Source organism: Lissotriton vulgaris, chromosome 4_1 (assembly GCF_964263255.1).
Source record: "Lissotriton vulgaris chromosome 4_1, aLisVul1.2, whole genome shotgun sequence".
Lineage (NCBI taxonomy): Eukaryota > Metazoa > Chordata > Amphibia > Caudata > Salamandridae > Lissotriton > Lissotriton vulgaris.
The window spans coordinates 1,719,420,089-1,719,996,804 of record NC_141691.1 but is presented as its reverse complement, the minus strand read 5'-3'; the positions used below and the strand labels follow the sequence as shown (position 1 = coordinate 1,719,996,804).

The window sequence follows — 576,716 nt, the reverse complement described above, 5'->3', positions numbered from 1 at the left end:
CCCCACCTCCGGCCCGACATGGCCACAGATATCCCCGACGGCTACAAGATCCAGAGAAAGGACCGCCCCCACCGCCTTGGAGAGAGACTCCAACACTGAACACCTCAACTTCCAGATCCAGACCAGCCCCAGGTCCACGCTCATCTACAGACCGCCAGGACCTCACACACTGCCCGTTACCACCATCGCCGAGCTTGCCGCACCCCACGCAAACACCTCCACGGACTACATTCTACTCGGGGACCTGAACTTCCACCTCGACAACCTCAACGACCCCAACTCCATCACCCTATTCGACAACCTCGCTAACCTCGGACTGAAGCTGCTGGTCAATGCGCCCACACACAGAGCCAGACACACCCTCGACCCAATCTTTGTGGGAGGAACAAACATCCGGGTCAGCCACACAACCCAGCCCCCCTGGATGGACCCCCACTTCGTCCACTTCACCTTCAACACCACCACCGCACCCAAGCCTGCTCCGCGACAACTGCGTAGGAACTGGAGCAAGGTCACAGAGGAACACCTCATCACCACCCTCCTCCAAGACCCCCCCAGTGCCACGATCGACATCAACTCCGCAGCCACAGAACTTCACTGCTGAATCTCCCGCTGCGCTGACAAACTCGCACCCCTCCGCCACCCCGCCAAACAACGCCCTCTGAAAGCCGCCTGGTTCACCACTGAACTACATGAAGCCAGACTCTCCTGCAGATGCCTAAAGAAAATCCTGGTGAAACCTGAAAACCACAAAAGCGCGGACCAACCACAGGAGCGCCCTGAAGGAATACCGCCAGCGCATAAGAGTCAACAAAATGGGCCTTCATCAGAGACAACGTCCAGACCAACGCAACCAACACCAAGGAACTGTTCTACGTCATGCAGCAGTTCACTAAGCCCTCCAGCGAAGCCACCGACATCACACCATTCCAGGAACTCTGCGACAAACTCAGGTCTTACTTCCATCTGAAGATCAGGGTCCTCTATGACAACTTCAGCGAACAGACGCAGGACACCACCTCTCCGCCTTACGCCGCAGATAAACCAACAATCATGACCTGGAATCCCGCCACCATCGAACACATCACCGTGTCCATGAAGAAAACAAACTCAGGTGCCCCAATGGACCCCTGCCCACCGCATATATTCCACAGGGCCGCCGCCGACACCGCACCCGAACTCAGACTGACCATCAACGCATCCTTCATGTCCAGCATCTTTCTAAAAAATTGGAAACGGGCTGAGGTTAAACCACTCCTCAAGAAACCCACGGACGACCCAACTGACCTGAAAAACTACCTGCCCATCTCTCTCCTCCCTTTCGCATCCAAGGTCACTGAGAGACTTGTGAATGCTCAGCTGACGACCTTCATCAAAGAGCACTTCATCTTTGACGTCTCGCAGTCTAAATTCCGGAGCAACCACAGCAACGAGACCGCCCTTCTCGCCGCCACTGACATCATTCTCATGCTACTCGACCAGGGTCACACCGTGGCACTCATGCTCCTTGACCTCTCCACAGCTTTCAACACCGTTTCCCACTGCACAGCAAGACTTCACGACGCAGGGATACAAGAAGCCCCCCTCAGCTGAATTCAATCCTTTCTCTGCCGCAAAACCCAGAGGATCAGACTCCCTACTTTCATCTCCAAATCCACCGATATCGACTGCGAAGTACCCCAGGGTTCTTTGCTCAGTCCCACGCTCTTCAACATCTACATGGCCCCCCTCACCAGCATCGTAAGACAGCATGGGCTCAGCATTGTATCCTACGGCAATGACACCCAGCTCATCCTCTCACTCATGAAGAAACCCAAAGACACCAGACTCCGCTTCCAGGACGGAATGAAGAACATGGCAGTCTACATAAAGGACAGCTGTCTGAAGCTCAACTCAGAGAATACGGATGTCCTCATCCTCAGATCCTGCACATCTGCCTGGGACACCACTTGGTGACCTTCAGCCCTCGGAAACCCTCCCATCCCTATAGACCATGCACGAAACCTCTGCATCATCCTCTACTCCTCCTTCTCCATGAACCGCCAGATCAACGCCATCACTTCCATCAGCTTCAACTGCCTGTGCATCCTCTGCAAGACCCTCTAATGGATCCCCCCCCGACTGCAGAAAGACTGTCACCCACGTTCTCATAACCAGCAGATTAGATTACGGCAACGCCTTATACGCCGGGATCAACAGAGGTCTACTACACAGACTCCAGACGATCTAGAATGCCGCCGCCAGACTCATCCTCGGGACTCCGCGCCAAGAACACATGACCCAACACCTGCGAGAACTCCACAGGCTCCCCGTTGAGAAGACGGTCACCTTCAAGCTCCTCACCCACGCCTACAAATCCCTCAACAACTTCGGACCCAAATACCTCAACGAGAGAGTCTCCTTCCATGTACCCAAAAGGAACCGCAGCTCCGCTGACCTTGCCCTGGCAGAAGTCCCCCACATCCGCAGAACTAGAACAGGCGGGAGACCCTTCTCCTACATCGCAGCCAAGACCCGGATGAGCACCCCATGCACATCAGATGATCCCAACCCTACGAACCTTCAGAAAGGATCTCATGACCTGGCCTCTTCGAGTGATCCGAGGTGGCGACTGATGTAAATGTACAGGAATTTATATATATGATCCGGAACTGCCCCCTCCCCTAGCGGCTTGAGACCCTCACAGGTGAGTAGTGTGCTCTACAAACCCTTGATTGATTGATTGAGTTTATTGGTAATAGAGGAATCATCTTGAACATCCGGTAGATGCAGATCTCAACATATTGCAGTTTTGAATCACTTTTATTTTATCTTCCACAATAGCATGCTGATGGTGGTTGAAGAGGATATGCGGAATAAATACATTTTGATATTGAATAAAGTCCAACTTGGAAGTCTTTATTAGATGAGAACCCAAATGAATCCTCTTTTCTCTTTGAGCTTTGGAGTCTTTTTTTATTTTTCATTCTGCTGTTGTAAGTGCGGTCCTTGAATCCCTTGAGGGACGCTTCTTTGATGTCATAGCTGCATTGCAATGTCTGGGGCACTAGGACCCTGTCGCTAAGAGAATTGTTGAGGGCAGGAGAGCAGCTCCCACATAAACGTGGAAATAAAAATGTATTTTCCACTAATATCCAGTTTCTGTCGTTATTGCACAAATAAGACACAGTAACTGGTGATGAGGTGCATGCAACACCCATCACAGCCTCTGCATGTCCTGCATCCCCACGACATCACAGCATCGGGAGCCCACCCCACTCATACTCCAAAGCTATGAGAGTATGGGAGCTCACCTCGCGCAAGGTGCCTACCTTCACTGTGCCACGCCTGCGAGAATTTATTCAGCTGAAAGAACCTGCCTGTCTGCATTGCTGCCATCACTCTCAAAGCAACCGTGGGAGCCCACCCCGCCTCTACTGAAGGAAGTGACTGACATGCGCCATTGGGTGTCCCCCAACAATTGGCACCCCACTTCCTGACATCGCTTCACCCTTTCCACACCTGGGTAAGCAGAGTGTCCTCATCTGCTGCCATTCTGACTGCTGGACATTTCGAGCTGCCTGCCTGCATTGAACGAAGTTCTGCAAGACCCTTCCTCCACTCAGCAACAGTTTTGAAGTCAGGCGGCTTGCCCAATGGGCTTTGCTGCTCTACCGGCAGCCATCATGAAGTCATGCACCCCTGCAAACTGCAGCCTGTACTAAAATTGTGGCCCCAATACATAATCTATGAACAGTACATGTTAGCTGCATGCCTGCCTTTGGCAACCTTCCATGATCTGGTGAACCAGTCCTACTTTGATTCTCAAAAAATAAATTAATGAATAAATAAAAATGAAATCTAAACAACAAAGAGGAGAAATGACAGTCACTAAGCAGCTTGAGCCATCCTCTTGCTTCAACTGCTGTGCACACTGGTGCATGTCAATGTAAGGGACTTTACTCTGCTAATAACCCCAGGTAGGTGAGAGTCCAGGCCGTCAGTGACCATCTCTGCTGCACATGTCACTGGGCATAAAGGGTCAGGCCTACTTCTTTACTTCATCCGGTGCACACAGTGGCACCACATCATCACATTGGTCTTACTCACCAGATTCATCACAAAATGCTCCACCCAGGTCGGCCATGCTCGGTGTCTCATTTATACGCAATCCGGAACCACTGAGTCTCACGTCTGGCGGTGGCATGGGTCCCCACTGGCAAGAATGGCTCGAGGACTTTAAAGACTTCATGAAGGGAGTCGTAGGTCACTGACTCAAATCAACAACTCATTGCCCTGCCAACTTGATCGGCAAAGATTTTTAACAAATCATCAAAGAATTGCCAGTAGCTTACACAACCTCCTATCACAACATACGGGAAGCACTTAATAGGCAGTTTCTTCACAAAAGAAACATTGATTAGGAATGAAACACTTTCAATCTAGCCTCCCAGGAAAAGGACAAATCTACGGGGGAATTCATTGCGCGTCTTAAACGCCGAGAATCTTACTGTGAGTACGATAACTTACTAGGATGCCCTCCACCTGCTAATCATAGAAGGTTGCCAATCAGAATCACTACCTCTACATTTCTTGAAGAAAAGTTACTCGCTGAATGAAATGGAAGAATTGACCAGAGTCAAACATCAGGCAGAATAACATGCAAAAAAAATGGAGGCAGAAAAGGTAGAAAACCATGAACAGGCATGCCGACTCCAAGCGCACCAGAAAGACCGACGCCCCAGATCTACGCTCGTCATCGCAGCCCTAAACAAAGCGGAAACACTAGAGAGCAACAGCTAGAATGTTATCGCTGTGAACAAGAATACCCCATGTGGGGTCCTGCCCTTCCATGGGGCAAAGATGTAGACATTGTGGAAAGGGCAATCTATTTTGAAAACGTGTGTACAGGAGCTCAAAAGGATCTGTAGAAATCCTCTAGGGAATCCAGGTCACGCCATCATATGAAAGCAGTATGCACCAGACGTGAACACTGTACCAGCTCGTCAAGATCGAGCATATGATCACATTCTACATACAGGTCTCTATGTCTCGTGAGTCAAGATCTCTCACCACGATATCTCAAGACAGTGATGAATATGCCTGCTTGGTGGCTGATCCTGACAGACTAAAGAAATGTCTGAGGCTCAGGGGTGGTTCCTCCGCTAGGGCAGAGGAGCGTCGCCCCACTGCTTTCTCGCAGTGTGAGAAGCAGAAACATAAAATGGTAATAACTGCCATTTTATGTTTCTGCTTCTCGCATTGCGGGAAAGAGGAACAGAAGGGTTTGGTCGCGGGTGGGCGGGGCTGCTCTGAGAGCAGGGATGGGCAGTGGAGGATTGGTGTGCCCACTCCTAAGTGCACATAACTGGTTTGGTCGGCCCTCTGGCACTCTGACCTTCTCCATGCAGGCTGAAATGCAGCCTACATAGAGAACATGGCTGGGCCATTAGCCCCTGGCTGGGTGTAGACCCAACCAATCACAGTGCTGCCTGCAGCTCTGTGATTGGCTTAGTGGTGGGAGCCTGGCTGCCTGCTTCCTATTCCTGCTGGAGGCAGGAGAGGAGCAGAGATGACACGGGACCCGGCCTGCAGGAAGGTAAGTTGAATTTATTATTACATTATACCCCCCGCACGACCCCCTCCCCATGTCACAACCCACCCGCGAGTCATGCTGGCCATGACTGCTGAGACTGCATATTCAAATGAAGAGCCACCTGACAAAATGTGTACTAGATAAGGGAGCATCCCTCAATCCCATATGTGTCACAGAGTACAACATAATGAACCCAAAACCTAAGTCTTATAAATCAGCTGTCTAGGTATATACCTTGATGTACAAAAAACCATGCCTGGGGACATTTCAAACATCTCTTACATAGAAGGACAGAACAGTGCAAGCTCACATACCTGTCATTGATGTGCCTGAAGCAGCAGACTGTCTTCTCAGTCTAGCCACTGCAAAACTCCTGAAACTGGTTGAATTACTGTATTGGGTGGTTGATGAACCAGACATTAAGATTAAGCTCCCAAAATTGTTCTTAGGACTTGGAAAAAGGCTCACTTTAAGGTCCATTTACACATCACACGGGGGAGAGTCATTTCGGTCCTTTTGGTGACTAGCAGCTAAACTGTGGAACTCTCTGCCTACTCAGATTTGTAGTCTGGATAGCCTGCTGTCCTTTCAAAGGGCCACCAAAACCTAACTGTTTCCCGTGGTTTAGTCCCCAGCCTCTTCATTGACACTTCTACCAGCACTGGGACGTCTCTTCGCTGAGGCAGCTGAGCGTTATATAAAAAGAATTAACATAACATAACATCAATGAACAAGTGCCACCTGTTGCGCAACATCACTGGAAAGTGCCATTCCATTTTCAAAAAGATGTGGAGGATAAACTATGAGATTTACTTAGAGCAGATATCATCGAGAGATCGATAGGATCAACCCCCTGGGTGTCCCCAGTAGTTAAGTGTGTCTATGACTTGAGGGCACCAAACACTGCAATTGAACGAGTGAGGCACCTGTGACCACATACTAGGGATATGATCACCTTATTGAATGAGGTAAAATGGTTTATCTAAATTGGACCTCAACAAGGGCTATCATCAGCTCGAACTCCAAAAGAGTTCACGCTATATCATTACATTTTCAACTCATCAAGGCCTTGTTAGATACTAACGTCTCAGCCTTGGCATTTCATCAGCCTCTGAAATATTTCAAGAAGCTGTGAGAAGAGTCTGTTGAGCCGCTTTGTCTTTCTTAAGGCAAATGGACTGGTTTAATCGATGCTTGAGGGGTGATGTGTCGATCTTCTCCACGCATTGGTGGTGATGCATTGGTTCCAAAGTGGCAGTTCCAGGTGTGATGGGGCGGTTCTTAGTGCTATGCACCGAGTCTACTCCTGCAGCAGGGTTGAAGCACTGGTTCTGGTACACGCAGACGGGAAACACATCAATTTCTCTGGTACAAGTATCTTGGTCCACTTCCAGTGATCCAGGCACTGGAGAAGGAGTAGAGACGTTGATATCCGTGAGTCTCAAGCAATAGGAGGCAAGCCAATAAGCCCTTGAAGATCACTTTGGTGCAAGGCAGAGTTCACCTCTCCTCAGCAGGGTCAGAGAGCAGCAGGCAGAAGGACAGCACAAGAGAAAATCAGGCCTTCCAGGTCAGCAGCCCAGCAGCGTGTCAGTCCTTGATGCAGCACAGCAGTTCTTCTGACAGAGTCCACTTGCAGGTCCAGAAGGGTCTGATTTAGTGGGGCCAGAGCCCTAGTACTTACACCGAATTGTGCCTTTGAAGTAGGGGTGACTTCAAAGAAGGGTATTTGAAGTGCACAGAATGCCTTTCTTCGCAGCCTTGGCTCCAGACTATCAGTAGGATGTAATCAGCCCTTTGTGACGGTACAGGACACTACCTATTCACGTGCAACTGTCAGCTCCTCCCTTCCTTCCTGCCAGGAAGGGCTACCAGAATGCAGATGAGTGCTCAGACACATCTTCACTTCCTGTGCTTGTGGTTGTCTAGAGGGAATGCACAAAGTGTAGCTATCACCCACATCAGAAGTGTATTGGAGTCAGGCTGCAGACACACAGAGCAGTAAGATCAGAGAAATGCCCACTTTCTAAAAGTATTTACAACAAGGGGTGGTGAGGGACAGAGTCTCTGAATTAAACAGAATACTCTCACCCAGTCAAGAGATCAGGGCTAGATCCAACACCGTTTTTTAGCTCACTGCACCATCCCAGTTTCAGAACCTGGCTGTATGCAAATTAGTCTGTTCCTGTCCCAGTGCATGATGGGAACAGGGCAAACCAAACTACAAAAGCCAATTCTTACACTGGGAAGGAAACAAGCTACCGGGGACCGGTTTCTGGCATTTCAGCCTCTTCGGCCCGGCTTGCTTGAATCCTGATGGTGCAATGAGCAAGGGACTCACATCTGAGTATACCCTTCCACGCTTAGGGTGGACAAAAATATTTACAACAAGGGGTGGTGAGGGACAGAGTCTCTGAATTAAACAGAATACTCTCACCCAGTCAAGAGATCAGGGCTAGATCCAACACCGTTTTTTAGCTCACTGCACCATCCCAGTTTCAGAACCTGGCTGTATGCAAATTAGTCTGTTCCTGTCCCAGTGCATGATGGGAACAGGGCAAACCAAACTACAAAAGCCAATTCTTACACTGGGAAGGAAACAAGCTACCGGGGACCGGTTTCTGGCATTTCAGCCTCTTCGGCCCGGCTTGCTTGAATCCTGATGGTGCAATGAGCAAGGGACTCACATCTGAGTATACCCTTCCACGCTTAGGGTGGACAAAAATATTTACAACAAGGGGTGGTGAGGGACAGAGTCTCTGAATTAAACAGAATACTCTCACCCAGTCAAGAGATCAGGGCTAGATCCAACACCGTTTTTTAGCTCACTGCACCATCCCAGTTTCAGAACCTGGCTGTATGCAAATTAGTCTGTTCCTGTCCCAGTGCATGATGGGAACAGGGCAAACCAAACTACAAAAGCCAATTCTTACACTGGGAAGGAAACAAGCTACCGGGGACCGGTTTCTGGCATTTCAGCCTCTTCGGCCCGGCTTGCTTGAATCCTGATGGTGCAATGAGCAAGGGACTCACATCTGAGTATACCCTTCCACGCTTAGGGTGGACAAAAATATTTACAACAAGGGGTGGTGAGGGACAGAGTCTCTGAATTAAACAGAATACTCTCACCCAGTCAAGAGATCAGGGCTAGATCCAACACCGTTTTTTAGCTCACTGCACCATCCCAGTTTCAGAACCTGGCTGTATGCAAATTAGTCTGTTCCTGTCCCAGTGCATGATGGGAACAGGGCAAACCAAACTACAAAAGCCAATTCTTACACTGGGAAGGAAACAAGCTACCGGGGACCGGTTTCTGGCATTTCAGCCTCTTCGGCCCGGCTTGCTTGAATCCTGATGGTGCAATGAGCAAGGGACTCACATCTGAGTATACCCTTCCACGCTTAGGGTGGACAAAAATATTTACAACAAGGGGTGGTGAGGGACAGAGTCTCTGAATTAAACAGAATACTCTCACCCAGTCAAGAGATCAGGGCTAGATCCAACACCGTTTTTTAGCTCACTGCACCATCCCAGTTTCAGAACCTGGCTGTATGCAAATTAGTCTGTTCCTGTCCCAGTGCATGATGGGAACAGGGCAAACCAAACTACAAAAGCCAATTCTTACACTGGGAAGGAAACAAGCTACCGGGGACCGGTTTCTGGCATTTCAGCCTCTTCGGCCCGGCTTGCTTGAATCCTGATGGTGCAATGAGCAAGGGACTCACATCTGAGTATACCCTTCCACGCTTAGGGTGGACAAAAATATTTACAACAAGGGGTGGTGAGGGACAGAGTCTCTGAATTAAACAGAATACTCTCACCCAGTCAAGAGATCAGGGCTAGATCCAACACCGTTTTTTAGCTCACTGCACCATCCCAGTTTCAGAACCTGGCTGTATGCAAATTAGTCTGTTCCTGTCCCAGTGCATGATGGGAACAGGGCAAACCAAACTACAAAAGCCAATTCTTACACTGGGAAGGAAACAAGCTACCGGGGACCGGTTTCTGGCATTTCAGCCTCTTCGGCCCGGCTTGCTTGAATCCTGATGGTGCAATGAGCAAGGGACTCACATCTGAGTATACCCTTCCACGCTTAGGGTGGACAAAAATATTTACAACAAGGGGTGGTGAGGGACAGAGTCTCTGAATTAAACAGAATACTCTCACCCAGTCAAGAGATCAGGGCTAGATCCAACACCGTTTTTTAGCTCACTGCACCATCCCAGTTTCAGAACCTGGCTGTATGCAAATTAGTCTGTTCCTGTCCCAGTGCATGATGGGAACAGGGCAAACCAAACTACAAAAGCCAATTCTTACACTGGGAAGGAAACAAGCTACCGGGGACCGGTTTCTGGCATTTCAGCCTCTTCGGCCCGGCTTGCTTGAATCCTGATGGTGCAATGAGCAAGGGACTCACATCTGAGTATACCCTTCCACGCTTAGGGTGGACAAAAATATTTACAACAAGGGGTGGTGAGGGACAGAGTCTCTGAATTAAACAGAATACTCTCACCCAGTCAAGAGATCAGGGCTAGATCCAACACCGTTTTTTAGCTCACTGCACCATCCCAGTTTCAGAACCTGGCTGTATGCAAATTAGTCTGTTCCTGTCCCAGTGCATGATGGGAACAGGGCAAACCAAACTACAAAAGCCAATTCTTACACTGGGAAGGAAACAAGCTACCGGGGACCGGTTTCTGGCATTTCAGCCTCTTCGGCCCGGCTTGCTTGAATCCTGATGGTGCAATGAGCAAGGGACTCACATCTGAGTATACCCTTCCACGCTTAGGGTGGACAAAAATATTTACAACAAGGGGTGGTGAGGGACAGAGTCTCTGAATTAAACAGAATACTCTCACCCAGTCAAGAGATCAGGGCTAGATCCAACACCGTTTTTTAGCTCACTGCACCATCCCAGTTTCAGAACCTGGCTGTATGCAAATTAGTCTGTTCCTGTCCCAGTGCATGATGGGAACAGGGCAAACCAAACTACAAAAGCCAATTCTTACACTGGGAAGGAAACAAGCTACCGGGGACCGGTTTCTGGCATTTCAGCCTCTTCGGCCCGGCTTGCTTGAATCCTGATGGTGCAATGAGCAAGGGACTCACATCTGAGTATACCCTTCCACGCTTAGGGTGGACAAAAATATTTACAACAAGGGGTGGTGAGGGACAGAGTCTCTGAATTAAACAGAATACTCTCACCCAGTCAAGAGATCAGGGCTAGATCCAACACCGTTTTTTAGCTCACTGCACCATCCCAGTTTCAGAACCTGGCTGTATGCAAATTAGTCTGTTCCTGTCCCAGTGCATGATGGGAACAGGGCAAACCAAACTACAAAAGCCAATTCTTACACTGGGAAGGAAACAAGCTACCGGGGACCGGTTTCTGGCATTTCAGCCTCTTCGGCCCGGCTTGCTTGAATCCTGATGGTGCAATGAGCAAGGGACTCACATCTGAGTATACCCTTCCACGCTTAGGGTGGACAAAAATATTTACAACAAGGGGTGGTGAGGGACAGAGTCTCTGAATTAAACAGAATACTCTCACCCAGTCAAGAGATCAGGGCTAGATCCAACACCGTTTTTTAGCTCACTGCACCATCCCAGTTTCAGAACCTGGCTGTATGCAAATTAGTCTGTTCCTGTCCCAGTGCATGATGGGAACAGGGCAAACCAAACTACAAAAGCCCTGATCTTTGGACTGGGTAAGAGTGGTCTGTTTAACTCAGACACTCTGTTCATCACCACCCCCTTTTTGTAAATCACTTTCTAAAAGTGGCATTTCTAAAATAATAATGTTTAACCCCTTCTCTGCTTATGACGAACTCAGCTCGTCATGCAGTACACAGCTGAGCTCGTCATGAAAAATGCAGATCTGGACCCTTCAGCACCGGAGGGGAAAAACCATAGCAGCCAAGGTGTTGAATCCACCTTTAGCAGTAACGAAAATTTATCATTACCATTCCCAAGATCTAAAACATGACAAAGGTACTCCTTTCCAATCAGGAATTTCAACTTAAAGGTATATTAAGGAATTCCCAATGTTAACCTATGAGAGGAGTAGGCCTCAAATGTTGGTGTTTGTCACTACCAGGACAGGCAAAACTTAAATGTATTTATTTATTTATTCATGAGTTTTATATAGCGCTAGCCAGACCTGAAGGTATCGGAGCACTTTACAGTATAAATAACTCGTAGGATACATTAAGCAAATGAGTATATACAATGTCCCAAGAAGCCTTGCATAATATCGACGTGGAGTGCAAAATGTCACTCGTAAAGTAAGTTATCACAGTAGAATGTACAGGGAACACATGGCAGTTATCGCTTAGGTAGTCGTAGAGAGCCCAGTGACTCACGGAGGGGTTCGACCACCAATGAGGGGGGGGGGGGTCGGGAGGCAGTCATGCAGAAAGTGAGGTAGAGGTCATTGATGACAAAGTGTCCATGTGCTACTATGGTTAGTCTTCCGTTAAAGGTACATGTCCTGCCTTTTACCCTGCCCTATGGGCTACCTGGGTCCTACCTTAGACGTGATGTATGTGTAATAAAAGGGGAGCTTAATGCTTGTCAAAGGGTTTTAAATGCCAAGTAGAAGTGGCAATAAACTGTACACACAGGCCCTGCAGTGGCAGGCCTGAGACAGGTTTGGAAGGCTACATGTGTGGGTGGCACTATCAGTGCTGCAGGCCCACTGGCTGCATTTAATTTACAGGCCTAAGGTATATGCTATACCATTTTACAAGGGACTTATAAGTAAATGAAATACATTTGTCAATTGTGTATACATCAATTTTACCATGTTTAGGGGAGAATCACATGCACTGGTTATCAGTGGTAAAGTGCTCAGAGTCCTACGGTCAACAGAAAGAATCAGCAGAAAGCAGGCAAAAAGGTTGGGGAAGACCACCCTAGGGATGACTGATCTAACAACCTCCTTCAGTTATCAATGGTAGTACTGCTCAAATTTCACACAAGAAAAGCTCAAACACACCTTATGAAGATCCTCATCACTCCATATGGATGGAAAGAATGTTTAATCCTTGGTCATGAAATAATCATCACAAAGCCACTTTCTTTTCTCGTTTATTCATTAGGTTGGTCATTAGCTCAAAATGAGTACCTTTTAGTAAATCATTAAATTTGAGAATTATCAATATTTTCCCTTAGAGATGCAAGTTAATGAATGAAAGCTGGGCTGGTCATATCTATATTGGTAATGTAATGTAAAAATAACATGACTCTGGCGTGTCCAATGTCCTCTTCCTCTAACTTTCTAAGAGTTTTAACACTCTGTGGGATTCAGGAATTTTGTTCTGTCTTTGTTTTGAAAATGTGAAACCAAATGGCTAGTGTGTTCTGATGCTTTAAATAAGTAAACAAATCTCAACCACACTTGATTTCGCATCAAAATGAGAAGAAATGAAAATCTCAGATGACAGCTATCCAGAAAAAATGAATGATTTCTGATGAAGATTGATTCAACCTACCTCATTTATATTGTAAAAACATGCTTATCGTAGGGTTTCTTGAAAGGTGGTACAATAAGAAAAGTAAATTAGTAAGTAAGCCTGTGAAAATGTGGTCTTTACGTGGATATTGGGATGCAGAACAAGAGACCTGAGATGAAAGGTGCAGCTTCTGGCTGGGGAAGGAGAGTTATAAGGAGAGTAACAGAAAGTTCATGTCAGGGGCTGGTGCATACATGCCAACATTTTCAAACTGAGAGATTTTGCTAAAACAATCAGGAAACGTATTTTCCCTTTGGCATTTATTGCAGTTAAGACTATTTTAGGCAGGAGACACCTACAAAAACTTTTTTTAATGCTGGTATTAGTTACCATATATATTTTTGAACATATAGCACAGTCATAAAATGTGATAACCTAAAGTAAAACTACAGAAAACACCACACAAGACAGAAAAAAAACTATGAAAACAAAAGTTAGGCTTGTGCAAATGACTTGAGAGTTAACTCAAATAAAAATAAATCAGTGTATCTGGTGCATAATTATTAGGGTGGGCGTAACTCACATAATTCCTTGTAGCATAATCATGTAGAATTCCATAAGAATTCTACGAGATTACGCTTAAATTATGCGAGAAGAGTAATGCTGCGTTTAGCTTGAGTTATTAGTGCAAAAATGCCCTTTCACATTCAAAATGGACTTGAGCATGCATTTTGCACTAAGAAGCAACACTAAATGCAGAAGAACACGATGAGCAAGAATGAGCGCTGAGTTGTGCTTGCAAAATGTGCTCTTGGGGTAGGATTTTTCCCCCAGGTTACTCCTATTTAAGAGAACAGGAATTACTGAAATTACTCCGATTACTCAGGCATAATCAAACTTCTTCTCAGGTCTAATAATAACCCAAATAATAATTACAACAATGGAGTGTAGCAAATGGGGGCTATTTAAGTTTGAAACTGGAAAATGAACTAGAAATTAGCTTAAACGTGATTTATTTAGGCAAATAGGAAAGTCTAAAGTAGGTTTTGTTAAAGGAGTCGATTGAGTAGAAAATTACCAGATTCCTCTAAGCTCCTGGTTCCACTGCCACGGCTCAGGGCCAGCAAAGAGGGTGGCGGTGATTGGAAAGTTTGAGTCTAACTGTCGTTTAGAGAGTATCCATTTGAAGATGGTCACTAAACAGAGACTCCATTCCAAGATGGCCACCAAACTTCAACACCATTCTAGTTTGTTCCTTATTGAAACTCCTTACCTTTTCGATCAGATGGTTTCAGTCCTAACCGTATATAAATAACCTCTGATCACAATACCAGTATGTCACATCTTCTCTGGAATGCTTCTGCTGTTCAAGACTTTGCTCCAGTTCCTGCTTACCCCAGCTCTGTTACAGACATAACAGCTTAAGATCTGCTCCAGTCCTGGTCTGGTTCGAACTCTGCTCTATGCTTGTCAGCTTCGGCTTTGCTCCAGTTCTCGTCTTACTGCAGTTCTGCCCCAGTTCTGATCTTATGTTAGGCCTTCTGCAGGCGTGGTCTTATGCCATTGCTGTCCCAGGTCTACTTACTCCAGCTCCACTATCGACCTGCCTGTTCCAGCCCACTTCCAGTCTTGGTCCTACTTCAACTTTGCTCCAGTCCGGGTCTTGCTCCAGCTTTGCCCCAGGCTTGGTAGCTCTGGCTCTGCTCCAGTCCTGGTCTTACTCCAACTTTGCTTCAGGCTTGCCATTTCCAGCCAGCTTACCTACAGTCTTGGCCTTACTTCAGCTCTGCACCAGTCCTGATCTTGCTCCATTTTTGCTCCTGGTCTATGATCTCTAGCTGTGCCCCAGTCTGTCTCTGCCCCAGTCTTGGCTTTTCTCCTGCTCCGATCCAGGCCTGCCACATCCAGCTCCACTCAAGTCCTGGCCTTCCAAGGTCCGAAATGGCAGCCTTGCATGAGTTGTCCCTCTACTAGAGCCTCATGCTAGGCAGCTGGTAAGGCCTCAGCTCAGTCAATGCTGGCCAAAAGGAGAGCTTGGGGAGCAGCTGATCCCCAAGAGTGAACAACAGTGAAATGGCACTGCTGCAGGCAGGAACACCCTCTTTCTGAGCGAGCTGTGGCGAGCAGCAGGAGAGAACAAAAGACACCACATGAGGCAACAGCCATGCACTTACCCGGTATATATCTACATAATACTACAACGTCTCTATGTAAAGAAGGAAATGGAGAGAGTGGGGTTGGCCCCTTCAAAATCCCATAGTTTTGCAATAGCTGTAGCCATTATAGAACAGTGTCCCCTCTTATTGTGAATGGAATCTGCAATATGAGGGCGTTTTGTAACTGTAAATAAAATATCAGCGATTAATGCAGTAGCACCCAATGTAGATCAATGTATGGGTTGTCAGGGAGCTATTCAAGCGTCCATCTGATGACTAAGTGGAGGCACACCAAAGAGGCTGTCAGTATATCCATGGTAATGGAGATGATCTGGATGGAAATTAGAGCACAAGAGGACAAAGCACACAGCTGGATTGCCCTTGTGCAGACTCCAGATTACCCCACAGGCAGCAGGAACCAGGAGAGGAAGAAAATACATCATATGTAAGATAAAAAAAAACCAAGGAGGGGTTGTAGCTGAGATGAGTGGAGATCCTGTGCAGAACCAGAGGAAGTGGTCCAAAGGTGAAAGTGTGAAAGTAAAGTTGGGGTGAAGAAATGATCAATGGAAACTAAGGTGAGGCACCACTCTGAGTGCTGTTGAGGACAGGGTACTTTAGGAAGACTGGATATTGCAGAAAGTAACACAACTCTCAGAAGAATGACAGTTGTAGGAAAGGAGATACACTTTGTAATTTGCCACTTACTCGACAGAAGACAGCTAGGGAGGATTGCTAAGAAAAATGAATTGTTTCTACAAGGACGGGTACAATACATGGAAATTCTACATATGTTGAGTTGGGTGCGTAAATGGCAGAGAGTACATATGATGTTGAGACAGTAGGAGGTGATGCAAACTACAGCTCCAAGCGAACCAACCATAGAAACCAAAATGTTTATGAAGTAGATAGTAACATATTGACTGTCTTCAATGAAGGATTTTCTATTTAATGTAGCACCGTGTAATGGCTCAACTAAGGGTATAGATTGTGCGATGTTTCTCACTTTCATATTCACAATAATAGATTACAAAAGAAGGCATAACGGAAGAGTAAGAGAATTAAGAGTTTGGTTTTAAGGTCTATTGGTAAGACTAAAATGGATTAAAATTCATGATCAAACCTGATGTTGGAGAGGACCTAACAGCACTAAACACATGTTTATGTGGAGTGATGAGACCTTATCTATACTCTCTTCAGACTAGTCAGTTGCCACCCTATTTGCACAAGATTCACATCTAACGCATTAGACCCCCATTGGAAAAGTTGGTAGAAATACCTCTAAGATCATTTTGCATCTGAATTTACTAATACCACTGTTTTGTAGTTCTACCAATACCAAGGGTGCCATAAGTCTATTAATTAAGCAGGTATATTTATTATGGGGTGCAGAATGAGCATGTATTCCCAATTGTCCTCTATGGATGGGACATTGGGAATCAATGTTAGTACAATTGACATGCCATTCCTGAATTCTGGGCCACTTTGTGATTACACATTCTTGGTTTGAACTGGTGAAAATGTCCATAAAATCACCCATAGTAATGTCTTGTGCAGTAATGCTGCATAAAATATTATAAGCTTCATAACACTAATTTGAGTGGGAACTACTGTTTCTGCCCAAATCAGGATTAAAATGCCAACTCAAATGTGGGTCTAAATGTCTAACTGCTAAGGGCAGAAGCTTCCTTCAAAGCAATGCCTTCCCCACCACACAGAAACCTGCATTCCATCTTCTACAAGCCTCTCTCTGTTCTCACTTCAAGAACTGTGGAATTCTCTACCTGAGACTTAAAACTGTAAAACCAACTTCTACTTAATATTATCCCCCCACCCTTGCTCTTAGATAATACTACAGGAACAACCAGAGCTGAACCATTGGTGCTGCCATGCATGGAATACTGAGGGATATTTAAGCCTAACTCAAAAAGGTTTGCAGTTGATAGCTGGGAGCTGACAAAGAGTGAGCTGAGAAAGAACCAGTGTACAGACTAGAACTAGCTGTGACCAGTGAGAGAGCGCCATGTTACTTTGAAAAATTGTAGGGGTACATTTATAATCCCGAGTAGTCAGCAACCACATACTTAGAGGGCTTTTACTAATCAATCAATCAATCAATCACAGGCATTAATATAGCGCACTACTTACCCGGAGGGTCTCAAGGCGCTGGGAGGGGGGGGAGGGGGGGGGGGAGTGCTGCTACTGCTCGAATAGCCAGGTCTTGAGCTTCTTCCTGAAGGAGAGATGGTCTTGGGTCAGGCGCAGGTCGGTCGGTAAGGAGTTCCAGGTCTTGGCGGCCAGGTAGGAGAAGGATCTTCCTCCTGATGTCTTTCTTCGGATGTGGGGGACGGCGGCGAGGGCATGGCTGGCTGATCGGAGATGTCGTTTGGGAGCGTAGAAGTTGATGCGGTTGTTGAGGTAGCTCGGGCCTTGATCGTGTAGGGCTTTGTGTGCGTGGGTGAGGAGGCGGAAGGTGATTCTTTTGTTGACGGGGAGCCAGTGCAGGTCTCTCAGATATCCGGAGATGTGGCTGTGTCGTGGGATGTCGAGGATGAGTCTGGCTGAGGCGTTCTGGATCCGCTGGAGTCTCTTCTGGAGCTTGGCGGTGGTTCCGGCGTAGAGGGCGTTGCCGTAGTCCAGTCGGCTGGTGACGAGGGCCTGGGTGACCGTCTTCCTGGTCTCGGTGGGGATCCACCGGAAGATCTTCCGTAGCATGCGCAGGATGTTGAAGCATGAAGAGGAGACGGCGTTGACTTGTCTGGTCATGGTGAGGGAGGAGTCCAAGATGAAGCCCAGGTTGCGTGCGTGGTCTGTCGGTTTGGGTGCGCTGCCCAGGGCGGGGGGCCACCAGGAGTCGTCCCAGGTGGAGGGCGAGGAGCCCAGGATGAGGACTTCCGTCTTGTCTGAGTTCAGTTTCAGGCGGCTGGTCGTCATCCACTCGGCTACGTCTTTCATCCCTTCGTGAAGGTTGGCTCTGGCGGCGGTGGGGTCGTTGGTCAGGGAGAGGATCAGCTGGGTGTCGTCGGCGTAGGAGATGATGTTGAGGTTGTGTTGGCGTGCGATGGCCGCGAGGGGGCTCATGTAGACGTTAAAGAGGGTGGGGCTCAGCGAGGATCCTTGGATCCTTGAGGGACGCCGCAGATGACTTTGGTGGCCTCTGACTTGTACGGTGGTAGGCGGACTCTCTGTGTTCTTCCGTCGAGGAAGGAGATGATCCATTCCAGCGCCTTCTCCTGGATTCCGACATTGCTGAGGCGCTGCACTAGGGTGCGGTGGCAGACAGTGTTGAATGCCGCGGAGAGGTCTAGGAGGATGAGGGCCGCTGTTTCTCCGTTGTCCATCAGGGCTCGGATGTCATCGGTGGCAGCGATGAGGGCGGTCTCGGTGCTGTGGTTGGCTCGGAAGCCAGACTGTGAGGGGTCGAGGGATCCATTTGTCTCGGGGAAGGCGGCCAGCTGCTTGTTGACGGTCTTCTCAATGACTTCGGCGGGGAACGGGAGGAGCGAGATGGGGCAGTAATTCTTGAGTTCGGTGGGGTCCGCTGTGGGTTTCTTGAGTAGGGCGCTGAGTTCGGCGTGCTTCCAGCTCTCAGGGAAGGTGGCGGTGTCGAAGGAGGTGTTGATGATGTCTCACAGGTGGGGTGCGATGGCTGCGTCGGCCTTGTTGAAGACGTGGTGAGGGCAGGGGTCGGTCGGAGATCCGGAATGGATGGAGTTCATCAAGCGGATGGTGTCTTCGGTGCTGATCGGAGTCCAGGCGCGGAGGGTGGTGGTGGGGGGCAGTGGTTTGGTTGTGGCGTGCGTCGGTTGAGTGCTGAAGCTGTTGTGTATGTCCGCGATCTTGTTGTGGAAGTAGGAGGCGAGGGAGTTGCAGAGGTCTTGCGATGGGGTGATGTCGTTGTTTCCGGCGTTGGGGTTGGAGAGCTCTTTCACGATGTTGAAGAGTTCCTTGCAATTGTGTGCGTTGTTGTCTAGCCGGTCCTTGAATGCAGTTTTCTTAGTGGCGCGGATCAGTTGGTGGTGCTTCCGGGTGGCAAGCTTGAGGGCGGTCATGTTATCCGGTGTTGGTTCCCTTCTCCAGGCTTTCTCGAGGGCTCGGCAATTCTTCTTGGAGCTCTTGAGTTTGTTGGTGAACCATGGGGCCTTCTTGCTGCCGGGTCTGCTAGGCGGGGTCCTCAGTGGGGCGAGTTCGTCCGCGCTGTTGCAGATCCACTTCGTGAGGTTGTCGGCGGCCTGGCTGGGGTTCGCTGAGCTGGCGGGGGGGTGCTGGCTCAGGGAAGCGGCGAGCTGGTCGGCTGTGATCTTGTTCCAGCTTCTTTGAGCAATTGGTTGCTGGTGGTGGTGGGTCGTCATTCTTCTGAAGGTGAAGTGGACGCAGCTGTGGTCCGTCCAGTGGAGTCCGGTGGCGTGGCTGAAGGCGATGTCTTTGCTGGATGAGAAGATGGCGTCGAGTGTGTGTCCGGCGAGGTGGGTGGGGGTGGATACCAGCTGCTTGAGTCCGAGGTTGGCGAGGTTGTCGAGCAGGGTGGTGGTATTGCAGTCGTTGTTGTTCTCCAGATGGAAGTTGAGGTCCCCCAGGAGGATGTAGTCAGCAGAGGGGAGGGCATGCGGGCTGACGAAGTCGGCGATGTCCTCGCTGAATTGTGTGCGTGGTCCCGGGGGTCGGTAGATCAGGGTGCCTCTGAGGGTGGTCTTCGGGTTGGTGCAGATCTGGAAGTGTAGGTGTTCGGCGGTTTTCAGGGTGTCGTCGGTGTTGGTCGTGATGTGGATGGTGTCCCTGTGGATGATGGCGATGCCTCCTCCAGTCTGTTTGACGCGGGTGATCTTGTAGCCCTCTGGGATGGCGATGGCAATGTCGGGCGCTGAGGAGTCGTTCATCCATGTTTCCGTGAGGAAGGCGACGTCAGGGGCTGTAGTGTCGAGGAGGTTCCAGAGTTCGATGGCGTGCCTGTGGACGGAGCGGGTGTTGAGCAGGTTGCACTTGAGGTGGTTGCTGCTGGTGTTCGGCTTGGCTGGTGCTGGTGCGGGGCAGGTCCGGATGCAGGTGAACTTGCAGGCGTGGCAGCTGAAGGGTCCGTGGGTGTGCTTCGGAGTGGCTCGGTAGCATCCAGGGTTCCCGCCGGTGTTGAGTGCGATGAGTGTTGCGGCGTCGTAGGTCCGGCGGGTCGTCTTCCGTCGGTGGGGGCCAGGGGTCCTGGCACTGGGCGCGGTCCAGGCGCGGACGGGCGCAGACGGGCTTACCTTTGGCGCGCCTTCGGCGCACAATTTGCGCGCCCGCTGCGCGTGACCGCTGCGCGTTCGCACGGTCGCCATATATGGCGAAGTGCGAGGGGGGCGGAGCAGCTGGGAGGCGGGAGCGGGGAGGGTACAGAAGAGAAAGGGGCGTGGTAAGCGGGGTGGCGGGAAGCGGGGAGCGGGTAGGGGAGGGACGGGGAAAACAGGCAAACGGGCAAACAGGCAGAAAAAACAATATTACATCCACAATAAGTACAATCAACAGAGGGGCACACGTCAAGAAAGCGGGGAACAGGAGTCTGCAGGACAGGCGAGCTCTGCGCTACACGGAGACCACGCCGCTCGGTGGCAGGGGGCGTGGTCGCACGGCGGCGGTCGGGGCAGCGAGGAAAACAGGCGGGAGGCACACGCAGCAGCTGGTGGCCGTGCGGCGCGGGGGTGTCCTAAGCTAGGTCACACTCACCTGCGCCGCACGGTCGCCATATATGGCCAAGTGCGAGGGGGGCGGAGCAGCTGGGAGGCGGGAGCGGGGAGGGTACAGAAGAGAAAGGGGCGTGGTAAGCGGGGTGGCGGGAAGCGGGGAGCGGGTAGGGGAGAGACGGGGGAAAACAGGCAAACGGGCAAACAGGCAGAAAAAACAATATTACATCCACAATAAGCACAATCAACAGAGGGGCACACGTCAAGAAAGCGGGGAACAGGAGTCTGCAGGACAGGCGAGCTCTGCGCTACACGGAGACCACGCCGCTCGGTGGCAGGGGGCGTGGTCGCATGGCGGCGGTCGGGGCAGCGAGGAAAACAGGCGGGAGGCACACGCAGCAGCTGGTGGCCGTGCGGCGCGGGGGGTGTCCTAAGCTAGGTCACACTCACCTGCGCCGCACGGTCGCCATATATAGCCAAGTGCGAGGGGGCGGAGCAGCTGGGAGGCGGGGAGGGTACAGAAGAGAAAGGGGCGTGGTAAGCGGGGTGGCGGGAAGCGGGGAGCCGGTAGGGGAGAGACGGGGGAAAACAGGCAAACAGGCAAACAGGCAGAAAAAACAATATTACATCCACAATAAGTACAATCAACAGAGGTGCACACGTCAAGAAAGCGGGGAACAGGAGTCTGCAGGACAGGCGAGCTCTGCGCTACACGGAGACCACGCCGCTCGGTGGCAGGGGGCGTGGTCGCACGGCGGCGGTCGGGGCAGCGAGGAAAACAGGCGGGAGGCACACGCAGCAGCTGGTGGCCGTGCGGCGCGGGGGGTGTCCTAAGCTAGGTCACACTCACCTACGCCACACGGTCGCCATATATGGCCAAGTGCGAGGGGGGCGGAGCAGCTGGGAGGCGGGAGCGGGGAGGGTACAGAAGAGAAAGGGGCGTGGTAAGCGGGGTGGCGGGAAGCGGGGAGCGGGTAGGGGAGAGACGGGGGAAAACAGGCAAACAGGCAAACAGGCAGAAAAAACAATATTACATCCACAATAAGTACAATCAACAGAGGTGCACACGTCAAGAAAGCGGGGAACAGGAGTCTGCAGGACAGGCGAGCTCTGCGCTACACGGAGACCACGCCGCTCGGTGGCAGGGGGCGTGGTCGCACGGCGGCGGTCGGGGCAGCGAGGAAAACAGGCGGGAGGCACACGCAGCAGCTGGTGGCCGTGCGGCGCGGGGGTGTCCTAAGCTAGGTCACACTCACCTACGCCACACGGTCGCCATATATGGCCAAGTGCGAGGGGGGCGGAGCAGCTGGGAGGCGGGAGCGGGGAGGGTACAGAAGAGAAAGGGGCGTGGTAAGCGGGGTGGCGGGAAGCGGGGAGCGGGTAGGGGAGAGACGGGGGAAAACAGGCAAACGGGCAAACAGGCAGAAAAAACAATATTACATCCACAATAAGTACAATCAACAGAGGGGCACACGTCAAGAAAGCGGGGAACAGGAGTCTGCAGGACAGGCGAGCTCTGCGCTACACGGAGACCACGCCGCTCGGTGGCAGGGGGCGTGGTCGCACGGCGCCGGTCGGGGCAGCGAGGAAAACAGGCGGGAGGCACACGCAGCAGCTGGTGGCCGTGCGGCGCGGGGGTGTCCTAAGCTAATGTAGTTTAGAAATGTATTAGTAGGTCAGGGATCAGTGCAATATGAAGTCATGTGTTATTTAATCATAGTGCCTTAATCAGAAAAAATTGTTTGCATAATGTAGAAATATAATCATATGTGTAATGTCGTATTAGCAGTGATGTGCCTTAATGAAGCAACCAGGTGCTTATTAATGAGTGGATTAACATAGGTTAACGTGAAAGATACACTGCTTGTATTGAAAATGGAATTAACGCTTTAAAGTGATGACATGTAATGTCATGTCATGTTAGAAATGCATTTAAAGGTGCAACGGCCTGGGATGTGCTGAAGCCAGTAGAGGCCTAACTCTAATTTCTTTGGTTAGCCTTAGTCGAAAAGAAATGCTTTCTCCTTCTTGGGACAGGATATCCTCAGCGAATATTAAATTGTAACTTCGAGTGTTTGCAAAAGATGTTTTCATGTCTTTCAGCTTGCAGGTGCATGGCCACAAGGCTCGTTAGATAGAAGGATCCATTGTTTAGAAGTTAGGATAGTAGGCGCGAGTGCAGAGGAGCTGCCAAAGAATTTGGGAGTGCAACATTCAGCTGAGAAGGTGCCTGGGACCCAAGGACACACCGACGCTTGATGGCGAGGTGCCATACTGGAAAAGTCCGAAGATCCATACCTGCCAGAGGGGCTTACCTCTGGGCGTGTCGACTCTTTTGGGGATTTTGTATTAGAGACAGCACCTGAGGGTGGAGAAGCAGTCCGGAGCAGAGAGCAGAGAGCAAAGAGTGGAAAGCAGACTAGGAGTTAGAAAGTGGGCTTGGGAAAGGCAAAATGTAGGAAATTTGTGAACTTAAGGCAGAGTAAGGTGTAGGAAGGAGCAGCTTAGAACGAGCTCAGTAATTGAAGCAACTTATTAGAAAGTGAATGTACTTCTTATGAAGTCTTCACAGCTGACACCTTTATTCTTGCTGGGTAAACCGTAAAGTAGGGATGTCACTTTAGAGTTAGCGTAGGGACAGTCTAACCAGATTATTTCCTTTTTGTAAATTCAGTCCAGACTTTCGACATTGTTGGTAATGGTATGCTTAATGCTTCTGGAACTAACCTTGATTTTTATTCTGATTCGCCTGAGACTCTTGCGTAGGATTGTGTTTGTATTAGTGCCAGTCTATTTCTTGAATCTCTTGCTGAGATGTCTGTATGTTCAAACATTTCTGGCTTTGTAATACATTTTGAAATTTTCAGTTTGTAGTCAGTGGTCCTTTGAGTCTAATTTGGATTTGGATTGTAAAGTTGTTTAAACATATGATTGCGAAAATTTACCCTTTACGTTTCTAAGACAAGGAAAAAGATCCAGTCGACCTGACCTGGGATTCTAGAAATTGGTAAGAAAATCTAGATGAGAATTCCAGCTTCCACACCAGCTTCTCCCAAAAAGAACCTTCAGGGATCTTATTCCAAGGCAATGTTGCACTTAAATAACAAGCATTTGCAATGCAAAAGGTCTCGCATTCACGCAAGTTTCAGCTATTGGCATTGTAAATGTCAATGCCTTTTATTTATGTTTTGGTTTTTGAAGCACAAATAAAACGCATTGTCATTTACAATGCAAATAGCTTAAACTTGCGTAAATGCTACACCTATTGAATTGCAAATGCTTGTTTAAAGCGCATGTGTGCTGACAGCAGGTCGGGCATACACACAAAACAAATAAAAGCCTTTGACTCAGCCTAGAAAATGCTTTGTTTTTCCTTTGTAACTACCGATCCCAGGTGGATCGATAACTAAAAAGAAAAGAAAATGTGCAAAAGTGTGTGTTTTATTTAAAGTGGAAGGGTGGGGATTACGCTGAAGCAACACTAAAGAAGAGAGTAGAGCAATGCAGGAGGGCCAGAGAGAATGAGAAAGCAATGGGGCTCGACCTAAAAGTGGCCACATTACTTTACGGCCACTAAAACAATCACAGTTGGTCAAACTGCTGGTATTTTAACATCTTTATTTAAACAATCCACGTGGCTAAAAAGGGGAGGAGTGCAAAACCATAACCACCTTTGTCTCAAACTCAAGAGGAAAGATAACAGTACTTACTCCTCGCTCAGGTTTTTAACATATATCACAAAAAATCGTTCACGGATCCCTGAATGAGTGCCTTTGTAAGCGGGCAGCTGAGGAAAGGCGGCAGGAGAATCAACGGAGGACTGTTCTTGATCTGGTGCCAGTCCAAGGACAAGGAGGAAAAGAAATGTAACACCGTTTTAAAAAAAACATGCTAATAAAATCTAAACCCACTACCGATCTATGTACAACCCACACACAGTAGACAGGCCCAAAGTGCTGTTTTATGAAGCTAGCCTTGCAGAGTTTAAAAACATTTCAACATGTTTTGTTCATCTGAAAAAAAAAATTTACCTTTGAAATGTACAAGAATCACCACTTTCTCAAATGTTGGGCGTATTACTGAACAAAATCTTACAGCAAAGCACCCATATACTTATATATAATACAGGCCATCCTCTTAACCAAAAGTTAATTTAAAACAAGCATTTACAATGCAATGGTTTCGCCTTTGGAAAAGTTAGAGCTATTGGCATTGCTCACACACAGAGCCCCCCACACAAATACACACACACACACACACGCAGTCGGACACACACACACAGAGCCAGACACACACACACAGAGCCAGACACACACACACACACACAGCCAGACACACACACACACAGCCAGACACACACACACACAGCCAGACACACACACACACAGCCAGACACACACACACAGAGCCAGACACACACACACAGAGCCAGACACACACACACAGAGCCAGACACACACACACAGAGCCAGACACACACACACAGAGCCAGACGCCCACACAGAGCCAGACGCCCACACAGAGCCAGACGCCCACACAGAGCCAGACGCCCACACAGAGCCAGACGCCCACACAGAGCCAGACACCCACACAGAGCCAGACGCCCACACAGAGCCAGACGCCCACACAGAGCCAGACGCCCACACAGAGCCAGACGCCCACACAGAGCCAGACTCCCACACACAGAGCCCCAGAGCATAATTCCAAGAGCCGCACGCAGTGAATTCCGGCACCACCCACGCCCCCTATCACCTTTCTGCAGCTCACGGGACGCCGCCCGCACCCGGCCTGCATCCGCCTCTGCCACCATTAACTGGGGCTAGGCCGCGCCGCACTCACTACCTCCGGGACTGGGTACACAGGGGCCCGCCTTCACTGCAGCGGCGGCAGTCACCAGCTCCAGACTCCCCCTGCTGGCAGGACCAGTGCACCTCACGTAGGCCCAGGCTCTTTATATGTTATTTATTCACTGCACAACGAGGCGCTCGTGTGGCCTCCAGAAGCAGTTCCTTAGCCCACTCCACACTTAGACCGCACGCCCGCAGGCTCTCGATCCCAGCTCCGACGGGGGGGGGGACATGGGGTGAGGGGTTTGGGGGGGGGGGGTTACTGCTCACCTCAGCTTGTATCTTCACGCAATCTCGTACCCCTGATCCAGGCTAGTACTGGCACACCCTGTTGTGAGAGCGGCCTGCGCACATGCACGCTCGTGAGCCGGCTGCCTCTGTGTGCCCAGAGGTTGGGAAACATTTAAGAAATGCGCCCAGGGGCGAATTTCTTCGAAAAGAATGATTAATCTACCAATAGGCGCAGGCTTCACGGGCGCCAGAGAAAAGTGAAAAACAGCCAAATATTTGTGGCAGAGGCCGGCGGAGGACAAACGGGCGAGAGGTCGGACTCCCAAAGAAAAGATCCGTCTGGGGTTGAGTCAACAGGCATTTCAAGTAGATTTGGTAATAGTGTCCAGTTTTCTCTCTCCTGTAGCGGCAGTTGTGGTATGAAGGCTACCGTTCCCTGCCTATCTCTGGATGGCAGGCACCCCATAGACTGTGAAGGGCAGGGCATGTCGCCCTCGCCTACCCCCATCCGGGCTGTCCTTTGAAGCCACTGCTCTTGACGAAGGCTATGTTCAGCTTGACGCAGAGCAAGTTTCTTAAATTTTACGTCATCGGAGAACCAACGTTGTGCTTTCTTGAGGTCTGAGTGATTCAGAATAACAATGTGAATAGAAAAGAATAGGACATGTCTAGCTCTGATAGCACCTGTCAAGCTGCTATGAGAGAGAACATGCATACTAAAGCTGCACATTTAAGGACAGTGTAGTAACACTACTATACTTGAGAGCTTGCAGTCCATCTAAAGAATCCAGTCTCTATTTTTCCTACCTATTACAATCTAGTGATGACATCACTAGTCAGCTGTGATAAGAACATGATGTGTCAGAAATGCTTGAAGCATTTACTGCTGTTCTGCCAAGTCTACATAATCCTGTTCTCTTAAATGTCAAAACTGCTGACTCCATTCCATTCAAAAAGCTGTATTCTATTTTTTACAATCATAAAAGCATATGCAACCAGCAATACATCAGGAATACAGTTTAAAACAGATGGCTGGCATGAATTCGTATAAAACCCAATAAAAAAGAGAAGATTACAGATCAATAAAACCAAAGGTTAAAAAGTTAAAACATTGGATTTATCGACATTATATATGTAAAATATAAAAATAATTAAATCAAATCAAAGACAAAGTGCAATTTGGCACGCCCTCAAGATCCAAGCCCAGTCTAGGACTCTCCCAGTGGCTCCTATTTGTTACTTAGCTTCTTCCATGGTGGATCCCCATACTCAGCCCCCAAGGATCTGGAAACCTCAATAGAAGCACCTACCTCTCACATTATGACCCACCAGTCACCGCTTCCCCTCTGGTACAAATAATGGCGGGTCAACCAGAAAACCAGTTGCCTCTCTTCTAGATTTAATGTAAATGTTATATGAACCAATACATATACTGTGTGTGCCTATATATATCCCCCCATATCAACACAAAAATGCCTCTCGAAACCAAAGCTTCACTAAAATACAACTTTCATTCCTAACCCCCTGACAAAGTTAGGAAGACCAAGCCTTGATTAGTGTAGCTCTCCTAAAAAAAGCAGATCTGTCTCGAATCAGAGAGTGTATTAATGTTTTCAAGCAACACTGGCCAGCTGCACATTAAGGGTCACCTATATCCCTGTTAACACTTAGAGCTGAGTGCGACTGGTTGATGCTCTGCAGCAGGACTCCAGCACTAAAGCTCTGCTTGGGATGGATTACAGATCAGCACGCAGGAAATGTCAAACTGGAACATAAATACTATGAATTAAAACCAGTGCTCTGCTAAAAACGTAAAAATAGGGGTTCATTACATATTAACTCACAGACAGTTTTGGCAGGCAGGCCCCTGCTGGCATCTGCCATTTTGCAAAGATTCCATTTCTATGGCAACACAAAATGAAGAGCTAATTATGAGTTTATTTAGTATCTAGAACACTAAAAGAGAACACAGACAACAAAGCAGCACAGTTTACTAACAGTAAAAAGTCTCATTTTGGTAGCTTCCACTGCAGAATTCATTTATAGTATAGACAATTTTTAAAGAACCTCATGAGACACAAACACTTTGTAGCACACTTTGAATTTTCTACACACTGCCTGCCACCTTTCCCTTCGTAACTGCACGTCGGAGTGCTATAGTCTAAACTGTTTTATGGCAATGTTATCCAACATCGATTTACAAAGGTTGCAGTATCTCCACATTTCCATGGTAACCACTGAGTATGCAACATTTCCCATTTAGATTCACTGTATGCAAATGTACCTCGTGTATATCCTGAAGCATGGAACTGACCCCCTGGACGTAAACCACAGCACCTAATCGGGTGCAGTCCGCAGCTTTCTTCCATGAATTACTTGGGATCAACAAAGCGTGCAAGGAGCCCCTGGCCCCCCATCCACTGGCAGACCCCTCCCTTCCCCGCCCGGACCGACCCTTGCCCACCCTGAAGAGTGACCCACGTGAGGTTGGGGGGACTCACCTTGCACCAGCCGCTTCATCTCGTTGTACCGGGCCCACATGAAGTTCTTGCCCTCCTGGGACGGGAAGGGGGCCGGGGCCGCCGAGGAGAAGCTGCGGCCGCCGCCGTGGGCTGGCTGCGGGGTGGCGGGCAGGGGGGAGGCGGGGGCGCAGGGGGGGCGGGAGAGGAACGGACGGCGGGAGGGGGCGGGAGAGGACAGAGGGGGCGGGAAAGGACACGAGAGGAACGGACGGCGGGAGGGGGCGGGAGAGGACACAGGGGGCGGGAGGGGGGCGGGAAAGGACACGAGAGGAACGGACGGCGGGAGGGGGCGGGAGAGGACACAGGGGGCGGGAGGGGGGCGGGAAAGGACACGAGAGGAACGGACGGCGGGAGGGAGGCGGGAAACGTGGGGACGGCGGGAGGAGGGACACAAGGCAGGACAGCAGGCTACCACGCGCACACCGCGCAAATTGCCTCCCACTGCCTCGTGCAACCACTCCGGACGTTCGATGGGACTCTTAACTGTGAGCGCCTCGCGCCGGGCCAGATCCTTCACCCAACCCTCTGGAGCTAACCACGCCCTCTTTCTTTCTAACACCCCGCCCATAGCAGAGCTCGAGCCAACCCCTCCTGTCTAGCCTGCCTTAGTAACATGAGGGGCGCGAGACCAAGGCTCGGAGCCCGGACACCGTCACGCCGTCCCTAAACCAATAGAAAAGTAACAAGCACCTACGAGGACAGGGGGGGGCGGGAGAGGAACGGACGGCGGGAGGGGGCGGAGAGGACACAGGGGGCGGGAGGGGGGCGGGAAAGGACACGAGAGGAACGGACGGCGGGAGGGGGCGGGAGAGGACACAGGGGGCGGGAGGGGGGCGGGAAAGGACACGAGAGGAACGGACGGCGGGAGGGAGGCGGGAAACGTGGGGACGGCGGGAGGAGGGACACAAGGCAGGACAGCAGCAAGCACGGCCCGGCCGGAGGAGACTCGGGGGCGTTCCCGGCGTCGCGTGACGTCGGCAAAAGCCAAAGAATCTCGGGAACGCCCCCGTGTCTGGTCCGGCATTGATGGACAGGCCCCTCGTCCAATGGCTAGGCTCCATTTATGGAGCTAGCCAATGGGACGGGGGGCGTGTTCCAGAGTGCCTTACTGTACTCAATAGATTTCTCTGGAGGAGGAGCCTAACGGCTCCGTCCCCCAGCGAAACCTAAAAAGTGAAAGCACGGCGCGTTGTCTCCCGTGAGGAAGAAAAAAAATGAGGAATGCAGCTGCCAGCCTGCGCACCAGTGCTCGCTCCCGCAAGCAAAACGCTGTGGGAGTGAACATTTGCCAAAAAGGTAGGACATGCGCCCGCCTTTAACCATTTGCAGGCTACAAAAACAAAATGCCACAGGCAACAGCCAACCAAATGTGTGGGTAGGAGTCAGACCCATACAGCAAAGTTTAGCATGATTAAAAGTAGCCTCGCAGAGCAGCGCACGCACGCTGGCTCAGGCTCGGCCTAAAAATACATACATGGTGCCATGGTGCTTTTCTCATTCTAGTCATGGGAAAGTTCCTGGGTGTCTGGAATCCTGTAAAACACAAAGGTACCCGACATTTGCTAAGAGGAAGTACCAGGATCCTCTAAAACTGAGAACCGGAACCTGAAAGAGGAAGAAGCCCAGTATGAGGTGTCCCCTAAAATGCCAAAGGTCCTCTCCCACCAAAGTAGCATGTTTCATCACCGGGACTCATCTCACGGTGGTTTCTGATGGTTCCTACAATAGGGGCCCCTGTAGCTCTCTAAAAGGAGCACTGTATGCCTCCCTATCAGTAAGGATATTGGGACCTAAGAAAATAAAAATGCATGAGGAAAGGCGATATTTGTAGAATTTTTATTAGTACCTCCCTAATGTATGACTACAACAGTGTGCTAACAGTTTTTATCCTGAGCAAAAAGTAGTAATGTCCGAGATTACAAAGATCTTCTTTAATTTTGAGTGTTCATTTCATGACAGTCACATCCAGTAACATAATCTTTACAGCATAGTTGGTACATTGGTAAGTACATTCACAACCAAGTAATAGGCGTAGCCAACATGTGCTTCGTCATTGGGTCATCACCCTTCGACTTCCTCAGAGCAATACTATGTAGAAACAATCGTAAGTAAATTCCAAGAAGCAGATTTGTTCCAAATTCTTGCAAACCTATGTCTTCAAATAATCCATAGTAACATTGAGTGTATTTAGAAGGTCTCACAGGTACAGCGGAGAGTACTCCCATGCGATAACCAGCGTCTTGGAAGTCGAAGGGTGATGACCCAATGACTAAACACGTGTTGAAATGAACACTCGAAATTAAAGAAGATCTTCGTACTCTTGGACATTACTAGTTTTTGCTCAGGATAAAGACTGTTTGTTATGTATACATTTTGGGAGTCCCTGTCCTCAAAACTTTTTGGAACGTGGGCGGCCGTTTCCCCTTTATCCTTGAGAGCATTCAGATTTTTCTAGGGAAATCTACTTTCTTTATGGTTATGCACAGAGGTTAATTCAGCCATGCTCGTCACTTAGATAAAACAATGTACTAGACACTACACTGAGGCCTAACAATGTCTCTGACTTGAAATGAACATTCATTTAGAAAGTTCATAATGAGACAACTTGAACACATCTTCGATAAGAACAACGCTGGGTCTTTAGGGTTGGAACCCACAGAAGAGAGTTGAATGATGATATTGAATGAAGCCAAGATTGATCTTAAATGAATTGGTTGGGTATCGAAAACTCAAGGGCTCATTCTTGCATTTACAATCACAAACATCAAGCAAGGCACAGTATGGGCACCCAGTAGGGCTCTGCATGCTACATAGATAATTATCATAAATGTGATCCTGTGTAAGAGACACAAGACTGTAATAGCACATCAGGACTTACTATTAAGACCAACTAGAGCTCCACTGTAAAAGACCTTTCACCAGCTACAGCCATAGTTTGGAAGGCTTTGATTTCTCTGGTCCCTGGAACAATACCACTTGCATCGATCACGACATGCAAGGACCAACACATCCCAATCGCAATTCATTATGTCCACTCCCCATTGGCATCATCTCCCTTTTGTAGAAGTATATTCTCTCTCATACAAACAGAAGCTCCTTGGCCCTCCTATAAATTGTGATGAACATGACTATAATGACAACCATAGCCTTGGGCCTTTATAGAAACCTGTAAATAAGCTTTTCTGAATTTGCACAGGGTAGCTCTCACTGCCTCCGAGATCCGCTCCAAGATGGCACATCTAATGGGCCTCTAAGTAGGCAACTGCTGGAGTTCCCCACTTTGACGTTACACTGGAAGTATTACTATATGCTTGTTCTAAGGAAAGCCTTTTTTGAGTCAATACTTAATAATATACACTCCCTTTGCTAACTATGGAGCCTTGACTGAATGAAATGATTATACCAGTTTTTAATTAATTCAGGCTAATTTACATTCCCTGTCAAAATGATGGATGTACTGCACTGTCGTGATAGCACATACTGGACTAGCGCATCCACCTTTGTCATCATACGTGATGCTATGTGATGACACAGGCAGCTGGCGCTTAGTTCCACCATTGGTGGATGCGTTATTAAGACTGTCTAGCTGGGGCATGTCACTGTGATGTGAACCAGTGCCAGCGGAAATGTGGTACACCACAGATTTAGGTAAGTGTGCCCGGTCCACTTAGTGTTGGCCTGTGTATATTGTTGGTGCCTGATTGGTGACCGGTTTGTAGTGACCATGTGTGCTCCACATATTTGAGCCTGATTCTAAGCATTAGAAAATTACATTGTCCGAATTCTGGGTACTGAGTGCATGACATACCAGCAAACAGAAGGAGATGATGGACGAAGCACTGAAACTTTTCAGACACTCATCCCCAGTCATAGATCTGGGTTGAATCCATCATCAGTCTTTAGCTCACTTCGCTACCCCAGTTCAGACCCAGCTATATGCAAATCAGTCTTGACCCCCATCCTCATGGGAACAGTCCAGCCCAAACTGCCAAGCCAGGTCTTCCGTGGAACGGAAACAAGCATCTTGGGACCGGTTTCGGGCTAAAAGCCCTCATAAGCCAGGCTTCCTTGAATCCAGTGGCAAAGTGAGCAAACAACCCACGTCTGGGCATACCCTGCCAACTTAGGGCGAACAAAGCAAACACAGGGAGATGATGGACAGAGCGCTGAAACTTTTCAGATACTCACCCCCATTCACAGATTCATCATCGTTCGTACATGACATACCAGCACCAGTATTAATAATGAAAGTGTTCTGCCTTTGTTGTAACTTTTCATAATAAAGCGATCAGCTTTGCCACCTTGATCAATGGCTTGCCACTTCAACCAAATTGATCCTGTTGTGTTGAGTATAAGCTTTCCCACAATGTCAAAAGTGCAATAGAAGCACTGTTTCCCAGCGGAAGCACACAACCTCTGCCCAGTCAAAATCTGTACTCAAGGTAATCAACATTTGGGCAGATCCCTTCTCTCAGTTGTACTTCTTAAAGTTGTTTTTATGTTGATTACACACTGCTGATCGGCTGTCCGACATGCAACAGAAATAGCTGAAACCATCCTTAGTGAAAGCATTGACATCGCCTTCCTCACGGAAACTTGGCTCAATGACCACTCTACTTCTATCCTTGATTTACTCTCCCCCCCAACCCCAGCTACTCCATCCTCTGAAAAGACAGACCTGATAGAATAGGAAGTGGTATAGCTATAATCTTTAAAAAATGACTACAACTCTCCCTTGTTAAGAACTCTGACCACACTACCTTTGAAAACCTTGGAGCGGAACTTAAAGCTCGGGGTTCTCCACATATTCGTCTACATAATATCTACCACCCCCCTGGTAACGCTCTTCCATTCGCAGAGGAACTATCTGATCTTCTCACCCAATCTTCACTTTGTAACTCAAAAAATCTCTTCCTTGGTGATTTTACCCTCCACTGGAGTGATACTGAGGACCCCACAGTTAACCTCCTCAGTAATCTTCTAGAGATCAGTGACCGTAAACAACTTTGCTATTCTCCTACCCACACTAAAGGGGTCATTCTCGTCACCACAAACAATGACTTGGCCTCCCTTTCCAACATCATCCCCATCGACTGGTCGGACCATCACCTCTTCCTCTTCACGAAATTGCAAACTTCTTCTCTGAAAAGATCACCAAAATCGATCAATCCTTCCTGTTAACTAGGCTCCCACCCAACCCCCCACTTTCCTATGACATTTCTTTTAAATCTCCTTCCTTGGCAACTCTTCCCCCTGACTCTTCACACTACGCTTTCATTACATCTCCTCCTGAATCCTACCTCACCAACCCCGGCAAAAAAACAATGCCTCCAGGCATAATTTCCACCCTGTTTCTGAACATGAAGTTCTTAACATTATTGCTAAATTATAATCATCTTCTCATACCAAAGACCCTCTCCCTTCTAACCTTATCCAGGATTTAAAGCACATCATCTCCCCTTATTCGACTACTATCATCAACTCGTCCCTGGCCACGGGGTGTGTCCTTGTCTCCCTCCAACTTGGACAAATCACTCCCACTCTCAAAAATCCCACTGCTGATCCCAATGACCTAAATAATCTACGCCCTATATCTAACCTCCTTCTTCTCTCCAAAACCCTGGAAAAATGTGCCCTGTTCCAATTGGATAAACAAATAGACACTTTCAATCTTCTTGACCCCTTGCAATCAGGCTTCAGAAAAGGCTGCAGTACTGAAACTGCCATGCTTAATATAGTTGACGACATTCATCACTCCCTCGACAAAGGCGAGTCTTGCCTACTCATTCACCTTGACCTCTCTGCTGCATTTGATACAGTAAACCACTCTGCCTTACTTAACACACTTATGGGCATATTCTCAAGAATGTGTGATAACTACTGCAAAAGTAGCTTAACACAACTCTTCACATCGCAGTCTATTGTGGGAAAATAACTCAGTTAACGTGGTATTCCCAAGCCGGCGGCACCATGCCATAGTCCCACAACAAAGCGTCAAATGACCTCGCTCAAATCAATGTGACGCTGAAAAAATGCGAAAAAACAACGTGAAAAAAGTTGTGATGCCCCAAATCGTGATACAACAATCTGTGACAACCATTGACAGGCCTGCAATTCCCATGCGTCATGTGGGAAAATGCACTATAAAAGCCAAAAAAAACCCACCATAACCAAATCAAACTGCGTAGCACCATGGATGCACTAGGACCGAGTGCAGAGGACAACCCGAACCCCACAAGCCCCACGGAGGACCAGCCAGGAACCCCTTGCTCAGGGAAGGGTAAGAAGAAGAGGAATATGAGGTTCAGTCCGCAGGAAGACCGGATCATCGTCACAGAGGTGATAGAACACTAACAACAACTGTTCGTCTCCCCCACTGCGTCATTGGCAACACAAATGGAAAAATGACAGTCCATCTTCACCAATGTGAATGCAGTCGGAGTATCGAGGTCAATGGAGGAGATCAAGAGGCGCTGGCAAAAAGTGCACAGCCAAACCAAGGAGAAACTCGCTGCCAACAGGAAGGCAGCAAAGGTGACTGGAGGTTGGAGTCCTGCGCCACAGGAGGAGCTTGATGAGCTGGAGGAAATAGTGGCCACAGTAATCAGTGTGGAGACGGTGGCAGGAGTCGGGGGTCTGGACACAGCTCGATATGACCTGACGCAAAAACAACAGGGTGAGTAACAACCAGGGACTGGGGGGACAGGGGGGGTTTGGGCAAAAAGGCACACATGCACAATCATGTGCAGCACACTGCACACCCACAATGAGTGTGGAACATGTCCCTGATACCCTTGGCACACTGCAGCAGCTAAGCATGGGCGGAAAATCCGTCCGCTCGCGGATTTTGCGGATTTTCGGTAAATTCGCAATCCGCGAACTCTCGCGAATTTACCGAAAATCCGCAAATTCGCACGCAGCGGATTTTTTTGCTTGGTGATACAATATTGCGGCGTGCGGCGTTCACTTACCGTCATTCAGCGTTTGCCGAGTTGTTTTTCTCGATATTTTGCAACTGCTGCGCCATTTTGGATCTTGCTGCGGGATCCCGCGGGAGTTTGGCGACGCATCGCGAGAGTTCACAATTGCGAACATGTAGATGCGGCGGGCAGCAACAATCTCGCACTCGCGAAATTACTAAATTTGCAATTCTGCACAAGAAATCCACCAGCAAGCAGCATACACCTTCTGAAAATGATGATTTTTATCAGAATAACTCCTCAGTTTGACATTTGCCTGCACTTTTTTGGATTTGAGGCCTTTTTGACTTTCACTTTCTTTGGATAACTTTTGGATTAGAAATCAACTTTCACAAGTAAGTTTGTTTGGGGCATTACAGTTGCTGTTCTGCAGAAAAACGAGTTTTGCAAAACTGAAAGCACTCAGCAGGTGCAAAAGTTCAAACTCATCATTAGTAATCATTCCCTGTAGTGCTTCCTGAGGGGCCCCTCCAGAGTTCAGTTGCCTACTTGCAACTATTCTATGACCCTGCTCTGACCCTCACAGCAGGCTTATATAATAGCTACAAGCAGGCCACAAAGGTCCTGGGAAAAAAATTGCACTGCAACAGAAAGCAAATTACAGATAAGGAAGCAGGTGCCAGACAGGAAGTTTAAATTCAGTGACACATTAATCAACCCCAAATTAATTCATGTCAGTTGAAGCAGGGCAGGTGTGCTTGCTTTCCCCCCCCATAATCTACAGTGATGAATCAGAGGGTGTCAGTGATGTACCAGAGGGTGGCATGGGTGAATCAGAGGGTGGCAGTGGTGAAACAGAGGGTGCTGTGAACCTGTGATGATGAACCAGACGTAGAAACAACAAAGTCGCGACCGTTGCGAGCCGACAAGTAAGTTTGCAATTGCGAACTGGTACAAAACCCTTGCGAACTGGCAGAAACCCTTGCAAACACAAAAAAATCCGCTAATTCGCGAGAGTTCGCGGATTTTGCGGATTGCGAGTTCGCAAATACGCAAATTCGCGAACGCCAGATTAGCAAAATTCGCCCATGCTTATGCAGCACACATAGAAACACCAGTCAGGCCCCCGTCCACAATGTGCACAAATGGACCACCCTCCATATCACAAATGCCACAACCTACCCATGCACATGTGCTGAATGCAGAAAAACAGCTGCTCTGCGAGCCACACAGACTATGCAAGTGACACTGCATGACAGATAGCATGGCTGCAGTCACAATACATGACATGGTCAATCAATCAATCAATCAAAGACATTTATAGAGCGCGCTACATACCCGTGGGGTCTCAAGGCGCTGGGGGGGGGGGGGGGGTGCCGCTACTGCTCGAACAGCCAGGTCTTCAGCTTCTTCCTGAAGGAGAGGTGGTCTTGGGTCAGGCGCAGGTCGGTCGGGAGGGAGTTCCAGGTCTTGGCGGCCAGGTAGGAGAAGGACCTACCTCCTGTAGTCGCTCTTCGGATGCGGGGGACGTCGGCGAGGGCGTGGTTGGCTGATCGGAGGTGGCGTTTGGGAGCGTAGAAGTTGACTCGGCTGTTGAGGTAGCTCGGGCCTTGGTCGTGTAGGGCTTTGTGTGCGTGGGTGAGGAGGCGGAAGGTGATTCTTTTGTTGACGGGGAGCCAGTGAAGGTCTCTCAGATGTCCGGAGATGTGGCTGGTTCGTGGGATGTCGAGGATGAGTCTGGCTGAGGCGTTCTGGATCCGCTGGAGTCTCTTCTGGAGCTTGGCGGTGGTGCCGGCGTAGAGGGCGTTGCCGTAGTCCAGTCGGCTGGTGACGAGGGCCTGGGTGACGGTCTTCCTGGTCTCAGTGGGGATCCACCAGAAGATCTTCCGTAGCATGCGGAGGATGTTGAAGCATGCCGATGAGACGTTGTTGACTTGCCTGGTCATGGAGAGGGAGGAGTCCAGGATGAAGCCCAGGTTGCGTGCATGGTCTGTCGGTTTGGGTGCGGTGCCCAGGGCGGGAGGCCACCAGGAGTCGTCCCAGGCGGAGGGTGAGGAGCCCAGGATGAGGACCTCCGTCTTGTCCGAGTTCAGTTTCAGGCGGCTGGTCGTCATCCACTCGGCTACCTCTTTCATCCCTTCGTGCAGGTTGGCTCTGGCGGCGGCGGGGTCGTTGGTCAGGGAGAGGATCAGCTGGGTGTCGTCGGCGTAGGAGATTATGTTGAGGTTGTGCTGGCGTGCGATGGCCGCGAGGGGGCTCATGTAGACGTTGAAGAGGGTGGGGCTCAGAGAGGATCCTTGAGGGACGCCGCAGATGACTTCGGTGGCCTCTGACTTGTACGGTGATAGACGGACTCTCTGTGTTCTTCCGTCGAGGAAGGAGATGATCCATTCCAGCGCCTTGTCCTGGATTCTGACATTGCTGAGGCGCTGTACTAGGGTGCGGTGGCAGACAGTGTCGAAAGCCGCGGAGAGGTCTAGGAGGATGAGGGCCGCTGTTTCTCCGTTGTCCATCAGGGCTCGGATGTCATCGGTGGCGGCGATGAGGGCGGTCTCGGTGCTGTGATTGGCTCGGAAGCCGGACTGTGAGGGGTCGAGGGATCCATTCGTCTCGAGGAAGGCGGCCATCTGCTTGTTGACGGTCTTCTCGATGACTTTGGCTGGAAACGGGAGGAGCGAGATGGGGCGGTAGTTCTTGAGTTCGGTGGGGTCCGCTGTGGGTTTCTTGAGAAGAGCGCTGAGTTCGGCGTGCTTCCAGCTCTCAGGGAAGGTGGCGGTGTCGAAGGATGTGTTGATGATGTCTCGCAGGTGGGGTGCGATGACAGCGTCAGCCTTGTTGAAGATGTGGTGAGGGCAGGGGTCAGTCGGTGATCCGGAGTGGATGGAGTTCATCGTGCGGATGGTGTCTTCGGTGCTGATCGGGGTCCAGGCGTGGAGGGTGGTGGTGGGGGGTGGTTGTTCGGTCTTGGTGTTCGTTGGTTGGTTGTTGAAGCTGTTGTGTATGTCCGCGATCTTGTTGTGGAAGTATGAAGCGAGGGAGTTGCAGAGGTCTTGCGATGGGGTGATGTCGTTGTTTCCTGCGCTGGGGTTGGATAGCTCTTTCACGATGTTGAAGAGTTCCTTGCTGTTGTGTGCGTTGTTGTCCAGCCGGTCCTTGAAAGCAGTTTTCTTGGCGGCGCGGATCAGCTGGTGGTGCTTCCGGGTGGCCAGCTTGAAGGTGGTCCTGTTGTCTGGTGTAGGATCCCTTCTCCAGACTTTCTCGAGGGCTCGGCAGTTCTTCTTGGAGCTCTTGAGTTCGTCGGTGAACCACGGGGCTTTCTTGCTGCCGGATCTGCTGGGCGGGGTTCTCAGCGGGGCGAGTTCGTCCGCGCAGTTGCTGATCCACCTCGTGAGGTTGTCGGCGGCCTGGCTGGGGTTCGCTGAGCTGGCGGGAGGGTGCTGGCTCAGGGAAGCGGCGAGCTGGTCTGCTGTGATCTTGTTCCAGCTTCTGCGGGCGGCCTGATGCTGGTGGTGGTGGGTCGTCGTTCTCTTGAAGGTGCACAAGACTACTTTGAGGTGGTTGAGTGTGGACCACATCCGTAAAGGAGCAATTCCCACTCTGACACACCCACGTGCACCTACAACCCATGACGTCAAAAACACATCTGCAGACAAACAATGCACAAGAGTAAAAAAAAATGTCCAAGAGCACAAATGACCCAAGTCGCAAACATCCCAGCTCCCAAAAAGGACACAAGTCAAAGGCACACCAACTCAAAGGGATAAGGGGCCGCGAAATCAGAGCTGCAGGGGAAACTCGCCAACAATGCTGCACACACACATAGCAATCACAGCACATCAGCATTGACGACAATGTCATACAAAGTGCAACCCTTACACCACAGGACAGAGGACACAACTAGTGCTGCACGTGCGTAGAAACTGGCCAATCACATCTGGCATTGCATGACACTGTGAGATGATAATGTACAAGTACTACCTCACATCCCTTATGTAGTCCTAATGTCCACTGTCTCTCATCAAATAGCCAGCATCTCCAAAACAGCAAAAATGTACATTGTCATGCAGTCTGTATGTAAACATCCACAATGCGTGAACATACATGGAACACACTGTTAACCTGCATCTCCCAGTTACATTGCAGAGGGACAATCAACACCTCCTGCAGAGCAGACCACACATCTCTACAGTGATGATAAAGAGGACACCCTGCACATTTGCCCAGACACCCTCCAATGGCTCATGAACAGCCTCCGCACCCCACCCCCAGGAGCATGGCAGCCTAGCTGCATCGCGGTGAGCCCACACCCTGCACAGACGACACAGCAGGAAGCCCACACCCCCACGGCTGGCTCACAGGACCCCCACGAACAACACATGTCATTCCAACGCTGAGTGTTAGGGTGCCAGGAGAAGATGGCTGATCAGCTGTGGGTGGGGTTCGATCTCATGGCAGCCAAACTCGATGCCATACTTGGGTGTCTGAGTCCGATCAGGGACCACTTACAGTTCCTGACAGACACCCACAGTCCGCATCATGTTCAGCAACAATCCTTGGCTGACCTCACTGGGGACATTACTCGGATACAAGAACTGTATCGTCGGACAGGCTCCAGTGATGACAGCACAGAGTTGGCACAGATGCGGAGGACAATGGAGACCAGGGATCCGATGCAAGCTGGAAGTGGGGCTGCCGCGGCTGAACACTAGCAAGATGTAGATGGGATATTTCATGTCTTGCAGAACCTCATCTTCCCATTGCTGCCAACCAGCCTGTCCCAGATAACTGCTGCAGGAACTTCGGCACACACATCTCCGCCCCATGATGTGTCATTGGCACACAGTGAGGCAGCCCTATCCACTTCGCAGCCTGATGTGTCAGTGGCCCACATTGATGCAGTCATAACACCACCACACACACCTGACACACCGAACACAGAAGACATCTCAGAGGAGTAAGATGTGGAGGGTAATGACTGTGTGAGTCAGGAGGCAGTAGCATCCATACCCGCCACATGGCCTGTCCCTGCCTGGTACAGCCTTATGCATCATGCCCTGGAACAACACCTCCCACTGTCCCCTGAAACACTCTGCAACATTCACCTGGACCCCGACATGGCCTGCCATATGTGCTCTTGAACCAATGACACAGCAATCTGGCTGCGGACTGAACTCTTCCTCTTCATATTAACCTTACAATCGCCCAAGGACTCTGGTTTGCCCACCACTGGTTAACCAGGTTATGTGGGCTTGAACTGGCCATGTACCACTCCAGCTCCGACACTACCCAGAATGTGAATAAAACATTCCAAAACACACAAATGTGTCAGGTCTATGTTCACCCATGTATAAAAGTATGGATGGATGTAGGGACATTGATTGCACTAAATGACATCAATGCACATGTTTGAGCCTGACCCACATGGCCAATTAGATGAATGTGAAGGTGTGAACTAGCTGCGGCCTCATTGCACATGAACAACAATCTTGCATCCCCCAACGTAGCCCCATGTCCATGTATTATATAGGGCTGTGTGTAGAAATGTCAGAATCAGTAACACCATGAGGTACTGTCCCCCATCGCATGTGGCTGCAGAACATCTCTTCGCATGACGTACTCACACACATCAGTGCGGACACAATCTGTTTCAATGGATCACATTGATCCACATGGCAAGAAGTTGGACACCATACTCACATTGTATGTGAGTATCAATATGGCAAATTATTGCTAATATGTTCTGAAACAAAAGACATTTTTCTTTTGGTTTCCCTTTTAGTTGTTTTTCTCTTACCTCATCTCATGCTTGCTTGTAAAGTTAACCCAGACAGACATTGTCTGCTCAGCGTCATGGAATTGGACCTTCAATAATGTTAACTAGTGGTTCAAAGCTCGGTTTATTTTTTTCTCGACCCAGGTTTGCAAGAAAGGTGTTTTTAACTGCAGCCAGGGGATCTGTCATTTCAGTGGCCTTTTTTATTTTTCACAAGTTGTCTATTGTTAATAAAAGATATTGCGCATACTAGAGTAGAAATGTTATCCAGATCTGCTTAATGTACAAAATGGAGGATGCATAGAAAAAAGAGCAGTTGCTACCCAACATGTGCACTCATGTCAAATAGAACCTCTGGCAAAAAGTACACCATCATGAAGTTACCTATTGGAGTTTGTGTTCGGGAGGGGGAACATGCCTTTATGCATTGGGGTGTAGAGGAATGACTTGGCAAACTGGATGACTAGCTTATTGCAAGAGACTGAATGGTTCAAGGTTTATATCACTCTACCGCCCTCGCTCTACCACCCTCACTCTACCACCCTCACTCTACCGCTCTACCGCCCTCACTCTACCACTTTACTGCCCTCACTCTACCGCTCTATCGCCCTCACTCTACCACTCTACAGCCCTCACTCCACTGCCCTCACTCTACCACTCTACCGCCCTCACTCTACTGCCCTCACTCTACCACTCTACTGCCCTCGCTCTACTGCCCTCACTCTACCACCCTCACTCTACTGCCCTCCCTCTACCGCCCTCACTCTGCCACTCTACTGCCCTCGCACTACCGCCCTCACTCTACCGCCTTCACAACCTCACTCTAACGCCCTCAGTCTACCACCCTCACTCTACCGCCCTCACTCTACCACTCTACCGCCCTAACTCTACCGCCCTCACTCTACCGCCCTCACTCTACCGCCCTCACTCTACCGCCCTCACTCTACCACCCTCACTCTATCACTCCACTGCCCTCACTCTACCGCCCTCACTCTACCGCTCTACCGCCCTCACTCTACCACTTTACTGCCCTCACTCTACCGCCCTCACTCTACCGCTCTATCGCCCTCACTCTACTGCCCTCACTCTACCACTCTACAGCCCTCACTCCACTGCCCTCACTCTACCACTCTACCGCCCTCACTCTACTGCCCTCACTCTACCACTCTACTGCCCTCGCTCTACCGCCCTCACTCTATCACCCTCACTCTACTGCCCTCACTCTACCGCCCTCACTCTGCCACTCTACTGCCCTCGCACTACCGCCCTCACTCTACCGCCTTCACAACCTCACTCTAACGCCCTCAGTCTACCACCCTCACTCTACCGCCCTCACTCTACCGCTCTACCGCCCTTACTCTACCACTTTACTGCCGTCACTCTACCGCCCTCACTCTACCGCTCTATCGCCCTCACTCTACCACTCTACAGCCCTCACTCCACTGCCCTCACTCTACCACTCTACCGCCCTCACTCTACTGCCCTTACTCTACCACTCTACTGCCCTCGCTCTACCGCCCTCACTCTACCACCCTCACTCTACTGCCCTCACTCTACCGCCCTCACTCTGCCACTCTACTGCCCTCGCACTACCGCCCTCACTCTACCGCCTTCACAACCTCACTCTAACGCCCTCAGTCTACCACCCTCACTCTACCGCCCTCACTCTACCACTCTACCGCCCTAACTCTACCGCCCTCACTCTACCGCCCTCACTCTACCGCCCTCACTCTACCACTCTACCGCCCTCACTCTATCACTCTACTGCCCTCACTCTACCGCCCTCACTCTACCACTCTACCGCCCTCATGCCCTCACTCTACCGCCCTCACTCTACCGCCCTCACGCCCTCACTCTACCACCCTCACTCTACCACTCTACCGCCCTCACTCTACTGCCCTCACTCTACCACTCTACTGCCCTCACGCCCTCACTCTACCGCCCTCACTCTACTGCCCTCACTCTACCGCCCTCACTCTACCACTCTACGGCCCTCACTCTACCGCTCCCACTCTACCACTCTACCGCCCTCAGGTCCTCACTCTACCGCACTCACTCTACCACTCTACCTCCCTCACGCCCTCACTCTACCTCCCTCACTCTACCACTCTACCGCCCTCACTCTACTGCACTCACTCTACCACTCTACCGCCCTCACGCCCTCACTCTACTGCACTCACTCTACCACTCAACTGCCCTCACGCCCTCACTCGACCTCCCTCCCTCTACCACTCAACCACCCTCACTCCCTCACTCTACTGCCCTAGCTCTACCACTCTTCCGCCCTCACTCTAACACTCTACTGCCCTCACTCTACCGCCCTCACTCTACCACTCTACCGCCCTCACGTCCTCACTCTACTGCCCTCACTCAACCACTCTACTGGCCTCACACTACCACTCTACCGCCCTCACTCTAACTCTCTGCCACCCTCATGCCCTCACTCTACCGCCCTCACTCTACCACTCTACCGCTCTAACTCTACCACTCTACCGCTTCACTCTACCACTTTACCGCCCTCACTCTACCACTCTACCGCCCTCACTGTACTGCCCTCACTCTACCACTCTACCGCCCTCACTCTACCGCCCTCACTCTACCACCCTCACTCTACCACCCTCACTCTACCATCCTCACTCACTCTACCGCCCTCACTCACTCTACCGCCCTCACTCACTCTATCGTCCTCATTCACTCTATCTATCTATCGCCCTCACTCAATCTATCTATCGCCCTCCCTCACTCTATCTATCACCCTCCCTCTATCTATCCCCCTCCCTCTATCTATCTATCCCCCTCCCTCTATCTATCTATCTATCGCCCTCCCTATATCTATCAATCGCCCTCCCTCTATCTATCTATCGCCCTCACTCTATCGCCTTCCCTCCCTCTATCGCCCTACCTCTCTTCCACCCACCTCCTTCTCTAACAACCTGTTCTCTTCTCTTCTCCAGTGCTGATCTACTGCTCTCTTCCACCCTGCCTCCTTCTCTAACTCCCTATTCTCTTCTCTTCTCCTATGCCTCCTTCTGTAATTCCCTGTTTCCTTCTCCAGTGCTAATCTGCTGTTCTCTTCCACCCGCCTCTTTCTCTAACTCCCTGTTCTCTTCTGTGCTGATCTGCTGCTCTCTTCCACCGCCTCCTTCTTTAACTCCATGTTCTCTTCTGCTGTGCTGTTATTCTGACCTCTTCCACCCACCTCCTTCTCTAACTCCCTGTTCACTTCTCTTCTCCAGAGCTGATCTGCTGCCCTCTTCAACCCGCCTCCTTCTCTACCTCCCTGTTCTCTTCTCCTGTGCTGATCTGCTGGTCTCTTCCACCGACTCCTTCTTTAACTCCATGTTCTCTTCTGCTGTGCTGTTATGCTGCTCTCTTCCACCCACCTCCTTCTCCAACTCCCTGTTCTCTTCTCTTCTCCCAAGCTGATCTGCTGCTCTCTTCCACCCGCCTCCTTCCTTAGCTACCTGTTCTCTTCTCCTGTGCTAATCTGCTGCTCTCTTCCACCCACCTCCTTCTTTAACTCCCTGGTCTCTTCTCCTGTGCTGATCTGCTGCTCTCATCCACCCCACCTCCTTCTTTAACTCCCTGGTCTCTTCTCTTCTCCTGTGCTGAACTGCTGTTCTCTTCCACCCGCATCCTTCTTTAACTCCCAGTTATCTTCTCCTGTGCTGATCTGCTGCTCTCGTCCACCCCAACTCCTTCTTTAACTCCCTGTTCACTTCTCTTCTCCTGTGCTGATCTGGTGTTCTCTTTCACCCCGCCTCCTTCTCTAACCCCCTGTTCTCTTCTCAGGTGCTAATATGTTGTTCTCTTCCACCCGCTTCCTTCCTTAACTCCCTGTTCTCTTCTCCTGTGGTGATCTGCTGCTCTCTTCCACTCCACCTCCTTCTTTAACTCCATGTTCTCTTCACCTGTGCTTATCTGCTGCTCTCTTCCACCCGCCTCCTTCTTCAACTCCATGTTCTCCTCCCCTGTGCTGATGTGCTGCTCTCTTCCAACCCTGTCTCCTTCTTTAACTCTGTTTTTTTCTCCTGTGCTGATCTGCTGTTCTCTTCCTTCCGCCTCATTCTCTAACTCCCTGTTCTCTTCTCCTATGATGATCTTTCAGCTATCTTCCATCCGCCTCCTTCTCTAACTCCCTGTTCTCGTCTCCTGTCCTGATCTGCAGTTCTCTTTCACCCTGCTTCCTTCTCTAACTCCATTTTCTCTTCTCCTGTGCTGATCTGCGGCTCTCTTCCACCCACCTCCTTCTTTAACTCCCTGGTCTCTTCTCTTCTCCTGTGCTGAACTGCTGTTCTCTTCCACCCGCCTCCTTCTTTAACTCCCTGTGATCTTCTCCTGTGCTGATCTGCTGCTCTCGTCCACCCACCTCCTTCTTTAACTCCCTGGTCTCTTCTCTTCTCCTGTGCTGATCTGCTGTTCTCTTCCTCCCGCCTCATTCTCTAACTCCCTGCTGTCTTATCCTGTGATGATCTTTCTGCTATCTTTCATCCGCCTCCTTCTCTAACTCCCTGTTCTCTTCTCCTGTGCTGATCTGCTGTTCTCTTTCACCCGCCTCCTTCTCTAACTCCCTTTTCTCTTCTCCTGTGCTGATCTACGGCTCTCTTCCACTCACCTCCTTCTTTAACTCCCTGGTCTCTTCTCTTCTCCTGTGCTGAACTGCTGTTCTCTTCCACCCGCCTCCTTCTTTAACTCCCGTTTCTCTTCTACTGTGCTGATCTGCTGCTCTCTTCCACCCACCTCCTTCTTTAACTCCCTGGTCTCTTCTCTTCTTTTCTCCTGTGCTGAACTGCTGTTCTCTTCCACCCACCTCCTTCGTGAACTCCCTGGTCTCTTCTCTTCTCCTGTGCTGATCTGCTGTTCTTTTTCACCCGCCTCCTTCTCTACCTCCCTATTCTCTTCTCCTGTGCTAATATGTTGTTCTCTTCCACCCGCTTCCTTCCTTAACTCCATGTTCTCTTCACCTGTGCTGATCTGCTGCTCTCTTCCACCCCGTCTCCTTCTTTAACTCCCTGGTCTCTTCTCTTCTCCTGTGCTGAACTGCGGTTCTCTTCCAGACCTCCCTGGTCTCTTCTCCTGTGCTGATCTGCTGCTCTCATCCACCCCACCTCCTTCTTTAACTCCCTGTTATCTTCTCCTTTGCTGATCTGCTGCTCTCGTCCACCCCAACTCCTTCTTTAACTCCCTGTTCACTTCTCTTCTCCCGTGCTGATCTGCTGTTCTTTTTAACTCCGCCTCCTTCTCTAACTCCCTATTCTCTTCTCCTGTGCTAATATCTTGTTCTCTTCCACCCGCTTCCTTCCTTAACTCCCTGTTCTCTTCTCCTGTGCTGATCTGCTGCTCTCTTCCACCCCAACTCCTTCTTTAACTCCATGTTTTCTTCACCTGTGCTGGTCTTCTGCTCTCTTCCAACCCGTCTCCTTCTTTAACTCCCTGGTCTCTTCTCTTCTCCTGTGCTGAACTGCTGTTCTCTTCCACCCGCCTCCTTATTTAACTTCCTGTTCTCATTTCCTGTGCTGATCGGCTGCAGGGGCGTAGCTAGAGCTTGTGGCGCCCGGGGCTACCCCTCAGATTGCCGCCCCCTCCTTTGCTGGGGAAAAAGGACGGTGCGCACTTGAAAGATGTCTGAGTCTCCGAGAGACACGTAGTATTGCTGCTAACAGTTACCTCTATCATGCAAGTTACATGCACATACATGACACGGTCATTGGCAAAGCCAATAGCTCTGGCGAAATACGTGACCTATTGGCTATGCCAATGGTTGTTTTGTTTTTTATAGGCACTGTGAGATCAAATGATTTGCCCAGAATCACAGGATGTTAATTGCAACCACTGGCAAGCGGCTAATATATAAAAGTGGTGGGGTTTCTATAGAATTCCAGGAGTGAAAATACCAGGAGAATGCAACTCAGCCTTTCAACTGCATCACGGAAAAACAGCAGCAGTGTAATTTACTAAAGGGAATGTTTTCTATCATCTACTATTTCCATCCATTTCCAATCAGTATGGTAATGGGTAACAGGGTTTACAGAACGAAGAGTGGGTCCAAGTGAGACTAGATTAGCCGGAAGTGGAGAATATTCCCTAAATACTATTATCTGTACATAGCTGCCAAGGTTTCAGATTGCCATGTGTGACATTTTCATAATTTCAGTGAAATTATGAGTGACATTTCAACGGCTATGAGTGACACTTTCTGCCGAGCATAATCATGCAATGAAAACGAGGGAAACTTATAAATATGAGAAATTATAGCAATTTGAGCAACAAGAAACTCCAAGAAGTTCTTGAAACTGCTGCAGAGCACCAGAAATGGAAGGGCACTAACCCTAGTGCTCCCTCCTGTAACCTGACAAAGGTAACAACACTACTAAAGTCAGTGGCAGGCTGGCTGCCTGAAAAAAACTTTGCAGAGATGCATAACCTTGAGAAAGTTTGGAACTTCAGTAGGCAGACCTAATTAAAATTATGTATTGGCTCGTTAGCTACACAACGTATTCATCAAAGTGACCAGGGTATCCCAGGTTGAAATTCAGGCGGATATTCCCACGGTGGATTTTGTAATTTCATTTATTTTGCTCTGTATTCATGACAGAGTATTGCTGGACAACTTAAAGAATATTTGGTGGGTCTTCTGTCTGTGTTTCAAGTTTTCAGTGATTATAAAATTTGGTTGATAATGCTTTAAAAGACTGTCTGTAAACTCTGGTGGCCCTGCATGCTAAATGCTTGATTCACATGCTATCGGATCCCATCTGCACCGTGGGATTAAGTCGATGCCGGTCCACCTCACTTCCTGGCTGTCCTGACAGCCCTGTTACATCAAGGGAAGCACACACTGCTCGGCAAACCCTCGGAGGCCTCATGGCGACAGGGGCCGCAAGTGAGGCAGAGGCTATCGATTGATTTATTTATTTATGCGGTTTTTATATAGCACGGACTTTACCCGAAGCGTCAGAGCGCTTCACAACAGGACCAGTAATTAAACATGAGGAGAAAATTACAAATGAACAAATTACAAATGCTGACGTTCAGTTACGAGGTAAAAGTGACAATTGTGAGCAAACAAAACACATGAGGCAGCAGTGCATTACAGGAGGAAAAAGTGACACGTGTGCTGCTTACAAAAGAGTACAAAGTACAATTAGAGGTATAATACTGCAGTATACGCTAGAGACACTCAAGCACCAGAAGTGTGCCCCACATTGCAGCTGTACTGGAACCCTCGGCTGCTATTCTCATTGTGCCTGCCTGCAGCGAACACCACTCACCGCACTATGGAGCTATCGGGTTATGCTTTGAGTCATCGGCTTCTGCCGCCAACCCTGCTGGACAGCCGGCGAGTGCAACCCCCCCACCCCCCCTCATACGAGGTAGGACTCACTCACGGGGGGGGGCGAATGGCATTGCTGCCTGCGAATGCTTCTTGCAGCATCTGCCCCGATACAACGCGGCTGGTGCAGATCGGCCCACAGCTGAGGTCTGACTGCGGCCTACTGTCCATCGGCTCCCTGAAGCACAGCGAAGGCAACACTGTGCCTCCCTCCTGCCATCATTGCCCATCGGAGACCCAACCCGACCGGAACCCCCCCATTCCCCTCCCCTCACTCCTACTTTTATCCTGTGTACAGTGAGTACAGATAGGCTTCATATAAATTCGGGTTTAATTTATACTAAAATGAAACTCGCAACTTACGTGACCGGTAAGCCTCTGTGCGCAGGGGCCCGGTCCGGCGGCCACGGCGGACGGAACGCCAGCAGGCCCAGCAATGATAATTCATGCCTCGCCCTCAGGCACACTAACATGATGCCGCGCCGCGCGGCCATGATGCTGACCAGTCAGTGGTCGGACCGATGACACAGGCGGCACATCTAGTCCGACCCCGGCCCCGTCACTTCCTCCCCAGCCTCACTTTCAGTTCCAGACTAGAACGGACGTGAGGTCACATCCGACCCCGGTGGCGCCACAGAGCTGCCCATCTGTACACGCAGATTTGTTACATTGTAGCAGTTAGAGCACCAAGGCACTGACTGAGATCTTTTCTTTAACTCTTACTAGTCTGAGCCTGGCAAGAAAACTTGCCTGGGGCCCGGATCGGCCGGGTGCACGGTACACAGCCAAATGACAAGTTCTAGAGCCCGCCACCGCCGCAACGGGCCTCGGCCTCCAGTCAATCAGTGTCGGCCGCCTCCAAAAAGGTGCCGCCTGGGGCGGACCACCCCCCCCCCGCCCCCCCCTAGCTACGCGGCTGATCGGCTGCTCTCTTCCACCCCGCCTCCTTCTTTAACTCCCTGTTCACTTCTCTTCTCCCGTGCTGATCTGCTGTTCTTTTTAACTCCGCCTCCTTCTCTAACTCCCTGTTCTCTTCTCCTGTGCTAATATGTTGTTCTCTTCCACCCGCTTCCTTCCTTAACTCCCTGTTCTCTTCTCCTGTGCTGATCTGCTGCTCTCTTCCACCCGCCTCCTTCTTTAACTCCCGTTTCTCTTCTCCTGTGCTGATCTGCTGCTCTCTTCCACCCACCTCCTTCTTTAACTCCCTGGTCTCTTCTCTTCTTTTCTCCTGTGCTGAACTGCTGTTCTCTTCCACCCACCTCCTTCGTGAACTCCCTGGTCTCTTCTCTTCTCCTGTGCTGAACTGCTGTTCTCTTGCACCCGCCTCCTTCTCTACCTCCCTATTCTCTTCTCCTGTGCTAATATGTTGTTCTCTTCCACCCGCTTCCTTCCTTAACTCCATGTTCTCTTCACCTGTGCTGATCTGCTGCTCTCTTCCACCCCGTCTCCTTCTTTAACTCCCTGGTCTCTTCTCTTCTCCTGTGCTGAACTGCGGTTCTCTTCCAGACCTCCCTGGTCTCTTCTCCTGTGCTGATCTGCTGCTCTCATCCACCTCACCTCTTCTTTAACTCCCTGTTATCTTCTCCTTTGCTGATCTGCTGCTCTCGTCCACCCCAACTCCTTCTTTAACTCCCTGTTCACTTCTCTTCTCCCGTGCTGATCTGCTGTTCTTTTTAACTCCGCCTCCTTCTCTAACTCCCTGTTCTCTTCTCCTGTGCTAATATGTTGTTCTCTTCCACCCGCTTCCTTCCTTAACTCCCTGTTCTCTTCTCCTGTGCTGATCTGCTGCTCTCATCCACCTCACCTCTTCTTTAACTCCCTGTTCTCTTCTCCTGTGCTGATCTGTTGCTCTCTTCCACCCCAACTCCTTCTTTAACTCCATGTTTTCTTCACCTGTGCTGGTCTTCTGCTCTCTTCCAACCCGTCTCCTTCTTTAACTCCCTGGTCTCTTCTCTTCTCCTGTGCTGAACTGCTGTTCTCTTCCACCCGCCTCCTTCTTTAACTCCCTGTTCTCATTTCCTGTGCTGATCGGCTGCTCTCTTCCACCCGCCTCCTTCTTTAACTCCCTATTTTCTTCTCCTGCGCTGATCTGCTGCTCTCTTCCACCGTCTTCTTCTTTAACTCACTGTTCTCTTTTGCTGTGCTGATCTGCTGCTCTCATCCACCCACCTCCTTCTCTAATTCCCTGTTCTGTTCTCTTCTCCCGTACTGATCTGCTGCTCTCTTCCACCGCCTCCTTCTTTAGCTCCCTGTTATCTTCTCTTCTCCTGATCCGATCTGCTGACCCTTCCACCCGCCTCCTTCTTTAACTCCCTGTTCTCATCTCCTGTGCTGATCTGCTGCTCTCTTCCACCCCGCCCCCTTCTCCAACTCCCTGTTCTCTTCGCCCGTGCTGATCTGCTGTTCCCTTCCACCGCCTCCTGGTCTAACTCCCTGTTTTCTTCTCCCGTGCTGATCTGCTGCTCTCTTCCACCCACCTCTTTCTCTAACTCCCTGTTCTCTTCTCCTGTGCTGATATGCTGCTCTCTTCCACCCGCCTCCTTCTTTATCTCCCTGTTCTCTTCACCTGTGCTTATCTGCTGCTCTCTTCCACCCGCCTCCTTCTTCAACTCCATGTTCTCCTCCCCTGTGCTGATGTGCTGCTCTCTTCCAACCCTGTCTCCTTCTTTAACTCTGTTTTTTTCTCCTGTGCTGATCTGCTGTTCTCTTCCTTCCGCCTCATTCTCTAACTCCCTGTTCTCTTCTCCTATGATGATCTTTCAGCTATCTTCCATCCGCCTCCTTCTCTAACTCCCTGTTCTCGTCTCCTGTCCTGATCTGCAGTTCTCTTTCACCCTGCTTCCTTCTCTAACTCCATTTTCTCTTCTCCTGTGCTGATCTGCGGCTCTCTTCCACCCACCTCCTTCTTTAACTCCCTGGTCTCTTCTCTTCTCCTGTGCTGAACTGCTGTTCTCTTCCACCCGCCTCCTTCTTTAACTCCCTGTGATCTTCTCCTGTGCTGATCTGCTGCTCTCGTCCACCCACCTCCTTCTTTAACTCCCTGGTCTCTTCTCTTCTCCTGTGCTGATCTGCTGTTCTCTTCCTCCCGCCTCATTCTCTAACTCCCTGCTGTCTTATCCTGTGATGATCTTTCTGCTATCTTTCATCCGCCTCCTTCTCTAACTCCCTGTTCTCTTCTCCTGTGCTGATCTGCTGTTCTCTTTCACCCGCCTCCTTCTCTAACTCCCTTTTCTCTTCTCCTGTGCTGATCTACGGCTCTCTTCCACTCACCTCCTTCTTTAACTCCCTGGTCTCTTCTCTTCTCCTGTGCTGAACTGCTGTTCTCTTCCACCCGCCTCCTTCTTTAACTCCCGTTTCTCTTCTACTGTGCTGATCTGCTGCTCTCTTCCACCCACCTCCTTCTTTAACTCCCTGGTCTCTTCTCTTCTTTTCTCCTGTGCTGAACTGCTGTTCTCTTCCACCCACCTCCTTCGTGAACTCCCTGGTCTCTTCTCTTCTCCTGTGCTGATCTGCTGTTCTTTTTCACCCCGCCTCCTTCTCTACCTCCCTATTCTCTTCTCCTGTGCTAATATGTTGTTCTCTTCCACCCGCTTCCTTCCTTAACTCCATGTTCTCTTCACCTGTGCTGATCTGCTGCTCTCTTCCACCCCGTCTCCTTCTTTAACTCCCTGGTCTCTTCTCTTCTCCTGTGCTGAACTGCGGTTCTCTTCCAGACCTCCCTGGTCTCTTCTCCTGTGCTGATCTGCTGCTCTCATCCACCCCACCTCCTTCTTTAACTCCCTGTTATCTTCTCCTTTGCTGATCTGCTGCTCTCGTCCACCCCAACTCCTTCTTTAACTCCCTGTTCACTTCTCTTCTCCCGTGCTGATCTGCTGTTCTTTTTAACTCCGCCTCCTTCTCTAACTCCCTATTCTCTTCTCCTGTGCTAATATCTTGTTCTCTTCCACCCGCTTCCTTCCTTAACTCCCTGTTCTCTTCTCCTGTGCTGATCTGCTGCTCTCTTCCACCCCAACTCCTTCTTTAACTCCATGTTTTCTTCACCTGTGCTGGTCTTCTGCTCTCTTCCAACCCGTCTCCTTCTTTAACTCCCTGGTCTCTTCTCTTCTCCTGTGCTGAACTGCTGTTCTCTTCCACCCGCCTCCTTATTTAACTTCCTGTTCTCATTTCCTGTGCTGATCGGCTGCAGGGGCGTAGCTAGAGCTTGTGGCGCCCGGGGCTACCCCTCAGATTGCCGCCCCCTCCTTTGCTGGGGAAAAAGGACGGTGCGCACTTGAAAGATGTCTGAGTCTCCGAGAGACACGTAGTATTGCTGCTAACAGTTACCTCTATCATGCAAGTTACATGCACATACATGACACGGTCATTGGCAAAGCCAATAGCTCTGGCGAAATACGTGACCTATTGGCTATGCCAATGGTTGTTTTGTTTTTTATAGGCACTGTGAGATCAAATGATTTGCCCAGAATCACAGGATGTTAATTGCAACCACTGGCAAGCGGCTAATATATAAAAGTGGTGGGGTTTCTATAGAATTCCAGGAGTGAAAATACCAGGAGAATGCAACTCAGCCTTTCAACTGCATCACGGAAAAACAGCAGCAGTGTAATTTACTAAAGGGAATGTTTTCTATCATCTACTATTTCCATCCATTTCCAATCAGTATGGTAATGGGTAACAGGGTTTACAGAACGAAGAGTGGGTCCAAGTGAGACTAGATTAGCCGGAAGTGGAGAATATTCCCTAAATACTATTATCTGTACATAGCTGCCAAGGTTTCAGATTGCCATGTGTGACATTTTCATAATTTCAGTGAAATTATGAGTGACATTTCAACGGCTATGAGTGACACTTTCTGCCGAGCATAATCATGCAATGAAAACGAGGGAAACTTATAAATATGAGAAATTATAGCAATTTGAGCAACAAGAAACTCCAAGAAGTTCTTGAAACTGCTGCAGAGCACCAGAAATGGAAGGGCACTAACCCTAGTGCTCCCTCCTGTAACCTGACAAAGGTAACAACACTACTAAAGTCAGTGGCAGGCTGGCTGCCTGAAAAAAACTTTGCAGAGATGCATAACCTTGAGAAAGTTTGGAACTTCAGTAGGCAGACCTAATTAAAATTATGTATTGGCTCGTTAGCTACACAACGTATTCATCAAAGTGACCAGGGTATCCCAGGTTGAAATTCAGGCGGATATTCCCACGGTGGATTTTGTAATTTCATTTATTTTGCTCTGTATTCATGACAGAGTATTGCTGGACAACTTAAAGAATATTTGGTGGGTCTTCTGTCTGTGTTTCAAGTTTTCAGTGATTATAAAATTTGGTTGATAATGCTTTAAAAGACTGTCTGTAAACTCTGGTGGCCCTGCATGCTAAATGCTTGATTCACATGCTATCGGATCCCATCTGCACCGTGGGATTAAGTCGATGCCGGTCCACCTCACTTCCTGGCTGTCCTGACAGCCCTGTTACATCAAGGGAAGCACGCACTGCTCGGCAAACCCTCGGAGGCCTCATGGCGACAGGGGCCGCAAGTGAGGCAGAGGCTATCGATTGATTTATTTATTTATGCGGTTTTTATATAGCGCGGACTTTACCCGAAGCGTCAGAGCGCTTCACAACAGGACCAGTAATTAAACATGAGGAGAAAATTACAAATGAACAAATTACAAATGCTGACGTTCAGTTACGAGGTAAAAGTGACAATTGTGAGCAAACAAAACACATGAGGCAGCAGTGCATTACAGGAGGAAAAAGTGACACGTGTGCTGCTTACAAAAGAGTACAAAGTACAATTAGAGGTATAATACTGCAGTATACGCTAGAGACACTCAAGCACCAGAAGTGTGCCCCACATTGCAGCTGTACTGGAACCCTCGGCTGCTATTCTCATTGTGCCTGCCTGCAGCGAACACCACTCACCGCACTATGGAGCTATCGGGTTATGCTTTGAGTCATCGGCTTCTGCCGCCAACCCTGCTGGACAGCCGGCGAGTGCAACCCACCCACCCCCCCTCATACGAGGTAGGACTCACTCACGGGGGGGGCGAATGGCATTGCTGCCTGCGAATGCTTCTTGCAGCATCTGCCCCGATACAACGCGACTGGTGCAGATCGGCCCACAGCTGAGGTCTGACTGCGGCCTACTGTCCATCGGCTCCCTGAAGCACAGCGAAGGCAACACTGTGCCTCCCTCCTGCCATCATTGCCCATCGGAGACCCAACCCGACCGGAACCCCCCCATTCCCCTCCCCTCACTCCTACTTTTATCCTGTGTACAGTGAGTACAGATAGGCTTCATATAAATTCGGGTTTAATTTATACTAAAATGAAACTCGCAACTTACGTGACCGGTAAGCCTCTGTGCGCAGGGGCCCGGTCCGGCGGCCACGGCGGACGGAACGCCAGCAGGCCCAGCAATGATAATTCATGCCTCGCCCTCAGGCACACTAACATGATGCCGCGCCGCGCGGCCATGATGCTGACCAGTCAGTGGTCGGACCGATGACACAGGCGGCACATCTAGTCCGACCCCGGCCCCGTCACTTCCTCCCCAGCCTCACTTTCAGTTCCAGACTAGAACGGACGTGAGGTCACATCCGACCCCGGTGGCGCCACAGAGCTGCCCATCTGTACACGCAGATTTGTTACATTGTAGCAGTTAGAGCACCAAGGCACTGACTGAGATCTTTTCTTTAACTCTTACTAGTCTGAGCCTGGCAAGAAAACTTGCCTGGGGCCCGGATCGGCCGGGTGCACGGTACACAGCCAAATGACAAGTTCTAGAGCCCGCCACCGCCGCAACGGGCCTCGGCCTCCAGTCAATCAGTGTCGGCCGCCTCCAAAAAGGTGCCGCCTGGGGCGGACCACCCCCCCCGCCCCCCCCTAGCTACGCGGCTGATCGGCTGCTCTCTTCCACCCCGCCTCCTTCTTTAACTCCCTGTTCACTTCTCTTCTCCCGTGCTGATCTGCTGTTCTTTTTAACTCCGCCTCCTTCTCTAACTCCCTGTTCTCTTCTCCTGTGCTAATATGTTGTTCTCTTCCACCCGCTTCCTTCCTTAACTCCCTGTTCTCTTCTCCTGTGCTGATCTGCTGCTCTCTTCCACCCGCCTCCTTCTTTAACTCCCGTTTCTCTTCTCCTGTGCTGATCTGCTGCTCTCTTCCACCCACCTCCTTCTTTAACTCCCTGGTCTCTTCTCTTCTTTTCTCCTGTGCTGAACTGCTGTTCTCTTCCACCCACCTCCTTCGTGAACTCCCTGGTCTCTTCTCTTCTCCTGTGCTGAACTGCTGTTCTCTTGCACCCGCCTCCTTCTCTACCTCCCTATTCTCTTCTCCTGTGCTAATATGTTGTTCTCTTCCACCCGCTTCCTTCCTTAACTCCATGTTCTCTTCACCTGTGCTGATCTGCTGCTCTCTTCCACCCCGTCTCCTTCTTTAACTCCCTGGTCTCTTCTCTTCTCCTGTGCTGAACTGCGGTTCTCTTCCAGACCTCCCTGGTCTCTTCTCCTGTGCTGATCTGCTGCTCTCATCCACCTCACCTCTTCTTTAACTCCCTGTTATCTTCTCCTTTGCTGATCTGCTGCTCTCGTCCACCCCAACTCCTTCTTTAACTCCCTGTTCACTTCTCTTCTCCCGTGCTGATCTGCTGTTCTTTTTAACTCCGCCTCCTTCTCTAACTCCCTGTTCTCTTCTCCTGTGCTAATATGTTGTTCTCTTCCACCCGCTTCCTTCCTTAACTCCCTGTTCTCTTCTCCTGTGCTGATCTGCTGCTCTCATCCACCTCACCTCTTCTTTAACTCCCTGTTCTCTTCTCCTGTGCTGATCTGTTGCTCTCTTCCACCCCAACTCCTTCTTTAACTCCATGTTTTCTTCACCTGTGCTGGTCTTCTGCTCTCTTCCAACCCGTCTCCTTCTTTAACTCCCTGGTCTCTTCTCTTCTCCTGTGCTGAACTGCTGTTCTCTTCCACCCGCCTCCTTCTTTAACTCCCTGTTCTCATTTCCTGTGCTGATCGGCTGCTCTCTTCCACCCGCCTCCTTCTTTAACTCCCTATTTTCTTCTCCTGCGCTGATCTGCTGCTCTCTTCCACCGTCTTCTTCTTTAACTCACTGTTCTCTTTTGCTGTGCTGATCTGCTGCTCTCATCCACCCACCTCCTTCTCTAATTCCCTGTTCTGTTCTCTTCTCCCGTACTGATCTGCTGCTCTCTTCCACCGCCTCCTTCTTTAGCTCCCTGTTATCTTCTCTTCTCCTGATCCGATCTGCTGACCCTTCCACCCGCCTCCTTCTTTAACTCCCTGTTCTCATCTCCTGTGCTGATCTGCTGCTCTCTTCCACCCCGCCCCTTCTCCAACTCCCTGTTCTCTTCGCCCGTGCTGATCTGCTGTTCCCTTCCACCGCCTCCTGGTCTAACTCCCTGTTTTCTTCTCCCGTGCTGATCTGCTGCTCTCTTCCACCCACCTCTTTCTCTAACTCCCTGTTCTCTTCTCCTGTGCTGATATGCTGCTCTCTTCCACCCGCCTCCTTCTTTATCTCCCTGTTCTCTTCTCCTGTGCTGATCTGCTGCTCTCTTCCACCTGCCTCCTTCTTTAACTCCCTGTTCTCTTCTGCTGTGCTGATCTGCTGCTCTCTTCCACATACATCCTTCTCTAATCGCAGACACACATACATACAACCATGCACACACACACATACAACCACACACACACAACCACACAAACACACACAACCACACCACACACACAACCGCACACACAACCACACACACACATACACACAATCACACACAACCACACACACAAGCACACATACAACCACACACACACTCAACCACACCCAACCACACCCAACCACACACACAACCACATCCAACCACACACACAAATAACCACACACAACCACACACACAACCACACACACCCACACACAACCACACACACATACACACAACCACACACACAACCACGCACATCTTTCTATCACTCTATCTCTCTATCTATCGCCCTCACGCTACCTATCTGTCGCCCTCACTCTATTTATCTATCTGCCGCCCTCACTCTATCTATCTATCTGCCGCCCTCACTCTATCTATCTATCTGTCGCCCTCACTCTATCTATCTATCGCCCTCACTCTATCTATCTATCGCCCTCACTCTATCTATCTATCGCCCTCACTCTATCTATCACCCTCACTCTATCTATCTATCTATCTATCTATCTATCTATCTATCTATCTATCTATCTATCTATCTATCTATCTATCTATCTATCTATCTATCTATCTATCTATCTATCTATCCATCCATCCATCCATCCATCCATCCATCCATCCATCCATCCATCCATCCATCCATCCATCCATCTATCTATCTATCTATCTATCTATCTATCTATCTAGCGCCCTCACTCTATCTATCTGTCTATCTCCCTCACTCTATTGCCCTCACTCTATCTTTCTGTCTATCTATCACCCTCACTCTATCTATTGCCATCATTCTATCTATCTATCGACCGCCCTCACTCTGTCTATCTATCTATCGCAGTCACCTATCTATCTATCGCCCTCACTCTATTTATCTATCTATCTATCGCCCTCACACTATTTATCTATCTATCTATCCCCCTCACTCTATCTATCTTTTGCCCTCCCTCTAGCTATCTATCACCGTCACCCTATCTATCTATCTCCCTCCCTCTATTTATCTATCTATCGCCCTCACACTATTTATCTATCTATCGCCCTCACTCTATCTATCTTTCGCACTCCCTCTAGCTATCTGTCGCCCTCAGTCTATCTATCTATCGCACGACCACAGCATCATTCAGGGGCACCACAGCATCACTCAGGGGCACCACAACATCACAATGCGCTACTACAGCATCACTGAATGCCATAGCATCACTCGTCGTCACCACACATTACTCAGCGCCACCACAGCATCAATCTGTGCAGCTATTCAACAACAACTGGTTCAAATATGTTCTCTCAATGTTTCAAGCTTTATTACAAATGTCACAAAAAGATATTAATATTTCACTTCTGTTTTGGATTTTCGTCACAATAAAATACACTGAACATTAGCTTCACAAAAGTTATTTACTAAAGTTTAAGCTATTGCCATTATAAATTACAATAACTTTTATTTAAGTAGTAATTATTTAAAAAAATTAAAAGCCATTGTTATTTGTAATATCAATACATCTAAATCGCGTAAATACAAAACATGTTGCATTGCAAATGCTATAGGTGTCACATTTGCAAAAGTTAAAAGTATTGGCATTGTAAATGACAAAGCTATTAATTTCGCTATTTTCAAAACCAACACATAAATAATAAATTTGTCATTTACAAGACCAATAGCTCAAACTTTCCTAATGCGAGACCAATTGCATTGCAAATGCTTGTTTGAGGATGCTATTGCCGGAAAACTGGTGATATCGGCTGTTAGCACCAGCTTGTGAATGGGGCGATAATTTTATCGTGACTTTGGCTGCGCTAAAGTGCTGATGACTCGGCGATAGATCCTTGAGAATATGCCCCTTAAATTTCGCTTTGGCCTCAATGGGCCTGTCCTCAAATGGTTCATCTCCTTACTCCAAAACAGACTTCATCAAATCAAAATCTATGACTGCCTCTCTAACCCTACTCTTGTCTCCCTAGGTGTTCCCCAGGGATCTATTCTCTCTCCCTCTCTCTTTAACCTCGTCATGGAACCCCTTACCCTCATTCTATAGCAAGCTGGAATTAATTACCACCTCTATGCCGATGACACTCAACTTTGCTATAAGATTAAATCCCACTCTGATGTTCTGCACCTCAATGACACCCTGACTAAAATACAATCCTGGTTCCACTACAATCATCTCAAACTCAACCCTAAGAAAGACAAAATCATTCTCTTCTCTTCTAAAAACAATCCGCTCCCCATCCAAACCTGGATCGCCGACCTTAATGCCCTCAACATCTCGCCCACTTTATCCAACTCAGTAATATCTCTCGGTATCACCATTGACAATAACCTAACTCTTGTCTCCCATATAAAAAATTTGGCTAAAGGAGCACTCTTCACTCTCCATCACATCAATAAAATTAAACCCTTCGTTCCTGCCGATGACTTCAAATCAGTGGTCCATTTGCTGGTCCTCTCGAGAGTCAACTATTTTTTATTTTTTTAAGTTTTATAGAGCACGAACCAGACCCGTGAGGGTATCAGAGCGCTTTACAGGAATGACGGGTGGTATACAAAAGACTTAGGAGGGGAGGATACAATTGGGATACAAAGGGGTAGATACATAATACCGGAAAAACAAGCAGTCTCAAATCCGGGATACATTTGGGATAAAAACAGGTACATTAATTATACAAGAAAATAAGCAGTCTCAACTCCCGGGTGTGATGCCCAGAAGGGCCGGGAAGGTATCATCCAGAAAAGCCATGGATAATGCCATAATGGTGGGTGGAACAAGGTCATTGAGGTGATTGTGATGCGATCATTAGGCGAGGAATTTGCCCATTAGGAAAATTCTGGTCTCCTTTTTGAAGCGTGCCAAAGACGACAGTCTTCAGAAGGTGGGTGGGAGAGAGTTCCATATTCTTGCAGCGGCCCCAGAGAAGGCCGGATTGTAGTTTTTTTTTCCAGAAGCGAGCTGGTTGGAGCAAAAGTTCTCTGGCAGACTGGGAGTTACTGGCTCCTCCAGATATCACAAATTCTGGGTGAGGAATGCAGGGGATTTGGAGTATAGAGCCTTGTGAGTAATGCAGGCCATCTTTTTATTTTTTTTATTTTTTTTTGGAAAACCTTTATTTACGACACAGTAGTACACAGCTATTCAGCCATACATCCCGGAGGCTAGGCAGCAACTCATTATGCAGCATAAGTGGTGCACACAGAATACAGTACAAAATCACATGAGGTTTATTTTATTTTATGAAAAGAGAAAAAACAGTGTAATAAAGGAAAAGCACCTACAACGGTGCAAGAGGGCAAGGCAAAGGAACGTAAATGCGGCATCGCCCCACACCAGGGGAGGGATGGGCCTATATGTGAAATAAAATGCGAACAGGTCATATGCATGGATAACGGGGGAAGAAGGAAGACAGGACATTGTATACCAATAATTCAGCCGGAGTCAAGAGCTAAGGGGACAGTCGCTCATCCGAGGGCGCTGTTTCCGGCGGGAGGCAGATATCACCCCTATACTCATTCCAGGGCCCCCAAATCTTGTTCCATTTCCTGGGCCTACCTCTAGCAACATACGCCGTCTTCTCCCGGAACATACACCAGTCCATGTTAGCCTTCCACATCTCTACTGTGGGGGGCAATGCCGCCCCCCAATTCTGTGCAATGTCCCTTTTTGCCACCATGTTGCCTACTGTGACCCATTGAGTCTGTGAACTGGTATAATCCGTGGGGCCCCACACATTTAGCAGACAGCGCCGGGCTTCAGCCAACAAGTCAACTCCAGTCACTTCACCCATCACTACGTGTATACGCCTCCAATAAGCAGCCACCGCCCTACATTCCCATGTGATGTGCATGAAGGTCGCTAGGGAACCACACCCTCGTCGACAGAGACCATCCACCGAGTGGCCCATGTGGATAAATCGGGGGCCAGGTGGTATCTAAAACAGGTGGCATCTACCATTGGTGGCCCAGTGACGGACCTTATCAACTTGTCCCTCACTCAAGGGGTAGTTCCCCCCAGTTGGAAAGGGGCGGTCGTGAAGGCCCTTTTAAAAAAGCCTAATCTGGACCCCGCCGACCTTGCCAACTTTAGGCCTATCTCGCTGCTGCCGGGCCTTAGTAAGATCGCTGAGAAGCTGGTCAACAGCCGCCTGTCGGACTTCTTGGAGGCCAATTCCCTCTTAGGTGACTCCCAAACCGGTTTCCGTCCCGGTCAGGGGACTGACACCGCCCTGCTGGCGGTTGTGGAGAACGCTAGGAGCATTTTGGACTCAGGGGGATCAGTGGCAGTGATCCTCCTGGACCTCAGTGCTGCTTTTGACACCGTGGACCATCAGGTGCTTCTCCAACGGCTGGCAGGGGTGGGGATCACCGGTCTGGCCCTCAAGTGGTTTGCTTCCTTCTTGGAAGGTCGCACATTCGAGGTATGGGAAGGCCCTGAAAAATCATCTTCAATCCCTCTCCAGTGTGGTGTGCCACAGGGCTCTTCATTGAGCCCTACGTTATTCAACGTCTATATGGCACCCCTGGAGAGTGTGGTACTGCCGCTGGGTATCAAAATCATCAGTTATGCTGATGATACTCAGTTGGTGGTAGGCCTTTCCCAGTCGGCTAACCATCCTGACCGACTGCACTCGTGTCTGGAGAAGATCTACACATGGATGTGCAGCTCAGCTTTAAAGCTCAACGGTTCCAAGACGGAGCTGATGCTGCTGGGAAACTCCTCTCCATCTCTGTCTCCCAGCAGCTGGCCCGACTGCCTTGGACCTGTACCCACTCCCAAGCAGGAGATTAAGAGCCCCGGGGTCTGGCTTGAGCAGGACCTGTCGTTTAAAACCCATGCCAAAAAGACTGCTGGCGTGTGCTTTGGCCTGCTCCGCTCGGCTCGGAAGATTCTACCGCTGCTCCCAGCGGTCACTAGGAGACTTCTCATCCAGGGGCTTATCATCTCGCGGCTGGATTTCAGCAACGCGTTGTTCCTGGGTGCTCCAGAATCTACCATGAACAAACTGCAGCAAGTGCAGAATGCGGCCGCCAGGCTTTTGACGGGCATTCCCAGATATCAATCTGCTCGCCCTGCGCTCAAGGCACTGCATTGGCTCCCTGTGAGGGACAGGGTGAAGTTTAAATCACTTTGCATCGCCCATAAAGTCCTGCAGGGGGTAGGTCCACCTATTCTGGGGAAGATGGTTCAGCCCTACAAAGCCCTCCGCTCTCTCCGGTCTGATCACCAACATCTCTTGCAGGTTGGGAGGGTGAAGAAAGCAAGAACTGGTGGCAGAAGGTTTTCTATAAATGTAGCCACTCTGTGGAATTCTCTTCCCCTTCAACTTCGCTCGGAAGCCAGTCTGCTTCGGTTCCGCAAGCTTTTAAAAACTTTTCTGTTTTCTGCCTAAACCCCCGCATTACTCTGTAGTTTCATTCCCTGGTTGAGCGCTGGGATGCCTTTTTGGTAACCAGGCGCTATATAAAACTCAGAATAATAATAATAATAGTGACATAAACCCTATGTAGGATTTTCAATTGTACTAGTCTCAGCCTGGCCGGGATTGCCACCTCCTTCGGAGACGAGACCGCACACTGCCAATCCTCGTCGTCCAATTCAATTCCATCACGGGTCCACTGATCTCGCACCCCCAGTAGAAGGTCCGTACGGACGTTAATCAGTTTCTTGTAGGTCAGTGAGATAGCGCTGTCGGGCATGTAGCCGTCCAGCAATCTGTCTTCTAACGGGGAAGATTCGGGGATCGTTTCACCCTCCGGCATAACTGCCAGAAGGGCGTGCTTTAACTGGGCGTATCTGAAGAACTCCCTTTCCCCCAACTGAAACTCTCTCTGCAGCACCTCGAAGGGCTTTACCTGTCCCTTAGCAATCATGTCCTCCACCCTAGAGATACCTATCAAGTCCCAGCGGTCAAACCCTTTGGTATGCCACAATTTGCCCAGCAGATCGGAGTCATAGAGTGAAGTCGCCATCGTGAGTCTGCCTTTCCACCCCTGTGCCTTCGTTACCGCTCTCCAGATGTGGACCGATGTCTTAGTGGGACCTGTCATTCTTCCATCCAGAGACCTCGAGTACAGAGCCCTGTAATATTTCCCATCACCCAGGAGCCACCGGTCCATGGCAAAGCCTGGATTTATGGCTGGACCATAGAAGCCGTGATTAAGGGCAGCCAGCTGAGACGCCCAATAATACCTACGGATGTCAGGCAGCGCAATCCCTCCGCCATACCACGGGAGGGTCAGTTTAGTAATGGCGATGCGCGGCCTACCATCTCAAAGCAGGGTCCGCTGTAGGCCCTCGACCTCTCTAAAATACCCAGACGGGACCAGATCCTGGGTGTTCTGAAGCACGTATAGAAACCGGGGCAGGGACATTATCTTGAACAAGGCCGCTCGTCCAAGCAGGGAAAGCGCCAACTTCCGCCACCCCTCCACGTCACGCCGAAGGCGCGCGAGTGGGGGAAGCAAGTTGTTCGCATAACGTACTGTGGGATCAGTAGAAATGTAGATACCCAGGTATTTAAACCCCTGCCTAGCGACCTGTATGTTACAGTCTCGCGGGAGCCTCGGGATCTCACCCCTCAGGACATACAGGTGGGACTTCGACCAATTAATGACGAGTCCAGAATGCCTGCCGAAGGTGCGCAGTACATCACATACAACAATAAGGGACATACACGGCGAGGTGAGGTACAGAAGAATATCGTCTGCGTACAGAGACACCCTATCCTCAAAGCCCGGGGACCACTTGATCCCCCTGACGTCCGGATGCCCTCTCAGCCACGCCGCCAGTGGTTCCAGTGCCAGTGCAAACAAAAGGGGCGATGGGGGCATCCCTGCCTGGTACCTCTGCCGAGAGCAAATGAAGCCGATGCGCGGCCGTTAACCGCCACGTTGGCAAGCGGGCTGGCGTATAGGAGCTTGACCCATCCTATGAACCCCGGACCAACCCCAAACCTCTCCAGCACCACCCACAAGTATGACCACTCAAGGGAGTCAAAGGCCATCGTGGCATCCAAGGACGCCAAGATGGCCGGCTCCTGGAGGGTACGGACCCTCGCGAGGGCTCCATGAAGCCTTCTCAGATTGAGGGCGGTGTTACGATGTGGGATAAAGCCAGACTGGTCCGGGTGCACCAAGTCGCCAATCGCTGCCTCCAACCAGTCGGTTGGCGAGCAATTTAGCCAAAATCTTAGTTTCGGCGTTCAGTAATGAGATAGGACGATACGACCAACATAAATCTCTGGACTTCCCTTCCTTGTGAATAACCACAATGGTGGCCAGCCTCTGGTCGGGGGGAAGTGTACCCGACTTCTGCGCCTCAAGAAACATAGCCCGCAAGGGCGAAGCAACGAGATCCGGTTTAATCTTATACAGCTCCACTGGGATGCCGTTGGGGCCAGGAGCCTTGCCAGAACGCAGGGAGCGTATCGCCAGAGCAATCTCGTCCACCGTGATGTCCCTATCCATGTCTTCTTTGTCAGTCTCGGACAGACACGGTACCTCTATGTCCCGCAACAAGACGCCAGAGTCTTCCTCCGACATCTCGGAGGTCAAGGCATAGACGGACGCAAAATATTCAGCGAAGACCAGAGCAATAGCACTGGGGTAGGTGACAACCGTGCCATCCTCCCCCAGCACCTCCGGGACCACGCGGCTGGCTCTTTCCTTTTTATCAAGCCAGGCAATGAGCTTACCGGCCTTGTCCCCGACCTCATAGATTCGCCCCTGCTGCTTTCTACCCATGGCCTTCGCCGCCTCCGTGACAATAGCTCGGTACTCCGACTGTTTGAGTGAGAGAGCATGTAGGAGGCCCAGCGTCGGGCCGACCTCCAACTGGGAGTCTATATCCGCTATGACGGACTCGATTGTCACCACGTCCACGTCTCTGCGTCTCCGCCCCTCAGCTATTAAGGAGAACGCCTCCCCCCTCAGGACGGTTTTAAAGGCCTCCCACAAGGAGACAGCGGATGTAACCGAGCCCGTGTTTTCAGAGAAGTAGAGCTCCATGGCTTTGGCCAGGAGTCCACGAGTCTTGGGATCACGAAAGTACCACGGGTTAATCGGCGCCACCCTCTCAGCCACCCCAATATCAAAATCGAAGGACACCCAGACCGGAGAGTGGTCCGAGATGCCCCTCGCCATCAATCTGGCCTCGGAGACCGCCGATGCGTGGGCCGCTAATGTCAGGACATAATCAATTCTGGAGAGGCTACTGTGAGCCCCTGAATGAAACGAGTATTGACGCTGGGTAGGATGCAGAAGCCTCCAGCGGTCAACAAGTCCCAAGGTGTCAAGAAAGTCGGGAAGCCAGGTCTACGCACCTCGAAGGTCTCTGGATGGGTATCTATCTAACGTCCCTGAACCCACAGCATTGAAGTCGCCTCCCACAAGAAGCAGCCCCTCAGGAAGACCTAAAATGGCTCTCCGAAGGTCCTTGAAGGTGTCCGTCTGTAGCCCAGGGGGGACATAGATCGAAACTAAAGCCAGGGTATGCCCCTCCCACCTTCCCGTGACGGCGACGTGACATCCTCGGTCATCGACCACTCTTGAGTCTATCTCCAAGGGGAGGGTCGAGCGCACCATAATCCCCACCCCCCGGGACCCCGAGGAGAACCCCGAGTGCGCCACCATTTTGAAGCCCTTTCTGTTAAGTGCGTGGCACGTGTTTCCTACTAAATGCGTTTCCTGCAACAGTATTACATCAGGCACACACCTCTTGAACATTTGTAGTACAACACCCCTCTTAATACGGCCCCCCAGCCCATTGACATTACAGCTTAAAACATTCAGTTTCCTACCCCCCATCATCGAAGTCCACACCCATCCCATCCTCAGCGGGCACAGTTGCTACATGACCAGAATCAAAACACCAATTGCCTTGCCAAAAAGGGAACGAAGAGAAAAAGGGAACAAACCAAGAACAAAAACGAAGAAACCATCCACCCCCCACCCTGCACCCCTGCATCAGACTAAAAAGCCCACCCAACTCGCAGTGTGCCTGTCGCCCCTAGAAAAAACTAATCTACGAATAGCCCCCGAGGAGAAAGGAGAGAACCCTATCCCCTCCCCCATCCTCCAAATAGAAAAGTACAGGGAAAGCCCCCCATGAGTACAGGATTGCCAAACCGAACTGCTTGGGGTAGACCCATTGTCTAAAAAGTCCTGTAGCCATTCATCACTCCTGCCGGTCGTGGCTGCCTGTAGCCTCTTCCGATCGCTCCTCATTGTCTTCACGCCGCTGGGGTAAGGTGTCGAGCCAGTCTGCCGCCACCTCCGGCAAGTCGAAGAACAGAGCCCGGCCGCCATGTTGGATCCTCAATTTCGCAGGAAACAGCATAGCATATTTCATGCCCATGTCCCGCAAGCGCCGTTTCACTCCCATGAAGCTTTGTCTCCATCTCTGCACGGACTGAGTGAAGTCTGGAAAAAAGTTAATGGCAGCGTTCTGGAACTTCAAAGGCCCACCGCTCCTTGAGGCCTGCAAAATAGAGTCACGGTCCCTAAAGTTGAACACTCGGGCAATGATGGGTCTCGGAGGGGCACCCTCCTTCGGCCGGCCCCCAGGCATCCTATGCGCCCGTTCCACGGAGAAGAACTTACTAAGACCCTTAGGGGCTAGATGATTCTGGGCCAAGTCCTCACTGAAAATGTCCACAGCCGAATCCTCGGCCCCCTCCGGTACACCGATAATGCGGACGTTCTGCCGCCTGGCCCGACCCTCATAATCCTCAAGCCTCCTCGCAAAAAGGTCGTTAGCCGACTTCAAGTTCCGGACCTCGGTTTGCAGGTCCGAGACGTCCGTGGTGAGGCTCGAGGTCTTGATGTCTAGCGACTTGACTCGCTCATTTGTTTTGCCCAAGTCCGCTCTAATCAGGTTAACTTCAATTGCCAGGGTGTCCACCTTGTGCGCCATCACCTCGTGCTGTTGGTGCATCTCGGTCTTCATGCCTTCAATGGCGCCCATTATGTCGCGGAGCGTGGGGTCTTCAGCCTCAGGCGACACTTCCCGATGTAGGTCTTTGGGTCTCGCAGAGATACCAGGCGAGCCCTTCGGCTGAGCGTATCGCTCCATATTGTTGGACTGCGAGTATGTAGACTTTCTGCTGACCCGAGGCTTTGTTCTATCGGGGTCTCCTTTGCCAGCCATGGCTAGTCACCGGGCCACTTCTTCCGTCCATGCACTGGACCTCACCGGCCCACCGATGCCAGGGATTAGCTGCCCCGCACTCCGTCTGGTGCGCGCTCACTCTGCCACTACGCCAGCTCCGCTGTGGGCCGGAACAGCCAGTCGTGAACCTCGTCACCTCCGTCTGGCAATGTCGCACCCGCCAGCCCCGGCCCGGGCCCTGGTCCCACTGCAGCCCGCAAACTTCCACACGGTGTAACTACGCCAGGGAACGTCGGATTTGAAATCGGACAATGGGTCCGGTGTCAGCGTCGGTTCACCGTCAATATTCCACAAACACAGATAAGGATATGTGACAGGATTAATGCGGAGGATCGGAGGGTCTTCGGAGCTCCGAGCTCACGCGGCCATCTTGGTTGCCCGCGAAGCTCCTCCTCAATGCAGGCCATCTTAAGTTGGATTCTGTCCTCGAGAGGAAGCCAGTTCAAAGCTTTAAGGTGAGGAGAGATGTGGTTGAATTTCTTTGAACCTGTTAGGCGTCTGGCAGCGTCGTTAAGGCAAGCTTTCAGTGGGCCCAGAGAGTTTTTGGGCAGACCTGCGAAGATGACTAGTGCCTGGATTGCGATTTTTAGGTTGGGAGTGTCGAGTAAGGGTTTTAGTTTTCTTAGGTAACTCGGGTGATATCTGGCAGTTTTGGCCATCGAGTTGATATGGCCGCGCATGTTCAAGCTGCCATCTAGAGGTATTCCAAGGGATTTAGCAGAGTCCACAATGGTAGGACGGTATGGTAACGCTATATTCTCTGGAACGGTACACAGACAAAATATCGATTTTTAAATATCGATATACAAAAATATCGAAGTTTAAATATCGATATACAAAAATATCGAAGGTAAGTAATATCAACAGTCTAAATATCGATATTGGTATGATATCAGTAATATCGAAGTTGTAAATATCGATGTCAATAATATCGAAATTAATAACTTTGATGTTACTAATATCAATTTTTAAATAAATTTAGTGTATATTATATTGTATTTATTATGTTTTATTATTTATTTTTAATGTAATTTAATTAAATATTGTCTTTTACTACTGTAGCGGGTTGTGGGTTTATAGGGGAATAGGGTGGGAAGTAATTTAATTATGTTAAATTAATTATTAATTAGTAGGAATTATTAATTAATTAATTGAGAATTAATTTTTAATTATTGTTAATTAATTGATTAATTGATAAATATGTTCTGTAGCGGGTTATGGGTTTATAGGGGAATAGGGTGGGAAGTAATTTAATAATAATTAATTAATTGATATATGTTTGTACATATTTTAATTAATAATTAATTGGTAATTAATTTCTATTAATTAGTTAATTAATTATTATAATTTTTTACATATTTATAATTATTAATTAGTTGGTAATTAATTAATATTAATTATTTAATTACATTAATTATAGTAATTTTTTTATATATAATTTATTGTTATTCTTAATTAATTAATTGGGCAAAATAATATTAATTATTAAATTAAATTAATTACACCAAATGTGCTAATATATTTACTTTATTGTTATTGTTAATTAATAATTAATTGGTAATTAAATAATATTAATTAATTTTGGGTACAGGGGTATTTTTAGGGTTCAGGGTCAGTTTTCAGTTCATGGGTAAAGGGGTATTTTTAGGGTTCAGGGTCAGTTTTCAGTTTTTGGGTAAAGGGGTATTTTTAGGGTTCAGGGTCAGTTTTCAGTTTTTGGGTAAAGGGGTATTTTTAGGGTTCTGGGTCAGTTTTCAGTTTTTGGGTAAATAGGGTATTTTCAGGGTTCTGGGTCAGTTTTCAGTTCATGGGTAAAGGGGTATTTTTAGGGTTCAGGGTCAGTTTTCAGTTTTTGGGTAAAGGGGTATTTTTAGGGTTTAGGGTCAGTTTTTAGTTTTTGGGTAAAGGGGTATTTTTAGGGTTCAGGGTCAGTTTTCAGTTTTTGGGTAAAGGGGTATTTTTAGGGTTCAGGGTCAGTTTTCAGTATTTGGGTAAAGGGGTGTTTTTAGGGTTCTGGGTCAGTTTTGGGTTTTTGGGGTACAGGGATATTTTTAGGGTTCAGGGTCAGTTTTGGGTTTTTGGGGTACAGGCGTACAGGGTAAAAACAAAAAAATATTACATTAAATCAAATAAATTAGATGAAAAAAATTAAAATTACTTTACATTTTTAAGTGTTTTATTTATTTTAAATGTATATGTATTAGTTTTAATTTTGTTTTAAAGTGAGGAGAGATGTGGTTGAATTTCTTTGAACCTGTTAGGCGTCTGGCAGCGTCGTTAAGGCAAGCTTTCAGTGGGCCCAGAGAGTTTTTGGGCAGACCTGCGAAGATGACTAGTGCCTGGATTGCGATTTTTAGGTTGGGAGTGTCGAGTAAGGGTTTTAGTTTTCTTAGGTAACTCGGGTGATATCTGGCAGTTTTGGCCATCGAGTTGATATGGCCGCGCATGTTCAAGCTGCCATCTAGAGGTATTCCAAGGGATTTAGCAGAGTCCACAATGGTAGGACGGTATGGTAACGCTATATTCTCTGGAACGGTACACAGACAAAATATCGATTTTTAAATATCGATATACAAAAATATCGAAGTTTAAATATCGATATACAAAAATATCGAAGGTAAGTAATATCAACAGTCTAAATATCGATATTGGTATGATATCAGTAATATCGAAGTTGTAAATATCGATGTCAATAATATCGAAATTAATAACTTTGATGTTACTAATATCAATTTTTAAATAAATTTAGTGTATATTATATTGTATTTATTATGTTTTATTATTTATTTTTAATGTAATTTAATTAAATATTGTCTTTTACTACTGTAGCGGGTTGTGGGTTTATAGGGGAATAGGGTGGGAAGTAATTTAATTATGTTAAATTAATTATTAATTAGTAGGAATTATTAATTAATTAATTGAGAATTAATTTTTAATTATTGTTAATTAATTGATTAATTGATAAATATGTTCTGTAGCGGGTTATGGGTTTATAGGGGAATAGGGTGGGAAGTAATTTAATAATAATTAATTAATTGATATATGTTTGTACATATTTTAATTAATAATTAATTGGTAATTAATTTCTATTAATTAGTTAATTAATTATTATAATTTTTTACATATTTATAATTATTAATTAGTTGGTAATTAATTAATATTAATTATTTAATTACATTAATTATAGTAATTTTTTATATATAATTTATTGTTATTCTTAATTAATTAATTGGGCAAAATAATATTAATTATTAAATTAAATTAATTACACCAAATGTGCTAATATATTTACTTTATTGTTATTGTTAATTAATAATTAATTGGTAATTAAATAATATTAATTAATTTTGGGTACAGGGGTATTTTTAGGGTTCAGGGTCAGTTTTCAGTTCATGGGTAAAGGGGTATTTTTAGGGTTCAGGGTCAGTTTTCAGTTTTTGGGTAAAGGGGTATTTTTAGGGTTCAGGGTCAGTTTTCAGTTTTTGGGTAAAGGGGTATTTTTAGGGTTCTGGGTCAGTTTTCAGTTTTTGGGTAAATAGGGTATTTTCAGGGTTCTGGGTCAGTTTTCAGTTCATGGGTAAAGGGGTATTTTTAGGGTTCAGGGTCAGTTTTCAGTTTTTGGGTAAAGGGGTATTTTTAGGGTTTAGGGTCAGTTTTTAGTTTTTGGGTAAAGGGGTATTTTTAGGGTTCAGGGTCAGTTTTCAGTTTTTGGGTAAAGGGGTATTTTTAGGGTTCAGGGTCAGTTTTCAGTATTTGGGTAAAGGGGTGTTTTTAGGGTTCTGGGTCAGTTTTGGGTTTTTGGGGTACAGGGATATTTTTAGGGTTCAGGGTCAGTTTTGGGTTTTTGGGGTACAGGCGTACAGGGTAAAAACAAAAAAATATTACATTAAATCAAATAAATTAGATGAAAAAAATTAAAATTACTTTACATTTTTAAGTGTTTTATTTATTTTAAATGTATATGTATTAGTTTTAATTTTGTTTTAATATTTTTATTTAATAGTTGTAAAATTATATGTATTTAATTATTATTTTTACATTATTATTAATACATTTAAAAAAACGATATTTTAGATTCCGATATTTTTGTACTACGATATTATTTTTTCGATATTTTTGTACTTACCTTAATGAAGATAGGATTCCGATATTTTTGCTGTCAATATTTTTGCTCCGATATTTTTGCATGTCGATATTCTGTCTGTCGATATTATGTCAGACATCCCTCTGGAACACCTAAAATCCACCCAGCTCCACTCAAATCTGTGCTCAACCTATCTGCTAGACTTATCACTGACTACAAACATTTTGACCACATCTCCCCTACCCTTAAAGCCCTCAAATGGCTGCCCTCGAAGGCAGATCCCCCTACAAGATGGCATGCATTACACACAAAGCCCTTCATCAAAACACCCCTCTGTACCTCTCAGATAAACTCCACAAAACGGGCTGCTCCTGACTGATGAGGAGGACCAACTCTCTTGTTCTAGTCCCTCCTCTGTATAATAAGAAATGCACACAATTTGCTCCTTTTCCGGAAACGTTCCAGCCATCTGGAATACCCTCCCTAAAGACCTCCAGTGTAATCCCTCCTACTTCAGCTTCAAAAAAGACCTCAAATTGCACCTTCTCATCAAATATTGGGATCCACAATCCTTGCATCGGATGTTGACTCCCACTCTGCCTCCCCCTTTCATGGTTCCCCTCCACTGCCCTCCGGGCTCTCACCCCTCCATTCCCCCTATTTACTTTTCTCCCTTATGCTACTCCCTCCCTTCGCCCCTAGCTCCCCTCCCTGCATCCGTCTATTCCTTATGCTACTTCCTCCTTTCGCCCCTAGCTCCCCTCCCTGCCTCTGCCTATTTGTTCCAGGTCTACTCCTACCCTCCCCTTCCTCAGTCTCCCTCCATCCATACTACTTCCTCTTCCCCTATTTACTCCTCACCCTCCTTCCCAAGCCTAATTACTCATTACTCACTAAAGCTTTATGTAATCTTTATTTAAATAGCTCTTTGTAATAATAATTAATTTGTCCTTTTTGTTTTAATGGCTCTGAATGCTATATCATTGACCAAATGTCTTATTGCTGTTCTCCTTCAAACTGCTGTAAAGCGCTCTGATACCCTTGGTTCTAGCTAGTGCTCTATAAAACCTTTTAAATAAATAAGATAGTGTGACAGCCACTCTGTCAAGCCACACCAAATGATTACCTCTTCAGCTCTTATTCATCTAAATTCATAATAAAAAGGGTGAGCCCAATCCCCGAGAGCAGGGAAGGGTATTCAGAGTAATGAAGATTACCAACAAATAGTCATGGCAATACTGAACATCATTAGTACACGCAGACCAGGGGAGAAATATGGGTTGTGCGTTGCAGGAGGCCATACCCTCGCAAGACACTCTTGATTTAAGAAGTTTGCAGGGTGGTGTAGGAAAGTGGGTTTCTGTTGCAGTAACCCCCCCACTTTTTGCCAGACTACTGATGCACTTTTTCTTGGTGTGCCCTGATTCTCTGCCAATCAGGTTCCCAGGGCCTAGGTTCTTTTCCCAAAACTAACCCCATTGGCATCTCTGGCCACAGGTCAGCTCCTGGTAAATGGTACCACAGGTACTATTGGGCACTGTGACAATTTAATGTGCCACCCTTAGAGGCCCTGTACCTTTACACACACACACTACCTTTGCAGGCTGCGTGTTTTGGTGCAGAACAAAGTAAAGAGTCGACACGGCACACATCCCTGTGTGCCATGCCTACAACCCACTGCCCTGGCATAGATCAGTCACCCCTTTAGCTGGGTGCCCTATGCCAGTGGTGAGGGTACAGGTGCATGAGCCCTGTACCCCTACAGTGTCTTTAGACATTGTAAGTGCAGTGATGCCATTGAGAGTATATGGTGCTGGGGGCTTGTCATTAAAAACTCCACAGCACCATAATGGCTACACTGAACACTGAGAAGTTTGGTATCAAACTTCTCAGCACATTAAACCCACACTGATGCCAGTGTGGGATTGAATGAAAAATGCATACAGAGGGCATCCCAGGGATGCTCCTGAAACCTAACCCTCCACTAGTGTCCAGACTGAGTGGCTGCTTTCAACTGCCACCAACAGACATGGTTCTAGGCCCCTGGGTCGAGCTTGCTGCTCTCTGGGGCCTGGAACAATGCACATCCTGGGACGAGGTGCAAAGCCTCCTCCCCCAGGATGGGCAGGGTTCACGAAAGGGGAAGCTTCAAAGGCATGCCGCCTTAGTGAGCCTCCCCAGACCATTTGCTGCTTTCAGCAACAGATCCCCATTGATTCTACCCCCACTTTAGGCGGGAGAGCCGGCGGGAAAAACAAGTGAGGGAAAGAGGTGTGCCCACCTTTGCCAACTCCACCTCTCTTGTGCTGGAGGGGAGGTGAAGCACAAATCTGAGTCCCCGCCATCTTGAGGATGGGGGACCTAGCCAACCAGGGACAGGCTCCTGCCTCACTCCCACTGGAGGGTGGCACGATAGGGTGGTGTCCCCACCCCAGGGAAGGGACCCATTGGTCCCTGCCCTTTACCTACCTGTAACACCCATAAATCTAGTATTTAGGGGGCACCCTGAACCTTGCTTCCTCAGATCCAGAAAATAAACAAGAAAGAAGATAAGAAGAAGGACAGAAGAGCTGTGCAGAGCTAACAAGAGGACGACGCCCACGGACTTGGCAGCCCTACCTGCCTGTCTTCTCCTCGAACCTGCTCCTACGAAATCCCGGTGTGTCTTGCAGCCAGAAACCTCAAGAAACCCGGAGGACCTGCCTTCCTTCACTTCTAAAGACTGCATCTCCTGTGAACACCGGATTTGTTCAAACTACAGCTTCTGACACCAGCCAGAGACCGCGAATCCAGTCCACTCTGCACCCGCCGAACCCGGCCCGAGGTTGAGTGGAAAAACACCACGAGGAGGTCCCCCCGGCGATCCTAACTCGAGATCCGGTGACCCGTGACCTGCCTCAAGCCTCCAGCCAACGCCTGCAGCCTAAATCTAGAAGGCCCCCTAACCGCGACCAGGAGCTGGTAAGAAGATCCGACCCCAAAAGGCACACCTGCACCCAAAGCCCCACGGCCTAGTGTGCCCAAACCAATGTTGCCTAATCAACCCTTAACTTCCCAACTTACCTCGCCAAGTGGTGGTCGCACCCAGAAGTCCTTTGTCTTCCTGCCTGCAGGGCTTTTGCAAACCTTTGTTTCCCCATTTGCCCTGACCTTAACCCTAGGAGCTTTGCTCCCACAACCCAGTGGCCTGCTTGCCAGCAGCCACCAACCGGAGGCCCCCTATCCCCCTTTGGATAAAATTGGGCCTCAACACTCTGCACCTGGCCGCCCTAGTGCCGCTGAGGGTGCAACAACAGTGCATCACTGACCCTGAAGGACCCCTGAGTCTAAACCCAGAACCTTAACTCCCAAAGTCGATTACTTACCTGTGAACCATTAACCTATTTATCTCCATAGCATAACATTGACAATTTTCTTGCAAAAAGTTTCTAATTGTGGAGTTTTGAAATCTAAAAATATTCTTCAAAAATCGCACAAATAAACAGACCGTATTTACTTACCTGTTTACAGGAAAGTCCCAGTGCTGAATCTAGGTATCAGCAGTGAGTTAGAAAAGAAACTTAAAAAAATACTTACCTATAATTTACTGAAAAAGCCAATTCCTTTCAATGTACTGTATTTGCTAAGTGTTGCATCCTACTGCATCCCCTGTAAATCAAATAAAGTACAATTTCTATTGCATTTTCAAACTGTTCTATATCCAGTAACTTGTTACTGAAAAGTATTTAATGCTTACATGTGCCAGGCTTGCTTGCCTCTAAAAATAAAACAACAGCATATTTTTATACAAATACAATTGGCCTAGAGTTCAGTTATTGAGTGTGTGAATTAATTTGTTGACTGAGTGTGTACATCAAATGCTTAACACTGTCCTCTGATACTGCCTTACTGCTCGACCAATCTACCACAATTAGTGAGTAAGGTTCTATCTATCTTTAACCTCTGCCTACCTCTGGGGTCTATACACACTATACCTAATTTTGGTGTAGTATATACCGAGCCAGTTTTCTACAGGTAGCCTCACTGAAGTGGTCATGCTGACTGCTGGTGAACACAAAACAAGAGCGATCTAAAACCGTTGAGTGTCTGAAGCTCTATTCAAGGGCGGGCAAGTAGCCAATTAGGGTAGCAGGCAGGGTCGAACTAGGACAGAAAATATACCTGTGCACCAAAATAAAAGTGGCCCCAATTAGAGAAGCATATAGCTAAAAAAGAGCCCTAAATTACACATATCGGTGCAGTTTTGACCTTGTAAATGCACTCTGTTTTAGTGCTTTGCAACGTAGGGTGAGAGGTATGCATTTGTGATTGCTGCAAGCTACAGGCAATGTTGTAGGACCTGCAGGAAAATCAAAAATAAAATCCGTCTCAAAATACTATAAAACAGGTTTCTAACCAGCCAAAAAACCAACCCATACGCCCACCTGTCAGACCAGCCCTTTGGCAGCGCCTTATTGCCCTACTTTTATTTTATTTTATGCGTTTTTATATAGCGCGGACTTTACCCAAAGCTGTCACAGCGCTTCACAATAGGAACAGTAAGAACAGTAATGATACATGAGGCGAAAATTACAAGTGAGCATGTTTCAAAAGCAAACGTTACGTTACATGAGGCAACAGTGACAATTGTGCATGTTTCAAACAAAATACAAGAGGTAGCAAACCTTACATTACAAGAGGAAAAGTGACATGTGGGCATGTTACAAAAGAGTACACAATACAAGTAGAAGTATAATACTGCAATAAATTGCAGACAGTCAAACCACAAGAGCACACTGGAAAGCAGTGATGCTATCTGCTGCACTCTACTACCTCCCAGTCCACCCAGCAGCGGGGCCCCTGTTTTCCCCCACGCTTCTCGCGGGTCGGGCCCTCCCTCGGGCGCAGCTCGCGCTGGCCCGTGCCTCTTACAGGCGGGATCACCAGTGATGAACGGCGCTCGCTGCCTCTCCCAGTCAGCCGCGCTTTCTGCAGGCCATCTTGCAAGGGCATAAATCACCAGGCTGAGATCTTTTACGCGGTGCAAAGGGCTTTCCTTGTTTGAGTTTCCAGACCATAAAAAGGTCGTCGCCTCCTCCTCTCAGCCTGGCACCGAGTTTGGAAGAGCCGGATAGAGACACGTTCGATCCCACGTAGACCCGCCGTGGCTGACTGAGCGCGTGACCGGCGGGTACATATTCATACTCCAGATAAGAACCAGCTGGATTCAGATGCAGATCTGAGACCTCTTTCTTAAATACAAAAACTTTGCTATAGTCTAGAGGTTTTTTTTTTTTTTTTTACAAAATCACGGGCTCATAGAGGCAGAGCACTGGTGGCCTTGTGCACAAAACAACCCACAATGGAAGCTTGTTCTTTTCTCTGTATTTTGTGCATTGTATGACGTCAATAAAACCTTTATAAAAAACAAAACAAAAAAAAACGTTGCCCCAGAGGATGAGTAGGTGAGAAATAAAGAAGGGAGAAAGAGATAAATGGGTGGATTGTAGGTGGATGACTGGATGGCTGGGCAGACCACCAGGTGGGCAGTTCAACTGAGACATACAGATGGAGAGGCAGGAAATACATAGATAGAAAGAGATGGAAATAACATCTCGGGTCCTTCAGACTATGATGGTTTTTAATGAGTTCAGGAACCTGCGTACACGTCGATGAAACCTGTCTCACTCTGCTTCTTAAATAAATATGGGCTGTTATTCACCACAGATTTAAGTACCACACATAGTATGCGCCACATATCCGAGTACCACACACAGTTAGTCTTACTTGAAGAAGAGTTATAGGGCATTGTATAATTCTCTTGGATTTTCTAAATGGTATAGAAATCACTTTAGCTGCTAAATAGCTTCATGTTAGTGGTGCAGTTCTGCCACTGAGTGCCTTATAGCCTAGTGATAGGCTATGGTAACGTCATGGTGTCTATGAACAGATGACAGGAATTCACTATATAACTCCCATAAAATGCTGCCTGCAAAAGAAAGCGCTACATTTAAAATTGACGTAAGCAGGAGAGATCTATCCTGCAAAATGCAAATCTTTACCTTTACTGTAGGTGTCAAAACGGCCACCTTGGTGAAGGAGCTGAAGCCGCCGCTCACTGTGATTTGATGCCCTACGATCCATCTCGGGCGTGAGCCATTTTAAGCCCATTTCTAAAGGCAGGACCTGCAAAGGAAGCCTTCCCCTTTGCAGCATTGTGTATCTCACTATCTGCCAGAATCCCATTTCGAGGGCCACGGGGCAAGCAGTGATCACTGGTCCCAACCGTGGGTTTGAGGCCTTTTACTCCTGATGTTCTGGGGCCAGACTTATTATGGATCTTGAGCAACTGGACCAAGTACCCCTTTAGCCCTTGACTCCCAGTGGTAGTGTGGGTCAAGCAATCAAAGGCCTCTCGGAAGCAAGATAGACACAGGGGAGTGAACACACGCTCCGAACTCAAAATATGCACAGCAGCAGCAGTAAATGATTGTTCAGTCAAATACTTGCTCTTGTGATAAAAGAAGTATTTATCTTTGACTAGAAAATAAAATACACCATTCATAAACCATACAAACAGTCCTCTTAGGTCAGGGCTCTAGTGTTTAATAGGCAGATCACTGAATCCCATTCCTCTCAGTTAGCGATAGTGGTTATTTCTCAATCACTATCAGCGACATTCAGGTTAACTCATCATTAAAGCAAAAAATATTCCAGCGCTGAAGTACTATCTGGCAAACAGGTTCTCCCGGGGCTGACAGGTCTGAGATCAGTCTTACCCACACCATGAAGATCAGAGCAAGCAAAGCCTCTGAGTGTGCCCCTTCCATGGGTGTTGGAGCTGGAGCTGCTGTGCCCAGTAAGTCTTTCATAAGCGGCTCAGCAGCAGGCACAGTCGGCACGGGTAAGAGCGGTGGGGTGGGGTGGGAGGTCAAGTCGACAGAATAAAACCATTTACCTTGTACTCGCTGAGTCTGCTCAGAAGAACTCGCACCCATCCCACACATACACAGTCAGATCAGGAGGACGGGCATCCCCTAACCTCAATGCTAAAGCATGGAACGACCTCCTACTCCACTTCAGAGCCTCCTCCTCCTCTCTTCTTGAATTTCACAAGAAGCTGAAGACATCGCTTTTTACTTAACCAACTCCCGTAGACAGGGCTAGGCACACAAACCTGTGCAGCGCTAGGATACCCTTGAGAGTGATAGTGCAACATAACATAACATAACATAACATAACATAACATAACATAACATAACATGACATAACATAACATTATATTTAAGGGAAGAGCCTGTTTTGCCTGTATAGATCTGTTCTTATACTGAGATATTTGTACATTTACCAATACTTTGCACCATACATAATGAAAACCCATCCATCTTTGGGGTAAAAATGTCCGTGCTATAATTAAAACATTGCTCAGGTCAAATCTTGACTAACACTGTACAGTGTGTCGGGGTAGCCATCTCACTCTTCGGACCAATGTTGTGCAGAGTGTCATTAGACTAACACAATGCAGCCTGTCAGGAGAATCCATCTCACTCTCTAGACCAACGTATTGCAGTATGTTAGGGGTACCCATCTCATTCTCTTCACAAATGCTATGCAGTGTAGCGATCTCAATTTGTAGACTGCCATGCTGTTTATCGGGGTAGCCACCACGCTTCTTTGGAAGGAAATCGTGCCAATAGCAGATTACCTAGTTTCTCGTTTATGAACATACCAGCAAGTCTTGAGGGAATATGGTAGCCAGTATAGCTGACTCTGACATACCTCCTCTCATTGTAAGGGTGTTGGTCGTGGTTCTTTCTGTAGGGTCAACTCCAGACATTTTGCCTTCCTCCTTCTATTTTGTGCTGAATTCTTTTTGTTGGCTCTAGGACTCTCTGCACTTTACCACTGCTAACCAGTGTATGTGCTCTCTCCTCTAAACAAGTACACTTGGCTTATACCCAGTTGACATATTTAATTGACTCAAAAGTCCTTAATAAAGTGCACTACAGGTTCCCAGGACCTGTAAATTAAATGCTACTAGTGGGCCAACAGCACTGACTGCGCCACCTACTTAAGTAGCCCCTTAAACATATCTCAGGCCCGTGATTGCATCCTGTGTGTGTGCAGGTTTAAACTGCCATTTCGACCTGACAAAATACAACTTTTGCCACGCCCAAACCTTCCTTTTTAATACATAAAAGTCACCCAAAGGGTAGGCCCTGGACAGCCAGAGGGCAGGGTGCAATATATTTAAAAAGTAGGATATGCACTTTAAAGCCATCATATCCACCAGGGATTACCTAAAACACACAGTGGATATAAATATAGTTGCTGCCTTATTATGTCTGGATTTATCAGCTGAATTTGACACTGTCCATTATCACATGCTACTGCAAAGAATTCCCAATACTGTAATCAGTGAAAATGATTTAAAATGGATAGCTTCTTATCTCAAAGATAGACAAAGTGTAGTCTATCTACCACCTTTCTCATCATCGCCTCACACACATTACTGTGGCATTCCTCAGGGGTCCATCATATCCCATCTATTATTCAGCATCTGACTAATCTTATTAAAGCATACACCTTACCTGTTGCGAGTACGTAGATAACACGCAAATCATTTTAAAAATGGATAGCCCTGAAGAAACCGACAGTCAAAACAATAGTTTTTATACCGGAACGGAGTATCCATTTGTCATATCCATACTAGGGCTTATGTCAGATTAATTTCCCTAAAAATATTCTGCCCATATCATATGCAATGTATACCGGAGATTGCCACCAATGTTACGTGCAGGCTATTACGTCTTGATAATGCATACAAACCATTGTAACTAGACTGCAGCATTTTTGGAAATAAAGGACGTGGTAGCCTACGAACCCTACCTGGACTTAATCACCTTGCCAGTCGATAGGGCTCTGTACTTTAAACTCAGGGTAGGCACCCTCCCGATCGGGGCCTTTGTGTCAAAATGGAAATCCGGTGATCATCTATCGCCCTTCTGTGCCCTTTGTCCATCCAGGCCAGAAACGGTAGCACACATTTTCTTTGAGTGCCCGGATTATATTAATCCTAGGAGATATTGGCTTAAACCGCTTTTTAGACGCCTGGGAACACGTAGGCATTTGGTTGCACTACGTATTTTATTGTCTGATAATCCCCTCCAATTGTTTGCGGTGTTTCCAAATTTTTAAAACGCTCATGGTTGATTCGCTGCAAGAGACTGTCAATTTCAATTTAATTCACCTTTTAGCTAATTTACCTAGGGTCATATCCTATTTTATTGTCTTAGCATTTTAACGTTGACATACCTATTTACTGTTTGAAATGCTGTTTTTATATGTATGTATGTATGCTTTCAAGATATCTTGCATATCGAATAAAAGCTTTCAACCAAAAAGATAATGCATACTCTCCTCTTTATTGGTATAGCTGCATTCTATACCCGGGAATACAGTCTCACTTCTCATTACCGATCCCGGTTGCATACTGCCTACCTTAGCAGTATAACTCTACTCTTAGCCCGGAGTACTGTGTGCAAATCTCTAAAGTCAATACACTCATACAGTAAACGCCGCTCAACCTGACATCTTCTGGCAGTTACCCTTAGCTGTCCTGAGTGGTACGCGAGCCTCTCTACATATTGCCAGCTCACCGCAGCTATCCACAACTGGCAACAGCTCAAAGTGACTAAAAAGCGCTTTGTCCTACCTATCCGTCGGTACTCCAGGCGGTCGTCTGAACCGTCTCGGGGAGGTGTTTTTCCCTTGGCAACCGCCATGATTATCAACTGACATGGAGGTGTCTACGTCATCTAGCGGCCGACCCCGTGATCGCGCCGTAGGCCGCAAAGCACTCTGGGAAACGTAGTTGGATCGTCATAAAGCCTCTGTCATGCTTTGCAACAAAAACTTTGTTGCGAAGCTCAAATATCTGACTCTACTGTCAATACAAGGCTGTTCATCAAAACGAATGGCCTTGAAGACGAGCAGCCGTATTGTCATCACAAGTTACCAAAACCTGCATAGAACACTAATTCTCAAATGCAAAACATAGTCAATTGTGGTTGCATTTCTTGCACCCAGGCATCATTCCTGGGTGGTGTTACTTGGAATCTGCAGTGATACTCATGATATGAGCCAAAACCTACATAGAACACTAATTCTAAAATGCAAATCCTAGTCAATTGTGATTGCATGTCATGCGCCCAGGCATCATTCCTCGGTGGTGTTACTGGGAATCTGCAGTGATACTCTTGATATAAGCTGCTAAATATGTGGGTATAAAAACCTCACACATCCAAACACGTACTTAGCCCGCTCAACATAGGTCATTTAAAACCCTAACGTGCCTTACACAACAGCAGATCGCAAAGGCTCATTTAGACTAGGGTCTGCAAATAAACTACTTAAGAGCTGCTTAAAAAGAAGCATCAAATACTCAATGTAAACAAATACCAAGGATTATGCAGCCGCATGATATTGCATATTGGCCAAATTTATATTACAATAACACCCAAGGTATTTCATCATTTAGACCGTGTTTGTCTCTTCCTAATTTGAAAACCCATTTCTGTTCCTTGATCAATAGAAACTTTGAGATAGCTGTAATATGGTCCAGGATGAATGGTTGTTTTAGGACCGTCCATTAAAAGTCTGTAGGACCGTGATTAACCTCTAATAAGTGACTGGTCAGTCTAGTAGCCTGCTTCTTACACCTCACGGGACTCTTGTGTTCTGAAATTCTCAGCTTAACCTTATGGGTAGTCATGCCCAAGTATTTCAACTTGCATGGACTTGTGATCATATATATAAGCCTGTCGCTGTTACAATTTGTGAATTTCTTCTGTACCCATGGGCGACTAGTGCCTATGTCAATCGTCAAGGATTTTTGTGTCTGGGGGCATGCCGCACATGTTCCACAAGGGTGATGACCCTGTACCGCAGGAGAGTCCCGTATAGTACCCACTTGGTGAGGCGCTTTCCTCTTGCTCTCGTATGGACCAACTGGTCTCGCAAATTGGTGCTCCTCTTAAACGAAAAAAGGGGAAATGGGATTGGGGCTTGCCCAATATTCAGTATGGACCAGTGTTTCCTCACACTCTTCTGTATGTCATTTGACATATTGCTGAATGTATTCACAAAGGTGAGTCTGGAGAGGTCTCCCTTTGGCGCCGAAGGTTCCAGCAGGGCTTCTCTGTTGTTATTCATCGCTCGTTTCAAAGAACGGTGTACCAGCCTTTTTGGATATTTCCTCGCACATAGTTGTGATGCAAGGGATGTGGCATGCTTTTCAAACCTTTCTTTGGTAGAGCAGTTTCTCTGAACCCTAAGAAACTGGCCATACATGAGATTATCCTTCAAGGATTTTGGGTGATGGCTATCATAGCATAACAACGAGTTCATTGACATTGGTTTTCTGTACAATTAGGACTCGTGACCCGAAGGAGTGGCTACTATTAATGAATTCAAAAAAGCTTGTTTATGCTTGTCGTACTCCACAGTGAATCGTAAAAATTTGTTTCTGCTATTTAACCATGTCAGAAATTGATCTAAGGAATCAGTCTCTCCTCGCCAAATGACGAGGATGTCATCTATATAGCGTCTCCGTAGACGCACTGAGTCACGAAAGGGATTGGTTGGTGTTAGAACATGTTCTTGCTTGAAGCCATGCACATATAGGTTCTCTAGGCTAGGAGCAAAAACACTCCCCATACTTGTACCAGAGGTCTGCAGATAGATTGTGTCCTCAAATTTAAAGAAATTCTCTTTCATGGCAAGTTGAGCACATGCCATAATAAAGAGGACAGGTGTTATGGAGTCCAGAACTCTATCCATGAACAATGTTGTGATAGCCTTCAAAGTCTCATCTTTGGGAATCGATGTATGTAACGACTTGAGGGAAATGAATCAGACAAGCCCTAGTATGGATATGACAAATGGATACTCTGTTCTGGTATTAAAACTATTTAAAAAAAGATGACACACGAAGGCACATATATTATGTGGGTCAATTGACTGTTAAGTGTATTTGTTAGAGTAAACTATAGACAACAGCCTGCTCTGTTATATAAGTATAGAGACTGTCTTATGTGAATGTGCAGCTGATGCGGTTTTAAAACAGATGAATCTAGGCAACACAGAGTGAGCGGGGCACTGTTTCACAGAAGTCCTGCTTATTTCTTGTTTTTTATAGAGCGGTGCTTCTTCTCCCTGAGCCGCAGCCAGGTGAGGTGAGGTTTGATCCTCCTGCTGGATGGGTAAGCATGGAGTAATGATTCATTGCTGAATAATGAGGCACACTATGGTGAGACTCACCAGTGCTAGAATGAATTGACACTAAGTCGAGATAGGATGTTGATCATTTTGAACATCTATATGTATCTACCTCACAGATAAGGGAACGTTGGTTGAATGACATGATTTTTTTATGTTACAGTGGCCAGTTGCACAATGCCACCGCAGAGGATTTGGTGTACACCTAGGATTCCAGGTGACATGGCTGTATTAGTTCCAACCGGTATTATTCACTGAATTCTATTATTATTATTTATGCACGTTGCAGTAGCATTTATATAGAGGTCCTGAGGAAGGCAGAGAATACATTTTTTTCCTCATTTGCTGAAACATGTCGACTCCATTAACCAGCACAACAGTTATTTTTTGAGAGCTGTCTTTCTTGCACTGTTTTAAGTCTTGAGCATACCAATAAATATTTTTCCTCTCATTGCCCAATTTTAATTAACTTTTTGAAATTTGTTTCGCACTGCAAAAATATCTTTCCCGATCACGTTTAACAATCATTCACATCTGTAGGTCACATAGTTACTTGCGAGTTGGTTTAGGACATTATCAACAGATCCTAACTCTACCATTGGTGGCAACGTTGGTGACTGATGGGAATCCACACTTGTAATGAGGTTCCCCCATTGCACTTAGGATATAGATATGGTTCCACTTACCTAAGGTTCACCATGGTACTGTACAGTTATGTATACTCTTGTGTAATTGTTATGTTCCATCATTATACTAAACCCATAATATGCAGAGGTCAGCAACAAATTATAACTTATCCCAATTAAATTCACTTAACACTACTTTGAGGGTTGGCCTCACCTGCACTGTACAGCCAAAAGAAACAAACTTCTCCAAACAAACAGCCATGGAATAACTGGAGAGTTCTATCACATGTTACTGGATAATTTTGGAGGATTTTAATATAATCCATTCACTGCAGGTCCAAAATATTTATACAATCGGACCACTTTATTACGTCTCACATAGACACTCAGATATGGGAGGATAATAAAAATGTCCATCTCTAAAGATTGCTCCACTGCTCTCTCTCCCCGACCATGCCAGCTTAGGACCACAACTACACACAAAATCTCAGATTGGGCAACCCAGTGAAGTAACCAGATAAGCAGACTGTATCATATGAAGTCTCATAAAGGGACCTGCAGAGCTGATCAAAGCTATCGGCATATTGAAAACCACAAAACTGTATGTCTGGCTCTTGCTCTTCGTCATACAATACACTGCCATGCGCTGAATCCCATAAAAGGATAATCACACCTCAGTGGTATTCACACATGACATAGAAATATCTCCTTCATAGGATAACAACAAAACTAACACCAATCCAATCACGCACCTTACATGGTGTACCATGCTACACATCTAGGCAAGCACTTCTGAGCCCCACATAGGGGTAAGTAAGTGCTATAAAAAGTGCTGCAGTACAATACAATAGATATTGTTTAATAGGAACAGCTTTCAGAACTTCTGCCATAAATACTACTACAGTAAGTAACATTACCGCCTTATCCATCATTATAGCAAATAGATGAAATGCTATCCTACTGCTTGTTACTTCATTTACTAAAAAATATAACGAAGATGGCAATGCACAGACTGTTTTAACAGCATCACTCATTAGTAAAAGTCTACAAGTATTTATTTTCCTCACTACTGCTCTTGAACCCAGCCCTCCTTCCCTTCCTCCAGGATGCGCATTGACAGGGCTGATTGTATTACTAATTAGTTAACACAGGAGGTGCAGAGGGGCGGAGCCAGGATGGCCAAGACGTCAGTCGCTCTTTCTTGAACTCCTGGCCCACACTAACTGTTGACAGTACTGGCGGGCAGTTCGCCCCTTTGGTACTGCTCCAGGAGGATCTGGACGAGCCCTCAGGGACCGTGGTTAGGGCGGGTGGCCTTTTGATGACACAGCGAACTGGTTTATGGCCACATGACTCAAGAAGGCCGGCCCAGTATCTGCAGTGTTCCCAGCTACTGGATGAAGCAACAAAGGGGTATGGTTGAGTAGTCAATGCGCTGAGTTGTGGGTAGTAGATTACATAAAATCAGGATGCTCACAGGGATGTAGGCAATGCCCATCCTACCATCACCAAATATGTAAACAGGGTCCACATGATTAGGTACAAAAGATCCCGAGCAATAACAGTCCAAGGTATTAGGTACAGTTCATGATAAGTGTATTCACAAGTGTTCTTTTTCTTCTTATTTTATTTCTCAAAGAGCTTTCAATTGGATCCTAGCCAACACGTGTTTCATCTTAAAAGCGAAGTGCATCACAGACTTCTTCAAGGCTTGAATACGTAACATAAAACCCATGTTACAATCTCCACACGAGGCAACAAAGATTTACTTGAAGAGGCAAAGGAACCCATACCAGATGTGTATAAAAATAAGTGAAAACAAAGGGGCAGACGGAAATGCAGGCGTAAGAGAGCGCTACCATACACGATCATGGGGCAAGGCCAATCAGAAGAGATAGATACTGGTATTAACATTCAAGGTATTAATCTCTCTAGTAAAAGTCTGTCAAATTAAACGACGTCTGTTTTGGGAAAAGGGATGAATTTCTGTCCGACAATGAACTGTGATATTAATGATGTTAGAATTGATATCAATAAATTTGTAAGACAGTTAAAACTCAAAAAATCCTTTGCATCTAATAATGCTAATAAAAATGAACCAACTACGAATATAGTATGTGGGGACCTTACAATTCAGGATGTACATGACACCAAAATGTTACTCTCGATTACAGAGAATAAGAATGATCTTATTATGTTACACCAGATTTTACAAGACCTTGAATGTTGTACAAATAGGAGTTTAAATAGAAGTTTAAAGGAAAAGTCCAAATGGACTCCACAACTACCTAGTGGGAACAACATTGACGCTTTTTTTAAAAGTGTCAATAGGGAATTGGACATATGAAAAGAGACTATGGGCTAGATGTAGGTATCCAAATACAGGTCGGTAACGGACGAAAATACCGATTTTCGGCTGTTACCGACCGGTATTTGGATACTGAGATGCAGGGCATCTCAAAATACAGATTTGGTAATTTTACAGATTCGGTAAAATTACAGAATCTGTATTTTGACATGTAGGTAGCACTGTAAACAGTGCTACGGGGCTTTAAGGATTCGTTATTTACCACCAACTATTAGTTGGTGGTAAATAAGGAATTCTTATGTAAATGCATAAATGTGCATTTCCACCTGTGCCATGTGGCACACATACATGCATGTATGTATGCCACATGGCACACAAGCACTAATCAGGGGTGCAACAGGATGTCAAAGTGACACCCTGCCACCCTTGACTTTTTTTTAATCTTACCGAATCGGTAATTACCGATTCAGTAATTGATATTCATTCCTATGGGCCTCCAGGACCATAGGAATCAATGGCAAATACCAAATCGGTAAATACCGATTCGGTAAATACCGAATCTTACCGATTCAGTATTTTTTACCGATTTTTATCTACATTGCAATTACCGATTCTAAAATACCGAATCGGTAAAATTCGGTATTTTAGAATCGGTAATTTGCAATTACCTACATCTAGCCCCTAGAGACAGACCAAACCATCATACTATAAAAATAACCTTAGCCATAAAGAGAAGGCAGCCCTTAATTTGTTAAGACAGGACGATACCCTTATCATCAAAGAGGCTGATAAGGGCGGTAACATCGTAGTAATGGATAAAACAAAATATGATGCTGAAATTTTGAGACAACTAAGCAACACCTGTTGGTACAAAGAGCTGATATACAACCCTATTTTTGAGATTTCCAACATCATCAACAGGCACCTTAAGGAATGGTATACACTTGGTATCATCAGTGATAATGAATTTAAGTATCTACTAGTTGACCGGCCTAGCTCTCCTTGCATCTATGCCTTACCCAGGGTTCATAAAGATGCTATTTCCCCTCCTGGTAGGCCGATTGAGTCAGGAACAGGGGGGCCGACTGAGAGAGTGGCAGAATTTGTTGATTCATTTTTACAACCCTATGTAGCTAACCTGCCATCTAACATAAGAGATACAAAATATATCTTAAACATTTTGAATGACTTTGCTTGGGAGACAGATATGATGCTTGTGACAATGGACATAGTATCATTCTATATAAATATCAGCCACCAACATGGTCTCAGTGCCTTACAACACTTTCTTTACCGTAGACCTATTGAATTGTTGAAACATACAGAGATGTTGATTACTATGTCTAAACTCATATTGTAGCACAATGTTTTTTTGTTCAATGGCTGCTGGTACAGACAGACATGCAGAACTGCCATGGGTTCATGAACATGGACAGCTCAGGAGAAGGAAATGCACTTCAATTACCTGGAATTGTTGGCAGGCTCTTTTGCAGTGAAGAGCTTCACAAAGGATCAGGTAAAGTGTTGCATTCTCCTGAAGATGGACAACATCTCAGCGGTCAGATATGTGAACAAGCTAGAGGGCCCTCGCTCGAAGGCTCTAGCAGATCTGGCAAAAGAATTCTGGCACTTTTGTCTGAGCAGTAATATTATGGTTCTAGCTCAATATTTGCCTGGTGTGAACAACTCCATCGCCGACTGGAATTCACGTCAACTGAAAGACTTCAGCGATTGGAAGCTCAACAATCAAATCTTTTCTTTATTGAACAAGATTTGGGGTCCCCTTCTCATAGCACCAATGCACAGATTCGGAGATTCTTCAGTTGGAGACCAGATCCGATGGCGGAAGCAGTGGATGCTCTAATGCAACCATGGGTAGACTCTCCTTGCTATGCGTTTCCCCCCTTTGCTCTTATTCAGAGAGTCCTACTCAAAGTCAAAATGGACAAACCGGAAATTGTCCTAATTATCCCCTTCTGGCCGTCTCAAGTATGGTGCCCAGATCTTTTAGAAATGCTGATTGCCGACCCAGTACTTCTTCCGGACATACCAGATTTACTAATCAACGCTTCGGGAGACTTTCACGACTTGGTCCTTCAAGGTCATCTCAGACTAATGGCCTGTTTAATTTCGGGAGAGCCTCTCAAATGTCAGGCTTATCTTCGAAGGCTTCGAATCTTATCAGGGACTCCTGGGCACCTGGAACCTCAAAGGCATACAGGTTGGCTTGGAAAAAATTGTACTGTTGGTGTACTTCAAGGGATCTGGATCCCATTTCAGCTCCTTTAGTTGAAGTTGTAAACTATCTCTCAGAAATTTTCCTCGGTGGGAAAAGCATATAGTACCGTTAATATCGCTAGATCAGCTATCTCTTCGGGACACGATTTAGTTGATAGTCTTCCCGTTGGACAACATGATGTCGTAAGGAGGCTCTTAAAAAGTGTAAGAATTAAAGCTCCCCCTGGAGCTAAATATTCTTCGCTATGGGACGTGGATTTCGTTTTGAAAGAACTCATGTCTTGGAGCGAAAATGAATTTTTGTCTCTCAGGGATCTGTCCTTAAAATTAGTCATGTTGTTATGTTTAATTTCATTTCGGAGAACCTCTGATGTGAGAGCTCTGGAAATCTCTGGTCGCAGGTTTGTTCCTGAGGGTATTTGCTTCACCATCTCAAAGAGAACTAAAACTATGTCTAGGTCTATTTTCTATCCTAGCCTTGATGATTGTAGAAAACTTTGTGTTGTAAGATGTATACGTGAATATGAAAAATGAACCGAATGTCTGAGGGATGATTCCGAGTCACAATTAATTATTTTCTTTAGACACCCTCATAAGGCTGTTTCCCCTCCTACTCTAGCTCGCTGGGTTAGAGAGGTAATGTCTAGGGCAGGGATTGATTTATCCAAGTTTGGTGCTCATTCTGCTAGAGGGGCAATGGCTTCAAGGGCCTTCTTTTTAGGAGGTGGTTTATCAGCCATCTTGTCAACGGCTTATTGGTCTTCTGACTCTGTTTTTAAGAAATTCTATTTCAAAACTCTGGACTGTCCGGTGTCAAATATTATGGCAAGGTTTTAAACATGCATAATATCGGCCTCCGTTCCTTGCCATAAAATTCAGATTTTCCACAGTTCAGTGGGTTGAAAATCATGATTTTATTAAGACACGGAGGCTGATATTATCCCTCCCTGTCTTTTTTCCCACCCTTGATAACTTCTGTTTAACTTTTTCAGGTGCTGACAATAAGAAGTAATCTGCTATGGATTCTACTCTGGTTGGATTTCAAGTTTCTTGGTTTTACTCGATTTTTCCAGGATGAATTCTATGGACTGTTCGCAGCTTGAAGAAGGAATATGGCTGCCCTTCACAGAACCTTGTTAACTTTAGAATGTTACATTTTAATTATAAATTCTTTGCATTGTTTGCTGTTGCTGATGTGAGTTGGTAATTAAAGAAATATGCATAATATCAGCCTCCGTGTCTTTAATAAAATCATGATTTTAAACCCACTGAACCGTGGAAAATCTGAATTGTCTGCTTATCCGGACAGGTGGGGAGACTTAATTGATGCAATTTTTAGAACATTTGAATAGAAATGCTTTTAATATGACTTTCACTATGACCCACAGTAGAGAAAGAATAGTGTTTCTAGATGTCGAGCTATATGTTAATCAGGGAAAGTTCTGTGGTAAACTGTATAGAAAGACTACATCCTGTACTGCGGTTTTACATGCACATAGCGCTCATCCCAGGTCCCAAGTGAATGCAATTCCCTTTGGCGAACTCTACTGGGCATGCCGTAACTGTAGTGAGGAAGTTGAGTTCACAGATTGTGTCAATGACATTGAGACTACATTTATGATGAGAGGATATGATAAGAAGGTGGTTACCAAAGCTAAAAAGAGGGTTGTTAAACTGCCCAGGAGTCATTCTGTGCAGTCTAAAAATAAGCCAACAGATAGAACGGCATCACCTGTTAGATTGATCAGAGGTTATCATCCTTGGTCCTCTAAAATATATGGTATTCTCAAAAGGTATTGGTTCTTGCTTACATGAGACTCATTCCTACAACCTTATATTATGAGTCATCCAGCTATAACATATCGAAGAGGAAGATCAATAAAGAACATCTTAAGTGCTAGTTATCCCAGACAAAGTACACAGAATCTGAGTTGGTTACATAGAATTAACATCGGATCCTTTAAATGTGAAAATTGTAGCGTGTGCAGAATGGCAATACAAGGCATATGCAATTTTAGTTACAACGGTTCACAAACATTTCAGATAATGACGCACATTGATTGTAATACAACACATGTCGTATATGCTGTTGTTTGTAAATGCGATAAGATTTACATTGGAAATACCATTAGGAAACTTAAGGACTGCATATCTGAACACTTCAGGGCTCTGAAGAATAGAGATATCAGGTATCCTATTGCGGCCCATGCAGTTGAATGTAATGCACAAGATACACATCTATCCTTCTCCTTTCATGGCATAGAAAATGTTTTATTTGACATAAGAGAAGGTAATCGTGAGTTGAGATTACAGCAGAGAGAGACCCGCTGAATTTTACAATTACGGGCAGTAGATAAGGGATTGAACTTTGACAATGAACTACAGTACTTCCTTGGGAGCTAGGTTTATTCTTTGTTCATTTACCTACTGTCAGATTATGGAATGTTCCCCACATTGCTAAATGTTTGAGATGCTTTTTAATTCCTCTCTTCTCCCTTAATTTGATTAAAGGGTTGGAGCCTTCAATTGAAGTGTCCATATCTACTGTATTTAGAAAAAATGGAAATATATGGCTGTTACTGTTTACAAGAAATATGTGAAATCATAATCACTTATGTTGCCTTATGTGATCATTTATACTTTATGCCAAATGACTATGTATGAATGTATTTGTTTTTCTGAGGTCTGTAGACATATGATGGATTACTTGATGGCATGAGGATTCACCCTGTATATATACATTGCATGGGTTTTGTCTTTATGGTGTTGGCTCTTCCTCCTTTTTTTCTAATTTTTTTCTAATAGTTTCTAATTTCTTCTAATTTTGCTTAATTTTCCTTTTACATTCTATAGAATATTTCTTCATTTAGTTTTTATTCTACCTTGTTTTACTCTCATATTTTGGAGCTTTGTTTGGTTGTATAATAACCTATACCATTGGTATTTGGACCTTGGGTTCATGTACCCATGACCACTGTTTACGTAATAATATAGAGTCTGCCAAATCAGAATATAACCGTACTGAGTTATAGAATAAGCTTGTGAATGTCTATTGCAAGGTTTCTTTATTTGTTTCTGATTTGTTCTTGTTACGTGGTTACTTTGATTACTTACTTTAGTTTGCGGTCTACCGACACACCGCGTTAAAATGTCAGACATAATGGAGTCGTTTATTTTGAAGTTGAAGTGTCCTACTTCCATTTTTATATGTTTCCTATTTATGACAGAGAAACATGGCGCGGGTGCTAGACGCTGCGCTTGGGAGTACTCTCTATTCTAGTCGGAGACGGTATATCGGTAAGTGTAACTGTTTGTTTTTTTCCGCCTAAGTGATTGCGCTTTTTATTGAAGTACCATATTGCACGACTGCGTACCTTTATGGATAGATTTGACTTATTATACTTCCATTTCCTTACTACTCATTATATTTGTCTTACTGCTGTGTGTTTTAGTAATGGCCTTTAACTATGGGGCTATGGATTATAATCTTTATATGCCTACGGAGGCTGTGGCAATGCCGCTATGCTATGGGTGCACTTTTGATTATTTGGGTGTAATATTGGATTCAAAACATGTTGTTCTCAATTTTGCACTAGACAATGGTTAGGGCTCGGGCCTACGTCACACTGCGTCAGTAGTGTGGGCGGAGCCCAAGAGTCCTGTAGTTAGCGTTTCCAAACAGCTACCTAAGAAATTACTGCCTGCTCGTGAATTTTCGTCCTTTGTTATGCCAGCTGCATTCCGATTGGGCTTCTCATGCGTGTCTTTTCGTAAGAGAGCACGCAATAGGCCATAGGCGGGAGAGTATCTCCGCCTATTGCATATTCCTTGCGGACACGCGCAGCAGAAGGGCATATTTCTTCAATTATCGCGACTGTCAGGGGCCGCGGTAATTGAAGACAGATTCTGGGCGAGCGTGCACCAGTCTCGAGTTTTATGGGCTCGGGGCTACGGGCGCGCACCACTGCTCGTTATAATTCCTCACGTGAGCCTTCCTGACCTCTTCACATGTGGCTGCAGGCGAGGGAAAGGCAGCAGTAACACCGTTATTTTAAGCTCTTCACAAATACGTCGGAGGGAGGACATCTTGGTGGAAATCAGTGATCTGGCGCAGAGAAAGAAGCTAATTATCTGATGTTTGCAAACAAAATGCCCGCTAGATTACATTTTGGAGAGCCTGTCGCTTGATTTAATCTCTTCAATGATCGAGGAACAGTGAGTGCACAGGCTTCGCTGCCGAGTGAATCTAATGAACCAAGGGCGGCAGCTACCGCCTCTGTGCATTTCTGCCTATGCACTTTCACGCGGTATTAAACATGCAGGCCAGTGGCTAATTCCTTCGACCCTGACCTGCAGGTTTTTCGGCTGTATGTGAGTACATATGATAGTTCACTGTCCTAAACCAACTACATTATTTGCGCATCATACATACATATTGTTTACATAGGAACATGACATCGTTATAAAGGTAAACGTGTTTACTTCCAAAGCAGGCAAGCATTTAGGCTAATTTCGCTGTCACACCTGTGCTATAAAACACCATTCTAGCAACAACGGTTCCTAAGAACATGTATGAAAGACTGAACTTGTTTCAGTCAGAAATTGCCCAAAGATGTTTGTTGTTGAAAGAATAACGCATTTTGACGCTGGAGCGCTCATCATACACTAACGGCAGTTTTCAGGCCTTTTTTCTTGCTAAGCCGCACCGCCTACTTCTGTGCCTTCAGACCCTGATTTTACCTCCTCTGATAAGAATGCAGCTGCTGGACGTGGTCTTAGCCAATCAGAAAACAAAGAATCCTGGCACCCACTCCTGTTGTTTCCTTACATTCAAGAGCTTGAAACAGAAGCCAGTGGGCGTGTTCAGCCTTGCTGCGCACTTGCTGCTCTGCCTTCGACTTCGGCCCACTTTGACTGCAGGTAGGGGAAATAACAGCAATTAACAAATTCCCAGGAAGTCTTTAACCATTTGTAACGTTCTGATCAAAGAGAGATAATAAATCATTAATGGAACAAATGCAATCAAAAAAGGGAGGGGCATCTAATAATCAGAGCCTTCGAGTACTTAGAGTTCTCTGGCATGAAACCCAATCTATCAAGCTGTTCTATGTAAAGACAAACTTTTCAGTTTCTACGGTGAGAAAGAAAAGTATGATAAAAAATGCACAAAGCGTGAGAGAGAGATTCGTTTTGGTAAAAGGTTACATTTAATAACACTCTCTGAGTTTGCATGGGATCTGTAATCAATGACCTTTTACAATCAGTATCAGGCATCGTGTGCTATAGAGCTGTAATTATGCAAACCATTCTTTTGATGTGATCTTTGAGAAATTGATTTCAAGGCGAGCACATTACCAGAGCATTTTCTATGATACATCACATTTTAGAACAGGTGATTTAAAGTCCAAACACATCAGCAGAGTGTGAGTGAGTGCAGAGTGTGAGTGAGTGCAGAGTGTGAGTGAGTGCCGAGTGTGAGTGAGTGCAGAGTATGAGTGTGTGCAGAGTGTGAGTGCGTGCAGAGTGTGAGTGCGTGCAGAGTGAGAGTGCGTGCAGAGTGTGAGTGAGTGCAGAGTGCGAGTGAGTGCAGAGTGTGAGTGAAAAGTGAGTCCAGAGTGAAAGTGACCGCAGAGTGAGTGAGTGCGCAGAGTGAGTGCGCAGAGTGAGTGCGCGTGCAGAGTGAGTGCAGAGAGAGTGCATGCAGAGTGAGAGTGCGTGCAGAGTGAGAGTGCGTGCAGAGTGAGAGTGCATGCAGAGTGAGTGCAGAGTGAGAGTGAGTGCAGAGTGAGAGTGAGTGCAGAGTGTGAGTGAGTGCGAGTGAGTGCAGAGTGTGAGTGAGTGCAGAGTGTGAGTGAGTGCAGAGTGTGAGTGAGTGCAGAGTGAGCAGTGTCTGAGTATGCAGGGTAATCAGTATGTGAGTATGCAGGGTAATCAGTATGTGAGTATTCAGGGTGATCAGTATGTGAGTATGCAGGGTGAATGCAGGGTAATCAGGGTAATCAGTATGTGAGTATGCAGGGTGAATGCAGGGTAATCAGGGTAATCAGTATGTGAGTATGCAGGGTAATCAGTATGGGTGAATGCAGGTTAATCAGTATGTGAGTATGCAGGGTAATCCGCTTTTCACCAAGCTCACACCCACCACCAGCCGTCACTGCATGCTTTCACCAGGCACACACACACCACCAACAATCAGTACACACTTTCACCAGGCATACACACACCACCAGCCGTCAGTGCACGCTTTTACCAGGCACACACCACCACCCGTCAGTGCACACCAACAGCCATCACTACACACATCAATTGTTAACGAATCCACAATTAACTATTGTAGCAAAAGCAGCATTGCAAACTTTACTTTTAAACATAATTATCTAAAGGTAACCATACTACTATTACTACAATTCCAAACCAACCCACAAAATTCCATTACAAACTACATACATGCACTCCATACCACATGGTGCAAACACATTGCCATTTACAATGCCATTTCCTCTAACTCAAATAAATCCGAGACCTATTGCATTTCTAATGCTTGTTTTTAAGGTCGGAATGTTAGCACGCGACAGGTCTCATGAGTGTGAGGTCAGTCCACCAATACAAGAGGTCTTTGGTGAATACGCGTTGCACAGGAGATTGTGGATGTTTGCTGTTACTATTGTTGGGTTTTCTCTCTTACTGAGGTAGCATTACATATAACTGTCTACACTTAAATATGTGATTTTGCACTGTAGAAGATTGATTAAACGTTATCTATTGCTCACATGATTTTAGGTTTTTATAGACCTTTACCTGACGCTCTGGATGACATACTGAGTTGTGCAGCGTGGTTATTATGTTATGGTTTATGGAATACATCGTGAGATCTTTGGTGAGTTTGGTTGAGCAAGCAACTTTTATAATTGTGATAGTTACAAACCACTTTTTTTGCACTGTGCTTTAGACATTGGTTCTGCTTTTGGGTTCTTACTTATTAGTCTCTTCGTGCCTTTGCACCAAGTTAGCTTCTTTACATTTTTCTTTCATATATAGCAATCTTGGGATCTTTTTAAAGAAATCCTTTATCCTTTTGCTTCACACATTATAGCTTTATCACGTTTTGGTGATTTTCATTTGATGTACAGTTGGCATTTGCCTTTTATACCAATGTGATGAACTTATAAAATAATTTTGAATGGTTGTGCATGCCCTGGGAAAGGGGTTCTTTGTTTTCACTTATTTTTATACACATATGGTGTGGGTTCCTTTGTCGCTTCAAGTAAATTTTTGTTGCCTCGTGTGGAGATTGTAACATGGGTTTTAAGTTATGTCTTCTAGCCCTGAAGAAGTCTGTTGCGCACTTCACTTTAAGACGAAACACGTGTTGGCTAGGATCCAATTGAAAGCTCTTTGAGAAATAAAAGAAGAAGAAAAAGAAGACTTGTAGATACACTTATCATGAACTGTACCTAATACCTTGGACTGTTATTGCTCGGGATATAACATATTTTGTTCCCAGCTAGTGGACCCCACCACGGGCATCAGTGGCCAGACACCGACCCCAAGGACTGTGATGCGGGCCCCACTGGCATCAGTTGCCGTGAGAGAAACTGCGACGTAGGGCCCAGGGCACGCTACAAATCACTATTCCTCTGTAGTCAGGCCTGACTGAAGCATGGGGGCTGCGTCCGTCACCCGGAAGGGTTCCCAGCCGGGGAACCCCAGCAGGAGCATCAGGGACCAAAAACCTATCCCCAGGGTGGCGACGCTCGCCTGACGCTCGCCTTGCTGACATTGGTGGATGCAAGGGAAATGGCAACTCGGCCCGGCTGCTACGTAAGGCAATTTTCCTCCTTAGTCAGGCCTTAGTCAGGCCTGCCCGCAGCACGGCAGGCGTGACCCTCTAGACAGGAGGAGAGAGCCCCCTTAAACACCTTGGAAGCCTTAAAGGGCATGTGAGGCCAGGGTCCTATGATGCTGACAGGGTGTGAGGGAGGTGCGGAGTGCTATCAAGGGGCCCCAGAAGGCAGGGAAGTTTCAGTATTTATAGAAGATGGATCTGGCTGGGGAGCAGTAGAGTTCTGAAAAAAGGTGAAAGCCCATCTCAATGGCTGTCTTTGAAACTGGGGAACCAGGTTATAATCTGGCGGGAGGCTCAAACATCCTGTGATTCTGTGCAAATCACGTAATCTCCCCGTGACTAAAAATGAATGCAAACATTTTTTAAAATAGCATTTCAAGCGTTTTTACATACTGCGGAATATTCGTGGGGTGAATACTAACTTTTCAGGATATATTGTTCTTTGAAGAGGTGAGTTTTCAAATGCTTTCGGTACCGGAAGAGGGTTTGGACTGGTCTTGTTCAGATAGGGCTATCGCTCCAGGCCCAAGAAGCATTGATGAAGGCCTGCCTTTTCGTTTTCTATTTCCAGCCTAGCAATGCCCTGCCTTCTTGTGTGGCACTGCAGGCTGAAGGCGGGTATTGTCTGACTGGATAGGGCAGGCCTGGTGCCTTGTCGTATGTTGCAGCAGGTGTTGAAGAAGACGCAGGCCGGGCGTGGGGGCCAGATTAGTTCCTTCCACCTTGAGTGATGGGGGCGACCTTCTCCCTTCTTCGAGGAGATCTGGTAGGCGGAGGAGATTGCCGTTCAGGGGGGCCAAGGAGGAGTGCGCCAGACTGTACAGTGACGCTTTGCCTTCCTTCAAGTGATTCTGGCAGTTCTGAAGTTGTTTCCGGGAAGAATGGTTTCCTTTCCTTCTGAAGGGAGCGCTGTGATTGGAGCACTAAAAGCAGGCCTGCGGGCGGGCGTGCGTTGTTGTATCATTGGCTCGCAGTGAAGTCCGGCAGAAAACATAAGCCATAACTTTCAAAGACTAACGAATGCAAACGCGAAGTTTCTAAAAAAAAAGCAAAACAATAAACAAAATGCACCTTCCTTTAAAATGCAAGCGCGCAGATAATATTACAGCATGTACTACCATTATAATCTTTTTCTATAAGTAACAGTTCTGCCATTGCAGACTTTGTAATTAGGGAAGTGCTTAGGAATACACAGCCGTTGTTTTTTCGGTTTTCGCTTAATACCCGGACTAGTTTTAATCTCGGGTAGAATTACTCTTATCTGCTTTATGTCAGGGCAAGTGCACCTACCAGTCTGCGGCATCTACGTTTGAGCTGGATTATTGATAGTATTAAAACAAGTGGAAAACTCAGATTATGGAAAGCAACAGATGGACGTAGCAGCTGCTTAAGCCACACGCGCATACATTCAAAATACATCTATTGTAATGCGTTGAAAAGGAATCTTCGAAAAATGCAGTGGTCAGAAGCAGAAGGCCTGTGCATGGCACACTTTAGATGTGCACTCCTTGATGTAAGACAGGCACTCTCAACCAAGTTTCTGATAAAGCGCCACTACTCACCCGTGAGGGTTTCAAGGCGCTGCAATTTGTGCTGACATTACATTCTTCTCCTGGTGATATTGGAATAAATATGTTTTGCCGAAATTCTCCCATCACTAACTTAGTTGCAAGTGGACATTGAGACTTTTCAAACTGAGCATGTGCAATCTTACTCCATGCATCTATCATTCTCAACCTATTCTTCAATGAAAAGCTAGACTAGCTTCATGGCTGAAACATGGCTAGTCCAGCACTGCTACTCAAGCGCCCCCCCCCACCCCCCCGATACAGCATCCAACCCCTTCACATAGCTCATTCTGTTCCACCAGAATGGCTCAGTCAGATGCTTGCCGCTAAGATATGTGTTTATATGAAGGTCATAAGTTCAAGCCTGGTAAGGTCATCGCTGCCTTCCATCCTTATGAGGTCAGGGAACTGAATACCAATATCTTGGGTAACATTTGATATTTACAGCAAGGCAGAAATGCCATATGTAAAAACACGTTAGACATTACTTCCAAGCACGGGCACCTATCCTCGTTGCAGAATCAATCAACACATGTCTTGACCCTGGAAAGGATGCTCAGACCTATAAGGACCCAAAATCTGGATTGAAAGCTCCCCCATGCACCCACATCTCTAGTTCACATGAACTCTACTTACTACCACCTTTTCCCACAAGGATAAGAACACTCCTTAGACCTGGAAATGGCATTACCAATATGATCTCCACTGCCACACGCTTCCCTAATTCAGAGTCCAACCTTTCTATATGCCCTCACTGCTGCACAAGCCTAACTCCCATCCTTAACAGAAACAGTACTCTGATGGATGTAAATCCAGCACATCAATCAACTCCTCCCCACCCCTCAACCGGTTATACTCCTCATTCACAACTTCACGACAACATGCACACCCTCCCTGTCGACACAGTCATCATGTTCGGCTTCTTATCAGATGAGCAGGCACCTTGGCTACCCCTAGATCCAGCCTCCCATAACAGACAGCAACATGTCCTGCACTGATGCTAGTGGGTGTACACCTTTAAGCCACACTAAGTAAACTGTTGCCAAATAAGCCCTAATGGACTAACACGAGGTGCCGCTCGCTCTGAGGAGTCCACTGCCTGAACTGTGCTCGTTGCTACAGGAGTAGCCTACAAGTGTTCCTGCTTTTTCCCTGACCGGCGTGAGGAGGTGTCCATCAGCGAGGCCGCAGAGGAGGCGAGAGGTGCGGCCCCGGGACTGCGAGGACCAGCATACAACAGCAACAGCTGTGTCCTCTTCCCGGGTGAGCCGCGCCCCCTCCCAGTGCCCGCCCCCACCAAAGCGCTCTTTACTCTTCGCGGCCCCCGCTTTGCGGGAGCCGCTCGCTCTGAGGAGTCCACTGCCTGAACTGTGCTCGTTGCTACAGGAGTAGCCTACAAGTGTTCCTGCTCTTTCCCTGACCGGCGTGAGGAGGTGTCCATCAGCGAGGCCGCAGAGGAGGCGAGAGGTGCGGCCCCGGGACTGCGAGGACCAGCATACAACAGCAACAGCTGTGTCCTCTTCCCGGGTGAGCCGCGCCCCCTCCCAGTGCCACGCTCCCTCTCCACCCACGAGAATATCAGTAAGCCTAGTGACGCGCACCGCGGGACGCGCGCGGGTCGCAGCCCGGGGCGAAGACCGGGCAAAGAGCGGGCCGCTTGAGGCCGTTCGAGAACGCGAGGAGACCGGGCTGGGCCCTCCCTCTAAGTCCCACAGTAAACGTACTTCTACACCAACTTCTGCCCACCAACGTAACAGACCTCCGTGAACCACCCACGTGAAAATGAACACTAGGAGTAACAAGCTGAAGAAATCAAAAAAGGGAGGGATTGGAGAGCAGCTGTTAGGCCCAATGGACGATTTCATCACCAAGGCAAACACCTTCATCGATCAAAGTATTAGTTTGATAGAGGGAAGAGTATCTACAGACCTTGCGATTGCGAGGCGATCCTCTATGAGCCCATTGGCTACAGCAAGAACTCCAGAGGTAGAGGGTCCCCTAGCACAATCACTGCAAGGTAACAAAAGGCTTAGTCTCCCGAATATCGTAGACCTCTCAGCCTCCCAACTTTCCCTATCACTTACTAACTCTGATTTAGAAAAAAAAAACGAAATCTTCCGCAACCATACTCCAGAAGAAGTAAGGCAAGCAAGAGGGAGGAGGGAGGGGGGCGTCAAGAAAAGGAAGGATAAGGGAAAAGTAGACAAAGCTAACGGTATTGAAACGGCTGAGATAACTGATCCAATTATGCCCCCAAACCTGGCCGGCCCTCCTTCTTCAAAAACGGCTGATATCACCAATCATCAGGTTTTAGTACACCATTCTTCACCTAATAGTAACCCAAATACCATTGTAACAGGTTCACCCGTCATCATCCCTCACAGCAGCGAACCAGATCCCTTGGACCTGGTAAATAAAATCACCTCCGTACTAAAATCCTTTTTCCAACCTCTCGAAAGCAGACTAACTAATATCGAGAGCCAATTATTAAAAATAAATAAATCCTTGCAACCCAACCCAACCCGTGAACCCCAAAAAAAGGGAACAAACAACCAACCCGCACTTGTCCTACAAGATAAAAAAAACACCCAAACCTGCTCTGCAACAAAACAACAATCAGTAGCAAAAGATCCTGTAGCGGGAAAACCGCTCACGGTAACAACAATATCAACTCCTAGCACCAACACACTCCCAAAAGCCCCTGTCACAAAAACAACAACCATAAATACGCCAGCCCCTAAAACCCCAGCCATCACAAACACTGCTCAGAATAAACTAAACCCAACAGTGAATAAAGGAACCACAAGAGGGGCTTTTGAGGGCAGATCCTATATGAATCTGCCACCTGAAGCATCACCATTCGTGGTGGTGATGACGGGGGTACCAGAATTAACGGGGGAGACAACAGAGCCCAATTGGTCCTTAAAAAATAAGGTCCAATATTGGCTAAATACAAATCGTCCTTCTTCCCCCAACTGGTCCAGTAGGATAGCAACAGCAAGTAGGACCCCATGGGTGGGACACACAAAAAAAGTAATACAGGGAGACTGTATTGTGATCACTTTCGAGGACCCCAGAGTCGTCGAATACATATGTTCCTGGGAACAACATAACACAAGTGGGGGAATAGACACAAAGAGTCTTTCCTTTTTCTATCCTAAAAAACAGTATAACAACCGCTTTAACGAACAGGACAATATGTGGCGCAAAGCAGTCCCACAGCCCTGGGATTTTACCACCGCTAGGCCAAAAATCCCCCCGCAGCAGAACGACCATGAGTCCCCCTGGTGGTCGGTTGACCCCAATTACCACCAACAGGATGGCCCATGGCAGATAATGGGACCCCGTAACAGAAGAAGAGACTGGGAACAATGGGGTGTACCACCGCAGCGGCCATATAGACCCAGCTATAGAGAAGCACCATACTGGGAAAACTGGCCGGGCATACCAACTATGAACCGGTTTAGTAGCCTAGAAATGGTCGATTGACCATCACCGGATTCCACCAATGATGAACAAATCACTTCATCCCGGGACCCGGAAAGGAAAATGACTATAGGCCAAGATAACAGGACACAATCTCTGCCCGTTATTTTTTGGAATATAGCGGGTCTTCGCCCCAAAATAGAGGATGGTTCAGCAGCTCAGTTTCTTGAAGATGGCAAAATAATATGCCTCCAGGAAACATGGGCCATGAAAGAGCTACACATTGTTGGCTATAAAACTATTTTTTCCCCAGCTCTCCCTAGTACTGCGGGTAGGCCCAAGGGGGGTTTGATTACATATATAGCGAACACTATTCCTAGTCTAAAATTACTTAAAACAGAAAATACAACAAACTTTCAACTACTCTCCCTTACCGTCGGCAAAGAAACTATTGTCATCCTAGTAAATCTTTATAATAACTTAGAAGAGGACCATCTCATCAAAACTCTTCTGACAATTCAGGAAAAAATTGCCAAATACAGCGAATCATACAGAAAAAAGGCAACTGTCCATCTATTATGGGGAGGGGACTTTAATCTACACCCCTGCCCACGTTCTAACAATCATAACTGTGGGATAGTGGATGAGCACGATAATCCCCTTGCCCATTTCCTTCACGACGGAACAGGGGAAGTGATGAACAATCTCCTTACAGACCTGGAATTGTCAATAATTAACAAGAAAAACCCGGCTAATAACACTCTCTACCCCACATATTTAGGGAGCGGACATGAGACCACCGTCGACTATGTCCTCTCAACGGATGGGCTGAGACATCTAATCACGGACTTCACTTTATTGGCAAATAGCTTAAGCGATCACTCAGCGCTTAGAGTGGATATGGATCTTCTAAATCAACCAACGCAGACAACCATAATCGCACATACTCTATCCCAAAACCGGCTGGAAATGGGCAGAGTAAATGGATTTACGGTGAAATTGGGGAAGATAGATCCAATCCAACTAAGCAACAACATAATAAAGGCTCTATATTCCAACATAATAAAATGCCTAGACTTGGAGTCAGATGATAATACCATCCTCGAAAATTTTAAGATCATTCTGGACAAAATAAAAGTAATGCTGACCAGGAAAAATAAATCAAATAATGTAACAACTCCAGGTTGGTTCAACCATGACTGCACCATGTCACTAACGAAGTTAAAAGAGGCCCTCAGACAACCAAAAAGAGACCAACAACTAATCAAACACCTAAGACTCCAGTATAAAAAGGTCAGGAAACAAAGGAAACAGGTGCTGAAACAGACTTTATGGAACGATTTACACAAAAGCACACTTACAAGAAATAGCGAGTCCTTCTGGCGGATAGTAAAAACCCCTTTCCTTTCTGACTCTAACAGACCTCAGATCGACGTAGCAATAGAAGAGGAAACTTGGGTAAATCATTTCTCCCACATATTCAAATTAACATCATCAACCGAAGAAACGATCCACCCTCATCCTCCCGTCGACTTTCCAATTAATATACAGTTTGATATTCTCGAGGTACTGCAAGCTCTGAATTTAAGTAAAGGGGGCAAAGTGCCAGGACCGGACGGGGTCCCTGTGGATCTCTTCAAACATCATCCGGATCTCTGGGCCCCAATACTGACCAGAGTATGCACCGCAACAGCGAAACTGGGCTTAATGGAGTCTTGGTCCAACTCCATTATGGTACCTATTTTTAAAAAGGGGAACCGCCAAGATGTCAAATGCTATCGACCAATCTCTTAATTAGATTCTGTAGGAAAGGTAGTTGGCAGAGTAATCCTGGAACAACTCCAACAATGGGCAGATGACAGAAAGATTTTATCGGACTTACAATTCGGTTTCAGAGAAGGGTTCGGAACCGTAGAACAGGCCCTCAACTTAAGTCTAATCACGTCCAAGTACATCCACGCAAAGCAGGGGACAATGTACATGGTGTACGTGGACCTGTCCTCTGCTTTCGACTGCATCTCCCACTCAAAGCTATGGACTCTTTTGCGAAATATGGGGGTGGATTCCCCACTACTGGACTTCTTAAGGGAATTATACACGGACGCTTCTGCGAGAGTGCGCTATGGGACTAAGGGAGAGCTTACTGCGTCATTCAAGGTAGAGCGAGGAGTCAGGCAGGGGTGTGTCCTAGCCCCCTTCCTCTTCTCCCTGTACACAAACGGGCTGGAAGAGAAGATGCTGAGGGGGGGGCAGGATCTGCCAAGACTAAAACAATGCATGATTCCGGCACTGCTCTACGCGGATGACGCAGTTATTTTGGCTCGTACACCTATAGAACTTCAGAAATCCCTAAACAAATACGCCGAATTTATGGGCGCACTAGATTTGCACATAAATATTAAAAAAACTTTTGTAATGGTGGCTGGTGGAGGGAGAAAACGAACAAAGAACATCTTTTTAAATAACCAAAAACTTGAGAGAACCTCACAGTATCCTTACCTGGGCATAATGATTGACGAGAGACTAAATTGGAAAGCAGCTATTGAGTCCAGGAGACATCTTTTTAGGAGAGCCATCACTGCTCTGATTAACTTTTCACAAAGACTCGGAAAGAGACCACCAGTCGAGATGTTACAAATCTATTCTGCAAAATGCCTAGCCATCGCCTTATACGGAGCCGGTATCTGGGGACACGCTGATGTTGGATCTCTCCAGACAGCTGAGAACTCGTTCACGAGATTTCTTCTATCTGCCCCCAAGTGTTCATCTACATATGCATGTCATATGGAACTGGGAATCCCCTACATAGAGGACCTAATAAAAGTTCAGCCACTGCTACTCTGGAGGCGTATTTGGTTATCAGACAAGAACATGTTGACCAGGGCCATTCTAGAGGACTCAATGGCACTGGATCACGCGCACAGAATAGCCTGGCTTACCTATGTCAAACGGTTTTTCACTGACATGGGCCTAGAAAGATTTTACCTCACTCCACTATCTCTGACTGAGATAAGCAAGAAAGAGCTGAAACAGAAAGCAATGAGCCACCTAGAGACACTCAGAATTACTCTGTTTTCAAATAAACAATCTGTACAACACGCAAACATGGTACAGATAACACCACAAATTCAGCCTTATCTTGCATTGGAAATCAGCTCATACGACAAGATGCTTCTGACCAGATTTAGACTCAACCTTTTTCATAGGCTAGTGGCCTTCCCGCAAACGAACACTTGGGAATCAAAATTGACTTTATGCCCTTGCGATGAGATTTCCTTACAAACGTGCATGCACACGATACTGTTCTGTAAATATTTCCACCCTCACAGGAAAATCTGGTTATTTCCATTACTAAAACTTTGGGGTTTCAGACAGTGCCGTCCAGCCATGATTTCCTTACAGATGCTAGACTCCGAGCGCACCTGTTACCATATATTGAACTTTTTAAAATGTATTATCAGGCACCAGAGGAATCTTTAAAAAAATTTTGAGTGCACTTTATTCTTCCTTCAGATGTCTTTTAAAAAATGTACTATGCTGTAATTTTATATTGTCGCTTTTATGGTTTTACAATGATAAAAACCGAATAAAGAATTTATATATATAGTAACACTAGGTCATTTTCACAACCCGGAGAATTTCCCCATCATATGATCACCACTACCACCCTCAACAAACCAAAGGAACCTTTCTAAACCATCCAGAGCGCCAGTCGATTCTACTATTTTCCCTTCTCAAGTACTTTTTGATCATCTAAGGAGTGTTTTGTGACCTATGTGTGAGCAGTTGGCCTGGCATATGCTGTCCACTATTCTAGTGGGCACCTTGCACCAATCCAAACGACTCTTATTGATGGTAGGTTTAAAGACAACCTATATAGAAAGCTATTCTATTGGTAGCTGTGGAGAGCAGCCTTCAGGCTAAGTCTTGGAGGAATGTAAAGCAGCTTGTTTTACCAGTCTATAATCTCATGAATGACCAAATGAAAGGAGAACCACACCAGGTATATATATAAAATCTATGTATTTATTCTAAACATATCTCTCTAGTCTCTTTATGAGGCTAGAAGCAAAACTACATTCAGTAAACATAATTAGCACACAGTAAATTAGCACAATATACGTTGAGCCCTAGGGGCGTATCAAACCATATATTAAGAAAGTGGTATAAGAACCATGACTGACATAGAAACAAGGCCTAGTGCCTTTAGAACCGCAGGGGCCACCAGGAACCACCCAAGGTAGTAACACAGGGGACTCACGGGGGACACGTGCAGTGTCTAAACACAGCCACAAATCACATTTAACTTCTATGGGGAAAGTCGCTGTTGGGATTTTAAAGAAAAAGGACACTTAGAAGAGGACTTGGCGCAAACCCATTTAGAACTAAGAGGTTCTAGAGTCAACACCCATGGGAGCACTGGAGTACTCGAGTTACCTCACCCAGGGATGCTGGGTGCATAGGTGTCTTTTGATGTTGGGTTTCGTTGTTGATTTCAATGGCGAGTTGCTGCAAAAGTGCTGCAGGCGACCAAGTGGAAAGTGTCCGGGTGGATCCAAGGGTGGATCGGAGATGTGAAGAACCTGAAAGCAGAGGGGACAGAGTCTGGGTCACTTGCCAGTGACCAGGAAGGCGATGGGCGGATGCCCACCGATGTCGGGTGATTTTAGATGAAGAAGATGACTCTTCAGCCACGAGGACCAGGAGGGGTCAATGATGACCAGATGCTGGATTCGAGTAGTCCCATGAAGGATGTCGAGTGCTGCAGTGTCGGTTTCCAGATTGGACCCAACAAGCCTTAGCAACAGCAACCCACGCAGAAAGCAGAGTTGGTTTTGGTGCAGACCAGCAAGGTCTGATGGACTCACCCCTTGGTGGGGAGACAGGGCATGTCTGGTGCAACTAGGGAAGCCCAAAGGAAAGAAGAGTTACCTTTGTGGGGACCCACCAGTCTACGGACCAGGGATCGCAAAGGGGTCTCAAGCAGAAATGCTAGAAGTGGGCTCACGGAACTCATGGAGTGTAGGCCCACAATATTTGGTGCAGATGGTGCTCGGGCCTTGTACTACAAGTAGCCCAATTCACAACTTCGGGAAAGCACGGGAAGTGGATGCACTAGCAAATATGCACGGTGTCCAGGAGTTCCGGTCCCACGTAACTCGTGAGGGCTGGGGGTCTCAGCTTTGCCGGGATCTCGTGTCGGCCTCTGAGAAGTCTGGAAGTCCATGTCCTGAGTCACAAATACTTTGGGTCCGGCGGGAGCTTTGGAAATGCAGACCAGCAAGATGCTTCTTTGGTGTCTGTTTGAACAGGGGAGTCACTCCTTGATCCCAAGGGAGATTATTCCGACTTCTAGTCGTGTAGAATGTTGAAGTTCCAGGAAATATGTATCAGAGTTTCGTCCAGGTGTAATCTTAAGTCCTAAGGACTGGGTTTCCATACTTATACTATGAAGGGGGTTGGACATACTCTGGGGACCCACCTACGGGAGGGTCTGGGAAGAGGGGTGGTTACACTCATTCCCTTTGTCCAGTCTCGTGCCAGAGCAGGGGTTGAGTGCCCCTGCAACTGGTTTGAACTGGGATGTGCCCAGGGTCACCAAGTGTGCCCCAGCACTGTCTGAAAAGCATTCCCTGAATGCACCCACCCAGCCCTGTCTGGGAGGTGGTTATACCTCCCTGTGACAGGAAACCTATTGTCCAGGCCTCCCGTGCTGGAGTTTTGTTCAGCAGCAGGAGGTCAGAGGCTGCAGCATCCATTTTGTGATGCTGGGGCTCTTTTAAACTATTACCAGTTAGGTCAGTGTGTACATGTCTCTCCCTCTGAAAGCTACAGAGGGGTCCTGCTCATGCAGGGGTACCCTCTCACACAAAAACAATCACTCTGCCTTCAGGATTGATAAGGCCTGCAATCGGAGTGACTTATAGGTTTATATGTGTCAGTGATAAAAGGTAGATATAGGTAACCTATATCTTAGTAAGGGGTGCATGCACCACCTTTTCCAGGGTGCAGTAGCAGACCTGTGGTGCCATTTTGGAAGGATTCCCAGGGGTGGCATAACACATGCTTCAGCCCCTGGTAGGCCTCTGGGGTACCAATGCCCTTAGGGCCCGATTCACAGAACTAACTTAAGACAAAATCCTAAACTTACTACTTTTGGTATTCACAGAAGGCATTTAGTGGTAGTAAAGTTCTGTGAATCGGCCCCTTAGTACCTAAGGTACCATATACTAGGGACTCACAAGGGTAAGCCAGTAACCAATTTGGAGTGTACCTAAAGTACATGCAATCATTTAAGAGTGGAAGCAGCTAGGCTGGGGACGTGGTTAGCAGGGCCCCAGCCAGACTAAAGTCGAAAAACAGTGAAACACCAGCAACAAGTGGGGGTAACCATAATATGCGGATCCTACTCTCCTACACTATGTTCTATCGTTTTGATCCCTATCCTCTGACCTTTCTCTCTCACAAGTCCTCACACCATTCATTTATAATGCTGTAGGACCATCCATTACTTCACATAGTCCATTCCCTGCTACCTCAGGCCCTCTCGAGCATCTAATTGAACCGTAACAGCCTGTGTGGATAATGAACATGCACTTATCCTAAACCAACTCCGACAAGACCTCATTAACACACAGGCTTCAAACAGTCTCCCTCCCCTAACTTATTACTGGTCCATACTCATGTTCCAAGACAATGCGGCAAGCACTGGCCTTCAACACTTCCTTGAAACTAACCTCGTTTTTATGAACCCCACTCCCAATTTGAGTTCTGACCCAAGTACTGTAGTGAGACATGGTCCTGGAATCTGACATGGTATCTGGAAAGCTACTAAACCAGCAACATCCAATAGTTTTCTTTTCTAAGTGACCGCTCACACCAGGCCTTATTTTGACTATTCATATGCCCACACCTTGTCATCTGTGAGGTCCATTCGGGATTACGTTTTTTATATACTTTTCAATGTGTTAATGCTCCTCCTAAACCACTATGTCAGAGTCTTGGCTACTCATTCCCCTTTTATGCCAATATAACACATTTTTTCCTTAAGTCAATTGACTTTAAGTCCTTAAAGTCAGTAGGCTCTTAGAGACACTGGAGCCAGCATGACAATTGTCAGATATCATCTAGTGACCTGATAACAGGTAGTCCCTAATGTATTCTGCCAAGCTATTACAGTCGACAACCATGAAAGTCAATACCCAGTGGCTCTGCTTCCCTTGAGTGGGAGGCGGGATGTCAGGTTCCGTGAGGGTAGCAGTGAGTCCCACCATGCCTGTGAATTTTCTGCTTGGCAATGACCTAGAGAGCACCATCTGAAAGGACGTGGAGCTTGGGTCCCACTTGGAGATCTTAATGTTGCCTGAGTGAGTGTGCCTGACCACACAGTCCAAGGACTGCACACCCCCTGTAGTTAGTCTGGAGCCAGGTCCAGGAAGGCAGGGCATCTGTGCACTTCAAACGCTTGCCTCTAGGAGCTTCTACCCACTCCGAAGGCACAGCAGTGTATAAATACTGGACTTCAGACACCACCACTTGAGTACACTTCAGGACCTGTGGATACTCTGCCAGGAAGAAGGACTGCTGTGCTGCTGAAAGGATTCCGCTCTGCTGGAATGCTGCTCTGAAGAACCTGCAGCTTCATCTTGAACCCATTGCACCAGAGTGTCTCCAAGGGTTAGTCTGCTGGCATCCATTAGTGAGCTTCAGGACATAAAAGGCTCCCCATCATCCTGTACCAGCCATTTGACTGAGCAGCAGTGAGTTACTGATCCCCAAGTGGTGCCCCTCAGGTCCTTGATTCTTGGTGTGGCACAGTGAGCTTAAATCAAGCTTTTGGCTTTTTGTGCCCACGAATGGTCCAGTTCGCACTGAGACCTCGCCGCTCGCACTGCAATTCTACATGAAGCACTGCCAGCCAGACTCTTCTCACTCCAGCATCGACCACTCGTGGAGGACCTCCATCACGAAGCTCCAGCCTGTCCATCTGCGACACACGGCATGCTCTTCTCGTTATACTGACAGCCTTGCTCCTCACAACTCTGTCCAAGCAAACGGGACTCTTGCCATAAACTTGAGAAGGTAAACTTAGCTGCACTAGTCTGGGGACTGTGGCAAACCTACGCTACATCACGGTCAGCCTGAACTTTTGACTTTGACCCCATCCAGTGCAACCAGATACCCTGAGTTATCGCTTTATGCTTTTTGGCAATATTTTCATTACATTCTTTAAAAATTCATATCTTTGGTTCCACTGATTGGATTTTTGTTGTTTTGGTCAGGTTCTATTGATTACATTCAGCTCTATTTTTCTAATCTGGCCTGGGATCCTTTTTGTGTGGTGTTTTTACTGCATTGCTGTTTGAAGTGTTGCACAAATACTTTGCACATTGTCTCTAAGTTAAGCCTGACTGCTCTGTGCCAAGCAACCAGGGAGTTGAGTACAGGCTAATTTGGGGTTTACTTTTCCCTTACCCTGGCAAGGATTGTAGTTGCTGCTTGACCAGTGCTCACACCCCAGTCAACCAGTAACCCAATTTCTTACACTAAGTTTGCATCTGAATACAGGTTAACATAAATGTGGAAGTTGTACAGTGTGCGTAGAGACTATCGATGGAACAAAGTTCATCTAATGGAATAATCAAATAATTCAGAATGAGTTTTCAAATTGCAACCCCTGAAAATGTTGTTTATATATGCCCAGGTGAAAAGTAATGTGAAACATATATAGGAATGACAACTCAAGAAATCAGTTAAAAGATAGGTCAGACAGAACAAATCTACAATTAGGTATCATTTTCATATAGCAACTCTAGTACATCATTTTATGGATGAAAGTCATTCTGAAAGGGATATCAGATGGAGTGTCTTAAACTGAACCTAAGGTAAGACTGATATAGGAAATACACAAACACGGCTACAGCAGCAGGAAGCAAGACTCATCTTTCATATGTGAACAGTGGAAAGTTGAATGAATGAACAATATGAATCAAAACATTTCTAAAAAAAAGCAATGCTGCATCTGACACCATTAATAGGGGCCTTCCACCCAAACAAGTGCTTAATAAAGATCTTTTGGGTTCAAGTGATGTATCTATCAGAATTAAGAAAAGAGTCACACCGAAAGAAATACATTTGACTTTGTATTATATCCTATTTGGTGTTGTGGAGAAGTGTGGCTCAATGGTTAGAGCAGGCAGGCCTTGATGCAGAGCTCCGGCCAGGGACCAGGGTTCGATTCCTGCCTCGGCAGGTCTTGGGCTCATAAATTCCTCTGACCGGATATTCTCGCCTCAGTGCCTATTCTAATCATGGGTCCCACGCTGCAACTCTGGGCAATAGCTTGCTTAGTCTCCACAACGGCCCCCAAGGATGCCTGGTTTCACCATGGGGGTTCCCAGGAGTGGACACTTCACACGGAATACCAGGAAGGTTTCCCTTGCAGTATTCGTACAAGCGCCGGGAGACCTACTGCGGATAGCTGTGCGCTTTACAAGTACAAAGACATTTACATGATATATTTTTGTACTGTGCTTTTATGGCTAATATGTCGAATGAAGCTTGTTTGGATTGGATTGGATTGGAAATGCATGTACAGAGTGCTAGGAATAAGTATAGAGAAGTGAGCAGCACAAAGTTTCAGCCATGTCATCGTCCGTTGAATATGTTATCATTTCAATTACAAGATTACAAGATAATCCACATTTGAAGGTACCACTAGTGTAAATCAACAGTATTCTAAATTCTTTATTTTTTACACTTTTTTTTCACAAATTGCTATAACGTTTCCACTACCTTGCCGCCTCATACATTTCAAGGAAATAGTCATGACATGAATGAAATAGAAGGAATATAGGGAAAAACAACTTTTCTCAAGTTTCCTTTTACTCAAGCAGTGGCCTTGTGGTCCATGAATGCTTGCACCGGGTCATGAGACTGAGGAGGGTGATGGGTGACATTTCCCTGACCTTCTCAGATGTCATTTCCAGAGTTCCGCAAACAAGACCCACTTTTGCAAGATGACGGAGTCACGTTTGCTTTAATGTGAGGATCCTGAAGGCAGACTGACTTACAGTTGCCATGCTTGGAATACATATCTTAGCCCGGTGATCAAAAGCTGCTTCTTCAACACCATGTGGTGTGCTGAGCAAGGCCTCAGCGAAGTGGGAACCACGTCTGGCCACACGATCTTTACAATTGCGAAAATTACATAGTGTTGAGAACTAAGGAGGGCATCATGGGTTTGAACTGAATCATAATCCTCATGAAAATGCCAGCTCAGGCTCAAAGGTTAAGACTAAAATAAGCAAGTTTCAGTGAAATAATTTATATTTTCCATGTATACATTTCTTTTGACTGAAGTTACTTTATCTTTCTCTAGATTTGCAGGTAGATTCATCAAGCATTTTTGAGAAGCGCAAACGGTGCAAATCGCAATAATCGGCCGTTTGCATTTGGGATTCATCAATGGTTCATGCTCTCGCAATATAAGAATTCGCAAATAATTGCGAGTTCTGATATTGCGATTGCATTTAAGGAATCGCAATTTACGATTCCTTATATGCAATGCATGAACCATTTTAAAATTGCGATTTCGCAATCCGGGGCCGCTATATACCGCGAAAACTTAGATAAATGCACTTTAGTGCATTTATCTAAGTTGCATGTTACACACACACATGTCCTTTGGACATGTGTGTGCGCAACATCAGTGTACATTTCCATTTCAGGGGTGCTACAGGGTGTCCTTTGGACACCCTGGCACCCTTGAAATCGCATCCTTATTTGCGATTCGCTAATTGCTAATCGCAAATAAGGATTGACTCCCATTCATTCCTATGGGCCTTTATGCTATTTGCGAATCGCAAATAAGGAAGCAGTATAAATCGCAAAAAATATTGCGATTTCTACATCCACCCCGTTTTGCGAGTCTGTAATAGCAATTCCTTAATTGAGTTTGGCACACTTTTGGAAGCCTAGAGCCAATGCAGGCACCCTTGTACCTCGACGCATGGGTGCCTCCATTGTGCTCAGAATAGTTTTTATGCAAAAAGGATTTTTTTTGCACAAAAAACTATTCTTAGATGCGTATTCCTCTTTGTATATGTGCAGAATGCAGCACATATGCAAAGATAGAGTAACGAGGCGAAATAGACATTTCTCCTCGTTACACCATCCTTGGGAAGGTGCATCTTATGGCGCAAACCCAGGTTTACATACTTACATTAAACTAGATTCCTGTCCATTCCCTGGGTGGATGCACGGTTCGGCCATGATCTGCCCATGGAATGCCTCCCCAACACAAGGTAATGTAAGACAGCAATGAGCCGAGTGGCGTTACCTTTCTCACTAAGCCACGCAAATCAGGATTTAGGCTGCATAGTATATCCCGTCATACATTTTACATCACTAAATCTTGACACCACCCCGATGCAATATGTTACTAAATCTGGGCCTCAGTGTCTACCTGGGGCACCTTAGTAAATATAAAAACACCGTAACATTCCAGCTGGGTGGGTACTAGTTATTTTAGGCATTCATCATTTTCAAAAGACTTGGGAAATATGTGCAAGAAGTTAACGCCGCCTTAGCAGCACTTTTCAGATAGTTTTGCAGCTAGATTTTTATCGCTTTATGTACAAGCTGCGGCTAACCTCTGTTAGCCGCAGTTTTCCAGCAAAAACGTCCATTCTAAAGATCGCCACTTCTGTGAGCGATAATGACATGCAAGGGAGGTTTTCATGTGCAAAAATGGCAGCTAACCCCTTTTCGCAATATTTACAAGGGGATTCCTAAACTTTGGAGGACCAAAAAAATTGCTGCTAACTGCAGTTAGAGCCAGGTTTTTAAGACCAGAAAATAGGTGGTCTTAAAAATTAGATAACACTTGGTGCCTCTTTTCAGCAGGTTTTGGTGCTGGACAGAGCTTCAAGCAATGTTGCGGCGCTGCCCTGCAACGAAACTACAGGACAGGAATGTGCACTTTTAATAAGAAAGTGCGCATTCCTGGGCCTCAGTCATGAAAAGTGTTGCAGCGCTGCGACAAGACAGCGCTGCAACACTTTTCACTACCCCCTTCTTGCAACACCCTGGATGCGCTGTATTCACTGGAGAGCACTCCATGACGCAAGTAATGACAGATATGTCTGGAATTCTGACATATCTGTCTGCGCCAAAGTCACGCATTGCTGCAGTCATGTCACAACCATGACGCAACTCCAGCAATGCATGGGGTCAACCTATCTCTGTGGCACTGCATCACCCTTACGCCTGCCATCAGGCAGGCATAAGGTACTGACATAGTGCCGTTCGCGAGGGGTGCAAGGGTGTCGGTCCAGTTGGAGATTATGCGCTGCAGTGTCATCATCTGTAAGCGTTGGCGGAGTGGTGGTGCTGAGGGAGTTGACAAGACGTTCTTCTGGGGCCTTGATCCAGCTCCGAGGGGGGTCAATGATGGCAGTGGTGTATGGTGGGCATGGTGGAGACGTGACGTATACAATGATGGTCAGGCCAGGAGAGTCCGGTGGTGTGGCTGTAGTTGAAGTTCCCATTGGCAGAGGAGACGTGCTCGACCTTGTGACCTGCTATTTGGCTTGATGCGGTTGCTAGCTGCAGGAGTCCGATGTTGGGGAGCTTCCCTAGGAGGGGTGGTATTCTGGTCACTGGGGATGTCCAGGTGGACCTTGAATTCACTGCATAGGATGTCCTCGTGGATGCAAGAGCCTGGGGTGCAATGAGGTCTACAATGGTATCAGAGAATGGGGGTCTGTAGGAGAGTAGGCTCTGTGTACTATTGTTACCCCCACTTTTTGCTGGTGTTTCACTGTTTCTCGACTTTAGTCTGGCTGGGGCTCAGCTAACCAGGACCCCAGCCTAGCTGCTTCCTCTCTAAATTGATTGCATGTACTTTAGGTACACTCCAGATTGGTTACTGGGTTACCCATGTGAGTGCCTAGTATTTGGTACCTTAGGTACTAAGGGCATAGGTACCCCAGAGGCCTACTAGTGGTTGAAGCATGTATTATGCCACCCCTAGGAAGCCTTCCAAAATGGCACCACAGGTCTGCTACTTCAGCCTGGTTAAGGTGGTGCATGCACCCCACTCTAAGATATAGGTTACCTATATCTATCTTATATCACTGACACATATAAACTTATAAGTCACTCCTATGGCAGGCCATATCAACCCTGAAGGCAGAGTGCACACTGACCTAACGGGTAATAGGCTAAAAGAGCCCCAGCATCACAAAATGGATGCTGCAGCCACAGCATCCGGCAGGGGAGGCCTGGACAATAGGTTTCCTGTCACAGGGATGTGTAACCACCTCCCAAACAGGCTTTAGTGTATTGGGGCTGGGTGGGTGCATTCATAGAATGCTTTTCAGACAGTGCTGGGGGTACACTTGGTGTCCCTGTGCATATACCAGTTCAAACCGGTTGCAGGGCCACTCAGCTACTGCTCTGGTGTGAAACTGGACAAAGGGAATGGGTTTAACCACACCTCTTCCCTGACTCTCACATAGGTGGGTCCCCAGAGAATGTCCAACCCCCTTTCTTAGTATAAGTATGGGACCATAGTCCTTAGGACTTCAGATTAAACCTGGACGAAACTCTGCAACATATATCCTGGAACTTTAACATTCTACATCGACTAGAAGACGAAAGAATCTCCCTTGGGGTCAAGGACCCAGGAGGGACCGCGTCTACCAAACTGGAGGAGGCATCGCCATCATCCACAGGAACACCATCCGCATCACGACCAACTCCGACGACACCCTCACCACCGCCGAGCACCTCCACTTCCAGATGCACATCGACCCCAAGACCACCCTCAGAGGCACTCTCATTTACAGACCCCCGGGACCACGCACACAATTCAGCGAAAGCCATCGCAGACTTCGTCAGCCCACACGCCCTCACCTCCTCAGACTATATCCTCCTAGGGGACCTCAACTTTCACCTGGAGAACAACAATGACAGCAACACCACCACCCTGCTGGACAACCTCGCCAACCTTGGACTCAAGCAACTGGTGGACACCCCCACCCACTACGCCGGCCACACGCTTGACCCCGTCTTCTCCTCCAGCAAGCACATCTCCTTCAGCCACTCAACCGGACTACACTGGACAGACCACAGCTGCGTCCACTTCGACTTCAGGAGAACCATGACCCACCACCACTCGCAACAGGTTCCCCGCAGAAGCTGGAGCAAGATCACCGCCGGCCAGCTCACCACCTCCCTCAGCCAGAACCCTCCTGCCAACACAATGGACCCCAACGAAGCAGCCCGCAACCTCACACTGTGGATCACCGACTGCGCCGATGAACTCGCACCACTGAAGAACCCTCCCACCAGACCCGGCAGCAGGAAAGCCTTGTGGTTCACCACCGACCTCCAAAACTCCAAGAAAACCTGCCGCACCCTCGAGAAAGCCTGGCGCCACGACCAGACAACGGAGAACATGACAGCCCTCAAGAACGCCACCCGCAAACACCATCAGCTGATCCGATCCACTAAGAAGACAGCATTCAAAGAAAGACTGGACAACAACACCCACAACAGCAAGGAGCTCTTCAGCATCATCAAAGAGCTCTCCAATCCCAGCGCCTGCAACAACGACATCACTCCCTCGCAAGACCTCAGCGACGCTCTCGCCTCGTTCTTCCACCGCAAGATCACTGACATTTACAACAGCTTCGACGCACATACCACGCACCCGACCACCGATCCAACGCCTCCAACCACCACCCTTTGCACCTGGACCCCTGTCAACACCGATGACACCACCCGCCAGATGAATACCATCTACTCTGGATCCCCCTCCGACCCCTGCCCTCACCACATCTTCCACAAAGCCGACACTATCATCGCACCCCAACTAGGGAACATCATCAACAGCTCCTTTGCATCCGCCACCTTCCCGGAGAGCTGGAAACCTGCCGAGCTGAGCGCCCTCCTCAAGAACCCCACCGCGAACCCCACGGACCTGAAGAACTTCCGCCCCATCTCGCTCCTCCCTTTTCCAGCCAAAGTCATCGAGAAGGCCGTCAACAGACAACTCTCCGCCTTCCTCGAGACCAACGGATCCCTCGACCCCTCACAGTCCGGCTTCCGAGCAAACCACAGCACAGAGACCGCCCTCATTGCAGCCACCGACGACATCAGGTCCCTGCTCGACAACGGAGAAACGGCCGCTCTCATCCTCCTGGACCTCTCAGCAGCCTTCGACACCGTCTGCCACCGCACCCTGATACAACGCCTCAGCAACACAGGAATCCAAGGAGCGGCCATGGAATGAATCATCTCATTTCTCGCCGGAAGAACCCAGAGAGTCCGCCTCCCCATTCCGTTCCTCGGCCACCGAAGTCATCTGCGGCGTCCCGCAAAGATCCTCACTTAGCCCTACCCTCTTCAACGTCTACATGAGCCCTCTCGCTGCCGTCACCCGCGGACACAACCTCAACATCATCTCCTACGCCGATGACACCCAGCTGATCCTCTCCTTCACCAACGACCCCGACACCGCCAAAGCCAACCTCCAAGAAGGAATGACAGACGTCGCAGAATGGATGAAGATCAGCCGTCCGAAACTAAACTCAGACAAGACGGAAGTCCTCATCCTCGGACCATCCCCCTCCGCGTGGGACGACTCCTGGTGGCCCCCTGCCCTGGGCAGTACACCCAAACCAACTGACCACGCACGCAACCTAGGCTTCATCCTGGACTCCTCACTCACGATGACCAAGCAAGTAAACGCAGTCTCATCATCCTGGTTCAACACCCTGAGCATGCTCCGAAAGATCTTCTGATGGATCCCCACAGAAACCAGGAAGACGGTCACCCAATCCCTCGTCACCAGCCGTCTGGACTACGGGAACACCCTCTACGCAGGAACCACAGCTAAACTCCAGAAAAGACTCCAGCGCATTCAGAACGCCTCAGCACGACTCATCCTGAACGTCCCCCGCCGCAACCACATCACTGCCCACCTGAAAGACCTTCACTGGCTCCCCGTCAACAAGAGGATCACGTTTAGACTCCTCACCCACGCACACAAGGCTCTCCACGACATGGGCCCGAAGTACCTCAACAGCCGCCTCTCTTTCTACACACCCACCCGCCAGCTCCGATCCGCCAACCTCGCCCTCGCCTCCGTCCCACGAATTTGGAAGTCCACAGTCGGAGGAAGATCCTTCTCTTACCTGGCAGCCAAGACATGAAACTCCCTCCCCGCTCACCTACGGCTGACCCTGGATCACCTCTCTTCAGGAAACAACTCAAGACCTGGCTGTTCGAGCAAAAGCGTTCACCCCCCTCAGCGCCTTGAGACCCTCACGGGTGAGTAGCGCGCTATGCAAATTTTGTGAGTGATTAATTGAGTGATTGATTGGAGTGACTCCCCTGCTCAAGCAGGCACCAAAGAAGCATCTTGCTGGTCGGCATTTCTGAGGCTAAAGCCGAACCATGAAGTATTTGCAACTAAGGACATGGACTTCCAGACTTCTTAGAGGCTGACATGAGATCCCGGCAAAGCTGAGACCCGCAGCCCTCACGAGTGATGTGGGACCGGAATTCCTGGACACCGTGCACATTTGCTAGTGCATCCACTTCCTGAGCTTTCCTGAAGTTGTTTATTGGGCTACTTTTCCAAGCCCCGAGCACCATATGCAACGAAGATTGTGGGCCTACACTCCACGAGTGTTCCGTCAGCCCGCTTCTAGCATTTTTGCTTGAGGCCCCTTTGCGATCCCAGGTCCGTCGACTGGTGGGTACCCACAAAGGTAATTCTTCTTTTCCTTGGGCTTCTTTGGTTGCTCCAGATGTACCCTGACTACCCTCCAAAGGGTGAGTCCCTCAGACCTTGCTGGTCTGCATGGAAGCCAATCTCTGCTTTCTGTGTGGGTTGCTGTTGCCAAGACTTGTTGGGTCTAATACGGAATCCGACACCGCAGCACCCGACATCCTTTGTGGGACAGCTCAAATTCAGCTCCTGGTTTTTGTCAACGCTTCCTGGTCCTCGTGGCTGAAGAGTCAAGCTTCACCTGAAATCACCTGAAATCACCCGACATCGGTTGTCATCTTCTCATCGCCTTCCTGGTTACTGACCAGCAACCCAGACTCTGTCCCCTCTGCTTTCAGGTTCTTCAGATCTCCGATCCACCCTTGGATCCACCCATACACTTTTCACTTGGTCACCAGCAGCACTTTGCAGCAGCTCGCCATTGAAATCGATAACGAAATCCAATACGAAAAGACACCTATGCACCCGGCTTCCCTGGGTGAGGTGCTCCAGTAGGTATTGACTCTAGAACCTCCTAGGACTAAAGGGGTTTGCTCCAAGTCCTCTTCTAAGTGTTCCTTAATCTGTAATTTTCCAACCGTAACTTTCCCCATTGAAGATAATGGTGATTTGCAGCTGTGTTTAGACATTGCGCGCGTCCCCCGTAGGTCCCCTGTGTCACTACCTTGGGTGGCTCCTGGTGGCCCCAGCGGTTCTAAAGGCTCTAGACCTTGTATCTATGTCAATCGTGGTTCTTATATCACTTTCCTAATGTATGCTTTGGTACGCCCCTAGGGCTCAACGTATATTGCGCTAATTTACTGTGTGCTAAATAAGTTTACTGAATGTACTTTTGCCTCTAACCTCATAAAGAGACTAGAGGGATGTGTTTAGAATAAATACATATATTTTATATATATACATGGTGTAGTTCTCCTTTCATTTGGTCATTCATGAGATTATAGACTGGTAAAACAAGCTGCTTTACATTCCTTCAAGACTTAGCCTGAAGGCTGCTCTCCACAGCTCCCACTAGGATAGCTTTCTATACAGGTTGTCTTTAAACCTACCATCAATAAGGGTTGTTTGGACTGGTGCAAGGTGCCCACTAGAATAGTGGACAGCATATGCCAGGCCAACTTCTAACGGGGTCCATGGCCCGGGGGCCTACAGATGAAGGTGCCATAGAGGAAGGGCTTGGGGTAGGTCCGGATCTGAAAGTTGAGGGGTTCCATGGTCCAACATTGGGTCATTAGAGTGCCTGGTCAGTTGGAGTGTGCTTCTGTAGGTGATGGCAATGCCTCCTGGACGGTAGTGGTGGTCCTTGCGGGTGATTTAGTATCCGCCAGTGATGGCGATGGTGATGTCTGGTCCAGGACAGAGGTTGGTCCTGGCAGGCGATGTGGCATCCAGGGTTGATGGCGAGAAGGGTGCTGGTGTAGTAGTGGTAGAGTGTCCGAAAGGAAGGGTGCTTGGTGCTGAGCGCATTCCAGGGGTAGACGGAAGCAGATGGGCTTGCCTATGGCTTGCCTTTGGCCTGGGAGACGTTCATTACAAAGCAGGCATTACATCCTAATGTATTTATAATGCAACTGTAATAATGCAGGTGTATTTATATCGCATTCCATTACAACGCATTGTGAGGTCAGTAATGGGATATTTGTAAGGTTTAGGGTGGGTATGGGTTTTGGGTGTCGAAGATGAAATTTCCAAAACCAATTTTATTGAGCATAGGAGTATCAAGAATGTGGTATCTCCACACACCAAGATCACCACAACAGTATCAATGTAATGATGACATAGACAGTAATGGATGAAGCAAATGCCAATGAAGCTCAGTTTTAGAGATGCCCTAGCAGCCTACTCTAACCCCCAACTACACCCCCCCCCGTACCCAACACCCCCCCCCACCACACGTGTACAAAAGAGCAACACAAAAGGAAATGCACAATGAATAAGCAGGTATAGCGCAACCAGGGCTTTGCCGCTTGAGGCCAGAAGTGTCACCGTGATCAAATGTCCTCCTCCTGTTCCGCCGGGGGGTCCAAGGACAGGCCACGGTAGTCGGCCCACCGCTTCCAGATCTTGAAATGTTTGCGTGGGCAGCCCCGCGCCTCGAAGACCGGCTTTTCCAGGCCCATGAAATAATCTAGCCCAGCCTTCCATGCAGATAGGGGGGGGGCCCTCACAGATTTCCATGCCCGAGCCAGGTCTCGTTTGGCCACAACCAGCCCCAGGAGCAACAGGTGACGCTTATATATGTTGCCCCCAACCCCTTCCATGATATGCAGCAGGCCCAGCCGGTGGGTGCGAGGAAGATCCCAACCCAGGACCTCAGCCAGGCAACTCCACACACCCCACCAGAATCCAGTCAGGCGACCACACGACCACACCGTATGCATCAGGGAGCCAGGCACTTCCCCACAGCGCAGGCATTCCGGTGACGCAATCAAGCCAGCCTTCCACAGACGCTCACGTGTATAATAGGCACGGTGCAAGTATTTGAATTGTATCAGGCGGAGCCGAACCGCAACAGCGGTGCCGCGCGGGGATTCCAGCGCCTCCCTCCAATCGTCCTCATCAAGGGCGCCCACGTCCACCTCCCACGCCTCCCGAAGGGAGCGGAGAGTGGAGGAGCAGTGGATAACAAGTGTCTGATAAATTCTAGAGACTTTCTTGTCTCCCAAGTCTCCCATAAACACTTTTGCCTCAATCGGGCTGAACTCCGGCAGGGAGTCGAGGCCGGCAATGCTCGGGGTGAGGGCATGCCGCAGCTGGAGGTAGCGGAAGAACTGGGACTGAGGCATCTGGAACTCCGCGCGGAGTTCCTCGAAGGACCTGAGGGTGGTACCGGACATGACCTGGCCCAGTTGTGTAACTCCAATAGCCTCCCAGCCCTCAAACCCCTCCAGGGCCGCCAGTTCCGGAAGCAGGCCATTGTGCCACAGCGGCGTTTCAGCTGTTAATTTGCCCCACCAACCCATGCGGCGCAGGGATTGCCACCACACCGCAAATACCACCTTGGTGACCGACGGCAATCCACGGCGTATGCGAGCCGAATAGAGAATAGTGTGAAGCGTGCGATCTCCCATGAGCAGTCGTTCCAGGGCATAGGCCGGGTCACCCCTATCACCATACCACCATTCATTGAGGACAAGCAGGTGAGACGCTTGGTAGTAGGAGAGGAGGTCGGAGGTGGCCAAACCACCACAGTATGTGGATAGAAAGCACGTCTTCAAGGCCACCCTGGCTGCACCACCATCCCACAGGAAGCGGCCCAGCACAGAGTTAACCTGGCGGAACCACTCCATGCCAATGGGGTGCGGGAAGTTTTGGAGTTGGTATAGAAGCCTCGGCAGTGCCACCATCTTAAAGATGGCCGACCTCCCAAAGATTGTGAGGGGCATTCTGGACCAAGTTTTAACATCTGTCTGGACCCGTTCCCACACCGGCAAGACACTGCGTGCCCAGGCCACGGCCCGCGAGTCCGAGAGAAAGACGCCTAGATATTTCAGGCCATCTGTCGCCACACGCAATTCGGCGGCCCATGGGTCGGCAACCACTCCGCCACCCAAAATCCACAGGGTCGATTTGTTCAGATTAAGGTGGAGCCCCGAGACCTCGCCAAACCCCCGCATGATCTCCAAAACCCGGGGACCCGAGTGCCGCAGATCAGTAAGGAATAGAAGGACGTCATCTGCATACAGTGCAATCCTATCCGCCAGGTCATCGTTCCAGACAAAGCCACGTAATTGGGCATCCATTCGTATCCGCGACGCCAGGGGCTCCATGGCGAGGGCGAATAGGTAGGGGGATAGCGGGCAACCCTGTCGAGTACCACGACCGATGCGAAAGCGCCCAGAGACCGCGCCGGCCACGCGGACCGAAGCCGTAACATTAGTGTAGAGGAGACGAATATACGACAGGAAGACAGGCCCTAGATTGAGGCGGGCTAACAAGGTGAACAAATATGCCCAACTCACCGAATCAAAGGCTCGGTCCATGTCCGCAAGAAGGAGTGCAGCCTGTTCATCCCTAGCACCCATGGCGTCAACCGCCGCCTGCGCCCGCCGGATATTATGCCGGGTGGCCCTGCGCGGCATGAATCCGGCCTGGTCAGGGTGGACCAGGTCAGCAATGTGAGGCAAGAGGCGGTTCGCTAGGGCCTTCGCCAAGATCTTGGCCTCGATGTTGAGAAGGGAGATCGGCCTGTAAGAGTCGTGCCGGTCCGGCGCCCTGCCCGGCTTCAAGAATACCACTATCTCGGCATGACGCCAGTCTGGTGGCAACTCGCCCGAGCCCGCGCCGCCTCCAGGGCGCTGCGAAAGTGGGGTCCCAGCTGGACGTGGAACTTTTTGTAAAATTCACTAGGATAACCGCTCGGGCCGGGCGCCTTGCCAGTGTTTAATTGGCCAAGGGCCTCCCCAAGTTCCTCAGATGTAAGCGGGGCCTCCAAGGCGGTTCTGGTCTCGTCGGGGACTGCCTGCGGGAGCAGGTCGTCCAGGTATGAGGCAATCTCGTCCACCATCAAAGGATCACGAGGAACGTATTGTGCCTCGTAGTAGCGGGCAAAGCTAGCCGCCAGCAAACCTGGGTCGGTCATGACCGAGCCGTCGTCCGCCGTGAGACCAGGCAGCACTAGGGGCTGGAAAGTCGCTTGGCACAGCCTATGCAACATGGTGCAGGACTTGTCGCCCCACTGGTATACTCTGCTGCGCGTGGCGAGCCACGCCTTTCGGGCCTCCTCGTACAGGGCCGAGGCATACATCTGTTGGGCCTGCAGGAGCTGTCTCACGACGCCCTCATCACCCCGAGCCGACCATGCTGCTCCAGCTCCTCCACGCGGGCCGCGGCAGTCACAATGGCCTCCCGATGTTTTCGCCGAGCTGCCACACACCAAGCTATATCAACGCCCCGGAGCGTAGGCTTCAGCGCCTCCCACACAACCAGTGCATCGACATCCCCCACCAAATTCTCACGCCAGAAGTGGTCAATCGCCTCGCGTAAATGGTTCACATACTCCGGCCGCTGCAGCTGCCAGGAGGACATACGCCAGCGAAAAGGTTGTCGTTTAGAGGGGAGGGTCACGGTAGCCAGGACAGGGGAATGATCCGAGAGGCCTCTGGGGAGTATCGCGGCATCCCTGACGCGACTCAGGCAGGCACCCGGCACAAACAAATAATCTAGTCTCGAGAAGGACCCATGCACCGCCGACACATACGTGAATGCACGCACCGCAGGGTGAAAATGCCGCCATACATCAATCCAGCCCAGACTACTCACAGTCGCACACAATCTGGTGGGAGCAGCCGCGGGGGGGTCAGACACAACAGGAGCTCGTCTCTGGCGATCCAGGCCCACATCTATGACCTCGTTCCAGTCGCCCCCCACCATGGTCAGAACCTCTGGAATCTCGTCCCACAGCGCAAACAGCCGCTCGGACAAGGCCCACTGCAGGGGGGGAGGGGCGTACACACTACCAAAGACCACTGGCTCGGAACCCAGCAGGCCCTTGATAAAGACAAACCGGCCCTGAGGATCAATCCATTGTTTCTCATGGACATAAGCCACCCTACGGTGTACCAGTATGGCCACCCCCCGCGACCCCCTCGTAAAGCCAGCATGATAAACCTGTTGATATCCAAACCTCTGGAGGCTAAGGGCCTTAGAACCCAGCATGTGAGTCTCCTGGAGCAGGAGCACATCCACCATCTCCCTCTTCCCCCATCGCAGCACAGCCCCACGCTTGATCTTATCTAGGATACCCCTCACATTCCATGTCACAACCCGCAGGGTCTTTTGAGGAGACATAGTCACAGTATCAGCCATTATCATCACAGAGTCCAGAATCCGGCCCCCCATCCCACCCTGGCGCAACCCGCAAATCAACAAAAATCAAAGCCTCAGACACGTGTGGTCCCACCCCCCCAGCCCATACACTCAGCAACCCCCCCCCCAACCCAGAACCCCCCCAACATTTGCAACACAAGAACCCCCCCCCCACACCCCACACCCACCACCCCAATACCTCAGAGAACTTTGAAGTATCTGTCGCGGCATGGAGAGACCCGGGTCCAAAACAGAGGACCCAGGGCCCGCCATACCAATGGATCCCAACAACCCAACCATGACACACACACCACCCCCCCATCAACACTCACATCCGTGAGGGTCTGAGGCCCACAAACGGTACCCCCCGAGCCCCACTACGTCCCCATGAAAAACAACTGGAGTCCTCACATGGGAACCGACCGGCATACAAAAGACAGAATAGAACAGTCTCACCAGCCAAAGTAGGGCAATTCAGTGTTCAGCAAAAAGAGTCTAGTCCCGGCAATGTTCAGCTGCCCGCATCGGAGTGCTCTGAGTCCCTGGCACCACCCGACTGCGATGCACTGGCGGAGGCCGACCTCTTCTTGGAGCGAGACCTCCGATGGCGGCCCTTCCTGTTCGGGCGATCCGTCCGCTCCGGCGACGATCCCTGGGACCTGCCCGGGTCCAGCCCTGGCTGGGCGTGCGGCCTGAGTCGCACCGCTTCGTCGGTCCAGCGGAACACCTCTTCCGGTGAATCGAAGAAATGGGTCCGGGACTGATACACCACCCGCAGGCGGGCTGGATACAGGAGAGAGTATTGGAGCTTGAGGCCCCTCAGCTTAGCCTTAGCATCCATGAAGGATTGTCTCTGCTGCTGCACCATCTTCTTGTAGTCCGGGAAAATCATGATAGTATGATTCTCGAAGGCGAGCGAGCCCTTGTTCCTCGCCTCCCGCAGGATAACATCCCGGTCATGGTAATTTAGCAGCCGGGCGATGACAGGCTGTGGGCGCTCACCCTCCGGCGGCCGCTGGGTCAGAGCCCTGTGGGCCCTCTCGATCACGAAGCACGTAGACAGTGCCCCTTCGGGGAGCCAGCTCTCTAGCCACTGGGTCAAGAACCGCTCCATGCCGTCCTTCTCGCACCGCTCCGGAAAGCCGATGAAGCGGAGGTTGTTCCTCCGCGCGCGCCCTTCGGCATCCTCCACGCGGGCCGCCAGTGTCTTTTGAACGCCCTCCACCTCCGCCAATCGTTTCTTTAGGGCGCCGATGTCAGCCTCGGTCGCTGTGATGCGGGTCTCAGCCAAGGTGATCCGCTCCACCGCGTTGCGGAGGTCCTGGCGCAGGAGCGTGACATCCGCCCCGACCGCCCCAATTTTGGCATCAAGCATGTCCCGGGACTGGGTGATGGCCGCCAGTATAGCTGCATTGTCCGGTCCAGGGCCACCGCTGCCACCGGCCGCCCCAGAGCCGCCACTCGGCCCGGTGAATTTGTCGATGGGGCCATGTTTAGGCGGGCCACCTCCTCTATCTCTGGTCATGGCACACGCCGGGCAGGGCGGACACCACCCCAGAACCGTCGGGCACTGTCGCAAGTCTTGGATGGGACGGCAGCAGTGAAGTCTCAAAGGAGAAGGCGGGCCGGTCGGCACAGATCCGGTGTCGTGAAAATCGAGGTCCCGGCTTCACCCAGGTGGGACAGGCCTCACCCACACTCGTCGCCACGAGCGGCCGTCCAAAGTACAGAAATAAGCTGCGGCTCCGTGATCCGTGGGCAGCCGCAGCCAGCGGGCCGGGCCAGGAGCGGTGTAGCGGATGCCACCACCGTCCGCCAGTCCGTCACCGGCCGCCTCGGAGCTCAAGGACCCCAGTCTCCAGCCCGTCACGAGGCCCCGCAGTGTCGTCACCTCTCTCTGGTCACACAGGGGAAGAGCCGTCCTCCCGAAGAGTAGGAGCTAGTGGCGCCGTCTTGATCTCCAGGCGATCGCAGCTGTAAAGTTGAGCCAAGGGCGGCGCAGTGGATGCCACCCACACCCGCCAGATCGCAACCGCCACCAGGCGTCGCGAAACTCGAGGACCCCGGTCTCCGGCCGGTCACCAGGCCGCACGTCGCCGTCGCCTCCCTCCGATCACAGGAAGGGAAGAAATGCAGGATCGACACACCAAAGTAGACAGGAGACTGCGCCAGATCGATGCCAACCACTGGGTATCAACAGCGGGCTCGGGGGCCAGGATAAATGATCGAATTAAGTCCGGGCCGGCGGGAGCTCTACAAGGCTGCGACCGCCATCTTCGCCCGCCAAGCCACGCCCCCGTCGGAGATGAAATTTGGTGTGTTTTATGGGGTAAAATTTGAAATTTGGGGTGTGTTTAGGAGTCAGTTATGAAAATTGGGGTGTGCATTTGGGTCAAATATGATTCTTAGGGTGTGTTTTGGGAGCTCAAGTATGACTTTTAAGGTTCGGGGTTTGCTTTGGGGTGCAAGGGTTAGTTTTAGGGTTGCACTCACTGAAGTGGGAATTGTAATATTTTCATCTCCGCTATCCAATACCTTCCCTACTGTTGCAATATGCCTGGTATTAGTATGCATTGTATTGGAGTGCGATGTAATGGAATGTGTCATAACTTCATATATACCTTTGGCACACCAGTGGTACGCCCACTGTGCATGGCTGCACAGCGGCTGCCATTGGGAAGTGCTGCGAGGGGGACTGGACAGCTGGGACATGGGAAATACCAGAAAGGACATTGGATGGAGTGTGGACGCAGGGTGTGTGTGTGTGTGTGTGAGTGGGTGTTGTAAATATTTAAATGAGAGAAATCTTACCTCCAGGCCAGTTTCTGTGTTTTCATTGCTCCTACTCTCCTGAGTCTGCTTCCAGGAACAAGAAGTAGGCAGCCCGACTCCCTCCCCTAAGCCAATCGCAATGCGGCATTGGAATTGGTCATTGGCGCCGGGACAAGGCGTTTAGCCAGGGGCTGGAGGGGTGGGCATGTTCTCCATGCAGGCTGTAATGCAGCCTGCATTGCAAACAGGACAATGCGCATGACTGCTTTGGGCAGCCTGAGTGAGCCGGTCAAACAGTCATTGCACACTTGAGTGGGCATGCCACTCCGCCCTTGCCCTTCCCCTTTATTGGAGCAGCCCACGCAAAGGAAACATAGCATGATTACTTCAGGAAATAATCATCTTGTGATGATTTTTCCTCTTCTTGCACTGCTTGAAAACAGTGGGCCGACGCTCTTCTGCCATAGTGGATAAGCCGCCACTTGGGGTGCGTCATCTACAGGTGCTAGGACCGACACCGTGGCGCAATCCGCTGCACTCTCTCCAAATCTGTGACTCAGCCAGCAGGATCCTCAGCCAGATGGGATTTCACAAGGCTGGGTATAGCAGTCACTGACAAGTCCGCTGGTGAACCTCCTGATGCAGTTGATGCAGCGGGCCCCCTTAGGCGTGAAGTGGCAGTGCTCCCGCTACACAAGTTCGGCACAGCTTAGGGGCCTCACCCTCCACAGTGTCCGGCCAGCAAAACATCATACGGCCTGTGATGCAGAGAGGTACCGCCCACCATTGGAGATCTCCTCTGTGCACCCCGGTGTAGTGGTGGATCGTAGTATGCGATGCAGAACTCCCTACGTTGATTTGCAGGAGCGCCTCCACCATTCACAAATCCAAGGGGCTCAAAGCGGTCTTCTCACACAGATCATCAACGTGTCTCCATTCTCCATGCGACCTGCCAAACGTAACCACCAGGTACGGGTGATCGCCATGCCTCAATGTCCACTGCTACGGCTCATCAACTCCACAGCTCCTCCGCATCCCACTCCAGGCCCCAGACGCATGTCCAGCGAGGCATCCAGCTCCAGACTCAGATCCAGCGAGGCATCCAGGCTTCAGACGCAGGTCCAGCGAGGCATCGAGGCTCCAGACGCAGGTCCAGCGAGGCATCCAGGCTCCAGACGCAGGTCCAGCGAGACATCCAGGCTCCAGTCGCAGGTCCAGCGAGGCATCCAGGCTCCAGATGCAGGTCCAGCGATGCATCCAGGCTCCAGATGCAGGTCCAGCGAGGCATCCAGGCTCCAGACGCAGGTCCAGCGAGGCATCCAGGCTCCAGACGCAGGTCCAGCGAGGCAACCAGGCTCCAGACGCAGGTCCAGCGAGGCAACCAGGCTCCAGACGCAGGACCAGCATGGCATCCAGGCTTCAGACGCAGGTCCAGCGAGGCAACCAGGCTCCAGACGCAGGTCCAGCGAGGCATCCAGGCTCCAGACGCAGGTCCAGCGAGACATCCAGGCTCCAGAAACAGGTCCAGCGAGGCATCCAGGCTCCAGATGCAGGTCCAGCGATGCATCAAGGCTCCAAATGCAGGTCCAGCGAGGCATCCAGGCTCCAGATGCAGGCCCAGCGATGCATCAAGGCTCCAGACGCAGGACCAGCATGGCAACCAGGCTCCAGACGCAGGTCCAGCGAGGCATCGAGGCTCCAGACGCAGGTCCAGCGAGGCATCCAGGCTCCAGACGCAGGTCCAGCGAGACATCCAGGCTCCAGAAACAGGTCCAGCGAGGCATCCAGGCTCCAGATGCAGGTCCAGCGATGCATCAAGGCTCCAGATGCAGGTCCAGCGAGGCATCCAGGCTGAAGACACAGGTTAAGGAGGAACACAGGCTCCAGACACAGGTCCAGCGAGGCATCCTTGCTGCCGATGCAGGTCCAGCGAAGCATCCAGGCTCCAGACGCAGGTCCAGCGAGACATCCAGGCTCCAGTCGCAGGTCCAGCGAGGCATCTTTGCTCCAGATGCAGGTCCAGCGAGGCATCCAGGCTCCAGGCGAAGGTCCAGCGAGGCATCCAGGCTCTCATCCTGGCCATCCTGGATATTGGGTGGCTTGAGGCGGTTGTCGGTGTGTGCTGCACTTGGCCCTGGCTGCTCCATTCTGCATTTCATTGTTTTTTTGTGCCTATTTTCTATTGGAAATCGACTGATCGGCTATTTTTTCCAATAGAAGCAAAAAAAACTCACATTGGGCTGACTACCTTGCGTTTTTTAGCTGCTAATAGGCCTTTTGTTAGTTTTTTGCCTACTAACGCCGGAATTCCTATCACCATCACGCTAATGTTAACAGCAGTTTCCGCCGCCGATCCCTGAAGCTATCGCCATGTAGCGACGGCTTGTAAATACGTCGCTAACATGGTGATAGTTTTCAGCGGTAAATGCCGGTAAGAAAACTGCCGCTAACTAACGTTCGCAATATTTTTTGCCAGTCCTTCTACATATGGCCCTTAGTTCCTCTAAACCTTCATTGTTCAGTCACAAGTATAAAACTAAATATCCCACAAAATACCATATACCAGAGACATTTAAGTACAAACAAATATGTCTGACCAATACTGTGCTCCTGTCAGAAATCCTGGGCAGGACTACACGATGGGACAAATAATTCCACCCAGCAAGAAATCCTAACAGGACATTTTGTGCCCCGAAAGCATGCCTGAAGTTGATATTTTACATTCTTGTAATGAGCAGTTGCTAAAACAGTCGCGGTTCGGTATGCAAAATCATAATTTTCATGCTGGAGTGAAACTATTTTTTATAGATTTTCCCCAGTGTCATAGTTTGAAACCTTTTAGGAATGGAACATCGAAAACCTTGTAGTTCATAGCTTTGGATTTTTGTATGTTCAAGAATACTATGACGTGCTTACGTATTTGGCATCACAACTGCTGGGCTTCAGCCTGCCATAGCAACTTTGAAAAACGCATTAGGTGCACAAAACACGCCCGCGCTTCTCAACTATAGTGTATCCACTTGGAACACAGGAAGGGTTGGGTCAACCAATTGCTGGTGTGCACAGAGGTCGGTTTCTAGCTACAAGCAGGAAGTTTACGCACAGACACTTGCACAGTTTACACAGACGAGAGTATCATTGAGTTCGAGTTATCAGACTATGCACAGCAAGTGAGTGACCTTTAGAGAGAGTGTCCAGTTTCAGTCAAAGGTGTAGAACATAAAAAAGTGAACTGTTTTACAGAAGTGATGAGTGACTGCGGGACATTTACTCAGTCAGAGTGATGGGGACTTTGCTGATAGGACTGTGAAAAGAACTGTCTCCATCCTAGCAAGACATTATAAGCTGCAATGCTAAAGTTTATCACAATGTGTTTCAATGTGTATATGTGCTTAAGTTATTAAAAGTGCATGTACACTTTAAAAAATGAGGCCTCACAAGTGAGACAACGCCCAAAGTCTGAGGGGCATGTTTACAAGAGGGTTGCGCCACTGGAAAGGCACCTTTTTGAGGTTCAGCTGGCCCAGTGCCTTTGTAAATAACCCCCGTGGTGTCTACAAATAGCAGAGTGGCCTCTTCACACCCGCATAAATGATCCTACAATTCTGGGTGACAACAAGGAAGCGCCTCGGATTGTAGGAACCCCTACACTGCACCACCCAGATGGCGCCTTTATTCAGCTCTTGTTTGCAAAGTAATGAAAAAAAACGATTGCTTGGCACAGAAGGAAGATAAAACAACAGAGCGAAACCCGCTGCAGGAAAGAGGCAGCTGACAGTTGGAGGGAAAAGGTGGCACTACTGCCTCGAAACAACTCCCCTGCCCCACCCTGCCATAAAAATGATGTGTCCTGTTAATGTTTGGCCAGGTCTATAACGGGGAGCTGGGAACGTAGACTACAGTACACCTCGGCTCCATAGCGACACCCGGGAGCCCAGAGGAGAGGTCGGTCATTCCGAGGCAGTATTTCCACCTGGAACAGGTAAGAGCCCGTTTCTTCCTCTCCAAGGGTCGCTTTCATGCTCTGCATGTACAGACAGCGCACTGTTGCTTCACTCCTGGGTCAGCGCTATACCAAGCTACCCGCAGTTAGGCTGTGTGTGTTTTACGATAATCACAAGGGGAAGTGAAAGACACTTGGGTTGTTTGCACCTGAAATGGTGGAAAGTCCGGGCGTGGCTCACCCAGGCCCTGAACCGCGCGCCTTCCCAGTGGAGGCAACAGTGATTCCTGTCATCGACCAGCGAGTCCCAGTACTGCATGGACTTTGCACCAGCTCTTCTGGCACCCCACAGCCAGCGAGACTACACCCTATGGGTGTCCGCAGAATGTTTCAAGGGGGCCATCAATTTAACGTCATCCAACCTCCGGTCCTTTTTGCCAATGTCGAAGGATAGGGGCATAGTTATTAAAGGGCAAGTGAAAAATTCCAAAGGGGGGCAAGCAACCCCGCCATTAGCCCCCCAGACTCACCTCCCTCCGCAGACGCCCATGCCTACAATTCACGCTGATTGATACCTTGGGTATTTCTGCACTTTTTTTTATCTACCGTGTAATTCCATAGCAGTATTTCATGAACCCTCTAAACAGTGTGGTCTTTCTGGGCTGAAGAAAACAATGATACATGTATATTTGAATTTGAATTTGAATTTGAATTTACAGGAATTTGTATAGCGCTCGTATACCAGGCGGTTTCATGGCGCTGGATATAGATAGATAAGACTTGTTTAGGCAGACAGAAATAGGGCCCTGAGTCCTCTATCATCCACATATATTAATTTCAAGTATCAATAGTTTTCAAGTGTAGGACTCCATAATATATTTTGCCCGATGAACCAGTGGTTTTCCAACTGCACAGCGCATATTCTGGAGAGGGATGGTCGACACATGGAGCAAGTATGTACTTCCATCGGGACACCTTCAAGCTGCACATATTTCGCTTTACATGAATACAAACCATCCACCTAGTTCCTTCTTCCTCCACTGGTTTCAGTCTTTCCATGACCGCCCGTCGGCGGCCATGCTGGCGGAGCTTGGCCTTGTTGAGGTTGGCTCTCCTTCAGTAGCTGAATCGGGTAAAATGCTGCCCCATCATATGACACATCAAAAGGGTGGGGATGACCAATCAATTCTCCTTAGCAGACTAATTGCTTGCAGGGAATCTCCATTGCTCCAAAGTCCTTCTCTTCCTTATCCCAGCCCTGCTCAAGGTGCAAGGACTGAGACAAGGGAGACGGTTAAGGAGGCAACGCCTTCTGTTGCTCAGGCTCCCAGAACCAGTGCTGCAAAGATCTTCTGTTTCCCACATAGCATTTCACTTCACTCCAAGCCTACATGTTTTTCAATTTGATTCAACCCCTTTTTTCAAACTGACATTATCTTGATATCTCACACGCTTTGATTCCCTCTTACCAAGTTTCACAGCTTCAAAATGTACCAATGATTCCACACTTTGCAAATTTTCACAAAAAAATCTTTATCTAAGCTGTACCTTCTTAGAAAACTCAAACAAGTTATTGCTTAGCGCGATTGTGCAAGCAATCGACTCAAACCCATCCTGCTCTCTTCCTTGAAAAGATGAATCCCTATTCATAACTTTTCTTAAAAAGGTCATCTTTTGCTTTGGGCTCTGGCTGCGTTTGGTAGAATTGCATTTCTTGTGTTTTTGTCTTTTCCTGTTCCCTTTGAAGCACTTATTTGTCCAAATGGCTAAGTCCACCCTATGTAAACATCTAACTAAATAAATAACATTAAACAAACATTTAGGAAATTAATGTTCTTGCACTGAGGATTTCAGTTCCTAGTCATTTTTAGGTCTCACCTGCACAGCGCTTGCATTGTGCTTGCAAAATCTATTGTATTAAAAACCAAAATCTTAAAAGGGGCTTAGAACCTGCCCATTACTTACATGAACTTACCATTCGTTGATTCCGTTGCTTTAATTTACATGCTTCTGATTGGCCAGCACATTGCCAGCATGTTATCTGGTTTCACTTCCTGCTCTGCTTTGCCGTCCATGCTGTGGAGCTTGGCCCAAGTACAGCTTCCAGTCACTGGCTACTGGCCAGTGTCCTTCCACTGGCTACTCACTCGGAAGGTGCTTTTTTTCATTTCCGGACGAGCACTTCATGCAATGCATCTGCAGGCCATCTTCTCTCCTCCCAGCTTCCGGGCATTCTTACATTTGTGCTTTATGATGGTATACTTTTAATGCATATGTGGTGTAGGAAGAGAGAGCATACTTTATGCAGATATGGTTTAGAGAGAGGGAACATACTTCCCATGTGTCTCACCCTCCCATCAGGGGCGACTTTAGGCATGTGCAAGCTGTGCACCTGCACAGGGCCACCAAACTCCACAGGCCACCACGCCAATATATATCCTTAATATAATAATCTTCTGAGGATGGATACATATTTGCGTGGCAACCCCAGGCAAGGATTTGGCGGCCTCCGGCTCTGTTCCACTTCCAAACACCCTGACCCCCCCTCTTCACTGGCCTCCGCGCTCCGCCCCACCCAGGCCCCCTCTTCCGGGGCCCCCTCCCTACGCTCCCTGCCCAGGGCCACCATGAGCCTAGAGCCGCACCTGCTCCCATCCTGTGAGAATTATTGCAGCATGAGCTCAGCAGCGAGAGCACCATGTGCTCCTCCATACACTCCCATGAGCAGATTCGAAGTGACAGCATGCAAGGGGGAAGCAACACTGAAGTTAGATTTATCAAGCCATGCAAGGCCACCTCGCGCTGCCTTGCATGGCTGGATAAATCTGGAATAGCGAAAGGCAGTGCAAATTGCTGCCCTGCTTTACTGTGCCCCAGGGAGGCATTCCATGGGTGGGGCGTGAATGTTCCCACGTATCCACACATGGATTTTGATGCATTACCAAATTTTACCATTAGGTTTAGACCTGAGAATGCGTGGCAAGGAGAAATATGTTTATTTTTCCTAGTTATTTCCTCTTTAGACGTGTGCAGCACACGTACAAGGGAAAAAAAGGCCTCTCAGGATTGTTTTTGTGCAGGAAGGTGACCCTTCCTGCACAAAACAGGCATTATTACATCACAGCCACCCTTGCGCCATAGTGTAAGGGTGGGTGTGTTGGCCCTAGGCAGCCAAAAGTGCGCCAGCGCATGGAAAGGACAGGAATGCGTTGTATGATGGTAAATAATCTTTCACCATCAGGTAACTAGATATAAAATAATTCACACTTTAAATGAAAAATAAATGCAAGTTAAACTAATCTTTGGGGAATATTTTATTTTAGGAAACCTCTGTTGATTACTGTGATCACTGCAGATTTATTTGTGGGCAACCAGAGGCACATGGAATTGAATTTTGTTTTCTAGCATGGCAAAGTAACTTGTGTATTGTGTAACCGGATGCCACTACATTTCAATTCCATAAGCTCTCAACTCTCAAGACATGAGTAGCACAGTGGACTCAGATGATTCTCTCTTGAAATTCCAATCCACCACCCTTGCACAATTAATATCAAAAGCTGATCCAACAGAATAGACATGTAATTGGATTCATCAGTTTGTGCAACTTGACTAAGAAAAGTGGGAGAAAAGTTAAAATGTTGCAGTTGAAGTACCATCTGAATGAGGTTTAAGTACATAGAAAAGCACAACATTAATTTCATGTAATGTACACTGCAAGTTTTTTATGTCTGTAAATTGAATATATTTTAGAAAGGGACTGCACAAAACCATAATGGTGATTATTTAATATTGCTTGAATCTCAGAGCTATGATCATCCAAACCCTTAAGGGACAATGAACATTTTATTATAATCAGATCTAACAGATTATGTATTTGAGTATTTAAGATCCCATACAAAAAGGTCAAGGCCTTATCGTATAGAAGGACAACACCCTCAATAGTCTTAGACCAGTTGTCAGGGGCATCCATTATTAGGAGTTGAAATAGTAGGGCAAAAGAGGTATTCCACAATCTCTTTTAAACTCTATCAATCTTAGCAAGCTGCTGAACAGCGGGTACCCCCACAGTTACAACCTTATCATAGTCTGCCTTGAGCATAGCGCTTCATCACTGTCCTTCAATTGCAAGATAGAAAGGTGTTTGAATGTTATGATGTCCACCAATGCTTCAGCATTTTTATACAGATCTTGGCACCAGGTTATCTTATAGTCATATGTCAACCCAGATAAAGAAACGACTTTACTGTTTTCGACTATCATTTCGGACTTTCTACTCATATGTTGTATTTCTTTCAAAGCCACGCACTCAGGCCCTGATTTCAAGTTGCAGGGCACTATTGGGGCGGTAACTTCACATGCCCCATGCAGTGAATCTGTGCCAGTACAGTGGGATTATAAGTTAGGCCTCATGGAATGGGGAGCTGTTGTGTAGGATCATATTAGCAAAGTGTAAAACCACATAGAATTCCCATTTTCAAGGGGTTTTATGAATGAATGAATGCAAAAATGTTCATAGGGCGCGTAGCTATCCGAGGGCATTCCAGCGCTAATAGTATCTGTGCAAAGACGATGGCAAATTACTGAGCGAGATTAAGGAAAAGCCATATTTTTAGATGTTTCCGGAAGTGTAAATGGTTGGACTCCCGATGAATATGAAAGGGAAGGGCATTCCACATCCTGGCAGCATTATAGGAAAACAAACGGCCACCACTTCTTGCCTTTTTTATTATGGGAACTGAGACCAGACGGAGATTGACTGAGCGAAAATGCCTGTAAGAACGATGGGGAGTGATGCTGGAGCGGTTGATGGGCGGTCCCTTCCCCTCTAAGGACTTGTGAGCGATACAGATTGACTTAAATGTAATTCTCTCCAGTATAGGAAGCCAATGAAGGATCTTGAGTGCTGGTTTGGCAGATTGGCGGTTTGGAATTTGGAGGAGCATACGCGCCGCACAGTTTTGCACAATCTGTAGCTTCGCGATTGTTGCATGAAGAGCTCCTAAATAAAGGGCATTCCCATAATCCAGGTGGGAAAGAATTAGAGCCTGGACCATATGACGCCTTGCAAGAAAGGGTACAAGAGGAAAAACTTTCCGAAGCATCCTGAGGATCCCATGGCAAGCGGCCGCCAATTTCAAGACTTCACGCTTGAAAATAAATTGGGGTCAAGCCGTATGCCCAGGTTTTTTATCTTTTTTTTTGGGACAGGAGCGGGCCGAGACAGTCTGGCTACAGCAATCATGTATTGAAGATAGGAGAGTTGCCTAGGAGCATCCGCTCCGTATTATCTCAGTTCAGTTTCAGATATGAAAGCTTCATCCACTTGGCCACCTTCTCGAGGCATGGGCCTGGGCCGGGGGAGGAGTTGTCAGAGTGGTTTAAGGCCATGACGAGTTGAGTACTGTCAGCGTATGTGATTATCTGCACACCAAAAGGGAACTATCTCAGCTAGTGGGCTCATGTATGGATTAAACAAAGTGGGACTAAGGGACAATCCCTGCGGAACACCACAACTGAGAGACATATGTTTTGAGATGTTATCTCCTTCAAAGACCTAAAAGGACCTATCTTCGAGGAAATATTGCAGCCATGCAATGACCCCCCAGCAACCCCAGGATTTCTGAGTCTAAGAACCAGGGTATTATGGTTGACAGTGTCAAAGGCTGCACTGAGATCTAAAAGGCTGACGGCCCAGTGTCGCAGCGGTCCAGGATATTCTTGGACTAATGACAAAAGAGACATTTCTGTCCCCTGTTGGGGGACAGATGCATGCCATTTTAGTCTGCTTTGCGTAGGCGTTCAATGTATGCTTCTGTCTCAGGGTAGGGTGGGGGAGATGGAAGGTAGGTGTATTATACTGTCCCCACTAGGAAAAAAAACAGCAAAAGAGGCTTGACAGTTTATGTGCTTTTTATGCAGATTTACCACCCAGTAAAATAGGTTGCAACATCCAGGAAAACCCAGGTGTGGAAACACCTGCCCACTCAGAACGAGGCGGTTTGGAATTCAATGCAGTAATTCCGCCCAGCCTGGCTCATAATCATTGTCTTAGGGCCAGGATGAAAATAAATTAATCAAACCTCAAGATAATACAATAAGAGTGAGTATGGTATAGGACTAACAATTTCCAATTCTTAAAAACGTAGCCTTGTAAAAGAATGTCTTAGTATGAATATTGACCAAACAGAAGCCATAGTTCTTCAAAAACCTTTAACCCGTTTAGCGCGTCGAACATTCCGCCCCAGTGCGGACGTTCGATCGCGCTAACGGGATTCGGACGTCCAACGGTCGTGCGCAGCACTAGCGAGGTAGTGCACGCGACGACCGTTGGACGTTCGCAGCACGGAAAGGGTTAAATAAATGTTATTTTATGTTGTGCTTTTCACCAGAATGGTTTGATGGCCCAGGGAGAGGCTGTGTGTCACATCACTGAAGACTGACTAAATTAGTGAGTGCTACTGAAAAGATAAGCTTCAAGAACTCGCCCAAACACTGAAAGAAAGCAATTAGAATGAGAGGCTAAAAGAAGAGGTCCAATGTGACATTTGTTAAGAATATCCAGTAATGCATCTGAAGCTTATGTTAGGTTGTGCATGGGGAATAAGGAGGGATCTTGTTCTTAATAAAAGCAGCTGCACTGCTGTTCAATTATCTGTGAGCTACACAATGCATTGGAAAGGATCCGATCTTTAATAAGGGAGCCAATGATGTGTCAAAAGGAGAGGCCTACACACATGACACGTGGAGAACAACTGATCAGTTGGGCAAGTTAGTTATGAATGACCTGAAGTTGTTCAAGGTCATAAAGAGTTGCAAAGTCGAAGGAAGGACAACAGTGCGGTCACAAAGGGGGTCAATTTCCTTAATCTACACTGTTGGAAGAAGCAGTTGGCCGTGATTGATAAAATCTGAGAAGAAAGCTTCAGAGTGCTGTCAAAGTAAACCCTTTAATTGTGTCTGAGGTCCACAGTCCTCCCCACCAAGATCTCTGTTTTACCTGCCTTTAGTTTCAGAATTGGAGGCCAGTCCATTTCAGTCAGGGCTGCCAGGGCTTGGAACTCTCTTCTATTACATCTTAAGGCTGCTCAATCCATCGTCGCCTTTAAGAATGGGCTGAAAACCCATCTGTTTAATATGAACCTGTAACTTCCTCCCCCCCCCTTGCTATCTTTGCCTCCTCTCTCCGTGCCAGGATACTTTTTAGTAACAGAGCGCGTTATAAAAGCTTTTATAACATAACATAACATAGTTTCAGAGAGTGGTCACTCATTTACTTGTAGTTCTGCCTCAGAGTTGAAAAGGCAGCAAATGGTGATACGCCATCAAGCAGGTTGATAAATTAAGTGTTGTTGACAGAATCCATGGGCATGAATGAGTTCTGCCCAAGGCTCAACAGACATCTTAAAAAGGTGAGGAAGGGGGCGAAGTGGGTCTTTTGTAGGTCTCAACAGCCGCAGGTGCGGCTTAGAAGAGTAGGTGACAGAAAGACCAACAGGAAACCATTTGTAAGGAAGGACTCCAACCAAGTCAGAGCTGAGCTGGTTAAAGAGACAGACCCTAATCAGAGGGGCACACCAACTCTTGTCGAGGCAAAAGTCCCTGCAGCAGTAACAAGAAGCAGAATCAGGGAGAAACATGATGGAAACAGACAAAGGAAATCATAAGAGTTAAAGCAATTTGCCAGATAAAAAGAGCTTGAATGCACCCATTCAATCATTAAAATAACAATGGTGCCAAACGCAACCAAGCAAAAGCCGGTATCTAATGTTCGTGGGCACTAGGCTGCATCAAAACAAGGACCCAAAGATTAGGATAAATATGCAAAATAAATGTCATGAGGTGAACCAAATAAAATGAGCTGCAGGATGTGGATTTTGGCAGCAGTCGTGGGTACACTCTTGCCCCTACACCTTTCGAAAGTCTGCCTGAAAGTCTGCCTGAATAACTGTGTGAATTACTTTAGAATCAGTTTAAATTATTGATAGTAAACACGAGACTTAAGTAATCATGAGGGGATAACCTGACTCAAATGTGTGCAAACATCAGATTTACTACTCCCAAGAAAAGGCCTGTCCGAAAACCCATGGAATCTCTTTAAGTACTGAGTCAATTAGATAAGTGAAATTGAGGCAGAACAATGATAACTTGATTTTCTTGTAAACTTGCTATGGCTCAGCCTAGGATTTGTACTTAATGCTGCTGCAGTAATTACAGATTGAAGGGCTGAAACTGAAGGACATACCATTTTTCTCTTTTGAATCATTTAGCTTACATTCCCTGGTTATCAACTGCTTTTGAAATGAGAGAATCAATGATGGATGGATTCTGAGGTGTGAAAATCTACGTTTTGCTCTCCTGGTCTATCTTAATGAAGTTGGAAAACTTGTCTGACACCATGATTGGCTCCAGGAACACTTGGCAGCAGGGACCAGTGCACCCAGGAGCACCAAGTCCTAATCCAGTCTGAAGCCTTCTGGTGTAAACCCTTTTGAGCCAGACTCTGTAATTCGAGATTTGTCATGATACTGCACCCACATTTAATGTTTATCTGTGCAGATTTCACCAGACAATATTGGCCAAGAATTGCTCAAGGACAGGAGGACGAGTCGCAGGAATGTTTTTATTATTCCGATATGGAAATTCAAATACCATTCTATCCCCCATTCGACCCACTGCTTCAAGGTGTGATTAGCTTTTTAGGTTCAATGTAGGGCCTTCCAGCAGGTCTAGGACAGAGGACAAGATAATCTTGAAACTATCCAGGGCATTAACTGGACAGGCAGATTGATATAGAAAAGCTTCGAAAAGTTGATTCGCAATAAAAAAATATATATGAAAAGTACCTTTTTAACTGTTCCTCTTTGACCAGCTCAGAATTGAATTGGAGATTATTAGTCTGCAAGCGGGAGACTAGTATTAAATAGAACTTCAAAACTACAACGTCCAACAATTGAAATATATGGACACTCATTAATACGCAGATATTCGCGCAAACACAAACTGAATGGTCGGACATTGAGGACACAGAACTAAAATCATTGCAGGCTCCATTTGTCAACATCAATGTGAAAGCACTGACCCAGTCCTTGTCCTGAGGAGAGCCCAAGACATTGTGAAGGGTTCAAGACGTTCAAGACCCCGCTGGTTGGGGGAAGATAATTATTTAATTCAAACATTAGAAGTTAGGAAATACAGCAAACAGCCTTCCTGTAATATCAAACCCCCACTAGCTTACACCGGCAGGATGCATAGTGTGATTGACTTAAAATTGTGTAATCTGCCAGGTGTCTTGCTCTTATATTGAAGGACTGGTCTTTTTCACACTTGTATTGTTTTTTTCTTTTAAATGTTATTGTTTGAGTATGTTCAATCACCATTGTAAAATGGTTACATGGGGAAAAAAAAGTAAAAAGGTTGCCCTTCAAAAAAGACATGCGATAAATGTTTGCATATGTTGTCCAAACAGAGAATTGAGTGTGAAATAAAACACGAAGCCACCATATTTGTAAATTAGGTTCTTACAGTAAAATATAATTAATTTATTTCAGCACCTAGACACCGCAATTGTTGATAACTTTCTAAAAGACAGAGAGGGGGAGATAGCCTTGGTGCCAATTGACATTGCCAAGGCTTTTGACACCGTAAAGTGGAGGTACCTTTTAGCGATCCTGGAGGCCATGGGGTTTAACGATTTAGAAAATGGGTGAGTCTGTTATACACCGAGCCCATCGCTAGGGTCAGGTCAGGTAGACTAGGCTCAATTCCCAGAGAGGCAAGTGACAGGGGTGCCCAGTGTTGCCCTTGTTGTTTGCGATAGCACTGGAACCTTTGACCCTGAGACTCAGGTGGGACATGGAGAGGTGGGGAATCCGAGCGGGAGGAACGGATTATTTAATTTCACTTTATGCGGATGGCAAATGTTTGTATTTGACAGCTCCGAGCGAGTTGTCCCCCCTGCTTTTAGAGCAGTTTGACACATTTGGGGACGTTTTCAGACTGCATATTAATATGACTAAGGTCATGATGATGACTTTGGCGGTCCATGACCGCCAAAGTCTACCACCGCCCGCCCTCCAGATTACGAGTTAAATTGTGGTCTGGCAGGCGGGCGGCATAGCTGTCCAGTGGCGGTGCAGTTTAAAGGCTCATAAGTGAGCCTTAAAACTGCACCATACTTACTGATAAATTATAAGGAATTTCGGGTCTGGTGTACAAAGCCCCATAGTGGTTGCAAACACTGAGATTTAAAAAATCACAGGGTTTGAAACCTCTAAATGGCTTTTTAAGATTTAATAAAACACATTTTGTGATTTGATAAGTGCTTACCAAATCGAAAAAATGGTTTTAGATGTGCATACTGAATTGCAATTTGGATGGGGCGTATTTATGGTGTCTCCTCCAAATTGTGATTATGGAATGTGATACATCTATGATTTGCAACAGCAATAAACAAAAGATGGGTTGCATTTAAAAACATCCTTTATTTAAATGCAATCACAGGCATGGTGGTCTGTTGACACCAGCAGCCCACCGTTGCTGTGATGACATCCAAAGAGAGTGAGTTGGAGTTTGGAATTTACCTTTTGAATAGCAATGATGAGGTAGGTCGAATTCTGACCCACTCTGAATTGTGATTTTGCAAATGGACATAATAGTACATGGATCAGTTTCCAAAACCAGAATCAATTTGTGACCATTTATGGAGAAGTCATTCTTAGTGCATCTACCCCTTAGCATCCACAAGCAGAACATTAAATGATATTGTAGCCACCACAAAGTTCCTAAGAAAATCATGGTTGCAAAGTTCCTTGCAGCCTTCAAGTATAGTTATAAAGCACAGCTGAGAGTATATTTTACTGAATGTATTTAACCTTCATAAAGGAAACAGGAAACATAGAGGTTCACTTTTCACCTAGCCTCTAATTTGGTATTCCCTGTGCATCTGTTCGCTAAGGAGAGGATATCAACACAGTCATAGGTACACACTTGAGTGCAACTAAGATTCTCAAAGTTCACAAATCTTCTCAAGGAGAGAATATGACCATTACTACTGTGATAAATATAGTCACCTTATGGAATTCGTCAGTTATAGGTGGGTTCTGCACATGAACATATCTACATATACTATTAATCTGTCATTAGCAGAGGCAGCAAACATTCTTTTGTGCACCTTGGTTGAAGAAATTGTCGCTTTTGGCCCTCCTGGATGTTAAGGGAATTACTCTTGATTCCCAGGACAGCACGATTTGCGGCCTTCTCATGCCTTTTCCTAAACAGGCGAGTTGGTGTGAGAGACTGACCCCTTGTCCTTGTAATAACCTGGCCCAACAAAGTACTATGCACTTTACGCTGTTTTGCACACTTTCTCAAGATATTAGGGCACGCTTTCTTATGCCTCTTTTAAAGGAAATTCACCTCTGTTCCTATCAAGAAGGTTTTAATTATCTATGGTCTTTGTCCACTACTGTAATTTGTTGTGCTGTGCTCAACTTCATTAGAACTTCGCTGTCAATTAGGAAAAGGTATGAATTGTTACTGGAAAATTAACTTGTTGGAGTGCTGTATTTTATTAAAAACTGAGAACTTTGATATGAACTCACCCCGATTTTTGTATAGAAGATTTTTAAAAGTTTATATTAAATTGTTTTATATATGTATGGACCACTTTTATGACTCTTGTGAATTGACTAAAGTTATTTGAACTGAACTGAACTGATTTGAGGCCTCCCCCATCAATATTCATGAGGTAGGCCGAATTGCGACCAACTGTAATCGGTATTTTGTGAACAGCTCTATTAGTTAGCAAATTGCGACCACATTTAGCAAATCCAATGTACACAAATCTGGCCCAAATGCTTAAATAATTTCAGGCTCTGGAAATGACCCTGGGCTGCATTCGAGCACTTCTTTTATTTGCTCACTCTACCACAACAGACAAGGAGTAGTCGAATGCAAATCAAAATGGATCCTAGTCCCAAAAGAGCAGTCCAGTCTGAACTGCCAGGACATGCTGCTTTTTAGTGGAGCACAATGATTTTCAGGTCTTGCGTGCGAACGCAGCGCATGCGCTCTTTCGCTAGAGAACTATTGTTGCCGCTTTGGTGCTGGAAGGGAGACAGGAGGTGGCACGTGAGGACAGGAGATGTGCACTTCATAAGCGTGCACATCTCCTGTCCGCGCGTGCCACCTCCTGTCTCCTTTTGGCAGAGAAAGCGGTCGGGTAGAGGGGGGGGGCGGGCCTGCCACAGAGCGTTGCTCGCATTTGCATTGGAGTTTGAAAAACATAAACATGTTTCTGGTTTGCACCCAGTGTACGGAGAGCATCTGTTTGTGTTTGCAGCCTCTTGCAGGGCCCGGTGCTTCGGTGCTCGGGGGTGCCTGGTTGGAGCTGACTGCGGTCCGATTTCCGACAGCCATATGATATTATAAAATGAAAGCGAGGGCGCGAGCGTGCTGTGTGGGGTCCGGGGGAGAGAAGCTCCTGAGGGGAAAATCCGATCGGCTCTCTGTAATATTCATCTCCATGTGAAGATACATGCACAGTCCTTGAGATTTGTACCCCCCTACAAACACCCCCCCACACACAACTGCAGCGGTGATCCAATTCGGTCCCTAGCGAGCAGCCCACGGCTCCTGTTGTCTTCCCTTTGTGTCTGTATTGAACACTCCCAACCTTGGTTTGTTGATATATCGATTTTGTGAAGTTGAACAATCCCTCATGAGGGTCAGGGCCTCCGCTGAAAGGAAGGATGCACAGCTTGCCTGTTTCTCTCTGGTTACGTTTTGTTCTCCGGCTGTCCAGAGCTGTTCGGCTATATATTTGGGTCATTTTCCCCTTAAATCCACCCCTTCGCCCCTTGCTGCTTTTGTTGCCCCCCCCTCCTCCTTCGCATCAGATAACCTGGTTTTTCATCTAAATTTGTATTAATTCTTCCAGCCGCGCGCAGGCGAATACCTTACCAAGTATAGACGTAAGGTTGGCAGGTTTGGGGGCCCCAGGGTCTTATCTCAGCCCCAGATGGCGGGACTCCAGGCCTCTGACGTGGCCCCCCTCTTCCACAGATTCCTGGGATGCTCCAGATGTGCCCAACCAGGTGACGTCTGAGGTGCTTGTTTTCATCCCTTTTGAATTGGAAAGTCTACCAAATGCCCACACTCAGCGCAGTTGCTGCAGTCCACCTCCAGGGCCTGAGTGTTTAACATTCCCAGTGCCGTGACATTTGTATTGCTCACACGTTCCCTATGGCCCACTTTTACATTTCTCACACGACACCGTCCTATTAAGCACCCAGCTATCATTGGATTGGCTAGAGGTTTGGCAGAGGCACACTGACCTACAGAGAGATCTCTTCTGCTGATAGCCCAGCCAGATGTGACGACTAATGTACTGGCTGCCTTGATGGGGCTACAGATCTGTTGGTCGTTCAAACACTCCCATAACAACAAAGCTACTTGTAAAAAGAAACAACCACAGATGCTTTAAAGAGTTGGAAAAGCACCAGCACCACCCAAGCCACATACTTCCTTGTCATTGACAGAACTATATAAAGAAGGCATGTCAAACGGCTAGTCTTTCACTTGCGTTAGTTGTGAACATCATTAAGTAGTGAGGGAAGATATCCACTCTTGTTTCCGGTGAAACTCAGTGATAGATGGAGAGACTTGCCACATCTTCACCACACCTGAGGATGTGTGGACATGGCCTTATGCGAAAAGCTTGGCACCGAACACCATGGACGCACAGCCGCCAATGACTGGGTGGACCCCCGGCCCAGGCACCAGAACACGTAGGAAAGTTGGGGCACATCCTACCCAGGATCAAGTGGCAGATAAACAAGCAGCAGAGATGGTGTCGCAGCCAGCGCAAATCCCTGGGCTACCTGGGCATTTCGGTTTATTGTTAACTGTGACTTCAACAGCAGGCCTAATAATGAGGGCGAGGATCCAGGTGCAGACGCTGGAGAACCCAAGCTACGGACAGCCCATGCTCTATTTCTATTGTTATTGTTTGCAAGTTGGGGAATTATGGCCATTGACTCAAGAGTCCACTGACCTGTGGAAGTGTTCAGCCACCTGTGCTGGTCAATGTTACAGTTTGTTTCTTTCAAGGAGGTTTTTGTCTACTGTCCATCATTACTCAATCACAGGGAGCGACTGGCAGAGAGGGGTGGGTCCGATTAGCGTCAGTTGCCACCCACACAGAATGTTCTAACTGTGCCCGACATTCGCAACACATTTCGTTAGCACTTACAATGGGAACACACACCATGCAACCTACCCAACAATTTAATATCCTTACATGGAAAGTGTGCAGCATGGCTACATTAGACAAGCGTCACCCCTTTTATATTCATCTCACACACCGCCACACGCATGTTGCCATGCTAAAAGAAACACATCTTACATTGGCAGAGCTCCATAAGGTCCAGGCACGGTGGAGGGGGCAGGTATACGCATCGCTCCTACATCACTATTGCTCACTCTTGGTGTGCTTCTCTGGATTGCCCCAGGAGTCCTGTATGTAGTGGAAAATCAGAGTGTGCACCAAAGGGTGTTTTGTCATCACAGAAAGACATCTTGAAGGGGCTCCCCTCACACTGGTGGCAGTGTATGCACCCAACACTAATCAATCCCGGTTTTTGGACACCCATACTCCTGCAATTTTTAGAGATTTGGAGTCACCAGGATTATGGGGTGACACTTTTTTACTGCGTACTGGTCATTGAATGCAACCGCTCTATCCCGTCACTGCACTATGCCATCTGCATCCGCACAACACAATACTTTTGAGGTTGTCTCACTTAACAACGCTTTCACATCGCATGTACTCGGTCAGGCACCCACTAAATTGTGGATTTTCGTTCTACTCCCCAGCTCATGACCTACATTCTAGGTTGGACCTCTTTCTTTGCACCGAATAATTGGGGATATATACGTTTAAAAACTTGACGCATAACTTCTTGGGTTACTACCCCCTACAAGTGTCCCCACAATGGGGAAGACCGTGCTTCAAGGTTCCCTCTTGGGAGCTGTAGGCGGAAAGTGTTCTTGGTCCTCCATTTCAGGAGGACCTGGTGCAATGCAATTGCCCAGTACTTTGAGCTAAATAAAGAATCAACCCGCAACAGGCGAACGAGTGGGACATACACAAAGTGGTGGTACGGGGTTACTGCATGATGGCCATGTGGGAGTTGCGCAGACATTTGCAAGAGGAACTAATGTCCCTCAAACGGGAGCTGGGCCCTTTGGTGACGGATGGCAAACTAAACAGCGACTGTCAAGCAGCTTCAGCAGCTGCGTAAACAACATAGCGAAGCTGAAATACGGCTAGGGAAGCATGCTTATAAACCACACCTCACGATGTTGCACACAGTGTGGCCTCCCAATGTCTATTTTTGCCTTTCTGGCGATCGCTGCCTCTCTCGCCGCTGGGCCGGGTGGCAATAGCCAAAATGTTGGTACTACCCCACCTCTGTACGTTTCCGCTGCACTCCCAATTATGCGCCCCTGGAATTTTTTCTGTGATCTCTATGGCTTCCTGTTGAAATTGATAAGGGGCGAAGTCTGGCGATGGGTGGCTCTTGTCACTCCCTTTGCTTGAGGGTGGACTTGGAGTACCTAATTTTAAATTGTATTACAGAGCAGCGCAGCTGTAGTGGCCGATGGGTTTGACCCCATCCCCCGAACAGGACTGTACCAGACATCCATTCTCCTGGGCACTGCAGCAGAGATCTATTCTGCTAGGCACTGCAGCAGAGCTCGAGTCGGGGTACCACGCGGGTGGACGCCGTTCCCCCACTTATTTTACCTGGTGGACGCCGTCCCCCCTGCCAAACAGCTGGACTTTCCTCTTTGGCCTCTCTGGGACGAGATCGGAGCCCACTCAGAACACTGCTCACGCGCTGGCTTCTCAGATGCAATCGCATCTAAGGGGTGAGCGAGGGGAGGCAATGATCCCGATGGTGCAAGCCACCTTTCGTGACGTCACTTCCTGTTGTGACGTCACTTCCGGTGACAGCGTCCCCCCACTTCTTTTTTTAGGACTTGTGCCCTGCACTGCAGCATGCCTACATTACACAAGGCACTGCACCAGCCATCCATTCAACCCTTTTGAGCCAGACTCTGTAATTCGAGATTTGTCATGATACTGCACCCACATTTAATGTTTATCTGTGCAGATTTCACCAGACAATATTGGCCAAGAATTGCTCAAGGACAGGAGGACGAGTCGCAGGAATGTTTTTATTATTCCGATATGGAAATTCAAATACCATTCTATCCCCCATTCGACCCACTGCTTCAAGGTGTGATTAGCTTTTTAGGTTCAATGTAGGGCCTTCCAGCAGGTCTAGGACAGAGGACAAGATAATCTTGAAACTATCCAGGGCATTAACTGGACAGGCAGATTGATATAGAAAAGCTTCGAAAAGTTGATTCGCAATAAAAAAATATATATGAAAAGTACCTTTTTAACTGTTCCTCTTTGACCAGCTCAGAATTGAATTGGAGATTATTAGTCTGCAAGCGGGAGACTAGTATTAAATAGAACTTCAAAACTACAACGTCCAACAATTGAAATATATGGACACTCATTAATACGCAGATATTCGCGCAAACACAAACTGAATGGTCGGACATTGAGGACACAGAACTAAAATCATTGCAGGCTCCATTTGTCAACATCAATGTGAAAGCACTGACCCAGTCCTTGTCCTGAGGAGAGCCCAAGACATTGTGAAGGGTTCAAGACGTTCAAGACCCCGCTGGTTGGGGGAAGATAATTATTTAATTCAAACATTAGAAGTTAGGAAATACAGCAAACAGCCTTCCTGTAATATCAAACCCCCACTAGCTTACACCGGCAGGATGCATAGTGTGATTGACTTAAAATTGTGTAATCTGCCAGGTGTCTTGCTCTTATATTGAAGGACTGGTCTTTTTCACACTTGTATTGTTTTTTTCTTTTAAATGTTATTGTTTGAGTATGTTCAATCACCATTGTAAAATGGTTACATGGGGAAAAAAAAGTAAAAAGGTTGCCCTTCAAAAAAGACATGCGATAAATGTTTGCATATGTTGTCCAAACAGAGAATTGAGTGTGAAATAAAACACGAAGCCACCATATTTGTAAATTAGGTTCTTACAGTAAAATATAATTAATTTATTTCAGCACCTAGACACCGCAATTGTTGATAACTTTCTAAAAGACAGAGAGGGGGAGATAGCCTTGGTGCCAATTGACATTGCCAAGGCTTTTGACACCGTAAAGTGGAGGTACCTTTTAGCGATCCTGGAGGCCATGGGGTTTAACGATTTAGAAAATGGGTGAGTCTGTTATACACCGAGCCCATCGCTAGGGTCAGGTCAGGTAGACTAGGCTCAATTCCCAGAGAGGCAAGTGACAGGGGTGCCCAGTGTTGCCCTTGTTGTTTGCGATAGCACTGGAACCTTTGACCCTGAGACTCAGGTGGGACATGGAGAGGTGGGGAATCCGAGCGGGAGGAACGGATTATTTAATTTCACTTTATGCGGATGGCAAATGTTTGTATTTGACAGCTCCGAGCGAGTTGTCCCCCCTGCTTTTAGAGCAGTTTGACACATTTGGGGACGTTTTCAGACTGCATATTAATATGACTAAGGTCATGATGATGACTTTGGCGGTCCATGACCGCCAAAGTCTACCACCGCCCGCCCTCCAGATTACGAGTTAAATTGTGGTCTGGCAGGCGGGCGGCATAGCTGTCCAGTGGCGGTGCAGTTTAAAGGCTCATAAGTGAGCCTTAAAACTGCACCATACTTACTGATAAATTATAAGGAATTTCGGGTCTGGTGTACAAAGCCCCATAGTGGTTGCAAACACTGAGATTTAAAAAATCACAGGGTTTGAAACCTCTAAATGGCTTTTTAAGATTTAATAAAACACATTTTGTGATTTGATAAGTGCTTACCAAATCGAAAAAATGGTTTTAGATGTGCATACTGAATTGCAATTTGGATGGGGCGTATTTATGGTGTCTCCTCCAAATTGTGATTATGGAATGTGATACATCTATGATTTGCAACAGCAATAAACAAAAGATGGGTTGCATTTAAAAACATCCTTTATTTAAATGCAATCACAGGCATGGTGGTCTGTTGACACCAGCAGCCCACCGTTGCTGTGATGACATCCAAAGAGAGTGAGTTGGAGTTTGGAATTTACCTTTTGAATAGCAATGATGAGGTAGGTCGAATTCTGACCCACTCTGAATTGTGATTTTGCAAATGGACATAATAGTACATGGATCAGTTTCCAAAACCAGAATCAATTTGTGACCATTTATGGAGAAGTCATTCTTAGTGCATCTACCCCTTAGCATCCACAAGCAGAACATTAAATGATATTGTAGCCACCACAAAGTTCCTAAGAAAATCATGGTTGCAAAGTTCCTTGCAGCCTTCAAGTATAGTTATAAAGCACAGCTGAGAGTATATTTTACTGAATGTATTTAACCTTCATAAAGGAAACAGGAAACATAGAGGTTCACTTTTCACCTAGCCTCTAATTTGGTATTCCCTGTGCATCTGTTCGCTAAGGAGAGGATATCAACACAGTCATAGGTACACACTTGAGTGCAACTAAGATTCTCAAAGTTCACAAATCTTCTCAAGGAGAGAATATGACCATTACTACTGTGATAAATATAGTCACCTTATGGAATTCGTCAGTTATAGGTGGGTTCTGCACATGAACATATCTACATATACTATTAATCTGTCATTAGCAGAGGCAGCAAACATTCTTTTGTGCACCTTGGTTGAAGAAATTGTCGCTTTTGGCCCTCCTGGATGTTAAGGGAATTACTCTTGATTCCCAGGACAGCACGATTTGCGGCCTTCTCATGCCTTTTCCTAAACAGGCGAGTTGGTGTGAGAGACTGACCCCTTGTCCTTGTAATAACCTGGCCCAACAAAGTACTATGCACTTTACGCTGTTTTGCACACTTTCTCAAGATATTAGGGCACGCTTTCTTATGCCTCTTTTAAAGGAAATTCACCTCTGTTCCTATCAAGAAGGTTTTAATTATCTATGGTCTTTGTCCACTACTGTAATTTGTTGTGCTGTGCTCAACTTCATTAGAACTTCGCTGTCAATTAGGAAAAGGTATGAATTGTTACTGGAAAATTAACTTGTTGGAGTGCTGTATTTTATTAAAAACTGAGAACTTTGATATGAACTCACCCCGATTTTTGTATAGAAGATTTTTAAAAGTTTATATTAAATTGTTTTATATATGTATGGACCACTTTTATGACTCTTGTGAATTGACTAAAGTTATTTGAACTGAACTGAACTGATTTGAGGCCTCCCCCATCAATATTCATGAGGTAGGCCGAATTGCGACCAACTGTAATCGGTATTTTGTGAACAGCTCTATTAGTTAGCAAATTGCGACCACATTTAGCAAATCCAATGTACACAAATCTGGCCCAAATGCTTAAATAATTTCAGGCTCTGGAAATGACCCTGGGCTGCATTCGAGCACTTCTTTTATTTGCTCACTCTACCACAACAGACAAGGAGTAGTCGAATGCAAATCAAAATGGATCCTAGTCCCAAAAGAGCAGTCCAGTCTGAACTGCCAGGACATGCTGCTTTTTAGTGGAGCACAATGATTTTCAGGTCTTGCGTGCGAACGCAGCGCATGCGCTCTTTCGCTAGAGAACTATTGTTGCCGCTTTGGTGCTGGAAGGGAGACAGGAGGTGGCACGTGAGGACAGGAGATGTGCACTTCATAAGCGTGCACATCTCCTGTCCGCGCGTGCCACCTCCTGTCTCCTTTTGGCAGAGAAAGCGGTCGGGTAGAGGGGGGGGGCGGGCCTGCCACAGAGCGTTGCTCGCATTTGCATTGGAGTTTGAAAAACATAAACATGTTTCTGGTTTGCACCCAGTGTACGGAGAGCATCTGTTTGTGTTTGCAGCCTCTTGCAGGGCCCGGTGCTTCGGTGCTCGGGGGTGCCTGGTTGGAGCTGACTGCGGTCCGATTTCCGACAGCCATATGATATTATAAAATGAAAGCGAGGGCGCGAGCGTGCTGTGTGGGGTCCGGGGGAGAGAAGCTCCTGAGGGGAAAATCCGATCGGCTCTCTGTAATATTCATCTCCATGTGAAGATACATGCACAGTCCTTGAGATTTGTACCCCCCTACAAACACCCCCCCACACACAACTGCAGCGGTGATCCAATTCGGTCCCTAGCGAGCAGCCCACGGCTCCTGTTGTCTTCCCTTTGTGTCTGTATTGAACACTCCCAACCTTGGTTTGTTGATATATCGATTTTGTGAAGTTGAACAATCCCTCATGAGGGTCAGGGCCTCCGCTGAAAGGAAGGATGCACAGCTTGCCTGTTTCTCTCTGGTTACGTTTTGTTCTCCGGCTGTCCAGAGCTGTTCGGCTATATATTTGGGTCATTTTCCCCTTAAATCCACCCCTTCGCCCCTTGCTGCTTTTGTTGCCCCCCCCTCCTCCTTCGCATCAGATAACCTGGTTTTTCATCTAAATTTGTATTAATTCTTCCAGCCGCGCGCAGGCGAATACCTTACCAAGTATAGACGTAAGGTTGGCAGGTTTGGGGGCCCCAGGGTCTTATCTCAGCCCCAGATGGCGGGACTCCAGGCCTCTGACGTGGCCCCCCTCTTCCACAGATTCCTGGGATGCTCCAGATGTGCCCAACCAGGTGACGTCTGAGGTGCTTGTTTTCATCCCTTTTGAATTGGAAAGTCTACCAAATGCCCACACTCAGCGCAGTTGCTGCAGTCCACCTCCAGGGCCTGAGTGTTTAACATTCCCAGTGCCGTGACATTTGTATTGCTCACACGTTCCCTATGGCCCACTTTTACATTTCTCACACGACACCGTCCTATTAAGCACCCAGCTATCATTGGATTGGCTAGAGGTTTGGCAGAGGCACACTGACCTACAGAGAGATCTCTTCTGCTGATAGCCCAGCCAGATGTGACGACTAATGTACTGGCTGCCTTGATGGGGCTACAGATCTGTTGGTCGTTCAAACACTCCCATAACAACAAAGCTACTTGTAAAAAGAAACAACCACAGATGCTTTAAAGAGTTGGAAAAGCACCAGCACCACCCAAGCCACATACTTCCTTGTCATTGACAGAACTATATAAAGAAGGCATGTCAAACGGCTAGTCTTTCACTTGCGTTAGTTGTGAACATCATTAAGTAGTGAGGGAAGATATCCACTCTTGTTTCCGGTGAAACTCAGTGATAGATGGAGAGACTTGCCACATCTTCACCACACCTGAGGATGTGTGGACATGGCCTTATGCGAAAAGCTTGGCACCGAACACCATGGACGCACAGCCGCCAATGACTGGGTGGACCCCCGGCCCAGGCACCAGAACACGTAGGAAAGTTGGGGCACATCCTACCCAGGATCAAGTGGCAGATAAACAAGCAGCAGAGATGGTGTCGCAGCCAGCGCAAATCCCTGGGCTACCTGGGCATTTCGGTTTATTGTTAACTGTGACTTCAACAGCAGGCCTAATAATGAGGGCGAGGATCCAGGTGCAGACGCTGGAGAACCCAAGCTACGGACAGCCCATGCTCTATTTCTATTGTTATTGTTTGCAAGTTGGGGAATTATGGCCATTGACTCAAGAGTCCACTGACCTGTGGAAGTGTTCAGCCACCTGTGCTGGTCAATGTTACAGTTTGTTTCTTTCAAGGAGGTTTTTGTCTACTGTCCATCATTACTCAATCACAGGGAGCGACTGGCAGAGAGGGGTGGGTCCGATTAGCGTCAGTTGCCACCCACACAGAATGTTCTAACTGTGCCCGACATTCGCAACACATTTCGTTAGCACTTACAATGGGAACACACACCATGCAACCTACCCAACAATTTAATATCCTTACATGGAAAGTGTGCAGCATGGCTACATTAGACAAGCGTCACCCCTTTTATATTCATCTCACACACCGCCACACGCATGTTGCCATGCTAAAAGAAACACATCTTACATTGGCAGAGCTCCATAAGGTCCAGGCACGGTGGAGGGGGCAGGTATACGCATCGCTCCTACATCACTATTGCTCACTCTTGGTGTGCTTCTCTGGATTGCCCCAGGAGTCCTGTATGTAGTGGAAAATCAGAGTGTGCACCAAAGGGTGTTTTGTCATCACAGAAAGACATCTTGAAGGGGCTCCCCTCACACTGGTGGCAGTGTATGCACCCAACACTAATCAATCCCGGTTTTTGGACACCCATACTCCTGCAATTTTTAGAGATTTGGAGTCACCAGGATTATGGGGTGACACTTTTTTACTGCGTACTGGTCATTGAATGCAACCGCTCTATCCCGTCACTGCACTATGCCATCTGCATCCGCACAACACAATACTTTTGAGGTTGTCTCACTTAACAACGCTTTCACATCGCATGTACTCGGTCAGGCACCCACTAAATTGTGGATTTTCGTTCTACTCCCCAGCTCATGACCTACATTCTAGGTTGGACCTCTTTCTTTGCACCGAATAATTGGGGATATATACGTTTAAAAACTTGACGCATAACTTCTTGGGTTACTACCCCCTACAAGTGTTCCCACAATGGGGAAGACCGTGCTTCAAGGTTCCCTCTTGGGAGCTGTAGGCGGAAAGTGTTCTTGGTCCTCCATTTCAGGAGGACCTGGTGCAATGCAATTGCCCAGTACTTTGAGCTAAATAAAGAATCAACCCGCAACAGGCGAACGAGTGGGACATACACAAAGTGGTGGTACGGGGTTACTGCATGATGGCCATGTGGGAGTTGCGCAGACATTTGCAAGAGGAACTAATGTCCCTCAAACGGGAGCTGGGCCCTTTGGTGACGGATGGCAAACTAAACAGCGACTGTCAAGCAGCTTCAGCAGCTGCGTAAACAACATAGCGAAGCTGAAATACGGCTAGGGAAGCATGCTTATAAACCACACCTCACGATGTTGCACACAGTGTGGCCTCCCAATGTCTATTTTTGCCTTTCTGGCGATCGCTGCCTCTCTCGCCGCTGGGCCGGGTGGCAATAGCCAAAATGTTGGTACTACCCCACCTCTGTACGTTTCCGCTGCACTCCCAATTATGCGCCCCTGGAATTTTTTCTGTGATCTCTATGGCTTCCTGTTGAAATTGATAAGGGGCGAAGTCTGGCGATGGGTGGCTCTTGTCACTCCCTTTGCTTGAGGGTGGACTTGGAGTACCTAATTTTAAATTGTATTACAGAGCAGCGCAGCTGTAGTGGCCGATGGGTTTGACCCCATCCCCCGAACAGGACTGTACCAGACATCCATTCTCCTGGGCACTGCAGCAGAGATCTATTCTGCTAGGCACTGCAGCAGAGCTCGAGTCGGGGTACCACGCGGGTGGACGCCGTTCCCCCACTTATTTTACCTGGTGGACGCCGTCCCCCCTGCCAAACAGCTGGACTTTCCTCTTTGGCCTCTCTGGGACGAGATCGGAGCCCACTCAGAACACTGCTCACGCGCTGGCTTCTCAGATGCAATCGCATCTAAGGGGTGAGCGAGGGGAGGCAATGATCCCGATGGTGCAAGCCACCTTTCGTGACGTCACTTCCTGTTGTGACGTCACTTCCGGTGACAGCGTCCCCCCACTTCTTTTTTTAGGACTTGTGCCCTGCACTGCAGCATGCCTACATTACACAAGGCACTGCACCAGCCATCCATTCTGCTGGCCACTGCATCACACATACATTCTGCTGGGCACTGCTTCAGGCATCCATTCTTCTGGGTGGTGCAGCATGCCTTTGTTACACTGAGCACTGCATCAGACATCCATTCTGCTGGGTCCTGTGGCATGCCTACGTTACACTGGGCACTGCACCACAAACAGCAATGGAATGTGAAAAATGCTAAAAAGTACATCTGTTGAGCTTGGCTTTCGGACAGTTTTCTTTAATGTCACTTTATGTGGCTACTTGAAAATCCCTCCAGAGGCAGTACTAGCCAGGACGGCTTAAGAGCAGCCCAAATATTTGCAATTCTTTTAAAGCTGTGAGGCCAATGAATCTTATGAAATATAGTTCTGACTTTCAATTCTGTAATTGGGCTTAAAGGGGGTTTTCACGTTAAATTAATGTAACAGGTGCTCATGTAAAGTGCTCAATATCTTCAGGTCGAGTTTGCGCTATATAAAATTGCCCCAATTTGTTTTTTGCATTGTAAACATTGCTTTAATGGGGCTGGCACTCACTGGTACTAAGTACTGCCATTTTCTAGGTCGTGCCTTGACAGTGCATTCGCTGCTCTGCAAGGCACGATGTATTGGAGTATGGACTTGAAGCCTCGCCCACTCTCCACCCATATTTGTCATTGTCTTGTGTCTTTGCCCTTCGTAAACACTGGTTTCTGATTCGTTAATAGGCTTGTTAGTCCCTCCTTAGTACCGCCTTGTCTTAATTTGTAACCTTCCATGGGGAATGGCCCTTAAACTTCTGTTTTTACACGCATGTCTTTAGTCTGTAAGCACTATTTTCTTTAATGAATTTCTCCTACTGCAGGCACAACATGCTAACATTCAGCACACCATGTGCGCTTTCGATTTCCAAGCAGCCCGGTACAATGGCAGCCACTTCTTTGAAATGAAATAGGTCTCGCATTTACAAGAGTTTGAGCTATTGGCATTGTAATTGAAAATGCCTTTTATGTATGTGTTAATTATCAAAACAAATAAATAAAAGGCATTGTAATTTACAATGCCATAAGCGTAAACCCTTGCAACTGCGAGACCTATTGCATTGCAAATACTTTTCTTAATTGAAATTCGATTGGCTGTGAGCTGTCCAGGCTCAGATGCATTACAGTTTTCTAAAATGTAAAGTGGACATTGGACAAGACTGAAATGCAGGTGACTTGGCGGGGTGAGACCCTTTGTTGCTCCACGGCCTGGCATAATAAATCAGTAAACTACCTTCTCCAGTCGTAACAGTCAAGAACATAGTTATTAAACTGTACCATAAACGTAACCTGTCATCTCAACCATTTCTGCGCCCTTCTTTTTTTCCTGCTTCCTTAAAAAAAGTTTATTTATCTTTTTTTCTTCATTATCTCAGTCTAGCCATTAAGTGCACCGTGCAAATAACATGTGTTGATCTCCATGCTGTTCTGACACACATGCTAGTACAACGAATTAAAACACTTTCAGTGAGGTGTGTTTGCAGCCTCACTTTAAGTATTTTACTGAGACCAAGGACTCGAGGTTACTGTCCTGTTTCCCTGCCACAAGACACAGTGAATTTCAAATTCTCCTCCTGGCACATTGATATGTTCACTATACTGATCCCATCTTTTGTGGATGACATGTTGTTTCTCTATTATTCTTCCTGTTGGCGTTTTTCAGAATCTAGGGCCAGATGTAGGTCGCCCAATACCGGTCGGTAACGGCCGAAATTACAGAATTTCGGCCGATACCGACCGGTATTGGGAATTTGTAATGTTGGAGCCCAAAAAATACCGATTCGGTAAATACAAAACGGTAAATACTGAATCGGATGTTACCGATTCGGTATTTACCGATTCGGTATTTACCGAATCAGTAGATGATATGTAGCAAGCACATTTAAGAGTGCTTATGTGCATTAAGGATTCGGTATTTAGCACCAACTAATGGTGGTAAATATCGAAAACCCTAAAAAAAGCTATTTTGTGCTTTTTTCACTGTGCCATGTGGCAGACATACATGCCCTTAGGGCATGTATGTGTGCCACATGTGCACCCATGCACTATTCAGGGGTGCAACAGGGTGTCAAAGTGACACCTTGCCACCCTTGAATGTGTTCCCCCTTTTTCCGAATCGGTATTTACCGATTCTGTAATTCCCATTCATTCCTATGGGCCTCCAGGCCCATAGGAATGAATGGGAATTACCGAATCGATATTTACCGATTCGGTAAATACCAAATCATACCGATTCGGTAATACTTACCGAAATTTTACCTACATAGCATTTACCGATTCTAAAATACTGAATCGGTAAAATTCGGTATTTTAGAATCGGTAAATGTAGTTTACCTACATATGGCCCTTAATCTCCTTCCGACGCTTCCTATATTTAGACAATCAGGCCTTGGAAATCACTCTTTTTCAATACATGTACAAAAACTGTAGAACGTCCCACCGCTCATAACCCACAATGTGCAGTCAAAATAAATGTGTTCTGCCAAAGTCTGCTTTGTATCTATGCCGCTCTCTTTTTTCTAGCACCAAGACTTCCCTTTTCCCTGAGTGAAAGGGCATTTTAGAACTCCAGTTCATTTATTTATTCATTCGTTAAGGTCAGCTAAAGATTTTGGAGGGCGGGCTCTGTATTTATGACATCTTTTTCATTGTTGTTGACTGTTAGTCAATTCTTGCATGGCATACATAACTCTGGTTCTTGAGCAGAGGTCACTGCGAGCAGTTGTTTGAGAACATTCACATGTCCTTGTAATGTATATTGATGGCTCCTTCGGTCACACTTGTAGTTCGCACAACTTAAGCAGAGCTGTGATCAAGATGACGAATCACAGCCAGACTTGGAAGGATGCTCCTGAAGGGAGGAGTCTGGAGAGATGGGGGTGGAATGAATACAAGAAGGGAAAGCTTGTGAGGGACCGGGAGGGACAGACTCCAAGAATGATGAGGGATGAAGGTGGCAGAGTTGGAGTGCGCCTGAGCCAGGAGGATAGCCAGTTAGCCGTCAATGCTGGAGGAGCGGGAATAAAGTAAGAGACAAGATTTATGTGCACTAATTTGAGGTAATGAGGAAGAAAAGCAAAAGTGAGACAGACAAAAGGAAAAAAATAATAGAGAAATATATATTGTGCAATATATATTGCCTGCCAAATCCAGAGACAAACAGAGGTTTAGCAGAGACAAATGTGTTTTTTCACTGTGGCTTAATGCTGCACATTTTAATATAGTATAGCTTCCCTATTTTGTATTTTTCACACATGTTAACACTGTCTGGAATAAGGTTTCATCCCCATTATTATCACTTTAACTCCCAAATATACAGGAAGTTCCAGAAGGGGAAACTGTTAACTTTCGCCAAGGGCCTTCCACTGCACAGCAACATGTGTTGCTGTATTTTTAGTAACTTTTAATCTGTTTGAGCTGCAAACACATTTTATTTGCTAAAATCTCAAGATTAGGCAGCAGGTGACGGATTATGTGGCACATGCGGCAAATTCATGATTATAGAGAAAACACAGCTGCAGCAAATTCGCATTATCCCAGTGACCTTGCTTATAGCATTCCCCCTTTCTGGGAGATAAATTAAGACATTGATATTTAATTGCAGTCTGAGGTCTACCTATGTTGGCATGGAATCTTTCATAGAAGTGCAGGAAACAGCTTTTTATAAAACAGAAGCTAAGTCTAGTGTCTTTGGGTGCTGGCTCCCACTTACTGTGGGCCAGAGTTTGGCAGTTTCAATGCCACGGAAGGTGCTGTTAGTTTGTTTTTGGCTTTGCGCTGTCATGCAGCGTCTTTCTGGTTTGAGGCCGTCCAGCCTTTGCGTGGTGTGTGCCCAGGGCGAGTTTGCTTCATGGTGGCTGCCATGAGGTTATGGTTGCCTGCAGCATCTCTGTATTGCTGCAGCCTGCAGGGAAGGAACATTGGAGCGTTATAATTTAGTAGTCCATGCTAGATTTTCTTCCTTGGGTTAAGGTCTCCGCTTCAAGTATTTAGTCTTTGAATTGCCCAACGTAAAAGGGCCGCCTATCATTTCATGTTCCTTCCCACAGGTTTATATCCTGTTTTGGGCTGTAAAGAGACCAGACCAGTTTAAACTTGCATTGCAACTATGCCTGTTTGCTTGTTGCTCACTCGTTGGACTCGCAGTTTTTCTTTTGTATTTGTCTTTATTCAAGTTTAGTTGCTCGGCTTATCCTGTTGATTGGCCTGGTGTGGTGGAAGTTTTTTATACGGCATCCAGTATTTTTCCTTCCATCGTGTTTCACTTCTAGTTGCATCTTTTGACTATCTGTGACAATTCTGGAGTCTGGGGTTGCATCCGGATGCGGCCAGCCCATTCTTCACCTCAAGAAGAGGCTTCAGACGTCCTGAAGGGACCTGCCCTTGACATTGTGCCAGATTTACTAAGGGTTTTTCTGGTTGCAAAAATTAAATGTAGGATTTGCAATTGTTACAAAACCTTTTAGATATGTACTAGAGGGCATACTTACCTAAAGTTCATACAACACAGGGCAGCAAGCAAAGTTGCTGCACTGCGTTAATTGAAAGCGAGACGACAGAAAAGCGCAATATCTACTAAGATATTGTGCCTTTCTGCTCTCTCACAGCGCTGGTGTACTGTGTACAGCTTATCTTCCTCCACAAAGACATCCTTAAAGTCAATTTCCTCTTTCTACTCAATGTAATGACAGTGATGCAGCAGCAGGGTTGCGAGCAGACCACCTGAACACCAAATATTGAAATAATTAAAAAAAAATGATATTCAATTTTATTGATTTTAGTTGAACAAGTGAAACAGTACAGCACATTTTAGCAATGCAATTAAACAATAAAAGATTGTTGTGCCCACAAGGTTTTGACGTACATTTCAATCCATATTCCCACGGGATCTCATACAGATTAGTTAAAGAAGACAAGACGAAAAACTATGAAATAATAATTTAACACATATTCAGTCGTTTTCTCTCTGATGGGGAGCTAAACAACCTGAGCACGCCTGAGCTTCTGCTCAACAGCACCTTACATTTGTCTGTCCTTATGGGCTCAAGTTCCACATTGTCACCAATGCACCTATAAAAAAAGGGGAGGGGCAACCATACTGGGGGGGGGGGGAGGGGCTTACCTGAACTTTGAGGTTCCTCGTTTGCGCTTTCATCACCTTAGTACCTCTCAATAAAAGCTTTGTATCCAGAGTTGCTGACACATGTTTTTGATGGTCCCTAATCTTATCTCAGGGATTTTGGGTTCTATCCAAACCTCTTTTCCAGACTTCATTAACAAAGCATAGTACAAGTGTGACTTTAAGATGGGTTTAGGAGGCCATGAAGAGCGTTATATGCACATTACATGTATATTAAATGTATATGTTGTGCACATGAAATTATGAACAATAGCTCCACCCTGCTTTCACTGCATCCCAAGGGTCTCCTAATCTCTCCAACATTATCAAATCTTGGCATTCCTGCTGCCTTTAGGTAATGCCTCCTGTGAAAGGCAGACCCCACTAATGAGTGCTTCCACTGCGACCCAGCTAGTTCTGAGAATGCATTTCTGTGATGCTTAAAAGCTCGGGCTTCACAGCCCTGCCAGTTTTTTTATCTGTCTACCCTTACCTCACTCTGACATGCTATCAGAGCTGACACATTACACAGCAATGCCGGAGAGTCAACTAATAAAAATGTGCTCTTACAGTAACTTGAACTGCTACAGAGAAATCCATGACATGGTCCTAGAAACCTTCCTCCCAGAGGAGCTACATGGTGGATGCAAGGGATGAGATAAAGATGGTAAAAGATGCCAGCATTCCGCTGCCATTGTATCATGGTGTGCCATCCTCCCATGGCAGCACATGACCACGAATAGCCCTGCAGAGCTGATCCACTCCTCGCGCAAGTACAGATAGGCAAGAGAGATGGGTGAACGCGGCCCTGCCCTAAGCCCTATTTGCGTCTCCACATCGCCTTTCATGGTTAAGCCATACTGTACAATGGGATAGATTGAATCAATTGTGGCTTTCACCGACAATCTACAATATTGCCTGTACCTTAAGCAGGGCAAGTCCACGTTGTTCATTTTTAGCCATCTTAAAGTTATTATGTGTTACTTTCCGCGTCCCTTCATGGATCATTTGGACCAAATAGAGCTAAAAATACTGAGGCATAGAAGGCTGAAGGGAATGCACAGCGACAAAACTGGAAAGGCCGGTTTAGGAGTTTGTTTAACTGGCAACAAGTATAGAAGTTAAACTCTTTCAGGTACACCTTTTGAACTAAACATTTTATGAACACATGGATTTTTTTTGTATATGTTCAAGTACGGTAGTTTGTTTATTTGTAAACATAGAACAACTTAATAGCTTCTTGGCTTTGCAGCAGAGGAAGGCTCCTGTTTACAGTGATGCATTGAGAATGCATGATTACAACGACGTGTCCTTAAGTTTGTTAATGCATACAAAAATACATAGAGATGTCTGCGATATTACATACATTGCTTTTCAGAAAAAACTCTTTCAAAATGTACCTCTTTAGTTCACTTTGACATTCTCAAGGAGGAGCTGCTAATATTAGGGGGACAGCAATATAATCCCGAATTAGATCATCATTAGGGCATTAGTACCAGGTTTACCTTTTAATTCACTGGCCTGTAAAAAAAAGTGGTCTAGGGCCATTTCTATAAATAAATCACATTGGTTTTCAGAAACTTTGACTATTCCAAACATTTGAAGGAGGACGGGAATCATAATGGTTATTGTACCAATTAATAATAAGCAAAATTTCCCCTCTCGCAAATGTGTAGGTGACAGGGACAATATATTCGGAGATGCAGATGTTATGGGTGTGAACCTTACAATGGAGTGATGTGGAAAGTCAGATCACTAGTCCCCCTTTGGCTCTGCTCCTTGGGGGTAGAGCAGCGTGAAGAGCATATGACAAAGAGCTATTCTAGGGAAAACCTCTGGTGGCCAAACTCTCTTGAAGATAAAACATTTTGAGTTGTCCAATGAACTTAATCCAGAACACATCCATTTTAGTGCACAAACCTGCAACATCTCTTGAAGCCAATTCCTCACCACTAAATAAATTCTTCCTGTTACTACAAAACATTTCCTTTAGCAGGATAGTGCGAACATTACCTGAATTAGATTCAGGCAATGGAGGCTGTAAAGACAAAATAGCCATTGTTAGCAACATTAGATGAAACATCAGCAGTTATTACATTACAAATATCTTGTATACTACACTCAGACTACAAAATTGTGCTCAAGAATCATGAGATATTGTTAGTCAATCATTCTCTGTCAGAGATTTCAGTAGAGCACATCTGTTTGAGAGGCAGCAATGGCATTTCTGGGGGCGTAAACATGTGTAATTCTATTTCTTATTTGCTCAGTGTCATCAGCATGTTCCACTTTAAAAGGCGGGACATTCCGCAGCACCATCACAGATGGAGTGGCCTCCAGGGGAAGCAGGATGCTGGACACAGCTTTGTTAGATTGATCCTTCACAGAATGCGCATAAACAGTACTGTCCTCGTTAGGTGTAGTGTTGCGTGGTTTAAAGAAATGTAAATGTAAATGTATAGGCATTTATATAGCGCACTACTTACCCGTAGGGTCCCAAGGCGCTTCGACCGCTGCGAAACCCTTCCTGGCTTCCCTGAGAGATGGTCCCTTAATGGGTATCTCCAGGGTGCGACCAGGCATCCCCGGCGGTCTGGGGGGCCGTTAGTGAAGATGAGGCAAGCTAATGCCCAGAGTTGCCGAGTGTGACCGCTGATCAGAGTGGGCACCGAGGCGAGAGAATTATCGAGTCCGCTGACCCTGGTCCAGAAACCTGCCGCGCCGGGAATCGAACCCTGGTCCCGGGCCGTCCTCTGCTCTCGGGTCTGCCGCCTCTAACCAGTGAGCCACACTACTTCACTTCACTTCCGCCTCTAACCAGTGAGCCACACTACTTCACTTCACTTCCGCCTCTAACCAGTGAGCCACACTACTTCACTTCACTAAAGAGGCAAATTTGGAGTTAAGAGACAGCTATTGGGGAAAGTTCAAGGGAAAAAAGATGGTTAGTTTAGAGCCTATAATAAAACATTATGTAAATGGATTTCAATGCAATGTTATGCTATGGTGATTTGTATAGTGCACTCATCGCCCAAGAGGGTATCCAATCTCACCAGATCCACCAGCAGGGAGCTCGTGCATTATCACTTGTATCGTTATATTGCAATTGTTATTTCAATGGGGCCAAAGGAATGGGTCCTCAGACCTAGAGTCCCCTGAGGGAAACATAGCCCGGGCAGACGCCTCAGCGCATTTAAACTGATGCTCTTCCATTGCCACTTGAGCATTCAGTACTTTCACAGTTTTCTATGAAAAAGTGTTACATTGTGACAACAGGTAAATAGCTCTTAGTTGAAAAATCCTTTGTGGGAGGGGCTGCTACATTTCTGTTCCCCATTCTAAAACTTGGCCCAGCGTGCTATGTGGATCTTTAAGAGTGACAGAAGCCACGAGATGGGGCCTGCCCATCCTCTTCCGCCATCTGAGAGCCAATGGAAGGGCCCATCCTTGGCCTAGGCTTTTCCGGCGTGCATTCCGCATCCACCCGGTGCTGCTGGTACAATGGCCGCCATCTAGACTGTCAGGTGCATCGACTGGGCAAGTCTTCAATAAGTCTTCTTCCACCAGGGGTGCTGGGTGTTGTAACATCACCCTCAGCCAGACAACAAAACAGGCCGTCTGGACATTTGTGTCCAACACTCTTCATGTCTTTCAATGCAGGATGATATAGAACAAAATACAATAGGATATTTTATAAATAACCATGATTAGCCGTATCAGCTCTGCATGTGCTGGACAGCCTTCATGCAACATGTACTACTGTTCAACAGTGACACCAGTTTCCAGGAGGTATCTTTGAAAGTGCACTGATAGACCTGTGCAGTCACTCAGTGCCTGAGGGTTAAAAGATAGAGGCACAGCTCAAGTGATTCAGTGTGGAGGAAGCGTGTGTCACAGCCAGAGCCGGCCATTGCTGAGATAGCGCCATAGGTGGAAATACATTTGTTGGCCTCGCTGCAGCTGGGGAACAAAATAAGGTAGCAGGGGGGTCCATGTTGTGTTTCTGAGCACAAACCTCTTGGCATCTCCTCCAAATATTCGGATACCACTCATCGCGTAGTTCGATTACACTAGTGGCAAGTTGTTGGTTGTGTGAGTGGCGGTGTTCGTGTGTGTTGGGCGGGGAGTGAGAGGAAAGGAAGTGGGGTGTAAAACAGCGCCTGTCGCATGTAAAAAGAACCAAACGCAGTTTCGTCTGAATCATTGGAATGCATGGGTTAAACAGGCCTTCTCCCAAAGGACCATAGTAGAACGGGAGAATTCTGTTTAAATAAAGCAGACAATTCACAAGTATATCCTGGTCAAATCCGTAAGTGGGAGAGAGCCTTATCTCCTTTTGAATATGCCAAACAGGAAAAGTCACTCCTTAACGTTTTTGAGGCTGGATATCTTCCATCAGATTTTGTTTCCAAAGTGGGCCTGGCATAAATCATCTAATTTGCCTGTTTGTAGCTGTGATAATATCTTGTTTTGTGACACCATGCATATTGTACTTATGTATCCGAAATTTTCAAATCTTCCCACAAGTAGATCAGGCCCCTTTTGATTCCTGGACATTTTAGACAAATTAGACCATGTATATCTTTTCTTACAGTTGCTAGGGACCCCAAAATTGTGTTTTTTTGTTTTTGTTTCTCGTTTTCTCTCTGGAGTCCTATTTGCAAGTCACTTAGCTCTAGGATTCTAGAACCTAGCACTTGTCAGGATGTTTTTCTCTATTTTTTTACCAATCGTTTTAATGTATTATCGTAAAGTCTTTCATCTAACTTTTATTTGATATATATCTTTTATCGGATGTATGCTATCATGATTTATTGCTGCTGATCAAAGATTTGTACTTTTTATGATTTATTGCTGCTGAATGAGAAGTACACTTTTTTGATTTTAACAGCATCGACTAAAGTTTAATGAACTGAACTGAGCTGAATCATTGGAGGCAAGAAGGAGGGACGCTGCTGTAAGCAGGACTTTAATGCAGGCTGCTATGTGCACCCCTCTGAAAATTGGCACTCTGGACCCAGCTCGCCCATGTCAAAAGCTAGCTCTGGTCACAGCTGCACAGCTACCAATTTTCTATATATAGGGCACCAATGTGGCGTTGACTGCACAGCAGGGGTAATTACCCCATACAGACACAGTCTGCTATCTGAAGGTACAAGCAGGTTACGTTTGCAGTAAATAAGGCATTCAGCAGATGGCTTAGGGATATTATTGCTAAAGAATGAAGGGTTGCAGAATGTGAATGTCAAATACCTGATGTGCTTTGCTGTAACTGCCTGTTTCAGAGAGGAGGGATTCCTACGAAAAAAGTACAGGATAATGAGCTAAGTATGACTGGAGACATCTTTGAGATCTTGGGCCAGGAGATGAAGACATGTGAAGGCATGTTAGCATAATATCAGAGGGGGGGGGAATGGATCACTTGTACCTGCAATACCAGGGTCAGGTGTAGTAACCTACTTAAAAACCCTCAAGCACGTACAACAACATGTGAGCATAGAAAACTCTTGCACTAACTCCACCTCCTGACACCAGTGATGTATCAGGTGCAAATCCCTCCAAAAACCCATAGCAATATGCTACTTCACAAGATCAGCCAACTGCTCATCTCAGGCACGTGGGGTTTAGATTCCACTGATCAATGTGAGGAAAATCCTCCTAGGTCAGATAGCTGCCACTTAAACATGATGCCTCGAGCAGATGTCTGACTTGAGCACTTGCCAAGTACTGCAGGCAGCCATCTCTCCTTCAGAGCACAATTGGCGGATTCCAGGTGTGGTTCATGTACTGTATCTACAGCCTACTCCCCTGCACTGCCTGAGCAGCTGAGGTGCTGATCACAAACCCCTCTGCCAATCACAATCCTCCAATAGGTTAATTCAAATATTAGAGACACTTCAAACAACCTGTGCTCATGAAGGCAGGTCCAGAGCCATTAGTGGCGGAAGTTCTAACCCCACGCTCATCACTATCGTTTTTTGGTGTTGATGATACGAGCTCAGAAAAACAGTGGCCAAGCCCAAATACATAGGAAAGCAGTGCTAAAACATTCGTTGAGAAAGGAGTACAAGAAAGATATTCCTTCTAGGCCTATCAACTAATGGAACTAATGCACATTTGCCATTTAAAGACTAGTTTGTTCTCTTCTCTTCCCTCCTCCTTTCTGTGCCCAGACTTTCGGTCTATTATAATTAGGGCTCCCTGTTTTATGGTATTTATTTTTTCGCCATTTCGGTCTGTATTTATCCATATTTATTTTTTGCTAATTTTATGCGTATTTATCCATAATTATTTTGGAATTTGTGAAAAAAATTTAGTTGAAATTAGCATATTTCCACATTCATTTAACCAATACATTTGCACTCATGCTTGAATGTCTGCCAGGTTTCAGTGCTGTGAACACCCGCAGAAGATAAACCAGTGCACTTAAATGAAAATATTCAAATTTCAGTATCAACCTTGTGCATATCTACAAACGCTAAAGCCTCTTCACTAAAATTCCTTTTATAAACCCCTTTATCCATCAATCCATAGATCTGTTGGCATGGCAGTCAGTATTTAGAATTACTCAAAAAACAACCCAATTTCCGTTTTCAGACACATTTAAAACTAAATACAGACAAGAAAATCAATGTTTTCTGTCTGCATTTATCTGTAAAAATCAGTAAAAACGGAAAACTGGGAGCCTTAATTATAATTGGCAGTAGAACGCCCTTAAAAAATAGTGCAGATATGGTATTAACAAAAACTAGAAAGCATCCTCCTCAAAAAGGGCACAATTCTAAGTTGGCAATCACAGGCAGAGAGCCAGTCATGGGTGCAGATTTACAACTGTCAGGAAATCACAGACCTTTGTAAGAGCACTCCTGGAAATCTGTGACACTGACGGGTTTATAGGAGTACTCGCGGGTAAAATCAAATTTTTGCATGAACAGATATATAGGGGTAGAGGAGTTTCCTTACGGCTAGGGCGGTCGACCACGAATCTGGAGAACTGGGTTCGAGTCTCGGCATTGACACTGAACATCCTGTGATTCTGGGCAAATCACTTAATCTCCCCGTGCCTAACAAAAATGAATGTGTCCTCATGTAAAGCAACTGTTGCTATGTAAAGCGCTCTGATACCCGATTCGGGTCAAGTTTGTGCTATATAAAACTCTGTAAAAAAATATATATCTGCAGACATGCTTGCTCATATGAAAACCTTCAGACAAAATGCAAAAGTAATTGCTAACCTATTTTTTTAAGCGTAAGTTACTTTTTCTTTTCTTTTATTCTTTCTCTTCGCCGTCTGTCACCTCCACCCCGCTCTTACTGTCACTGGGCAGAAAACTCAGAGATCGCCCTGGCGGCAAAAGCTCTAGCTACACCACTGCTCCAAAGCACAGAAAATGAATGCAAAAATGCAACTGTCTGTCCTATGGTGCTGAAAAGTAGCATTATACACAACACTTATTGTCAGAGATGCTTCCTGGTCACAGATCATCACATGGTGTAGTGGTTTAACAAAAGTCATTACGTAACATACATGAGTGGGTGAAACGGAGCTCATCACAGTCATTTGAAAGGCCATCTGGTTTTTAGGTCTCGTCTGCCGACAGTGCATGTGCTGCCACTGTGGGGCGTATTGTTTACAGTATATGGCCTAGAGCACTCCCATTGCGTACCATTCGTTAGGTTCATTTGCTGCCTCCTCATTGGCCAGAGTGTGCCAGGGCATCATTTCCTTTTCTTGATGTTGAGGATGGAGCAAGCACAGATTGCTTCCTCTTGATTAGTATCCGTCTGCTGCTTGCACTGTGATTGAGGTACTATTTATTTTTCTCCTCTCACCCCCAGGCCAGAGGTGCTTCATCCACCCCTTCTCCATATTACTTCTTCCCCTCCCAACCATCCTCTCTTTGTTTTGCTGTTTTCCCTCCCACTTACCCCTTCTCCATATGGCTTAACCCCTTCTTCGTGAGGAAGCCCCCTTCCCACATACCCCTTCTCTGTGTGGCTGTCTCCCTCACTACCTCTTCGCCCTGTCATCATTGCTTGCCTGTACCCCTCACCCTTCACCATCCTTGCTTGTCTGTCCTTCCGAAAACAAAAAGCAATATGATGGGGCACTGGCTGCGTCGTAGCGCTTCTAAAATAACTTTACTTTTAGCCATGCTGCGCCGCCACGCTCCCCTACAACATGACTAAGAGACATTGGCAAAGCCAATAGCTCTTGCATAGGTGAGACCTATTGGCTTTGCCTATGTTTGTTTATTAGGGCAGGGCTTGCCGACTTTACCCAGCAAACAGAAACCTTGAGTAAGGTCCCTAGCATATCCACAGTCCATTTGTAGGAGAAAAAAATGCATGTGATGAATTTTATTGAGATTGCTTGCATATATGTCAAACATTCTGAAAGACCTACTGAATTTTACAATTTGATGGTTCCACGAGCCCAACCGTTCTATCAATTGAAAACAGCAATTGACAAGAACACCTTGTCATGAGATAAAAAAAAGTTTCTTTATAGTGTGTACATTAACATTTTATCTTTCCAAGCACCCTCTATCGCCTAAAGAGTTTATTGTCGTGGTTGTAATGTTATGTATAAGAAAAGACAACTCAAAGCACAGAGTGGCACAATTGTGATGGCACATATTTATGTGCCATTTTGTATCGCATTTTATTCGGTAGGTCACATATCTGATAAAACACAGATGAAACACTCTCTTGGTCTATATTTCTGATGGTTTGGTACATGGAGAATCTCACACTGCTTCCTCATATATACACTTTAACCCCTTTGTTTTTCCCCCTAGGAAGAGCCACCAACCCATCGACATGCAAAAACATCCCACCCTTTGCATATTAATTTCCTTTTCTTGTTTCCTGGTAAGACAATTTTCGTTGTTTATGTTATTGTGCAGAAAACTGTGCCAGTCCCGCTGATGCCTTTATTTGAATGATGCATCTTATGAGCAAGTGATTTTAAAGGGTCACATATTAATAAACATGCAATTTACTTACATATGTATTGATCTGTTCCTTACCAAATACACATTCAATTAATATATACTTTGGGAGCAAATGTTTGCTAGAAAGTTCAAGTTGTTTTAAATATGGCTGACTTTGCACAATCCATAGTAAACAGTGTTTGAGAAATAAAATTAACAACATTATGTATTTTATTGAAAGAGCTAGTTATATGTGTCATAACTTCTCATTTAATGATGTACTTTTTGTTCAAGAAATAGAATTAAAAAAGCATTTCACATTATTTAGAAGGCTGGGCGCCTATCAAGCTGCCACATACTAAAATCCAGCCAGGGTTTCTGGATATCCTCATGAATGAATGAATTTAGTTGCGCACACTGCATCGCATTTGGTGATGCAGTGCGCGCAACGAAATTTGTTTTATTTATTTATATGTTTACTTACCTGTCAAACTCCGTAATCCATACATTACTACCCTTCACACTGCCCCTCCCCCTCCCCATGTCACCGCCCTGCAGGAACTCCTACCGCCGAGCGCGGATGCCTTAGTGTATGGTGTCAAGGGTACCCATGGCATGTAAGTTGGACTGCCAACAAAGGCCTGCAGCATTGATTGCGCCACACAGTGTGACACAAAGTACAAAATGGCTCCCAGCTTGCAACTGCAGCCTGGACTAGCAGTTTTAAAACTGGTAGCTCAACTTTGCCATTTAGACTGTTTAAGCCTTGCTGCTCAAAGCAAAAGCTAGCACAAGTTGAGCTAAATGTTTTATAAAGGCACCTGAATGGATTCAGGACAGTTTTAGTGAGTGTATGACACGGTAAGGTCGCACAGCCGTACCAGATAATACACACAATCCACACACTTGAGATACCTATAACTGAAGGCATTTCAGTGGCTTTTTAAAAAATTTAAAACGGTATGTTTTAACTCACATATTCACTTAACGATAGCAACTCGTTAACAATTGTTGTTTGCAGTGGATTTCTATGTCTTTTTTATGTAAAGTAATATTTTATTACAATACATAAGGCTAACCTCACCCCGTGCACTGCTTAGGTCAGGCGCGGCTCCAAACCCCCCCCCCCCCCCCCCTCCCCAAGTTCCTGGGTCCTAAGAGGGCTGCTGCACACCTTTCTTGATGTGGTGGCTGGCAATCAGATGATTTCTATCTTGAAAGGGTACTGTTATCCCTAACTATAGCAAAACCTGTGTCAGGGGTTGCTTTTATTCATTTCAGGTTGGCTTGGATGATATTTTACCAATCCAAAGTCATACTGTGCCTTTGAGTGCCAAAAGGATTTTATCATTTTTCATCTTTGTGTGAATGGCACTTGCTAATCTGATGATTAACCCCTCCCCTGCTGATGACGGAACCGCTCCGTCATCAGCTACAGTTGGGCTGTGCTGATGACGGAGCGGTTCCGTCATGGCCCAGCCGCCGCGCCTTTGCGGCGCTGATTTTGCGCCTGCGCGGGCGTTCTAATGAGCGGGGCGGGTCATGACGGAACCGCTCCGTCACCAGCACAGCTCAACCGCGGCTGGTGACGGAGCGGTTCTGTCACCAGCATGCGGCCGCACCGCCCCTTTAGCGCTGCGGCGGAATAGCCGCCGCAGCGAAGGGGTTAAAGACTTTTCTGTAAAAATGGCTAAATACTTGGTCACTATCTTGCTCGGTGTGGCTGGCACTGTGCTAATCCTATGCTTCAAAACTCTGACAGAGAAACAGACATTTGAAGTGATCAGATTCAGTGTTGGTGTTGTTGTAGAGTGTCCCATATAAAGGAGTTTCGTTTTAACTACTCCAGAGTCCACAAGATTCCCTATGGTTACCACTGGGTGGTTATAGTTAGGACCAAGCTTCCATAGGAAACAGAATTTCTGGTTTGCTCATAACTTTGGTGAAGTTTGACAAATCTTCACAAAACTTTCCAAAAACATCTCAGCCACCTTAGCTTTTTCCTGGAAAGTTTCAAGGTGATCTGTCAAGCAGGGGGAGAGAAAAAGGGGGTTCCAAAACATGTTTTTCTCATGCAAGGATAGATCTTTAGCCAGAATATGTGCTTTTTGGTGATTTGATGTCATTCCGTTCAGTACTTTTTGAGAAATGAAGATTTAAAAATGTATGTATATATACAGACTTGAAGGATCCGTGAATCCAACAGATCTACAGATAAGATCTGATTGGCTGCAACAACATCAACAAAGATGTTGCAGCAGCCATTTTAGGACTCGGGGACTCTGTCCTCTGTCCCACAAAAAGATAAAAAGAATATGGGGACAGTGTAGTAATACCCTGATCTCTTGACACTTGTGGATAGACCCTAGAGGGATCCACCTGCAGCATTAAAAAAAGATTTATTGTACCGAAGATACTGTGTTACTCCTATCCAGCGCAGCCGGGTTGTGATGTATCGAAGTACTGTGGGCGCTGCCCCACAAGCTCCCCTGCATGGCACCACGGGACCTTGCAAGCTTCATTGGGTAAAGCTTTGCAGCCACAAATGTGGGGTGTGAGGTCCATGGGAGGATTGTGGTCCACATGAGGTTGAGTGCCGGGACTGGCCAAAGGCCACTCCCAGTGCCCTACTCCCCTCAGTCATCTGCAGGGCTTTTGGAGGGTTGGGTGCCTGTAATGTTTGTTTTCATGCAACTCTGACCAACTCAGAGATACTCCACAGTCAAACAGACAGATAATCAAATCCCAACCCAGAGTAATAAACCTCCTCGTTCTTGCACTCCAAGATGAGGTGAAGCATAAACATGCGTATGCACATGCCTGTTCCCTGCCATACATGCACACAATTCCATACATTTAAGTAGAGTGATGTATGAGTACCACATGCGGATACTCTCCTGGATTTAGCTTTTGCTAAGAAATCAGAAAATGTTCTCTCATCTCTTATCTCTATGTCACATCCTCTACCTATGCAAGTTTGTAGGTATGTATGATATTGGTGCAGCACATTTACAAAGTGACAGGTAATGTGTGCATATGCCAATGGTGTGGGCAGATACTGTTCACCGAAGGGTTGAATCTGCAGCTTCTTTCTGAACTGGGGGAGTGTAGGTGAGAACAGTTCTGATGTTGGTGGGGGTGCCTTTGCTTCCTGTAGCAAGGCTAAAGCTAAGACTGGCTTCCTCGGTCAGCCTCAACATGGCACCACCACCCTCCTTACTGGCACCCTCACCTGCTTACGGGCACCCCTCTTTAACGCAGGCCGCAACAGGGCTCCACGATGGAAAGGCAGCTGTGTTTTCATAACTACCAATTCAAATGCTGCCAAACCAAACTAATAACCACCACACCTTTACAGTCGAATGTAACTGACTAACTGCAGCCATTAGGTTCTGAGATCACAGCCAGATACAATTAAATGCATAGGCAATTGTATCAATGAATCACTGTCCACTTTATTTATAATAAAATCCTAAATAAATGCCAATTATTTCAACTTGTTGGCCTGTTCCAATCAGATAGTTTGGCAGTCAGCAGCTGGCAAGGTGAGTTTCTGCAAGGGAGAAGCAGGTTATCGCTTATCTGTGTGCAGAGGGTGACTCATGGAAAGCAAATACATTGCTCAATGGAGCGACTCACAGGAGCAGTATTAAACTGGAAGGAGGGAGATGAGAAGCTTTGATAAGAGGATCAAACTTTGAACCCTGTAGCATAGACTAGAAGATTGATGTGTGTCTTCAGTGCAGGCGAGGCATCATAAACTGAGGTGAACCAGAGGTTGGCCGCCATGAACAGGCTTGGTCATGGCTTCTTGTCGGTGATCGAAGTGAGTGTGAGGAGTTGTAAAGGGCGTGGCCTAGATGAATCATGGGGAAGAAAGAACAAAGGGCAGTGGATGGAAAACAGGAAATAGGACTCACCTGTTGTCTCTAAGAGGAACATTCACAAAGCTAGGCACGCACTCAAGTTTGAAGCGCAGGCCTATATAGCCTTTTTTATTCATGCAAAATTACTTTTTGTAATTCACAGAAGTCGGTTTCCCACTTACAAAAGTATACTCACAGAGAGACGTCTGTGTGATTATATTTCCATAAGTGGGTGGCAGTCATCATTCAGGGCAACAATTCGTTGGAGTTTTGTAACCCCCCAAATTACCAGGGCCAACCTTTAAAAGTGAGTAAATACCAACAAACTCGTAAGGTTTTGGCTATTCGAGGCCTACCAACTCACATGATGCCACAGTGCGTCACATGATGTCAGCTCCCTTCACACAGTCAATATCACATGGGGGCAGGGAAGACGAGCTGGGAAACACTGCACAGAGTGGATTTCCAGCTCATCTTTTAAGGCTGTGAACAGCTGATGTCCTTCAAGAGGTGTGAAAACACCAAAGGACATGGGCAGCAACATCACCAGACTTTTAGTTTGGGAGCTTTTGGGAGAGGGGAGGAAGTTGATGGAGGCAGGGGACAGAGGCAGAAGGACCTCCCATTGAGTTCTTGCCATAAACACCCCCCCCCCGCCCCTCCTAACCACACCCCTGTCTTAAGCGGCATATTTTCTTTTCATGCTGGCAGGTCTGCTAGTCACATTTCCTTACAGCCCCTCCCATTGTCTGTGCCGTTTCCAAGTTTTTAAAATGGGCTTGGTTGATTCGACTAAAAAGACTGTCCATATCAATTTAATTCTGTCTTAGCTAATTTATTCTGATCAACTGTGTTTTTATTCCTTTTATTTTTAATGTACAGTCACATTTTTCGACACGCTGTTTTAATTCTTTGTAATGCTTTTATGATATATGCATATCAAAATAAAGCAATCAACCAACCAACATTTCCTTGCAGGTAGATTCACGTCCTCAAAACACTTGTAAATGTGCTTCTAACATGTACAATAATCACAAATACATGTCCAGAGTGAGATTAAGAAGATACATTTGGGGGAAATGTGAAAATATTCCTCTTTAGGGAAAATATTCACCTCATTAAGAAATGGGTTAAGTTGCTTCTTTAAATTTGCATCAAATTTCTATATTCAGAATACTCAAAAAGCTAAACAATTGTGTATTCACAAACCATTACTTACCCCATGTTGTTGGTTTGTTGAGAGTTAAGTGCCTGCTCAAACTGGATTTTAGCATCAGATGTAGGAGTAGACTAGGATTACCATAGTACACTCCCCACTAACACCCCCAACTCTGTTGCTCTGGCAATGCGCAGTGGTGATTGGTCGTTCACAGCGAGATGGGTTCAGGGCCAGTAGTCAAACCCTGCTGCACACCGACAATTGCTGTGTGTAGCTGGAGTTGGCTTCCTGTGGTGGGATGGGAGCAGGGTCTGGACGAAAGCCATGTGCAGCAGGAATTGACCGTCCACAATGGCTTGAACGCAGGCGCTGCAGCTGACCCCTACTGCACAAAGGAATAAAACGTGTGCTGTGGGACTTGGCCAACTGAGGTCGGGTTTGCCCATCAGAGGCAGTACAGGTTCTGCACAGGGAAAGTTGGTGATCCAAATTCCATATGCGGCGAGAGTTTGCTGCTCACGCCAGTTTGAGTGTAGGGCGTTGGGCCTAGTGCTGCAGGGGTTGGCCTCCCATAGAGAGTTGTCCAAGGGAACTCTTGAATTTGGTATACAATGAAACAAATTACTGAAAAAACACTGATGGTATGGTGGGCTTTGCTAAACACTGTAAAGTATGTTTTAAAAAACGTCAGAAATTCAGCTAAAAAACCCACTCAGCCAAGTACAGTTATGGTTACAAGTGACCAGTTTGTAGCAGTTATGAGATGCCTACTGAAAAATAGACGACCGAATAAGGACAGGTGGCAGAACCAGATGTAGGTGGGAGATTTTGGCCTTTTACCGCCCGGTAACGGCCGAAATCAGCCCTTATCGACCGGTAAATGGCCATGAAGATGTAGGGGGATAAAAAACATGCATTTTCGGTAATTTTACCGAATCTGTAATTTTACCGATTCTGTAAAATTACAGAATCGGTAAAATTACCGATTCTGTATATTTTACCGAATAGGTAAATATACCGGTCAGTAAAATTACCGAAAATGCATGTTTGGTATGTAGGTGCCAATTTTAACATTGACACAGGGCTTTGAAAATCGGTATTTTACCATGCAATACAATTGCATGGTAAAATACCGATTCAGGTGTACATGCACATCTGTGCATGTACACCTGTGCCATGTGGCACACATACATGGGGCATGTATGTGTGCCACATGGCACACAAGCCTAAAACAGGGGTGCCAGAGGGTGTCAAAGTGACACCCCCTGCACCCTTGCAAAATTCGATATTTACCGATTCTGTATGAATCGGTATTTGATATTGAATCCTATGGGTTTCAAGGCCCATAGGATTCAATAGGAAATACCGATTCGGTATTTACCGAATCGGTAAATACCAATTTTTACAGATTCGGTAAAATTTACCGAATTGGTACCTACATTAGAAAGACCTACTCTTAATTACCGAATCGGTAAAATTCGGTAATTAAGAGTCGGTATTTCTGATTTTGCTACATCTGGCCCCCAATGTATAATTGACATATCTTTGCCTGTGTCTGGCTGAAGCCTGTAAAGGATGTAGGTCTAACAAACTATTTCCAAATTTTGTTATACACATCTAAGCTCTAATGGCTGGATATACTGGATAGCCAGATATCCCTCAGTGTTCACAAGTAGCGGCTGATCTTGTTTACATTTGTTAGCTGCCATACTCTTCAAATATACTGAGATATTATTTTGGAAGTGCTTAATGGCATAACTGTTGCCCATGTGGTGAAATCAACATTCAGAGATTTCTTAGGCGGGAACCATCTTCAACCCCTATCGATATCCAACACATTTTCTTAATTACATTCACAGTCAACAAATTGATTCTCCCCTGAGCATGGAAGGACTACAATCTCCTCCTCAGGGACTGTATTATACTAAGAGCCCTGGGGTGATATAGGAATAAACTCTTGCTTTTTGCACCCGAGTCACTTTATATTGCAGAAGGAGCCACAGACATTTGCATAGTTCCTTCTGTAATACAGCTTGTGTTTTTCCTTATTTGCATGTGAATGTTGCGCATGCAAATGCGGAATATTTTGCTTCTGTGCAGTGGCCTAGCTAGACCTTATGCCGCCTGTAGCGGTTGGGCGTTTGCTGCCCACGACAGGCGAGAGGGGGGGTTGGCGGTGACGGTCCCTGCTTTCCGCCACTTGATGGCCACAGGTAAGAGCGTGGGGGGATCTGGCCCCCCAAAACCTGCGCCGCCCGGGGCTGAACGCCCTCCCACCCCCACCATGCTATTCCACTGCTTCTATGCCTGTGTCAAATTACAGATGAGGGCACAGAGGTAAAGGAGCTGCCAGTAGGTGAACCGACTGTGGCCACACAGAAGTGGCATGCTGTTATTGAACCCTGCAAGGGTGCCCAGTTAAAGAGGGAAATGAGTTCCTACCCCCCAAGACAGCCACCTGAAGAGGGGTCTATGTTCGATTTTAAATTGCAGGTCAGGTTACAAAGTAAAATACGGATCACCTGCTACAAGCAGCTGGTCCACCTTTCACTAAAAGCTACCCCCAAGGTAGGGGTAAGTTTGTTCTCCCATCTCAGAGCCATACTATGATGTGTCAGGTTCCCCCCATGCTATGCCTATTTTCCTGTCTGCCAGCCATGCCATGATGTGTTCTCTTCCCGTGAATAATTCCAGTGACTCAGAAGAGGCACTCACCTGCAGTGACTGGGTCATGCTTTGCATCTTAAACACAATGCATGTGACAAATACCTGGTACTGCCAGCCACAATGGAAACACTTCATAGGGGTGTTGCATGAAACGAGGTAGGTCAAAGCACCCTGGCAGGTTGAAAGTGGGTACCCCAGGAAGCAGTCGAGTCTATTCGGACACAAAATACCCTATCTACCTCGCCACTGAAAACACAGGAGTTCCATAAATATATAGAGGTTTCTTCAGTGGGGAAAAATGTGGCTCTGCCATGTGGTGGTGACATGACAAGAAGTCACCACTGGAGAGGAACATGGATGCCATCTGTGTGCTCGAAGTACAGAGTAAGCAGCTGCTTAAATCAAGAGATCTAGGATGTGCTGTGCATGGAATGAGACTTCTTTATAGTCCATGATAAAGGAAGGGAGACCAAGGTAGGTGCTGGCACAGCAATGAAGTAAGAGTCTTGCATATGACTATTGGTGTACTTACATCCTACCACACTGTCCTCCTAAGTGGGGTTTGGCTCGAGTGGGGACCCTGCAAGTCCCCACAGTCCTAGGCATGTTTTGTGATCATATTGTGGGAGTAGTAGTTGTCGAGAGTCTTGGGGGTCTATTAGGATAGCGGGTGGACTCCAGTCCGCCCGCCACCCTAGCGGTGCTGGGACGGCCGCCAGTGGTACGACGGCCCCGCAATGCCAATTAGGATGCCGCCGCCACTGTGGCGGTGGCATCCCGCATATATTACATTGTGGCAGGCGGTGCTGTAAGCAGCACCCGCCACAATGCAATATATGCATGTTGTGCATTGGCATGCACAACGTGACAGGCACAGCACTGTGCCTGCTACCTTGTGCATGCCAATGTTGGGCGGGTACCATGGGTACACCCCAAGTGCGGTCCCCCACCCCCCGGTTGGCCTGCAACGGGCCCCCAAAGAAAACTCTGCATGCCTTTCCATGGCATTGAAAAAGCCACATCATAATATGCCTGCAAGGCACCATCCCCATATAATGGGCCTTTTCCTCCCGGTAGGAAATCAGGGAGATTGCCTACCGGGCGGATTGCGGCGGACGGTCTTCCCATTCACCACGGTACCCCCGCCATGCTAATGTGGCGGGGTTAAAAGGCTGTCCGGCGGGGTGTTTTGGCAGGCGGATTGCCACCGCCAGTAGGGCGGTGGCGATCCGCCCGCCATCCTAATAGACCCCCTAATTCTTCCTCCCGACCCCCTTTTTATTCTCGATAATTTCTTTGGCCGGAGCATATAAGCAATTAAGGGTTAGGTACAGAGAGTTCTGCTTGGATAAGACTTAGATGTGATACAGTGATATTTAAAATAGGTGCCTGAGATCATTGACACTTATATTTTTATCCTTTTACGTAATTTCATATTTTGTAAATCAGAACAGAATAAGAGAGGCATACACAGTGATTTGAAAAATCAGAGCATGGCAAGGAACTAATTGATTATGAGCGTATAAAGATGGGCATTAGTGGTCTTTGCAGCGCCATATGATTGCACACTGCAAGAGAATATTGCAAAGCCCACCGCACCAGTATTGTAGGTACCATGTGGCTATTTCAGTAAAAGACAATTTGTATTCTTTACAGGGTGCAAGTCATGGGGAAAGTGACTCCCTTGTTTCAACGCCTCTGAAAGACGTGGACATCACTCTGCCGGAAAAATTCTATGAAGAAGATATTTATAAGGTAACTATAGCTAAACTCTCATTTAAGGGCTTACCTCCTGAAATGAACTCTGTTTGTAGTTTACATCACATTGTCCAAAAGAGAATCTCTGTGTCTGATCCTTCTTGAACTTTCCTTTCTGCTACCTTCTTTCTTGGTAATAAAAGAGTCTCGTGAGCAACCCCTTATATTTCAGAAAGAAATTTTTCAAAAATCAATTTTAGATTAGTTTTTCTTCATTTCTTTTTATTCCTTCATTTTCGCATATATTCAAATGCCTGGAACAGGAGACCCGTAGCCAACACATGTTTCGTCAATCAGTACATCAACCTTTGACTTCATCAGGGCTCGTCATATATATCAGCATTCAACATCCTACAGTCCTGAACCAGTGCGGATTGTAAATACCATCAAGGGACCAATATCGATGCGTAGATGTCATTTCACTTGGATTTGAAGTCCAAAATACAAATCATCGATCTATCTGTCCGTCATCCGACCAACCTCGAAGGGAGAGTGCTCCTTCGTGTGCGACCTGGCGCACTCTTTGTTGTATCGACTCATGTTAGATTCTGAACAAACAGTAAATAGCTAAGGTAAGCTAGTGAGGTCCAGGAGTACCCTATGCATGATGTTACACAAGCAGGTGTCTGGTAACTGGGCAGGTAATGGGGGAAACCTTGCCAAAGCACCTACTAATTCCGCCCCTGCGTGTTAGGCCCATTTCAGCACATGAAATTGCCCTTCCCATGTGACACCATGTGTGGAACCATGTGGTACCACCCCACCATTTAGTGCAATTACATTCTTTGGCCCCGAATGAGGAATAATATGCAGGAGCGACATTTACCACAGTTTGTCCGGATATTCTGCCCTTACCCGCTGCAATTTTCACCTACTTGTGGCAAGTGTAACTGGGCCCAAATTTTTGTAACTGGGTCCACATTTTTTTGCAGAGTTTTCAGATGGAACGGAACTACAATCCAACAAGTAATTGGCCTGAAGAATGTATTTGGACGGGCAGGATTGTGCTCATTTGAGACATTATTTTGTTAAGTCTACTAATGGAACTGCTCCTGTCGCATTTTTACTGTTCTCTATCAATTTTATTTGTACATTTAAAACGTGCATGAGTGAACTGGCTATTAGGTCTTGGGGGTCTACAGACCGAGTGACTGCTTTCCAGTGTGGTTGAACGAGCCACACAGACACATGAAATGTCTACTTGCAACTTCGCAAGTAATACTTTTTTATGGTTTAAAGTGACATAGCTGTACATGCACATAAATATTATATCCGTATATATACTTATTACAGAATAAGTGCAACACATTAATATATGAATACATGAATACATAAGAAATGCGATTTCTGTAAAAGCAGTATAACTCAAAACACACAAGTATAAGTGAATGAGAACTACCATTTGTAACATTATAATGAAGACATTAGAGCACATGTGTATCTGAATCCCTAATTTCTACAGTGAATGCACTCCAGTAGTATGCTTGGAGCTTCTCTTTACAATAATATGGTTGAGGCACACAGTGGATATATGGTGCTAATATATGTAAATATTGCTCTTCTGTGACAAATATGGGTGGAGCTGGAATTGTGTGTTTCCAGTATGTATGTATATATATATATATATATATATATATATATATATATATATATATATATATATATGAAGGAGTCTTTGTGGACGGCGAGCAGGACCACTGTGGAAGCTGTTCGACTTTCTGGGTGAGAGAGCATTTTTGCATATTATTGTGCGCCATGTCAGCAGTCGCGTTGAGGGGTAGAGAGGAGGCAGCACTTGACCTCTTCGGCGACTCCCCGGCTGGGTAGTCCAACAGAACTGCTTGCACTGAGACTGTACAAGAGGGAGGCACGAGCCTCCGTGACAATTATAAAAAACTAGAAAAACTAATGAAAAGAGAGTAGGCTAACTGGCGGGAGCATTGATCATTAAGCAGATACCTTGAGGTAGGGCTAATCCCTCGAGGATTGAGAATTATGCTGGCGCCCAGCTATGAGCAACCAGATCCCAACATGCTCAATGAATGGGCAGAATGTAACTTAGATTCTTCCCGTAAATTGGCCACAATCTTGGTGAAATATGCGGAGAGCGACCGTATTTTGTTACAGCAGCAGATTGATGAACTCAATGTAGAAATAAGCTCTATGGAAAAAGGAGTTGAATCAGATTCCACTAAATTTAGGGGTGACATGATGGCCAGGCTACGCAAAGAAGAGGGAATTATCAAGAAGCGTAAAGCGTTTAAGTTTCAACGCGACAAAGTCGACTATCAGCAAGGGCGCATTTTTACATTCGCAAGAAAATTTGACGCTATTAAGGCTTCCAAAGGTACTTCAAGCTCGACTGCGGCCTCGGCCAGTTTGAGTAATTTTCCAGCTTCTGGTCTGCTTTTTTCTGCATCGTATATGAGTTCAGTGCCTGACAGTGGATCAGACACAGAAGCAGCTAGAAACGATTCGCGGTTAGGGTTTATCAAGTGCTCGTTAGCGCAGGAAGTCGACTGCCTGCGACAAGACAGACAAGATACCTTACGACCCAGGAAACCCAGTCAGACCGCAATAAAAGAAACAACAAAAGACGGCATCAACGAAGGAAAGCAGGCCGTAGTTCAAAAAATAAATATTACCCCAAAAAGAGATGGAATCAAAAGAACTGAAACCATTACACGATCCTCGTCACTTTATTGCAGGTGATTCTCTGTCATCAATTGCACTACAACTGCTCTCACCAAAGAGGATGTGAACATTTTGTCGCTTGGACTAACATACAGTCCAGCGAGTGACTTCAATTACGCTAAGACCAGGATAGATTTGTATAGCCGAAAACTCAGGAGACCCCTTCAGATAATTTGTCACCGGGGTTGGTTGCTAAAGATTTGGGACTGCTTCAAGATTTGATAGCATTACGCAATGAAGCTCCGATTACAGGATCCTCGGAGGAACATTTGGTTTTGGATTTGCCAGGTCATACAAACTTCGAACCCAAATCAACTTTCAACCCGCTTATGTTACATGACAACATTGACATTTTTCACGAATTAACAACAGCTAGGATCAAGAAACTCCATATGACAACATTGAAGGAGAAACGTAAATATGGGGCACACAACAACCATTATAACAAGTTGGTCAAGAAACTGCAGGCAGACAATACCATTATTGTTCGCCAAGCTGAAAAAAGGGGGAAATGTCGTGCTTTGGCCACGTTCTCTATATTTGGAGGGAGCTTACCTCTAACTAAATGATGTATTGTGCTACAAACGCTGTGATGTGGCTACCGTCAGGCGAGTTCAGGCAGAGCTCCACACATTCCTGATGGGTTGGAGGAGTGCAGGTTTGTTGAGCCTGGATGAATTCAAATTTCTTAAGAAAGATTATCCTGTGATGCCTGTTTTCTACTTGATCCCCAAAGTCCAGAAAAATCTTGAAAATCCCCCTGGCAGACCAATTATATCTGCACGGAGTGGACTGTTGGAAAATGCTACCATGTACATTGACTTTTTTCTTCAGGATTTTGTGAAAGCTTTACCATCATATGTACAAGATTCTGGCGATTTCCTAAGAAAATTGGACAGTGTACATTGGGACTCAGAATGTTGGCTTGTAATGTTAGATGTTTCAGCTCTCTATACCAGCATCCAACATATGGACGGCTTGAGAGCTGTACAATTCTATTTGGGCAATAGGCCAATCCGATTGCTTGAACATAACAAAATGTTAATCACTATGATTTCCTTTTGCCTCCATAACAACTTCTTCATGTTCAACAATCCGTATTTCCAACAAATCAGGGGTGTGGCCATGGGGGCCTGCTTCTCTCCCAGTTATGCCTGTTTGCATATGGGCTACTGGGAGGAGCAGGTCCTACATGGCACATTCCATGATGCTGTTGTTGAGCATGTGGTACACTGGTACCGCTATATCCATGATATTTTTCTTATATGGCGGGGTACCAAACAGCAGGCTAGTGACTTCATTGATATGATAAATCGTAATACCTTCAACCTTGCTTTCACCTCCAACATTAGTCAGGATAGAATCTGCTGTTTGGATGTAGAGGTAGTGCTGAACAACAACAAATTGGAGACTGTACTATACAGAAAACCTACAGCGGGCAATACAGTGCTGCATGCCAAAAGCCATCATCCGTCGCATCTAATTCGCAGTATCCCCTACGGGGAGATGCTGCATATCAGACGCATTTGCAGCACTGAGCGCCAATGTAGGGCAGCACAGGAGGAAAGTAAAGCACAATTTTTGGCCAGAGGTTACACCAAGACTGCTTTAGATCTGGCTTTTCTGAAGGTTAATTCTATTCTGAGGAACGAGGCTCTGCTACACAAGAAATCTCAGAAAGCAGAACCCGTTATTACCAAACAACCGGTCAGACTTGTACTGACGTACAACAGACATCACCAAGCTCTCCGTAAAATAGTTACCAAAAATTGGAACTTGGTATGTAATGACCCGGTTATTGGTAATCTGATGTCAGCCAAACCTGAAATTTCCTTCAGGAAAGCACGCTCGATGAGCGATGCTCTGGTCAAGTCCAGTCCAGAGGTTTTAACCAACACCTCCTGGATTCAGGCCATTAAGGGTTTCAGAAAATGCTCATCGTGTAAGGTTGCAAACACGGGGTGAGTAGGACAGAATACACTACACCTTTTTCTGATATCCCGCTTGTGATCCAAAAACAGCTGATGTGCAAGACTGAGTTTGCGGTGTATGTGCTGGAGTGTCCATGTGGCCTGCGGTATGTGGGTAGCACCAAGCTGCAGGCTCACAAACGGATACTCCAGCACATTAGGGCCATCAACACAGGTGATGCCGCTTACCCAGTCTCACGTCATTTCAAAGATCATCATGGAAATCAAAGTCAGCTGTTACGTTACTTTGTCATTGATGCAGTCCCACCCATGAGGAGGGGAGGGAATCGTGAGGCCATCCTGCGAGCCCTTGAAACTAGGTACATTGTGGATCTTGACTGCAAGTCTCCTTTAGGCTTTAATGCTAGTGAAGATTTTCATACCTGCCTGTAGTCTCCACTCTTTCACCCATTCGGCACCTTTTCTTAAACATTTAGGGGCAGATGTATCAAGCCTTTTGCGACTCGCAAAGGCCAAAATTCGCAGAATTTCTGCCTTTGCGAATCGCAAAAGTTCTTTTTGCATGTTTTGGCATGCATCAAAAATTCGCAAAATAAGAAATAGCAAAAATGTGCAATTCCTTATTTTGCCATAGCATTTAAGGAATCGCAATTTTGCGATTCCTTAAATGCTATGTATGAAGCATTTTTGAATTGCGATTTATGTTTAAGAATTCGCAAATTACCACCAAGTTGTAGTTGATGGTAATTTGCGAAGTCTTTAAAAAATGCACAATTTAGCATTTTTGATGGTGGCATGTGACGCACACACATGCCCATAGGGCATGTATGTGCGCCATATGCACACACATGTACATTTCAGGGGTGCACTAGGGTGTCTTTGAGACACCCCTGCACCCTTGAAATAATTCTTAAATTGCGATTAGCAAATTGCGAATTCGCAATTTGAGAATTACTTCACAATCATTCCTATGGGCCTCCTGGCCCATAGGAATGCATGGGAAATTATTCCTTATTTGCGAATTCGCAAAATGCGAATTCGCAAATAAGGAAGATTAAGGAATCGCAAAAAAATTGCGATTTATTTCATACATTCCATTTTGCGAATTCTAAATAGCGATTCCTTAAAAGTCGCTATTTAGGAATCGCAAAATGGAATCTTGATACATCTGCCCCTTAGGTTCCATCTTATATCTCCCCATTGCTGTAAAATTGTTTTAATTTGGGGATAACAAAGGTGCCTGCCTCTTTCTTTGTACAGTATAGTGTTTTTTTTCCTATTTCATCTGTTTTTAGGATTTTTTAATATAAGAGAATTTGGTCTTTTATATTATTCTTTGCACATATCTTTGCACATTCTTTTGCACTGATGTTACATAGTGTTTGCACTTTAATTGCCGCATGACTGTGAATGTTTACATTTTTTGGATTTTAAATATGTTATGGATTTAACCCACTTGGGTTGTATTAACCTAGGACGTCTGCCTTAGTCTATATACCAACTGCATCAATCTGGTGTACTGATGAGATTGTTATGAATAAATTTTTTGACCGATCTGTACATACGTTTTTTAACATTAATGTTTTAAAAAGGCTTGCTTTATTTTACTGTCTTTTATAAAAACATATTTTAGATTTTTAGGTCAGGTTAATTTTTGTAAAAAACTTTATTGTGCAATTAGTTAAGATTACAACCATAGGCCTACAACCACAGGGGACGGCCGCTAGAACACGTAAAAGCGACCATTGTTTAGCACAAAACTGTGGCCGATCTCCTAGAGGTCTGGCAATAATACAGGATACGATTCGCAGCAACACAGGATAAAATCAGGATATAATAGTATTTTTTTTTATTTTTTATAAAAGGAACAAAGAAAAGAAACGAACAAATCCCAAGGCATAAAACATTATATATGAAGTTGTGCTCATACGGGGGGACCCTCAAATACAAAATGAACAAACAAGCCAGCGGTAGAGATGGTCGGGGGGGGAGTCAGTGGGGAAGTCAAAAATCAGGAAGGAAAGTAGACTACACAAGGAATGTCGGATCAGGGAGATAGGGAGATGTCTGGATTATCTTCAAACGGGGGTGTGCATATGTTTCCTCTATAGGCGTTCCATTGGCCCCAGATTCTAGTCCACACCCCAGGTTTGCCCCTAGCCAAATACACAGTCTTCTCTCTAAACATACACCAGTCCATATTCTCCTTCAATACTGACACGGTGGGGGGCCGTTGGGAACCCCACAACTGCGCGATATCTCTCTTGGCGATCATGTTCCCAAGGGCCGCCCACCGGGCCTGGGCGACGTTGTAATCATTCGGCTCCCACACATTCAACAGACATCTCCGGGCCTCAGGCAGCAGAGCAACTCCGGTGACACACTCCATTTCAGCATGCACCCTAGTCCAATACGCAGCCACCTCCCGGCATTCCCAGAGGAAAGTAGCACTCAAACCACATCCACGCTTACATAACCCATCTGCAGAGAAACCCATGGAGACCAAACGAGGACCGGTAACATATACGCGATGAAGAATTTTGAGTTGGATGAGCCGGAGACGGGTGGGAATGGCTACCTCCATCGGGGAAGACAGAGCTGACTTCCAGTCTTCGTCATCCAGTTCCAACCCGTCCCCAACGCAGGCCTCCCTGAGACGCACGAGGAGATCTGCCCGATTGTTGATTAACTTCTTATATATTAGTGAAATCGTACTATCAGGCAGATGACCATCGAGTATTCGGTCTTCCAGTGGGAAGGACTCAGGAACATTGGCATCGGCAGCGAAGACCGACGTCAAGGCGTGACGGACCTGTGCATACCTAAAAAACTCTCTTTCACTCAGCTCATATTCATTCTGTAGCGTCTCAATAGTCTTAACCGCACCCTTCACCCAAAGATCACCCACTCTACTTATACCAATCATATCGCATTTCTCAAAACCTTTCGTTGTCCAGAGGCATCCCAATCTCTCCGACGCATACAAGGGGGTCGCACGTGTCAACCGATCCTTCCAGCCCAGGGCAGCATTTGCATCACTCCAGACGCGCACAGCAATCATAATGGGCCCTGTTAAATTTCTACCTGCTGCCCTAGAGTAGAGCGCCCTGTTGTAATTCCCTCCCGGGAATTGATACTTGTCCATCTCAAATGCCGGATTTGGGCTGGGTGCATACATTGCGTGGTTAATCGCGCACAGCTGAGAGGCCCAATAGTACCGAAAATAGAACAAAGAACGTGACCCCGCCTAATGATGTGGTGGTCCTAACAATAGGATCCCAATATATATGGGGTGATTAGCCTAGGAGTTTAGCAATGCACATAACAAAAATTAGTCAATCCAATTATACTCAAAAGCAAGTATTTTGCAAATATATATTTATTTTTTTGTATACTCTTCGAATTGATGTAAAAAAAAGTACAAAAATAGATAACATTTTAAATCCACAAAATATTTTTTAGAACATCAAACGACATACATTGGTGCAAGAAAGGATAAAAATAAGAGAAATTCATCCTACTTTGGGGCCTACCCAGTAACAAATCATACTTCAATCATACTCTCATACTCACAAATTTCCAAATTAATCTACCTAATATTCTATCATTCAACTTTCATTCTTCCATGCATTCCTATCGTCCTGGCGTATGCAACACAGAGATGGTAGGTCTGTTGCATAAATCAGAATGTTATTCCAGACAGATGACATTAATACGGCTCCTAATGAATATAAAGCAGTGTGCCGTATTTCTGGAAACACAAGCCCAATAGTACCGCCTGATATCCGGGAGCGCCATGCCCCCGTCATACCAGGGGAGAGTTAGTTTAGCAAGAGCAATTCTTGCGCGGCCATCCCAGATGAGCCGCCTCTGCAGGCTTTCCACCTCCCGAAAGTAACTCGCCGGGATGATGTCAAACGAATTCTGGAATGCGTATAAAAACCGTGGCAGGGACATAATTTTAAAAAGCGCGGCACAACCGAGCGGTGACAGCGGCAATCAACGCCAACGAACCACATCACGCTTCAACCTCTGGAGAGGGGGAGAAGATTGCGCTCGTAATGAGCAATAGGGTCGAGCGACACGAAGATCCCCAAATATTTGAAACCCGTCTGGGAAACCTGAATAGGAAATCTACGTGGCAAGGGAGGGAGGCCACCCAAAATTACATACACACAAGATTTATTCCAATTTATGATCAAACCTGAATTCTTGCCGAACGAGGTGAGAACGTCGAACAGGACATTAAGCGATTTACGGGGGGAGGTAAGGTATAAGAGAATATCGTCGGCATACAGCTAAATCCGATCTTCAAAATCAGGAGTCCACCGGATGCCCTTGATCGACGGCTCCCACCGGAGCCAGGCTGCAAGGGGCTCCGAGGCAAGCGCAAAGAGTAGGGAGTACAGGGGGCACCCCAGTCTCGTACCCTTCCCAAGAGTGAAGGAATTGGATACTCGGCCATTAACAACCAACTGAGCCAGCGGTTCCCTGTAGAGAAGCTGGACCCACCCTATGAACTCCGAACCGAAGCCAAATTTTGCGAGGGCGGCCCAGAGATACGGCCACTCTATCGTATCAAAGGCCATCGTGGTGTCCAAGGAAGCCAAGATGGCTGGCTCTTGAAGAGACCCCGCCCTCGCGAGAACACCATGCAAGCACCGCAAGTTGAGCGCGGTGTTTCGATGTGGGATAAAACCAGATTGATCCGGATGGATCAGGTCACAAATCACAGTAATCAGACGATTGGCGAGAACTTTGGCCAGGACTTTAGGCTCGGTGTTCAACAGGGAGATGGACCTGTACGAGGAGCAGCGATCCCGAGGCTTGCCCTCCTTGGGAATTACGACAATTGTTGCTAAACGCTGATCACAAGGGAGGGTGCCAAGGTCTCGTGACTCAAGGAACATGTCGCAGAAATATGGTGCTACCTTGTCGGGATGCAGTTTGTACAGTTCAATAGGCAAACCGTTCGGGCCCATAGCCTTGCCCGAACGGACAGAACAAATAGCGATCGCAATCTCATCCGCAGACAATGGAGCATCCATTAACTCTCGGTCTTCCTCGGAGAGGCGGGGCAGTGCAATATCGCGCAGCAACAAATGGGAGTCTTCCTCATCTCTATCAGACACCGGGGAATACACAGTACGAAAATAATCCGCAAAACACTCCACAATCTCACTTGGGTCAGTCACACACTCTTCATTCAAAGTCCGAATCGCGGGGACCACACGATTCGCCCTTTCTTTCTTATCAAGCCACGCAATCAATTTACCCGCCTTGTCCCCGACATCATACAATCTGCCCTGCTGCTCCCTGTACATTGTTTTGGCAGCATCCGTGACAAGGGACTTATAGTCCAGCTGCTTCAAACCAAGGGCGTGGAGTCCCTCCTGAGTGACGCCTGATTCTAGGTCATTCTCCATTTCAGATATTTCAGCCTCAAGACGCACAACCTCTTGATTCTTTGTTTTCTTGGCTTCAGAAATGAGGGATAAGGCCTGTCCACAAATAACAGTCTTGACAGCTTCCCACAGGGACACAGAAGAGGAAACGGACCCCTCGTTTTCAAGGAAGTAGTGGTCTAGGGACTTTATCAAACTGCTACGGGTCTTGGGATTACGCAGATACCAGGGGTTAATGGGGGCGACCCGCCCGCACCATTCGCCCCAGTATCCATACAAAGCCACAATGGGGAATGATCCGAGATTCCCCGGGCCAGGTGCCTAATCTATCTGACAGAAGGGGACTGGGCAGCGGGCATGAGAATGTAATCGAGTCTGGAGAGACTTCCGTGGGCCCCAGAGTGAAAGGTGTATTGACTCTGCATCGGATGCATCAACCTCCAGTAGTCTACCAAACCAAAAGTGTCCAAAAACCCGCCAAGCCATGACTGGGACTTAGAAAGATCCCTAGGGGGGGTGACGATCTACAGTACCAGAAACAACAGAATTAAAATCCCCACCCATAAGGAGAGTACCATCAGGGAGCTCCAGCATCACACGTCCGATATCTGAAAAGGTGGAGGTCTGGAGACCCATGGGAACATATACAGTGAGCAAAGAAAGAGTCTTACCCTCCCACCTACCAGTGAGGGCGGCGTAGCGCCCCCTATCATTGAGGATTACATTGTCGATCTCCAGGGGGAGTGAGGACCGAACAAGAATACCCACCCCTCTAGAACCAGTGGTGAACCCGGAGTGTGCGACCAGGCGATAACCCCACCTGTTCATGGCCTGGCACATATTTCCCACTAGATGCGTCTCCTGTAAAAGAACCACATCGGGGGACAGGCGATGCAAGAACTGCAGTACCACTCCCCGTTTTATTCGATGACACCCAATCCATTGTCATTCCAAGATATTAACCTCAACCCACTACCTCCCATCCCAACAAGTGATGCAGAATTCACCCCACAAAGAGCAGACCATTAGAAGCATGAAGAAAACCAATACGGTGCCTTGAGAAAGAAAAATGAACCCAGAAATACCCCTTCCCACCCCCAACCAACACCAGTTACAACTCCCCCCTCCCTGCACCCCTGCAGTAGACTAAAAAGCCACCCCAACATGCAGTGTGCCTGTCGCCCTAACATTTCCCAATCTACAAAAAGACCCTGGAGGAGGAAAGAGGCCCATCCCCCCGCCACCCTAGGGCGAAAATCTGTGAACTACGAGCGTAAGAAAATTATAGAACCCAGCAGTACAAAGTCAAGTGTTCGGATATCAGGGGCCGAAACATCACTTCTGTTCAGGCTCACCACCCTCGGCACCACCAGGGTGCTCAGTTCGGTCGTTCCGGGCATTCTCTGGTCGGTCAAAGAAAAATGTCTGTTCCTCGTACTCCACACAAAGCCTGGTGGGGAACAGCATCGCGTATTTCAGGCCTAAGTCACGGAGACGTCTCTTCACACCCTGAAAACCCATCCTTTGCCTCTGGACGAGCTGAGTGAAGTCCGGGTAAAAGTTGATTGTGGAGTTTTCGAATTTCACCGGGCCGCTTACCCTCGAGGCCTGCAGGATAGCATCACGGTCTCTGAAGTGAAAGAGCTTGGCAATGATGGGCCTCGGAGGGGCGCCCGGTTTCGGGGCAAGGTGGTTCAGGACAAGGTCCTCCACCAGGAGATCCATCGAATGATTCTCAGGGTTTTCCGGGACACCTATGACGCGGATGTTGTTGCGTCTTGCCCTATTCTCGAAATCCTCCAGCCGATGAGTCATGAGGTCATTAGTTGATTTAAGATTGCCAAGTTCGGTTTGAAGTTCCGACACATCGGCCGTGAGGCTAGAAGTCTTCAAATCCAACAATTTCACCTTCTCGTTGGTTTTGGACAAATCGGCTCTAATCAGGGTGACATCGATGGCAACCATGTCGATTTTGTGAGCAAGAGCCTCATATTGTTGGCCGATGGTCTCCTTCATACTGTTGATGGCACTCATGACATCCTGAAGAGACGGCTCAGTAGGCGCCGTCGAATCTTCCTTGGCGTCCTCCGGGGTACGGCTGGCGCCACCAGGGGATCCTTTAGATTGAGTATACCGATCCATAATGTTGGTTTGGACCAGTCCCCCGCGAAGGGACGTCTTAGTTTTCCGTTTCTCGGCTTCGGCCTTGGCCGCCATACTGGAAGATGCGCCCCGAAGGGGCCCGTGAGACCTAGTGAAAATGGCCGCCTGCGGGCAAGTCACCAAATGTCCACAAAAGCAGTCTCGTGTGGCCGAGGCAAAGACACAGTCCGACCCAACTGCGTGGAGGGTAGAGTCACACTCTGACTAAACAGAGACTGGACAGATCTCCGACTGAACGGAACCGTCCCGCAGTCAGACAATGCCAGGACCCAAAAGCGAAACTGAAAGTTGATGCAGGGCTACTGGGGGAAGATCCCTCAGCCGTTGTTGTTCAACTTCGTCCCGGCGTGCCAATTTGCCTAGTCCCCGGCTTACCGCAGGGTGGGCCTTGAAAGCTCGAATCAACGTAGCTTCGGTTCCCAGAGTCTGAATCAAAATTTTTAAAAGGCTAAGGGATCAGCCGAGGTTCCTCTTCAATAACCCATCTGAAAATTCAGGATGTCATCAGGATAAGTTGCGAAGAGTGGCGAGGTTCCCGGGAGCTCTGTGATCACGCGGCCATCTCGGATGCTCGCGTAGCTCCTCCCCCTAGGTCAGGTTAATTAATGTGAGGTTTTTTTCAACAATGTCTTTAAATCCACATTCAGTATGTTTTCCATTTTCATCCATGCTGGCTCCTGTGATAACCAATCATGTAACAGAGTAATTAGCACGTTGCACCTTAAAGATGAACTGCTCAAGGGGTCGTGGCTAGCAGCCGAGCATGGTGGCAGCATAGTCGGGAAGCTCCGGGAGTAAGGCGCCTTTCCCCCATTAATCTGCACTAATATCCACTAATTTGAAGCCTCGGAAGGGAGGACCTTGGGTCCGGGACCGAGCTGCGTCCGACCGTTTCAACTCCGGATAACAACGCAGACCGGGAAACGATATACCGTGCTCCGACCGGTAGAGGCCTAGCAACAAGCACTGAGCTGTGGTAGCCCCTGGGGCCGGGCGGAAGTGGAGGCAGAGCGGGGGAGGGATACCGGAAACCCGCCCCTGAATAGAAACCACGCTCTACAGCGGCAGTAGCGGGGAGCAGATTAAAGCATCACTAACCCGAGTGGCACGCTCAGCACGCCGAAGGCAGCGGGTGCTAGATCCGAGGCGGAGAGAGCGGTAAGGCTCACGGACCGCCGCCGGCCGCGGGGACACGGGATCGCGCTACATAGCGCACTCAAATAACAGCGGCCCCGGTACTTCACAAGAAACCCGACCCTGTGGAGATCAGCCGCACCCGTCGGCGCTGCATCGGATGCACAGCAGTAGCCCCCAGCATAGCTGTGAGGGTCAATTGCGGACAGAAGTAGCGTGCAAGCCTGGAGCCGTCCCCGGCAACCGGAGCATAACAGTGGCTAGAGACTCCCACGCATCACCTTAACTAGCGGCCTAATCCATACAAGAGGCGACTTTGGGGCTCCATGGGACACAAAGGCTACGGAAGGGGGCACATTTACGGCCAGATATGAGAGGCAGCAATAACCACACATAGTGTTGCACCTGACCGCTCGGCGACCGGATTCGGCCAAGCCAGAGAGGGGAAGAAGCGCAAGTTGTGAAAAGCGCGACTTGGGACTGTCTGAGGTCGTCGACTCCTGGAGACCCCGCGTCCTTTCCAACTGCCGCACAACACCAAGAGACAGAGCAGCTGTCTGGCAGCGGTGGGGCACTATCGAAGGGAACCATGGCAGGCAAAGGCGCGAAACACAATTCGACGCAAGCCAGACTAGATAAATTTACCTACGACAAGCACAACCCTCCACACGCGGAGCCACGAACATCCACGGGGAAGACGCCAGAAGGAGAGGGGTCCAAAAAAGCAACGCTGGATGATGTAATGAAGGCTTTAGCGCATGTACAAGCGACGGTGGGGTCCACCTCTACAGAGGTCACCTTACTGCGCGCAGACTTACACAAAATGACCGAACGTGTGAAGCAGGTCGAGGTTGTCACAAAGTCCCTGGTAGAGGACGTTTCAGAACTGCAAATAGCGATGAAGCGCATAGAGACCGAAAACAAATCGCTCAAGGAGAAACTGGACGACCAGGAAGGGCGCTCGAGAAGGAACAATGTCCGAATTCTTGGGGTTCTAGAATCTGAAGGTACCCGAGCAACGGACCTCTATGTGGAAGAGCTAATCAAGTCGAAACTACAACCCAAGGGGCTCTCACACTTTTTCTCAGTGGAAAGGGCGCACAGAGTCCCCGGCGGGAAACCGAATCCAGGTGCACCCCCGAGACCAATACTGGCAAGGCTCTTCAACTTTCGCGATCAAGACGCCATCTTGCAGGCGGCAAGGGTGTCTCCATCGATCCAGATTCACAACTCCATGATCGCCTTCTTCCTGGACTACACAGCTGAGGTCTCCCGCCGGAGAAGAACTTTCCTGGATGTTAAAAAGGCGCTAAGAGCAAAGGAATTGTCTTATTCTATGCTGTTTCCGGCCCGGCTGAGAGTATTAGCGGACAACAAAGTATGGTTCTTTGATACGCCGGAGGCAGCCCAAGACTGGCTGGAGGGTTGGAGACAAGTTGGACTGCCCCGCAGCACGAACAGGAATAACCGGAGCCAACGAGAAGACAGCCATGCGGGATCGCAGACATCAGGCCGAGACGGTATGGCCCGGTCGCCAGCACAGGAGTACTTTGGAGCAGACGGCGGTGTGGAACCATGAACACCCGGTACACACAGGAGTGTTAATCGATAAGGACATTGACGGTTGGGTCGCGCTTGGACACTGGACTGAGGGACTCCGAAGAGGACAGGTGAGCCACCTGCTCCAGGGGGCCCTTGACCCCAGCAAGCAAGTACACTGTTTTTGGGATGGGTAAAGCACTCTGCTAAGTTGGGGGAGCGGGCGGTTCGATGTCCGTTAAGCAGGGAGGCAGGGAGGGGGGAGGCAAGGGGGGGCAGTTTTGCTGTTTTTCAAGTTATACATGTAGGGGCAAGACACAATACGAGGCACACACTTTGTTCAGGTTTCTGGGACGAACAGTACACATGGGTGGGGGGACACTTCGGGCACTGAAGTGGTTACAAAGGCGGATATGCACGACTCCCAATCTACGGCACCTGATGGTGGGACGCTAAGGACGACAATCACACCCCTCTGAATGATGACCTGGAATGTTAGAGGGCTAGGAGACAAAATCAAGAGGGGACTAGTATTGCACGCCGTGAAGAGACAGGGACCTGCATTAGTTCTTTTGCAGGAAACACACCTCACAGGAGGGGCGTCCAAAGCGCTAGACAGGAGGGGTTATAAAATGGCAGTACACTCGGAATTCACATCGGGCTCCCGGGGAACGGGTATTTTGGTTAGAAAATCATTCCCGTTCATCATCCTAAGTACTAAAATAGACGAACAGGGTTGTTTCGCTGCGATTCAGGGGCAGTGGGAGGGGAGTCTCATGAATGTTGTGTCAGTATATATTCCTCTGGCACTCCACTCAGTTACACTTCCAGCATTGGGTGACTTTCTCCTGACTCTACCTGCGGGAGACATAATTATCGGGGGTTACTTCAACGCTCTGACAGATAGGTTCCCAGCCCGGGCACACACCCCCGGACCCTCCAGCTTCCAGAGTTTTCTAGAGGCATTGGGGCTAGTGGATATATGGAGGCACACGCACCCCAATGCGAAACAATACACCTACCATTCCACGGTACACAACAGTCTGTCGCGGATTGACTATTTCCTGGCGCTGGGGAATGGCCTACAGCAAGTAGACAGCATAGAAATCCAACCCAGGGGATATCAGACCACTCCCCAGTACTATTAACTTTCTCCACTCAGGAGAAATCACGTAGAAGGATCTATCCCATATACGTATCATATCTCAAGGTCCCCAAAGTTAAAAAGGAACTCAGAAAAATGACTAAACACTATTTCGACGAAAACACAGCATTGATACAATCTCCCGCTGTTCTCTGGGAGGCGTACAAGACGGTGCTATGGGGACAGGCCATAACGTCCATTACAGGGTATAAGCGGGAGAGGCTACAAGAGTTGTCCAAGTTAGAATTAGCAGTACACGCAGCGCACGTGGCCCATATGGCAGACCCTACGCCAGACACGTCACACACCTTACTTCTACGTCAACAGCAGTATAGGGAACATTTACAACACCAGATGGCTGAGCAGATTACAGCGACCACACATAGAGTATACGATATAGGGGATAAGGCAGGGAAAATGCTGGCCTGGCTGGACGAGAGAGGGGGAAGCACCAAAGGGATACAACAAGAATACAAAAAGGAGGGAATAACCCAAACACGTCCGGAAGAGATAGTAATGGCCCTTGCAGAACATTTTGAAGCTGTCTACACCCCAGATAGAGAAGTGACGGCAGACACAGCACGAACATCCCTTAGCCACGTCGTAACACAAACACTAACACCGGAGGCAGTCGCAGAGTTAGAGGCAGACATTACGACTGAGGAAATACAACAGACCATACATGCGGTGCGATCAGGGAAAGCACCGGGACCCAACGGCATCCCAATAGAATGGTATCAAATTATGTCCGAAAAACTCAGTGGGCCCTTATTGGCAATGTACACTCCTACCGCCCAATCTCCCTTCTCAATGTGGAAATAAAAATTTTGGCAAAACTCTTAGCTAATAGGCTGATCTCCCGCCTCCCACAATTGATACACCCAGACCAGTCGGGCTTTGTGCCCCATAGAAACACCGCCCTCAACCTGAGACGAGTGCATGGGGTGTTGGCTAGAGCAACGTCACACTCAGCTCCAGCGGTCATATTGGCACTCAATACGAAAATGGCCTTTGATATGGTGGAATGGCAATATCTTTTTGAGGTCCTGTCCCACATGGGGTTTGGTCCTAACTTTATAGCATGGGTTCCACTGCTGTACACCAATCCCATTGCCCAGGTCGTGGCGAATGGCCATATTTCCCATACGTTCCCCCTAGCGCGAGGCACTCGTCAGGGTTGCCCCTTATCACTGCTACTCTTTGCGATAGCGTTGGAACCCCTGGCAACACTGATACGCTCGACCCTCCTATTGCGAGGGATTACCTGTGCGGAGGGGTGGGAGGATCGTCTCTCACTCTATGCATATGACATGCTAGTATACCTGACAGACCCGGACCGTGGCATACCGGAACTCCTGGCTCTTTGTGATACACAGGGGAAAACCTCAGGCTACACCATAAACTTGGCAAAATCTGAACTGTATGTGCTGCGGGGCCCAACCCACGTTCTTGGTACCAACTGCTCTTTACGACTAGCGGGGTCTTCTTTTAAGTACCTTGGCATACACGTCACCGGGGACCCAGTGGAATTCTTTGACAAGAATCTGAAACCACCGTTAGAACGGTTGAAAGACGATGTTAAATACTGGGCGACACTACCTTTCACACTATTGGGCAGAGCGGCACTCTACAAAATGATGTCGCTGCCGAGATTTCTCTATGTCCTAGATAATACCTCATATCCGATACCACCCAGATACTTCAGGCAAGTATCAGCGTTGGTGTCCAACCTGCTATGGAGCAATCGCCCAGCACGTATAGCGCAAGCTAAAATGAACAGGAGTTGGTATGAAGGAGGGATTGCATTGCCGAACCTACAATTGTATTATTGGGCGGCACAATTAAACACCATCAACCAATGGCTTCACGCTCCCCAGGATGACCCAGCGTACAAGGCTGACAGGGCGCAGTTGGGCACCAACAGTATGTTAGCTTCCCTTTACGACAAAAACCTCGCAAACAGTGGAAAAATGCTGTAGTAAAACCACTGCTCAAGAAACCTTCTCTTGACCCGGGGGTATTAAAAAACTTTCGCCCCATCTCACTGCTCCCGGCTCCCGCGAAGATGTTAGAAGCTCATTTAAATAAACATCTTGCTGCCTTCGTGGAGAGTTCGGGCTGTCTGGATCTTTCCCAGCATGGGTTCAGGAGGGAACACAGCACCGAGTCTGCCCTCACCATAGTGCTTGATAATATCCGCACGCGTGTGGATGGGGGACAGACCTCCCTCCTGATCCTTTTAGACCTCACGGCTGCCTTCGATACCCTTTCTCCCCCGGTCTTAACATCTCGACTGAGGGAGATTGGGGTTCAGGGGGCGGCCCTGGGGCTCCTTTCCTCTTTTCTTGACCATAGAGAGCAAAGGGTGATGCTGGGTAAATTCCTATCTCCATCCCTGTCTGTGCAATGTGAGGTCCTGCAGGGGTCGGCGCTTAGCCCCACCCTTTTCAACATTTATGTGACCCCTCTTGCCAGACTTATTAGATCTTTTGGGATGGAGGTAGTTTCCTATGCGGATGACACCCAGATCCTCGTCTCTCTCTCCCAGTCAGTTACGTCGACTGCCTCCAATTTTAGATCTTGTATGGAGGCAGTCGGCCAATGGATGATTCACAACTCATTGAAACTGAATGGGGAGAAGACTGAGGTGATGGTGTTTGGAGGAAAGGACGAGATTTGGTCAGTTGAGTGGTGGCCGGACCCACTGGGTGCCTGTCCTGATTCTACCTCCTCAGCCAAAAACCTCGGGGTTATGATTGATCCCATCCTTAGTATGTGCCAACAGGTCAACAGGACTGTATCGACCTGTTGGGGTATCATCCGCATACTAAGGAAAATCAGGCACTATCTTTCTTTGCAGGCAAGAAAGCAACTTGCCGTTGCCCTCCTGGGCTCCCGTCTGGACTACTGCAATGCGCTGTATGCGGGACTGAATAAAAGTCAGCTGCAGCGCTTGCAGGTGGTCCAGAATGCAGCAGCCAGATTTGTTCTGGATCTACCCCGACGTGCCTCTGCCACCTCTGCCAGGAAGCAGTTCCACTGGCTTCCTGTTGTGGACCGGATACTTTTTAAGACCATGTGTATGGTCTACAAGGCTTTAGCAAAAAATAGCCTTACTGGCATTGGATCCATTTTGTCTCATTACAATCCTGGCAGGAACCTTCGCTCCTCAAACAGACTTCTTCTCTCAGTTCCGCGCATTCGGAAAACCAGATGGGGTGGTAAAGCTTTTTCCAATCTGGCCCCAAAGTGGTGGAACGCTCTCCCGCTTGAATTAAGGTCTCTTCCTACTCTACAATTATTTAGAACTGCCCTGAAGACCCACCTCTTTGTACGCGCGTACCTGTAGTTGTGCTCTGCATTTCTGATCTTTTTTGATAGGCGCCTTGACACCTTCGGGTTTAGTTTGCGCAGTATAAATCGCATAATAAATAAATAAACAAGATGCTGGGACCCACAAAACTTACAACCATACTGTGGTATACAGCGCAGGCTAAACTAGGATGGAAAGGACGAATCACCAAGCTCACCCCTCTGTGGGACACCAAAGTCTTGGGGCGATTGAGGCACAGTAAGGGTTTCACACAATGGGACAACATCGGTATATCAACGGTGGGAGACTTATGGGACAAGGGAACGGTGATCCCCTTTACTCAGCTGCGACTGCAATACACGTTAGGAGTGACTGAATCGTACAGATATGTGCAGATCAGGCGTGCACTGCTTACAGCCATACCACCTGACTCGGAGGTCCCGGAGGCATCCCCTCTAGAAGACCGCCTCCTCACGGATTACATGCAACAACGAGCTACATCACTCACATATCGTAAATTGATCAACAACCTACCAGACCCTACATTAAAACTGAGAGAGAAGTGGGTAGCAGAAGTAGGAGACATGGACGATTCGGAATGGAACGAGGCACTGGCATCACCGAAGGAGGTGGGCATATCTGCTAAGTTCCGTCTAGTGCAGCTTAAGATCCTACACAGGGTGTACTACACGAGAACGTCTCTACACAAAATACAGCGGGCACAACACCCCTACTGTCTACGCGGGTGTGGGGAGGAAGGAACGTTTATGCATACCATATGGGAATGTCCTCGTATAATAGAGTATTGGAGACAAATAATGCGTACCATATCCCAAACAATGGAGCTGTCCCTTGTCCCTGAGCCACGTAAATGCCTGTTGAATATATGGGAACCGAACAATCTCACCAGACATGGTCAAACCTGGTCAACGATAGGCATGTTAATAGCGAAAAGAGACATAGCTCAGAAATGGGGTGCAGCAGATGCCCCCACGCTAGCACAGTGGTGTACGAACATGGATAGGGTGATGATTACGGAAAGGGCGGTCTATACAGCAAGGGCGAGCCCACGCAGATGGAACAAGATATGGACCCAATGGAACGTATTTAGGGGGGAGATCTGCGAGCCACTACAGGAGGACGAACAATCAGAATCGGACGAAGACGATGATGAAGAGTGAGACAGGATGGGGAAGGGTAGATAGACCCAGAGACTTGAACCACAGCCAAGACACACAACACAGTCAGGTAGGGAGTACAAAGCCTGCTTGCCTAAAACCAATGTGCACTCAGATTGGGATACCCACCCCAATGTATTTCATACGCTGAACTAGACGGTATAAGAGACTTCTGTTCACCCACAGGTGCTGAGTGTCACCTACTGGACTGGATAAGTGCTGTGCCCTAATTAATGTGTCGGCTATACTGTATGTTCTCTGTTAGTTTTTGTTTATTCAATAAAAAGTGTTTATATGACACAAAAAAAACATAGACCTATAGGTTATCCGGAACATGAACTGCATGATCTGTACACACATTACTCTACCACGCCGCTGGACCCCAGGTTTGTCGGCTGAAGGGCTGTGTTAATCTGACAGTATTAAACAGGAATTGTATTTAACGTGGCCGGCCCCTGGGGTTGTAGGCTTACTGCTGTGTCATTTCAGAATTGTACAATAAAGGTCTTTAAAAAATTTTTAAAAATGAACTGCTCCTCCTTTAGCGTTGTGTGATCAAGGCCTATGGGTAGGCCGAAACGTTATGCTGGCAGGCGGCGAAAAAACGAAATAAATTATTTTTTCACCTGCAAGATTGGGTCGGCTCTCGTTTCCTTCTCTGGTGGTGTCCTTGTGTATGGAGGATTGCTGGAGGTTCGGGTTCGAGTTTGCTTTGCATATATATGTCATGTGATCAAGGCTCAGGGAAGTCGAAACGGTATGATGGCGACGAAACTGCGAAAAATAAAATAATTGCACTTTTATTTATCTGGTCCGTGTCCGTACTTGTGGAGACAAGGAGGCGAGAAACAAGCCACTGCTCACCTGCGGAATCGTTGATATATACATATATACATATATATATATACATATATATATATATATATTTAAATATTATGTATATAAGCCTCACCGTCTCATTTCACTTCACCAACAGATATTCACAGCACAACAGACAACGATGTATTTATTTTTTCTTCTTAATTTTTTTACTGTTTAACACCAAAATGCATAGTGCAAACATTAGTGCATAATGCAAACACACAGACGGACAGTCTACGCGTTTCGGCTCCTCGCCTTCTACTGGACCATAGAGTCCTTGCATCTAGAGCGCCTTTTTAAGGTGCTCTTGTGCATTAACCCCTCATTGATGTTTACTTCATTAAGCTACTAGACTGTGAGTCTTCACTTTGTTGATGGCAAACGGTGGACACTTTGTTGATGGCAAACAGTGGAAGACATTTTTTCTCTCTGTAAAGTGCAAAGTGCATATGCCTTTGTAGCAAAGTTTCACACTCTGACAAAAAGTGAAAATGCATCATAAGAGTGCATAGAAAGTGATATATCTAAATGTATATATTTATTCAACATACACGTAAAGTCTATACATTACATACATAAACCCAAATGTTTATCCAATACAATATATATATATATATATATCAGCTCCAAAATGTCGGCTTGGGATCTCACCAGTACCTCGGCGATCAAACACAAAAGACCAACGAATCCCAGATGATGGCAAAGGATATTTTTATTCCTGAGAGTACAGCAGCGTGGCAGACGACGCGTTTCGGGCAGTTGCCCTTGATCACATCAGATATATATATATATATATGTATAAAAATTGTATGATGTCTTAAGGAGTTCAAGAGGACAAAAATGAACGATGAGGAGGAGAGGGACAAGTAGTTCAAAATTTCATCTAGGTAGATTTTGTGCAACATCTCGTGTTAGTTAATTTTTCTTTTCAAGTAAAGATCAGTTATTGATTTCTAAAAAGGGGTTTTCCCATTTCATTTTATAATTCTAAGACAAGATTTTAAGATTTAGGGTCAAAATTTCATGTAAATTACATGAGGTTCAAATTGCCGTCTTCTAAACATATTATTTGAAACCATATCCTCCACATTTTGAACCATTCATTAAAGTTTTGTTTCCATTTTCCATGTAGATTGTTCCCAAATTGGCATCTGGTGTATCAGAGAGAAGCCTGTTACTAAATGTGACTATTTATAAAGTGCAAGTGCTCTTCTCTAACTCAAATATTGTCCTTTGATCTACATGATATCTGATCTCTTATGCAATTTTATGTCTAAAAGTATGATATAATTATCTTGCTGATAGATGCACTAAATTTGTGAGCCTTTAAATTGTTTGATATGTGTAATGCGGTTCTAGATTATCTTGTCCTTCTAATATTTTAAGCATAAACACAGAGAGAAACAGGATGAGGAGGGAGCCTGGAGAGGGGACATAATCAAGAGTATGTCATTTACACACTTAATCAAATAAAAATAAAAATGTACTACTTAGACAGAGAGGATTTCACATTTTTAGAAGTATTAGTTGTTTTTCTTTTTTCTTTTTCCTTTTTACAGGATTTTTTTTAAAAAAGAAATCGTGGTATCAATTAGATGTTCTTATTCTCCCAAATATATATTTAGTTCAGCATCAAGATTATGTCCATATGGGATCTCCATTCCAAGTGCTCTAATTAACCGTGATATGTATATACATGTACATTTGCATACATTGTTAAACTATATTGTACATATAATTGAAAAAATATGAAACGTTTTTATTCTGGGACTGGATTACAGATTTCAAAACCCCTTCAAGTAGGTGTCCTCACACTCGATATGCATTGAATAGAACTAAAAGAAAAATACAATAACTGTGAAAACAACCTAAAACAGCTTATATCCTACACAAAAAATATAAATACAACAAAGATACCCTATGTTGAAGCGTTCCTTTAGCGCACAGCTCGTTATGACGCCAGGACTTGAAAATGTTTTACAATCACAATGAGCACAGCCGATACAACCAAAACTTGTTTCGTCAGGATGAGTTCTTCAGGGATATCTAGAAGGTTTTCCACCGTAGATCAAGTGTAATAGCTGGAAGATTGCAAAAATAGAGCCATCACGTACAATAAGTCATAAATGCCACAACAAGTCACTAAATGATATGGTACTGCGATCCCAGCTGGTACTTTACTTCCATATCAGACACATAAAAACTGATATAAATCTCTGCAATCCATATATTTTGGAGGAATATTTATTGATGCTACATGAATCTACAGACTGGAACTACATTTTATTGTGTGGCTCATTGAATATGGCCAAAGGATCATTTTGCCCCTCTCTGATACCCCAGATACGATCTGCATTGTGATCTGCTCATTTCTGAGCATGGTTGCCCTATGCATGAACAACAGCTGCCTCAAATTACATAGTGACAAATGTGAAATCCTGCTCTTTGGTAGACAGGCATGCATCTGGTTATCCTCTTGGTGGCTTGTGTTAGGGGCTTCTCTTAGTCCTCCACTTATATCCTCTACCCCTAGGGCTTCATTTTCTAGCAAAACTTATCGTACTCAAAGCAGATTACTTGGATGACTGGCACTTGTTTCAATGAATTACCTATGTTTAGAAAAGTTGTTCCTTTACTTCTGTTGAATTATCGCAGAACCATAGTTTGTGTTCCCATCATCTCCCGCCTGGACTATAGTAGCACGATCTACCTGAGCCTTTCTGATTTTTTTATGCACCATTTGCAGATTGTGCAGAATGCTTCAACAAAACTGGTTCTCGACCTCCTAGTTTGTGCCCCCATTCCATCTCATCTTAAAGCCTTTCGTTGGCTGCTGGTGGCTACATTTTGTCAGTTTAAAGCTCTTTGCTTTTTCCACTAGACACTCCACAATTCCAGCCCCATCTATTTGAAGGTCATATTCCAACATTACCTTCTACCCCAGGATCAAGATCTTCCATGGACTTCTTGATCAAAGTTCCCTCCTACCAAAATGAGAGGCTGGGAAGTCGTGCCTTCTCCTGCACAGCAGCTAAGGTTTACAACATTCTTCCTTTTGTGGTTAAGTTCCTATTTCCCAAATAGGCTCTGCACATTGGAATAATATACCCTATGGGTTTGGCATATGACTAAGGTCAGTATGCTCCTATTGAGTATATTAAACTTAATTTACTTTGTACCATCTAACTCAGAGGCCACTAGAAACTCCTTGTAAACAAGAAGGGAGTAGTTTCTGGCAACCGCATAAACATGACAACTTTGTTTCCCTTTTAGAATTGGAACACATCTCAGAATCGTGGAAACAATTAGATAACAGTTTCACTCAGCTAATCATGCATGCTTAGTTTCTTCAGAGTTACACAGAAAGGAATAGACGGGTGCTTCAATAAAAGGATTTATCTCGTGTAAGAGATGTGAGCTGTTACAATCGTAAGACAGTATGCGAGATATATTATGTACAGCGTAAGCAGTAGAAAGAAATAATACTGCAATAGCATTGTCTTTTAGCTATGACACATATTTATATACATATACATAAATAACACAGGCTAAAAAGTGAGTACTCGTCAAGGTAAGAAGTAGGTGCTGTATTCTATAGTATGGCATGCTATAGTTTGGTATGCCAAGAGTACCTCTAGGTTCTAGTCAGCTCCATTCCTTTGAATGAGAAAGGTGGGAATCTCTTTCCGGGTCTCAAACTCTAACACCCTGCGAAGGGAGTCAGAACACTGGAAGCTGGATTCTCTGCCAGCAGGGATGACAGCGTCTCTTGTCAGTGTGTCAGGCCAGGATACGAACTCCTCTAAAGTCATGGTCTCCTCCGTACTTGCCGTGGCAAGGGAAGGTATATTTATACCTGGAATGTGCTTAGGAATGTTTGCATTGACGTAAAGTCGGGCAGAGGAAGACGTCATGAATGAACCCTTAAGGAATTAGCGGTTCATGCATAATAAATGAGTTCTTGGAGAAATCAATAATCCTGGGCTAGGGAAACTCCCAACAGCTTAAGGGTCTGGTTTCTAAGAACTCGTTGTGACATTGAGGTGGACGGATGTAGGTGACCATGCCTGTATCTGGATAGCATGGGAAAGGCATAAATAAGGACTGGAATCTTATGCCTATATAAGGGCAATGCAAATTGTTCCTATATAAAGACATGATTCAGGAAAACCTATATACGGACACCTAAAGCGGAATACAACACTTTATTCCCTAAGAACACCTTTTAACAACTGTTGCTGGTTGCTCTCCCTCTTTGAGCCATGACATCGTTTGGAGGTATCTGCACCCTTTGCCATTAAAATATTAGTACTAATAATAGCAAAAGGAAAAATATCTGTGTCACACAAAAGTATCTCACTTTTTCAATAATTGAATGCTGGACTAATGTCCTCCTGCCTTATGAATGCCAACACGTTAGTCAAGAGCCATGCAAAAGGAGGAAGTTGGGTCCTACACATTTTGATAATATGAATGCGTTTACCTTCACCTAATGATGCTTAATGTACTAGCAATAATGAAGTGTCTTATTTTGAATTTTGACATTTCAATAAAATCGATTAGCAAATGTATGCTGTTTAAGGACGTTTGTGATTTTTGTATGGTTTGTGCTATTGCTATACATCATTCCAATACTAAACTCTGCTTTACCATACTAAAAAAAAACATACCCTTCCTCCCACTTAGAGCCCCTCTACAGTTTTCCGTCTTCAGGGTTTTATGAAGGGGGTCTACGAAATGCTTCATCATAGGATGTTTGAAATTACATTTTATAATGCTTGAAGTTACATTTTAATGCCCAGACATGTGTCTGTCCTTGATCACCTGCCTCTTTTGTACCAGTGTGGTGCTCCACCACGCCTGTGGCTGAGCCAGCAGGGCATCAATTGACAATGTGTAATTGCAAACATACTTCTGTATTGAAAAGGCGTAATTCAAGGAGTTGCAATTTGCAGTGGTTAACAAAGCCTTTTTTCAATTATTTCTGGAATTCTTAATAGTTTTCTTCCTTGATTACATTTTTATATTTTCTTGCCTACCAATCCATCCTTGGGTGGTTAGTTTAAGATCTTTGCACATCACAGTAGTCAGAAATCTATATGGTGAAAAGATTTGATTGCACAGTGTGCATAGAACAGCACTGTAAACTCACGATAAAACAATATGGGGACGGTGCCAATTTAGAAAAACTGACCGAATGTATGCTATGAAGGCAGATGTTATACATTAGATCATACTTTTCGCCAAAAATGTTAACAATTGTCTTAATTTTTTTTCTAGTTCCATAAAACGAAAGCCAGTGTGGTGAAGTTTGAGCTGACAGGAGAAACGGATAGAATCTTTCATATTAGGCCTAATGGAACCTTGCATTTAATAGGAGATCTTGACAGAGAAAAAAAAGCAAGTTATACATTTAAGGTAAATATTTCAAATGTATCATAGATATAGGCTATTTTCAAAGTAATTGGAAAAGATTTGTTCAAAGAAAAGGTTTCTGATTCCTCTGGTTATTATATTCAGGGCAAGGAGTTCAGTATTTTCATGTTGGGCATGACTGCTTCCTGTCTGGCAGGCATCATGTCAGCACAACAGACAGCAACAACAGGCCCTTCATGAACAGGCTTCTATGGGTGACCTCTTCAGGCACTGACTTGTATGGGTGAGCCCTATCAGGCGTTGGCTTGCACGGGCGAGCCCCTTGAGGCATTGGCTTGTATGAGTGAGCCCCATCAGGCATTGACTTCCATGGGTTAGTCCCTTCAGGCATTGGCTTGTGTGGGAGAGCTCCTTTAGGCATTGATTTGTATGAGTGACCCTCTTCAGCCATTGACTTCTATGGGTGGCCCCCTTCAGGCATTTGCTTGTTTGGCTGAGCCCCACAGGCCTTGGCTTGTGCTGATAAGCCTGTTCAGGCATTGGCTTATATGGACTAGCCCCTTCAGGCAGTGGCTTGTGTGGGTGAGCCATTTCAGGCATTGGCTTGTATAGGTGAGCTTCTACAGGCATTGATGTGTATGGGTTAGTCCCTTCAGGCTTTGGCTTGTGTCAGAGAGCCCCTTCAGGAAGTTGCTTGTATGACTGAGACATACTGGCCTTGGATTGTGTTGATGACTGTTCAGGCATTGGCTTATATGGGTTAGTCCCTTCAGGCAGTGGCTTGTATGGGTGAGCCATTTAGGGCATTGCCCTGTATGGGTGAGCCCCTTCGGCATTGGCTTGTATGGGTTAGCCCTTTCAGTCATTGGCTTGTGTGGGTGAGCCCTTTCACACATTGACTTGTATGGGTGAGCCCCTTCAGGCATTCACTTTTGTGTGTGAGACCCTTCAAACATTGGCTTGTACGAGTGAGTCCCTTCAGGCACTGACTTGCATGGATCATGAGACCCTCCAGGTATTGGCTTGTATGTGTTAGTCCCTTCAGACCGGAGCTTGTTTGGGGGAGCCCCTTCAAGCATTGGCTTGTTTGGGTTAGCCCTTTGAGGCAGTGGTGTGTGTGGCTGAGCCGCTTCAGGCAGTGGCTTGTATGGGTTAACCCCTCCAGGCAATAGCGTGTGTGGGTGAGCCCCTTCAGGCATTTGCTTGTTTGGGTTTGCCCCTTCAGGCAGTGGTGTGTGTGGGTTCGCCCCTTCAGGCACTGGCTTGTATGGGTTAGCCCCTACAGGCAGCGGCATGTGTAGGTGAGCCCCTTCAGATATTAGCTTGTATGTATTATTCCCTTCAGGCAGTAGCTTGATGGGTTGTCATTCATGTTTTGGATGAGCACGAGACATTTTTCAGATGTTCAGGTTTTCTAATGTTACAGTGGAGCAACAGACAGAAAGCAGCCTCTCTGCAGTCTTTAGCAGCTCCTGCATGTGTCTTTCTCCCTTGCCATCCTGCTTCCCCATCCTGCACATTCTAATTCCCTGGCCTGTGTGCTGCATCAGTCGAACCCATCAAGAGCTTTACAGTGTGTTGTTTTGTCACTTAGTTGGTCTCTTTGCTGCTGTTCCCTGGTTTGAGTGAGGTGCCATGCAGTACTGGAGCGCCACTTGGCCTGTTATAAGAGAAACAATCTTTCTGACAGCTGCATACGTTTATTTTGCTGCCTGGAGCCCAGGCAGTACTTAATTTGAGCTGGTGGTTTCCGGTGCTCCGCACCAGCACTTAATTGTCAACACCAGCGCTTGGACAATCTGCCACAAGGTGGCACTGTCTGGCTAATTTACAGATGCACAACAGCAGTAAATTATGAATTCAATATAAATGAAAAAGGACTATTACCGGCCACTCTTATAGCTGTGGGGGCTTGGAATAGTGCCAACTGTCAGACTTGTAGGAGTATGCTGGTTAGTAGTTGTGTTGTTACTATCATTGGCAGCACTGGCAGGAGCAATGGTACAAGCTGCAGTGGCCTCCTGACGAGGGCCCTGGCACTTCATTTGTTTTTTTTAGAAATTAAGCACTGGAATGGAAGACTGGAAGGCTGAGATTCCATCCAGAAAGAAATGTACCCAATGTCAAGAATAACGCTTAAGCACAACATGTGCTGCTTCAGTTGTCAGTAATATTGTCTACATGCACTGGTACTGTCATGGAGAGGAACGTGGCACCAGTATATGCAAATGTTTACATGGATTATGTAGAAAACATGCACGTAGTAGATAATGGTGTGGCAAAAAATGTTTGTAAATGGTGGCACTACATAGATGACATATTAGGTGTTTCAGAAGTCAAGAGTATATTAATTAAATGCATATCCTGAATTTTTTAAGTCAGCACATTTTTCATTAAAATTAATTACTTAATGTTAGGAACCCAGAACCACAATTTTCTTTCACCATTTACACCACTGGGGAAGAAAACAGATCTAAAAGTGAGTGTGATTAACAGGAATAACATTCAGAGGGCAGATTTTCACCTCAAAGCACCGAAAGAAACCTGTCTATTTAGTCAGTATTTATGAGATAAACACATAACTGCAGAAGAAATAAGACTGACAAATCTTGAGAATGCAAATAAACTTAAGTTCAAGAATCAGTCTCTTGAAGATAATAACTTAAAAAAGAGTTTTGGTGTGTATCATCAACATTACAAGACAAGAAACTTTGGAACTATGCCCACCCGCAATATCTGATTGATGAAAACTGATCTGCCTATACTGAGCTCATTTCCATCATTTAAGGAAGGCTATGGAAAACCATTGCAACATGTTATCTAGTAATCATTTGTAATATCCATTACATCCATCAAGGTCTAAGAAACCAATGATAATCAACAACAACACAGATGTGAAGGTAGAATTTGAGAGATATATATGTGAAAGCGGATAAGCAAAAAATAAAGACGCTAAGGACATCTGTACAAACAGGCATTGGCTGCTCAAACTGTAAATGAGTAATTCAGGGATTCAGTAGCAAAGCCACTTTACTTTTGCAGTGATGCTGAATTGTTTGCCTCTTTCTGGACCCTAACTTGTGCTGGGATTTGGACTCTGTGGCACTGATATCCAGTAACCATAAAATATCACTGTTCAAATTGATTTCCCCAATTAGTTTCATTAACTTTCCTGTAAGGCAGATGGTCCGAAAAAGAACCAACTGGGTGGGTGTCAAATAGTATTTGTGACAGCAATGTTTATTTACAGCACCCACAAGCATGAAAAAATATAAGGCTGCAGAAGCACTAGTGTGCTCTGGCTGCACTGCAGTTTAAAAGCACCGCAGCGGCACATGCAAAGGAAAAGTATCTTGGCCATATAGGAAACCTCTTTTATATATTAAAATGTCACCTCCACAGTGTGCCTTGTAAGCCCACAGGGTTGGGTGCTTACTATATAAAAAGGTGGCACACTACATATTAGAAATAGGGTACTCTTGCAGTGACAAAATATTACAAAGTATTTTTAATGTGTAGCTTAAACTACGTTCTCCATTAACATGCCTTGTTATCAATAAAATCCCTAATATATATCTTCATTTGGGAAAAATACTAACAAAATTATTCAAAATTAGTATCCACTCAGATTTTAAAATCTCATTCTGTGGTGCTAGTTGAGTTTTGATAACTTTAGTGGAATCTACCTTTATATAACTGTACTGCCAGAGCCAAAACTGGGTTAGAACAAATTTTGCTCCTCATCTAACTTCAGCTTCTTGCTGTAGTTAACAACCCTGCTTTCCAGAGGACAATGACTTGGTCTTTGGGCCGAGGAACGAAGAGGTGTTGTCAACAACTGGCCACTTAAGAAGTATTAGCAATCTGGGATGGGAACTAATGTTCCCCTTATTATTTTTCTCCTTGGGCAGCAGTAAAATGTTTATGAGGGCACTTTTTTCATGTGTGTGCGGAACCGAGATTAGTGGTGGATCAAGTCACTGCCTCGTAAGCAATGTAATCGAAAGTTTGCCCTGGCTGCTGTCTCTATATATCCTCCATTAAAGCAGTCACTTCCTTTGCTGCCAGATATTTGAGTACCAAACTCCAGTGGGTATTTGGAAAAATATCAAGTTTGAAATATCGAGTTGCAGAAGAAGCAGAAAACAAATATTGTGACTTAAAAATATTGTGATGCAGAAATATCGTCAAGAATATCGTTTTTTTTAGGTAAATAATATATTTTTCTAGAATATCTTTGCTGTTCATACAGTTTTCAATAATGTGGTTGTCAAAAATATAGTTTAATAATTGTTTATCAGTTAGATTCATCAAAGAGCCGTTTTGCGAGTCCTTAATAGCGATTATTAAGGAATCGCTATTAAGGACTTGCAAAACGGGATTCATGTAGGAATCGCTAAATAAATTGCGATTCCTACACATTCCTTATTTGCGATTAGCAAATTGCTAATCGCAAATAAGGAATACTCCCCATTCATTCCTATGGGCCTTAAGATAGCGATTTCAAGGGTGCCAGGGGTGTCCAAAGGACACCCTGTAGCACCCCTGAAATGCAAATTTACACAGGTGTTGCGCACACACATGTCCAAAGGACATGTGTGTGTGTAACATGCAACAGAGAAAAATGCACTAAAGTGCATTTTTCAATTTTTTCGCTATTTACCACAAAGTCAGACTTCGTGGTAAATAGCGGCCAAATATTGCGAATTCGCAATTTAAAATTGGTTAATGAATTGCATTTAAGGAATCTCTAATAGAGATTCCTTATATGCAATTCCTCGCAAATATGCGATTTCGCAAATAGCGAATTTTGCATTTGGGATGATGAATCCCAAATGCAAAAATTGCGCTCGCAAAGGGCCTAATTCTCAGAATCTGGCCCTTTGCGAGCGCAATTTCCTTTCATGAATCTAGCTGTATGTGTTTTATTCCATATATTAATTTTCTGTGTTCATTTTGTCTGTATAATTGTTAATAATATTTTTAAATATAGCTTGCACTTGCAAGTGATTTATAATTTTTTTATATAATTGCTGATAATAATGTATAGTGTTGTAGCGGGTTGCTAGGTTTGTACAGTTATGGGGTGGGAGGTTTAGGTCTGATTACAATGCCGGACAGACCGACCATCCAACCGCCATCTTCATGGGCCTTTTCCAGCTGCTGAGGCCAAGAAGTTCCCCCCATTGAATTACGATGCAACCGCTGCTACTGCAGCGGTCGCATCTACGGCGGGGCACATATCCCCCTATATGTCGCTGCAAATTCAAACAAAATCACAGAAAACATGTGAATTGTGCACACATGCATGACATGTGGGGATATGCCTCGTGCAAAAAATATGAGAGGAGTACCACCAAGAGGAGCTCAAAGAGCAATCTGAGTGGGATGACTACCATAGAAAAAGAGGAAAATCTTTCTTTTGCTTATAAACCCCTCACTCACCAACCTAGTTGGTGACATGCTTCATCATTGGGGTCCACCCTGACAGCCGAGTGCCATCAGGGTGTGCTTCGCCACCTGAACTACAGTGGAGCTGGTATTTGTGTAAATGGTGCAGAAAAAATAATGGTAAAAAATGTCCTGGTATAACTTATGTGAAAATAATTTTATTTTAAAGCTACTGGACAATATTAAAATGGTGTGCAGATATAACTAAGGTTATTATGACCGTGTGTATCTATATGTGATAGGTCTACATGTTTCAACCCGTGGTTGGGAACTACCGGGTTTTCTTCAGGACCAAAGGAAAATGGGTGGGCAGTGCACACTAACGCGCTGCCAGTCCTAGATTCCTACAACCTACTGACAAAAATCTGTAGTAGGAAGAACCTCGTCCCCGAGTGGGCGAGAGAAAAAAGAGCAAAAAAGACTCCTGTTCTGGGTCTTAAGGCTTCACAGGGTTGAGGGAAGGTTGGCCTCTGTCAGGGACATATTAGTTTCAAAGAGTTAGTTTGGCCAGATACCTAATCGCCTCTCCATGCCGCCATGCGGTCATATTTAGTCCAGGGGACTAGGAGTACTCTCCGTTTACTCTTGTGAATAGATTCCCTTACTCTCTCATTTGTTTATACAGATATGCCTTGTGCACCATGTACCCCATAGTTGGAGTGTGGCGGAATGTGCACAGTCCAGTCAAAGGGAATACATACCGCATAAGGACTTACTTGGATTCCAGCACCCACAGAATCGTAGTCATCAGGGTGCAGCTTATCAGGTGTAGGAGGGACCTGGAGAAAGGGATCCACAGCAGATACTTCTTGAGAGAAATGGATTTGGGTGAGTATGCACCCCAAATCCATCATTTCTGATGGCACGAGGCAGTCGGTCAGACTGTCATAGTCGGGTTGTTGGAAACCTACATTGTAATCCGGTTGGCAGTCAGAAATCCCTGTAATGACCCATGGATGCTGTTTTTCCCAGACCGCCGTCTCAGTGGTCGGAGAAAGACTGTCGGAGTCGACGGACAGTTGGAGTACAGAATGCATGACTCATAATCCAGTGGTCGGAACAACCGCTTCCAACAAGAACAGTGGTCTGACCGCCTCTAATAGGACTGCGGAAGTCAGTCCGACTGGCATCATAATTAGGCCCTTAATCAAGTATAATTAATTAACAATTATTTTTTATTATTAATCATTTAATTGATTAATATTTATGTAAATTACGAGAGATCTACCCGAGTCGGGCTGCCCTCGGAAGTATTTAGGATCTCATGGGAGAATTGTGGGAGGGCAAGAGGATCATGGTTTTAACAAGTATTGTAAACATTTATGTTTCATCTTGCATACACCTTTATCCAAAGAATCTGTTGATTTTGTCCTTACTTGAAACTGCTGTGGTAGATTTCTCTCCGTACTGGATTGTCATGGCATTATCCAAAATTGTAAACATTGATACATACTGATCAACTGTTTAATAAAAAGATTACATAAAATATATATTAAGTGTAGGTTGCTAGGTTAGTAGGGGTATGGAGTGAGAAGTTAATTAAGTAATAATTAATTCACAGTTAATTATTAATTTATTTTCAATTATGTAATTGATTATTATTTATGTGAATTGTGCATTAATTATATTTTCTAAGTGAGATATTAGATGGGGCTGCTAAGTTTGTAGGGGTGTAGGGTGGGAAGTTAAGTAATAATTAATTGATTATTAATTTTAGGTGTAGTCTGCTAGGTTTGTGGGGGAATAGTGTAGGAAGGTACTTAAGTAATAAATAGTTTTTATTTATAATTAATAATTGATAATTAATGATTACATTGTTTAATAAACATGTAAAAAGTGTCATTTTTTTATATATAATTTGGGGGTAATTAATAATTTTTCTATTAAGAGATTTATATTTGTTGTAAATTGATAGGGTAATTTAGATATGTTTTGTATTTAAAGTGAAGTACTTTCCCTAATGTTGCATTGACTGGAGTGGGAATAGTAAAGTTAACCTTTCCAAAGTCCAACATTATCCCTGCTGTTGTACAGATTGCAGTGGGAATAGTATATCTAATCCCTCCGAAGTCCAACGCTTCCCTACTGTTTGACAGACTGAAGTGGAAACAGTAAATCTAATCCCTCCGAAGCAGTGGCGGCTCGCAAAGGGAGTGCTGTGGGGCAGTGAGGCGGGTGATGGGGGAGGGGCAGGGTGCGGGGGTAGTGGAGTCGGACATACGACAGCCAGGAGTAAAGTAAGTAAATATATAAATAAAACTATTTACCTTGCACTCGCTGCATCGCCACCTCTACCGAGTTCCAGCAGCTCCCTCCATGCAGCAGCAATGCCGTCTCCCGCAGGAGGCGGCGAGCAGGCTGGGAGCACTGGGGCCACTGAAGCTCCCCCCTCGGTCCTGGGTAAAAGAGAAGAAAGAGGCAAAATAAAGGTCAGAAACTAGCAGAAAGAGGCAACATAAAGGTGAGAAACTAGCTGAAACAGGCAAGATAAAGGTGAGAAACGAGCAGAAAGAGGCAGTATAAAAGTCCAAAAGAGGCAGAATAAGGGTGAGAAACGGGAAGAAGAGGCAGTATAAAGGTCAACAAGGAGCAGAAAGATGCAAGATAAAGGTGAGAACCGAGCAGAAAGCGGTAAAATAAATAGAGATTAGAAATGATCAGAAAGAGGTACAATGATGGTCAGAAACAAGCAGAAAGAGGCAAACTAAAGGTCAGCAGTGAGAAGAAAGAGTTAAAATAGAAGATTAGAATTTAGCAGAAAGAGTCAAAATAAAGGTCAGAATTTAGCAGAAAGGCAAAAGAGAGATCAGAAATGAGAAGTAAGAGGCAAAATAAAAGTTAGCAACAAGCAGAAAGAGGCAAAATAGAGATCACAAACAAGCAAAATGAGGCAGAATAAAGGTCAGCAATGAAGTGAGAAGAAAGAGTCGGAACAAAGGAGAGAAATGAGCAGAAAGAGTTAGAATAAAGGTCAGCAACGAGCAGAAATAGGCAAACTAAAGGTCAGCAGAAAGAGGCGAAATAGAGATCAGAAACAAGCAGAAACATGCAACATAAGCTCAGAAGTGAGCCAAAAGAGGGGAAAAAGAGATCAGAAATGAGCGAGAAGAGACAAAATAAAGGTCAGCAAGGAGCATGAAGAGGCAAAATAAAGATCAGAAACAAGCCGAAAGAGGCAAAATAGAGTTCAGAAAGAAGCAGAAAAAGGCAGAATAAAGGGCAGAAACGAGCAGACAGAGGCAAACTAAAAATCAGCAACGCACAGAAAAATCAGAAACTATCAGAAAGAGGCAAAATAAAGGTCAGAAACTAGCAGAAAGAGGCAAAATAGAGACCAGAAACATGCAGTAAGAAGCAAAATAGAGATCAGAGATGAGCAGCAAGAGGAAAAATAAAGGTCAGAAATGTGTAGAAAGAGGCCAAATAGAGGTCAGAAACTAGCAGAGAGAGGCATAATAAAGATCAGAAACGAGCAGAAATAGGCAAAATAAAGGTCAGAAACTAGCAGATAGAGACAAAATAGAGACCAGAAACATGCAGTAAGAAGCAAAATAGAGATCAGAAATGAGCAGCAAGAGGCAAAATAAAGATCAGAAATGTGTAGAAAGAGGCAAAATAGAGGTCATAAACTAGCAGAAAGAGGCATAATAAAGGTCAGAAATGAGCAGGAAGAGGCATATTAAAGGTCAGAAAAGAGAAGAAAGAGAAAAAATAAGGGTTAGCAACGAGCAGAAAGTAGCAAAATAAAGGTCATAAGTGAGCAGAAAAAGGCAAAAAATGAGAGGAGCCACTCAGGCACTCATGCGCCCACTCACAGAACAACACAGGCACCCACTGAGACACTCATGCACGCAATCACAGACCCATTCAGATACTCACATACCCAGTGAGACACACACACACCCACTAAGACACTCATGCACTCACTCATACACTCACTCTCACAGGTTACATATTAGTAAATAAAAAAAATAAATAAACCTTCGACGTCCACTGAAAAAAACAAAGGTTACAGGGACGTTATAGTTAGTAAATAAAATTTAAAAAACCTTAGAAATCCACTGTTAAAACCAAAGTCGACAGAGTAATCATAATTAGGAAATAGGATTGAAAAAACCTTAGAAATTCACTGAAAAAAACAAAGGTTACAGGTACATTATAGTTAGGCTCAGATTTCCAATGCACAAAACCATAGAAATTCTGCAGTTATAGTTACCTGATTTAACTATACGCCACTTCAATGCTCTGCTTAAAACCTCAATATAACATCACTCATGTCATGGCCAGTGCCATCACTGATGACATCTCAAATGACATCATTGCTGACATCACTGATGACACAGAACTACTCACATCCCCACTCATGCCCTGATGCAACATCTCATATACCCACTCACACCCACACAACCACTCAGACACCCATTCACAAACCCATACAAATACTTATGCATCCACTCACTCATGCATAGACCCTCTCATATACCCACTCACTCGTACAGGCACGCACACAATAAGCCACTCCCCCATACTGATGCTCACACACCCACTCACTTACTCATACAGATATTAACATATGTACTCGGTTACCTAAACAGTCACTGAGACAAGCACATTGCCTCGTATAGAGCCTCTCTCACACTCACTCACAAATACTCACTCACCCATACAGCCATTCACATGCCCACTCATTCACTCACCCATACACTCACTTACTCACCCATTCACGCACCCATATAACCATTCATGTACCCTTACCCATATAGGCACTCATGCACCTGCTCACTCACTCCCATAGGCACTCATACACTCTCTCAGTCACCATTTACAGCTACTCACACATTCCCTCACTCACTCATACATCCACTCATGCACCCTATAATATAAAGCACTTAAACAGCCACTCTCTCACCCAGCCACTCACACAGCTGCCCACTTACTCACACAGTCACTGACACAGCCACTTGGTCACCCATACAAAAACTCACACAAACACTCACTCATATATACAGTTTCTCACATACCAACTCACAAACAAATGTATAAACCACTTACACACTCATCCATGCATACACTCACACAGCAACTTACTCACCCATACAGCAACTCACACAACCACTTATTCGCCCATACAGCCACACACACACACACACTTGGCAATACACAGTTACACAGACACACATAATCTATGTTTTAATATAGAATCACTCATTAGTAGTACACAAAGTAAACTAATTTAACTTTTGTGATACCTTAGTATATATGTTTTACACTTAGAAATAATTATAAAACACTCACAGTTACTGGATGATGTTATGTCATTTGAGATGTCATCAGTGATGCCACTGAGCATGTCATGAGTGATGTAATATGTGAGGTCATAAGCAGTGCATTGCGAGGGTGTAAGTTATAGTTAGCTCAGGTAAGTATAATTGCTGAATTGTTATGGTTTTTTGCATGTGAAATCTGAACCTAACTATAATGCCCCCTTACTTAAATGTAACATAAAATGTTTTCATAACAGTGTTACTTTATATATATATGTATATATAAATTTACACACACACATATTTTATGTGCGTGCCTTTATATAAGTATATATATTTTTTATAGTATTCAATCTTAGTTAAATCTACTGATTTTAATAATGCAATATATTAAAATATTTAAGGTTTACTATTTTAAGCTATATATATATTTCAAATGTATATTTTTGTATGCTTTTCAATGATATTAGTGTAAAATATTTTTTTCCGATACTTTTGTACTTATTATTTTGAGTAAAAGAAAACAATATTTTTGTAATCAATATTTTTGGTCACAATATTGTTGGTTCCAATATTATGTCAGTGGTCCACTCTGGTGCTCAACGATCTTCATTGGCACTCTCTCAAGGCCAGCAGAAAATATAAGCAGGCATGCTGTGTCTCACACCAAACCAGGCTACCTTCTCTCAACCATCAAAAGGTCCAGAGGCACCAAACACCTCAGAAATCTGTTTATCTCATATGCTAGATGTTACTCCAGTTAGTCACATGTGAAGGGGTGGGTATTTAGCCCAACTGATTCACTTACAAAATATTGATGTTAAAAATATAGAAGTGAAAAATATCGATGCAAAAATATAGAATGCAAAAATATTGACTCCCTATATCAAACAGGCAAGTACAAAAATATCAGGAAAAAAATATCGATGGAAAAAATATAGTTGAACCAAATATCGATATATATATATAAAATAAAATAATACATATCAAATATGTTAAATAATAAAATTCATAGAAAAAATAAAGTAGATATAATATAAATACAAAAATATATAATAAACAAAGTTAATGAAACAGTTAGACACACATACATAATAATTCATATATATTTACTTTAAAACAATTAATAAACAAATGTATTTGATAATTTTTAAAAAAATCTTCAAACTTACATTTCCCACTCCAGTGAGTGCAACAGTAGGGAAAGTGTTGGACAGTGGAGGGGTACAATTTATTATTCCCACTCCAATAATTGTAAAAGTAGGGAAAGTGTTGTATAGCGGAGGGGTAAAAATTACTATTACCACTCCAGTGAGTGCAACAGTAGGGAAAGTGTTGGATTGGGGAGGAGTAACAATTAATATTCTCACTCCAGGCAGTTCAAATTTAAAAACAAACAGAAATTTAACAACAATAAAAATATTTTAAAAACAAAATAACTTAGAAAATATATAAAAATGTTAAAAATTCAAATACAAATATATTTCATATTAAACGTTTTTAAAAACATATAATGTTAAATACTTATAACAAATACCTACAAATATTATATTAAATAAAATAAAAAATAATTTCCAAACAAATACATATTTTTAAATAAAAATTATCTAGAAACAAAAACATTAATTATTGCATAAATTAACTTTTTTTATTTCCTACCATATAACACCACACAATTCACAACCCACATCTAAAATTAAAAAATGTACTTCCTCAACTAACATAATTAATTACAAATTAAAGAAATATTATTAACAAAAAACAAATTAAAACTCATAAAAATTATTTAACTCCCCGCATTTTACCCCATATCCCCACAACCCACAACTAAAATTAAACTGTAAAATGTATTTACCCCAACACTGTACCCCTATAACAATAAAACCCACACATAAAAATATAAACAAACACCCTAATTAAATATAAATTAATGAATATTAATTAACAAAATTTTTAATTAATTAAAATGACTTCCCACCCTTTACGCCTATAATCCCTACAACCTGCACCTAAAATTAATCACACAATTACCATAATTAATGATCAAATACTTAGTTAATAAAAATGAACAACTAACTATTAATTATTTAAACAAAAATTACTTCCCACTCTTTACCCTTATAAACCTCACAACCCACACCTAAAATTAATTACACAATTTTCGTAATTAATTTTCTATCAATGAATTAAAAACAATTAAGAACTAATCATTAATTAATTAAAAATAGATTACTTCCCACCCTTTACCCCATAAACCCCACAACCAACAACTAAAAAAATCACACAATTACTATAATTAATTATCAATTAATTAGTTATAATCAATTAACAACTAATTAACGAGCTGCACGGGCCACCTTGTTAAGGGCCGGTGTGCGCTGAATCTGGGAGTGATGCGAAGATGAGCCGACCACTTCTGTGGTCTCACCAGATTCAGCGCACACTGGCCCTTAACAAGGTGGCCTGTGCAGCTCGGATTACTACTTCCACCCTCATTCTCTCACCTGGGAACGTATATTCATGCCCTGAAGAAGTTCATTTGGTGATGGTTTTTTAAAAAATGTACAAAGGTTGATCACTGTTGTATTCCAGCATTAGGAACTCTTTCCGTGAACATTAAAGACTCCTCGGGGTATCACTGGTCTTTTGGGTTAAGTTATAGACCTCGTAGAGGTTCTGAGACAATCGGTCTCCTGCTTCTGATCGCTCCCAGGCCTCATATTACATGATCATTTTATTACTTACTTTAAAACATTTTGGAGCTGTTCTTAACAACTAAACTTATAATGCACTTGTAATAAGACAGAAGGGATATCTGTCAGGTTAGTGATGGAGTATCCTTCTGCCAAACTATAAATCAGTCCCCTTGTAACTTTAATCCATTAACTTCTGTCCTCTATTGCTGCATAATTCCAGTGCCCCATGAAATAGGCAATCAGGTCATTACCATCAAGTGTTATAGAGTCAGTAATTAGATGATTTGGTGCTTTATAGCTATGGTAGATAACAATTAGACGACTTTAAAGTAATGTGATTCATCAACAAATTCAAGGAAACTGTATAGTGGGTAGAGAATTGGAAGAACCCAATACGGATAAAATGGTTTAAATAGATGAAGAGTTACTTTTTGTTACATCATAGTAAGGCTTGAAAATCACTAAGGGGCACATTAGGATGGCAGGCGGGCTTTGCCCGCCCGCCACCCTAGCGGAACACGGGACCGCCCGCCTAAAGGGCGGGGGTCCCGACATTGCCATTAGGATGCGCCCGCCACAGTGGCGGGCGCATTCCTCAATTTAACATTGTGGCGGGCGGTGCTCACTGCTCCCCCGCCACAATGTCAAAAACAAAAGCACGCCTTTGCACAATCGAAGCGGCAGGCACAGCGCGGTGCCTGCCTCTTCGATTATGCAAAGGCAGGTACCCGTGTGCCACCCCCCTTTGGCCTTCACTCTGGGGGCCCACAGGGGGCCCCCAGAGTGAACACCGCATGCCTTTCCGTGGAGGCATTGAAAAAACAAAAAAGGTAAAGCACGGCGCACTGCTTCGATGAGAAGTGAGGCTTGTTAGGAGATTGGAAGGAGATTAAACAATTTAAGGTGCTCCATACAGGTAACGCAACTGTTCAGGTGCGTCCAATAGGTTTGTGGGGTTGAGTGCGCTACTGGGGTGTAAGCGCATCCCTGTGGCGGGCACACTTTTGTGGACCTGTGTGTGTGAGAACAACACAGTGTATTCCAAAAGATTCAAAGTTCCAAAACTTTAGGAAGTTTTCAAAGTTTAATTCGGATTTCCATAAGTATATATCATATTATCATCATATGAATTGGTAAACGTATGTTGATATCATCATTAAACATAGGAGAAGCTCCAATGCATTTTGGACCAAACGTCCTTTTTCAAGGAGCACTGCAACAAAGAATACACGAAAGAACAAATGAATGCAATGTCTTCCTGACATTGTCAACAAACAAGGTAACTGCACTACAGTGTGCAAATGCGTGAAAAAACCTCATGCACCCCGGCAGGGGAAAGATCTGGTCAAGTGAAGGAAGAATAATCCGTGCGTTTAAAAGAGATTAGCAAACGGGTGAAAAGCGTGTCTAAAACGGGGTTAGAAATGAGAGGTGAAGGTGACTTCTGAATAACGTGGTTCCTAGGGTAGAACGAGTGATATTTAAAAACGGATGGGTTAAATCGAGTGAGACGTGGCTCGCAGGAGCATGCAAAGTGCAACCGGGATAACGCGGTGACTTCTTAAAAAAGGCAAAACTTACTTGGTGAAAGCAAGGTTAAGACGCATCGAACTCCGGTTTGAAGGGTGACAAACTTCGCGGAGTGTAAGCGGAGTTATAAAAAAAAAAAAGAACTAGTGGCGAGATGGTAGAAATAAAAAGAGGGGTTAAAGTGAAAGAGGTGTAAAACGTGGCCATCTTGGAATGGTGTGTGATAGAGGAAACAAAGATGTTCAAAAACATGCAGTTACAACTGGCAACAGCAAAACAGGAAATAGTGCATCAAGATATGCCCAAAAGGGCATGTTATAGGTAACAGCTTAATTCTGTACGGTCATTAAGACCAAAAGGTTTTTGAGATTGCAGTCTGTATATCCATGATGTTTCACGCTGTAGGAGGGCTTTGTTGTTGTCTCTCCCTTCAGTCTTAGGGACGATTTCCAGCACTAGATATTTGAGTTGTGCCACACTGTGGTTAGCTTCGTTGAAATGAATGGCGATGTTGGATTTCATATTCTTGGTACGGATATTAGACTTGTGTTCATTGAGTCTAGTTTTAATCTTCCTGCTGGTTTTTCCCACGTAGGTTTTGCCACATGGGCATTTTAGGAGGTAAATCAGATTTGCAGAATCACACGTGGCATCCACGTTGAGCTTGATATTGAAACCTCTCATGGGATGGCTGACGGTGTTCCCTTTGATTACATTATTGCAGTTGCTGCAATGATGACATGGTCGTGTGCCCGTGTGGTGTGTTGAGGTCGGTTCGGTGTCACATTTGGAAAGGATCTCCTTGAAGTTCATTGGTCTGGTATAAGCGAAGATGGGAGGGTCTTTGAATAGTTCACCAAAATCTGGTTCAGACGACAGTATTCGCCAATGTTTTAAAATGATCCTCTTGTATTTGTTACTGGAGGTAGAATACCTTGAGACCAGTACCATTCTTTCGCTGTTGGTTTTAGGTTTGTTTTGCAAAGCCTCCGTTCGAGGAATTGCTGAAGCTCGATCTATGGCTTCTTTGAGGATGGTTTCCGGATAATCTCTCTCACGGAATCTTGACGCCATTGATAGGATTTGGTTAGTTCTGGTGTCGGGGTCTGACACAATCCTGGTGACCCTTAACATCTGGCTGTAAGGTAAGTGTCTCTTAAGGGAGTTCTGATGGAAGCTGCTGAAGAGCAAGGCGTTGTTGCGGTCGGTGTTCTTACGGAAGAGATCTGTTTGTATGCCATGGGGCTTGATTTTGATGAGAACATCCAAGAATGCAATTTCATTGTGGTTTAGGTTCCAAGTGAAGTCGATTCGGTCATCTTTGGAGTTGAGTTCAGTGAGGGCCAGTTCTAAGTTCTCTTCAGTGTCCTTCCAAATAAAAAGCAAATCATCAATGTAGCGAACATAAAGTTTAAGGTTGTCCGTCCAGGTGCTGTTTTGGTAAATGTGATTTAGTTCAAAATTCCCCATATACAGATTAGCGTAGGTCGGTGCTGCGCAATTGCCCATGGCCATCCCGGACAATTGCAGGTACCAGTTCTCCTCAAATTTAAAGTAACTGTGATATAAGGTATATATCATTAACTCGAGGATGAAAGGTTTCAGGGAATCATCAATGTTGGATTGGAGCAAGGCCTGTTCTACAGCGTTGATTCCACCTTCATGGGGGATTGAAGTATATAAGCTTCTTACATCTGCGGTACACAGAATTAGTTTCTCATTTTCCAGAAGTTGGAGATCAGATAACTTATTGAGTAGTTCAGTGGTATCCTTGATGTAGCTTGGTAGACATGATACCATAGGTTGAAGATAACGATCAATGAATTTCCCAGTTGGTTCATGTATTGAACCTCTGGTGGATACGATCGGGCGGAACGGAGGGTCCGTCAGATTTTTATGGATTTTAGGCAACATAGTAATTGACGGGCTGCGGGGGTGTTCTGTAGTAAGGTATTTCCTCGTTCGGTCGTCAATGATTCCCTCAGTGGTAGCCTTTTCAATGATCTGGGATAATTCCCTTTTGAATTCGCCAGTAGGATTTCCATCGAGTGCTAGATAGACATTAGAGTCCATGACATGTTCTTTCGTACGTTGATTGTAAAGATCAGTGTTCAAAATGACAAGGGCACCTCCATTGTCGGCTTTTATGCACTTAATGGCTGGGTTCCTTGCGATATTCTTTAAGATATCAATGTCTTTGTTGGTGACATTCTTGTGAGTTTTCTTTCGGAAGTTTAGTTTGGAGATGTCCTGTTTAACCAAGGTCTCGAACGTATCTATGCTTTTATGGCTGACAGGCGGTATAAATGTACTTGAGGGTCGTAAGCCCTTGAGTTGGTCAGGTTTAGGATCAACTGCTGAATCTACGATGTTTTCAGAGAAATGTCTCAATCTCAACTTTCTTGTGAGTTTGAACGTACTAACGTCCAGTTCCAATAAGTTCGTGTCGCTGGTAGGCACAAATGATAATCCCTTTTGTAAAATTTTGGTTTCATGATCAGTCAATCGAACATTGGAGATGTTGATGACTAGCGATTTCTCCTGGTTTTCTTGTTGTTCTTCGGTGGTTGTTGGGTACCTGTGTTGTTTTTTGCCTGCCCTTTTGCCCCGTCTGGGTCTGCGGTTTTGTCTGGGCCTACCTCTAAAAAAGGCTCCGAGGTGGTTAAATCTACATCACTCGTTGAAGGAGTTCCATTCGGTGGAGGTGTTGAAGTTGATGTCTCAGTGGGGGTTCTCCTGGGTGGGCGGTTGGTGCCATCACTCTCAGAGGAAGAGGTGTCAGTGTTGGGATTATAAGGTTTATTTCTGCGGCGTTGGGCGTAGACATCCGCCCATGTATAAACCTCTCCAAGTTTATAGTCCAAGGTGTCCCGGCGGAATTTACGTAGTTTGCGTTCGTTAATTTCTTTGGTATGTCTGTCTAATTGGACTTGAATTTCCTCAAGAGTGGTGGTTAACTCCTCTGGTGTTATTAGATCCTTCAGTTCATTTTCAATGGTGGTGATTTCATAGGTGAGCTCAGTGAGGATGCCTCATAGTTCCTCCACTATTAATAGAATTAGGTCCAGACTGCACCTATTTAAAATTGCATTCCATCGTTCAATGAAGGTTTTAGAATTTTTGCAGAGCGACGGTTTTAAAGCAATCCGTAGGCCACGTGGGATGCGGAGCACCTTATGATATTTTATCAGGGTGTTAGCGTGTAACTTCTGATTTATGCGGCGTCTTGAAAGGTATAGGAGTTGTTTGACGCACTGTTCCTTTGTTTTGTTGGATGCCGTTTGAGTGAGGTCTTCGTTGATGAGGGCGTATATTCTTTCTGTTGCATCTGTGTCGAAGGCTAGGGTTTCAGCTCGGGCTTCAGTAGATTTTGAAATTTCTTCGTACTGCATTGTTAGTTAAGTGCGTGCTGCCTGCTAGGAGAACAGTGGTTGAGGATAAGCAAAAAAGGTAAAGCACGGCGCACTGCTTCGATGAGAAGTGAGGCTTGTTAGGAGATTGGAAGGAGATTAAACAATTTAAGGTGCTCCATACAGGTAACGCAACTGTTCAGGTGCGTCTAATAGGTTTGTGGGGTTGAGTGCGCTACTGGGGTGTAAGCGCATCCCTGTGGCGGGCACACTTTTGTGGACCTGTGTGTGTGAGAACAACACAGTGTATTCCAAAAGATTCAAAGTTCCAAAACTTTAGGAAGTTTTCAAAGTTTAATTCGGATTTCCATAAGTATATATCATATTATCATCATATGAATTGGTAAACGTATGTTGATATCATCATTAAACATAGGAGAAGCTCCAATGCATTTCGGACCAAACGTCCTTTTTCAAGGAGCACTGCAACAAAGAATACACGAAAGAACAAATGAATGCAATGTCTTCCTGACATTGTCAACAAACAAGGTAACTGCACTACAGTGTGCAAATGCGTGAAAAAACCTCATGCACCCCGGCAGGGGAAAGATCTGGTCAAGTGAAGGAAGAATAATCCGTGCGTTTAAAAGAGATTAGCAAACGGGTGAAAAGCGTGTCTAAAACGGGGTTAGAAATGAGAGGTGAAGGTGACTTCTGAATAACGTGGTTCCTAGGGTAGAACGAGTGATATTTAAAAACGGATGGGTTAAATCGAGTGAGACGTGGCTCGCAGGAGCATGCAAAGTGCAACCGGGATAACGCGGTGACTTCTTAAAAAAGGCAAAACTTACTTGGTGAAAGCAAGGTTAAGACGCATCGAACTCCGGTTTGAAGGGTGACAAACTTCGCGGAGTGTAAGCGGAGTTATAAAAAAAAAAAAGAACTAGTGGCGAGATGGTAGAAATAAAAGAGGGGTTAAAGTGAAAGAGGTGTAAAACGTGGCCATCTTGGAATGGTGTGTGATAGAGGAAACAAAGATGTTCAAAAACATGCAGTTACAACTGGCAACAGCAAAACAGGAAATAGTGCATCAAGATATGCCCAAAAGGGCATGTTATAGGTAACAGCTTAATTCTGTACGGTCATTAAGACCAAAAGGTTTTTGAGATTGCAGTCTGTATATCCATGATGTTTCACGCTGTAGGAGGGCTTTGTTGTTGTCTCTCCCTTCAGTCTTAGGGACGATTTCCAGCACTAGATATTTGAGTTGTGCCACACTGTGGTTAGCTTCGTTGAAATGAATGGCGATGTTGGATTTCATATTCTTGGTACGGATATTAGACTTGTGTTCATTGAGTCTAGTTTTAATCTTCCTGCTGGTTTTTCCCACGTAGGTTTTGCCACATGGGCATTTTAGGAGGTAAATCAGATTTGCAGAATCACACGTGGCATCCACGTTGAGCTTGATATTGAAACCTCTCATGGGATGGCTGACGGTGTTCCCTTTGATTACATTATTGCAGTTGCTGCAATGATGACATGGTCGTGTGCCCGTGTGGTGAGTTGAGGTCGGTTCGGTGTCACATTTGGAAAGGATCTCCTTGAAGTTCATTGGTCTGGTATAAGCGAAGATGGGAGGGTCTTTGAATAGTTCACCAAAATCTGGTTCAGACGACAGTATTCGCCAATGTTTTAAAATGATCCTCTTGTATTTGTTACTGGAGGTAGAATACCTTGAGTCCAGTACCATTCTTTCGCTGTTGGTTTTAGGTTTGTTTTGCAAAGCCTCCGTTCGAGGAATTGCTGAAGCTCGATCTATGGCTTCTTTGAGGATGGTTTCCGGATAATCTCTCTCACGGAATCTTGACGCCATTGATAGGATTTGGTTAGTTCTGGTGTCGGGGTCTGACACAATCCTGGTGACCCTTAACATCTGGCTGTAAGGTAAGTGTCTCTTAAGGGAGTTCTGATGGAAGCTGCTGAAGAGCAAGGCGTTGTTGCGGTCGGTGTTCTTACGGAAGAGATCTGTTTGTATGCCATGGGGCTTGATTTTGATGAGAACATCCAAGAATGCAATTTCATTGTGGTTTAGGTTCCAAGTGAAGTCGATTCGGTCATCTTTGGAGTTGAGTTCTGTGAGGGCCAGTTCTAAGTTCTCTTCAGTGTCCTTCCAAATAAAAAGCAAATCATCAATGTAGCGAACATAAAGTTTAAGGTTGTCCGTCCAGGTGCTGTTTTGGTAAATGTGATTGAGTTCAAAATTCCCCATATACAGATTAGCGTAGGTCGGTGCTGCGCAATTGCCCATGGCCATCCCGGACAATTGCAGGTACCAGTTCTCCTCAAATTTAAAGTAACTGTGATATAAGGTATATATCATTAACTCGAGGATGAAAGGTTTCAGGGAATCATCAATGTTGGATTGGAGCAAGGCCTGTTCTACAGCGTTGATTCCACCTTCATGGGGGATTGAAGTATATAAGCTTCTTACATCTGCGGTACACAGAATTAGTTTCTCATTTTCCAGAAGTTGGAGATCAGATAACTTATTGAGTAGTTCAGTGGTATCCTTGATGTAGCTTGGTAGACATGATACCATAGGTTGAAGATAACGATCAATGAATTTCCCAGTTGGTTCATGTATTGAACCTCTGGTGGATACGATCGGGCGGAACGGAGGGTCCGTCAGATTTTTATGGATTTTAGGCAACATAGTAATTGACGGGCTGCGGGGGTGTTCTGTAGTAAGGTATTTCCTCGTTCGGTCGTCAATGATTCCCTCAGTGGTAGCCTTTTCAATGATCTGGGATAATTCCCTTTTGAATTCGCCAGTAGGATTTCCATTGAGTGCTAGATAGACATTAGAGTCCATGACATGTTCTTTCGTACGTTGATTGTAAAGATCAGTGTTCAAAATGACAAGGGCACCTCCCTTGTCGGCTTTTATGCACTTAATGGCTGGGTTCCTTGCGATATTCTTTAAGATATCAATGTCTTTGTTGGTGACATTCTTGTGAGTTTTCTTTCGGAAGTTTAGTTTGGAGATGTCCTGTTTAACCAAGGTCTCGAACGTATCTATGCTTTTATGGCTGACAGGCGGTATAAATGTACTTGAGGGTCGTAAGCCCTTGAGTTGGTCAGGTTTAGGATCAACTGCTGAATCTACGATGTTTTCAAAGAAATGTCTCAATCTCAACTTTCTTGTGAGTTTGAACGTACTAACGTCCAGTTCCAATAAGTTCGTGTCGCTGGTAGGCACAAATGATAATCCCTTTTGTAAAATTTTGGTTTCATGATCAGTCAATCGAACATTGGAGATGTTGATGACTAGCGATTTCTCCTGGTTTTCTTGTTGTTCTTCGGTGGTTGTTGGGTACCTGTGTTGTTTTTTGCCTGCCCTTTTGCCCCGTCTGGGTCTGCGGTTTTGTCTGAGGTTTATACATGGGCGGATGTCTACGCCCAACGCCGCAGAAATAAACCTTATAATCCCAACACTGACACCTCTTCCTCTGAGAGTGATGGCACCAACCGCCCACCCAGGAGAACCCCCACTGAGACATCAACTTCAACACCTCCACCGAATGGAACTCCTTCAACGAGTGATGTAGATTTAACCACCTCGGAGCCTTTTTTAGAGGTAGGCCCAGACAAAACCGCAGACCCAGACGGGGCAAAAGGGCAGGCAAAAAACAACACAGGTACCCAACAACCACCGAAGAACAACAAGAAAACCAGGAGAAATCGCTAGTCATCAACATCTCCAATGTTCGATTGACTGATCATGAAACCAAAATTTTACAAAAGGGATTATCATTTGTGCCTACCAGCGACACGAACTTATTGGAACTGGACGTTAGTACGTTCAAACTCACAAGAAAGTTGAGATTGAGACATTTCTTTGAAAACATCGTAGATTCAGCAGTTGATCCTAAACCTGACCAACTCAAGGGCTTACGACCCTCAAGTACATTTATACCGCCTGTCAGCCATAAAAGCATAGATACGTTCGAGACCTTGGTTAAACAGGACATCTCCAAACTAAACTTCCGAAAGAAAACTCACAAGAATGTCACCAACAAAGACATTGATATCTTAAAGAATATCGCAAGGAACCCAGCCATTAAGTGCATAAAAGCCGACAAGGGAGGTGCCCTTGTCATTTTGAACACTGATCTTTACAATCAACGTACGAAAGAACATGTCATGGACTCTAATGTCTATCTAGCACTCGATGGAAATCCTACTGGCGAATTCAAAAGGGAATTATCCCAGATCATTGAAAAGGCTACCACTGAGGGAATCATTGACGACCGAACGAGGAAATACCTTACTACAGAACACCCCCGCAGCCCGTCAATTACTATGTTGCCTAAAATCCATAAAAATCTGACGGACCCTCCGTTCCGCCCGATCGTATCCACCAGAGGTTCAATACATGAACCAACTGGGAAATTCATTGATCGTTATCTTCAACCTATGGTATCATGTCTACCAAGCTACATCAAGGATACCACTGAACTACTCAATAAGTTATCTGATCTCCAACTTCTGGAAAATGAGAAACTAATTCTGTGTACCGCAGATGTAAGAAGCTTATATACTTCAATCCCCCATGAAGGTGGAATCAACGCTGTAGAACAGGCCTTGCTCCAATCCAACATTGATGATTCCCTGAAACCTTTTTGAACTCAATCACATTTACCAAAACAGCACCTGGACGGACAACCTTAAACTTTATGTTCGCTACATTGATGATTTGCTTTTTATTTGGAAGGACACTGAAGAGAACTTAGAACTGGCCCTCACTGAACTCAACTCCAAAGATGACCGAATCGACTTCACTTGGAACCTAAACCACAATGAAATTGCATTCTTGGATGTTCTCATCAAAATCAAGCCCCATGGCATACAAACAGATCTCTTCCGTAAGAACACCGACCGCAACAACGCCTTGCTCTTCAGCAGCTTCCATCAGAACTCCCTTAAGAGACACTTACCTTACAGCCAGATGTTAAGGGTCACCAGGATTGTGTTAGACCCCGACACCAGAACTAACCAAATCCTATCAATGGCGTCAAGATTCCGTGAGAGAGATTATCCGGAAACCATCCTCAAAGAAGCCATAGATCGAGCTTCAGCAATTCCTCGAACGGAGGCTTTGCAAAACAAATCTAAAACCAACAGCGAAAGAATGGTACTGGTCTCAAGGTATTCTACCTCCAGTAACAAATACAAGAGGATCATTTTAAAACATTGGCGAATACTGTCGTCTGAACCAGATTTTGGTGAACTATTCAAAGACCCTCCCATCTTCGCTTATACCAGACCAATGAACTTCAAGGAGATCCTTTCCAAATGTGACACCGAACCGACCTCAACACACCACACGGGCACACGACCATGTCATCATTGCAGCAACTGCAATAATGTAATCAAAGGGAACACCGTCAGCGATCCCATGAGAGGTTTCAATATCAAGCTCAACGTGGATGCCACGTGTGATTCTGCAAATCTGATTTAGCTCCTAAAATGCCCATGTGGCAAAACCTACGTGGGAAAAACCAGCAGGAAGATTAAAACTAGACTCAATGAACACAAGTCTAATATCCGTACCAAGAATATGAAATCCAACATCGCCATTCATTTCAACGAAGCTAACCACAGTGTGGCACAACTCAAATATCTAGTGCTGGAAATCGTCCCTAAGACTGAAGGGAGAGACAACAACAAAGCCCTCCTACAGCGTGAAACATCATGGATATACAGACTGCAATCTCAAAAACCTTTTGGTCTTAATGACCGTACAGAATTAAGCTGTTACCTATAACATGCCCTTTTGGGCATATCTTGATGCACTATTTCCTGTTTTGCTGTTGCCAGTTGTAACTGCATGTTTTTGAACATCTTTGTTTCCTCTATCACACACCATTCCAAGATGGCCACGTTTTACACCTCTTTCACTTTAACCCCTCTTTTATTTCTACCATCTCGCCACTAGTTTTTTTTTTTTTTATAACTCCGCTTACACTCCGCGAAGTTTGTCACCCTTCAAACCGGAGTTCGATGCGTCTTAACCTTGCTTTCACCAAGTAAGTTTTGCCTTTTTTAAGAAGTCACCGCGTTATCCCGGTTGCACTTTGCATGCTCCTGCGAGCCACGTCTCACTCGATTTAACCCATCCGTTTTTAAATATCACTCGTTCTACCCTAGGAACCACGTTATTCAGAAGTCACCTTCACCTCTCATTTCTAACCCCGTTTTAGACACGCTTTTCACCCGTTTGCTAATCTCTTTTAAACGCACGGATTATTCTTCCTTCACTTGACCAGATCTTTCCCCTGCCGGGGTGCATGAGGTTTTTTCACGCATTTGCACACTGTAGTGCAGTTACCTTGTTTGTTGACAATGTCAGGAAGACATTGCATTCATTTGTTCTTTCGTGTATTCTTTGTTGCAGTGCTCCTTGAAAAAGGACGTTTGGTCCGAAATGCATTGGAGCTTCTCCTATGTTTAATGATGATATCAACATACGTTTACCAATTCATATGATGATAATATGATATATACTTATGGAAATCCGAATTAAACTTTGAAAACTTCCTAAAGTTTTAGAACTTTGAATCTTTTGGAATACACTGTGTTGTTCTCACACACACAGGTCCACAAAAGTGTGCCCGCCACAGGGATGCGCTTACACCCCAGTAGCGCACTCAACCCCACAAACCTATTGGACGCACCTGAACAGTTGCGTTACCTGTATGGAGCACCTTAAATTGTTTAATCTCCTTCCAATCTCCTAACAAGCCTCACTTCTCATCGAAGCAGTGCGCCGTGCTTTACCTTTTTTGCTTATCCTCAACCACTGTTCTCCTAGCAGGCAGCACGCACTTAACTAACAATGCAGTACGAAGAAATTTCAAAATCTACTGAAGCCCGAGCTGAAACCCTAGCCTTCGACACAGATGCAACAGAAAGAATATACGCCCTCATCAACGAAGACCTCACTCAAACGGCATCCAACAAAACAAAGGAACAGTGCGTCAAACAACTCCTATACCTTTCAAGACGCCGCATAAATCAGAAGTTACACGCTAACACCCTGATAAAATATCATAAGGTGCTCCGCATCCCACGTGGCCTACGGATTGCTTTAAAACCGTCGCTCTGCAAAAATTCTAAAACCTTCATTGAACGATGGAATGCAATTTTAAATAAGTGCAGTCTGGACCTAATTCTATTAATAGTGGAGGAACTATCAGGCATCCTCACTGAGCTCACCTATGAAATCACCACCATTGAAAATGAACTGAAGGATCTAATAACACCAGAGGAGTTAACCACCACTCTTGAGGAAATTCAAGTCCAATTAGACAGACATACCAAAGAAATTAACGAACGCAAACTACGTAAATTCCGCCGGGACACCTTGGACTATAAACTTGGAGAGGTTTATACATGGGCGGATGTCTACGCCCAACGCCGCAGAAATAAACCTTATAATCCCAACACTGACACCTCTTCCTCTGAGAGTGATGGCACCAACCGCCCACCCAGGAGAACCCCCACTGAGACATCAACTTCAACACCTCCACCGAATGGAACTCCTTCAACGAGTGATGTAGATTTAACCACCTCGGAGCCTTTTTTAGAGGTAGGCCCAGACAAAACCGCAGACCCAGACGGGGCAAAAGGGCAGGCAAAAAACAACACAGGTACCCAACAACCACCGAAGAACAACAAGAAAACCAGGAGAAATCGCTAGTCATCAACATCTCCAATGTTCGATTGACTGATCATGAAACCAAAATTTTACAAAAGGGATTATCATTTGTGCCTACCAGCGACACGAACTTATTGGAACTGGACGTTAGTACGTTCAAACTCACAAGAAAGTTGAGATTGAGACATTTCTTTGAAAACATCGTAGATTCAGCAGTTGATCCTAAACCTGACCAACTCAAGGGCTTACGACCCTCAAGTACATTTATACCGCCTGTCAGCCATAAAAGCATAGATACGTTCGAGACCTTGGTTAAACAGGACATCTCCAAACTAAACTTCCGAAAGAAAACTCACAAGAATGTCACCAACAAAGACATTGATATCTTAAAGAATATCGCAAGGAACCCAGCCATTAAGTGCATAAAAGCCGACAAGGGAGGTGCCCTTGTCATTTTGAACACTGATCTTTACAATCAACGTACGAAAGAACATGTCATGGACTCTAATGTCTATCTAGCACTCGATGGAAATCCTACTGGCGAATTCAAAAGGGAATTATCCCAGATCATTGAAAAGGCTACCACTGAGGGAATCATTGACGACCGAACGAGGAAATACCTTACTACAGAACACCCCCGCAGCCCGTCAATTACTATGTTGCCTAAAATCCATAAAAATCTGACGGACCCTCCGTTCCGCCCGATCGTATCCACCAGAGGTTCAATACATGAACCAACTGGGAAATTCATTGATCGTTATCTTCAACCTATGGTATCATGTCTACCAAGCTACATCAAGGATACCACTGAACTACTCAATAAGTTATCTGATCTCCAACTTCTGGAAAATGAGAAACTAATTCTGTGTACCGCAGATGTAAGAAGCTTATATACTTCAATCCCCCATGAAGGTGGAATCAACGCTGTAGAACAGGCCTTGCTCCAATCCAACATTGATGATTCCCTGAAACCTTTCATCCTCGAGTTAATGATATATACCTTATATCACAGTTACTTTAAATTTGAGGAGAACTGGTACCTGCAATTGTCCGGGATGGCCATGGGCAATTGCGCAGCACCGACCTACGCTAATCTGTATATGGGGAATTTTGAACTCAATCACATTTACCAAAACAGCACCTGGACGGACAACCTTAAACTTTATGTTCGCTACATTGATGATTTGCTTTTTATTTGGAAGGACACTGAAGAGAACTTAGAACTGGCCCTCACTGAACTCAACTCCAAAGATGACCGAATCGACTTCACTTGGAACCTAAACCACAATGAAATTGCATTCTTGGATGTTCTCATCAAAATCAAGCCCCATGGCATACAAACAGATCTCTTCCGTAAGAACACCGACCGCAACAACGCCTTGCTCTTCAGCAGCTTCCATCAGAACTCCCTTAAGAGACACTTACCTTACAGCCAGATGTTAAGGGTCACCAGGATTGTGTCAGACCCCGACACCAGAACTAACCAAATCCTATCAATGGCGTCAAGATTCCGTGAGAGAGATTATCCGGAAACCATCCTCAAAGAAGCCATAGATCGAGCTTCAGCAATTCCTCGAACGGAGGCTTTGCAAAACAAACCTAAAACCAACAGTGAAAGAATGGTACTGGTCTCAAGGTATTCTACCTCCAGTAACAAATACAAGAGGATCATTTTAAAACATTGGCGAATACTGTCGTCTGAACCAGATTTTGGTGAACTATTCAAAGACCCTCCCATCTTCGCTTATACCAGACCAATGAACTTCAAGGAGATCCTTTCCAAATGTGACACCGAACCGACCTCAACACACCACACGGGCACACGACCATGTCATCATTGCAGCAACTGCAATAATGTAATCAAAGGGAACACCGTCAGCCATCCCATGAGAGGTTTCAATATCAAGCTCAACGTGGATGCCACGTGTGATTCTGCAAATCTGATTTACCTCCTAAAATGCCCATGTGGCAAAACCTACGTGGGAAAAACCAGCAGGAAGATTAAAACTAGACTCAATGAACACAAGTCTAATATCCGTACCAAGAATATGAAATCCAACATCGCCATTCATTTCAACGAAGCTAACCACAGTGTGGCACAACTCAAATATCTAGTGCTGGAAATCGTCCCTAAGACTGAAGGGAGAGACAACAACAAAGCCCTCCTACAGCGTGAAACATCATGGATATACAGACTGCAATCTCAAAAACCTTTTGGTCTTAATGACCGTACAGAATTAAGCTGTTACCTATAACATGCCCTTTTGGGCATATCTTGATGCACTATTTCCTGTTTTGCTGTTGCCAGTTGTAACTGCATGTTTTTGAACATCTTTGTTTCCTCTATCACACACCATTCCAAGATGGCCACGTTTTACACCTCTTTCACTTTAACCCCTCTTTTATTTCTACCATCTCGCCACTAGTTTTTTTTTTTTTTATAACTCCGCTTGCACTCCGCGAAGTTTGTCACCCTTCAAACCGGAGTTCGATGCGTCTTAACCTTGCTTTCACCAAGTAAGTTTTGCCTTTTTTAAGAAGTCACCGCGTTATCCCGGTTGCACTTTGCATGCTCCTGCGAGCCACGTCTCACTCGATTTAACCCATCCGTTTTTAAATATCACTCGTTCTACCCTAGGAACCACGTTATTCAGAAGTCACCTTCACCTCTCATTTCTAACCCTGTTTTAGACACGCTTTTCACCCGTTTGCTAATCTCTTTTAAACGCACGGATTATTCTTCCTTCACTTGACCAGATCTTTCCCCTGCCGGGGTGCATGAGGTTTTTTCACACATTTGCACACTGTAGTGCAGTTACCTTGTTTGTTGACAATGTCAGGAAGACATTGCATTCATTTGTTCTTTCGTGTATTCTTTGTTGCAGTGCTCCTTGAAAAAGGACGTTTGGTCCGAAATGCATTGGAGCTTCTCCTATGTTTAATGATGATATCAACATACGTTTACCAATTCATATGATGATAATATGATATATACTTATGGAAATCCGAATTAAACTTTGAAAACTTCCTAAAGTTTTGGAACTTTGAATCTTTTGGAATACACTGTGTTGTTCTCACACACACAGGTCCAAAAAAGGCATTGAAAAAACCCCATTGTAATATTGCGGGCGGTGTCTGACAGACACCGCCTGCATGTTACTCATTTTCCGCCCTGGCCGCAGGGCGACCGGGGCGGAAAAGTGGCGGGTGGTGTTTGCCTCCGCTGCGGTCCCCCCCGCCATTGTAATGTGGCAGGGGGAAAAGGGTGGCGGGCGGGCATTTCTGTCGGGCGGATCGCCACCGCCACCATGGCGGTGGCGATCCGCCCGACATCATAATGGAGCCCTAAGTAACTGTGTTGTCCATTGCACCCATAAATAATATACTTATGTAGCAGTTGCAGAACCTTTCAGTGAATGCTGCTTTTTATGGTAGGATCACTACAATTGTGAAGTAAAGATTTGTCCTTTCTTCCTATTATTGTACGATAGACTCTCAAATGCTGCCAGATACAGGAATCCATTGTGACAACCTGGTTCAATTGCATATTGGGTTATGAGAGATCCAAAATTACCTTCCTTAAACTACGTTACATATTTTCATTGCTACATCAAGGGTCACATCAGGCAGTACCGCCTTGAGCAATTCGCTTTCTCAATGGTTCTTCATATTCTCATTTGATTCGATCCTACCAGAAATTCATCTTGGGCTACTCATAGGCTTGGCCAAGACTTGGACGCTATTTGGGTCAATGACCCATTCTGTCAATGCTATCACACTTTTCGTCTTTCTAGGCTGAACCATTTTGCGTGCCTTTCTTCTGCTCTTCCAGAACATATAGGGTAGTCCTGTCTCCCTGCCCTTACTATAATGTCGTAAGTGGAAGAGTGCTTCGACTGAGACTCTGGTGCATCTCTGGCCTACAGAACTGTATCTCTTGATTCTTATCTAGAGAAATTAGTTGATACTCGTTCACCCCAAATCATGTGAATACACTTGTTATTTCACCTTCATTTCTTGGGTTCATATAATGCCCGTAGGTATAGGCACTACCAGTTAACTGCGCTTTTTAAGGTGGTGTAATCTTGCCAGATAGGAACATTATAGGTACTGTGATACACACTCCACAGTGTGTGCCCAGCAATACACCTACTTGGTTCCCTTAAGTCCTGCATGTACATGCCCACAGCTGGCACATACCCATAATAAAAATATAATACTATAATGAAGAGTGTATATGACAGTGTTTAGGGGGATCTGCATGGTCCTGATAAAAGCAGGAAGATTTCTCAGGCTAAACTGAGCAGGTCAGAAGTCATTCCCTGTGGCCACAACTTACTGGGCATGGCTGAAAGCCAATACCCAAGAAGTTCTGGAAACTTTATAAAACAAAAGACAAATAACACGAAAAACGTTTTTAATGTAAAGTTGTGGTTTTTGACCCAGAAAGCAAAATAGCGCATGTTTTAAAAATAACCCCAACATTTTCACTACAAGAAATCTATTGAGGGACTTTATGTTTATGGTCAAAACCTAAAAACTACTGAATTTAGCCAGTTGTGACGAGATGCACAGTTAGAACTGCATCAATGCACTCTTCGTGCTCTCACACATAATGCCACCTGTGATATAAAAGGTCATCACGAAATATAGTACTGGTAACTTCTCATATCACCTTCACTACTGACGTCGTCAAATCTACTCAGCCCCCTTGTACTCCTCAGCCCACCAGGTGCAGGAAATGAACCTCAGCTGAACACAGCAACTTTTGGGCGCAAGACAACCTATCCTCAATTGAAGTTTTGTAGGAGAACGTGGTTATACCTCAGAACCATCGATGGCCTGTTGATGCACTAGTTCAATACATCTGTTATATCCTGAAAATGTTCATTCAAATGATTTGTGTACTCCACTACATGCTAGAACTTTAAGATAGAACTTGTTTTATGGTACGACAAAGTTGAGATGTCTTTCTATGTGAACAAGAGTACGATTGCCTGTTTCTACAGGGGCACCAATATCTTCGAACACCATATACCTTTGCTATCTAAGCCCTCTTTTTTACCCCACAGGTGCAAGCAATTGATTCAAGCAATGCAGTGATAGAAGGCCCGTTCTCCATTAATGTCTTTGTGGAAGACGCCAATGACAACTTCCCCGTGTTTAATCAGAGCATATACAAGGCAGTGGTGAGGGAACGTTTCAGAGTTGGTAAGTTTGATCAATGATTTTGAGGAACTGATTAACTATGAAGAGCGATGTAATGTGATAGTCATGTTAGAGATACAGTGGGATTGTCAGAGATTGCAAAGCGAGGCAGGCAGGCAGTACCCTACATTTTAAGAAACCTGCAAAAATGTTGTGTGCTGACAGATAAATTAGCGGGAACAAGCACTGTTGCTAAAATCGTCTTTCATTTCTTATAGACTACTAACAGCATACGGGTGAGCCTGATAAGATCTGGAACACCCACCAAGGAACACTCAACATAGTTTTCTATACAAAATATTATATAAAAATAACACGTCTTCCCCCTTAACCCAATCCAACTTGACTATTTTCCAACACGATCCAACACATACACACATGTGTAAGAACTCAAATGAATATATATATATATATATATTCACTGAAAAAACCATAGGTTATAGACCATATATAGTTAGGAATTAGCATTTACAAAACCTTATTTTACTCACACAAAACCATTGAAATTCGCATATATAGTTAGTTGCACTGACAATATATCGCGCACCCGCAATCCACTGCTGATCATGTCACATATTACATCATTCATGACATGGTCAGTGACATCACTGATGACATCTCAAATGACATCACTGATGACATCACTGATGACATCTCAAATGACATCACTGATGACATCACTGATGACATCTCAAATGACATCACTGATGACATCACTGATGACATCTCATTTGACATTACTGATCACATCACTGATGACATCATTCATGTGATAATACGATGAACCTCTTCAGACTCTAATATAACCTTAGATAAACTCAGTGTAAACAGATACTCACAACTGTCACTCATCCATGGAGTTACTCACACACCTAGTCAGTCATGCAAAGAATCAATCACACCTCCATTTCCTCAACTATACAGTTATACACACCTTACTTATTCAAACATATACTAACACATATTTACTCTCTTATACAATCCCTGATACAAGTTCACAATGATCCATACAGCCACTCACACATTCACTGGCTCTTATGCACAGTTATTTATATATGTCAACTCTCACATGTACTGTGTTTTACATATGTACTTACTTTGACATGTAGCACTGAGATATCCATTCACTCACCAATACACTCATGCACACAGTCAACCGCCCATACAACTGTTTCCACATGCACTTTTGAACCCATACATCTAGTGAATCAACTGCTCACACATCTATGCACAGAGTCACACACCTCCCAGCCACCCACACACACACTCAGTCTCCCATACAAATACTTGGGCAACCAATCAATAACCCATATAGTTACTCATATAGCTACTGATCAACACATGCAGCAGTTTACAGAACAGATATAATGATGCACAAATTAAGACAGTTTAGTCACTAACCCATGCACTCAGTGAGACTCATTTAATCACTCTCTCATACAGTCAGTCATGCACCTACTAAATGCTTCATCCAGACACTTATACATCCACTCATTCTTTAATATGTAAGACATATTTTAACTTTACAGAAACATACCGTCACTGGATAATGTCATCAGTGATGTCATCAGTGATGTCACTGACCATGTCATGAATGATGTAATATGTGACATCATCAGCAGTGGATTGCGGGTGCGCAATATATAGTTATTGCAACTAACTATATATGCGAATTTCTATGGTTTTGTGCGAGTAAATTAAGGTTTTGTAAATGCTAATCCGTAACTATATATGGTCTATAACCTATGGTTTTTTCAGTGAATTTTCAAGGTTTTGTAAATGCTAATCCCTAACTATATATGGTCTATAACCTATGGTTTTTTCAGTGAATTTCATTGGTTTTTTAAAAGCTAATATCTATAGCTGTAAAATATATTCTTATTCTAATTCACAAATATATTTTATATATTTTTGTATTTTATTTTTTTTAATTCAATTTATATTCTAGTTTAAATTATATTTTCTTGTTTCGCTGCCGATCCGCGAACTGGTAAACGTTCCGTTAGTGCAAGCACCGCGTTAGAAAGCCACATCGTGACGCGTCGCGTAAACGCAACGTATCGCGTTACTACGTAATGCCCCTTATGACGTGCTGCGTTAGCGCACCCGGAAGCGTTCTGGAACGCGAACCAAGGCGCGAAACGCAAAGCCCCGGAAACGATCCGAGGCGCGGCGCGGAACGCGTAACGTAAGCATAACAGGTCATGTGACTAGTTCATAAAACTTTTCATTGGTTCATTTTACTTTTAGTTTCCTAATGATGGAACGCTTGATCATATGACGTAAAATAAACACTTTTCATTGGTTTAGAACATTTTTTTTCCCAAATGATGAAAGTCCCACCTTTTTTCCTCACTCCGACTTTCATTTTTATGAGAGAAAGACCTGTTTTTGCTTGCTTAGACATGGCATTTGTATTAGCTGCAGCTGGTGGATCTCCACCACCTCCACCACCACCAAAGAAGAGAGGACCAACTAGCCAGGTCATCTTCCAACAAGAGGAAGAAGAAGAGGAAGACGAGGAACAGGAGCAAGGGACAAGGCCGTTTTTGAAAGAAATGCCAAGGACGTCCCATGTTAAAGTAAATTTTATCTGGCAATTTTTTTCTTTACCTCCTCATGAAAAGAAAGTAAATGCCAGGTACGTTACCTGCCTCATCTGCCACAAGAAACTCTCCAGAGGGACCGAGAAAAAATATAGCTATGGTAATTATAATAATTAAGAGGGTGCCACCTCTCCATGTGTCGATGCATGGTAATTATACCATGCATCGACACATGGAGAGGTGGCACCCTCTTAATTATAGTGCTGCACAACTTAAAGATTTGGTGGATAACCCCCGACCGGCCAAAACATCCACCAATGACCTAGCAATACCTGAATCAGAAGCAAGGGAAACGGTCCCAAATCTCCAAAAGAACTTTGGGCAGATGAGATTAACATGTGTAGCTTGTGGAAAATTAATTTCATGTGGAGAGAGGAGTATTACTCTAATAAATCGAGCATATGAAAATCATCAATGTCCAAAACGTCCAAGAAAGTAATTTTTTTTTGTTGCTCCTGTTGAGCCCTTTGAAGTGAATGATTTTTGTTTCCCCTTCCTCCAAAAAAACACAAAAAAAATATAAAACATCAAAAATAATAAAAAAAAAGTTCTTTTCAGAACTACCTTCCCTTTTAAAAAAAATTGCTAGAATGTTTAGCACTCTAGCATCCTCTATTTCTTTTGATACACTTCCCGGTTAGCGTTCCGGTACGCGAACCGGAAGCAAACTAAAATTTTTTTTTTTTTAAAACGAGTAAATAAACAGAGAGTAATGTGAAAAGAAAGACAAATAGAGGGAGTAACACACAGTTACTGTTGAAAGAGGGACTGATAAAAGAAGTGAAAAGAGTAGTATAAATAAGTAATAGAAAAAGAAATGAAGGAAGTAGCAAAGGCAGGAAACTAAGGGTTAAAGAAATGAAGCAGTGGAACTAATAAAACTTAAATCTGATAGACATGTAACGTAAAGAGTACTAAACACTTACCTTATAATTGTCATTACCGTACTGAATTATCATTTTTATACTTTTAATCTGTGTAAGAAAGAACAAAAAACTTTTCATTAATACAAGGTGGTAAAAAAAGAGTGAGCATGAGACAAAATGAATACATATTATAAATCACAATTCAAAGTAGAAAATTAATTAAACATATTTAATGGTTTATTTTTGCTGTTATCAGAAAATATCAAATTTCACTGAAAACAGTGAGTTGAAGGTATTCATCATATAACAGCGGGGGAAAAAAAACACAATCAAAATGATTGTGTTTAAAAAACCCAAATAATATAACTAAGCGGAAATAAGAACTCCTCCAAAGTAACTTACTTTCTATGATGTCAAAGGATGTCCTATGAACAGTTTATACTCTGTTGTGCTGGTACTATTTTCTGCCCGCCACTTTCTGAAAGATAAACTCCATTGTTTTAAGAAAACTGAGACATACAAAGCAATTTAAAACAGCACACTAAGTTACAGCAACACCTAGAAACATTATAGTCCAAATACCTACCCTAAATTCTGACTTAAAAAATCAAGTCAAAAGGCAACATTGAGTACGAGTATTGAGTAATGTTTGCTGAAAGACTAGCCTTTTTTAAATTTCAAATAAGCTGTGTAATATCCAGATGTTGTCAAAGGACCAGCATATTATATAATAGCTGCAGTTGCAAATGTTCTTCCTGAAATCGATGACTGTGTAACCCAAAAAATTTTAATTAGACTTAACAACTTTTTTTCATCCAGTTTATGTAGTTCAAATTGTAAAATGACATTTCACCCATAAGTTTCTATAAAAAATATGGACAGCATTGCAGACTTACATTTCCTCTACTCCTTATTTTGATCTGCTGCTTGACTTAGCTGATAAACACAAACAGTTTTCGCTCTGTACTACAATTATCCACAAGGCCATATAGAGTAGGAGCCATTAGAACCTCTGGAATTTCCTCTAAACAAATCCCAAGCTACCTTTGCTGAAATTTTGGTTGTAAGAACACCAGGTAAGAATTTTGAAGGTGGAAAGGCAATCTTTTTTTGAAAGTTAAAACAGAATCATTGCAGAATGACCAGCCGTTTCCAGATTTTAAATAAGCAGTATAATGTCCTGAATTAGTTGAAGGACCGTTATGATATATAATTGCAGTAGTTATAAAAGTCCTTCCTGATATTGACAACTGCGAAGCCACAAAATTATTAATTAAAGTTATGTTATGTTATGTTATCCCTTTGTTAAAGCGCAAACAGCTGCCCCAGCAACGGAGCGTCCCGGCGCTGACCTAACCAGTACCTGAGGAGTGGGTGGGATAACCAACAAAGACTAGATGGCAGAAAAGAGATGGGTTTTGAGTTCCTTTCGGAAGACAGTCAGATTGGTTAGTTGTCAATTTAGTTCCATCAGGCCTACATCGTTGAAACATTAAAATGACATACTGGCCATAACTTCGTAAAATTAACGTGGACAGCATTCCAGACTTACATTGGCTGCACTCCATGTTTTGATCGGCTGCCTTTACTAGCTTATTGAAGGATACAGATTTACTGTCAGGCAATGTTAAATATATAAATCTTTCTGACGCTACACTAGTAGTACTTGATAGCCTACAGTTCTCGCAGTCATGCTGCCATAGATAAGAAAGGCCAAATAGATAATCTACATCTACACCCTCATCTTGCAATACATCAAGCATATACATTAAAAACTCCTGACAATCCTGCTGAATATTTTCAGAGAATTCTGTTTGACCTGAACATTCGTCTAACAGAAAACGAATTTCAGACACACTTTCTACTCTCGTTCTATCAGCACAACATTTCTCTAACACAGAATTCAACAAACAGCATAAACTTTGTTCCGAATTGATCACAATCTGTTCTTTTAAAGTCTCTAGTGAAAAGAGAACATTAACAACTACATTAGCATAGCAGTTGACACCAGAACTATTTTCAAATTTAAAACCAACAACATTTTCAACAGAATTCCTTTTATTCCTGCTTACAATTTTTGGATCATCGACTTTTGGTCTTTTTGCTTCAACCTCCCTACTATTACTGATATTTTTTCGTTTCCGGCCTACCACACGTTTCTCAAACAAAGGATATTGAGGCAAATGTGGCGCATACTCTCTTCTTAACCTATTGTATTCCTTAACACAATCTAGATCCGCACAAATGTTTGTGACATCACAGTCAATCAAGTACAATCCCGATAAAGTTCTGACTCGTGACAATGCTACATAAGCCATACCCTCTTTGAATACAGAACTGCCAATATTCACTAAAGCAGTGTCTACACTTAAACCTTGCGATTTATGAATTGTCACCGCATATGCCAAGCAAACAGGAAACTGCTTACGGCGCACATAAAAGTCTTTTACAAGCAAAAACCTTGCTGTGCAACGACCAATTAGCTGTACTTCCTCAATGCCATCAAATTTAATTTTTAAAAATTCAATTCCATCTCTACTTCTGTATTTCTCAAAATCAACAACATTACCCATTGATCCATTTACCAGACCTCTTTCAACATGTAAATTCCTTCTCAAAATGATACGGCAATTTAAGCACACATTCAAAGCCTTTTCAAAACCCGCAGTTTTAGATATAGTCTTCTCTAATGAATCCAATTTAGATTTCAAATTCTCAGACAAAATAATTGTTGCTCCCATATGCTCTATTTTGTCAATAGCTTCCAGTTTCACAATCTCTTGTTTTTCTAAATTCAACATTTTGTTGTTGAAGATGGAACATTCTGCAAGAGTTGGCATCAAACATATTCCAGATTTCTTCACAGTAATTTTCTGAAAAATATCCTCTGGCAAAACGTCTTCTTCTGGATATAAATTTGACAGTAAGCGTGCATGTAAAGCTTCTTTACCACGCTCAGTCACTTTCACGATTCTAACATCTTGCAGAATATTCTTGTAATCTTCGTCCTTCGCCTGACGCATATTTTCACGCAGCTCAGCATAACTGAAGTTTAACCATATGTTAACGTTGCAAATGCTCCCTAGGCACTTCTTGGTATCTTCATGTGTAAGCAGTTTAAACACTGGTTGTCCTTTCACTGGTGTCAGCTGCAGAAGATCACCAAAAACAATGATGTGTTTGCCACCGAATAACACATCATACTCTGTTTTAAGAACTTCCAGCATTCTTAAATGCACAAAAGCAAGCATGACATTGGAAACCATGCTTACTTCGTCAATGATAAGAAGTTTCATCTTCTTCAACACTCTAGATACTTCACAACAAGCATCCCCAGATAATTTGTGATATTGTAATTTGTTATCATGCTCCACTGGCAGCATCAGTAACCGATGCAAAGTAATCCCTTTAATGTTATGAGCTGCCAGTCCAGTTGGAGCGGTCACAACACAAGACAGCGATGACTCAGTCCTTTTCTGCAGATAACATGAAATTGCTTTAATAAGAAAACTTTTTCCAGTTCCTGTTTCTCCACTCACGTATAGTCGGACAGGCTTCAACGACGTACATGAGCACTCTTCCTTCTCATGACTTAATCCATGCTCAATTTGGTTGGTAACTTCGTCATATATTTTCCTCTGCTCAACGTTAAGTTGTCTTTCCAAATCTTCTAAATTAACCGCATCCTGCTGAGCATGTGCCATGGCTCTTTCCACTTCAATCATGGCAGTGACAGCTTCATTTTCAATAACTGGTTCTCCTAGTGGATCCTGACTCAATGAAACAGAACTCTTACTGTCCTGAGAACTGTCTCTAGCAATCTCGGCTGCAATTGTTGCTTCCTGCTCAATTTCTGCATTCAACATTTGTAGATATTTTGGAAAAACAGGACATTCTATGGACTCCTTGGCCACATTGAAAGAGTCTTCGTAACAGAGGAAATCCCCAAGCAGTTCCTCTTCTGCACGCCAAGGTTTGAAAAGTTGCAAAAGAGCTAAATAGAAAAACTCTTTTCTTTCTGGAGATTCGCAATCCAATTTTCGATGATTTACCAATTGATATTTTTTTTGCTTGACCAGACATCCCTCACTTCCAATTACAGCATACACTCCTTTATCAATATCTTCTTTCATGTTCCTCTTGAAAACGTAATTTTGAAGAACATCATACAGACAAGCATTCTCCAGGTGACTGCTTCTATTTGGATAATATGTATCCAACATGTTGGTCTTCAAAATATCTGTACTGTTTGGCTACTTCTCCGCCAAATACTCAATTTCCCATACAGGTTTCAGAACTCGATTACGCGTTGCAGCAAGACCAAGACTCGCCCAAATGATACTCCAAGATTTGGCATAGAGACTTGCTGAAGATAACCGGTCAGAACATTCGTAAGCTCCGATTTCTCGATGCGACAACATCTTCAGACTGAAACTGTACAACTTCTTACTGAGGCTCTTTTCATGGGAAATATCCTCCCACATATCCTTCAGTTCTGTCTTTTCTTTTTTGGTGATGTAAGACGTCACATACCGAGCCACAGCCATACAGTTGTCAGCCACAAACTGTATATCCATGTTAGCATTCCACATGGACAAAATCACTGGGTTGTAGTCGTTGATGTACTTGGACTCTTCGTTTCTTTTCAAATTGTATGTGTTTTTGGGTGATTTCCTCGTCACATTATGTCGCAGCGAAGACATCAAATTGTTAACTCTTCCTTTTGATATCACCGACCGTGGAAATGCAAAACGACATTTGGTGTAGTACTTGTTCTTGTTTCTGAATTTACGACGACAGTACTTTCCACAACGATGGCTTTGAAACCGTAAAACTTGTTCTCTTAGACTTTTATCTTCAATTGTCTTTGGAACAGTACATGTAGCATACTGTTCTATGAAACTCATCACTAAGTCATCCGGATCTGTTCCAAATTTCGGTGCATCTTTGATCCATAGCAGCATATGTATATGAGGAGCACCTCTTGCTTGATACTCCTTTCTCCAGAAGAAATCCAACACCTCTCCAAGAGGTGGATTTTTCTTGTTTGTGATGAAAGACATCATAGCTTCAAATCTATGATTGAAGTACCTGCATACATTCACTGGATCCAAAGAGCACAGTTCTCCGGGTGTTTTGAATTCAATATTTTCAATGTTTCCATTTACCTCTCGTAGAAATTCAAGTAAGTCTTCCCAGCCATACTCAGCACAGCTGAGAGTGAGGAACCATGTGGGAGTTCCTAAGTTCCTCAGCATACATTTTAAGTCACCATGACGACGGTACCAGTACTCATTAGTACCACGCTGACATGCCATCAGATTAATCAGGTGAGAATCCAAAATACTGTCTTGCACATTGACTTTATCCATAAAGTCCCTTGCCGAGATATTTCGCAGTTGTACACCACTTTTCAAGATGTGGTTCACTGCATAAGACAATCCAGAGAGATCACTTTCAAACAGTAGATGAAATAAATAGGGAATGCATTGACGAAACCTAGGATCTTCTGCATACAATCGTAAAGTCCGGTATTCTGAAGCAGGAATTTGAACAGGTCGCTCATCATATCGTCCTCCTCGACCTGTGGGAAATAACTGTGGGAAACATCGAGCTTCCAAACTTTCCTCCCAAACACTAATGGGTCTCCCTTTGGCTTGTTTCATTTGAAACAACTCAATAGCATTCCCCATGACTTCCTTGGAATGCAAAGGATGAACACTATAATGTTCATATATTTCTTCCTTTTTAGAGGCTTCTACTTTCTCAATTTGTCCAGGACACAAATCGCTGTCCTCTTCTTCACTTACTTCCTCTTCTGCAACACATACATTCTTGTAGTACTCATTATTTTTTTATCAAATACAATGTTGCCTTTTTGACTTTCCTAACATCCACTAAATCTTGCCAGATTTTCTTACTCTTTGTCGGAACACCATTAACTATGATAACCAGAGGTTCCTCTTCCACTTTCTCTACTCCAATTGTATTCATGTTTTTCTTCAAATCCAAAGGCAAATAAACAACTCTTCCCTTTAATCCTCTCTGTAAATCTGATGGAGGCAACTTCCCTGTCTTTGGCTCCATTCGTACAATAGCCTGGAAGGGATGGACACTTTGAATCAAAATAGATTCATAAGTATTTAAATCCTTCAATTCAGAAGGAATGTCAACTAATTCCAGATTATTATAAACCGCTCTAGCAGGCATCTGGTTTTGGTTTAATTTGTTATAGCAATAAGTACACATACGTTGGTCCGCTCCCAAATCAAAACAATTTTCTACCATCAAGTATGTGGCAAAATCCTTCCATTCACTATTGTTTTCCATATCACTTTTTGCATATAAATCCACTAACTTAGTCTGATTCTTATAATAAGTCCGTCGACAACACACACAAGTGAAATTAGGCCTCTCACTTGATTTCACCATAAACGTGGAAATTTCCTTGTGAAACTTATCTGTACTGAAAATCTGTACACTGTCTTCCACATTACCTTCTTCTAGTGGTTCAATATCAACATTGTTCTCTTTACCAGCAAAGTAACAGAACTCAATTTCTTGACAAATATTCTTCACATCTACTTCAGAACCATGCAAAAGAGCTCTGCTTAATTTTTTAAGCATAATTGCTGGACTCTTAGCATAATACAACATTCTAACTAATTTCCTCACTTTATTATGATGCACTGCTAGCATCCTGAAATGATGAAATACACTCTGGCATACTCTCCTAGAAAGACAAGCCAGTGAATGACCATGCAAACCTGTCACTTGTCTCACTCTGCAAGGATCTAATTCTTGCAACAACTTTATTTTTTGCTTTACACTTTTCTTATTAAATGTCCGTATAAAATCACAAAGCAAATTGATGGAATCCTGTCGCACACTGCAAATAGAACTACACTTCCAGGTGTACACTGGTCCCTTAGGACGTCTCCCTAAAACCTCATCACTTAACACCTCTTCTGCATCTGCAGACACAAGTATTTCTTTTTCAACCGGACGACCATCTTTTACCTCACATGCTCGACCACTGCTGTCAACTGCATGCACCAAATCATTGTCCTGAAAATAACTCTCCTCATTAAAAAATGCCTCACTATTTGAACTATGCATCCATTCTCCTAAGAAAACTTCACAAAAATTACTTCGATTAACTTCTCTCTTCCATCTACTATTAGATTTGAAAACATAGATTACCTTGGTTAGTTTCCTAATTCTATTAATTACCAAAATAAATAACTTTCGCTTAATTTCGAAAGCCTGATCAATAATTTTCTCTACATTTTTCTTTTTCTTATAAAATGACGCTTTCTGTTGACCTTTCTTAAATTGTTTTACCAAATTCACAATTACCCTGTTGCGGAACATTCGCCTACGAATGTCCCTGAATATATTTTTCCTTCTACTGCCATGCACAGAGTTATCTCCTGCTCTAGCACAAACTTTTTTGACGGGCCTTTCCTTTCCATTTAAATTGGCTCTCTTTTTCTGGACTAAAACTTGTTCTGTAGTTATACTTTTGTTTCTACAAATGTTTCTAAGGAATGATTTCGTTCTCTTACCCGGAGCTCTCTTCGCGCGTTGAGGTGATTTTAATGAACAGGACTGCTGCAAGCTTTTAGTAAACTGCTGTCTTTGACGTTTCGTAGCCTTTCGAATTCTATCCTTAGACGGCATTGTCTAATTTCCAAATAATCTGCAGTTGAATCTGTGGTAAAATATAATAAAAAATGTTATTAACCACTATTACCAAACAGTAAATCAATAACAGTAAGAATTAGATTAAACAATGCTATAAAAATGATTCAATAAAATATTTTAAATTTAACTGTGATAGTGATAATATTACAGGGCTTTCATACAAATGACTGCCCACCCTGCAACGAAAAGCCCACATTAAACTTTACGCACATTAAATTGTGTACTTACCTGCAATAATCCATATGCCAGTGTTTACGTCCCTCCACCCTGCCCCTCCCCCTCCCCGCCTACCTGCCCCACCGTAACTCCCTCCACGACCCGCGGCTGCTGTTTTGCAACATGGTGCATCTTGTAAATCTCTCCTGCATCATAAAAGTGACGCAACAGCAACAAAAAAGAGGCGCACAACCATCATAAATCTTTCCCTAAAACTTTAAGAGACAGATATAGGTCGGTCGGTATCGGCCGAAAAACGGTATTTTCGGCCGTTACCGACCAGTTTACAAAGTTTGTTATGTAGGGGGCAATATATTACAGAATCGGTAAAATTACCGAATCGGTAATTTTACCGATTCGTTAAAATAAAACATCAGTAAATATACCGATTTCATGCCACCCATATGTAGGTGGGACTCTTCAAAGTGCCAGGAGCCTTTACGAATCGGTATTTTACCATCAAAAACAATATCACCGATTCAGTAAATGTAGAGTTCCCTACATGTGGCCTTGGATTTAGGCCCCTACATACCGATTGGCCATTTACCGATCGGAAACGGCTGAAATCGGCCGTAACCGGTCGGTAAATGGCCTGAAACGACCACCTACATCGGGCCCTAAGTGTGCATGCATTTGATTTCAAAAAAAGTTTTTAAACCTTTTATGTAAAACAATTATACACCTACATTCATGGGGAACTGACTTAAAATGCCCTAATACACATGAAAACGTTTTTTTAAGGTACTTGCACCTTTTTTTCAAAAACTTTTTACATGGCTATGTAACTCAAACAATCAAAAACAAAATTTTTCAAGCACACATCGGGGCGTATTTACAAGGGCCTTGCACCACGGGGAAAGTGACTACAAATGACCAGACACAAATGGGGACGTATTTACAAGGCCCTTGAACCAGGGGGAGTGACTTGAAATGGCTAAGGACACATAGGAGAGTATTTAAAATGCCTGTGCAACACTTATGCATCATTTTTTACATATACACTGTAGAACAGCATGGGGCAATAACAGCACAGATGCATCATGCATCTGTTCTGCAAAAGCGACGCATTGCAGGAATCACATCACATTCTGATCATAATTTCAAAAAACACAGCACAGCTCCTATGTACATACACACCTTATCAGTACTAATACTTTACATTATCTACAATTACAATTGGTAAAAGAATGCAAAATCGCCTTTGAAAGCATAATGCAAACACTTGACGCAAAACATCATTTTAAATACACAGCTGACTTTCTTATTTACGCAAAAAAGCATACTAGTCTTTATCTAAAATATAGAAACGATAACTCACCTTTACAAATTCTTTTTGAATTTCAAAACAGTCTCAGAAACACACCAATTATTCTTGAGAAGAATTAAAGGTATGCACTCCAGAGGCTGGAACCAACAAAGGCACTGAAACACTGATATTCATCACACATATCTCTCATGTCAGCCAATCAAAACTCTTTTCAAATCAACACCCTTCCCCCCTCTGCCCTTTCAACCTTTTTTCCATAGCAACTACTGCCTGCCAGACCTCTCATGTTCACAAGTTCACACAACAATGTTTCAAATGAACTCTGAACTCTCAGTACACCTGCTAATCCACTGCAATGTTTCATAACAACATTTTTAAATAACCATTCAAAATACATCTTTCAAAGAACACATCCATGCACCCTAACTTTCTGTTTTCAGCAATGGAAATACACCAATCACTGCTAATGAATCATTTGCACTTAAACTCCACATTTTTTTTCATTACAAACTTCACTATTTCAACTGCCATTTCATTCCCACACTTCATCTGACTGCAGCAAAAACTCCTCTAGCCATGTTTTCAGTCTGGATTCTTGGACATAGCTACATCCACTGGGCTCACAGGTATGCTGATAACAGAAATTTACACAACCTCAATTTACAAAATGTGGAAATCAAATGGATTGGTCGAAGAGGATTGAAATGTCACCAATTGATACCATTGGTGAAAACCTTTTTGCATTTGCCAAACCCTGACCTCATAATAGTGCACTGTGGAGGAAACGATTTGGGCACTTTGACTGGGGTAGGTCTGGAAATGCTCCTAAAAGACACCTTTCAGCAATTGATGACACTTTTTCCTCAAACTGCCTTGGTATATTCCAATATATGCCAAAGACAAAAATGGAGGTGGTCCAATCAATTTTGTCCACAAATTGAGAAATCGAGGAAGCATGTAAATAAGTCTGTTTCAGCTTACATGAGAGACCATGGAATGGGCTGCATCTACAACAATAACTTGCGTTACTATATGCAAGATATCTACAGAGGAGATGGCGTGCATTTCTCAGATGAGGGGAACAGAGTTTTCATACTAAATTTAAGAATGTGTATTGGTTCCTACTTATAAGTTTCTAGAACTTACACAGAACCCAAAAGCTCTTTTCAGAGCTACCTTAACTTAAATTACTCATTTGAAATTTCGAATGTACCTTTTTTCACTTATTTTCACTTATATTCGCTTTCCGGTTCGCTACCCAGTTCGCGTACCGGCAGCTAACCACGCGAAAAATTCAATTTTTTTTTCTCGACATATATGAGCCTCCTCAGCCACCCTCAGAAAACTTAGGGGGACAGGATACGTCTAAAGTACCCCAATCTACCCATTCTGAACATTATTTACCCTCCATCTTGTATCTCAATTCGACCAAAACACAAAATGGAGGACTCCCGTAACGCTGCAAGTTCGCGTACCGGGACACGCACTGACAAGCACTCGCTCAAAAAAGGTGGGAAAGTAATTTACAGAAAAACCACTGGAGACACTTTCACCAATTAAACATTAACTCATACTACATACCAATCCCTAACATTTTCACAAATTTCGTTGGAATACCATTTAGCCATTTAGCATGTAGAACTCTCTAAAATCCCTGTGGTAAATTACTTCACAAAACATATCGGAAGTGTTGGAAATGACAACCAATTAAAATATTATTTTGAATTTCTACTATTATATCATGACATTTGATTGGTTATGTACCTGAATATATATAAACAAAGAGAGAGAAACACAGCCATTTTGACTACTACTTCGTGAAGTGCATATCCACTAAAAATCAACTGATAACTTCAAGTTATATTTAAAAGGTAAGATATTATTTTTAAAACTGAAGTATGTTCTGTACTGTAAGCTAATTAGAAAAACATTTTCTGACAGTTATATTCTATCACTCTGTAATACTTATAGAATAAAATAGACTTCTCTGTTTTAGTTATGGCAGGGCCGATCCTAGGATTTGCGAGGCCCCCTCCAATTTACATAAGTGGCCCCTTGCAAGGAGAACATTCACAGACACTGTGGGGGCCCCATTGTCCAGCATTTTGACGCCCCCACAGTTTGAACTTTTACTCCACACGCATTTCTCACACCTTCATAGGTGTGAGAATTGATTGTGATCTAAAAGTTAAAACTGTGGGTGCGCCAAAATGCTGGACAATGGGCCCCCACAGTGTCTGTGAATGGTCTCCTTGCAATTGAGGGAGCGTCTCCTTCTCCCTCCCCTATGCCTCCTGACACCATACATGAGATGCCCAAGGAGGGGGCCCCCTCCAATGGACCTTAATTGCAGGCGACACCTTTCTTTGTGATAGATCTCCAGGGAAACAAAAGGACACATCACCAGTGCGTGGCCCATGCTGGTGGGCTGAGTGCGAGACCATGAGCGGCAGCCCACGCTGCCCATGCCTAGCGCCGGCCCTGAGTTATGGATGAAGTTAGACTTGTCTAGTATAATTCAGAATTGACTAAGAGTTTATTTGATAATTTTCTTCATATTTCTACTTCCAATTTGATACCATACACAGCCCAACGAAAAAATCACTGTTTAAATAACCAAACTGCCTGTCTGTACTGAAACCCAACAGTGCCCTATCTGTACTGATATATTTTTTAAAAATTCATTTTTCAGAATACAAAATGGAAGGACAACAAGAAAATAACTTGCAAATTGAAGCAGAAACACAAAACGAGACGGAAATTGACCATGATTTCTATGACGATTCAATAAACACTGAACTTCTGCAATGTGTGGATGCAGTAGATTTTCTACTGAAAAATGAAGAAAAAAATGGTCATGATTTTTAAGAATTTCTTTTAAATTTTGAGAAACAATCAGAATAATAAATTGTTATTTCTTAATTCAAAAATTGTTTGACACATTATTCATTTTTATATGTATATTGTAAACTAGTAGCAAATTGATTATAACGTGAAGTCAGACTTTAAATATACTGTGCAACTTTTTTGTGTTACATACTAACTTTGCTCATAGTTACTTCCTTTCTTCCACTATATAATCTCCAACGTGTATTTAACATCTCTTTATCATCTCCTGCCTCCATGTTGTTTCGGCTTTCCTGACAGACTATGGTATGAATTCCATATACCACAATAACTTCTATAACAACAGGCAAGATATTTACAAAGGAGACGGCGTTTATTGATTTGTAGACTCTGCATTGGTACCTACATGTTGCTACGTAAATAAAAATAAACAACAAAACGAACAATCAATAAACATACAATAAGTTAAAAGTCAATCATTCTTGTTTCCTTATAGTACGCTCCCCAGACCGCTTTCCGGTACGCGTACCGGGCGCACCCCACGAAAAAAAACATTTTTCTTTTTTTTTTCCCGGCGGGGCCCTTTTAAAGCCTCCACATCAAACCTAGGGGGTCAGGGAGGATCTACTATGCCCCCTTATGGTCATTTGCCCCTTCGTTTTGGCCTCCTCTTGTCTCTCGATCCTACCGAGAGACAAGATGGCGGCCGCTACGGACTGTTTAGAATGTTGACAGACACCGGAGAGCCAATCAGCTTCGCTTCGCAAAGCTCCGTTACGCGACAGGTTCGCGAACCGGAGCGCTACCCGGGACGCTGTCACAGATATATCTGTTTTTTAAAACGTTAATTTCTCAAAATCCACCGGAGCACATATATTGAGACCTAGCAAAGGCACATCGGGCTAACAGTCCCTACAATTCTGCCAAGTTTCGTGTAAATCCATTCAGCCGTTTGAGCTAAAAGTGAGGCCAAACGCCCTATGGAAAAATGAATGGGAAAAACGCGTTTTGGGACCCCCCTTTTTTCTCCGCCCCCCTTAACGAAACCCCCCCCAATTTTCAGCGGCTGCTCAGAAACAAAATGTGCCATTTTCCTGAACATTTCAGCCGATTCCGTCCACAAACGCCAAAGTTATTAGACATAGAATTTTTAAAAGTCGCATAGAGAAAAAATCCTAACTATATAGTGATATATATATATATATATTATATATATATATATATATATATATATATATATATATATATATATATATATATATATATATTCACTGAAACATACATTCACTGAAAAATACATGTATTCCTAAGATACACCTAATATTTCAGTTATACAATAATTCTTTACAAAAAAAACATCAATTTAGACACTTATTTACCCATTTTTTCTTCCATCCACCTTTAGATATACAAAACATATTTATTTTTCAGAAAGACACACATTTACTGGATGATGTCATCAGTGATGTCATTTGAGTTGTCATCAGTGATGTCATGAGTGATGTCAGGGAATTTCAATGGTTTTGTATGAGTGAAATGTCCAGCTAACTATAACATGTGTGAAACCTATGGTTTTTTCAGTGAATTTCTAAGGTTTTTTAAATGCTAATTCCTAACTATAACGTGTGTGAAACCAATGTTTTTTTCAGTGAATTTCTAAGGTTTTTTAAATGCTAATTTTTAACTTTAACATTGCTGAAACCTATGTTTTTTTCAGTGAATTTCTAAGGTTTTTTAAATGCTAATTTTTAACTATAACGTGGCTGAAACCTATGGTTTTTTCAGTGAATTTCAAAGGTTTTGTAAATGATAATTTTTAAATGTATTAATTGTTATATTTTTTTATACTGATTTACTACATTATTTTAAACTATTTATTTTTTGATATTTTATTTTTTAAATTACATTACATATTTTTAATATAAATTGAAAACAAATGTTTTTAAAAATATTGAAATTGTAATATTTTTTTTAAAAACACAATGTGGACAGTGGACCACTTTTAACACCCTACAAGCACCAATCCAACTATTTCCAATATTTGCATTTAAATTGTTTTTCAAAATCGTGTGCAATATTCAGAATACTCCCTGTCCAGAGAGTATAACCCAGCAGCTTTGGGTAAACACGAGGTTTGCAACAAGTTCCGAAATGCACCACTTTGACAGTCAAAATTACACCATATGTCGGTGAAAAGAGTCTATATTTGAAAGAAGATAATCCAAATAAAAGAGCGCTGAGTCCAAAATTTGCAAGCAAGTGTTCAGGATTCTTTTAATTTTCAGATCGAAATGCCAGCCAACGCGTTTCGTTCCTTCAAGGGGAACTTCTTCAGGGCAGTAATGATAGATGACAAGTATAAGGATTTCCTGAGCCGGGATCAAAGATTAACCATAGTTATATATATCCTAAGTCTGAATGTCGACGAGTAGGTAGGGTCACCAGATATCAATTTCAGAAAGGTAGTTGCCTTATATCTTCCAAAAGGAGTACACCTTGTGAAAGTCTTCCTGCAGATATTTCAATTATCTCTATTGTTTCTTATTTTTCATTTCTTCATCATTAGTATCAATATGCTGTAAAGTTTCTTGCTGAATTATACCTTTAAATATTTTGAAAGTTCATATTATTCACTGTCACTTGTTCCAATTTGGAAATCCCTAATCGACTCTGGCGAGGTAGTCACATTCAGGTAGTTACCTGTGGGGGTCCCATTCGATATCCCCAGTCGGCGTTTCCACAGTACTCGCGCCTGGTCTGCTCCAGCCAACATTGGCCGGAGCAGACCAGGCGCGAGTACTGTGGAAACGCCGACTGGGGATATCGAATGGGACCCCCACAGGTAACTACCTGAATGTGACTACCTCGCCAGAGTCGATTAGGGATTTCCAAATTGGAACAAGTGACAGTGAATAATATGAACTTTCAAAATATTTAAAGGTATAATTCAGCAAGAAACTTTACAGAATATTGATACTAATGATGAAGAAATGAAAAATAAGAAACAATAGAGATAATTGAAATATCTGCAGGAAGACTTTCACAAGGTGTACTCCTTTTGGAAGATATAAGGCAACTACCTTTCTGAAATTGATATCTGGTGACCCTACCTACTCGTCGACATTCAGACTTAGGATATATATAACTATGGTTAATCTTTGATCCCGGCTCAGGAAATCCTTATACTTGTCATCTATCATTACTGCCCTGAAGAAGTTCCCCTTGAAGGAACGAAACGCGTTGGCTGTAATATTTTTTTTATTTAACATTTTTTTAATTTATATATATTTTATATAGCAGGCAATGATATCCTATGGAAGGAAATTCAAGTTACTGAAAAAGTACAGTTAAATTTACTTTTCAGGAATAGTAGTGAGCTAGATTGGGGAATTAATTCCTCTTCAATCCTGAGGTCCCCTGTGAGCCAACTAGCTCACCAGGTACCTCCAGTATGCGCCAGGCAGCTGTGTTGCAGAGAGGTGTTCAAAGGGCGCGCCCCCTTTTTACAACACTCTACAACACAGCTCAGTGGCGCTTACTGGAGATACCTGTTGGACTAGTTTCCCCCTAGGGGACCTCTGGATTGAACAGGAATTCATTCCCCAACTTAAAACGCGCCTCAGGGCATGTTTACACTCACATCAACTCAAGCCCCGCCCCCTACCTTCACCACTGTGCTAACATGCCCTGTAGAGTGTTCTAAGTTGGGGGATTAAGTCCCCTTGCATACTGGGGGTCCCTGGGGGCCAACTAGCCCACCGGGAACCTCCAGTATGCACCAGGAGGCTGCGTTGCAGAGACGTGTAATGAGGCCATGCCCCTTTTTACACCTCTCTGTAATGCAGCCCCCGGGTGCGTTTGCAGAGGGGGAACTAATTCCCCTTGCATACTGGGGGTCCCTGGGGGCCAACTAGCCCACCAGGAATCTCCAGTATGCGCCAGGGGGCAGCATCACAGAGAGGTGTAATGAGGAGGCTACGTTGCAGAGACGTGTAATGAGGCCACGCCCCTTTTTACACCTCTCTGCAATGCAGCCCCCAGGCGCGTTTGCAGAGGGGGAACTAATTCCCCTTGCATACTGGGGGTCAATGGGGGCCAACTAGCCCACCAGGAACCTCCAGTATGCGCCAGGGGCTGCATTGCAGAGAGGTGTAATGAGGCCCCCCTCCTTTTTACATCTCTCTGCAACGCAGCACCCTGGCGTGTTTTCAGAGGGAGAACCAATTCCCCTTGCATACTGGGGGTTCATGGGGGCCAACTAGCCCACCTGGAACCTACAGTATGCGCCAGGGGGCTGCGTTGCTTTGCCCCGGGGGTTGGTGGTCCCCGGGGCAGTGTGGGGTTGATTGGCCCCCCCACACTTCTTTTTCACTATGCCCCCGGGATTTGGTCCCCCTGGGGGGTAATTTGAAAAAAAGCAGACCCGGTACCCCCTGAGCAGGCCTAGGGAATCTGGGTGTTTCTACCCTGCCCCCTTTTTGCGTTCAACATGTTTGTTTTTCTGCTTTCTTGTGCCTCGGTCTACCAAGTACAAAATGGCTGCCAACACTTCCTGGTTTGGAGTGTTCACAGCCAATGAGCATGCAGCTCCTACTCGGAAAAGTACTCGTACGGTACTCGTACGGTACTGGTACCCTGCGATATTTGTCAATTTTTTTTTAGGGGGGGGGCCTTGCGGGTCCTTGTGGGACCCCCTGAGCAGGCCTTGGGGGGTCAGGGTGTTTCTACCCTGCCCCCTTTTTGCGTTCTACATGTTTGTTTTTCTGCTTTCTTGTGCCTCAGTCTACCGAGGCCAAGATGGCTGCCAACACTTTCTGGTTTGTAGTGTTGACAGACAGTTGACAGCCAATTAGCATTCAGCTCGTGCTCTGGAAGGTACAGAGTACAGTAAGCTTACAGTAAGCTTACCGTATGCACCTCTAAATATACTTATGATTTTAATTTTGATTTTCTCAGGAACTACTGAATGGATTTACACCATTTAACAAAAAGGCCCATCTGCGAACAGAACTCTACCTTTTTGCCAAGTTTGGTGTAATTCCGTTTAGCCGTTTGGGCTGTAGCCCCGGCTAAAGGTCCTATGGAAAATTGCATGGGGAAAACACGTTTTAGGACCCCTCTTTTTTCTTGGCCCCCGCTGCACGAATCACTCCATAACTTTAAGGGAAGGAGCGGAGCAGGCCATTTTATTGGAGAAATTCGCAAAGATTCGTCCACCTGCGCCAAAGTTATTCCAAATAGAATGTTGCGGATTTCCTATGGAAACTAGGTTTTAACTATAACTACCTACTGGCGACCGCCAGTAGGTTTTATTTGTATATATATTCACTGAAAAAACCCTAGGTTTTACACACGTTATAGTTAGGAAGTAGCATTTAAAAAACCTATGAAATTCACTGAAAAAACCACAGGTTTGACACATGTTATAGTTAGCTGGACATTTTACTCATATAAAACCAATGAAATGACATTTTACTCATATAAAACCATCTCAAATGACATCACTGATGACATCATCCTTGTGGAAGAGTGGCAGACCTTCACTCACCCTAATATAACCTTTATTACAGACACTCAAAAAGTAGAAAATAACAATTTCAATACAATAGCCATTCCAATGCCACTTAAAACACACCTATTTAGTACTTCGAAGATCTATATACACAACCACTTATTCATCAACAGATATATACAGTCAATCATATATTATATCATATATGTATTCAGTCATCATATGTTCTTATACACTGATACATCCTGATCATCCTGTTACACACCGACACTCAACCATAGAGTTATTCACACATAAGTTATATGTACTAGTTTAAGACATATGTACTTACTCAGAAATACACTATTAAAACAGTTATTCATTCACTTAGACAGTCATATATACACTCATACAGAAAAAAACAAATAATAACCTATATGCCTTTCACCACACAAACTCACTCACCCATACAGGCTAGCATATTGTCATATGGATACTTCGTTACATATATTGTGTTAAGTTAGCATGAGTGCATTACATGTTTAAACAGCCTTTTTTCCTTCGGCTTCAGTTTTGCACACAACACATACTTGTTGTTGTCGCCTTCACCCTAGAAGCGGTGAGGTGGTTTATTTGAGAATAATATGTTATTTCTATGCTATCAGCTTTGCCTGGTACACTTGGTACAACTGTCTGCACACTGAGAGCTGCACACTCTGAAATTAACCTAACACAAGGTTGCTGGGAGGCTTGATCCTCGCACCACATTAGACATAACACAAATAATGTTGATGCCAACATTTTTGGGCTCTACGCGGGTTTAAGATAGAGTTACACGGAATGAACGAAAACACTTGGTGCTGCGCATGAAGAGAGCTGGTAGCGGTTGATGTGAACTGCTCCTACTGACATTGAGAGGTATGGGGCCGCCCTGCTAAAGCCCGAATGAGACCTTCTTAGATATAATATAATATGCTAGATAGGGTGCGCGAAATATAGGTGATATAGATTTCTATAGAAATTGCATTATAACATGCTAGCACCTTTTGCTTACTATGGATTAGTGACTATGCTGCTAACTCTGATTTTTATAATCTGCATTTTGGTATTATACAAGATACTGCGTTTGAGAACTTTGCATTGAATAATAAATATTTCAAACTTGCACTTGTGTTCTTTGACTCTCAGTTTTGGTTTGAAATGATTATATAACGAAAGAGTGTTCATGTGTTCCACGACTCCTGAGGTATTCTAAAGATCATGTTCTGGTTTGTCTAATACATGTATCATTCCATAATGATCCATGAGACACTGTAGCTAGCTAGGTAACGAGATTTCTGACACTGAGATGAGTTTTTGGATCATCCTAACTCACTGAGGTTCTAGATCTCTATGCACAGTTCTGTGGGAGAACGGAAACCCTGCTACATGGCGCCCAACGGATTGGTTGGCCGTATTTCATGACACTCGAGTAGTATATCATTCATACCTTGACACCTTCATTTCCGTTTCCGGTAAACGGCGGTGTCGGAAAACCTACCTGTTTTTGAAATAGGTCTTTTCAAGCTTGAATTCTTCTAAAAAGGTTTCTTTGAATCACTACCCAGTTGTGCTACAAAGTATTCTTTGTCTAGTTTTTCTTCTTCCTGTGCTAAACATGGCAGTGGAAATAGCGCAGCATAGCAGCGTCGCGGTTCGCGACCACTTGCGGGGATATAATGTACCCGCGGAAGGCTTAGCTGTGGTTCTAGTAGTGAGTGCGGAACATGCGTACCCGTACGAATTGTTTTATTCCTGGGTGACATTTCCGGAAATAGACGCTAATTCGGGTGTCTATCATTCATACACTGCCACGGATGTACCGGCGGCTTATGCTCCGTACAGGGCACTGGAAGTACCTATAGACGCTTGGCAGCACGGAGTTTGGTTTGGTGGCGCCCTACCCCATTCTTTAACGGCTCCGAGGTTAGGTCCCTTATCCATTCCGGGCACAAATTGGCCCGCTTTGGGTGGATTTACTCCTCATCCTAATCGCACCACTTGTAATGTGGGTGACCTGCGGCGTCTTCATGAGGTCGCAGTTGGTGTGATTAGAGCGCTTGTTCATTACATTGGTCGTAATATTCATGGCGCAGCCCCCGCAGGGGCGCAGCTTCGAGCAGACCAGGCTGGCTTGAAAATAAGTCCGGTCTTGGTGAATTCCGTTATGGGCAGAAAGCCAGATATTAAGGATGATTTTCCTTACTGGCTTGCCGAGAAATTCGACCAGCTGGAAGCTGTGTTTCCTAATACGACTCCGGGTGAAAAACACCGGATTCTTACGCTTAGTTTACCGAAAGATTTAGCCCCGGAACTTGTTGACTGTGAGACATGGGGTAAGACTTTTGCAGCGGTTTACTCGAGGTGCTTTGGCACACCGTCAGTGTCGAACCTGTCTGCAATCCTCAAACGGGTTCAGGATGATCACGGACCTGAGTCGGCGGTTGAGTTGGGTATGCGCCTGAACGGTTCATTTGAGACAGTTTGCGGTATTATCCTTGCCAATGTAAAAGGGGATGCAGTGAACTTTCAAGTGGCCAATGGTCTGGCGTTAATTCCCGATGCCGAGAAACCCCGTCAGCTGGCAAGAATAATTGTGGCGGCTTATAAAATGGTTGGCCGCAATTCTAAGGGTGCGAAGGTTTTTCTTGAAAAAGAAAAGAAGCAACCCCAGGGGCAGTCTTCGGAAACAGGTGGACAGCCCAGGTCCAAGAAACAAAATTGGCCTAAAAAGCAGAATCAGGGTAAGCAACAACAACAACAGACACAGGTCTCGAGTCCGGCGCCTTCACAACCTGCGCAGTCAGAGCGTGTTTATGAATTGCGCGATCGCGCTACGATTAAAACACCTGATAGATATCAGGCATCTGACCAACGCTCTCCTCGTTCCTTTCAGGACTCATCGGCTCCGTCAACCGGTGGTGGGGGGGGCGGCAGGGGCAGGGGTGGTCAGCAAGGACGTGGCCAGCCCCGCACGCGAAGTGAAGGGGATCAGCGGGACGACTCTACGCCTAAGAGACCGCAGTTTGCCAAGAAGAAGGTCGCTGCCTTAACGGCGCATCGATATGCCCCAGATAGTGAGAACGCGGCTTCGGAATCTGACGTGGGCTCTGACCTTGCTGGACAGCGCGGCGGAGATTACCATAGTGAGAGAGGCCCTCCGTCCACTGTTGAAGGTGACAGCGACTGAGACTTTTATTGTAATTGAAACAGCTGATACGCATGTTGCTCCCCCTGAAAGACTTTTTGAAATTGTCCTGTTAATTGAAGGTGACATGCAGCGAACTGTAAAAGGGGTATTTTGGGAGAATCTTTCGGATACGTATGACATTTTGCTTTCGGAGGCTGACTGGCCCCCACCTTTTGTTCTCGCAGCTCCGCGAGGGGAGGAGGTAATCCTCCCCAGTTTCGCGCACACTGTACCGAGAGTGGAAGCGCTGCATTTTGCAGAAGAGTGGGCTCTGGCGCTTGCGCCGGCTGTGTACCGAAATCAGTGTGGCTGGGATAAATTGTCCCCTAGCCATGAGATTCCTTTACGGTCACAGCCTCAGCCACAACCCCAGTATCCCATACGGCGTGAAGCTAAGGCTTCAGTCGCGGCTATCCTTGAACAATTGGAATATCAAGGTGTAATTGAAACATGTGTGTCACCAATGAATAATCCCCTTTTTACTGTTAACAAGCCGGACGGCTCGTATCGTCTAGTTTTGGATTACCGGCATTTGAACTCGCATTGCCGTAACTGTGCAGTACAGAATACTCACGGCTCTGCCCTAGTGAATAGTCTTGAGCGTAAACGGTTCAAAACCACGCTTGACATTTCCAATGGTTTTTATGCACATAGATTAGATGGTCTAAGTTCCCAATGGACCAGTTTTACGTGCGGCGGCGTACAAAAAATGTTTAAACGTCTCCCAATGGGATATAAAAATAGTCCTGGAGTGTTTTCCGCCCGCATAGTCTCTCTTTTGGAGAGTTTCGATCCAGTTGCATGTTCGTATGTGGATGACATTTATCTCACAGACGACGAGCTTTGGGTGCATCTGTGTCGAGTAAACAGCATAATTTGTAACTTTGCAGACATGGGTTACAAGTTTAACTTTGCGAAGTCACACATTGCGGAGTACACAGTGTTGTTTCTAGGTTATGAACTTAACCATGAAGGAAAGGGATTGGCTCCTCACTTCCTGGAGAAGTGCGCGCAGTTGCGCTCTCCGACAACTCTGAAAAAATTACAGTCTTTACTGGGTTTTTTAAATTTCGGGAGGACATACATTCCGGAATATGCCCAGCGTATCAAGCCTTTATATGCCTTGGTACAACCATCTTTTTCCAAATCATGCTGGCTGCCTGAGCATTCAGCCATTCTGCAGTCTTTGCAGGCTGATTTGCTCACTTCTGACTACTTACAAACCCGTGATAACCAGACCAACCTGGTGATAAGAATTATCCCTGGGACGGTGGGTTTCACGTACCTGACTTTTAACGAGGGGGATACTGTACCTATTGCTTACAAGTCACACTTGTACACTTCGGCTGAACTGCGTTTTTCCACTGTGGAGAAAGTGTTAACGGCTGTGCAGATGGCAATTCTTAAAGAACGTGCCCTGTCGCAGGGAAAGCGCATGTTGGTTGTTACCCCGTGTCCTGCATTGGAGGCGGTCACGAAAGCCAGTGTACCTAATTCTAAAGCTTTGCACCCTCGGTGGATTCAGTGGGCTACTTCCTTGACATCTCAGGATGTCACGTTTATTTTTGACGCCGCTTTACGGTCGCAGGAGTATTTACAGTATGAATTTGTTCATCCTGCTCCTTTAGCAATGCGGGCGTTGGAGGATTTCCACTGTATCATTTACACGGATGGTTCGGCGCAGGTTGCGCATGGCTCTAAACATGCCTACGTTTCCGCTTGCGCCATTGTGGTCGGTGCAATGGTGAACGATGAGTTCGAGTCCAGTGTCGTGCACACGCAGACACTTGGGGACTGCACTGCACAATTAGCAGAGCTACGTGCTCTGATGCTTGCATTGGAGTACGCAGATCCTAGTGTGACGACTTTAATCGTAAGTGATTATTTCTACTGTGTCCAGTCTTACAATGAGAACTTGTTCTTTTGGATTCAGAATGATTTTCGTGATTCCAGAGGTAGCACAATAAAACATAAAATGATCTGGGTCCGAGTAGCGGAACTTAAAGAAAAGCTACCGCTCGTGTTTGTGATTCATACTCTCGGCCACCAGCGCGTGGGAGTCCACGCTGTTGGCAACTCGCTTGCTGATGAAGCAGCGAAATCAGCGGTATCTAAATACTTAGTTGCAGCAGTCACGAGGTCCAAAAGCAAAATAGATGATGACATCTTGGCGGCTGTTGCTGCCACAGCGAAGGGAGGTAAATATCCTGCGGGGTTCCCTTCGAAATACACATACCACTTAAGTCCCGATAAGGTTCCTTATGTGAAAATTCCTGAAGTTGGAGAGCGTCTAGTTCCCAACTCGGATCGCAGAGCTTCTCTGATTACAGCGGCTCATGAAGGTGTGGCGTCTGCGCTTGCGGGCGTCTCAGCCACTGTATCTCAGCTACAACAGAGATTCTGGTGGCGGGGACTGTACAAACAGACGCGCGATTATGTCCTTATGTGTGACATTTGTCAGCAGATTAAGCCTTCTACTGCTGCGCGTCCGCCTCAGACACAGTTGTACATCTCTAATAAACCACTTGGATGTGTTTATTTAGATCACTGCGGTCCTTTCTCTTCTGATACTGCGTATAAATACATCTTAGTAGCAGTCGACTCATGCACACGCTTTGTGTGGTTATGGCCGCATCGCAGCGCTGATTCACGGACTGTCATTAAGGATTTGCGTGTCTTTGTGGGAATCTTTGCTTGTGGTGCTTTCCATTCGGACCAGGGTCCGGCTTTCGCCTCTAAGGCGTATAAGGATGCTATGGTTTCGTTGGGAGTACAGGTGAAGTTTTCAAGCCCCTACAGGCCTGAGGGCAATTCTGTGGTAGAAAGAATGAACCGCGACTTAAAGCAATCTTTGACAGCCCGAGTTATAGGCACTGGTAGAAACTGGCTGACCCACCTCTATGGCGTGCAGCGTTCGCTTAATAATCTCCCTAGAAGGTCTCTGGGTGGGCGGACCCCATACGAAATGCTCTTTGGTATCAAGATGTACGTCCCTGACCTTGATGGTGCAGACTGCGAGGCCCAGGCCGCGGCCTTTGACGTAGATGAACATTGCAATGTTTTACAGGATCTACAAAAGACCAGAGACAGTCTTGCAAAGGAACACTTGCCCTCCACGTCGGATGATGCGTTGCAGATCCCGGTAGTTGGCTGGCTACCCCAAGTTGGAGAACTGGTTCGAGAGAAGATCGAAAACAAAAAGGAGTTTGGTCCCTCATATCGAGCGCCAGTTCGGGTCCTTGGAGTGAAGGGCACAAGAACAGTCATTTTACCACCACTTCCAGGTCGTAAAGAAAACAGATTTATTTCTATTGACAATGTCAAGACACACAGGGTGGCCGATTCTTCATAGCATGACACCGGCTGTATCCTGTCCTTCCATGGTGAGGCACTCTGTGCTGGCTATTACATCTGGTGCAGATCAGGAGGTGTCCCTCGAGATGCCTGCCATATCAAGTCCTTTATTAAATACTATTCCTGTTACTAACATTGATGAGGTGACCTATGCAGATCCTGCTGATTTATCTATGTCCGATTTACATGCTCGTTTGGCTAACCAGTCCAGATTCTCTTTTGACTCTGATTCGGAACTTTCAAAGAAACCATCGACTATTGCAAAATATGCCACGTTGTTTAAAAAACATTTTTTAGTTCCACCTTGGACATACATTTGGCTGATACTATTTTCATTTTATCTTTTTATGTCAGTTGGTTTTGTGTTTTATTTTTTCCGCCTGATTGATGGCCATTATGTGAAAGAAAGAACAGGAATTCGGTACCTTAATGGAACATTGGCCCCTCACTCCTCCTCACATTCAGCACACAGACTAAAGAGAGACTTAAATTCAGTACAAATTACTGCTTGGCCTGTCCTTGATGGGATTGTGTGGGATGCGGTTAGGTTTCAGATACATGGCCCCACAGAAGTTATTAATGTTCCTAATGTGCTTAGAGTAAACATGGGAGATGTGATTAAGCAAAATATTCGTTCTGATGATTGGGATCTTCAGGCCGTAGAAGCATTGTTCTCTGATTTGAAATATTATGCGGCCTTTGATGATGAGGATTTGTATTTAGATTCTGTCAATTATGGTGATTTGTTTTGTTACCAACATTATGGAAATCATTTCTTGCACAAGACAAGTTCCAGGCGGGTTCCTGTGAATTACACTCAGTGGGAACATTGCCCTGCTCCTTTAAAGGGGAGCTCAAGTACTTTTCTGGGAAAATACTCTTACTTTACAGATTTTAATCAATCAAATCCTGAGTCTTTTTACTTCAAGGTGAAACAGAAATCCATGCCAAAAGTTAGACTAACTGACACAAAATTGTTGTATTCAAAGTCCTTTCTAGAAAGGTTATCTGTGGATGGCTATGAGTTATGGAAGGAGGCTGTTGACCTTAAATCGGTTTGGGGTACCAAAGATTGGCAGGTACAAGGCACTGAGGCTTTGCATCGTGCATGTCTCATCCCGAATCACATGTTGTTTTTAAACTCGACTATTTCCCAAACAACATGTTTTGGATTGGCTACATCTAAAAAATTAAATAACCCTACTATCCCTGATTTGGAAGAATATTCAGGTTGGAGTAATTTCACTACATTGTCCATAAGTGAGATACAAGCACTTTTGCAGAATTCCTCCTTTAATATTTCCAGTTTTGATCCAGATGGGTGGCTTTTATGGCAGAGAAGCTCTGATTCTTGCCAACGTCGTTTTTTGGGTTTGTCTGAAGGTTTTACACGCATCAGGCCAGATCCCAGGTTTGACTCAGATCACACTGTTACAACTTATTCAGTAGGCAAATTGTGTCAGAACTGGTTACAACATTCCACTTTAACTGCAGTTAAACTGCATCTGTCCCAGTTGAATGAGAACATAGAGTTAAATGATTTTATAAAAGGCCCGACTATGGGTAGGTCTAAACGCTTTATTTATGCTATTTACAATGAAATTTGGAAATTTTCACGAGTCGAAGCAGCTAAACGCCTGAGGGCTATTGATCAAGCCAATTTGGAAAAAGTGCTTGCAGTGGTCGATAACAGTATTAACACGCTTTCTTCCAGAATTTACACATTGGATAATATTGTTTCTTCTGTTGTTGATATTGTACATGATGAAGTGTCCACGTTATACCATGGTCAAAATCAATTGCGTTCTGTAATGCAGTTTGCCTGGACTCTACAGACAATTAAGGCTGGTCGAGTTCCCTGGACCGCATTGAACGTTTCATCACTTTTTGCCCCTTTTAATCTTACTGAAAAACAACGCATGCTTTCAATGCGTGATGCATCATTTTCTATGTTACATATTGAGAAGCTAGAATCCTTGCCTTTTTCTGTTGCTGAAACCACTACTGCCACGTGGCTTATTCATGGTTTAATTACATTACCATTTCCTTTATATAAATTTACTAACTGTATGCGATATATTGCTACAGGACGATATGAACCACTAGGCAATGCATTCCTACATGAGACATGGTCATTACCATACACATACAGATGTCTGAAGGATGGGAAAGAAGTGAATCTTAATGGTGAGGAATGCACACAGTCACCTGACCATTCATTAATATGCAGACACATTCAGTTACACGGTTCTTGTAATCAGGACCGCCCAAATTTAGCATGTGTTTTGAAAGGCACGCCAGTTCCAGCAGTGGTTCCCACATTCACATTGTTAGCTAATGGTAGTTATTTACTTTTAAACAACGAGTTATGTTGTGGTTTATTAATTGGTGTGGCATATGTGGTAACTGTATCAGAGCGTGTAGTGTGCTGCAAGAATGTTCTATACCCACCCACGCATGGTTCTTCAGATGTCTCCATCTGGCCACGGATTCTAACCTTGGAAGCAAAATTCAATGGTTTAAGCAGAATAAGGGCCCTTTTGTCTCAAAAACAAGTGACCCTGAGTTCGGCCCGGGAAACTTATGTCCTTCACATAGCCAACACCCGCACAGAGGTGCAGGCGCTTTTAAATACTGATTTGCCGTTTCATTTCTGCGAGCTGGTACACCAGATTTTTAATGCTTCTTCAACGACTGGGCTGGCACATTTTTTCAAGTTAGTGAGCAGTGGCCTCGTGACTACGTTTGAGAAGGTTTTTGGTATCATTCCCACGTTTTTTCATACTATTTTTTCGAGTTTGTTTGGTGGACTACCTGTGCTATTGGCTGTAGCCGCTGGCATTCTGTTGGTATTTTTCTTCATAAAACATGGATGCCCATCCTGCACAAGACGCCGTTCAACGCCTCCTGACACTGTGCCGTAATCGAATGCTCAATTACTATGGAACATTGCCGCTTGCAGCATTAAGCACGGCCTATAGATTGTCATTTCGGTTCACCGACTTCACGTGTGTCCAACCTGTGTTTCACTGCCTGAACTGCGAGTTCGATTGGGCCATTGATTTGTGCCTATGCTTGAGGAATGCTCCTGACGTCGATTTTGATCAGCTAATGCGTCCCGTGGTGGCTCATGAGTTGATCTGTTCTGGCGAGAGAGTTATGGGCTTGGCAGCAATAAATGGAGTTCTGGGCCAATGGGAGATCTCTGCAGCGGCGGATGCCTTTCTGACACACAGCGATCTGGTGAACCCACCGAGTTGTCCTCTGGCGTTACAGGAGGATCCGATGCTGGAGGAGCACGTATGTTCTTTTCCATTGCTGAATTGGATGGCTGAACTATTTTCGGATGATGGCAGTGATTTCATACTGGAGGCTGTTGCAACTTTCTTTGCATATACTTTCCATTCATGACATACCTGGGAGGAGTGCTTTGTTGTGAAATATGACTTTCTCTTCGCTGAATTGGAGAGCTGGAGTGTGTTCAGCTGATGGAGAATTCAATCACGTGATGTCGCTGAGGATAACGTCATTGTGGCACATGACTTTGGATATTGGATAAGTGCCTTGTTTTTTCTCTTACAGACATTTGGATTGATGCGACCTGGTCTTACTTTCATATTTTTGAGACCTGGCGAATGACTTTTAGTTCGAAAGTTTTGTTTTTATTTTTAGACTTGAGGCCACTGTAGGCATTCATACATATACATTCATACATATTTTTAGCTTATTTTAGCTTGAGATTATTGAACTTTGCTTTCAATCTTTGTATCTGATTTAGTATTGCCTTTTCCCTTATGTTTGACGGTGCTCGGACCAATGGGGGGGTGTCATATGGATACTTCGTTACATATATTGTGTTAAGTTAGCTTGAGTGCATTACATGTTTAAACAGCCTTTTTTCCTTCGGCTTCAGTTTTGCACACGACACATACTTGTTGTTGTCGCCTTCACCCTAGAAGCGGTGAGGTGGTTTATTTGAGAATAATATGTTATTTCTATGCTATCAGCTTTGCCTGGTACACTTGGTACAACTGTCTGCACACTGAGAGCTGCACACTCTGAAATTAACCTAACACAAGGTTGCTGGGAGGCTTGATCCTCGCACCACATTAGACATAACACAAATAATGTTGATGCCAACATTTTTGGGCTCTACGCGGGTTTAAGATAGAGTTACACGGAATGAACGAAAACACTTGGTGCTGCGCATGAAGAGAGCTGGTAGCGGTTGATGTGAACTGCTCCTACTGACATTGAGAGGTATGGGGCCGCCCTGCTAAAGCCCGAATGAGACCTTCTTAGATATAATATAATATGCTAGATAGGGTGCGCGAAATATAGGTGATATAGATTTCTATAGAAATTGCATTATAACATGCTAGCACCTTTTGCTTACTATGGATTAGTGACTATGCTGCTAACTCTGATTTTTATAATCTGCATTTTGGTATTATACAAGATACTGCGTTTGAGAACTTTGCATTGAATAATAAATATTTCAAACTTGCACTTGTGTTCTTTGACTCTCAGTTTTGGTTTGAAATGATTATATAACGAAAGAGTGTTCATGTGTTCCACGACTCCTGAGGTATTCTAAAGATCATGTTCTGGTTTGTCTAATACATGTATCATTCCATAATGATCCATGAGACACTGTAGCTAGCTAGGTAACGAGATTTCTGACACTGAGATGAGTTTTTGGATCATCCTAACTCACTGAGGTTCTAGATCTCTATGCACAGTTCTGTGGGAGAACGGAAACCCTGCTACAATATATGCTGCCTACAGCACATACAAACAGTAAGTCACTCATTCATGCATCTATGCACTACATAAGATCTCCCAACGAAGCATATTGACACTTAGACACTCAGACACTCCAACTAATAATCAAACAAATAATAACCTATATAGACATTATGTATCACTCATATAGCTACTCACCAACACATGCGGCCACTTACATAGAAACTGAGAGACAGATACAGATATGTATATATTTAAACATTACTCATTAGCCCATGTACTCATCAAGATATACTTAATCAGTCAGTAATACAATCTATTTTTCACCTAAAAAGCAGCTATTTATACACTTATATGCTCAATTCTTCCACAAGGATGATGTCATCAGTGATGTCATTTGAGATGTCATTAGTGATGTCATGAGTGATGTCACTGACCATGTCATGAGTGATGTAATATGTGAAGTCATCAGCAGTGCATTGCGGGCGCGCGAGTTATAGTTAGCTGAAGTAACTATAACGGGGAATTTCATTGGTTTTATATGAGTAAAATGTCCAGCTAACTATAACATGTGTCAAACCTATGGTTTTTTCAGTGAATTTCATAGGTTTTTTAAATGCTACTTCCTAACTATAACGTGTGTAAAACCTAGGGGTTTTTCAGTGAATTTCATAGGTTTTTCAAATGCTATTTCCTAACTATAACGTGTGTAAAACCTAGGGTTTTTTCAGTGAATTTCATAGGTTTTTTGAATGCTAGTTCCTAAGTATGAAAGATATACCTGAAATAAATATCGACATACCAATCTTACGTGCACAACTGAGTGCACGCACCCACCTATTTATTTCATGAAAGCTTTCCAATTTAAACCTAATGAATTTCTTCATAGACCAATGAAAGAACTTATAGTACGTTAAGACACTGAACCTAGGCTTTTTTTTTGTCATACAAACCTTTTAATTAAATGGAGCCGAATTTTTTTTAATCGTTCGTGCGTGACTGATTGTACACACCTTAATATTTTTTTAAAAAAATATAAAAGGTTTTATAATTTAATAATTGTATACTTAAATCGAGCTCTAAAAATATGTGAAATCCGTATGTGTTTGAATTCACTTCTTTTCACGTTTTTAAACTTCACTAAAGAACATCGCTACTTCCAAATCACGTTCGTAACTAGATAGTGTCACCGCCTACACGTCCTGAGAAGCGCATGTAAAGTCATGTGACTTGAAAACAACACTTGCAATTGGTTGTTGGTAGTTTCTATTCTGGAATTTCCACGCAGCACTCCACCCACTTCCATCACTTTCTTTTCGACTCTCAATAGAGAACAACGTCGAACATCTTCTCGAAGACTTTGCTGCAATGGCTACCGTTCCGCATTCATCTTCCGAATCTGAAGGAAATGAGCGACCACCTTTGACTAGAAAAACGGAGGCCACGCTATTACCATCAGAAGTGACCAGCACATCTTCTGCAGAACGACCTGTATCTCCATCGAGTGCTGACATCGACTTGAAACCATATCTGGCGAACGTGCACATGAAATGCAAGAACTGTGGAAAACTTCTTGTATACGGAGAGCAAAGCTTTATTCTAATTAAACACAAAATTGAGAGTCATAAATGCTCCAAGAAAAGTTACATTTCTTCACTTTATTTGGATAGTATGACATACTGAAAAATGTTGTAGCAACTTTAAGAAATCAAAAGCATCATAACACTTGTTTCCAAAAAAAAAAAAAAAATAAAGTTCTTTTCAGAACTAACTCTTTGTACCAAAACGAGCTCCAAGAGCATATTAGCTGATATTTTCTCGCCGCTTTCTTTTAGGGCGCGACCGGGTGCGCGCACCCACCAATCGCATAGAGGCAGCGACACACGCATGTGAAGTCATGTGACTTTAGAACAACACTTCCAATTGGTTCTTACTAGTTTCTATTCTGCAATTTACACGGAACACTCCACCCACTTTCCTGGAAAACCAGTTTATCGAAAAACTTTTAAAGCCTCCTCTTATGAAACATTCGACATCGTTCACATAGCAGTGTAGTAAATAGCACTATATACACTCCGTCCCTTAATTATAAGAGACTTATTGCTATGTGAGAACAACTTATGTTTTCACGCGATAATGTGAAATGCTGAGCCTGTTACAGAATTTTCTTTCACATATATGTTACTATTCTCCTTCGAGCACTAACACCGTAGAAAATACCACCAATAGCGGTGATATTTTTTACACCGAGAACGGGCGATTTGTATCGCTTAGAGCCCTTGCTATCATAAAGTTTTATTTCCTAAGTCTCTGATCTCCAACTGTGCAACGTGGCTCCCCTGTGTCGTATTGAGGTCCATAGACAAAAACTACAGGGCCAGCATTATACACATGCACAGAACCACAACACCACAAGAGCCACCATGTTAATATATATCCTTAATATAATAAACCTCTGAGAATAAATACATATTTCCGTGGCACCCCATAACAGAAATTTGGCGTCCTCTGACTCTGCTCCATTACCAAACACCCTAACCCCCCGGCCCCCTCACTCTTCACTAAACTCCGCACTCCACCCCACCCGGACCCCCTATTACAAACCCCCAACCTACCCTCCCTGCCCAAGCCCACCATGAACCTCAAACCGCCCCTGGAAAACTTATAAGACACAGGATTACTAAAACTCAAAGAATAGACAACAGGCAGATAATCTAAATAGTACATAAAGGCACATATTTTTTCCATAATACTATTGAAAAACATGTTCTATTTTTTATAAATCTATCATGCATCTGACCCTCTAGAACCGCTTTCAAAACGTGAACTATAAACCTCTACATTTCATTTTCAAACCATACACTTTCAATTACATTATTTTTTTTTTTACAATTCATGTAATGTTACACACCTTTTCTAAAATACACCAGTCCCTGTTATTTATAAGGATTTATTTTCAGTCTTCATCAGTGACACTTTCTTAACATATAATGAAAATCACTGTAACTTTTTAAACGACAATGCTAACGCGGTAAAAATAACCCTCTATTTGCTTTCCTTTAAGAATGCAGACTATCTACCCCACGCATGCGTTTCTTGATATTTGTATTTGGCAGCGAATACCGACCTTGATTCGGAAGACATGAACAAGAGCTCCATTGTCACATTTAAAACTGAACGTAGCATCTGCTCACACACATATCTTTCACTTAGCTAACATTCACAGAAAACAGCATTGATGTAAAAAAAAATTGACCTTGCTTTACAACTTGCTCAAATGACTCCCTTATTTTTTAACGCATCCTCCACTTCAAGAAAAGCTACTTTTTTGATAACTACTAAGCAATATATAAGTGACTAGACTCCTAGAAAATTTATCAAGTCATTCTGCTCCTCTCCACTGCATAGCCGGCGACCTAATTCTGTGGAGTTGCTATACAACCGGCAGTGCTGCGCCGTTTCCTTTACCATCTTGGGAAATTCAAAATGGATGTCCCTCCTGCCTTCGCAAACGAGCCGGACCACTTAGAACTATTTCGACAGAGAATGCTTCTGTACTACGGCACCTTAGCACTCTCAACTTTGAATACTTCATATCGATTATCATTTCGATATTCGTATTTCACCTGTGTGCAGCCTGTATAACATTGCCTGAGCTGTGATTTCACGTGGGCCCTGGATTTATGTCTCTGCAATTTGGTACCTCCTGAAGCGAATTACAATCACCTCATGAATCCGTTACTTGATCATAAACAGCTTTGTTACAACGGAGGGTTTATGGCCTTTGCAGCGATACAAGGAGTTCTGGGTCATTGGAATATATTCGCAGCGGCGCAAGATTTCCTAACAGAGAGCTACATCGAAAACCCACCGAGCTGCCCTATGATGGTAAAAGACGCTCCAATAATGACAGATCATGAATGCTCCTTTCATCTTCTCAATTGGATGGCTGACATGTTTTCAGATAATAACAGTGATTTCTTGTTAGAAGCACTTGCTGCCTATTTTGCCTACACAATGGACGGTTAACTCTTTCCTAACAGAGAACTACATCGAAAACCCACTGAGCTGCCCTCTGATAATAAAAGAGGCTCCGATTTTAACAGATCATGAGTACTGCTTTACTCTTTTCCATTGGATAGCTGACATACTTTCAAATGATAAAAGTGATTTCCTGTTAGAAGCAGAAGCTACCTATTTTGCCTAAACAATGCTTCAATAACTCTTATACAAGCCATTGACGTCCTCATTTCCTTTTGCTTCCCTATATTCTTCACGTTCTTTTCCATATTTTCTTTTGAAGAACAGACCTATTGGCTTTACTAACAGTGGACATTATGATTTTGTGCTAGTTAAATTTTGGTCTTTTATGTGGACTACATTTGTTTCTTCAGCTACTCGATTTTCAACTTTATTTTTTTACAGTCTAATCTCAACAATTCTATTGCATATCTTATCTAAGGTTATTTCAAACGTACTCGAAGCAAAACTCGCTAATATATGCTACATGTGCCCTAATTAATGTGTAAATTTTAAACGAGTTTTTTATAACTGTAAAAGCCATTTCGCATCTCAACTGCTTATTTCCGCCTCACACGCCTCTACTCCTTTAATTTCCTATAAAATTATGTTTTTAAAATACTTTACAGAAAAATATGTTCTTCCAACAATATTTCCATTATTACTTGTGCTGTATTTCAAATGCAATACTGCAACCTTCAAAATATATCTCAATACAGTAGTTCTCCTCAATAGTGATTTGCGCAGCATCCAACAGATTACATACATGCACCTCTCACCATTTTATCACTTTTGGCGCCTTTTTTTTCCCCTCACACACTGACATAACACAAACTTGATAGTGCTTCGCATGTAGACAGCTGATTGATAAAGTAATGATGTATAACCACTTGCATTTTCATATATCGTTCCCTAACTGAAAGGCCAGAGACCTTCTTCCATTTATTAACATATGATATACTTCCTTATAAAAGTGTACAATGTTTTTTTCCAACTATATTCATTTTTCTTCAACTATAGCGTTTGTATTCCATGTACTACTGACAATACCAATTACTGTGTTTTTTGCAATTTCTGTACTCATATTACATAATGATTTGCCTTTAAAACAGTACATTTCTAAATAAACATTTCAAATATTCACGGTTTCTCTTTTAATCCATAATCTCAACTGAAATGATTTCATATTGAAAAACTATTCATGGGTTCCACATAACCTTAACTGTAGTCACTGAGGACCTTATTTATGAAGACCTTCCGCCGCCGGTGCCTCATTTTTTAAAATGAGAAAAAGTGACGCACCGGTGGCGCAAGGCCTTCATAAATAAAGTCCTGAATGTTTTCTTTTCTCGAACTCACTTACTGATACTAGAACCTGCAAGCCAATTACGGCCCGTGAACTCTTTCTTAGTAGGTCGCGCACCGTACAGACAGTTATACCACTGTTAAAAAATTTTTTTTACTGTTACCAAGCACCGCCACAGTTCCACTTCACTCAGAGTTAATCACTGCTCCCACGCTTCTACAGGCCAGACGCTATGTCGTATTTCTCTCCTTATCACCCTTTCATCTCCACAATAACAAACAGTTCTCCGCCTGCCACCACAGAACAGAGTCAGATGCAGAGGCACCAAAGAGTGAACCCATCACCAACTGCCATCTCCGGCTGTTTCCATGGTTACACCTCATTCTGCACCTTGCTGAAGGCACAGGTCAAAAGTTCATGTCTCAACGTTCTACAGCAAACTAAGAAGACTATTTTCCCTCCAGAAACACCTGCCAATCCACAGCTCTGTTACATGTCTTTTTTTTTCACACCCAATAGTACTTTTCGTTTAACATAAACATTAACATGCAACGTACTCTTCAATCTCCACTTATTACAATCAACCAATCATTTTTATTTTTTTAACCACACCCAGCCTCTTCCTTTTTCTTTATTTAGAATTTCAACTTCTAACTACCATTCCACTTCCAGAACCGATCGGAGGACGACTACAAATCCCTTGAAAATGAAGGTCTGGCTAATAGGACACAGTTATATTCACTGGAGTGAAAAATATGCAGTAAGCAGACGAATTTGCAACCTCGGCTTACCAAATGTACACATAACATGGATTGCCAAAAGAGGATTGAAATGTCACCAATTGATTCCATTGGTGAAAACTTTTATGCATCTCCCAGAACCAGACCTTATAATTGTGCACTGTGGTGGGAACGATCTAGGCACAATCACTGGGGTAGGTCTGGAAATGCTTCTAAAAGACACCTTTCGACAATTGATGACACTTTTTCCTCGATCTGCCTTGGTATATTCCAATATATGCCAAAGACAGAAATGGAATTGGTCCAATCAACATTGTGCACAATTTGAGAAAGCAAGGAGACATGTAAATAAATCTGTTTCTGCGTTCCTCAGAGATTATAGCATGGGTTCTATTTACCACAACAACTTGCGATACCACATGCAAGACGTCTATAGGAGAGACGGTGTTCATTTCACGAATGAGGGAAACAGAATCTTCCTCTGCAACATCAGGCTCTGCATCGGTACTTACTTATAAATGCAGAAAACACTCAATTAACACAATGGCTCTTTTCAGAGCCACCTTAAATCTAAGCACTCAAACTTCTGATTTATCTCCATTTTCACACTCTTGTAAATAGGTGTGCGCGACCGGGTGCGCGCACCCCTATTTTTTTCGGGAAAAAATTATATCTTTTCGCGTTTAAGGGCCTTACTGCACACCCCGAGAAAACCTACGCAGCAAGACAATCTCTACCTTCTACCCTTTCCATGTTTCAACGCTTTGAAATGAACAATATATTTACTCGCAGTGACAAAATGGCGGACAAAACTTCCTAATTTCCTTCGAATCGAACGTTAACAGACGTCACGCAGCAAAAAAAAATTCCGCTCACGCGCAGCCGCTTGAGTGCGCGCACGCGTGCGCGCCTATAGATATATAATTGACTTTAACTTTAATTTTCTCAACAACTACTGAACAGATTTACACCATTCCAAAAAAAGCGTAATCTGCGAACCGGACTCTACAGTTTTGCCAAATTTCTTATAAATCCATTCAGCCGTTCGACCTGTAGCCGAGTCTAAAGGTCCTATGGAAAATAACATGCAGAAAACACGTTTTGGGACCCCCCTTATATCTCAGCCCCCACTTGACCAATCCCCCCCAAACTTTTAGGGAAGGAGCGCAGCGGACCGAGCCATCTTCTTTGAGAAATTCGCTAAGATTCTTCAACCAGAGCCAAAGTTATTCCAAATAGAATGTTGAGGATTTCCTATGGAAAACAATCCTAACTATAACTACCTACTGGCGACCGCCAGTAGGTAATATATATATATATATATATATATATATATATATATATATATATATATATATATATATATATATATATATATATACTCACGGGGAACTCCAAGTACCAGCATATGCCCACTGAGGCGTGACTTGATAGAGTTATCAGTTGTTCCCTATTGAAGGACTGCCATTACTCTTCTTCATTTCGCCCGTGAACAAGAGCACAGGAGTGCTTGAAACGCGTTGGGCTTGTGAAGAAATTGGTGGGAGACTATGACTCTGTGAAGATGAAGTCTGCAATTAAAGGTGTTAATACTCCCTGGTTAGTGGCGTCTTCATATGGGGCAACCTGTTTGGGTGGATTTTGTTGCTGCTGGCTCGGTCGCGAAGATGCCCTACTGCGAGGTGCAGATCCTGTGTTTGCAAAATCAAACACACTGGAACCAGGGATAGCCGTGTTGTTGGGACATTTACAAATAAGCACAGCAGTGTTTTTCAGCTCCCTCCGAACCCACTGGGCTTTTATTTGAATTACTGGGAGAGATGTGGCGGCAACCATGGGGTTAAACTCACGGGGAACTCCAAGTACCAGCATGCTTCAGAGGCTCGACATATTCAGTTCGAGCCTCTGAAGAAAGAGCAGGAGCTCTGAAACGCGTCAGGCTGATATCGGCATGCAGGCTGTGATTAAAATCGGATTGCTGGACTCAGTTTACCGCAATAAAGGGCTTCTACGCCAGTTGTCGTCCGTGTGCGTCCTTGCCTGGGGGCATTTTGGAGCTTGTATCTTAAACACGGCAGTCCCGCCGTGAAGGATTGCACCATCCCGCTAACATTGGGGGCCACAGTGCTAGGAATCTTGCCTAAACCTGCAATGTGGGACGACAACGCACTGGATTAAAAACTGACTCCTGCATTCTGAGGCCCATCGGAGGGCTTTGTAAATGGTGATAACAGTAATAATAATGTGCTTCCATCCAAGGAGTGTACTATTCTGACACACACTACAAGGCCCAGAAGGCCTAGCGTACTATTCAGCCCATCGGAGGGCGTCTTATTAACTACTTATAAAGTGGGTGTGTCAGACAGCACGAACTGAATATGTCGAGCCTCTGAAGAAAGAGCAGGAGCTCTGAAACGCGTCAGGCTGATATCGGCATGCAGGCTGTGATTAAAATCGGATTGCTGGACTCAGTTTACCACAATAAAGGGCTTCTGCGCCAGTTGTCGTCCGTGTGCGTCCTTGCCTGGGGGCATTTTGGAGCTTGTATCTTAAACACGGCAGTCCCGCCGTGAAGGATTGTACCATCCCGCTAACATTGGGGGCCACAGGGCTAGGAATCTTGCCTAAACCTGCAAAGTGGGACGACAACGCACTGGATTGAAAACTAACTCCTGCATTCTGAGGCCCATCGGAGGGCTTTGTAAATGGTGATAACAGTAATAAGAATGTGCTTCCATCCAAGGAGTGTACTATTCTGACACACACTACAAGGCCCAGAAGGCCTAGAGTACTATTCAGCCCATCAGAGGGCGTCTTATTAACTAATTATAAAGTGGGTGTGTCAGACAGCACGAACTGAATATGTCGAGCCTCTGAAGAAAGAGCAGGAGCTCTGAAACGCGTCAGGCTGATATCGGCATGCAGGCTGTGATTAAAATCGGATTGCTGGACTCAGTTTACCGCAATAAAGGGCTTCTACGCCATTTGTCGTCCGTGTGCGTCCTTGCCTGGGGGCATTTTGGAGCTTGTATATATATATATATATATATATATATATATATATATTCACTGAAAAAACCATAGGTTATAGACCATATATAGTAATAGTTAGGAATTTGCATTTACAAAACCTTATTTTACTCGCATAAAACCATTGAAATTCCATATATAGTTAGATGCGCTAACTATATATCGCGCACCCGCAATCCACTGCTGATGATGTCACATATTACATCATTCATGACATGGTTAGTGACATCACTGATGACATCACTGATGACATCTCAAATGACATCACTGATGACATCACTGATAACATCTCATTTGACATTACTGATCACATCACTGATGATATCATTCATGTGATAATACCATGAACCTCTTCAGACTCTAATATAACCTTAGATACAATCAGTGTAAACAGACAGTCACAGACTGTCACTCATCCATGGAGTTACTCACACACCTAGTCAGTCATGCAAACAATCAATCACACTTCCATTTCCTCAACTATACAGTTATACACACCTTATTTATTCAAACATATACTAACACATATTTACTCTGTTATACAATCCCTGATACAAGTTCACAATGATCCATACAGCCACTCACACATTCACTGGCTCTTATGCACACTTATTTATATATGTCAACTCTCACATGTACTGTGTTTTACATATGTACTTACTTTGACATGTAGCACTGAGATATCCATTCACTCACTAATACACTAATGCACACAGTCATCCGCCCATACAGCTGTTTCCACATGCAGTTTTGAACCCATACATATAGTGAATCAACTACTCACACATCTATGTACAGAGTCACACACCTCCCAGCTACCCATACACACACACTCAGTGTCCCATACAAATACTTGGACAACCAATCAATAACCCATACAGTTATTCATATAGCTACTGATCAACACATGCAGCAGTTTGTAGAACAACAGATATAATGATGCACAAATTAAGATAGTTTAGTCACTAACCCATGCACTCATTAAGACACATTTAATCATTCTCTCATACAGTCAGTCATGCACCTACTAAATCCTTTTTCCAGACACTTATACATCCACTCATTCTTCAATATGTAAGACACATTTTAACTTTACAGAAACATACAGTCACTGGATGTTGTCATCAGTGATGTCATTTGAGATGTCATCAGTGATGTCATCAGTGATGTCACTAACCATGTCATGAATGATGTAATATGTGACATCATCAGCAGTGGATTGCGGGTGCGCGATATATAGTTAGCGCATCTAACTATATATGGAATTTCAATGGTTTTATGCGAGTAAAATAAGGTTTTGTAAATGCAAATTCCTAACTATATATGGTCTATAACCTATGGTTTTTTCAGTGAATTTTCAAGGTTTTGTAAATGCAAATTCCTAACTATATATGGACTATAACCTATGGTTTTTTTGTGAATTTCAATGGATTTTTAATAGCAAATATCAAAAGCTGTCAAATGTCAAGTACGTGATAGGTAAAAACGTTTTCGTGTTTATGCACGCTGATGTGCTTTGAACGCTGCCCCCCCCTCCCCTCTTTTCTCTTAGTAGTACTCTCTCTTTGCAGATAGTGAAGGGTAGTTAACGCAGACCTTTACCCCCGTTGTAATCCGTCGTACCTGCTTGTCTCTCCATTTGATTGATTGTTATCCAAGCATTTACTGTTTTAGAATTGGTTCTCTTTGGATCATTCTCTATTTACAAACAAGCACAAAGTCGCAATACTCTGTTTAGTCTTTGCAGATAGTGAAAAATCGTGTAAAAAAATAAAAGTAATCGAGCAAAATCAGTAGACCACTAATTGGATCTCTTTTTGACTTCGCTAAAATACAAACATTAGGAACAACCCTTCATGAGAAATACGAAAATAGTGAGATGAACTGAGCTCCACACCATGATGGCTGCAAGACAGCTCGACTCCGCCACCCACCCCGCCCAAAATAACAACAAACCCTATGCAAATATTATAAATAGATACAACACACCAGCAAAGTAACAGGGTAAAACATTTTATTAAATAACTATTTACATAACTATTTTATACTTTTTGTCGCCCGATCCGGCTAGCTCAATCGATCGAGCATGAAACTCATGCACTGATAGCAAGCGTTGCTGCTGATGCTATGCAGACAAAAACTGGTTTTCAGTTTGTACATTCTTTAAGATTTTTCCATCCAAGGCTGGTTGAGAGTTTGTAGAACGATGGCTTCAGATTTTCTACATACGGTGTGGTGACGCGGACTGGGAGGGGGCGCTTCGCTCCTGCCCCCTCCCCAAGTAAGATTTTCATACGTGAGTGTTCGTTCATGCTTTTGGTCCCTGAGTTGCTTCGATGTCACTGCCTTACACAAATGGCATAAGTCCTGGATGTTGAGTGCCATACTTCAGAGTTCTAAGCAGCGCTTGTAACACTGTCTAAACCTTATTTGCACCTGCTGCAGCTTCACTATTCAAAGTAAGTGGGGTCCGTTTGTGGACCTGACTGCATTAGAAAACAATGTGATACGGTGCCTCCCTAAACCGCTTGACGGAGGCCCCCGAGGGGCGGTGAGATGGCGCGGACTGGGAGGGGGTGCTTGGCTCCTGCCCCCTCCCCAAGTCGTGTTGCCCTGGTGTGGCCTGAGATCGCCCCCGACATAGGCGGCCGGCTCCCGGGGTCCGGCGGATTTTTTTGCCTTTTGATGACTCTTCCATTCTGGACCTTGTCCCACAATCCGTTTAACCTGAAGACACGCTGTAGTGGGGCGCCCCTTTACCGTTTTAGTAGCCATTTCTCCCGCTTTTGCTACTCTGTGCCTCTTCCGCCATTCAGCTGTTTACCGCCCGCTCTTGCGACTACAGCGTCTCGCTCACCATGTAGTTGAGTTGCTCCCGCTCTTGCGATTTAACAGAACTTTTTGGACTGCTGAAAGCGGTTGTATTCCGACCGCTGGTTGGTGGAGACATTTTGACTATATTCTGGACCTGCGTTGTCGCATAATGCGTCATATGACGCGCCGCGTTAGCGCACCCGGAAGTGCTCCGGTGCCCAAGGCGCAGCTTCCCGGAAAAGATCCAGAGCGCGCCGCGCAGCGCGTAACGTAAGCATAACAGGTCATGTGACTTGTTAATAAAACTTTTCATTGGTTCATTTTACTTTTGTTTTCCTAATGATGTAAGACTAGGTCATGTGACCTAAAAATAACACTTTTCATTGGATTAAAACATTTTTTTTCCCAAACGATGAAAGCCCCACCTTGTTTCTGGATGTTTCATACTGAAGCTGGCGTCACCATGAGAGCACCACCATCTCGTAGCTCCGTCGTGGCCATTCCGCAAGCAATCATGGCAGCCGCTCCCCACCGGAAGCCTGCGGGAGTCGAGGTCCCCCAAGACTTTTGTAGAATCTTCAAGGCTGAGGGGACGCTTTCGAGAATGGGACCCAAGCCCTGGCAGACAAGCGTCCGAGTTCCAAGGTGTCCCAGGGCCATTTTACTGGACCAGGCCCAAATCCGAAGAGCCGGCCGCCATTTTAAGAGTCCTATGGCAGCCGCCTATCGCTGCACCGCAAGAGTGGGAGCAACTCAACTACATGGTGAGCGAGACGCTGTAGCCGTAAGAGCGGGCGGTAAACAGCTGAATGGCGGAAAAGGCACAGTGTAGCAAAAGCGGGCGGAATGGCAACTGAAACGATAAAGGGGCGCCCCACTACAGCAGACGAGCCTCCGCCATGTGCTTCAAAACTGCATACGTATCTCATGATATCAAGGTTGGGCAACCAGTACACAACAAGCAGTTACGAGTCCCATTTACACCGGAGCCATTTTGGGCGCGGCCGGGCAGGTCCAGGATCTAGTCAAACATAACAAATGAGGCTGACGTCTCTGAAGCAGTTGACGCACAGCAGGACATAGCAAATAAACATGAAGTCTCTAAAGCTGTTAACTCACTGCAGGACAAAACAAGTGAACCTGAAACCTCTGGAATAATTGTCGCTCAAAAGAACAACACACAAAACTCTGTAGAGCCTGAAGAAAGAAAAACAGAAGGGCACTGTAGTTTCAGACACACTTAACACTAATGACTAAACAAAGATATCGTCTGTTTATGAAGCAGTTATCATGTTCACAGAATTGACAAAGAAGTGTGCAGACACCAATGCTAGTAAGAAACACAAGGAAATCCCTAACGCATCAGCATTCTCGGAAAAGGTTGACACAGATAACATCTTAAGGAACAAAGAAAGACAAAATAAGGATGAGGAAGTTATCACTTTAGTTTTTTCATCAGCTAGCGACAGCAAAAAACACATTGTAATGGAGATTAGAGAGGCTACGGATGGATAAATAAATTATCAAAAGAAATAGCGACTCCCCCCTTTAGCAGATTAGCTAAATCTTTGCGTAATTTGGACATTAAAGTTATATTATTGTTGTTGTTGTTGTTGTTATGGTTATAGTTCTGGTTAATTTCAGCAAGAAACACATTGTAATGGAGAATAGAGAGGCTACGGATGGGTGAATAAATTATCAAAAGAAATGGCGACTCCCCCCTTTAGCAGATTAGCTAAATGTTTGCGTAATTTGGGCATAAAAGTTATATTATTGTTGTTGTTGTTGTTATCGTTATAGTTCTGGTTAATTTCCATTCAGAGTGTCCTACACAGCACCACTCTAGGTAAACACTACTTTATGTAAAACCTGCACTTAGTTGGTCACCATGGGGTTTAAAGAAGGGATGGTTCTTCACCTGGGTGCCGTCCACAACTCAGCAGGTTGTGCTGCCTTGGGACTATTCGCACAAAAGACAGCTTCGGACCATTGTTGTTTTTTTTTGTCAAAAAATGTTTAAATATATTTACAGTTTTTGTTGCGTTCGTTATATTTAAAAGTTAATAAAGTTTTATAATCCTACTTTTTTGGAGTACTATATATTATTAAAAAATCGGGTGAATGGGGCCTTGAATCGGGTTATTGTCATGTGTGGGCTTTGCAAGTGTACTGCTACAGGATCGGACATTTCAAACTCAAATGCACGTTCTTTTTCTTACCTTTCCGAAGCATGGAGCGCAATAGCAGGCAGAGAAAGGGTGATGCAAGTGTTGAACACTGCCTAGCCTGGCAAGTTGCTGGCAGTGCCCCCCCCCCCGCCCGCTCCTGAAAGAGGGCACACACACACCGCCGCCCGAGTACTTCACAGATCTTTAAAAGACCATGCGCTTGTTCATGAGGCTTAAATGGTTTATCACCCCTTCTAGAACCCCTGCATCGACCCTCTGACGTTTCCTGAAAGAATTAGCACGTAACACAATACCAAGCCCTGTCAGCTGAAACCCCCGAGGAATCGTGGGGCATATTATCAAGGGGGTTTATTTCCACTTTTTTTGGCTTTAAAAGCCAAGAAAGCGGAGATAAAATTATCTCCCTATTACCAAGCTGTCGCTAACACCAGTTAGTGACAGCTAAAAGGAGATAGCGACCATCTTGGGCCCCGCTTTGCATGTCAGTGATATCTATCACTAATGACATGCAAAGTGGGCGTACCAAGATGTTAGCGACTGGAAACAGTCCCTAACATCGCTATCTCCTATTACCAAATTTTGGAGATATTCGCGCTAAGCGCGAATATCTCCAAAAGCTAACACCTGCCCTGAGCAGTTTTTAGCCATGTTATCCAATGGGAGGTGGATAACATGGCTAAGAGCATTTGCTGGATAATGCATGAATATCGCTGACTTTTCAGCGATATTCATGCATTGCGGCCGTTTTTTATCGCATTTGCGATAAACCTTGCTAATAGCAAGGTTTATCTGCGATAAAAATCGCTGATGTGCGGCGATAATTTTTGTCTCTAAACAAGTTAGAGACAAAAATTATCGCTAGTTGTTGGTAATATGCCCCCGGGTTTTTGCTTGCAGGAATCGGGAGGCGGGAGACTAGCACTGAAATCAGTAGTCTCACGCCTGAATCGGGAGGGTTGGCATGTCTGGATTCTCTACAGCTGGGGCCATAAACTACATCCGCAGGGCTAGGTGATAGCCTGGGACCGGCCTAGCATCTAAAATGGCTGCAGTGCACGACAAAATTGTGGCATTGGAAAAAAGGCAAGATGGCGCAGACAATGTTTATCAATAAGGATTCATTTATAACAAAATATTTTATCGCACTGACAAATTGGTGGTCAACACTTCCTGATTTCCATCGAATCGAACGTTAACAGACGTCACGCAACAAAAAAAAAAAAAAGCTCACGCACAGCCGCTGGAAGACATGTATCAACATATATGAGCCTCCTCAGCCACCCTCAGAAAACATAAGGGATTAGGATACGTCTCCCGCACCCCCTTATACCTAGTAATTTAATTAAAACGAAGCACAAAATGGTCTCCCGCACCCCCTTATACCTAGTAATTTAATTAAAACGAAGCACAAAATGGCGAATTCCCGTTTCGCTACCAGTTTGCGGCCCAGTTCGCGGCCCGGGAAGCGCTTCTACCGTGAAAAATAATTTTTTTTTAATTTTCCCCACGGGACCCTTTAATAACCCCAACAACATTCCTAGGGGGTCAAGAGGGGTATACCTTGCCCCCTTTCATTAAATTCCCCCTTCGTTTTTCACCTCTTCTTCTCTCTCGATCCTACCGAGAGATAAGATGGCGGCCGCTCCGGACTGTTTAGAATGTTGACAGACACCGGGGAGCCAATCAGCTTCGCATCGCAAAGTTCCGTTTCGCGAAAAGTAAGCGGACCGGAGCGCAGCCCGGAGCGCTGTTACAGATATATATCTTGTTTTGAACGTTAATTTCTCAAAATCCACTGGAGCACATATATTGAGACCTAGCAAAGGCACATCGGGCTAACAGTCCCTACAATTTTGCCAAGTTTCGTGCAAATCCATTCAGCCGTTCGAACTAAAAGTGAGGCCAAAGGCCCTATGGAAATTAACATGGGAAAAACGCGTTTTGGGACCCCCCTTTTTTCTCGGCCCCCCCCTTGACGAAACCCCCCCAAATTTTCGGGGGCTGCTCAGAAACAAAATGTATTTACAACAAGGGGTGGTGAGGGACAGAGTCTCTGAATTAAGCAGAAAGCTCTCACCCAGTCAAGAGATCAGGGCTAGATCCAACACCGTTTTTTAGCTCACTGCACCATCCCAGTTTCAGAACCTGGCTGTATGCAAATTAGTCTGTTCCTGTCCCAGTGCATGATGGGAACAGGGCAAACCAAACTACAAAAGCCAATTCTTACACTGGGAAGGAAACAAGCTCCCGGGGACCGGTTTCTGGCATTACAGCCGTCTTCGGCCCGGTTTGCTTGAATCCTGATGGTGCAATGAGCAAGGGTCTCACATCTGAGAATACCCTTCCACGCTTAGGGTGGACAAAAATATTTACAACAAGGGGTGGTGAGGGACAGAGTCTCTGAATTAAGCAGAAAGCTCTCACCCAGTCAAGAGATCAGGGCTAGATCCAACACCGTTTTTTAGCTCACTGCACCATCCCAGTTTCAGAACCTGGCTGTATGCAAATTAGTCTGTTCCTGTCCCAGTGCATGATGGGAACAGGGCAAACCAAACTACAAAAGCCAATTCTTACACTGGGAAGGAAACAAGCTCCCGGGGACCGGTTTCTGGCATTACAGCCGTCTTCGGCCCGGTTTGCTTGAATCCTGATGGTGCAATGAGCAAGGGTCTCACATCTGAGAATACCCTTCCACGCTTAGGGTGGACAAAAATATTTACAGCAAGGGGTGGTGAGGGACAGAGTCTCTGAATTAAGCAGAAAGCTCTCACCCAGTCAAGAGATCAGGGCTAGATCCAACACCGTTTTTTAGCTCACTGCACCATCCCAGTTTCAGAACCTGGCTGTATGCAAATTAGTCTGTTCCTGCCCCAGTGCATGATGGGAACAGGGCAAACCAAACTACAAAAGCCAATTCTTACACTGGGAAGGAAACAAGCTCCCGGGGACCGGTTTCTGGCATTACAGCCGTCTTCGGCCCGGTTTGCTTGAATCCTGATGGTGCAATGAGCAAGGGTCTCACATCTGAGAATACCCTTACACGCTTAGGGTGGACAAAAATATTTACAACAAGGGGTGGTGAGGGACAGAGTCTCTGAATTAAGCAGAAAGCTCTCACCCAGTCAAGAGATCAGGGCTAGATCCAACACCGTTTTTTAGCTCACTGCACCATCCCAGTTTCAGAACCTGGCTGTATGCAAATTAGTCTGTTCCTGTCCCAGTGCATGATGGGAACAGGGCAAACCAAACTACAAAAGCCAATTCTTACACTGGGAAGGAAACAAGCTCCCGGGGACCGGTTTCTGGCATTACAGCCGTCTTCGGCCCGGTTTGCTTGAATCCTGATGGTGCAATGAGCAAGGGTCTCACATCTGAGAATACCCTTCCACGCTTAGGGTGGACAAAAATATTTACAACAAGGGGTGGTGAGGGACAGAGTCTCTGAATTAAGCAGAAAGCTCTCACCCAGTCAAGAGATCAGGGCTAGATCCAACACCGTTTTTTAGCTCACTGCACCATCCCAGTTTCAGAACCTGGCTGTATGCAAATTAGTCTGTTCCTGTCCCAGTGCATGATGGGAACAGGGCAAACCAAACTACAAAAGCCAATTCTTACACTGGGAAGGAAACAAGCTCCCGGGGACCGGTTTCTGGCATTACAGCCGTCTTCGGCCCGGTTTGCTTGAATCCTGATGGTGCAATGAGCAAGGGTCTCACATCTGAGAATACCCTTCCACGCTTAGGGTGGACAAAAATATTTACAACAAGGGGTGGTGAGGGACAGAGTCTCTGAATTAAGCAGAAAGCTCTCACCCAGTCAAGAGATCAGGGCTAGATCCAACACCGTTTTTTAGCTCACTGCACCATCCCAGTTTCAGAACCTGGCTGTATGCAAATTAGTCTGTTCCTGTCCCAGTGCATGATGGGAACAGGGCAAACCAAACTACAAAAGCCAATTCTTACACTGGGAAGGAAACAAGCTCCCGGGGACCGGTTTCTGGCATTACAGCCGTCTTCGGCCCGGTTTGCTTGAATCCTGATGGTGCAATGAGCAAGGGTCTCACATCTGAGAATACCCTTCCACGCTTAGGGTGGACAAAAATATTTACAACAAGGGGTGGTGAGGGACAGAGTCTCTGAATTAAGCAGAAAGCTCTCACCCAGTCAAGAGATCAGGGCTAGATCCAACACCGTTTTTTAGCTCACTGCACCATCCCAGTTTCAGAACCTGGCTGTATGCAAATTAGTCTGTTCCTGTCCCAGTGCATGATGGGAACAGGGCAAACCAAACTACAAAAGCCAATTCTTACACTGGGAAGGAAACAAGCTCCCGGGGACCGGTTTCTGGCATTACAGCCGTCTTCGGCCCGGTTTGCTTGAATCCTGATGGTGCAATGAGCAAGGGTCTCACATCTGAGAATACCCTTCCACGCTTAGGGTGGACAAAAATATTTACAACAAGGGGTGGTGAGGGACAGAGTCTCTGAATTAAGCAGAAGGCTCTCACCCAGTCAAGAGATCAGGGCTAGATCCAACACAGTTTTTTAGCTCACTGCACCATCCCAGAAACAAAATTTGCCATTTTCCTGAAAATTTCAGCCGATTCCGTCCACAAACGCCGAGGTTATTAGACATAGAATTTTCAAAAGTTCCATAGACAAATAATCCTAACTATATATACCTACTGGCGACACGGTAATATATATATATATTGGCATATATATTGGCATGCACAACGTGACAGGCACTGTGCGGTGCCTGCCACCTTGTGTATGCCAATGTGGGGGGTTCCAGGGGTACCCCCAAGTGCATCCCCCAGCCCCTACTTCCCCGCAACGGGCCCCCAAAGTAAACCCTGCATGCCTTTCCATGGAAAGGCATTACATCTCCAACATCATAATATGGATGGAGGAACCTGCAAGGCACCGCCACCATATTGCAGGCCTTTTCCACCCGGTAACGATTGCCTATTGGCGGAAAAGTGACGGACGGTCTTTCCGTCTGCCGCGGTTACACTGCCATGTAATGTGGCGGGGGTAAAAGGCCGTCCGGTGGGGTGTTTTGGCAGGCGGATCACCACCCTGGCCAGGCAGTGGCCATCCGCCCACCATGCTAATGGGCACCCTAGTTTTTCCCAGTGTTCCTTGGTAATCTCCACAGGGCATAACGGAGTCTTGAATACACGTAATGACTTATCAGCCTCACTATAGTCAGTGCAATTTCCCAGAAATACCTCGAACTCATCATCAAACCCGGGCAACCAATAATACACCCACACCCTCTTTTTGGTGTCAACACTACATGGCCTTGGTGTGCCAAGTTCACCAATCCTGTCCTCAACTCTGCTGGAAATATCAACAAATATCCGCTCATTGCTAAATTGCCCTCCACTGAGAGTTTGTCTCTGACCTTGAAGAAAGGTTTGAAAACTCTGCTAACATTCCTCTCTCAACACCAACCAATGGTGATGTAGAGCTATCTGACCCACATCATTTTAAGAATAAGAATTCCACTCCTGAAGCGTAATTAAACTTCTTGCAATAACGATACCATCAACCCTTCCTATTATACTTTCAATATCTTTATCTCTGGGATCCTTATCACTAATCTCTCCTGGACACCTGGAAAGGAAATTACCTCGGACATTATTTGCCCTGGAAATGTGTATAACTTCAAAGTTGAACTCATATTTCTTGTAAGCAATCTGACTAGTCTGGTACTGACTCAATTTGAGCAGCAAACATAGGAATTTATAGGCACCAAAAGGAGTATTGAATTTAGTTAAGGACTTTGGGGCATATTAGTAAGAACCTCATTAAAATGTTCGCTGTTTTAGCGGCAGGAAACTGCCGCTAAAACGGCGATAATGGGCTTGCTAATATGTGTTATAGAATTCCAATAGAAGCCCAGGTTAGATATCCTGCACATCTAACCTGGGCTCCTATTCCCACTCCCACTCCGATATCGTGAATCAATCCATCACCTGCTCATACTCGAGGCCTCCAACAGAGTGAACTGCTCTAGCACCTTTGCTCAGAGTGGATGCTTCTTTCTCTTTTCACCGATACCGTAAAGGTACTGTTCATCCACAATCTGTTACTTCTGCCGAATCCCAAAACTCATCACCATGCAGTGTTGATAAAATCTTCTTTAATCATGCACCAATAAACATTCCATAACCCGTGGGTAGTGTAAAAGGCCAATTTTATTAGGACAGGGTTGCATAGTAATACTTTATTAAAATTAAACAGCAACTTGTAACTTAAAACCACGATCCCCCACCATCATCACCCATCCAATCACCTCTCAGAGCAACATTCAAACCCCAACCATCCTTTATCATTATCATTGTTACCCGACAAGGTACTGCACGCGCTGTTTCCTCTCCCCCCGAAGGTGTGTAAGATCCCGCATGTGACTTTTCAGCCCCCAAGAGTTCCGCCCCACTGACTAAAACATGCAACCCATCCTACACTTGGCATGCAACCAACTTCGCACCACCCCAAAGCGCACACTCTCTTGACCCTTTCTTAAGGTAGGGTGGCTGGGTGGACAACAAAAACTTCCCTACCCTGATTCGCCACGGTGATGCACCACTCAAACAGAGGGGTCTCTAAAATCGAATAGAGGTAGAGAAAAACAGGGGAAATAGTCGGACTACTCCTACAAAAATTCTCTACCTATAATATTTAACTTGTGCTATACGTCGCAGATCTATAGACCCCCAAGAAGCTGGCCTATTAACAAAGGGATGCCACAATCAAAATATATCAAAATGTATTATTAGTTGGTTCACATATTTAAATAGACAGTAAAAAGGAAAAATGATCACAACCCACAATCACACTCACTCAATCATTCAAACCAACAAATTCATAACCACACATACACATAGGTCCTAAAACTCAGGACTCCAGCCATATTCAAAACAACAAAGGCAATACATGGTTAAATGAATAAAAATAACTAAAAAACAATAACATAAATGGTGGTATATTGTAGGTACATAAGTCCTTTTTCAGAGTAACACCATAAGTACCATCAGCCTTCAAATGCAAGTTACGCTACAGAGACAACCAGAAGCATTGGTCATAAACTTTATGTGGTCCATAAAAATGTAACAACCTCGACGCTCGTTTCGGTATTCGACCCAGTGTGGGTCTCACCATTCCTCAGAGCGGGTGAATCCAAGGAAGAGGCCGTGGGATGGTGCCTGAGTTCCAGGCCAGGCAAGCTGGTACAACAAAACACAAGTGGCTTGGTAAAAAAAGGAAATGCCTGATGGAGACCGCAAATATTAAATAGTGCTAAGGACGGTCAGATAAGAAAACACGATAAGGTTTCAGAGCAGTGCTGCTAACATGCTGAAAATGGAGTCGAAAAGAGGGTGGTCTCCTCAGTGCAACTTCAGGAAACATGGGCACGACCTGTTTAAGGAGATACACTGCCGATATACACAACCGTTCGGACGCCGGGACTGTGATAAAATTGGAACTGTGCGCTCGTAGGAAATGGAACAAACCTCGTCTGTCCGTCAGGAAAGCAAAACCGCTCGGGCGGAGGCCTGTCAAAACGCCGTATCCCCGATGATGCACAGTGACCAGAAGAGGCCGTTAACGCCTCTCCGGTCCCTTATATGTCTCTAATTGACCCACCCCTTCCCCCCAGAAGAACCTATCCCCAACCATGTCCTGTGTTTACAGCACAAATACCCCAGGAGGAAGACTAGACTGCGTCTTCCTTTCACTGGGGCCGCCATCGTGCAACAATAAACATTCCATAACCCATGGGTAGTGTAAAAGGCCAACTTTATTAGGACATGGTTACAACTACACCCGTCCAATCACCTCTCAGAGCAACATTCAAACCCCAACCATCCTTTCTCATTCCATTCTTTCCCGACAAGGTACCGCCTTCGCTGAACTTCCCCCCACTGAGGTTGTGTACTAGCCTGCATGTGACTTTTCAGCCCTCAAGAGTTCCGCCACCCAGAATAAACCCTGAAAGGTCTTTTTCTGCCCCCCCTTACCTTTGCACTTCTCCTACAAACCATTCACGGCCGATCTCACTTACGCCATATGTTCTCATTCCACAGGGCACTCACAGTGTCTCTTAGCTCCATCATGTAATAAGCATTTCTCATACTCAAAAAATGCCCTCCATCATTCCGAAACAGGCACACCTCTTGTTTGTGAATCCCCACATGCGAGATCACCGTAATCCCCAGACCTTCACAAAATACTCTCATTGCTCTATTTAGTTTTCTGCAAGCCTTGTCCATTGCCCTATGATGAATTGCCCCAGCCAACTGCGACGTGGCACAAACTCTGTCCATATGATGTAAGTTCCGGAAAAATTCCTCTTAATGGCCTCAAGATCCCTCTGCATATGTTGTAAAAGAGTCAAACCGGATAACCTCACCAAATCATTTCCCCCAAATGGATCAGCAGCATGTCCGGGCAACCTCTTTGCAGTACAAGCTTACCCAACCACAGCAGCAAGTTTCCCTAACGCATTCCGCTTTTTCCCCACCAAAGCACCTCGTACCAGCTGCTGTGCAGACCCAGATTCCTACCATAAATTTGCTGGACCGCATATTTGGATTCCCAATGAACCAGAGAATGTCCCATGATCCAGGTCACCGCCTTGGCCCCTGGACCGTTCACACATCCTGCGTTAAAAAGAGAAACATCATTATCCTGAGCCCCGGCTCCATGCACCCCCCATGACCTCCTCCCCAGTTATCCCTCTACTCTACTGCAAAACTTCTTTATGATTGTTTCCTCATGTAACGCTCACAACAGCGAGAGCGCCACCTACCTATCCTGCCAATACTGTCTCAACCTCACCCCAGGCCTGCTGCTTTCGTAGCTGCCCCTATTCTGAAGGAATGAGTCCCAAAGGCCGTTGCGTTCCTGCCCAGCCGGCGAAGGCCCATTCGCATCACCGCCAATAACTGTGATACCAACATAGGTCTCCCATTCTGATGACAAAATATACTCTCAAAAATGCATCCAGGCCACCTCATGAAATTTTCCCATTCTCGAACCGGGCGCACCTTTGACAGCCCTCCTTCATTCAGCCAAACACACTTCCCCTGCCCTGTTGATCTGTCTTGGAATGACTGAACAATATCCCCAAACGTCCTGTGTCCAATCGTACATTACCCACCTGTAACCCTGGTGTCTTTTCCGACCCCAACAATTTAGAAACTCGAAAAGCACTTAAAAACATTCACACCATGCAGAGCCTAAAAATGGCTAACTCGAACTTGTCATAATAACACCCTGGAAGGACTGCCAGTAACTCTCCCAACAAATCAAATGTAATGGCCAAACTTCTCCCTTCCCTCAATTTCCACAACTTTTCAGCATTCGACTGAAAATCTCGTTCCTGGCAGGGTCATACCCATAAAACAGCTTGCTCTAAAAAGAGATCCTAGACAACTTCCCCCCCAATCGTGATGGGTGACAGATGCAAAAAAAGACAAAACGCAACACTCTCTTCTTTATCTCCTCAGGATCATGATCCCAGCACTGCGGCACATTCCCTTCAAAGGTCCAGAAATCGGTCCACACGAGTCTATGGTTCTTCTTTGTGGATGCTGCTAAAGCACCCTCCACCAAATTGATGACCCTCATTTGTCCAGCTGCCAAATCTCGACCGGTAGCAGCGTCTTGACTGCATCCGCTCCAGGTACCAGTGATCGGAATCTGTGCCACTGCGAATGAGATAAAGCATCCGCAATGTCATTCTGGGCACCCGGGAAGTGACGGGCTCTAAACACAGTATTCAAACACAAACACCTCAGCATGAAACAACACAGCAGCTTCAGCACTCTCAGATCCCTGGCTAACCCTGTGGTGCAGCAAAGTCACCCCAGACATGGCCATGCCCAGTTTACAAAATGTTCGCCCTGCTAGCACCAATCTGCATGTAAAATATAGGTACCCCAGAAGTTTCTACACTTTCCTCAGCTCAATCTTTCTTTCACATATCACTTTCAGCAGAAAAGCTTGCATCTCTTTCACCTTGGCCTGAGGTAACCATGCCACCATCGCAACTGTGCTCAACTCAGTTCCCACGAATGTCAACACTACCTTTGGGCCTTCTGTTTTTTCAGGTGCCAATTGCACTATAAAAGCATGAGCCATTTGCTGAAAATGTTGCAGTGCCAACTGGCACTCACCTGAGTTCTCCCTGCCCACAAAAATTTGATTTGATTTGATTTGGTTTTGTGATTTGTAGAGCGCACGAATGCCCGAGGGCGTCTTGGCGCTGTCACTGAATTGAGCTGCCTGGCAGTGAAATTGGTACCCCCTGGGCTAAGCTGAAAAAAGCCAGGTTTTTAGGTTCTTTCGGAAGGACCACAGTGAGGGGAAATCATCCAAATAGTGCGACACCTGCCTGTGGCCACTGGATCTAGTAGGAACCCACTGCAAGAAAGTGCTAAACGCCTCAAACGTTGCACACGAAATGGCGCTGCCCATCGGCAAAACCTTGTCCACATATATTCATCCATCAAATTGCATGCCCAAAAACTGAAAATCCTCAGGATGTATGCGAAGTAACTGGAATGCTGACTTGATGTCACACTTCGCCAATTCCGCCCACCGCCCACATCTCCTCATTAGGGCCATTGCATTGTCCACCAACGCATACAAAACCTTGGAATCCACCTCCACAATGCAATCATTCTCTGAATCACCCTCTGACCATGACAAGTGGTGAATGAAATGGAACTCCCCCTCTGTTTTCTTAGGTACAACACCGAGGGGGGACACTATCAAATCTGCCATAGGCCAAAACACATATGGACCTGCTATTCTCCCCAACCTCACTACCTTCTCCAATTTCTGTGCAACTACTTCTGGGAATTCGTTGGCTGATAGCAAATTGTCAGCCCAACTCTGCCTCCTAGGACCTTGATATCCGATTTGAAAGCCCTCCCTAAACCCCATTCAAGCCCCAATGCCTCCTCCCTTTGTGGATACAGGCCAGGGCCTCAAAGCTTTCAGCCTAATGGGAGTAGTTGCCTTTTGTCCCAGGGTCACCAATCAATCAATCAATCAGTGTACTTGTAAAGCGCACAACTTACCGGTGAGGGTCTCAAGGCGCTGAGGGGAGGGGTTGCCGCTACTACTCAAAGAGCCAGGTCTTTTTTTTTTTTTGGTATTTATAAAGCGCAAAACCTGTCACCCAGAGGGCATCCTGGCGCTTTGATCAAGAACCATAGACTTAGCAGCTCAGGCCATTTATGGAAATAGGTGGGTTTTTAGAGCTTTCCGAAAGGGAAGGTAGTCCTTGTGGCTTCTCAGAGAGAGTGGCAGGGAGTTCCAAAGTTTGGCCGCTGCGACACTAAAGGAGCGGCCACCCATCCTCACTCTGTGAAACCTCGGAACTACAAGAAGATGCGCCGAAGAAGAGCGGAGGGGTCGCGATGCAGAGTACCATGCAAACATCTTTTGCAAAGGGATGGGGCTCTGTTGGTGAACAGCTTTAAACACAAGGCACGCAGCTTTGTATTGTACCCGCAGATGAACCGGGAGCCAGTGTAGGTCTCTTAAGGCAAGGGTGGAGGAACTGGACCTAGGGCGGGAGAGAGCCAGCTTGGCGGCCATGTTTTGCACCCGCTGTAGCTTACCGGTCAGATTTTTTGGGGCCTCCAGAAGAAGCCCATTGCAGTAGTCGAGGCGACTATATAGTCCCACGAACTACTTCCGGCCTTGCTTGAGCGGGGAGAAGGGGCAAAACCTTGCGCAACATGCGCAACAGCATCATACACGTAGAAGTGGTTTTATTGACGTGTATGTCAAGCTGTAGGTTAGGGCCAAAAATCCCCCCCAGATTACGGGCTGATTCCGCCGCCAGTACTGGCTCAAGAAAGGTACTGGGCCAAAAGTTGTCCTGGGAGTGCCCGCGGAATCCTGTCTTTGGAACAATGGAGTACCTCCGTCTTGGAGCTATTAAATTGTAGAGAATTAGCTCGTAATCAGTCTGCTGTGGCTGCCATGCAGCGATGGAAAGTATCCAGCGAGACCGCATTATTCCCTTCCAGTGAAAAGACCAGCTGGGTGTCATCGGCGAGACACCAAAAGATTTTATTAGCTGGACTAAGGGACGGAGGTACAAATTAAAAAGTATAGGGCTGATGGCCGAGGAGTCTTCTCAAGGGGAGCAGGTCTTGGGTCTGCCGCAGGTGGGTAGGGAGGGTGTTCCAGGTCTTTTGGCGGCGAGGAAGGAGAAGGCTCCGCCGCCGGTGGTCATTCGTTGGATGCGGGGGAAAGTGGCAAGGGCAAGGCTGGCGGAACGGAGCTAGCAGGTGTGTGTGTAGAAGCTGAGTCTGCTATTGAGGTAGGCTGGTCCGGTGTTGTGGAGTGCTTTGTGTGCGTGGGTGACGAGCTTGAAGGTGATCCTCTTGTCGACAGGGAGCCAGTGTAGGTCTCTCAGGTGAGGGGTGATGTGGTCGGTGGATGTTTGTGCTATTCCCAGCGTTGTCGGCCACCAGGAGTCGTCCCAGGCAGAGGGAGTGGGTTCGAGGATGAGAACCTCCGTCTTGTCCGAGTTCAGCTTCAGGCGGCTGCTCCTCCTTCAATCAGCGACAGCCTTCATTCCCTTGTGGAGTTTGGTTTTGGCGGTGTGCGGGTCCTTGGTGAGGGAGAGGATGAGCTGGGTGTCGTTGGTGATGATGCTGAGGTTGTGCTGGCGGGCCACTTGTGCTAGGGAGGCCATGTAGACGTTGAACAGCGTTGGGCTGAGGGATGATCCCTGGGGTACGCAGCAGGTGATGTCGGTGGCTGCGGAGTGGAAGGGGGGGTCAGACGCTCTGGGTTCTGCCGCCGAGGAATGATGTGGTCCAGTTCTGGCCTTCTCTTGGATTCCGGCTTCTTGGATGCGTGATTTTAGTGTGTGGTGGCAGACCGTGTCGAAGGCGGCTGACAGGTCCAGGAGGATGACGGCTGATGTTTCACCGTTGTCTAGTTGGCGCCTGATGTCGTCTGTGGCGGCGATGAGGGCTGTCTTGGTGCTGTAGTTCTGTCTGAATCCGGACTGGGACTGCTCTAGGATGTTGTTGTCCTCGAGGTGACGGGCCGGTTGCATGTTGACGATTTTCTCGATGACCTTCGCCAGGAACGGGATCAGGGAGATGGGCCGGACGTTTTTGAGGTCCTTGAGGTCCGCCTTGGGCTTTTTGAGGAGAGCACTGATGTCGGCGTGCTTCCAGCTTTCCGGGAATGTCGCTCTCTCTCGAGGGAGATGTTGATGACCTTCCGTAGTTGGGGTGCGATGGCTGCGTCTTCTTTGATGAATACGTGGCGTGGGCAGGGGTCTGATGGTGATCCTGAGTGGATGAAGTTCATGACCTTGCGTGTCTCGTCGTCATTGATGTTGGCCCAGGAGGTCAGGCGGTTGGTGCGTGAGGTGTTCGCAGGGGGGTGGAGTCTGGCGTGGTCGGGCGGTCGTGGTGATGAAGGTGTCATGGATGTCAGCAATCTTGCGGTGGAAGAAGGTGGCCAGTGCGTCGCACAGTTCTTGTGAGGGCGGGATGTAATTGGTGTTGGCTCTGGGGTTGGAGAGTTCCTTCACGATACTGAAGAGCTCTTTGCTGTCGTGTGCATTATTATCCAGGCGGACTTTGAAGGAAGCTCTCTTGGCTAGTCTGATGAGGTGGTGGTGTCTGCGGGTGGCATCCTTGTGGGCTGTGTGGCTGTCCGGTGTAATCTCGTAAAGCCATTTCTTCTACAGCGTCCGGCATGCACGTTTGGAGGTCTGGAGCTCTTCGGTGAACCAGGTGGCTTTCTTGCTAGTGCGGCTGTTGGAGGGTTTCTTGAGCGGGACAAGGGTGTTGGCGCAGTCGTTGATCCACTGTCTGAGGTTGCGGGCGGCGGCGTCTGGGTCGGTGGTGTCGGTGGGTGGGTTCTGGGCAAGGGTGGTGGTCAGCTGGTCTTCGGTGACTTTGCTCCAGCAGCGGCGGGGCAGCGGTTGGGTGCAGTGGTGCGTGGTGGGTTTCTTGAAGGTAAAATGGATGCAGTGAGGGTCAGTCCAGTGGAGTTCGGTGGTGTGGTCGAAGGTGACGTGGGTGCGATCAGAGTGGCGGAGTTTGCGTTGTTGTTGTTCTCGAGGTGGAAGTTCAGGTCCCCGAGGAGGGTGTAGTTCGTAGATGCGAGTGCGTGGGTGCTGGCGAGGTCGTCGATGGAGTCGATGAACTGTGCCCAGGGTCCGGGGGGTCTGTAGACGAGCGTTCCTCTGAGGGTGGTGTGGACCCTGCTTTTTCTTCCCTCATGCCCCCCTCCACTGTTCCGACGGGGTGGCCAGTGTGAAGCACTGGGTGATGGGGTGCCTACCTCCACATTTCGAGCACTCATGTTTGAATTTACCTGGGTGCTTGGAACAATAGCCCTTACTGTAATTCCAGCATGGTTCCAGGTGGCTTCAGGACATAACCCGCCCCTTGTGGGGCGGGCTTCGGCTGAAAGGGCCAATACGTGACTGGAAGACCGCTAGCTGTATGTGTGGATGTCGTTGACTGCATGAATGACATCCACTGCTTCCACAGCTCAGAGTCCACTTCCCCCCAAGGTTTGTCTGGATTCAGGCTCGCCTATGCCCTAAACTCCTCATCGTAGCTAAGCCAGGCGAAACCACTGAAATGCATTTGGGCCTTCCTAATTCAATCCATATATATTAAAAGCACTATCGCCCTGTCCCCATGTTTCTCACAGTAAATACTGACCTGTATAAGAAAAGTTGATGTCCAGTTTTCCATATTGAACGGCACTCTCGGCCACCTCGTAATCTACCACTCTTCCTCTTTTGACCCTTCTTTGGCTTGTATATCCCTGTGTAATAGTTTGAATACATCTATGTATTCGTGCCTCCTTATTTTAATCTTTGTCTTCTCAGACAAATGAGACCCTAAAGGCATCACTAGGCCCATGTAAGGCAACTTCTTTTTATGCTTGTTATCGTTTTAAATCCATACTGTCTTTATCCGACTCTGAGGAGCCATCCGACGGCCGCCTTTTTTCTATCCTTATGTTTCTTCCCACTCTCACATTTACGCAATGCCTTTTTGTCAGTTATTACTTTCCCAAACTGACTGCCATTCACCCGTACCGAAAGGTAATGGCTCAGTCTGCCATCTTGTCGCTACCAGTTCCCCTTTGTCGCTCTTCTCCTTTCCTTTGACTTGTTTAGCATCCTCTCTTGACTACTGTAAAACATGAACTGGAGAACGTGTTGCACACCATGCCTGACTACCCCATTAGCGTCCCGCAATTCCCCTTCTTCCCACTCATCACTCTCATAATCCAGCAGCAGCTCATTCTCAACTGCATACTCATCACCTACCACCCGCTCCTTTTGCTCTGCACTCTCACCTCCATCCTTCCCGCATCAAAAGCCATCTATGACAGTCATGTCATTTCACGTCCGCTCCCTTGCTGTAGGGTTGGCTGCCCTGTGCCTTCTTGCCAGCGTCTCAAGGCCGAAGTGCGCCGCTCAAGCAACACCCACCTTCTGTTGGTGTCTGCTGCTGACCATGCTCCGCCGCCTCCCCCTTGGTCCTGTGCATCACCGCGCCCTTGGGCCTCAGTAGCCACGGTGGTGTCTTCCCCCTGGCATCCACTAGCTGGGACCCAAACCCATCTCCCACTGCCCTGACCTGCCCCTTCTCTGACTTCTGACATGCTATACATCCATCTCCCGGGCCTCACAGAATGCCAGCCAGCGTGCCTTCGTTTCTTGGACCAGGTAGCACTGTTTCATGATCTGTGCCTCAATATCTACATTCGACCACCTACTCTTTGGTGCCTCCTGTACAGTGGGGTTGTGGATCCTATCTGTGTCAGTGCACATTTCGCACTGAGGTCCCGTATCCTCGCTCTGATTTGCCACACCAGCACCTTTTCATTTTTTAAGGGCGGGCTCTTGGCCCCCTGCCCCATTGGTGTCACCAAATGTGTCTTTCAACAATAGGGAAGGGTCGTGGTCCTCATGTGTCCCTTTTCCCTTCTTTCTGACTGTTGCACTGTCTTGTGCTTGTTTGGCCCCAGGCTCTCACCCTGCAGATCTGCACTGATGAGCCCCAGCCTGCCCGAAACCGCTACTGCACAACTGGGGTCAAGCAACTCATATTTTTCTAAGCGAGTTGGAAGACTGAGGCGTCGTCTTCCCCTGCTCACGCTGCGCCTCCTGCCCCTACCTTAGGCCTTAGCCTACCTTAGGCCTGCCTCCCTCCCCCTCAGTGAGGCAGGCCATGACCAAGGCTGCCACGCTGATTGCTGCTAAACGCATGGGCTGCGACATGCTAACCTACGTCTCTTCAAGCACTCCAGGCCGTAGGAGGTCTCCCCAACCCACCGTGCCTAGCGTATGGAGCACGGCCCGGACTGCATCTGCCGAAGGGGGCGGCCCGCACCTCTCCTCATCAGCCATTCTGAGGATACAACACGGGGCATTCCGCGCAGATACCTGCATACACGGTGAGCCTCCGGCCAATTCAGTATAACAAAAACGTCCTTACCCTGACTAACCCTGGGAGTAGTTTGCATAGTAGCGCTATGCGTAGATACGTGAAGTGCACTTCACACTACGCTAGCTATGCGTAGCCACGCGAACTGCGTAGTGCGGTTGGAAAAATGCTGTTCGCACTGAGTGCACAGTGCCGGATGCTAGTCTGCACTTTGCAATCATTGCAAACGGCATCTTGCACAGTGCAAGTGGTCATTTTCTGCCGCTTGAGTAGATTTGTACTCGAGGGGCAGCTTTCTCAATGAGGACTGGTAGTGTCTCATTGTGATCATACGCGACCACTCACAATGAGAAACCTGACCCCGCGTTGAGAATCTCGCCGTGAGGTATATTTTCCACGCTCGCGATTGTCAACTTGATGTTGCTGACCGTGAACGAGGAAAAAGTCTCACCGGGATGTTGATTTTGCTTGCTCGCGGACGCCAACTTGATGTTGAGGACCACGAGCAAGCAAAAAATGAATGCCACGCTACGCATTTTTGCACAGTTCTACGTGCAATTTGCGTAGCACGTAGTAGCGCAAGCTACGCACGTTCCGCGAGCGTAGCATAGTCCTACGCCCAGGGTTAACCCTGACTCCCACGAGGTGATGCACAGGGACCGGAAGAGGCCATTAACGCCTCTTCAGTCCCGCATATATGTCCCTAATTGACCCGCCCCTTTCCCCCAGAAAAACCTATACCCAACCATGTCCTGTGTTTACAGCACAAATAACCCTAGGGAAAGAGTAGATAGTGTCTTCCTTTCCTCTGGGGCCGCCATTCTCTTTAGTATACAAACAGCACACAGTGAGTCTGGTAAAGGTTTCAGACCGCTGCATCAACTTCCAAGATCTGGAACACTCACCATGGAATACTCAAAATACTGTTTTATACAACATGTCAGAACATGTGTCATAGCAGCACACTACATGAACAAAATATCATATGCACAGAACAAAAACCCTTAAATTAAGACCACTGCTTTTGCAACCTCACCATGCAGTCAGATGTGGATGATGTTCCGGCATGCTACATTGTCTTTCTTTCATTTTCATTCATTCATCAGCTCAGCTTTTCTTTCATTCATTCAGTACAGTAAAGTGTCCCAGTTCTAGCCTCGTATTCCTGAAATATTCAGTTGTAGGAGGACTGAATAGAAACATTCGCGTCAATCAAAGGCATATTTGATGACACTAAAAGAAAACTCATTGCGAAGTGTCGCACTAGAGATTAAAGAAAAATATTCGCAATTCCCGGGACATGTTGTAGATTATAAAGAAAGGGGATCTAGAGATAAGGAAAGTTACAGAAAGAAATAAGACATGCATAGACAGAAAACAGACTAAAAGGATGAACCAGGAGGAACCCATTGGAGAAGAGAGCATGAAGGTGACAAAAAGAAATTGGAAACATATTCAGATGAACAAAGAGAGACAAAAAAAAAAAGAAGTGAGAGGGAAGAGGTTGAAAGAGAGAAGCAGAAAAGAAGATAGTGAATGAGAAGTAGGGAAGTAGAGAGTGAAGGCATGAAAGAGATTAAGGAAAAATGGAGCCCCCACACTGGCCCCTTCTTCCCGCTCTTCTTTGCCAACCGGATGCCTAAGGCCACTTGCCAACCACCACTTCCATTCACAAGGCTCTGTCCTTATTCTGTCACATCTACCGCTTTAAGTTGGCCTATGAGTAGGCTAAAATGTTGTACATGTAACCCACATAACATAACACGTAACTAAGTCTGTGTGTAAGGGAAACTCTATGCCAAGTACTTTATGTGTGTGGGTTTCTGTATGTCTGCATGCATGGGTGTCTATGCACTAGCCCATGCATGGGTGTCTGTAGGTATGTTGCTGTGGTTGCATTTTTGCATGCATGTGTCATTTATGTAATATGTAATGGGTGTTATAAGTCTGCATTTGTGCATGCAGTATAAAAAAGCCAAACTTATTAGATTTGTCAGTTCTTTTTTCAGATTCAATAGGTCGATTAGTAAAATACCAATTTCTAGTAGGTCACAATTTGACCTACTGCATGAATACTTAAAAAGTAGGTAGCAAATTACGGCCCCACTATGAATCGCTACCATCACATGTGATGGTGACCTGCTGACTACCATGCCTGTGGTTGCTTTTAAATAATGCATTATTGTCACTAACAGTTTTTAACTCCTAATCATATCCTTAGCGAACACAAAAAGGTTTTATACATCTGGCCTTGAACTACAATACAGGCCTGACTCCAATAGGGTGACACTCCGCATAATCTTCACTCAGAAAAATGATTTGGAACTTGAGTAGCTAGCACTGGACTGTCACTAGAATAAGACACTCAGCCTGTGCTGCTCTGTAAGAATGTAACTGCTGGCCTGAAAACACTGATGTTAGCTATTCTGCAGACACACACTAACAAGTCATGATGGATGGCTTGTTTCCCCTCATAACAGTATAAAGCCAAAGCCATGAGGGGGAGCTTATTTAAACAAAACTGACACTTGTATTAAGAGGCTGCATCGCTGTGCTGGGAAAAAGCCTGCTTCTCACACTCTCTTGATTGCTTGGTGTCAGAGGTTACTCTCAATCGGTATGTGCTCTTAGATTCTGTTTTTGTAATGCAAAATCGAGCAACAATCATACTGATAGACATACAGCGACAATATCGCTTCCAAGAGTTTCTACTTAAAACGTCTCTGGTAGAAATAGGACTTCTTTTTTAAAAACATCTATAAAGAGAAATGAAAATAAAAGCGTAAGTGTCTCAAAAACATAAAAACACAATGCGCTGTAAATAGGCTAAGCACTGTTTGGCCCCCGTGGCCACCCCACCTACCCGGAGGGCTATCAGGTTGGGTTAGAGTTTGGCAGAGAAGGTGCTCCGTCACAACGAAGGACGTCTCTCCAGGTCAAATAAATGCTGCATCAAGAGTCGCATAAAGCAAGTATTTATTCATGTAAAGGAACACCAACGGCAAAGCAGTCCTCCTCAATGGTCAGTTGTCCTGCAACTGTCATTCAAGCTCCATGGGACTATCAGTAAACAATTCCATGGCTCGTAAAACAACCGTGCTAAAAAATAATATGTAAACACAACACATCTCCTCCTAATGCAAAACTTGGAAAATTGAAAGTATACACAACACTACTAAGTAAAAAACACAATAAAAAAAACAGAGATTAAAAAAATGTTTAATGTAAACACAGCACATCTCCTCCTGATACAAAACTTGGAAACGTGAAAGTGTGCAAATACTACTATGTAATAAAAAGGTTACAAAACGCCTATACAAAACATTACCATGCACCTCACATATATAAACAGACATCCAAACAGGAATCCTGTGAATTCTCTTCCCCTCCACAGGCGGCTGCTCACTTCTTTCATCCACTCCAACAGATAGTTCAGAATTCTGTAAATCTCCTACATCATTCACTTCCACACCTATTGTTTGTGAGCCACCATTTAGAGCACTCTCTTGGACCTCCGCTCCCTCCCATAATCCTCCAGCAAAATTCCGACTAACTCCTGCATCACTTTCCTCCGTATAGAAATGTATCTCACCTTTCATAATAGCAATAGTCCTCAAATTCCATACCTTTCCATCACTTAATTTCACAGCACTTTAAAGAACTTGAATTACATCAAAAAGCCCTGAGAATTGACTCACACACTTCTTAACCTTCCACGGTTCCTTGACTTTGACCAACATGCCAACTTTAACTTTGGGACCATCAGCCAACGGCCCTTTCTTTTTTATCATACAACACCTTGTATTTTACGTGCGTATCCCTAAGGGTCTCCTTAACATTCTCCAAATCTACCTTGCAAGAAACTGACTTTTTCAACCATCCAGGGCCACATTTGCTCTTGGGAATATGGCCCCTCATGATCTCAAAAGAATTAAACTTTGTCATTTCACTAGCAGTAAATCTGTACAACCACACAGTTTTTTTGAACTTGCAATTGCCAATCTTTCTTATCATTCAGTAGCGGCCAGCCTGACTCACGGATGGAGGTTCAGGGAGGGAAGATCACACGGGGAGTGAGGGGTTAATAATAAGTGTTTTAAAGCAGGACATGATTTGCTATTTGTCAAATGATACTTGCTATCAAACCGATAGCACCTCAAACCCTCTCTATTTTTTCCAATATCAACACTCCTTTCCGACTGTTCCACACCAAATTTGAGTTTGGTTCCATCTTTTTTCTTCTGAGCAATTTTGTTTCCCATTTTACTAACACACGCATCACTATTTTCTTTGATTTCCGATTGTGCAACTTTAGAACTCCTGCAAGAAAGCTCACCCTTCCTTACTATTGGTAATATGTCATCTAAATAGCATACCCATTAACCGACAATCTTTCCTGAATGGCCCGATCATTCACATGCATCATAACCTTATCCCTTCCTGCAGGCCACCAAAATTGGAATCCAAAGTTAAAGACTTAGAGCTGCCATGTAGTCAACCTACTGTTTCGTTGATTTCTTGTTTCCTCTTGAAAAAAGTATACCTAATTATGCCCATGCACACTTCAGATGAAAAATAACAATCAAAATCAGCAATCGCCACAGCACAGAGGATGCAGAGATCGAGGAGCTTCACAAATCAGGAAACTGTTGAAAAACTGCGTTCTTCATGGTGATGTTCCTCATTAACTCGTTGCCAAATTTGTCAAATAAATACTTCATCAGGAGTCGCATTAAAGAAGTGTTTATTCATGTAAAGTGTACACACAAAGAGGGGTGGAGAGAGAAACAAAAAGAAAAACAGAAAACCCCTATACATCCCACAAAACAAAAAATCCTTTGTTTTGAAAATACTGCCCTCACTCACACACCGAAGTGTGTGACATGCTTCATCATCGGGTCTGCTTACAATACACTCAGGTGTAGCCACACTCTGGACGGAGCATAGGGAGGGGGATTTTAACATAAAAAGACCATAAGACAAATGTACAAGTCCAAACAACATGTAAACATATAAATCAAATAGTGATCAGTGGATATCACCCTGTGACTGGAATAGGTCCACAACACATGCAGTTAAAGGGAAAGTGTTTAAAACTGGTTTGGGGATACCAAACAAAAACTTTATTAACAGGTTCCACAACCAGGATTAAAAGAAATGAAAGGATGGGTAGTGTTTCCAAGAGAAACGTCAAGATTCTCAAAACAACCCTCCTAATACCGCCTTTGTCAACATGTTTCGACCGACTTACTGTGCCACGGAGGTCACCCCGGTCTTCTTCAGGACATGTGTTGCTACCCGTCTCACTATTGGTCACACCGTAATTCGGTCAACGTACCAATTCACTGATCGCATGGGATTCCAGTAGAATCAACATGTATGGAGGGGATCCCAACAACAAGGGAAACATATGCTGGAATAGTAAAAATCCCCTGTGAGTATATTGTTAGAACCCCAAGGGGGTGGGGGGGAAGAGTATAATCATATCATCACAACCCCCTTAGTCATAATGGAAGATTTTTCCTTTGTCTATGGTCTTTTGGGATACCATATTTAGCACCCACCAGCATCATATAAAATAAAATAAAGTGAAATAAAACCTTGTGTGCAATGTTATAATCATAGTTGAATTACATATCTTTATGCATCCGCCCTCTATCTCCGGTAATCATGTTTAATTGTGGTCTATATGCCCCGCATGCAGCATCATCGGGAGCAAAACTGATTAATTTTCATGCAAATAACTCACCGAGTTTATTAAGGAATTAAACTCGACATGGCGTCCTGCAGGTAGGTGTCCCAAGAACACAACCTGCAGTGAAGGAAAATAACAGAACAAGAGAAACGTCTTGCACCCAAGCTGTGGTTACGTTTAGCTCAAGATGTCATAGGTGTGAGCCACCGTGAGTAAAATATATGAGCCTACAACCTCATGACATAATAGCGTTAGCTCAGGCAATGCCGCCTGCCTCGAGAATAGCAGGTCATAATCCTACCCCAAGCCCCTCTGTAACTCCTTACTGTTCCGAGGACGACACCCCGTATAGCTGCCTGTCTTTGGATCGTCGCGTAGATACTGGCGATCTGTTGTGAAGAGTTGAAAAAGCCTGGAAGTCCCGTCTGTAGGTCACGCCCTCCACGGAAAGCGTCGGGAGGCATCCTACTTCATTCCGCATTACGTGCAAACCCGTGGAACCATGGGAAATCGAGTCCTATGCTCACCAGTAGCCGGAACGTTAGTCAGTTACCAACTATCCTAGACGTCTACCTGTAATACGCTCGACTTCCCCACATGGGACACGCACACAGATGAAAGCCACACTGAATCCGAATGCCCCTGCTGAGTCACAGACTCCACGGGTGCCTCGGACCTCCGGCCACCTCGAGTGAAGAACAATGCATTAAGCTAACCCCACCAATACAGCCCATGCATAGATCAACGCGTGTCATAAAAGGCATCCAGAAAAGGGGGTGGTGATGAACAGAGTGTCTGAATTAAGCAGACCACTCTTACCCAGTCCAAAGATCAGGGCTTGATCCATCACCGTTTTTTAGCTCACTGCACCATCCCAGCTCAGAACTTGGCTATATGCAAATTAGTCTGACCCTGGCCCAGTGCATCATGGGAACAGGGCAGACCAAACTACCAAGCCAATTCTTATACTGGGAAGGAAACAAGCTACCGGGGACCGGTTTCTGGCATTTCAGCCGTCTTCGGCCCGGCTTGCTTGAATCCTGATGGTGCAATGAGCTAGGGACTCACATCTGAGTATACCCTTCCACGCTTATGGTGGACAAAAATGATTCAGAAAAGGGTGTGGTGATGAACAGAGTGTCTGAATTAAGCAGACCACTCTTACCCAGTCCAAAGATCAGGGCTTGATCCATCACCGTTTTTTAGCTCACTGCACCATCCCAGCTCAGAACTTGGCTATATGCAAATTAGTCTGACCCTGGCCCAGTGCATCATGGGAACAGGGCAGACCAAACTACCAAGCCAATTCATATACTGGGAAGGAAACAAGCTACCGGGGACCGGTTTCTGGCATTTCATCGTCTTCGGCCCGGCTTGCTTGAATCCTGATGGTGCAATGAGCTAGGGACTCACATCTGAGTATACCCTTCCACGCTTATGGTGGACAAAAATGATTCAGAAAAGGGGGTGGTGATGAACAGAGTGTCTGAATTAAGCAGACCACTCTTACCCAGTCCAAAGATCAGGGCTTGATCCATCACCGTTTTTTAGCTCACTGCACCATCCCAGCTCAGAACTTGGCTATATGCAAATTAGTCTGACCCTGGCCCAGTGCATCATGGGAACAGGGCAGACCAAACTACCAAGCCAATTCTTATACTGGGAAGGAAACAAGCTACCGGGGACCGGTTTCTGGCATTTCAGCCGTCTTCAGACTGATTTGCATATAGCCAGGTTCTGAGCTGGGATGGGGCAGTGAGATAAATAACGGTGATGGATCAAGCCCTGATCTTTGGACTGGGTAAGAGTGGTCTGCTTAATTCAGACACTCTGTTCATCACCACCCCCTATTCTGAATCGTTTTTGGCCACTAGAGGTGTGGCAGGGTATACTCAGACATGAGTCCCTTTCTCACTGCTCCATCAGGATTCAAGCAAGCCGGGCCGAAGACGGCTGAAATGCCAGAAACCGGTCCCCGGTAGCTTGTCTCATTTCTGGTGAAGAATTGGCTTGGTAGTTTAGTCTGCCCTGTTCCCATGATGCACTGGGCCAGGGACAGACTGATTTGCATATAGCCAGGTTCTGAGCTGGGATGGGGCAGTGAGATAAATAACGGTGATGGATCAAGCCCTGATCTTTGGACTGGGTAAGAGTGGTCTGCTTAATTCAGACACTCTGTTCATCACCACCCCCTTTTCTGAATCATAAAAGGCAGGCATCCCACACAGGTCCTCCAAAGACTACAGCATTGATGTGGGTCCCTATTGAGATCTTGTGAGCCCCCTGTATGTGTAGGTAGTTTCATTACAGATTAAGAAGCAAGTCTCATGGTGCCAGACTGTATGATCTTATCCCTCTTTGTATATACAGTTCATCTACAGCCACTCTGACATTCCATCCCCAACGGAAAAGAGCTACTGCCTGCCCAATACTTGCCACGGTATGTCATCATTCAGGCCTGTGACATGACTTTTCAGGCGGTAGACCCACTTCTGTTCTCGATGTAGGAGAATGCGGTGTTCAACTGTCATGTGTCTGCCTAAGTTCAGTTTCTCAATGACAGTCCATTTAAGCTCATCGGCAGAGTGTCCCATTTCTAAAAAATGGGCTGTCATTCTGGTATTCGTTCTCCCACACCGTATAGTACTCCGGTGCTCAGTAATCCTAGTGCGCACTTTCCTACTTGTCATCCCCACGTAAAATGTATTACAAGGGCACATAACCAAGTAGATCACCCCCTGGGAATTGCAGTTGGTATGAGATCTCTGTTCCCAGGGGGTGCAAAGGCCCAGATCCAGTTGTTTGGTATTGGATGTCAAGGTGCAGACACTGCAGGAACCGCATCTTGTGTGGCCCATCAGTCTTGGAAGACCGGTCACTGGTCTGGTGTCTGTAATCATATTAGTGACTCTTGGTCTCGTGTGGACCAGTAGGTCCTTTAGATTTTGACTCCGCCTGAATGAAAAGAGTGCCTTCTCTAGGATTAGTCTCCCTGTATTCAGAATCTTCCAATTTCGCTGAACCAGACGTCTGATCTGCTGGGATGCCGTGTTAAAGGTCAAAACGAAGACAGGTTTATTTGTCTTGGGTCTGTTTGTTGTGGCAAGATGGGATTCAGTGCCCGTTTCTTTGCTCTTTTAATGGTATTTGAAGGATACCCCCTCTGTTGTCGTTTCAATGTCAGGGCATTTGCTTCTGTGACAAACTCTGCACGATCAGAACAAATGCGGCGAATCTGAAAAAATTGGCCCACCGGCAAATTCTCCCTTAGGGTTTTAGGATGAAAACTTTGGTATGCCAGTAGCGCATTCTTGTCTGTTGGTTTGTGGAACACCCTCGTTTTTAATAAACCCTCACTTAGTAACAGGCGAGGTGAAATGGAGGAGGGGGTTTCTCTCATTCAGCCATTTAAGGAAACGCCCCACAGACGTCTCATCACCTCTTCAAATTACCAGGACGTCGTCAATATAACGCCGCCAAAGCCTTAAGTTCGAAAACCAAGGGCTGTAGTGTCAAGAACAATGAGTTGTTCAAATACCCCCACATATAGTCCAGCCAAGCTGGGGGCAAAAACACTGCCCATGGACGTGCCATGGGTTTCTAAATACATTGTGCCCTCGAACTCAAAAAAGTTTTTAGTTAGGGCTATTTCCGCTAAGTGTAGTATGAAGGCTCTTGGTGTATGATATAGCCATTCCTCCTCAAACAAGATAGTTTCCAACATTTGTAAAGTTTCTCTTTGAGGAATATTGGTGTATAAAGCCTCTATGTCAAGGCCCATGAGGAACTCAGTCGCGGGATCAAAGGGGGTGTCTTTCAGGAGGTTCAGAATATCCAGGGTGTTTCTCAGGTATGTGGGCAGTTTTTGAACAAGTGGTTTGAAGAAGAAGTCACAAAATTGTGCCAGGGGTTCGAGTAGTGATCCCATCCCAGAGACAATAGGTCTCCCTGGAGGGGGTCTCACCCCTTTATGAATTTTTGGCAGGATATAAAAGTATGGAGTTTTGGGATTTTTGTTGGTAAGAAAATTTGCCTCATGTCCTGTAATCCAATCACTCATCCGTGCTTCCTCAACCATCATAGTGATCTCCCTGGTGATGGTATCAGTGGGATCTTCCTCCAGTCTGCAGTAGGTTCTGGGGTCAGAGAGTAAGCGGATGCATTCATCACGGTAGGTAACCTGGTCCAAAATCACTGTGGGCCCACCTTTATCCGCTGGCTTCAAAATAATATCCCTGTTGTCCGATAATTCCTTTAGGGCCTATTTTTCAGGATTGGACAAATTCGAGAAATGATGATGTTGTTCCAGACCCGAATTTTCCAAATCATGAATGACAGCCTGCTCGGAAGTCGGCATCTGAGGGGGTAACAGAGATAGTTGAGGAGTAAATTGAGATTTTGGTCGAAAGGTGGTATCACCTATACTATGCTCCACAGGTTCGTGATCTTGATAGTAAACCTTGAGCCTCAGATTGCGAAAAAAGGCTGCCAAATCTTGGCGGAGTTTGAATAGATCAGGGGGGTTTGTTGGGACAAAGCCCAGTCCCTTATTCAGTACCTGTTCCTGTAAGCTGGATAAGGAATAGGAAGAAAGGTTAACAACTAGGGAGGCACTCTGCTGGTACTCAGCAGGCTGCTCTGTGCCATGCTACTGGTGATCCGTTGTGTTATCTCCTGGTTTGGATCTTCCCAGGTCACTTGTTGTTGACCTTTCTGTTTCCCTCGTCCCTTGCTCCGGCCTCTCCCTAAAAAAGGCCCTTGATGGTTCTGGAACTGTGGGTTTTGATATTGAAGATTCTGGAACTGGGGATTCTCAAACTGAGGATTATGAAACTAGGGTTTCTGAAAAGGTCTGGAGGAGCATAGCCCATTCCAGACCAATTGAACGGTTGGTTGGGGTATTGTTGGAATGGCTGGTGGTACGTGGGTGGTCTAGGCCCGCGCCATTGTCCACGGCCCCTTCCTCTCCTTTTTTGTTGGAACCCTCCATCACTGCCCTCACTGGAGCTGCTGGTGGTGTACTGACGAGGTCGGCCCTGTTGATTATGCCTATTACTTTCAGCCAATTTCTGTTTAGCATATTCATCATTGGTGTAGGAGTAGGCCTTCTCCCTAGAGAATTTTTTTAAGTCCTTTTGTAATTTAGAAACTTTAGAGTGTATTAATGGTCCCTATACTCGGCCAACTCTGTATTAATCGAGTCCAATTTGTGGTCAAATGTAGCCATTACAATGTTGGTTTGCGGTCCAGATTCAGAAGTCTGAATCTGAATTAAAAGGGCCCTGCCAGACGTTTGGCCGTGCTTATTATCCAGACTAACCAGTCCCTAGTGCACTTCCATGCCACAAGGGCCCAGTCACATCTAAAGGCCTCATCTTCTAGGAATATTAGAGGCTCATTGGTGACCAAGAGACCTCTAGGTGCAGCGTAAATATTCTGTAAGGATTGCCCCATGTAAAATCGTCTTAACATGAGATTTTTTTAGTTCCAAAAGTGTGTCCCAGCCTTCCCCTTGCGCCAAGACTTCAGAGACCGCAGCATCACCCAAAAGAGACGGTCCCGCCAAAATATCGGAGACAATGTCCCCACCAAAGGACAGACCAGGAATTAAGGCCATTCCAAAGAATTTAAGATGGATCCCCTGAGAATGAATGTTAAAGAAACCAGAGGTAAACGGACCAGAAGATAGAAAAATGTAGATAATCAAGATAACATTGCAAAAGTAACCTGGACAACAACTAATGTCACAGGATCACAAGGAAGAACAACCCCTGCGGCTAAGCTGCCGCTCTAAATATCATTCAACACAGGTCATGTAAAGTAACACCACCGGCAAAGCAGTCCTCCTCGAGGGGCAGTTCTCCTGCAGCTGTAATTCATGCTCCATGGAACCATAAGTAATCAATTACATGGCTCGTGAAACAACAGGGCAGGAAAATTAAATGTAAACACAACACTCCATCAAACTGAATGCCCCCCTGCCTGATTTACAGGGTGTAGTTCTTAAGTATGTCAGAGACAGAGACTACTCCACAATGTTGCTGACATACTGGTTTGGCCATTCGACCACCCGTTCGATTTAGAATGGGTGGACGAATGGTCAGTTTTTACTATCCCTTACTGCCGTAAAAATGTAGCTGTTAAGGGACAGTAAAAACTTTAAATTACCCACACACCATGGGTGAAAGCTTCAATGGCTTTGGAGGGGTCATTAGTTTTTTCAACAAAAATCAAAGTCCTCTATGGGACCACTGTAACACTTTTAATACATTGACAGACCATGATAACAGCTCCTGCCAATGTTAAGAAATATGCGCTGGGCTGGTGGACATCTTTAAATTTGGAGTTCGGTTATTGCATCAGGACAAACAGAGTGTTTACCAACATTCAGACCTTAAGTTGCAGAAGTCCCATTGAAGAAGGGTGGACCCAGTTCACAAGGCAAATGCATTTAGTTACCAGTGTAAAACATTCACAAACAAGTTAGAGATCGCTTTACCCAGGAGTAGAAGTACCACACAGTGGAGAAATACATTATGCAGGATAAATGCCAACACAGGATCAAGGAGGGGGTGTTCTAGGGTAGGTGTGCTCTAGGAATGTTGGGAACACTCACAACTTAGCCACCATATCTTGCTGAACTATTGATAGCTTAAATCGCTTGAATAGTTACCACTGTCAATAACAGGATTAAATCCCTAATCAGAATGGTAATAGGGTCAAAAGTACTACCAACATTTACAGGGTGTAGGGTAGACGTTTCTCTATAAGTAAAATATTTTCCAGATATAGAAATAAAAATAAAAGTTATATTCAACAAATGTGACAACTTTTTTGCATGCACAAATGTAAATTGTGCATACTCATGATTGTAGAAAGCACAGTGCAGTGCAACATAACATGAACATATCACAAAGTTTTTTGTAGAGTACTTCTAGAAAAGTGCAATGTCATATGTTTCCAGAAGTGGTTTTTGAAACCTATGTGAATTACTTAAATTCGGAAATCTGCCCCAAAACCATGGTGTAAACCTGTGGGTACAGGTTCCCATATTTTTTCGTGAATCAGGCCTTCTGTTTTCTGGGTGCTTGTGAATCCTAGTACTGCAGAAAACCTAATTGAATGGCAGATATTCCTTTGTCTTAGGCTCAATCTGTAGGAGTAAAAGTCTGCAGACCATCCAGCAGGCCACATACCCCTCAGTGAATCAGAACCCGACAATTGCAACAAATATTCTGAGTCTGGACACTTGATTCTGAAATAATGAGTTAAGAGTTTGTTGGCTTCCTATACACATATTTACTGAGTCAAACATTTCTTATTGGCTTAGGATTTGATTGAACATGTACATTGACTTATTGGGTTGATATTTTTAGTCTTCCTCACCATCCTGACTGATACTGCTTCTCTAGAATGTTATACGATTCGCTGTTCTATCCAACGCAGGAGATCTGCTAAGATTAGAAAAAAAACGAGAGAGTGCTCTAGCACACTTTCATTAATAGGGGGCCGAGAGTGAGCATCAAAAACAGCCTTTGATCTGAAAGTTTTACAGTGCTTGGCGATACTCGTCACGGCATGCAATAGGGCAGGCCCCTGACAATTAGGGCTTCTCTAGAAGGTGCCTGGCAATTCCATTGGGACCGGTACTGAGAGTCACTGGGCTCATCAGAAATACAAGGTCTTTGATAAAATGTAAATGTAAATGTATGTAAACTTGTAAAGCGCACTGTTACCCCATCACGTGGCATCCTGGCGCTGTATACCGCTGGGGAACCCGTCCTGGCTTTCCCTGTGAGAGGGCACCCCCAAGGTGAAGCCAGGCATCCCCAGCACTGCTAGGGCCATTGTGGAGATTAAGCAAGCTATTGCCCAGAGTTGCAGAGTGGGACCCATGGTTAGCGTAGGTACCTAGGCGAGAATTATCGAGTCCGCGGACATTGACCCAAGACCCTGCCGCGTCGGGAATTGAACCCTGGTCCCGGGCCAACCTCTGCTTCAGGGTCTGCCTCTTCTAACCAGTTAGCCACACTTCTCTATAACTCTGCTGTTCTTCACCTGGGGACTGTGAATTATGAGAGCCTCCAGATAAAGTTTGTCAGAAAATCAGGAGTAGCCCGAAGAGTTGGGTGCAGTATTCATGATTGGTGGTTATTCTTAGTTTCTGAGGGGGCAGACCCTCAATCAATCAATCAATCAGAGATATTTATAGAGCGCACTACTTACCCGGAGGGTCTCAAGGCGCTTGGGGGGGGGGGGTTGTGCTGCTACTGCTCGAAGAGCCAGGTCTTGAGCTTCTTCCTGAAGGAGAGGTGGTCTTGGGTCAGGCGCAGGTCGGTCGGGAGGGAGTTCCAGGTCTTGGCGGCCAGGTAGGAGAAGGACCTTCCTCCTGTTGTCGTTCGTCGGATGCGGGGGACGGCGGCGAGGGCGTGACTGGCTGATCGGAGTTGGCGTTTGGGAGCGTAGAAGTTGACGCGGTTGTTGAGGTAGCTCGGGCCTTGATCGTGTAGGGCTTTGTGTGCGTGGGTGAGGAGACGGAAGGTGATTCTCTTGTTGACGGGGAGCCAATGCAGGTCTCTCAGATGTCCGGAGATGTGGCTGTGTCGTGGGATGTCGAGGATGAGTCTGGCTGAGGCGTTCTGGATCCGCTGGAGTCTCTTCTGGAGCTTCGCGGTGGTTCCGGAGTAGAGGGTGTTGCCGTAGTCCAGTCGGCTGGTGACGAGGGCCTGGGTGACCGTCTTCCTGGTCTCGGTGGGGATCCACCAGAAGATCTTCCGTAGCATGCGCAGGATGTGGAAACATGACGAGGAGACGGCGTTGACTTGTCTGGTCATGGAGAGGGAGGAGTCCAGGATGAAGCCCAGGTTGCGTGCGTGGTCTGTCGGTTTGGGTGCGGTGCCCAGGGCGGGGGGCCACCAGGAGTCGTCCCAGGCGGAGGGCGAGGAACCAAGGATGAGGACTTCCGTCTTGTCTGAGTTCAGTTTCAGGCGGCTGGTTGTCATCCACTCGGCTACGTCTTTCATCCCTTCGTGAAGGTTGGCTCTGGCGGCGGCGGGGTCGTTGGTCAGGGAGAGGATCAGCTGGGTGTCGTCAGTGTAGGAGATGATGTTGAGGTTGTGTTGGCATGCGATGGCCGCGAGGGGGCTCATGTAGACGTTGAAGAGGTTGGGGCTCAGCGACTATCCTTGAGGGACGCCGCAGATGACTCCGGTGGCCTCTGACTTGTACGGTGGTAGGCGGACTCTTTGTGTTCTTCCAGCGAGGAAGGAGATGATCCATTCCAGAGCCTTCTCCTGGATTCCGACGTTGCTGAGGCGCTGTACTAGGGTGTGGTGGCAGACAGTGTCGAATGCCGCGGAGAGGTCTAGGAGGATGAGGGCCGCTGTTTCTCCGTTGTCCATCCGGGCTCGGATGTCATCGGTGGCAGCGATGAGGGCGGTCTCGGTGCTGTGATTGGCTCGGAAGCCAGACTGTGAGGGGTCGAGGGATCCATTCGTCTCGAGGAAGGCGGCCAGCTGTTTGTTGACGTCTTCTCGATGACTTTGGCTGGGAACGGGAGGAGCGAGATGGGGAGGTAATTCTTGAGTTCGGTGGGGTCCGCTGTAGGTTTCTTTAGCAGGGCGCTGAGTTCTGCGTGCTTCCAGCTCTCCGGGAAGGTAGCGGTGTTGAAGGAGGTGTTGATGATGTCCCGGAGGTGGGGTGCGATGATAGCGTCGGCCTTGTTGAAGACGTGGTGAGGGCAGGAGTCGGTTGGAGATCCGGAGTGGATGGAGTTCATCGTGCGGACGGTGTCTTCTGTGCTGATCGGAGTCCAGGCGCGGATGGTGGTGGTGGGGGGCGGTGGTTCGGTCGTGGCTGGCGTCGGTTGCGTGCTGAAGCTGTTGTGTATGTCCGCGATCTTGTTGTGGAAGTAGGAGGCGAGGGAGTTGCAGAGGTCTTGCGATGGGGTGATGTCGTTGTTTCCGGCGTTGGGGTTGGAGAGCTCTTTCACGATGTTGAAGAGTTCCTTGCAGTTGTGTGCGTTGTTGTCCAGCCGGTCCTTGAATGCACTTTTCTTGGTGGCGCGGATCAGTTGGTGGTGCTTCCGGGTGGCAAGCTTGAGGGTGGTCATGTTGTCCGGTGTTGGTTCCCTTCTCCAGGCTTTCTCGAGGGCTCGGCAGTTCTTCTTGGAGCTCTTGAGTTCGTCGGTGAACCAAGGGGCCTTCCTGCTGCCGGGTCTGCTGGGCGGGGTCCTTAGTAATGTAATGTATGTAATGTATAGGCATTTATATAGCGCACTACTTACCCGGAGGGTCCCAAGGCGCTTCGACCGCTGCGAAACCCTTCCTGGCTTTCCTGAGAGATGGTCCCTTAATGGGTATCTCCAGGGTGAGACCAGGCATCCCCGGCGGTCTGGTGGGGCCGTTAGTGAAGATGAGGCAAGCTAATGCCCAGAGTTGCTGAGTGTGATCGCTGATCAGAGTGGGCACCGAGGCGAGAGAATTATCGAGTCCGCTGACCCTGGTCCAGAAACCTGCCGCGCCGGGAATCGAACCCTGGTCCCGGGCCGTCCTCTGCTCTCGGGTCTGCCGCCTCTAACCAGTGAGCCACACTACTTCACTTAGTGGGGCGAGTTCGTCCGCGCAGCTGCTGATCCACTTCGTGAGGTTGTCGGCGGCCTGGCTGGGGTTCGCTGAGCTGGCGGGAGGGAGCTGGCTCAGGGAAGCGGCGAGCTGGTCGGCTGTGATCTTGTTCCAGCTTCTTCGAGCAACCTGTTGCTGGTGGTGGTGGATCGTCGTTTTTCTGAAGGTGAAGTGGACGCAGCTGTGGTCTGTCCAGTGGAGTCCAGTGGCGTGGCCGAAGGCGATGTGTTTGCTGGACGAGAAGACGGCGTCGAGTGTGTGTCCTGCGAGGTGGGTGGGGGTGGACACCAGCTGCTTGAGTCCGAGGTTGGCGAGGTTGTCGAGCAGGGTGGTGGTGTTGCGGTCGTTGTTGTTCTCCAGGTGGAAGTTGAGGTCTCCCAGGAGGATGTAGTCAGCGGAGGGGAGGGCATGCGGGCTGATGAAGTCAGCGATGTCCTCGCTGAATTGTGTGCGTGGTCCCGGGGGTCGGTAGATCAGGGTGCCTCTGAGGGTGGTGTTCGGGTTGATGTGGATCTGGAAGTGCAGGTGTTCGGCGGTTGTCAGGGTGTCATCGGTGTTGGTCGAGATGTGGATGGTGTCCCTGTGGATGATGGCGATGCCTCCTCCCATCTGGTTGGCGGTGCGGTCCCTCCGGCTGATCTTGTAGCCCTCTGGGATGGCGATGGCGATGTCGGGCGCTGAGGAGTCGTTCATCCAGGTTTCCGTGAGGAAGGCAACGTCAGGAGCTGTGGTGTCAAGGAGGTTCCAGAGTTCGATGGCGTGTCTGTGGACGGAGCGGGTGTTGAACAGGATGCACTTGAGGTGGTTGCTGCTGGTGTTCGGCTTGGCGGGTGCTGGTGCGAGGCAGGTCCGGATGCAGGTGAACTTGCAGGCGAGGCAGCTGAAGGGTCCGTGGGTGTGCTTCGGAGTGGCTCGGTAGCATTCAGGGATCCCGCCGGTGTTGAGTGCGATGAGTGTTGCGGCGTCGTAGGTCCGGCGGGTCGTCTTCCGTCGGTGGGGGCCAGGGGTTCGGGCGCTGGGCGCGGTCCAGGCGCGGACGGGCGCAGACGGGCTTACCTTTGGCGCTCCTTCGGCGCACAATCGGCGCGCCTGCTGCGCGTGACCACTGCGCGTTCGCACGGTCGCCATATATGGCGAAGTGCGAGGGAGGGCGGAGCAGCTGGGAGGTGGGAGCGGGGAGGGTACAGAAGGAAAAGGGGCGTGGTCAGCGGAGGTGGCGGGAAGCGGGGAGCGAGAGTCAGGCGGCAAAACAGTAAAACAAATAGACAATTACACAATGTCAAAGCAATACAAAAGGGCCAAATAACACTTCAAGCAGTGGGGACACAGAGAACAACGGCAGCAGGTTAGGCGAGCACAGCGAGGCCACGCCGCTCGGTGGAAGGGGGCGTGGTCACACGGAGGCGGCCGGGGCAGCGAGGCAGGCAGGCGGGAAGCACACGCAGCAGCTGGTGGCCGTGCGGCGCGGGGGGTGTCCTGAACTAGGTCACACTCACCTGCGTCGCACGGTCGCCATATATGGCCAAGTGCGAGGGAGGGCGGAGCAGCAGGGAGGCGGGAGCGGGGAGGGTACAGAAGAAAAAGGGGCGTGGTCAGCGGAGGTGGCGGGAAGCGGGGAGCGAGAGTCAGGCGGCAAAACAGTAAAACAAATAGACAATTACACAATGTCAAAGCAATACAAAAGGGCCAAATAACACTTCAAGCTCACTGTCCACCTCATAAAACCTGAGTCACTGTTTTCCCTATAGTTACTGGCAGACGTGGTATCAGTAACTGCAAAGGTTCGGGGTCACCACACTAAAATCTGCTGCTGCGACTACTACAAAAGATTTTTCCCAGGGTTGTTGATCAAAGTAAATCTTAATCATGAGAGAAAGTATTGTCTTTGTTTTACTATGCTTAAATTCTCCAGAAGATGTGTTTGACATCATGTAGAATTTTTGCAATTTAACAGCATCAAGTATGAAACTCAGACCATCTCTTCTGCTTTGTGAGGAGCTCAACCTCAATTTCTAGAAAACAAATGAAATGATTCCCCTGACAGAGCAACCAGATTACTAATTTGTGAAAACTCTGTCAGACCGTGTGCAAGCACGTGTTGTGTCTGATCCATTCTCTATTGCTAGCAACATTCACCATAAAAAATCAGGCAAACTACCCAAATTGGCACTATCATGAAGCCAAGCCATCTTTCTCTGAGTTCAAGATCCTTACACACTTTTCTTGGCCCTGGGACACCTCAGAGGGGTGCAGGCTGCAGTACTGCTCACGTGCAGTACATAAAGTGTATATGGCATATTGCTGTTGCAGTGCCTGGCGTCTTTGATCCACTGTTCTTGTATAGAACTTTTACCTGTTGCCCTCAAGTCTCACAAACCTTTCAAGGGGTGGGGGAGGTAGGGGGGCAGTTGGAGGGGAACTGTTAGATTGTTATATTGTATGGCAGTCCTTTCCAAATAGAGCTGCATAGTACAGCGGAAAGTCACACAGCAAGAAGAGATAAGCACTAAACAGCTAGGAATAGCACTTTGAACTGTTACCCAGGAATGTCTATGAGTAAGAAACGAATTCAGTATGTACTGCTGCTACTTAAATGCCAATAAAATATGTTTAAAAAAAAAAGTCTCACAAACCGTTGTTGTAACTGTGTGTTTGGTGTGCCACAATGTCAATCCTGGTCTCTCTTGAGACTTAGGGGCCCATTAGGATGTAGGGCGGATTGCCCCCGCCAGGCTGGCGGTAGCCACCGCCAGCCGATATCCTCACTCGTTTCCCCCCCCGCCATATTAGTATGGCAGGGGGGGACCTCAGAAAGACCGTCCGCCACTTTTCCGCCCCGGTCGACTTGCGGCAGAGCGGAAAAGGAATAATATGGTGGCGGTGTCTATCAGACACCGCCAGCCATATTATGATGGGCATTGTACAATGCCTTTCCGTGGCGGCAATGCCTCCACGGAAAGGCATGCGGGCCCCCAAAGTGAAGGAGGGGTGGGGGGTGCACACGGGGTGTACCTGTGGTACCCCCATGCATTTGCATATACAATGCGGTAGGCACCCCGCGGTGCCTGCCGCATTGTGTATGCAAATGCATACATTCATTTATAACGTGGCGGGCGGTGCAGAGAGCACCGCCCGCCACAATGTTATAAATGCAGGATGCTGCCGCCACTGTGGCGGCCGCATCCTAATACCACCCACGGGACCCCCGCCCTTATGGCGGGCGGTCCCATTCCCCGTCAGGATGGCGGGCGGGCAAAGTCCGCCCACCATCCTAATGACCCCCTTTGCCTGGGTTCCCTGTGTGGGATGCGCTCATGATCTGAATCTAACAGATTGATTCGGGGAGTAGGTTCAGCTGTTGTAAAGGTCTCCCTGGACTATACATCAGTACCTTACTATAATGTACAGCAAAGTAGACACGGCTACCTGAATAAAGACGCATACTCTCGGAGGTTAAAAGTATCCAGATCAGGTTTAATGGGGGTTTCACTGCCATACAGCTTGTGTTAAAGCTATTTATCCTCTGTGCAATAACAACAACGTTATATACATGAAAAGGACAAGCCCCTAGCACTTCCTTACATAATTAAAAGTCTCTCTCTATTTCCAGGCTATGTGGTTTAGAAACTGCAACCCTATTAGGAAATACAACAAATCTGCAATTGTTGCAGGTGTTTATTCCAAGGGTCTTTGGTGTCTTTTGCTGTACAGTCAGCTAGGAGCATGTGTTCCAGTGGACTCTGTGTTCTTGTCAGATTTCTGGCTTCAGGTTGGGGAGGTTGAGTGTATTTACAAACTGATTGGGTTTTGACCAGGAACAGCTGACAATTGACCTGGTGACCTTTTCAGTATCTGGAAAACTAAGAATACTTATGTTGAGCTAGCACTGGGCCGAGGGACATTGTGTGAATTTGCTGCTACAGTAGTTGGCACTCAGAATAGGCATATAAAATACAGTGGAAATAGAAAATAATAAGCATGGCTGTTTTAATAATGTCACCACTTCTCATGCTCCCACTTAATTTTGAAATGGTTTTCTATTGTGCTAGATATTTTGAGGCGATATGTAGCACCATCTTTCACTTTTTGCACTTTTTTACTTTGCCAAATTTTGGATGCTGGAAGAATTGTGGATTTTAAGGATTAAGAGATTTAATTGATTCAAAATAAAACTATTATTTTGTCTCTGTGCTGCAGCATCCACAGCTCTTTTTTAACTGGTTTGCTGTTGTTGGCAGTGCTTTCATTGCTTTGTAAGATGTCTGATGGCATTTCACTGATGCTTTAACCCTAAGTGCTGATGTTTTAATTCCCCTACTCCTCCCCCAAACTCTCTGAACTCTTTTTTGATTTTTGTGGCAGTACTTGCTTATGCCTTCATACCCTTTTTTCCACAAAAAGTATCTAGGACTAATTTGCATCCTTTCCCCCGAGACAAAGCTACCCAGGGTGTGTTGAAGATATCGAGAAAATAGCCAGAATGAAATAAAATGTCACTTGCCATGGAGATGGCTCCACTATTCAGACTCTGGGCCTTGGGAGGGCAGAAAGACTGCTAGGGCTTTTTTTTTTTTTTTTTTTAAATTTTTGAAAACCTTTATTGTGCACAGAAACAGTACAAATACGGGCCCACAACCATCCGGCCGGCCACAAACTCTCGCGTAGCACCAGTGCATGCAATACGGCGACAAGGTACCGCGGCTTGGCAATGATTACGGTATTAGAGCAAACTGGAAAGCGCCGCGGTACCCAGGCACAGGAGCAATGTAGGTTAATTTTAAATTTTTGTGCGAGCATTAAGATCAGGTCATAATATTCCGTACTTAATCAATGAAAAAAGAGAGCAAGGTCCATGCAGGTGGGACTTGACAAAAAACATCATCATCAGGCAATTCGATTCATAACATGCAAGTCCCGACCAGAGGATGGCAACAAAATAGTCAGTCCACAGGAAGCTGCCTCAACAACCCATCTGTATATACACCGCCACCCATCCCCCAGCATGCCTAGCACGGGCCAAAGAAAGAAGGGAAAAATCATAAAAAGAGCAAAAAAAAAAAAAAAAAGGCACCATAGAAAAGATCCTCGAACTAAAAGTTAACCCCCCACCCTACACACATGCAGAGGCTATGGCCTACCCCCCCCCAGCAGAGTGTCTGTCGCCCCATAAACCCGAAATATAGTGAGAGAAAAGAAAGGGTAGAAGAGAAAGCGAAAGAGAAAATAAAAATAAAAAGTGCAATCCCCTGACTTAGGGAGTAGGAACAGAAATCCGTCCCTGAGCTCCCATAAGGGAAGATCTGGGAGGAGGATACATTATACACACTTACGAACTCCGCCGGTCCAATAAACATTCCCCGCCCCATTAGCAACATTAGATTGAGCATCAATAAGCAAGCAATTGGGGAGAGTCAATGTCCAGTTCGTGGCAAAACAGGCCAAATCCGAGGTCCACCCCATCTCCACCCACCCGCCCGGTCACCAAACAAAGAAAGCCTCCTAGCCCTGGCCAGATCTGGAACTCTGGGGAACAGGAGAAAATGGCCGCTCGAAGGAGGGGGGAGGTGCATACACGGAGAAAGAATGGCGTCCGGCCCCAGGAAAGGAATCCCCCTCGGTCTCAGTCGTATCTGGCATAATCCATCCGTGAAAGTCACGAGGCAAGGCGGTCAAAATCCAAAACAAATATGCTGGTACTGAAGCAGGAGGGCAGGACACTAGCAGCCAATTCCCCGACATCTCGAAGGATCGCACACAGTCAAGCACTGAGCAGGGGGGAAACACTGTATCGGTGACCGTACCAGTAAGTGGCAACACTCCGCCACCAGCCACAGCAATAGTTACTGTATCAGCCACTGCTTCTCTCTGAGACAATGTTGCGGTAGTGCGCTGCGAGAACTCCTGGCCGGAGTTTTGCAGGAGATAGTCCCCTCGCTGCTGGTTGAAAATTTGGGTGCATACATCGAGTCGAGACCCCAGCGCGCTATAGCCAGTCCTCATCGCTGCTCGTAACTCACCCAGGGCTGCCATCACATCTGCGAGGGTGGGTTCAGGATGTGGAGCACTCATGTCGGCAGTTCTGTAGGAAAATTATACACCGACCCCTCTCCCGCCGGGGAGCTAGCTGCTGTCAAGGGGGATGTGTGGGTTTCCTTTTGGCAGCAAACCGCCATCTTGTCCACTTCCCAGTGAGATAGTGCGGGGGGAGATCCAGTGAAGCAGCGGGGCGCGATCAGGCAGCTATCAGCCGTCCCCAGGCTAGCGTTCCTCAGTCCAATCGAAAACAATGCTGGAAGGTCTACAATTGCGTGGCGATGCACTCGGAGCCGGGCAGGGCGCACCAGCATCAGCCAGAATGACTTGGAAAACGGAGCATGGCGGCCGAGAACAAAGGACCCGCTGGTCCGGCACCTCCGTCCTCCGCCGCCGCGTCAGCCCAGGGCGTGCACAGTGGTGGCTGTCGGCAGGCAACGCACAGACCGCAACCCCACAGGGAAGAGCCGTTCAGTCGCACCACCCCCGCAGCAGAACAATCACGGAAGGGGACGTGAGGTCCGCAACTCGTTGCGGATCAAGCTGGGTCCCGGGCCGGGGTTCATCCGTCCACTGCTTCGGATCCCGGGCGGGTGGAGAGGCCGGCGGAACACCGGTAGCATCAGCTTCGTTGCCCGCACCTTTCAGGACAAAAACTGGAAAGCAAGGCAATCAGGATCGTGGTGCGGGAATCCGGGGCCGGCGGAGCCGAAGACTGCACGTCCGCTCAGGTCGCCATCTTGGCTCCTCCCTCCTGCTAGGGCTTTTTGAATGGTGGGTATGGTCCATGCCTGGATGAGCCATCTCCACCACATTTCTTTTTCTAACAATACTAACGGATCTGGTGTCTAGTGATATTTCAGCGACTTTTCCCCCAAACTGCCCCAGAAGTGGGTCTTTTAGGAGTAGGGGTACTGCCTAATGCTGAGAGGGCAGGTTCCCACCCCATTCTTTTCTTCTTTGAAAGAATCCTGATCTTAGAACTCTTTCTGTCTCCCCCCCCCCCCCCCCCATCCTCCAGGGGTCAGATTGGAGCTAAACCCTCCAATCATTCTCCCCAAGGGACCGGAACAGAAAGGCTAGTTATCCTGAGAGTGATCAGTTGGCTATGTCTGTTGATCGCTCGTCTGCAGAAGCCATCTCTGGTGGTTAGTGGGTGGATCCCTGCTTGGCAATCCCCCTCCTGCGGCAATCCCCAAGAAGGGATCCACTAGTGGGAGGTACAGCAACCCTCTCTCGTTGTGATTAGTTCTTGGTGGACTGATATGTACCCACATGAACTGATCGTAGTGCTTTTAGTCTGTGTGATGTCAGCACTTATCGCGTGCTGCTCAAACATTTTCAATTGCATGTAGCCACTGGCTTTCCATCTTTGTACAATTCTGTAATGGAAAATGCTAATGTAAGTGTCATGGTTCTGGCTGAACAGCATACATGACTGCATGTGGAATGTGTCCGTTCAGCTCCCCTTTAATGAAACACCATTTTAAGAAGGCCATCAAACATGAAAAACTTTTCAGTAGTTATGAAAGAGCTCTTAGATGTCAATTTCGGCTTTGTCTTCATTGTAGTCAACAAGGACATATTTCTTTATGTCTTGTAGCACCTGCCAGAACGACAATGTCAGTGTTGCATGTTGCTGGTGCTTCCACACTCTTCTTAGTTTGTCTGTGCAATTGGATTTGCGGCACAGGCTGCAAGGGGCAACTCTTTTAGACCCGGGAGGCGGGAGCCTCTTGTATGTATAGCAAGCAGACTTGAGTGAAAGAGCAGTGCATTCCTAGTGCCTGAAAGAAAAGAGCAGACTTAGCACATACAGGATGGATGTGGTATCTAGGTTTGGAGCTCTAGCTGTTCGTAGCAGAACCTGTGTAATCCTATGGTTCTTAGAATCTTCATTAATAAAAAAGGGAGATTGTGTTAGCTGAGCGGGCGGTTTATACAGAGGATGCCCCAAGAAGTGGGATAAGTTGTGGGGGGAATGGAACACATATAGAGGCAACATTTGCACCTCCCAGGCAGCACAGTGGAACGAGCCATTAGAGTGAATTCATGACACAATGCCTGCAACAGGTGGGGGTGGGGGGAGTGATACTTGGAATGTTTTGTGACAAAACTGATTAATTGTTGAGATCCGATGATTATAGCCATGTTTGTATGGTAGTATGCAGTGTCAAAACGTGCAATAAACAGTTTAAAAAAAAGGGAGACTGAAGTTCTATATTAAGCAGGTGGCAAAGGGCTGCTGAGATGACTAGATGGTTGAAGTCCTTTGGTCACAATGAGCCTCTCCCGAAAACTACAGAGCATGGGTTTTTGTTTGGGTGTTTCAAGTACATCCCAAGTACTGGTGAGTGGAAGAACCATTCACCACTCAATCACCTGTTCAGTTGGTAAATTAACTCCAACATCTGCTCAGCTCTTCTCATCAGCTTTGTGGATGCCTGACCTGGTTTATAAGGTTTTATTAATTTAATGCCCTTCCACTAATTGGGAGGTTTTCAGGCCTATTACTCATTGGATGGAGGACAATTTGGTTTCCTGGCAAAGTTTGGAGCTTCCATTTGTTTTTTAGCAATCGATGCTTTTTTTCTCCTTACCTTTCAGCCGGGATTTACTTTTAACAGCATATTTGTACGGGTGAGGCCGGTTCCCTTTCTCACCATCCTTGGTTCGTCTCACAAGCTGGGAACCCTCATCTCGAACTTTCGACTCGCGTTCCGCGAGTAAGCAAGTTCAGTACGCATCACCAGACAGCTCATGCTGTCAGCAGCACTTTCAAACTGACACTCTAACACGCACTTGCGTGTCAGCTTGTGGTCGGTGAGTGCATGCTGACAGCAAGCTTCACAGGAGGCCTGTCAAGGACTTAAGTTTTCCCAAGCTGCAATTGTGGCTCATGTTCGCCACAGGTGAGCGGTGCACTCTCTACTTGGGCTGTTCGATTGTAAAGTACTTTAACCATTTCTTCTGGCAATCTGTCATTGAAGGATTACAGTCTTTTCTATCCTGGAGACTTCTCGTCTATCATCCTGATCACACTGTTTATCTCTGGCTACCAGGGCTATATTATGTATTAGGGCACACTTTCGCTGTTTGCACCTTAAAACAGGTGTGGTGGGTGCAAACAGAGCAGTGCACCCTATTACATAGACTGCGTTGTTCCCAGGGAAGCTGCAAACTCGTGCTACTCTAGGGGCAGCGCATTCATGTGAAATACAGAGCAGCTTTGAAGCAGCCGCTCCATGTTTCACTGTGCGGGCGGCAACCCGCCTGTACTTTGAAGGGGGATTAAAGATCCCCTTGCAGGTCAATGACTGCACCTGTCTGCGAGGGGATGTCTGAGGGGTCCATAGGACCCCCTTTTAACCCTTGTAGAAGGCTGTTCTCAGGGGGCGTACAGACATGGCACCTCCTGACAGCTTCTTTGCCTTTGCGCCCACGTCTGTGATGCGGCATGGGCATAGAGACAAAGGGATTCCCTCATTTGCATGGGGCACACACCAATTGAAAGCGCTATCTGTATTACAGAAGGGACCCCAGAAGCATCTGAGGTCTTTAATGTTCCGAGTGGATCGGGGGAGTTGGTAAGGATCTTTTTGTATACTAGTGAGATTGCCTTTTTGATCAGTGGGTCGGTAAGTATTCTATCTTCTAATGGGGATGCATCCACTAGGACCTCTCCTTCATGTATATAATGTCTTAGGGCGTGTCCCAATTATATATATATCTGAGCCACTTCCCCTGTTGCATTTCATATTTGTGTTGTAGCGTCGTGTATGTAATATATGCATGTCCTCTCCAGATATCCCCCTGTCTGTCCAGGCCCAGTAGCTTCCACTTTTCGAAGCCACTAAGTTGGCCCACTTCTGGCAGTTGGTCACTATATCAGAGTGGGGTCATCGCATTTAGTTTCCCTTCCCACCCTAGGAACTTAGTAGTTGCCTGCCACACCCTTACCACAGTTAGTGTATGAGGTGGTTGACCTCACAGTTTTTGCTTTGCTGTATAGGAGGGAGGGATAGCCCCAGGTCCTATTGCTGCTTTGTCTACTGCTGGTTCTGATCTGTCAGTGAAGACCCAGTCGTTGATGTACACCATCTGGGAGGCCCAATAATAAGCCCTGACATCTGGTATCGCCAGTCCCCCTTCGTAAACTCCTTTTTGTAATTTACTTAAGGCTATTTGCAGCGCGCGCCCATTCCATAAGAGCGCCCTCGGTTCATAGTAGATTTTTTTGAAAAATATCTTGGCGATCTCGGAGTGTTTGTTCTGAATTCTATATATTAAACGTGGAGCGGCATCATCGTGAATAGCGCTGCACGGCCCATTAATATGAGAGGAAGAGACCGCCACCATTTGCCATCTGTAGAAAATCTCGCCAACTGTGTCTCTGCATTTTTCCCATAGAATTCACGTGGGTCCCTAGTTATGTGTATCCCTAAGTATTTAAAGCAAGATGTCTCTACAGGTACTTTGCATCTGGAGGTGAGGGCTGGGGTACCCCCCACCAATGGGAATAGCAATGATTTGTCCCAGTTGATACAGTAGCCAGAGTATTCTCCGTAGATCAGGAAGATCTGCAGTATTCTGTCTATTGATTGCTTTCGTCTTTTGACATATAGCAGAATGTCGTCTGCATAAAGGGAGATACGGTCCTCCCAGTTATCCCCAGTTATCCCCAATAGGGATGCCCCAGATCGAGGGTCTTGTTGTGTCCCCTTCTGCAGCTCGAATTCTCGAGACACTGAGGAATTGACTCGCACCCTTGCTAATGGTTTGTTGTAGAGGAGCTTCACCTAGCTTACAAAGTTAGGTATGAGGCCCAAGCGCTTCAGGACTACAGAGAGGTATTCCCATCTTACACTGTTGAAGGCCATTCTGGCATGCAACGATAGCAGCGTCGCTGGCGTTGTTGTTTATTCTGACGTTATGTGGAGGACCCCAAACAGCCGGCGCAGATTAAACCTCGAGCTTCTATGGGGCATAAACCCTGTTTGGTCTGTGTGAATGAGTGAGGTTATGACTTGACTGAGCCAGATTGAGAGGGCTTTGGCCAGTACTTTGGCCTTGTAGTTTAATAGTAATATCGGTCAATATGACCAACATTTTTCGGGGTTTGCCTTCTTTGGGTACCTCCCCTCCCTTGCCTCAGTGAACATATTAAGGAGGTGCTCCGCTGTTTGGTTGGGTATGCATTTAAATAACTCTACGTGTAGGCCAGTAGGCCCCACTGCCTTTCCGGTGTGCAGTGAGCGAGTGGCCTTTTTAATTTCCTCCACCGAGAGGTACTCCTCCAGCATCGCAAAGTCTTCTGTAACTAGACTTGGCAGTTGAATGTCTCGGAGGAAGTCTGTGCATTGTTCCTCCGACTTCCCAACCGGAGAGGAGTAAAGGGACTCGCAGTAGGAGGCAAATGCTTCAGCTATCTCATTGCCTGTAGCATAGCTCTGGCCTTTCTCGTCTATTATGCTTGGTACCCAGTTGTGTTCAGTTCTCCTTTTGTCTAACCAGGCTAAAAGTCTGGATGCTCTGTCGTCCACTTCATAGAGTCTGTGTTGTGTTACCCTTGCCTGTACCCCAACCCTATCTACTTCTATGTCGCTCAACTCTCTCCGTCGAAGCTCCAGTTGGTGTCTCAGTTCTATGTCTCTCGCCTCTTTTACCAACACCTGGGTTTCTAACTTGGAAATGGCGTCTTCCAGGGCGAGGCACTGCAGGTTTTTTTCCTTCTTTGTTGCTCCGATTTGTTCCTGAGTCTGGCCTCTGATTACCGCCTTAAAGGCTTTCCAGAGTGTCACGGCCGAAGCCACTGAGCCCATGTTTTCTTTAAAAAATTGTCTGGCCGTCTTTCCTAATGGCTAGTTTGATTTTGGGAACCATAAGTTGCCAGGGGTCGATTTTCGGGGGTAGGGTCTGGTCCCTTCTGGGGCCCTGCAATATTACCTCCACCAGGGAGTGATCTGACACCCCTAGTGCTAAATGTGTTGCTCTATGAAACTTCCTGAGGCTGCAAGTCTGTGTTAGTATGTAGTCTAGCCTGGAGAGACTTTTACTTGAGGTGGCGCTGTGTGTATACTGTCTGATGGATGGATGTTTGTGTCTCCATCTGTCATTGAGGCCCATGGTGCGGAGGATTACTTTCAACAGGCCTGTTCTTCATCCCACTGCCGATCCCCAGGACATCCAAGTTGACCGACACAACGTTGTTCAGGTCACCCCTGATTACCCCTCGGCCTTCCACTAGTTCTAGCAGTAGCAGTAGAAGGGTACATTGTGAACATAGATTCAGTCTCTTTCCCTCCCAAGACCCACTTATCACGGTAAATACCCCTATCGGGTCGGCCTATGATTTGTCTTGGATGAAGGGAAGGGCGTTCTTGCCCAGTAAGCCGGTACCCCTGGACCCTGACGTATACCCCGAGTTTGATAGTAGGGTGTAGCCAAATCTATTCAGGGATTTACATTGGTTCCCTATGAGATGGGTTTCTTGTAACAGGACAATATCGGGAGAGTGTTGTTTAAAGAATTGCTGCACTGTGGCCCATTTTAACGCATTGTTGAGGCCGTTGACATTCCATGACCATACCTGTATCGCTTTTTGAGCGGTATCAGTATTCACCATTGTGTCTTTAGTTTTCCACCCACCCCCTCTTTCCTCCACATCTCCCCATGCTCCTACCCTTATCTGACTATTTAGTATTTGGATGACATTTATGTTCCTTGATCCACCCTTGAGTGTCTAACTGATGAACGAAAACTCTATAGTACCAAAACAGTATCCCCCAACTTAAATCCCCCTCCCCGCTACCCTGCTAAATAGGCAGAACATACCCCAACTGGCCTACTTGCAGAGTGCCTGTTGTCCCTTGATAAACTCTTTCAAATACTGAAGGGCGTGTGCTCAGCCACTCCTGAGAGTCGATTCGCCTGCACTTGTATAAAACCCATTTCAGTGGAGAAGTTTCTAAGACATGCTTCTCTGAAAATTGTCCCCCCACCTCATAGCTTTACAAACAGTTTCACAATATTGTTACCGCCAGTGGCTCTACAGTCCTTTCCGGATAGTTCATTTGGATCTTTAGGGTCTTTTGTGGCCGTCTATTGCCTGTTCTGTTGCCGCCAGTTCACCGGACTGTCTCCAGTCTGATTGCTCTCCGCTCCCTTTGTTGCGATATGGGTTCCCTCGTCTGGGACCTGTTCGCTTTCCGCTGTTCCGACTGTTGATACACCATCCCTCCAGTCACTCCCATACCTCGTACAGGGAGGTGAAGTGCCATGATTTACTCTCTGCCATTATTCTGAATTTTGTGGGGAACAGCATCCTGTATTTAATGTTTCAGTCACAGAGATCCTTTTTTACTGACTCAAAGCTTCTTCTTTGCCTTTGGACGAGCCGGGTGAAGTCCAAGAAGAAACAGATTTTCCCATTTTGATACTGTATCTCACCTGTCACTCAGGCTATTTGCAGGATAACATCTCAGCCCCAGTAGTTAAGGATTCTCGCAATAATCATCCTTGGTGGAGCCCCTGGTTTGGGAGAAGGGATAGGTGCCCTGTGGGCCATCTCGACAGAAAAGAAAGTCGATAAGCTCTTGGGTCACAGTGTGTTTAGTATAAACTCCTCCAAGAATAGGTTGTCACTATGACCCTGCACCTCCTCCAGGACCCCCACCACTCTGATATTATTCCTCCTTGATCTCCATTCCTGGTCTTTGAGTTTGACTGCCATGATTGGGGTTCATTGGGTTAGTATTTGTACCTGAGATACGAGCTGTTTTGTTGTGGCTTGGAGTTGGGTGATATGTGTTTCTGTCACTGTGACTTTCTCTCTTAGCTTTGACATGTGCGTTCTGATTAGGTTAACCTCTAAGGTCACCGTGTCTATTTTTGGTTCCAGTGTGCCCTTTAAATCTCTTATGGCTGCAATTATGGCTCCCGGGGATGACTCCTCCACCCCCCCCTCCATTCAGGGGAGGGTTTGGTATAGCGTAGCTGTCTATTTTATTAGAATGGTGGGCCACTGGACCCTTGGGTTTCACCATAGTACTGTTGATGGTGGTAGACTGATAATCCGGCGTGGGTGCCAGGGCCAGGCAAGCCGATGGCCAGTAACCAATTGGTGGTGTTGTGATCCTGAGGGACACATGTGGGGCGCAGTGCCACACCCCTTCCTCCCCAATGTTCGACTGGGTTTCTTTTGGGCAGCCTACCCCACAAGTGTCGCAAGGATTGTCGTTTGCTGCACTGGGTTCCTTCCGGTGGCTTCCAGGGGACTCTGCTGATAATGTTTTCCCATCCGTGGCTGCCGTGGACGTTGGTGATCCATCATTCTGCAGCATACATAGAAAGAGGAAAAATCCTCTTGTAGTTGTTTTTGTGCAGGAAAGTTTCCTTCCCGCACAAAAACAATCATCCCCGCAATGCAAGCACCCTTGCACCAAGGTGCAAAGGAGCCTGCGTTGGCGTATGCCAGCCCATTATGCACCAGTGCAGGAGAAAAGGACAGAAATGTGCAGTTAATAAATACTCTGCATTCCTGCCCTTTTCGTTTGCCGTAGGGCAGCACAGCAGGAAGGTCTGTGGCACTGCCCTGTGGCAAAATGTAATAAATGAGGCCCTGATTGTCCTACAATGTCCTTTTTACTTTTGCAAACAGCTACTTTTTCTTATAATGCAGGGTGACTATGATCATGTACAATACAGGTGTTTCAGGCTTACGTGAATGTACCCTTGCATAGATATGCTTTGTGCAGTGAAGTGATTCTGCAGCTAGATCCCTATTAAATGGCTTGAATAGAAATGTCTGGTGTGCAGATCTTCAAAGGGAAGGTAGCTTTTTGACTATTTGTATGATTCACGTTTTCCAACATCATATCATTTTAAACCACTCTGAACATATATTCTAACCTACATTTTATTTGCAATCCGTAGGAAAGACCTTTGTAACTGTTTACGCCACTGATGCGGATGAAGCCGGTACCCCCAATGCTCAGCTCTCCTACAGTATTGCCCGTCAGTCTCCGCTCCTGGACAAAGTGACACTTTTTAAGATCAACAATGAGACAGGAGAAATCTCGACCACTTCAGAAGGTGAGCGAAAAAGCAAAAGATGAAAAGTAAACCCCTCTGCTGACGCAAATCCTCAGATTAAAGTTATCCTGGTTTTAGCGGGGCTTAAACATTGGCTTTGCTGTGTGAAGTACTGATGTCCTCTCACATGCGGTGTTCTGCAGATCCAGGATTATTGTGCGGCAATATCTATAAGATTCATGTTTATTTATCACATGCTTGACTAAAAGGGTAGGTGAAATTTTTGCACTTTTTTTTTTATTTGCTTGACCCTGTTTCTGGCAATGCTTGTCCTTCAAGCAGAGTGTATCAACGTGCATTCGGTGTAAGGAGAAACAAGTAAAAACACCAACAGACAATTGTATTGTTTGAAATACGACAGACGTGATTTTGATTACACAATGTTAGATTGCCTGTATTTTATTCAGTTCCTTTACTAGTTCATTATTTCATAATAACAATAGTGTCCTTCTCCCTTTTGTAATTTCAGGATCAACTGGTCTACAAGTTGTTTGCACATTTTTGAAAATTTCATTGATGTATGTTTTCATTGATGTAGTGTTGCTACCCCTAAAGCGGCTTCCCAGTCCTTATTTATTGAGGTGACACGGTTGAGGAAAAGAAAGAGGATAAGTAAACAATAGGGTCTACACACAGCTACACAGTAAGGGTTGTGTCAAGTGACAGTGGATGACCTTGTGGAACTTGATCATAAGATATCTAATCATGTAACTGGTACAAGAGAGACGGTCAGTTGAGTAATTGGTGTTTCTACTAAACCGCTTGAATAAGAAGCAGGGAAACTGTCAATCCAGAAAAACAGCAAACATGAACTGATAGAAAGGCAGCTCCATAGGACCACTTAAGCGAGGCCATTATTTCAGGGGGAAAAAACCATCCAACGAGGTGGGTCATTCTGTATAAGTTGATATCAGATGACCAACAAGCGGGAAGTTGTCTGAAAGATGATACCACTAGGGCTAGTGAGGCGGGGGTCCTCTGTAATTTGATTCCACATGACAGAAGAGAGTGGGTTGCTGCAAGGCTTCAGCTAACAAGAAACACCCAAACGGTCAGTTAAGGCACAACGAACTGTTTGGACTGGTATTAGGTTGGAAGACTCAAAGACCGTCACTGAGCTTCCAGATCTTTCAAGAGAAGGAGACCTATAGGGTAGTGCATGGCTCCTGTATGAAAGTGGATTATTATTTGGGGTGGATTGTAGTCCACCACAAGGAATAAGGCCACAAAACTTGTTACAGTAAAACACAATTTAAATTATGTAAAAAGTAGACATGCTTAACTTAGGAAACTGTGTACAGTATTTAGCATTAACATAACACTTAACAACACAAAACACAAAAGAATAAAAATCTCACAATCAATTTAGAAAAATAGAGAAAGATTTAATGAGTAAAATGAAACCAAAATGCCAAATATCCAATAAGGCCTTAATGACAAGGCAAAGCGCATCAAGAACATGGTTCACTGTTCATCGGCACATAGGTGTGATTTCAGGTTGACTGATATGGAGCACAGGTTACATACACCCAGTGGGTTCGTCCTCAGTAAAAGATTTTAACTTCTGACTTACACTCTGAAATTAAAGTTTAAATTCTCCAACAGGACAAGGTTGTTGGCTGTATCTGCCAAAGACCTCTCGAAGCCCCATAGCTTTTGCAACTGCTGAATTTCTACTTTTGGTGTGTACTTTTCACACCTTGACCCAGTTAAGATATCTAACTTTGCACTTAGTCTTTTTTTCAAAGCTCATCATCCTTCAGTGGAGGTAGCGAAGCTGCATCTGATAAGTTGCTTCTAAATCAGACACCTTTACAGTGAGGTGCTGCTAACTCTCCAGAGGTCTCAAATGTCAAGATTTTCTTAAGCAGCCCCCTTGGTTACTTCTAAGGCTTTAAGAACCTCAGGGACAGTACTTTGGGCCATGACAGACTCCTGCAGAGATCTCCCTCAGGTTCCACTCATGTTCCAGTTGCTTATGGTTAACTGGTTGCAGTTTGTTGCGTCCCTGTAGCCACACAGGATATCAGCCAACTGACTCTTAGAGTACACTTCTTAGTCTTGGGTACAAATGGAAACAGCTACAGCTCGAAGATCTAACATGGCAGAATCTTTCTGACCCTGAAAGGAACTTTTGTACCATACAGGGATATGTTTATGTAAATAAGCAACCCCCTTCTCCTCAGCTACATCAAACTTGTTCTGCGACTCCCCAAACTGGTTCTGGGCTCCCACTTCCACTAGGCTAATGCAAAACAGAGGGCTTACACAACTAATGCTCTCTTCTCTCCCTTTCTAATTAACTATGAATGGGCACCCTAGCCCCTTTCAAGTTAATGACATTCTTGAATCCTCTCTAGCTCTGCTTCCTGAGCTGATCTCTATCACATACCTCACACCCTGGTCGTCATTAGAAAAGGCATAAGCCATTGTTTCTTTCTGCTCTGGGAGCTGTATTCATACCTCTTTAAGGGGAACCCCTAGCAGGGCAAACTGCCAGCAGGCTAATGGTAATTAACCTACTTGAGGCTCAGGCAGGTAAAGTGTAACTTTTTTAAAGTTGGTTTTCTTACATATTTACTAAAATCGTATTCACCATTGAATTGGATTTTAATACATATTAAACATATGATTTAATCACCTCTGTATTTTATCCGAATCCAAAGTTGGCAGACTTGTGACTTTATCCTGCATTTTGGTTTTTCTCATAGGACTGCTACAACTCTTCATAGTGAAACTATATTTTGGGAGCTACTTACTGCAGGTATATGCCAACATTAACTTCTTCAATGTGCCATTTTTAAATACTAGCACCCTACCTTGTGGACTACAATGGCATATTAGGAGTGACTTATTTAATATTGAAAAGTAGGGTTCTTTCCTGACTGAAAAGTTATTTGGCAGGTTCACCTACATGTTTAAAAGCTACAGGACGCAGGCTGCACTGGTAGGTCTGGATCAGCTTAGTGAATGGTACAACATGTGCTGTAGTTTACAGGTGTCATTTAAATTTTCCTTACCATTGTTGTTTCTCTGCAGCATATACTATGGCTTTACTGGGAAGTTAAATATGCCAATTAGGAGATAGTCAATGTTACCATGTTTTATGGGTATGAGCACATATATTGGCGATTGTATAGCAGTGGCTGAGTATGAAGAGTTCAAACGCCAGCAGCATAAATCAAAGAAATGGGGGTGACAAAGCAAAAAGAAGCACTTCTCACAGTTTATATTAGTGGAAGGCCTAGAAGCAGTTGCCAGGTAAGCTACAAGGAGGACAATGGGGTGAGATGTCTTGTATCTGGTCAGTCTAAATTGTACCTGTGTCGAGCCTCACTAAAGTATACAAAGAAATTGATGAATGAAATGATTACATTAATACCAGCTACTGGTAATCACTCAAGGCCGCATCCGAGTCCATCGTTACTTTGCACACCATGCCACCTCAGTTTGGACCCAGCCATATGCAAATCAGTGTTGTCCTTGGTCCATGGGAAACAGTTCAGCCTGAACTGCCAGGCAAGGTCCTCCCAGATCAAGAACACAAGCAACCCAGAACCAGTTTCACTCTAATTAGGGCTCATCAGCCAAGTATAGCTTGGTTTGAGTAATTAACATTGGCTGAGATTGCCTTTACTTTTAGTGTGTTGCTCTAAGTGGGACGGTTATGCCCAGATGTGGGTCCCGTGCACACTGTGTCACATTTAAGAATCCAGGCCCAGATTTACAAATATTAGATGCAAGGCTGCCTTCTGTCAAAGGAAGAGTGAAAAAATGTGCTATAGTCACTGAGACATGGGTCATTTTTTCTCTACCCCAGCACTGGCGCACTTTTGGAGCCATGCCAATGCACACACCCTTGTGCCAAAGAGCAAAGGTGTGTGCGTGCTCTCTAAAGGGGAGAGGAGTTGGCCTAACAGCTGGACCGGTTGACCTCGGAGCTTGGGAACCAGGTTTCAGTCTCAGTATAGGACACACAACACCCTGTGATTCTGGGCCAATCACCTAATCTCCCCGTACCTAACAAAAATGAATTTGACCTCATGTAACGCAACTGGTGCTTGTGTAAAGCGCTCTGATACCCGATACCTTTGGGTCAAGTTTGCGCTATATAAAACTCAGTGAAAAAAAAAGAAATAAAGCATAGTTTTTGAACAGGAAGTGGACCCTTCCGGTATAAAAACTATCCTTTAAGACTTTTCCCACTTTGTTTGTGTGCTCTACAATGCAGCATATGTGCAGTTGGAAACTAAGCTGAAATTAATACTTTTCTTCTCGTTATGTGTTATAGTGTAGTTCCTATATTCCCAATAGGCTCTGCGCATTGGAATAATATATCCTATAGATGTGACGTAGGACTTATGCCGACTAGGTCTCTATCGAATATATTAAACTTAATTGTGAGTGCCAGCTAGCTCAGAGGTCACTAAAAACTTTCTCGAATGAAGGGATTCGTTTTTTACTCAGTCAATCGTGCATGCTTTGTTTTATCAGAGGTGCAGAGAAATAGAGAGACAGACGTTTTCAATAAAAGTATTTATTGAACAGTCTTCTTTCTCATACAGAAGAAATGAACTGCTACAATTGTAATACTGGCTGTAAAGTATAATGCATACAGCAAGAAGAGTATTATAAAATAATACTGTAAAAGAATGGTATGGTTTATAAGCCATAAAATACATACCTAAATAAGAAAAGACTAAAAGTACTCAACTGGTGCTTCTAAAATAAGTCTACCCCGATGTACCTAACCTAAGTCTAGTACGAAGGAAGAAGGTGGCGTAGCATAAGTTTAGTATTCTTTTACCAAGAATCTATCCAAGATTTCTCTTAGGGTCTAATCAGCTCCGTACCTTGGTTTGGAATGAAGGAGGTCTGGTATCTCTCTGTCTCGGGACTCGATTTCTCAACACCCCACAAGGGGAGCTTGGAAACACTGGAGCTGGATTTCTCGGCAAGAGTAAAGACATAGTCTTTCTCAGTGCGTCAGCTGGAGGGTCGGCTTCCTTCGGCACCTGCTGTAGCGAGATGCGTCGGGCAAGTAGATAGTCGAACTTCTCCAAACCACCGTGTGTTTGCTAGGGCAAGTGTGGGCATATTTATACCTTGAAGGTGCTGAGTTGGACGTAATGGTGGACATAATAACGTCATCAAAGTCTCAGTTTTTTTAAAACTCCAGGAGTTCGTGGGCAAAATGATATTCAAGCAAGGGGAAGTCCCTAACTGCTGAAGCCGAGTTTTCCAAGAGATCGTTGTGGATTTTCAGAACTAGTGGAAGTATCCATGCCTGTATTTGGGCTGCATGGGCTATGTCTAAATATAGTTATGATTTCTATGCATATATTAGGACAAGGTGATTTATACCTATATAAGGGCATGAATCGGGAAAAATATTCTAGGGTCCTAAAATGCTATACAACAGTGTGCCTTGAGGAGGTGTAAGGATTTGTCACAAAACCCGGTCTATAATTGTTAGTAGATAGTGATTTGCATCAAACCTCTGTGTGATTTAATAGAAATGCCCATGTATCATCAATGGAATGCCTTCTTGAATCAAAGTAGCACATAGCACAACTTTGCGTTACTTTAGGGAACTTTCGAATGTAAATTCTAGTTTACATCAAATAGTAAATACCAGACCAACTCTTTGTGTTGCCTCCGTGTATGCATCATTTTTGTGCCGCAAAGTGTGAATCTGGGTCCCAGAGCCTACATCTGTTAATAATTCCTAAACTTAATTTAAAAATGCCCCATACATTTATCATCCATCCCTCCTGCCTGCTCTGCCTGGTATGCCGATCTATTACTATCAGGATTGCTAGGTAACGTCTGCAGTGAGCACAACCAAGTCTGGGCATCAGCAACCTATGCTGATGGAATACATGTTTCGGCAGGTGAAATTAATTCTTTCACACAATTACATTATGGGATGTTCCTGCTCTGCAGACGTGGACAAACTGAAGTAGATGAAACATAAACCCAGTATCCTAAGCAGTCATTTACCCTTCAGCCCCTTGCTACAAGTCTAGGGTGACCAGGAGTCCCGGATTTGTCAGGACTGTCCCGGTTTTCCACCAGCTGTCCCTGCAGATTTCAGGAACTTTAGCTCATGTCCCGGTTTTTAGAGAGGATCGACTGAAATCGGCAGCAGGTTCTTTTTTATGTTTTACAAAGCAGGGATAGTTAGCAGCTGTTTCAAGAAAGCATTTTCATTAAATGGCAAGCTACTGGGTTTGAAAATTGCATTTATTTATGTTTTAACTGCCTGTTCTGTAATTCTATGCTGAGGAGCGCTGTCATTCCGTGCGCTCGCTTGAAGTAAAATTGTAGTCCTATTTTTGTTAAATGTTCCGGTTTGTGGCTTTAAAATTCTGGTCACCCTATACAAGTCACTCATAGTTTTAATGACGTTCCAGATAATAGCAGGTTTTCCTGTCTCTTTTGGCTCGAAAGTACTGAGCCCGCAACTTCCAGACCTGCTAATCCCGCGCACAGAGACACCATACCCGCAGCTGGGACCAGGCGGCAGCTGGTATGGGTGCACCAGCAAACACTGCCTGGTCGCAAATTATTGTGGAGTTGGTTCTATTATATTCCTTGTAATCAGTGCTTTAAATGGTCCGGTACTCCCTGGTACTGAGTACCGGCACTTCTTAGAATTATCACTCTGAGTACCGGCACTTCTCTTCTGCCCTTGAGAGTACCGGTACTCATGAAAAAGGTAGGCTCACTGGCTGTGCTGGGGAGCAGGAGTGGAATGTGCCTCTGGCAGCCAAGGAGCCGCTTCTGTCTCGCCGATCTGAGCCCCAGCTGAGCTATTCAGCAGGGCTCCTTTAACGTCAGCTACAGAGGCTACCGAGAGAAACAGAGTGAACATGAGAAAGAGAGGATTGAAGAGAGAGCACATTTGGGTGTGAGATAGAGAGAGGGGCATGCGAGCGAGAGAGGTGTGAAGGGGAGGGTGAAAGAATGAATGGATAGATTGATGGGAGAGACAAGACATATCTTCTGGGGAGGGCCATGATGAGTTGCTTCATTTGCTTGGTGTCATAAGAGCTTTGCTGCGACGTGGTAGTATTTTCAGTTTCTTTTACTCGCATGGTCAAAAATATAAAGTATTGTGCCAAGCAACAGCAATTAACAGTATGACATTAAGAAGGTGCAACTATTGCAAATAAAAAGACGTTAACATATTATCTCATTTCTTTTTCATTTTTTATAATGAGTTAACCTGCTTTGTTTATATAAACACATTTCTCATGTGTTTTGTTGTGTGCTGCAAGTAATATAGCAGTTGTTAAGTTTCATCATGTCTTGCCCTTAGCCCCGCCCCTAGCCCCGCCCCCTCATTACACATCTAGCTCATTTTAATGAGTACCTCAACTTATTTTTTTCCATTTAAAGCACTGCTTGAAATGTGGAAAACACACCCAGGATTAGACCCAGCATTCCCATGCCCAAGATTTATTTCCCATTCCACTTAAAATATCTCAGAATCCCTGTAATTTGATGCTGGTATAATATGTCTGTGCTTTATTTGCGCCAGTTGTTTTTGGTGCTCACCTCCAGCACTAAATTGTTAACACCAGCCCTTGTGACAGTCTGCCACAAGGTGGCGCTATCTGGCTAATTTAGAGATGACCACAACAACAGTTAATTATTAACTCAATATACATTAAAAATGACTTCTCCCTGCCGCCTTAACCTGAAATAGTCCGAATTGTCACAGTTGAAGGAGAGTGATGGTTAGTAATTGTGTAGTTACTATCTTTGGTAGCATGGCAGGGGCAGTGTGTGCTGCAAGCTGCAGTGGCCTCCTGACACACACCCTGGCACTTAATATTTTGCAAACTAAGCACTGGACCCAGTATCCCGACCCAATATACAGGGAACTTATAATCAAGACCCCTGTCGTTAAACGTGGAGCAGTTACTACATTAATACACTGAGCCACACCAAATACCTTACTTTACAAAGAAGGGCATTCTCCCAAAAGCAATGGGGCCATTAATGCATTTTTTTAAATTCAGCAAAGGTGCGAATTTACTTCTGAGTCAAACGTTTGAAAACAGTCTGCAGCCTCTAGACGTGCAGAGTCGAGAAGGGTAACCAGATCCATAGTTTGCTGCCAGCGGGGCGATGCTCGGCCATCTGACCGATGCAGAATGAAAGTGCTCGAATAGCAAATGCAACATTCTGAAAAGATGTATCTGTGACCCCGAACAAGGCGACTGTAGAGCATTTTTTATTTCTCCTATAGGGTTTAATCTCTGCGTTCAGTAATCTATTATAGCCCTCTCTGTTTTGTCATTTAACAAATGGGATTTTTGCTAAAAGGAAGGGATTGAGGCCAATGAGGGATAATAGCAGATTTTGTGTCTCAGGCTGCGGATGTTTGTGTCTTTGAGCTTTGTGGTAACTCTGCCCTTTCTCGTCTGGTAGACTCATAATACTGTAGTGTTTTGCAGAACAAGGCCAGACCTTCTCCTTGTAAAAGGGATTTTACCGTGGAACTCAACAGCAAAGAGGAAGGGGGGAATTTGGGGGGGGGGGGAGGAGGGGGGATTAAATTGAAGGTAAAAACTGCAGAAAGTTTTTACACTTTTGGAAATTTTGCAGAATTTTGAGATTTTTTAAAAAAATGATGTGAAATTAATTTTGTAGCATCTTGCAGCATAACTGGACGCGAGGACATCTCTCTTGTTCAAAAGCCACTGAAAATATCAGCAAAGGGACTGCCTTAAGTGGAACATATCTAAAAGAAGCCATGTCCTGCTCGACCCAGTCTCCCAAGACATATTTTCTGCTCGCGCCAGCCCTCTGCGGGGAAACACTGCCTGAAATTTTTTTTCTGCAAGATGTACAGAAATGTTTTGTAATGTGAAACTCGTGATTTTTGCCTGCATAATAAAAACTATGCACCCCCTAGCAAAAACACTCCAGAGCTGAAATGGTAGCGAAACTCCGGGGTCAGAAGGTATCTTGAATTCTTGATAACATAAAGAGTATCTGGCCGATGGACACGAGGAGGACTCAAAGTAATTTACACATAGGGGGTACCAAGCCTGAGAGTAACAGGATTATCAAGTAGAAAGTAAGGATGCTGGCACGTGAAGTTAGGCTGAGCGCCCTCTATGATGGTTAATAATACACGGTTGTCACTTGTGAGTGCACAGTGCTGGCACCATAGGCGTGTGAAGGATTTTTGCCAAAGAACGGGGCAGCATTAGGGGGGATTCTGAACTCAAGTTACACAGAATGTGTTTTTGGAGCTTTATATATAGCGCAAACTCGACTGGAAGGTATTGGAGCGCTTTACACCAGCACCAGTTGCATTACAGACGGACACATTCGTTTTGTTAGGCATGGGGAGATAGACTGATCTGCTCAGAATCACAGGATGTTGAGTGTCCCTGCAGAGTTCCCCAGCTTCAAGTTCCACCGCTCTGGCCAAAACACTAGGGCCAGAAGATTTACTGATCAATGTGTACATGGCTCAAAGTACCATAATGCATAGCGGTCATTGAGGCTGAAAGGTTATCAAGATGGTATTAATGGACATTAAGGAGACATATTGTTTCGATGTTAGAAAGAACTGTGCATTGTCTGTTATAGAAACTGTGCCCGCAGATGTAGCCTTTTCAATGATCATCTGATGGGTCAGTTTGGCTGAACTGTTTGAAGGATGAAACATGCCCACAAAGTGCTTTGAATAAATGGAAGCAAGTATAGTGCTAACATGAGCCCATTAGATGCTAGCAATTCTTGATAAAGATGTATCTGCTGAGGAGCAATGTCCTCGCAGAGGACATTCTATCTGCAAGACTCAAATCTGCACATTGTAATAGATGGACTTGGCTAGTACTGAAATATGGGCATTGTGGGTAGCTTCACTATGGTGCCAACAGAAGAGGTCGCCAGTTTACCAGATTTGCAATATAAAGCCTTATTGGCAGGGGAAAAGGGGGTACCCAAATTAAAAAGCATCATTTCGAGTTGGGCTTTGGAAACCATGGTGCAAGAGCTGCAGATAGGTATGGCGGCCTGATAAACAAGCACATTAATTCAACTCTTTATTACTGATTCACATTTCACCCAATAGGCTTAAAGACAGTCCCAGAAAGGAGGCCACTCAAGAACGTTCTTAATGCCATTAGAGGCTCAATCTTGCAGTCCAATAATTGAAATACGTTGGAAGTTTACTCACTCATGCTTATGCCTACATTTTGCGTAGATATCTGACATTTTTGGAATTCTCAAAGAATTAGAAGTGTACTCTGGGGACCTGATGTTGTTACAGATACCCAGGAGTACTTGCACAAAATGTTTTCACAAATGTACACATGTAGATTTATGCATTACGAAATGCCATGCAACAGTGTACTTGCGCAGTAAAATGTTGTTGGAATGTATCCTTTGTGCAGTCACCACAAATTTGTGGGCCTTTTTGCTGAACCCTATTTTAGCTTGCTATTAAACTCTTTGCACTTTACACGTACCAACCAGTGGTAAAGTTCTTGTACGCCTTCTTTTACTGCCCATTAAGGCAGGGTGCATAATATTTAAATGTTGGGCATATAAGAATTAATGTTAAACATGTCCTTAGAGTGACTACCACCTCAAAACAATTTTCACTATAGCAGGGTTGGCTGTTGCAAGCATTGGGATACAATAACCTCAGTTCAGACCCAGATATATGCAAATCAGTTCAGACCTGAACTGAGGAGGCAAAGTGAGCTAAAGAACGATGATGGATACAACCCAGATCTGTGACTGTGGGTGAGTGTCTGAAAAGTTTCAGTGCTTCATCCATCATCTCCTTGTGTTTGTGGTATTCACAAAGTCATTGCAGCCTGATAAGCGGCTACCTGGTTGTGGAGAATGTACTATGTGATGCCACCTGACAGCAAAACTATTTACCAGAAAACTTGAGCAATCAAGAGCTGTGATGATGACGGTGGCCATCTTGAATTATCAGGTGTAGCTTTACTGGTGTTTCACAGCATCTTTAATAGGCACTCTTTTTACAGTGTTGCTACAGACATGACCCTTTCTTTGGATTTCTGATGGAGAACAACTATTTGTTTGGGAGCTTGCCAAAGAACAGTTTGTATACAGAGAAGCAATCTTGTAATCAAATTGTGTTGGAAAATTAACTTTGAACTATTTAATTAACATTTGATTTTAACAGTTAAAGACTTTAGGTTTGCTATGAATTTTGAACTCTCGTTTTTTTCTGTGAAAAAAATGGAAATACTCTTGAATTAAGATTATGATTTCTTATTATATGTAAATGTTAACGACGTGCATTTAAGGCACAAGTGGTATTTATTAAGAAATACAGGTATTGCTAAGAATAGGAAAAATAGAATATTTATGAATGTTAATTATTTGCAAGATGCACAAGAGATACGTTAGAACCTAAGCCAAGCATCATCAGAAGGAAAATAGTTACGAAGGTGGAGTTAGTATCTTGACAATAGAGAAGGGATTGAGGTCACATAAGCAGTTTCTTGATTCATGCTATGTTGCAATTTCAGGAAAGCCAGCTTTATATTAAAAACACAGAGAGTTGGTTACTCAGAGAAATGTTTCTGGTATATCCTTTCACTGTTAAGGTTAAATGCAGGACATTAATGATAGATAACTGAGATATCTTTGGTTGCTGACCAGCATCCATCAGTGTTCACCAAAGCGACAAGTCAGAGTAGTGATAGCCAGTGTCTCGGTTTTCTTTTTCATCCTTTCCCTATTACCTGTACCCACTACTGTCCAACTGTTAGACTCGGGGGTCTCTGGTTGGCACAGGTATGCACTTGTGACAAACAGGGACCCTCGCCTCTAGTCAGGGTAAGAGAACTACTCCTTAAAAATAACCCTTGCTCACCCTCTAGGTAGTGTGGCGTGAGCAGACAAGGCTAATCTTCAGGGCGATAGTTAGTTAAGCATTTATGATCATACAGAGTAAATACAATGACCCACCACAAACGGACACCAGTCGTAAGTTTGTATCAAAAATACGTAGCTTTATATAAAAATAATTAGTTGCAGAATTATTACAAGACCATGTATAACGTTTAGCGATTGAGGCCACCAGATTTAAATAGGCAATAGTTCTTAAGTGTTTTTGTCAGCAAGGTACGCTGGGTGTCGATGCGCACTTCGCGCTGGGAAAGCAACCCGTTGGTGAATGATGGACGACAGGGAAAACAAACGTTGCGGACCCTGGATCCGATGTGAACTCGGGATCGAGCTCAAGTGTACCTTGTTGCGGGTGTCCGAGGCGTTTCAGGCGCGGCCTCAGGAGAGGGAAGACCCGGGACGAGGCCAACGGTTCTCCGAGGGTTTATCCGGCTCGAAGCCCCCTCGAGCTGCGAGGCGGGTGAGTGGGACAGTGGAGGGGTCTGGAGCAACTCACGGGGCGAGGCGCGGCTCAGGCCTGCGGGACGTACTTCTTCTAAGTACGCTGGGTCGTACCTGTGGATCTGTGAGGGTCGTCGCGTTCTCGGGCAGACGGGCGCAGCACCGGGCTTCCGGTACCAATGTACGGAAGGCCTTATTGAGGTGCGGCATGGGCCTTGGCATGCAGGAGGGCAAAGCGAGACAGTCGGGTACGTATCGACGTACGGACCGTCCGGGGCTATCAGATGCGCTCCGTGCAGATTCCGGCGGGAGAAGATGAGAGGCGCACAATGCGTTCCGTAGCAGGCGAGGTGTCAGGAGAGCGGACGGCCCGGCACTGATACAGAGAGCAACTCAAGCTTGAGCGGGGCTCTCTGCGGCGGGGCGACCAGGCTCCGAGCTGTCACGACCGTAGGAGGGTGAAGGCACCCGAGTCACAACTCCGGCGAGGGAAGAGAACTTAAGGACCCAGCAGCAGACGGGCACAGGCAGAATTGAACCCACTGGTCCTGGGGTTCAGTTCAGGGGGCAAGCTCGAGATCAAGCCCTTGGAGATCGTTTCAGGCACAAGTCTTCAAAGTCCTCTCCGGTCTTTTCCTCTCCGTTCTCAGCAAGGCACCACTCCAGGCCAGTCCCCAAGATCAGGGACAGGTTTCCTTCCTTCAGCTTCTCTTGGTCCTTCTAGTCAGGCAGAGGTTCGTTGTGGTCAAAACAGGATCTGATCTGGTAGGAGCGGAGCTCCTCTTTTATACACCGTTTTTTTTGTCTTTCCCAGGGGGCCTTTGCATAGTCCATCTCAGCTCTTGAGTACTTTGTTTTGTGAAGTCTGATTTTTCCTTTCAGTGAGCAGGGCAGGCCCCGCAGACGCTCCATAGGAGGTGGAGGCAGCATTGTGCAGACAAGTACAGTCCAGGAGTACTCTGTTGACGGTCTTCCCCTCCCTTCTTACAAGGTGTGAGGCAGAGTCGTCAGCCGCTCTCCAGGGGGCGGAGCCGGCATTGAGGTGGCAGAGCACAGATCTATTCAGAGCCAAGGGGCATTCCCCCCACCCATCCTGGCGTAATCTTTCTATTCACCACCTGTCTTCCCCCAGCCCTGTCATTCACACAACCCAGACAGCAAATACACATAAGAGCAGAGGCGGGCCGAGATGGTTAGGCAAGCAAATGCTAACTTTCTAAAAGTAGCATTTGCAAACACAGGATATTAAAATAAACCTTACTAAAAGAAGTATTTTATTATTCTGAGTTCAGGCATACTAAACTTGACCTCCTACCATGTTCTCTGTGTCTACTGGGATTATGGAGTGTAATTATCCTGCAGCCCATTCTAGCCTACGAGAACAGGTTGCCTTGCAATAGTGAAAAACGAGAATGGCGGTAATTTACTATTAGGACATGCCACACACATCAGGGCTTGTCCTACCTTATGCTTACAATGCACCCTGCCCGTGGGCCTACCAAAGGGGTGACTGATATGAAGTAAAGGGAATGGTTAGAGGCTGGTAAGTATGGGCACCTACCCAGCCAGCATGACAGTACCAGACTGCACGCAGGTTCTGCAATGACAGACCTTAGACACATTTTACAAGGCGGCTTCTGTGAGTGGCGCAACCCGTGCTGCAGGCCCACGAGCCGTATCGTTATTCACAAGCCCGGGCACTCCTGGTGCACTTTACTGGGGACTGACAGTAAATCCAATAAGCCATTCATGGAAATCAATTACACGTATACACTTTATATTGGGAGCACTTGCACTGCGGCACGGATTGGCCGTGGCGCAGTGCCCTGAGCAGCGAACACCAGCAAAACATCTGAGGCACATCAGCAAAAATTGGAAGGGAGACTCACGCCAAGGTGCCAGGTCTAACACCAACATATTATATTAGTGTGTGGTCAGTGATAGATACAATGAGAGGAGGAAGAGTGCATCACTCCAGCGGGATCCAGACCACGCAGGACAATGTGCTCTAACCACTGGCTCTTATATCAATTTTATATGAAAACTGGAAAACGTTGAAATAGCAAATGGCTCGAGGCCTCACGGCCCAATGCGAGCTTTTCTGTGGGAATACGAGTATGTAACAGTTTATGAAAAGTGATTTGGGCTGTCTTGTAAACTAATATTCAAGTGAGCAGGATCATCACAACAGATATCTGTATTCCGCAGTATTGAGAGGCTATCCTAGAATAGTGGGAAGAAAGGACAAATCCTTGATTCACAATTGTGGAGATCCGCCCATAGAAAACAGTTTTAATTGAAAGGTTCAACAGCTGTTACATCAATTGATCTTTTATGAGTGCAATGGACACCACATAGAGTTACCTAACGATTTTCAGGCCTCAAGCATTTTATCTTTAATAATGTCTACAATTTCTCTATATAGTATGCAGGTTCCTCAGATTTCTTTTCTGAATATTGTTATTTTATGGCAAGCCATTCTTTTTTTTTTCTTAGCAACAAAATACTAGTCATGTAATTCACCAAGCTTTAATTAATGAAGATAATGACCTGATCATCCATTGTTAAGGGCACGAGAGTAATACAGAAATAGAGGACAAAATGAAGTGATTGAGCTGACTAGGAGCCTGATATTTTTTAATTTGGTGGAAGAGTACTCCATTACAAAGTTTCCAAATATGTTCCCCCTTATTACAAGTTCAATATAACTTAATGCACTTGAATGCCCTATATTAACTGGGAACGAAAACAAACTGTATGGCAAAAAAGCAAATAAGGCATTATTTTCAATGCTTTCATTTATCATTGTTACTGCTTTATGCATATGAATACAAATAAGTAAATTCTTTTTCCTGTCCATATCCTATTAAAAATGGGAAAATACAGAAAATGAATCTTTTAGCGGGGCCTCCATGCTGTCACTCATGACTACCAATGCAATACCTTTTTTAGGTTTTAGTCAAGCAACTGGATATGATTTTCTAAGGAAGCTTACATGCCAATATGATGAGAAAAATTATGATTGAGAAATACAGACAGAACTAAAACCCGGATCTCTATTCATGACTTGCGATTTCTGTTAAGTCATGTGGACAGTATAGTGCATACACCAGCTTGAGCCTTTGAATCCTGATATTGACAGAGACCCTTGGGCTGCAAACTTCAAGAATCTCCCGCCTGGTGTGCCGGTGTCAACAAGGATCATTTTTTGACGTGTCTGGGTACCTTCATAATTTTGAAATATCTCCTTAGGTGCCCAAGAATCACATACTTTAAAGATGGCAACAGAGCTCTCGTTCTGCTAAGGAGTGGAAATGATGTCCCAGTCTTAAAACAAATGGTGCACGACTAACTGATGTATGTCATCAGTTTTAATTACATTCTAATATCGAAAAACAAAAGGACTAATCTTGTGAGAAAGGTTGGTACCTAAAGCAAGCCTTCTTCTCTCAAGATAAGGATCTCAACCTTTAATCACATAAGAAGGGGCAATTGGCCAAAGCCCCATGAGATAGCTACAGGCCAGGCTGCCTAAAAGGCTTAATTGGATACAGCAAAATTTGTGTTAATCTAAAAAACCTGCCCTGCCTATATGGCTTCTGGATTCTCAGAAACTTCCATGATCCTGACTACTTTACAATATAGACAGAGAATACTTCTCTTGGTCTCCCAAACCTGCACCCACAAGACAAAGGCCCAACGTAATATAGATTTAAAGCTCAAATGTAACCCAGCAACCCCATGGCTCAATTTGCTGTGGCCTTTATGAGAGTAACTGGACTACAATAGGGAAAAGTATCACAGTAAGAAGAAACACATACTTAAATCATAGGTTCTTATGCATTTGAATTACAGTACTTCTACCAATATTGTGCTCTGTTCTGAGAGGTCATCATTTAATGAAAGACAGTGGACAAACCGCTTTGCTCTTGTCGGACCCGGAGGAATTCCAAAGGCCAATAAGAGCAAGCTCAGTCCATCCGAGTGTCCTCGCACTCATGGGAAGAGGACGATCTTGTCTCTGAACATGACCGCAAGACCGCATGACCCTGGAGCTTCTGGCATACCCCCAAGATGGACATGCTAAGACCCAAGGTGTACACTCAAGCCAGGTTCAGCTTAACTGAGCTGGTCCAAGCAAGAAGAAGCTTCAACCACTTTGTCAACGTCATGTGTTAGATAAAGGGCTGTGTCTTAGAATGTGAAGGATACAAAGGAAAACACGCTGCCCTTGCTCATGGCTTACACCCCTCCTGTCAACCACCATCCAAAAATTGCTCACAAAATGAGCTGCGTTCAAACAGAGACAGAAAAAAGTAGAAAGGGCTGGTGGTGATTCTTGGCATCAAAGCTGCGTAGCCATAAATGTAAAGGAAAAATAAACTAGTTTATTCCGAGTTCTAGAGGAATAGATTTTTCAGTGGGCAAGCGAGTTGTTTGCCTCCAGTTTAAAGACTCATCCTCACAGAGTAAGGACTGGTATGAGCATGCAGGAAACAGGAGGGGGATTTGATTGATATAGTATGTTAAGTCACAGCAGGAGATATCACATGAACATATTTAAAAAATTCATTAGTAGACACTGATCAAAGATGTCATTTGCCTTTACGTTAAAACTCAGGTTTAATAATTGTTATTGCTTGTTTTCAGCTTCCTTCGTTTCATCAAAATCCAGTTTCTTCTTTTTTCTGTTGTCCTTATAGTCCTGTATGATTTGTTGTATCAGTCGGATAAAGATGCCCTTATTGCCAAAGAGTGAGCATTGTGTATCAGAGGTATCAAATCGCGGATTCATTGTGACTACATCTTCACAGTACTAGTGCTTTGATTAACATTATTGTATTTCCTCATTGTACCAAGTGGCTCTTATGAGTCAGGGAAGCTGACTGGACCATCGGGTCTAATCACATGCTATCGGACCACAGCGCAGCCATGATTTCCTGATGGTGCAGGAATCTGCAAGGGACAGCAGAATGAACAAACGAATGGCTCGTGTGCTTGAATGAGGCCAGAGAGTAGCCCATGTGCAAACATTTCTTTCTACCTTAGTTGGGAAGATCTTTTGCAACTTAGAAGTGTAAAATTAATAAGCAAATGAAAGACTTGCACACTTGTTGCTATTCACCATTAGCACTGGTCCTTTACTTCTCTTCTGTAATTTGCGATGGTGGGTCATTTTTCCACCCCCTTCAAGTGTATTGACTGTGACAAGCTCGGTGGGTGTATCCACCTTCAATGACATTTTTCCTTTGCATGAGCGGTTCATTCAAAGTTATGATTGCGTGTTACACTGCCTAATGCTGGAACAAGAGTGTATAATTAACTGTCCGCCATTTGTGTTGCTTTCACTACAAAAGTCCGGCTTTGTAAGGTCCCAGTACATTGAATGATCAAGTAATCTCTGCTTCTCTCCTTTCACTCGCCAGGATTCGACTTGATAGATGCTGAGAAGTTCCCCAACTTTGAACTGGATGTTTCAGTGAGCGATTTGGCAGGAATGTCAGAATCAGCTTTGGTTGATTCCGCTAAGGTGTACATCAACGTGACTAAAAGCCTGTGGAAGACGCCTGCGCCTGTCCAGATTCGAGAGAACTCCACTGAGACGCACCCCATCAAGATCATTGAGGTAAGGCCACACTGGCCGAGATCTCTGCTGAAAGTGCTTAGGGATTGCTTCAAATCTGAACCAGCCCTGTATGCCGGTGGATAGCGAGTCCATAGAAAGACCTTTTCACGCACTCCAGGGAGATAGCTCAGATTTAGGACACGAAAATGGGGAACATGTCTTATGGTGTGTTTTAAATAATGTTCCAGGGAGGACCTCCAGACTTCAGTGTGCTCTGAGGACGGTACATGCCCATCCGTGTGCAGTGAGTGTTGTAACACCAAGGGCCTGATATGCCCTTCCATGTGTAGCAAGACTGTTATAACATTGAGGACGGGATACGCCTTCCCATGTGCTGTGAGAATGTTGTAACACTGAGGGTGTGATATGCCCTCCCATGTGCAGTGAGACTGTTAGAACACTGAGGACGGGATTTGCCCTTCCACGTGTAGCGAGACTGTTATAACATTGAGGACTGGATACACCTTCCCATGTGCTGTGAGAGTGTTGTAACACCGAGGGCGTGATATGCCCTCCCATGTGCTGTAAGAGTGTTGTAACACCGAGGGCGTGATATGCACTCCCATGTGCAGTGAGACTGTTGTAACACCGTGGGCTTGATATGCCCTCCCATGTACAGTGAGAGTGTTGTAACACCAAGGACGAGATATTCCCTCCCATGTGCAGTGAGACTGTTGTAACACCGTGGACTTGATATGCCCTCCCATGTACAGTGACAGTGTTGTAACACCAAGGACGGGATATGCCCTTCCATGTGCTGTGAGAGTGTTGTAACACCAAGGACGTGATATGCCCTTCCATGTGCTGTAAGTGTTTTGTAACACTGAGGACGGGATATGCCCGTCCATGTGCAGTGAGTGTTGTAACACCGAGGACGGGATATGCCCTTCCATGTGCAGTGAGTATTGTAACACTGAGGACAGGATATGCCCTTCCATGTGCAGTGAGTGTTGTAACACCGAGGACGGGATATGCCCATCCATGTGCAGTGAGTGTTATAACACCAAGGACGTGATATGCCCTTCCATGTGCAGTGAGTGTTGTAACACCAAGGACGGGATATGCCCTTCCATGTGCTGTGAGAGAGTTGTAACACCAAGGATGTGATATGCCCTTCCATGTGCTGTAAGTGTGTTGTAACACTGGGGACGGGATATGCCCGTCCATGTGCTGTGAGAGTGTTGTAACACTGAGGACGGGTAATGCCCTTCCATGTGCTGTGAGAGTGTTGTAACACTGAGGACTGGATATGCCCTTCCATGTGCTGTGAGAGTGTTGTAACACTGAGGACGTGATATGCCCTTCCATGTGCTGTAAGTGTGTTGTAACACTGAGGACGGGATATGCCCTTCCATGTGCTGTGAGAGTGTTGTAACACTGAGGACGGGATATGCCCTTCCATGTGCTGTGAGAGTGTTGTAACACTGAGGACGTGATATGCCCTTCCATGTGCTGTTAGTGTGTTGTAACACTGAGGACGGGATATGCCCTTCCATGTGCTGTGAGAGTGTTGTAACACTGAGGACGTGATATGCCCTTCCATGTGCTGTAAGTGTGTTGTAACACTGAGGACGGGATATGCCCTTCCATGTGCTGTGAGAGTGTTGTAACACTGAGGACGGGATATGCCCTTCCATGTGCTGTGAGAGTGTTGTAACACTGAGGACGTGATATGCCCTTCCATGTGCTGTTAGTGTGTTGTAACACTGAGGACGGGATATGCCCTTCCATGTGCTGTGAGAGTGTTGTAACACTGAGGACGGGATATGCCCTTCCATGTGCTGTGAGAGTGTTGTAACACTGAGGACGGGATATGCCCTTCCATGTGCTGTGAGAGTGTTGTAACACTGAGGACGGGATATGCCCTTCCATGTGCTCTGAGAGTGTTGTAACACTGAGGACGTAATATTCCCTTTCCATGTGCTGTAAGTGTGTTGTAACCCTAGGAAGGGATATGCCTTTCCATGTGCTGTGAGAGTGTTGTAACACTGAGGACGTGATATGCCCTTCCATGTGCAGTGAGAGTGTTGTAACACTGAGGACTGGATAAGCCCTTCCATGTGCTGTGAGTGTGTTGTAACACTGAGGACGTGATATGCCCTTCCATGTGCAGTGAGTGTTGTAATACCGAGGACGGGATATGCCCATCCATGTGCAGTGAGAGTGTTGTAACACCGAGGACGGAATATGCCCTTCCATGTGCTGTGAGTGTTGTAACACAGAGGACGGGATATGCCCTCCCATGTGCAGTGTGAGTGTTGTAACACGGAGGACGGGATATGCCCTCCCATGTGCAGTGAGAGTGTTGTAACACTGAGGACGGGATATCCCCTTCCATGTGCAGTGAGTGTTGTAACACCGAGGACGGGATATGCCCTTCCATGTGTAGAGAGAGTGTTGTAACACTGAGGACTGGATATGCCCTTCCATGTGCAGTGAGTGTTGTAACACCGAGGACGGGATATGCCCTTCCATGTGCAGTGAGTGTTGTAACACCAAGGACTGATATGCCCTTCCATGTGCAGTGAGTGTTGTAACACCGAGGACGGGATATGCCCTTCCATGTGCAGTGAGTGTTGTAACACCAAGGACGTGATATGCCCTTCCATGTGCAGTGAGTGTTGTAACACTGAGGACGGGATATGCCCTTCCATATGCAGTGAGTGATATGCATGTCAAGATGTTGCTTTTGAATGAACGTCTGTACTTAGAAGGGATTGCTTGGATTCAACAAGCTCAATGATGCTAGCATTATTGGTCATTGCACATTCATTGGGGTCTTTGGTGCTCGTTTGGGCCTTTTTCATGTCAGTCTTATCACACTTGATCATTTTCAGCACATTCACCATCAAATTGTTAAGTCCACCCATTTTGCTGTCCTTTGATAAATAGTATTTTAGGTCCCGGGTTTGATAGTGCCACTGTTAAACAGGCATACTGCTAACAATATACATAGAGCTGGCTTTGGTGTCACACCTTTCAACCATTGGCTTTCTTCTATTACCCTCTTTCAGCAAGCAGCTTGACACTTTGTCAATCGCATCTTAATTCTGCCCAGCTGAGTATTCATCTCTCACCTAACGCTTGTTGAGGGTGTATCCTTCCTCGTATAATCCAGTGCTTCCACTGAACTCTGTGAGGGAATACTTTAAAATTGTAACCCTTTTCCCAGGGCCGGCTCTAGGCTCATGGTGGCCCTGGGCAGGGAGCGTAGGTAGGGGGCCCGGAAGAGGGGGTCAGGGTGGGGCGGAGCGTGCAGGCCAGTACAGAGGGGAGGGGGTCAGGGAGTTTAGAAGTGGAACAGAGCCGGAAGGGCCACCACGCAAATATGTATCCATCCTCAGAGGATTAATATATTAAGGATATATATTGGCGTGGTGGCCCCTGGGGTTTGGTGGCCCTGTGCAGGTGCACAGCTTGCACATGCCTAGAGCCGGCCCTGCTTTTCCTCTCTCCACACCTGGTAGCTCCCTCTGTGTGCCTTGCTCGAATGTGCTAACATTGCACGCCTAGCAATCTAAACCCTGACCTATTGGCTCTACCAATGCTTGTTTCTTGTTTGGGAACCCTCTCCTTTCAAGGTATGAATGATGCACTTGACGCTATCTCATCTGTTGTTTGTTCATGTTGCCCACCATCCCTTTGAAGTATTACTCTACCACCTTGGCATTGCTGTCATCTAAAGAGGTGAACAGAGGTAAGTCAATCTGCAGAGAGCCAGGTCTTACTTTTGAAAGGCATTTTTTTTGTTGGCTTCTGAAATGCTTTGGGAATTGAGGAATTTCGGCAAATGTGCAATGTAAACAGTGTAAATACACAGATAATACTTCCTGTTTATGGAGTGCTTGATTCTGCAATTCTTCTGACTGGAACAGCTGTAAATGACAGCTGGTTCCCCCAATTAATGGTATGCAGGTTAGAATTCTCAAAGGATGGAAACTTAAAGCTGAATCTTCAGGATTCACAGATGTGATGTGCAGATAACAGCAAATCTGAGTCGCAGGTTTTTCATCCATTGACCAAACTTGGCTTTAATCAGAGTCTATGGTGCAAGATCGAATTTCTATTTGAACAAATGGCTCTGTGACTGGCTTTAGGTTTTTCTCTTTGCAAACAGGTTTGCTCATGGGTTGCATTTGTGGTATTTAGGGGATGGGCCGGGTGTGTTTCCTCCAGCTCCTAAGATCACTGCCACAATCAGCGTGTCCTCTAGCGCAATTAATCTCAGAACCCTGCAGGGTCCAGGGGCCGGCAAGCAGTTATTCAGTCACCAGTCACGTTGTCCACATATGGTGGTTCATTACCTGACAAGTGGTGTCATGCGGTCCATTCCGGGGACCTGCCTGCTCACATCTAGGCAAGGCCAAGTAGGAGGTATGAGGTCACACCAGGATAATATGGTGGCCGCGGCAGTGGGTGAGACAGGAAGTTAGCCGGAGGATCCATCCTCAGTATGGCCCACAACTGTGATCAGGAAGTAAATAGACACTGATCTAAAAGGCCTTTGCCAAATGGTATAGCCTTTTGCATTTACGGTAGAAGTTAAAATATTTATTTGGTTGCTTCTGTTTGATTTATTATGCTTTACAGATCATGTTGAATGTTAATCGGACATTTTTTTCCAACTCCTGATGAAGAGTGTTTGCAGAGCTCAAAGTGCTTTGAGTTTTTGACACAATCAATATATTCAAATCCCCGAATCCATGAATTTCGAAAGACAATTACATTTGTCAAGCACAAATCTTTCTTTCACTTAGTATAAGTAACGATATTAAAATTCACAGATCAAGGAAATAAATTAAAATCATTTTAAGAGCATTAAACTGAAATGAATCGGTGTTAATTTGAGGTGGTATAAAAGAGGAGAGAGTCTAAGGTCACACTTTAGTGAGCACACTGGAGGATTCATTGTGTTTCCCATAAAGAATAGGTTTTGTGTGTCAAATGGATACATCCAGTCGCTGGGCTAGACCACGCAGCAAATTTTTTGTTATTAATAACCTAAAGACGTCGAAGCAGTGAGGCACTCGAACAGGTGAAGAAATATGTTGTAGAGCCAGGAGGTAAACCACAGAGAGTGCATACACCAGGCACAATGAGGACAGGAGACGCATCACATAAGTACCGGTGAAAAGGAAAAAGCTAATCTTTATGGCCAAAAAATCAGTATATGGGAACTTGATCATGATCTTTGATTAGTAGCACAAGTCCCTTCGCTGATGGCGTCGGCCAACGGCCGTCACGCGTACTACCTACGTAGTGCTGGGCATGTCCGTTGGCCGACGCGGCCCCGCCCACTGCGCTAAACCGCCGTACCGCGATAGAATTGCCACCGCGGTTAAGCGGATCAGAGGGAGAATTCCACAAAACAGACATGCAGTGGATGTTGGGGTGTTTAGTAGGTTTGGGGGACAGTTTCTTTACCCTGGGATTGGAATAGCTTGTTGTCAATCAGTAGCCTGTAAAGAGCAGCCAAACATCAGGAGGAAACAGACCCTAGGCCCTCATTACCAGTGTCTAGAAATTTGGTCATCAAAATCTTAATTCCGGCTGGTAACGGCACACCAAATTCCGGCTATTCCTCGGGATTGATGAATACGTACACAGACCCCCCAATACTGGAATTCATCTCAACTCTGGATACTCTCAAATCTCTGTAAGTAACCGGTGGTGGTATAAGCAAATTAATTTGCTGTTCCTCAATTTCTTAACCTTAAGTGATGGAATACTCGATTTACTTTGACGGGAATCATACACCTGCCTGCAGATCATCATATGTGCATTTGTTGCATGTGAAAGCGATCAAGAATTTCCATTGCTGAAATTGTTATTAAAAACTAGGGGCCAGATGCAAAGAAACATTTTTGAGGTTGGAAAAGCTCTGATACGGATTTTGCAACTGTTTGCAATGCACTAAACCTATTTTAGGAGTCAGTAATTTTTTGTTCCCTTCCAAATAGGGATTTCTAGCCATATTTATCAGTGGTATAGGACATAAATATGAATTGTAAACTATTGAAAGATACACCCCCCCAATTTTGGGGGTGTAACCCATTCGCAATAGAGAAGGAGTCTCCTTGGGACCCTATCCCCTTAGTAAATGTAAAAATAAAAAAAAGTTTGTTGGAGAGTAGGCAGTAGTTCACAGAACAACTGCCAACTCTCATGAAACATTTTTTTTGAAGTAAACCTTTTTCTTAAAACACAGTCCATTTTCCATTAAGAACATTTGACTGCATTAAAAACAAGTTTACCTTATTGAAAAGCATTCACATACATGGTGGCCTGACCACCATCCCTGTGATGGCTCCAATCGGAGTGAGTCCTAATGTGTGACCTACCTCGTGAATATTATCCTATGTGTACATATGTTAGTTTAGAAAACAATTTACTGGTCGTGAATCGTGACCAGTGTTTTGCAAGCAGTAATAATATACCTGGCCCAGCATACCCTGAACATACATCTCTAAAGTGTCCTGTATAAAGTGTCTTACAGCCTGATTCATCAAGCCGAAATCGGCTCGCAAAGGGCCAGATTCTGAGAATCTGGCCCTTTGCGAGCTCTATTTTTGCATTTGGGATTCATCATCCCAAATGCAAAAATCGGTAATAGCGATGCCGCAATTTTGCGAGGAATTACATTTAAGGAATCTCTATTTGAGATTCCTTAAATGCAATTCATCATCCATTAAAAAATTGTGAATTTGCAAGTTCGGCCCGCTATTTACAGCGAGGTCAAACCTCGTGGTAAATAGCGAAAACTTAGAAAAATGCTTTTAAAAGCATTTTTCTAAGTTGCATGTTGCACACACACATGTCCTTTGGACATGTGTGTGCGCAACACCTGTTTCAATTTGCATTTAAGGGGTGCTACAGGGTGTCCTTTGGACACCCCTGGAACCCTTTAAATCGCTATCTTATTTGCGATTAGCTAATTGCTAATCGCAAATAAGGAATACTCCCCATTCATTCCTATGGGCCTTTTGGCCCATAGGAACGAATGGGGAGTTTTTTCTTATTTGCGATTAGCAATTTGCTAATCGCAAATAAGGATTGTGTAGGAATCGCAAATCTTTTTGCGATTCCTACATGAATCCCGCTTTGCGAGTCTGTAATAGCGATTCCTTATGAATCGCTATTATAGACTCGCAAAACGGGCCCTTTGCGAGCTCTATTTTTGCATTTGGGATTCATCATCCCAAATGCAAAAATCGGTAATAGCGATGCCGCAATTTTGCGAGGAATTACATTTAAGGAATCTCTATTTGAGATTCCTTAAATGCAATTCATCATCCATTAAAAAATTGTGAATTTGCAAGTTCGGCCCGCTATTTACAGCGAGGTCAAACCTCGTGGTAAATAGCGAAAACTTAGAAAAATGCTTTTAAAAGCATTTTTCTAAGTTGCATGTTGCACACACACATGTCCTTTGGACATGTGTGTGCGCAACACCTGTTTCAATTTGCATTTAAGGGGTGCTACAGGGTGTCCTTTGGACACCCCTGGAACCCTTTAAATCGCTATCTTATTTGCGATTAGCTAATTGCTAATCGCAAATAAGGCATACTCCCCATTCATTCCTATGGGCCTTTTGGCCCATAGGAATGAATGGGGAGTTTTTTCTTATTTGCGATTAGCAATTTGCTAATCGCAAATAAGGATTGTGTAGGAATCGCAAATCTTTTTGCGATTCCTACATGAATCCCGCTTTGCGAGTCTGTAATAGCGATTCCTTATGAATCGCTATTATAGACTCGCAAAACGGGTCTTTCATGAATCTGGCAGTTAGTTACATTCAGAGATGCCGGTACAACTGCATTTACAAAAGTTATCAAAGAAACAATCCATCGCAGGGATCCTAAGGATAAGAGACATGATGAGCATGTTTCACCCAAAAAAATGATACTTTAGAATTTCTGCCTCGTGTTGAAAATGCTAGGTTTTATTATTCAGTCAACAGCTGTACATTACAAAGGAAGTAGAAAAAAAGGGACTCACTAATTTAGCACTGAAATGGCTGAATGCTTTAGTTCAATGGCACATATTATTATGTCACGAATGACATTTGCAATGAATCAGTGGCAGACACTTAGAACAGTCAATGGCTGAGAGGGCTGCCTTAATATTTCTATCTCTGCCGATTGCTTAAGTTCAGCGAGACAGACCATGAAAGATGTTTCTGCTGAACTTAATCGTCTATTTAAAGCAGTCTTTGTTGAAAGAACCACGGGGCATGGGGGATTGAAGGAGATTTGGTAAGATGTGATCCGGGGCATGTTTGAATGTTTACTCTGAGGTACCCTCCAACATTTTCCATGAGTCCTATATTTACATCTCGAGAGAAGTCTCTTGTCAGAATCCTGCTCTGAAAAGAGAAAGAAGAAAGCACAATATGTTTTTAAGGCACAATTAACGGAAGTGCCACATAACCTTTATAACAGCCCTACCAATATCGAATAATGCAGAATGCATCTCAAGGCTTTTTTATAATCTAGCCATAAAATAGTTAGGGCCAGATTGAGTAAACATATAGGAAAACACTGGAAATGTACAGCCCTAGACTCATGAATGTATTTTTGTTCTGCTTTTTGGGATTTCTAAAAGTATTACAAGAGTGCTCCTAGTTTTCTAACACTGTGGTAGACTTTCCGGATTACCATCATGCAGGTGCACAAATGGCAGCGTAACAAATGTGCATATGTGCATTTGCACTTTGTAATATGTTTTACCTGAGTTCACCAGGAAAATATTTTTCGCGCTTTAGAATCCCTTTCCAGATATTCAGATACATTTTGGGAGTGTTACATCCCTTTTTCCAGCCCATATACATATTTACTCCTACCTTTCATGTGAGTAAATATACACGTTTTCAGCTTTGTGCGTGGTCATTAAGATTAGCCCTTGGATGCTATCACAGAAATTCCGTCATATGTCATATGATGGACTACTAGTCAAAGATTTGTGCGAGAAAATTCAATTTACATGGTGAACAGCTCACCATTTTTGATTGTGCAAACTAGGTATAGAATTTTTCCCTCATAAATTCTATTATTTTGGCACCTTTTCTGAATGTAAGTGCACAAGTAGGCTTGTGAATTGCAAACTTAATTCAGACATATCATTACCTGTTGACAAGCGTCGCATGATTGGGAAAACATTGAGATGACTACACGATTACAGAACCAATAGGATAAAGGCAAACAGACACGTGGGCTTCTGTGACAGGACATTTGAGCGTCTCATGGTCATTGAGCATCAGCCCTTCAGAGATTACATTCCCCATCTACTTGGGAGGCCATGTTTCTCTCTCATTGCGGTCAACTTGGCCGGTCAGCTTCCGTAGATGGATTAAGCCACAAAATTCAATTATAGAGAGAACTTATTTTGAGGAAAGAGAGAAAGAGTGGTCTTGTTCCAAGACAACAAGAGTTCTTTCCTTTCCAGAGGACCTGAACAATTAATTCAAAGTGATTTGAGAAAAGAGAAAGGTGCCATATGGTGAAAGTAGCAATGCATAAGTATTCATATTAATCTTACAGAGAAATTGCTGATACACAGAGATTGATTACAATCTTAATATTCTTCCTGCTCCATCAGTTCTGAAAAGGTACCAGGTAAGAGCTGTTTATAGTGTTTGTTGTTGGATTGTGTCTAGACAGAGGCTACTGCCAAAAGAGAATATTGTTGATTTTAAGGAGTTCAGTCCCTCCTTTTCCACGGAAGCCTGTTTGTGTAAAATGGAGTATGAAAGCAAGCTCTCGTAAACCACAGAAGATGCTCATTGTTCTGCTGTTTACAGGGTGGCCAGCAGAGTCTGCCTATGTGAAGTGTCTTGCCATGTTCTAATGCTCTGGTGCCATCTTGAATTGCAGATGCGGTGTAATGAGCCTAATGCAAATTATGAGCTGCTACAAAAAGAAAGATTGCCCGACTTCCCTTTTACCATTGATCGGAATGGGGATATTTTTGTGACAGAACCCCTGGACAGGGAACTAAAGAGCATGGTAAGTAGAAGCCAGATATCCAAGCATGTGGAAGACAGATAGTCCAGCCTGCATCTCTATCATGCATATGCAGATGCTAGCCATATGTATCACAATAACAAAAAGTGTTTCTCATTATTTTATTTATCACTTTATGTTGCACACCTGGACATTTCTTTGGAAAATAACTTGACAAATGCAAGCTTGCTGTAGTATCCAGGGATCCCTTATAGCCTTAGTTTAGGAATTGCCTGAAAAGGTGATCCTTCAGTTGCTTACAGAAGATAGAAAGTGAGGTAAATGTTCCAAGGACAAGAGTTGATGAGTTCAAGGCTGCAGTGGCTGCACTGAAGAGTGATTGTTTCCATGATGTAGACATTTTGAACTTGAAGGCTTCAAAGAGAGGATTGTTGTGACTTCTGATACCACTGGAGGCACCACAGATAAGCGTAGATCTGCAAGGTAGGGACAGGTATTTTAACGTGCGTCTAGGGTGTGTGAGGGAGATAATGTTAAATCTAATTCTGGCTGGAACAGGTAACCAGTGGCAGTTGCAAAGTACAGGGCTGATCTGCTATCAGAGTGAACTAAATTTACAGCTCACTTTTGCTCTAAGTGGGGCAGTGTATATTTGGTGGGCTCCGGGTATTTCCACAGACTAATCTATTTTATTGTATGGTATTACGTCGTATATAGTGCACCATACATCCTGCGAGACCTAAAGGACTGTTGAATAAATAGCACTCCTCATATATAATTTAGAGCACTTAGTGGGCTTGATCAGATAGTCCTCTGATTTTCATTGGTTTTCTGGGCGCCCTTTGGTGTACGATTAAAAGTGTGTTGGTTGTGGAGTGACCTATTTGGGGAAGATTGGGTGCAGTGAGTTAGGGTTGGAGATAAGGTCAAGGCGATGTTTAGGGCTTCAACAGGACATAGGCCTGTGTTTGCAGAGTGTAATAGATAGGTGCGGCCATGCATGCATGCATTTGCCATCTGTTTGTTAATGTTGTCATGTATGGAGTTGTAACCGTTGATGGTGCTTGTGGAACACCCTATAACACATTATTGAGCGAATCACTATTATGGCAAAAAACTGGGTGATCTTCCCTAATTTTCTATGCCATCCCGCGGCGCTGTGGGTTTCCCCCATTAGATCCATGTTATAACTGAATTTGTAGCACATTTTTTCATTTAACAAAGCGATCCTAAAGTCTTCTAGAAGTTGTCATGTTTTACCTAAATGTTAAGTTTTGATTTCTTTTCTGAATTCTGAGTGTTTGCTGATCACCCTTATTTTCTCAAGCAGTGTTGGCCTCAACATTTCTAGAGACGCATAAAGTGAAAAACCATGATGGTTTATTAAGATATTAAAATGCATTACAGAAGGCAAAAATATATGATTAGTCTCTACATAACAAATCAATAAAAGATTATTAGAATAGGGCTCAGAGGCTCAGAATTCAGTTGCCATAAAGGCCACCAGCATTCATGAAATAGATGCAGTATTAGCAAACTTAGCAAAATCATTCTAAATTCAGATTATGCAGCAAATCGTTATGCTAAGCTTCAGGACAGCAGCCCCAAAGGCGCATCAGGTGGACTAAAGTCTCGCAGAGACCAAGAAATCTGGCCATTCCCCAGATATGTGACTTTTATAGTACATTTTATAACACATTTCACAACGGAAACCAATGGAATTGCAGAGTCAGCATAAGATGAGCAAATGTAACACAGATTTAAAGAATCACAGCACAGAACTGATACATCGTCATCTAACACCATCCTAGCACTATCCCCTAAATGAATATTAATGTTATCTTTTCTAACTTAATGTCATTGGATGTGGGTGCACGGGGAACATCACTTACAACGCATTTTTTACAACGCACTACCATTACATCGCAACCATTACAACGCATACCATTACAACGCATTGCGCTGGGGGGCGCTCTAGGATAGGGAATATATTTAATTTACTATCCAACACCTTCCCTGCTATCCACGGGGACTGGAGTTGGAATAGTAAATTAAATAATTCACTATCCAGCGCCTAAAAGCATTATGCGTTGTAATGGACTGCGTGGTAAAAACCGCGTTGTAAAGGCATGCGATGTAAAAGCATGCGTTGTAGTGACACCAATCCGGGTGCACAAATCTAGTTCACAAAACAATGGCAGTTTCATAAATGGATAGCCCCACAGTGATCATGCGGAAACATTTTGTGAAATGATACAAATTTTCAAGACAGCTTCCCCCGAAGCTCACCAAGAACAGTGTTTCATAACAAAGAATCAGTGCACATTTTGCTTTTTAGTTAGAAATGTAAACATGGATGAAAACAAGGACACCGCTGAATTTCAAGATGTCGAGGCATAACTAGGCCTATTCCAGAAAACATAGTTGTACACTTTACCTTTTTGTCGCTTTTAATGCAAAATATTCATGATACTAGACAAACAATATTTAAAGTCAAAATATCTTTCACACATGTTTGTGCCAAGTACGACCTTCAACCAATGCTGTTTCTTCTGTAAGGAGAAATCATTATTAGCAATGCTAAGGTTTCTCCTCAGGGTGAAGAATTTGAATATGGATTAGAGAAAAATTGGTCCAGCAAAGTGCTTTGACTGATATTCTTCTTGCAATCGATAATCAGTGAAAGGCTTTTAGAGCAGGGGTGATACAGTCATGTCTGTTCAGTGAAAGAAATGACCCGAATTGGGCCACCTGGGTGCACTCGTGACCACCTCTCAGCCTTCCAAGAAATGAAGAGTCGGTGAAACAGTAGAGAAAACAAACCAAGTTATTTATTAGTAATCGCGCTGCAGCGGAGCCCAGTCTGACCAGCCTCCTGGAACAGCTGCAGAGGGACTGACTTCAACAAACATAACAATACATTATGTTCACTTCAACACCAATGTAAGCACGCCTACCATGGAATTTTCCAAGGCGATGCAGCTGGTCAGTAAATTACAAAGGAGTAAGTTTCGATTCTGACACCTTATTTATTTGTCAAGGACACTATGGCCACCGCTAGACAAGTGGGAGAAGGCTTACATCTAAAGCGAAGGTATGAGCTAATAAGAATAGTACATTCATTAGTATAACAGAACTCAGCTCCGAAGAAACATTACCTAGAGAAGCCCATTTCTCGGAAATGACAGAAGAATAAGTTTCGATCAATACAACAAAATGGCGGTTGCTAATAGAATGGCGCCATGAATGCTAACTTAATATAGAGAGAATATATGAATAATAGGATAATGACGTTTCAATTCTAACAGACCTCTCCTTTTAGCATTCATTGCTAATTTTATTATTGCAGGCAGGTAAGGACCACACAATTCTAAAGGAAGGGAAAATAATTTGAGCATAAGTAACAGTATATTGTGGCGAAAGCTATATGCAAGATATACAGATCCGTAATAGATATATATCAGCACACATATGAGTAATATTCATAAAACAACATACAAAACAGACATTAGGACAGTGATAGCTTGTATATTCATGGGAGGAGTTATTTGAAATACATAGAGACTTCTGCACTGACTATTATGCTTATGTGCAATATCAGAAATAGAAGGAGCGAGTGATGTGGTAGAACCAAAGATACCCTCTTCTATGTGCATCATTTCATGAATATACTTCCTTCTGCAACATTAATGGAGTAATGTCACAGACTGTCTTCTGCAGGGGCAAGGAATGCTGCACAGTAAGAACAAGAGGGAAGGCACTGCACCAAAATGCAACAGGCAACCAGAATCACAACAGGATAGATCATCTTCTCTAGAATTCAACCCCATGCACCAAAGAGGGACCAACCCCAATTTCCACTTTCCATTCCCTTGAAGTTCTCGAAAATGTCTAAAATGTATTGGATGATATTCTTTTCCATGTTTGTTATTCCGTCTACACTGGCCCCCCACTACTGCGAACACACCACCGCTCTTAGCCAGGACTGCATATCTTGTTTGCTCTGAGTATATCTGCATACTTTCTAACTGGGTAGTGATGTCACGTGAAGCCACCACTGTAGAGTTAGACAATATGTGCAGCTTACAGCAAAGTATTCCCTAGCCCTTTCACCCCTGGCCATGGCGGTACCACCGAACGTAATAATGAGGGAAATTATGTATCCAACAGTGATACCATTGTTATAATTATTGACTTCCAGGTCTGTCACTCCATCGCTGAATTCCTTTGTTAATGTTTTTTTAACCCACCTTACATTTTGTTTGCTATACTTACAAGGTACTCCAAGAGGAAGCGCCAATCCCAACGCCACATCTTCAGTACCATTATGAACATTGGAGTACGTACCATTTGACAGGAAATTAAATCCTGGATGTTCATAAAGTGGACCGTGGCAATCTACAGGAGCATATCTAGTATTCATCCCCTTAGTACTTAGATCATCTTTCCTCACTAAAGACAATGTATTCTTGAATAGTATCAGTCCAGAACAATTTATGTTTAAGAAAGCATCAGTACTATTTACTACCAGGCAGCATGCAGGATGTTAACCTGCTTTTCGAGTGACTGTCAAATACTGATAATGCCACACTGTTTAAAGTAATGTTTTGTTCCTTCATATACATGTTATCGCAGTACACATTAGTCTACCAACCTTGCTATCCCCTCCCTCGTTGCTTCCTATAGTACAAACAGGGACCTGGATATCTTATTTCGAGCTCACCCTTTACCTCTACAAATTGGGGTGGGCAAACATATGTATAATTAACCAGAGACAATGGGTAAGCAGTCCACAAACTTGTAATGGAGTCAGTAGGATAACAAGCTGTACTTTCACCAAAGAATTTCCTGCGTGTATCTAAAAAGACATTACTCGGCATTGCTCTGCTTGCATGACCTGGAGGAACAACATTATATAAAACACATGATGGGGTTTATAACAGCACCCCAAAACCCAGAACACCCCTCCCGAAATCAATGACAGTGACAATACAAAAACAGCACAGAATACTTTCTTCTTAGCAGACCAACCAGACCATGTTTGCCCGAAATACAGGGCAGCAAAAGGCTGTCCTTCTTCCATAATTGGGCGGCCAAATGGGTGCATTTTGTGTTCTTTTTATATATATATATATATATATATATATATATATATATATATATATATATATATATATATATATATATATATATATATATATATATATATATATATATATATATATATATATATATATATATATATATATACATATATATATATTCGGAAACAAGAACTTACGCAGCACACTTCTTGTCATTTTCTTTTATTTCAGGTCAAATCACAAAAACTCCTATGCATTTCGAACAAACATTCTTGGTCACGGCAGTGTTCTACGTTAGTCCCTTTTCAATTTCCACATTTTATACTCGATCTCATTACATTTGAAGAACAATGCATTATGGGTCATGTCTATATATATATCTATTGCCAAGAAGTGTGCCGCGTAAGTTCTTGTTTCCGAATTGAAAGGAGACACGTTCCCGGTCTCAAACGCGGACACCAACAGGAAGCGTTCCCTGGGATACCACGAAAAAAGGTACCAATCCACCAACGAGTGGATCTGAGTCTGATTTCAGCGAGGGCGAACAAAGAGCGGCTGGTATGCGTAGGTTCTCTTTTTTAGAGGAGATGGAGCTGCTCTATCACGAGCAGCAAACACCACGTTACAATCCAAGTGGACGAGGATATCGGAGACAAAGAGCAAGAGGAAGAGGCTCCCAATACTCAGGAAAGCAAAACGCAAAACAAGACGAGGGAACCGACAAAGGAGGGCGATACAATTTGAGATCCAGACCAGGGAAAAGTTAATCACAAAACAAAAAGGAACACCAAGCTTGGTGATAAACTTGTCAAGATATAATATATAAGAAAATTTAAGTTAAAAAAGTTCTTTGCCAAAAAAAACAACAAACTCTGAATCAGTGGAAAACCGAGAAATATCTCGAGGAAATCAGACAAATGTAGGTACAGGAGAGATGGAACAACCAATATCACAACTTATCCAAGATCAAGCCAGTGAATCAGGCTGTGATATATACAACATTGAAGATGTACCACATATACGCATCGCCTATGAACTTGCAAATGAAGTGACATGTTCTCAAATAACAAATATCCAAATTTTGAATCAAATGGAAATTATAACTGATAAACACATAAAAACCACCTTTAAGGCAAAGTCAAAATTCTATCCAATTCTACATCCTGGCAACAAAATTGACCAATTTTATGATTTAGTAATGAGTGACATAGAGGAAATGAAAAACAACATTCACTCAAAGATGAAAGAAAATCTAACAAAAAAAGAACGAGCAGCAATTCAATCTTTAAAAAATAATACCATGATCGAAATTAAACCTGCGGATAAGGGTGGAAATATTATTGTTATGGACAAACAGCATTATATCGATGAAGCCCTTCGCCAATTAAATGAAAAAAAGAACTATGAATTACTAACAAAGAATCCTATTCCTGAATTTATAACGGAGCTGGAAATACAACTGAATCATTGGCTACAGGAAGGTTTAATCACGGAAAATGAAAAGAAATATCTAATGGTGGAAAATCCGGTCACACCGACGATGTACTTTTTGCCAAAAGTGCATAAAACACTCAACAGACCCCCCGGTAGACCTATAATTTCAAGTTGTGGCGGATTATATGAAAACGTTGCAAATTATGTAGACCATTTTATTGCCCCCATAGTGCCAACATTAACATCCTACATCAAGGACACCGGGGATTTTTTGAAATTGCTAATGAACACAGATTGGCATCCATCCTATCTCATAGTAACGATAGATGTGGTGTCTCTCTACACCTCCATAAGCCATGAAAAGGGAATCAGCGCCATCAAATTCTTCCTAAAACAAAGGTCAATCACAGAGAGAGAACATTCAAAAATGATAATTGATATTATTAGGATGTGTCTATATAACAATGTATTCCTTTTCAATCAGTAAAATGTACCAGCAAAAGTTTGGAACTGTCATGGGAGTTTCCTTCTCTCCAAGCTATGCTAACCTCATGATGGGGTGGTGTGAGAGGAGCATAGCTTGGAGAGAGGAAAACGACCAACATATGGCCAAGGTAGAACTATGGGTGCGCTTCATAGAGGATCTGTTTCTTCTATGGAAAGGAACACCAACAGAATTTGAGACCTTCTTCAATATCCTCAAAACAATGAAGATGGATTACAATTCACATATAACATCAGTCCCAAAGAAATCGAATTTTTGGACATAAAGGTCTTTATACAGAACAATAAAATAGAGACAACCACACATAGGAAACAGACCGCAACAAACAGCATCCTCCATGGATCAAGCTTTCATCCCCATAAAATAAAAAAGAGCATACCGTACGGAGAATTTCTCCGTATGAGAAGAAACTGCTCAACAAATGAAGAAATGGAAAAGAAATTCAAAGATACAAACGATCGTTTCACAGAACGTGGATACAAACACATTGATATCATTCAGGGGAACAAAAAGCAAGATTGAAATTAAGAATAGAAAAATTGAATAATAAAATCCAAGATGACAGTACAATAGACAGTAAAGAGCACATACAAACTAAGCATGGAAAAGAAGAACAACCACGAATGATCGTAACCTACACAAAAGAAAGTTACAAAATTCAGAAAATATTATCGAAGTACTGGCATGTACTTAAAAAAGACCCAGACATAGGAAGTGAAATAGGAACTGGACCATTAATCTCATATCAAAGAGCGCCAAACCACTCAGACCATCTGGTGCGAAGTCATTTTTCAGCAACAAAGAAATCTGCAGATTGGCTTCAAAAAAGAAGTTATGGATTTACAAAATGCATGACACGCAAAGCATGTAAAATTGGAAAAAACACAACTACCTTGAAAGATCCCTCAGGCAAGGACTTTGTGATCAAGACCAAAATAACGTGTGAGACAACATTTGTAGTCTATATGTTGAAATGTTATTGTGGGAAGGAATACATAGGCAGCACAAAGTGTCCATTAAAAAAGAGGATACTAGAACATATCCGGGCGATTCAAAATCTGGACAATGCATACGCCATGGCCAAACATATTAGAACTCATGCTGGAAAAATTTGGCAAGATATAAAGTATCTAGACCTTGCAACAATCCCCAAACAAGAACGGGGGGAGATAGACTACTCAAACTAAGAAGACTGGAGTCTAAACTGATAATTAAGTTTAAAACAAAACATCCTTTGGGTTTGAATGCAGATGAGGAGATGCATGTCCATTTGTAGAAATGACAATGAAAAACTTTATAAATATTGTAATTTGCACAGTTTGGTTCAGAAAGCAATTCTAGCACCAATTGCAGTAAGAAGTAGAACAAGGTCGATTACATATAACAACTTAAGGGTAAAAAAGTGGGGTAAAGGGCACTCAGCCCGAGGAACGAAAGGGACATTGTTTAGTGGAAAGCACTAGTATGCTAAAACACACAAATAATTTCTGTGATTCAGTTAAAACACGTAATATATTCTACTTAAGAGTTAACGTGTAACAGTGCACCACTTAAAAATGAAATGAAATGACATGTAAAATATATGACAACTACATGACCCATAATGCATTGTTCTACAAATGTAATGAGATCGAGTATAAAATGTGGAAATTGAAAAGGGACTAACGTAGAACACTGCGGTGACCAAGAACGTTTGTTCGAAACGCGTAGGAGTTTTTGCGATTTGACCTGAAATAAAAGAAAATATCTACTGCCAAGAAGTGTGTCGCGTAAGTTCTTGTTTCCGAATTGAAAGGAGACACGTTCCCGGTCTCAAACGCGGGCACCAACAGGAAGCGTTCCCTCTGTGACAGGAACAATTGCGAGGAATATATATATATATATATATATATATATATATATATATATATATATATATATATATATATATATAGATTACCAGTCCACATCCAAACCGATCAAGGAAGGCACTGACACCATGAATTTCTACTCAAGAAAGGTGATTTATTCCATCATGCTGCAGATCTATATATATATATTCAGACTACCAGAGGAAAGGTGCAGCCAACAAAGAAGAAAGGCACAATAATCCAGCGTCCATCTGAGCCTCGCTGGTAGACTCCTATTGTTCATCCGCGGTGGTGCTATTGAGCACTTTTCGATGGAGTTGCGCGATCGCAGCCCTTTCTGAAAAATCCACTTCACTCAGGATAGGGCACCTTCCCTCCTGGTAAGACACTCTCGACTTATCCTGTCTAGTGTCTCGGACAATGCACCAATCTTCCCTGATCTATCGTTGGTACCGCAAACAGGGTACATACACCCTATTCTTTATCCATTCAGTCCATCCCTACTAATCTGACTTTTCCTTTGGTGCATGGTCTCTCAGTCGGGGACGTAAATTGTACCTAGCCACTCCAGGCACTGTCGTTACGGATAAGGATCTTAAATTCCAGGGGACAAGGGACTGAGACTCAAGGTCCTGGGGCCAGATGGAGGAGGATCCTGGGCAGCCTTTACTTCAGGGGGAACTGCCTCATTCAAAACAGTGTCATTCTCCTCCTCCGTTTCCGCCCATGTCAGTTGGGCATCTGAAAAGGGAACAAAATGGGACACCTTCTCTGTCACGTGGTCCCCCATGTGGTCGAGGAACCACTGATCATAGGGCAACGGCAGGGGCACCCTTTTACAGTGGGTGCTGCGGATCCAATTCTTCCAGCCATCGCCCTTCACCGTTGTGCGGGTGGCGAGCAAAACCTGGAGGGGTCCTCTCCAGCGTGGCTCCAAATAGCCCTTTCCCTGGAAGTTCTTTACTAACACCCAATCACCAGGCCGGATGGCGTGACTTGGTCTCTCAGGAGGTTGTGACAGTGCTTCAGATATCTGTTAGTGAATAGAACACAAGTTTTTAGTCAAATCATATTGGTGATCCTCAAGCGGAGGATACTCTATCTCAGAAAACTTACGAGGTCGCGGGATGCCCCAAATATTTGCCGGGCGGCCAAACAAGACCTTGTAAGGTGGCAACCCTGTTCTAAAGTGGGCTGTGGCTCTCGTGGACAGCTACGCTATGGGTAAAGCATCTGGCCATTGCAATCCTGTGCTCTCTTTAATCTTTGCCATCTTTAGCTTGAGAGTGCCATTGTATTTCTCATTAAGGCATGCCGATTGGGGATGGTTTGTAGCATGAAACTTCTGCTTAATGTATAGCCCGTCACATACCAGCTGGATAACTTTTGAGTTAAAGTGACTTCAATTGTCACTCCAAATCAAACGGGGCAAACCGAAGCGCGGGAAGAACTCTTTTAAGAGTACCTTCTATGTGGCAATGGCTGTATTATCTTTAGTGGGGTAAGCCTCAATCCATTTACACAGACCACCACTAACATATTTTTCAAATTTTTGACTCGTTCCATTTCGATGAAATCCATCTGGAGAACCTCAAAAGTGAAGGAAGGTGTTGCAAAATTACCAGAATGTGTAGGAGTACCTTTCCCAGGATTATGTACCATGCAAATCATACAGTACTTCACCAGGTGAGCGGCTACCTTAGGGATGTTATAATTCTGCCATACAGGATCTAACAATTTACATATTCGCTTCGCACTAATGTTGGCTGGTCCGTGTGCCATGGTGACCACAGGGAGTACACATGCATTTGATAACATCCATCTCTGTCTTTCTGATTTATCAGTCCAACATCCCTCATCATCTAAACAGCCTGTTCTTTCCTGCCATATTGCTAACTCCTCAATTGTTGCTTCCCTTTGGATTTCCTTAACGTTTCACAATGTATATTCAAACATCGCATTGTCGGGTACCCATCTAGCAGGACATGCCACAACATTCTTTTCATCTTAGATCTGGCTGTCTCCGTAGCTGTCTGATCTGAAAACGCATTTCCCCTCCCAACATCATCAGTAACTGCCTTGTGGGCACTGCACTTCACTATTGCTAACTTTTTGGGAAGTGTCAGAACTGACAAAAGCCTCTGTATCAGCGGGCAATTCTGGATCTTTAATCCATGCAAAGTCAAGAATCCCCTCTCCGACCAGAGCCGCCCAAAATTTTGGGCGACCCGAAGGTGTACCGGCTGTCAGTATAAATTTTGACAGTCAGTCCCTCACTTAACTCACACGCTCAAAGGAGAGCAACTAGCTCTACTGCTTGGGCCGATTGATAGGGAACAGATGATGCCTCGACTACAGTACGCAGCTTAATAAAAGCGTACGCTGCGGTGTTGGTGCCATCTGGTAATTTAAAACCAAGAGCCATCAATATATAGTTCCCCTTGTGGGTCCGATAGGGGAACATCAATCAAGTGTACCCGTCCCTTCATCTCTTCCTCAGTCCGAAAAATACAGTCATGTATATCTATGCCCTTACCTTCAGAAGGAAGGGGTAGTGCCGTGGCTGGGTTCAGAGTGGCATATTGTTTTATAGTGACATGTGGGGCAAAGAGGGTGAATTCATAACCAGTCAGACATGCACTGGTGAGGTGCTTTGTCTTGGTTTTGTTCAAAAGTGTGTCCACAGCATAAGGTACCATAAATGTGAGATCAGTATCAAGGACGAGCTCTGCCGATTGTCGAATAGAGACGACCACAGCCACGACCGCTCTTAGACAGCTCGGGAGAGCTCTTGCGACGTTGTCAAGAAGAGCAGGAAAATAATCACACGGCCTCTTCTTACCTCCAAAGGCTTGTGTTAGGACAGAGAGCACACAGCCAGTCATCTTGTGTACATACAACACAAACAGCTTCTGATAATCAGGCGTACCAAGCACAGGCGCAGAACAAAGCGCAACCTTTAATTGCTCAGAAGCTGGATGACATTCATCCCTCCAGGGCAAGTGTTCATGCACTTCCTTAGTGGCTAGCTGCTGCAAAGGTTTGTTAGTAAAGAAAAGTTAGGAACCCAGTGCCGACAGTATGAAGCGATGCCAATAAAAGCCCTCACATCCCTTTGTGTTTTAGGGATGGGCATGTTAATAATAGCAATAATGTGTTTGGGTGTTAGTCTCCTTTCCTCCTTCGACAGTAGGTGAACTAAATAGGTGACCTCCTGTCGACAATACTGAAACTTTGAAAGGAGCACTTTATGTCTGTGCGGTGCCAAATGCAGTAATAATTTGACTGTTGCATCTTTGCAACTTTCTTCAGTGTCAGAAGCTATCAGGAGGTCATCGACGTACAGTAGCAATACATTACCTGAGGGAAGTGTGAGGGAATCCAATTGTCTTTTTAAAGCTTGACTATATATACTAGGACTTTCAGTATACCCCTGAGGATCGCGACAGAATCAGATCGCTTCTGCTGGCCAGAGTGAACCCAAAAAGGTGCCTGCTATCTGGATGAATGGGAATGCTAAAGAAAGCATTTTTCAAATCAATCACAGAAAAGAATTTGGCAGTGGAAGGAATGATCGTCAGAAGGGTGGTGATGTCGGGTACCACTGGACACTGAGGAACCACTATTTTATTAAACTTACGCAAATCGATTATAAAATAATAGACATCAGGATGAGCATCAGAGGGATCCAAAGGTGCCTTCTTAAGGATGGGGAGAATAGGGTTATTACACACATTCGCTGCTGTCTCCTCAACTACACCCGACTTAATCAAATCCTGTATAATCTGCAACAGAGCTCACTCCCCTGCCTGCGGTATTTTGTACTGAGGAATATAAGGCAACACAGCATTGTATTTTACCTTAATAGAAACTGCAAATGTCTGCAACAACCCTATGTCTGTATAACCTGTAGCCCACAGTGTGGGCGGCACCTCCTTGAATTCAGCAGGGAGTGGCGCATCTTTTGAAAAACACTATTTGGTGCTAGTAGTCACATTTGGTCCTATTGTCATATAGACGCCATCAGGGGAACAAGAAATTGTAGCATACAACTTCTTCAACAGATCTAGTCCCATTAAATTCTCTACACAATCGGTAGTCAATAAGAATTGCAAATCTATGGTAAAAGAGCCAATAGTCAAAGCAAGGAGTTTGGAAATGGGGCTCAAGACCGGTACGCCAGAAAAACCTATTGAATCATTACTTTGGCAAGACCAAGCTGCCCTGGGGACCAGTGAATGAGAAACAGAGCTATTCATTGCACCTGTATCCACCAAAAGTTTTTTTATCTAAGCCATGCAAATCCACTGTGACATAAGGACCACACTGATCTACAGTTATCTGAACTGGTCCCTCACATTGTCCCTGGCAGTCCTAGTTGTAGGACATCCCTGTCTCCTCATCCATATCATAATCATCGTGTTAATACTGCCTTCCTTGAGGGTCATCAAAATAGTTCTGATCAGAACAACCCTGCATCTGGCTGGACTCCATCACGACCACATCGACCACGACCCCACCCGCTAAGACCCCGTCCTCTGGGGGCTAGAACTTTCTGCAACGATTCCGGGCACTCACTTTGCCAATGCCCCTCCTATTTACAATACGCACATTGATTCAGCCCCACAGCTGCACCCTTCCTGCTAGTGCGGGGCAACTGTTAAGCCAAACTGAAACCACGTCCTTGCTGTTCCCCATACCTGCCTGCTACATCAACACCTATGTCTTCAATTCTTTAGTCTTCTTCTCCACCTTTTCCTTCTCTTCATTCTTCCTAGGCTCATAATACTGTGCCATACTCAATATCACTGAAGGGGAGGATGTAGTCCAATTGCATTCTGAAGCCTGCAACCAAGACGCAATCTTGGGAAGCAGGTTCGTAACAAATCTGTTAATGAACCATCGGACACCTCCCTCTATTGGCAAGTCCTGCCCACTGAAATCCCAAAACACACCTCCAAACCTAGAAAAAAAATCAGACTCACTTTCATCTTTCTTCTGACAACATGCTGCTATCTTGTCCAAATCTACTCGTCTAGGTGGGATGAGGGAATGCATGTAAGTAATAATACGACTCGGTAAAGCTAATATCCCAGCCCTAGGCTTTTTACTAGGCTTCCTCACCTTATCCCATGCCCTAACCTCTTCTCAAGTGCCACCCAACTCCATAGCATGGCCCTGTGTATACATCTGTCTCCAAATATCCACTGGCACCAACAGTCCGAAAAACATCTCAACATCTGCCAACGTCATCACTGTCAACGAGGCGGCCTCTGTCAATTCTTTGTAATACGCAGTCAGGTTTTTCCTAGGATCTGACAACTGACCCTTAAGAGCTAAAACCTCACTACTTTTCCATGGAGTGTAAACCCATTGTTCTTGAAAGTGGGCCTCTACTCGCTGTCTGATAAGGGGATCATGCTGATTATGCAGCTTCGGTATCTCAGGGTGGAAAATAGGGTGTACTTTCCTAATTGGGATCTGGGACACTATAGGTGGGGTTTTCTGTAAATAACCTACCTCGATAACTAATCAGTGCGGTAACATTACTAAAAACTTAATTAGGAGCCATGTTGGCAGCATACACACGGTCTCCGATTGACTGAGTGTTTGTGGCCCTCCTGAGGCGGAAGCCGGGAGGTTGTGTTGCTCTGTTTTAATTTTACTTGTAAATCGTTTACCTGTGTAATACTCCGCTTTTTAAAATCATTTGCAACATTTCCTTAAATTGCTTGATTTAATAAGCTTCTCACTGCTGACTTCTTCCCCCTCCTTCCCGCTGCCCTGGGCCACTCCCAGCCGAGTATTGACGCTGTGGAGTTGGTCCCAGGTACAGACTAGCGGCGGCCATATTGTGTGTGGCTCTAATTCTTGCGCTCTAGTTGCGCATAAAAGGGGCTTCCTCCAACCCGGCGCTCGATTGACTGAGTGTTTGTGGCCCTCCTGAGGCGGAAGCCGGGAGGTTGTGTTGCTCTGTTTTAATTTTACTTGTAAATCATTTACCTGTGTAATACGGCGCATTTTAAAATCATTTGCAACATTTCCTTAAATTGCTTGATTTAATAAGCTTCTCACTGATGACTTCTTCCCCCTCCTACCCGCTGCCCTGGGCCACTCCCAGCTGAGTATTGACGCTGTGGAGTTGGTCCCAGGTACAGACTAGCGGCGGCCATATTGTGTGTGGCTCTAATTCTCGCGCTCTAGTTGCGCATAAAAGGGGCTTCCTCCAACCCGGCGCTCGATTGACTGAGTGTTTGTGGCCCTCCTGAGGCGGAAGCCGGGAAGTTGTGTTGCTCTGTTTTAATTTTACTTGTAAATCGTTTACCTGTGTAATACGCCGCTTTTTAAAATCATTTGCAACATTTCCTTAAATTGCTTGATTTAATAAGCTTCTCACCGCTGACTTCTTCCCCCTCCTTACTGCTGCCCTGTGCCACTCCCAGCCGAGTATTGACGCTGTGGAGTTGGTCCCAGGTACAGACTAGCGGCGGCCATATTGTGTGTGGCTCTAATTCTCGCGCTCTAGTTGCGCATAAAAGGGGCTTCCTCCAACCCGGCGCTCAATTGACTTGGTGTTTGTGGCCCTCCTGAGGCGGAAGCCGGGAGGTTGTGTTGCTCTGTTTTAATTTTACTTGTAAATCGTTTACCTGTGTAATACGGCGCTTTTTAAAATCATTTGCAACATTTCCTTAAATTGCTTGATTTAATAAGCTTCTCACCGCTGACTTCTTCCCCCTCCTTCCCGCTGCCCTGGGCCACTCCCAGCCGAGTATTGACGCTGTGGAGTTGGTCCCAGGTACAGAATAGCGGCGGCCATATTGTGTGTGGCTCTAATTCTCGCGCTCTAGTTGCGCATTGAAGGGGATGTCCATGCCTCCGCGCAGCGGACGCGTTCAGCGGTCGCGCCGAACCTGTGCCGGAGTTGTGCCAGAGTCCTGCCCGTCTGCGCCCGTCCGCGGCCGGACGGGCCCAGGGGCTAGGGATGCTGTCACTCCCCTCACTTATTCTCCCTCTGCCCTCAGGACACTACAATCCGGACACTGCGTTCTTTCTCCGGCAAGCCTGGACCGTGCCTCTTCACTTGGCATTGCGCGTAAAGCTTCACTCCTATGTCCTAGCTGCAAGCCCCCTGCCTGCCTCAGCACTACTGAAACGCATATCCGTGTATTATACTTAAACACACGTTCATTTGTAAAACACCAGGCCGACATTTTTCTCCTGTTCACTGATGAAAGACTCGACATTCTCCTAACCACTGAGACCTGGCTGACTGACGATTCTCTCCCCGACATCCTGGCAGCATTGCCCCCGACTACTACATGCTTAACACGAACCGACACTCTGGTCGGGTTGGCGGAGGGGTGGCAGCTGTCATACGAAAGGAGTTCAAATTCATTTCCACATCCTCCTTTATCCTCGCTGATGTGGACAACCTCATCATCAGCCTGGAAACTGGAGAGGGAGCTCTTACCCTTATCGTTCTCTATCGCCCCCACCACCCTATGCCTCTGTTTCCTGTTGCCTTCAGCGAACAGCTAGCCAACCTGATCACTTCATCTGCCCGAGTTGCTGTCCTTGGTGACTTCAACTATTGGTACAACGACTGCGACACTGGCCCTCATGCGGCTGAGCTTTTTGAAGTTCTCTCTACCCTTAATGTGACCCAATGGGTCACTTCTCCCACCCATATCAGGGGCCATATTCTAGATCACATCTGGACCCATAACCTTACGCTCTCCTGTCCCGTGATCACTCCCTGTATCTGGTCGGACCATCACATGATCGACACCATGATCACTGTCAGGGGTCATGTAAAGGTTCCTCCTCTGACAGGTGGGGCCGCCCGCAAATGGAGCGCTCTTGACTCCCAAGGCTTTCTCTCATTTTTGGCTGATACCCGCCCCCCGCCACGCAGAGACGCAACTGTCCACACACTGGAGGAGGATTTCTCCAGCTGGGTCACCAAGGCCAGCAACCACTTTGCCCCCCTCTCCAGATTACCTCGCTCCAGGCACAGCATATCACACAGGTGGTTTAATACCACCTTGAAAACTCAGCAACTTGAACTGCGCCAGCCTGAACGTAGGTGGAGACGTAACTACTCGCCCACCGACAGAGTTATACGTTACTGCACGGAAAAAATACAAAAGTGCAATCATAGCAGCAAAATCCTCATATATCTCTGAAAGGATCCTCACAGCCCCTAATAAGTCCAAGGAGATCTTTACAGTTATGAGTGAGCTCACGTCCGACGCCAGAATCCTCCCTTCTCAGACCCCTACCCAAGAGTCCTGCAACGCCCTAAATAGTTTCTTCATCGATAAGATCATCAAGATTAAGAATACTATTCCCCCTGCTCCCTCTGCTACCATATCAGTCCCCTCTTCTGGAAACCCATTCTCACTATCATGATTTCCTACCCTTGACTCTAATATTTTAGCCAAACTCGTTGCTCGAGTCAAATCGGGCTCGCCCAACGACTGTTGTCCCCCCTCCGTGTTTCACGACATCTGCCTGGCTCTGCCGGACTGCATTTTGCCTCTGTTAAACACCTCCCTTGAGACGGGCACAGTGCCCAATTCCTTTAAGGAAGCTGTTCTGGTGCCCCTGCCCCTGCTAAAAAACCCGGTGCCGACCCAGAGGACCTTTCCAACTATCGGCCTATTTCCCTTTTGCCCTATCTATCCAAACTTCTGGAGGCACACGTCACCAGTTGCCTCTCTCAATTTATCGAGTGCTCCAACTACCTCGAACCCAACCAAGCCGGCTTCAGACCAGCCCACTCCACCGAGGCTGTGATCCTGGCAGTCATGGATTCTCTAAGGGGTAATGCCGATAAAGGGGCACCTCAGGCGCTCGCCCTATTGGATCTGTCGGCAGCGTTCGACACGGTGGACCATAACATCCTTCTCCACCGTGTCGAGCAGGCTGGCATCCAGGGTTTGGCCTCTGCCTGGCTCAAATCTTTCTTGTCGGGCAGAACCCAGGCGGTCCGCTTAGGCCCTTTCACGGCCGCCAAGGAACCATCCATCTGTGGAGTGCCTCAGGGATCATCCCTGTCCCCTCTGCTTTTTAACCTTTATCTCCAACCACTCATTCATTCCCTGAAAAGGTGGGACATCACCGTTTTCAACTATGCAGACGATCTGCAAATCATCTTCCCTCTCAACACTCCAAATGCAGCTTCTGACTGTCAAGCGGTCATGCTACACATCCAACAATGGATGAATCTCAACCAGCTCAACCTGAATCCGGGGAAAACAGAGCTAATTCTCCCGAACAACAGCCCCACCTACTGGGGTCCACAGTTCTGGCTGGAGGAGCTTGGCTCCCCGCCTGCTCCAGCCAAGTCAGCAAAGAGTCTTGGGGTCATTATCGACACAGAGCTTTCTCTTAAGCCTCAGGTGGGTGCTGTTGTGTCATCATACATGTTTCAGCTCAGAAAAATCAGGAAAGTCTCCCACCTCCTTACACCTGAGGCTTTGATACAAGTCCTGATTGCCCTGGTGCTCTCCCGCCTGGATTTTTCAAACTCTCTGTACCATGGCCTACCTAAATCCCTTCTTCATAGGCTCCAAATTGTACAGATCCAGGCAGATAGACTGGCCTACAAAACCCCGAAGTGGCATTACTTCGCAAACTCCACTGGCTGCCGGTCACACAGAGGGCTGCATTCAAGATCGGCTGCCTGGCATTCAAAGCTGTTTCTGGGACTCCTCCCGCCTTTCTTAAATCCCTGGTCACCCCTTACTGTCCGGTACGCAACCTACGGTCCTCTCATCACCAGCTCTTATTTCCCCCCCCCCCCTCAAGCGAAAAAAATTGGCGGCCGTAGATTCGCTCACTTGGCCCCCAACTTCTGGAATCCGCTGCCCCTCTCGCTCAAATCTTCCAACTCTCTTTTGGAATTTAGAAAACTCCTGAAAACTTGTCTTTTCACACAGTCCAACTAGACCCCCGCGCCTACACCCCTCAGCACTCAATCAGCGCCAGGAAACTTAAGGTGACAGAGCGCTATACAAAACCCCCATAAGATAAGATAAGATCCGATGTCATAGATTATCTGAGGCGCGACACTATTGAAACACTGTTCCAACAACCTTATTATTGGGGCTGATATATGCTTGAGGGCATGCTGCTGCTTAAACAGCTCATAATCTTTCACCACACTCCACACATCCTCCACGCTATAAATCAGATTCCGGGCCCACTCTGCGGCCTGATCAGCCACCATATTTTTCTCCTTATGCCCCACATCAGATCAAATCAGTACCCGTCCCATTCATTCTCAGGCTGTTGCCCAATTCCCTTCATCCGGTCCACGCACCAGCGTCCCCATACTCAGCAATGACGGGAAAGAGACACTTGAGGAAGACACAATTGATGAAGGGGTAGGCACTAGTGTTATTAATGGCTGCATTGAGGGTGTGTGGGATGGAACTTAAACAATAGGCGTAGCAGGGAGACTTGCAACCAGTGCATCTGCGGCAGGTAAAGATAAAACAGAGGCAGGAGGTGGTGTAGCTGAAGTAGTCAGTCAAGGGCAGAAGAGACAGAGGTGGAAGCAGGAGTTGCGTAACACTGAGACTTTGGGATAACAGGGTATATTCTCTGCAGTGCATAGGGAGGTGGGGGTCGAGAGTCTAACAACTCCTTCACAAATGTATCGCCTTCCTCTCGGGCGACATAAGATTTGTTGCAGTGCAATCAAAACTTTCTATCAGCACACTCTATACCATTTTCCATTTCTCTCTATCATACGCTACTGCTTTCTGATTCACTGACAGCATTTTTCCTCTCTGGGCCTCTTTTTCTGCTTTCATACGCCTTTGCTTAGCTTCCTTTTGCAATACCTGGAGAGAATTAAACATCGACTGCCTACTTTGATTTGAAAACAATTTATCCTGCAGGAAATTCAGTGTTTGTTCATCAAAGGTACCTGTTAGTGGCCACTGGAGCTCAGCATTGTCTCTCGTATATTTGTACCCCAATGTACGAAACATAATAATGCCAATGCCATTCTTTATGAACATGTCAAAGTTCGGGGTGCCTTCCAGCGATGCAGGTTGTCTTTCCTCCAGTCGAGCATCAGATAAACAACAACGCCACCCCAAACACCACAATTTGCCCAAGCAAGGCATCTTAATATAAGACATGTTCACTAACCGTACCAGACGAACAACTTGCAAATATACTTCCTCCCCCATCTTTTTAAATGTTTTATTATTATACAAGTTGGTCCTCAGACCACATCAAACAAAGGAAACAAAAATTCAGCCCTCAGACTGCACCAAAGAGACAGGCTCAAGCCCCAGGCATTTTCAAGAGTATGCCAAATCCATTAAGCTGCCTGGCAGAGTGTCCGCTGCTCCTCTGGGTCTAAACGGTCAACAGACCTAACAAGTTCAAGCATGCCAAGAAATGGTCCCCAGACTGTACCCAAGATTATTCAAAATGGCGCTATGTTCACCAAAAATCAAGACAAACTCACCTGTTCACCAAAAATCAAGACAAACTACACTGCCAACTCTTCTAAACAAGCGGTCAGATCCAATTGTTTCGCCTTTCAGGACCCCAGCCTTGAGATGAGCACGGGGCGAGGCACCGCTCGATCAGACAAGTGGGGCAGCAGCAAGAGGTAAGCCCTGTCTTGTGAGGATCCCCGATCAGCCCATCCGACATGACGCGGCCCCATCCTCCACACCCGGTTGCGGGTGAGATGGGTGGGCCCGATGGAGTCCCTGTTTGTCCGCCAACTGCAGGAAGTGACCCGAATCGGGCCACCGGAGTCACTCGTGATGACTTCTCAGCCTTCCAAGAAATGAAGAGTGGGTGAAACAGTAGAGAATACAAACCAAGTTATTTATAAGTAATTGCGCTGCAGCGGAGCCCAGTCTCACCAGCCTCCTGCGATAGGTGCCGAGGGACTGACTTCAGCAAACATAAAGATACATTATGTACACTTCGAAAACAAAGTAAGCTCCCTTACCATGGAATTTCCAAGGAGATGCAGCTGGTCATTAAATTACAAAGGAGTAATTTCGATTCTGAGGCCGGGCACACCTTATTTATTTATTTATTTATATTCTTATATAGCGCAGGACTCGACCCCCGAAGGGTTATCTCCGTGCTTGCGCTTTTAGTTAAGGATTGCCCAGTTGGTCCATGGTCTATAGGATGATTGATAATTTATAGTTTTTAGGAAGTCGAGAATAAGTACGTTTTTAATGATTTCCTGAAGGATCAATAATTAGTGGTTTGTTTCAGAGTGGGGGGTAGTGAATTCCAGAGGATTGGGCCCTTGTAGGAGAGGGCTCGTCCTCCCTGCCTAGATCTCCTAATCCTGGGTATCTGAAGTATTTGTAGCTTACTGGAACGCAAAGAACGTCCCGGAGTATAGGAGTTAAATTTTCCAATCAAATATTTAGGGCCGGCGCCAAACAAAAATCTGTGTATAGTGCAGCAAATTTTAAATTTAATGCATTGCCGCACCGGCAACCAATGGAGTTTATCCAGAAGGGGGCGTGAGGAGGTCCTGGGCTGGACATTAAGGACAAGTCTCGCCGCAGTGTTTTGGACTACTTGTAGTCTATTGAGTTGTTCCTCATTGGCTGAGAAAAGCAGACCATTACAGTAGTCCAATCTACTGATCACCAAAGTCTGGACAAGTGTTTTCCTGTGACTATCAGGCAGGAAAGGAAAAACCCGTCGTAGTAGTCCGATGACACGGAAGCAAGATCCGGCAACTTGACCAACATGTTCTTTAAGTAGTAGTGCCTGATCTAATCGCACTCCCAGGTTTTTCACAGTCTGTTTAGGGCTCGGTGCTGGTCCTAGGTCCAGAGGCCACCATTCAGGGGACCACAAATGCGAGGCCTCCCGAACAGCATAACCTCTGTTTTGCCTACAATGCACTGGAGCTAATTTAAAGCCATCCAATCTGATACTGCCCTCATTCCGTCCGCAAAGGATTTTTTTAGTGCGGGCTTAAGAGTCTTAAAAGGGAACAGAAGTTGAGTGTCGTCGGCATACGACACCGGGGTGAACCCATAAGTTCTTACAATGTCCGCCAAGGGGGCCACATACACGTTGAACAGTGTGGGCTTAGGCATGAGCCCTGTGGCACTCCCTTGGTGAGCTCCCTAGAGATGGGATGATGGGAGCCCAGTCTGACTTCTTGTGAGCGGCCTGAAAGAAAACTCTCCAACCAGGACAGCGCCGTACCTCCTAAGCCCACTTCCCTTAGACGACCGAGAAGTACCTCCTGTGACACCGTATCGAAGGCAGCGGATAAATCTAACAGCACCAGAATCATAGAGCCCCCTCCATCCAGTTGCATCCTGATGTTATCGGTCACTGAAAGGAGGGCAGATTCTGTGCTGTGATTAGGCCTGAACCCAGATTGAGAATAGTCCAGACCTTCCGCTGATTCGATATATTTAGATAGATGGGTGTTCACATGTTTCTCGGTCATCTTACTAAGGTATGGCAAGAGGGAGATGGGCCGGAGATTAGAGAGGTCTGTCCATGGGAGTGCTGCATTCTTTCGGATACGGTTCACCACCGCTTTCTTCCATTCCGAGGGCACTTGTCCCTCCCTAAGCTAAAGATTTAATACTGATTGGATCAAAGGACCAAGCAGGGTGCTCAGGGGTGCAACCAATTTGGCAGGCAAAAAATCATCAGGAGACCCCGATTTTATATGACTGATAAGGGGGGAAGGTGTAGAGCACAAATTGCTGGAAAGGACATTAATGAGTTCTCTCTGCATGCAGGCAGATTGGGAGGGGGAGAAATAGTATTCCTTTTACTGGAGGCCACCATGATTTTATCATAAATCAAATTTATCTTATTTTCAAAAAAACATGAAATATCATCGCAAAGGGATTGTGAGAATTCGTCAGGGCTCTCACAGGCTACCGGTTTTACGAAAGCCAGTAAAATTTTAAACAACTCCCTCGATGAATTGCCTGCCTCTGCCAGTTGCTGAGTGAGACTGTTCTTCCTGGCCAGTTTTATTTTTTTATAATAGTTAGACTGAGCCTCTTGATGTGCTTTCTTGCTCTCCTCAGTTCTAGTTTTCCTCCATATTTTTTCTATCTTCCTACATACCTGCTTCTCTATTCTAATTACTTCAGTATACCAGGCTTCTTGTTTGGAGGGGGGATGTTGTTTATGTAGCTTCAGAGGGGCCAGTGTATCAACAGCTTCTATAAGTGAGTTGTTGAATTTGGACAGTGCGGATTCCACACTGTCCTTATCTGTAAGGATAGGTTGTTTCCATATTTTCTGCAGCTCCTCCAAGTACACCTTATGCCACTGTCGACGCCAAATTGGCGGAGAAGGGGTCCTTTGGGGGGGTTTATTCAAACCCAATAAGATGAACTCCACTAGAGAGTGATCCGACCAACTGATCTCACTAGTGGATAAACATTGTACCTTGGCACAGTTAGAAAAGAGTAAATCTAGGGTGTGACCCCCTATATGTGTTGGTCCACTATTCTGCAACTCTAATCCTAGGGTGGCTAAATCAGCAAGCAGAGATATAGTTTCTGGGTTTAATGTAAATGTAATGTAAATGTATAGGCATTTATATAGCGCACTACTTACCCGGAGGGTCCCAAGGCGCTTCGACCGCTGCGAAACCCTTCCTGGCTTCCCTGAGAGATGGTCCCTTAATGGGTATCTCCTGGGTGAGACCAGGCATCCCCGGCGGTCTGGTGGGGCCATTAGTGAAGATGAGGCAAGCTAATGCCCAGAGTTGCCGAGTGTGATCGCTGATCAGAGTTGGCACCGAGGCGAGAGAATTATCGAGTCTGCTGACCCTGGTCCAGAAACCTGCCGCGCCGGGAATCGAACCCTGGTCCCGGGCCGTCCTCTGCTCTCGGGTCTGCCACCTCTAACCAGTGAGCCACACTACTGCGTGGGGTTATCTACGTAAACATTAAAATCACCAAGAAGGATAAAATCTTCTTTGGCTTTGAAATACGGGGCTAGTAACTACAGGATGGAGAGGGTAAAACCCAGATTGGGTCCTGGGGGGGTGATAAACTAAAGCTCTTTTCCAAAAGGTTCTAGCAGCTGAACTAATTTTAAAAATCATAGTTTCCAATAGTGGGCTGTGCCTTTGTTCCAATATAGTGACCTTCAAGTCCTCTTTATACATGATGGCCAAGCCTCCACCTGTTTTTTCAGGACGATCTAAGTTTAGGAACTGATAGCCTAAAGGAACCCCTAAGGTTATCACTGGGACTGTATGGGGTTTCAGCCAGGTTTCTGTTAGGAAACATATATCTGGCTGCAACGTATGTACAAGGTCCCATACCTCATGGTGATGCTTGGGCAAGGAGCGAACATTCAGAAGGAAACTTTTTAGGCCACCTAATTGTGTGATTTTTGCTTTATTTTCCTTGTTAATGGGGTTAGCGAGAGATGATTGAAAGTGGCAGTTTATACATGAAAAGGGGCCCTCTGGACATGGCCAGGATTCTCTCATACAGCCTACCTGAGGTGTAGATCGTAGATTTAATAGAGCCTGGGCAGAGTACGTGATAGTATTAGTCCCTGAAGATGAAGGATCCAGATGATGAGAACCCATTGTCCCCTTGCCCCGTCCTGTCGCGGACGGGCGTAGACGGGCGCAGACGGGCAGCTCTTTAGCTGCTCTTCGGCGTGTCTTCGGCTGCGCGCGTCCGCTGCGCGCTCGAAGAGGGGCGAGGGCTAAATAGCCCCAGAAGTGAGAGCATTAGAGCGCTAACCGCTCCAATGCTGCCGGAAGTGCCTTGCTCTCACCTGACCGCCCTCCGCACAACGGTACTAGTTACCCTGTCGGACCGGGGCGGGCAGGAAGGAAGTAAAGCCTCGGCTTGTTGCTGCCCCCAAGAAAAATGAAGAAAGCTGCTTCCCCTCCTATTTAATCAGGTAGGGAAAAGCGGTGAGATAGCGATTTTAAATGCAGATTCTGGCGTGATAGTTTTCAGCAGGCACAGAATATAATAATAAAAGACAGGCAAGTACAGGTACAATGAATTAAAATTTCAAATCACACACAGCATGGAACGCAAATTAAACAACCTTCTTAAGCAAGCTGGTCGGGGACACTGCCATCGTCACCTTACCGCAGCATTGCTAAGGCTGATGCTCCGCCTGAATAGCCCCAGAAGTGAGAGCACTAGAGCGCTAACCGCTCCAATGCTGCCGGAAGTGCCTTGCTCTCACCTGACCGCCCTCCGCACAACGGTACTAGTTACCTTATCTATTTGTCAAGGACAACTTGCCTGTACCCACCGCTAGACAATTGGGAAAGGCTTACATCTAAAGGGAAGGTTAGCGCTAATAAGAACAGTGCATTCATTAGTGTAACGGAACTCAGCTCCAAAGAAACATTACCTAGAGAAGGCCGTTTCGCGGAAATGACAGAAGAATAGATTTCGATCAAAACAACAAAATGGGGGTTTACTAATAAAATGGCGCCATTTATGCTAATTTAATATAGACAGAAAATATGAATAATAGAACAAGGACATTTCAATTCTAACATTAGGCATTGAACCTTTCTGTTGGCAACAAATTGGATTAGTTGAAGTGTGTTGTTTAGGTGCTTTGTAAACCTTATCTGTTGCCGTAGTTTATAAGTGACAGCACTAAAGCTGTTGACTTAGGGCCCGATTTAGAGTTTGGCAGCCAGTTCATTATAACAAATGTGACAGCTATCCTTTCCACCCCTTTGCAAGTGTATTAAAATATAATGCACTTGGGCGTGGCCAACCAAGATGGCTGTGTGGTGAGATCCATGAAGGCTCCGTGGCGTTTGCCAAAATAAGGCCGGAAATGCTCTACCAGAGGGAGTCTGGAGGTCGGGACAGAAGGGGGCTGACTCCCTGCCGGTACTTAGTGGAGAAGAAACTGAGGAAGAACACCCGTGGACCATTACTGTGACCGGATGACCCATGTGGCGGGGCCTATGGAGCTGCTGATGCGCATCCTGGAACGCCTGGCCAGCCGACCGTCGAGAGGAGATGCAGACGTGGTGGCACCCCAGCGACCGAGAGGCGTAGCAGGCCGGCGTACACATCTGAGATCCGATTGAGGTGGAGTTCCTACCTTAGGTCTGCTTTGGGGACACCCGCTGATGAGTTCCGAGCCGCGTAGAGCCGACGGAGCCCTGATTGGAGCGGTCGGTTGGAGACGACTAAAGCGGAGACGAACCTGGGGCCCGCTGCTGTGCCTGTCTCTGCTGGTAGGTGTCGGGCTGGTGGCGGGTCTCGTGGCCTACCAGAGTGGAGAGATTGAGGGCGGCGGACAACTATCGACTGCCTGACCCTAAGATGGCAGCTATCGGGGAAGGCAGTTACACTGGGGCCTCTGAGAGGGGTTGAATGTGGCCTTCCGATTGCAGGATAACATTACCTCATGAGCAGAGCCAGTGAATCTACATTTTGCAGCGACTTTAAATGGGGCATAACACAGCAGCAACCGGGTGCCACTGGCTGGTGTTATCGGGGGAGGTGTGGAGGTGCTGGGACAGTTGGAGACACATCGAGACAGCAAGTCTCTCTTACAGCATACTGCCTTGGAGTGGTGCCGGTACCGAGCGGTGCTGGCTGGTGCCACTGAGGGAGGTGTGAAGATGCCGATGAGACCTGGGGCCTCTGGAGGCGCATCGAGACAGCAAATCTCTCTAACAGTAACTGGGCTTCTAGTGGTGTCAGTGCAGGGTGATCCTCTCCTGGCCTTTATAACATGAAAGAAGGCCCAGAACAATAGGGTTGCAGCTACTTCACTGCAGCTGATTCCAGAGGGCCGTCTTCCTGTGGGCCGGAGCCTGATACCATGGCACTCACAAAAGATGATTTCCTGGCCTCGTAAAGGGACTTCAAAAAAGAGTTACGAGAGGAGCTCAAGACGGATCTGGCTGCCTTGAGGTCCGACATTAACACCCGGTTGCTTTCTCTCCAGCAATATGTGGATGCAGTAGGTACAAGAGCGAAGACCTGGAGACCAAAGTCAATGACTTGAAGGGTAGGGCAAACTGGCTAGAGAATACTAAGTATGGGCGAATTTTGCGGATTTGCGGTCCCCGAAATCTCGCGAAATGGCCAAAAAATCCGAGAGTACGCTGGAAAATCCGCAAACTCGCGGATTTGCACAAATATATACTAGAGTTCTGTTTCTACTGGCTAATCAGTAAGTGCTAGCTCATTGGGTAAATGTACAGTGCTTTTCCTACACTGCAGCTGCGTAAAGGGCCAGAAGAGTTGTAACTTTGCCACCGCGCCAAAAGGCGCTGAGGTCCCTCGAGTGAGCTGTCCATCATAGTGAGGAAAGGGCGCAAAGACGCTGCATACCCTAGTGTGTGTGTGGCGGGGCCAAACGGGCGGGGCTTCTATGCGAGTTCACATGCCTCTAGTTTATAAAGGGTCAGAGACCGATCAGAACAGCAGATGAGAAGGAAGCAGCCTCCTGGTCACAGTGATTGGGCTCGAAAAACTCTTGGATGCAAAGACCTCCATCAACGATTACATCTAATTGTAGACAGTAAATGTAGGGAGGAAGCACACCTGCCTAACCTCGACGGTGCTCACTAGTTGTTTGGGCTGATTATAATGTGTTACTGAATGTGAGCTTCAACTCGGGCACCTGCTTTATTTATATCTGTAAGTGCTTCCTGTTGAGGTTTAATTTTTGTGACAGGATCATCGTGCCAGAATGAATCCTGCCTGCACATTTATCCACGAAGATGCCACTGTGTTGTGCCGTACCTCTACTCAACTGGAGTACTTTCTACTGGCTAATCAATAAGTGCTACCTTGTTGGTGAAATGTATAGTGCTTTTGCTACACTACAGCTGCGTAAAGGGCCAGAAGATTTGTCTCCAGTGACCATGTGTGCCTGTAGCTTTGCCACAGCGCCAAAAGGCACCGAGGTCCCCTGAGTGAGCTGTCCATCATAGTTGGGAAAGGGCGGAAAGATGTTTCATACCGCTAGTGTGTGGTGGGCAGGGCCAAATGGGCGGGGCTTCTATGCGTGTTCACATGCCTCTTGTGTATAAAGGGTCAGAGAGCGAGCAGGGCAGCAGGTGCGGAGAAAGCAGCCTCCTGGTCACAGGAACTACACGGGGGTTGCGCTCGAGAAACTCATGGATGCAAAGACCTCCCTCAAGTATTACAGCAAATTTTCGACAGCAGATATGGGGATAAAGCACACTTGCCCAGCCTCGACCGTGCTCACAAATATTTTGGGCTGATTAAAACGTTACTGAATTTGAGCTTCAACTCGGGCAAGTGCAAAAAAAAAAATCCGCCCGGGAGCGGATTTGCGGATTTTCCGGCAATTTCGCAAGATTCGCGGAGCGCAAAATTGCCGAAAATCCGCAAGATCCGTGAGTGGAACGAATTTTGCGCCCATACTTAGAGAATACAGTGGGGCTCTTACATGACTAACTTAAATCTGCAGTCATAAAAAATTAAGACCTTGAAAACAGATCCCGTAGGGACAACATATGCATCCGGAACCTGCAAGAGGTAGCGGAGGGACCGGATTTGGAGGCATTTGCCCAAGGCCTTTTTGCAGAACTGTTGAGGGAGTCCGGCCTGAAGGTGAAAATCGAGAGAGTGCACAGGGTAATACCCCAAACGCAAGGTGAGAAACATCGCCCCAGGGATTTGCAGGTCAAACTACATTCTTAGAAAGTGAAGGAAGCCATCCTACATGCGGCACGAAAGGCCAATGATTAACCATGGGCATAGTTTGCGAAGTAGCGCTATGCGTAGCTGCGTGAAGTGCGCTTCGCCCTATGCAAGCTACGCGTAGCACTACACGAACTGCATAGTACCCTGTTCGCACTGTGCAAGATGGCGTTTTCAATGATTGCACAGTGCGGACAAGCATCCGGCACTGACCAACCATTGAAAACGGCATCTTGCACAGTGCGAGCTGTAGTTTTCTTCCGCTCGAGTAGATTTTTACTCGAGCAGCAGCTTTCTCAACACGGACTGGTAGTTTCTCATCGCAAGCGGTCACGAGCATATGTGACCACTCTCAATGAGATATCTGACCTCCCCATGTTGAGAATCTCGCCAGGAGGTTTATTTTCCACGCTCGCCATCGGCAACTTGATGTTGCTGATCGCGAACGAGGAAAAAGTCTCACCAGGATGTCATTTTGCTTGCTCGTGGTCGCCAAGTTGACGTTGAGGACCGCGAGCAAACAAAAAGGACCGCTGCACTAGGCTACGCTACACTACATGTGTTTGCGCTGTGCTACGTGCAGTTTGCGTAGTACGAAGTAGCGCAAACTTCGCAAACTACGCGAGCATAGCATAGTTCTTTGCCCAGGGTTACCAACGATGTATCCTTCTAAGGAGTTTCATGTGCCCTTTTTCAAGATATTGCCCCAGCGACACTGGCAAGACGTGCGCAATTCAAGCCTATCACTGACAAGCTCAGGCAAGACAATATCCGATACAGATGGACATATCCCTTCGGCCTGGTTTTTGAACTTCAGAACAAGTCAAGACATGTCACCAATCTTCAGGAAGCGAGGCGTATCCTCGATCTGCCACCGCAGTCGGGGCAATACGAAGCAGAAAGGAATGACGGAGAGGCAGGCCCCCAGTCGTGCACACCGGAGGATGGCCAGTGGCAGACACCACATCGTCAGAAAACACCCAAAACTCATTGAAGAAGACAGTCCACTAAATGCCCACACACACCACTCTTAGAGTGTGTGACCCAGTCACTGGGGCCAAAGGGCTAACTACCTTCCCTTCTCCTCTCCTGCCTTTGCATTTAAACCCGGCATTCCCACCCGCACTGTAACTCTGCCCCATTGAGGCGTGGAGGGTGGGGGGCTGCTTAACAGTCTCAGACCTATTTCATAATTGGGATGTTCGATCTTTTGAAAATTGTGCCCAAGACTTTCACCTCCCCTCCACAGAACGTTACCAGTACAATCAGTTAATACATTGGATATCTCACCCGGACATGTGGGAAGCAGCCACAAGAGAGCTCACACCCAATGAGCAGTTTGCGAAGCGTAGTAGCAGTACAAAGGGCACTATTGCCTTTCTATACAACCTGTTGTTGGATATTTTACACACTCGCTGGCCCCGATATAAAGACTACTGGGAGGGAGTTCCAGATGGCTCCATTACGGAAGCTCAATAGACCGGAGTGGTGAGGGATATCCCCAAATTCAACCATTTCATGGGGCTTAGGGAGGCGTATTATAAATTATTATTTGATTAGTATCTCTATCCTACTGAACTTAAGAAAATATTCCCCCAGATGACGTCAGACCATTGTTAGATGGGCTGTGGGCTACTGTGTGATTTTCAACATATTTGGTGGGAGAGCCCCACGATCCAACCCTTCTGGTCAGAGATACTGGCACAGCTGAAAGACATTTTAGGATATCCACTACCAGAGGTGCTAGGGTTTGTACTCTTAGGCCTACGAAATGATTCTTTGCGATTCCAAAAACATGGGGACAAATCCATCATGTGGCTCTGATTAGGGCGGCCAAACTGGCAGGGCAGCTGCATGGAATTCACGGAGGCCCCCTCTCTGACCCAATGGCTGGCAGACTGTGGAAAGCAATAACAATGGAACGGCTAGCAGATGTCCTGACAGACTCCTACAAATATTTTGAGTATATGTGGGGCTCACTGGTGTCATATCTTTCAACGGGCTAACCTCTGTGTGCCTGTCCCGCCAGAATGAGGGCGCTCCATTTGCTCCAATTTTGAATGTACTAATCCGTGGGGGGAATGAGTGACTTATGACATCGCCAAAATACCACTGAGAATTGCTGTCGGTATACTCTGGATACGACCTATTCCCTCATGTACTACACTTCTTTTATTTTTGTTATTATTGGGTGTTGGGTTGGTAGGGTGGGATTTAGTTTGTGAAGATTGTTTCAACTCGGTTATGTCTGCTTCTCTACAGATGATCACTGTAACACTGGAAATAGCAACTCCACTGGGTTGAGGAGTAATGACATCCGGTGTATTGTATTTTCTTGTTATTCATTTGTTACTTGAAAAGTAAACAAGAATGTTGACAAAATAAATATATTTCACTTGTAATAAGGCGGACAGGATATTCATGATGTTTGTAATATGTTTGTGTGGAGTACTCATCTACCAAACTATAAATCAGGCTCTTTGACTTTATTGGGTAGGGTAAGTCCACTGCAATGATCTCATGATGTTGAAGGTGATTTTTGCCTCATTGTTGACCTCTCATTCAAGTATAAGTTTACAGTTCATATTTCCCAGCAAATTTGTTTACTTCAGTGTATGTCATAAGTTGAGATCTGCTTTCTTTGAGCCAGGCTGAAGTTGGAGCATATATTCTATGTTCCACAACTTCAACACTCAGTATTGGAGAAATGTAATTTCAGATGACTTTGAAGTATACATTTAATAACGGCTTGTCGGCATTGAGGAAGTCTCAATATATTACTCTGGTGTTTTTTTACATTTAAGAATAATTCATAGGTCTAGCTGCCGTTGGGATTCTATGAGTAACTTTACAGGTTTCTTTGGCAAATTATGGAAGTTGTTTCCCTCTAGGATGTCAGTCATTTGGTTGCCTCCACAGGGTATTCAAGTTTACCCAAAGTAGCTTGTGGGCATAATTCTACGCGTCCTCCCAAGGCTGTTCAGGCTTACAGCATTGTTTACTTGCACAGAGGGGTCATGTAACCATCACTGGGAGGCTGTTTGTGAAAGTTGCTTGGAAAAATTACCTTTGTTCTGTTAATTCTCCATTCTTGCTTGTAGATTGTTGGTAATCTTAAGTAGTTTTTCCCTTGGTGTCCCTTTGGGATGTAGCAAATAGGAACATGTTTGATGGGAAGTGATTGGAGTTTTGCATTCTATGTGGAGGCCCTTTCCCACTGAAAGAGTATTGGCTCTATTAGTTTCCTGGGGTCGTCTTTGGCTGGTGGTCTGTACTAGTTTTACAGCTATTGCTGTCATTTCTTGCTAGGTCAACCTGTGTACACATGCACCCTCAGGTTGATTCCTTTGAAAGGGGAAGATATCTCCTGCAGGCCTAGCAGTGCCTCCCCTGTAAGTTGAGCAAGATATCAGAGACCTTCAGATAGGTGCCCACAAATAAGATCAAGTCGAGTATTGCTGTTTGTGCTCACCAGCCCAATTACTACAGTTAACCAAAGGAGAAATAAGGGGCAATCCAGCATTTCTAGGAATATGGGTATTCCAGTAGTATAAGTATATAATGGCTGCCTCGGAAGAGGATTGGGAGAAGCACTTCACAATAAATGAGACTAACTCTACCTATGAAAAAACGTGAAGAAAATTAAATAGAAATGTAAAAAACAGCAAACATTTTATCTCTTTTTCATTGTCTAGCTTTGCACCTTACACTGTTGTCACTAACCAGCATCAGTCCTGCTCCATCACATTGCCCATCTACTTGTTTTTTGTATGTTATTCAATCAGAATAAAACCAGATTAGCTTTGCTAAATGGAATTATCTTGATAGTCAAACTTTAGTTTAATTTTTTTATGGTTAAATTTAGCTTCACATATTTAGTGGTTCTTCCAACCTTTCTTCTGCATAGAATTCTGAAGAATACTTGCATTACAATTACTACAGTTAGCAAACATATTCACTTTGCTCCTCTGGAATTTACAGGAACACCAATTATCAAAGTGACTTCCTCCAGTCGTGGTGGGTTTTATGCTATACTTACCTTAGACAAGGGTGAGATCCATATGCATAGCATCTTCTCCCCTGAGGTCTCTCAAAAAAAATTCTAAAATGAAAGCTGGCTCATAGAGATTGCTTTCCATTGTCGAATCGGTTCCCACCGCACCGGGGAAGGAGGTAACTTTTCAATGTTTTGCAAATGCAGTTGAGATCACAAACATTTGATAAATTACATACATAGTGCCTTGCAAAGAGCAGGGAATGGCCTCTTCACGCCCCTTACTGTTTGCGATTCGTAAAGGGTGGCAAAACACCTTTTACGAATTGGAAAGACTTTTATGACTCATAAAAGGGACATTTTATGAAAAAGGCTTTTGCCATCAAAAAGCTTTATTCACAAGCTTTCACCCACAAAAACCTTCAGTACATGAGGCGTAGACTGCTGTAATTATCACGGACAGATTAAGAATGGAGCAATTTACGCAACTCACTAGTGAAGATAGTACAGTCCATATCTCCAACACCAATCATTGTCTAGGAAAACCCAGGTATAAACTTCCATCTGACCAATTGAACAAATATAAATAAACAGCTCCATCTTCAGTAGGGAAGTCAATGGTAAACTGAAGCAAGTGGTCAACTCACATTAATTTTAAAAACCTTTGTTCAACCCCTTGTCTAATATACCGGAAAAAGCAGCTTCCATGGAGCTTTAGCGCTCTATGAAAAAGCTAAATATTGTGCCGCTAGGAACTACTAAGAGATTGCAAATGACTTCTATCCTAATAGCATTGATATTAATGGTTATTATAGCACAAACACTGACCTGTCATGGTTAAGATTAACATGTAACTTTGAACTATCTGATACGATTTTTTTTTAATTTTCAGTATGTATTCTTTGCATCTGCAAAAGATAAGAATGGAAATTGGCTGGAACGCCCAGTAGAAGTTGTAGTAAATGTTGAGAACATCAATGACAATCCACCGGTGTGTGAAAAAGCCCTGACGCGATTTGAAGTTCAAGAAAATGAAGGCATTGGTAAGAAATATCACCTACTTCCCCTTACCCATCTGCTATTTTTTTAATTCCACCAGATTAGGCAAGCAGTTAGCTGTTTACTGTATATGCATGTCAAGATGAAAATAAACTGAAGCATTGGGGAGCATCTACTCTCTATAAATGATATTCATTCTTTCATTTTTTTCATTCTTAGGTTGAACCGAGTTGCTAGTTTAGTAAATGTTATTATAACCTAGATTTACAAATATAAATCTACAGGAAAAGAATAAAACCTACTGAATTTGCTGAATTGCTTTGCATTTCATACCCTCCTTTTTACCTAACTTGTAACTTCAGAATGCTCCAGTGCTATTACATGCCACAAGCAAATGAAATGCACCTTTATCCAAGTGAATTTGCTCCTACAAACATCACAATAGACCTGGTTACTTACCGATGATCTTCATTACTCTGAATTCAGATCTTCCTATTTACAGTACTTACTGGGGGAGATTACATTTCGGAGAGCAGAAGTAGTTTTCCAAAGTAAAAAAAACTAAAATAAACTACACAAATTGACAACTTCTGTTTCTTGAGAAGACATCATATAGTAGAATTCAGCCCACAAAACGTCCTGATTATATCACGCTTTCTGCTGAAACAAAATGTCATCACACATTTTCTGGTTGTTCCTGGCAACAAAGAGTGGAAGCAGCCACTACTGTCATTAGGAAATCCAACATCTTGAGTGAATCACAAGAAACTCGATCTCCAGATCTCTTCACACACCAAATTAAAAAGAGTTCCAATGCCTTCCAAATAGTCTTAGATTCGCCAGGTGTCTAGACTTTTGGATTAAGCGGGCAACGTCTCTTGAACACCCCAAGGAATCTAGATGTAACCCCTCAAGCTCCAGAGCCCTATCTGGAGTCAAGCCAGACTATCTGGACTGAATTGGAGGAACGCATAAAGCCTACTGCAATTCTCTTCTTACTGGCCTCCCCAAATCCCACCTGTCCCCCTTAAATCTGTACTCCTTTCAGCAGCTCGTTTCATTTATGGGGCCAAAAGAAGCGACCACATCACACCCATGTAATCCACCCTCCGATGGCTTCCCATTGAGGCAAGATCTATCTACAAGACTGCCTGTATCACCCACAAAGCCTTTCACTCCTCCTCTCCTCGCTACCTGGCTAATAAACTGAAACTCTCTGGAGAATCTAGACCATCACGTAATGCGGAAAATGTACTGCTTGAACCTCCCACTTTCAAGAAGGAAAATCGATGGCCCATCCTTTTCAGGGAACGCCGTGAGAATCTGGAACTCACTTTCGCCTCAGCTCCGGACCACCACCTCCTCCCAGGCCTTAAAAACTGACCTCAAAGTTTTTCTCCTTCAAACACACTTCTAAATTGAATTCACAACCTCTCTATTATCTGAAGGAAGACCTTCCATTATAGAAATGTATATTCTCCATAACTATGGAAGTGCCTTCCCAGTGTGTTCTTGTGGTTTGAGTGTCTGCCATTTATTGCAGTATTACCCTGCTACCTGTGTTTGATACTCTTTTGTAACATGCACTCGTCACTTTTCTCTTGTAACACACTGTTTGCTACCTCTTACATTTTGTGTGCTTTAGATACTTGCACAAGTGCCACCATTGCCTACATAACGTTTGTTCTTGTGTTTGAGTGTCTGCCATATATTGCAGTACTATACCTCAATTTGTACTTTGTTTGCTCACAATTGTCACTTTTGCCTTATGTAACTTAACGTTTGCTTTTGTAATTTGTTCACTTGTAATCTTCTCCTCATGTATCAGTACTGTTCCATTGTGAAGGGCTCTGACACCTTCGGGGAAAGTCCACGCTATATAAAAACGCATAATATAAAATAAATAAAAAATATCTAATGCCCAAGGTTTCATAACTGGATGGACACTGCAAAATTTTGGAAATTGGGCATTCTCCTCCCATATGAAAAATGCAGCAATGGGCTCCCAAACCTTTTCACTATGTAGAGGAAATAGTTGTGATCCAAATTTAGGGATTACAAGGGAGGGAAGAAGCGTTTCAAGTGATCTACAAGTAAATTATCCCTTCCTGAAGATATACTGAGTGCAGTGCATGGACCCATTGAACAAATCTCTTAAGCTTGATAGCCAATTATTGGGGACCCCAATCTCCCTTTGGTGTTTATATATGCTTTACTGCTTGGTTGTCAGATTGGATCATGAGCACCTGATCCAACAACTCTGTGGCAAAATGTAGCAGAGCTGAATAGACTGCCTTTAGATCATTATAATTGAAAGACTTTGACATGCTTTGGCGAGCACATATGCCCTGGATTTGCTTGTCTCCAGACATGCTCCCCACTCCTTCCAGCTGGCATCCGTTGTCAGCACCTTCGGTGTGGGAAGAAGAAAGGAAGAAGGATAGAGGAAGAAGTAAACAATGTAGACCTCACACTAACTGAGGGAAGCCTAGGGTCAATACCTCAAAGTGTTGAAATTCTGGATTCCAGTAGGTGGTGAGGTGATGTACTAACAGGTGCCGATGCAGTCGTACCCAAGGAACAATAGAAAGGGTAGCCACCATGTCCCTCTGATTCAACAACCATTCTCTGTCTGATGCTTGTGATTTCAACAGAACATTTGACAAATGAGACTGAGGTCCCCACTTTTTGTAGCCTAGAAGAAACATCTGTCCCAGGGAAGTACTGAAGATGACAAAATCTTCTGTGATAGGACAGACCTCGATTTCTCTAGATTTATTAGGAAGCCTAAGTCTGCAAGGATCTTGCATACTGCCTGGAACTTCTCTTTGGCCTTAAAAAAAAAAGGCCGAGAAGCTGATCAGTCATCCAGAGAGGACAATACACTAATATATTCTGCATTCATTTTACTCACCACTGAGGCTTATAATTTTGAATAGATTCATGGAGCAGATGCCTACCCGAACAGAAGCACTTGGAACTCATAATAGTTCTCCTGAACACAGAAGTGTAGAATCTAAGGGGTTCTCTCTTCATTGGCACTGGTAGGAAGGCATCCTTCAGATCTACTGAGGATAGTAAGTTTTTCACTTTCAGCAATGATAGCATTGATTTAAGGATCAGCATCTTGAATGATTGGTAGGGATGAACTTGTTGACAGCTTTGAAGTTGAGGGCTGGCCAGAACGTGCTTGGCGATTTTTGAATAAGAATGATGATTGAATAATATCCTTCTCCCAGCTCTTCTTCAAGCCCCAGAATAAAATATGTATTGTCCATCAACTTTTAAATACTCCCCAACAGTGCTAATCAGCTAGCCTTTTCGTTGAAAGAGGACTGCGCCAGGACGTTTCTTGAGGGGAAGTAGAAAAATGTACTCTGTAGCCATCCGAACAGTTTCTACCACCCATTTGTCGGGAATTGACAATAACAAGCAAACATTCTTAAGTGATCCCCTGCTTGAGAGCTGGATGGAGTCAGATAGTCATGTTCTTGGGGATTGGGTGGATTGGTTGAAGCAGGGACTTACTTACCAGAGGGACCCCCGCTTTGAATGGGTTGAGCCCCGGTGTATGTAGATGCAGGACCAAATGCTCTCCTGTTGCCAAAACCCCTTCCTCTTGAGACAGACTTCACTGAGCCTAACTGTTTCCTGTCCTCCGCTGATGTCTTCACCATGTCCTCAGGCTAGTTACCAAACAATTAAGTGCCGGCAAAAGGAAAATGCATCAACATGGATTTCTGTGTTGAGTCCACCTTCGAAGAGCTCATCCAGAAGTTCCTTATCACTGCTATGAAAGCCCCTGACACTTCTGTGGCCACCCCTAGGCATCAAGCGAAATTTTCAAAAGAAACCAGACCTCTTGTTCCATTATTAACAGATTGTCTGTAAAATCCAAAGCTTCACAGATTTTATTTACCAAGGACTTCAAGTATTTTAAAAAAGGGCTGATTTGTAGCTGGAATATGTAGAAATCCTGATGGGAAAATTAGTAGATGCATATGTCATTTTGACTGCTGCTTTACCCTTCTTGGCCACTGGAAAAAATGAAGGTACCTCCTCGGAAATAATCAGTCCCAGGGAGGACAATCGAGCCACTAGAGAAACCACTTTTACCACTAGCGGAAATTCTTCAAAAAATGTATGCAGAGCATAATGCTTTGTGAGATACCTGAAAAAATTATGCTTGTCACATTCTATTATTCATGGAGCATCACCTTCCTCACAGTGCAATGTAGAGAAAACTTTCTGCCTCTCTCCACTGATATTGGCTGAAAAAGTCATATTCCTTGCCTGGTTCTAAGGTACCAGGTGGTGACAGGTTGTCCCTTAGATTGTAAGAAATCAGCCTAGTCTGTGCTTTTAAACTCTTCATCCTCAATCCCTTCCAGGACAGAGTCATCAGCCACTGGCATTAGCCTCTGAGTCTTGAGAAGAGAATACCTCCCCTTAAGACAAACACAGCATCTACTGCACTATGAATCATCAACCTAATTGACTGCATAGAGATCTCCCATGTGGCAGAAGGTCCAGTTCAAGATGAGGTCCAAGGTAGTGCCTCTCTATGGAAGCCTTTTCCTACAAAAATAATCCTATAAATTCATGTTAGTATGTAAATCCAGCCTTTGTGCATGCAGAGAGCACACCAGTCTCTGCAGTGCTCTGCTTCTTATGAAGAACTGGCTGCCAAACGCTTTCCTCTTGAAGTGTTGCCTAGATTCAAACTCACACAGTGCTTTCGTAATCTTACGAGAGCACGAGAATGAAAGAAGGCCTGGAAACAGTGCAGCTGCACCCTAGAAGGCATCAATGGCCCAAACCAGACCACTAGGGCATGACTTTGGAGCAAGCATACTGCACAGGAATACTAAGCATGTCCATTGGCATAATCCATAGCTTTGTACCGCCAAAGCAGTTCCTGTCGGCTCACTCCCAAGAGCGGCCCACTCAGAGGCAGCATTGCAGGTAAGCAGATAACCGAATTACATGGAACGCTCGCTACAGCCAAACTTGCCAAAACATTTTTTCCAAAAATATATAGCACACTTATCTCCAGTAGATACACCCAACTGTGACCGCAGATATGGAGAAGCATGAGACTTTTTGAGTCAACTTCCTGTGTTCTTAGGAAGCAGAAGTCGAGCATGTTTGTAGTTTATTTTAGTTTTGCTCAGTTAATTTTGCTCAGTTAGGTAAATACACCGCCTGTGCCCTTGGAGTTGTAATCTCCCTTAGGAAGGATTAGGACAAGGAAGACGGACAAGGAGCTAATATATTATGCAATGGAACACTTTAGAAAGATGTGTCTGAACGAACAGAATTCTGGAAAACCAAGTAACGGCATTTCTAATTATATTGAAATATTTCGTTGTTAGGGAAAAATGGCTTGAGAAACACCTAATTAGATTGTCTGCATGTTGCATCCTGTGGCATTCCCTCAAACAAGTTCCGTCACGTAGACTCCTCCTGCCCCTTCAGGAGGCCCCCATTCCGTCATCCAATATGTACCTGGAAGATATGAGATTTTCAATTATTAGTCAATCAAAAAACAAACAGTTGCACTTGGCACAGCTGCTTCGTCGGAAGCGTCCCGGCGCTCAAGCGAAAGACTGATTGCCAATGAGTACCGTGCAGCAGGCGCGCAACACCCATTGGACTTACCGTGTTTCAGCACCACCCCCCGTCGTGTGTGGCAGCCCGGGATGAGACAGATCCCGGGCACACACAGAGCCGCACCCGAACGCTTCACAGGTCTTTAAAAGACCATTTGAATGTTAATTAGGCCTTGCAGTTGTTTCACCCTTTCTAAGAGCCCCTGCAGCTCCACTCTGCCTACTGATTAAAGGTTCAGTCCCCCCCGAAATTTTTCCTCCGCCCCCCTCCGAAATTTGGCTCTAGTTGCGCCTCTGCAGTGCAGGGTGGGCTAATCTTAGTCGACGAGAAAGGTTTTCCGTTCTTCCTTGTAAGCCGAAACAGAGGCTGCTTTGCGCAGGATCCCAGGGAACGGTTCCACAACTGGGCTCACGGGTCCTCTCTTCACACTCTGTAGGGGGCGGGCCCCATCAGTTTGCGGCACGCCACTGCCCACAAGCCAGCCATTGCATGTAGGTAAATAACTTTATTTTATATGTGGGGAGAGCGCCGGGAGCACGTCTGTCTGTCTCGCAGGCTACGCGCTATCTGCTTAAAATGGCCGCCACGCTCTCCGTTGTTGCGTCATACCGCAAAGACTAGAGTGCTACACTACATATCTCCTTCCTTTACAGAGTGAACAACAAAAGAAAGTAAGGCTGAACAACTAAGGAAATAATGTTTCAGAGTCTAATTACCAGCTCACTCATCGAGCTCACCCATCTCAAAGTCTCTGTACCTTACTAGTCTTACCACAGTTCTGCCAGCACGAGTACGTCTCACCGGGGTACTGTAGGTTTCCTCCGTATGTTCACGGGGAGATCTTGCTCCTCTTTTTTCAGTACTCGGTGTACTCTCCCTCTGTAGTGCTTCGCTAGAGCTTCCCTGGTGTTCCCAGCTGACCAGATCGTCACTCTACTCCGTCTCTATTTCTCTCTCAATTATTCCTGAGTTCGCTCCTTCCTCTCGCGCAGGTAGATCTTCAATATGTTGCTCATTGGGGTCTTCTGTCGGCGAGCCTTCCGCTTTGGTCCGCTGCAGTATCTTGTTGCACTTGGACATCCGATCTTGAGACCAAACCTTACCATCACTCAGCAAGGCTGCTCTGCTGTAAACTTCCTTTACTTGCAAGGGCGCACTGAACTTACTGTCTCCTTTGCTTCTCAACCGGGCCAATTTGACTCAGACCCACTCTCCTCTCTCTAACACCTCCTCCTTCACGTTGCACCTTTTGTTGAAGTGTTCCGTATATATTTTCTGTGCTCTTTTCAAGTTGTATTGGACCACCGCAAGTGACCATTTGCTCGTGCTGTTGCGTTCCTTCCAAGCAACATTGTCTTTCGTGAAAGGATCTCGACCTCTTAGGATTCTGAAGGGGCTGTATCCTGTGCTGGTTGGGGTGATCCTGAATGCCCAAATCGTGCTTTTCAATTCTTTTTCCCAGTTTTTTCCTGCTCCTATTGCTGATTGTATGGAGCCCATAATGACCCTATTAAACCTTTCTGCCAATCCGTTGCTGGCGGGGTGATATATCGACATGTGTTTGATCTTGAAGCATTCCTTCCCATATAGGTGTTCCATTTTCCTGACGTGAACTGAGGTCCATTGTCACTCAGGATGGAGCGTGGGATCCCTTCCCTCAGGAATGTGGTGGTAAGGAACTTCAGCACCATCTCCGTGTCCATGACCTCTTGTACGTCGACTTCTGGCCACTTGGAATACCTGTCCATGAGCACCGCAACATACTTAGGGACCCCTTGTGCATCCAGCACCGGACCGAGGATGTCTATCGACAAATCCTCCTATGGGTTAGAGGGGTTGTCAAACCTACCCAACAATGGGTGCATCATGCTTTGTGACTTGTCTGCATTTAGGCACTGCGAGCACTCTCGAACATGCCTTTCTATCTGGCTGTCCATTGCTGGCCACCAGTACGTTTGCTTTGCCCTCTGCTTCGTTTTCACAATACCCAGGTGCCCTTCATGCAGAATGGCGAGTAAGTGCGGTACCAAGGAAACGCGGGGGAATCACTTTATCTCCTCTTTGCAAGAAAATCCATTGGTTTCCAATGGACAACTTATCCCTCACTTCAAAGAACTTCCTGTGTTCTGCCTTCAAGTGCCTCTTTTTCGGCCATCCTTGCAGTATGAATTGCTAGACCTTTATGATGTCTGAGTCATTCTCGTAAGCTTCTCTCCAGTCCTGCGCGCTTATTACCCTTTCATGATCCTCTATGAAGGCCACGCTGACCTCCTCTTCCTCAGGCCAGTATGTAGCCTCCTCCATGGCAGATGCTCAGCTGAGGTAATCTGCCACTTTGTTTCTCGTTCCTGGGATGTATTCTACGTCGTACCTGTAGTCTAACAATTTTAAGGTCATCTTTGCTATGCGCAGGGTTGCACTCGCATGTCCACCCGATGTGAGTACTTTGACCAGAGGTTTGTGGTCCGTCCTGAGCCTGAATCTCGTGCCCCAAATGAATTGGCGAAACTTCTCCATGGCCCAGACAGATGCCAACATCTCTTTTTCAATTACACTGAACTTCTGCTCCGTCGGCGACAGTGATCTGGACGCAAAGCAATGGTGGACACTTCTCCATCCTGCGTCTCCTGCATTTGGATTGCTCCCAGTCCCCTTTCACTCGCATCCGTTATTAGTATGGATCTTGCTTGATGATCTAATCCATGTAGGGGAACAGCCGTTCCAATGTCTGCTTTGATCTTCTGAAATTCTTGCTGTGTCTCCTCCGTCCACAAGGATGCCTTGTCCCGGAGGAGTTGATGCAAGTGGTGCGCCTTTGTGGCGAAGTGCGGAACAAATTTACTATAAAATTCGGCCATTCCTAGGAAAGAGCGAACCTCTTCCTTGCTTTTCGGTGGGGGTGCATCACATATGGCTTTTGCATTGGCATGTTTGGGCGTGACGCCCTGATCACTGATCTCGTGGCTCAAGTAGGTGACACATGTCATTCCAAATGGCACTTCTCCCATTCTGCCGTAAGTCCATTACGTTCCAAGACCTTCAACACAGTGGACAGTTTTGCATCATGGTCTGCCTTGTTCTTGCCCATTATCAAGATGTCGTCTTAAAAGTACTGTACGCCTTCAGTGTTCTTGAACAGTTTGTGCATACGTTTCTGAAATACGGCTGCCGCCGACGCTAGTCCAAATGGCATCCTGCGGAATTGGTAGCACCCAAACGGAGTTATGAAAGACTTCAGTTTCCGGCTTGAGGGATGCAAGACTATTTGATGGTATGCCAACGTGAGGTCCATGGCGGAAAACCATTTCACTCCCTTCGTTTTCGCCAGCATTTTGCCTATCCTTGGCAGCGGGAACTTTTCTACTATGATGTTCTTGTTCAGTTCTCTCAGGTCCACGCATAGGCGGACCTTGCCGTTGGATTTCCTCGCCACAACCAGCGGTGCCAACCACGCCGCACTAACGATTGGCTCAATGATGCCATTGTCCTCTAGCCTCTTTAGCTCCGATTGTACCGTTTCCCTGATTGATGTTTCTCACCTTTTGGAAAACTGGCTTGGCGTCTGTTTTAAGCTCGATCTTGTGCGTGAACTTTGTCAATTTTCCAACCTTGCCACCGAACACTGTGGGATAGTCCTCCTTCATTCTACTGACGGCTAGTCGTTGTGCCGCCAGGTTTCAGCTGTATGCCTAGATCGCCTTGGTCCACTCATCCTAGCACTGAAGGGCCCTTTTCTGCCACTTATAGCTTGCACTCCGCACTGCGATCCTTGAAATCAAATTTCAATGTTGGATACCCTACCATGGGAATGAGTTCTCCCATGAACGTGACTGGTCGAATGACCGGTGGTTCCAGGTGAGGTCCCAGGTGTTGTTTGAAGCAATCATCCCATACCTTGCATTGTATTATGGTATACGGGGATCCTGAGTCCGCCACCATCTTTATTTGTACTCCTGCAATGATCAAGTCACACTGTGGTTTCTTGGAGCGGTTGCAATCGATGCCCAGTATGTGTTCCTCAATGCACAACATGTTGTCTTTATCTTCTTCCACTTCCCCTTCCACGTCTGACTCCTGTGCAATGTATTTGACTGCCGATCTTCTCTGCTTGCGGCGGCACACTTTCTTGTAGTGTCCCATGATTCCGCAGTAGATGCATTTGGCGCAGAAAGCCGGGCAGCGTTTGTCTTGGGGCGCGTGGGACGGGCTGCCACACCTGTAGCACGTGTTCTTTCCGTCATTTGTGGATCCCTTCATTGGCGATGATTTGGCATCCATTTGGTCTGTGCCTCCGTGTCTCCTGCTTCTGCCTTGCCCCTGTTCAGTGGGTTGGCTTCGGAGATCCTGTTGACCATGGGTCTTGTGGTGGTTTCCCTTTTTGCTGCCTCTGCGCACCTTTTGGATAGTTCTGTTTTTTTCACCATGGCAATGACTTCCTTCAGGGATGCGTCGCCATTTACCCACAGCTTGTCTTGGATAGCCGAATTTGTGGTGTGCATGACAATTTGGTCTTTGATGAATTCACATTGCAATGTGCTGAACTTACAAATGATGGCCAGTTCCTTTAACGCTGCTACGTATTCATCTATAGACTCCCCCACAGCTTGTTTTCTCTGTTGGAAGTTGTACCTGTCTATAGACGTGCACACCGCCAGTCTATAGTGGTTGTTCAAGTCCTCTATCGCATGTTGAAACACGTCATCGTCAGCCGCTTGTCGTGGTGTAGGGACTCGGGGGCATAATATCAAGGCAGGCGAAATGAAATTATCGCCGCAAAGCGGCGATAATTTCATCGCCCTATTAGCAAGCTATCGCTAACATCAGTTAGCGACAGCTTTTAGGTGATAGCGAGCGGTTTGGGGCCCGCTTTGCATGTCAGCGATATTTATCGCTAATGGCATGCAAAGTGGGCGTACCCAACCAGTTAGCGACTGAAAGCAGTCGCTAATGTCGCTATCGCCTATTAGCAAGGCAGGCATAGTGATAAAAAAATTGCGCTAAGCGTGAATATCGCTAAAAACTAACGCCTGCTCAGACCAGTTCTTAACCTGTATATCCAATGGCGGTTAGATATTCAGGTTAAGACCCTATTGGCATTAATGCCTGAATATCGCTGGTTTTCCAGCGATATTCACCCATTTCGCCGCTATTGGCGGATATTTTATCACATTGGAGATAAACGTTGTTAATAGCACGTTATCTCTATGATACAATCCGGCGATTCTTGGCGATAAAAAAAATTCGCTAAGCTTCTTTAGCGATAAATATCGCTAGTTGTTGATAATTGCCCCCAGATTCTGGAAAACTCTTATGCCTTCAGGGCCTAAGGTGTGGATTAGTATTCTCCTCCTTCTCTTGCTGGGAAATGCTTCCCCATTCTCATCCTCTAACGCCTCCAGATAGTTCATGAAGTACTCTCTCCAGTCCTCCCATTTCATCGAGGGATCACCCGTTGTCGTGAGCAAGGAGGCTTGGGCGCACATCACAGCTTGTCTCTCAGGTATTCTCCTCTCCACACTGTGCCTGCCAGCAGCCTGCTTGCTGTTCCTCGTGGCCGTGGTTCACGGTAAACTCCGGGGGGGCGCGGTGGCCTGGGGCACCTCTCGCGGTCCCTTCCCGACCTCGTCGCCAATTGTAGGAGGGGAGCTCACCCCTAAAGAACACAACAGGCGTGATTGCCGGTAGGTAAATAACTTTATTTTATATGTGGGGAGAGCGCCGGGAGCACGTCTGTCTCTCTCGCAGGCTCCACGCTATCTGCCTAAAATGGCCACCACGCTCTACGTCGTTGCGTCATACCGCAACGACTAGAGCGCTACACTACACTAAGGTCTTTTTTCTGTGACCGTTTCGCATTTCGTACAAAACCTATTAAAAATACACGTAGTAGTGGCTTTTGCAAAAAAACACAAAAAAACAGGACTTTTGCTTGTGAGCGTAAATTGATGTATCTTTCCTCTGGACGTTTCGAGTTATTGTCAAGGAACAACTACGCAGGCTAAGCACACAAAGCGTTAATTTACAAGTTAACAGTGCAACATATTTTCAGAGAACTCGTGACATATAGACATCCTGTTTCAATTTCAGCAAGAGAAAAACGGCACTAAGACACAGGCGAAGAGAAAGCAGAAATCCCAGCATACCACGCGCAAAGGCCAGTAATTGGGGGCTGCGCAAAACGTTGCTTTTGTAATAGTTTCACGCCCCACTAGGGCGAGGAATGAGAAGCTTTGAGTCTCAGAGCAATTTCAACTGGCATTTTTTTGTTACAAAACTATTGTGTTATTTATGTTTAGTATATTTGCTTTTCGTTCAGATGCACACTTGCGCTTATATGCCCTAGCCCCTTCGCAGGCAATCAACTGGCCCTCTTTATTTCTCTCCTGGTCCATCTACTTCCAAAAAGTGGCAGTGCCAGGTGGTAGGTGCATCAGGTGCAAGGCTAAAACACAGTGACAGCGTTTGCCTGGTTACCTACCACATGCAAATTGGAGTGGCTGAAAGACTAACTTGTATGAAGTTCAGTAAAAAAGGCCTTTCCATCAATAATATTAGTGATTCGTGATCTGAAGCTTTGCTTAGCATGTAGCAACAGTAGAATATAGGGATTGGAGATGGTTAATTGTGTTAGGTAGGCATGGGGGGACAGGGCGACAGTAAAGGTTGTTCTGGAAGATCCTTCTTTTTAGCTGATTTCCAGTAAGTTAAATAAGCCAATATATCCTTTCTTCCTATTGATATTTGTATGGTTCTTTCTCCATTCCATAGTTTATACTCCCTAGTATTTGCATGATTGTTCCAAAATCCTGAATCTTTCCCTCACCAAGAAACTGATACTGGACCAAGGTTCCTTAAGTCTCTATGGACAGCAGTCTACCTTGACATCCAACGTCAGGCCTGTCCCTCTACCTCCCCGATGAGGCGAGCCATGCCAGCCCCACAGAGGACTTTCTCCATGGAGCAGTGTGTACTGAAAACCAATTTATGAAACTGCCTCACTTTTTACTATTCTCTAGTATTTACCTTGACTCACTAGGGGCAGCTGTGGTCTTATTTTCCCCAATAATTACCTTACAAGGCCGGTCAGAGGGCAGAGGAATGGGCTGTTCATGGCCGGGCTGTCAGCTCCTGGCAATGAGTAGAAGGAGGCAGGTCACTGTAGTGGCCCTTAGGCCCCCATGCACGCGCACAGTAACACGCTGCCCACTTTTGTGTCTTACGTGCTCTGCCCTCGAGCGAGCCAAGAAACTATATTTATCCCTTCGGTCCAAGCCCGGCCCTCAGAGTGCATGCACGATACAAAATAGTGTAGCAGCCAGGTGGCTCACTACAGTAATAAATACAAAAACGGGTATGCCCAGACGTGGGGCCCTTGCTCATTGTGCCATTGGATTCAAGCTAGGCTGGCTGATGAAGGGTGACATACCCTGAAACTGGTCCCAGGATGCTTGTTTCTGGTCCAGGGAGGACCTGGCTTGGCAGTTCGGTCTGGACTGTTCCCATAAGGCATAGGGTCAAAACTGATTTGCATATGGCTGGGTCCAATCTGGGGTGGCATAGTGGGCAAAAGAACAACGGATTTAACCCATATCTATTGACTGGGGGAGAATGTTTGAATCATTCAGCATTCGGTCCATCATTTGTTGCAGTTACATTTTTTGCCCTAAGTGGGACGGGTATGCCTAGACGTGGGTCCCTTGCTCAATGTGCCACTGGATTCAAGCTGGCCTGGCTGGTGAAGAGTGACATACCCCGAAACCGGTCCCAGGATGCTTGTTTACGCTCCAGGGAGGACCTGGCTTGGCAGATAGGTCTGGACTGTTTGCATGAGGCACAGGGTCAAGAATGGTTTGCATTTGGCTGGGTCCAAACTGGACTGGCATAGTGGGCAAAAGAACAATGGATTGAACCCAGATCTCTTGACTGGGGGAGAATATTTGAATCATTCAGCATTCCGTCATCATTTGGTGCAGTTTCACTACAGTAACAAACCCACAGTCCACTAACTGTTTTTCATGGGAGGGAAAGCCTGAGTGGAGAGATGTGCCTCTCTGGGAAGGGCAGCCGCTCTCTATGAGTCGCCAGCAAGCATACAATATGGCCAGCCAGCCACCCACTGAGGTAGTTTTGTGCCTGATTTGGAGTCAGGTGGAGTGATATCTCAGTGACAGTTACTGCTACGACAGATTCTTAGCTCTCTAAGTGCGAACTTGCGCTCCGTGTCTGCCCCAGTGTTTTAGTGCTCAATGCATTCAGCCCACAGGAGGAATCTATGCCCGGAAACACAGCCCAACCAGATATATTCATGCTAGGAAGGGCCGTGTAATTCCGAGTCTGGCATCTTATTCACCATTCAGCTGTCCATACTTGAAAATACACGGCATAGGTGTGTTAACAACAGCTAGAAACTAATATCAGCCCCAGAATTCCTGTGTGCCCCATGCAGTACAACTCAGAATCAGGGAGAAGTAAAAGAAACAGGAAGAATGACACAGGTACCTATTACTATTCAGATTCTCTGTTGCTATGTCAATGTATGACGTCATTATGCTGCCAGGAGGATAAACGTCATTTTTATTGTTTTGCAAGACAATTACAATCAGTATAACAATGACATCATACACTTACGTCTCTCCCTTTGCGGTCCACAGTGATTCATTTAGCAAGTATTACCAATATTGACGAAGTCATTATTCCTGCTAACCTGTGTGAGATTGTTGCGGTAAGGGGTTCATTTACCAAGGATAGGTCAGGGATGGTCACAGTCAATGGGAAACCAATTATCTGCAGGCCTTAATAGTGCTGTCCAACGCAAACAATACTTTAACACAGTAACGCAATAATACAAAAGTGTAGGGTGAAAAAGGGTATCTGGAACTGGGTCTGTCAAGGTGGGTCATGCTATCAGGGTTTATGAGAGTCCCAGCAAGCGGTATGTAAATTATAGGTACTCCGTTTGGATGTCGAACACTAGGCTCAGGGGGTCAGTTGGCTACTTTCAAAGTGGGTAGGTCACGGGCTACTCCCCATCCGGAAGGGGTCCTGTTTCCTCCTCGCTTCTCCACTCGCTCATACCGGGGAGGTGATCCTCCCCGTGGCATTCAGCACTGGACAAGGCTGCACCATCATGTGCCTGGCCTGTGAATGCCGTGTGGCTCTCATGCTGTGTAGTGCATCCCTCCGAAGGGCTGCTTCTTAACAGACTGCGCTCCAGCTACTTCTGCCCTCCAGGACAGCAGGTCGGGTACACTGGGGTCTTTCCAGGAGAACATTATTTGGCAGCAAGCCAATATCAACACCAGGTCAATAAATGTAGATGATATTGCATTCATCTTGCACCTGGGGAATTGCCTCACCAGACAGTAGGACAGCGTCTTTAAAATATGGGGGTCACTGGGCACTGCAAAGTACTGAACAAGTGTCCCTCAGTACTGGCAAAAGCCACGGCATGCCCAGACTATGTGTTAAAATTCAGCATCTACCACATTACATCTCGGGCACGCTGACTGTGCTGCGGGGAACATCAGATTTATACGTTTCAGTAGGAGGTATAATCTGTGCAAAAAATCGAATTGAATGAGCCTGATTCTAGTGTTCCTCGAAATACATGGAGTGCATTCCAAAATGGCGATCCAATCCTTGTTTGTAATCAGGAGTTCCATTTCCACCACCCATCTGTCTCACAGGTCCCCTCAGATTCCCCTTAGCCTGTAGTAGATTGCTTTGTACAGTAGGGTGACAGCTTTGACCTTAACAGTCGTAGTGCATATAATTTGGAGGGCTTCCCAGTATAATAAGAATTCCTTGGGGAGGGGTGAGCTCAAACTTCCCAAGCAGATCCTGGAAGGCTGTGAGTGTGTCATTTCCGAAGAGTCCTCCCTTGGTCTTAAGAATGGCCCTCTCCCAATACTCTCCAGTCTGTCTTGGTTTGTAAACCAGACACAGCCTATAGTGGGAGGTCCTGTGCATAGGGGTGTTTAAAGTGTGTTCTCAGGAGTGCCCTGGACCAAGAGTATTCAAGTGTATCGACTAGGATATTGGGTGTATTACCTAGTAACTTGTGTGAGTGGTGAAGAACTATTTCCAGCCATGCGGTGCATGTGACAATCTATACGCACAAGGGCCACAACTAGCCTTTCTCTAATTAGTCACCCAAACCAATTGTATGGCCAGGCAATACAGTTCAAAATCAGGGAGCAACAGGCCGGCTTTGGTAGTAGGAAGGCAAGGCTTAACCAAGGAACTTGTAGTGTAGTTCCTATTTTCCCTATAGGCCCTGCACATTGGAATAACATAAATAGCAGTGTAGACGTAGGACTTAGGTCATCTAGGTCTCTACTGACTATGTTAGACTTAATTTAGGTTTGCGCCAGCTAGCTCAGAGGTCACTGGAAACTTTCTTGACTGAATAGGAAGGGATCAGCTTCCCTGGCTCAGACAAGAAGGGATTCAGCTTCCGACAACCGCATAAACATGACAACTTTGCTCCCTCAGAATAAGAGTAAATCTCTAGAGTCGTGTGAAAACAATAGACAGCTATTTCACTCAGTCAGATGTGCGTTCTTAGTTTCACCAGAGTGCAGAGAAGAGAGAGACGGGCGTTTTCAATAAAAGGTATTATTTATTGAGCAGTCTTCCTTCTCGTGCAAGAGAAATGAATTGCCACAATTGCAATACTTATTATAAAGTAAAGTGCGTACAGTAAAAGGAGTATTATAAAATAATACTGTAAAAGCATTGATATGGTTTCTCAGCCATAAGATACTTTAAAATGGATAAAATATATACATACATATATACATAGGCTAACGTGCTCAACTGGTGCTTCTAAATACGCCTACCCCGGTGTACCTGACCTAAGCCTAATACTGGGAAGGAGTAAGTAAGTAGCAGTTTAAGTTGAGTAGGTTTTGCCAAGATTCTGATTCAAGAATTCTCTCTAAGGGTTTAGTCAGCACTGTACCTTGGGAATAGAATGTAGGAGGTCTGGTATCTCTCTCTCAGGACTCGATATCCCAGTCACCCGCAAGAGTAGGCTGGAAATGCCGCAGCTGGATTTTCTCGGCAGGAGAAAAGACAGCGTCTTTCTCAGCGCGTCAAAGAGGAGGGGCAGCGTCCGTGGGCTTCTCGCATCTGCTGGGCTCTCGGAAAGTAGATAGGTGCTCTGCTCCAAAATTCACCACCGTGTGTTTGCTTAAGGCAACGTTGGCATATTTATACCTGAAAGGTGCCGGGTTTGACGTAAGGTTGGACATAAGACGTCAATAAAGATGTCACTAAGAACTGGCCGTTCTTACAGTGCTTCACAGGAGTTCTAGGACGAAATCAAAACAAAAGCTAACGGGGATTTCCCAGGTTGCTGGAGGTTTGGTTTGTTTAGAGAACTCGTTGTGCTTTCTAGGAGTCGATGGGAGTAGCCATGCTGTGCTTCGGATTGCATGGGCTATTACTGAATATGAATCCGATTCTTATGCCTTTGTTAGGACATTATTGATTAAAACCCCACAAGGGCACAAATCGGGAATATTGAATTAGGGTCCTAGATAAGAACACGACACCCACTCCACGAATTGATGTCCATCTTTACTAAAAACTAAGCAATAAAGGTGCATGTGTATTTCAACCCACCCCAAAATACATTTTTCATTCGAAATGGTGTGTACGAAATACACGAATGATTATAGGTACTGTACGTTTTTTCAAGCAGTGTAATCATTCACTAAAAAGAAATGCATATATATTTAGCTGAATGATTTGCGAGAATTACACATGAAATGTCTCTTATTACAGAAAAGAAGATCGAGACCATTCCATCACATGTAAATACAATTGCTGTAAATGTGCTAGAAGCTGAGGTAATATTGTCTCTATAGGTCCTAAAATAGAAGCTCTGTTCTTTATGAATAGTTCTACTGTAAGCAGAGTACATGTGCCAAAAAAAGGTAAATATTTTGGGATTTGGAAAAAATAATTTCGTGTCAGGGGAAAAAATAGTTCCAAATGTTTTCAGTAGCTTTTTTTTAATCAAATTCGAAGGCCGAATTCAGAGTTCATGGGAACGCTGTGTGCTCGTTGCTTATTCTTTCTGTTCAGGGGAGAACATCATTTCAGACAGACTCGCAAAAAATTGGTCTACATATTCAGGTGAGAGTTCGGCCAAGTTTGAAAATGCTGCAACAGTGCAGTCGTGATAATGATTGCTATCATCGATGTCTGGATCAGCAATGCTCACAGAAGGTCGTACCTGGGTGATGTTGCTCTCATTTCTTGCTTCACTCCCACCTAATCGTAGTGGTGAAATTTCAACGAATGCCGTCATCAGGATTGGTAACCGCTGGGGACAACACGATGCATGAGTCGTTACAGGACTTAGCAAGGTATCGACATCCATTGGTACTGCTGATTGTAGTGTAAGACAGGTGTCCAACACGCATTCTTCTCCGCATAGCATACATCGAAGCACAGGTAAGATGCAGTTCTGCCATATAGGTCTGAATGAAAGAAACCAGGTCATATTCAGATCTCTTAGCCGGGCTAATCCAAGGACTTTAGTTATGCGGTCCCGATAGCGTATAGCTAGGATCGTTTCTTCCATTGTTGCTGGAGTCTTGTCTGCGTTGTGGCTTGCCATATCGGAGCAGAAGGGTCAAAAATAAAATTCCTGCTACGAGTCCCAAAAGGAGTGGTAGGCCGCCAAAGACCGAATGAACAAAATTGGGAAAGATGCCCAGGACTGCTTCAAAGTGTGTTAACAGTCCCGAAAAAATTGTCTTAAATACATGTGCGATGCCACTGGTATCTGACATATTTAGGATTTGGATCAGCATTTCTACGAAATGCACGGGGCAATTGGTTGATAAAAGTGTATGTATCTCTGCTATTGTCCTTGCAACTTGATGACTTTGATGACGTTATAGGCACTGTTGTCTGTAAAAGCACAGACTTCATTCTGCTTAAAGTATCAATTCGTATAGAAGAGATATTCAAGGGAGGCCAAATCGTCGCCTCAGTAGCTTGAGGGCCGTTTGGATACAATACTTGCATACAGCAAGTGACCATGGAACTAACGCTTACGAGATATGCTTTCCCTGGCACCATGCCACAACAGCTGTGGTCCGTTATTAGAACGTAACTCCTGTTAGAAAGTTGTCTAAAGAATGGCTCTATCTGTGTTGCAGGTGTGCCGTGCTGGTGGCATGAAAGGTTATTTGAAGTCCCCTCACAGGCCCCATGTAAATTAATACCTTGGCACAAAAGTATACCGCTTAGTGATTGTTTGCAATTATTACCACTAAGAAATACATTTTTGTCCTTGTCACTATAACATGTGTGTGTATAAGGTAATTTCCATGATGACTTAATGTACCCTTTACCCAACCTTTCATACTGGCCTGCTGGTATATACTCCTGGCATTTTTTAAATTGGAAAGTTGTTATCGGAATTGTGATTATTCTGTGTATTATCCATTCAATGACAGGTCTTTCTGACATTGTCAATGGTAATCTCTCAAGTTTTTCAATGCTCAGAATCGTATAGTCTGCTCCTTTTTGTGCCAAACTGATTTGTTTATCAGTAAGGTTAAAGATTGAAAACAATGACGTTGTGTTGATTAAACGCCATGGCACATAGCCAGAACGCAGGTTTTGCAACGTCCAGCCTAGCTGTACAATAGAACGTAATTGGGACTGACCATGTTGTAACATTAGCAAGTCCTGATCTATTATATCAATAGCAGATGATACAATACTGTCCAGTGAATATATTCTGGAGGACAGAGTCATTAACCCATTGTCCACAACAGAAAGCGATTTTACCAAATTAACACGATCAATTTCTCGTATTTTCTCTGCTGTTTCAATTTGCATTACTTTCCATGCCTCGTTGTACGCCGCATATATACTAGCCGCTATGAAACGTTTTTGACGCTGTTGCGTGGTCCCATTATGAAATCACGCAAGTTAGCACCATCTTTAAGTAAAGTCAAGTGTTGCTTAATTTCTGTCAGTGTGGATGTTTGTAGCCATTCAAGGCATAGTTTCCCTACACTGTATGTTGTTACTATCCCTGGATGTTGTCTCTGGGAATATCTAGGGTCTCGTCTGGTCATTTTTAACCCCTGTATTTTATTCAGGAATCTATCTTGACATTTATTTGTGTCTGTTGGCCAGATTAACCACTTTTTCCAATCAGGTTGTGTTCTGTTTCTGTTTTGAAGTGCAATTTCGGATACGTCTATCTCAATATCTGTGGTTGTATTATCAGTTATTGGCTTTGGAATAGACGGTTTGTTTAAGTCTTTAATCTTGGCTAGGCCAAGACAGGTAGTCTGTTGAATGGTGTCATTCAAGAACATTATTTGTTCTGGGATCATGCAGGCTCGAAATAATGCTTCTAATCCTTGGACCTGCCATTCTTTTGTTCCCCAGATGGTTTTTGTTTCAATGTTGTTTTTCCAGAAATCAAAACCAAATGTAATCATTTTTTTCATAAAATGTTTCTGAATAAATCAGTTTAGTATTTGTCAGCATGTTTTTTGTCCCTGTTTTATCTGACAGTTTATAATAAAAATGTTTTTGAACTGCTTTTAGGTGGTGTTGCACAATGTTCCCATTGATTATATTTAAAAACATTTCTAGGTTGAGCAGATTTATGCAAATAGTGGTGTGCATAGTGGTTGTAGCAATACATCTGGTCATAGTTCGATGACCCTTGTAAATAATCATATTCTGTAAATTTTGCTGACAATACTAGATCTGACATCATATTATTAATGCTCTCAAAGTCCCAATCATCAGAGAATGTACTTGGTTTTACAAAGTCACTTAATGAAACCTTGAATTGATGTGGATATTTCAAGAGTTCGGCCGGGCCATAGATTTCGTAATCCGTTTTGTCCCAAACTACCCCGCCGGGTATTGGAATGGCTGTCACATTCACTGATGATAGTTCTCTTTTCTCGATGTGAGATGACTTGTGTGGCTTTAGGACCAAGTTGATGTTCTGACTTGCTGTGTCCATTGTACTGTATTTTCCCTCAATGAATTTTCCCAAACAAAGTACCATGATGAGCCAAAGCAGGAGGAACAGTACACCTAACACAATCCAAAATTCCATCCAGATAGGTTTCTTTGAGTTGAAGAAAGAGTTCTGTTGCTTTGTCTTTAAAAGTCTTTATTGCTGGCGTTTCTTCTGGTTCGCTTGGATCTACAGAAAAGTTATCGAAATTGATGAAGTAGCCAGATGTAGTTCTGTCAATTGTTGGGATTACTTTTTCATTAGCGCATTCTGAGGCTACATCGTTGTAGACTGGTGTTTCTTGACGAACTGTTTCAATTTGGGTTTCAAGAGGCACAAGTTCCATGGCATTGTTGCATAGTTCTTTTTTATTCACTGCAGGTTTATCAAATGTGATTAGTCTTTCAGTTTGAACCTCTTGGATTGTAGCATATTTAGGTATTCTGCTATTTCTTGGGAGTCCACTGGGCCTACTACTTATTATTGGCCACATGATTGTGGTTTTACCAGGTCGATGGATACAACTCGGTTCTCCTTTTTTCCAGCAAGGGGCGGTAGTTCAACTGATCTTGTTCCGTTGACAGATAAGACAGGTACTGCTTTTCTGTAAGAAGGCCCAAATTCCTTCTTAACCGCGATCTTCTCTCTGACCAGATCCCCAATTTTTGAAATCCAGACAGGTCTTGCTGGGACAGGTGGTGTATCTTCAGTGGTTGTTGGCTGTTGTTTTAACTTTACGTTGCTCAGGGCTTTTCTTGTTTCATTTAAGTCCTGTAAAACAGCCAAATGATCTTTGATGTCAAAGCATGTTTTCTTATCTTCCACCACTGAAGCTTGACTATCTAAATCCTGAATATACATTCTAGTTCCGAACAATAGTTTGTACGGGCTGAAACGTTTTAGAGAATTTCTTGGCAGATTGTTAAGACTACGTTGGACACTTATTAAATGCTGGACCCACCCAGTACCCAAACCTAATACCTTTGCCAATATAGATTGCTTTATGTCTCGGTTTTTTCTTTCCACAATCCTGTTTCCCTCAGGATGGAAGGGACAAGAGTACCGCAATGCGATGCCCATGCTGGTCATGGCCTCCTTATAAGCTCGAGAGCTAAAAGCAGGACCCTGATCAGAATGTAGCATGCCGATTGCGTATGTGCCGATAAAGACTCGCAAATCTTTTATAACAGTTCTGGCATCAGCCGTGCGCTGGTGTCTGAATTTTTTAAGTGAGTTTAGTCTTAAAAGGAATTAATGGGACGCTGGATTTTACATATAGATAGCCTTATGCTATCTACTCGAATGGCCATGGCACTACTCCCGTTGGCTCACTACTACGATCTCTGTCGCAGTCTGGACAGCTCCTTACAAATTTGTTATGTTGTAGGCTCATCCCCGGCCACCAATATTCTGATTGTAATTCTGTCAGAGATTCTTTGATCTGTTTGTGCCTCGGACCTTCACCCATGTGTGCGTCTGCTATTAATAAGACTCTCCTGTTCGTGTTTGGAATTACTCTATCCCCCACTCCAGGGATTCGAGCAAAAGGAACGGAGTTTGCGTCAATTACGTATGTATAATTGAGTGGATAGTTCATGGGTAGTGCTGCACAGTCGCCTTTTGAAGACGTTTTTACCGCCAACATGGTTTCCCCGTCTACGTATTTTTCTGAACGCTTTTTTGTGGCTACGGAAGCCGGTTGAGTTGCTTCCGTTGTGGCTGTATTAGCCAATGAATTCCCTGCAATGTGAACGCCATCACATTGATGACTCAATGTGTGTATCACGTGAGTCTTTTGTAGTTCTTTCTGTAAAAGAACTACTTGTTCCCAAAGCATTTTATGCTTGATTGTGGCACCTGTGTCATCTTTGTAATCGTTTTGAACCCAGTTCTGCAAATCATTATTGTAAGATTTGACGCAGGAATGCGAATCGCACAAAATTAGTGTCGGGAATTAACGATTGGCATTTTCAAGCGCCATCTTTAAGGATCTGATTTCAGCTCGCTGAGCCGAACAGTTTCTCAGTGATTCAGTTTTTGTTATTTTTGGTCTGAATTTACCACAGAGCCAGCGACCTTTAACAATCGCGCAGGCTGCATTGTAGGATTTATCTTCTACATTGTAATGCTGTACAAATCTGTCCGTATAGATTATACAAGAGTACTGTTGGAGAGGCAGAATTTCGATTGGCAGAGGATATTCTTCTTCATATTTTAACTCATTCAGTTTTTTCATGTTCGGGACATAATAGTATGTCACGTCTTCTGCAGCAAAAGAATTTTCCCACTGTATCCATTTAGGATCCAGTGCCACCGTTGTTAGATTAACTGGGCTAAATAATGCCTCAAAGGCTGATTCTGCTGTAAAAACAGTTATCCTTTTGCCTTGGGCTAGGGCTCTTTCTTTTGCTATAGCAGTCTGTACTGCCTTCACAGTATTTTCTTTAAGACTTAATGTTTTTCCTGTTTGTGTGTACAAATGTGATTTGTATGCTATCGGTACCGTTTCTCCCTCATTAGAGGTCAGGTACGTGAATCCGCATCTTCCTGGGATGACTCGGATTACAAGGTTGCGTGTATTGTCACGTGTTTCTAGTTTTGTTTTAGCTAACATGTCTGTTTGCAGTGATCTCAAAATTTCTGTGTGTGTTTGAGTCCAGTTGATTGGTTTAAAATCAGGTTTTATTAATTCGTAAAGAGGTTTAACCCTCTCTGCATAATTGAGAATGTAAGTTCTTCCGAAATTCAGGAAGCCTAGTATCGATTGTAAATTCTTCAGCGTTTTTGGTGCTTGGAGTACAGCGCACTTCTCTAAAAAGTTGTCTGCTAGGCTTTTGCCTTCACTTGATAATTCGTAACCTAAAAACAGGACCGTTAAATGGGCAATTCTTGACTTTTTAAAGTTGAATTTGTAACCCTCAGCTGCGAACCCAAGTATTATGGTGTTGACTCTTTTCGAGTGAGTATCCAAGTCGTCGTCTGTGAGATAGATATCATCGACATAAGATAATGCCTCATCGTCATACATTTGTAGTAACTCTGTTACTCTGGCTGAGAATAATCCTGGGCTGTTCTTGAATCCCTGTGGGAGTCTACAGAAATTTTTCTGTGACTCCATTATTGATAGAGCAGTTAAGTACCTGCTTTCTGGTGCGATATTTTGACAAAAGAATCCATTAGAAATGTTGTTTTGTATTAATGCGAACTATGTTATTTATTAGTGCCGCACTGTGCGAATTTTGTACCGCAAATGTTTTGCAACACGAGTTAAGGTGTCTGTAGTCCAAGACTAGACGATATGTATTGTCTGGTTTGGAGACAGGAAACAAAGGATTGTTCATTTGAGAGGTGCATTTTTCAATCACCCCTTGGTATTCAAGTTGATCTAAAATCTTCCTGACCTTTTTTTTAGCTTCTTGCTTAATTGGGTACTGCCTTTGTGCAGTTGGTTGACTTTTTAACTGGATTTTGTGAGGAGGGGAGTTCTCATCCCATCCTACATGCTTCTTATTTAATGCAGGTGCTTGAGCTACTGCCCATTTTCTAGCATACATATATTTTCTATGAATTGGAATATGATTTGAGAAGGCAGGCATAATCATTTCTTCACCATGAGGGCACTCCCTGACAAACTCTGGTGGCCAGTCTTTTTCAGCTAATAGGATGTCATAGCCTTTTGAGAGGTTATCCCAAAATAGACCCCTTATTTTCCTAGTCTTATCTCCCTCTATACGCAGTGTTATTTTGTATATTTTATGAGGTTTGCTAACTCTGGTATCTGCAGTTTCCACTTGAATGTATTCATTTGTGTCCACTGTCTCCAGATGATTCATCAGGATCTTGCGAGCTATGCTGATTTCTGCTGCGCTGTCTAGCATTGTCTGTGCCCACTCTCCGTTTTTCAGCTGTGTCCTCAGTATTCTCGGCATGTTCGATTATTTTAATACTGGCTACCTTCTTTCTTGAAAATTGTAATTTTTTACTTTGAGCAGGCTCCTTGTCTTTGGACTTGGCGTGCTCTTCCCTGTGTTCCGACCGTCCTCTTCTTTCCGATTTCTGCGAAAAAGATCGAGAGGGACGTGTATCATTACTTTGATATCTATCAGGCTTTTTCAAATTATCCCTATTTCTAAGGTTGTATCCTTTCTCAGAGGGCTCCCTTTGGGGAGACTGGTGTTCTTGGTTCGGAGTTCTTTCCCTCCGCTGAGGAGACCTTCCTCTGGACTGGATTCTTTTTTCTTTGGGAGTGGATTGTTTATTTCCATCCCAGCTCTTTTTTGGAGCGTTTAGATTATTTTTAATAAATATTTTTTCAGGATTTTCAAGTAGTTGGGGTTTTACCGGTTTCCCACCCAAACTATCTCTACCTAGTTCTTCTTAGGATTTTTCTATGATTCCGGCAAGTTCAATTGGTTGGTCTGCTATATCTGTTTCCTTCAATTTTTGGCGGATCGCCACAGATGCTGCTTCTCCCTTTATGTTGGCTAATAATATAGCCGAGACCTGCTTGAAGTCTTTCAGTAATTTCATACCCAGAGTTAATGCAGGTTCTGGACCGTATTAATTTTGAATCTGTCTTAGTACATCTGGTATTACCGCCAGAGACGGAACACCATGTGTTTTTGTGTAAATGGAAGCAAAGACTGTACCCCAAGTGTCACAGTCCTCCACATGTGGTGCGACCCCCATTGGAAGGCAGATAGTCAGAATTCTGTGTTTCTCACTAGGGGTAGTATTTGGGAATACTGCCTCTATCTGAGTTATTTTTTGTGCTAGCCAGAATGGAATTTGTTCAAGTTTTGCGGGTGTTTTACCAAGACATGATTGTATGTTCTGTGGTGTAATTTTATTTGTGTTCCCCTGATGAGGGGTCAGCTGTGGAATGTTAATAGCTGGTTGGACTGTTGCAGTCCTCATTACATATTGGACTAACTGTCTGTGAATTTTAATTAGTAATTTTAGCTGGGCTAAAGGTTCCTTGTCTGACATTTTTTCGATGTCTGGATGTGGTGTGTAGCTGGCTAGAACCAGCCACGTTGCTCCTGGTCTTCCTAGTGGACCGAGCCTGGTGATGTGATCATTATGTTTTAGGGCGCCTTTAAACCAGAGCAGGTGCTCTTGGTATTTTAATGGGATTTCAATCTCCTCGAAAGGAGTGTATTCATCCGGAGGTTCCTCTATTTTTTAATAGTGGAATTCGTGTGTTGTACCGTTTGCCGCTGGAAAATTTATCCATGAATAGAATACCTTTGTCTGCCGATATTCGTGTGCCTCTATCACGAAAATGACTGTACCACCTCGTGCTGTCAGTCCGTTTTCTATACGTTTTTGAGTTATAGTTCTACTTATGTTGACCAGAATGAGGATAGCATTCCGGTCATTCTGTAGGAGACTTGTGTCATCCTCTATTAGTTGATTTGCTATTCTCAATGCCTCCCTGTCGTCATCACTGTCTGGCATTTTACTGTCAGAAGTGTTTTTTTGTTGTAGATCAAGTTTTCAAGGAGACCAAAGATTAGGTGCACAATATTTTGAAACACTATATCCTTCAACGTTGACTAAACCAAAAACTCTACATAGGAATCTCTTCCTACTAAGTTCCGGCGGATTTTAACCTTTCACCCACTCCAGACGTCTATTGGAGTATTTACGGGAAAAAGGGTCTGTGTGAAAAAGCACGACTGAGTTACTCTAACGTCTTGCGTTAGTTTTATCGCCTTACCAAACCTTGGGCGCCATGTAGTGTAGTTCCTATTTTCCCTATAGGCCCTGCGCATTGGAATAACATAAACAGCAGTGTAGACGTAGGACTTAGGTCATCTAGGTCTCTACTGACTATGTTAGACTTAATTTAGGCCTGCGCCAGCTAGCTCAGAGGTCACTGGAAACTTTCTTGACTGAATAGGAAGGGATCAGCTTCCCTGGCTCAGACAAGAAGGGATTCAGCTTCCGACAACCGCATAAACATGACAACTTTGCTCCCTCAGAATAAGATTAAATCTCTAGAGTCGTGTGAAAACAACAGACAGCTATTTCACTCAGTCAGATGTGCGTTCTTAGTTTCACCATAGTGCAGAGAAGAGAGAGACGGGCGTTTTCAATAAAAGGTAATATTTATTGAGCAGTCTTTCTTCTCATGCAAGAGAAATGAATTGCCACAATTGCAATACTTATTATAAAGTAAAGTACGTACAGTAAAATGAGTATTATGAAATAATACTGTAAAAGCATTGATATGGTTTCTCAGCCATAAGATACTTTAAAATGGATAAAATATATACATACATATATACATAGGCTAACATGCTCAACTGGTGCTTCTAAATACGCCTACCCCGGTGTACCTGACCTAAGCCTAATACTGGGAAGGAGTAAGTAAGTAGCAGTTTAAGTTAAGTAGGTTTTGCCTAGAATCTGATTCAAGAATTCTCTCTAAGGGTTTAGTCAGCACTGTACCTTGGGAATAGAATGTAGGAGGTCTGGTATCTCTCTCTCAGGTAGGCTGGAAATGCCGGAGCTGGATTTTCTCGGCAGGAGAAAAGACAGCGTCTTTCTCAGCGCGTCAAAGAGGAGGGGCAGCGTCCGTGGGCTTCTCGCATCTGCTGGGCTCTCGGAAAGTAGATAGCTGCTCTGCTCCAAAATTCACCACCGTGTGCTTGCTTAAGGAAACGTTGCATATTTATACCTGAAATGTGCCGGGTTTGACGTAAGGTTGGACATAAGACGTCAATAAAGATGTCACTAAGAACTGGCCGTTCTTACAGTGCTTCACAGGAGTTCTAGGACGAAATCAAAACAAAAGCTAACGGGGATTTCCCAGGTTGCTGGAGGTTTGGTTTGTTTAGAGAACTCGTTGTGCTTTCTAGGAGTCGATGGGAGTAGCCATGCTGTGCTTCGGATTGCATGGGCTATTACTGAATATGAATCCGATTCTTATGCCTTTGTCAGGACATTATTGATTAAAACCCCACAAGGGCACAAATCGGGAATATTGAATTAGGGTCCTAGATAAGAACACGACAAACTTCTGCTGCACTGTGTGCCCCAGAGTAGCGACAACAGTAAATTGTTTATTTCTCTAAATAAGATACAGGGTACTCACATAGGCAGTGTCGAGAAGAAGTATAGTAAACGAGCTACATTATCATCTTGGCTACCATGGCATGACCCTTTCCAGACAGCGGTAGAGTATGCTAGAAAGCTATTGTTTGGCGTAGTGAGGCAATTGTTGCTCATAGTTTACCCTCCAGCAATTGAGTTGCCAATCGATAAACCCGCTCTCCCAGATAGCGGAAGGTGTGGGTTTCCCAGTGTAGACTCTGCTCTATCTCTAGTGGCCTTGTTTCAGTCTCAGACTCATGGACCAAATACACGTGGGTCTTGTTCTAGTTTACCCCTTGACCCGACACAGCTCCAAACTTGGTTACTGTGTCAGTGGGCTCTCCACATCCGGGCACTCCACACTAAGGTAGAGCAGTGGATGATCTGCATATATGGACATAATAAAGTGTGCTATTATTCATTGGTGGACCCCAGTAGGACCAGCCCTGTTGGAGTGTAAACACCAAAGGCTCAACCACCAGGGCAAAGAGTGCCGGGGACAAGGGGCAGCCCTGTCTAGTGCCCTTTTCGATGTCATGGACTTCCAAGAAAAGGCCCCAAGTTTTTACACGGGCCACAAGGTCAACATGGAGGAGTTTGACCCATGTGAGGTAGACCTTGTCCAACCCCATGCTCGTAATAACACTGTATATATATTACCAATGGAGAGGATCAAAGGCTTTTTCGAAGTCCACTGGGCACTAAGGCAGGCACTGGGGCAGGTTGTAGAGGGTGAGTGCAAGACGCATATAAATTGTGTAATATTTGTGGCCATACTGCAGGTCAGGACAAACGCGGATTGATTTGGGTGTATAAGGCCTTAGGCTTGGGGCAGTAGCCTGGTGACCAAGATGTTGCTAAGGATTTGATAATAGACACTTAGGATTGAGAGTGGTATATAAGAGGACATATTGTCCCCCTCTTTCCTTGGTTTCAGGAGTGTTACGAATAAGGCCTCTCGAATAGTAGGGGTAGGGGAGTGTTCTCCGGTTTCACTTGCTATTGTAGATTTTGGTTAACCTAGGGGTCAGTATATCCCCGTACATTGTATCAAACTCAATGGGCAAGCCATCTGTCAGGGGTTTCACCCTGGGCCAGGGTGTTAATAGCTCTTTGTACCTCCTGCGATCAAATATCCTCCCCCACTGATGTTGCTACCTCAGATCCCAACGTCACTGTTTAAGCATCCAAGACATAATTGAGCAATACCTGAAGGTCAATGTCGGGGAGTCCGGCACAGTAGTCCCTAAATTATATAATGATCACCCGAGCAACGTTGGATTTGGCAACAGATACGTTTAGTTGTTGGCTGTGGTATTGGTAGGCAAGCCAAGAGATTAATTGGCCTGTCTTGTCATGCTTGCTATGTGCTTTAGCGATATATTCAACCTAACTCAAGTCACTAAGACCTGGCCTCTGCGCACTGTTGCTATGGCAATTACCATAAAAAATTATACACTGTTCATGAAAATATTTTTTTCAACAATGTTGATATTCACAAAGCTTAACAAACATTTAATAAACGAACCAACAATACAATATCAGTAGCTTTTCCATCAGCTTCACTTTATGAAAAATAACAATTCTTCAAAACTTATGTACATAAACTTTTTGCAATATGAAGAGTTCAGGAATTCATTCCAATCTTTCACAGAATGCCCAATGCATTTCGGGCCTGATTGGCCCTTCTTCGGGGGGCCTTGAATTATGGAAACTATAATCCTTTGCTCTACTGGATCTTCTTGAAAAATCCTGCTCTGGATTAATCACCGAGAGAAACAGTTGATTTCTTGTTAAACTCTGAAGCTTAGTCCTCCTGATCACCTTCCACGGCAACTGCCGTATTGTTTGGCAGTTGCCAATCAGGCCCGAAATGCATTGGGCATTCTGCGAAAGATTGGAATGAATTCCTGAACTCTTCATGTTGCAAAAAGTTTATGTACATACGTTTTGAAGAATTGTTATTTTTCATAAAGTAAAGCTGATGGAAAAGCTACTGAGATTGTATTGTTGGTTCGTTTATTTAATGTTGTTAAGCTTTGTGAATAACAACATTGTTGAAAAAAATATTGTCATGAACAGTGTATAATTGTTATGGTAATTGTTATAGCAACAGTGCGCAGAGGCCAGGTCTTAGTGATGTGAGTTAGGTTGGTTAGAGAATAGGGCACGGTTCAGATAAAGTGCCACCACTACAGCATGCTTTTCACATAAGTTCGGAGATTGAGGTTTTAACTTTCGATAAAAAAGAAAGTGCTTCTCTGATTGATTGATTTCTTTTGCGATATATTGCCAACATTCGTATCCTCGCAGTCTCGCCAACATCTCCAACAGTTTCTCCTTTGTTGCCAGCCGCTGATCTTGCAGGCTTTCCCTCTCTAATTTGTCCAGGAATTGTTCATGCTGGGTTATTTCGTTCAACAAGTGAGCCCTAATCCCTGTTGTCACCACAAAGCAATGGCCTATGGTCACCACCTTAAACGCCTTCCATTCTGTTAGTTCAGAAGTGGTTGTCGCCTCGTTCTCTGAGAAGTGATCCTGGACAGTGTTCAACAAGGTGTCTTGAAATACAGGGTCTTCTAGGGTTTCTGTGTCCAGTTTCCAGGTTGGTATGGGTGGCCAGAGATTCTCCCAGAGAAGCTCCAAAAAGAATGGATTGTGGTCTGAATGCGTTTCGGCAAGGTAGTCTGAGTGCACTACCCCGTGACATATTGGCCTCTTAATAGAAATACATCCAGCCGCACAAACAGGTTATGCGTGCCTGGTTAATAGGAGCATCCTATTTCTGTGGATTATGTGCTCTGCATACATTAATTTCCATTCCTCTTTCCAACCATGGAAGGTCTTGGCCACTGCGTGCGTTGGCGAGGTAGGAAAGGGAGGGTGAGACCTGTCAAGAGATGCGTTGGCTATGCAACTGAGATCCCTCCCAACCACCCAAGGGTAATGTAGACGAGTAGACAGGTGGGGCGCGAGCAATATCAGGAAGGCTGGTGGTTCTGGGTTTAGGGTGTAGAGGTTTATTAGTGCCACATCCCTCCCCTCAAGCTTACCCCAAGCACAATGTAACACCCCACTGGATGGAGTATCTCGAGTTGTGTCGGAAGGTACCCCCGGTAGGATCCTGCTGGAAGGACAGCCTTTTCGAATCTCATTCATTTCATCTATTGTTTATCAGGTGCAGACCATGACATAATATGGCGTTTATACACCACATTAGCATGTTAGGCCCTGCAGTCCCTGAATCCGAACCAATAGTCTTTTGTTTATTTTGTCACATTTTATATTATTTTCAAGTGATACTTTAAAATAGCTGCAATTTTACCAGCTTAAAATAGCATATAAACATCTGACGCACTCAATTTTTTCAGTGCTATCACAAAGATTAACTTATTCGCCCTACTAACTCAACACATGTTTTCCTAGCAGAAGCCGTTTTAAATTTGTAGAGAAAGTAGGTCTTCCGTTAACAATAAAACAAGAAAAGCCATAAATCGTTATTAATGGAAGACTATTGGTTTGCATTGCTCTTATCAACCATAATTTTCTTGGTTTTTCAGGCTCTGCTGGAATATTTATGATGGTGCCCAAATTTCGACAAAAAGATTACCGAAAGTTTAGTGTTATAGCTTATAAACCATTAAATGGTATTTGCGCAATCATAAAAGATTATATAGAGTGAAAATGTACTTAGAAAAACAAAAAGGAATGCTCAAATTAATGCAGGTAATCAATCAGGCCGCATTTTACTCCGATCATTATTTTGCCCATTATGCAACTTTGTACAGGGAGCAGCCAGATGAATATCATAATTGGTCCTGACCTGATAGGAACAGTGCTCCCCAAAATGCAAGACCAGGTCTCTCCCCAAATCAACCCTAAAACCCCCTTGTGGGCTTTTGTTGGTGAGATACTACTTGAGGCTGGAGGCCCAGTGAGCAAGGGATCCACATTTGAGCATCCGTGTCACGCCTACAGCGCTTCGCTTAGATAAACACAAAAGCGATCGATGGAAGGCGTAGCTTTATCTCACCACATAGGAATCATTTCGGACGCATTCTAGTCTGTCATGCAGTACTAGGAAGGGTCTAGCCATGAGCAAATCAGACTTGGGCCTGCTATAATAGGAGCAGTGCTTATGTCATAGTGAAAGCCATCAAAATCCAAGTATAATCTTCTGGTTTGTCATTTTGTGTAAATATTCTCTAAGGATTTCAGCCCAACTCTGTCCTTACATCAGGATCTTTGGAATAAAACACAATGGGGCATATTAGCAAGAACCTCGTTAAAATTATCGCTGTTTTAGCGGCAGGAAACTGCCGCTAAAACGGCAATAATGAGCTTGCTAATATGCATTATAGAATTCCAATAGGAGCCCAGTTAGATGTGCAGGACATCTAACCTGGGCTTCTATTGGAATTCTACAACGCATTTTAGCAAGCCCATTATCGCTGTTTTAGAAGCAGTTTCCTGCCGCTAAAACAGTAATAATTTTAACGAGGTTCTTGCTAATATGCTCTCTGCATGAAAATGACACCCTTCGGCTTCTCATCTACACATATTGATTTAGTTACAATATTTTGGTGCATGCATTTGCCTTCTGGACATTGTCATAGTGATATGATGCTGGCCTTTTATAATATATTACACATGCACAAAGTGTAAACATTCAATTTTCTCTGTGAATCAAGTTATGTGTTTAGATTTGGAAGTAATGATTCAGAAGTCATTACTTGTAGCCTCTCCTGCATAAAGGTATCATTCGGAAACTACATGAAACCTTAATTTGTCCTCAGCCTCCTTCACAAATGGCACTCAAAGAAATGATTAACCACAAATAGTTGGTTCCTTCTATGCTGATCTAACTTGATATTTTCTTTCCCCTTAGGAGCCATCATTGGAACCCTGGTTGCTTCAGACCAGGACGGCCACGAGAACTTGCACTTCAGGGTCTTGGACCAGGTTCCTAAATATCCAGAAGATAACATGTTCAGCATCAAAGATTTCACAAGTTCCTTGCAGCTGACTAAGTCTCAGTTCCAGAAGAAAAGAGTATCTCAATACAACGTGACAGTGGAGGTGTCTGATGAAGCTGTTCCGCCAAGCAAAACAGGTTAAGAGCCTACATTTTCTATTTGTATGATAACTTGTACAGCTCTTAGGCTATTCTGGGGGATCTTCTTTTGCACTGTCACTAATGTATCTTCAAACTTTGAGAGATGTGGCCTTTGATACTGAACAGTACAATCTAAGTGCACCTCACAAAAGAGTTATACTGTGTTCAGCAAATATGTTTTACTACTTGTAATGCTATACCTCTAAGTATGTACTCAATTATCCTGACCAGGGTATGATTCAAATTGTTTAAATGTAGTGGTTTGCCCACTTTTGGCTGATTTAGTTGTCCAGAGGCCAAGCACTGCTGATGAGGTGTTGGGTTGGATATGATAGAGCGCGCAGGTCACCCGACTAACTTTGTTACCAAAATATGCACACTTGGGCCCATAAAATATTCTCATTTACACATTAATCTAGTAACCAACACACTACTACCAGCAATTCAGTTCCTTTCTGATTATTTCCGTGTACCTGACTTACCAATCCTCGACACAGGTACCTAAGATCACAATGGATCAAGGAGCTAGCTGTGGAGTAAGTAGACAACACAATACCATATACAATTTCAAATATGTTTGTACTCTTTATAATGACCACAAACTCAGGAAGTTTTGAAAACCTTTATCTAATCATCATCATCATCATATGCCATGAGCCACAGATTTACACAGATCAAACTGTCTATAACTAGAATTAGAAATATCGTATAGCTATGAATGAGAGTAAGAATCATTTAGAAACCGGCAAAATAAAGGGAAGAAGAAATAAGGAACACGCTAATTTAGAATAACAGACTTTCACAATTTCACTAAAGGCGGGTAAAGAAAGGGAACATACTAATCAAAGTAGACTTTCGAAATTCACTAACGGTTCAGAGGAAACGTAACTTATGGAATTTGATTTATCCAGATGTGCTTATTTTCTATAGGGAGGGTAAGAATGGAACAAACTATATATGCAAACGATTCAGTATTTGACTAAAGGTAGGTAAAAAGTGGAACATGCTAATAGACAATAACGCATGAAAATCTTATTTATAGAGAGAGAGAGGGGAGAAAAGGAACGTAGGCAATTATGCTTTATTCGAGACGTTAGAAAGGAAATTTAGAAAAACAAACACCCACACTGGTTTATATTTACCTAGGATAGGTTGAAGACTAACCCTGGCCATGGGTCAGTTGGAAAAGGCGGGAAAGGACCATCAAGGACTTAGGTTGGCAGTAGGCGAGCAGGTACAGCTCATGGACAGTCAGGACAGGATAACCCCAGGATTTGGATCAGGACCGGGTTCACCAAAGGGTACGACCAACACCCGCAGCTTCGGTTGCAACGCCTGTGCTACTCCCTCTCTGCAAGGAATCTGCCAATAACCCCGATTGGGTTCTAAAATCTCCCAGCAAAGTGCTTCACCAGCACTTAAGGTTCCCCAAAACCCCGATTTGGTCTGTGGAAATTCGGACAGAGTGCTCCGCAGTTCTCTGTATCAGTCACCTATAGAGTGCGTTGGGTCAGTGACAGGTCAGCTATTCGGAGAAGTCGGACAATTTCTCTAGCTAAACTTAGGCTAGTTATACTGTTTTTCGGTCAGTGTACCACCCCCCAATGTTGCGAGTGAAAGGATCCCCAAGTTCTAATTGGACAAAGGAGGAGGTCAAGTCATCACACCACCTACATTTTAGACTTTCTCAGGCTTAATATTCATTTTTTTACCCACCCCTCACATTCTCGTTTCCCATGGCATAAGATTTACAGAGTACAATAGGGTATACAGTAGTTTTCTACAATGTAACAGTTTTAGGTACAGTTCAGCTTCGTCCTTCTGGCTTACAGGTCGATTCCCAGGAGCATCTTCGGCGAGGCTGCCAGCTATCTGGGTTCCACTGCTGCATGGCTTTCTTTTCCCCCCATCACGTGACTGGTACCATACGGGCTTCCAAAATGGAGTAACACGCGCCTCCGAGGCCCAAAGAATACGATACATGAAAAGCAAGCGAAAACAATTTAGAAACACAGAATAAAAGATTACACTGTATACCATGAAATGGCTATACTATACCCCTTACTTTATAATAACTATTGCATTAAGATAAGTGCAGAACAAACAGCTTTGCAAAAGCGGCTATGCGAGCTCGGAGCATGTGAGAACATAAAGCAGCCATCTTTAGCTGTATTGCGCATGAGCAACAAATTCCCACCAAAACTGCGAGTGCGTCACATCACATGGGTATGACTGACGCATGCGCAGACTAAATTCCCGCAAAACAGCGGCCATTTTAAAGGCAAGCGTATTACGTTTTAGAAAACACATAAGCAAGCGTCTCTGGGACACCCTGTGTAGTATAAAATGTGCAATATTAGTAACACAAACAGATTGATTTAGTCTATTAAGGTTATTTGAGGTTCTTGATTACAAGCAAGTCGCTTAACGTGCGAATACTTGCTCCATCAATCCCCTCTTTGATGATATTTACTATCATCACTATTAATGGAACCAGATGCCAACTTTTCACATTTCACCCAATTCAATTTCTTCAAACTTTTTGTTCAGCCTTTTTCCTGCATCCTTATTTGGATGATAATTTTTCATTTTTTTATAAATCTGATTATTCAGCTCTTCTAATTCAAGTTCATCAACTTTCCGTTTCATTTCTCTCTTATTCACAGCATACTTTTTTTTGTGTTTACTACATTTGCAGCAAATTATTATGATAAGCACGAATAAGACTATTCCCGCTATTGGCATCAGTATTTTACTCACAAGACTTTTTCCTAGGTTAGAAAACCAACTACCTACAGAGGAGAGACCATCAGTTAGCCTCCTCCAGGCACTGTCAACCTCCAGTGGTTTGAGCTCTTTTTCCAAATTAGTTATGTTTTTCACATATTTCTTAATTTCAACACTTTTGTCAGGAATGTAAGTGCAACAATGTTGCGCTTTCAACATTCTACAGACTCCGCCCTCTTTTGCCAATAAAGTGTCAAGAGCAAGTCTATTCTGTAAAACCATAGATCTGATCGCAACCATTTCTGTATTGACCATCAGGAAACCTGCAGCAGAGTCAGTTGATAACCGATCTACTACTGTAGACAATTTGCAAATTCTGTGTGTATTCTAAGTCACTCCCACTGCAGTTATCAATGCACTAAATATATCACCTAATATTTCTCCTACACTTTTTTTTTACTACGCACTAATCCATTAGTATTTTCATTGCTTCCAGCGACTTCATTCAAATGGTATATCTTTGGGAAGACAATTCCAAAATAACAGCTTCCATACCAGTGATCCGGCAATTTGAAATAGGCTTTGTTTCCACATATATAATAAATTCCGGGAAACACAGGTTCTGACCCATTTTTGAAACCCCAACCTCCAAATACCTTGTAATTGTGTTCGCATTCACTGGAACCAATGAATATGTTATTATAATAACTAGTCTTTTCTCTGTGAAGACAAAGTTTCCCTTTCTTTTCGAAATCCAGCAACAAAGCAGGATTAGCTCCAACATTTGAGGTGCTCCCCATGTTTTCAGCCCACTTAGGAGTTTTCTGTCTTTTATCATTTGCCTTTCTTTGGAAACTTTCTCTTCTTTTCTCTGCCATATTTAGAAACATTTTCTCTTGTTCATGTAATGAACATGTTAAGTTATCTCCATGTGCTTCACCTAAATCTATTGTACCTATAGTTAGAAAGTATTCTCCCATATAACGTGTTACATCACTCTTAGTATGTACAGGATTCTGATTTCCACGTATAGGAAGTTCAGAAAAGATTACGTCTGAGTTAGAGTAATAGTACTGTAACGGTCCTCTTTTATAGAACAAACTAGCTAAAATACTACAGGAAATTCCATATGTTAGTGGTAAATGATGATAGGTCACACCTTCAGCTACTGAAGTAGGTAGCTTCAGACAGACGTAACAGTCTTCTATTTCCATTGCTTCTACGTAGTGTACTAACAAGTTTGCAAATACATTTAAATGAGTTCTGTTCTTTATTCTGTGATAATGTAGTCCTTCCTCATCTGATGTATTTAAATCCATTCCAGTTTGTCTAAGGCTAAGTGTTTTCTCAGGTCTTTCTACACTTTGTGGTGTCTCTTTCGTTTGCAGCTCTTCTGTGTCTTTTGTCACTATCTTAGTAGGGTACAAATTAGTATCTTTACTCATCATGTAAGGAATAGTAATTGTTAGTCCTATCCATAATATCAGTACAAATGCTATACTACACAAACATACTTTACCGCATGTTTTACAACAATTTCGTCTAGGTCTTCCATTCACAGTGGAATCAGACATTTTTGCTTAAAAGAAGTTTTCCAACCCCTCTTTGTAACTTTGCACAGGTTGCTTAAACAGGGCAACGTTCAGGTTGGTTCCTCTTCTTCGGTAGTCTGGTCAGCAATTAGTTCTTCATCACTTTCATCACTTATATCAAGATTCTCAAATTCCTCCAACACCAGATAAGTCCATTCAGGACTCTGATACTTATTGTTCAGTCTTTTTATTCGGGCACTTCTTCTCTTAGGCTTTGCTCCAGACTGGTCAGTTTCGCTGGAGTCTTGATTTTCCTGCTCAAGTTTTCCGTCTAAAGTCTTTAGTCTCAGTCTCAGTCTTTTGACAAATCTTGGTTCTCTATTCCTTTTCTTGAATCTTTTAACTAGCACTGTAATTTGGCTTTCTTCAAATGCTCTTTTATTTTCGTTCAGTTGTGGCACATCTGCTTCAACGTCTTCTTCTTCCATTTCTATCTGACTAGTTCCAGGTCTTATTTCGGTTTCTTCTGCCTGGTTACTAAGTTGGCCTTGTTCACGTGTATGTTGGATTTTGCTTTCGGTTGTTTCAACTTCTATTTCCTGAACACATTCGTCTAGCTCTATCTGATCCTGTTCAAGCACTTCAAACTTTTGATCTTTTTCCGCTTTAACTTCCGCCCTATTTTCTATCTGTCCCTCTTCAGCCTCAGGAGTTCTTGGAGGTGTGTCGATAACCTGTTCTGTCCCTATCTGACCTTCCTCATTATCAGATTTGGCATGTATTTCGATGATCTGATTATCTCCTTCTATTCCTGTCTCGTCCTCACTATCCCGCTCTCTATCTAAGTAGGTTTGTCTTCTGGTTCTTATTGGGTCGAATGTCAGGTCTATTACTGGGACCCAATCATCTTGACTGGTGCTCGGTTGTTCTTCTTCAGCTACTTCAAGACCAACGTTTGGAGACCCCTCAGCTGCACAACCTTCAGCCTCAGTTTCTTCGTCTTCTGTCACCTTTTTCGTATGGCTGGCATGGATCCACCGTGGCACACCCGCACACTTCACCGCTGTTGTGGTAACAAGAATCACTTGTCTTTTCTTTCCCCACTTCGGTGCAAGGCAACTCGTCCGAGTGTGTTTCTTAATTACAACCCAATCACCAGGGTTCAAATCATGGGATGGAGTTGCTGGCCTGGCGAAGGCGTCTTCCCCAATCTGGTGAGAGATAGAACGCACTTGGTCACCTAGTTGCTTGCAGTACTCTAGCACCAAATCATCAGAAATGTTTAACAGTTTGTGTCCTGGCACCCATGCTTGTCGCATTACTCTTCCCATCAGAATCTCGTGGGGGCTCAGGTCTGTCTTCCGATCCAGAATACTTCTGAGTCCCATCAAGACAAGGGGCAAAGCGTCTATCCATTGCATTCCAGTACATTCACACATTTTTCCCAATCTTGACTTGATAGTGCCATTCAGTTGTTCTACCACTCCAGAAGCCTCTGGGCGATATGCACAGTGTAGTTTTTGTGTAATTTTGAATGCTTCACAGATTTGGCCTATTATTTCGTTCTGAAAATGCCCACCTCTGTCTGATTCAATTGTGACTGGAAAACCGTACCTAGGTATCAGTTCCCTCAGTAACAATTTAGCTACAGTGATGCTATCGTTTTTTTCGTGCAGGATAAGCTTCTACCCATTTTGAAAATAGGCAAACAATGACGAGGACGTACTTCATTCCTCGACAGGGGGGTAACTGAATAAAGTCAATTTGTAATCTTATAGAAGGACCTTCTGCTTTTCCAATTTTACTTGGTAAAACTACTGTTTTCTTTCCAGGATTGAATTGTTGGCATATCAAGCACCTCTGGCAGAGTGCCTCTGCTATGTTCCTGAATCTCGAATTGAACCATGTCTGTCTAAAGACAAGGACCATTGCATCTCTTCCTAAATGTGTATCTCCATGTATCAATCTAGCCATAGGAGAAAGCAAGCTGTCTGGCAACACAGGCATACCATCAGTGTAAACAATGACACCATTCTGCAAATCTCTTAGTTCTTCCCATGTTTGGTACATCTTCAAACACCATAAGTTGGCAGCTGTTTCCGCTTCCCCCCAATTTGATATTGATCGATATTTTATGTTTTGCACAATATTGGGCCAGTTGGTCAGCATATCGATTACGTGCTGTCACATTGTCATCGCCAGATTTGTGAGCAGCACACTCGACCACTGCCAATTCTTTAGGTATCTGGATTGCTTCCAGTAGCTCTTGTACAAAATTTCCGTTTCTGATATGAGTACCTGAAGAAGTCAGGAACTCTCTTTGCAGCCCAAATTGGCAAAAGTCATGCACAACCCCATAACCATACTGGCTATCAGTGTATATGGTTATTCTCTTGCTTTTCCCAAATTTACAGGCTCTTGCCAATGCAACCAATTTGGCTACTTGTGCAGACTTAACTCCATACAAATAGGATGCTTCTACTGGACCTTCTAATGTACACACGGCATAGGCAGCGCTTAGGCCTCCATCCGCGTGTCTCAGACATGAGCCATCTACAAACAGCTCGAAATCTTCAATAGTCAGGGGCATTTCCTTGAAGTCTGGGCGTGGTTTTGTACTAAAGTCAGTCAGGTCAAGGCAATCATGCTCGACCTCTCCCTTTACTTCTGCTATGAGTGAATTTGGTAATAGGGTAGCTGGATTCAAAATATTACATCGGGAAATGGTTACATTTGCTGCACCTACTAGAATTCTCTCATACTTAGTCAGCCGACTAGGTGTGAGATACTGGGTTTTAGTTCTGGTCAGTAGGATTACAACTGCATGTGGAACATATACAGTTACAGGATGTCCCATAATGATGGATTCACTCTGTTCAAGACTCATGCAAGTTGCAGCTACTGCTTTCAGACATCCAGGTAATCCAGCAGCCACTGGATCCAAAGTGGGGGAAAAATATGCCACTGGACGTCTAGTCAAACCATGCATTTGAGTTAGGACTGAAAGTGCACAATTGTCTCACGTGTCACAAAATAGTGGAAAATCTTTCGAGTAATCAGGCATTCCTAATGCGGGAGCTGTACACAGACATTCTCGTAACCTTGAAAAAGCTGACATGCTTTCATCATCCCACTCCACTGGGTCCTTTGCTCCTTTCTTTGTCATTTCTATTAATGGTCTGGCTAGGACTGCAAATCCCACAATCCACTGTCTACAGTATCCTACAACTCCAAGGAACATTCTGATTTCCTTCTACGTATTTGGTATTTCCATGTTTAGAATTATTCTAATCCTTTCTGTGGTAACCTTCCTGATACCCCTCTCTATCTGGTGCCCCAGATATTTCACTGAAGAGGTACAGAACTGCAGTTTGTCTGGTGATACTTTATGTCCCCCTTCACCTAAATGGTTCAGTAAGGCAATAGTGTCAACGACACAGTCTTTCCGACTTTTAGATGCCACCAAGAGGTCGTCTATGTACTGGACCAGGACTGATTATCTAGGCAATACCAAAGATTCAAGGCATATTTTCAGAATTTGATTGAAAATCGAAGGACTCTCTGTGTACCCTTGAGGGACACGATTCCAGACGCAAACATGACTGTCGAATTCAAATGAGAAAAGAAATTTGCTGTCTGGATGCAATGGAATTGAAAAGAATGCGTGACATAGGTCAATGACAGTAAACCATCCAGCATTCCATGGAATTTGGTACAAGATCACTGCAGGGTTTGGCGCAATAGGACATCAAGGAACAACAATTTTATTTACCTTGCGCAGGTCCTGCACTACCCTGTACTTCCCACTAGGTTTCTTGATTCCAATTATAGGCGAATTACAAGGACTGCTCATTACCTCCTGTATGATGCCTGCTTCCAACAACCTTTTTATTTCAATAGCAACTCCTGCTTTCACTTCTGCACTCATTTTATACTGTTTAATATTTGGGTAAACTGCATCTTCTTTTATGGAAATTTTAATTGGGTCAACATTTGCCTTTAATCCTACATCTTTTCCAGTAAAATCCCATACCTCTGGTTTCACTGTCTGTTGGAGTTCTTCAGGTAAGTCTTGTATTGTCAGTCTTTTGATTTCTGAGTCAGGTCTTATTAACATTAATTTGTAAATTCCGTCTTCATCTGGGGTCTGAATCTCAACGCCTTTTGGTGTGCAAAAGATGGTACAGTTCATTTTGCACAGCAAATCTCGTCCTAGTAAGTTCACAGGACTTGAGTCACAGACAACAAACCTATGCATTTCTTTGAAATTCCCTATTTTAATCTCCATGGGTTCTGTAACTGGGGTACTAATTAATTGATTAGAAATGCCCACTACTTGGATTGCTTCTCCCGAGAGGGGTAGGTTTGGAATGTCTGCTGTTCTCACAGTAGAATGGGTAGCACCAGTGTCCAACAGAAAGGTGACGTTGTTTCCTTCAACCTTTCCTTCAATGTATGGCCCTGACTGGTCCACCGGCAAGGAGGCGCCAAGCACACACTCCTCGCCCCCCCCCCCCTCAGGCACCGTCAGAAAGGTTCATCACAGAGGAATGTGTCATTCAACAAAAATTGCGAAGTTGCTGCATTTTTATCCTCCCTTCCTTCCCAAACCTCTGCTTCCTCACTCTGTTGTGCTTTGCTCCTATAGTTTGGCCTAGGTGCACGAGGCAACTGATTCTGTTTTACCTGTTGCTGTGTCTTCTGTGGTCCCTCATTCTGTGCCTGCGGATTTAAATCATTAATTTGCACATTATCGTTCTGCACAGCCTTACACTCGTCCCTCCAGTGCCCCATCTTTCTGCACCCGTGACATGGGAACTTCTTCCTGGCCTCTTCTCGACTCATTTTTACTCTTGGTTTCCTCCACCCCCGAGATTCTGATTCTCAGTATTTGTCATTTTATTTAACTGCTGTTCTTGGTGCTCTGCTAATTTTACTTGTGCCCACATAACTTTTTCTTTTAGTTCTTTTTGTTTATTTTCCAGCTCATATTCACAATATTTGGCATATTTCAGGACTTCATCAATAGGTTTAGCTTGCCAACAGATTTTATTGTCTTTGATCCACTGAGAAATCTCAGGTCTTAACCCTAACACAAATCGATAAATGAAGTGGGTCATGTCCTTCATTTCAATGTTATCTAACCCGCTGTACGTTTTGAACACCTGTAACAGTCTTTCATAGTATGAATGTACAGTTTCATCTCTATTCTGGGTAGTTCTATCTATTTGGGTCCAAAAAGTTTCTTTTGCAGGCACCTTTCCTTTCAAGTACAATATTACCTGGTCATACTTCCTCATCACCTCCGCTGAAGGAGCTCCTGTCTTTGGGTCTCTGGCATATTCTTCACTTGGCCAATCAACAGCAATTGTACATTCTGTCCACAAATCTACGGGTATTACAATGTCAAAGAACCCATCTAAATCTTTCAGGAGGCATTTTTTAACTTTAACAAATCTCTCGACCTGTCTGTACCATTCTACAGGTTTCTCTCGTAATTCTGGGAAATCATTGGTAAATGACACAATATCTTGTCTGGACCATGGAGCATGTACATATCCTCCACCTGGCACTTCTCTCATGGGATATAATTTTTCTGCCTTTTCAGCTTCTTTTAGGACATATTCAGAAGTCACTTGTCTGGATCTACTGTCTTCATTTTTCTTTGCCCACCTGGCTTTCCATTTTTCTAAGTCTCCCCATTTCTGTAACAGATTCAGCAATTCTCTTATCTGCACCTTTTTCCCTGACACATTCATGTTTTCTAAATCTTTGTCAGAAAATTCTGCTCTGTAGGGTTTTTGCAACACTTTGTATCTGCTGACGTCTATTCCCATGTTAGCTGCTGTGTCAATTGGTTTCTCATGGAACACTCTGGTGTTTCTGGTAATACTTTTGCAAATTAATAGTAATTCTTCCTCACTAAGGGTGTTCAGCCTGTCTAGTCCCACGTTCCCAGCCATCAGTTCTTCCAATTCTATTCTTAATTTGTAAATATATAATGGTTTTGGCTGAGGATTTATTTTCTCTAATTCTCGGGTCCATCAATCTATTTCTTCCGGAGTCACTACTGTGGTACTTCGAATACCTGAAGATGACTCAATCTGGACTTCTCTTACACCAATCTGAGTGCTCTTTCTCTGTGAATTACCTTCTGCTTCCCTTATGGGCAAGTCCATTAGGGAAATTACAGACTCGCATTCACTTGCCTGATCATCAACTATGAAGGGTTCTCTTCTTGGCTGCACCACAGCTGGAGTAATAACTGGAGTCTTTGGACTAGCCTGTTTATCCCCGTAAAGAGGAACAACTGGGCCAATAGTTACTGGAATTGTCAAAGCCTCAGGACTTGTATTTAACTGGGATATCTTCTGGATGAGTTCAGTTCTCTGTTTAATTATAGCCTCGCTTTCTCGGTCCTGTAAGACCTTTTCCATGGAAATTTCATGTACTACTTGCGGAATCAATGGAGGGTAAAGATTCGGTGCAGTCGGATTTGTCATACTTAGTCCCTCACCACAGGATTACCTATAATATGGAACAGTCCGCTCGGACGTACTCGACCCCTCATTACAGGGAGGTCTAAAGAATAGATTTTTTCGTACTCAGGGACCTAGATTCCTCATTATATGGAAGTGGATTTTTCATTAATAAATACTCCAGGTATTCATCCTCAGAATCACCAGTAGTCATTAGGTGTCTGGTTTTCTCTGTCCTTTTTCCTCCTACGGGTTTGTCTACTGTTAATACTGGGAACAGTCCTTCTACCATCATGTTCTGTCTCCATTCTTTCATTCTTTTCTCTCGGGTCTCTCTCTGAGCCTTTGGATAAAATGTTGCTAACCCTTTGTCCATTCTGGGTCTGTCTCGCTCAAAAGCCTCTATTTCCCATTCTTCTAGGGCCTCATATTGCGTTAGTCTGGGTCTGGGTTGCAAATCATTCATTCGATACCTTAAATTAAACAAAATCCTACCATTAAAGGTACCTTCTAAGGGAAATGCTAAAATTCCATCATCTTTAGTGTATTCCACCCAATTTTCCAACCATACACAAGCATGATACCCTCTGTCAAACATCAAAATGAAGCGGGAGTATTTGGTGGTGGAATGATAACTCCTTCTCCAGTTCTGGTGGGCTTCTTTCTCTTAAAATACTTCTTGACTTTGTCTACTATAGTCATTTTTCTTTTGCCTCTGTACATTCCGTGCAGTCTTCGACCTTTCCACTGTTCTCTCACAAACCCTTGGTATCTAGGATCAGGTCGAGTCTCGGGATGAGTCGGATACCACATATATTTTGCAAAGACTTAAATCGTGTAAAAATACGTACTTCTGTTTACTATATTCCTCCAATGCTAGCGCGTCTTCCAATTTTCAACAACCAATCAACACTGTGGTTGCAAATAATTTCGACCAATGGGAGCGCAGCCTTTCCGTGAGACATGGTCTCACGCTCCGGCGCTCACCCCTCCTTTACAATACCAGCTCCGTTACACTCCCGCTGTATCGACCAATACCAGCGCGGCACAGAGTGACGTCAGCTCAGCACCACGACTGACTCCCTCTTTCACAAGGTAACGGACACTCTCTTTCTTTCTTAAAGTGCAAGTGCTCTATTTAATTTACAACGTATAACATTCGCCACTGTACTGGAGTGTCTAGAAGGAAAGATTTGTTTCACTGCAAGTAAACCTCTTCTGTCTACTTTTCATATACTGCGGATAGATCCCTTCTGCCTATCCTTCACACAAGCATTAGAGAACCTGCTACTTCTTTGACTCATCCACTTTTTTCGGGATATATACTAAGTCTAAAGTTTCACTAGTGAACACTTTTGCTGTCACTCAAGCTCCGATGAACCTACTACTCCTTCCGTGTGACCCTTACTAGGTTATATCACAATTGAAGTTTTGTTAGCGAACTTGTTGCTATCATTTATTCAAATATTCATACAGAAACCCTAATTAGCTCTTCCAGTTCTGCCTAACCATGCACTACTTTTCCTCGAGCCACTGACCTCACTGCGAGGTGGATTCTCCTCACCACCCGCTATTCTGCCCCCGGGGATTCCAGACAACATATAACAATCACTAACCAGTTGTTAATAGATGTATCAATATCTCAGCATTACATCGAAATTTATTTCAAAAACATTTCATAACATTTCAAAGCAATTTTCTTTTGATCAATCGATACTTTTAGCAGCAATAAAACTTTTAGCAGCAATTTTATTTTACACAGTTATCAACAAGTAACCTATCTACCTATCTTAACTAGTCCTTAACCATCCTCTCCTACCAGAAAATTACTGATAGAGCGCGCAGGTCACCCGACTAACTTTGTTACCAAAATATGCACACTTGGGCCCATCAAATATTTTCATTTACACATTAATCAGGTAACCTACACACTACTACAAGCAATTCAGTTCCTTTCTGATTATTTCTGTGTACCTGACTTACCAATCCTCGACAGAGGTACCTAAGATCACAATGGATCAAGGAGCTAGCTGTGGAGTAAGTAGACAACATAATACGATATACAATTTCAAACATGTTTGTACTCTTTATAATGACCACAAACTCAGGAAGTTTTGAAAACCTTTATCTAATCATCATCATCATCATATGCCATGAGCCACAGATTTACACAGATCAAACTGTCTATAACTAGAATTAGAAATATCGTATAGCTATGAATGAGAGTAAGAATCATTTAGAAACGGGCAAAATAAAGGGAAGGAGAAATAAGGAACACGATAATTTAGAATAACAGACTTTCACAATTTCACTAAAGGCGGGTAAAGAAAGGGAACATACTAATCAAAGTAGACTTTCGAGATTCACTAACGGTTCAGAGGAAACAAAACTTATGCAATTTGATTGATCCAGATGTGCTTATTTTCTATAGGGAGGGTAAGAATGGAACAAACTACATATGCAAACTATTCAGTATTTGACTAAAGGTAGGTAAAAAGTGGAACATGCTAATAGACAATAACACATGAAAATCTTATTTATAGAGAGAGAGGGGGAGAAAAGGAACGTAGGCAATTATGCTTTATTCGAGATGTTAGAAAGGAAATTTAGAAAAACAAACACCCACACTGGTTTATATTTACCTAGGATAGGTTGAAGACTAACCCTGGCCACGGGTCAGTTAGAAAAGGCGGGAAAGGACCCTCAAGGACAGGTTGCCAGTAGGCGAGCAGGTACAGCTCTATTAGCGCCTAACTCACTTATGTAGGAGTTTTGCAGCAGCTCGGAGTACTTGAAGCGCCGTTATAGACCCCCGGTTCTTTTGTTGTTAGGATTACAGTTAGGGGGATACGAACTGGGCAGGTCTTTAAATTTCCCTCAGACCCTTCTTCAATTGTTTGTGTTTTACAGCTCATGGACAGTCAGAACAGAATAACCCCAGGATTTGGATCAAGACCGGGTTCACCAAAGGGTACGACCAACACCCGCAGCTTCGGTTGCAACATCTGCGCTACTCCCTCTCTGCAAGGAATCTGCCAATAACCCCGATTGAGTTCTCGAATCTCCCAGAAAAGTGCTTCGCCAGTACTTAAGGTTCCCCAAAGCCCTGACTGGGTCTGTGGAAATTCGGACAGAGTGCTCCGCAGCTCTCTGTATCAGTCACCTATAGAGTGCGTTGGGTCAGTGACAGGTCAGCTATTCGGACAAGTCGGACAATTTCTCTAGCTGAAACCTAGGCTAGTTATACTGTTTTTCGGGTCAGTGTACCACCCCCAATGTTGCGAGTGAAAGGATCCCCAAGTTCTAATTGGACAAAGGAGGAGGTTAAGCCATCACACCACCTAAATTTTAGACTTTCTCAGGCTTAATATTCATTTTTGCACCCAGCCCTTACATTCTCGTTTCCCATGGCATAAGATTTACAGAGTACAATACAGCAGCAATTTCTACAATGTAACAGTTTTAGGTACAGTTCAGCTTCGTCCTGCTGGGTTACAGGTCGATTCCCAGGAGCATCTTGGGCAAGGCTGCCAGCTGTCTGGGTTCCACTGCTGCATGGCTTTCTTTTCCCCCATCATGTGACTGGTACCATACGGGCTTCCAAAATGGAGTAACAGGCGCCTCCCAGGCCCAAAGAATACGATACATGAAAAGCAAGCGAAAACAATTTAGAAACACAGAATAAAAGATTACACTGTATACCATGAAATGGCTATACTATACCCCTTACTTTATAATAACTATTGCATTAAGGTAAGTGCAGAACAAACAGCTTTGCAAAAGCGGTTATGCAAGCTCGGAGCATGTAAGAACATAAAGCAGCCATCTTTAGCTGTATTGTGCATGAGCAACAAATTCCCACCAAAACTGCGAGTGCGTCACATCACATGGGTAAGACTGACGCATGCGCAGACTAAATTCCCGCAAAACAGCGGCCATTTTAAAGGCAAGCGTATTACGTTTTAGAAAACACATAAGCAAGCGTCTCTGGGACACCCCGTGTAGTGTAAAATGTGCAATATTAGTAACACAAACAGGTTGATTTAGTCTATTAAGGTTATTTGAGGTTCTTGATTACAAGCAAGTCGCTTAACGTGCGAATACTTGATCCATCAGATACACCTCTCCATTTAATTCTAAAGCTGGCAAAGTCAAGTTAAGGGCTTAGCACTCCTTATCTTTGACAGGTTTCTACATTTAATCCTGGCATTTTTCTACCCTTTTGGTTGCTGGTTTCCACTCCCCATGCTCTGAATTTTAACAGGTGCAGTCCATCCATAACTGGGGCCATTTAGGTTTAAATCTAGCATTTAACAGGGATGGGCTTGAGGCTGTGACACCAGCAGAGGCTGCATAGAAGAAAAAGACTCATGAACATACCAGGGTTGCAACAAAATGTAATCGTTTATTTTATTTTATTTTATTGAATGCAATTTTATATAGCGCGAACATTGCACTAAGGTGTCAGAGTGCTTTACAAAAGAACTAGTTGCAATACATAAGGACTTTGGATTAGAAGAGTTACATAAGAGATACAAGCAGAGAAAAAAATGCAAAAGTACAAGGTGTAAAGTCACTCAAAGGAGAGCTATAAACAGGAAAAAATGTCACATGTACAAGTTGTAAAGTCACTCAAAGAAAGATACAAACAGATACACGACCAAGTGCTGTTGACACGTTGCCCATAGATGAAGAAAGAGCTACAAAAGAGGGTGGGGAGACAGAGAAATCTTAAGGGCATATTATCAAGAGAGCTCGATACATTATCGCCGCTTTTATCGGCAGGAAACTGCCGATAAAGCGGCGATAATGGGCTTGATAATATGCTCCATGTAATTCCAATCGAAGCTCATGTTAGATGTGAAGACATCTAACATGGGCTTCGACTGGAATTCCATAAAGCATATTATCAAGCCCATTATCGCCGCTTTATCGGCAGTTTCCTGCCGATAAAAGCGGCGATAATGTATCGAGCTTTCTTGATAATATGCCCCTTAGATCTCAATCATGAGTGGTGAGTAAAAATCTGACATCTGTCCAAACCGTTCTTTCGATGGGTGTCAGGATTATACATAGGTCAGAGAAATCCAACAGTTGAATTTTTCCTCTGATTCATTTTGACAGGTCAAATCTATTGAAATTTAGCTGGGGAAAAAGACTCTGGAAATAACAGGACATGCAGATTGTGGTGCGGTAAGCATCAAAATCTGCACATTATGATTTAAGTACCAAATTCTGCATGTTATGTACCATTGTGAGGGCAATCCTCATAATTTCCTTTATTTATTGCATGTGATAACAACCCCCAGGGTATCATTATTCATTGGATGCGATAAATACCAATACAATTATGAAGAACTCATAATTGAGGCTCATGAGTACTGGTAGATCTGTCAGCCTTATGGTGGTCTTCCGCCAAACATTTACCCTTACTCCTCCATGATTTTGTTTTATTGGCCTTAGCTCTCTGTGCGCTTCACCCCTTCTCAACAGTGCTAACGTCCATGTGTTCTCTCCTCTAAACATGGTAAAATTGGCTTACAGCCAATTGGCACATTAAATTTACCTGTAAGTTCCTAGTAAAGCGGTACAACATATACAGAGGGCTTGTTAATTAAATGCTACTAGTGGGCCTGCACCAGCTATTGCACCACCCACTTAAGTAGCCCTTTAAACAAGTCTCCAGCCTGCCAATGCAGCCTTTGTGTGCAGTTTTACACTGCCATTTGGAAATGGCAAAATAAACCTTTTGCCAGGCTCAAACCTTCCTTTTTAATACATATAAATCATATAAGGGCAGGGTGCATGTATGTTTAACTTTTACATGTCCTGGTAGTGAAAAATTCTTGCATTCTTTTTTCACTACTGTGTGTCTTTTAATGTGGTTATGATATTTTGTGTATCTTTATCTTTGTTTTTGATATTGAGGCATTTTGTATATTTTTTAATGCAATCATATAATAGTTGATATTAGTGCATTCGATTTTTAAGTCTAGGGTCGCAATCAGCGACGGCTCGTGGAGGGAGTTACGGTGGGGCAGGAGGGTGGGGAGGGGGAGGGGCAGGGTGGAGGTTGCTAAAAACCGGCATATGGATAATTGCAGGTAAGTAAACAATTTAATTAATAAAACGAATTTCGTAGCTCGCACTGCATTGCATTTTGCGATGCAAGGCGCACTACGAAATTCGTTTTATTAATTAAATTGTTTACTTACCTGCATTTATCCATATGCCGGTTTTTAGCAACCTCCACCCTGCCCCTCCCCCTCCCCACCCTCCTGCCCCACCGTAACTCCCTCCACGAGCCGTCGCTGGTCGCAATATTATGGTTGTTGGTATATTGTGGGCGATATTTGTGTATTTAGATATTGTGTTCTGTGATATTCTATTATCGAAGCCTATTTATTATGTGTTAAAGTGTGAGATTACATAGACTGCTACGGGCCTTTCTATAGGATGCTTTTCACTGTGACTGGCCATTTTCTATCAACTTGTGCCCATGTCAGTTACAAGCATTTTCACAGTTTTGTCACTGGCAGTGCTCCAAAGTATTTACTTCATAAGTTGCCCTGATCCCTTTGTTCTGTTTTCATTTACAATTTTTCGAGCCATACCACTGTCAAGCTCCAGACACTTTTCTCTTTCGTTTTTAAGGCACCAAACATAGCATCACAAGTGGCATAGTGACCCATTTGTCAGCTGATTAACCAAGAAGCGTTATGGTTGTCACTTCCTGCTTCTCGGTGACTGAGATCTCAGATACAGGCCTCATTGATCTATCTCTCTGCACCTTATTTCCCTTTTGTGCCAACATCTGGAATACTGAGGAACAGAATATCTTTAGGCCTGATAAACTCATATTGCACTTTGTAACTCGACAATAGCGGCCGGCATTGCTAGCGGGTGGGGGGGGGGGGGGGGGGGCGGGGCGAGGGTTAGTAGGGGGGGATTCGCAGGGGGTGTCGGAGGGAGGGATTCCCGGGCAAAAAATGTTTACAACATTTTTATTAAACTTACCTTTCCGTGCCGGGTCCCACGTCTTCTCTGCTCCTGCTCTTCTGTCTCCGATGGGAACAGAAAGCAGGCAGCCAGGCTCCCTTCACTAAGCCAATCACAACTCTGCAAGTAGAATTGTGATTGGTGAGGCAGCCGCCCAGCCAGGGCCTAATGGGTTGGTCATAGCTCCATGCAGGCTGTAATGCAGCCTGCATGGAGAAGGGCAAAGTGCCAAGAGGGTCCAGCTGCCCTGCTAAAAGAGCAGATCAGCCCACCCGCCTACTCGCAATGGCAAAATCAAAAGCAAACATAAAATGGTAATAACTTTAAGTTATTACCATTTTATGTTTTGGCTTTCTCGCTCTGCCCTAGTGCAGGAGCTGCCCCTGTATCTTGAATAGCAACATTATACCCTTCAGGTCATCTTCAAGTGCAAGCAGGAGTTTGAGAGTGACTCAAAATTCCAAAAATATTCACTAAGCTAAACCTGAAGAAATGTGTCCAGGTAAAATAGTTAAACATGCCGTATTCGAGGAGCAAAACATAGATGCCGCATGTAATGCCTCATTGTGACCTGTAGTACTCGGAATAGGTGTATATTTTCTCATCTAACCTCGAGCCTCGTTTGTCTGCAGAACCAACAGGCAGCTTTGCTTGCACGCCTTCCGCTTGTCATACAGGATAAGAATTGCTCACTGACTGGTATCCAATCACGCTTTGTTTAGATTCTAATGCTCGTCTCCAAGTGGATGCCTCTCAGCCAGTAAGGTTTGCCCTTTATTGCCCGCGGATTGTCACCGTTGATGTGCTTATTATTCCATTGCCAAACGCAGGCAGCAACAAAAGAGGCCCCGACTCCGACAGCTGTTAACAAGTCTGCTTTAACCTTCAGAATTAGGCACGGTTTCGCCAAGTGTCTTCATACCAATGGTAGAAGTGGGCGGGAACGGAAGGGCACGGCCTGCCCCTACTTCTAAAAATTATTCAGTCTGTTCCCCTACTTCTTACTTTCAAACAAGCATCCCGGGACGGCAAGAATAGTCCGACTTAAAAATTATAACTTTTTTCATTAGATTCCAGGGGCTGCTCACACTTCTCTGTGAACTCCAGAGGCTGCAGCAGCCCCGTCCCCCTTGAGCTCACACAGATCGATGGCAGACCCATTGTCATTCCGATTGAGGCTGATTACCCTCTTTCGAATGACAATGCGCCCACCCTCTGCCTTTAGCATATCAAGTGCCAGTGAGATCGGAGTTGGTTATTACAGAGGAGCTTTCCCCAGACAGAGTACTGTGGGGAACTTGACACCTTGTGTAATTTGTACACAGAGTGAATTGGGCAGGGGCAGTGACCAGACAGAAGAGACGACAGGAAAGGAGCGGTACTAGGGCAGGATAGGTGACTGGACAGGAGAAGTAACAGATAGGAGAAGTGACGGGGCAGGAGAGTTGACGTCTCAGGAGCAGTGACGGACAGGAGAGGTGACAGGAAAGGAGAGGTGACAGGAAAGGAGAGGTGACATGGGCAGGAGAAGTGAGGGGGCAGGAGAAGTGAAGGGGCAGGAGCGGTGATTAGGCATAGGCAGGTGCGGTAACCGGCAGGAGCAATGAACGGATAGTGGCAGTGAACAGATAAGAGCAGTGAACGGGGCAGGAGAAGTGATGGGACTGGAGCGGTGATCGGGCAGGAGTGCTGACCGGACAAGAGCAGTGAACGGGCAGGAGCAGTGAAAGTTCAGGAGCAGTGAACGGGCAGGAGCGGCGACGGGCCAGGAAAAGTGACGGGCAGTAAAAAGGGACGGGGTAGGAAATGTGACGAGGCAGGACAAGTGACGGGTCAGGAGCAGTGACGGGTCCTGAGAGGCAACAGGAAAGGAGAGGTGACTGAGCAGGTGAGGTAACTGGACAGGAGAGGTGACCGGGCAGGAGAAGTGACGGGGCAGGAGAAGTGACCAGGCAGGGGAAGTGACGGGCAGGTGACGTGACGGGCAGGTGATGTGACGGGCAGGTGATGTGACGGGCAGGTGACGTGATGGACAGGTGACGTGATGGGGAGGTGACGTGAAAGGGCAGGAGAGGAGAGGTGACCGGGCAGGAGAAGTGACGGGGCAGGAGTGGTGATAGGGCAGGAGAGGTGAAGGGGCAGGAGAGGTGACTGGGCAGAAGCAGTGATTAGGCATGAGCAGAAGCAGTGACCGGGCAGGTGCGGTGAACGGACAGGAGCTGTGAACGGACAGGAGTGGTGAACGGGGCAGGAGCGGTGAACGGGACAGGAGCGGTGAACAGGGCAGGAGCAGTGACGGGCAGGAGAAGTGACGGGCCAGGAGAAGGGAGGGGGCAGGGGAATTGATGAAGCAGGAGTGTTGATCGAGCATGAGCAGGAGCAGTGAAAGGGCAGGAGCAGGCGTTTCCCAGGGCGACTTGAAGATAGGGGGCCAGTTTAGTTTGCGGGGACCGGTTTTGTTTTAAAAACACTGCAAAGTTCTTTGTATATTCAGCAGGTTTCGGTCAACAATACAAATTCCAAGATAACTTTGGTGAAAGTCAATGTACCTGCTGGAGAGAGATGGGAGCATGTTTTGTCTAGTGGCTGTTTTACTCATCTAAGATAGTGCAGAGGGGTAATATGCCTGCTGCAAAGAACATGTACCATGCATATCAAAGAGCAATATGTTATGTGCATAGTTCAGTGGGTACAGTTCAGTGGGTACTGCTTTGTGTTCACTTCCCGAATGAAAGGACATTTGAAGACATATGGCCTGGCAGTTTAGGCCGGACTGTTCCCATTGGGCGCAGAATCTAAACTGATTTGCATATGGCTGGGTCCAAACTGGAATGGCGAGCAAAAACGATGTATTTAAGCCCATAACACTCAGAACTGGGGTGAATGTATGATATTGTTCTGCATTCTGTCTATCAATTGTTCTTTTTGCATTTGTCACCCCGAGTGAGTCAGGTATGCTCAGACAAGAGTTCCGTGCTCTCCATGCCACTGGAATCAAGCTATCCTGGCTGATGAGGGCTGATAGTCCGAAACCGATCCTAGGATGCTTGTTTCCAGTCCAGGGAGGACCTGGCCTGGCAGTTTGGGCTGGACTGTTCCTATTGGGTGCAGGATCAAGACTGATTTGCATATGGCTGGGTCCAAACTGGAATGCCATGGTGATCAAAGAAACAATGGATTTAGGCCCAGATCTCTGTACTGGGGTGAATGTATGATATTGTTCTGCATTCTGTCCACCAGTTGTTCTTTTTACTATACTATGATTGAGCAGCTAGCGGGCTGACATGAATATGAAGGAGCCTTTGTGGGTTTCCGTGAGTCTAGATTCTCCTGAAGTGTCCCTTTCTCTTCTGAGCCCTGGTTAACACGTGTGTACAGGAGGAGCCCTGTATTCATGACCTCAATGTTTGAGACAAAAAATAATCATGGATTTCTGAACAATAGGTGTAAAAGCATTAAGGTAACATGTTGTTCCTGCTTATATTTCACACGCTTTACATAAACCTGTATTCCCTATGAGTGTTTGCTTTTTCCTGAATGAAACCTCAAATAAACATGTTTATCCATTGTTTTAATTAAATAACATTATAAGCTGTAACTGGTCAGTGAAATGCTAAACTAACTAAAAATGAGTATGTTTTGCTATTTCTAGCCACACCCCTGACTCCGCCCACTGATTCAATCTTCAGTTATTCCCGCCCCCTGATTCTCCACCCACAGTTCCCCTGTTTTTTCCCCACTTCGACCACTGCTTCATACAGATGTTTTTTTTTTCCTCATGTGATGTGTTTTCTTTTCTTGCAGTTTTTACAACGAAGTGTCTGGTACAAGTCAATGTCATTGATATCAACAAACATCCCCCCATCTTTGATAACTTTGATGTAAGTATTACCGTTCCATGGCTTTCCATGGGCTATTTTTGACCTTGAAGGAAGTTGATCTTGAATATTTCCACTTAAGAATAAGCCTCGAGGATTTACTATCTTTTGTTAATAGCGGAAACGGTTTATTGGGAGTACTTTTGACATTTTATTGACAGCAAACGTTACATTTGATTCGATATGTTTTCTTTAGATCTGCAGAACCTGTTGCAACTGTACAGTTTTGGTGATCCCCGACTAAAAATCTATCTGTGAACCTTATAATCCCTGATAAAATCTATTTTAGAACCTTACACTGGTAGCTGGAAGCGTCTCTGTCCATGCTGCACTTGAATGAGAACAATAGAGTACATTGCACAAGGCAAAGGGTCCCTTCGGTGGGCTCCATCGAATGACAGGATCACGGTAAACGATGGTGTGAAACGTCAAAGGTGGGCACGCTCCAGCTCCTTCCTCTCTTGCTGACGATGGTCCTGGTGTACATCTTCTGGGGTGTTCAGGAGAGCCAGTCAGAATATCACTACTCAAGCATGTGAAAGTGGAAATTATGTTAGGCAGACACCAGGATGTGGTTAATTTACTTATTCCGGAGCACCGGGAATTACAACCTCTCTCTGCAGCGGTCGGCGCCAATAGCCAAGATGGCCGCCTTCCGCTTCCGCTATCCCATTTCCTGTTCCGTTACGCGGAACACTAGACCGCTACCACATATCTCCCCCCTTTAATGCAATATCACACAACAAGCTTTAGTCCTTACTTCCAGTCCATGTCAAAGTCCTTGTACTTCTCTGGCACCTTCACTGTTCTCCCAACTCTAGTCTTTACCATACCAACACCTCCTTCTTCGTCCTGTTCCCTTCTGTCCACTTGTCTTCCTGCACCTTCTCCTTCCTTGTCCATCACTTCCTCACTCCGCTCTTCCTTGCACCAGCTCTTCATCCCTTCGCTCATACCTTCTTCTCCATCACTGTCTTCCACTTGCTGCGCTCCTTCTTCTACATTCTCGCTTCGCCTTCCACTACGTTCTTCTTCGCCTTCATCTACCACATGCTCCGCTCCTTCCTCTGTCTCACGTTCCCACTTTAGGATCTTGCTGCATTTGGCCATTCTGTCCTGCGACCACACTTTCCCGTCACTGAGCAGGGCCGACCGGGCGTAGGGCTCTAGTACTTGTAACGGTGGTGAGAATTTGCTTTCTCCCTTCCTCTTGAGGATCGCCAGTTTAACTCTTACCCAGTCGCCCTTCTCCAGTTCCACTCCTTTAACGTTGTGTCTTTTATTGAAATGGGTCGTGTAACCATCTTGTGCTCTTTCTAGATTCCTTCTGACCACCGCTGGGGACCATTTACTTTGTACCACCAATTTCCTCCATGCCATGTTGTCTTTGGTGAAAGCCTCTCTTCCTCTCAACACCTTGAAAGGGCTGTACCCTGTGCTCCCCGGGGTGATCCGATAGGCCCAGATCATCTTTTCCAGTTCTTTCTCCCAGTCTAGTCCATCGTTGATGGCCGCCTGAATGGTACCCATGATTACACGATTGAATCGCTCCACCTGACCGTTTCCTGAGGGGTGGTAGATGGGCGTGTGTTTCACTTCTATACCATTCCTGTCAGTGAAGGCAATCCATTTCACCGAGGTGAATTGCGGCCCATTGTCACATATGATGACCTTAGGGATTCCTTCCCTAACAAACGTAGCGCGCAAGAAGCTAACCACCGCCTCTGTGTCTACGTTCTCCATCACCTCTACTTCCGGCCACTTGGAGTATTTGTCAATGAGAACCACCGCATACTTCTGTGTCCCTACTTTATTGACGTTGGGGCCCATTATGTCCACAGACACCATTTCCCATGGTCCATCTGGTACTGGGAATTTTCCCAGTGGTGGCCTAAGCATGCTCTGTGATTTGTCTGCCTTGGCACACGATTTGCACTGCCGTAAGTACCGCTCTACCTGCGCATCAATGGCTTGCCACCAGTATGCTTGCCTGGCAAGGGCTTTGGTCTTGGTGATGCCCTGGTGCCCTTCGTGTAATAGAGTCATTAAGTGTTCCAGTATGCCTTGTGGTGGTACTACTTTGTCACCTCTCAACAGAAATGTGGGATTCTCGGCCAGCGACAGTTCATCCCTTACTTCCCAATACCTCCGAAGTTCATCTTTAAGGTGTCTCTTCTCCGGCCACCCATGGATCACATATCCTTTGATGGCTTCCAAGTCGACGTCTTCTTTGTATGCTTCTTCCCACTCTTGGGCACTTATCACCTTCTCGGTATCCTGAATGGTGGCTACCACATATCCTTCCCATCTTTGTTTCTCCTGGTTAACTGCGTCTTCCATGGCTGCTGCCCTGCTAAGGAAGTCCGCCACTTTGTTCTGCGGTCCCGGAATGTGTTCCACCTCATACACAAAGTCCAACAGCCTCAGTGTCATTTTCGCAATTCTAGGTGTCGCGTGAGCATGACCACTGGAGGTCAGCACTCGGACCAAAGGTTTGTGGTCCGTCTTCACCATGAATTTCGCTCCCTATAAGTATTACCGAAACCTTTCCATGGCCCACACCACCGCTAGCATCTCCTTCTCAATGAAGCTAAACTTTTCCTCGTTTGGCGCAAGTGACCTCGAAGCAAAACTGACCGTTGATGTCTCACCACTCTCTGACCGTTGCATCAGTACTGCCCCCAGGCCACGGTCGCTGGCATCCGTAGTGAGGATTGATTCTGCACTAGGGTCAAATCCTTTCAGGGGAATGGCAGCACTCATTTCACGTTTCAGAGATTCAAATTCGGTCTGTTCCTCCTGGCTCCATAGGAACTTGTTCTTTTCCTTGAGTAGCTGGCGTAGGAGATGCGTTTTCGTGGCGAAGTGGGGAATGAATTTGCTGTAGTATTCGGCCATTCCCAGGAATGACCGAACATCCTCCTTCTTGCTTGGGGTGGGGGCATCTAGAATCGCCTTCATGTTGGCTCTTTTCGGCTCAATCCCTTTTTCGCTCACCTCGTGACCTAAGTATGTGACGGACTGTACTCCAAATTTACACTTAGACCACTCCGCCGTTAGACCGTTGTCCTGCAATGTTCGTAGCACCTTGTGCAGTTTCTCGTTGTGGTCATGTATGGTCCTCCCCATCACTAAGATGTCGTCTTGGAAGAACTGCACATCTTCTATGTTCTTCAGTAGTCTGTGCATCATCGTCCGGAAGACCGCGGCCGCCGAGGCCAGGCCAAACAGCATCCTCACGAATTCATAGCAGCCGTAGGGCGTGATGAACGGTGTGAGATGGCTGCACGATGGATGTAGTCTTACTTGGTGGTAGGCTGACGATAAGTCCACTGTGGAGAACCACTTGATGTTCTTCGTCTTCGCCAACATCTCGTTTATGCGGGGCAAGGGAAACTTATCAATGACAATGTTTTTATTTAGTTCCCTAAGGTCACCACACAGCCGGACTTTACCATTCGGCTTCTGGGCTACCACCAGAGGAGAAAGCCACTCCGCACTTTCAATGGCTCTGATCACTCCTTCCTTTTCCAGTCTGTCCAGTTACGTTTGTACCGCATCTCTGCATCGGAACGGAATGTTCCTCACCTTGTGCACCACTGGTATTGCTCCTTCCTTGAACTTTATGAGGTGCTTGTACTTTGCCAGTTCACCGATCTGTCCGTTGAATACTTTGGGGTATGCCCGTCGCCAGGAGTCCACATCGTCCTTCTTATCTAAGTCCATTAGCAGGATTTTCTCAATGCCTCCTGGGTTGAGTTGTATTCCTAAGGCTCCTTGATCCCTCCAGCTCAGTACAGAAGGGCCCTTCTCCGCGACATACAACTTGCAATTTGCATGGCGGCCCCTAAACTCAAACAGGAGGGGACAGTACCCCAACATTGGAATCCTCTGCCCTGTATACGTAACAGGTCTTAAGTCCATCGGGTGTAGCTTTTCTTCGATTTTGGATGCAAACTCTTCCTCCCATACCTTTCTCTGTATGATGGAGATGGGAGCCCCGCTGTCTGCTATCATTTCCATGGGTATCCCTCCTATGTGCATGTTCAGTCTGGGTTTGTCAGTTTCCGATCCTTCCATTTCCAACACTTGGACATCAATATATAGGATCTCTTCCAGGTCCTCCGGTTCCTCTGGGTCTTCTGGTTCATCTTGTTGCTCTTGGTCCACATACCTGACCATTGCTCCTTTGGGCTTCCGGCAGCATACCTTTTCGTAGCGCCCCTAACACTCCGCAATACGAGCATTTTGCCATGAACGCCGGGCACACCTTGTCCTTCCCCAGATGCGCCGTGCTTCCACACCTGTAGCAGCTTAGTCTTCCTCCTTTATTCGCCCTCTGGTCCGTCTGATTGGCCTGGGCGGTTCGTCTGCCTTCCTGATTCCTCTGTTGATCTCTTTGCCTCGGGCGCTCATTCCTCCCTTGCGTCATTATCTTGCACACTGTTTGCGCTCCTCCTGCTTCCTTCTTGGCAGCTTGCGCACAGCGTTTGGACAATTTGGCCTTCTTCACCATCGCCCATATTTCTTTGAGGGGGGAGTCTCCATTTACCCATAGTTTTTCTTGGACATGGGTGCTGGACGTGTGCATGATGATCTGGTCTCTGATTAGATCGTCGTGTAGCGCTCCAAACTTGCATGTGAGTGCTAACTTCTGCAGGGCTACGACGTACTCGTCCACTGTCTCACTGCTCTTCTGTTTCCTCTGGAAGAAGTTGTATCTGTCTATCGCGACACACACGACAGGCCTGTAGTGTGCGTCGAGGTCAGCAATGTTGTGGCTGAAGACGTCGGTGTCCGTAGCATCTCTCTCTCCTTTGACAATGGTGTCGTAGACCCTTATCCCTACTGGGCCTAGGTTATGTAACAGGATTTTTTTTCTTCTCTTGCTGGAGAATGGCGCACCTCCTTCCTCTTCCAGCGCGTCGAGGCAGTTGAGGAAGTATCTTTTCCAGTCTTCCCACTGCATCTCCGGTTCACCACTCTTGGTTAGGAATGGCACCAGTTGGGTGAGGGAGTATGACTGGACAGCCATGTTGTTGGCACCTCTCCGGTCAGTCCTGATGGGGACAACCCTTCCTGGGGGGCTTCCCGGCGTGGTCTGTACGGCCGTGCCTCTCTCGCCAAGATCACCGTCACTGTCCTCCCCTTGTGACTCTTGCGCGGGATCAGGTTGGGCCAGTAGATCCTCCTCTTCAGCAGGCTTAGTAGATCTTGGCCCCCTTGCGCTTGCACGCCGCTCCGCCAGCTTGCCTGGTTCAACCACCACACCACCAGGGTTAAGGTACACCACTGCCTGCCTTGGGCTCTCCCCCGGTGCGGTTCTCTCCCTGCAGCCTGCTCCACCACCTATCAAGGTGGGGCGAGATATCACGTCACAGTGGGTCCCCCTGCCGGGACACTGTCTGCTTCACTGGGGCTGGACAACCCTGCACCTATCTTCTTGTCCTCTAGGGGCTTGCAGGCCTACCTCCTGGTAATGTGCTCCTGCACAGTCAGCCAGCGTGAAGTTCGCGCCCTTTTTCTCCCTCCTCGGGTCCTCTGCCACGCTCCGGGCGCCGGCTGTGAAATCTCTTCGCCGGTCGAGCACTTCCGTTTCTCCACGTGGTGTCTGGGGGGGCGGGTTCTATTCCCCATACCTCGTCGCCATTGTGAAAGTGGAAATTATGTTAGGCAGACACCAGGATGTGGTTAATTTACTCTTTATTCCGGAGCGCCGGGAATTACAACCTCTCTCGGCAGCGGTCGGCGCCAATAGCCAAGATGGCCGCCTTCCGCTTCCGCTATCCCATTTCCTGTTCCGTTACGCTGAACACTAGACCGCTACCACAAAGCACAGCGGTGAAGGATGGCAGAGGTGAAGGATGTCAGGGGTGAAGGATGAAGAGGTGAAGGTTGAAGAGGTGAAGGATGCCAGGAGTGAAGGATGAAGAGGTGAAGGATGTCAGAGGTGAAGGATGCCGGTGGTGAAGGATGAAGAGGTGAAGGATGCTAAAGGTGAAGGGCACTGGAGGTGAAGGATAACAAAGGTGAAGGATGCCGGAGGTGAAGGATGCAGAGGTGAAGGGTGCCGGAGGTGAAGGATGCCAAGGTGAAGGATGAAGAGGTGAAGGATGTCAGAGGGGAAATATGAAGAGGCAAAAAATGCGAGAGGTGAAGGATGAAATGAAATGAAAAAGAGATTTCTAAAGCGCACTGCGGCCAAGCGGCTTCCTGGTGAAGGATGAAGAGGTGAGGAGGTGAAGGTTGCCAGTGGTGAAGGTTGCCAGTGGTGAAGGATGCCAGAGGTGAAGGATGAAAGTTAAGAATGAGGAGGTGAAGGATGCCAGAGGTGAAGGATGCCAGAGGTTAAGGTTGCCAGAGGTAAAGGATGCCAGAGGTGAAGGATGCCAGAGGTGAAGGATGCCAGAGGTGAAGTATGCCAGAGGTGGAGGATGAAGAGGTGAAGGATGCCGGAGGTGAAGGATGAAGAGGTGAAGGATGCCGGAGGTGAAAGATACGGTAGTCAGACAAAATATCGAAATTAAAATATCGATATACAATAATATCGATGTTTTAATATCGATGGTATAGTATATCGATGTGCCATAATATCGATAGACAGAATATCGATATTAAGGTATGTATGTTAGTAATATTGAAATTTTGTTATTTAGTGTTATGTATTTTATTATGTTGTTTATATGTTTGCTAAATATGTTTAGAAATGTATGTTTGAAAATTAGTAATTTTGTTTACATTTTGCGTTTTAGTATTAGAGCGGGTTGTGGGTTTATGGGGGAATAGGGTGGGAAGTAATTTAATAATAATTAATTAATTAATATATATTTGTAAATATTTTTAATTAATAATTAATTGTTAATTAATTCATATTAATTAGCTAATTAAATTAATTAGATTTAATGTGCTAAGATATTTAATGTATTGTTATTGTTAATTAATTGGGAATTAATTAATATTAATTAGTTAATTAAATTATTTAGATTTAATGTGCTAAGATATTTAATTTATTGTTATTGTTAATGAATAATTAATTGGTAATTAATTAATATTAATTAGTGAATTAAATTAATTAGATTTATTGTGCTAATATATTTAATTTAGTGTTATTGTTAATTAATAACTAATTTGTAACGAAATAATATTAAGTAGTAAATTACATTAATTAGAGTTAATGTTTTAATATTTTTAATTTATAATTTTTGTTATTGTTACTTAATAATTAATTGGTACCTAATAATTATTAAGTGATTAAATGATGTGATTTACTTATGTGTAGTGGGTTGTGTGTTTATAGGGGAATAGGGTGTTATATAATTACATGTAATTAATTAAAGAGATTGTATTTATTTATTGGTATTTATTGTTAATTAATTGGTAATTAATAAGTGTTAATTAGTTCATTTATACTTACATAAATTTATTAATATTTATTGTTATTAATTGATTAATTGAAACTTTTATTAATTGTGTTTTTTTTAATGTTTAGTGTGTTGTGTGTTACAGGGGGAGTAGAGTGGGAAGTAATTTAAACCCTACACAATCCAACGCTTTCCCTACTTTTGCACCCTCTGGAGTGGGAATAGTAATTTTTACCCCTACACTATCCAACGCTTTCCCTACTGTTGCACTCTCTGGAGTGGGAATAGTAATTTTTACCCCTACGCTATCCAACGCTTTCCCTACTGTTGCACCCTCTGGAGTGGGAATAGTAATTTTTACCCCTACGCTATCCAACACGTTCCCTACTGTTGCACCCTCCTGGAGTGGGAATAGTAATTTTTACCCCTACGCTATCCAACGCTTTCCCTACTGTTGCACCCTTTGGAGCGGGAATAGTAATTTTTACCCCTACGCTATTCAACGCTTTCTCTATTGTTGCACCCTCTGGAGTGGGAATAGTAATTTAAACCCCTACACTATCCAACACTTTCTCTACTGTTGCACTCTCTGGAGTGGGAATAGTAATTTTTACCCCTACGCTATCCAACGCTTTCCCTACTGTTGCACCCTCTGGAGTGGGAATAGTAATTTTTACCCCTACGCTATCCAACGCTTTCCCTACTGTTGCACCCTCTGGAGTGGGAATAGTAATTTTTACCCCTACGCTATCCAACGCTTTCCCTACTGTTGCACCCTTTGGAGTGGGAATAGTCATTTAAACCCCTACGCTATCCAACGCTTTCCCTACTGTTGCACTCTCTGGAGTGGGAATAGTAATTTTAACCCCTACGCTATCCAACGCTTTCCCTACTGTTGCACCCTCTGGAGTGGGAATATTAATTTTTACCCCTACGCTATCCAACGCTTTCCCTACTGTTGCACCCTCTGGAGTGGGAATAGTAAGTTTTTATCCCTACGCTATCCAACGCTTTCCCTACTGTTGCACCCTTTGGAGTGGGAATAGTAATTTAAACCCCTACGCTATCCAACGCTTTCCCTACTGTTGCACTCTCTGGAGTGGGAATAGTAATTTTAACCCTACGCTATCCAACGCTTTCCCTACTGTTTACTGTTGCACCCTCTGGAGTGGGAATAGTAATTTTTACCCCTACACTATCCAGCGCTTTCCCTACTGTTGCACCCTCTGGAGTGGGAATAGTAATTTAAACCCCTACGCTATCCAACGCTTTCCCTACTGTTGCACTCTCTGGAGTGGGAATAGTAATTTAAACCCCTACGCTATCCAACGCTTTTTCTACTGTTGTAATATGTGGAGTAAGTATATTCATAAATGTATATGTAGAATTTTTAATTTATTTTAAGTGTATATGTATTAGTTATAATTTTTTAAATGTGTTTTAATGTTTTTATTTATTATTTGTAAAATTATATGTATTTTTAAATTCATTTTAAATTATTATTAATACATTTAAAAAAGCGATATTTTTAATTTCGATATTTTTGTACTACGGTATTATTTTTTCAATATTTTTGTACTTACCATTATGTAGATATAACTTCGATATTTTTGATTTCGATATTTTTGTGTCGATATTTTTGTATGTAGATATTCTGTCTGTCGATATTATGTCATAGATTCGAAAGATACAAGAGGTGAAGGGTACTGGAGGTGAAGGATACCAGAAGTGAAGGATGCCAGAGGTGAAGGATGCAAGAGGTGAAGGGCAATGGAGGGGAAGGATACTGGAGGTGAAGGATACTGGAGGTGAAGGATTCTGGAGATGAATGATGCCAGAGCTGAAGAATGCCAGAGGTGAACGATGTCAGTGGTGAAAGATGAAGAGGTGAAGGATACCAGAGGTGAAGGATGAAAAGGTAAAGTATGAAAGGTGAAGGATGAAGATGTGAAGGATGCCAGAGGTGAAGGATGACAGAGGTGAAGGATGAAGAGGTGAAGGATGAAGAGGCGAAGGATGCCAGAGTTGAAGGATGCAAGAGGTGAAGGGCACTGGAGGTGAAGGACACTGGAGGTGAAGGATACTGGAGGTGAAGGATGCCAGAGGTGAAGGATGTCAGGGGTGAAGGATGAAAAGGTGGAGAATGCCGGATTTGAAGGATGTCAGTGGTGAAGGATGAAGAGGTGAAGGATGCCAGAGGTGAAGGATGAAGAGGTGAAGGATAAAGAGGTGAAGGCTGTCAAAGATGAAGTATGAAGAGGTGGAGGATGCCGGAGGTGAAGGATGCCAGAGGTGAAGGGTGAAGATGTGAAGGATGCCAGAGGTGAAGGATGCCAGAGGTGAAGGGTGAAGATGTGAAGGATGCCAGTGGTGAAGGATGCAGGAGGTGAAGGATGCTAAAGGTGAAGATTTTCAGAAGACAAGGGAGACCCAATGGGTACCTAGGGACCTTGGGCAATCAATTATTATGAAAAACAGTGGTCCATAGGATTAAGTTTTCACAACGACAAATAGAAATATAGACTCCAATCAGTACTATATTGGCAACATTTTCAGTACCCAGCCGGGCCTGAATTTTTATTTTCAAGTATAGGTAAATTTAAAAGACCATCAAGAAGGTCTAATGTGACAATAAATAGGGTACAAGCCTGTACCTATCCAAAAAAGTGCACTCAAGAAAGGTTCAAGAGTAGGAAGAGAGCAAGGAAAAAGAAGGTGAAGATTATCAGGCAAAAAGAGCTGCGGAGCCAATTGTCCCTTGCATCAATAACATATTAGCACTGCAAGTTCAGACAACCAATTCATGTAACAGTATAAACACAATGGACAGGTTACACAATTGGAATGAGTGTCGACGGCGTTTCGATCCCCGGCTCCTAGTGAACTGGGATCATCATCAGGACAGTAAGAGTGTATTGCCTGTGTGTGCTTTCTTTAAAACCTGTTAGTAATCACGATTTACAGAAATGAAAAAAAGAAGAAGAAAAAAGAAGAAAATTCTGTTTAGATACAGCACTAATTACAGGTAAAATGCACGTAGTATTCATTTGTGTCATGCCATTGTGATCATGTTGATGCCAACCACACGTCCTTTAGTGTTCAAAACACATGCTTTATCCAAAAAGTGCAAGAACCGATTAAGTCAAAGCCGGCTCGGAAAATAATACCGTGTGCATTTAAACGCTAACGTTGTTGCGCCGATTAGAGCGAACGTGGCTATATGTGTCGCTTCCAAGGATGACATAGTAGTGAAGCCGTGTTTGGGGCTAATTCTATAGCTGGCACTAAGTGAAAATAACCACTTTACGGACCGTGGCGGTGGTGGCTAGGTGTTTGGGTGATAAAATCATGCTTTATTTGTGCCTAGGTTCTTTACATGCCTCTTAACATGGCCATAGTGATGCCATAATGGTAATTAAAGGGCGCACCTTTTCAAGCGTTTAACATCAGCCTCCTAGTAGTTTATAAGCAATAATGAATCGAAGGGCTGGTACCTAAAGTAAACAAATCAAATTAGACCACAGTGCTGGTACTATGCGCTAATGATTAGTGCAGGGGGGACCACGACGTTACCTCGGTGTCCTATTTGGTAGGTTTTAAGGGGTGCTGCCATCAGCTCCTATCTTGTGATGAAGGAAGAATCCAATTATCTTGGAACTTGAGTCGTGTGTATTCCGTATTAGGCAAATACACTGGGACTCGAGAGACTGCAATTAAAAAGAATTTGAGCGTTAGGGCAAGAAAATGCTAATGGCCCATGGTGCGAACGCACAGAGAGTTGGAATGTCCCTGGGCCCGAGGGAGGTCGAGAGCCCTTACCTTTGCGAGGAGATAATAGCCCTGCTACTCGCGATCCGAGTTGGCAGCAGGCGGTGTGCGCAATGGCAGCGCGCCGGCTTCACGATGATACGGAAGTCAGCCCGTGCCTCGCCGCCTGTGATTAAATAAACAGTGACGAGGGAGTGAGCGCAGAGGGAGGGGAGAGGGGTGTCCCCGTGGCGGCCATCTTAAAGTGGTGTTTGTTTACTCACGCTAGGTGCAGGTGCTCTTGGTCATGCAATGTGCTAGGATTAAAGAGTAATTTCAGTGCAAGCAGATTTATATAATGAGAATTTCTGCAACCTTTGTGTGGCATTTACAGAGCAATTTCAATAAGGCAAACAGATTTACATAATGAGAATTTCTGCAACCTTTGTGTGGCATTTTCACCTTAGTCTCTGCACGAACAGTAGTTGAGTTTTGGCAAGCATGATTTGGATTTTCAAAAGCAGACCGCATTATGTTACAACACATCATACATTAAGATACTAAGCAACCTGGTGTTAAAAATACGGAAATTTTGACACTGTCATAAGTCAAACTCTGGCAATTCATAACAATCCTGCCCAATCCTCAGTCCGGTTGAGACCATTCCGGATTGTGTCCAGAAGCAAAATACATTTCAGTTCCTCCTTGTTTAGGAGTTGAGCCATACAACCTCCTCTAGGTGGTAGCCTTAGTGCCTTTAGCACAGTCCATTTTAAGTCATTTTCTGTGTGCTTGGCACTGGCAAAATGTTCCACGAGCGGGGCGTTCTGGGTTTGACACCGGATGCGGCTCTTGTGCTGGCAGATCCTTGTTTTCACCTTCTGCGATGTTTGACCCACATACATTTTCATACATGGACATTGAACCAAGTAAATAACATTACAGGTGTTACAATTAGAAAGTGAAGAACTGGTAAAGGTGATGTTATTAAATACTCTGGTTTTCCCTTCAATGGTTATGTCACACACACTACAGTTGCCACATTTCACATGTCCTACAACGGGGGACAGACCCCATATGCTTTCGAGTGTAGAGGATTGATCGGGGCTTGGCAGTGCTGCTCGAACTAGATGGTCCTTCAGATTTTTGCTTTTTTTAAAAGCAAATAAAGGGCGCTCAATTTCTAGTACGCCCGCATTAATGACAGGCCAGTGACGGAGTATCATCTTTCTCATTTTGTTTAACACGGGAGAAAAAGTGGTTACACAAGCTATTCTCTCCTGTGGGGTCTTAGTAGCGGGTGTCAGTAAGGTTTCTCTAGGTCTATACCATGCCCTTTTAAGGGCATTTTTAACAATACGCCTCGGGTAGCCCCTGTTTTTTAGTTTTTCTGCTAGGATGACACCTTCTTTAAAGTAATCCTGCCTGCACGAGCAATTTCTCCTGATACGCAGGAACTGAGAGAATGGGAGTGAATCCCGTAGTGCTCTGGGATGGTTGCTGGAATAGTCTAATAGCGTATTCCGCTCTGTAGTTTTTCTGAACAAACGTGTCAGGAGAACTCCCTCTTGGTGGAAAATGGAAAGGTCTAGGAAATCGATGGAAGTTTTATTCGAGGTTAAGGTAAAATGAAGACCACAGCAGTTGTTGTCCATCCAATGTTGGAAATGGCGCAGATCATTGACCTCACATCTCCAGATCATGAATATGTCGTCAATGTATCGACGCCATAATACAATTCCTGGATAGAATGGATTAGATGGGCAAAGTATCACCTCCTTTTCAATCTCGTTCATGAAAAGTATAGCCAAGTTTGGGGCAAAAATAGCCCCCATACTGGTGCCCTTGATCTGCTGGTAAAAAAGGCCATTAAATGTAAAGAAGTTTTTTGTTAGGCAGATTTCAAGTAACTGTAGAATAAAATATGTTGGTATTGCGTGCGGGCGGGGACGTGTGTCTAGAGTTTTTTGAATCACCTTCAGGGCCGCTATCTGAGGGATATTGGTATAAAGCGACTCCACGTCCATGGTGCAGAGCGTGTCAGTTACTGGATTGAAGGGCAAGTTTTCAACTAATGAGATCATGGACATGGAGTCTCTGACATAACAGGGTGTGGAGGGGACAAACTCCTTTATGAAGAAGTCAATAAAGGCTCCTAATGGCTCTAAAATAGAGCCACATGCTGATACAATCGGCCGTCCAGGTGGTGCAGTGAGGCTCTTATGGATTTTTGGAAGAGTATATATCACAGGTGTTCTCGGGCTTTTGATATTTAGATAATTAAACTCTTTTTTAGATAAGAAACCTTCTCTCATTGCGTCCGTGGTAATATTCTTTATTAATTCCTGAATTTCCTTTGTAGGATTGGATGCTAGCCTTTGGTAGTGTTCCCTGTTGTCTAATTGCCTTTGTATTTCAGCGGTGTAGGACTCAAGATCCTGGAGAACGATTCCACCGCCCTTATCTGTACTCTTGATGATCAGAGAATTGTTCATTTTGAGAGTGGTGATTGCCTGTTTTTCTCTTAACGTGATATTATATGGGATGAAATTACGGGTGTTTTGTAAAGTGGAGAGATCTTTTAAGACCAACTTCTCGAAGGTGATTATCTCTGGTGGAATCATCCCGGAAGTGGGAGAAAAGTTAGAGGGAGGCCGGAAAGGTGTTAGGGCATTACTTTCTTGACTGGGATGCAATTGAAAGAATGCCTTTAGCCGAACTCGTCTGAAGAATCTCATCAGTTCGGTTTGTAGTTCCAAATAGTTGGGCGAAATTGTGGGCACAATTGGTCTTAAAAGATCTCTCCACTTTACAAAACACCCGTAATTTCATCCCATATAATATCACGTTAAGAGAAAAACAGGCAATCACCACTCTCAAAATGAACAATTCTCTGATCATCAAGAGTGCAGACAAGGGCGGTGGAATCGTTCTCCAGGATCTTGAGTCCTACACCGCTGAAATACAAAGGCAATTAGACAACAGGGAACACTACCAAAGGCTAGCATCCAATCCTACAAAGGAAATTCAGGAATTAATAAAGAATATTACCACGGACGCAATGAGAGAAGGTTTCTTATCTAAAAAAGAGTTTAATTATCTAAATATCAAAAGCCCGAGAACACCTGTGATATATACTCTTCCAAAAATCCATAAGAGCCTCACTGCACCACCTGGACGGCCGATTGTATCAGCATGTGGCTCTATTTTAGAGCCATTAGGAGCCTTTATTGACTTCTTCATAAAGGAGTTTGTCCCCTCCACACCCTGTTATGTCAGAGACTCCATGTCCATGATCTCATTAGTTGAAAACTTGCCCTTCAATCCAGTAACTGACACGCTCTGCAACATGGACGTGGAGTCGCTTTATACCAATATCCCTCAGATAGCGGCCCTGAAGGTGATTCAAAAAACTCTAGACACACGTCCCCGCCCGCACGCAATACCAACATCTTTTATTCTACAGTTACTTGAAATCTGCCTAACAAAAAACTTCTTTACATTTAATGGCCTTTTTTACCAGCAGATCAAGGGCACCAGTATGGGGGCTATTTTTGCCCCAAACTTGGCTATACTTTTCATGAACGAGATTGAAAAGGAGGTGATACTTTGCCCATCTAATCCATTCTATCCAGGAATTGTATTATGGCGTCGATACATTGACGACATATTCATGATCTGGAGATGTGAGGTCAATGATCTGCGCCATTTCCAACATTGGATGGACAACAACTGCTGTGGTCTTCATTTTACCTTAACCTCGAATAAAACTTCCATCGATTTCCTAGACCTTTCCATTTTCCACCAAGAGGGAGTTCTCCTGACACGTTTGTTCAGAAAAACTACAGAGCGGAATACGCTATTAGACTATTCCAGCAACCATCCCAGAGCACTACGGGATTCACTCCCATTCTCTCAGTTCCTGCGTATCAGGAGAAATTGCTCGTGCAGGCAGGATTACTTTAAAGAAGGTGCCATCCTAGCAGAAAAACTAAAAAACAGGGGCTACCCGAGGCGTATTGTTAAAAATGCCCTTAAAAGGGCATGGTATAGACCTAGAGAAACCTTACTGACACCCGCTACTAAGACCCCACAGGAGAGAATAGCTTGTGTAACCACTTTTTCTCCCGTGTCAAACAAAATGAGAAAGATGATACTCCGTCACTGGCCTGTCATTAATGCGGGCGTACTAGAAATTGAGCGCCCTTTATTTGCTTTTAAAAAAATCAAAAATCTGAAGGACCATCTAGTTCGAGCAGCACTGCCAAGCCCCGATCAATCCTCTACACTCGAAAGCATATGGGGTCTGTCCCCCGTTGTAGGACATGTGAAATGTGGCAACTGTAGTGTGTGTGACATAACCATTGAAGGGAAAACCAGAGTATTTAATAACATCACCTTTACCAGTTCTTCACTTTCTAATTGTAACACCTGTAATGTTATTTACTTGGTTCAATGTCCATGTATGAAAATGTATGTGGGTCAAACATCGCAGAAGGTGAAAACAAGGATCTGCCAGCACAAGAGCCGCATCCGGTGTCAAACCCAGAACGCCCCGCTCGTGGAACATTTTGCCAGTGCCAAGCACACAGAAAATGACTTAAAATGGACTGTGCTAAAGGCACTAAGGCTACCACCTAGAGGAGGTTGTATGGCTCAACTCCTAAACAAGGAGGAACTGAAATGTATTTTGCTTCTGGACACAATCCGGAATGGTCTCAACCGGACTGAGGATTGGGCAGGATTGTTATGAATTGCCAGAGTTTGACTTATGACAGTGTCAAAATTTCCGTATTTTTAACACCAGGTTGCTTAGTATCTTAATGTATGATGTGTTGTAACATAATGCGGTCTGCTTTTGAAAATCCAAATCATGCTTGCCAAAACTCAACTACTGTTCGTGCAGAGACTAAGGTGAAAATGCCACACAAAGGTTGCAGAAATTCTCATTATGTAAATCTGTTTGCCTTATTGAAATTGCTCTGTAAATGCCACACAAAGGTTGCAGAAATTCTCATTATATAAATCTGCTTGCACTGAAATTACTCTTTAATCCTAGCACATTGCATGACCAAGAGCACCTGCACCTAGCGTGAGTAAACAAACACCACTTTAAGATGGCCGCCACGGGGACACCCCTCTCCCCTCCCTCTGCGCTCACTCCCTCGTCACTGTTTATTTAATCACAGGCGGCGAGGCACGGGCTGACTTCCGTATCATCGTGAAGCCGGCGCGCTGCCATTGCGCACACCGCCTGCTGCCAACTCGGATCGCGAGTAGCAGGACTATTATCTCCTCGCAAAGGTAAGGGCTCTCGACCTCCCTCGGGCCCAGGGACATTCCAACTCTCTGTGCGTTCGCACCATGGGCCATTAGCATTTTCTTGCCCTAACGCTCAAATTCTTTTTAATTGCAGTCTCTCGAGTCCCAGTGTATTTGCCTAATACGGAATACACACGACTCAAGTTCCAAGATAATTGGATTCTTCCTTCATCACAAGATAGGAACTGATGGCAGCACCCCTTAAAACCTACCAAATAGGACACCGAGGTAACGTCGTGGTCCCCCCTGCACTAATCATTAGCGCATAGTACCAGCACTTTGGTCTAATTTGATTTGTTTACTTTAGGTACCAGCCCTTCGATTCATTATTGCTTATAAACTACTAGGAGGCTGATGTTAAACGCTTGAAAAGGTGCGCCCTTTAATTACCATTATGGCATCACTATGGCCATGTTAAGAGGCATGTAAAGAACCTAGGCACAAATAAAGCATGATTTTATCACCCAAACACCTAGCCACCACCGCCACGGTCCGTAAAGTGGTTATTTTCACTTAGTGCCAGCTATAGAATTAGCCCCAAACACGGCTTCACTACTATGTCATCCTTGGAAGCGACACATATAGCCACGTTCGCTCTAATCGGCGCAACAACGTTAGCGTTTAAATGCACACGGTATTATTTTCCGAGCCGGCTTTGACTTAATCGGTTCTTGCACTTTTTGGATAAAGCATGTGTTTTGAACACTAAAGGACGTGTGGTTGGCATCAACATGATCACAATGGCATGACACAAATGAATACTACGTGCATTTTACCTGTAATTAGTGCTGTATCTAAACAGAATTTTCTTCTTTTTTCTTCTTCTTTTTTTCATTTCTGTAAATCGTGATTACTAACAGGTTTTAAAGAAAGCACACACAGGCAATACACTCTTACTGTCCTGATGATGATCCCAGTTCACTAGGAGCCGGGGATCGAAACGCCGTCGACACTCATTCCAATTGTGTAACCTGTCCATTGTGTTTATACTGTTACATGAATTGGTTGTCTGAACTTGCAGTGCTAATATGTTATTGATGCAAGGGACAATTGGCTCCGCAGCTCTTTTTGCCTGATAATCTTCACCTTCTTTTTCCTTGCTCTCTTCCTACTCTTGAACCTTTCTTGAGTGCACTTTTTTGGATAGGTACAGGCTTGTACCCTATTTATTGTCACATTAGACCTTCTTGATGGTCTTTTAAATTTACCTATACTTGAAAATAAAAATTCAGGCCCGGCTGGGTACTGAAAATTTTGCCAATATAGTACTGATTGGAGTCTATATTTCTATTTGTCGTTGTGAAAGCTAAAGGTGAAGGGCACTGGAGGTGAAGGATATGAAAGGTGAAGGATGCCGGAGGTGAAGGATGCTAAAGGTGAAGGGCACTGGAGGTGAAGGATACGGAAGGTGAAGGATACCAGAGGTGAAGGATACCGGAGGTGAAGAATGCAGAGGTGATGGGTGCCGGAGGTGAAGGATGCAAAGGTGAAGGATGAAGAGGTGAAGGATGTCAGAGGTGAAGGATGAAGAGGCGAAGAATGCCAGAGGTGAAGGATGAAGAGGTGAAGGATGAAGAGGTTAAGGTTGCAAGTGGTGAAGGTTGCCAGTGGTGAAGGATGCCGGAGGTGAAGGATGCCATAGGTGAAGGATGCATGATGTAAAGGATGCCAGAGGTGAAGGATGCCAGTGGTGAAGGATGCCAGACGTGAAGGATGCCAGAGGTGAAGAATGCCAGAGGTGAAGGACGCCGAAGGTGAAGGATGCCAGAGGTGAGGATGCCAGAGGTGAAGGATGCCAGAGGTGAAGGATGCCAGAGGTGAAGGATGCTAGAGGTGATGGATGCCAGAGGTGAAGAATTTATTTATTTATTTTATTTATTTTTAGCAATTTTTAAAGCGCAAACAAATACCCATAAGGGTGTCTCGGCGCTAAATTCACAGAACTCACTAAGAGGTGTCGGGGGAGTTAAGGTGGAGGATAGCCATGTCTGAACGGGGAGTTAGGAGGAAGAGAATAGCCATGTCTTGAGGCTTTTACGAAATTTTAGAAGCGTGGGAGCAGTTTTAATGTGGAGAGGTAAAGTGTTCCACAGTTTGGCCGTGGCAATGGTGAAGCGTCTGTCTCCCCAGTTGGCCCTCTTTGTTCGATGGACTTTCAACAGAGAGGCTGAGGAAGACCATAGAATCCTATGTTGTTCAACTGGACGGAGAGCTTCTTTTAAAAACTGTGGTCCTGTGTTGTTCAGGGTCTTATAAGCTATACACATAGCTTTAAATTTGATTCGGCTCCTGATGGGGAGCCAATGGAGTTTTCTGATGTACGGGGAAACGGATGAGAATTTAGGGATAGACAGTAGCGTTCTAGCTGCAGCATTTTGTACTGTTTGTAATTTATTGAGAACTCCTTCCTGCGCATTCAAAAGAAGTGAATTGCAGTAATCGGTTCTCGAGAACACTAATGTGCTGATGAGAGTTTTTCCTGCTGATTGTGGAAGGTAAGGAAGCAGTTTTTTTATTTTTTTGAGGGTATAGAAAGCAGATGAGACAACGGCGTTGGCATGGTGGTGAAACGTCAGCTTGTTGTCAAAGATGACTTCCAAGTTGCGAACCTTTGCCACCGGCTGGGGTGGGGGCCCCAGCTGAGGTGGCCACCACTGAGGAGACCATGCTGGGCGCAAGCTCCCGAATGTCATCACCTCCGTTTTATCGGAGTTAAGCTTGAGGCAATTTGATGACATCCAGGAGCTTATCGCCTTCATTCCCTCCTGGAAGTTGGCTGCGATGGATGTTCCATTATTATGCACCGATAATACAAGTTGGGTATCATCGGCGTAGGTAGTGAGGGCAATTCCATAAGATTTAATCACCCTCGCCAAGTCCGACGCATAGATATTAAACAGCGTCGGGCTTAGCGAGGAGCCCTGGGGAACACCGCAAGGGAGGGAGAAGGTGTGGGAGGTGAAATTGCCCATCTTGATGGTCTGAGGGCGGTTTGCTAGGAATGAGGCAATCAGATCTTTAGCTTTGCCTCTTATTCCTAAAGCTGAGACACGGTCGATCAGAGTGACATGATCGACCGTGTCAAAAGCAGCCGAGAGGTCCAGAAGTATTAGGACTGCTGCTCCTCCCATGTCCATGGTTGCTCTGATTTCGTCTGCGGCCTTTAGTAGTGCCGTCTCCGTCCCATGACCCTGTCTAAAACCAAACTGGGTCTCATCAAGAAGATTGTTATCATTGATGAATTTGGAAAGCTGGATGTTGATAGACTTTTCGAAAATTTTGGCTGGAAAGGGGAGACAAGCGATGGGTCTGTAGCTAGCTGGAAGCTGAGGGTCCAGTGTAGGCTTCTTTAGAAGGGGCTTGATAATGGCTTCCTTCCAGACTGAAGGATATACGCCAGTTGCAAACATGGCGTTGCAGATAGTGGTCAGAGCAGGGGAGATTGCATCAGGGATGCGGTTTAAAATAGCTGGAGGGCAAGGGTCAAGAGGGGAACCGGATTTGATGCTGGATACCAAGCGATGAATATGATCCTGATCGACAGTATCAAAGGATAATAGGGAGGGCAGGGTATTAGTAGGGGGTGCCTCGGAGAAGGGAGGGGGAGCGGAATTCGTAAAAGTGATGAAGATGGATCTGACTTTTTCCTCAAAGTAGTTGGCCAGGGCATCCACTAATGACTGAGAGCCTTCTAGGTGAGGTGCCGGGGGGTTGGACAAAGTGTTGACCACCCTATAGAGTTCTCCTGCTGAGTTTTTTGCTTGCTCGATTTGAGAGGTATAATAGCGGCTTTTTTCAGCAACTATAAGTCCTTTATAGATGGCCAGGGCGTTTTTGTAGGTCATTTTGTCTGCAGGACTATAGTTGCGTCGCCAGTGCCTTTCAAGATTCCTGCAGTGTTGTTTCTGCATCCGAAGGGATTCAGTAAACCATGGTGCTGATGGTGTTTTCCTATTTCGATAGGAGGTTTTGATTGGGGCTAGCTTATTACAGGCCATATTTAGGTTCCTCAAGTAGGTGGAGGACGCTATGATGGGGTCATTCTCTTCAGGAATGAGATTTTCTTGCATCATCTCCGCTAAGTGCGATAGATTGATGTTTTTCCAGTCTCTGTATGAAGATTGGGAGGAGGCTGAGACTGTAGGTTTTGATGGATTAGTTTCTACAGTGAAGAAAATCGCTGCATGGTCTGTCCAAACGAGAGGAATAATTCGGGTGATCTTTACTAAGGGGCTGTTAGTAAACAGACCGTCTAGAGTGTGACCTGCTTGGTGCGTGGGAGAAGTTATCAGTTGAGTCATGCCAGCTGCTGCAAGGTCTGCTAGTAGCTGTGAGGTATCATGGTTGTCAAGTGCTTCAAGGTGAAAATTAAAATCACCCAGTAGCGTAAAGTGGGCGGAATCTGCAACTGCTTCAGTTAAGTTGCCTAAATTTGCTAGAAACTTGGCTCTTGAACCGGGTGGGCGATAAATTAATATGCCCTTGAAGGAAGATTTGGTGGAGAGGCATAACGAAAAAAGGAGAGATTCATATTCTGGACAGGTTAAATATTTCGTTGTGATTTTGAAATGATCTCTATAAATTATCGCAATACCACCACCCTTCTTTATTGGCCTGTCCAATCTGCTTACGTTGTAATTGGCGGGGGTGGCTGCTCTAAAGTCGGGTCCAGAGGCTTCATCGCCCCAGGTCTCTGTAATAAACAAGAGATCCAGTTTGTATGCGTCGATCAAGTCGGCGATTTCTAGTTTGTGTTTGGGGAGGGATCTAGCATTTATTAACGCTGCTTGAACCAGTGAAGGGACAGCTGTATCAGGTGTCGAGGATATTTGAGTGCATGTTGAACATCGGATTGGACCTAGAATGGGATTGGAATATTCTAGGTGAGGTGGAGCATGGGGTATAGCGGCAGTATACTTGAGTTCTAGTAAATCAGCTGTTGAATATTGTAGTCTCACCGTGTTCGAAGGTGTTCGTGGTACTGGTGTTGCAGGGGGGGTGGCCCCTGGCCCGTCCTCGGCGCGGACGAGCGCAGACGAGCTTGCCTTATGCGCGCCTTCGGCGCGCTTTCGGCGCGTCCGCTGCGCTCGTCCACTGCGCTTCCGATCGTAGCACATGTTTTATTGACCAGCGTGTGCCATGTGAAGGGGGTGTGGTCAGCGCGTGTGGGCGTGTCCGCAGGAAGGAAGGCGGCGTCGCCCTGGTAACAGTGTTCCGCGTCAGCCCTAAATCGGCTGGCCGGTCTGGTGTTGCTCGAGTGAGTCAGGGGAGTTTTAGCAGGTAAAATCAAGTTAAACACAGTTAAAAAACAATGCTAACTCCCGGCTTCCGCCTCAGGAGTGGATTCTATGAACGTGCGCTCGTGGTCAGCGCTCGCTCTTGTAGTCTGAGGGGGCGTGGTCAGCGCGTGTGGGCGTGTCCGCAGGAAGGAAGGCGGCGTCGCCCTGGTAACAGTGTTCCGCGTCAGCCCTAAATCGGCTGGCCGGTCTGGTGTTGCTCGAGTGAGTCAGGGGAGTTTTAGCAGGTAAAATCAAGTTAAACACAGTTAAAAAACAATGCTAACTCCCGGCTTCCGCCTCAGGAGTGGATTCTATGAACGTGCGCTCGTGGTCAGCGCTCGCTCTTGTAGTCTGAGGGGGCGTGGTCAGCGCATGTGGGCGTGTCCGCAGGAAGGAAGGCGGCGTCGCCCTGGTAACAGTGTTCCGCGTCAGCCCTAAATCGGCTGGCCGGTCTGGTGTTGCTCGAGAATGAAGAGGTGATGGATGCCAGAGGTGAAGGGTGCCGGAGGTTATGGATGCAAAGGTGAAGGGGGCTTTGCAGTGCAGGCAGCATTGCATGGAATATCCTTACCCATGAGCTGAGTATGTCGACTTCCATTATTATCTTCAAGCAGAAACACAAGACTGCTGATCCAGTTTCTATCACAAGTGTGAGCACATGGAGATGCTATAGGGTCTATTGCATGCTACGCAAGTGTTTGTTTTTAGTACATATTTATTTATAAAACACAAAATATTGGCTACATTCCTAGCATTTCTGCCATCCATCCTTTGGTTCAAAGAATGCTCAAGAGCCTGTGCTATTACATCCCATGTGACTTCTGAATCCCAGCAGGCCCAACGCAATCCCCTCTGCCACCACACCTTCATCCACAACTGCGCCCATTCCTTCACCACTGTTATGTACCCTGCTCTACTGTACAGCGCTTTGTTACTTATCGTTATGTTCCACCAAGTTACTTTGCATGTCTGTATTTATGCATGCATAGTTATGTACATGGACACATTCACAATAATGTAAGGAGTAACAGACAGCACCACAAAACTAGGCATCAACATTACTTCCAGTCTCCATGATCTGTTGTGGGATTAAGTGCTTTATAACACCCGGTAAAGGAACCAGTGTGCGACTCAGCCTGCTACATAGATGTGTCTTATGGCGTGCCTGATGTATACTGTATTCCACAATGCCCATTCACGTGCCCTTGCTCTACACTGTATCTTGCCCTGGAGTCCTGCATCTCAATATGTGAGATACTAAATTAGGAAGATTGCAATAGTGCAGGAAGCTGACTCTATATATTCTATACCAAAGTAAGGTATATTGTGCACAGAGTCCAGTGCATCCCCAGCGGGTTACAGAGGCTCAAGTAGATCATACTAAAAGCTCTATTTGTAGTAGTGTGGTTGAGCTTTTAGGATTATTAGAGGGTAGTGTTAAGCATTTCTTGTACACACTCAGGCAAGGCATGATAGCACCCACTCAGACTGAATAAACCCCAATTGTTTTGTATAAAAAGTTATTCTTTTGTTATTTTATTTCTAGAACCATGAAATACTCAGTTGCATGTAAGTAACAGTTTTCAAAGCACTAATACTTTCAAAAATACAGTATGATATATATTGCAAGGCAAAATAAATCCTTTACAGTTTTAGAAATACATATGTACTTGCCAATCAGAAACAGCAGCACTTGGCAATGTGAAAGATAGACAGAATGCAATCCCATGGGAGGAAAACAGTGTTAAGCATTTGCAGGTAAGTACTCTAACTACAATCCCAGTCTTCCGGGGTTTTGGCCAACACTGGGAAAGGTTCGGTTTCAGGTAGGTACTCCACCACCAATGGCACTGGGGCGGCTGGGTGCAAAGGGCACTAGCCCAATGGAAAGCTATGAAGACTGGGGGCACCTCAAAGAGGCATGGTTTGCAGGTAGGTACCTATGGTTTTATGACACAGGACAAAAGGTTTAAGGTCAGCACAGGGAGCCACAAGGCAGCCCCATAGCTACACTACCAACAGCACAGAAGCAGCCGGGTGCAGGGTGCAAAAATGCCATTGGGCACAAAATGCGTTACAATGGGGAATCTTAGTCACACAAAGAGGCTGCAGGCTTGCACAGGTGGCTGGCTGAAGGGGACCACCAGCTAGGCAGGTCAGTTGGAGGGCTGGGGGAGGTCGAGGCACCATTGGTTGAGCTCCCCAAGGGCAGAAGACTGAGAATGCAGTTATATATCTTTTGGTGTCGGATCTTCTTGGAGCTGGTTGCTGTAAGAGGGAGCCTTTGTGTAGAGGCTGCAGGCGACTTTGTGGGGTCCAAGAGAGGTCTGCCACTGATGGAGACGAGGTCAGGATCTCTGGGGAGACTTCACATGACAGGTGAGCCACTTGAACCCAGACAGGGGGCGTCAAGTGCAGAGTGGGAAGGAGTCGCAGATCTGCCTGGATCCAGAATCCTTGAAGATGCAGTTTTTCTGGACAAGGCAGCTGACCTCTGGAGATCTGGTCTTTTTTAAAGTGCGAGTCTTCCTAGGGTTCTTGGAAGTTGGTGGCAACAGGAGAGATGTCTTCTTTGCAGGCTTGAGAAGCAGGAGACAGGACGGTAGGGCTGTGGCCAAGGCATTAGGTGTTTTCTTGCTTTGCTGCACAGCATCCTCTGTATCTGTCTTCTTTGGTTGGAGGAATCTGAATCTCAAGCCTCAGGGTGCCCCTAAATACTGAGTATAGGGCTTACAGGGGCTGGCAGATGGTAGCCAATGGGCTACTTGCCTTTAGGGTGACTACCCCCTTGGAATATCCCCTCCCTATCTGCAGGGGGCATCCCCCTAACCTGATTGGGTTGAATCCTTTCATTTAAGATGGAGGATTTCCAAAGGAGGGGGTCACCTCGGTCCAGGGCACCTTAGAGGTGGTCCTGGCAGAGAAGGAACACACATCTCCTGCCTACAAATTTCCTAGCCGACCTTGCTTCCAAAAGTGGGGCCTGGTTATGGGGGCACAAAAGGGGGTGGTGATGGACGGAGCATCTGAACAAATCAAACCCTCACACCCAGTCAAGAGATCTGGGTTTAATCCATCACTGTTCTTTAGCTGACCCCAGTTCAGACATGGCCATATGCAAATCCGTCTGACCCTGTGCCTCATGGGAACAGTCCAGCCCGAACTGCCAAGCCATGCCTTCCCTGGACCGGAAACAAGCTTCCGGGGACCGGTTTCTGGCATTTCAGCCGTCTTCAGCCTGGCTTGCTTGAATCCAGTGGCAAAGTGAGCAAGGGACTCACACCTGAGCATACCCTGCCAACTTATGGCGAATAAAGTGGTACAAAAGGGGGTGGTGATGGACAGAGCATCTGAACCAATCAAACACTCACACCCAGTCAACAGATCTGGGTTTAATCCATCACCATTCTTTAGCCCACTCTGCCACCCCAGTTCAGACATGGCCATATGCAAATCAGTCTGACCCTGTGCCTCATGGGAACAGTCCAGCCCGAACTGCCAAGCCATGCCTTCCCTGGACCGGAAACAAGCTTCCGAGGACCGGTTTCTGGCATTTCAGCCGTCTTCATCCCGGCTTGCTTGAATCCAGTGGCAAAGTGAGCAAGGGACTCAGGTCTGAGCATACCCTGCCAACTTATGGCGAACAAAGTGGTACAAAAGGGGGTGGTGATGGACAGAGCATCTGAACCAATTAAACACTCACACCCAGTCAACAGATCTCGGTTTAATCCATCACCGTTCTTAAGCCCACTCTGCCACCCCAGTTCAGACATGGCGATAGGCAAATCAGTCTGACCCTGTGCCTCATGGGAACAGTCCAGCCCGAACTGCCAAGCCATGCCTTCCCTGGACCGGAAACAAGCTTCCGAGGACCGGTTTCTGGCATTTCAGCCGTCTTCAGCCCGGCTTGCTTGAATCCAGTGGAAAAGTGCGCCAGGGACTCACATCTGAGCATACCCTGCCAACTTATGGCGAACAAAGTAGTACAAAAGGGGGTGGTGATGGACGGAGCATCTGAACCAATCAAACACTCACACCCAGTCAACAGATCTGGGTTTAATCCATCACCGTTCTTTAGCCCACTCTGCCACCCCAGTTCAGACATGGCCATATGCAAATGAGTCTGACCCTGTGCCTCATGGGAACAGTCCAGCCCAAACTGCCAAGCCATGCCTTCCCTAGACCGGAAACAAGCTTCTGAGGACCGGTTTCTGGCATTTCAGCCGTCTTCAGCCCGGCTTGCTTGAATCCAGTGGCAAAGTGAGCAAGGGACTCACGTCTGAGCATACCCTGCCAACTTATGGCGAACAAAGTGGTACAAAAGGGGGTGGAGATGGACGGAGCTTCTGAACCAATCAAACACTCATACCCAGTCAACATAGCTGGGTTTAATCCATCACCGTTCTTTAGTCCACTCTGTCACCCCAGTTCAGACATGGCCGTATGCAAATCAGTCTGACCCTGTGCCTCATGGGAACAGTCCAGCCCGAACTGCCAAGCCATGCCTTCCCTGGACCGGAAACAAGCTTCCGAGGACCGGTTTCTGGCATTTCAGCCGTCTTCAGCCCGGCTTGCTTGAATCCAGTGGCAAAGTGAGCAAGGGACTCACGTCTGAGCATACCCTGCCAACTTATGGCGAACAAAGTGGTACAAAAGGGGGTGGTGATGGACGGAGCATCTGAACCAATCAAACACTCACACCCAGTCAACATATCTGAGTTTAATCCATCACCGTTCTTTAGTCCACTCATTCACCCCAGTTCAGACATGGCCATATGCAAATCAGTCTGACCCTGTGCCTCATGGGAAAAGTCCAGCCTGAACTGCCAAGCCATGCCTTCCCTGGACCGGAAACAAGCTTCTGAGGACCGGTTTCTGGTATTTCAGTCGTCTTCAGACCGGCTTGCTTGAATCCAGTGGCAAAGTGAGCAAGGGGCTCACGTCTGAGCATACCCTGCCAACTTATGGCGAACAAAGTGGTACAAAAGAGGGTGGTGATGGACGGAGCATCTGAACCAATCAAACGCTCACACCCAGTAAACAGATCTGGGTTTAATCCATCACCGTTCTTTAACCCACTCTGCCACCCCAGTTCAGACATGGCCATATGCAAATCAGTCTGACCCTGTGCCTCATGGGAACAGTCCAGCCCGAACTGCCAAGCCATGCCTTCCCTGGACCGGAAACTAGCTTCCGAGGACCGGTTTCTGGCATTTCAGCCGTCTTCAGCCCGGCTTGCTTGAATCCAGTGGCAAAGTGAGCAAGGGACTCATGTCTGAGCATACCCTGCCAACTTATGGCAAACAAAGTGGTACAAAAGGGGGTGGTGATGGACGGAGCATCTGAACCAATCAAACACTCACACCCAGTCAACAGATCTGGGTTTAATCCATCACCGTTCTTATGGGGGCGGGCATCTCCACTATCTGGAGAGGCCCTGGCTAACATATCAAAGGGCAGGCAGCCTTAGAGAGCCATTGCCCTGAGTGCTGTTCCTGCTTGGGGGTAAGTGTGAAGCACCTCCACCTCAAGCAGCCCTTGTAGCTGACCCATGAGAGTACAAGGGTTCCACATCCGTGGGTCAGAAACATGTCAGTGTGTGTCAGGCTGGTGCAGGCCAGTCTGCTGGACATAAGGGAGTTGGTCGTTTTTCAGGGGTCATCTCTAAGATTTCCTTTGAGTGCATTTGGTAATGAATCTAACACTGGCATGAGTGTGGGTGTATTATGCTGAGGAGTTTGATACCAAACTCCTTGGCCTTCATTAAATCGCTCATGGAGCTGTGGAGTTCATAATAACAAACTTCCAGCCCATGTACTCAATATGGCTCAACTTCACTTACAATGTATGTGAATGGCACAGCCACTGCAGGGGCACATTACTCATGCAGTTGTGCCCTCGCCTATGGTATGGTGAACCCTGTATTAGGGTTGTTAGGCCTGCTAGAGGGCTGACTTATATGTGCGACAGGCAGTGGTTGTTGGGCATGGCACACAGGGATGTGTGCGATATCGAATCTTACGTTTTATCAGCACTCCAACACACAGACTGCAATGGCAGTGTGTATATGTTTGGTGAGGGGTCTCTGAGGGTGGCACAATACATGCTGCAGCCCTCAGAGACCCTCTCTGGTCACACAGCCCTTGGTGCCACTGGTACCTCATACAAGGGACTTATATGTGAGTCAGAAGTGTGCCAATTGTGGAAACAAAGGTACAGTTTTGGGGAAGAACATAGGCCGTAGGAACCTGATTGGCAGGGACCCAGGGCACACTCATTCAAATTGCATCAGAAATCTGGCAAAACGTGGGGGGTTACAGCAACTGAAACCCACTTTCCTACCAATAGATCATATCATTTTAATGAATATATATCAAGCCCCTGTTCAGTGTTTAAATGGGGAAAAAAATCTGAGTTCAGAAATGAAAAGCAGCACTGGCGTCAGTCTGGCTCCCCTCATGGAGAGCTGGTGTTTGCTGGGCTCATGTTAGCATTCACTGTCAGGAAACCTATCAGTGCTGCTGAGCCAATAGGAGCCTGAGAGATTAACAAGTTTATAGAAGTGAAGCCGCTTCAGTTAATAGGGTGGCATGCTTGACACGATCTTTCAAGAAAGTTTTGTTCTGCGGGTGGCATAACGTAGCAACCTGTTACAAAGTGCGCCACTAAAATACACATGGACTACATTTTACAATAATATGCAGTAAATCTTACTAAGTCCTTTGTCCAAACTCCTCTGTAAGGTGTCTGAGGCCCGTCCTCAGCAGACTCAATGTCTGGCCCAAGAATCAAGTACCTAATCACTGATTTATGGTCTGCTACTCATGACAACTGATGATCATTGTGGTCCAGTTCTTTTTCATGCTTGTTTTCAGCTCCGTCATGCTTTTTACCCCAAAATAACAGTGGCTTACACAGACACTCACTCAGACACTCACTCAGAGGCCCACTCAGACACTCACTGAGACCTGGAGGGAAAACCGGTGCTACATGTTCATAATAGATCAAAAAACTCATAAAGGAGCACATCACAATGAAGAAAGCGACTTGTGACTTTGTAATGACTGATTAGCCGAACACACGTATATTCTTTATTACACGGCTAAGGATTGTGTAATTACACAGTTCAGGGCGGACACAGCAAATCAGCCTTGCCCTGATGTATTCCGCTGGGAGCAGATCCCTCAAAATGTGTCTCCAAACTTAATTTTGCAAAATTTGCTAACATTGAAGTTCCACTAGTTTACATTTGATATCTTTTATACCTGCTGTCAACCCCTCCATTGACAATCCTCTTTGATCACTCTAGTGCAGCCACTCCTTATGACTCTTTTGTGTTTAACTAACTTTCTCTCCGCCGCTTCGACAACACCCGTAAGAAAGGTTGATATATATGTACTAGCCATTGCTCACACTTGCTCATCCATGATGAAGTGAGTCCTAGACCTAGAAGTAACAAGGAATTGTGATGTTAAAAGACAATGTATTCCACAAGACAATACCATATACAAGAGTGGATTTTCAACAAAAGTACCACAAATTATTAGACATTTTAAGACTTTACATCCATTGGACATATATTCACTATATGCTAAAACATACTGCTTCTGTTACGGAAACGAATACATTCAAATGTTGATAATTGTTTTTTGTCCCTATTAAACTGAACTAAAAATTTATTTTTTTCACATGCATGCCTTTTTTTCAATATCTCATTTCAACAATTAATTAAGTGTACATGTATTGTTAAGTTGAATGCGTGGTTACACCTCTCAAATGCTGACATATTGCAAGTATTCATTGTAATTTTTTTCTAACTTATCTTCTTAATTGCATTTATTCTGTTACTTTTCCGGATTAGGCATAACATGTCAAGAGTCAATAGAATAAACAAATATGAGAATTGTTAAGAGCATATATGTAGAAAGACTAGTTAAATCCGGAAAAAGTATGAAATAGCCTTTACATGCAAGAAACGTGTAGAATAACTTATTTTTTTTTAACTGTAACAACATTCTGCGCCTGCATACATTGAGCATTACTTTTAATAAATGCACTAATTCTTGTTGGCTTTGTGAGCGAAGCACATGCATTTTGATGTGCTCCTTACCCAGTAAATGCTTACACAGGAGCTTCAGTGCGGTGCTGGTGAACCACTCACCTCCACACAGGCAGTTGTAAGATGCTCATGCTGAAGGAAGTTATTAAAAATTTTGTGATGTGAAAATGCATATATCATGCCTGTTCGATTCTTAAATGACATAACAATGCTTGTGGCCTGAAAGTACTTCCAAGTGTGATCAGAAGTGATGGAACGTGCTAGCTTTTAAAAAACATACCCTCCTGACAGGCTAGGAGTTGGGGAGGAGGGCCAACTGTAATGTGTGTATTCGAATTGTTAAAATGGGACTGTATAGTGTTGCTTCTAATGTCTTGATCTGTTTACATCCATTCCTGAATGCTCCATGACTGTAATGCAGCCACCTAGGAATCTTTTATGTGTATATGGCGACCACTTGTGATTGTATTATGAATGTATTTGCTGACCTTATTTTTTCAATAGAAATAAAATTTAAAAAAATAAAAATTAAAAAACATACCCTCACACAACAACGCTTCTTCGTTCAAAAAGCTTGACCGCATGCCTAGAAATGCTTGTGTGGGGTCAGGTATAAAAGTCCCTGCCCTGGTTGTATATATTGTTGTCACATCATCTTTAATGTTTCTTTCCATAGTACGGAACTCTGACGATCCCTGAAGACACAGCAGTGGGCAAAACTATCCTGGAGATCCAAGCTACGGATGCCGACGAGCCCTTTACTGGGGTCTCCGCCATTATATATTCTGTAAAGGAAGGCGATCCAGAAAATGTACTTCTATTCGAGACAAATTCCCAGACCAACAGAGGATATGTAAAGATTGGCAAGGTAAAACAAAAGAATGTTTTTCAATTATTAGCCACATGCGAACATCACAAAATTATGTCTACATCGAGCCACCCTGGCGTTTTTTGCCCATAGTCAAAGGTCTTTGGCAGTTTGACCCGATCTAAGGCATTTTGGAGATATGAAATCTCAGGATTGTCAGTCGCTCTCACTTCCTGTCACCAGTTGGTACAGGAGCTCCAGGGGTAGGACAAACAAGGGCTTTAACAGGTGGAACTCGAGGATCCACCAAGAAAAAGGGGAATTTGAGGAGAAATGGATGTGCTGCGTCTGATTTTCTTGGTAATTCCTCATTCTTGAGCATCTTTTTGCAGAGATCTTGGCTGGTTTGAGCAGGCCGACTCCTTGGGTTAAACTGCTTGGGGCTGCTGTGTGCCCCGTTACTTGTAATGGGCATGGGTCCGATACCTTCCATCACCAGCCCATCAGAACTGAACTGAAAAAAAAAAAAAAGAAAGCATGCACAAGACATAATGGAGAACAATTACTACTAAAATCCTATCTTGCATAATTTGAATCGCTATAGGAATCAAGGAGTGTTCTAGCTGGTCACTGTACATCTACTCTTGGCCATACAGTAGGGTGCTGCTTAGTCTGTGTGGAATTTAGGGAGCCACCTATATTTCTTATACTTCAACAGCTATTACTTTTAAAAATAAAAGGGCCGATTTACAAGCCCCTTGCGACACTTTTGCGCTGCCATTGGGTTACTTTTGAGACGCAGCGACAGCGTAAACAATGCACCACGTTGTGCCCCATTTACAACATGACGCATCTAGGGAGATGTGTCACGTTGTAAAGCCCTGCGCCACATTATACCTGGTTCAGGTATAAAGCATGCAGGGTGGGCGTTCCTGTTAGAAATGGGATCTCTGGTTGGCTAAGGCTTGCGCCAAAGTCAGGCAGAAACCACCACTCTAGTTAGGGCAAGGAAGTTACACTCCAAAAATTACCCCTGCTTACCCCCTTGGCAACGTGACACGAGCAGTAAGGCTGATCCCGGAGGCAATGTGTAAACACCCAAGGCCCACCACAAAGGAAACTCCACACAAGGATATAAATAAAAATAGCCTTTGTGTTATACCAAACACATTAGATAATAAACACACAATTTACACTGGGCCACTGGCACGGGGGAATTTTCAGGGGATTATATACACAGGACAGGGCCACATGGACCACAGTCAGGAATATGCACTTGGTAGAACTAGCACTTTGTAGAAATAGCACTTTGTAGGAATAGCACTTTGTACATAGAATAATTGTAGCACCAATATCAAATGTAGCACACAACCAGTAACCACTGGTAGAAGGTAAGTACATCCTACGTAATCCTAACCAACTTACCATATCACGCAGGGAACCATGAACTCACTAGCATAACTATACTAGGTAAAACAACCCCCTAAGCATAAACACATTTAGAGGTATCAGAACACAGGGTGCGCAAAACATACTACACACAGTACATTTCCTAACACCCAAAACATTAGTACATAACTCACATCAAGGTTCAGGTTGCGCCACTGCGCCAAAACCTAAACGTAGCAGCTGCCCACTACTTGCTGGGCAGCTGAGGACAAGAACTGGGCCTAAACGCTACAGCTGGCACTAAGTGCTGCGCAGCTGCGGTAGGCCAAGGTAGGGGCGAAGGAGTGCGACTCACTCCTGAGTCCAAAGACATGTCCCTAGAAAGAAAACCTAAATGGTGCAGCTGCCCACTACTTGCTGGGCAGCTGTGAAACAAACTGCGACAGGGGCCCTCACTGGCCCTTTAGAACAACCATGCGCCAAAACATAGGAGCCCTCTAGCTCTGGAACATGAATACCATGTTGGAGCGGCCCACTGACATTTAACAGTTTTCTTTGTATCGTCTTCAAGTTAGGAACGCCAGTTATCTCACTTTGTATTCCACCACCGCGGCATTCAGTTCGACTTTTTCACTAATGCACACCCGTCACATAGTTCCCATGCTCCATTCCGTGAGCATATTTACATTCATGTTAGTCACTGTTCGTTTCATGGCCTGACACTTTTGGGTTTTAATTTCAGGTGTGCATGATCACACTCGCACGATGGTCACATATATATATTTGAACTGTTGAAAGTGGAGTATCTTATTTGGTCCTGTTTAACCTTTGTTACAGACCCCTGATGAAGGGTCCTGGTTTGTTGACCCGAAATTCATTGGGTACACTAAAGTACTGAAAAAATATGAAGATTGCACCATAAGATTGCCATTATGTATGCAATTATCCTTTGGATCAAACATTGGATTTAAAAAAACTTTTGGAGAGAGTTCAATCTTGAAGTGAATAAATTGAATTTTGTGAAGAAACCGGTGTGTTTCATTTTATATTGTGCGCACATTTTGGTGGGCAGGTGACCTTCCACACACCACATCTTGCCGCTCAGGACTAAGCACGGTGCCCTCTCTGGCAACCCACGGGGCTCTGTGAGACAATGATGGCCCCTGGCCCACGCGAGCCACTTTTAGAAATAAATGCCCCCTGGAGCGCACTAACGCTTGGAAAAAATTCATGCCTCGCGTTGGAGCCTTCTAGGTTCTAGGAGCACTGTGGGCGAAAATGCAGGGAAGAACATGGGCCCCTCTGGGCCCGTTGAAAGAAATGTAGCCCCAGTGGGAGCCATCTGGCTCGGTGCAAATGGTGGGGCGGCCCACTGCCCTCCGGGGCCTTCCCGCCTCTCTGGGCGAGACTCACTCGGCGCTCTCTCCCCCTCCACCCTCCGAGTAGCTCCATTCACCGGCTGCTTCTCCGGGGGCGGCGGGGGCGTGCACCATGCTTCACCCGGTCCCCCATCTCGGGACCGGGACTTGGGGAGGCGGAGCCCTCACGCTACTTCTTGCTGGCGACCCCGGGGCTCTCCACAGCTCATGGAAGCCCCGGGCCGCGGGAGGTCTTCCCTTCTTCTCTCTGAACACAACTTTCGGCCGCATACGGGACTTCCGTCTAGCGGCCCCACCCACAACCAGGCGGGCCGCGGGCTGGGCCCCCGCTAAGATTAAAATAAGGGGATAAAAATGCACAAATGAGGGGTAGGATCCCTCCGAATATCAGGGCATGACGCAGGGTAGGCTCCTGCGAATTGAGGATATACGAGTAGCGGCCATGATGCAGGGTGGGCACCTGAAAGGTATGGGAGGAGGGGGGGGAATTCCTACGAGGGGGGGATTCCCTCAGCCCGGGCCAGCAGCGTCAGCGCGGCATAGCCCTCAGGTTCTCCCTTGTTGTTTTAAAGAAAGTAAAAGCGCTCCCACATCGCTGGGCGGGCTGAACAAGCCTTGGCTATTTCAAAAGTAATCCACAAGGGTCCCAAAGAAATCCTCCAGCATCCAGGGCATCCAGGGGCTGGGCAGGGCTCAGGGAGGCAAGCCTTCTCCTGGGCCCCAGCAGCAGCACGCCCCTGGTAGATTCAAGTCAGGAAACAAGAACATTTACATGGGGTCACAGCCCCTCTTTTATACAGACATTTCCTTGGTTGTCAAAGGTGCAGGCAAGGGGCGAACCAGATGCAACTGGTTCCTGAGCACTTTGTTTTGCTCAGCCCCTCTGCCTATTCACAGGATGGGTCAGGGACATCAGACACACCACAGGGGGTGGAGCCAGCATTGTGGAGGGAAGGCCCAGCCCTATTCAGGTCCCAGGTGCACTCTTCCCTCCCATCAACATGCAGATCTCTCCATTCACCACCGGGGCAGACCCATCCTGACTCCTGGAGCCAGGCACACCAGCCAGCTCCAGCCATTCACAAGCCAGACAGTCAATTCACATTAACTGCACAGACATGCTAACTTCTAGAAGTGGCACTTCCACACTAGACACAATAAATCTGCGCACATTATCGTGCAACATTTAATCACACGAGTCCGCACATACCAAACCCGAGCCTGCACTCCTCACCCATCAGGAACTACCATGGACACACATATCCCCCATGCATTCCTATGGGAGGGCAGGCCATCTCACACACGCACTCAGAGAGCGTGTGCACTTTACACTGCGCCACAGTGCTAAAGTGCGCAAAGACCAGAAATCACTATAATGATGCAACATTAAAAGGCAAAAAGTTCAGGGGTGAACCTGCCAGAAGGGCCGAGCCCAAGTCCAACAGTTCCCATGCTAAAAAGCCTTGTAGAAGTGACACAGTGAAATCTACAAGATTTCACTGCACCACGTCTAGGATGCCACTGATTCAAAACCTTACGCCTTCTTGGAGCAGGCATAAGGAGTGACACTGCACAATAGGTATAGGCCTCCCAGAGCATTGCTGGAGTTGCGTTGAGTTTGCGACACGACTCCAGCAATGTGTGACTTTTGCGCCAACAGATGGGTGACGCATCTGTCAATCCTTACGCCATGGTGTGCCATATTGTAAATAAGGCGCATCCATGGTGACGTAAGGGTTTTTTGGCACGGTGCTAGCAAACTGAGGCTTCTCTGCTATAACGCAGAGATGCATCAGTTTCTTGTAAATCTGCCCTCAAGTATTTAAGTGAGCAGTTAGTATTGAAGGGAAGGACAATGGTAGACACCTTTCCATAGGCTGGCACGGGAACCATCGGGAAAACTAGTTATATCATATTTGTATTTTATATTTCTGCCAATTACTCGAGAGAAGTATGTTAACCCAATCTAAGACATCTAGCGGCTCAGTTTAAAACATTACAATTTCTGATTCAGGATTACAACTGGTGCGGAAAGTTTGGACAGACCTGGCGATTTTTCTGCATACAGATTTCTTCAAGTAAAACCTGTCTAAATTTGTGTGAAGAAAAAGTGAAATATTCAGAGTTTTATGTCTCAGTATGGGGGTGGACAGGGAGTACTGCCATGTTATTCCCCATCCCGACCTAAGGAACCATGTACGATGAAATAATATCACATTGGGGAAAAATTGAACCTTGCCATATCAGCTATACTATCTTTTGTGTTTCAATGTTTTTATTGAAATTTATAAATAGAAAAAATACATATATTATGATAACTGTATGTATTATCAAACAATAAATATATAAGAACATTGTTATATATAAGCATATAGTAAACAAAAATTGAATAATTAATCATATTATATAATGTAATAAATACATAAACATATAAGCGCAAGGACAAATATTTGGATATACTATCTTTTAGGATTACAGTAGCCCAGGCTATCAGGGCCTCTCTCTGTTTGTATTTATGTGGTATTTGGGTAGCTTGAACCTATCCAAAAGTGAGCGGAGTACTGTAAAGTGTCAAAGGCAAGGCGAATACAGACAACAAGGAATTGGAGTGGCAGATGGGTTCTGAGAGGCGAGATAGACTATTGCTGCATTCAGCTCTTTCCCTAAATTGGAGATGTTGTTCTGGGTACTAGATGCATATATGAAGGAGACCTTTTGTCTTGTTTTTCATTTTTTGCACTTTTTTTTACTCCAATCTGATGGTGCCCTGGCTGCGGGGGTGCCAAAGACCACAAGGGATGGTGAGCTTGTCTGATGGATAAGCAGGTATGATGCTTGTGATGCATCTGTAAATTATGCAGCTGGCATATAGATATGCGGGAGAGTAAGGCAGATTGCATTGAAAAGCCTGGGGTGGGACGGCAAGATCACGCAGGCCACGCCACTTTAGAGAAGCGACCAATTCGCTTGATTCGCCTGAAGGGCTTTGATCGGTGGTACCTTATAGGAATCTCTAAGGTGGGAGACATGAGGAAATCGGGAGACTTGGTCATGTTTGAACAGTTTCAACAGGACTGTGAAATGGCGAGCTCTGAACACTTTAGATATCTGCAAATACGGCATGTCCTGTTGGCAAAGCTCCCAAGATGGGAACCTCTCCCGGATTCCTCTCCACTGGAGGATAGAGTGCTAGACGGGGACTTGCCAGAGAAAGCCATATCGCTCATCTATAAAAAACTGATAAACAACTTGCCGGAACCACTGGACCAACTGCGGGCAAAATGGGACCACGACGTGGCCGGTCTGGATGACAACGAATGGCTAGCGGCGGTGGCTTTTCCTCGCAAGGTTGGCATCTCTTCCAGACTACGGTTAGTTCAGCTCAAAATCCTGCTTAGATCATACCTATCCAGATCAGTTCTGGTCCGAATATAGCCCTGATGAGAATTGCACTAGGAGGTGTGCACAGGTGGGCACATTCATTCATACGCTTTGGGAGTGTACGGTTATTCAGAGCTATTGGGCAGGGATTGTGACACTTATGGAAAGGGTATTGGGCCAAAGTATTGATGGTAATATAAAACTAGTTCTCCTGAATGCCTGGGGACCAACGGACCTAACTGCCAAGGAGCGTCTGTGGGTAACTCTGGGTTTGATGGTGGTGAAGCGTAATATTGTAAGGCTATGGAAGGCCCAGGAGCCGCCCAGTACGGTGGACTGGAGCAAAGACACGGACTGGTGCATGGTAACAGAGAAAACAATCTATGTTGCAAGAGGGTGCCCCAATACATGGATACAGATCTGGGATAGTTGGAACACATATAGGGGTGGGATCTGCAAACCCCTGTTGACTAGGGAAGATACCATTGCACAACAATTGGGCACACTGCAAATGTAACTACCTTGGCTGATGTCTCCTTTAATAAGTGCACCTCCTCTGGCATGCAATTGCTGTTTCATTATGCATATATGTGGTTTTGATGATTGTTGTCTATATGTCTAACTTGATCTCAATAAAAAGATTTATAATTAAAAAAACATTTTTAAAGATATGCGGGCCGGCAGGCACTTCACCTGTAACATCCATTCTCACATTGTAAGACATTGGGTTAGTAGTTGAGTACCCACTTCAAGTAATAAACACAATCCCCATTACGGTGAACTACTAAAGTGACTAAATAACCCTCAGCTCAACCGCCTGGTAACTACGGCACATAGCAGACAGGCTCAACTTAGAGCCAACATGTGAAGTATTTATGCAACGCTTAAACATTAATAAAGTCAAAATGCAAAACAATAAAAATCCCCAAATGAATTAACTAGAGAAATAGAGTGCATTTTAATTAACAAAATGGTGCCAAAATGACAAAAATTCAATAAAGGGAACTGGAGAGATAAAGTTTTAAGTAGATATAGCTCCAACATGCACAAAAAGTCAATGATTGTGAATGGTCGAAGTAGAACAGGGCCTAGGCGCTAGTTGATGCTGACTGCGACGGAGTGTGGGTCGGATATACTAACCAGGTTTGTCCTGGTCAGCGATTTTACCTGATGATCTTAGTCATTTGAATCCCAATCCACCACAGGAGTACACTTCTAAAGCCTACCAGGACCCCAGGGGAGGCCCTTAGAGATTCACAGGGTGACAAGCAGAGGCCAACAAGAGGGCACGGTCTAGGTCCAGTTGCCACTTGTCAACTGAGCAGCTGCAGGAAAATGCTTCTTGTAGTTTGTTGTGTTCCTGTAGCTTTAACAGGAGGCTAGCTTTAAGGTGCTTAGAGTCCACTTTTTGTTCCGGGTACAAGAGGAAGAGATGTCCTGTCTTCATAGCCCTTATCAGGTCTCTGCCAGCGGGTTCAGTCCTCTTCTGATCTTCCACAAATCGAGGAGTGTTCTGAAGTGGATGCCTAGATAAAACACTTTTTTGTCGGGCACGAGCTAGTGGACGGTAATAACCCTGAGGACACCCTAACCAATGGGGTAAAGGTCCCTGGGGCTAACCCTACCCACTTTGGGCATTTTAGACACACTAAACCTGGGCTCTGAGGGTCACACTAATCTTGGGCTCTGAGGGCTTAGTGTGTGTGAGGGGAGAGTACTATGGTGAGCCTAGTGTCCACCCACATCTTACACAGTTTGAGGCAGGTCATTTATCCACTACAGCCTCAGCTACTGAAATCTGGTTAAACAAAAGCTCACTTTTCAGCACCTAGAAAGGAAATACACAAGAACAGTTTTGACATTCTGTTTCCCTCCATTGAAGTGAACTCCAATTGTTAAATGTAAACTCAGCAGACCTGCCATACTGGCTTTGCCACCATAATGTGGAAAGAGCCTGGCGGGGGAGGTGTGAGGGGTGTGTGTGTGGGGTGGGGCGGGGGGGGGGGCTAAAGAATTGCCTTCCCATGTGTCTGCTAACGTTCTCCTGGGACAGAAGAGGCCTATTTGAAGTGTTCCTCAAGTGTCATATAAAAAACCCCAGCAGACCTGTCAAGCAGAATGTGACAGTCAAGCAGGATTTAATGTAAAAAAAGTTGCGTACAGCTCCTTCCTGCATATTCTGTAAGGTTCAAATGGGTAATCTCTGTCCATTTAGATGACCCTATTTCCTCCGAGGCAGCATTTCACATCTATTCAAATGCTAATTGCTGACTGGCAGATGTGGGAGAACAAATACAAATGGACTTCCAGAGTCTTTAGACAGGGAAAATTTAACTTTCTAAAAGTTCCTTTTCAAAATATTTGTAAATTGACTTCATTACTTTTTATTTTTAATATCTATTAAATACAGTTTTTCAATGATTTTTCTATCAAGCCCATTTCTGAGATACAGAATTACTATTTGCTTTCCAATGGGACAGTTAGCAATGCTACAGTGAAAATAGGTTTTGGGGTCTTTTCACTGTAGGGACATGTGTAATGTTAAATGTTTACACGTGTTAGAAATGGGATTCCTGGTTGGCTGAGGTATGCACCTAGGTCAGACAGGAACCACTACTTCAGTCAGGGTAAGCTAGATACACACCCTCTGGTAGCCTATCACAGAGCCGTCAGGCTTATCTAAAAAGGCAATGTCTAAAGTATTTGTGCAACACGCACACACAGTAACACAATGAATACACCACAAAAAGACTCCTCACATGTTTAGAAGAATAGAGAATATTAATCTGAGCACACCAAGACCAAAATGACCACTATCCAATCAGTAGACATCGATATATGATTTTTTAAAAGATTAAATGCAAAAATAGTGCTTAGAAGTTACAAGCGGTCTAAAGGTTACTTGAGGTCGCGGGGGACTGGTGCAAATCCAAAATTCAGGCCGATCGTGATGGAGAGTTGCCTGGCTATAGTACCCACGCAGGGACCACAAAGAAAGTACCTTGGCTGGAGCAAAGGGTTGACACTGAGGTCTCAATGTGTTGATCTTTTCCATGAAGTTGGGTTGCTGCATCGTCGTCAAGCTTCACTGAAGTGAAGTAAATGCATCATCGTCGAGCTGGACAGAGTGGACAGAGTTGGCCCATGCAGGCTGTAGAACCGCTGTCGTCGAACAGCCTCTGTGACGAAGGGCGACGCATCGGTTCTGATCGTCGCCGTGGTGATGATGTGTTGTTTTGTACAAAACAGCTGCAGAACCAACTTCTGAGGCCCAGAACTTGGAGAGGGCACCTCAGACAAGGGTAGGACTTACAAAAGGCAGATTGCAGCAGCACCAGCAGAATTGCAGAAAGTCTTTTGTGCCCCTGAGGCTTCAGAAAACAGGAGGTCACCCAGCAAGCCCTTAGCGATCACTTGGAGGGAAGGCACAGCCAAGCACTCCTTCTAATAGAGTAAGGGAGCAGAAAGCAGCAGGGCAACAGACAGAAAAGTGGTCCTTCCAGAAAAGCAGTCCAGTTGAGACCTTTAGGCAGAACAGCAGTCCCTCTGACAGAGGTCCAGTTCAAGAGCCAGAAGTGTCTGATTATAGGGGGTTAGAGACCCAGCATTTATACCAAGAAGTGCATTTGGTTAAGGGGATGACTTCAAAGCAACTCTCTGAAGTGCACAAGGATCCCTTTCAACCCAATCCTGTCTGCCAGGCTATCTGTGGGGGGTAAATCTTTGATTTGTGTGTGGACAGGACAGGACACTACCTATTGAAGTGCAAGTGTCAGCCCCTCCCATTCCTCCCTGTCCAGGAAGATGCATCAGAATGCAGATGAATGCAGATGAGTGTTAAGAATGTAGATGAGCCTCACCTTCCTGTGTTTGTGGCTGTCTAGAGTGAATGGACAACGTGTAGCTTTCGCCCACTCCAGACATGTATTGTAGACTGGCTGTCAGGCCCAAAGAGGAGTATGTACAGAGAAATATCCACTTTCTAAATGTGACATTTCTAAAACAGTAATGTTAAATCCAACTTCACCAGTAAGGAGGATTTATCATTACGAATCCAAACATATGAAACTGAAACATGAAAAAGCTACTCCACTCTGTTCAGTAATTATTGCTTAAAAGTGCATTAAGGAATTTCCAATGCTGGTCTATGAGAAGGGTAGGCCTTACATTAGTGAACAATGAAATAGAATATTTGTCACTACCAGGCCATGTAAAAAATCCAAGTAAATGTCCCATCTTTTACTTATATGGCACTCTGCCCTTAGGGTTACTTAGATCCTACCTTAGGGGTGACATATGTAATAAAAAGGGAGTATAAAGCCTGACAAGTAGTTTTAAATGCCAAGTCGAAGTGGCAGTAAACTGCACACACAGGCACTGCAGTGGCTGGTCTGCGATAGGTTTGAAAGACTACTTCTGTGGGTGGCACAGTCAGTGCTGCAGCCTACTAGTAGTATTTGAAGTACAGGCTATGAGTTAATGGTATGCCACTTAACAAGGGACTTACTAGTGCAAGCAATATGCCATCAAGTATATGCCAATGTCATCATGATTTGGGGAGAAGCACATGCACTTTAGCACTGGTTAGCAATAGTAAAGAGCTCAGTCCTAAAGCCAACAAAAAGAATCAGCAAACCGTGGAGGCAAAAGGCAAATAGTCCAGAGGGAAGAGCACCCTAAGGGTACCAGGTCTAACAGTGTCCGTCTTTTAAATACCGTACTCCCTGTCTTATGAGCAAGAAGGCTTACTTAGGGGTAACTTATAAATATTTAAAAGGAAGATTTAGACCTGTCACCAAGAGTCATTTTGACAGGTCGAATTTGCAGTTTAAAACCGCAACAGCCATGCTACAAATGGTAGGCCTGCAGTCATGTTTGCACTGTCGTTGTAGCAGATGGCAGAATAGATGCTGAATTCCACTAGTGACATTTAATTTACAGTTCCTGGATACACTTTGTACCACTAAGGTCTTATAGGTAAGTTAAAAATGTTCATTAGTGGTATCTCAGTTTTACCAAGTTGAAAGGAGGAGCACATGCTCTTTATCGCCCGTTTGCAGGTGTTAAGCGCATAGAGTTTTACAGCCTCAAAAATAAGGGCTCCAGAAAAAATGATAAAATCAGAGGTGGTCATGCAGAAAAGGCAGGCTTCCTACCCTCACTTCTCCTTTCCGTATGCATAAAGATTGACTATAAGGGGGGCGGGCTAGCAGCCGATGATGGTGGCTGCGTGAGCGAGGAGCTCCGTCCTTGAGCCCCATAAATCCTGATCAAAGTGGCGCCGGGGACCCCCACCTCCCGCGAGGTGATAAGGGAGGAACTGCCGCCCCCTGGCACCAACAAATTGTGAGCGCCGGCATCCAGGAAAGCCTGCTGGAGCAGTTCTACCGGCTGGCTGGCGAGCCGTGATACGCAAACTACGAAGGCGGCCGCGGCCAGGAGTCGGTCCTCGCGACCACTGCAGCAGGTGAAATAGCTGGGGACAAGTGAGATCCTGCTTGGCGAAGCTGCGGCCGGAGGAGAAAAGACTGAGGAGGCTTGTGATCCCGGAGGTGGCGGTGAGAGCGGAGCGAGGCGGTGCCAATCGGCGGACCGAAAGACCCGCGATCCTGCAGAGGCTCGCGCCAGAGTTGGAGGTGAGGCGGTGAGTCGAGCATAGGCGCGAGACCTGTGGCGGCACCTCTGGGCATTGAATACTAACACGGAAGGGTCAATAAAAAAAAAAAGAAAAAGGAGCGGGCCCTTGGCTGCTGGGGAGTCGTGGACTGACAACCATCCATAGAGTGCCTGACCTTCCCGACTGGGGAGCCTTAACACCAGGCTTCCATACGAAGACCGAAGCGAGGCCGCGCCTGCGGAAAACAGCGGCGCACCTGGGTCCGGAGGGGAACCTGACCGGAATTACTGCTGGGGCCCCAGGAGACAAGGACACATGCAGTAGGGGCTGCCCTGATCTTGACACGAATCCCGGGCAGCGATAGAATCTGCAGAGTGTCACTGCCCCAGACCGATACGGTGACCGGCCACAAGAAGAAGGGGAATCAAGACGGCAGAAGGGAAGGAGGAGGTTAGGAACCGCGGAAGCCGCCCGGACGGCGGAAAGCGAGAGGGGGCGCCAACTGAGGCAAGACGCAACTACTGCAGCGCTCGGAAGGTGCTACCTTACTAGAGAAACCGTGGTCAGTGCTGGAGACAGGTGCAAAACGGAAACGCGACTGTTGGGACACTAGAGGGACGGCCCTTGAGCAATACCAACCGATCGCAAAGGCAGGGAGCAGGAGTAGGCCGGACGCCATAGCAAACAAGTACTGCAGAGGGTGGCCGGAGACGACGACTTCCCTGGACCGCGAGCTGACCCCCCATCACAAACAGCACCACGAGGTGGAGAACGCGAAGCTACATGCCCAATGGGCCCCAGAGAAGCCCCGAAAGGAGCATAAACAGGAGCAAGTAATGGATTGATTGGCGGCTGCGGCACCAAACCAGCATAACATTGGGTGTCTGAAACAGGAAGTTGCTAGATTGCCGGTACAGCTCAGAAAAGACCAGAGATCTGTGGGAGAGGTTACGAGTAGCAATCCCTGGGGCCCACATAGGAAGACCTACCGGTAAAGAACAGCCCAGCCCAATCAGCGACAATCGACGATGGGGAAACCGAAAGGGAGCAAGAGCGGTACCCCATAAACCGTGGAGGGAGAGACACCTATGCGGGAAGAGCAGGGAGACCTGGAACAAGTACAGGACCCTCACCTACAGCGACAGCTTGATAGGATCCTACTGGTAATAACGGACACCCGCACAGCACTCCAGCAGGACATAGCACAGGTAGCCACGGGACTGGGCTTATTGCGAGCCGATCACGGGAAATTGGCCGACAGAGTCACAGCAGTGGAGGGTACGCTCCAAAGCATCGAACCACTACACAAGGATTTTAAAGCTACCCTGACCAATGTGTTGGACCGCATGGAAGCCTTGGAAAGAAGGGCCGAGGATGCAGAGGGTCATAACCGCCGGAACAACATCCGCATAGTAGGATTGCCGGAGAAAATTGAGGCATCTGACATGGTACGATATCTGGAGGCCTGGCTCCAAACGGTGATGGCACCAGAGGGCCTATCAACCTTTTACACCTTAGAACGAGCACACCGGGTGCCAGCTTGGCCGCCTCAACAAGGCAGGCCACCACGACCCGTAGTTGCCCGGCTGCTGCACTTTCGAGACCGGGACTTGATCCTTCAGAAAGCACGGACGGATGGCCCCTTCCAGGTGGAGAATAGCAGAGTCAACATATTCCCTGTTAATACATACGAAACCAAACGCCGCCGAACCTCTTTCTTGGCAATCAAGAGGGAGCTGCGCTCTGAGGGACTCCAGTACTCTCTCCTGTTTCCGGCCAGGCTTAGGGTCATCATGGACGGCAAAACATGTTTCTTTGAAACTCCGGATTACGCCTGTGCCTGGCTGGAACTCTACAAAGCTGGGAAGGATAACGATGACCAAAGAATGCGGACCATCTCAGAGAGCTTGCCCCTGCGGAAATCGCGACAGATACGAAACAGGCAGCGGGGCCTACGGAGGCCCTCCACGACACAGACGGAAGCAGAACGGAGGGAAGTGCTGGCAGCGGTGTCCACACTATCAACCACACAACAGTCTGTATTGGGGGATGGCACGGACTCAGAGAGAGACAATACCTGATCAGATACAGAACACTCGGAAGAAGACAGCGTAAACTTACCAAAAGTCACTCCAAAGACGGCTGAGGGGATACTGGACGAAGGGTAGCTGATCCTGTAGGAGTGACCAGATGGAGAACATGGAACTGTAATGGACTTCCGAAGGTGGTCTAATAAGGGAGGTTGGTCTAATGAGAGATGTGGGGGGGGCATGGGGGGGAGTTTCGGGGGGCATTAGTGTTCTGGGCTTACTGGGATAAGGAGGACTACCAGAGTAGGTGACCACCGGTTGGCGCATAGTCCCCCCTCATTGCCCTTAAGGCATGCCCACAGTGTCTGCTGGCGGGTTTCGAAAAATGTTTGAAGTTGCATTAGTTTGGATGGGAACTAGGTGGTTATTGCTAGGTCCTGTTCTGGGGGGGAGGGATGAAAGGGACAGTTTGGGGGGAAGTTTGGGAGGGACCGTCACTGATGCAGACGCGGAATCAAGAAACATGATGTTCAGGACATTGATAGACAATGGGTGATACAGCGGATTTAAGATGTATAACCTGGAATGTGAGGGGACTTCATACCATGACAAGACAACACAAAATCCATGCATACTTGGTTCGCAGGAGGGTACATATAGCACTACTCCAGGAAACACATCTGACCAAGGCTGAGGGTATAGCGCTACAGCGTAGGTGGAAGGGCCAAGTATTTAACACCACATACTCGGCGGGAGTCCCTTTTCAGGTAACTGGCCAACTGATAGACCCTGACGGTAGGTTTGTGGCGATCCAGGGGAAGCTTAGAGGTAAGGACACAGCATTCTGCAGTATATATGGACCTAATGTCGATCAACTGGATTTCCTGGCGAAACTGTCTGGATCTCTGGCACACTATCTCACCAGCCCGTTAATATTGGGTGGAGACTTCAACTAAGTGGCAGATGTGTCTCTTGATTGGCCGAGTCCCCAGTCCATAGGTTGACTAAGGGTAGACTAGACTGGCAAACGAGGTGGGGACTAGTGGACATCTGGCGAGCACTTCACCCGCAGGACCGAGACTACTCCTACTTCTCTGGGATGCATGAACTACACATTAGGCTAGACGCGGTGCTATGTTCCACGACAGTACAGCCTGCCGTAATACAATCTGAATATCTAGCTAGGACGATATCAGATCATAACCCACTGCTCATTACGATGCATTGGATGACCGGAGTATCTTGCATTCCCACCTGGAGACTGTGCCCCGAGACGATGGATGACCCACTTTTTCGGGAAACGCTAAGGGAGGGGATTACCAACTATTTCGCAGAGAATGCATGTTCGACAGCCACAAGAGCAACGGAATGTGATGCTTTCAAGGTGGTGGTCAGGGGTATTTGTATAGGGAAGCACACAGGGGTACGAAAGGTGCTCTTAACAGATCTGACCACGGCCGAAGCGAAACTGCGTGAGATAGAATTAGCGAGACCCGGGCACCCTGAATTGCAGCAAGAGGTTAGCGCAGCGAAGGGAGCAGTAGCGCCGGAAATTGAATGCTTACGTAGCTATGCCCACAAAGCGTACCTAATAAGAGCACATGCAGAGGGCAACAAAGCAGGGACATTGTTGGCCTGGTTGGCAAACCCCAATAAACGAGGTTCCCCGATATTGGTGCTGGAGGCAGGGGACGGGACCATAGTTAACACCCAGAACGAGATCCTGCAATGCTTCTTGCGCTACTACGAGGCACTGTATCAAAGCACAGTAGTAGCCGGGGACCCTGCTGTAGATACCTTCCTAGAGGCACTGCAACTACCAGAACTAGAACAGGAGCAGGCGAAAAGTTTGGGGAAAGACATAGAGCTGGGAGAAATCAGGGGAGCAATTAAGCACATGGCCCGTAATAAAACCCCAGGTACAGATGGACTACCTATTGAATTCTACGCGAAATATATAGATGAGCTAGCTCCAAGGCTCCAAGAAGTTTACAAAGAGGCAAAAGAACTTGGACAGTTGCCCCAGTCTATGCGGGAGGCACTAGTGATCCCACTGCTGAAGCCGGGTCGAGACGTGGGAGAGACGGCCTCCTATCGCCCGTTATCAATGCTAACCACTGACTACAAAATACTCAGCAGTATATTAGCGACCCGACTATTAAAGCACATGACTACATTGATCCACGCGGATCAAGCTGGCTTCATACCAACGAGAAACACGACCACAAATGTAAGGCGGTATGTACGGATATTGGAAGAGGCCCACCCTGTGGCACAGCAACCCATGATATTGTCAGTGGACATCGAAAAAGCGTTCGATAGCCTAGAATGGGAGTACTTGTACAAAACGATGGGGGGCTTTGGACTAGGAACGGACTTCCTGCAATGGACTAAGGTACTGTATACGTCAGCAGTGGCCAGGGTAAGAGTGGGAACGCTGATTTCGGCGCAATACTCTGTAAATCGGGGAACGAGGCAGGGATGCTCGCTGTCTCCCCTGCTTTTCGTCCTGGCGGTAGAGCCTCTTGCGGTGAAGGCCCGGTCGGGAGAGTACTATAGGGGCTTGGGAAGCAGAGAGGGTCAACAAAACATCTCACTATATGCAGACGATATGCTGCTCTTCCTTGAAAATGCAGAAGGAGCATTGGCGGTCGTTGACTCCCTCCTCTCGGAATTTGGCAAAATATCAGGTTTGAAAGTGAATTGGCCCAAAACATGCCTGTTCCCCGTACAACAGGGGGATACACGGCCTACAACGGATAGAGAGGTGAGATGGGAACCCACCTGCTTGAAATACCTAGGTGTGCATATTTACCACACTGCGGCAGACATATTAGAAGGAAATATAGGGCGTGGCATAAGAGCACTAAAGGGCAGTATGGCCTTTTGGGCCACCCTCCCGTTATCAGTGACGGGCCGAATAGCCCTATTGAAAATGATAGCGCTCCCGCGTTTCCTGTATTATTTTAGAACACTGCCGATATGGATACCGGGCTCAACCTTCAAGACATTGAAGTCGCTTGTGGTGGCCTTCCTTTGGGGAACGGGTAGGCGTAGAGTCGTCCAGGCGACGCTGGCCCGATCTAAAGCTGAAGGAGGTCTGGCAGTCCCAGACTTCGAACTATCTGGCAGCCCAACTGCAGTTTTTCACTCAGGCAATAGCGAGGGAATGCAGAGGACCAGAACACCAAAGAGGTGGGGGAGTACCGCGCTATATCCTATCGTTTATAGCATTACAACAGAGGCTGAATCTTAAAGAACTTTCACTAGAGGAAAAAACGCTTAGACTCTGCTGGAATCGATCCCAACGTAGAGCGGGAGTCCTGCACCCATACGTGCCCGAAATTCCGCTGGGAATGATAACGGCGTTACCCCACGGTGGGGACTGGTCGCCGTTGCAAGCCTGGGAGGAAGCGGGCCTCCAAGTATTGGGTGATCTGTATGAAGATGGAGCCATGTTGCCCTACCGGACACTACAGGAAAGATTTGATCTTCCGAGAGGGGGATTCTTGTTGCATGCAGCCTTGTCAAGGGCAATACAGGCACACTGGCGGGAAGGGCTTATGGAACCCAAAACGACGATGGCCTGCCAATACTCTATGATGGCGGCTGGGACCTTCAAGGCGGTCACATGCCTCTACTCAAGAATGCTTAATGAGGGATTAACCCCCCTAGAGACACTGAAAGGGAAGTGGGAGGTGGACATATAGAAAGAAATCCCTGAAACCGGCTGGACTCAAATAGTGCGGAGAGCATGGAAGAGCTCAAGGAACGCAAGATTCCAATTAGTAAATTTTTACATCCTTCATAGAGCGTACTTGACACCTGGTAAGATTTGTAAATATTTTCAAGTTGCGGAAGCAGCATGTCCCAGGTGCGCACGGGCTGTAGCAGAATTAGAACACATGCTGTGGTCTTGCCCCAAAATAGGATCCTACTGGGTGGAAGTGGGAAACACCCTAAATGAGATAACAATTGCCATTCGATATGGCCACTAGCGTCCTACACTGGTACCCCCACACATCCAAAAACAAAATAACAAGTAAATTCATAGACATGGGGCTCATACTAGCGAAAAGGGAAATCACGAGACATTGGAATGCGACAGTAGGGCCGAACAGCAAGAGGTGGAAGAATGAGTTTGTAAAGTGGGCGAATAGTGAGAGTGCACTGCGATTTCAGCCAGCGCGAAGGCGAGGTAATGATAAGCAACTAGAAGCAGCAACAGCGTGGGAAGTGTTAGTACAGGCATTAAGAGATAGTGAAACACAAGAAGACCAATAGGAGCGTAATACTGGACATGGAGGCCCTGTAGCATACCAGGAACATCGCGAAGACTAGGGCATAATGTATTCCTGAACACAACCGATTTAAGGGATCATTACAGTTGATGCATCAGTGACGAGAACTGGGAGGATGGGGGTAACTGTTGTTCGAAAAGGGAGTTGCGGACAAAACTGACAGGGTTTATTGGGTCTTACTGGGAGCATTGCTTGATCATAGGTGACGCATGATTACGACACGTAACGGGAATTAGACGAGATGTCTTATCATAGGACTAGTAATATTGAAGCCACTGGGTCATCTGTATTCATGTCTGTTTTGTATGAAAACCAATAAACTACGTTAAAAAAAATAAAAAATAAAGACTGACTATAAATTGAGATGATTATTGAAAAGACTCATTGGACAGAAGTACTGATGCATGCATACTAATTCAGCCGAAACTTTAGGGGAACACAAAGAGGAAAAATGTACTGCCTAGGTAGTGCAAAATCAAGGAGCTGCACTAAAATAAGTTCCAGATGGCATATGCAGATCTACATTTTCACAAGACAGTCTCACAATGTGTTTTAAACAATATCATAATTTCACTGTTTTGATCTCTTTCTTTTATTACAGCCTCTCGACTATGAAACTTTTCCTGAATACAGCATTGTGGTGGAGGCGAGAAATCCAGAGCCTTTGACAAAAGGAGTGACCTATGATGAAAAATCCAAAACCAGCTTTCAGATTAGATTATTAAATGTTGATGAACCACCAATTTTTAATCAACCCATATATCAGTTTCAAGCTCTTGAAAACACTCCAGTGGGTACCAAACTGTCGAAAGTGATGGCCCATGATCCTGAAGGGCGGCCCATAAGGTAAGGGCAGTCTAGCTTTCTCCTTACAGCTTCTTTTCAGTACAATTTCCTTTCTTTCTAAATATGTCTGTAAGGCAAGATGTGAGGTTTCTTTTGAATTTAGTTTCATATCTGCTCTTTACTTTTTACTGCTTTGTTCTACATGAACCATGTGTTTAGGTATCTGAGCGCACAATTTCTGCGGATGATTGTACATTGTATTTTAATTGCTTTTATATAGCGCTTACTACTCCTGGTCAAAAGTTGTAAAGGACCTAGATACTCTTTGTGACTGACCAGCGATAGAAGATGGTCAGGAAATGGTTGGTGGTTTGTCTCAGCTAAACCTTTTACCTTACACATAGCCATTTTTCTGCAATTTGTAATATTCAGTAGGACAAGACTAAAAGTTGTGCCGAGCAGGATTTCAAAATGCCAGCTACGCGTTCTTTGCAGTGCCTCACACTTTGCTGTCAAAAGCTTAGAGTAGGACAAACATGGAAAAAGTAGCCAACAAAGTTGCATAATATTTGGGCACCATGGGCGACTTGTCTGTAACTAAGCCAAAAGGTTTCTAAATATTCAAATTGTACTTGAAGTCTTCTTGGACAACAGGCCATAAGGTCAATATGTAGAAAGCCTACTCCCAACTCCTACATATATACACACTGTAAAAAGTCCAGCTGCAACTGGTAACTGGATTCTTTCACCATTAACACTCATTCCCTCCAATAGCAGGTCCTTCTGTGCTTCCCAGACACACGAGAATGAAGCTCAGGATGCGCTAACTGAAGAAATTATCCATTTCCTATTGTTTACTGCCCTCCCCCCTGGCAGGAGAAGTCTTTCTCTATCTACAGGATCATGAAGGGGGCACATTACAACAAGCAAGCGGATCTCCTATATAAGGATCAGGACCCATCTACCCTTGTGGGTTAGCAAGAGATTCTCATCCTAAGACTTTGGAACCTTCTATCCTGAAGGTCACCTAATAACATAGCGTTTATTCCCATGGAGTTGAAGTACATCAGAGGTTCACCAACCACAGGGTCAGAGGATTGGCCTTTTGTTCACAACTCTATGGCTTAGGCTGCTAATATGACAACTTATAATCTATACACAAAGTGAAAATGAAACAAAGACAGATAGGCCTACATTGCCTTTTTGAATGCTAGTGGGGAGACAGCTTACATTTCAGATTTAAACTCTAAACAGATGTCCGAAACCTTTGGTTCACATTTACAGCTGACTTACAAAAGTCATATGTCTAGCATTAAAATTAATTGCAAAACAGCTTTCCTCTTCTTTTAAACACAGGTCAAGGCCTGAACATTGCGCAGCCACATGTACTAAGTAAACCCATTCAGAATTAGCCTATTTTACATAAAGCCTTATATGACAGATACATTAACTGAAAGACTGGGCATTAAATTACCACGAAATAAAGTAGGTAACTTTATGTCTGAAAGAAAAAAGAGACAAAGCACCATGCTACTGTTGAGGGAAGTATCATAATTTAGTTCTGGATTAACCTGAAGAGATGAGCTTTTAATAGCTTATTAAAAGTGAGAAAAGTAGGCTGAGTTTTTAAATCTGCTAAGAGCGTTCCAAAGTGGTATTGCTACCCATCCGACAATCTGCTTTTGCTTTGTGCTTGGGAGGATTAGAATTTTGTAGCTACCATGTCAAAGCAGTTCTTACTTTGGGGTCCTCTTTGTCCTTTTGCGATTGTGAGCAAGTCTGTTATGTAATATTTAAATCAATAGCTTTGTACTCCAGGTACACAATTTTACATCTGATACTGGCTCTGTGTTTAACCAATGTATGTCTCTGCATGGGTCAGATCATAAGAAGTTCAGCTCTTGGATAATGTAAAAGTCTAGCCGTGGGTAAAGAACTATTTTCTGTGGGAAAATAGAGGGCAGTGCTATGCCTCGTAATACGCCATTACCAAAGAGATGAGAAGTGGTAAAGGCATGGGCAACCACTCTCTTTGGGATGCGCAGATGTGTTTAAGAGGGAGGAAAAAATAGATAAAATCCTTAGATTTTTGCTGATGTGTGGGTCAAGTGAAAGAGTGGAGTGGAGAATAATACCTTGTGATTTCACTGCTGAAGAGATTGAAGGAAAACAACGTTTTTACCTTTAGTTCCTCAGTGAAGAAGGAATAAAATGTGTTATTATGTCTGGGCATAATTAATATGAATAATTTGTATAAGGAAGTTGTTTGACATCCATATTTGAAACTTGATCCGACAAGAACAAAGAAAAAGTCTGCCATTGATTGATGATACTGATATAGTAGGTTTCTTTTCATCCACATACTGATGGATAGAGATATCTTTCTCATTGAATAGAGTACTCATTGGCTCAAGATATAGGCTGAAAATTATGGATGCTAGAATCAAACAGAGAGGAACCTTAAATGGCATCAAAGCTCTTTCAACATGTTTATTTTTTAGCAATGGGTGTAATTGGCCAGTTTTAAACACATTTGAAACTTTCAAATGAATGAGAATAGAAGGCAAACAAAAGGACTCCTTCCGAGCATCCACCTGCACAGGAAGTGACATCGCTGTGTTTCCCATCATCCATCTGCACTAAAAGTAAAATCACTGGTTTCACACCAAAACTATCTTTCAAATAAGAAGCCAAGCAAGAGGACTCAGTTCCAGCAAACATCTGCACAGTAGGTGACCTCACTCTAATCCTCTCATAGTAACTGCATATTGGCTGCCACAGAGTGGATGCCAAAAGCATGCCTGTCTGTGCCTGATCTCAGCCCAGGGCCACTAACCCTGGTCATTTGCCAGAACATCATCAGCTGCAACACACCCACAGACACATCATCCTCCAACATAGAGCAAGCTCCACATCACACTCAACTTCATACTAAGCGGCACTCTCATCTGCAGATCACCTGAACCATGCACCAACTTCAACAACACCATCACAGACTTCATTGCACCACTTGCCCTTGATCCTAACAATTAAATACCACTGGGATACCCGCACTTCTACATGGAAGACCATGCGGACCCCTAACTGAAGAGCACCACAGCCCTTGGAAGCCTAATTCAGTGAGTAAAATGACCTACCCACATCCCTGGACACCTCCTGAACCCTATTTTTACTAATTTCAAGTCGACAAGCCCATACCAGTCCCCTGGTTAGACCACTCCCTTGTCAAGTTCAGCATTAAATTCAGCATCCCAGTCCCAGTCCAACACACGCAGCACCACTAGACCAGCCTGGCACAATTGAAACAGCATCACTGACAAGCACTGGAACACCGCTGTCACTCACCGACCCGAACACAACAATCAGCCTCCCCATAGCAATCAAGAATTTCATCAACTGGATCACCTTCTGCACCAACTCCTTATCCTCCCTCAAACACAACAATACATCATGATTCATACCCGAGGCCAGTTGTTACATGGAGGAGCGTAGACTAATAAAAACCCACTGCAAACACCCAGAGCACAAATAGAGAATGAGCCAGGACAAGCAGACAGTAATGCTGTCCACTTTTGAGCATTCTGGGATTAAGTAAATTGGCACTGTATGTACGTAAATCCATGCACACAGACCCATTGTAACACTGTATTGTTACCTTATAGGCTATCCAGGGTGACAAGGGCACCAGCTCATAAGCTTGATTTGAGTTTAAGATAGCTAGCCACAATCTTTGTCAAAACTTCAGCAAAAAATCACCACAATTTTCAGCAACTTCGACCCAAAACTGGACCCAATAGACCACACCAAACGCCTCCAGATCTTATCCGAAGAACCAATGCTAACCACATGGCCCACTATCACCCCAGAAGAAATCACCACCACCATGAAGTAGATCAACACAGGGAATTTATCGGACCCCTTTCCCAAACACATGCCTACACCAGAGGACTGCAACCCATCAGCACCATGCTCACACCCATTATGAATGCCTCCACCTCTTCTGCGACCTTACTAGATGCTTGGAAACACGCACCTGTCCTCCCATTGCTGAAGAAACCCTATTTGGGCCCTTCAACGCGCACCAACTACAGATACAATTTTCTGCCACCATTCCTGGCCAAGGTCTTAAAGAAAATCATCAACAGATGCCTCACCAATACCTCAACTATCATCAACTCTTTAACACCACTCAGTCTAGTTTTAGACCCAACCACAGCATGGAAACTGCCCTCATCACTGCCACAGATGACATCTGCATGACTCTTGACAGAGGAGAACCAGAGGCCCGCATCCTCCTGGATCCCTCCTCACAATTTAACACAGTCTCCTACCACATATTCATTCACTGCCTACATGACATTGGAATCCAAGGACAGACAATCTGAGGGATCTTCTATTTTCTGACTGGAAAGACAGGAAGAACCTCTGGATCATCATCAACAGCAAGCTTGGCATGGCCGCCCTAGGCAATGCCGTTACCACCTCATGCTTCCATACCCTGAAGATGCAGAGGAAGATTTTCAAATGTTTCCCAATCAGCACCAGGAAAAGCATCACACATGCCCTGGTCACAAGTAAACTGAACTATGGGAAGACCATCAATGCTGGGATCAATAAACCTCACCAGAAGGCTACAGCCCATTCAGAACTTGGCTGTCAATCCCTGGCAACCTCCCATATTGACCAAAACCACAAGACACCTGAAGGAGCTCCACTGGCTTCCCATTCACAAACGACCAGAATTCAAACTCCTCACCCATACTTTCAAGGCACTACATCACACTGGCCAGGGGCATAACACAGGCCCCCGTAGCCCCCGCGATGGGGGCACCCCGCGCACCAGGGGCCCCCTCACTTCTTCACTATGAATTGAATCATGTGCAGTGCGCATGGCACGCCCTGCCCCCGCCTCTTAATAAATTAAATTGGGCCCCTGCAGAGCCTCAGGGGCTCATCGATCATTAATTTAATGGTGCGTGTCCGCTCTTCATTAATATATGGTGCGTTAATTACGGTGCGCGGGCCCGCCCGGGGCCCCTGAGCTTTTTAAATAAAATGGTGAGTCAGGGTGGGTTCAAGTGGCGCGCAGTTGTTTCTGCGACGCGTCTGCTCGTTCTCCAGGGTGGGGCAGTACTGGTGACCAATGTCCTGGTTGAATTTTTCATGACATGCGCATTGAGCGCACACAATTAAAAGTGTGTGCGAGTCTAAGGTGTGGCATCCCAGGACCCAGCCACGCTCCTACGCAGGACTGACCGAAGTCCGTCACTGGCCATAATTTGAAATAATTGTAATTTATTACAAGTCCCCTCCCCCCGCCCCTGCCTGGCTAGTCTTGCCCCCTGCCTTCTGCTCCTTCTGCTGCCTTCCCGGCCTGCCTCGCGCCTACTTCTGAAGCTGCCTGCACCCTGCAGGCCATGCCCAGCCCTTAGGTCAGGTGAGTCTACTCTCTCTGTGAAGGCGAGGGCTCTCGGCACATGTCGCTCTCTGGGCCTGCGGTTATGCCTCCGAGTCTGAGCGCTTCCTCCTGGCTGCGTTATCTGTTGAGAGGAAAGGCGTGTGATTCCTGTCTGGCGCGTGGAGGCTGTACAGCTGCGAAGACTGCATCTAGGCGCGCAAAGGAGCGTTGTTGCTTATGCAGCAAGACCACTTTACACACGGGACAGCCGCGAAGGCTTTTATTGCACAAGTTCAAAGCTGTGCACGCTTATCTCGCACACCTTTTTGTGGTTTCTTTTAAAAGAAATGTAACTGTGCATGGTTTATTTATTTTTGGGGAGTTTTATATAGTGAGAACTCGATCTGAAAGGTATTGGAGCGCTTTACATGAACACCAGTTGCATTAGAGAGGGACACATTAATTTTTGTTAGGCACGGGGAGATAATGGGGCATATTATCAAGGGGGTTTATCTCCGCTTTTTTGGCTTTAAAAGCCACGAAAGCGGAGATAAAATTATCTCCCTATTACCTAGCTGTCGCTAACACCAGTTAGCGACAGCTAGTAGGAGATAGCGACCATCTTGTGCCCCACTTTGCATGTCAGTGATATTTATCACTAATGACATGCAAAGTGGGCGTGCCAAGATGTTAGCGACTGAAAACAGTCGCTAACATCGCTATCTCCTATTACCAACTTTTGGAGATAATCGCGCTAAGCGCGAATATCTCCAAAAGCTAACACCTGCCCTGAGCAGTTCTTAGCCATGTTATCCAATGGGAGGTGGATAACATGGCTAAGAGCATTAGCCGGTAATGCATGAATATCGCGGACTTTTCAGCGATATTCATTCATTTGCGGCGATTTTTATCGCATTTGCGATAAACCTTTATTTTCGGTAGAAATCGCCGCAGCTCAGCGGTAAATTTTTGTCTCTAACCAAGCAATAGCGATAATTATCGCTATTGCTTGGTAATATGCCCATAAGTGATTTGCCCAGAACCACAGGATGTTGAGCATCACTGCTGCCAAGGCTCGAACCTGTTCCCCAGAGTTTGCATAGTGCTTCATATAACAGTGTCCTTCTCTAAGCGCTGTAAAATTACACAATATTATATTACCCAATGTAATGTTTGTCCAATCTATAGCATTACTATACTTCCACGTATGCAGTATGTTGTCAGCGCACCTGGCGAAAGTCCAAAGCTCTTAACAGATTAGACACACAGCACAGACAACAAGGCAAAGAATATTTCGAGCTGTTTTTAAAGATGTGCCGTCACCCAGTCATGACAGCAGCACACCCCCACCCCGGGCACTACAGAGCACCCCCACCCCGGGCAGGCAGGCAGCGCTTGCGAAGGCCTCCTTTGAGGTTGTATGTTGTGGTTCAGTGACATGAGTTGTCCACCAGGTGATGGGCCATCGGGATGACCCGGCCAAGCGGCAGGTGTGCCCTCAATGTGTCTTCACCTATTAAGGTGTTCTGACTGAGCTGCGTATCATCAGTGCCCTCCGGGTTGTCATATAAGAGACCCCGTTTGCTGACCCACATTCAATGCCTGTTCTGAGCCATCTCTATTGCTGAGGTTGATTTGATCCAGCGCTACCACATCTGAAAAAATGTTTATGCATTGCTCCCAATTTGCATTACATTGATTCAGACAAAGCGGGATTCATTGACCCAAGATCACACAGTGCATCACTGGGGTAAAGGAAATTAGATCCATGTAATGCTGGAATTGTTCATTTTATTGTGTTTATGTGATGTCTCTGCTGCCGGATGTCTACTTCAGAGCATTATTCAAGGAATGCAAGATTCGAGATTACCTGCCACTTTACCACAGAAGACTACATCATAATTCTGATGTTGCCGGATCTAATGCTATTTCCCACACATACCGGAGCAAAGCCGACATGCTCACTATAGCAGGTAGAACATGACTGGGAAGCCTCCAGCCGCACACGTAGGCGGTAGCTCTGTGCAACCTCTACACTGAGAGCAAGAGCGCTGCAGTAGTGCTTTGGAAAGGGCAGTGTTTCACATAAGCGAATAGTCAGAATATTAAAACCTCCCACACTGTGATCCATACTTCAAATGCCATTGGATGAGCAAAGAGAGAAAGCCCAAGACACTTGAAATTAGGTCCCGTCTTCCCGTCTTCTGTCCATTTATCTTTCCCTCCTTGAAGCCTTTCATGCATTCATTCATCCATCTATCTCTTCATACTTTTATACTTCAATCTATCTATCTATCCATCTCTTCACACTTTCATCCATCCATTCATCCTCCATCTATCTCTTCATACTTCCATACTTCTATCTATTTATCTCTTCACACTTTCATCCATCCATCCTCCCTCTATCTGTTCATGCTTCCATCCATCCTTCTGTTTATGCTTTCACTCATTCATCTCTTCATGCTTCCATCCATCCTTCCTTTACCTTTCTGTCTATACACCCTTTGGCATGTACTTTCATCCATTATTCTAACCTTCCAGTCACGCTTCCAACCATTCATCCATCTTTTTCCCCCTCCATAATCCCTTCTTTTTCACCCATGCATCATTTCAGACCCCTTTTATCAATTCACCCTTTTGTCCAAACATCCATTCATCCATCCACACATTAATCCAACCTTTCATCATTCAAGCCATTCTTGATTCCAGCCACCAATGCACTGTTTTACATTTCATCCACCAATCCTTTTACCCTTGCATTAATCTTTTCATCCTTTTGGCCCTTCCTTCTTGTCACAGTTTCTTTCTTCTCTTCATATATTCGTCGTCTCACTCTTCCTTCCAGCCCTCTCTCTCACACTTTCAATCGCCTATTGTGGGCTCTAGTGCAAGGAAGGAATTTGGCCACCCAATGCAATTTGAATGATAAAATATAGCCAGAAACAGGGTTCAGTGAGTACCTCAGCCCTCTGGGTCCCAGCGCCACCGCACCTGCTGCACCAACTGAAGCTACGCCCCCTGCGCAGTCTTTATTTCTTCTGTTCACTGTTTGGGTCCCTTTTGCTTTGACTGGCTTGGTGTCCTATCCATTATGGTTTTCCCTATTTAAATGCTTTTAAAACCATTTGTCTGCAGAGCTGCAGACAGAACAACCTCATACATAATTATGACAAATTGTGTCAACATTACCCCCACGTATCCTGTGAGGAGGGGCAGACGAGGGGGTGTAGACAACGCCACTGGTTTCACACACCCAGACTGGGAGGCAGGCATAAACTGCACCACAGTTGGCACCCTACATAAGGGAGCTTTAGACCTTTACCGGGCGAGGCTGACCATCTCACATTCAGTCAAAGCTGCCACTATCATAGATTGCCTGCCTATCCTTGGACTCTCAGTCTGGTCAGACGTCTAAGGCAAGACCCCACAAATAGTTATTCAAGTGCACGCTGTTCTTGATTCTAGCCAGGGGCGTAACACAGGCCTCCACAGCCCCCTCAGCACAGAACTCAGGCCTGAGAGCTCCAGATTAAATCCACAGAATGGGGCCACTCCGTATACTTTGCAGGGCCCCCTTCAATCTTTGTTACGCCACTGACACTGGCTGAGCATACTTCATCAATCACATCTGCTTTCACAAACCTTTCAGAAACCTCAGCTCATCCGGACTCCTACTTGCATAAATCCCAAACATATGGAAAACCAGATATGGCAGTTTAGCCTTCTCCCACATTCCTCCTAAAGTGTGGAACAACCTCCTGCTGCACATAAGAGCCTCTCCCTCACTTCTTCAATTCCACAAGAAGCTGAAGGGCTGGCTTTTGGAGTAGTCCCACTAGTCCCGAAGTGTGGCAAAACTCACACCTGCTCAGTCCCAGGATACCCCTCCGGGTAATAGTGCGTCTCTACATATCTGCAGAACATAACAGAACAAAGCATTGATCATGAATACCAGGTCTGTGCAAAAGGGTGGTCCCTCACTTTTCTGAACTTGGTAGGGAGGCTATCTACGGTGTACCTGATGGACCTAACGTGGTGTGTTTATTTATGATCTGGAGCATTCATTTCTGAGGATTGAATGTTAAGTAATGATAGTAGGGAGATTTTCAGTGGCGGTCAAGTCGGTGGTGATAATTTCCCCAATAGTTTTTATTTTTTCCTGTGTAATAAGGCATGGATTCACATTAAATTTAGAGTATGGGTCTCACATGGGGTCAAACATGTGAGGAACTCATAAGAGTGTCACAGTCAGTTTATGCCTTGCAGGAATCTGTCCCGTTTAGGTATCCTGTTGGCTTTCTGCACTCACCCTTCCCTTTCTCTCTTATACAGCCAACTATAATCTGAAATGCCCTGAATTAACTAAGCAAAAAAGAAAAAATACATTAATAAAATATATGAAACTTCAGATTTGAAGGCACGTATACAAACAGAAAACCGCTCAAAGCTTCAATGGCAACATTAATGTTTTGGATTGACCTTTTTTCTATATGTCTTTCTTGCAGGTATTCAATAGTAGATGACAAGAGGAACTGGTTTAGGATTGATCCAGAAAGTGGGGAAATATTTTCTGCTGGCAACTTAGACCGTGAACAAGAGGCCAGTTATACCGTAAGAGTGGTTGCGACTGAAAAGGGTAAGTGTTACAATTAATTATACTCTTGAAATCTATCAATTGCCAGTCAATCTTTAGATGGAACCCGAGGTACAGAGCATGGGCTATATCCCTTGGTCTCTGAGCTCTACAGATCAGGTCCTTTAAGATGTTGGATTAAACGTATTCCCTTAACCCCTTCCATGCTCATGACGAACCCCAGCCGTCATGCACTACGGTGCTCGTGTGCTGATGACGGCTGGGGTTCGTCACGTTTACAGCACACCAGGGGAATCGCGACCGCATCGAAGGGGTTAAAACGAGATAGATACAAAAATTAGCTAGTCTGTTCTTCTATCAAAACAACCCTTGATCCTCATGTCACATCATTTCTTTCATAGATAAAATGAACACTTAAAAGGACAATATGTGAGAGCTTTTATGTCTATTTATGATGGAGCAAGATACAAAAGAAGGAGTTAGATGAGAGAAGAGTGAACGAAGAGGGTACATGTGATGATTTCTCTACTCTTTAGATGTTGAGCAGCAGGGTAGAAAAGTGTTCTGAGTGGTTAGGCGGAAAGTGAAAGCTGCATAGCTGGTTATCTCATTTTCACATGCCAAGGCATGGTCAAGGGTGCTCCTGTTACAAGTCCATGTTGTTGCTACTTTACTGCAGCTCAGTGCTGCAGGCCTTTAGAAGGTTACATGCTGACACTGTTGCCAGTAATTGTAGCTTCTATTGTGAACTTGGAGGAAGTAGCACCATTGCTCCTGACTGAGCTGTCAGACTTGCATGATGCAGATGCGGGAGGGGCTTAAAGTGGTCTGACACGAAGATCTAGTTAACAAATCTGAAGACCAATGGAAGGAGTCAGACAGAAAGCTGATGATGACATTGAGGAATGGGGAGGGAATTCAGATAGGGCGGTGCGAAGGAGAAGAAGAGGAAGAGGTGGTTATAGCTTTTAATGCTGGAACGTGTCATTGCTGGCTGACTGTGGAGTATATAATAATTTCCAATGCTTGATTTCTGTTACATACAAAACATGGTGTTATAATCCTCATTGGCATCGCCATAATAAAAACATTTAAACGTGGGAGGCAGAGTAGAAATAGACTGCAGAGATTGATTTGCTTAAAATACAAGATGTTATGAGCTAAAACCAGTCTCCAACCACACAGATATTAGCATAACTGTATTTTCAATGCTTAAAACAGCACTGAAAGGCAATAGTAATGTGCCATAATCCACAAAAGAGAAGTTAGTGTGGGGTTTGGGGAGATTTAGAGACCTGCGAGGGTTAGCTCCCCAACCTATATATCTATTACAAACAAGAAACCCTCGAGTCTAAGAAAGACACATTGCCACAAAGGGTGACCTACCTGGATTTGGGGATCCATTTTAAAGGACGAAATTCCTCACCCACCAAAAGGTGGCATGCTTCATCATTGGGATTCTCATCGTACTGTGATGCCTAGTAACAGAACGGGCAACAACCCCCTCACTTAGAGGGAGGAGCTCAGGGATGTTTTGTGAGGAAAGGGGGTATACTAAATCCCAAAACGATGAGCTCGAGGTCAGTGGGGAAAGCAGCGCAAAGAAAAAAAAGGTGTGCAATTAAACGAGCTCTAGAGGACATAATATCTATTTATCCTAACGTCCCTATGCCAGGATTAAAACAGGGTAAAAAGTACCTTCAAGGGATTTTGTTCGTATTATTTATAATTTAAAGCAAATAACTCAAATTTTGAGACTCAAAGTAATGTTGGTCAATCGTGCAAATATGCAACAGTGATTACTTGCTAAGATTCAGTCACATTTGGTGATTTAAGCACAAAGAGCAAAAACAGAACGGGTGTATATGAAATATTTGTATTTAATACTCCTTATTAGCATAACTATCTACGGTATTTCACAGACAGTTTGTTTGATGAATTCATGTTATCCCTACTCTTTGGGAACCTGCCTATACAGTATGACTAAGACGGGTATGACCTTCCGGGATCCATCTAATACTTATGTGTTTACTTTATTAAACGTGTTTCAACTTTATCTTTGACTGGATATCATCAATTAGAATTCTATAACTAGATGCAGCTCTTTGGTCTTTTACTACGAATATTTCAACAAAAATTCTTATTGCAGCATGTTGTGGATGACAGATTGGATCTTAGTATCTTTACCATTTGTTCCCGAGCCTTGAAAAAGTCACGAGGTGACAAAACTCATATTGGCTGTTCTTCTTGAGATTACAATAGGAATGAACCATATGTTAATCACTTATATTGATCAACCACATTTTTATATATGTGTTCAAATAAACAAGAAACTGTGTTTTGGTAAGAAGTCCATACTATCTGGACATTATATCTGCTAACTCCATATATGCTGGAGAGTGCTTTGGTGTTTTGTATGATCTATGATACCTTTTAAGTAGCATGATTGGTTCAGCACTAAACATGAAGCTCTGAAATACAGGTATAAATATCAATATCTATGAAGAGCATATCCTGATTAAGGCACTCGATGTCCTGCTAATCAAATATTTAGTAATAATGATATGACCTGTTGATTAAAGAGGCCACTCTCACAATGATCATAATACAGTGAGAGGAGACCATTTTGGCTACTGAAACCTCAGATTAGATATGAAAAATGACTTGTGAAATATACAAAAAAGTCCGGAAAGCTATGCGAAACCAGAAAGAGAGGAAGAATTGTTAACGTGCCATTGATGTTGGTTTGTTGATGTGCCACAGCACAGTTTGTTTGGATTCAGGGTTTTGCTTCCATGTGGATGTTGGCCATGCACTGGGAGACATAGTCACTTTCAGGGCAGACTAGTATTTAAGAACCTACTGAAGCATTATTGTTCCAACCAGGCACTGGTACACTCTTATTATGAGGTTAAAAATGCAGCTTCCTGTGCTATTGACAACTGTTCGCCGTCAAAGGGGGGGGAGTTTAAAATGTGCAATTGTGAGGCTCATGTCCCACCGTCAAGCAACAATTTTGAAAGGTACTGTCTGTAGGCTACCCACTGCAGAGGAAGAAGTGGTGCTCTCTCATGCACAGTGGTTGATAACAGTCATGCCTGTACTACCATTAACTCCCAATTGCATGGGTACATTCTTATTGTGCATTAGTGCATGTCCCATATCAAAATCAGAGCAACTCCTTTGAGTTATTAGCATGGGGGAATTTTCATATTGATTATTTGTGGTACTCTTAAGTAATCCGTTTGATGTTCATAGTAGAATATTTGTTTGGGCAGAGAAAAAAGCAAGAAAATGTAGAAATATTGCACCTTTCAAAAACTGGCCATGCTGGGGGCAGGAATTTGGAAATTAAAAGGTTTTGGCCATTTGTCAAGATTAATTGAATCTAAAAATTTGCATCTGACTTTTCACGTCAACGCACATAGGGTATATTATTCCATTTTGCAAACCTTTCTATTGCTAAATTTTATATTGGGTGACTCCCACCATGGTGAAGAGGTAACTGTTCCATTAGATCTTGCCAATGTAGCATACAATTAAGCAATGGGCTCAGGCTTGTAAACATTATAAACAGCCACCATTTTTTGTTTCCTCTCCAAAAGAACACTTGTGAAGCAACAACATCTGAAAGCATAAAACTCCAAATTCCTGCTATTTTGTGACATCACATAAATACTGAAGTATTCATGTGAAAATGAGTGTGTAGTGGTTAGAGTGATCTTACATGCTGGTCTCATAAAACAAATATAAAGATAACTATTGATGCTATGTGTGATGTTCTCTTCCATCAAAACGGTGGTAACACAGCCAATTTCTACTCAAAGGTAATTCAGCCATGAAATCTGAGGTACCGCTCTTCATGACCCTGGATGATGTCAATGATAATGCCCCGCGGCTGGCAAGTGATCACCCAGAAGCATTCTTCTGCCACCCCATTACAAACCAAGAGAGCGTGGTGGTGCAGGCATATGATCCTGATACGTTGAAGAATGGACCAAGATTTACTTTTTCCCTTGATGATGATGATGAAACAGCAAAGCGCAACTGGCAAATTAGTCCTATTAACAGTAAGTTTCCATACAGTGACACTTTTGATTCTAAAACATGTTGATGCCGCAAAACGTCTATATTTACATCACTTTGATGGCTGGTATGTTACGATGAGTTTCCATATCCAGTTCTGACTTTAAGTGTGCCTTGGTATGATTTAAAAAGTTCAAGATCACCTCTACTTATCCTGTTCCCTTTGAATATTCAGCGATTCTAAACAAGATCAAGCTGCTTGGTCTTCTCTTGTCGAGATCCTTCACGTGGGCAGGCACATATTACATGTTGATAGCATAAGTAGAAATGTGTCCATTTTTTAACAATGTAAATATGCATTTTAACGGTTCTTGGTTGTTCTTATGTCAGCAGATCTATACACTTGAACGGCATTTGGAGATGGAGTTTCTACAATGTACTTTACCGCTCCCCTATAAAAGACATGGCAAGTTTCAATCATTTGGTCCACCGGTTTGAAGAGACATAAAGCGTTTTGTGGTTGTCAGCTTGTCAACAAATATTGTCTGTTGCCATGCCATTCACAAAAGTACTATTCACTTTTAGGCAGCGATGCCCAATTGCTGGATCCACATAAATGAGTGAAAAGAGGATTATGTGCAGTAAAATGGGATTATATTGCCCCCCCTACTCACATGTAAAAGTTTGGAATAAGAATACAAACTGGAATGAAGCCATTACTGAAAAATGTTGAAAATGAAGACTGTTCTAATCTTGACCTCATTTGGCTAGCATAGCACATAGTTCTCATGGATCACCACCACTCCTACAATGAGGCACGTTTATTTGACTTCTTTGGTGATTTAGTTGGAAAAATGGACATTGTAAGGGTGGCTGTGGAGTGAGGACGGGGAAGAACAGGTGGCAGTTCTGCTGTGGGCCTGGTTCATCTAGGTGCTGTGATGAGTGAACTTGAACAGTGAGTCTGGGGGTGTTGCCATCTGGTATATGTGCACCCTTGGGTGGGCCCGGAAGGTGGTGCAGGCATGGTGAGTAGCTAGAGCAGATGATGGTGATGTGGCATGAGGACTGTCAGTGTGTAGTGCTCATAATGTCTTTTCTTGTGTGGGCACTGACAGCTGTTCTCTTTGGATGTTTTAAGAAATACTCTGATACCGTGTCAAGAATATTGTTAGTACAAATATATTGTGTCACACAATAATATGGTCAAGAATATCATTTTTTCGATACATAATATTGTTTAAAATCATATTTTATTTAATATAATTTACTTGAATATAGTTGGGAAAAATACAACTTTTGGAAGTAATTTAACATATATTATTAAAGATATTAATTTTCGGTGTTAGTTTTGTCAGTATAATTTTTATTTATTTTTAAAGTATAATTTGTAATTTTAAATATAGTAGCGGGTTGTTGGGTTTGTAGGGAAATAAGGTAGGCCTGGGATGGGTGCATGAGAATATGAATAGGTCTGTGAGAGGGTGCATCTGTTTCTGAGTGGGTGTTAGAAACTGGGCTTCTGTGCAGATGCCCCCCACCCAATTAGAACTGCCAGATGCTGGTTTTTGACTACGATAGTGCACTGGGCCCCAGTGCCCGTGCTCTTCCCCTAAAAGTGATGCGAAAGGGTACACCCAAGTGGCAAGGTACTTCGCCCCCATAGCCATGTCCAGCCCGACAGTTGGGAATATCAGTTATTCTGGACCCGCACACCTCCAAAAGGCTAGCCACACCATTAGGGTGGGCATGGTGATCTATACAGCCAAGGAAGGGTTCTGTCATGTTAGAAGACCTTAAATTAGAGGACTCTGGGTAGAAAGGTGATGTACACCCACAGGATATTGTCACCTCAGGGGCGCCTTAGCCACAGGTACCAGTAACCCATTGGCTACTGTCCCTCATGCCTTAAAGCTCCCTAACCTAGGATTTAGGGGGCTCACTTGACACCAGAATGTAAGCTCTGACTTTGAATCTGAGAAGAGGCCCAAAGAATATGCCGTCACTGACAACAGGACTTTGGACTCTGCTGCAGCGTAAAGAGAGGGCACTTAACTGCCCTGAAGAGACCATATAATGGAACTGTGTGTTTTACGTCTGTCTGTGGCAAAAGCTCATCACTCCCAGCAAGAGGGATTCCAGTGGACACCAGCAACCAAAGCAGACTCCCTTATATTGGTGGTACCAGTCCCCTGCAAGCTGCAGGAAAGGCGATGTACTGCGTGACAAGAATTGTGACACGCTGGGCCTGTCGAGTGTGAGCCCAAAGAGAAGTGGTGTCCTGAAAGCCCAGAGTGGTAGCTCAGCTTTCACCAAGTTTCAAGCCACTACTCCATTCCTGTCGACCTCCAGTTGCGGAAGTAACCATGGGCTACATTTACCGCATCCAAGGCTTGGTGATAGCCGGTCGGGTGACTGACCCCTTGAGTGACATCTCCAGCCCAAGAGCAACTCGCAATGACTGACGTTGGCAACAACCTCACTGTTCCTGCATCCCAAATTTGGAGTTGTTGAGTGTGTGGTAAAGCATCTTTGGTGCGACCTGCCTCAGTGATTGACAGCTGCCATCTACCTCTGCATCTGAAGCCAGCAAGCAAGGTAGAAGGAATCCAGCTGTTGAGCCCAGGTTCTAGTAGCACAAAGGCCTCTACTTTCCGTGGGTAGAGTGGAATTCATCACCAAGTGTAGGTTTGTCAAGTGCTGCAGGTTTGACAGCTCCCACAGATCCATTCAGTAACAATGGACAGCCAAGTCACCTCTGCGCAAGGAAATGAAGTAACGGCTGTTGGAACTTGCTCTAAGGACCCGCATGACCTTATCCACAAGAGGGTTCATTTAAACTGCTTATACTGGTTGTATGTATGATACTAAGTTCTTTTTAGTGTCAATATTTCTATAAGAATACACTCTATTTTTATAAATTGTTGTTGGATTTCTTTCGAGTCATCTCAATTACTTATGCGCCATAATGGTACTGTAAAAATGCATTACACATGTTTCTCCAGTAATGTCTGACTACTCTTTGACACACTACCAGGACTGAGCTAAGGATTATTGTTGTTGAATCCAAGAATCATCTCTGTGTACTGTGAGAATATTGCATGGTAAGGCCTCTCAGCCAAACCACATAATATTCCACCTTGCAACTGTAGATGCATAAGTCTCTGAGTGGGTCTGTGAGTGGGTGCATGAGTGTCTGGCTGGGTCTGTGAGTGGGTGTGTGAGTCTCTGAGTGGGTTTGTGAGTGGGTATAAAGTGTCTGAATGAATGAAATGAATGAAATGAAAGTAGTCTTGTAACGCGCAGACTTAGCCCGTGGGCATCAAGGCGCCTAACAGAAAAAGTTCCGAAAATGTATATACCAGGAGCCAGATTATGGGTATGCCTCTGAAAAAAGCCATGTTTTTAATGCCCTGCTAAAGGGACCGATGGCAGGTTGAATTTTTAATTCCAGGGGAAGGGCGTTCCACAGCCTGGGGGCCACAACCGAAAAGGCCCTTCCTCCCCACCTGACTTTCCGAACCTGAGGGACAATCAGAAGGTTCTTACTGGCGGAGCGAAGGTTTCTACAGGGAGTATAGGAGGCTAAGAGAGATCGAATATCTTCAGAGCCATCTCCAAATAGGTCCCCATTGACCAGACATAGGATCTTAAAAGAGATCCTGGCCTGAATCGGGAGCCAATGTAGACTCTTCCTGGCTAGAGTAGCAGATGAGCGGCTGGGGACATCCAGAATAAATCTAGCTGCCGCGTTTTGAACAGTCTGAAGACGTTGTATCAGGCCTAGGTTAATACCCGAGTAGAGTGCATTACAGTAGTCTAGCCGGGAGGTAACCAAGGCCACTATAGTCTGTTTACGGGCTTTCAGGGAGAGGTAATGAGTGATTTTCTTAAGGGTCCTAATGATACCCCAGCAGGTAGAAATCGTTTTATTTACCTGCTGGTCCATGGCAAGAGAGAAATCAATCATTACGCCCAAATTCCGGGCGGATTTGGTGGGCCTTGGGCATTCTCCGAGGGATGGGGGCCACCAGTCACTTGACCAAGCATCCTGGTCTCCCCCGAAGATCAAAACCTCGGTTTTATCCCCGTTCAGCTTCAGCGAGTTGCAGATCATCCACCGTGCAACTGCCTCCATGCAGGGTGGATGGGTCTGTGAGTGTGTACGTGACTCTGAGTAGGTCTGTAAGTGGGTGTGTTTGTGTCTGAGTGGGTATATGAGTGGGTGCATATATCTCTGAGTGGGTCTGTGAGTAGGTTCATGAGTGTCAGAAAAGGTTGGTGACTGGTTGCATCAGTGTCTTACTGGGTCTGTGAGTGGGTGTGTGCGCCTGTGAATGGGTCTGCAAGTGAGTGCATGTGTCTCAGAATAGGTCTGGGATTAAGTGTCTGACAGGGTCTTGGAGTGGGTGCATGAGTCTCTGAGTGGATCTGTGAGTGGGTGCCTAACTCTCTGAGTAGGTCTGTGAGTGTATATGTGAGTTTCTGCATGGGTCTGGCAGTGGGTGCATGAGAATATGAGTAGGTCTGTGAATGGGTGCATGTGGGTGTGTGTGGGTGTGTGAGTGGATGCATGAGCCTCTGAATGGGACTGTGAGTAGGTGCATGAGTGTCTGAGTCGGTCTGTGAGTGGATGCATCAGTGTCTGAGTGGGAGTGGGTGCGTGAGTGTCTGACTGGGTCTGTGAGTGGGTGCGCAAGTCTCAGAGTCAGTATGTGAATGGTTATATGAGTGTCTGTGTGGGTCTGTGAGTGGGTATGTGTGAACCTCTGGGTCTTCAGGGTCGAGCTGATGCTGGTGAGGACCCCCACAGAGAGAAGCGCAGTATTAGTTCGCAAGTTTTCTAAACTATGCGTGTAACACGTACAAACACACAGACAACCTCAATGTAAAGAAAAGATAGGATGTTTAATGTCACATCCAATAAAGAGCATATATCAGATATATACACAGAATGAACATAAAGTCAACGATACCCTTTACCGGTCAGCAACACCTTGCGGAACCCCTCCTCGGCCGACAATGCCGAGCGAACCGTAGGGACTAACCGTCCTCCTCAAGAGCACCCGTCCAGGTAGCTCACCAACGGAGGGCACTGTGCAAAGAAATGGCCGAAAATGCCGCTCGAGTGCCGCTTGCTGCGGTAGGGTAATTGTCAGGCTACAGGGTTGGGGAACCCACGGTTAATGTCACCGCATGGAACCCCTTTGTTGTCTTTGATGGTTATCTGCATGGGAGGGCAGTTGACAGTCCGCGCCGCTCGTTTCAACCCCCGTGTCAGCAGGCAGGCAGGCAGGCACTGGGGTAAACTATGCAGGGCGGAATAGCTCCGCGAACGTTGCCGGCAAAAATGATCTGGGAAGTGTTACAAGGGTCCAGAACAAGAAAGGGAGACAAGCGCTGGCCGAGCGCTTCTCCCGAGGAATGCTAGGCACCGCTAGCGTCTGGCAATATCCGACGCCATTCCTTCCTGGTGGCCCCCATTGATGCCGTGACCGGCACTCGCATGCATCGCGCATGCGACGCGCACGGCCTCTTGGGTATTGTAGTTCTTGGCGGCGGGGACGCTGCCTGTTCCCCGCGCCGCCGGTCGTAAGGCGCAGGTTCGTGACGGTGGCTGTGGCAAGCGCCGTACGTTTCGGCATCGGAACCAGGTATGGGGGGGTCCGGGGTGCGAACCTGACAGTATGTGACTTTCTTAATAGGTCTGTGAGTGGGTGTGTAAGTGTCTGAGAGGGCCTGGTAGTGGATGTATGAGAATATGAGTAGGTCTGTGAGTGGGTGCATACGTGTGTGAGTGGGTGTGTGAGTGGGTGCATGAGTCTCTGAGTGGGTGCATGAGTGTCTGAGTGAGTCTGTGACTGGGTGCATCACTGTCTGAGTGGGTCTGTGAGTTGGTGCATCAGTGGCTGTCTCGGTCTGTGCATGGGTGCAAAAGTCTCAGAGTGGGTCAGTGAGTGTGTGTGTGAGTCTCTTAATGGGTCTGCGTCTGGCTCTGTCAGTGAGTGGGTCTGTGAGAGTTGAAATAGGACTGGGTGGGTGCATGGATGCCTGAGTGGGTCTGTGAGTGGGTGCTTGAGTACCTGAGTGGGTCTGTCAGTGGGTCCGTGAGTATCGGAGGGGGTCAATGAGTGGGTACCTGAGTGCATCTGTGAGTGGATGTGTACGTGTCTGAGTAAGTCCATGAGTGTGGGCATGACCCTCAGAGTGAGTGAGTGGGTGCATGAGTATGAGTGGGTTTGTGAGTGGGTGCATGAGTCAGTGAGTAGGTCTGTGAGTGGGTGGGTAAGTTTTTGAGTGGGTCTATGAGTGGGTGTATGAGTGTCTGAGTGGGTCTGTGAGTGGGTACATAAGCCTTTGACTGAGTGAGCAGATGCATGAGTGTCTGAGTGGTCTCTGAGTGGGTGTGTGATTCTGTAAGTGGGTCTGTGAGTTGGTGCGTGAGTCTATAAGTTGGTCTGTGAGTGGGTACATGAGTGCCTGAGTAGGTCTGTAAGTGGGTGCATGAGTTTCACGTGGGTCTGTGAGTCAGTGCATGAGTATCTGAGTGGGTCTGTGAGTGGGTACGTAGTGTTTCAGTGGGTCTGTGAGTGGGTGCATTATCCTCTGAGTGGGTGAGGGAGTGGGTGCATGAGCATCTGAGTAGGTCTGTGAGTGGGTGCGTGAGCCTCTGACTAGGTGACTTAGTAGATGCATGAGTATCTGAGTGGGTCTGTCACTTGGTGCATAAGTCTCTGAGTGGGTCCTTCAGAGTGGATGCATTAGTGTGCGAATGAGTTTGAATGTGTGTGTGTGTGTGTGTATATATATATATATATATATATATATATACATATATATATATATATATACATATATATATATATATATATATATATATATATATATATATATATATATATATATATATATATATATATATATATATATATATATATATATATTTATATACTTATATACCAACAGACCCTAAAACAGCAGGACGGGCACTGACGGGGTCAATCACTGTACTTTATTAATGAGCAGATGCGTTTCGGCGACCTTGCCTTTTTCGATTCTCATAACAATAAAACATACACCTTTGCTGCTTTATTTAAATTTCATCATCAAGCAGCGTTCCCATTGGAGGAAATACAACAGGCAAAAGGGGAGGGACTGGCCTTCCTAGTCAGATACGCATGTTATTGCGGCGGCCATTTTAGCATGTCCATCAAAAAAATAGATGCCCAATGGCATTGTTAATGTCCTTACATTATATGAGCACAACCAGCAATTATATATGCTACTAAATAATTTGCCTTCCATCCTCAAATATAGAACCCTGTATGGGCTTGCCAAAGATCCTTGTGGGAAACTAAGTTAATACACCCTTCTTTAATTCACCCTACTCCAATCCACCTCAATCCAATCAACCTCACCCCACCCCATTTCAATCCACCCCACTCCAATCAAATTAATCCACCTCACTCTTCCCCAATGTACTCCAATCCAGTTCATTCACTATCTCAATCCACTCCACCCCACTCCACCCGATTCCACCCCATTCCACTCTATGGCACTCCACTCCACGACTCTGCACTCTACAACACTCTCTGCCACTGAACCACTAAACTCTACTTCCCTCTAATGAATTGTATGACACTCTACTCCACTCAACGACACTCTACTCCAGCAAATCCAGTCTATGACACGCTACTCCTACCACTCCTCTCAAGGCTACTTTGTCAGCTGTGAGTTACTGCTTGATTATAACTTTATAAATGTGTTAAGAGATAGATTTGATTTGATTGATAGTCTCTTTTTGTTTATAACGTACAACATACATTACCCAGTGGTTTCCTGGCACTAACCCTAATGAAATACAAGATGAAATCAAGGGAGATGAAAGGGGGTCACCAATTACATGAAAAGAAACATTTTAAAGGCTTCCTAAGAAGATATGACTGGGAATTTGTCTTAAAAACAAGCGGAGATCATACCAAAGTTTAGAAGCTTGATACCAAAAAGTGTGACACTTGGTGTGGATCTTCTTAATTTTGCAGGTCTGCAGCAGAAGCTGACCTGTTCATCTTAGGGTCCACTAATCATGGTAGTGCTCCAACTGAAGATATGCATTATAGCTATCCTCCAGAAAGAAATGTTTAAGGGCCAAGCACAGAATCTTGAATCTTACTTTTTGAATCACCAGTAGCCAATGTAACCTCAGTCTTGCAACCGGGACTTGATCATATTTCCTGAGGATGCACACCAGTCTGACAGCGACATTTGGAATATGTTGCAGTTTGGCAATTTGAGCTGCGGGCAGTCCAGCATAATGCTAATTGTTAATTTGGGCCAATATTCCGGTAGAAACAAACGATGGCCGATCTTTTACAGATAGTAAAGTTAAGATTCTCCTAGTGGTTTCAGAAGATAGAAGTAGATGTTGGTGACTGTAGAGACTATTTTCTTGGGGATGTTCCGGCATCAACTCAGGATGGGCACTATTAGCTGCCTACCGTGGTCGGATCACTTTTTGATAGCCTTTACTTGGACCACAACTAAACTGCCTTCGTCTGCTTTTACATCTCGGAAAGTTCGCAACTGGCCCAAACTCTCTGTAGATAATTGGACAAAGACTCTTAGCACCACTACACCTGTGCTCTCCCATGACCCAATGGTAAATAACAACAAATACAATGAATGGATTACCACCTCTCTAGATGTGGTTCTCCCTTCATTCCTATCTGGGTCTAAGAGGCAGAGTAAATCAGCACCGTGGTACACAGAGGAACTCAGGGACAAAAAACGTTCCTGTAAGAGATTGGAGAGGAAGTGGCGCATGAACTACAATCTTACTGATAAAATTACTTACAGGGACGCTATCAGGAATTACAAACTTGCAATAAAAACCTCACAGGCATCATACTATAATGACAAAATAACAATGGCTAGATCTACGCCAATAGAAATATACCGGATAGTGAATTCCTTGATAAAAACCCTCCCGCTTACGGTAGATAATTGCAATTCCCTGTCAAGATGCAATGAGCTGGTTGACTTTTTTTCTCAAAAAATAAACAAAATTTATCTCTCCTTCCCAGATCCTGCCACTGAATTATCTACTCAACGTTCTGACTTAGATTCAGACACAGTAATTCTCCCTCACAATAAACTAGATTCCTTCCCACTGTTGAATTTGGAAATACTGGGGTCTCTGGTACAGCAAATAAAATCTGGCTCACCGTGTGCTCCTGCTCCCCCGGGCCCACTGAGGTTGGCTAGCAAAACCATTCTCCCCACTATCATGGAGCTGTTGAACTCCTCCATGTTGAGCGGGATGGTTCCTATGGCATGGAAGCATGCAGTGGTACGGGCCTTACTCAAAAAACCTGCCCTTGATCCAGCCACCTCCAGTAATTACCGCCCAATTGCCCTGCTCCCATGGGTATCTAAAATCCTGGAGAAGCACATTAATACCATCTTGATGAAATTACTCGAGGGAAATCATCTCCTCGAAGCTTCCCAGATGGGCTTTCGCCCAAAACATGGGACAGAGACTGCGCTACTGGCTGTGACTGAGGAGGCGAGACGGATCTTGTATCGGGGGGGATCAGTGGCAGTGATCCTCCTCGATCTGAGTGCCGCTTTTGATACGGTTCATCAGCAAATTCTTTTGAACCGTCTCGCCGACCTAGGAGTGTCTAAAGAAGCCCTGGTTTGGTTCAAGTCTTTTTTATCTGACAGAACCTTCCAGGTCTTTGATGGCACATCCGTCTCAGCAAGCAGGCCTTTGGGGTGTGGAGTTCCTCAGGGCTCATCATTGAGCCCTACGCTCTTCAATGCATATATGAGGCCGCTGGCCGGGATTGTTCGTCCGCATGGTATTAACATCATTACCTATGCGGACGACACCCAGCTGGTGGTCTCCCTTGTGCAGAAGAGTGGCCTCCAATCACCGTCCAACCTAGCAGTGTGTTTGGAGGAGGTGAGGAGCTGGATGATGAGCTCATGTTTGAAGCTCAACGACGACAAGACCGAGCTCAGGCTTTTGGGCCCGGCGGCCCCTATTACTTTGGAGCTGCTATGGCCCGCGAGCATGGGGACGGTCCCTGCCCCGAGAGACAACATTAAAAGCCTGGGGGTATGGCTAGATAAGTCACTGAGCCTCAACACACAGGCCACCAAGGTGGCGGCCACCTGCTTTGGCCTCCTTTGGGTGATCAAAAAAATCCTTCTCCTTCTTCCATTTGAGGCCAAGCAGATAATCATACAGGGCCTTGTCCAATCTCGTTTGGACTTTAACAACGCCCTGTATCTTGGAGCACCGGATTACACCCTAAAAAAGCTTCAGCTTGCTCAAAATTGTGCTGCTCGTGCGTTACTTGGAGTCCCACGAAGAACATCTATAAAAGCTGGGCTGAGAACGCTGCACTGGCTGCCTGTCAAGGACAGAGTAAAGTTTAAATCTCTGTGTATAGCCCATCAGGCTTTTTAGAAAATGGGACCAGAAATCAACCACTCTTTGATCTCTCCTTATCTTCCCAATAAGGCGCTTCGTTCCTCATCTGCATTTCTGGCTAAGACTTCTAGAATCTTTAAAGCCAGAGCAGGAGGACGCTCCTTCTTGCATAATGTATCAGGATTATGGAACACCCTTCCCTTGTACATGAGAAGCAATTCCAACTTAACCAGTTTTCGGAAGCAACTTAAAACTTTTTTGTTTCAATAACCAGAATCCTTGTTTATTTGTCTGAGGGCAATTCTGTTTAGTCACAGCGCCTGGACGCCTGAGGGCAACTGTAGCGCTTTATAAATTTTATTTTCATTTCATTTAATTTCATTTCATACCTGATGAGCAAATTTTTTTCGAAGCTTAAATGCTAAACACTGAGAATGGGCATAAGCAACTTGGTCAGTGCAAGGCCAGCATGCACCTGTGCATCTATAAAAAACCCCTCTGTAGAACCATGTAAGTGTGGCAGGCACCATGGTTGCCCGTCACAGGGTGCAAGGTTTCCCACAACCACCCCTTTTTTCAATGGAAGCCTGTGTTGTCGGTCGGAACACAGGCTCCTATTGACAGACTTTATAAACGGTGTTCGGAAGCATCATCATCGTTCGGTCGGAACCTCCGGCCTCGAGACGGTCAGAACCGAATCCAACAAGGAGTCGGGAGGTTCAGTTTCCAAACGACATCGTAAAGAGGCCCTAAGTTGTTACCTGTTCTCTCTACTCCAGTTTCAATTTTTCTTTTTCCACTATAATCCTGACTAACCATTTATACTGTTTTTGGGGTCTCTGAACTGATGTTACTCTGCCTGGTGTTGTTTCCATGTTTTCCTATGCATTCTCCATTTCATTGTTAATGTTGTGGGAAGTGTGCATGACAGTGAGTGTATTCGAATATTGTTCAAATTTGGTGAACAAATATGTTTAATGTTTAAATTTATATGGTTTTAAATCTTCTACAGTGACTCATGCTCTCCTTACAATGAAGCACAAGGATTTTGAGATGAAACTCTATAACGTCCCAATAAAAATTAAAGACAGAGGGAATCCTCCCTTGGAAGGAAAGGTCTATGTTCGAGGTACTGTACAGTTTTCAAGATATTATCATCATCTGCATCATCATCATTAACATAACATAAAAAATGTCCAGTCTAGTTCGGTATGCTTAGTAAACTCTGTGTTTAGTTCCATAACGCCATGAAACGTTGGTGTGGGTGCGCTGATTAATAAACACAATTTAAGGTAACCCATAATTACTTTGAAAACTGAAGTAATGCTTTATTTTCGTGTTTGCTAATGCTAGTTCTAGCTTTGTATTGAGAAGCCCTGACACACCACAGAACCCTGACAGTGAGGGGCATAGTAAGGCTTCCATGTGCCCTAAGGAGGCAAATAACTGCTATTGAGGAGCAGAGGGCCCCCCACTCCACGGGCCCCTTTGCATTTATAAGGATTGTGGGGCTCCTGCTAACACTAAGGATAGAGACATATTTCTGAACACAGCAACATGCACTTCTCTGATGCACTCTTTGTACTTCAGCAATCACCAAATATTCCAATGAACAGTTTTTATTGGCAATAGTTAATAGCATAATCCCCCTCCTCAGCACCTCAAAGTGCCCGAGGTGTCTCCCCAAATCAGTCTCCCTCTAGCTCACGCAGTTGACACTTCTTGTTTGCAGGGTAGCTATATATAGTGCTAAAGGTGCAGTGGCACCAGGGTTGAGAGTTGACCGGATCCTACTTCGACTTTATTACTAGCACACCACAAGGTGGGAGGCCATTTTCTGTGCTTGCATTAGGGCCCGCGACACCTTGGCTACGCCACTGCCCCCCTCTCCTCATTTTCTAGCCTCAGAACTCTACCATCTCCTCTCCCCTAGCTCAGTTCAAGCCGTGGTTCTGTGCTGTATTGGTGGAAGGTTGGAGGATGTGTTGCCACCACAGGAAAATCACCCTCCGTGGCAGTGCCGAATGTGTAAACGAATGAGTGTAGGTGCCCAGAGTTTTCCTCAGGACCCCGCCACCAGTGGTACCTATTGTGCAGGCAACCGGATGCCAAGAATACCTAGAGTTTGCTACACTTCCTCTCCTTTCTTCCACCACCTCCCACGCCCTGCCCCTTCATCTCTCTCTAGCAAGGTCCTTTTCCATCCCTACGCTCTCGATTTGTAGCTGTGTTTCCATCTTTATCTTCCACCTCTTTGCCTCTTCACTGCCTTTCTCTCCATGGTCAGTGTCAAGGTCTGATGATGCAAAATAGAAATGGTTCCCAAAACTGAGTGCTGGTGGGAACCACCTGCCTCCACTAGCTCAAATTAAGCACTGCTCCAAGTCCTGAGGATACTGACTTGCCCATCACAACTGAAGCATAAAATCTGATGCTCACCCAAGTTAAGGGTAAGCCGCAGAAACGAGCCTCCAGCCTCTGGGATAACTAACCTAGTCTGCGGTAACAACAACGTATTAATGCATGAGGTACTGTAAGTGTAATAGGCCTGCCTTTGTCGTTCTCTGCAGTGAACGTGTGCAGCTGCACCGAAGCCAAGCAGTGCTTGAGAGAAGAGTCTACAGACTCCAAATTCCCAACGGTGGGAATGGCTGTCGGCATCCTGGTCGGAGTCCTGGCGTTCATTGGTAGGTATCCATGAAGACTCTACTTTCCAACATTAGACAGGGATGAGCCAGAATCCCCACCCAGCCTCTTCGTATGTCATTGTCTGCATTACATGCTACAAATGTAGAAATACTACATTCATCAGTACATGTTTCATAGCAAATACTACTGGTCTTTCTAGAGTAGGTGGAATTCTGAAGTCAATGGACTGTTCTTTCTTCCATATTAAATGAGTCTAGGTACAGATTTAATAAGGCCCTGATTACAAGTGCACCAATGCTGTCCAACCCCTGTGAAAACCCTTTCAAGCAGGGTCAGAAAAAACGTTATCAATAAATAAATAAGTAAGTAATGCAAATGATATTTTACCCTGTAATTACTGGTTGCCATAGAGTTTCCATACCCTGTGAAATTTCAACAAGTCGAACCTGCGGGTATTTACTTGACGATGCATATTTTGTGGTGTTAATCGCAGAAATGTGCATGTTACTCTGCATTATTGAGGAAATACCTGTAATTGAGTTTATTGACGTCGCTCGATAAATTCCAGCACCTGAGGTGATGTTATTGAGTGCGATAGAGGTCACATCTCCTGTGGGTTTGTCGTAATGAGGGGTTAAAGTGTGCAGTTTTTATGAAATAAAAAAGTCTTTGTGACAAGGCACCTTTTGTCTTTAAAAAGTAGTGGAGCTGTAGAGTAACCTCGGCTGCCAAGATTGGGTTCAAACACTTCTTAAATTATTGTGCGCACAAGCTGGAGGGATGTTTTAATGTGTGCACAAGTACGAATCCTGGTAAATGTACCCTACATTTCAGACCTAGGTGCTTAATGAGCATCTGCTTTTATCTATGCTAGGGGAGAAAATACTGCTAGAATGAGATCTTTATAGAAAGAACAGAGGGCCTCATTGTAGAGTCTGGGGGTGGTCTGCCACCCACCAGGGCACCAAAGGGAGCCCTGCCCTGTCAGGCAGATGGGGAATGCTCTGCTTTTCGAGGATCCCAGGAAGTGAAGGCACTGATGCCTTCCTGAGTGGGCGCCATTTTTGAAGCACCCGCTGAGCAAATTTCTTTTGATTTCTGGAAGCAAACTCCTAAAATGGGAGTTTGGTTCCAGAAAATATGAAAAACAACAGATCCGCTACAGATATAGTTTTCTCCCTGAACACCGGAGCCTTTGTGCGTTTTCTCTCATCAGGACTGCCATACTTTGAAGGGCACTAGGGAAAACTCATGATGGGGACACCCCACCTTAAATAAGGTTGAGGAACACCACAGGTATTTGCAACTTTCTGAAAAAATTATTTTGAAAGACCATTGACTAAGTCCACTGAGGTCTCAAACTGCTCTTTGTTTTTCATCAGCAGGCTTCCACCTAAAACTGTGCAAGTCTTACCCTTCCACTACATGGGAAAACAGCCCCTTAATGAAGGGTCACCCCAAAACTCATTGGGATACAAGGGTATATGTATGATTCGATGCCAATTTTAATATTTTTTAATAAATTGATTGCTGGAAAAACAAGAACAAGAGTACAACCTAATGAATGAATACGTTGGAATCCAACAAGCATGTAAAATATGATTCTAGTGTGAAACCTACACAAAGCCGAGCAGCAGAAGGCACAGGGCAACTTGGACTTATGCTATGGATCAAATAACAGCCAGGACTGGCATGAGGTGTGGCACAGGCATTAGCCAGCCGTCAGTCATACCAGCAGTCTGCACTGTGGCAGAGCTTCAGGGGCACAGGACAGCGGCGGTCGCATAGGGCGTGCTGCGGGGTGGTGGGGTGGGGTGGGGGAGGGACATGGTGGGGGGTAGTAAACTCGGACATACGACGGAGCGGAGGAAAGTAATTATTACGTTCCTCCGTTCTGTCGTATGATCTGAGTTTACTAAACCCCGCACCGTGCCCCTCCCCTCCTCACCACCTCGCAGCACACCCAATGCGAGCCGCCACTGGCACAGGAAGGAGGCGTTGGAAGAGATGAATGGTTGAATGAGCTTATGAAGCACAGCAGCTTCATACGGGTATCCTGTTGTGGGAGGGGGCAGAAACTGCTGGGAGAATGAAGTAAGTAAGGAAAGGTTTTCTAGATCATGCAAATACCTAAGTGTCATGGCGCAAACGGAACCTCAAAACAACTTTATGTGAAACAAAGAGCGTATTTACAAGAGGAGACATAGAGCCATATCTTTAACGACTTCTTGGAGAGGGTAAGACTAGCTTGAGATCTTAAGGATAGAAGCAGAGAGTTCCAAAGTTTGTTGGCTAAGAATGAGAAACCCCTGCCATCCCAGCTGGCCTTCTTTATTTTGGGGATGACCACAAATTTAGAAGGAGAAGAGTGTTTTATAGTTCTGAATAAAGAGATAGTTGAGGCGCGCAAAGGAAGGACTACAAGATCTGACCTGAAATGAGGGAGTGCTGAGGAGCCATAAAGGGAAGGGACCCTTCAGTTGCCTGGAGATGGCCCGAGCTGCAGAAACCTGGACTGTGACTTCTTATGACTCTAAAATAAAGGAATGCGGCCTATTCCAGAATGGAGCGGGTGGTACACAGAGGGTGGAGATGCTGCATTTGGGAACCCTAATGGGGCTTGTACCGAGGACTGCAGGACACCGGTAGAAAGTGTGCTGCTACAGCTTTGAGGTATAGGGCTGCTGTAGGGCCATGATCAGAGAAACCACTGGATAAGCTGCAATACAATGAGTGAAAAACAATATTCAATAGGGAATGCTCAGCAAGTCCAGTGTTTTTACTGAATGTTCACTTAATCACATATCAATCCAGATCATTCAAACATGTGGATTCTTTTCATAGATTCTATCTAACCAGGAGCCATGATATGATATTCCCCAAAAGATTTTCTTTATTCTTCACAACATCAAACTGCAGCCCAGCCTATTAGTAAAACATTGGACTTCATAAGCACTCTCTTTTGTATATTGTTTTTCACTTTGGCTTACGGTTTCGGAGCAGGAGGACAATTAGCAGATTGAGTGCTATTGCATACATATTAAGAATACAAAACACCTCTGCGGTCAGTTAGAGCCAATTGCGTTCGTTTTTGGAATTACTCGTAATACAATGAGTGTTGTGGGAGCAGATATAGAGGAAGTGACGCCAGAGCCTGACGAGAGGAAGCAATACAGGAGTCTGAAAGGTGGGCGGGAATGCTGCAACTGCGTTACTGAAAGTGAGATTCAGATGCTGGCAAGGCGTTGCAATGATAATTCGGGCAGTATAATTAAGTACCACTTTATTCCTGTGCCTGACGATATATCTTTCAGCAGCAGAAACCACAAGGACATCCTTCTTCCACCACAGAAAGCACTGAATGTCACCCCTGGTTCCATACATGGAACCCTTGCCAACAAGTCCACAACACAAGGGTATTTAAAGAGTGCTGGTAGTGGAGTTTAAACCTAGGGGAGGCCTCCTTATGCTCCATTACATCTCTGTCAGTAGGGCTAATTCTGCAGTACTTTCTGCAACTGTTGGGGGGCAGTTTTTCTGCTTTAGCTACATAGATTATATCAAGAAGACATTTTTTCTACTGATGCATCATGAAAAAGTTTTCCATAAAGTGTCACTCAAAGTGTCACACATAGGCGATGGGAGAGTCATGCTTAAGCACGTGGCAAACATGCAAAGTCCACAAATAAGCAAACTTTAAATGTGTTACATGTGCCTGTGCTAGAATTTGATGTTTGCTACTCAGGGCCCAGCAGCCCCTGCAGTGCTGGGAATCCCCATAATCCTAGAAGGGCCCCTCCAACTCTTCAGGGGGACCCTAGTCAGCCCAAGACCAATGACTATCTGTGAGATATGGTTGACTCAGGCTTATCTCATCACATCCTGCAGGGGAGCATCATTATGCATAATGCCGATGTGACATTGTTTCATGAAGCTCCTGTAGTGTAGTTCCTATATCCCTGATATGCTCTGCGCATTGGAATAATATACACTATAGTTGTGGCATAGGACTGAGGTCAGTATGCCTCTATCGAGTACGTTAAACTTAATTACTTGTGTGTGCCAGCTAACGCAGAGGTCACTAGAAACTTCTCGAATAAACAAGAAGGAATAATTTTCTGGCAAATGCATAAACATGACAACTTTGTTTACCTTTAGAATCAGAACAGTCTCAGAATCTTGGAAACAATAGATAACAGTTTTATTAAGTCTAATAAAGTTTATTGTACAGTTAATAAAACCATTACAAAACTAATTTTGAGAAAAAGAGAGGAACCTTGGTAAAGTCCTAATTTCCATCATGAACTCGTACATTAAACATGACTGTTCTCCCTGTCCCAGACACGGCAATTTTTAAGCACGAGATTAATTTTTACAAATTTTATGACTGATTACCTGTTTATTTGCTGTCTAATGTTTATCTTCTGCTTTTTTAATATTCAGGTATATTATATTTTTGTAATGGTTTTTATTAACTGTACAATAAAGTTTATTAGATCAGTTTTATTAAGTCAATTGTGCATGCTTTGTTTCTTTAGAGTGCACACAGAAAAAGGTAGACGGGCGATTCAATAAAAAGGGTTTATTGAACAATCTTATTTCTCGTGCAAGAGATATGAACTGCTACAATCGTAAGACAGAATGTGAAGTATAATATGTGCAATAGCATGGTTTGTACCTATGACATATATTCATAAAAATACATACATAAATATTAGGGGTGGGTGGACATTTCAGTTCTGCCCACGGAATGGGCGGAAATTTGCACTTTCCGCCTTCCGCAAAGAAGGCGGAAAAACGGGGCAAATTTCCGCATGCGCGGGAGCCTGCGCATGTGCATGCGCATTTTCCAAAGATGAAGCCGCGATTGGGAAGATTGCGGTGCAGTAAGGTAAGTTTGCTTCTAAGTTATATTGAGCCTTTTAATTTAATGTAATAAGGCGGGCAGGAGGCGGGCGGGCGGGAGGCAGGAGGCAGGAGGGCGGGAAGCGCGAGGCGGGCGGGCGGCGGGCAGCCTCGCGAAACGGAAATATCGCGCATCTGCAAGGAGATTGCTTCAATCTCCGTGCCTCTCCGCGATAGTCTCTTCCGCGATTTCCGCCCACCCCTAATAAATAAAACAGACTAAAATGTGAATACTCATCTGGTGCTTCGAGCTAGTTCTACCCCAGTGTACCTAACCTAAGTGTAGTACGAGGTAAGAAGTAGGTGCTGTTTTTCTATAGTCTAGTTTAGCTCTAGTTAGGATTGGTGATGCATGGGACATATTGGAGCATGGTCTTTAAAATCCCTCTTGACCCTAATAAAGTTATTGTTGTTGTTTGTTGCCAAGATCTGCCAAAAGCCCCTCTAGGTTCTAGTCTGCTTCATACCTTAGAATGAGAGAGGTTGAAATCTCTTTCCGGGTCTCCATCTCTAACACCACTCAAGGGGAGTCAGAAACACTGGAACTGGATTCTCTGTGAGGAGGATGACCGTGTCTGGTCAGCGCGTCCGGCGAGGACTCAAATTCCTTCCGAACTTGCCGTGGCGAGCCATGCAAGTATGCAGCCGTGACTTGCCACGGTAAGTGAAGGTATATTTATAACTTGAAGGTGTTTAGGAATGCCAGTATTGATGTAAAAGTCAGGCAGAGGAACGTCATGAATGAACCCCTAAGGAATAGATGTTCATGCATAATAAATGAGTTCTTGGAGAAATCAATAATTGGATTATTGATTTCTCCAAGAACTCATTTATTATGCATGTCCCTTCAGTCTAAGTCCCTAAGACTTCACTACCTAGACTAATGGGATTGGGGCCAGATTTCTAAAGTCTATTTGCCATTGAAAAAAACAGTTAGAAATCCCACCTAGCAGTAACACTGGAAGGCCTGTCATTGCTTCTGGCAAATGCATTTTGCCTGCTAGAGTTCTCCTCATGCACTAAAAAAACGCCCATATTTTGGACAGCAGTTTGGCATCGCCGCTACCTGACACCCTCCTAAACCTTTCCTTGTGAAAGCGGCAGCCCTGATACTGAGATACAGTTCTCTTTAGTTTAGGGAACTTTATGATCATGACTTTTCCACAGAGGAAGAGTTTCAACTTCAATGTAAGTTACTGTTACTTTAACAGTGACCAGCTGCACAAGAACCAAGTGCATGCTTTACTCTGTTTAATGAGACCTAGCTTTCATTAGTACCAGCCCTAACTGGGCATCAATGGCTACCTGCAAATTAAAAATTTAGGAGCTTAATAATCCCGGATCAGGAAGTGACATCTTCCATGGGCCACCATTACACAGAATAGAAACAAAATACAAGTTTCAAGTTTAATGTTTATTGCTTGATTAATTAAAATCTTCACAATCCCCCCCTACATAAAATAAGTGAGCTTCATACAAAATACATTGTTGCTGTCCTAGGATGCTTACCTTGCCTCCTCCTGATACCAACAGAACAGGTGAAGTTAACATCGTCTGCTCTGCAGTCTGATTTTCTATAATTAGGAAGTGTTTTATTACAAATTACATACAGATCATAACGTATATAGCCGCCACTCAGTTCATTAGAGTAGTTCCAGTGGACAGAGCTATCCATTTCAATGTGAAAAATTGCCACAGTAGAGCTTAACGAATTGATATCCACACCACGCTTGACTTCAATCCATTTGACATGTTTTCGAACTATTCAACTATGTGCAATAATTCCATCTGGGCTCTGTTCATTAAGTATAACATAACACTTCTGATGCCCTAAATTGCAGACATAAGTATCTACAATTCAGACACTCATTGGGTCCGTTTAGAAATACACTTTAGATATAACTACTAGTTTCCGGCATTAAAAAAGGAAAGGTTATTAATTTGGCAAGAGTTCTGTACCAATGATATCATCTGCTGCATTTGCGCTACAAAAACTGCAAAAAAGTTGCTAAGTGCTGCACTAAGGCGCAAAGACGACCCAGTGCTACTTTATTGAGATGTATATTGCAGCGGTACCCTCCAGATTCAACACTAGGACATGCTTCCAAAGGTAATCCGCATAAAACGTGCATTTTCGTGGAAAGTACACACCCTACAGGTAGAAATATCAAGCTATATTCATTAACGTGTGATCCTTCTTAGGTCGAGCAGCGTCTGCTCGAGACCTATTGTTGCCCGTATTTGGGAATGAAGACACGAGAGGGGCACGAGCGCAGATTTCACCTCGTGGGCGCGCACGGCGCCGTGCCCATCTCGTGCCTCATAATCCCGTGCGCAAACACACACACACAGCCACACTCACGCATGCGCACATACACAGCCACACGCATACAGACACTGCATACACACGCACCCATTCTCAGTTTTCACCGCGGCAGCGCGCCTCTGAGACACGCTTGCGCAGACGCACACACAGCCCCTGCTTTCCATGCAAACACGGCGCACACGCACTCCCAACCCCACTCACCGGGCTCACGCAGGGCTTCCATCAATGGGGGGGACCATCAATGTGCCCCGACGCCCCCCCCTCACCGGCTCCTCACGTCCTGTTCCTCCGTGTCCAGACTCCGCAGCCCGCTCCATTGTTTCTCCACCCCTTCAGGACAGTTCGTGCGTGTCACGCCTCTCCTTTCTCTCGGCCGGAAATCCTATTTGCGTGTCAGGCCTCGTTTTCACCACGCATTTTTTTGGGGGGTTGATGGCTTGTTTAAAACTGCGCTTTGTCTTTAATATGACGCACTTGCGCATTTTCTTTCTTTTCTTGTGCACTCTCAAGTTCGTAATGATACTATACTGACTGCGTCGGGTTTGAGGCTCGGAAATTAGATTGTGAAATCCTTTTATTCACGTTTTCCCTTCCCACTCAGGTTTTCATTTCCAATCTCGGGGCCCTGCTTTCGGTTTCCTTTCTGCTCCTAGATATGCAGAGACAGGGTTTGCCTCGAGGGCTGATGTCACCGCCGTCTCCGGAAACAAAACTGAACTGTCCCGCAACAGTGTGTATAATATTGGCAGTCGTTCTGCGCACTTGGTATTGCGGTCCTCGGCATGGGTAAGAAGAGACCTTCAGGGAGCGGTGCGCTGGCAGCGGGCGCACTTTCCAATCTGCCCTCCTCATCTCTGTGGTTCTATTCGGCTGGGGAATGCCAGCTGAGCCGGTGTCCCCTGGAGTTCAGTGCTATTCGTCAGGTGAGCTGCAGCCTGCGCCATGTGGCTGTGGTGCTGAGCGACGGCAGAGTGGCCCTGTGTGCCACACAAGAGGCTGGAGCACTTTTGACTGGAAAACGGAGTGAGTGGCTGATGGCTAACAATATATGTATTTTTTATATGAAAAGAAAACTTCAAACATCTTCTGTCTGGGAGTTCCACACACTTTGGCGATTTTAGAACGTTGAATTTTTAGAGGGGCTTGCCATATCTTTACATTCACTAGACTACCTAGACATTGTACAAATGTCACATACAAGGTGCAATAAGCGGACAAATCGGCGAATGTGCGCTGTGTCCCAAGGTGGGAAAAGGTAGACATCTTGAGGGATCAGTGCTCTCCCACTTCCACCTTTGTACTGATTTTTTGTATCCAGAGGCAGCCTGGATTGTGCACCAGCTTCACGCAGGATATATTAATTACTAAGAGGACTTTTGTCACCCTAATGACCGACCCAAAGGGTCGAAGTACACATCAATTGCCCATGGAGACACTGCTCAGTTTGAAGCCCAGCCGAGTGAGGCACAGTTTGTGTGTCACAGAAACTCTGACACATCCTGGTTACGTCATCCAATCACAACCTTGTGGCTCTACTTTTAATCAGGTGTTCCGGTTATCTCATTGTCCTGAAGAGAGTGCAACATTTCTAAAGAATTTGAAACGCCATTGACACCAAAGCACACTATCACTGCCTTAAAAGAATTTGCCTTTTTAAATGATGAGCTTATGCATGTATTTATAAACACATATTGAAAGCTGTAGCCTGTACTTAAAATTGTCACCTGTTCAGTTCTGTATGTTTTGTCTCCTTCGGACACAGTGCACATTCTTTGATTTGTCTGCTTATAGCACCTTGTATGTGACATTTGTACAATTTCTATGTGGTCCACAAATTATTACACGATACGTGTAGTTTACTCTTCTTTTCTGTTTTGATTAAATGCACCCTTAAGGCTAGAGTGTATTAGTGGTTTTACCACACTAATTGCATGCATGAACCTATTTCTTTGCTTCACTGCAAAGTGGTATAAATGAATTCAAGGTGAACCGTTGTTTTCAGTATATACTGAATGTCCAGTTTCAATTGGCTTAGAAGGTTGCACCAGTCTTAAATGTGTCTTTTTCAGACTTCGCACTTTAGTAAAACCGGCCCTCTTCTACCGCTCTGAATTGGTAATTTTGGATGAGCATAAAGCCGTCAACCTCGCCCTCACTCTATCTATCTATCGCCCTCACTCTATCTATCTATCCATCTATCGCCCTCACTCCTATCTATCACCCTCACTCCTATCTATCGCCCTCACTCTATCTATCTATCGCCCTCACTCTATCTATCTATCGCCCTCACTCTATCTATCTATCCATCTATCACCCTCACTCCTATCTATCTATCCATCTATCGCCCCCACTCCTATATATCTATCGCCCTAACTCCTATCTATCGCCCTCACTTCTATCTATCGCCCTCACTCCTATCTATCTATCGCCCTCACTCCATCTATCGCCCTCACTCTATCTATCGCCCTCACTCTATCTATCGCCCTCACTCTATCTATCGCCCTCACTCTATCTATCGCCCTCACTCTATCTATCGCCCTCACTCTATCGCCCTCACTCTATCGCCCTCACTCTATCTATCTAACGCCCTCACTCTATCTATCGCCCTCACTCTATCTATCGCCCTCACTCTATCTATCGCCCTCACACTATCTATCTACTGCCCTCCCTCTATCTATCGCCCTCCCTCTATCTATCTATCGCATCACTACAGCATCACTCAGGGGCACCACAACATCACTATGCACTACCACAGCATCACTGAATGCTACAGCATCACTTGTCGCCATCACAACGTCAATCAGTGCCACCACAGCATCAATCTGTGCAACTGATTCAAATATGTTCTCTCAATGTTTCAAGCTTTAACCTCATGGCTGCTACCCAGATTCATCATTGGTGCTGGACCCCAATGTTAATGGGTGTGGTCATGATGGAATGGTTCCGTCATGAGCACAGCTCAACCGATGCTCATGACGGAACCATTCCGTCATGAGCATCGAAGGGGTTATTACAAATGTCACAAAAAGATGTTAATATTTCTCTTCTGTTCTTGGATATTCGTCACAGTAAAATACACTGAACATAATCTTCACAAAAGTTATTTAGAAAAGTTTAAGCTATTGCCATTATAAATTACAATAACTTTTATTTAAGTATTTATTATTAAAAAACATTAAAAGCCATTGTTATTTGTAATATCAATACATATAAGTCAAGTAAATATAACGCATATTGCATTACAAATGCTATAGGTGTCACATTTGCGAAAGTTAAAACTATTGGCATTGTAAATGACAAAGCTATTAATTTTGTTATTTTCAAAACCAACGCATAAATAAAAAATGTGTAATTTACAATACCAATAGCTCAAACTTTCCTAATGCGAGACCTATTGCATTGCAAATGCTTGTTTATCCTGCTTTCATTTAGAACTAGGATCTCAGGCAGTGTCAGGCCAGTGTTTTAGAAGCTCTCGCGTGGTGCTAAATGCTATGGGCCTTGATGCTGTTCCTGCCTTTTGTATAGATTATATGGGGGTTGGTGCTCTGCATTGCGCTTGTGACAACTCTTCAATGCTAAATATATTTTGTACAGAAAAAATGGTCTAGGCTGCTGTTTGTACTACTTTGAATCACGAAGCGCCACATAGTGTCACATGCGTGGCCACACTAAAAAATAGCAAATCTTGGTAAACATTCTTATGTCATCTAATTTTATGGTATTTTAGCTATCAGATGTATAAACAGGCTGGACTTGGCAACACAGGATTAAACTGGCGATCTGCAGTGCACATTAGATGTTAGCAATGAACATATAACTTGCTGATCACCTGACTGTACAATGAAATTTACAAGGGCGCGGTCCCATTTACAGGCTTTGCTCACTCATGTGGTGTTTGCTCCACTACTATGTTGGACGTCCTTTTCAAGAATTCTACTACCAGGGGGATGTTATGGGTGTTCGTGGGTGGACCCACCAGCAAATGTAGCTGATTAGCCACTAACAAGCATATATAGGTTATTCACCAGCAAGTTTTAGAGAGGTTTCACGCAGAAAAAGTTTTAAAATATATTCCTTTCAAACGCCTGAGTAAATATGTTTTTACGGTTGGAATGGGAAGGGGACACCAATAAAATTGATAGAGTGGCAGGAGAAGTGGTTCAACCCACTATCATAATTAGTGAGAAAAAAACTCATGTGCAACCACACTTTTGCACCACATTTAACCTTGTGCAAATGTACACTTGTTATATTTCCATATTTGAAACTACCTACATGTGTTAGTGCTGTGGGGCAGTTGCAGATTCCCAGAAGTGCACCATTAATTATTTAGGAATTTCAAAAAGGTTTGAAATGTGTGGCAAACCTTGGGGGGGATTCTTACAGGAGCAAATTGCTGCATTTTCTTTTTATTTTGTGATCCTATTGCACTTTTAACTGTGCACCTTTAGGTCTAGTTACAGAGAGTTTTTGCAGTTTTTTGACAACTTCATGTCAGTAAGGCATCAAAGTGTAGTAGGAAGAAACACTAAGAGAGTGGGCTTTGGGCCGACCCCCTTCCTCTATTGGCTTTCATGTGTTGTTCATAACTTCCACTCCTTCTCACACAAACATGGCTACGGTCGAGTCATTGAATAACATCTCATCCTCATACCAGTTGTACATTTAGATCTTGCTGATCATACTCTTGCATCTTTAAGACTGATGGCAATTCGTCTCTGCACATTATATTCCCTTCTTAACTAGTTCCGCCATTGTTTGCCTTTCTGTCACTCACATTTCAAAATGGCTGCCCCTTTCACGGCCATAACTCATCAATGCACCACTGGCCTGGGGAAAATGTCTTTTGGCATGTGTTGGTTTGTTGTAGCTGATTGTGCACATTTTCAATGAAAAGGTATAACGTTTTTTAAATGTGGTTATTATGGATTTACTCTGTGTCAGATTCAGCCAAGTTTAAATGCATTACTTGTTATGAATGAAATAGCAGAAAAGCAGTATTTTGGAAGAATGACATTTCATACAAGCAAACAATGATGCTATTACACAAAATAAAAAAAAACAAATTAATAGTGTGGTCGTTCTAATTTGAAATACAGTTTGAAATAATGTTTGGTATTTGGTTTAATATTCAGTATGCCTCTGTTAACATACCTTTCTGGTTTTTTTAAAGGTCTAATAATAGGTGCTGTATTTATTTCACTAAATCACAAGAAAAAGAAGGAGAAGAAAGTAAGCAAGAGTGATGCCAAGACTCAAGAAGAAACTGAAAACCTCGGCCTATAAAGTGCTTTCCAAATGTTGTCCTAGTGTGTTGTGCCAAAGTCAGTTTTACAAATTTACATACAGATTATTTTTTCGCTAACTAAACAATATGTAAAGAAAAATAGTACGGGATATTATGTTCGAACACCACACAAAGTCTTTTTTAATGAAATAAAAAACGTTTTTGTAAAACTTTGTCCATGGCCAAATCCTTGACATAGAAGACACGTTGCCAGTAGTTTCTTGGAAATCTGGACTTCTTTACCGTCTCCATTGCAGGGGAACATTTAAAGCAGTTCGGATTCTAAAACTTGAGCCACAGCAGTATCCACTTAAATACCTAGAAAGACGAGGGCCACAAACCCCTACTGTCGCTGCGCCAGACATTATAACAGCAAGTAAATCCTGAAATCACCACCACGTAAGACCTGCCACAAAGGGGATACAGCACCTTTAGAACTGTACAAGGCTCCAATATCTTGGTTTGAATGAGGATGCAGAGTGCATGTTCACAAAGTGAGGTTCTAAAATAAAAGTCCACTTATTTGTAAAGTGCATATAACCAAAAGGCATCAAAGCGATATAACCAGCAAGAACACACGGGTGAACCAACAAAGGCAATTATGGTTGTGAGCAAAACCAGGTTTTTACATGCTTGCGAAACGTGGCATGAGAATTAGTGTTAGCAATATTTGCCGGGGGAGTGTTTCGTATCCTAGCAGCTGCCACTGAAAGGGCACGCTCACCCCATCCCGCATTCCTGCAATGGGTAAATTTGACTTTCTTCTTACCAGGCGATCCCAGATGCCGGCTGTGAAGATACAAGTTGAAGGCAGTTCTTAAATATAAGAGCCCTGCTGGTTAAGGGCCTTATGAACCAAGCACAGGGCTTTAAAGATCAACAGGATCCTCAATGGGAGCCAGTGGAGTGTCCACAATCCCTCCCTCACGACAGATGTTTGGGAACGCCCAACACCAGCTGCGATGCCGCATTTTGGGAAACCTGAAGTTTGTTAAGCGAGTACTGGTTGACGTTCTGATAAAGAGCATTACAGTACTTCAGTCGATATGTTATGAGAGCAAAGATCACCGACACTCTTAATTCCTCGGGGAGGAATGGAAAGATCTTCTTCAGGCTCTTGGTATCAGAGTGTTATCGAAAAACACCCCCAGGTTTTTAGCTGAAGTTTCTGGAGCCAGTAGTGGGCCATATGTCTTTGGCCACTAGCAATCAGTCTAAATTGATTCCTCCACCCCAAAGACCAAAATCTCCATCTTCTTGGTGCTCATCTTATGCCAATTCTCTTGCACCCAGGTACTGACTTTCACCATTCAAGACCTAAACTTGCATGTTACTCCTGCCCACTCGCCAGAAATGGAAACAATGATTTGGGTATCGTCCGCATAGGACAATACCTAAAAACCAAAAGAGCATACAAGTTTTGCCACAGTGGCCAAATAAAGATTAAATAATGTGGGACTGAGGGAGGACCCTTGTGGGACACTACAGGATAGCTGGAAATGTTTGGCTCTGATTTACCGGCAGTTTACTATTTGGAAATTAATGTGATTTTTAAAGGTATGCGGGCACTTTCCAGTCTGGTCCAATCCACCCCCTCCACACCACTCTAATTCACCCCACTCCACTCCAATCCACATCATCCTATCCACCCCACTCCACTCAATCCAACCCAATCCACTCCACCCCAATCTACTCTAATCCAATCCACCCACTACCTCAATCCACTCCAACCCACTCCACGCTATTGCACCCTACTCCACTCCACTGTATGCCACTCCATTCTACGCCAGTGCACTCAATGTCACTCCGCTCTACGACACTGCAATGTACGACACTGCTACTGAACCCATGAACTCTTCTTCCCTCTACTCAACTGTACGGTACTCTACTCCAACAAATCCAGTCTACAACACTACTCTCTACTCTTCCAAATCCACTCTACGACAGTGAAGTAGTGTGGCTCACTGGTTAGAGGCGGCAGACCCGAGAGCAGAGGACGGCCCGGGACCAGGGTTCGATTCCCGGCGCGGCAGGTTTCTGAACCAGGGTCAGCGGACTCGATAATTCTCTCGCCTTGGTGCCCACTCTGATCAGCAATCACACTTGGCAACTCTGGGCATTAGCTTGCCTCATCTTCACTAACGGCCCCACCAGACCGCCGGGGATGCCTGGTCTCACCCTGGAGATACCCATTAAGGGACCATCTCTCAGGGAAGCCAGGAAGGGTTTCGCAGCGGTCGAAGCGCCTTGGGACCCTACGGGTAAGTAGTGCGCTATATAAATGCCTATACATACATCCACACCACTAACTCTTAGCCATGCTGAACAGCAGCCACACTAGTGCATAACATGGCAAAAGCACATTGTCAAAGCCAACAGCTCTTGTATAGATGAGAACTGTTGTCTTTGCCAATGCAAGTCTTTTTTGCACTTCTGTGCCTCCAATCTGATGCCATCCTGCTGTGAGCTTGCCGAGTCCCACTGGTGATTCTGAGCTTCTCGGCCAGATATGTAGGAGCGCTGGTCGTGATGACTTTGAAAGCGATACAGCTGGTTTTGAAGATTGTGTGGGTTGACAGGTGTACCCTGGGGAATTCCATCATGCAGTAAGCTAAAATCGAAATTGGGCCCCATTATTATGGTCCACGTTGATTTCATCAGGAAAGTAATTCTAAAGTGGAATCAGTGTGGCATTAAGCAGTGTTTTCTGAAGTTGATTAAGCTATGCTACGATAACAAGATGGAATTTGACCTGTGAGCTGTTGTTATAAATGTTACATTTGTGAATATGCATTTATTATATCTCTTGTTCAAAATAATGCATATTCGGCACAAGCTTTACACTGGCATGGCATGTATGTATGTAAAGTATAATAAGAATTACTGATATTATGAAAGGCCAACAATATATCAGGGGGAGTCAATGGGCACATCAACTTCACATACGCAGACATGAATCCTGACACTCCTACACACACAGTAGAAGCATTTGAGGCTCTTTTTTTGCTTACCTGTATCCTACCTTTCACCGCCTTCTGGAATGCATGCTTCAGCAGGCCAATTGCCTCCCACGTGGCTTGCTATTATCACCTGCAGATTCCCAGTCCCACCATAGGGAAGGTCTTCAGCATGCTACAGTTTTTTACAATAGATAACTTTACATTAAATGAAACATATTTAGAATAAGCAGCTATGTTTCACTTAGATGCAGAATAATACCAGTGGCAAATGCAATTGACAGATCCTGTGTCATAAAATCAGGATGTGCAGTCATCTACCAAAGATCCAAACTACTTCTGAAAATCTGCACACATCGGGGCATATTTACAAGGAGTTAACGCCACCAGAACGTCACTTTTCCGACGTTCTGGTGGCTTTAAGTCCTTCACCTTATTTACAAAGAGGCATTAAGCCCCTTAATGTGCCTTAACGGCGTCTTGTAAATAATGCCCCTATTTACACAGCACTTAGCGTGAAAAGGGCATGCAATGGGTGTTGCAGGGGGCGTTCTGCCGCAACACCCATTGCTTTTTTATGCTGCCACATATTTATAAGGTATGGGGCAGCGCCAGAAATATCGCCAGGGAATACCTGGTTTTAAGCAGGAGATACAAGGAGAAATTATTAATTTCTCCTCTTGATTTGCTCTTTCCTGCACACAAAGAAACAGCAAATCGCCTGTAAAGATTGTTTATGTGCAGGAATGGTGCAAGGATGCCTGCGCTGGCATTAGACACCTTTTTTTAGCACCAGCACTAGGGGAAACGCAGGGGTGCACCACATTCTTGTAAATACGGCGCATCCTTGCAGTTGAAACTGATGCAGCATGACGTTACCAATTTTGGTGTAACACCGTGCTCCACCAATTTCTAGTAGATATGCCTCATTGTTTCTCAGTCATAGGTTTAGGGGTGGATGTGGAACCATGGACTTTCCTAGGGGAGAGTCAGGAGGATGTGGGTATTGCAAATGTAGAGATCACATTGTCCATGATTACAGGTAAGGAGTAGATTCCGATCCTTGTGCAAACTATTGTTATCACAGGTATAAGAATGCAGAGATTTGCAATGATTACTACATCCTCCAATTATTCCTTGATAACTTCAAGTAGATACACCTGTCAATATTTACTGGGGAAATGATGTTACTTCTGTTACATGCAGAATTTAAATCAGAAAAGACCAATTTCTTGTGTATTCGCTCATTTTCCAGAGGAGCACTCAGAATAGGCAGTATTTATCATACCTGGTATATACTGCACTCTGCAGTATTCCAGACCCACTCAGACACAGGGTCATGGATGGACATGTGTAGGTATAATAATAATAACAATAATCCACATTTGTAAAGCGCACAATCACCCGTAAGGGACTCTAGGCGCTGGGGGCCGTCGGGAAGATTAAGCAAGCTATTTCCTAGAGTCACCTGGTGCTGGGCTAATCTGCCACCAGAGCGGGGATCGAACCGTGATCCCCAGATTCTGGAGTTAGTCGCCCTGGCCGCGGCGCCACACCTTTGAACATTCATTGAAATACATATTTAGAGGATCTAAACCTAAGGCACTCTCTTCCCAGAAAATATTTTGTACAAACCAGCCCTGATGTTGAGTAGTATTAATAAATACTACTCTCCGGGTTTGTCCACAGAGTTGTAAAAGACTTTTTCCTAGCACGCTGATTGGTTAGCATAGTGCTGAGAGTACTACTTCATACGTAGGACTACATGAGTGGGCACCCTTCAATCAATCAATCAATCAGTGACACTTATAGAGCGCGCTACATACCCGTAGGGTCTCAAGGCGCTGGGGGGGGGGGGGGGAGGGGGGGGGTGCCGCTACTGCTCGAACAGCCAGGTCTTCAGCTTCTTCCTGAAGGAGAGGTGGTCCTGGGTCAGGCGCAGGTCGGGAGGGAGGGAGTTCCAGGTCTTGGCGGCCAGGTAGGAGAAGGACCTTCCTCCTGTAGTCGCTCTTCGGATGCGGGGGACGGCGGCGAGGGCGTGGTTGGCTGATCGGAGGTGGCGTTTGGGAGCGTATAAGTTGATCCGGCTGTTGAGGTAGCTCGGGCCTTGGTCGTGTAGGGCTTTGTGTGCGTGGGTGAGGAGGCGGAAGGTGATTCTTTTGTTGACGGGGAGCCAGTGAAGGTCTCTCAGATGTCCGGTGATGTGCTGGTTCGTGGGATGTCGAGGATGAGTCTGGCTGAGGCGTTCTGGATCCGCTGGAGTCTCTTCTGGAGCTTGGCGGTGGTACCGGCGTAGAGGGCGTTGCCGTAGTCCAGTCGGCTGGTGACGAGGGCCTGGGTGACGGTCTTCCTGGTCTCGGTGGGGATCCACCAGAAGATCTTCCGTAGCATGCGTAGGATGTTGAAGCACGCCGAGGAGACGTTGTTGACTTGCCTGGTCATGGAGAGGGAGGAGTCCAGGATGAAGCCCAGGTTGCGTGCATGGTCTGTCGGTTTGGGTGCGGTGCCCAGGGCGGGAGGCCACCAGGAGTCGTCCCAGGCGGAGGGTGAAGAGCCCAGGATGAGGAACTCCGTCTTGTCAGAGTTCAGTTTCAGGCGGCTGGTCGTCATCCACTCGGCTACCTCTTTCATCCCTTCGTGCAGGTTGGCTCTGGCGGAGGCGGGGTCGTTGGTCAGGGAGAGGATCAGCTGGGTGTCGTCGGCGTAGGAGATTATGCTGAGGTTGTGTTTGCGTACGATGGCCGCGAGGGGGCTCATGTAGACGTTGAAGAGGGTGGGGCTCAGAGATGATCCTTGAGGGACGCCGCAGATGACTTCGGAGGCCTCTGACTTGTACGGTGGTAGGCGGACTCTCTGTGTTCTTCCGTCGAGGAAGGAGATGATCCATTCCAGCGCCTTGTCCTGGATTCTGATGTTGCTGAGGCGCTGTACTAGGGTGCGGTGGCAGACCGTGTCGAATGCCGCGGAGAGGTCTAGGAGGATGAGGGCCGCTGTTTCTCCATTGTCCATCAGGGCTCGGATGTCATCGGTGGCGGCGATGAGGGCGGTCTCGGTGCTGTGATTGGCTCGGAAGCCGGACTGTGAGGGGTCGAGGGATCCGTTCGTCTCGAGGAAGGCGGCCATCTGCTTGTTGACGGTCTTCTCGATGACTTTGGCTGGAAACGGGAGGAGCGAGATGGGGCGGTAGTTCTTGAGTTCGGTGGGGTCCGCTGTTGGTTTCTTGAGTAGAGCGCTGAGTTCGGCGTGTTTCCAGCTCTCAGGGAAGGTGGCGGTGTCAAAGGATGTGTTGATGATGTCTCGCAGGTGGGGTGCGATGACAGCGTCGGCCTTGTTGAAGACGTGGTGAGGGCAGGGGTCGGTCGGTGATCCGGAGTGGATGGAGTTCATCGTGCGGATGGTGTCTTCGGTGCTGATTGGGGTCCAGGCGTGGAGGGTGGTGGTGGGGGGTGGTTGTTTGGTCATGGTGTGCGTTGGTTGGTTGTTGAAGCTGTTGTGTATGTCCGCGATCTTGTTGTGGAAGTATGAAGCGAGGGAGTTGCAGAGGTCTTGCGATGGGGTGATGTCGTTGTTTCCTGCGCTGGGGTTGGAAAGCTCTTTAACGATGTTGAAGAGTTCCTTGCAGTTGTGTGCGTTGTTGTCCAACCGGTCCTTGAATGCTGTTTTCTTGGCGGAGCGGATCAGCTGGTGGTGCTTCCGGGTGGCAAGCTTGAAGGAGGTCCTGTTGTCCGGTGTAGGTTCCCTTCTCCAGACTTTCTCGAGGGCTCGGCAGTTCTTCTTGGAGCTCTTGAGTTAGTCGGTGAACCACGGGGCTTTCTTGCTGCCGGGTCTGCTGGGCGGGGTCCTCAGCGGGGCGAGCTCGTCCGCGCAGATGCTGATCCACTTCGTGAGGTTGTCGGCGGCCTGGCTGGGGTTCGCTGAGCTGGCAGGAGGGTGCTGGCTCAGGGAGGTGGCGAGCTGGTCTGCTGTGATCTTGTTCCAGCTTCTGCGGGCGGCCTGTTGCTGGTGGTGGTGGGTCGTCGTTCTCTTGAAGGTGAAGTGGACGCAGCTGTGGTCCGTCCATTGAAGCTCTGTGGCGTGGCTGAAGTCGATGTCTGTGCTGGAAGAGAAGACTGCGTCGAGTGTGTGTCCGGCGAGGTGGGTGGGGGTGGACACCAGTTGCTTGAGTCCAAGATTGGCGAGGTTGTCGAGCAGGGTGCTGGTGTTGCGGTCGTTGTTGTTCTCCAGATGGAAGTTGAGGTCCCCCAGGAGGATGTAGTCAGCGGAGGGGAGGGCATGCGGCCTGACGAAGTCGGCGATGTCCTCGCTGAATTGTGTGCGTGGTCCAGGGGGTCGGTAGATCAGGGTGCCTCTGAGGGTGGTGTTCGGGTTGGTGTGGATCTGGAAATGCAGGTGTTCGGCGCTGGTCAGGGTGTTGTCGGTGCTGGTCGTGAGACGGATGGTGTTCCTGTGGATGATGGCGATGCCTCCTCCCATCTGGTTGGCGTTGCGGTCCCTCCGGACGATCTTGTAGCCCTCTGGGATAGCGATGGCGATGTCGGGAGCTGAAGAGGCGTTCATCCAGGTCTCCGTGAGGAAGGCAACGTCAGGGGCTGTGGCGTCTAGAAGGTTCCAGAGTTCGATGGCGTGTCTGTGGATGGAGCGGGTGTAGAGCAGGATGCACTTGAGGTGGGTGCTGCTGGTGTTCGACTTGGCGGGTGCTGGTGCGAGGCAGGTCCGGATGCAGGTGAATTTGCAGGCGTGGCAGCTGAAAGGTCCGTGGGTACGTCGTGGAGTGGCTTGATGGCATTCTGGGAGTCGGCCGGTGTTGAGTGCGATGAGGGTGGCGGCGGAGTACGTCAGGCGGGTCGATCGGGGTCTTCGGGGGCCAGGGGTCCTGGCGCTGGTCGCGATCCGGTCGCGGACGGGCGCAGACGGGCTTACCTTTGGCGCGCCTTCGGCGCACAATCGGCGCGCCCGCTGCGCGTGACCGCTGCGCGTTCGCACGGTCGCCATATAAGGCGAAGTGCGCGGGTGGGCGGAGCAGCTGGGAGGCGGGAGCGGGGAGGGAACAGAAGGAAAAAAGGGGCGGGGTCTGCGGTGGTGGCGGGAAGCGGGGAGCGGGGAGGGAAGACGGAGGGCGGCGAGGTAGGCGGGCAAACAGGAAGTAAAACGCTGACACGGCAACAGAATAGCAATAACAAATACAATACAAATTAAGACGCTAACACGGGCACAGAAATAGAGAAAATAAAAACAGGCACAAATTAAGGTCAAAAGAAGGCCAAAACAACCGACAGCGGAGTCAGCCGGCAGCCGGCAGCGAGGCAGAGGGCAGGCAAAGGGGCACACGCAGCAGCTGGTGGCCGTGCGGCGCGGGGGTGTCCCACAAGTGGGTCACACTCACCTGCGTCGCACGGTCGCCATATAAGGCGAAGTGCGCGGGTGGGCGGAGCAGCTGGGAGGCGGGAGCGGGGAGGGAACAGAAGGAAAAAAGGGGCGGGGTCTGCGGTGGTGGCGGGAAGCGGGGAGCGGGAAGGGAAGACGGAGGGCGGCGAGGTAGGCGGGCAAACAGGAAGGAAAACGCTGACACGGCAACAGAATAGCAATAACAAATACAATACAAATTAAGACGCTAACACGGGCACAGAAATAGAGAAAATAAAAACAGGCACAAATTAAGGTCAAAAGAAGGCCAAAACAACCGACAGCGGAGTCAGCCGGCAGCCAGCAGCGAGGCAGAGGGCAGGCAAAGGGGCACACGCAGCAGCTGGTGGCCGTGCGGCGCGGGGGTGTCCCACAAGTGGGTCACACTCACCTGCGTCGCACGGTCGCCATATAAGGCCAAGTGCGCGGGTGGGCGGAGCAGCTGGGAGGCAGGAGCAGGGAGGGAACAGAAGGAAAAAAGGGGCGGGGTCTGCGGTGGTGGCGGGAAGCGGGGAGCGGGGAGGGAAGACGGAGGGCGGCGAGGTAGGCGGGCAAACAGGAAGGAAAACGCTGACACGGCAACAGAATAGCAATAACAAATACAATACAAATTAAGACGCTAACACGGGCACAGAAATAGAGAAAATAAAAACAGGCACAAATTAAGGTCAAAAGAAGGCCAAAACAACCGACAGCGGAGTCAGCCGGCAGCCGGCAGCGAGGCAGAGGGCAGGCAAAGGGGCACACGCAGCAGCTGGTGGCCGTGCGGCGCGGGGGTGTCCCACAAGTGGGGCTTCTAACAAGCATTGGTAAATGCATAAGGTTTCACCTATGTGATTAACTATAAGCTGTTTTTTGTTGTAAATTGTAGCTTGGTGAATAGTTGTGCAGTATAAGTTACTGAAACTTTAAAACATTTTAACAGTGTTTACTGCATCTCCAGTTGTTTGTAACTGACATTTTTTTATGTGCTGTGCATCTATGATTACCCCTTTAAAATAAAGAATTGTAGAGGAGGGTGAGTAAGTTAAATGAGACAGGAGAATAATATTGGGGGATTACCATATTCTTCCCTACACCTACAATTCACAGCACACATTTCCTACACAACCTGTCAGTTCTCCCTGAAGCCAGCACACAGAAACGTATTTTTTTTTTATTTCAAAGTATTTTATTACATTTTATACATACAGTAATCACCGCTTTACCATTACAGCGTAACATCCCTAACTGGCTGTCCTTGCCAATGATACAAGTAACTGGTATACATGTTTGGCTGTCCCCCTTTCCACTGTCTTGCTAGAAGAATGGTAAACGTATTAACACAGTTGTCTGTAGAACTAAACAAGGCTAAATGTTATGTAAAAAGCGCTCTGGCTGCATAGACTGACACAAATCAGAGACGGGCAACTGAAGAGGCAAAGATCAGAGACTGCAGCAACAGGTCAAATTGGGGAAACTGCGGTGATAAGAATCAGAGACTGCAGAGGCAAACTGATATGTGACAAAAGAGATAAAGTTGAAAGAATAGGCGCAGGCGCACAGCAAGAGGTTGATGAGGAAGTTGAAAGATTAAGGTGAGAAGGTGTAGTCGAGTTAAAGGTGCTCTAACAGGTAACGCAACTGTCCAGGTACGTTAGGTTACTGACTGAAGTTGAGTGCGCTACGTGGGTACGTGGGCGCATCCCTGTGTGATAGGCACACTTGTGAAAGTTCAGGATAGCCTGACTCAAATGTAAGTTCAAACGAAAACAGTTCAAAAAAGATAAGTTCAAGGTTTCATCGTAGTTTATATTTGGTGGATTCACAAGAGTCTACAATCTAGCGTTACATCACGCTATGTTCATTATGAATCAGCAATAGTTCAACAAATGCTCCGATGCATTTCGGACTGGGGTAGTCCTTTATCAAGGAGCGCTGCGGGAGGATACAAAAAATGCAATCAGATCAACGGTAACGGATATGGTGAAGTGAAAAGATATAAACACGGTGTCGGGGTCATGCGGGTGGTTGGAGTTTGGGCATGCACTACGGATTGTGTGAGGAAGTGGAGATGGGTGGTGAGGGTTCAGGGTGTGGTGGGTAATTAGTCACAAAAACCGATGGTGAGAGTCCGTGGTGGCGGTTCGGGAGGTGCAAAATGGGGGTTTATTAAACAACAGTGCGAAGGAAAACGGGCTGTTCTTACGCTTCCAAGGTTTGAAGTTAAGCTCACATCGGTGCTGCAAGATAAAGAGGTGGAAGACTGTGAGGTGTGCCGAACGGAAGAGCGTTCGGGTAGATAGTAAAGCGCATGCAGTTAGCGTACTTACTAGGAGTGGTTCAGATGGTAGACCGAGTATCACGAACTTCGCGGAGTTACTGCGGAGTTCCAGGGAAGTGAGTGAATGATAGAAATAGATGAGGGACCCGAGGTGTGTGACAGAGTGGAGGCAGCCATCTTGTAGTGGGTTAAAGTGACCAAAAAAAATAAGAGACACAGGTAAAATGCAGAACGAGGGTGCATAGTGTCAAACCAAGTTATCACAAATAACAACTTAATTCAGTTCGATCATTAAGCCCGAAGGGCTTCAAAGATTGGAGTCTGTAGATCCATGAGGTCTCCCTTTGCAGGAGAATTTTGTGATTGTCTTTGCCTTCTTTGTGGGTAACTGTCTCAAGCACAAGGTATTTGAGTTGAGCCACACTGTGATGAGCTTCATTGAAGTGTGTCGCCACGTTTGATTTGGTGTTTTTTGTGCGAATGTTCGATTTGTGCTCATTCAAGCGAGTTTTTATTTTTAGAAAGAGTAAACACCATTCCCCGGATTGAAGCTTTGAAAAGCAAACAAAAAGATCCTAACCAAAGAATGGCACTGGTTTCCAGATACTCCACCTCTAGTAAAATCTACAAAAAGATTGTATTAAAACACTGGCGAATTTTATCATCAGAACCTGACTTTGAAGACCTCTTCAGAGAACCCCCTATCTTTGCTTACAGCAGACCCATGAACATCAAAGAAATACTGTCTAAACCCACTGCCACCCCAAGAACATACACGGGAACACGTCCGTGTCATCACTGCGGCAATTGCAACAATGTAATCAGTGGCAACACGATCAATCACCCCATGAGAGGTTTCGCAATTAATCTCCAAGTGGATGCGACATGTGATTCAGCTAACCTGATCTATCTACTCAAATGTCCATGTGGGAAGATCTACGTGGGAAAAACCAGTCGAAAAATAAAAACTCGCTTGAATGAGCACAAATCGAACATTCGCACAAAAAACACCAAATCAAACGTGGCGACACACTTCAATGAAGCTCATCACAGTGTGGCTCAACTCAAATACCTTGTGCTTGAGACAGTTACCCACAAAGAAGGCAAAGACAATCACAAAATTCTCCTGCAAAGGGAGACCTCATGGATCTACAGACTCCAATCTTTGAAGCCCTTCGGGCTTAATGATCGAACTGAATTAAGTTGTTATTTGTGATAACTTGGTTTGACACTATGCACCCTCGTTCTGCATTTTACCTGTGTCTCTTATTTTTTTTGGTCACTTTAACCCACTACAAGATGGCTGCCTCCACTCTGTCACACACCTCGGGTCCCTCATCTATTTCTATCATTCACTCACTTCCCTTGAACTCCGCAGTAACTCCGCGAAGTTCGTGATACTCGGTCTACCATCTGAACCACTCCTAGTAAGTACGCTAACTGCATGCGCTTTACTATCTACCCGAACGCTCTTCCGTTCGGCACACCTCACAGTCTTCCACCTCTTTATCTTGCAGCACCGATGTGAGCTTAACTTCAAACCTTGGAAGCGTAAGAACAGCCCGTTTTCCTTCGCACTGTTGTTTAATAAACCCCCATTTTGCACCTCCCGAACCGCCACCACGGACTCTCACCATCGGTTTTTGTGACTAATTACCCACCACACCCTGAACCCTCACCACCCATCTCCACTTCCTCACACAATCCGTAGTGCATGCCCAAACTCCAACCACCCGCATGACCCCGACACCGTGTTTATATCTTTTCACTTCACCATATCCGTTACCGTTGATCTGATTGCATTTTTTGTATCCTCCCGCAGCGCTCCTTGATAAAGGACTACCCCAGTCCGAAATGCATCGGAGCATTTGTTGAACTATTGCTGATTCATAATGAACATAGCGTGATGTAACGCTAGATTGTAGACTCTTGTGAATCCACCAAATATAAACTACGATGAAACCTTGAACTTATCTTTTTTGAACTGTTTTCGTTTGAACTTACATTTGAGTCAGGCTATCCTGAACTTTCACAAGTGTGCCTATCACACAGGGATGCGCCCACGTACCCACGTAGCGCACTCAACTTCAGACAAAAGAGATAAAGGCATAGATATAGGTGGTAGAGACAGGAAGTAGAGACTAAGATCAGAGACATACTATAATGGAAGAGACAGAGGACAGCAGAGAATAAGACAAAGATCAAAGGCAGGTGGCTGTAGGCACAAAAAACAGAGATGGCAGACTGCAGACCAAGAAAGAGACAGAGCACAGCAGACACAATTATCACAAGCCAGCACAGACATAGACATATGACAGCTTGGACCTGGACCAGAGATGGCACATCAGAGTCAAACACAAACATGAGCCAAAAGACAACAAGTATCATAAATAGACAAGAAAAAACGCAGAGACAGATAAAGAGACATGCGAGATAACAATCAAAGGCGGTACTCTGCAGACATGAAAATCACGGACCAAACATGTCTGACACAGAACAGTAGAAATAACAGAGGGGAAAAAACACAGCTGAGGCGCCACATATATAAGCAAGCAGGCTCGCAAAGAAAACAAAACGCACATATGTAAATCAATGAGAGAGCCTTGCCTGGGGATTTATGGCTCCGAAGCACTGTCAGGTAAGTTGGAGAGGAGGGCATGGGTGCGAGCTGCACAGACATGGCAGGGGGGGCAGGAATCTCATATGCCCACCAGAGATGTTTATCATCGCTAACACATGATGCATCTTCTTATAAAATATATCACCTTACACATTAATTATGCTGCATTATACCTGGTTTTCAACGCAGCAATGGATTATAAACAGGTGAAACATAATCAGATGCAAAGTTATGTGTTTAGCACAAAGAAAAGAAATCCGGGCTCTGAGATTAACAGCACTTCCTGAGTGTCTGGACCACACTTTAGCAATTCCCAAATATGAAGATAGCGCAATGGGTTGAGCGCTCACTGCAGAGCCTGATGTGTAACTTTCCAGCCACCGGTTCCTTTTCTTATGCAGATTCAGGTGCATTTGCAACGCAGCGTGCACTCGAGCGACCCCATCCATCGATTTCAGATTGCTAAATGGATTAATGTACCTGATGCTGCAATATGCCTGGGTCTATCAGTTTCAGTATATCAAAGCTCAGTGGTTTTAAACACCTGGCATCGCCTGCTGGTCACAATTTCGATAAGCTAGCTCAAATGGTCAGTGCAGCTGCTGCAGAGTTCTGGATATGAACAGTCTGTGAAGAAAAGTCTAGAAAGCGTTTATTGGGAGATAATGGTAGTAAGATGAGGTTTGGGATGAATAGATGGAGAGATAGAGGAGGTAAGAATCTCTAGAAGTGTATTAGGGAGATCATAGTAGAAATATGAGCTTTGGGTTTTGTCAGAGGAGGGATAGATGAGGGATACATGAGGGAAGAATTTAGAAGCGTTGTTTCCAGAAATCCACGGGGAGGAGCAAGGGACTGCAGCGACCTTATCAGAGGTCCCACACCCGAAGAATACTGTTGCTACGTGTCTGAACGCCACCAGCGCATACCACCCTCCTTTCTTTACGTGGATCTAATAAGGGGGACAGGATATACACTCGTTCACTTTCTCCACGCGATATTGTGGTAAACGTGTGACATCACAGCAGATACTTCGCCTGGAAATTGACTTCAATTCTATCCAGGAATATTTGGGATCGTACTGCTAATACTAATCCTTTAGCACCATCATTGTAGGTGCGATCAAACTTTGGACTATCAAACTTGAATGATCTCTCATTGTATGCCCTGACGAAATTCCCAAGGCACGAAAGGGAATGAAACGCGTTGGCTGTGCCTTTGTATTTTAAAAGAAAATAAAGAACACATTAAAGAAAGAACAGAAGAGTTACAAAATCAATGAACTTTTTTGGCGCTGCTGACTGTATCGAGTGCACCTCTCAATTCTTTTGTAGAAGGGTTGTTTGTACTTAAAGGTATTTCAACAGTAGAAAACTCATAATACCAACCAAGCAATAGGTCAATGTTTTCAGAATAATGAGACATTTTCAGGACAACGGTACAGAATCAAGTTTAGGGAAAATGTACATTTAGGGGGAAAGACGGCAAGCAAAATAGCAGTGGTAAACGACGTAGATGGGCCAGCATGTGTATCTTACACTGAGTGCTAGGCAAATCACTGCCTAAAGTTCAAGTTACGATCATATGCCTAATCAACCTAGATGTTCCATAGGCTAAACATGTGCTGGGTTATGGAGGGGGTTTCTTTTTCACACATAAACATATGGGTGTTTGGAGGTTTTATACATTCGAATAACACTTTACTCAAACCAATTTTGAAACTGTTGTGGGTGTTTGCTTGGGGGGGATCATGATTTTTTTTGTATTCTCATTATGTTATGACTGTGCACATTTTTTCCAGTGGTAACCCTCTCTCCTAGTAACACTAACTCATACTGCCACCAATAACATGAAAACTATAACAGCAGAAATCCTGTATAAATCCTATAAGATGCCAAAAATGACATTCTGAAAAGGAAAGCACCACAAGAATAATAATTTTTTAACCTCAAGAGGTCAAATGTATATTTTATACATTTGCCGCCAAAAAGCCAAATGTGCCAGGCTAATAAAATAATTAATTTATCTTGACCGTTACTGCAATTCTCTCATTGTACTTAGGGTAGATAGGGTGAACAACTGTCCTTAAATTTCACGGACCGTTTGTAATTTGGACCTCTCGTCCGTTGTCCGTGAGGATCTCTTTTACGGACGCCTTTTGTCCGTAATTTTCGGCCTTGCTGAGAACAGAGCTGTTCTCCTGTGAGAGGCCTCAGCTCACTGATAGGACCATCTCGCACTCATCCTCGGAGCACAAGAGCAGCCCCTCCCCGCCCATTGTCATTCTGTATGCAGCTGATTGTCACATACAGAATGACAATGGGTCAGTCTGGGCTGTGAAAGCACGTGGTGGCTTCCTCCTGCCTCGGTCTAGGGCAGGGCATCCTGTCACATGGAAGTGCAAAAATGCCCATGCTGCTGCCAAGTGAGAATCCAGTTAATCAAAGGAAGGCGGTGAAAGAAGTTCAAAGTAAAGGATTTTCCTTCTTTCAGAGTCTCGTCGTTTTTAAACTGAAACATTTTCAATATTTTACTCAAGGAAGCCATGGTTGCTGCTTTTTATTTTATGCAACTAACAACCATTGACAAAGCCAATAGTTCTGGCTTGTTGTAGGTGTAACTTTACTTGTTCTAGGTGTAACGTTACTTGTTGTCTTATATATCTGGATACAATGACAGAAGCAACAAAAATACCAGTCATGCCTCACATTATACTAATCACAGATTTTTTCTTAGGTGTTTTAAGACCCCCCTAAGTTTTTCATCCCATTTAAAGCTCTCAAAACAACACCATGTCACAGTTGCACTGTGCATCATGCATGTCTCATGACTTCCACTTTTTCAGATTGTCTATGTGCAGGGGTATAGCGGCCCCTCCCCCACCCCACCCCTTCCTTTAGGAACTGCAGCGAGGGTGGAGTTCTTAATGGGTCTCTTCTGTCTGCAACTCTGCAGACAAAGGCTCAGCTCATAATTAATGTGAAAAGGTGGGTGAGTAGGTTAAGTGAAGGGATGGGTGGATGGATGGCTGGATGGATGGATGAGTGAAATGATGGATGGATGAGTGAAAGGGTGGGTGATGGGCGAGTGAATGGGTGGATGGATGAGTTAAATGATGATGGATTGATGAATTGATAAGTGAAAGAGTGAATGATGGACGGATGAGTGAAAGGGATGTAAGGCTGGATGAGTGAGTAAAAGGGCAGGTAGATGGACAAAAGGATGGATAGATGACTGAAGGAGTGAAAGGATGGATGAGTATTAGGTTCAATGGATGGATTCATGAGTGGATGAGTAGATGGATAGGTGGGTGGGTGGATGGAAGGATGGATCGGTAAGTAAAAGGGGGGTGGAGAGAGAAAAGGAGGATGGGTGGATGGATAACTGAACGGGTGAATGAATGGAAGGATGTGTGACTGGGTGGATGAATGAGTAAGTGAAAGGATGGCTGGATAGGTAAATGGCTGGATGGATGCAGTAGCGGTCGGTCGTGGGAGTGCTGCCGGGCAGTGATGTGGGTAGGGGCAGGGTGGGGGCTAGTAAACTATGGATTACGGCAGATTACAGGTAAGTAAACATATAAATAAATAAAAACGAATTTTGTTGCGCCCACTGCATCGCTAAATGCGATGCAGTGCGCAACAAAATTAGTTTTATTTATTTTTATGTTTATTTACCTGTAATCTGCCGCAATCCATAGTTTACTACCCCCCACCCTGCCCCTCCTCCTCCCCACGCCACCGCCCGGCAGCACTCCCACGTTCTACCGCTACTGGATGGATGAGTGAATGGATGGATGGGTGGAAGAGTGGATGGATGAGTGTACGGATAAATAGGGTGAAAGGGTAGATGAATGAGTAAATTGAGGGATGTATGAGTGAAATGATGGCTGGAAGGATACATGATGGATAGGTTTGTAAATAGTTGAATATGGACATGGATGGGCAGACAGATGGGAGGACACAATGAATGGTGAAAGACTGAATGATGGATGAAAGTATGATTACACCTTGCAGCCCCCATTATCTTAAGCAACATTTCCTATACATTGACTTTAACATTTATATGAGTCATTGTCTCTATATAATAAGTGTGTGTTGTACCTCACTCAGACACCCTGCCCTACATTCTTGGGATGAGTAGCACTATAAAAGAAATTAAATACACATGAGAGAGGGTCTATGTGAAGATGAGGGGCACCTTTGGAGGGTGGTAGCAAGGCCAGACTGGCCAAACCGGGCATCGTGTGTTTCCCTGGGAGCTGGAAAGGGTGGGGAGTGGGGGGGGGAGGGGGGTGGCGGTTTTGTTACCACAAAAAGACCTGCACATTTGCTTAATGCTGCGTGCGTACTGAAAAACCACGAAGTGAACAAATGTCTCAGCCTAATATAAACTTATTTTCATTTGTACTTAAGTGGTTGTCTATTTACTTACTTATATACTATTGTGCAACCTCCTCTGATGTGTCTGTAAAACTCACTTTTTGTTCTGAATTTTGACCTCCTGTCCTAAATTTTTGTCCTGAATTTTGACCCTTTGTCCTGATTTTTACACTCACTGTCCTGAATTTGTACCCATGCCAGTTGGTCACCCTAAGGGTAGATAACTTCTCGTTCTTAATGTGTCTGCAAGTGACTGTAGCTGATTTCTTTTTCCGTGGAAAAAACTTGAATGGAACAAATTTGAGTTTGCTCTGATCACCTAACAACAAAACAAACAAGGTGAAAGACGGAATGTTGAACAATGGCAAAACAATTACCCCCAGTCACAGATCTGGGTTTAATCCATTGTTATTTTGCTCACGAAGCCACCCCAGTTCAGACATGGCCATATTCAAATCAGTCTTGGCCCTGTGCCTCATGGGAACAGTCCAGCCCGAACTGCCAAGCCATGTCTTCCCTGGACTGGAATCAGCATCCTAGGACCGGTTTCTGGCTATCAGCCGATCTCTGTACTGGGGTGAATGTATGACATTGTTCTGCATTCTGTCCATCAACTGTTGTTTTTGCATTTGTCACCCCGAGTGGGTCGGGTATGCTCAGACGTGAGTCCCGTGCTCTCCATGCCACTGGAATCAAGCTATTGTGGCTGATGAAGGCTGAAAGCTCGAAACCGGTCCTACGATGCTTGTTTCCAGTCCAGGGAGGATCTGGCTTGGCAGTTGGGGCTGGACTGTTTCCATGGGGCACAGGGTCAAGACTGATTTGCAAATGGTTGTGTTCAAACTGGAATGACATGGTGAGCAAAAAAACAATGGATTTAGGCCCAGATCTCTGTATTGGGGTGAATGTATGACATTGTTCTGCATTCTGTCCATCAACTGTTGTTTTTGCATTTGTCACCCCGAGTGGGATGGGTATGCTCAGACTTGAGTCCCGTGCTCTCTATGCCACTGGAATCAAGCTATCGTGGCTGATGAGACCTGCAAGCCTGAAACCAGTCCTATGAGGCTTGTTTCCAGTCCAGGGAGGACCTGGCTTGGCAGTTCGGGCTGGACTGTTCCCATGAAGCACAGGGTCAAGACTGATTTGCATATGGCTGGGTTCTAACTGGAATGGCATGGTGAGCAAAAAAACGATGGATTTAGGCCCAGATCTCTGTACTGGGGTGAATGTATGACATTGTTCTGCATTCTGTCCATCAAATGTTGTTTTTGCACTGATCACCTAACAAAGCACAAAAAATATGCAGGAAATATGACAAGCCCGCTGGATCCAGTTAAAGTGTGAATTGACTAAACTATGAATACGGTGAGGAAGAGGGGCAGGATGCAGGCAACACCACAGTAAGAACCTTGCAGCAGCGACCTTGCGTTATGAATCTCAGGCACAATTTATGACAGTTCTTCCAAGTTTTACTTTAAAACCATAATACAGAAATGCACGCCTTAGTATAAAAAGAGTAAACGTGTGGCACCATTTCTCATTGGAAAATAACCTAGTGTCATTGGCTTCTCTTCTAGCAACATTTACAACATGTCCGCTGGGTAAACCATCAGTCCTTTAAAGGTGTAGAGAGCCACTCTGGCTCTCCTATAAAATGTATCCCGCATGCACTCCTTGGAGTGGGCTCGACCCGAGGAGATATAATAAACGGCGAGAGACTGCTCGGGGTCTTCCGGACAGACTATTGCTACTGTTTGGTGTGTCCTCATTATATAGCTGTATAGGCCCTATCATCCCTCGGCCCCCGCCGCCCTACATTGGTGACGAGGCCAGTCGTACCCCGGTGCACTGACTCTTCCTGCTACGTAGTCCACAGAGCCCACCCGCGACGCTCCGTCCTCCCAAGGAACAGTGTATCCTTGCTGTCGGCGGCCTGGGCTGTGCTTCCTGTGCCCAGCGCTGCCACCACCACTGTGACACTCACCTCGGTTCACGACGTCTGCTGCTGCCCCGGCACGGCCACTCTATACCTGGCCATACGGCACTGTGCTTCCAGCTGCCTTCACGCCCTACCTGGAACACCGTGCACATCCTGCACCCGCCGGCACGTCTCTCCGAGTCACCGGGAGCGTGTTGAAGACAGCAGTGCGTGCATGGAGAATTGCCGAGGCACGTCAGCACACCGGTGAGTCCCGCGACCCAGTGCAACAGGCCTCGAGTAACAGGCAGGGGCAGGAGAAACGTCCCAAGGGGCCCGTGCCTCCCCATCTGTAGCAAAGGGAGCTGGTCATGCCCAGCAGGCCTTCAGTGGCCCCAGGGGCTCATTGCACCTGCAGCCCGCACCAGAGGGAGCCCTCCAGGCTCAGCAGACCCAAAAGACTCACCCAAGCAGAGTGCAGACCTGGCCTCAACAAGAGCGTCCTAGTAACCACATAGCCCACAGCAGTTCAGATCCACCTCCCCCAAAGAGGAAAGCCGGCGCATCGCGCCTCCTCAGACCTGCCAGGCACGCGGTTGCACACCAACCCACAAGAGGTATTCAGACCCATAGCACCAACACTGCACCCAAGCGTGCCTACGCCATGAGCATGCCATCAACGGCAGGCGCAGATGGCCTGCAAGCCGGAGCTCGTGTATCGCACAGAGAGGAGAATGCCCCGCCCCTGGGTCACAGCCACGCAATTGTCTTCCAACTACCGCCTTTTAGCGAGACCGCTGACCCTGCAAAGGTGCCCCGCGTTGGAAAGTGTGGATCGGACGTCTGAACCATTACTTTAGGGGTACCAGGGAAAGGAACAGCGCTGTGAAAAGGTCACTGCTCATATACTACGGCAGCGCTGAGATCTATGACCTTTTCGAGACCCTGCCCAACACAGGGAATGATGATGACTATGAAGCGGTGCTCGCCGCGCTCAACTGGCACTTCAAACCCCAGCTGAACCCTGATTTCGAGTGTTTCAAGTTTTGGCAGGTGTCACAGTTGGTCGCAGAGTCCGTGGACATGTGTTATGCACGGCTGCGCAGGCTGGAATGCGCGTGTGCCTTCACGGACCAGAGGGAAGAAATACGCAGCCAAGTCATCCAGGGATGCCGCTCAGTGCTCCTAAGGAAACTGATCCTTCGGCAACCGGGGATCTCTATGGACGAGATCCTCATCCTGGCCAGGACCCTTGAACTCTCAGATGCACGGGCGGGCGAAATGGAAGCTGCCCTGCATAGAACCACCGCAGTGCCACAGACACTGAAGTGCGCGCCCATTAGGGAAGAAATAGTCAAGGCCATACAACGGCGCGCAAGTATGGCTCGCCCTGCACCGCGACTGTCTACGAGTGACATGGAACACCCGGCAACGGCAGTGTGCGGAGCAAAAGGGAAGACATGCTCCCGCTGCGGGAAGGTGAATCATTTCGACAAGGTGTGTAGAAGCAGCCGGTCTCGACAGACCTACGCCAGGTCTCGAGGAATGACGCAACGTCTACGCCAGGTGTCGCTCGACGATGCACAATTGCAGGATGATGACTCGACGCGGGGGTGCCGCCTTGTGCTTGAAGAAGATGACAAGGTGTTCCTCATATCCTTCGTTAGCAGTCCAGACAAACACCAAAGGCCACCACCGATGTGCTATGTCCTGGTAGGTGGGTCTGCAGTCCAGGCGCTCATCAATACAGGCGCATCAGTGAATGTCATGGACTCAGAGCAGTACGAGCAGCTGTCACCAAGACCCCCTTTTGCAGCTGCCAAGGCCCAGATCTACACCTATGGAGGTACACACCCTCTGCCCCTCAGAGGGGTCATCGAGGCTGGAGTCACCAGCGAAAAACACATCACAAGGGCCCGATTCCACTTCATGGAAGGGAGGAAAGTAACCCTTCTCAGCTGCCACACCGCAGAAGACCTCGGGTAAGTCTTCTTCGCTCATCAGATCCACGACTACCACGCTGACGCCATATTGCACAAATTGCCGGCACTGTTCACAGGGCTTAACAAGCTGAAAGGGAAGCAGTTCAAGCTCCAGATTGACCCCACCATGAGGCCCACGGCCTTGAGACACTGGAGAGTGCCGTTTAACCTCCGCCCGCAAGTAGAGGCGGAACTGATGAAACTCGAAGACCTCAATGTCATCAAGAAGGTGTCAGGCTCCAGCCCATGGGTGTCCCCATTGGTCGCCAAGCCAAAACAGCTTGGAGCCATACAGCTTTGTGTGGACATAAGGCTCCCAAACGTAGGAGTCAAAAGGGAACGTCATTTTACGCCCACCATGGATGACATTGTGGCGGACATGAACGGAGCCAAGTGATTTTTCAAGCTGGACCTGAACGTGGGGTACCACCAACTGGAACTGGAGCCTGAGAGCAGGTACATCACCACATTCTCCACCCATGTTGGCCTCAGGAGGCACAAGAGATTTTGGGGTGTCGTCTGCAGCTGAGGTGTTCCAGAATGCCATCCAGGAAGCACTATCCGGTCTGCAGGGTGTCATCAATCTGAGTGACCACATCCTGGTGTTTTCGAACACCTTGGAAGAGCACCACACCCACCTCCGAGCCACACTCCAGTGGCTGGAAGACTGCTGATTGACCCTCCACAGGGCCAAGTGTTCCTTTTAGCAGGAGCTAGTCAACTTCTTCGGATACATCTTTACCAGACATGGGTTGAGGGTGGACCCCAAGAAAGGGATGGCCATACGGGCGGTGAGCACCCCGAAGATCCCCACAGAGGTCCGCAGTTTCCTCAGCATGACCAACTACTGTGGCAGTTTCATTCCGAACCTGGCTTTTTTGTCGGAGCCACTCTGCGCTCTTACCCGCAGTGGCCTACTTTCACCTGGGGTGATGCACAGAGTTGGTGGTAGATGCCAACTCAGTAGACCTTGGAGCAGGCCTCCTACAGGAACATGATCAGGAAACATGGAAACCAGTTGCCTATGCCAGCCTGGCGCGATCAGACACCAAGACCAGATATGCCCAGATCGAGAGGGAGGCCCTGGCAATAAAATGGGTGTGTCAGCATTTTCATCTCTATCTGTATGGACAGGATTTCCAGGTAGTGACGGATCACAAGCTGCTGCTCTCACTCTTTGCAAGGTCATCGGGGCTAGCGCCTCCCAGAATTGAAAGATGGGCCGTTCAGTTGCAGGCGTACAACTTCAAGGTTGTGTTCCGTCCAGGGGTTCACAACCCAGCAGACTACCTCTCACGGCAACTGAGCCGGCGGGCGCCCGAGCCCCGCCCATGGATGTAGCATACTCAGAGGCGTTCGTGAAAATGGTCTTGTACGAGGCATGCCCAAAAGCCATGACATTGGAGGAGATTGGCCAAGCAACGGCCAAGGACGAGACACTAGCCAAAGGGAAAAATGCCCTACTGAACAACATGTGGACCCACTTCCTGGATGGGGCCCAGTCACTCGGGCACAAGATAGCCCTGCTTGGCAACAGCTCTGGCAGATCCGGCATGAGCTGAGCGAAGGAGAACAGGGAGTAGTCCTGAGAGGGCACATCATTGTGATCCCAAAGGCGCTGCAAAATCGCATCATCTGGCTGGCACACGTGGGCATCAAGGGATGGCGAAATCCAAAGCTCGGCTGCGAAATAAGGTCTGGTTCCAGGCAATGGATACTCGAGTAGAGGACATGGTGCTGCAATGTCACTCGTGCACCATCAGGGGTGGCGACCCAGCACCAGCACCAGTCTTCACCGCAGAGCGAATTGAACTCCAATGGTCCAAGGTCAGCATTGACTTCAGGAGCTTCCCTGATGTCTGCCACATGCTGGTGGTCGTTGACTAGTTCTCAAAGTTCCCAGTTGTAGAGGGGCTAGCGTCAACGGCGTTCACGCATGTCAAGAAAATCCTGGACAAGATTTTTGCCCTCCTAGGCCTGTCGGATGAAATCCACTCAGACAATGGGCCTCTGATCCAAGGCCATAAGTTCCAAGGTTACCTGGAGAGCAAGGCGATTCGACACAGAAAGATCACCCCTCTGTAGCCCCAAGCAAACAGGGAGGTGGAACGCTACATGTGAATCTTGAACCAGGTTCTGTGCATCAGTGTGGATCAAGGGGAAGATGTTGAGTTGGCACATAACCAATTTCTAGATGCATACCGGCAAACGCCCCACAGCAGCATCAAGTGTGCCCCATCCCATCTGCTTTTCAAAAGACCTCCACAGAACAGCATTCCAACCGATTCAGCATGGAAACCTCCACACAAGCAAGGAGGACTGTGACCAACCAGCCGGCCAGCGCCACCAGAGGTGCAAAATAACCCCAGCTGAAAATAGAGGACAGCGTTGTGGTTAAAGACAGACACTCCGGTTGGAAATTCAGAATGCCATATGAGCCAGAATAATGGACCATTGTCAAGGTGCAAGGGACCAAGGTCACAGCGCAGAGAGGACAGCAAGTGGTCACCCGAAATGTATCCTGTTTCATGCGAACCCATGGGTCGAGCACTGACTCGGAGGAGACCGAGGATCTGGGAGAGGCTCTGTGTCACACTCCCATCACCCCCCCCCCCCCCCCCCCCCCTCCTCCCACACACCCAGGCAGATGCAGTGGCCAGCTCTAGCTCCCGGAGCCAGAAGTATGGTCTCTGGCCAAATCCTGCACCCAGCCAAAGGTTGAAGGATTTCATGTGCACATCCCCTTAGACATGCGGACTGAGGCAAACAGGCACTAAAGAAAAGGAGGGATGTAGAGAGCCACTTGGGCTCTCCTATACAAAGTATCCCGCATCACCCCGCATGCACTCCTCGGGGCGGGATCAACCCGAGGAGATATAATAAACGGTGAGAGACCGCTCGGGTCTTCCCGAATCCCGCCAGACAAGAGCTAACTGTGTGGCGTGTCCTCATTATATAGCTGTCTAGGCCCTATCATCCGCGAACCCCTGCCGCGCAACAAAAGGGATTCTTTCATTTTGGGGGTTAAATGAGCTGTAGAAATTCATCAGACAGACGTGGTTCATAGGCCCAGGTGCAGAAAGCAAGCTGCACAGGTGCAGAGGTCAAGCTGTCGGCTTTTAAACAGTACTCACAATGATTAAGGACAGGGTTGAGGGAAGGGGTCTGATGCCAAAATGCTGTAAATATATTAAACCCTTACAGGTTGAAAAGACATTTCCAACTAATTCAGAACACTTGTTTATTTTAATACGTGCCCTAATCACAGGCGGCAACCTGTGAAGTTCATTTTTTCCTCGCAAGTGGATGCCCACGGAGGCCAGCGCCCAGGCTGCAGGAAGCAGAGCGGAGATGTGGTGGTTCCTGTAATTCAGCTAATGCACACAGCTCAGCCTTTCCTCAAAGCACACCAGCGACACAGCAAATGTTCCAGCGACACCTGTCGTCCTTCATAGCCACAATCTTGTCCTCTCAAAGCCTCCGATCATACAACTGCATGAATGGGAGAGCTGGTGGGGGTGGTGAGAGGGGTGGGGGCACATGTGGAGAATTAACAGCTAGGGCCATGTAGGTCAATGGAGAATACTTTTTCAAAAAAAATGTTATTTATTTTTTATTGGCATTTTGCAAAGCATAACATAAGCAGTATACTCACATCTGATCATTCAACAACAAAAACATCACTTGACAACAATCTAAGGGGTCGATTAGGATGGTGGACGGACAAAGTCCGTTCGCCATCCTGTCTGGGGCTGGTACCGTCCGCCACAAGGGCGGAGGAACCGTGCCCCCAAATAGGATGCACCCGCCACAGTGGCGGGTGCATCCCGCATTTTTAACATTGCGGCGGGCGGTGCTATAGCACCGTCCGCCGCAATGCTAAAAAGGCATGCTGTACAGGGTCGGATTGGGATTGAAAATCGGCCCGGGCACACAAAAAAAAATCGGCCTCCATTTGCATAATGCCTTTCCTCAAATCACTGCTTCAGGGTAAATGCATTGAAAAGAAGGAGGGGGAGGGTTAAAAAAATGAACGCATTAGTTTACAGTTCAGAAGCACATCTGAAAACAAGTGAGGCCACTTCTACTGAGGACCCCTGCTCCGCTCAGTATGTGTACACATTAAGGGGCCTACCAGCGAGACCTCCGCCTGTTGCTAAACCGGGGGTGGGGGACGGGCAGTGTTGGTGGCAGGGGGGGTGGTAATGAGCGCCCATCTGCTGCAGAAAGGCCACGCAGCCACCCACTGGGCCGCTGCCGGTATACCAACAATACAGACACCGCCCAAATCGGCCCCAGACTGCTCACAAAAGCAGCCCACAGCATGAACTCAGACACCGGCCCCTCGGGCATTGCCCGAGTGCCCTCGTTACCAATCCGAGGCTGATGCTGTACGTTTCAAAGCACAACATGACAGGCACCACACAGTGCCTGCCATGTTGTACTTGGAAACGCAGGGGGGTACCCACCACCACCCCCCTTCACCCTGGGGGCCCGCAACGGGCCCCGAAAGCAAAGACCGTATGCCTTTCCGTGGCATACCCCACAGCCCATCCTAATATGGCTGGCGGTGTCTGATAGATACTGCCACCATATTAGAGCTTTTCTGCCACGGTCTCAAGCAGACCGTGGCGGAAAAGCGGCGGACGGAGTTTCTGACCGCTGCGGGGAAATTGAGAGCAGACGGGCACGGATGGTGGACGGATCGCCACCGCCTGCATGGCGGTGGCAATCCGTCCGCCATCCTAATCGGCCCTTAAATTGGGAGATACATCCCTGGACAGTGCAGACAAATATTGCATTTCGAGAGCATTTATTTGGTGACCTCATGTGGTACATTTACACATCAGAATTGGATGACGTATCGCCTTCTTTAGATCTTAAATGTAACAGTAGCGGTACCCAAATATCCCTGGGCTTGGAATTGGTGGGGAGCTCTTCTGCACAAAACATTAAAGTGTCCCGGCAGCATGTCAGATCTCTGAGTCATTGTGCAGTGGTGGGGCTGGCCCTGCTCTCCCAGGTCATGGCGACTCGCCATTTAGCCAGTAGTAGTGCTATTTTCACTAATTTACCCCTGCTGTCCTTTAGGATTGGTAGCAGGGTTAACAGACATATCTTAGGGGAACATTCCAAACATTATGGGCCATATCTTGTATAATTTCGATGACAGCTGTCCAGTATGCTGCTATCTTACCACACTCCCATGCTAGATGCCAGAAGTCTGCACCCAGTGCACCACATCTTTTACATCTGTCATTGTCTCTGAGCCCATATTTGCATAGTTTATAAGGTGTGTGATACACCTGGTACAGGTATTAAAAATGCATAATGCACAGGTTTCCTTTGGGTTTGAGTGCGCTAGTGATCTGACAGCAATGCTCCCAGTCTTTGAGTGTAAGCTGTGGATCTAGTTTCTTATTCCATAGCTACATACTGTTGTTATGAGGTAGCGGTGCTTCGTCTCTAGCTGCCCTATATAGTCTAGTTACCAGTTTGCTTCTCATGGGGCTAATGAGCAAGGTGTGTAGAGTCTGCAGTGTCGGCGGTTCAAGGGGAAATGTGGGAAAATAGGCCTGGAATGCTTTCTTCAGCCTGTGCATGGTAAACTTACCTACTGGTATTTGATTGTGTATATAACTTAGATCTGAGGGTGTTAGGAATGTAGATATAGAACTAGAGAAGAGGCTTGGGCGCACAGCAAACGTGGGATAAACACAAATTGTGAAGGGCGGTTGATGAGATGGGACAAGTAAAGGTGCTCCAACAGGTGACGTAACTAGCCAATACGTCCAGAAATATAACGAAACAGTGTGTTACGTGATACGTAAGCACATCCCTGTATACGGGCACACTTGTAGAGTTCAGCGTCGCTGATTCAAAAAATAGTTCAAATTGGAAGGTTTTCAAAGTTTATATATATTTAGTGCATATTCAAGATATCCATTGTACAGTGGCGTTACATCACGCCATATGTTCCATTGACAGTAATCCAATGAATAGTATTGCAAGGTATGCTCCAATGCATTTCGGACTCGTATAGTCCTTTATCAAGGAGCACTGTGGGAAGGATACAATAACTGCATGTTAGATCAACGGAAAAATGAGCAATTAACAAGTTGTGTGCGTGCAGTCAAAAACGCGTGGGTGAAGGAACACCAAGAAAAAACACCAAGAAAGAAGTCGGTGCATGCGGTTCAAGAAATGGACATTAAGGCATGCGATCAAAAAAACGGCAGTTTGTGAGCCGGTTTGTCTAGGTGGGGGAAGGTGATATTCAGAGTGACCATGCATGGGGGTAACTACCATTGTGTGAAGCGTTAAATAAATCCTAAAGGCAGCGCTAGTTGGGAGAGTGATCGAAGACCAGGACGACGATGAAACGAGGGTGATTGAACAAAATGGAAAGAGTCTTACACTTCCACTTTTAACGAGCGGCTCACGTAGTGCTGCAAACAAGGGGGAAATCAATCAGCAGTTGTCACAAGCGGAGACGCTTGTAAAAGGATAAACAAGCCGTCAAGCGGTCACAATAACTTACTGTGTGGGGTTCGAAGAGGTGGACTACATGACTCGAGCTTCACGGAGGTACTGCGAAGTTCGTGGTGAGGGTAAAGAATGTTAGAAATAAAGAACAGACACCCGAGTGAACGTGAAACCGTGGTGGCCATCTTGTAAAGGTGAAATAAGCCGTAAAATGAATAAAAAAGTAATAGCAGGTACAAGTCACAATATACATGTAGAACGGGGGTTCAATATATCAAGCAATCAGGTTATAGATAACAACTCAGTTCGGTTCTGTCATTGAGCCCAAAGGGCTTGAGAGATTGGAGTTTGTAAATCCACGATGTCTCCCGTTGTAGGAGGGTTTTGTTGTTGTCTCTACCCTCACAGTGGGTGACCATTTCCAGTACCAAATATTTCAACTGGGCTATGCTGTGTTGTGCCTCGTTGAAATGAGTAGCCACAATGGACTTAGTGTTCTTAGTTCGGATGTTTGACTTGTGCTCATTGAGTCTGATTTTTATTTTTCTGCTGGTTTTGCCTACGTAGATCTTCCCACATGGGCATTTCAGCAAGTAAATCAGGTTAGCCGAATCGCAGGTGGCATCAACTTTTAGAGGAATCTCAAAACCTTTCATGGGATGATGTATGACGTTGCCCACTATGACATTATTGCAGTTGCTGCAGTGATGACAGGGACGCGTGCCTGTGTGTTTCCTTGGTGTATCAGTGGGTCTTGATAAGATTTCTCTGATGTTCATAGGACAGTTGTAAGCAAAGATGGGGGGATCTTTGAAAAGGTTTCCAAAATCCGGTTCCGACGATAAGATGCGCCAGTGTCTTAATATGATTTTTTTGTAACATTTACTCACAGTGGAGAATTTGGAGACCAATGTCAATCTAGGATTGAGATCCTTTTTTCTGCTTTGCAAAGCTTCAGTCCTTGGGATGGTGAGTGCTCTGTTTTGTGCATCCTTAATGATGTTGTCGGGATAACCTCTAGTGGAAAACCTAGAGGCCATGGTTTGAATTTGGGAGTCTCTCCTATGTTCATCTGATACTATCCGGGTAACTCTCAACATCTGGCTGAATGGAAGATGTCTTTTTAAAGATTCTTGATGGAAACTACTATACAGTAGAGTATTGTTGCGGTCCGTTTCCTTGCGGTATAAATCGGTTTCAATGCCATCTGTGGTGATTTTTACAAGTACATCCAAGAATGTAATTTCTGTGGCTGAAATATTCCAGGTGAACTCAATACGGTCATCTCTGGTGTTCAGTGTAGATAAGGCTAATTCCAGGTGTTCTCGGGATTCTTTCCAAATAAAGAAAAGGTCATCTATATATCGTGCATATAGTATGAGGTTGTCTTTCCAATCCGTGTGGTTTTCAATGTAGTTTGCTTCAAAGTTGCCCATGTAGATATTGGCGTATGTCGGCGCGGCGCAATTGCCCATTGCCATCCCAGACATTTGTAAATACCAATGATCCTCAAAACAAAAATAGCTGTGATACAAAGTAAAGATCATGAGCTCTAAAATGAATGTTTTCAAAGAATCTGCAATGTCCGATTTTAGTAAGGCTGATTCAATAGCCTCGATGCCCCCAGCGTGGGGAATAGAGGTGTATAGACTCTTAACGTCAGCGGTACATAGTAGTATTCGTTCATCTTTCTTGATTTCAACAGAGTTTAATTTATTGATGAAGTCAGTGGTGTCACGAATGTAACTTTTCAAATTGGTAACCATGGGTTGCAAGTGGCGGTCAATAAATTTGCCTGTGGGTTCGTGGATTGACCCCCGTGTAGACACGATGGGCCGGAATGGAGGATCCATTAAGTTCTTGTGTATCTTTGGCAGCATGGTGAGAGTAGGACTTTTGGGATAGTCCACGGTCAGATATCGCTTGGTTCTATCATCAATGATATTGTTTTCTCTTGCTGTGTCGACAATATTGAGTAGCATGGTTTTGTACTCTTTTGTCGGGTTGCTCTCAAGTGGCTGGTATGTTTGGACGTCTAAAACGTGTTCTCTGGCTCTGCAGGTGTAGAGATCCGCATTGAGGATGACTAAGGCACCACCCTTGTCAGCTTTCAAACATTTGATCATAGTGTTATTAGCGATGTTCTTCAATGTGTCATGTTCCTTGTTAGTGATGTTCCTTCTTTTGGTTTTTTTGAAATTAATCTTGGCGATGTCCTGACGGACTAAAGTTTCAAAATTGTCAATACTCTTGTGGCTGCTTGGAGGCATATAGTTGCTTTTAGGTCGTAGGCCCAATAATTGATCAGGTTTAGTTTCCACAACTGGTTCCAAAACTTTTTCGAAAAAGTGCTTTAAGCGTAGTTTTCTAGTGAGCTTAAATGTACTGACTTCTAATTCAAGGAGGTTGGTGTTGTTGGTTGGGATGAATGACATACCCTTTTGTAATGTTTTAATTTCGAAAGGTGTAAGATTGGTATCAGAAATGTTTATGACTAACGATTCTTTCTTGTCTTGGGTTTGTTCTGAGGTTGGCTCTTCTCGTTGTCTTTTCTTTGATCTTTTGCCCCGTCTGGGTCGTCGATTCTGTCTGGGCCTAATTCTAAAAAAGGCTCCGTGGTGGTTGTCGATGAGGTGGATGCTTGAGCTGGACGCTCTTTGGAGGTTGTTCGTTCACTTGGTTGAGGTCTTGGGGGACGGTTGGTGGTATCGCTATCAGATGATGAGGTGTCAGTGTTCTGGGAATATGGTTTGTTTCTTCGTCGTTGGGCGTAAACTTCCGCCCAAGTATAAACTTCCCCAAGTTTGTAGTCTAAAATGTCACGCCTAAATTTGCGTAACTTACGTTCGTTGATTTCCCTGGTGTGACGGTCAATTTGTCGATTGATGTCTTCCAATGTGGTGTTTAGTTCCTCAGGGGTCATAAGATCTTTAAGTTCGCTTTCGGTGGTGGTGATTTCCAAAGATAGTTCTTGGAGGATTCCTGACAGTTCCTCTATAATTAACAAGATTAAATCCAAGCTACACTTGTTTAGGATAGCGTACCATCTATCAAGGAAGGTTTTAGAATTCTTGCATAGGGAAGGTTTTAACGCAATGCGTAGGCCGCGGGGAATACGGAGTGATTTGTGATACTTGATGAGGGTATTCGCGTGGAGTTTTTGGTTCACACGACGTTTCACGTTCACTCGGGTGTCTGTTCTTTATTTCTAACATTCTTTACCCTCACCACGAACTTCGCAGTACCTCCGTGAAGCTCGAGTCATGTAGTCCACCTCTTCGAACCCCACACAGTAAGTTATTGTGACCGCTTGACGGCTTGTTTATCCTTTTACAAGCGTCTCCGCTTGTGACAACTGCTGATTGATTTCCCCCTTGTTTGCAGCACTACGTGACATTTTAGACTACAAACTTGGGGAAGTTTATACTTGGGCGGAAGTTTACGCCCAACGACGAAGAAACAAACCATATTCCCAGAACACTGACACCTCATCATCTGATAGCGATACCACCAACCGTCCCCCAAGACCTCAACCAAGTGAACGAACAACCTCCAAAGAGCGTCCAGCTCAAGCATCCACCTCATCGACAACCACCACGGAGCCTTTTTTAGAATTAGGCCCAGACAGAATCGACGACCCAGACGGGGCAAAAGATCAAAGAAAAGACAACGAGAAGAGCCAACCTCAGAACAAACCCAAGACAAGAAAGAATCGTTAGTCATAAACATTTCTGATACCAATCTTACACCTTTCGAAATTAAAACATTACAAAAGGGTATGTCATTCATCCCAACCAACAACACCAACCTCCTTGAATTAGAAGTCAGTACATTTAAGCTCACTAGAAAACTACGCTTAAAGCACTTTTTCGAAAAAGTTTTGGAACCAGTTGTGGAAACTAAACCTGATCAATTATTGGGCCTACGACCTAAAAGCAACTATATGCCTCCAAGCAGCCACAAGAGTATTGACAATTTTGAAACTTTAGTCCGTCAGGACATCGCCAAGATTAATTTCAAAAAAACCAAAAGAAGGAACATCACTAACAAGGAACATGACACATTGAAGAACATCGCTAATAACACTATGATCAAATGTTTGAAAGCTGACAAGGGTGGTGCCTTAGTCATCCTCAATGCGGATCTCTACACCTGCAGAGCCAGAGAACACGTTTTAGACGTCCAAACATACCAGCCACTTGAGAGCAACCCGACAAAAGAGTACAAAACCATGCTACTCAATATTGTCGACACAGCAAGAGAAAACAATATCATTGATGATAGAACCAAGCGATATCTGACCGTGGACTATCCCAAAAGTCCTACTCTCACCATGCTGCCAAAGATACACAAGAACTTAATGGATCCTCCATTCCGGCCCATCGTGTCTACACGGGGGTCAATCCACGAACCCACAGGCAAATTTATTGACCGCCACTTGCAACCCATGGTTACCAATTTGAAAAGTTACATTCGTGACACCACTGACTTCATCAATAAATTAAACTCTGTTGAAATCAAGAAAGATGAACGAATACTACTATGTACCGCTGACGTTAAGAGTCTATACACCTCTATTCCCCACGCTGGGGGCATCGAGGCTATTGAATCAGCCTTACTAAAATCGGACATTGCAGATTCTTTGAAAACATTCATTTTAGAGCTCATGATCTTTACTTTGTATCACAGCTATTTTTGTTTTGAGGATCATTGGTATTTACAAATGTCTGGGATGGCAATGGGCAATTGCGCCGCGCCGACATACGCCAATATCTACATGGGCAACTTTGAAGCAAACTACATTGAAAACCACACGGATTGGAAAGACAACCTCATACTATATGCACGATATATAGATGACCTTTTCTTTATTTGGAAAGAATCCCGAGAACACCTGGAATTAGCCTTATCTACACTGAACACCAGAGATGACCGTATTGAGTTCACCTGGAATATTTCAGCCACAGAAATTACATTCTTGGATGTACTTGTAAAAATCACCACAGATGGCATTGAAACCGATTTATACCGCAAGGAAACGGACCGCAACAATACTCTACTGTATAGTAGTTTCCATCAAGAATCTTTAAAAAGACATCTTCCATTCAGCCAGATGTTGAGAGTTACCCGGATAGTATCAGATGAACATAGGAGAGACTCCCAAATTCAAACCATGGCCTCTAGGTTTTCCACTAGAGGTTATCCCGACAACATCATTAAGGATGCACAAAACAGAGCACTCACCATCCCAAGGACTGAAGCTTTGCAAAGCAGAAAAAAGGATCTCAATCCTAGATTGACATTGGTCTCCAAATTCTCCACTGTGAGTAAATGTTACAAAAAAATCATATTAAGACACTGGCGCATCTTATCGTCGGAACCGGATTTTGGAAACCTTTTCAAAGATCCCCCCATCTTTGCTTACAACTGTCCTATGAACATCAGAGAAATCTTATCAAGACCCACTGATACACCAAGGAAACACACAGGCACGCGTCCCTGTCATCACTGCAGCAACTGCAATAATGTCATAGTGGGCAACGTCATACATCATCCCATGAAAGGTTTTGAGATTCCTCTAAAAGTTGATGCCACCTGCGATTCGGCTAACCTGATTTACTTGCTGAAATGCCCATGTGGGAAGATCTACGTAGGCAAAACCAGCAGAAAAATAAAAATCAGACTCAATGAGCACAAGTCAAACATCCGAACTAAGAACACTAAGTCCATTGTGGCTACTCATTTCAACGAGGCACAACACAGCATAGCCCAGTTGAAATATTTGGTACTGGAAATGGTCACCCACTGTGAGGGTAGAGACAACAACAAAACCCTCCTACAACGGGAGACATCGTGGATTTACAAACTCCAATCTCTCAAGCCCTTTGGGCTCAATGACAGAACCGAACTGAGTTGTTATCTATAACCTGATTGCTTGATATATTGAACCCCCGTTCTACATGTATATTGTGACTTGTACCTGCTATTACTTTTTTATTCATTTTACGGCTTATTTCACCTTTACAAGATGGCCACCACGGTTTCACGTTCACTCGGGTGTCTGTTCTTTATTTCTAACATTCTTTACCCTCACCACGAACTTCGCAGTACCTCCGTGAAGCTCGAGTCATGTAGTCCACCTCTTCGAACCCCACACAGTAAGTTATTGTGACCGCTTGACGGCTTGTTTATCCTTTTACAAGCGTCTCCGCTTGTGACAACTGCTGATTGATTTCCCCCTTGTTTGCAGCACTACGTGAGCCGCTCGTTAAAAGTGGAAGTGTAAGACTCTTTCCATTTTGTTCAATCACCCTCGTTTCATCGTCGTCCTGGTCTTCGATCACTCTCCCAACTAGCGCTGCCTTTAGGATTTATTTAACGCTTCACACAATGGTAGTTACCCCCATGCATGGTCACTCTGAATATCACCTTCCCCCACCTAGACAAACCGGCTCACAAACTGCCGTTTTTTTGATCGCATGCCTTAATGTCCATTTCTTGAACCGCATGCACCGACTTCTTTCTTGGTGTTTTTTCTTGGTGTTCCTTCACCCACGCGTTTTTGACTGCACGCACACAACTTGTTAATTGCTCATTTTTCCGTTGATCTAACATGCAGTTATTGTATCCTTCCCACAGTGCTCCTTGATAAAGGACTATACGAGTCCGAAATGCATTGGAGCATACCTTGCAATACTATTCATTGGATTACTGTCAATGGAACATATGGCGTGATGTAACGCCACTGTACAATGGATATCTTGAATATGCACTAAATATATATAAACTTTGAAAACCTTCCAATTTGAACTATTTTTTGAATCAGCGACGCTGAACTCTACAAGTGTGCCCGTATACAGGGATGTGCTTACGTATCACGTAACACACTGTTTCGGTGTTAGGAATGTGCCACCGGGAAAGACATCCTGAAAGCGATCAATCTCCGCCAGTGCCAGGGCGCGCATGGCTCCTGTTTTGTGCGTTACGGACGCACACGCGTGACATGCCAGGGGCATCAATGGGGAGTATACAGGTAGTTGTGCCGCTCTGCGGCCAAGTGCTTGCCAGGCTGCAACAGTGGTGTCAATAGAGTTAATTTCGTACCTGGGTGTGCCCCTACTCATGTGAGTCAGTATGGATCTCAGTGGAACAGGGTGCGCATCGCCATCTTCCACTGCAACGTGTGGGATAAAGTTATGAGTGGCATAGCAGTAGTGCGCATATTGAGCTTGAGCACAGAGATAATACAAGTGCATATCAGGCACACTGAAGCACCCTTAACAATAGTCCAGTGTGAGAGTCGTTAGTCCCACCCGCGCTTGTTTAGTAGACGTACATATCTATCTACCTGCTGTTCTAACTGCGTATGTGCTCTGCCATAGTTTTCGCGGATAACTGTCTCAGGATCACAGTGCACCCACACCCCCAGGTATTTAATAGGCTCAGACGCCCATATCAGGGGGAATTCAAGATCGTGAGGCGTTGTCGTCTCAGTTAGCGGCACCACCACCGACTTGGACCAATTTATTGTGAGGCCTGAAAAGCGTCCGAATTGTATATATTCTCTTAGAATTGGCGCCATGAAGGCGTGTGGTTCTCTTATAAAGAGCAGCATGTCGTCCGCATAAAATGAGATGCTGACGGGGTGATGCACATAGCATAGTGCTGCTTGCCTGTCGAATTGTCTAAGAACACATGCCAGCGGCTCCAGCCTTATCGCAAAGAGAAGCGGGGAGAGGGAGCAGTGGGGTGGGTGTGCAGTAATCGTATCCAGGTGAAGAAAAGTTGTGGGATTGGGAATCCCATGCGTTGGAGAGTGTAAAAAATATATCCCCATTCAATTGAATTGAAGGCTTTGGCCACGTCAAGCATCACAGCCGCTGCCTTTAACTCTGGATCCAAAATATGATACATGGCAAAAAGTGTGCTTAAATTGTGTGAGGTGGACCTTTCAGGTATAAATCCAGACTGGTACGGTAGGACCAGGTTGGGCATTATTGTTTGAGTCTGTCTGCCAAAATAGTCGCGAGGATCTTCGCGACTGTGTTTATAAGAGCACTGGTCCGCGATGTGTATATACCTTCATAGATTTGTTTGAACTGCGATGCAATATCTCGTGTGATGAAGTGGTCTATGCCGGATGGACCAGTGATTTTAGTGATGGTGTCCCTGTCTTCACTAGCTTTTATCCTGCTCAACAGTGTGTGTCCTTGCCTGCCACCCTCTCCATATCCCCAGGCTATGTGTCTTCATGACAGATATCGGATTTTGTCGTTTGTGAGGTCGTTATATCTCAATATTGTCTCTTTGATTTGTGCTAGCAAGGGAGTGCTGTGAGAGCTCGCAAGTTCCTTTTCTAGTCCTATTAAGGGGTTTTCAGTCATGGTCAGCTGGCCGTGAATGTCCCTTAGTATGCCCGCGGTTGTGCTAATACAGACGCCGCGAATCGTGGCCTTGAAGGCCTCCCAGAGGGTTGCCGCGTCTATCCACCGATCCCTTGTTCTGTTAAAAGTATTGAACAATGGCGTTGTGAATGGTGTGCATATAGAGCGTGTCTAGCAGTGCCTCCGAGCAAAAACGCTACGTGTACTGACTAACCGGTTGAGGAATGTGGAGTGTGAGCATGACCGGATTGTGGTCAGACAGTGTCCTCAGCAGCCCCCCTACCTCAGAGACCTACATTGTCACTGTCTCACTCATTAAGCAGTAGTCTAGGCGCGACCAGCTACCATGCCTTATAGAAACATGCGTCCCCTCCAGCGTGTCTGTGTGCCGCAGGTGCCATACGTCTGTTAGGCATAGCTCCGCCATCCCGTCGTTAATGACCCTGGCCGCTTTAGGTGATTGCCCGCCCATGCCACTTGACTTATACTTACCTGGGTCTAGGTGAGTGTTGAGATCTCCCCCCATATTATTGCAGCTGTTGGGTAGTCCCTCAATATGGATATTTTCTTTTTGAAGAGTTCAGGGGTGTCCGTGTTGGGGCCATAGACATTCACCAGGGTGACTAGCTCCCCAACATTTTACTGTGCGTTATGGCTTTGCAGCCTTCATTGTCTGTGTAACTTTTAATCTCAGTAAATGGCAGGGTTTTTTTTTACAAGTGTGAGAACCCCCCTAGCATATGAGGAATAAGATGAGGCTAAACGATACCCAGCCCATCTTGAACCAATGTGTGTCTCGGTCTGAGGTGTCATATGTGTTTCTTGGATGAGGGCATTTTTTACTTTGTGGCGGTACAAGAATGCAAGCACCTGGCATATTTTCTTGGGTAAGTAGAGCCCGCGCACGTTCCACGTCAAGCAAACTATCTTTTCGCTATTTGTGTGTGGCATGCGAGAAGGTCCAAGTGTGCATATGGCACCAGTGCTTAAATCTAGCTCTGCACAGTCTGTGGTTGATTGTGTGAGTAACTTTCTGCCGTTTAAACAAACCTGTGATTTCCCTCCACCCCCAACACCCCCCACCCACTTCAGCAACCCCAACCTGCCAAAGCCATCCCAAACCTTCCATAACAAAACCCAGTAGGGAAGCTGATCTAAGCCCAGTTGTGGGGAACACCCGTTGGGGAGCGCTGGGGCGCAGGTAGCCTCCCAGGTGAAGAGGGAGGTTGACAGCATTAAGAAAGTAGATATCATTAGATGCCTAAGGGGTTGTGGTCAAACTGGCACCTTTTACCATATACTATGGGACTGTCCAGAAATACAGCGCTTTTGGGGGTTGGTTGTCCGACGAATGAGGGACTCATTGGGGAAACCCATTTCCCTGTCGCCAAGGGAAATCGTCCTTAACATCTGGGGTCCTACAGACCTGAATGAGCTAGAGTTACAATGGGCTGCATTGAGTTTCTTAATAGCGAAATGTTCAATTGCAATGAAGTGGGGTGCAGCTGAGAGACCTCTGGTGGTGGGTTGGGAGGCCGAACTGGACAGATGCATGCTGGCCGAAAAAACTGTCTACAAACTGCGTGGCTGCCCTGCGAAGTGGGACAAGAAATGGGGCCACTGGAACATTTACCGAGGTGAACTCTGTGAATCCCCCACGGTGGAACTGGCCATGAACCGGACTAGACTCCTGGTCTGATCTATGCAATGTTTTCTTATTGTAAAGCTGTCTTGATTTGTTTGACCATGTCAATTGTACTACAATTTGACCCTGCACTGTTTCAATAAAAATGTGTATTAAAAAAAAAAAAGAAAATAGATATCATAACATGCACAATATAATAACAAAAGTCTTATCTGCGTGGCTAACATTCAGGTCTGAAGGGCAGTTGATGTGGCCCGGGGGCCATGGGTGGAGTAAAGTCTGTGCCTGGTAATCATTGCGGGAGACTGCCAGGTTCCAATGCCCGTCATCTGTGGTTTCATCCGCAGGGCTGGTATTTGTTCGATTTTTCCGTTTGAGAGTCTTTGCATAGTCCATTGCAGACTTTGGAGTGGTGAAAATCCTTGACTTGCCATTCAGGTCAATGCGGAGTCGCGCTGGGGACATCATCGCCTAGGGGATCTTTTCCGCCATGAGGATATGTTCCGCTGGTTGTTACTCTTTTCTCACGGTTTGAATTGTAGCAGTAAAGTCTGGATAGAAAGCCAGAGAGTTTCCGTCGTGGATTAAGTTTCCTCGCTCTCTGGCTAAATGTAGAACAGTGTCACGGTCTCTATATTTGAGTAACTGTGCAATTATGGGGCGTGGTGGAGCACCCAGTAGATGGCGAGTCACCAGAGAGCGGTGTGCTCACTCCACTATGAGCATGGGTGACAATTGGTCAGTACCGAAAATTGCCCGGAGCAAGTCCTCGATATATGGTTCTAGGCGGCCTGTGTTGGTGGACTCTGGAAGGCCTGTGATCCGTAGGTTGTTGTGCCTGGATCTGGCCTCCAAATCTTCATTCTTGGTCTGTATTACGGCCAGTACCTTCTCCACTGCTAGTGTTTTGGTGGTCATTTGTTGTAGGCCATCCTCAGCTTCCGATATGCGGGTTTCCGCTTCCCCCAGGTGGAGTGCGTGTTTGTCCAGCTTGGTGGACATGTGGTCCATTCTTAAGTTCAAACTGTCTATCTTGCTGTCAATGGTTATTAAACTTGACTGCACCGCCATCAGTATTTTTTCAATTACAGACAAACTGTCCGTAGGGGCATCCATTTCGGAGTCGGAAGTGGCCCGCTGCTGCTATTTGGCAGACCTGCGGCGACCACCTCTGTTGTCCCTTATCGCTTCAGTCACTGGCAGTCATAACTCCTGGGTGAGAACTGGGTGGCGATACAGTTCCTGCAGTGCACCAGCGGTGTGAATAGCAGCTCCCGGCCGGATCGTCAGGTCGCGATCTTGTGAGCTCTGGCCCGGTCGCGGCTCTGATGACTTTTGCAGCAGTTTGGGGTGCCAGCAGCAGCCTCGCTTGTCGTCAGCGGTCTCAGAGCCAGCACACACTTGTCCCGCTGTTAATCCATTTTTTTAGTTGCAGGGGATGCAGGATTGTTGCTGGATAGGTTTACGTCCGGCAGAGCTGCACTAAGGTGCAGCCATGTCGCTGTGCGCCTTCTAGTGCCCACCCCCCATGGAGAAGAAATTGGCTTGGATGTGAGTGGGTTATGCTGACATAAAAAACAGACTACTTGGAGAAAAACAAAGAATTGCCTAACCTGAAACACACGGGTCTCTTCCACTCCCCATGCCAGATTTAATGGTGCAGCCTACCCCAGGGGGGATCAGGCAACTGCCGCCAATGGATGCCAGGTGTGAACACCTGTAGACCGATCTGGGCTTGCAGCCACTTTGCCATACCGCCCACCCTGCGAGCCTGGCAAGCTCGCATGGACAACGAGAAGAAGCAGCCAGAAAAAGTCAGGAAGTGTAGTTTTGTTCAAATCGAGACACCCACTAATCCAAAGGTCTTCAATCTGTGGGGCGCAACTCCCAGGGGGGGGCCCGGAGTCCTGGGAAGGGGGTCGCACATTTCCAGGCCAAACTTATGCCTGGAATGCAAAATGTGCTCTTCCTTTTGGACATACACAACTGCGCTGTTAAAATGCTTCAGCTGACATGAATTGAGTGTCATGTGCTGTAAAACTAAGAGGCCCAACAGACAGGTAAAACAATCCTTAAAGTAAGCCTTCATGCCACGGTTCCTGCTAGCAAATATGTGTTGTTTTTTTGTGTGGTGGTTAGCAACTGGGCTGTGAAGTGAGTTCTTTTAACGAAAACTGTATTTACACAGTGCTTAGTACTCCTGAAAAGGTACTGAAGGGACAGTAATGCAAAAAAAAATTTGCATTACTTACTGGCTGATATTACACTAAACTACATTTTGGAAGCAAGTATAAAATAATGACTTATAGATTCACAGTTCTTTCTGTCACAGGCTGTGACCTCAAAGCACTAAAAATACACACGTCACTATTTTCCACTGCAGCAACCAATTTTAATTCTGTGGCTCTCAGGTTACACACTGACCTATGCAGTGCATTAAATAATAGAGGTTATATAATGTACTGTATAGTGAGTGCATTTGCCATTGAGTAAAAACTTTTAAAATGTATTTTTCATTTAAGCTACCCATTATTTTGTATCTACCTGATGGTGAAAGACCTAAAAATGAACAAAATATATTAGGGCTAATTTATGAGAGGCTTGCGCCACTGAAGCATCATTTTTTTTAGCTTCGGCGGTATAAGCATCTAAATCATATCTATGAGGCGAGGCAAAGTCACCCTGCATGGCTTTGCATGGCCTCATAGATATGGAGTAAGACAAAACAGCGCAAGTCGCTGAGTTGCCTTACTCTATGTCAAGTAGACATTCCATAGGCATTGCGGTGGGTGTTCACACACAACGCCCATGGATTTTGACGCTGCCCCAGATTTACAAAACCATGTAAACCTGGGGCAGTGCCAAACCTTACGCCTCCCTACAGCAGGCATGACGAGGGGAAATGTTTTCATTTCTCCTCGTTTTTTCCTCTTTCCATGTATGCTGCATTCTGCAAATGTAAATGTAGTAGTATTTGTATAGCGCACCGAATTGACCCCCAAAGGGGTATCTCAGGCGCTTGTATGCATACCACTGTGGAACCCTTCCTGGCTTTTCCCTGTGAAGTGCCCACTC

The 576,716-nt window shown here is 45.5% G+C and overlaps 1 protein-coding gene across 1 annotated transcript; it reads left to right on the top strand.

Annotated features, from left to right (window-relative positions):
* Positions 1 to 130,564: 130,564 nt before the first annotated feature.
* CDH17 (cadherin 17) lies at positions 130,565 to 535,768 on the top strand. Its single transcript, XM_086965999.1, has 18 exons — positions 130,565 to 131,045; positions 168,659 to 168,731; positions 178,142 to 178,240; positions 204,886 to 205,023; positions 236,065 to 236,203; positions 330,386 to 330,544; positions 348,334 to 348,533; positions 358,406 to 358,537; positions 391,943 to 392,093; positions 424,668 to 424,892; positions 446,437 to 446,513; positions 476,955 to 477,146; positions 495,785 to 496,029; positions 505,873 to 506,003; positions 509,789 to 510,031; positions 521,441 to 521,557; positions 522,999 to 523,115; positions 535,485 to 535,768. The coding sequence occupies exons 2-18, from the start codon at positions 168,681 to 168,683 to the stop codon at positions 535,595 to 535,597; spliced, it is 2,529 nt and encodes an 842-aa protein (XP_086822125.1). The 5' UTR covers positions 130,565 to 131,045; positions 168,659 to 168,680; the 3' UTR covers positions 535,598 to 535,768.
* The last annotated feature ends 40,948 nt before the right edge of the window (positions 535,769 to 576,716 follow it).

Coding starts and splice junctions, on each gene's coding strand:
- CDH17 (XM_086965999.1), top strand. CDS start 168,681: ATGCAAAAACATCCCACCCTTTGCATATTAATTTCCTTTTCTTGTTTC. Junction 330,545..348,333: donor AATCTCGACCACTTCAGAAG/GTGAGCGAAAAA, acceptor TTCACTCGCCAG/GATTCGACTTGATAGATGCT. Junction 521,558..522,998: donor AGGAAAGGTCTATGTTCGAG/GTACTGTACAGT, acceptor CGTTCTCTGCAG/TGAACGTGTGCAGCTGCACC.